Genomic DNA, 576,716 nt, shown 5'->3' with positions numbered 1-576,716 from the left:
TGTATACTTTTAAGTGTGAATAGTTTGTGACACTTGGGTGTCTCAGCTGGTTAAACGTCTGTCTTCGGCTCAGGTCATGATCTCAGAGTCTTGGGATCGAGTCCGGCTCCCTACTCAATGAGGAGTCTGCTTCTCCCTCTGCCTGCCATTCCCCCTGCTTGTGTGCTCTCTCACTGACAAATAAATAAATAAAATCTTACAAAGAGGGCGCCTGGGTGGCTCAGTTGGTTAAGTGACTGCCTTCAGCTCAGGTCATGATCCTGGAGTCCCAGGATCAAGTCCCCCATCAGGATCCTTGCTCAGCAGGGTATCTGCTTCTCCCCCTGACCCTCTCTCCTCTCATGCTCTCCTTCTCTCTCATTCTGTCAAGTAAATAAATAAAATCTTAAAAAAAAAAAATCTTATAAACATGTGAATAGTTTATTCATTGTATGTCAATTATGTCACAATAAGGCTGTTTTATTTATTTATTTTTAAAATATTTTATTTATTTATTTGACAGACAGAGATCTCAAGTAGGCAGAGAGGCAGGCAGAGAGAGGGGGGGAAGCAGGCTCTCTGGGAGCCTGATGCGGGACTCGATCCCACGATCCTGGGATCATGACCTGAGCTGGAGGCAGAGGCTCCAACCCACTGAGCCACCCAGGCATTCCATCAATAAAGCTGTTTTAAAGAAATAGGAAACTTAGGGACAGTGATCTGACAGAGAATGTGGAATAGGCTGGAGTGGGAGTGTCCTAATTATTTATTGCTATGTAACCAATGACCCCAAAATTTAGTGGCTTATGACAACCACCATTTAATTTTATTTCACAGCTTTGTGATCAGGAATTCAAAGTGGCTCAGTGAAGTGATGCTCTGTGGCAAACTTGGTGGTATTCAGGTTGGCATGGTCTGGAAGATCCAAGATGGCTTCATTCAATTTCCTGGCACCTGGTCAGGAGTGGGTGGGAGCCTAGGCTCTAGGCCTCTTTCCTTCTCCATGGGACTCTCCAGAAAGGATGTCAGACTTCTTACATGGTGGCTCAGGCTACAAAGGTAGAAGCTGCCAGTTCTTTTAAAGCCTGGGCCCATGGCTCAGTCGGTTAAGCATCTGCCTTGGGCTCACGTCATGATCTCAGAGTCTTGGGATCGAGCCCCATATGGGGCTCCCTGCTCAGCAGGGAGCCTGCTTTTCCCTCTCCAGCTCCCGTACTTGTGTTCCCTCTCTCGCTATTTCTCTCTGTCATAAATAAATAAAATCTTGAAGGAAAAAGAAAAAAAGATTGTGCCCAGAAGGGGCATAGCATCACTTCTGCCGTGCTCCCTTGGCTGGAGTGGTCTAGACTCTAGAGGAGGGGGAATAGAGCCCACCTTTCAATGAAAGCTCTGGGAGTCCGGGAGACAAAATAGCCAGGGCCAGCGAAAGACAATGCATCTGAAGCAGTAGAACTGGGATATACATAGATAGGCGGTGGGCAGAGTTTGTGTTAAAGAGGGACAGAAATGGAGGTTTGAGACAGAGCAAAGAGATCTTTGGTTGTCAGGTTAAGCCTTCTGAGTTAACTTTTAGGTAGGAGGGAGCCCTTGAAATTTGGCATAGGTGGAATGAATGAGGGTCAGAGTTAGGCCGAAAAAGGGAAATTTAAATGCGATAGAGATTTTCCAGCTAAAAAATCAGAGAGCATCTGAAGTAAGAAGCTGCACAGGGTTAACAGTATGTACTGATTTAGACATATTTTGATTTTCTGCTATGCTCATCTTAAAAACAACCTTTATTGTTTTTTGCCCCCTTAGGAAAGACACACATTTCGTTTTAGAAAATCTAGGGTTGGGGTGCCTGGGTGGCTCAGCTGTTAAGTGTATGCCTTTGGCTAGGGTCATGATCTCAGGGTTCTGGGATCGAGTCCTCACATTGGCCCCCAAATCAGCACCTGCTCTGCGGGAAGCTTGCTGCTCCCTCTCCCACTTCCCCTGCTTATGTTCCTTCTCTCTCTGTGTCTCTCTCTGTCATAAATAAATAAAATCTTAAAAAGAAAAAAATCTAGGCTGAGAGCTTCGCTTCGACATGGTGGGCCACAGGCAGCTGCACTGGAGCCTGGAGAGCAGAGTGGGTGGGGGGGGAGGCAGAGATGGCAACTCTTGTTAGGGAGGGAAAAAGTACATGACTGCCTGTATGAGATGTGGAGGGCCCGTGGAACGTAGTGGTAAGGCAATGATAGAATGATGTGACAAAGCTAAGATTTAAACGTGGGCTTGCGCATTTACATGTGACTGGTGCTATAAGAGGCACAGTATATTTAGCAGTGCTTTGATCCTGGATGAACTAGGAGTTTCCACCAGTTACAAAGCATGAGGAATCTGAGGTGCAGGGAGTTTACCTAACTTGCTGAATGGTGGAGCTGGGTTAGAAACCTAGCTGAGCTCTGCACTTCCTTTAACTTCCAAAGCTGCGTACTGATTTTTTTTTTTTACCTTCCGTATGTACAATTCAAGTATCTCTACTGCAGACCATACATTTCTGGGTGAATAGAGCTTACATTGTATCGTCTGATTTGCCGCTATGCTTAACTTGAGGTTGTTGAAAACAGCTGACACACGTCTGTCAAATGATTTCAAGGCCAGAGTCAGGGTAGAGTCAAGAGTTGGCCAGGTGTGTAGAACTCCACCCCCCACCCCCAACAGGCAGGATGCAGGCAATGATTCAAGAGCGTCTGTTAAGCTGGTTACCAGCCTGCTTATGGCTCAAAATAGTAATTGTGATGTAATATTTATTTAATGTCTAAAAAAGAATACTCTGCTGATTTATGTACCTAAAAATTATGTAAATGCACCCTCAGGATGCTGGTGAAAGGTACAATTTTGACAACAGAACACGTGATGCATCAAATATTTAATTAAAGGACCAGATGAAAAAAGCAGATGATGGAAATGTGGTCTAGCCACCCTACCCCCTCATCCCACCCCCAGGTCTGAGAGAGCAGCAGTCTAGTGTCATCTTTGAAAACAAAATATGAATAGAGATGAATTTGAAAAAAAAAATGCAAATTTACTCTCTACATAATTTTAGGGCTGGCTTCTTTTAAAAGTGGCTATTAAAATACAAATGATTTATTTTCAGGATTCAGGAATGAATGTATTTATACTCCCTTTCTAATGTTACCTAGTGGAGAGAAAACTGGAAGGCTGCTTGTTCCTCCCTTGCTAAGAGAGGGTGTTTATTAGCTAGGGTGGCAATGAAAAATTTAATACTAGTTTATAGCAGGGGACTGTCTTGGGGCTTTCATCTGGATATGTGGCTCTTATTCTTCTGATGGATAAGCTCTAGCCTTAGAAAGTCTAATCCTTAACTGTTCTGTATCACTACACCATATTTAAAAAACCCAACTATATTTCTATACAAGTGGAGTTCATCAGTTGCTCTAAAGATTACCCTCTTTCCTGCCTCGGTAAATGGTCTTAATGGAAACTAGGAATGTGCTACTTTAAAAATTTACACTGCAGCCCTGTTTTCCTGGCAATGTCCTGTCAATTCAAGAAAAGAAAGAAAGGGAAGCTACTTCATGACAAGAAATCAAAACCTTTTTTCTCTCTTCTCTTTCTTTTTTCTTCTCTTTTTGGTTTATTCTGAGCAATTGTCCCCAGGAAACAAACCCACCAACCGCTGTCAAGTTTGATTCCTGTTCCTGGAGTTAAACCTTCCTGCTCTTCCAGGATGTCTCTGTTGGCTTTTCATCTTGGTCATCCACTTGCAAACTATCTAGAGTCTTATGACCAAGAGGACTGTAGAGGGTTCCACCCCCCCCCCAGCCTTGGCACCTCTTTTTTCTTAGATGCTGGAGGGTGGGGCCTTTTCTGACCCTCTGGGGCCATCTTCCTTCTGGCAATTCTCTTCCCCCATCTGTTTTCCTTTTGTTTTTGTTAAAAAAAAAAAAAAGAGAGAGAGAGAGAGAGAGAGAGAGAGAAAGAGAGAATTAAAAATTACCAAAGCAAGGAAAAGAAACAAACCCTAAAAATACTACAACTCTGGAGCTAGGCCAGTATGGTGGAAAATTCTATAGGAGTGCGTAGATTCACGTGGGAGCATGTACATGTTTACATACAGCTCTCAAATTATGGAAGAAACTCCTATTTGGCAGTACATGGTAGCAACAGAAGCTCCTCCCTAATCTTTAAAGTCTAAGAGGTTTCCTTCTCTTTCATTGGCAGAGAAGGAGCTTTGTTTTGTATTTTATTGAGATACAATGAACATATGTTTTGGTTTTATGGGACATTTTTGTTCTCTTTGCACAGTTCAGTGAATGCTCCCTCAGCTTCAATTCGTTCCAGGTGCTGAGGAAGCCTTCCAAGGGCAGAACACCCAGAGGACCTGGATGTTCATGGGGTGGCTGCCAGGCTCTTCCTCCACCTGGAAGCTCTCTTCCAACTCAGGGCAATTCTTGGGCCTGGGGATGGATTTGTCCCTGTAGGGAGATGTTTTTGCAGCCTGAGTCCTTCAGCTCGTTTTTCCAGCTGGGTTGATTTGAGAGCTTTCCAGGTTGATCTTTCCCTGGAAAACTCCTGGATCTGATGCACAAATTCAAAGGAGGAGCTGGGGATGATACAGTTGCGTGTGTATGTTTTGTTTTTTCCTTTTCTTTATCTTTTTGGTTATTTAGGCTGGACAAGTTTTTTGTTTTTTTTTTAATTGAAGTACAATTTACACACAGTGAAATTTTGCACAATCTTAAATGGCAGATTTACAAGTTTTGACAAAAGTATACACCAATGATACACTTCTATTTCAGCACCTCAGAGGGTTCCCTCATCCCCGTTCCCAGTCCAAGCCCCTTACTCCCAAGGATACTTTTCACATCTCCACAGCTTAATTGTGGCCTGTTCTAGTCTCCTGTAAACGGAATCACACAGTATGAACTCTTCTGTGTTTGGGTTTTTCCTTCTATCACCAGAGGTGTTTGAGATCCACTCAGGTAGTTGCCTGTACAAGTAGAATCCAAGATGTAACTAACAGCTTGACAGTGTTAGATGTGCCAATTGTTCCACCAGCTGGCCTTCAGACCAGACACCCTCTGAAGCCTGGTATGTGGCCCTCTCTGCTCCTCTAAGTCAGTCTCTTTCCAGGGCCAAGCAAGTTCCTCTCCCAGAACTGCCCAGGCAGTCTCAGACACCACCCAGATGGCCGTGGGGCCGTCACCCGGGTCGCCTCTCCTGAACAGCTGCCCTCTGCCCCCCCCCCCAATTAAACTCAAAAGGAAACTGGCTTCTCCGCAGATCGGAATTCGGATTCGTTAAATTCCACGCATCCAGTTGCACACAAGTGTGTGTTTTGGTGTTGATATGCAGAGTCCTTAAGAAAACGTAAAAAGGGAAAAAAAAAAAAAAAAAAAAAAGGAGGGGGACCTAGACCTCACTGGCAGGGGATATCAGCCTCGGTAGAACCAGGATTCAAAATGAAATCTTTTCTTTTTTAAATAAACATAAGAGTCGCTCTCCACTCCTCTCTCGGAAGGTTTCAAAGGTCGTCACACCGAAGCCCGGGGGCGTTCATCTCCCCAGCGGCACGGAGAAGGGAGGAGGTTGGAGGGAGGAGGGAGGGAGCACACAAAAGCGAGCCGAGTCGAGAGGGCTAATGTTTCCTGTTTGCCTGGAACCCCCTCCCCTGTGTCCCCTCCCCCAGCCCCCTCCCAGCACTCGGGCGGAAGTGAGTTTGCTCCTTTGGAGATTAAAAGGATTCCGAATTCCGATCAGTCCCAATAACCGGCGTACTGAGAAGAGAGGAGAAGGAGAAGGAGGAAGAGGCGGCAAAGCAGAGAAAGAGGGGCACGCGCGCGCGTGCACGCACTCAGCCCGAATTGGGGGAGTTGTGCAAAGCCCCAGGAGGCCAGAGCGCACGGCGTGAGCAAAGGCCGGTAGGCGTAGCGCGGCCGGGGCCACCCGAGTCTTGGTCGGTGACTCGTTCCAGAAAGAAGATGACGCGGGCCAGCAGCGTTGGCCACGCGGCTTCCGAGCTCACCGAGCTGGGCCGTTGCCGGTTCCACTGATTCCAGCGCGCCCCAGAGGAGGCTCCGTCCCCGCGGCTCGGGATCGGAGGGGGGACCAAGGCGAGGGCGAAATGGCCCGATGACAAAGGAAATGTGATCCCCCTTCGCTGCCAAGGTTTCAGAGAGGACGGACGTGAGGAGGAGGAGGGGCGCGGGGCGCGCGCGGAGCTCGGATAGCATTGCACGACGGCTCGCGCGGAGCGGGCAGCGGGTACATCTAATATCTTCCTGCCGATGAATAATTCAGGACGGCCCGCGGGGACCTGCGGCCCCGCGCTGCAACGCGGCTAAACCGGAGGGGAAGGAGCGCGCGCGGGAGGCGCCAAGGCCGGGCGAGGCGGGGGCACGAGGGCCCGGGGCCGCGTGGGGCGCGCGTGCGTGTTAAGCGCCGGCAGCCGCGGCCAAGCTAGGCGGCGCGCGGGAGAATCGAGGCGCGTGGGACGCGCGTGCGTACTACACGCGTGCGGCCGCGGCCGGGCCCCCAATAGCTGCCGCTGCGGAGGGGCCGACCGCCCTGCAGGGGAGGCCGCGCCCGGCCGTGCGCAAGCCCCGGGCGCTGCAAGCCGGGCCACCCAGGAGCCCCTCGCCGCCGCGTCATGCGGCGGGGCAGCCGGCGTCGCGCGGGGGGACACGGGCTTGGCGTCGCGCCGCTCCCGCCTTTAGTAGTTTGGGGAGCTTTCCTCTCCCAAGAAGAGACTAACTAAATCTGTTGAAAGAAGAGCAACGCACCAAATACTCGCGGAACCAAATTCCGCGTAACCCGCCGGGACTGGGATTGCACAGCAGACTGTACTTTGGGGACTTACTCGGCTAGGGAGAACGACGCTTCAGCTGCTCCCGGGAGTCCTCTGACCTCCCTGCCCCCGCTCGCCCCTCGCTTGTCCGGACTTGTTCCGGCGCTCCGGCTTCGAAAGGCACGCAGCCTCCGCGTCCTCCGGGAGGAATCTGTGTCGCCTCTAGATAGTGGCATTTGATGCCCGCAGCGTCGGGGCAGGCAGCGCGCGGGCCGAGCGCGACGAGGCTAAGCGGGCCGTGCCGCTCTGGAGCCGGCCCCCGGATCGCAGGCCCGATCGATGCATTTTTCTGAGTGAGTCGGCGGCTCCCCCACCCACCTCGGCGGTTTTCTTCTATCCTCCTCCTCTTCCTCTCTGGTCTCCTCCCTCCTCCCAGTCGGCTTGCAAATGGCTTCGTTCCCCGAGACCGACTTCCAGATCTGCCTGCTGTGCAAGGAGATGTGCGGCTCCCCGGCGCCGCTCTCCTCCAACTCGTCTGCGTCGTCGTCGTCCTCGCAGACGTCCACGTCGTCCGGTGGCGGCGGCGGGGGTCCGGGGGCCGCGGCGCGCCGCCTGCACGTCCTGCCCTGCCTGCACGCCTTCTGCCGCCCGTGCCTCGAAGCGCACCGGCTGCCGGCGGCGGGCGGCAGCGCGCCGGGAGAGCCACTCAAGCTGCGCTGTCCCGTGTGTGACCAGAAAGTAGTGCTGGCCGAGGCGGCGGGCATGGATGCGCTTCCCTCGTCTGCCTTCCTGCTCAGCAACCTGCTCGACGCTGTGGTGGCCACTGCCGACGAGCCGCCGCCCAAGAACGGGCGTGCCGGAGCCCCGGCGGGCGCGGGCGGCCACAGCAACCACCGGCACCACGCGCACCACGCGCACCCGCGCGCGTCCGCCTCGGCCCCGGCGCCACTCCCGCCCGCGCCGCCACCGCCCGCGCCTTCGCGCTCTGCGCCTGGCGGTCCCGCCGCCTCTCCTTCCGCGCTACTGCTGCGTCGGCCTCACGGCTGCAGCTCCTGCGACGAGGGCAACGCGGCCTCGTCGCGCTGCCTGGACTGCCAGGAGCACCTGTGCGACAACTGCGTACGCGCGCATCAGCGCGTGCGCCTCACTAAGGACCACTACATTGAGCGGGGCCCGCCAGGTCCCGCCGCTGCGGCAGCGGCGCAGCAGCTCGGGCTCGGACCGCCCTTCCCTGGCGCGCCCTTCTCCATCCTGTCGGTGTTTCCCGAGCGCCTCGGCTTCTGCCAGCACCACGACGATGAGGTGAGTTCGCTGGCGGCCTCTTGGGGGGCGGAGGCGGGCGGGGGCTTGTGTCTACGGAGGACGCGCGTGCTTGCTCACCAAGGTCCTCCAGACCGGTCCAAAGCGGGGTGTGGCGGGATCCTCTCTGGATTTGTTTTTCCTTTGCCTACTTTGCAGTTGTTGCCACCAAGGAGGTCATTACCCGCGAAGTGTGTGTAGAAGTCTAGCTTTGGTGTGCTTGCTGCGAGGGGCCGCGGAAGAGTTTCAAGACGCGGAGTCCCCTTTTTTCTGTATCCGATTTTCGGTGTGGCAAATTGTGGCACCCATTCTGTTCACTCAGCATGCGCCGGGAAAAGCTAGGGTTGTGTGTCGGTGGGGGAGCTAGTAACCGTGCGCGAGAACCCTCTCCCTTGATGGCTCTTGGGGTTTGAGAACACCCCTTCTCTATGGATTTTGATTTCCTTATTTCTCTGTTTGACAAAACGTGCAAGTTGTTAAAGATGCCGGATGAAGCAGTATCTGTGTAGACGTGGCCCCCCGTACAGGCACACCACAGGCCTCCCGGAGTACTGAGTGCCCTCTTTGAGCATATTTTCTCGTTTTTGTCATACTCGCAGATTGTGGGCTTTTGAAGGTAGGGTATGAGCCTGGATGGAGATGGCTGTGTGGGTGTGCAATGCGTGTGTCTGTGTAGACCTGGTTTCCACGTGCGCGCTTGCGAGAGGCAGAATAGGGGGGACCTTGCCCATTGATCTCACCGAGTTGGGAGCCCCTTGGGCCGCTCACGCCTGCCCCGACTTCGATATCCTACAGGAACTGGTTTCCCTGGTTGGGGAAGTGTCTCCACCCCGCTCAGCCCGGGGCTCGACTTCCCCGGGGAGCAAAACCAGACTCATCTGCAGCAACTCGAACCCCGGGGGCACAGGGTCAGAGGGCTGCACCGCAGCCTTTGGGTTTCAGTTCGCTTTTCTGGCTGTCGCATAAACCTGAGACCTTCCACTTACCTGAGCCCACTACAGCAAGGGACCAAAAATTTGGAGAGCCGGCTCTGGTGGGAGGGTCGTTAATTTAAGCCATCTACCTGGAGACCTGTGAGATGTGTGTGTAATACCTATGGTCTTGGAGGAAGAGCAGATGGCAGAGACTTTGGAAGTCCTAGTGGGAGTTGCTGTCTACGAGTCGGAACCGGCGTGCTGGCACCGAGCAAGGCAGAGGCTTGCACAGCGCAGTCTTTTCCATTGCTAACCTGTTATTTGGGGAGGAGGGCGGAGCTATTGCCTGATGGCCTTAAGCCGACGTCTCCTATTGGAAAAAAGTTGAAATTCTAATCTACTTGTTGTGGGCGCTGCATTTTAAGTTTCCTTCTAGGTATTAAGCTAGGGGGCATTCTTTTCCTTAGTTTTTAAGCTTTGGATAGACTCCTCTTAAAAGTTTCCACATTCGTAGGTTAATGTTTGTAGTCTGTTCTTTTCATCACTTTTAGAAAAATGAATGATTGAACTAAATACCGATCTTGAAGCCCAGGAATGAAAAGATGGAGTCAAATCACTTGAAGATTAGGGTCAAACGGGGTGGGGCGGTGAAGGGAGGGAGATATAGCGTCTGAATCCGCCACAATTTCCTTTCTGGGAGGGGCCGTTGATTGAATTCTCCCTCCCAGCAGTTGAGTTTAAATGTCAGGTTTTATTTATATTCCCAGTTAAAGATCCATATTCGTTTTGTTTGGGCTAAAACAGAAGATGCTCAGTGTTGCCAGACTTGTAAAAAAGTCTTATATTTGTAAGAGAGAGTGTAAAGTGAGAAGTGAAGCTCCCCTCGCCCTGGAGGTTCCTGGATGCCCTGAAAACTAACATCATAAGTCGTGCAATACCAGGTTGAATTTTGGCAAAGACCTTAAGATCCTACATTGTTAAACTAAATATTCTCTAGAAAATGAAATTTTCTGTTTTGAGCAGAATTCTGCTTCCCCTCAGTCATTCATTTAAAAGAAGAAAACTTGGAAATTAATTTTTAGATCTTTAATGCAGAGATCTGCATTTAGAAAGCTAGAAATTTTGATTTTAAATGTGACAGACCAATGCTGCAAATAAAGGACCCAAGTGTTAGAGAAAGCACCAGGTTCATATAGTGGTCCCACTCAACAAATTCTTCCTTTATAAAAAAATGATCAGGAACCGTTTGGGAATACTGTTCTTTTAAAAAAACATGCGTCTGACTGGGAAAGGAGCATGAAGGCTCTTTGGAGGGTGACTGTCTTCTGTTTGATTGTGATGGATGGAATCTCTAAACACACCTACTTTTCTGCATTTGTAATCTACCTCAATTTTAAAATGTTCTTTACTGAGTTGCCTTCTGTGTCAACAGGCTCCATTAAATAATTCAGGGTGCCCTGCCTTACAGTGCTGCCACCTGACCTTGGGAAGGAGGCTGGGACCCTGTGTGCCCCCATCCCCCGCCTTGATTTTTAGCGAGGTTGCCTCCAACAGTTGGGACACCCAGGGATGCTCAGGCAGCCAGTAGGGTCTCTCTTTCTCCACCGCTTTCCTTAAGAATCCCCCTGGAAATGGCTCGTCAAGATTGACCAGATGGTGCTTTGAGAACTTGTTTTAAAATGTAACTGCAAAACCTAAGAGAATTGGGTTTTCCTACAGAACGGTAAAGAAATTGTGGCTCACTTACAAAACGTATGGGGTTTTTCGCTAATTACGTGCCTTCGAATGGTCAGTTCAAAGGCCTGCTGGCGCCAGACTGGAAGGGCAGGCAGGCCGGGAAGTGCGGGGCCGCTGGCCGCGCGGCGGTCAAGACAGGAGGGGGCTCAGGAGGCGGAGGAGGTGGCGCCGCTGTGGGCCTCTGCCGCGACTGGGCCAGCCAGCCTCGGGCCGCCTTAGCGGTGCGGACGCTGCGGACGGTGGCCGCTGCTCTCCCCGCCGTGGCCGCTGCTCTCCCCGCCGTGGCCGCTGCTCTCCCGGCCGTGGCCGCTCCTCTCCCCGCCGTGGCCGCTCCTCTCCCCGCCGTGGCCGCTCCTCTCCCCGCCGTGGCCGTTGCTCTCCCCGCCGTGGCCGCTGCTCTCCCCGCGGGCACCCGAGAAAGCGTCCTCTAGAAAGGGGTGTGCACATATTTTGAGCGAGGAGTTAAGTGCGTCTAGAAGCGTGCTGCTCCGGCTGCTTTGAGGAGTGTCCTAATTGTATTTGTGATATATAGGATGTGAGCCCTTTGCTGCCTTGGAGTCGACCCTGGAAGCACAAATCTCGGGGTGGGGGCGGCCAGGGTGTGTGTGTTGCGTGTGGAAGGGCATTCTGTAAACGGCAGCAAGCAAAGTGGGATCTGAACGTGTTCTGTCCCCGGGAAAGGCCCTGTCACTAGCGATGGGCGGTGGGGGTGACACAGTTGCCATCTTGAGCCAAGGGAAACATTGTAGCTCAGCCCACCAGCGATGGCAATATTGTTCCCAGTTAGGCATGGCCCGGGAGAGCGGAATTTCCTGAGTCTTTAAGATGGAAAATAGGGTGCTGGTGCTGATACAATTTATATTTAGTCCCTGCGTTGTGCTTTTTTTTTTTTTTAAAGGCTTTCTAGAAATATAAATTATAGAATTCCAACCCAGTATGATCCTGAATATTGACCCTTCCATCCTGGGCTTGGTGTATTGTCTTTCCCCAGGAAACCACTCAAACCATTTTGAGGAGGGCTGTTTGATGCCTTACAATAAATAGTTGTGGAATGGATAAGTGTCTTATTTTGAATAAGTCATGGTGAATGGGGATATTACCAGTACTAGTACTAATAAATTCTACATTCCTAAAGTCTAAGCTTCTTCAGGCATGCATCCCCAGCGTAAGCATGTTTTTAAACTGCATGTATATGCTTTGTAAATTACAAAATGTATACCAAAAGACATTTTGGGAGGACAAGAGGGAAAAAAATGGATTTGTGCGTTCTAGTATTTCTGCACCCCATCTTCTTACATGATTTGGTGAATATATGTCTGCTTAACACATTAACTCTATTTGCCAGAAAACCAAAATTGCCATACATACCTTGGAAATCATTGGAGCTTGATGCTTTGAATCCAGTTCAGTGGGTAGATGTGTATACATTGAAGTCTCTTGAATTAAGAAAATGCCTGATGAAGGTCTATGGGAGCGAAATGTTCATTATTGCTATCCTAATTCCGTAGCATTGAATGTAATCTGGGGGTTTTTAAAGTTTGAGCTGAGGAATGTGCCCAGCCTTCTATTAAAGTGCATAGGGATGGATTTTATCAACATGGATCCCAGGGAAGGTGGGTCATGGCTAGTTTGGCAAGCCTGTGCTCATTAGGTTACCTCACAGGCATAAGCTTATCTAAAATGTGCTAGTCATATTTGAGGTCAGTGTGGTATCAGCAGTCTGGGGAACCATTTGTGACTGCTTTAGCTTCCCAAAAAGTAAACTACACTGGTTTTAGGGTTGCATAGACTTGCTTTTTCGTCTGTAAAATTTTTGTTTACAATGATCAAATTCTTTTGGTGGGGGCAGTAAAGATATTTTAGGAAGAAAACAGGCACTTTCTCCCAGACTGCAGTTTTTCCATTGATATTACTATACATTCTTTATGATTCAGGTGCTTTCAAGTTAAATACTAGGACATGGAATAAAGAAATCCGGAAAGTGTTTGAAGATAAGAATAAAATTCCCTTTATACACCCTAGTTCTCTCTCCCATTTTAGCTGTTATAGATGTTAGAGTCCTTTCAGCTTGAAGGACATGAAAACGAGCATTAACATGTATAGTTTCCTAAAGCATTACTTAAAATGGAAACCACTTTCTTCTCACATATAAAATTGTGAACATAGCTGTTCTGCTTTTTGTGTTGTCATTTTACAAACGTGGTACATACATAGAAAAGGAGTTAGCTTTTGGGGGAAGCTATAAATGAGGAGGTGAAATAGTTAAAAATGCCTTTGTCGAAGTAGTTTGCCAGGAAAAAAAGGGTTTATAAGTTTTTCTGATGAAAGAGAAGTTTTAACTTAACAAATAATCTGTATCTCTAAAGTTTAACCTTCCCCTCCCCAATTTTATTTTCTCTGGTGCTAACTTAAAAGTCACATGGTTTGCTTAGTCTTGTGAGTTCTCTGTCTCAGTTCCTCACTCAGGGCAGGGTTTATTTTAGATGCATTCATTCTTAGTGAATAAAGGACCATTTTGGTGTCATTCTTTGTGACACTTAAGCAAAAGGTTGAGAAGTATCCTACCACGCAGGCAGTTTCAAAGTAGTGTTCCCTCCCCCCAAACACTAACAAAGAGTCAGGCTTGGCTCAGTAAGGCTGTTTTTGCCATATCTGTTATTTTGCAAGAGAGCAAAAGAAAGATACTGATAAAGAATTACAGTTGCCTAAAGGGAGCAAGATGGCCACCCATTGCAGCCCACTCTTTCCCCCTTTCTCTTGACCTTTCAAGCATTGTGACTTGTGAGAGGAAGCTTGATCCATCTTTCCTCTTCAGTTGATGTGACCTCGTGCTTGTTCAGTACTAAATTATTCCTCTCCCTTTGAGGTTTTGTCTATACCCACAAACCGAGTTGACTGAAACCAGATTGACTGTTTTGACTGACAGGACTCCAGAAAAATTGGGGAGGAATGGGAGGTTGAATGCTGGCTATTTACATCCGAGACTCTTTGACTTAAACCTTGTTCCAGTGAAGTTCTTTCCCTTCAGATGCCATCTCCAGCTTCCCTGAAGCTCTGAGTGCAGTGAAATGCCGGAGAATTCCAATTCCTGGGTTTTGATTCTTGTTGAAACCCAGCTGCAGTTTTAGGAGATCCATATTTAATCTGAAGACTAAAGAACAATAATGTTTTGGTTTTGTCCTCCTTAATGGAAGTTTCTACTCATCTCAGCCGGTGCCTTACCTGAGCATCAGGTAAGCAAGCGAGTTGCTTTTTTTAAGTGAATCTGTTTAAATGATCCCAGTTTAATGACCAAAAAGCACAAAAAATTGGCAGCCAGTTGTAATTTGTTCAAAAGCATTTTTTCCCACACAGATGGTCCTGAGGAAGTGATAATCTTTAGTGATAAAGTTACTGCTCTCAGTAATACATCAGCAAATGAAGTTATAAATAACTGGGCTTCACCATGAAAAAGGGATAATTCTTGATTGTGGTTTATCCACACAGACTTCTGCAGAATAGCACATTCTGTCAACATTAATGGAATTTGAATGAAGCAGAGCATGGTACACAAAAGAGAATGAAGTGGGTCAAGGTCAGTTGTGAAGAGTGAGGGCATTCTCTGTGGCTCTGACACCTTGGGAATTTTGAGGGCCCCTGAGCTAGTGAGGAACCTGTGGGAATAGGACAAGAGCTCCTGTGCCTTCCTAAATATGTCAGCCACTGTATTCTTCCTTTGGTGGTTACTTTTGGAAAGTTTAGCCTTAACCATTTGCAGTTTTTCTTGACATGTCAGTTGGTTTGCGAACTTTCATATTCTTTCTATGAACTCTTTGACTAATTGGATAATCACGAAAATGCTTTTGTATTAAACAGTATATACACTTAGGGATGCCTGCTTGGCTCAGTCAGAGGAGCACGTGACTTCTTGATCTCAGGGTCATGAGCCCTACATTGGGTGTAGGATTACTTTACAATATTTGTTTATTTATTAAAAAGATTTTATTTATTTATCTGACAGAAGATCACAAATAGGCTGAGAGAGAGGAAGGGAAGCAGGCTCCCCACTGAGCAGAGAGCCCAACATGGGGCTCCATCCCAGGACCCTAGGATCAAGACATGAGCCGAAGGCAGAGGCTTTAACGGACTGAGCCACCCAGGCGCCCCTAAAATATTTATTAAAAAAAAACTTATTATTTTATTTTTAAGATTTTATTTACTTATTTGTCAGAAAAAGAGATTGAGAAGAGAGCACAAGCAGAGGGAGAAGCAGGCTCCCCACTGAACAGGGAGCTCAATGTGGCATTCAGTCCTAGCACCCTGGGATCATGACCTGAGCTGAAGGCAGATGCCTAATGACTGAGCCATCCAGGTGCCCCAAATTTTATTTAAGTAATTCCTACATGGGGTGTGGGGCTCAAACTCATGACCCCAAGATTAAGAAATTGCGTGTTCTCCGGCTGAGCCAGGTGCTCCTAAAATGAAAATCTTAAAAAAAAAAAAACAAAACAAAACCCAAAACTACACACTTAGATTTTGCTGCTAAATATGGTTCTGAGGACTACTTCAGCACAGGTGTTACAGTGTTTTTAAAAATGAGAATTGGGGGGCACCTGGGTGGCTCAATGGGTTAAAGCCTCTGCCCTCAGGTCATGAACTCTGCTCAGCAGGGAGCCTGCTTCCTCTCTCTGCCTGCCTTTCTGCCTTCTCCTGATCTCTGTCAAATAAATAAATAATCTTTAAAAAAAAAAAAAAGAGAGAGAATTGGGACTAACTGGCAGTCATCATTAGGGTGGGTAGCCCACATCCGCAAATTTGGGTCAGGGGCTTCTGCCTCTCTTTGGGATCAAGGTCAGAGGGAGAGCTTTCTCTCTTAGGATCATCTGTAGGCTTGTACCAAAAATGTAGCCACAAGATGTGGACAAGTATGGAGCAGAAAAATGGGTAGGGCAAAGATGGTTTTATTTATTTATTTAATATAGAGAGAGTGAGCCAAGAGAGAAGGAACACTCTAAAGCAGGGGGGCTGTGAGAGGGAGAAGCAGGCTTCCCGCTGAGCAGGGAGCCCATGCAGGGCTCCACCTCAGGACCCTGGGATCATGACCTGAGCCAAAGGCAGAGGCTTAACCCACTGAGCCACCCAGGCGCCCCAAGATGGTTTTAATAGTAGTCCTATGGAAGGGTTTGTCTGGGTTGTGGTGATGAAGCTGTTTGTTCTGATGTCACAAAACTGCACACTGAATGAGGTGCTGCCACTGGCGGGCTCTGCGATTGCTGGTGTGAAGTGTGTGGATGCTGGTTACTCAAAAGACACTCACATCTTTTCTCACAAGACAGAGCACATCTTTTCTCCCTCTATCAGAGTCAACCAGGGACTTTGCAGGTTCAGTTCCTGCTTCCCCCTCCCCTCCCCATATACCAGGAATTTGGGTTTGAGGCTCAGAGACAACAACTCCACAAGCAACATAGCTGAAAAGACGACATCCTAGTTGGGCCATTTCTTACCGCAGGCACCACCTAACTTGATTGATTCCATTTGAAACTTCATGAAAATATGGGGAGGACATCAGACTGTAAAATGTGTCCGAAGTTAGCTTTGCTGTTCTATCAGTGCAGTGAATGCCGGGTACACCCAGCTTGCTGCTGACTCCTGCCAGCAGGTTGCACTTATACGGACATGCCTCCAGCCCTTGCCAGTTGAGTTGTGTGCTAACCAGGAGAGACTGCCATTTTTATTCCCAAATCTGTTTATGCCCATTGTACTTGGTGTAATCTTACACACAGTTGAAGGTGTAAGTTGAAGATGAAATGTTCTGTGAAAAGTGACTTAGGAAAAATAGGAGGCCCTGGGGAAACCATAGAATAGCCCCCAATTCTTTGCCTCATGGAGCTTACACAGCCAATTTGGGATTGAGGGAATCCCTGCCCCCCTCAGTGGCTTTGATTTGGTTCTGACCCCTCAGTGGGGTTGTTGCGGGTACATGGAGGGGCATCTGTGGATGGCTGCCTTCAGCTGTTTCCCTAGTGGGAACCACACTAACCAGCCTGTGATGGTTATAATCTTGAGTGGGAGCAGGGAGAAGGCTCAGTACAGGCTACAGGGCAGAGCTCCCCCTGCCCCTGCTTCCGCTCCCTCTCTTCAATCTTGAGGATGTCCAGAACAGCTCCCTTCTCCAACCACATGCTTTGTCTGCAGTTTGTGCTGCCAGACCTCTGAGTGAAGGAAGGTTTCATTTCTCCTAGTCTGTTTTGGCTTTTTGGTATTTGTTTTTGTTTACTGAAGTATAATCGACATATTGTAAAATTCACGTTTTTTAGTGTATAGTTTTGATGAGGTTATACAGTGTGTGAAAACGACCACAGTCCAAACACGGAACGGTTTTCTCGCTTTCCACGTGCCTCACCCTTCAGCCTCGGGCAGCATGGATCTGTTCTTCAGGCCTGTGGTTTTGTCTCATCATGTCACAACATGGAATGATGCAGGGCTGAAAACTTTCAAGTCCGGTTTCTTCCCTAGGCATCATGCAGTCCATCCACATGCTGTGGGTGTCCTCAGGTCCCCCCTTTTTATTGCTGCGTAGTTTTCCACTGTATTGGGTACCACACTGTAGACTGTCACAGGCTGAGGAGCACTTGTGTTTCCAGTTTTTGGCGGTTGTGAAGATTTCTTGCCCGGAATATGTGCAGTGCTGCCTTGAGTGTTGGTGGTCCTTGGGCAGGAGTGCCCCTTCTGATCCCACAGGTTTGTGGGTGACGTTGTGTGCCTTTGAGCCTCAGTTTCCCCATCACTCTACAGAGATTGTGACATTTGCGCTAGACTGCCTGGGTTGACTTTTGGAATCAAATGAAGTTATTTTCTGTTAAAAAATAAAATTGGGGGCGCCTAGGTGGCTCAGTGGGTTAAGCCGCTGCCTTCGGCTCAGGTCATGATCTCAGGGTCCTGGGATCGAGCCCCACATCGGGCTCTCTGCTCAGTGGGGAGCCTGTGGCCCGCTCTGCCTACTTGTGATCTCTCTCTCTCTTTTTTCTCTCTATCTCTCTCTGTCAAATAAATAAATAAATAAATAAATAATCTTTTTTTTTTTTTTTTTAAACGAAGGAACTGATTTGGGTGGGGCCAGTGGAATCACTGCCTAAGTACCTGCTGGTCCTGTTTTTTATTTTTAGTAATCATTCATAATCCCCCTCACTCTTTCAATTGAAGTGCAGTTGACACATTGTGTTATATTAGTTTTAGGTGTATAGCATAGTTGCTCACTGAAAATGTAGCTACCATCTGTCATCATGCAACACTCAACACTACTGCCGCCATACTCCCTTTGCTGTACTTTTTTTATTTGTTTAAAGATTGATTATTTGTTTGACACAGAGATCACAATTAGGCAGAGAGGCAGAGGGAAGCAGGGGATGGATCCTAGGACCCTGAGATCATGACGTGAGCCAAAGGCAGAGGCCTAACCTACTGAGCCACCCAGCCCCCCCCCCCCACTGTATTTTTTATTCCCAGCATGCCATAACTGGATGCCTGTACCTCCTGCTCCCCTTCACCATTTCCCCATGGTTTTTATTTCCTTTGCTTTTTGTTATCTTTATCAGAGCTTTTGGGATTTAGAGGAATATTCTAAAAGGAAAATTTATTTTACCAGTGTACTTGGATTTTTTTAAAAAGCCACATGGGAGCAAATAAAAAAAATCAGCCCTAGTCAGCGATGGGCCAACTCCAGTATCTGGAGCTTGGGAGGGAATCTTGAAAAGAATCCCCATACAGAATGAATGAACTAAAGTTTAAGAATGTCCCCTTTTACTGCAACTGAAGATTAGTAGGGTAGAGGGTTTTTTAATGTTAGGATTTATTCTTGTTGATAACTGGAAACCAATTATGAAGGGGCAGCAAAATCTCTTCTAGCAAAAGAGATAGTGGTTAATTCTAGACAATGTTTGGGACTTGCCACAATAGCTACTAATTTTGTAATTGTATTCGTCCTTAAGTGTACAGTGCAATAAATAGGTGTGCCTTGATATGTAAGAACTGAAGTTACTACCTGTTTTCATCTGTAGCATCTTTGCTTTACTCTTGGTTATTTGCTTGCTAAATTGTGTGTCAACATTGTTAATTATACAAATGTTAGTAACATACAAATACATGAAAAGAAAGGCACTATAAATATTTGGGCATATCAGACTGAAAGTTACATTTTAGGTCTGAAGTTGAAAACAAAATTCCCTCTCAAGGAAGATTGGTGTTCATATTTGTTGTTTGTAGCATTCATATTCTTACTTTCCCCTTCCTTGGTTATGTAAGATCTACTGCAAAACCAAGCACAAAATCTGAATTTAGTGACAGCCTGCCCATTTCATCAGTGCCTATTTTGTTCTAGCCCCATAGAACTTATTTTCAGGGGTTTTGTATGTTGGGCAGGGTGTAAAACCAGTTCTCCTTTACTCCACTCAGGAAGGTATGGAAAGCAACAAATGGGAATAAAATTAAGAAACCACGTGCTAGATCAGATTATGAAGATGAGGAGGAAGGGGATGTCTGGCTCTGGTTTAGGGGAAGAAATTGGGTTTCAGGCTCTTGGGTCCCCATTGGACCCCATTGCTGGCAAACACTTGATGGTTGGGAGGGTGGGGGGGGAGTAACTTTTTTTAAAGATTTGCTCTTTTGGGGCGCCTAGGTGGTTTAATTGGCTTAGGTCACAATCTAAGGGTTGTGGGAATGAGCCTTGTGTCATCCCTGCATCAGGCTCTATGCTTAGTGGGAGTCTGCTTGAGGATTTTCTCTTCCTCTTCTCTTCCCTCCTAATTGTGCGCACACACTCTCTCTCAAATAAGTAAATCTTTTAAAAAAATTGTGTAACACAACATTGAATGTCACAGGGCTTGTCATTTGGGGTTGTAATTTTTCTGAATATGTATATACCTGTATTTATTTGACCTTCATTCCTTCTTTACCATCCTCAGCTTGTAGTTGGTGAATGAATGGAAAAATAGAGGTTTTCCTCAGGACGACCTTGTATTCTGCTGCCATGAGGCAACTTGGACCAGTTACTTCTGATTTAACTATAAGTAGTACATGAATGTATCTATGTTGTGATTATCCATAAGGTTTTTTTAAAAAAAAAAATTTTATTATTTGAGAGAGAAGCATACATAAGAGCTGAGAAATGGGGAGAGGCAGCGGGAGAAGTACACTCCCCTGAGCAGAGCCCAAACACGGGGCTTCATCCAGGGACCCTGAGATCATGACCTGAGCTGTAGGCAGACACTTAGCCAACTGAGCCACCCAGGCACCCCATCTGTTAAATTTTTAAAAAATATATGCCCAATCCTACTTCTTTCGGGTTTCTGTGCATTTTATTCCAAATCCTTTTAACATCCATTCACACACACACGGGCCTAGAGAAAGGTAGTCATATAACATGTTGACATTTTCCTGTACTGACTTGTTGGTCATTAGTGCTCTGTACTTGGTGTTCTTAGTGTGAAGTTTATTTATCTGGATTTTCTTTGCATTTGGCTGTTGGCTTCACTGTGCACGTCCTTGTGTCTCTCTTACTTCTAGGATATCCTCCATCCCCGCCAAGAATTGCTAAGACCTGAGAGGTGCATTTGAAATGTTAATTTGCTCCTGAGAGCCTGCCTCCCACCGGTTCCATTTCCATTTCCTTCCCGCCCCACCGGTCCTTGTTGCCATCAATCTAATGGGAGAGAAATGGCTTGTCCTGTTGTTTTACTTTGCATTTCCGCGATTACTCTGAGGCGAGCGTCTTTTCATATGTTTATTGGCCATTTGTGTTTCCTCCCTGAATTGCCTTGGTTCCTGGGCTTATCTCTCCCCGGCTTAAAAAAAAAAAAATCAATTTGTGGGTATTTTGGATAAATCAGAATAGTAGCTGTCTGCTCAGTTTTGTTTAGCTCTGTAGACATTTTACATTTTTGTGTGGTTGGTGATTGTCTTTCACTTTGCTTACATTTTGTGTCTCTTATCCAGCTTTAGAATATATTCTTTTTTTTTTTTAAAAGATTTTATTTATTTATTTGATGGAGAGAGAGATCACAAGCAGGAAGAGAGGCAGGCAGAGAGGCAGGCAGAGAGAGAGGGAGAAGCAGGCTCCCCCGCTGAGCAGGGAGCCCGATGCGGGGCTCGATCCCAGGACCCTGAGATCATGACCTGAGCCGAAGGCAGAGGCTTAACCCACTGAGCCACCCAGGCGCCCCTAGAATATATTCTTGATATATCATATGAGGTGGGATTTACACAAATGAGAGTACTGTCCTGTTAGCAAATAGTTTTATTCCCTGCCCCCCCCCTTTCCCTGAACCTCATATTTGTGGGAAACCTTTCTGAATATAGCTTGTTGGCTGGGGGTGAAGAGTGTGGCTGTTATAACTGACTTGCAGTTTGTACTGGTTGAGTGTTCGCGCTTTGTAGCCATGTATACCAGTGATATCTTAAAAGTCTCTTGGATGTGCTCTGTTGTCTCTCTTAAGGGACTGAAAAAAGGAGAACTGGTTAATTCTACTCCCCAAGTGTAACTACTGACAGTTTGGATTGTATCATTAGTCATATTTCTTAGGCCTGTGCTGTTTTCTTTATGGCTGTATTTTAATTAATGATAATCACAAATGATAAAGTTGTTTTGAAGTGCCATTTGTCTGTATACTGTTTGATAGTTCCACATTCTGCTTTTTTTTTTTTTTTAATCTAGTAATACACCTGGCGCATCCATGTAGGAGAAAAAATATACAGGTCATTTACTCATTTTTACTGAGGTTTAGGTTAGGCACTTTCAAACATGCTGGTTTCAAGCACACATTTTGATGAGTTTTTAGCAAATTTATACACCACCATCAAGACAACATTTCTGCCATCCCGGAAAGTTCCGTTCTGTGGTAGCTTTTAGTGCTAATCTCTGGAGAATTTGGCCTGCTGCTTTGGTCATGCATGGGTCTTGATGATTTACGGAAATTAGAATAAACCCTAGGACTTTGTATGTGAGTGAATCTCTGATGATGGAAAGTTGCTAGGTCTGATGCCTTGGTTTATTGCTGATGTAAGCTGTAAAACTACCTAAAATCCTTAACCTCTGAGGCATTTTAGCCTCTGAAGGACCCATATTCCTTCTTTCTCTTTTAAACCTTTGCTATTCCAGGGCCACAATGCAATTGGCCAGGCCACATTGTTTTCCAATGAGCAGATGCCTGCTGGGAGGCAGATTCCTCAAGGATTGCTTGGAAAACATGGAAGTGAATTCCGTCCAGTCAGCATACTTGGAGCTTTGAGCATCTGCCATGTGCCTGGCTCAGCCGGGTGTTTGAGGATACAAAGGGCAAGAACAGAGGTTGCCTTCTGGGGACCCTTACATCACTCTAAAGGGGAATAGAATTACTGGGGATTTCAAGTACCGTGGTGAATAGTGTACATGTAAAAATATGAAATTATTTTTTGTTAGGTATTATGCTTTTAAAATTTCTTTCTGCTTTTTAAAAAAATTTTAATTCCAAGGGCTCAAAAAGGGTATGCAGTGAAGTCTTAATGACACAGTGGCATCTTCTGTGTTCTTCCAGAGGGGGTGTTCTAGGGGAGCTAACTCTATTCTCTTGTCCTTGGAGTCTAGGCTCTTCGTAGTGAACACTTTCTTAAAGATTTTATTTATTTGAGGGAGAGATAGAGAAACACAAGAGCTGGGCGAAAGGAGAGGCAGAGGAAAGGGGAGAAGGTGGCTACCTGCTGAGCAGAGAGCCCAGCATGGGGCTCAATCCCAGGACCCCCAGATCATGACCAGACCCAGCAGCAGACAGTTCACCAACTGAGCCACCCAGGTGCCCTGTAGTGAAGACTTCTAAGAAAGTTCATGGCTTTTCCAGGCTTGCCAGGTCAGTTGGAGGTGACAGATTGGTGGCTTCCATTTCCAAAGACTGCCTTCGAGAAAAAAAGAAAATTGGTTCTGAGCTTCCTGGAGAACTTCAAATGTACAAGGGAAACTTCACTTGGGGAGAGAGGGCAGTTCATGGACCAGTTGTTATTTATCATTCAGAACAGCCTTCCATTGGATGACATGTGACCCCCAAACCAGAGCGCTTTGCAGTTGGTTTTAGGCATTTTCCCTTGTTCAGAATGATTCAGCCTTCAGTTTAGGGTGTTGATTATCTGAGTGTTGTTTTGGGGGAGGGGTCCCTAACAGCCTGGCACTTCATAGTCAGTTTCTCTGTTTCCTCCTGTCTAGTGTGGTCTCTAGCCCCCAGTGAGAACTGTTGTCTGTTGAAGGGGAAGTAGTTGTGATATGGAGCTGAGTAGGAGTTGGACACTGTGGAGACTGGTTGTAAGGCTTGAAAGTATAGTATCCCAAAGGTGTTGGGGGGTTTCCCGTCGGTGGTACCCAGGTAGAGGGGAGGAGGACCACTTGTGCTTCAGGAAGAAAGACCTGGGAGCCTTTTGAGGAGTAGCTGGGCATTTGAAAAACTTGGAAGCACTTTGCTGAGAAATCCATTGGTGATTAGAACTTTATCTGCAAAGCAAATGTTCAACCAGTGTTTACGGAGTTCATTCAGACTGGCTCTGGGGAGCTGTAGGGCCCCATTTAAAACCTTTGGTTGGATGGTGAAAGGCGACTTTTCATGGGAATATAGTCACCCTTGGAAACACTTCTGCCCTCAAAGCAGAGGAGAATCTTGCTCTTAAGTAAGTCTGTCCCAAAACTCATTTGAAAGCCCAAGTGTCCTCTCCTTTTGAAAAGCTGTCTGAAGACTCCATCCACTGTGCAGCCTACAGCAGTGGGTGCTCCAGTGCATGGAGGAGGAAAGGTTGCCTTCCTCGGTTCCTATTCCCCTCCTCCTCTCCACTTCCAAAGGTCCTTTTCGCTGGGAATCTCTGATTGTGGAATCTGCAGGGAATCCTCATCTCGGGTGATGCAGGAGCTGCAGTTTAAAAAAACAAGCCAACGAAACCCACCTTCTAGGTTTTGAAGGACAGTAAAATGTTTGCATTGGTTACAGTAAAAGCCAGTACATAGCATGAATACAAAGAAGACCCTGAAGATAAAGTTAATAATTACATTCAGAGGTTTGGGCCTGTTTCCTTTAGAGATTTTTCTCTCTTGACCTTTACTCCATCAAGGTTAGAGACAGCCCCCGAATCGAATTCCGTGTTTATAGGGTCCACTTTTAATACTGTTTAATACTTGCCCTAGACTCTTAACTTGGTCCTTCTTGTTTCTCTGGCAGGACACTGGAGGAGTGGGCTTCTAGAGCCCCTTGCTGGTGGCGGTTTTTTCTGTCCAGGTTTGTTTGGATACCACCCCACCCCCCATGCTTGGGCAGCAGGAATTCCTCCCCGGGTTCTTTGTTCCTCCTGAAGGGCGGGAATGGCTGCCTCCTGGAATGTTGATCGCCTAGGCTTGAGTGGCTAGCACCATTGAAGCCTTGTGTCTCTGCTCCTAGGGAGTTCTCAGGGCTCAAATGGGGGTGGGGATGGGGGTCCACCTCTTGGCCCGGTCACTCCTGATGGATTAAATGAGCCAGTTTTTGTCCTAATCACAAACTAAAGACTACCCCCCCTCCAATTAAAAAAAACAAAACACAAAAGACCCCATGCTAAGCCAATGAAGAGTTCTCTTAAAATTTGAGGTTTAGCTCACCTAACTGGGACCCTCAGGCCTTCCCAGGAAGCCTCCTGACCAGGATTGCCAGCCGTGGCTCTGGCCCAGCCCCTCACAATGACCAGTTCATAAATAGTAAAGATTTCTTTTTAGTATGAGTCTATTCCATGGAACGTTTGGGACATACTTATCCTAGATATTGTTGTCTGTCTGAAATTAACCTAAGTGGACAGTGGTGTATTTTATATGGCAGTTCTACTTCTGACACTCCTTTTAAAGCTACCAGGAGGGGCTGAAATTCCCAGCCAGAAAGGCTGCTCCCCACAGGATCCCTTCCTTTCTGCATTTGGATCCTGTAAACAAACCCTTGGTGCAAGGTTCCTCATAGGGGACAGCAGTTTGTCACACAGTTTGACACACAGTACCTGGAACAGAACCTCTGTGATTCCCCCACCTCCTATCCCTATAGGTGCCGGCCAAGAATGGGGGGTGAGGAGGAGATGACTGCAAAAGTCTCACCTGCGAAACCAAGGTGAAGGTCTTCCTGAGGTCTTAGTGCCCTCCATAGACCAGTGTGTTTATGAGGATTCACAGTAAGGACCCCCCCCCCCCACCATTTTACTGTCTGTCTGCATGGGTATGGGCAGTAGTGTAGGGAGAGTAGTTCCTGGGTTTTCTAGAAGATTTTTAGGATACAGGTTTTGGGAATTTGCTCCACACACCATGGAGGAATCCCACTTGGTTCTGGGCACCTTTATGTATCTACTTTGCTCCAGCATGATAGTTTGTCCCTGTACATCTCAGCAGGGATTTCCACAGCTCAGGAAAAAGGGAAGGTCAGGAAGCAGGTTATATGCTGTGTGCTCGAACCTCTGCTTAGGGCTGCTCAGAAGGGGAGAATTTATAGGTGCTACTACTCTGTTGGGATTCACTGTCAGGGAAACAGTTGGCCCAAAATCTGATGGTTCAACAATGACATAAAAATTGTATAGTGTTGCTTATTTTGCTTTGACTGCCAGGAAGCTCTGAGCCAAACTTCATGGTCTCAGTCCAGAAAGTCTCATGGACATGCATCTGCTTTCTTGACTCAAACTTGTTTCTGCCTGCTACTGGCTTTCTTTGTAAGCTGCTGATCTTAGATTTGGGTAAGAGTTGCTCAAATAATTTGAAATAAAAATTGAGTGAAAGATGAGGGCATTGTAAAGTGCCCAGGATAGGGCCAGTGTTTGATCCAGTAAATCTGGCTGATGAGTATGTAAAAGAATTAAGCCATTGTACCAGCCTAGTACTTGTCAAACTTGTCAAACAAATGCGTAATCCACCAGAATGCTCTATCACTCCCTGGGCAGAGTTCAGACCCCAGCTGAGGAGTGGTGGGGAGGCTTGCTAGAATGTGCTTTGGCGAGCTGCTGGGGCAGCAGGACAACAAAGCCCCCATCTGTAGGAATCAAAGCAATTTGAGAAACCCCAGGGTTAGTTCTGTCTGAGCAGAGGCCTGGCTACATCTTCTGACCCAAGTCCCCACATCACCCCCTCCTGGGAACCCTCTGCAATTTGGTAGAGCTTGAAACCCCTTCTAGAGGGGTGGGAGGAAGTGGTTTAATCCCCACTTCCTTCCCTGGGAGTTTTATGGGCCTCTGGGAGCCTGCCTTGCACTGGCCTTTAATGGCCATAAATGACCCTCTCCCAGGGCAGGGGCCAGGCCCCTATGAATCTTTACCCAGACTCTAGCCATTTAGGTGGTTAATAAATGCTTTTTGTTGGTGATGCCCTTGGTCTTCTGTAATTGGGAGGTGGGGTGGGAAGTTTTGTGGGATTACTAGGATGGTGGCTTGAGCTGGAGGCCTAGTGAGTGAGCAAGTGTTCCTGGGTGCTGGAGCTAGGTTTGTAGGGCTTTGGGGTCCTAGAGAGGCAGGGCTTCATTCTCCTGCAGGACATTCTTGCTGCTGCCTGCAGTCCCCCAGATCTGGCCTGCAGGGTGGGGTAGTAGGGAGAGAAGTGCTGGTAATCCTATCCTGTTTCCTGTGTGTCATTCACCAGAGTTTCAGGATAGCAGTAAGCTTAATTTTTATTTTACTTTTAATTTTTAAAGTAAACTTGATTTTTGAGGAACAGCAATAACAAACATTTGGGGTTGCTCAGGTCTTGGGACAGGCTTACAGAAAGGCCAGGATATCTGTCAAATTGGAATGGATGCTGGGGCGCACAGTACATTTAATCTTGATTAGCTGCAAAAAAGTTCTGGGAAGGAAATCTCTGGGCAGGCATCACCTCTCCTGCTAGCAGGTCCTTTTTTTCCCCTCCCCACTAATCCCCTGCCTCCCGTTCTGCAGGGTTTTAATTAACTGTGTTTAATCTTCCCGGGAAGCTTCCCGCCAGCCTGCTTATCCCATTACCTGCTGGGTTTTCTGTTCCAGTCCAGCCTACGACAAGGAACATTCTCATTCTCAGAACGGCTCTTCGCCAAGGCCCCTTAGACCCTCCTTGAATCTCTCCTGTCTTGCTGCTTTCTAGGAAGATGCAGAGCAGGTCCAGAAATCAGCTAGAAAGCAACCAGGGTGTAGGCAAATGTTCACTTGGGCCCTCCTGCCCTCCTCCTTCCTTTGTGGAAGATCTCCCTGAATCCTCCTAGATTTAATGTTATGCAAATGTCCAGATAGCACACTTAAAAAAAGATTTTATTAATTTATTTGATAGAGATCACAAGCAGGCGGAGAGGCAGAGAAAGAGGGGAAGTAGGCTCCCCGCCAAGCAGAGAGCCCGATGTGGGGTTCCATCCCAGGTCCCTGGGGTCCTGAACAGACCAAAGGCAGAGGCTTTAACACACTGAGGTACCCGGGCGCCCCTGGATGGCGCACTTAAGCCATTTGCGACAACATGGATGGAACTAGAGCGTATCATGCTTAGCGAAATAAGTCAAGCAGAGAAAGACAACTATCATCTGATCTCCCTGATATGAGGAAGTGGTGATGCAACATGGGGGTTTAAGTGGGTAGGAGAAGAATCAATGAAACAAGATGGGATTGGGAGTGAGACAAACCATAAGTAACTCTTAATCTCACAAAACAAACTGAGGGTTGCTGGGGGGAGGGGGGTTGGGAGAAGGGGGGTGGGGTTATGGACATTGGGGAGGGTATGTGCTTTGGTGAGTGCTGTGAATTGTGTAAACCTGGCGATTCACAGACCTGTACCCCTGGGGATAAAAATATATGTTTATAGGGACGCCTGGGTGGCTCAGTTGGTTAGGCAGCTGCCTTTGGCTCCAGGTCATGATCCCAGCGTCCTCCGCAGGGAGCCTGCTTCTCCCTCTGCCTCTGCCTGCCATTCTGTCTGCCTGTGCTTGCTCTCCCCCCCCCCCCGATAAATAAATAAAATCTTTAAAAATATATATATATGTTTATAAAAATAAAAAATAAAAAAATATTTTTAATGTTTTTAAGACTTTATCTGTCAGAGCATGAGCACACAAGCAGGTGGAGCAGCAGGCAGAGGCAGAAGCAGGCTCCCCGATGAGCTGGGAGCCTGATGCAGGGCTCTCTGATGGAGGACCCTGGCTGGGATCACCTGATCAGAAGGCAGATGCTTAACCAACTGAGTCACCAGGTGTCCCTCAGATAACGCATTTTTTCTGTTAAGGACTCAAGGTGCCTGGCAGTGAAATAAGGGGGTGAAGCACCCTAAAGATTAAGAGTAGAAATATTTTCTGAAATATGCAAAAAGAATTTTTAGTAGACTGCCCACCATGACTGCGAGTGTGCCTTTTGCTTTTTCCTCATTTCATTCTCTTTCGTGTTTAAACCAGCCTTTCCCTATTTAACAGCAAAGGGGGGGCATTGCTTATCCCTGGGGCTCCCTATCTCATAGAGATCCTGATGCTTTAAAACTGGGGTGGGGCTCAGATTTGCATTTTAAACAAATGCCAACACCTCAGGAGTCTAATGCAGGTGGCCCCTTGGAGAAATAGATTTTTAAATGTTGCCCCAGGATAGGGGATTTAAGGTCACAGCAGTCCCTGAGCACAGTGCTTTGTTCTTTTTGGCTTTTTTTTTTTTTTTTTTTTTGTATTGACATTTTAACCCCCAGTTGTCAATATTTCTTTTATCCTGTCTCAGTGATTGCACCTGAGTCGGTTACACCTGTTTATCATCAGATGGCCTGATTTAAGGTGATCCTTGATTGTAATCATGCTTTAACTTGTTACTATTTGGTGTTTATTCATCTTCAAGCCATTACAGCACCCCCACCCCTCAGCCTCTTTGAAAAAGAGGGTTAAGGAGAACATAATATTTCTAAGAAATAATGTTCTGTCTCCAGAGTTCTCAAATCTCAATGCTGTTGGGAAGAAAATCCAGTCTGGACGGGTTAATGAGGACAGTAACCGAGGGGCTTGAGTTGGAGTGGCACTCCCACAGTCCTTACATGCAGAGCAGACAAAAGCACCTGGAACTAGGTCAGCCGCTCTAGGACTGTATCGTGATGCCAAATTCTGGGTGTCCACACAGCTGACCCAGTGCAAGGCTGCGTCCCTTGCCAGGTCTTCATATTGGTCCTGCTGCCAGTTGGCGTCTCCTCCATGTAAATAGAGGCTTTTTTGGGAGCTACCTGGAGGCTTCCCACGAACTGGTCTTCCCACGTTCTTCCCACGTGGGCAGGGAGCCCACGGGGCCACTGGGAGGTTGCTGGAGGATCTTAGGGCAGCTCCTGGGAGAGGGGAAGGAAGGGTGGCCATTCCTCCCCTGAGGGGAAAGGAGTGTAGTCTTCAAAGGGAGCTCAGACCTTCCTCTCTCTGGCTAGTGTAGATGCAGCTTAACTTTCATTTGGCTCAAGAAATACTCCCTTTTTGGCGCTATGCAGTTTTATTCTCTTTTGGAAATTTTATGTTAATATTGTGCTATATCTCAATAATTTTTATTTCTTATCTCCATGTTGAAGATACTTGAAAGTATCTTGAAAGTCTTGAAAGACTAAGTTAGTAAATAAGCTTTCTCCTTCTTAAGCCCTCTGTCTAGTTGTTTCATAAAAATGCTTTACAGTGGCGAGGGCCATCTTGAATTAATCTACCCACCCTCCCCTGCAGCAGCCTTTGGCAAGTGCAGGGAGGTATGTTCCTTCCCTAGTATCCCTTTCATTTTGAAGACTGTATTAGAACAGCGGCTGCTGTGCCGGGGAAAAGTGAGTACCATAATTTGAAGATGAAGCTGAGATGTTGCTGTGTCCTCGAGACCCTGAGTGCTGTTCCTCAGTGCCCAGGGCGAGTCCTGCTCACTGGGGAGAAACACAGGAGACAGGGAACTAGACCCTCAAAAGCCTCACAGAGATGTAGGAATCCCTAGGGGCAAAGAGGATGGAAGCGGAAAGCAGCTGCTCCACACACAGCTGGTTCTCAGGTCTGCCCACATCTTTAATCTGGCCGGGCAGCTCCTGCTGCCCTACCAGGGTGGTGGTTTTCCCTCCTGCCTCTTTCCTTCCTTTTTAAGTCTTCCCCATAAAGTAGTTAGTTCTTTCATAAATCAGCATTTCTGTGTTTGGCACACTCTAGCAGGTAAGGGAGTTGCTCAGGGTTACTCACAGGAGCAAACCTTTCCTTACAGCAGTGGGCACTAGGTAGCTGAGCATTATATGAGGTTATAAACCAATTGTGTGGATTGTGGATTAATAATGTTAATGTGCCTTTGAGAGAATAAAGCACCTTGGTTTTCTTTCAAGAGGTTTCTGGGTCATATTGCCTACCCACTACATGACCTGGGCAAAACTTTGGTTTCCACCATCTGTAAATTGGAGACACAACTATGGCTCATTAGGTTGCGCTTTAGCAATGTGATGATTCAGGGAAGCCTTCAGCCCAGTGCCTAACCTACTGTATCCGTCCAGTTGGGAAGTGTACATCAAGGATCTGTTGTGAGCAGCGTTGCTTTAAAATGCCGCCCCTTCCTCGTGTGACAAATGAATGTGCTGACAACCAAACAGATTGGCTTAGGATCTGCCCCTTCCCATCCTGGCCTCCCTGGCTCAGGTTGCTCTCTGTATGGGGCTATGTCCTTTGTAGTTGCAATAGGACATAGGGTAGAAGTAATGAGTTTGGCTGTACTTTATATGAGTAGCAGAGAGCAAGTGCCACTTATTCTGTGACCTTGTGCAAGGTAGTGGATCTCTGTGTTGGTTTCCCTATTTGTTAAATAGTGATGATGATAGGTGCATTCCTATGTGCACAGATCTGAAACGTTTGCCTTTTGACAGTTGTGCACCTCAGGGTAAGGTGTGTTTCTCTGCCCCTTTCTACAGGAGGGAGGAATCCTGCCAAGGGAGTTCCACAAGGTCAGGCCCATAAACTTTATCGTCATTATTCCAGAAGTCAGCTGGTCTGCTCACTTCTGTCCCTGATAGGCTCATCTGCCCTGCAGTGATGGCCGCCTGAGTCCTGGGAAGGTTTCTCCGAAGAAACAAGGAGATAGTTTTTGCTGCTTCTCTGCCCTCTCTTCATCATTTCCTATTTCTAAATAATTTGCTCATTTCATCAGTCCTTTTGGGAAGGGAGGCTCTTTGCTGTTGCCAGGCAGTTCTTAAATACTGGTGTCCTCTTCCTTTTTGCTCCTTAGCCACCAGTAGTGGTAGGCTGAATGAAATGTAGGGCAGTGGCCAAACCAAGGTGCTCATGAGACTCAAGTTTGCAGGAAAACCCCGAGCCAGGTTAGGGCTCCTACCCTTCCTTGCTAGCTTACATCCTGTCCCATTGGAGATGCCAGGGCCCTACTGAACAGGGGATGCACATCCCTGCCTCCAGTCAGAGCTCCCTGTAGCTACAGTGTCTGGGTTTGGGAGAGGGTTAAGATGCTTTTTTAAAAATTTCAAGGACTCTTCTGTTTTAAGAATTGGTATACTAGTGATCCTGGCCCTGGGAAGTCAGAGGGAGCCTTAAGCACAGATCTGGGAAAAGGGGGGAGGTGGTGAGCCTGATGTGTGCCACTCAAATTTATTTATTTATTTATTTATTTATTTATTTATTGAATATTTATTTATTTATTTGACAGACAGAGATCACAAGTAGGCAGAGAGAGAGGAGGAAGCAGGCTCCCTGCTGAGCAGAGAGCCCGAAGCGGGGCTCGACCCCAGGACCCCAGGATCATGACCTGAGCCGAAGGCAGAGGCTTTAACCCACTGAGCCACCCAGGCGCCCCGTGCCATTTAAATTTAAAAGCTGTATATTAGAAAATAGACATCAGTTTGGATGGACAAGGTCAGAAGGAACCAGCTCTAAATCCTGGTGGTGAAACATGTCTTTATAGGGAAGGCAGAGCTGAGTCCTTTTATCTGCCTTAGATTATGAACTTGGTGTTGGGATCCTCTCCCACCACAACTAATTTGTAAACAGCTGAGTAGAGTCAGGAGCCTGGAAGGAACTGGAGTTCTAATCCAACAGTAACTTGTACCCGGCTTTTTTTTTTTTTTTTTTTTTTTTTAAGCCTGGATAAACAGGCCTCCTTCCCTTACACATTTTTATCCGGTGGACTTGGCAGAGTTGTGTGCATTGGCTGCAGATTTTTTTTTTTTTTTTTTACTTTTTTTAATAGAGATTTCTTTGAGAATTTGACATGTACCTTCTTTCCAGAGAAATGTGTACACACACAGTTTTGCACTCAAATCAAGGAAGGGTTGCTCCCATCTAGTTAAGATTTTGTGACAAAGCATTTGGGGGTGGGGGATGTCTCCAGTGCCTTTCAAAAGCAAGATAGTCATCTGTTACCATGAATTTTAAAATGCAGAACAAACCCACACCTAGCCTGGAGGGTTTCATTCAGAGGAGCCCCTATGGCCCTGAGGCACAGGGTGGTGAAGCCATTCCTGTGTTCCTGTCCTTGCTGCTTTTGGGAATGCAGTAAATAATGGGGCAGAAAGGTGTTGAGGTAGTTCTGACCTTGTTTAAAACTAAAACACCAGCCCTGTGGCAGATCTGGGGTTTGCAGGGGAGAAAGTGGTGATTACAGAGGGAAATTTGCATCATTAGTTAGGAATGCAAATTTTAGCAAGTTTAATTCTCTGAAAGCAGGAAGGCTTTGGGAGGGAGAAAAGCTAAGAGGAAAACTGTCTCCCAAAGGATTTTTGTAAGGGCTTTTGCCTCCCCCCTCCTCTCGTGTTTGACCTATTTATGTACTTTCAGAGTGTTGATGTCATAGCATTTCAAAGGCATATTGTATGTCTTGACTGGTAACTTCTTTTAAGTAGGCCTAAAATATCTCCTTCTCCATTAATGATCAGCATGGTTCCCTGTAGTAATGGAAATTGTCATAGAATGTAATACTCATCCAGACAGCCTGGGGTCATCCCCTCCCCCCTCAGTTCTGGGCCCCCGTTGGCAATAACTGCAGTGTAGCCAGCAGATAAAAATAACCTCTAAAGAAAACTAGCTTTGTGTAGATTAATATTCTTTGAAGTTAAAAACGATGTGTTTTAGGATGAGATACTGAATACGGCTTTGGAGAAGACTGCTAACTTTGACCTGTTTATTAGTGAGGATTTTGTAGGGAAGCCATTCCCTGCCCCGTCTGCCTGTTTCTCTTGTGGGATTAATCATTTCCTTTTGACCTTGTGCTCTGCCCCTAACATGTTGCATTGATCAGATCCCGAAATCTCAAGTTCTTTTTCCACCCCCACCACCGACCCCATTCCGGTCAGAAAACCTGAGGTGTGAGGGGGAAGGGAAATAAGAAACCTTATTTATCCATTTCAATTTATTTTTAAAAACAATAGTCTCCAACTTTCTGCTCTCTCTCTCTCTCTCTTTTTTTAAATAGGGCTTTTGTGAAACAGTCCTCTTAAAAAAGCTCCCTTTTCCCAAAATGTGACTGGAAATGTCACTAATTCAGCTTAGTACATCTTAAAACCTTTTAGACAGTGTTTCGTGAGGGCATGGAGGAAAAGTTCTTTTCAATATGGGTTTCATTTCTCTCCCTACCCCCACTCTTGCTTGGAATAGAATACAATTGATAAGAGATGAGTATAGTAAGTAAGAGAGCTGAGTCAATGACGAGCAAATGCAGAATTGACTTAGTATGCCTTTAACTGAAAGACAACGTTGTTTGAAGTCTCTTCAGTGTTATCCGCACCTTTTCTTCCGGTTAGTAATGATAAAAGAACTGGGAGCTTTGGAACGGATGCGGTTTGCAGTAATACCTCCTGTATGCCAGTTATAGAAAATTTTTGGAATTTAAAGATTTCAGGGTAGCAAAATTGTGTATGTGTGAGAAAGAGAGAAGTGTCTATAAATTGAGAAATAAAAGGAAATCTCATTTTATCATCCAGGCATGATAGAATAGCTGATTTCTTCTGGGAGAGTGGGTGAGGAGTATTCTGTTCACTTCCCACTTGCGAGAAACTGGTCATCAGGAGAGAGGATGCCTGGAGCCTTCCTGCTGGAATATGCCCCCGAAGGGACCTGTACAACAAAGGCTCTGCATTGGACCAGCTGCCATCTTGGACCCAGCTGTTTTACAGTTGGCTCTAACTCTGGGACTAAATTGATCACAGATCCCCTGGGGGTCGCCTTTGGATTGTGGGGCCATGAGTGAAATTAGGGACAGGGACAGTGTTGTGGCCTAAACTGGAGTCCCTGGGGGCACATCCTGGAAAAGGACATGGAGAGCTGTGTTCCTTCCCTGTGACCAGAGTGGGTCTGGGGGTTGCGAGATGGATAAATAGGTTTTTTCCAGCTTTGCCAAGTGTTCACTTCTGGGTTATGCCTGATGGGGTTGTACAGAAATTTGAGATATTAGGGACCAAGATATATGGTCAAAATAAATGCAGTGAAGAGAGGGTGAACATAGTAAGGCATACTAAGAGCCAGGAGTAGGGGTGAAGACCCTAAGCAAGATCAGAACATTTGGCCGAAGGTCTCCTCAGCTACATTCATCTTAGGGCACCTTGGGAATTGCTGTTCTTAAAGTCTGGCATGGTGGGGTGCCTAGGTGGATCAATTGGTTAAGTGTTCGACTCTTAATTTTAGCTCAGGTCATGATCTCCTGGGGAGATTGACCCCCAAGTCAGGCTCCTGCATAAGATTCTTGCCATTGGGCACCTGGCTGGCCCAGTGGGTTAAAGCCTGTGCCTTTGACTCAGGTCATGATCCCAGCCAGGATCCTGGGATCCAGCCCCACAGGTGGCTGCCTGCTGCTCTGCCTACTTGTGATCTTTCTCTCTTTGTTAAATAAATAAAGTTAAAAAAAAAAAAATTCTCAATCATTCCCCTAACCTTGCCCCAGTAATAAAGTCTGGCATGTTAAACTCCAAGGAATTTATTCTTGACCTCTAGGCAGTGAGGACCCATTGAGGGTTGTTGAGTTTGGGAGTCATGAAAAAAATCAGTGATCCGGCACACCCATAAAAATGCCCAATCCACAGGCTTAAGAGATCCTGGCAGGGTAGATGGAAGTTTACTGAGGTGAGTTTTTCAAGGCAGTAGGGGAGGGATTGTTACTGTTGGCAAAGGCAGCAAAGCCTAGTGGTTTCTGCATTGACTCTGGAGGCAGGCTCTGCCCCTTTCTGCTTCTATTCTTTTTTTTTTTTTTTTTTAAAGATTTTATTTATTTATTTGACAGAGATCACAGGTAGGCAGAGAGGGGGGTGAGGCATGCTTCCGACTGAGCAGAGATCCTGATATGGGGCGATCCCAGGACCCTGGGATCATGACCTGAGCCGAAGGCAGAGGCTTTTACCCAGTGAGCCACCCAGGCACCCCTCTGCTTATATTCTTGAGCAAGTTACTATCTGTGCCTCAGTTTCTTCATCTGTAAAAAAAATAATAGTAGCTACCCCATAATGTTGTGATCAGGATAAGTGACCATAAAGCACTCCTAGAGAAACGTTTGCCATTATTAAACTTTTTCTGGGTCTTACAAAATTTGACAAAACTTTTAAAAATGAGCCTCAGCGGACAGCCCTATGCTTCATTTAAGCCTCCTATATATGGTGGAAACTTAGAAATACAGAGAACTGCTGATCGTGCTAACCCAGAGATAACTATGACATTTTGATATATGTCATTCTTGCTAACATGGTTTAAAAGAAAGTTAACATTTCTGGGGCACTAGAGTCATGATCTCATGGTTATGAGATGGCGCCCCATGCTGGGCTCTGTGCTTATTAGCACAGAATCTGCTTGAGGTTCTCCGCCATCTTGGGGGGATGTGCACCTGTGCTCTCTCTCCCTCTGTCTCAAAGAAAAGAAAAAAAGTATGGGCATTCCTTCATTTTCCAACCAAGATCACATTGTCAGTACTTATTTTGTATTGTGTTCTTTTTCAATTCCCATTATATTATATTATATAGGATATTATTTATTATTAGTATAAATAGTAATTAAATGTGTAGCTTATCTTAGGAAATGTTTTAGGGATGTGAATGAGCTAGCAAGAAGTACTTGTAATTTCATGAAGTTCTAACTACATAAGCACCCCCAGTTTGGCACGGGGTAGAAAATTCATGGTTGTATTCTGTGACACCCAAACACTGCACTATAGACTGCGTTAGCAAGGAATGCTTGTACCTAGTTTTCTTCCTTTACACAAATAGAATACTATGTATATAACACTTTCCTTATTTATTTATCTATCTATCTATCTATCTATCTATCTATTTATTTATTTATTTAACAGAGATCCCAAGTAGGCAGAGAGGTGGGCAGAAAGCAGGCTCCCCGCTGAGCAGAGAGCCCGATTTGGGGCTGGATCCCAGGACCCTGAGACCATGATCCGAGTGGAAGGCAGAGGCCCAACCCACTGAGCCACCCAGGCGCCCCTACTTTTCTTATTTTTTGCTTAGTATAGAGCATCTCATTCCTCGTGGTTGCCCGGTAATCAGTCTTTTAACGATTATTTACCCAGCCTTATTGATGGACATTTCTAATTTGCTTTCCATCACAAACATGGGGTCATAAATCGCCTGTCTTTTCAAGGAACTGCCTCATTACTAGCTGGATGGCTATAACATGGATCTATCTTGTAGCTCGTGAATGTGCTTGTTTACTGGAGAAGGGATGCACTCTTTTTTCTTGGGAAGAAGTGGAGGTTAATAACATCTTTTCTTGAGATCACATTAGGTCAGTGGTGAGAAATAAGATTATAGCTCTGGACCACAGGCCTGTCAGATCTGGAGTTCTGTTTCCTCAAAAATGTGGGAGAGAGGGTGGCTTAGGGAGACCCATGGGAAGGCATGTTAGGGATGGCCCCTTTGGAAGCTTACTGGGGATTTTGCATTCTCCCCTTTTTCCTTTTTTAAATGGTTTTGTTTTCTACCACATTCTCCTGGATAGTTAGTTCTGGAGGACCACCTGGTTCATAGACATAGGGAAAACATCAGAAGAGGTTTCTGGACACACTTGTTTACTACGTTGAGCCCCTGAGAGAGTGTGACTAACTCTTGGGGTTTGGTGAACCTTTCTTTTTCTCTGGCTCTCCTTGTGTGGCTGCTGCCTGACCATGGCTTGGGAATGGAACCCATGGATTCAATTTTGACAGAAGGAGGAAGGAAACGTGAATATCCTACTCTGTCCCCTAGGCCTTACTCAAGGGGTAAGGAAGGCATTAAACTGGCTGAAGAAAGCCAAGCTCTCAGCTCTTAACCTCATTGAAAAGCTGCTTTACCTTCTTTATCTATCTATCTTTCTGTTTTCAAAGACCCTATTTATTTATTTGACAGTAAGAGACATAGCGAGAGAGGAACACAAGCAGGGGGAGTAGGAGAGGGAGAAGCTGGCTTCCTGCTGAGCAGGGAGCCCAATTCGGGTTTGATCCCAGGACCCTGGGATCATGACCTTTGCTGAAGGCAGATGCTTAACTGACTGAGTCACCCAATGGCCCAGTTTTACCTTTTTTTTTTTAATATTTGGGAGAGAGGCAGTGAGAGAGAGCGTGAGGTAGGAGACGGTCAGAGGGAGAAGCAGACTCCCCGTGGAGCTGGGAGCCCGATGCAGGACTTGATCCTGGGACTCCCGGGATCGTGACCTGAGCCGAAAGCAGTCGTCCAACCAACTGAGCCGCCCAGGTGTTCCCAGTTTTACCTTTTTTTTTTTTTTTTTTTTTAAAGATTTTATTTATTTGACAGAGAGATCACAAGTAGACAGAGAGGCAGGCAGAGAGAGGAAGGGAAGCAAGCTCCCTGCTGAGCAGGGAGCCCGCCGTGGGACTCGATCCCAGGACCCTGAGATCATGACCCGAGCTGAAGGCAGCAGCTTAACCCACTGAGCCACCCAGGTGCCCGTTTTACCTTTTTTAATAGGTAAAATAAATATGGTCTTTTGTTTATGGATTGTTCCTCATGGTTCTATAGGTGCCCTGTACTTGGTTGGAGTCTTTGTCCTGTTTGTTAATGGAGGTGCGAGCTTGGGTTCTTCTCTCTGTATGTGGCATGGGCTCCTCCCACTGGGTCAGCTAGTTCTGAGAGTGTTCTAGGCCCTTGGAAGCATTGGCTGTCCCCTATCTGCTGTTTCATAGCCTGATTTTTCTTTTTCTTTTTTTTTTTTTTTTTAAGATTTTATTTATTTATTTGACAGAGAGAGATCACAAGTAGGCAGAGAGGCAGGCAGAGAGAAAGAGGAGGAAGCAGGGTCCCCACTGAGCAGAGAGCCCGATGTGGGACTCGATCCCAGGACCCTGAGATCATGACCTGAGCCGAAGGCAGCGGCTTAATCCACTGAGCCACCCAGGCGCCCCCATAGCCTGATTTTTCGACAGGTGACTGGGCAGGGTGAGTTCAGCCTAGACACAAGCAGAAGGGAAACAGATTCCATTATTTTGATGAGAAGAACAGCAAAAATGGTGCAGAGGTGGGGTGAGGGCGTCATTCTCAGCCTGTGGAAATAGCAAGTGTAGTTTGTGTTTAAGGAACACTGAGGAGTCCGGATGGCCCGGCCAGACACTGTAGCTTTCCGGGTTTCCGGAGCGGGTGCTGTGAGCCGTCCCTGACTTCATAAAATGTGCTCTCTGCATGGGGAAGAGACTAGTCCCAAGAATGCAGTAGTGTGGAAAGTGGTAGCATGTGCAGGAAATGTCTGGGAGAAAGGATTCTGCAGAAGGCCTTATCCCACCCAGAATGCAGGTTTACGTTCAGGGATAATTGTTTTGGGGAACACAGCAGAGAGGCCCTGACTGACAGGAGTGGCCTCAGATTTACCAGGGGAGGGAAGGGGAGATGCTGAACCGCATGGGCTGGCCCAGTTGGGGCTCGGTGCGGATTAGTTGTCTTGGCATTAAACAGCCCACTTTACCGGCAGTGTACAGTGCAAAGGACACAGGTCCGCAGGTTGGGATGACTTTCCTTAAAGGCTCCATCCTGAGCAGAGCCTGCAGTTCTCAGCTTGGGAAGGTGGAGTGAGAAGAATCTTGTTCTCCTTCCCTCCCAATATAGTGTTCTTTGTCTGGAACTTCTCACCCACCCATTTCTATTATACTTTGAGGCTAAAGTCTCAGACTTACCCTTCTTTCAGGAAGCCTGCTGGGATTAAACACTAGGCCCTGGGTTTTCTTTTCCCAGCCCTGTAATCGCTGGTCCCTTATTCACTCATCCCTCCTGCTGGACTGTCACCTGTTGAGGATGAGGGCATAGTGCCAAAATCGGTGCCACTACTGGGGATTCATGTTAAAAGTAGCATGACATCTGGTGGGGGTTGAAAGAGGCTAGTCTGACTGGTCATTCGTGGAGGGGCAGAGTAGGCACTGTGGCCCCACAGGAAGCTGGGGACCTCTACAGGTCAGCGTTGTTGCCCAGTACATTTACTTGAAACCTCCCGTGGCCAGAGAACAGCATCTCTCACATTCTTTTCAGTGGGCAAACAAATAACAGCCATGGCCCAGAGGGCAATTTGGGTGGCTTTCTCAGCCCTGCCTTGCCGATGTGTCCCCGGAGTTGGATTTAGCTTGTTTGTTACTTACCACGCGGCACCCTTATGGAGCAGGCTGCCATCCCTGTCCTCTCTCATAGGACTGCTGGGCAGTATTTGTGTTTTCTGCACCTTCTCTTAACAAGTTTGAAACTGCCAGCTGTGAGATTAATAAGTGTATGATCCACCTGGACATTGTAGGTTTTTTTTTTTACTCCTCAATGTAAGGTGGCCCCCTTGTGCCCTGGGTATCCGTCCATGTCTGGATGGATGACCACAACAGGCACTGTAGCCTTTGTCCCTTCAAGGGCACCCAGCTGTCATTGACACTCCTGCAAAGAGGCTTTTCCCTGCCTCCCCCATTTTCCTCTGGCCCATGAGCTTCCAGCTCTTCATTTCTCTCCAACCTACTCCAGATTCTTCCCCCATGCAGGGGTCAGGAACAGTGTGCTGCTTTGCTGAAGTTGTCCTTTTAGTTGGATTTGTAAATCTTCCATTTCTGGGGTCCTTCCATCCCATTCTTTCGAAGAAGCCATTTCTGATTTACCTAGCCCACCCCCAAGGCCATGCAACCACGATAAATACTACGAAGGAAGTCCTTTGGTACAACTTTTCTGGATGGCTGGGGGGGGTTGTTTGTTTGTTTTTGTTTTTTAAATCTGTTCCCAAATATCATGTAGTTTGGTTAATTCCTTAACTTGTCTTAACCTATCCTCTCAGGTGGACTCCCAAATGAGGTCACTTTGGAGATTTAAAGGGGGTGCTGCATGTGCAGTCTGGGGCTCGCCAGACTGGACCAACCAAGGTATCTAGGAGAGTGGAAGCTTCTTCAGTTGTTTTAACTCTCCCAAGGCTCTTAGCCAAGAGCCTTAAATCCAGTGTAAATAATTTAAAAAAAATTAGGAGACACAGCACACTTGGTAAAAGGGTATTGTGGCCTCAGAGACAGATTCAAGGGACTTCAGCCTGCACTAGGGCAGGCCAAGTATAAGAGCCCTCTGTAAAACAGAGGAAACTGAACACCTAGGGGGTGTTAGGAGACAAGGAGGCTTCCCATAGCCGACCAAAGAGGGAACAGGCCAGCCTGAGACTCCCTGGTCCATGCCTTATGGAGAAGGTGGTTTTGGTGCAGTGGGATTAATGTGGTAAAAGGAAAAAGGAATGAAAACCCATGTGGTCCAGAACTTCAGAATAGACCAATTTAAGAATCTGTTGCAGCCAGTTACAGTTGAACCCAGAACCCAGGTCTGAACTGCATGCACCCAGGTAATGAAGGTTTTTTTGTTCCTAATAAATACAGTACTATAAATTATATTTTCCCTTCCTTATGATTTTCTTAATATTTTCGTCTCTACCTTTGTTGTTAAAACACAGTATATACTACGTAGAGTGTAGGGAACATGTTCATCAACTATTATCTATAAGGCTTTTGGTGAACAGTAGACTATACTAGTTAAGCTTTGGAGAGCTTTGGATTTTCAACTGCCTGCCGGGGGCCGGGGGTGGGGGAGGTTCAATGTCTCTAAACCCCATGTTGTTTCAAGGGTCAACTATCTTTAGATCTCTCCTGCCTTGTTGTACCTCACATTTTCTGGTACAGGTGCTAGCCAGAAGAGAAGTAACTAACAAGGCATGATGAAGGCAGTCAGGAATTTTAGCACCCAAGTAGAGACCAGTTGAAGGGCCATTCTTTTCCCTTATTTTCTTCCTGAGACTTTAGATTAGGTAACTAATAGCCCCTCGCTGTTTGCTAGTCTGGACTTGAAGATTTCCCCATTCTAGGTTTCCTATGAGCTCAAGAGTGTATCCTTGCGTATATGCTTGGGTAGTGCGGTGGTCAGGAGGGTCTGTCCCGCACTCTTCTGTCTAAGGCAGGAGGTCGGGGCTCCTGATGCACTGCTCATTGAGCCAGTGTTGGCATGCTGCCCGCAGGTTCTGCTAGCTTCACATGGGTGCTGTTTGAGAGCTGCCCACCCCCACAAGCTTCATTTAGTGGGTCCACATTTGAGACATGAGAAAGGAGTTCATCAGAGGAAAAAAAAACATTGTATAGGCTTCTAACACGGAGCTTGACTCCAGTGGTCACCTGCAGTGTCCCCACACCTTGATCTTTTTTAGGATTTTATCTTAGAACTAGTTGGTTGGCCTTTCCTTGCTCAGAATCCTGTTGGCCTAGGTGTGATGCCTTGATTCTCACGTGTGCGCTCTACTTGGTGCTTGCCAAGTCCCGTGGTAATCAGTGCTGCTTTAAGAGCACTGATGTTTTAAATGCTTTGCACACCTGTGGGAAAGAGGGGTGAATTCCAAGGGACTGGGGCTCCATTTCTGGCCTTCGTTGGCCCAGTGACCATTCCTGATTTGGCAGCTGACTCTCCTTGCTCTGGTACGTTTATCCCTATCCATAGCCTAACAAATGTTAACATGAAGAGGGCTTAAAAAGGACATCCATTTCTTGATACGACCAGGGCCTTCCCCCACACCATTGCACTAGAGAGCTGTCTTGAGCCCCTTCTGGAATGTGGACCTCAGAAACACCACTCACAGGGCTTGAGCCATGCTCTCCAGGTCATAACCTGAGCCAAAACCAAGAGGCCGTCAACAGATTGAGCCACCCTGGTGCCCCGGTTTCTTGCCCAGTTTAGATAATACCTGACAGACAAGTCCAGATCAAAACAAAATTTCTGCAGCAATTAAATACTTGGTTAACCTCTTGATTTGGAGGCATCTCTTAGTTAAGGAACTTAAAATTGTCAATGAATGTGACCCTGTAACCTTGGACCATCAGGAAGGCCAGAGTTGGACCTTTCTTACTCAGGGCAGAGTAATTAACTTAGGAGTCCAGCCTACGCAAATACAAAACTTGCTAGAATGGGGAGAGAAAAGAAAAATTTTTTGTTGTATTGGAAGGAGAAAATATGGCTAGTAATGTTTAGCCCCCTCCCCCTTTTTTCTTTTTGGTTATTACCTCAGTCTTTATTTCTCTTTACCTCCCTGGGACAGTTTCCCCCAGGTGATGAGTGTGTTTACTTAAAATTCACCTGTCCACGTGATCTCAGCCACAGAGGCAATTGAAACCCCTTTTGCTTCCAGGGAGTGAAAAGGTTTCAGGTGCACACTTGAAAGTGCCCACTGTTCAAGAGGTGAGGGCTGAGTTACATGGCCACCTACAGAGTCTGGCCATTATATTAAGCACCACCTACTTTGGTCCAGATTAAAACTCTGCCTGTTGTGACCTTGTCGGCAACAGGAAAGCTGTGCATCTATGTCAAAATCTATTTTTTCTTGTCTGGTCTAAAAATCCATAATTCACATGGGCAGTGAACTCCGCGTTGGAACAGCTCTCTTATTTGCTGCTAGAAGCTGCATGGGCCACTCATCAGTCCATCAGAGGTCGGATGCAAGCCGGGGCGGCGGCTGGGACACTGAGGATCCCATAAGGCTTTGTATGACTGCTGGCTGCCTGTGGGACTGTAAATCGGGCTCAGAGTTCTGATTTTTTTCAAAACCTCTGGGGAGTTAGTCCAACTCTTCTTGCCTCTCGTGAGATAGAACTTAAGATAATACTTACAGTGGAGGGCAAAGGAAAAATAATACCTAATGGGAAGATTGTGGGAAGAATGATAATAACCTCTTACAAGTAAATTATGTGGGGCCTTTGGAGCCCCACATGGGCTCCACGAGTATTTTTTAGGTTTGTAGCTATGAAGAGCGCTGCACCACTTGAGTCTAGGCTCTAGACCCCACTCATGGACACCAGGTTGTCAGTGGGAGGATTTTTCTCCCTCACTTACTTGGGATTTGGAGGGTGGGGGAGTGTAATTATGCAGTATGTTTTTATTTTTTCCACAGTTCTGATTTTTTTTTCTTTCTTTCTTTCTTTTTAAAAGATTTTATTTATTAATTTGTCAGAGAGAGAGAGAGCGAGAGGGAGCACAGGCAGACAGAGTGGAAGGCAGAGTCAGAGGGAGAAGCAGGCTCCCTGCGGAGCAAGGAGCCTGATGTGGGACTCCAGGACGCTGGGATCATGACCTGAGCCGAAGGCAGCTGCCTAACTGAGCCACCCAGGCGTCCCTCCACAGTTCTGATTTTATTGAAGTTTTAGAAATACATTTGAACAGTTTATAACTTATTAGAAGATAACTGAAATTCTCTGTACCACCCTTTCTTAATACCTAGTTTGTCCCTTTTTTAAAAAAGTGTGGTTTTTTAAATTTTTTAATTTAAGTTTTAATTGTAATTCCCGTTAGTTAACGTACGGTGTTAGGTTCAGGTGTGCAGTATAGTGATTCAGCACTTATATACATCACCTGTGCTCATCACAAGTGTGCCCCCCTCTTTTTTTTTTTTAAGATTTTATTTATTTATTTGGCAGACAGAGATCACAAGTAGGCAGAGAGGAGGCAGAGAGAGGAGGAAGCAGGCTCCCCCTGAGCAGAGAGCCTGATATGGGGCTCTATCCCAGGACCCTGGGATCATGACCTGAGCCGAAGGCAGAGGCTTGAACCCACTGAGCCCCAGGCGCCCTTTAATAGTATAATCTTTTTTGATTTTGGCTTTTCCCTGGCAAGCATAATCTTTTCAAATGCTTGAATCTGAAAAAACGTGCAGATATACTATGATTTGTTTCTCTCTTGGTACCGAAGTTTTATTTCTGGTTTTGACCTGGAAGAATTTTTAAATACTCCAGTTTTATTTAAGTTTATTAAAACTCGGGGCGCCTGGGTGGCTTAGTGGGTTAAAGCCTCTGCCTTCAGCTCAGGTCATGATGAGCCCCACATCAGGCTCTCTGCTCAGTGGGGAACCTGCTTCCTCCTCTCTCTCTGGCAGCCTCTCTGCCTACTGTCAAATAAGTAAAATCTTAAAAAAAAAAAAAAAAGTTTATTAAAACTATGTTTGGTAGGCAGTAATCCAAAAACACAATTGTGGGAATGCCTGGGTGGCTCTCAGGTAAGCGTCCAACTCTTTGATTTTAGCTCAGCACACGATCTCTGGGTTTGTCAGACTGCTCACAGATTCTCTCTCTCTCTCTCCCTCCCTCTGCCCCTCCCTTCGCCCCTCCCTGACCTCCCTGGGGCGGGGGCAATTTTCACTTGTTCTCTCTCTCTCTTTTTTAAGATTTTATTTACTTCACGGAGAGAGAGAGCACGAGCATGAAAAGGTGCAGAGGGAGGGAGAAGCAGGCTCCCCACTGAGCAGGGAGCCTGACATAGACCCTGGGATCATGACCGGAGTCAAAGGCAGTTGTTTAACCAACAGAGCCATCGTGGAGCCCCACACGTCTGGCGTGTTTCAAAATGCCACTTAGTTTCATGTAATGTAACTTGATCTGTTGGGGGAACCCCTGAGCATAGATGTGTCACTTGCCAGCATCAAGAAGATACTCCTTGATTGCCCTTCTTAAGACCTTCAGAAAGTGTGGGAGAAGCTCCAGGCAGTGGTCAGTAAACCCTGTGGGTCTTGGTGGGTATGGTAAACCAGGAATGTGCCTTAGGCTGCATGGGCGGGCAAAGATAACAGGGCTCTGCCTGAAAACCAGAGTCTTTGACCAGGAGACAAATGAATAAATAGTCCAGGAAGCCTGGGAGCTCTCCCAGGTTGGGTTCCCCAGGGGCAGACGCTGGAGAATGAGTTTATCAGCAGTTGTGCTAGGCTGGGAGGAAGCAGGATGGAGGCAGGCTCAAGAGGGCATAAATGTCCTGCCCTCATTGTCGCTGGGGGCAGAGCCTGACTTTCTGTCTGGACTAAGAAGGATAGAACTGCTACAGGGAGACTCTTCCAGGGAGGAGAAATGGGATGAACAGAGGCTTGGCTGCCTTCCCCACTCCGCACCCCCAGAGGTGCCATGTATAGTGTCTCACACATAGTGTTTAGTGACCTCATGATTAATACTTTAAAAAATTAGGGATGTCTGGCTGGCTCCGAAGATCATGTGATTCTTGACTCAGGTGTCATGAGTTTGAGCCAGGCACTCATGGGGGGGGTGGGGATTGATTAATTTATTAATCAGTTTCAAAGATATTTATTTATTTGGCAGATCACAAGTAGGCAGAGAGGCAGGCAGAGAGAGAGAGGAGGAAGCGGGCTTCTTGCTGAGCGGAGGAGCCCTATGTGGGGCTCCTCAATCCCAGGACCTGGGATCCTAACCTGAGCCGAAGGAAGACAGATGCTTTAACCCACTGAGCCACCCAGGCTCCCCAGGAGAGATTATTTAAATAAATATACATATTTTCTAAAAGGAGCAAAAAAATTAAATTGTGTCTTCTTGTGACTTCACAAAGGCTCTGAGAACTGCAAACTGTAGCCCAGTGTGGGAGGAGCTGCTGTTCTTCTGCATGTTGGTTTTCCTGCTCCAAATGCCCATCACATGCCTCCTTTCTAACCCAACCCTCCCCTTAGAGCTCACCTGGGGGGTTTTCCAGCCCAGAAAAACAACTTCCACTGTGTCATCCTTTTTTGTCTCTGACAGGCCCTTTAAGGAGTCAGGTCTACTGCTATATATACCTCAGCTAGCTAGCTAGCTTTATTCATTCATTCATTCATTCATTCATTCATTTATTATGATTTTATTTATTTATTTATTTAAGATTTTGTTTGTCAGAGAGTACAAGCAGGGGAAGCGGCAGGCAGGGGGAGAAGCAGGCTCCCCCCTGAGCAGGGAGCCCAATGTGGGATTTGATCCGAGGACCCTGGGATCATGACCTGAGCAGAAGGCAGATGCTTAACCAACTGAGCCACCCAGGAGTCCCATGTACCCTCGGCTTTAAACAAAAGGAGATGGCTATGGTAAGAAGAATTTATGAACCTGTTTTGTCTGTGACTCTGGCAAAACCGGAAGGCCTTGTATGCTGTGGTTTCCAGGATATCATTGTTCTCTGGGGTTTCATCTTTAAAAAGCAGTGCTAGAGGGGTTTTCTCCCAGGATGAGCTCACTTTGATACTTTTTAGTAACTCTGACATTCTGGGACTATAAGTTGGGTTATTTCTTTTTTTTATCAAATCTGCAAGTAAGCTCAGCCAAATTCATTCAGTTTGGAAACAGTTTACTCATCTAATTATCTGTGCCTATAAAAAGGTTTTTAGTTTTTAAAAGGTAGTGATTCTGGTTTTGTGTATATCCGTATCGAAAGCTGTGTGCTCAGGCAGGGTCCTTCCAGGGAGAAGGAGCAGTGAGTATGAGGTCCCTGAGATACCGGAACATGGCAGGGTTGCTAGAACATAAAATTGGAGATCCATGTGCCTAACTCTAGGGCTTTGGGACTGGTCCCATAGCAGAAAAACAGATGATAGGGAGGGAAAAGAGCTTTTCTTTATTTATTTTTAAAAAAATTTTAAAGAGTTTGACTACGCCTTGTGAGTTGGGGTACTGCTAAGGTGGTAGTTGGTGTTGGAAAGAGAGGGAACAGTGTTCATTGAAGGTGTGAAATTTCCTCCTAAAAGGGGGGGGACGTGGCCCCTGGCCGGCTCAGTCCAAGGAACATGTGACTCTGGGGAGGGGGTGTGTGTGTGAGTTTAGCCCCACATTGGGATAGAGATTGCTTAAAAAAATAAATAGGGAAGGGAACATTGATATGGCTTTGGGAGTGGTCCAGAAACTCTGTTGGTACCAGCTGCTGCATTTTTGAGTCTGAAGCTGTTAGAGCTTAGAGCTTGACAGTGTTTTCTCTCTGTTTTCAACCCTTCTTTTTCAAGTTTGCCATGTCCATCGAGCCTAAACATTTGGTCTGGAGCTGAGTAGGCTGCTCTGGCCCTGGTTTGGCTGGGGCAAAGCACTTGGACACCCCACTCCACCACCAGGTAGTCTTGACTTAATTTAGCTTGGGAATGAATCTGATTCAGCTAGCTGGCCAAATAGGCAGCCCAGATCTTTTACCCTAACCCTGCGGTCAGATGTGCCTCGACATGTAAGGATTTCTTAGTTTAGAAAGTTAATATTGTGCATATACATATATATTAAGGAACAGCACCACAAAATAACGAGTATTAGCCTTTCTCCAATCATGTGCTTGAACGCTCACACTCTGGTTTGGTAAAAGTCATAAGTCATTTTCATATTTGTTTGGGTTTTGCTGCCAAATAGCTTAAGTAAACACTTTCGGTTTCCTGAGCCTGTGGGATTTTGGAACTCCAGAAAGGGCGTCGTGGATTTGTATGGGACCTCAAAGTGTGTGTCACTGGAACACACTGGGACTAATAAGTGTTACTTTTATTCTGGACACCTTCCACCATCCACCACTAGAGACACCCCCAACTAGCTGCTGCGCCACCCCTGCCTCTGCATTTGGGACAATCTTCTTAGCAGTCAAGGCTGGCTTTATTGCACCTCCTCTGGGCTTCTTTTCAGTCTCCGTGTCCACTGAAGCCTTCCAGCCAAGCAGAAGTGGACCTTCACTCCCAGTTTCAACATTGACCATCTCATCTGGTTTCCCCCTGCTGGCTTTTTGTGTGCGTTTTGTCCTGTCCGGAACAAAGAAACTGGTGCTTGACAAGCTTCTTTTTTATTTCGGTGGAGGTTGACCAGACTTTAAAGTTTGAGAATCCTTACTACTCACCCTTACCAAGTGTATTTTTCTTCTCTCACCAGGTGATGGTAGCAATTGTATATATTGCCAAATGGAAAGAAATGGAGGTGTATAAAGAACAAGGATAATGCAATACAATATTGCTTGAGATTTTTTAAAAATAAGGAAATGGCTTTAAAATTTTATCAGCAGTTACTAATAAGTAAGTTTGTGGTATATCCACGGGCGGCTTGATCCAGAACACTCTCCAAGTTAATACAAGTTAACTGCAAAAAGGCTGGTATAATAACGTACTTGTATTTGTGTCTTGAAGAAAATTCAGAATATAGAATGTGACGTATTTTTAGATGGTTTTGTTAAAAAGTAGAAACATTGAGTTGAGAAATGGGAGATTTTTAAAAACTATTACACTTAATTCATTTTGCATAAAAATGCATATATGTTCCCTAGGTTTTTTTTTTTTTATATAAAGTTTTTATTTTTAAATAATCTTTACACCTGCTGTGGAGCTCAAACTCAGAACTCTGAGATCATCACATGCTACCAACTGAGCCAGCCAGGCACCCTCCTAAATTTTTTTTTTAATTATTTTTTTTAATTTTTAATTTTTAAAGATTTTATTTATTTGACAGAGAGACATGACAAGTAGGCAGAGAAGCAGGCAGAGAGAGGGAGAGGAGGAAGCAGACTCCCTGCTGAGCAGAGAGCCCGATGCGAGGCTCGATCCCAGAACCCTGGGATCATGACCTGAGCTGAAGGCAGAGGCTTTAACCACCCAGGCGCCCCCTAAAATTTTTTTTAATGCTTCAGCACATCTCGCCCCTCCCTCTCCCTTAACAGGTCCTCAGGTCAGATCCGACTGGAACTGGTAGTAATTGTGTATGCCCAGGTACAGATTCCTTTCTTACCCCTTTCCGGCCCCCAGGTCACCGCTCTGGAACAGCATGTGGCCATTGATGGCAGGAGGAACTTATTCCTTTGATTTGGACTATGGTTTTGGAGCACTGGCATTCTGTATATTTTCCCTAAATCAAGTAAAACCTGGTTTTGATGTGATTTTATAGACCTAGTCCTGGCTGGACTGTACTCCTTTTACTTGGTTTAGTGCTTTGGGTTTCTTTTAATAGGAGAGAGCATTCAGGGTGGCAGACACAGGTAAGACTTTTGGTTGTCACCCGCCATCCTCCACTTTGTTTCTATAGTGGGAAGCTTAGAAACCCTCCTGCGTGGCTAGTGACCTCCTTTTGTCCAGGCCTGAGTTTGTGGGAGGCCAAATGTCCTCGGTTGTTTGAAGGGACCTCAAACACGTTAAAGGTTTTCCATCAGGGCATCTTGATGACGAGGAGCCTCTCTGTCCTTTCAGTTGACATTCTTCAGTGATGTGGATAGTTCTATTTAAAACTGGAGGCTCATTCTTTCAGGATGCATGGTGTGCTCTCTCATATAGGAGTCCCCTGGGTATGTGTGTATGTTCGTTCCTTGTTGGATCACAGGTAGTATAAAAAGTAGATTCCAGGAACGCATACACAGTCTTGTTCACTAACAGAGCACTTTATTTAAGCACTGGCTAAGGTCAACTTGCCAACTTGGTATTTTTATTTATTTTTTCTTTACCCTCCCTCTTTCCTCTCCTGCTGGGCCCACATTCCTAGGTCTTTGTCTGTGCCTGGTATTTTAGAAATTATGGGAGAGGAAGGCAGTGGGTGGGGCGTTCTGGGAGCTGGGGGCAGGGAAGAGGGTGGTCACTTGCAAGGTCAGAGGTCAAGCCTGCTCCATTCAGCTGGGGCAGCCAGATTGTCGCCAGGCAAGGGGGGAGGGGGGTTGGAGGGGGCGGGTCTTGCATCTGCCCGGGAAGCCCCAAACAGGCAGGTCCAGGCCCTGGAATTCCTGCTGCCAGAGGAGCACTCCTACCCCCCCCCCCCCTTTCCGGAGCCACAGTTCATGGCCTCTGCCACGTTTCTAGCCCTTTGGAAGACATGGGTTCCAGTTTATTCTTTTAAAACAATCTTCCAGCTATTACAGAGAGAATTGCACCCATGTGTACCCTTACCTATGGCCCCTGTTTTCATACGCTCCAAAACTGTTGGTTTCTGTCCTTAGAAATTTCAGGTAGAGGAGATAGGGAGCTTCCAAATGGAAATGAAATCTTCCCAGAGTTTTATGCCCAAGTTTAGCTAGACGGTTTATAAAAATTGACCATATTTTCAGTTTCTGGACACTGGTTGTTTTGTTTTGTTTTGTTTTAAAGATTTTATTTATTTATTTGACAGAGAGAGAGATCACAAGAAGGCAAAGAGGCAGGCAGAGAGAGAGGAGGAAGCAGGCTCGCCGCTGAGCAGAGCCCAATGCGGGGCTCGATCCCAGGACCCCGAGATCATGACCCGAGCCGAAGGCAGAGGCTTTAACCCACTGAGCCACCCAGGCGCCCTATTTTGTTTATTTTAAGATTTTATTTATTGATAGAGATCACAGGTAGGCAGAGAGAGAGGCGGAAGCAGGCTCCCCGCTGAACAGAAAGCCCGATATGGGGCTCTATCCCAGGACCTTGGGATCATGACCCAAGCCAAAAGCAGAGGTTTTAACATCCTGAGCCACCCAGGCGCCCCTCTTTTAAAGTCAATAGTTTATTTATTTATTTATTTTAAAAGATTTTATTTATTTATTTGACAGATCACAAGCAGGCAGAGAGTCAGGCAGAGAGAAAGGGGGAAGCAGGCTCTCCGCTGAGCAGAGAGCCGGATATGGGGCTCAGTCCCAGGATCCCGAGATCATGACCTGAGCCAAAGGCAGCGGCCTAATCCACTGAACTACCCAGGCGCTCCCTAAAAGTCAATAGTTTATTAATTATAAACACCACTGGTGCTATGCTGTTTACTCACCCATAGCTTTTTATTGTCAACCAGTGTGGTGTCCCTACAGTCCTCCTGGAACTGCAGAGCACTGGCACCTCCAAAATCACAGTGTGCTCTAGGCATTTAGAGTTGCATCAGTCCTGTGAAATGATGCCAGGCAAGACTGCATCCAGAGACCCCACTGCCCACTTGAGAGGTATCTATCTGGAGGGGCCCAATGCCATGGGCTTGGGGCACCTTGCTGACCAGGGTTTCTTTTCTGGCTACTTCCTCTGCAGAATACTTTAAAACCTACCATTTGTAGGATACCGCCTACGCACATCATCATCATCCAGGCTCTGGACTGTAAAAACCTAAAACCCAGAAAAATCTCCTTGGTTCCTCGCAGTCACATAACTGGTGCCTGGCTTCCTTCTTGGCCCAGAATTATTTCAGAGACTTTTGGTTTGTGGTGTTGAGTTCCTGGGATTTCAGGGATGGAGGTGGTCTCCTGAGGCACCTGGCCAGACCTCTGTGTCTCACATACAAGACAAGCCCAGTCCCATGACTGCATAGATTTCCCCATGGGCAGATGGTGCCAGGCTCGGGCTGAGAGCCTCAGGCCCTTCGCCACTCACTGTACATTTGAGAGCTGTTACGCTTGCACAGATGAAAGAAAGCAAGAGGACTCCACTCATTCCACACAGAGACAAGAGGAGATGGCTTAGCTGTTTGGCAGGGGCAGAGGACAGAAGGTTTGGAGACATGTTCCATTCTGATTTAAAAGAACCCTGCCCATCGGACGTTTTCGCACCTCCCCAGAGCTTGAGATTGATGCCTTTGTGCCCTGACAAATGGAGGGAGCAAAGGGAAGGCATGGGGCTGAGTGGGAAACAGGAGCACCACATTGTAAAGGGAGTGTCCAGGAATACGTCCAGGTTTATCCAGATCAGCATGTTTTGATTAGTATTTAAGGTTAGCTTGAGAATTTTAGCTTTTTCAGATTAGAAAGATTAGATGAACGTTAAATGGTGAAACTGTTCTTAAAAAAAGCAATTGGTCTTGGGGCTCCTGGGTGACTTAGTGGGTTAAGCGTCTTCAGCTTATGTTATGGGATTGAGCCCTGCGTCAGGTTCCACGCTGAGTGCTTGAGATCCTCTCTCTCTCTGTGTCCCCAAACATGATTGGTCTTGAAGGCAAATTACTGTCCCCAGCTTTCAGTCTCCCGAGGCTGCTAGGGAAGTACTGGACTAGACAAGGGGTCCTATTCCTGTCACAAACCTGATCCTATTTCCCTCTTAAAATGTGGTGCCCATAAAACCCGTCATATCAGAACCATTTCCTAGAAATAGGAACATAATATCCCAGACCTTTTCCCTATTTCTGAATCCACAATTTTCTAGAGAAGCAAGCATAACCCATGCGAAATCCCTCACCTCCCTTTTAACTCTGAATCCTGAGTGGACTGAGCTCGTCTCCTAGTGGACATGCTATGTGGCAACATGTTGGTTAGTTAATAAGATAACCTGAAAGGGGGGGGGCGCCTAGGTTTGTATGCTTGGTCATGATCTCACTTCATCAGAGCTCTGCGCTCAGTGGGGGGTCTGCTTGAGATTTCCCCCACCCTCCCACCATAGCACGTGCTCTCAAATAACCTGAAGAGAAGAGAAGCAGCATTCTCACTCCTGGCCGGGCACCTTTCTGTGTGGGTCTTTCTGATGGGAACATTGCAGCTGTCCCTCCCCACTCCGAGTCCTGTAACACTGTGCTGCTTCTGGGCCAGGGTGAGCACCTGTTCTGTTCCACAGAACCACCTTGCCACAAGTCTCATACCCTGGACTCCAGGATACCTAATAAGAAGCTTAGTGCTCTTAAGAGTGGGTGTCCGGTTTGTCTTGGAACCAGCTCTTCAGAAGGCTTGCATAGGCTTCCCTGTTCTGCCCCTGCTTGCTGTGTGGCCCTGAGACGTCATGACCCCTTGTCTTCATCTGGGGATTAAGCGTATTGTGTATGGGAAGGCAGCCCCTCAGACACCACTTTCCTGCCTGTTGCGTGTTGGCTGGCTTTCCCTCACCCCCAGGTGTACCAGTGGCAAATTTAAGCACTGTTCTTCTTTGAAAGCAATCCTGTAAACATTCAGAGAGTGGTGCTGAGTGCTCCACTCTGTGGAGGGATACAGCTAGACTGGCCCAGTTTCTGCGCCAAGGAGCTTTTGCTTTTGAGAGCTCCTCATTTATCAGCAGGTGGAGGTCGAGCCAAACCTTCTCCCCTCCCCGCATGCTGGGCCCCAGGGAAATACAGAACATCGCATAAAGCAGTTCTGTCAGCACGGGCTGCCTGGCAGGGTCGGCTCCTTGGAACAACTTGGCAGGAAGAAGAAAGACAAGAAGCTGGCTGACCTTACCACTATCTGCCTTCGCTCCAGAAGCTGAAGCCTGTGGCTTGCTTGAGTGTCTGGGAGAACCGTGCTTTGCACTTTGCGCTAGTCTCCTTGATGGAGAGAGTGGCAGCAAGCTGTGGTGTAAGTGTGGTTAATTCTGGCTCCCGGCCGTGTTTCTTGCCAACCCAGAGGCTGGGGTGGCAAGACAGATTTTTCTGGAAGGTTTTTCATTTGGGCCCCCAGTCTCAGACCAAGGAAACACAATCTTAGAGCTTTCCTGGAGAATTAATCTGAGATACTGGGAAAATTTCTTAGGCAGGAGGATTGTTTTATTTTATCTTTGCCTTTGGAGTGTCTCAATTACACTTCTAATTGAAACTGGAGTGGACAGACGGCATTGGCTGTTTTTTTCCTTGATTTTGGCCCCAAGGAGGTGGGAAGGGAGGGCAAGCTGTGCTCACATTGATTGCACTGCTCCCTCTTTCTATAGGGGTATGTGCTTGTGAATTTGGGAATGAGTTGGCTGAGGGTCTGGAATCCACAGAGCACCCAGGGTCTGCCCCTTCCTGCTAGTCCCGAATCTCTCCTTAATGGCTGTATGCCCTCTGGTCTGCAGGTGCTGCATCTGTACTGTGACACCTGTTCGGTGCCCATCTGTCGTGAGTGTACGTTGGGCCGGCATGGGGGCCACAGCTTCATCTACCTCCAGGAGGCGCTGCAGGACTCACGGGCACTTACCATCCAGCTGCTGGCAGACGCGCAGCAGGGCCGCCAGGCAATCCAGGTCAGTTCTTCCCCACCCTTCACCGGTTTCCCTTGTTCTTTCTTGCACAGAAAACCTTTCCTGGTCCCTTTTAGATGGCATTTGTAGATTATTGGGCAGGCTCCAGTGTGTGGGGGCCATGGAACAATGACCCAAATGAATTCATGGGACACCCTCGCAGAGTAATCCCTTGGGGAGGTGGAGAGTTGGGGAAAATGGGAGGGGTGTGGCCAAAGGGTTTGTGGCAGACGCTTGGCTGGGCCCCCACCACGTCATCTGCCTGTTTTTCATCCAGCCCTTTCCCCAGATACCAAGTGGGCATTGTGGAAAGACTGGGTCCTTAGTGCTTTCCAGACAGGGGACCTCTGCTGTTCAGATGGATTTATTTATCGGTGAAAATTCAGGGAGCAGCAAAAGTTTATCTCCAACTCTTCCCTAAGTAATGAAGTGTCCCATCTGGTAACTGAGACCTTTGCTTCTGTTGAGTCCCTGTGCTTTTGGGGTCAGGAAGGGACACGTGTAACTTTGGGGCATAGAGTAGCTCTTTTACAGTCAAGTGGTGGCATGCCTGAAATGATTTAAAATTACTCTCTTGGTCCAGGTGACAAGGTTTTAAGAAGGGAAAAAAGTCATGAGATGTTTTCCTTATCTGGTAGGATAAAGGTTGAAAATCAGGAAACATTGCTAATTGTTGAGCAAAAATTGAGTGGAAAACTGTTAATTACATTCTTAGAGTATTTGAATAAGTGAATGGTTTAAAAAATAAGATCCCCTTTTTTTGAGAAATGGTGAAAAATTGATCACATGCTCTAAAGAAGGAGCAGAAGGATGGTGTAGATTTTAATTAAGTTTCTCAACAGTTACCATATTCTTTTTTTTTTTTTTTAAAGATTTTATTTATTTATTTGACAGAAATCACAAGTAGACGGAGAGGCAGGCAGAGAGAGAGAGGGAAACAGACTCCCTGCTGAGCTGGACGCGGGACTCGATCCCAGGACCCTGATATCATGACCTGAGCCGAAGGCAGCGGCTTAACCCACTGAGCCACCCAGGCGCCCCAGTTACCATATTCTTTTAAAAGGATTATATTTAATCATTTTAAAAAATTTATTTATTTATTTATTTGACAGAAGAGATCACAAGTAGGCATAGAGGCAGGTGGGGGGTGGGTGGGTGGGAAGCAGGTTCCCTGCTGAGTGGAGAGCCTGAGGCGGGACTTGATCTCAGGACCCTGAGATCATGACTTGAGCTGGAGGCAGAGGCTTAACCCACTGAGCCACCCAGGTGCCCCCAGTTATCATATTCTACACATGATACTGAGGTAGTCTTTCTGAATAGTCAGATTGTCTGATATTCAACTCCTGTCAACTCTCATATTTGAGAGTCTGTATTTCTGCAGTGGCTAATTCTGGCATATTCTTAGGCCAAAGTGGCCTGTTTTCTTTTTCATGCCTTCATAGTGGCTCTTGGTTGCTTATAAATTCTTGTTTTCAGCATCCCCACTAGTGCAGTTTTATTTCTGTCCTATTTCAGTGAATTTGTCCCCGTGGATGAAGTGGCTTGTGGCTTCCCTTTTTATCCCACCGCCATCAGGCCCTGGTCAAGTTGCCTTGCAGTGCTGGTGTCTCTTGGGCTCTGGCTGCTGTCAGCATCACCTGGGGGAGCATAAAGACCTGCTGTGTCTGGGTCTTTCCCCCCAGATGGTGGTACTAGTCCCTTTCTCTCCTTGGAGATCGAGCACACTCAGGTCCTTGAGCCATGTCTGAGAGAATTGCTGATGCTCTCTGCTTCCTGGGATCTGCCCCTCTGGAGAATAAAGTGAGTGTCATAATTTGCTAGAACCTTAAAGAGATCTGTGGTTAAAATGATGGACTCTCAGGGAGGTAGAAATTTGAACTTTTTGTGGAAAGAAGAGAGAAGCTGATGTGCAGAAGATTTTGTCTGCAGTACTTAACTTCCTACAGCAAAGTCAGTGTTAGCAGAGAGTCTGCTGTGTGAGTAGTTAAAACACCCAGGGGGCGCCTGGGTGGCTCAGTCAGTTAAGCATCTGCCTTTGGTTCAGTTCAGGATCTTGGGGTCCTGGGATCGAGCCCCTATTCAGGCTTTCTGTTCAGCGGGAAGTTTACTTCTCCTTCTCCCTCTCTGGTCTCTCTAACTCCCTCTCTGTCAAGTAATAAGTCAAATCTTTTAAAGAAAGAAAGAATGAATGAACAAACAACCACGGATGAAATTCAAATGTGAGTTGGAACTACGGTGCCTGATGGGCATTTTGAGTGGAGGAGCCAAGTGGCAGGTGGATATTGGGTGTTTAGTAATCTGCATGGCCACATCCAGGCACACGTGCTGAACATCAACTGCATGAATTGTGAATTGACTTCTTGAATGTCCTTGCATAACTAAGAGTGTGTGGGGAGAGAGAAGGGTATGCTTTTGTGGCTTTTGGTTATAATTCTTCAGAACCTACACTCAGCCAGTGATCTAAATGTTGGGGTAGGATTGGCTACCCATTTCTGTCTGAATGTTCTTACGAGGTTCTCAATACATTGTCCCTTCCTGAGACTATTTGGGAGCCCTCTAATAAAAGTAGAGTGGTTCCTACATGTTAAGGAGGAGTCCCCTGGGTGTTGGTAGAAAAAACATGGCCCCTCTTTCCCTCTGAGTTTATTCTCTAATGCCAGCACATGCCTTTGGGAGAAGGGAAGTTGAGGTAAAGCTTGAGAACAAGTTAGTTTTGTTCCAGAAATCACTGCCTGAAGATCCAGTTTGTTTCGTGTGAGCCGTAGGAAAAGCAGCTACTATCTAGCCCAGGTCATGCTTTTGTTTATTTATATAAAGAGATAATGAGACTTGTGTGTGAATCTACAGGTGTTTTTCCTCTTGTTGGTCACTAAGCAATGGAAAGGATGATGATACTGAGATTTTGAGGGGTTCCCCTCGGGGTAAAAAAGTGACCTTGAAATGCCAGGAAAGAACACTGCTTGGGGTGGGTACGAAGTGCTTTGGGCACTTGATTTCTCTTCTTTTCTGTGTCTCCCCGCCCCCCCCCACCTTAAGATTTTATTTATTAATTTGTCAGAGAGGGAAGAGAGAGCCCACAGGTGGAGGAGGTGGGGCAGTAGGCAGAGGGAGAAGCAGACTCCCCACTGAGCAAGGAGCCTGACCTAGGGCTCAGTTACCAGGACTGTGTGATCATGCCAAAGGCAGATGCTTAACCAACTGAGTGATCCAGACATTCCCAGACACTTGATTTCTTCTTGCAGTTGGCCGAAATAAATATTAATGAAGTTAAATAGCCCAATCACATAATTTTTATGTTGCCACATAATAGCTTTTAAATTAAAGAATGCAGAAGATGGTATGAAGACTGATTTCTGTTTTTAATACGAATACTGGAGAAGGAAGGAACAACATAGTCAATTACAACAAAATTTGGGGGGAGCAGTAAGTTACGTTAACATACACATAAAATTGGTGCCATGCCACCCCATCCCCTTTTTAAAATCACTTAATCTATTTAAGCCAAAATACAGAATGATCATAGGGTAAGAAAAGAGTTTTGATTTTTTTTTACAGGGAACTTTTTTTTTTTTTTTTTTAAAGATTTTATTTATTTATGTGACAGAGATACAAGTTGGGGGGAGGGAGCAGGCTCACTGGTGAGCAGAGTCCGATTTGGGACCCTGGGATCATGACCTGAGCCGAAGGCAGAGGCTTTAACCCGTTTGAGCCACCCAGGCACCCCTACAGGGAAGTTTTAAATCACAAGTTTGATTTGGAAGTCATTGGTCTTTTAAACTGTTCATTTATTCTTTTTTTTTTTTCCCTAAAGATTTATTTATTTATTTATTTGACAGAGAGAGAGAGAGAGAGAGATCACAAGTAGGTGGAGAGTCAGGCAGAGAGAGAGAGAGAAGCAGGCTCCCGCTGAGCAAAGAGCCCGATGCGGGGCTCGATCCCAGGACACCGAGATCATGACTTGAGCCGAAGGCAGCGGCTTAATCCACTGAGCCACCTAGGTGCCCCAACTGTTCATTTATTCTTCGTAGTACTACTAAATAAGTCATTTGGGAGCTTTTAAATATTGCTTGTTTGTACTGGCAAATTGACAGATCCAAGAAATAGAGTATATATTCTGTAAATAGGCTTTATGTTTTGTTAATAAGTTAAGAAGACATTAATCTAAGGTGATAAAGGCATAGATTTAATAGATTTAAATTATGATAACAAACACCAGAATAAAAACCTAACTGAGATAAGGTATTCTTATATGAAAAGGAACAGGACCAGTATTAAAAAAAAACAAAAACAAAAAACCCAAACTGAAGGTAGATATAGATTAAATACCTAAAGACACAAAAGCATTCTAAGATTAGAAGTGATACAGGAGGGGCGCCTGGGTGGCTCAGTGGGTTAAAGCCGCTGCCTTCAGCTCGGGTCATGATCCCAGGGTCCTGGGATCGAGCCCCCGCATCAGGCTCTATGCTCAGTGGGGAGCCTGCTTACCCCTCTCTCTGCCTGCCACTCTGCCTACTTGTGATCTCTGTCTGTCAAATAAATAAATAAAATCTTAAAAAAAAAAAAAGTGATACAGGAAACTTGTGAACTTGTGCATTTTTAAAAAATTTTAAAGTAATCTCTGCATCGCAGATACTGGGCTCAAACTCACAAGCCCGAGATCAAGAATCTCCTGCTTTTCTGACTGAGCTAGTCAGGAGCCCCAATAATTTGTGCATATTATTAAGTGGAGAATAACTGGGGCACCTGGATGGCTTTGTTTGTTAATAAACAACTAGAAAATGGGGTAGAGAAATAGTTACTCTGAGAAGACCACAGTAGTTAAGTACAACTTTTAGGAAGGAAGGCATGAAAAGGTGAAGGAATGAAAGCAGTACAGGCATCTTCCAAAGGGACAGTCCAGTTACTTAATGCAGACGCATCACAGGTATATTCACCTGAGCAATAGGCCAGTTAAAATGACACCAGAGCACTGTTTTGGATAAATCACAAAGTATGTACATCACACTTAATCTTTTTGGGTAGGAGAACATGTTTTGAACAATAGCCAGAGCTTTAAATATGGCAGGAACTTGCTTCTCTTACAGGAATCTCCAAGACCATGTCCTTGATCCTAAAGGTGTGGTCGTACCAGTGTAAATGGTCACCAATAGGAGTTGGGGTTTTTTAGCCCCTTAAATTCATAAAATGTTTATGGTCACATTATAAAGCAGTGTTAACTATAATTAGCAGAACCTGAAGTTGCTTCAAGAAAAATTACTTAAAGCAAGTAAACCATGCATAAAAGATTATGGGAGGGAGTAGAAATAGGCCGAAATATAAATAGTGGTGTTTTACTGATTATGGTGAGACTGAGGCAAAATTTTTTCAGCTTTCTTTGGGAAAATGGATAGACCGTGAACTGCATATATTTAAGGCATACTAACATACATTCATCATGTATTTAACACCTGAAAACATCGCCACAGTCAAGGTTAGAAGACACATGTTCATCACTTTCTAACATTTTCTTAAAAAAATTTTTTTTTCATTTTAAGATTTTTATTTATTTATTTGACAGAGATACAGCAAGAGAGGGAACACAAGCATGGCGGGTGGGAGAGGGAGATGCAGAATTCCCACTGAGCAGAGAGCCCAATGAGGGGCTCCATCCCAGGATCCTGGGATCATGACTTGAGCAGAAGGCAGATGCTTAATGGCTTAGCCACCCAGGTGCCCCACATTTTAAATTCTTATCATAATCCTCTGTCCTCTTTTTCCATGTCCCCAAGCCATCATTCATCTGCTTTCTGTCATAGTTTAGAATTTTGTTCCATTTTAATCAGGTAGGAGATGAATTTAGCTGTAACAGGCTTTCACTCTCCTCCCAAATATGTCAGTGCTTAAATATGCACACATATGCTTAAATATGTAATGTTTTAATCTCTCCTATTTAAAAAACTTAGTCTGAAGACACTGCTAGTCCCTGGAGAATCCTTCAGCTTCACCCCACCGTACTGAGGTGTTGAAACTCATCCTTTCGGCTACAAATGGCTGCTGGAACTCAAGATAACACATGTATATCCTGGACCACTAGGCTTTTATAGAGATTTCCCCTTGGCCAAAATGTTGCAGGGGAGTTTTGTTTTTCCTTCTGAGTTTTTGTTTAAATTCTAGTTGGTTAGGGCACCTGGGTGGCTCAGTCAGTTAAGTGTCTGCCTTCACCTCAGGGAATCCCACATCGGGCACCCTGCTCAGCAGGAAGTTTGCTTCTCCCTCTCCCTTTGACCCAACCCCTGTTTGTGCTCTCACTTGCTCTCTCTCAAATGAATAAATAAAAAATAAATCCAGTTAGTTAACATACAAGATACTACTTAATATTAGTTTCCAGTTTAAAATTTAGTGATTACATAACGAGTGTGTCCTCCTAAATCCCCATCACCCTTCGCCCATCTTCTCAGCCACCTCTCCATTATCCCTCAGTTTGTTCTCTATAGCTGGGAGTCTGTTTCTTGGTTTGCCTCTCTTTTGTGTCCCTCCCGCCGCATGTTCATCTGTTTTGTGCCTTAAATTTCATATATGAGTGAAAGATACTTGTCTTTCTCTGACTGGCTTATATCACTTGGCATAATACACTTTAGCTCCGTCCACATCGTTGCAAGTGGCAAGATTACATTCTTTTTGATGGCAAAGTAATATTCCTGTGTTTGTGAGGGGGTTATCATGTCACATTTTCTTTATTCATTCACCAGTTGATGGACATTTGGGCTCTTCCCATAGTTTGTCTATTGTTGATAAGGCTGCTATATACCTCAGGGTATGTGTATCCCTTCAGAGAGTGTTTTTCTATCCTTTAGGTAGATACCTACTAATACAATTGTCAGATCATAGGGTAGCTCTGTTTTTAACTTTTTGAGGAACCTCCATGCCGTTTTCCAGAGCCGCTGCCACAGTTTGCGTTCCCACCAACAGTGTGGGAGGGTTCCCCTTTCTTCACATCTTGCCAACATCTATTGTTTCCTGTATCGTTAATTTTAGTCACTTGCTGGGGAGTTTTTATCCAAGTTCACTATAGCCTTAAATAAGATAGACCCTTCTGTTAGTTTTCATCTGATATTAGTCAAAATTAATAGCCATGATAAGTCCTTTACTGGACATAAGTTGCTTTCATGGTCAAAAAAGGAAACATTAGCACTCTTCATGTTAAAAGTGATAGATAATATACCATTTAGGGACGCCTGGGTGGCTCAGTTGGTTAAGCAGCTGCATTCGGCTCAGGTCATGATCCCAGCGTCCTGGGATCGAGTCCCACATCGGGCTCCTTGCTCCGCAGGGAGCCTGCTTCTCCCTCTGACTCTGCCTGCCATTCTGTCTGCCTGTGCTCCCTCTCGTTCGCTCTCTCTCTGACAATAAATAAAATCTTAAAAAAAAAAAAAAGATAATATACCATTTAGAACAAAAATTAGGACTAAGCTTGATGACTTAGCATATATTTTTTTAAATTTTGTAAATATAAATGTAAGTTCATTTGGACTTTCTGGACTACCTTGGTTCCCCTAACTTCTGTTTTTTGTTCAGTCACTGTAATGGACCATGTAACCTGCAGGGACTCCTTGCTGTGATGGAAAGTTGACCATAAGGAATGCTGAGAATGCCTTCTATTTTATATGAATTTATATGAACTAGCCCAGAATATAGATAAGAAAAGTCTTAAAATTGTTATAACAAATTACTGTTACAAATATGGAAGAACAAAATGTAATTGCTGTGCTCAAGATCCCAGATCTCATTAACCAGAGGCCTTCTGTTTTCATCAATAAGAATTAACGGTCCCTGTTTACCAAGGGCACTGAACACATGCACTTTCTATAAATAATGCCTGAGGTTTGGGTGTCATTCTTTCTTTTTGCAGAGAGAAAACTTCTCTTGAAAGAGATTAAGTAACCCTCCAGAAGTCACACTAACAATGAGTAGAGGACTTGCAGTTTGAACCCACAAATAACGATCAACTCTCATATGGGAGGTAGTTGTGCTCCCACCTACCCCCTTTCTCAGCATTTGTGCACAATGTGTACAAATGTGAGGAGAAATGGTTGAAGAGTTCTAATACACCATGACCTATTCATTATTTTGCCCCTGCTGTCTTTTTTTTTTTTTTTTTTAAGATTTTATTTATTTATTTGACAGAGAGAGGGAAGCAGGCTCCCTGCTGTGCAGAGAGTGCGTAGCAGGACTCGATCCCAGGATCCTGAGATCATGACTTGAGCCGAAGGCAGCGGCTTAACCCACTGAGCCACCCAGGCACCCTCCCCTGCTGTCTTAAATAGGATCCTTGGTTGCCGTAGATTGAAAGGATATGGACAGGTTCAGGTGACTGAGTAGGAGAATATGGGTGAATCAGGCTTCAGGTGTCTAGGAACTTGGACCTTGAAGCAAGCAGTCTGTTACTTAGCTCTCCCTCTCTCCATGGTGACCTCATTCTTTCTGTTGAACATGGTTGGTATGCATGGGCATCTCTTCAGTCTTGTACTGCTCCAGCGAGCCATCCTCAGGGAAAGAGTGAGTTTCTTTTCTTCCCTTTTGGGGTGGAGGGAGAGAGTTTGGAACCCCCATTTGTAAAATTTCAGGGAAGGGCCCTTGACTAGCTTGGCGTCCTTCATTCTTCCTTGGGTACCATGCCTGGATGGCACTGAAGCGTCCTCTGGACCAAATGAATTAAGCATGAACACATCCCAAAAGTAAAGGCCACTGACCAGACCAAATCTGCAGGCAGGTTGACATTCTTACTAACTTTACACCACCTTTAATGAGTATCTGTGACCTTTTACAATAGATCTGAACTCAGTACAACTTGAGACTTGTGTCTTTTCATTTTCTTTTACCAGCTTCTGTTTAGAAAAAACTTTGAGGAGTTCCATTCCCTTTCTTCAGCTAATCAGTGATTTTTATCCATTGTTAAATTACAAGTGTCAGATGTACAGTTGACTCTGAACCACAGTTCCTAAGTTAACCACTGAGAAGATTCACTACTTGTCTATATTTAGCTTGAGTGGCTTATTTCTAGGGAAAAAACACCCGGAAGTAAATTTTCCCAATTAATTCTACTTAGTTCTGTAAAAGAATTTACCCTGATGAGGGTCTAGAGTTGCCTACCACAAAGGAAGCATGAACGATGATTGTGGCATACCTCATTGGTGTTGTAAGGGTGCCCACTCATTTTTGTATTGCTTTTTAAAATATTTTGTGACTTTCACTTTGAGTCTTCCTGGAAGTATAACATTTCAGCCGCTTTTGTAATTACAGCTTTTCATAAGGTACAGTGATCCTGTGGGGCAGGTATCTGTAATCACGATCAAGAATATAGTTGCTCTCCACATAAAGAGATCCTTGATTTTTCATTTAAGACACCGTAGATTGTAATACGCATTTATTTATAGTAATATAAATATTTTATAATATAAAATATTATTTTATATACACCTAACAAAGGGGAAAGCCCACTGACAGTTTTAAGATGAATCATAGTTTCAAAGGTATTAAATGTGATAAAATTACACTTCATAGAGTGAATGATAGTAGTTCCCATATCTGGTTTTGTGGTCTGAGTTCATGCATGATATTTGCATTCTGTCATCTTCTGCCTGTCAGGACACTTTTCTTTTCCTTTTTTTAAAGATTTTTTTTAAAAATTCATTTGACAGCGGGGAGAGAGAGAGAGAGAGATGATCAGACAAGCAGGGGGAATGGCAGAGGCATAGGGAGGGGCAGGCTAACCACTGAATAATGGGTTGCCAGATGTGGGGCTCCATCCCAGGACCCCAAGATCATGAACTGAGCTGAAGTCAGAAGCTTAACTGTCTGAACACCCCCCAAGCGCCCCTATCAGAACACTTTTTTAGTACCAGTCATCAGGCCTTGCCAGGTTCCCCTAGCAGACATCATGAATTGAATTCTGTGCTCTTGCCTATGAAACCCAGGCAGCTTCCCCCTCCTCTATACTAAGTAGCCTGCGCTTCAGCTGGAATGTACTGATTGGTCTGCCTACATTGAGACCCTCAGCTTTCAGCTGTTTGATTGGATCTATTAACTTCTAAAAGGCAACCCCGCATCTACCCAAGGCCCATGCTTATTGAGTATTTTTAATTTTCCCTCCTTAATTGCAAATTGTATATTTCTGTTTTTGAAATTTACTTAGCTCTTTTACCTGTCATTTCCCTACCCCACCTGCCCCTTGTTTCCTTCAAATGCCCTGTTTAGATAATGGGAACTAGTTTAGCAGGTCCTGGTCTGCATATCTTGGAATGCAGTGCTTGACAAGACTGTGTATGATTTGGAAAAGAAAGCTCTATTTTTCATCTCTGTACATAGGGCTTTTATGACTCTTAACCCTAGGAATGATCCTATCCTTGCACACTTGATCCCTCAGATTACAGAAGGGGCTTTGTACAACCCTTCCAGCTGATTGAAAAATGGAAGAAACCGTTCTTGTCCTACAATTCCAGGCCCAAGGGTCTGCTGGGGACCTGGTAGGAAATACAAGAGAGCAAGCCTGGCTAGGAGACATTAGGGGGAGAGGATAGTAGAAAGAGCATTTGCTATGTAAACCCACTTACTACACAGAGGGGGTGGTCCCTGGCAGTCTCCTGTCCATTCTTGCCCTGCGGGAAGGTAGGCCTGTTACTCCATTTCTAATGGTTTTTGTGGAGAATTAGTTCGATAAGTCCTATGGCATTGGTATAAATAGAAAGCACTTGGCCGCTACTGTTTTCCATTGAGGAAGCTGAGAAATACATGGGCAAAGGCTTGATTGCCTCGGTGCTATATTGACTTGGACACCAGCTAGTGCCCATGAATACCAACATGTCCGAAGACAGGGTGTACGGGTTATAGGTTCTTTCCCTCGTGACCGACCCTTTCACACTAGTGCCCTGTGGTGCTGGAGCCACAGCCCTTCAAACCACAAATCCGGACATTGGGAAAGGGGACTTCCTTCTTCCATTTGACTTCTTGTTCTTATCAGCAGCAGTTTTTCACCAGAAGCAGAGAGGTTAGGTCCGGCGACTTCCAGAAGGAGCTGGGCATGGCCCCTGGTCCCTACCTGTAACCCCTGCTCTCCTGTCTTTGTTCTCCAGGCCCAGCAGTGGTCGCTGGCCACCGACTGCAGGCACAGTCCGTCTGCCATCCTGCGCATGCCCTTTGCCCCGGCAGTTCTCTGTTTCCCGCTCAGTCCTATTTTCTACGTTAAATCACCTCTGTTTAAATGTCTAGTGAGGTTTCCCATCTTCTAAATCAGTCCCGACTGCCTGAGACGTTTGAAATCTGCCAAGTCTATTATGAAACCTTGTACACATTCACTGATAGGTCAGTCTCATTTTTCTTCTCTTTCAGTCATTGGGATATTTCTTTCTGATTCAGTTTGTTGTCTGCTGTTTCCTAGGGCTACTATTACAGTATAAACTGGTGACTTAAATAGTAGGAATTTATTCACATAGATAGAGTTCCAGGGTTAGAAGACCAAAGTTCGGGTGTCAGCTAGGCTGTGCTCTCGGAAGGCTATAGGGAAGAATCTTACCCTGCTCTTTCCAAGCTTCTGGTAGTTGCTAGCAATCTGTGGTTTTCCTTGGCTTGTTAACCGGCATCACTCCTAACTTCTGCATCTATCTTCATGTGGTCTTCCTTCTGCCTGCCTGTCTCACTTGGCCTTCAGTGGGTTTAGGACTCGCTCTAGTCTATGTATGACTTCCTCTTAACTAATCAGCCTGAATGTGGGGGAGACCATATTTAACCCAATATAGTTACCTACTCCTTTAATAAATATGGTTATGACTGTAGATGTTAGCAAGTGTAAATAGAGATTGTTCCTACTACAACCCAGTGGCTATGTACCTAGTCCCCATGTAGTTTGATATGTAATGACACTTGGGACAGGATAGTAAAGGTGGAACAGAAACATGGGAAGGCGTCCTTCACTGCTAGTTCAGGAAGAGAAGGCATTCCAGGCCATGGATAGTCCATGAGCATTCCAGGTTGACCCAAGTGCCACCTCTGATCTTTAAGCCTCACAAGGATTGGGGCAGAGAATGCCTTGAGCAGTTAGCCCACGGCAGCCACGGGTGGTTTGGGTGCAGCTGCAATGTGGGTGTGACTTTCGTGCCATTGGCATATCCTCTTGATTGAGAGATTAAGGGGGTGTCCCCAATTGTAAGTAACAATGAGTCACAACTGTTACATGGAAGCATGTTCGTACAAATAAGACTGCTCATGTATTGTTTGATTCCCTTTCTGTGAAATATCCAGAATAGACAGCAGTGTAGAGACCAAGCAGAATACGGTTGCCATGGGGGAGCGGGGGGGAGATGGAGAAAGACTGCCTAATGGGTATGGAAGCTTCCTTTCACTGATGGAAGTGTTTGGAGCTAGACGGTTGTGATGCTTATACAATTGTGGAATGTGCTAAATGTCAATAATGGTGCATTTTATGTTCTACCTATTTTATCAGAATTTAAAAGCAAAGTGGGTTAAGAAATGTAAGTAGGTCTAGGTACATGACCATACCTGTATGATGGGAGTTAGGTGGGATGAAGGAAAAGGATGCTTGTGGTCTTTTTTTTTTTTTTTTTTAAGATTTTTTTTATTTTTATTTATTTGACAGAGAGAGAGATCACAAACAGGCAGAGAGGCAGGCAGAGAGAGAGGAGGAAGCAGGCTCCCTGCTGAGCAGAGAGCCTGATGCGGGGCTCGATCCCAGGACCCTGGGATCATGACCTGAGCCGAAGGCAGCGGCTTAACCCACTGAGCCACCCAGGCTCCCGATGCTTGTGGTCTTAACTGCGATGTTTCTCAGCTGAGCGCTGTTGGTAACCTCGATCGTTTTTACTCTCTGAGCTCCGTCCATGTGTTATCCTGTCTTCTCCTCCTGTTGGCCGAGGTTGCAGAAAGCAAGGCACTTGTCTGGGGCCTTCCAAGTAGTAGGATGTGGGACTAGGGTTTGGAACTGGGTAACCTGACTTCTAGGATGACCGTCCAGCCTGCTTTGCCCAAGATGGCCTCAGTTGTAGATGTGCTCCACAAGCTGAAAACTCTTGGTCCAGGGCATACTCAGGGTTGGTCACCTGTGAGCAGTTCCTGAACTAACTCAGACCATGCTCCGGACCTTCAGTGCTTCTCTAGGCCCCTCCTGATGTGGAACACACACCCTAAGACCTGTTGCATCATCAGCAGTTTGGAATCCCTGATTTAATACCTCAGTGTATCAAAGAAATCCTTGTGGCTTTTCAAAACATCATGTAATATTAATGAAAACATTGGGCCTTCTGTCTTGATTAATTTTTTATGAGCAGTAATACCTTTGATTAGACTGGCTGATTTACCTAGGGCTGGTGGGACAGAGTGGGATGTGTGGTGGTGCAGGGATGGTCTGGCAGGCTGACTGACTGATCAGAGGGCCTGGCATGCATGGTTGCCCTGGCAGATCGGACAGTATCCCCAGTGTCACTTGGGGTTGGAATGAGCTGTGATACTAATGACTTGACAGGAGCATGGTGGCTAACTCCTGGCCTGTGGCTATGACGCACCTTGACCTGAGTGCTGTTCCCACCTGTGGGTTTTCCCCCATGGCGAGGAAGGCCAGAACATCTGTGGGAAGTGGTTCGGGTGGTAATACATTTCACATCCAATCTTTGTTCCCACTTTTCAGCTTGTACCCAACTACACTGGGTTCACTGTGTCAGAGTAGCTCCTAATAGGGCCGAAGTTCACATGTCGGTGCCATTTCCCTCACAAAGAAGCCCAGCGCTTGCCAGCAGCTCCTTCAGTTTCTGTCAGACAGATGCGGAGCTCTCCTTGCAGGCAGCTTTCTGTCCGGGGACGTGGATCAAGTGGTCCTGGGCCTTAGGGAATTAGCTCCTCGGGTTTGAGACAAGTAGACTCAGTGCTTTGCGTGAGGCGTGGAGGTCCTTCTGATGCCATGAACTTCTTGCTTTTCCAGTTGAGCATCGAGCAGGCCCAGACGGTGGCAGAGCAGGTGGAGATGAAGGCAAAGGTGGTCCAGTCGGAGGTCAAAGCTGTGACGGCAAGGCACAAGAAGGCCCTGGAGGAGCGGGAGTGCGAGCTGCTGTGGAAGGTAATGGGTGCTGCTGGCTGGCCAACAGTTTTTCTGTGCACTGCGTCAAAACCACAAGGATTTTCTGGTCAGATCCCAGATCCCAGCTCGAGGTTTAGAACAGTTGGAGGTTTTTCATGAAGTTTGTTGGCAGGAAGATGCAGGAGTCCCTGTAACATTGTGGGTGCCGTCCAAGTGCTTAAGCCATGAGAAGGTTTTCTAGGAGTAGTCAGGTGTCCCAAGAACCAGAAGGAGCCTCCTGTTTTATGCACACTCGAGGCAGAAGGGGGCGCAGATGAGGCTGTTGTGAAAGCAGGCTGCTGGGACATGTCCTTATTTTTGGTTTCCTGCCTGGTTGCACTTCCTGACCCCTTGTGAGAAACCAGTTTCCCACTAGGGAGGGCAGCAAGCGAATGCCTTCTTCTGTTGCAGCAGGAAAGTGCGGAGCAGGCTGATGTGCTGTTGCGATAAGTATCAGCTGGAAAGATGACTCTCTCCACCCAAGTCCTCAGGCCAGCATTTTCTTCTCTGGTCTTTACCTCCTGCCCCAGGAAGAGGGGAGACTATGCCTATGAGTGGACATGTACCTCCAGCCACTTCAATTCTGTAATGCCATTCTCTTAATGCATGAATAAGACCATACACATAGCTCATTAAAAAGGATGCACTTAGGTGTGTGCATGCTTGTTTTAATCATCTGAACTTTGTGAAGGTAGAGATGGGATCTCAGTGTCTGAAAGCGATCCTCACCAATCACCATGCCCTAAAATGTTCTGGAAGCCCGTGTTGGGTTTTGCATTGCATTTTCCAATTAGTTAGCACATAACTAATTGCCCTCTGTCTCTGCTGACCTCTCAAAGAAGATGGCTTGGTCGCCTTTTAACGAGAAGAGAAGAATCCTTGGATAGAAAAACTTTTTAAGGGTGCCTGGGTGGCTCAGTGGGTTAAGCCTCTGCCTTCAGCTCAGGTCATGATCTCAGGGTCCTGGGATCGAGTCCCACATCAGGCTCTCTGCTCAGGAGGAAGCCTGCTTCCTCCTCTCTCTCTCTGCCTGCCTCTCTGCCTACTTGTGATCTCTTTCTGTCAGATTTTTTTAAAAAAAGTTTTTTTTAAAGTTTTTAAGATTTAATTCAGCACATACTTCATGCAGGCACCTTTGTGGGCCTGATGTGGTTTCCAGACACTAACATGCCCCCACAGTCTGCCAGGCTAATGCCACCCACGAATGTTAATTATCACTGAGAGGGGCTCACTTTGTGCAACCTGAGAGCTCCCTGGTGAACTCTGCCACAGACTTGCTCTTCTGGATTTGCTGATGAAAAGGCCTTTGTGCAAAAGAGTTACCTTAGGTACCCTCCCTCTTGTGAGGCTGACTCCTGTCCTCTCCTTAAAGGCAGTTCTCTTGCAAGAGGCAGGGAAAGCAAGTTTTGAGTCTTGGAGATGCAAATTGGGAAGAAGAGTCGATCTCTTTGTGTAATACACTTTGTTTCTATTTCATTTCTAAAGCTCAGATAACCTCCAAAATATGCATGCTCATTCTGGACATATCTCAGTCATTGTCTATACGTTTTATTACTATACCTACTGACTTTTCTGCCCCTCCCAGCAAAGCCTTCCTGCCTGTCTCTGCCCTCCTACATCCTCATTACACATCTTTTTTTCTTGCATTCCCACTACTGAAGATACTTGAGTACCGGGGGACCCAGCTGTGGGTATCTAGATGCACTTCCTCATGCTTGTGGCTTAGAGATTTCCAGTGGACTTGGCTACCTTGTGGGATTAGTTGCAGCTGCCTAGTTGAGGAATCCAGACCAAAGCCCAGAGGTTTGGCCCAATGAAAAACCAGAGGACAAAGCTTCTCTTTGATCTTTCCCCACGTGGGGCCCTCTGCACATACGTGTCCTGTTTCCAGAGTGGACAGACGGAAAAGCATGAATGTGTTTAAAAATCACATCATTTCATACACACACACACAAACACACACACACACACACCTGCCACCAAAATCTGACTGAAATCCGGGCCTCCCCAGCAGTAGAGTTGTATTGTGAAATAGCCTTTCTGTGGCATTCTGAGTAGTGGGGCTCTCAGCAGTCCTGGTTCGGTCTACGTAATGGCACGAATCAGCTGGGACACTCATTTATCCTCTTCACAGGGGAAATCACTTTGAATTAGAAGGCTTTTTTCTCCATTTAATGCAAAAGAATGGAGAAGTGGCTCTGTTTCATTGGTCACAAAATCCCACCTTCCCAGATCGTGGGTTTGAGAACCTCAGAAGCAGGATTATTTTAGCAGGTCAGAATTCAGGTTTATAGATTACAGCAATTTAGTTTAGAGGGCTCCTCTGGAAATACCGCAGGCCAGTGGTTTCAAAGACTTACTGTCTCCAAATTCGGGGTGTGTGTGGCCTTTTAGGCTCCCTGTGAAGATAGAAGACCACAGTGGGGGGTGTGGCAGGGCAGGGAGGTACGGGCTGTGATCTTAAATTGGGCTCCCATCGGATCCCTTCACTTGCTTCGCACATGGTCCGTCTTTTCCATGCCTCCTTCCCTCTCTTTTTCCTCTTTCCCTCTCTCGGGGAGTAGAGAGTGGGGTGAGGCAGGGCGGTAGAGCAGAGGAGACGTCATTGAAGAGATTGGAGGCCCTGTGGCTACACTGAAAATTCCACCCTTGGGGAGTGCTGCCTGGCCTTGTGCTCTTAGTACCCTGGGAAGTCTGCTGGTGAGGGCAAGGACCACATACTGTACTGGTCATTACGCACCTCCAGTGTCTAGCACAAAGCAGGTGCTCCGTAAACATTGGTTATATGACTGTTCTTAGCTTTTACATTTTATTTCTAAGTGACAGGAATAATAAAAGAACTCCCTGAATCCTTTCCCCCAGATACACCAATTTACATTTTGCCCTATTGTCAACCTACTTTGATTCAAGTGGAGTAAATTGGCGTGGGGGAGACAGGATGCTTCTTTACCCACTAACACTTTTGTGTTTATTTCCTCTGAGCAAAGGCAAGCAGTTCCATCATCCCTGTTACTCAAAAGCAGGAAGTTCAGTTGACAGCATGCTGGGGTCTAGTCCCTTGGTTCCTCGTTGGTGTGCACTAGCATAGTCTTGAATGGCAGCTGCCCCCAGTTGAGGATCCTGTGCTGAAAGTTGCCGTCCTGTTTGTAGTCCTCTTTCGTAATTGGCATCGTTCCTCGGCCTCCCTTTGACCTTGGATCTCTGCCATTTTTTTTTTTTTAAGATTTTATTTATTTATTCGACAGAGATCACAAGGAGGCAGAGAGACAGGCAGAGAGAGAGAGAGGAGGAAGCAGGCTCCCCGCTGAGCAGAGAGCCCGATGCGGGGCTCGATCCCAGGACCCTGGGATCATGACCTGAGCCGAAGGCAGAGGCTTTAACCCACTGAGCCACCCAGGTGCCCGATCTCTGCCAGTTTTGAAGAGCACGGACCAGTGGTTTCTTGGGCCCTGCCCTCACCTCCTCCGGGTGGTTCTGAGGGCGAGTCTCTCATCTCCCTCATCACCCTTGTCGCCTGGTATGTTGTTGCTCTTACTTGCCTCAAAGCCTCCCTCCTGTCTCCTTGCTCTCCCCCTCCAGGTGGAGAAGATCCGCCAGGTGAAAGCCAAGTCCCTGTACCTGCAGGTGGAGAAGCTACGGCAGAGCCTCAACAAGCTGGAGAGCACCATCAGTGCCGTCCAGCAGGTGCTGGAGGAGGGCCGGGCGCTGGATGTCCTGCTGGCCCGGGACCGCATGCTGGCCCAGGTGCAGGAGCTGAAGACCGTGCGCAGCTTCCTGCAGCCCCAGGAAGACGACCGTGTCATGTTCACACCCCCTGACCAGGCCCTGTACCTTGCCATCAAGTCATTCGGCTTCGTCAGCAGTGGGGCCTTCGCGCCACTCACCAAAGCCACGGGGGATGGCCTCAAGCGGGCCCTCCAGGGTAAGGTGGCCTCCTTCACAGTTATTGGCTACGACCATGATGGGGAGCCTCGCCTCTCTGGAGGCGACCTGATGTCAGCTGTGGTCTTGGGCCCTGATGGCAACCTATTTGGTGCCGAGGTGAGCGACCAGCAGAACGGGACCTATGTGGTGAGTTACCGGCCGCAGCTGGAGGGCGAGCACCTGGTGTCGGTCACCATGTGCAACCAGCACATCGAGAACAGCCCCTTCAAGGTGGTGGTCAAGTCGGGCCGCAGCTACGTGGGCATTGGGCTCCCGGGCCTGAGCTTTGGCAGCGAGGGCGACAGTGACGGCAAGCTCTGCCGCCCCTGGGGCGTGAGTGTGGACAAGGAGGGCTACATCGTCGTGGCCGACCGCAGCAACAACCGCATCCAGGTGTTCAAGCCATGTGGCACCTTCCACCACAAATTTGGCACCCTGGGCTCCCGACCTGGGCAGTTCGACCGGCCAGCTGGCGTGGCCTGCGATGCCTCCCGCAGGATTGTGGTGGCCGACAAGGACAATCATCGCATCCAGGTTTTCACGTTTGAGGGCCAGTTCCTGCTCAAGTTCGGCGAGAAGGGAACCAAAAATGGGCAGTTCAACTACCCTTGGGATGTGGCGGTGAATTCTGAGGGTAAGATCCTGGTCTCTGACACCCGCAACCACCGGATCCAGCTGTTCGGGCCAGACGGCGTCTTCCTGAATAAGTACGGCTTCGAGGGGGCTCTCTGGAAGCACTTTGACTCCCCCCGTGGCGTGGCCTTCAACCATGAGGGCCACTTGGTGGTCACCGACTTCAACAACCACCGGCTCCTGGTCATCCACCCTGATTGCCAGTCCGCGCGCTTCCTGGGCTCCGAGGGCACGGGTAACGGGCAGTTCCTGCGCCCACAGGGTGTGGCCGTGGACCAGGAGGGGCGCATCATCGTGGCCGACTCCAGGAACCACCGCGTGCAGATGTTCGAGTCCAATGGCAGCTTCCTGTGCAAGTTTGGCGCCCAGGGCAGTGGCTTTGGGCAGATGGACCGCCCGTCTGGCATCGCTGTCACCCCCGACGGGATGATTGTGGTGGTGGACTTTGGCAACAATCGGATCCTCATCTTCTGATCACGTTCTCAAGGCTTCTGTGTTTGGGCTGTGCGTGCATCTCTCTCTCTCTCTCTCTCTTTCTCTCTGTCTGTCTCTCTCTCTCCTTTTGAATTTCAAAGAAGAAACAGTCTCAGGGAAATTTCTTTTTTTCTTTTGTTTAAAGAGAACAAGAAGAGTACAACATTGCTTAAGTCCTACCTCATCTTTATTTTTTTACAGATGAATGTACTTATCTTTTCTGCAGGGATTGAGCCTGTGACGTGATAATTTCTATCTACCTCATAAATCTTTACATTTCCTTCTCCAGCAGGCCCTCTGCCCTCCTCCCCACCCTCACTCAGCGGAGTTCACGTTCCCCTCTGACCTGTTGTGGGGCGTGATATGCACAAGCCTGGTGTTTCTGTGGCTGGGGGGGCACTGGGTGTGTGGTGGGGTGTACTCTGTAGATTGAGCCAAGGAAACATGAAAGAACTACTAAGTAAAAAAAAGAAAAAAAAAGAAAAACTATAAAATGTGGAAAAATAAGGTTTAAAATGCTGAGTTGTAGAGTATTTGTGTTCTGGAGAATACTGTGTTATGGGATTAGGTTGTGTTGTGATCTTGATCTTTTTAAGAATCTTTTTTTGAAAATTTTTTTTTTAATGCTGCAACAGAGAACTTTTCTGTGTTCTCCTTTAATACCTCAGTGTATTTATCACCCTGTTCAGCATCTTTTCTTATTCTTAGAAGACGTGGATGTGGATGTGGCTGTGGCTTGCAGGCCAAGAAAAGCAGACTGTTCTATTCCTGTTTTAGGGTATGTAATCTTTGCTTCTTTTTAAGGGATGGTGTGCGTGTGTGCGTGACTGAGCTGTCTACACCAACATAGTAAAGCTGAGGAGCATACACCACCACCCAAAGAAACTTTTTTCTTTCACACTTGGGTTTCTAAAAAATAGATGTAGCTTAGGATTTTCGATTAAAAGTATTCTCAGAAGTTAAGTATTCTTAGCTTGTTATTGTTTATAAAGTTCAGTGGAAGGAAGAAGAAAATCAGCCTCATTTTCAGAAAGAGGGTGTCTGACCTGCCCGGCCTGTGGACTTGAGTGTGGGCGGATGTGCATGTGCCGAGGTGGTCCGTAGAGAGCATAAGAAAGCAGCAGGCTACCCACAACGTCTGCGGGAGTGTGGAGGTCAGTCCCTTACCCTGGCTTGAATGTTGTTCTGTCGATAATGTTAGGTGTTTCTTTTTCTAAGAAGAGTAGGCCAAGGAATGAACTTTTCCTTTAAAAGCACAATTTTTTCCTGCTTTGGAAGTTCAGGGAAATAGAATGTTTGAAAGTCAAATGAATAGGAACCACCCATCCCTACACCCTCCGCTTGGGTCCGTCTTCCAGAGTGGTCTGCTCCCGGGCCATGCAGTAGGACTTCATGGTTAACGTGAATTTACTCCCCAGAGGCCTTTGAATGTAAAAGATTTATAAACCAAATTGTCCCAACCCAAAATGTAGGATGTAATATCTTTGTTACACCTCTGTCTCGGTACCAAAGAATGAAAATCGAAGCCAGGCTCCCGCTGCAGAACTGTGGGATGGCGTCCGTCACTTTACAGGGTTGGTTTGCAGTAAGCTGGACTTGGGTACAAAGACTTGTGCTTCTGGGCATTATCTGTCTTTCAAGTGGAAAGTAGGCAGAGCTGCTTTCAAGAACCTATGTGGGTCCCTGCATTCCCCCAGGTACTGAATGAGAACCACATTCTGGAGGAGCGTGCCTCAGGAGCCAGAGGTGCTCTCAGATGACGGGGGCTTCCAGGGAAACCTCTTGTTCAAACAGAAGGACTAACCTCAGTTTCTGTTTTGTATTTTGGAGAAATTCCCCTTGCAGTAGAGATGTAGTTTTAAAGGAACTGAAAGAAGAAACTTGTGGAGCAATTTGTTTTGTTATCCCAAAAGAAAAGGAGTTGATGGGGGAGGTGAGCAAGTCAATCAAATCATTTTTTTTTTGTCCCCCCTCCCCCCTTTTGGGGGGAGCATTTACCACTTCAGGGTACCCTGTGTCCTCCTTGATTTAGTTCTGGGGTTTCTGAATGACCAAAATGGGAACAAACTTATTTCATAAAGGAGAACTGCATGCAATATAGGATCCCAAAACTGGAAAGTTCGTGTCAGACCACTCCCTCCCAGCTGCTGTGTTTCAGGGCAAGGAGGCTTCAGGAAATCTTACTTTCTAAGACCACCCTTAAATGCTGAAGCATTTAATTTTGAATTCTTCCCCAACCTATTCAGTGGCCTTTTATTTGCCCCTGGGTTCTATGTTCTTTGGTGAAGAGTTTGTGTAATTAAGCATTTATACTGTTTTTTATTTTGGAAATAACTTGGTGCTGATCTTCCTCCCCTCCACCCCTCAGTCCCCACCCACCCCCAACCACCCAACAAACCACCCTTAAACACCAAAGACAACTGGTTTTAAATGCTTACAAAATTTTATTGAAGAAATTGATCTTGAAAATTCTTAGAAGCATTCTCAGAAACCCGGGATGAGTTACTTCGGGTAGTTACTACCTTTGATTCTTCCATTTTCACTCTGATCTGTCCTTCCGGTGTCCCCGGATGTGGGGGAATCATGGGACCTGAGTGAGAAATTATTTTGGTGAATAGCCGTAACATAAAACTCTGTAGTTAGCATTTCTCTGTGGATTTGGTTGTAAAGCCAGGGTTTCCACACTTGTCTGAAATGATCGGGTCTTAATTAATAGACTGACCAGTTCACAGGCTCAAAGCTAGTAGGTCCTCCCCTGAAATGAGTTAAGTGTACGATGCTGCCTCTTTCCCCTTAGTGGTGGTACATCTCCTCACCTTTTCTGCACTCAGAACTGTGCATCACGGCCATTTGAGAAACGTGGTCCCACATGGGAAGCTTTTGTTTTTAAAACACTGGCCATCTGTGGCTGCCCATGATTGACTCCTGACCCACAGGGACTGGTGCGAAGCACTTTGGAGTGTGTTTATTGTACGATGTGGAATGCTCCAAATCAAGGAAAGAGGAGGAAAGCCAACATTTGGAACGCTAGTGTGAGTGAGGCTGATGAAAATTGGGGTTTTTAACTGGCTATCTCCTGCCTTTTGGGTGATGCTAGGGTGGGTAGGAATTGGGTGGATGAGGAGGAGAGACTTGAACATGGTGAAAAGAAAAGGTTGCAGGGCCTACGAGAGAGGAGTATAAACTGTTTCTGTTACGTCGATGTGGTATTCAGCCGGTCATCCCCACGTGTGTCCCGCCTGGGCGGGTGGCGGGAATGGTGCGGGATATGAGGTCCGTGTGTGTGGAGATGCCAGTTGGATTTGGATATGTAAGTCTGGGTGTTGAGATGGCTAAAGGACATCTAAGTAACCCACAAATAAAAACCACTTTTGGTTGACAGTTAACATTTCAAAAGTGTTAATCTTAAAAAAAAAAATTCTCTGTAAATTTGTTCACAAGAAGCAATATTGTCTCAGAAACCTCTGCTCTCTGGTGGCTGGCAGGTGGCACGCGAGTTGGCTGGAGCCCAGTGGCCCGGGCAGGATGCACGTGCACTAATCTTTGATGGATGGATGCCCTTTTAAGTCTAACTTATTTGGGGAAACACCTACAGGGGTACCATAAGCAGAATCTAAAATTGTGTGTTGGGCCAATAAAAGTTGCCAGATTGGAGGCACTTTGTGATGGAGCTATAAGAGAATGGCTTGAGATTGGCTCAGTCTGTTTTATTCTAGTTAAGCCAAAGCTTAATTTGAGGAGGGAAGTCTTTTTAGGCTTGAAGCAGCAGAATACTGTTTCTGTATGTGTCTTCCTCTTTGGAAGATTCTACAGTTGCTGTGTTCTGGTAGGTAGTGAGAGATATGCCAAAGTTCTAGGCTTGTTTTTTCTGTTTAAAAACAAAAATCCAGTGGTGCCAAAAAAGTATGTAGGTATTTATTTAAAACCTCACTGATGGATTTTCCAACAGTCTGGGGCTGTATAAAAGTCAGACTCTCGTACTTTGCTCGCGCGTGAGGATATCATAGAGCAAGGACCTTGGGGGGCCTCGCTCTCCCTGGCTTCCTGCGGGCCGGGGGCACAGGACACACACAGTAGCTCCACACCACACTGTTTGCTTTTGTTTCATTTCTACCTCACTTTTGGCAAAAGTCATCTACCTCATGTTCGTATCTGATGGGTCTCTGAAAAGCATAGTGTTAATCCACAGGGGCGTGGGCAGGAGGGGAAACCACCTTCAGCTCTAGAAGAAAACATCCTGATAAATCCAGAACTGATTTCTCCCACGAGAAACATTTGATTGACCTTGAAAAAGAAACCTCAAAACCAAATATTCCTGTACTCAGGCAAATGTCATCCTAAATCCCAAGTATTACTTACCAATCTGCCCCCCCCCATAGGAATTATGCACACCATGACCTTGTTGTTCAGTATTATTGAAACTACTGGTTCATCTGACCTTTTTGAGGACTTAACCTACAAATAGAGACCTTTAGGTCTCTTTCTCTCTTCAAGAGAAAAATATTTTATATTATGAATGTCTACAGATCTACCCTTTTAGGAGCAATTCTAAGGGTCTAGTTGTTGGAAACATCAAATATTTGAACGGAATCCGACTCCTTTAGACTTCGTGATTGTATCTGTACCTTTTCTGGACCCAGCAGGATGTTCATCACCAGGCCATTGCGACCATCATTGCTTTACTGAGCGGTGTGACTGGTGGTGCGTGTTGCTCTTTCATTTTGTGTTTAGTTTTCTACCAAAGGTAACATGTTGACGGGTGTTCTTTCCCTTTTTTTTTTTGTTTTTTGGTTTTTTGGTTTTTTGTTTTTAATTAAATACTTGATGAAGTTGAAGCACATTACCATGATATACTGTATTGCCTCTACACCTCTCTTACTCCCCTAGTTTTTGTTTTGTTTTGTTTTGCTTGGAAGAGAGGGTCCTAAGACCACTGTAATGATTGCGGATTGGGTTTAAAATGTCATGGTGAAGCAGTACCTCAGTGATGCCTATTTTTAAAACTGATCTTACGGGTTCACAAGCCAGCCTGGTGGGATGTTTTCCATCCATCATTTAACCAGTAATGGTTCTAAAAGTTTTGTGTATCCACATGGTCTTAGACCTCCTTTTAATGATTGTATTAACTTACAAGCTCAGGTAGTATTTTTCTTAAGGCTCTATCTCAGAGCACACTGACTGAATGTTAATGTGTGTAGCAAAGTGTTTACTTTCTTTGAATAACCAGCTCTGGAATAGTTCTTCGCTTCTAGCAGTCTGTGTAGTTTTTCTTCAGAGGAAGATTTTTCACGTTTCTGGGGTGTTCTTGTTTTTAGGGTGGTATGGTTTCTTTCCTCCCCTGCCCCCATTCTTTTCCCCTAAAATCAATGCAGGTGAGAGGGTGGGTGGTGGGTAAGGGATGTTGTTTTTAATTAGCATGTTAGTTATGGGTGGGTGGGAGGGTAGGTTTTTTTTTTTTTAAATGAATCTTGCTTGATACTGCCCATTAGCTGTCATGCCCAGTCAGCAAAATAATTTTTAAGTGTAGAACACATGACTTGTTTATTTTTTGTTTTTGTTTTTTGTTTTATGGGAAAGGTGAATGCAGAATTGGAGAGATTAAATTAACATGGGCATGTTGCCTGATGTTAGGATGACTAAGTTAAGCCTTTAAAAAACTTTTTTAATTTGTCCAAGGCAGACCTCATGTAAGGAATATGCACCACCAGACTAACTCTCCAGGCCACAGAAGCTCCTGCAAGCCCATCTGGGGTGCTGACTGCCTTTTGACACTTTTTAAAATGGGCATTGCGGTGGTGGTGCAGATCCCATCAATTAAGTGAAGAATGGGGGAGCAAAGATTTCCTCCCAAACCTTTAAAGTGGGTTTTTGTTTGGGGTGTGTTTTTCCACCCTCTGAATTTTTACTTTTAAATCTTAGATGTTATCCTGCGGGCTGCAGGCATGACAGGCAATGAGCAGGTGAAGAACCAATGGGAAAGTGTTTGAAAACTCGTGTGTTAGCTAACAAGGCTTCTGAATGTATCGCTGTGGTCCACAGAGAAGGCTGGAGAAGGTAGCAAGGAGATGCTGTATCAGCTACTACAGCCTTAAAACAAAGTTGGTGTCTCTTTGGACTTTAAAATTGTTCCTATGCAGCTTATTTTATTTTTGTTTAATCAAATAAACAAGAGGGTTTTTTCATGGAAATCTGCGTCTGTGTGATCCTTTAATCCAGAATTGAACAAGGGTGCGTGTATTGTCCTCCACAGAAAGAAGATCTGTGAGGAGGGTGACCTGGAGGTTACGCTGTGGTATGGGCCACATTGGGTCCATGCAGGGTTTTCCAAACAGGTGAACGCTAGTGTTCTTTAAAATAGAGGAAATGCTAAGTAGCTTGAATGTTTACACATCTGGATTTGTGGAGTCTGGGGTTGTTGCGGATCCCGCAGTCTGGGGAGCTGAGGAGCAGATGTTCCTGTAGAGGGTCAAGTGTTACTGTCCCACTCACTGAAGTCCCCTTCTCCGTGGATGCCCCTCCCCTGCAGGAGCAGCTGCTGCCTGGGACCAACTTTTGGGGTCTAAACTTGGCCCTGGGGAAAAAGTGAACAGCTTACTCCAATGACCGCTCTTTGGCAGGGTACTGTAGATGCCAGGTAGATCAAGACTTTTTGAGCACAGCTCACTGGGAGACCTCATCTTTCACTGGAACTAAATGTTCCCCAACTTTGCTCCCCTGTTGTCTGTGCCTCTTCTTAAGTAGCCTCGGTTTGACCTGTGGTTGGAGGTGAGCAGTGCACTGGGTTCCATGGTTCCATAGCTTTCCTCCTGTTCCGTGTTCCTTTCCTGCTGTGATGAGTGTTTATGGGGATTCTAAGGGGTGTAGGTCTTACCCGCCAGTACAGGAACCACCTTGTATAAGTGCCAAACATCAGCACCTGATATAGGGAACCTCTGCGCTCTCTCCTTCACTTGGTCCCATGTTGGCAGTGAGCATTTCAACTTTTTGTTTTTGTTTTTTTGCCCCATTGGTACCTTCAGCTTTGAAATCGAGAACACACTGTGAGTAGCAGTTTACTGAAGACTCAAGCTGGGAATGTAATTTACTTCATGGACCCCGAGCCTCAGTCCCTGTTCTCTTTCCATTTCCAGGTCCCTCGTTTCTTTCCCTCTTAATCTCTAACTAAACACAATGGGGACATTTTCCAATGTAAAAAGTTGAATGGCCGTACTTTTTTTTTAAGGGAAAGGAATCTTCTTAATCCTCTGACTCAGGTAAAGCTGTTAGCAAAATAAGGCAGGAAGCACCCATTTCTGAGGGAAATGTGGAGAAGGAAAGCTCTAGAATAATCAGTACCTCACCTTTAGTCCCCACCCCCAGTGCCCTCAGTCTCTTCCACTGAATGAAGTGGGCCTGGAAAGACCCAAACTTCTTGAGGGTAACTACTCCTTTGCAGCTGGCTACTCGGCAGCCCTTCTGAAAAGTGAACAGCCAGCTACCACCTGACATAAGAGGTCATTGGAACCCACATACATTGATGATGAGAATGTAAATGGTGCAAACACTTTGGGACCCATCTGGCAGTTTCTTAAAGTGGTGAGCAGTACCCAGCAGTGCCACTCCTAGGTGTGTATCTGAGAGAATCGAAGATCTGTCCACACAAAACTAGTATGCGAAGGTTCATAGTAACTATTCATAAGAGTCAAGAAGTAAAAAATGAGAACTGATGACTGCATAAAGAAAATGTATGTCCTTACCATGGAATATAACTCGGCCATAAAAAGGAATGCAGTATTGACAACATGTTAGGTGGACGAACCAGGAAGATTTGAGGGAAGCTGACCAGGCATGATTTCACATACAGGAAATAGCCAAAGTAGGCAAATAAATAGATAAAGCAGATTACTAGCCGCTGGGAATGGCAGGGACTGCTAGGGGTTTGTTTTTTTAAGACTGATTTTTGTTTTGTTTTTCAACACTGGGTGGCTCAGTCTGTTAAGCATTTGCCTTGGCTCAGGGTCCTGCTCAGTGGGGAGGCTGCTTCTCCTCCTGCCTGCTGCTTCCCCTGCTTGTGCATGCTCTCTGACAAATCTTTAAGAAAAAAGATTTTTATTTAAGTAATCTCTACAGCCGGTTGTTGGGCTCCCCGCCAAGGGGAGGAGGCGCCCGGGCCAGCCGGAGGCCTCTCCTTGGGGCTGAGTGGGATGGCGAGTGTCGCGAACCCGGAACACACCCACAGAAGACACCGGGCTCGGGGGATCTGTCGAAGCAGGATCTCACTTTATTGTGTGGGGGCACACCTTATATAAAGCAGCAGAAGGGAAGTGAGGACAGAGGGGGAAGAGCCAATAAGATTATGCCAAGTAGCAGTTGCTGGGTAAGGCGTGTCGGGCGGGAGGAGGAAGTGCCATAGGTTTCAGGAACCAAAACTGTGAAATTGGCGCCTTGTTGGCCGGAAGAGACGGCAAGCTGGCGCCATCTTTATTCTGGGCCGCACCCTGTGGAGGCACCTCTAGTTATGTGCCTTACAGCCGGTGTGGGGCTTGAATTTAGAACCCTGAGGTCGAGTCACATGCTCCATCGACTGAGCCAGCCAGTGGGTAATGGGTAATGGTGAAACTTTTTATTTTTATTTTTTGTAAAGATCTATTTATTAGAGCATGTGTGGGCACACAAGCAGGGAGCTGCAGGCAGAGGCAGAGAGAAGCAGGCTGAACACGTACAAATTCAACAGGAGACAGAAGAATAACTCCATTAACAAAAAAGCAGCCACTTTCTGGAAGTTTCAGGTCTCTCTGATTTGTTTAGTGTGTATTTTCCTGGAGTTGTTGTTACCCTTTTAGCATTTTGTTCTCTCACTCATGTATTCTTCTCCGGACAAAAATGATAAAAAAAAAAAACTCCCCTCAAAAAACAAAAACAAAAAACAAGAGGCAGCTCTGACTGCCAGGGATCCAGTCAACATGGATGTTAGTAAGATGTCAGAACTAGAGTTCAGCATGACAATTATAATAGCTGGGCTGGAAAAAAAGCATAGATGATACTAGAGAATCACTTTCTGGAGAAATAATTTCTGACCAAATTGAAATTTTCAAAGGCTATTAATGAGATGCAATAAAAAATGGAGGCTCTAACTGCAGGATAAATGAAGCAGAAGAGAGTATTAGTGATATAGAAGACCAAATGATGGAGAATAAAGAAGCTAAGAAAAAGATTAAAAAACTACTGGATCACGAGGGGGAGAATTTGAGAGATAAGAGATACCATAAGATGAAACTATTAGAATAATTGGGATCCCAGAAAAAGAAAGCGGGGTAGGGGAGTGGCAGAAGACCTATTGGAACAAATTACAGCAGTGTAGTTGCCTAATTTGTGGAAGAAAATAAGCATCAAAATCCAGGGGACACACAGAGTCCCCCTCAAAGTCAATAATAAGTCAACACCCCAACATCTAATAGTAAAACTTATAAACCTCAGAAAATCCTGAAAGCAGCTCAGGACAAGAAGTCTGTAATCTACAATGGTAGAGACATTAGACTGGCAGCAGACCGATCCACAGAGACCTGGCAGGCCAGAAAGAACTGGAATAATACATTCAGGGCACTAAATGATAAAAATATGCACCCAAGAATACTATAGCCAGCTGGGCTGTCATTGAAAATAGATGGGGAGGGGTACCTGGGTGGCTCAGTGGGTTAAGCCTTTGCCTTCGGCTCAGGTCATGATCCCAGGGTCCTGGGATCGAGTCCCGCATCGGGCTCTCTGCTCAGCAGCGAGCCTGCTTCCTTCTCTCTCTCTCTGCCTGCCTCTCTGTCTACTTGTGTTCTCTGTCTGTCAAATCAACAAATAAAATCTTAAAAAAAAAAAAAAAGAAAATAGATGGGGAGATAAAAAGCTTCCAAGACAAATTAAAAGAATTTGCAATCACCAAACCAGCCCTATAAAAATGATTGAAAGCGGTCCTCTAAGCAAAGAGAGCCTAAAAGTAACAAACCAGAAAGGAACAGACAATATATAGTAGCTGTCACCTTAAAGGCAATACAATGGCACTAAATTTATACCGTTTTTTTTAAAGATTTTATTTATTTATTTGACAGATAGATATCACAAGTAGGCAGAGAGAGAGGAAGGGAAGCAGGCTCCCTGCTGAGCAGAGCGCCCAATGCGGGGCTTGATCCCAGGACCCTGGGATCATGATCTGAGCCGAAGACAGAGGCTTTAACCCACCAAGCCACTCAGGCGCCCCTCATATCTTTCAATAGTTATCCTGAATGTAAATAGGCTAGGTGCCCCAATCAAAAGACAGAGGCTATCAGTTTGGATTAAAAAAAACAAGACCCAGTTAAACATCTTGCCTTTGGCTTGGGTCAAGATGCCAGGGTCCTGGGATCGAGCCCCACCTTGGGCTCCCTCCTCAGCAGGAGGCCTGCTTTTCCTTCTTCCACTCCCCTTGCTTGTGTTCGCTCTCTCTCTTTGTGTCTCTGTCAAATGAATAAATAAAATCTTTAAAACAAAAAAACCGCCCAAAACCCTAAAAATCAAAACAAGACCCATTGATATACTACTGTCTGCAAGAGACTCATTTTTAGACCCAAAGACACCTCCAGATTTAAAGTGAGGGAGTGGGAGCACCTGGGTAGCTCAATGGGTCAGGCCTCTGCCTTCATCTCAGGGTCCTGGGATCGAGCCCCACATTGGGCTCTCTGCTCAGCAGGGAGCCTGCTTCTCCCTCTCTCTCTGCCTGCCTCTCTGCCTACTTGTGATCTCTCTCTGTCGAATAAATAGAATCTTTTTTAAAATTTTTAAAAAGTGAGTGGGTGGAAAACCATTTACCTTGCTAATGGACATCAAAACAAAACTGGGGTAGCAATCCTTATATCAGGCAAATTGGATTTTATTTATTTTTCAAATTAGATTTTAAACTGAAGACTATAATAAGAAATGAGAAAGGACATTATATCATACCCGATGGATCTATCCAACAATTGTAACATTTGTAAATATTTTTATGCTCCTAACATGGAAGTAGCCAGGGTCAAAGAAACATCGACAATACTACAATAATAGTAGGGGGCTTTAACACCCCCCTCACTGAAATGAACAGATCATCTAAGGAAAAAATTAACAAAGATATAAGGGCTTTAAATGACACATTGGACCAGATGGACATCACAGATATATTAAAACATTCTCTACCGAAGCAAGAGAATAACACATTGTTCCCCAGTGCACGTGGAACATTCTCCAGAATAGATCATATCCCAAGTCACAGATCCAGTCTCAACTAGTACTAAAAGATTGGGATTATTCCCTGTATATTTTCAGACCACAATGCTTTGAAACTTGAACTGAATCCAAAGAGGAAAGTTGGAAAGAACTCAAATGCATGGAGGCTAAAGAATATCCCACTAAAGAATGAATGGGCCAACGAGATAATTAAAGAATTTTAAAAATTCATGGAAACAGGGGTGTCTAGGTAGGTCAAATAGTCCTAAAATTTGCATGGAACCAGAAATGAACCTGAATAGCTAGAGCAATGTTGAAAAAGAAAACCAAAGCTGGTGGCATCACAATTCTGGACTTCAAGCTCTATTACAAAGCTGTAATCTTCAAGACCGTATGGTACTGGCACAAAAACAGACACATACACAAAACAGAACAGAGTAGAGAGCCCAGAAATGGACCCTCAACTCTATGGTCAACGAATCTTCAACAAAGCAGGAAAGAATGTCCAGAGGAAAAAAGTCTCTTCAATAGATGATGTTGGGAAGATTGGACAGGCACATGAAGAAGAATGAAACTGGACCATTTCCTTACACCACACACAAAAATAGACTCCAAATGGATGAAAGACCTTAATGTGAGACAGGAATCTATCAAAATCCTCGAGGAGAACACAGGCAGCAACTCTTCAGCCTGAGCCGCAACTTCTTCCTATACAAGTTGCCAAAGACAAGGGACGTGAGGGCAAAAATGAACTATTGGAACTTCATCAAGATCGAAAGCTTCTGCACAGCAAAGGAAACAGTCAGCAAAACCAAGGACAGCTGACAGAATGGGAGAAGACATTAGCAATTGATGTATCAGATAAAGAGCTAGTATCCAACATCTATAAAGAACTAATCAAACTCAGCCCTCAAAGAACAAATAATCCTATCAAGAAATGGGCAAAAGACATGAACATGAACAGACATTTTTGCAAAGAAGACATCCAGATGGCCAACAGACATGAAAAAGTGCTCAACATTGCTCAGCATCAGAGAAATACAAATCAAAATCACAATGAGATGCCACCTCACACCAGTCTGAATGGCTAAAATTAATAAGTCAGATGTTGGTGAGGGTGCGGAGAAAGGGGAACCCTCCTCTACTTTTGGTGGGAATGCAAGCTGGTGTAGCCACTCTGGAAAACAGTATGGAGGTTCCTCAAAAAGTTGAAAGTAGACCTACCTTATGACCCAGTAATTGCCCTACTGGGTATTTAAACCAAATATACAAATGTTGTGCTCTGAAGGGGCATATGCATCCAAATGTTTAAGCAGCAATGTCCACCATAGCCAAACTATGGAAAAAGCTTAGATGTCCATTGACAGATGAATGGATAAAGAAGATGTGGTATGTATGTGTATATATATATATCTATATACATATATAGATAGGTATGGAATATTATGCAGCCATCAAAAATATGAACTATTGCCATTTGCAATGACATGGATAGAACTAGAGGGTATCATGCTAAGCAAAATATGTCAATCAGAGAAATACAATTATCATATGATCTCACTGATATGAGGAATTTGAGGAACAAGGCAGAGCATCATAGGAGAGAGGAAAAAATGAAAGAAAGGGAAACCAGAGAGGGAGACAAACCATAAGAGACTCTTTCTTTCTTTTTTTTTTTTTTAAGATTTTATTTATTTACTTGACAGAGATCACAAGTAGGCAGAGAGGCAGGCAGAGAGAGGGGGGAAGCAGGCTCCCTGCTGAGCAGAGAGCCTGATGTGGGGCTCGATCGCAGGACCTGAGCTGCAGGCAGAGGCTTTAACCCACTGAGCCACCCAGGCACCCCCCATAAGAGACTTTTAATCTCAGGCAACAAACTGAGGGTTGCTGGAGTGGAGGGTGGTGGGTTGGGAGGAATGGGGTGGCTGGGAGATGGACATTGGGGAGGGTATGTGCTATGGTTAGTGTTGTGAATTGTGTAAGACTGATGAATCAGACATATACCCCTGAAACAAATGATGCATCATATGTTAATTTAAAAGTCAAAATTCACTATTTAGAAGCATTCCATTAAAGAATAAGAAAAGGAATGTTTGTCATCTTAAAGATTATAGTAGGGATTTCTTTTTTTTTTTTTAAGATTTTATTTATTTATTGAACAGAGAGAGAGAGATCACGAGTAGGCAGAGAGGCAGGCAGAGAGAGAGAGAGGAGGAAGCAGGCTTCCCGCTGAGTGGAGAGCCCAATGCAGGGCTCGATCCCAGGACCCTGAGATCATGACCTGAGCCGAAGGCAGAGGCTTAACCCACTGAGCCACCCAGGCGCCCTGGGATTCCTATTTTATTTATTATTTATTATTTATTTTTATTTTAAGATTTTATTTATTTATTTGACAGAGAGAAATCACAAGTAGATGGAGAGGCATGCAGAGAGAGAGAGAGGAAAGCAGGCTCCCTACTGAGCAGAGAGCCCGATGCGGGACTGGATCCCAGGACCTGAGCCGAAGGTAACAGCTTAACCCACTGAGCCACCCAGGCTCCCGGGATTCCTATTTTAAAATGGAATAACAAATGAAAAATAAGGGAAGCATTACTGTTTTCAAATGGCATTTAGTTGGGAATATGAAAAATAAAAATCTGTAGTTAAAAAAAAGAAAACACATTCATTAACAAAAATACCATGTTTGGGGCACCTGGGTGGCTCAGTGGGTTAAGCCGCTGCCTTCGGCTCAGGTCATGATCCCAGGGTCCTGGGATCGAGCCCCACATCGGGCTCTCTGCTCAGCCGGGAGCCTGCTTCCTTCTCTTTCTCTCTGCCTGCCTCTCTGCCTGCTTGTGATCTCTCTCTCTGTCAAATAAATGAATAAAATCTTAAAAAAAAAAAAATACCATGTTTGTGTGCCATTCTTTTTATCAGTAAGCCTCACAAAATAGTCTTCCAAAACTTCTTAGTTTTTGGAAACTAAGCCCAAGCCCATCAATGGGCTTTTTTTCCCCAAGCCCATCAATGTATTTAGAATGTTTATAATACATTTAGGTTCATTTGCTATTTTTTCTCTTCTGAGTTTTCTCCTACGTTTTGGCTGAAGGCAATTATTTATTTTTTGGTCATGTAAAACATTACCAGGTTCTACAAACCAAAGCTACACACAAAGGTACACTGGGAGAAGCCTTACTTTCCCCGCATCCCAACGATCCCTTTCCTACCCTCCCATTCCTTCCACCTTGCCCCACCCACCCCCTATAGGCAATCATTCTCCTTAGTTTGTTGTTTATCCTTCCTGAATTTCTTTTTGGCATAAACGAGAAATACATAAATATTCTTAGATTCCTTTTTTCTCTACACAAAGATAGCATATTGTACTCCTTTAGGCTTTGCTTTTTTCTTTTAACAAGTGTCCCAGAAGTCACTGCAGGGCAACTCATAACGATCATCTTCATCCTTTTTCACAGCTGTATAATGCTTCTTGGTGTGGTTGCCATGGTCCCTGCAACCACTCCTGCATATATATAGCATTTAGATGGTTTGCAATATTTTGCAGAGATTAACACGAGGACCATGAAGAACCCTGTGCCTATGTTTTGCTTATTGGTGGAGATAGGTCTTCAGGGCTGGTTTCTAGAAATGGGGTGGCTGAGTGAGTTTCAGTCTTCCTTACTATATGCTTTGTTGCTGTTGTAGCTTTTCTGTGCTCCTTTTCCTTTCCTTCCTCTCATACTTCTTTTGGTTTGATTAAGGATTTTAAAAATTATTCTTTTTTGTCCTATTGTCTTTGAAGCTATACATTCCTTTTCTCATTCTTGTAGTGGCTACTAGTGATAAATCTATAACTCATGGAGCTTGAAGCCTATACAATTTCCAAGGCTCTTTTTATAAAAATATACACACAGAATTACGAATACAAAAATAGGTATAAAAGTAAATATGTAGAATGAGAAAAGTAGTCACTGCTAATTATAATTTCTAAAATGATGATGAATACCACAATTATCACAAAATTAAAGGGAAATTTTATTATTAACTGTCAACGCATCTATAATACTTTCCCCCCATATATTTTTGGCTCCAAAGCCTTTAATTGCATCTTCATAGGGCAATAATGTATTATCACTTCATGTTATTCAGAAGGAAAAGAAAAACCCTCTGGCAGGGTTGATTTTTTTTTTCTTAAGATTTTTATTTATTTATTTGACAAATACTAGATCACAAGTAGGCAGAGAGGCAGGCAGAGAGAGAGAGGGAAGCAGGCTCCCTGCTGAGCAGAGAGCCGGATGCAGGGCTCAATCCCAGGACCCTGGGATCATAACCTGAGCTGAAGGCAGAGGCTTTAACCCACAGAGCCATCCAGGTGCCCCTGGCAGGGTTGATTTTTAAATGTGTTTTTTATTCTTGATCATTTTAGAAACATTTCTTTCAGCTTCAGAGCTCATGCTTGTGAATGTCTCATCTAACCTGTTCAGTGTATTCAGGGTGGGTAGCAGGCGAGAGCCCAGCTGCGAGGAAACAGCAGTCCTGGTCAAGTTGCACAGGGTGCTCATGCGCATGGTGGCCCAGCAGGCAGTCGGGAACCCCCTGCTCTGGGATTCCTCTCCCTCTGCACCCTCCTTCCCTGTCTTGGACCAGGGGCAGAAACTATGAAAGTGGTCTTTGAGTGGGAAGCAAGGAGGCCTTTAGCATAAATCCTTCTTGGGTTTAAATATATGGTGTGCTCGCTTGGTGAGACCCTGGTGAGTTGTTTGCTGCTGACCAGACACAGTGAGCGTGCTGGCCAACCACCCACAGGCCTGCAGCTTAAGGACCACAACCAGGGCAAGGCTGACTCCCTTCCTGAAGTACACAGAAGATAGACCTCTTTGGCTTCATGGTTAAAACTGCCTCTGGTCATTTTCCAACAATTTTGGAAAAATTTCAGTCAGTATCTTTTATTTATTTATTTTTTTTAAATGAGCGCCCCCTCTCCCCTGTGTGGGGCTTGAATTTACATCCCTGAGATCAAAATCGAATGCTCTACTGCCTGAGCGAGCCAGATGCCCCAGTTACTATCTTTTTAAATATTGCTTCTGCCTCTCTCTTCTTAGGGGTCTTATTAAATGCATGCTAGATCTTCTCTTCTATCACCTGTTTCTCTTACCTTCGCTTCTGTATTTCCATCTTTTGTCTTTCTGAGCTTCATTTTTAGATTTTTTAAAAAACCTGTCTTCCAGTTCATAATATCTCTCTTAAGTTGTGTCTACCCTATTATTAAACTCCTCTATTGAGTTCTTAATTTTTAGTTTTTATATTTTTCAGTTGTTGAATTTTAATCTATATCTTCTTCTTAATTGTGATAAAAAGAATAACATTAAACTTACCATCTTAACCAGTTTTTAAGAGATTTATTTATTTTGGAAAGAGAGAGACAGAGAGCACCAGCTTGGGGAGGGGCAAAGGGAGAGGGAGAGAAATCCTCAAACAGACTCCCTGCTGAATGCAGGGCCTGACATGAGGCGTGATCCCACGACCCACGAGATGAAAATAAAAGTTGGATGCTTAACCTACCAAGCTACCCAGGCACCCCATCTTAATCATTTTTAAGTGTACCATTTAGTAATGTTACATATATTCACATTTTTGTACAACTGATCTCTAGAACTTTCTCATCTTGTAAAATTGAAACTCTATACCCATTAAACTCTATATCCATTAAATTCTATATCCATTAAACATTAAAATCTTCCCTCCTGTACCCCTTGGAAATCACCCTTCCTTTCCACTTTCTGTTTCCATGATTTTGACTACTCAAGGCATTTTATATGAATGAAATAATCCAGTATTTGTCTTTTTGTGACTCGCTTATTTCATTTAACATAGTGCCCTGGCAGCTTACATGTATCATGTGACCAGATTTCCTTCTTTTTATGGCTGCGTTTTTCACTCTATGTATATACCATATCTTCTTTTTGTTTTTTTAAGAGAAATTTTCCTTTTTTTTTTTTAAGATTTTCTTTATTTATTTGACACAGAGAGAGATCACAAGTAGGCAGTAGGCAGAGAGGCAGGCAGAGAGAGAGAGGAGGAAGCAGGCTTCCCACTGAGCAGAGAGCCTGATGCGGGACTTGATCCCAGGACCCTGGGATCATGACCTGAGCCGAAGGCAGAGGCTTAACCCACTGAGCCACCCAGGCGCCCTGAAATTTTCCTTTTTTAAAAAAGATTTTATTTATTTATTTAGCAGAGAGAGAGAGACAGCAAAAGAGAACACAAGCAGGGGAAGTGGGAGAGGGAGAAGGAGAAGCAGACTCCCTGCCAAGCAGGGAACTCAATGCGGGGCTCCTTCCAGGACCCTGGGATCATGACCTGAGCAGAAGGCAGATGCTTCAGCAGACAACTGAGCTACCCAGGTGCCCCTGTTTTTCTTTTTCAAGACTATTTGGCTATTTGGCATCTTTTGTGGTTCCATACAAATTTTGGAATTGTTAGTTCTAGTTCTATGAAAAATGCTGTTGGCATTTTGATAGAGATGGACCTCCTATATTGTTTCATAGTGCCCTCTCCTCAGCACAAACACTGTTTGCATTCAGAGTGAGGATGAATAGTAAGTAGATGGTGTGGAGGTTACTGTGTTCAGGGACACAAGCCGAGTCCATACGGGGACTAACTTCATGCCTGACCTGGAGCTTTCTTCATTTGAGTGGGGCCCATGTTCCCACCTGCAAAGGATTTGGGTGTGTTGGCTCATCCTTTCTAATTCTTCATATTCAGGAAGTGGTAGTTTCATTTAGGTATTGTCTAGGACAATTATTAACTAATTATAGTCTTCCCAATTAACTCACCATTTCCAAAGGTGATCTCTTTCCCCTCACAAGACTATGACTTATTGTTTTAAGGCAGGGTTATGACTTACACTTACTCTTGACTCTCTGTGCCTAGCCTAGTGCTAGAATGAAGGTACTTCTGGAAGAAGTGAGGAGATTGAGAAGGTAGCCCTTTAAGAGGAAGATGTATGGAGTTTGGCACTGCATTTGGGAACAAATACTGCCAGCATTATTGAGACATGTGAGCATCGTGACCTTTTTAGCCCAAAGTCATACAGACACATGGTTTGAGCTGGGTATTCACACATTTATGCTTGGCGGGTTGTGTGATGTGAATGTACTTTCTGCTCAACCAAGCCCTTTTGCGGCCTGCTAGGACAGGTGGCCTGACAACAACTTTGTTTTCTTGGGTGGGGTAATTTCCTGGTGTTTCACTCAAAAGCTGTCAACTTTGATTTTAGTGATTGAGGCTTATCTTGGCAACTTTTTTTTAACTTTTTTTTTTACTTTTTTATTTTTTATAAACATATATTTTTATCCCCAGGGGTACAGGTCAGTGAATCGCCAGGTTTACACACTTCACAGCACTCACCAAAGCACATACCCTCCCCAATGTCCATAACCCCACCCCCCTTCTCCCAACCCCCCTCCCCCCAGCAACCCTCAGTTTGTTTTATGAGATTGTCACTTATGGTTTGTCTCCCTCCCAATCCCATCTTGTTTCATTGATTCTTCTCCTACCCACTTAAGCCCCCATGTTGCATCACCACTTCCTCATATCAGGGAGATCATATGATAGTTGTCTTTCTCTGCTTGACTTATTTCACTAAGCATGATATGCTCTAGTTCCATCCATGTTGTCGCAAATGGCAAGATTTCATTTCTTTTGATGGCTGCATAGTATTCCATTGTGTATATATACACCACATCTTTATCCACTCATCTGTTGATGGACATCTAGGTTCTTTCCATAGTTTGGCTATTGTGGACATTGCTGCTATAAACATTCGGGTGCACGTGCCCCTTTGGATCACCACGTTTGTATCTTTAGGGTAAATACACAGTAGTGCAATTGTTGGGTCATAGGGCAGTTCTATTTTCAACATTTTGAGGAACCTCCATGCTGTTTTCCAGAGTGGTTGCATATCTTGGCAACTTTTACAATCGAGCATTCCCAACATGTTTTAAAAATGGCTATCATATATAACATCCAGAGTTTAATTTATAGTAATATGGGCTCTCCTTTGCTAGAGAAGGCTAAAGACAGAGTATTTTCTCTGGGTTGTGTTATCACTGAATCTGAAATTTTTGATGTCTTGCACTGTGTTCTGGGCAGAATGAGACCATGCTGCCTGGGATGTCAACAGCAGCATTGACCACCTTCTCCCAGATGAGCCACTGGTTATCTGTGAGGGGAAGGCCTGGGGATGAGTGCTTAGTAAGAATTGGGGAGGAAGAGGCCTCTAGCTTGGCCTTCTTATCAGGTTTGAGAACTCAGTTTAGGAATTTGCCCACCATGTTCAGGTTTGTCATGGGAATGAGGAGAGAAACAGTGAGGAATCCACCCAGAACACACTGTCTCACGCCCCCCGCGCAGGGAGGGCTGGGCAGGTGCAAGCATGTCAAGCTTCTCAGCCAATTCCAGCAGAATCCCTGAGAAACAGGCTGTGTCAGGATTCCAGCACTCTATGTTACCGCTACACCCGCCACAAAACAACAGCGTCAACTCTCCTGAAAAGATCTCCCTCCAGAACATTTTTCCTAAAACAAGGCAGACTCAGAGGCAGGCAGAAGCCAGCCCCCAGAGAAGGAAAGAGTGCCGGAGACAGAGGAATGGCCCAGTGTGTGCCTTTTGTAGGTGGCGTGGTTTGCTGGGTTGAGACACAGGCCATGTAAGCACCCTTTGGTTTTGAGGAGCCACTCCCTACTCATTTGGGTTCTTTTCTCTTCTGCTTTAAGTATTTTTTAAAAAAGGTTTTATTTATTTACTTGAGAGAGAGTGTGAGAGAGAAAGCACGAGAGGGGAGAGGGTCAGAGGGAGAAGCAGACTCCCTGCTAAACAGGGATCCCAATGCGGGACTTGATCCCAGAACTCCAGGATCATGACCTGAGCTGAAGGCAGTTGCCCAACCAACTGAGCCACCCAGGCACCCCTGCTTTAAGTACTTTCATTCTAGATCGTGCCAGATCTACATGTGTCTGTATATATGACCATGAACCTAAAAGTTCATTTGCCTGTTTATCAATGCTCCAGAAATCCCTGCTGCCACCACCAAACTTAGCATGCAGTGGAGTTGAACCCACCTTCTCTTTTTCCCACCAGCTGGTCTCATAGCAGTGTCCTCGTGCCCGCCAGGGATGGTTCGGTTGTTCCCCTCACAGACTAGAGGCTTTGCCAATGCCATTTTATTTATTCATTAGGGCATTCAGTAGTCAAATATACAGATATTTGTTGGCTTTTTGTTTTCTTTCTCATTTTTTATTAGGATTCATCACTAGCTTAAGTTATCTTGTTTATTTCGTTGTCTTTTTTTTTTAAGACTTTATTTATTTGTTTGACAGAGAGAGATCACAAGTAGGCAGAGAGGCAGGCAGAGAGAGAGAGGAGGAAGCAGGCTCCCTGCTGAGCAGAAAGCCCGATGCAGGACTCGATCCCAGGACCCTGAGATCATGACCTGAGCCAAAGGCAGAGGCTTAACCCACTGAGTCACCCAGGCGCCCCTAGTTGTCTTTTTTTAATCTCTTCCCCTTTAAGGCTCATTCACAGCCCTCTTCCCAGTGCCTTTAAAGCGTCCAACATGAAACAATATATAGTCAAAAAATGGACAAACGGGGCGCCTGGGTGGCTCAGTGGTTTGGGCTGCTGCCTTCGGCTCGGGTCATGATCTCAGGGTCCTGGGATCGAGCCCCGCATCGGGCTCTCTGCTCCGCAGGAAGCCTGCTTCCCTCTTTCTCTCTCTCTCTCTTCCTGCCTCTCTGCCTACTTGTGATCTCTGTCTGTCAAATAAATAAATAAAATCTTTTAAAAAAAATGGACAAACAAATCAATATAGGGTATTTAGAATTTTGTAAGCAGGATAAATTTCAACTAATTAAGGTTTGGCTTACTTCTGCTGTCACTTCACTCTATGCATTGTCTGCTCCAAGCAGATCTTTCTCGAATGCCTGTATGAGCCAGGCACTGGTCAAGGTGCTAGGGATACTGCAATGAACAACATGGACAAGGCGACATGCTCCCTCATCACCTACCCACTAAAGCCAAGCTGCTGGGCTGAGCTTCAAGCCCCCCCACCCGGGCCCTGCTCCTCAGAGCCCATTCATCCTGCCCACAGGGAACTCCTGGTGGCTGGATGATAAGGGAGCAAGGATGGCCAAAGTGTGGGAGCCTGGTTCCCCAGCAGGTGCAGGAAGCTGGGGTGAAGGTGAGAATCAAGAGACAGGCCCAGAGTGAGACAGGGGTAGGTGGCAATAGCTCGAGCTAAGAAATCCAGTGGGGAAAACATGCCAGTGAGGATCTGGAAGTCTTGTTGGTGGAACTGGAGGTGGGGAGGAATTGGGAGGTTCTGTCTCTCATTCAGAGTCTCAGCAACTTGCCTGAGATCAGAAGGGAGCCCCAAATCCAAGGAGGTCTGATCCCAACCTGTGGTCAAGACTTTCTCTATTTTGGTGTTGGTGAATCCAGGGAGAGCTTTTCTCCTCTTCTCTCCCAGATCTTGTCATCCAGGCTTCAGAAAGACTCCGTGGGGTGAGGCCCAGGAATCCCAGCTCTTGCAGGCCCTAATTAAGACCCTGCCACTTTCTCACCAATGAAGCTGTCTCTTCTCTGGGCTCCCATTTCTCATCTACATCATCCCAGGTCGCTGCACCTCCCTGACACCCCTGAAAACCATCTCCTCTCCTGGGTCTCGCTCGCCCCTGGGTTTGCCCCTTCTGAGCAAACCAAGGCCCTGAGCCCTGCCCTGCCTAACCTCCCAGGACCGCCATGGGGCTCAGACAATGCAGAGCAAGGGGAATGCCGGAAAGTGGCCACATGCTGGGACATAAGTGTTGCTGTTGGATGTGCAGCACAGTGGACCACACCAGTAAGAAGGGGATGGAGAGGCCCTGTTCATCACCTGGTCCCAAAGTCCTGGCATCCCCATGACATGGGAGGGTTATTTCCCCTCTCTCAAGCTCAGGGCCTTCACGTGCGAAGTGGAAACTACAGCAGCTGCTGTGCAGGATCACGGTGAGAAATAAGGAAAATAACGAGTGGGAAGGGCTTTACTGAGCGTTTAAACCTGTGGTGGATGGGAGTCACCCTTCCTATTTTAGGAACAGGCTTTGTCCCACTTTAGGTGTTGGCAATGGGACAACCACTTGACCAATAGTAGGTCTGTAATTTACGCACATTCAGGAGGCATATCTTAAGGATAGTGCTGGTTTTACAGACTGGGGACCCATTTCATCCTTGACCCCTAGTGGCTGCAGCACTGTTCACAAAGGCCCACTCACTGGTCACTTGCAATTTGACAATAATCAGACTCCTATAGGCTTGGAGTCGACATAGAGAGAGAGAGAGAGAATGAGCAAGAGGGAAGAGTAGAGGGACAAAGAGAAGCAGGATCCCCACTGAGCAGGGAGCCCTATGCAGGGCTCAATGCCAGGACCCTGAGATCCTGACCTGAGCCAAAGGCCGATGCCCAACTGACTGAGTCACCCAGGAGTCCCATAAGATAATTCTTATATGTTGAAATGCAAATGAATTCTGCCCAGTGGAGGGATCTTTGTCTCCAATTGTACATGCACTTCAATATTCCTGATCTATAAATGCATCTGTTCTTTGTTTTTTTCCTTTGAAATTGATATAACATTTTCCTGGTTCCCTCACTATGCTTAAAATAAAATCTTTAATATGTTTATTTTATATTTGTATGAAAGTCATATTCTTTTTTTTAAATTTATTTTTAAAATTTCTTTTCAGTGTACCAGAATTTATTGTTTATGTACCATATCCAGTGTTCCATGCAGTATGTGTCCTCCATAATATCCACCACCAGGCTGCCCCAACCTCCCATCCCCCACCCCTTCAAAACCCTCAGATTGTTTTTTTTTTTTTTTTTTTAAAGATTTTATTTATTTGACAGAGAGAAATCACAAGTAGATGGAGAGGCAGGCAGAGAGAGAGAGGGAAGCAGGCTCCCTGCTGAGCAGAGAGCCAGATGCGGGACTCGATCCCAGGACCCTGAGATCATGACCTGAGCCAAAGGCAGCGGCTTAACCCACTGAGCCACCCAGGCGCCCCAAAACCCTCAGATTGTTTTTCAGAGTCCATAGTCTATCATGATTCGTCTTCCCCTCCAATTTCCCCCAACTCCCTTCTCCTCTCCATCTCCACATGTCCTCCGTGTTATTCCTTATGCTCCACAAATAAGTGAAACCATATGATAACTCTCTCTCTTGACTTATTTCACTCAGCATAATCTCTTCTAGTACCGTCCATGTTGATACAAAATTTGTGTGTTCATCCTTTCTGATGGAGGCATAATACTCCATAGTGTATATGGACCACATCTTCCTTATTCAGTCGTCCATTGAAGGGCATTTGGTTTTTTTCCACAGTTTGGCGACTGTGGCCATTGCTGCTTTGAACATTGGGGTACAGATGGCCCTTCTTTTCACTATATCTGTTTCTTTGGGGTAAATACCCAGTAGTGCAATTGCAGCGTCATAGGGACACTCTCTTTAAATTTTTTAAAAAATATTTTATTTATTTGACACAGAGAGAGAGAGATCACAAGTAGGCAGAGAGAGAGTGGGAAGCAGGTTCTCTCCCGAGCCTGATGGGCAGGGCTTGATCCCAGGACCGTGAGATCATGACTTGAGTTGAAGGCAGAGGCTTAACCCACTGATCCTCCTAGGTGCCCCTCTCTTTTTAATTTCTTAAGGAATCTCCACACTGTTTTCCAAAGTGGTTTTACCAACTTGCATTCCCACCAACAGTGTAAGAGGGCTCCCCTTTCTCCACATCCTCTCCAACACACATTGTTTTCTGTCTTGTTAATTTTGGCCATTCTAACTGGTGTAAGGTGGTATCTCAATATGGTTTTGATTTGAATCTCCCTGATGGCTAGTGATGATGAACATTTTTTCATGTGTCTGTTAGCCATTTGTATGTCTTCTTTGGAGAAATGTCTGTTCTTGTCTTCTGCCCATTTTTTTTTTTAAAGATTTTATTTATTTATTTGTCAGAGAGAGAGCGAGCGAGAGCGAGCACAGGCAGACAGAGTGGAAGGCAGAGTCAGAGGGAGAAGCAGGCTCCCTGCGGAGCAAGGAGCCCGATGTGGGACTCGATCCCAGAACGCTGGGATCATGACCTGAGCCAAAGGCAGCTGCTTAACCAACTGAGCCACCCAGGCGTCCCTCTTCTGCCCATTTTTTGACATGATTATCTGTTTTGTGTGTGTTGAGTTTGAGGAGTTCTTTATAGATCCTGGATATCAGCCTTTTGTCTATACTGTCATTTGCAAATATCTTCTCCCATTCTGTGGGTTGCCTCTTTGTTTTGTTGACTGTTTCCTTTGCTGTGCAGAAGCCTTTGATCTTGATGAAGTCCCAAAAATTCATTTTCGGGGGTACCTGGGTGGCTCAGTGGGTTAAGCCTCTGCCTTCAGCTCAGGTCATGATCTCAGGGTCCTGGGATCGAGTCCCACATTGGGCTCTCTGCTTGGCAGGGAGCCTGCTTCCTCTTCTCTCTCTCTCTCTCTGCTTGCCTCTCTGCCTACTTGTGATCTCTCTCTGTCAAATAAATAAAATCTTTGAAAAAAAATCATTTTCGCTTTTGTTTCCTTTGCCTTTGCAGACATATCTTGAAAGAAGTTGCTGTGGCCAATATCGAAGACGTTACTGCCTACGTTCTCCTCTAGGATTCTAATGGATTCCTGCCTCACATTGAGGTCTTTTATCCATTTCCTGTTTATCTTTGTGTATGGTGTAAGAGAGTGGTCAAGTTTCATTCTTCTACATATAGCTGTCCAATTTTCCCAGCACCATTTATTGAAGAGAATCTTCCCCACTGTATATTTTTCTTTTCCCCACTGTATATTTTTTCCCCACTGTATATTTTTTCCTGTTTTGTCAAAGATTATTTGACCAGAGAGTTGAAGGTCAACTGGGCTCTCTACTCTGTTCCACTGTTTTTATGCCAGTACCATGCTGTCTTGGTGATCACAGCTTTGTAATAAAGCTTGAAATCAGGCAACGTGATGCCCCCAGTTTTGTTTTTCTTTTTCAACATTTCCCTAGCAATTTGGGGACTCTTCTGATTCCATATAAATTTTAGGATTGTTTGTTTCAGTTCTTTGAAAAATGCCGGTGGAATTTTGATCGGAATGGCATTGAAAGTATAGATTGCTCTAGGCAGTATAGACATTTTTTTTTTAAAAGATTTTATTTGTTTATTTGACAGAGAGAAATCACAAGTAGATGGAGAGGCAGGCAGAGAGAGAGAGGGAAGCAGGCTCCCTGCCGAGCAGAGAGCCCAATGCGGGACTCGATCCCAGGACCCTGAGATCATGACCTGAGCCAAAGGCAAAGGCTTAGCCCACTGAGCCACCCAGGCACCCCCAGTATAGACATTTTAACAATGTTTATTTTTCTGATCCATGAGCATGAAATGGTCTTCCATTTATCTGTGTCTTCTTTAATTTCTGAAAGTCATATTCTTACTTAAAAAATATATATATATCCTTCAATAGTAAGGTCCTCCCCAGGGCCTTCAAAGGAGCCCATGCAAATTGCAAGTGAGAGGCCATAAAGGATGAACTTTACAAGTTTTGTGGTAAATCTTCCAGTGGAATTAAAAATTCAGGTAATGTGTGCAACATGGATGGACCCACTTACATGGGATGGACCGAAGGAGCAAACACTGTATTGAAAGAAAGCCAGGAGCGGTCTATAACCTGGAAAGCAAAAGAATACAGATTTTGGAGAATCAAATAATGGAAAACAGTATAAAATGCCATGGGTTCAAGGAAGAACCTAGAGGTGGCAATTTGCCTTGAAAATTAGGAGACCAAGGCTCCTAACTGATGGGAGTCTCTCCTTAATAGCAATATTAGGACACGAGTGTGGAAATAGCCATGGCATGGGGACTGAATGGAGGTGGACAAAGTACAGTGAGCATGGCCTCCTATTTCTAATAAGTTGGCAATGAAAAGAAGGACTGAGATATCCCAATAGATAAAAGTAGACACATGGAGTTCAGTGGGATTTCCCCAGTGACATTTCATATTATCACTGACATTTCAGGTATCTAATAGCATCTAAAAAGAAGTTTTAAAGAAAGAAAAAGAGCTATAATTTACAAGGAGATTATCATCATTTAGTTTCTACATATGATAGATAAATGTGTATAACATTTAAACAATAAATAATGAGCCCAAGTTTTGAATATACATGAACACCATACAAAATTAGAATCATACTATATATATACAGATATATATAGTATGATATATACTTATACTATATTTATGTGTGTGTGCATGTGTGTGTGTATATATATATATATATATATATATATATATATAGTATCAGAATATACTCATTATTTTGTCATACCTGGGAGGACGTTCTCATTTACTGATCTTCCAGATCAGTAGCTTAAAGACTGTATAATATACTATGTTGTGAGTGTTCATAATCAGCTGATTCATTTTTTTTATTTGGCCTGGCCTTTAGATTATTAACAACTTTTCACTGTTTTGATACTGTTGCCATGACTTTCCTTTACATTAATCTTCTTTTTTAAAGATTTTATTTATTTATTTTATTTGAGTGAGAGAGAGAGAGCACGAGCCAGCAGGGTGGTAGGAGATGCAGAGGAAGAAAATACTCAAGCAGACTCCACGCTGAGCATGGGGCTTGATCACACCACCCTGAGATTATGACTTCAGCTGAAACCAGGTGCTCAACGAACTGAGCCAGCCACGTGTCTCTCCTTTAATCTTTTTTTTTTTTTTTAAGATTTTATTTATTTATTTGACAGAGAAAGAGCACAAGCAGGGGAATGGGCAGAAGGAGAGGGAGAAGCAGGCTCCCCACTGAGCAGGACCCTGGGATCACGACCTGAGCCGAAGGCAGATGTTTTACCAACTGAATCACCTAGATGCCTTCCTTACATCAATCTTAATGATTAGTTCTAATTCATTCCAAAAGAAAAACTACCCTGAAGTAGAATTCTTAGGTCAAATAGTACATGTTTCTGGCCTTTAATACATATTCTCAAATTTCCCTATAAATAGGGTGACCCAGGCCTCTCACAAGTGTATGAGTGACTGTTTGCTTCTATCTCCCTTATCAATGAGAATTTTCATATTTTAAGAATATTTGCCAATTTGTTTGGCAGATGTGGCATTATTTTAGTATGTATGATGGAATATTTACCATAAGTTTTCTTTCACTCTTCCTATAAGCTAAGATTTCCTTGAGCTTTCCAATTTTGCTAACCATGTTGTTAATTATTTGGAAACTGGTTTTGTATTAGGGAAAATGGTGGTTGTTGTAGATTTACACAAGAACAGAATTCAGGGAATTACTGAGATAAAACCAGACTGAACTGGATAAAGAGAGAATGGCAGGCGAGGACCACAAGCCCAGACAGCTCTTCTGAAGAAATTTGCTCTAAAGGAAAGCAGAGGAACTGGCTGTAGTGGAAGTAGAATATGGAGTCAAGGAGAAGTTTTTTATATATATGGGAGTGACCTAGCAGAGAAGAGAGATTGAGCAGTTGTTGACCTTAGTAAGAGCAGAGGAGGGCCATGCATTTTAATAGGACATGATGCAGTACAAGCAGGTTGGAAAAATGGGAAGTGAGGAGGCTCTTCTAATTTCTCCATGAATCAAGAAATGGTCAAAACTGAAATGGGAGAAACGTTGGAATTCTGATGTAAAAGGAAGTAGGAAATGGTATTTCAGAGAATGAAGGAGTAAGCTAATGGGAGAAATCTAGTAAGACTGCTAGATAAGGGCAAGGGCCCATATAAGATTCATGATTAGAAACCAGATGTGAGATCAGTCTACACACATCTATTTTTTTTTTCCTCCACCACATTAAGCTGCTCAGACTTGGGTGACAAGTAAGTAGAGTTAAATTGACTAGGGTTGGGGTTCTCCAAGGTAAGAGGATCTAGAAACAGCAGAAAGGGAATTGATGATGACTGAAGTGAACTGGTATAGTGATGGGACCACAGCATCGTAACTAGGTGAAGGGAGGCAAAGAAACAAGATGGGTTATAGGCAGCAAGAGTGGTGAACCACTCTCTCTTCCAGCCATCCAAGATCCCAAAAGCAAAGGCAAAGGGGAAGAAGCTGGCCCCAGCCCCTGATGCTGTAAGAAGCTGGAGGCCAAGAATGTGGTCAATACCCTGTTTGAGAAAAAGACCAAGAATCTTAGCATTGGACAGGACATCCAGCCAAAAGGGACTTCAACCACTTTGTCAAATGTCCCCATGATATCTGGTTGTAATGGCAAAGAGCTAGTCTCTATAAAATGTCCAAAAGTGTCTCCCGTGATTAACCAGTTCCCCCAGGCCTTGGACCACCAAACAGCTATTCAACTGCTTGAGCTGGCCCAAATACAGACCGGAGAAAAGCAGGAGAAAAAGCAGAAATTGTTGGTCTGGGTTGAAAAGAAAGCTGCCAGCAAAGGGGATGTCCCAGCAAAGGGGATGTCCCAACTAAGAGGTCCCCTGTCTTTTGAGCGTGGGTTAATACTGTCACCACCTTAGTGGAAAACAAGAAGGCTCAGCTGGTAAAGATTGCACATGATGTGGATCCCATTGAGGTGGGGCTGTTGTCCTATCTGTTCTGTGTCATGAGATAGAGGTTCCCTACCACACTGTCAAGGAGGAAACCAGGCTAGGGTATCCGATCCACAGGAAGATCTGCGCCACTGTTGCCTTCACACAGTTAACTTGGAAGACAAAGGAGCTTTGACTAAGCTGGTGAAAGCAATCAGGACCAATTCCAGTGACAGATATGGTGAGATCTTCTGTGTCTGGGGAGGCAACACCTTGGGTCCAAAGTTGGTGGTTCACATTGCCATGCTGGAGAATGCAAAGGCTAAAGAACTGGCCACCAAACTGGGCTAAGTGGATGCTGTTGAGTTTTCTGTACATAAAAGTAATAAAAAGCTCTCTTTCCAAAAAAAAAAAAAAAAAAAGAGTGGTGAACCAATAAGTTAGAGACCGCAAAGGGGTCAGGGCATTACAGGAGAAGAGCTAAGAGCTATTAAGACAAGTGGTAGGAAAATAGAAAGTGATTTCTGGAGGGTAGGATGCTTGAAATGGACATAAAAGAGATGGCAAAGTAGACATCTACCCAGTGAGATGCAGAAAGGACTGCTGACAATGAAGTTAAGGAACTGGGTCCAAGGTACTGAAGTGAACATCAGTGATCATGGCTGAAAAGCATGATGGAGAGTAATGTAATGAAGGAGCAGGACTGTAAGCCAGGTGAAGAATCTTCAGTGAATGAAGGGATTGGCAGATTGTCGGTAGATATGACTGTGATGTAGTGGTGGCAGAGTCTGAGGGCCTGCATTTCAGAGGAGATGAGCATTTGAGGGAGGAGGACAGAGACATGACTGAGACGGGGAAATGAGCTGCAAGGAGATCATTTTCTCCACCAAATCCTTTAGAACCAGGGCATGTTTGAGAAAGAACAGCCACTCTTGAGAAGATTAAAGTCTGGTCCTTAGGGGACAGAGAGATTTTAGTATTTAGAATGTTGAAAATGAAGGAGACACTGAGACAAATTGTAGAGGATATAGGAGTGGAGTGGGAGGTGCTCCTAATGAAAGTCATGATGTCAAGGGTGGACAGTGAAAGGGTTTGGGAATGTTGGGCTTCCAAAGTTCAGCTGCCTTCTTTTTTTTAAAAATATTTTTATTTATTTATTTGAGAGACACTGAGAGAGAACATGAGAGGCGAGAAGGTCAGAGGGAGAAGCAGACTCCCCATGGAGCTGGGAGCCTGATGCGGGACTCGATCCCGGGACTCCGGGACCATGACCTGAGCCAAAGGCGGTTGCTTAACCAACTGAGCCACCCAGGTGCCCCAGTTCAGCTGCCTTCTAAAAGCCAGTTGTCCCCCATGAGATGTCTAGCCCAGTCCTCTCATTTCAGAGACAAAAATACTCACAATCCTGAAAGGAAACTACTGCAGAACTTGCTCCCTTTTCAGTCCTAGGTCCTGAATCTGAGATAAAGTCAGAAGGGTCTTCTTGTTCAGCACTCCTTGGAGGAGGGTCCTCCTTCCCATTCCTCCTGATATGGCGACCTCACTCAGCCCCAAGCCATTTTCTTCATGCTACAGAACACTTCCTGGGGCTTCCATCAGCTCTGTCCACTTCTGCCAATGCCTGCTTGAGCTGCCCCAAATCTGGAAGTGCCTGTTCCCAAAAAGCCTTTAGGTAATAGAAGGTGCCCTCAATCCCTCTCCCACTCCTCAGCTCCTGAACTTCCCACATTCAGGTTAGGGAAGTGATAAGACCCTTTGTCAGGTTTATCTGCCTGATAGTCCAGCCACTCTAATGAAGTGTTGTCCATCTTCCTCCCTTCTACTGATGAGACAGCTGATCACAGAGAGGCCCATTCTCTTCCCTGAGGTCACTCAGCAGGGAGGCTGTGAAACCTGGCTGTGAATGAAGCTCGGCCCCTGACCCCAAAACCCTTGCAAGTCGTTTCTCTGCATTTCTGCCCCCATTTCCTGGCTGTGTGACAAACTCTCAAGGTAGGGCAATCTCCATGCAGGATGACTACAGGTCAGATCCTTCCAGGCTGGTGGAAGCTTAGGGAGAAAGTGGCATTGAATTGGTCTTTTTTTTTTTTTTTTAAGATTTTATTTATTTATTTGACAGGCAGAGATCACAAGAGGCAGGTAGAGAGAGAGAGAAGGGAGGAAGCAGGCTCCCTGCTGAGCAGAGAGCCCGATGCGGGACTCAATCCCAGGACCCTGAGATCATGACCTGAGCCAAAGGCAGCAGCTTAACCCACTGAGCCACCCAGGCGCCCTGAATTGGTCTTTGAATGAAGAACTGAAGTCAACTGGGAAGGAATGCAAGAGGGTATCTACGGCAGAAGGAACAGCGTTAATCAGGCTGGCTCTTATGTAGTTCTCAGCCTCCTATTATTTATTCACAGCGCTGAGGCCAGACAGAGCACAAGGGTGAGAGCCGTAGATGTTCCCATGGCTCTCGCCCGTGAACCCCTAAGACTTGCCTTCTTTTCTTGGCCTTCACTGGCCACAAGGCTGGCACCCCTAGACACGTCACCCCAACGTCGCTCCCGCAGTTGTCGAAGGACATGCCCCTGGAGGCGCTACTTCGAGCTCATCTGGCTCTGACTGGCTGTGAAACTCGCGCCTTCAGGCCAGCCACTCAGAGGCGGCCATCAGTCCTCCCTTGCCTCTGATTGGCTGTGCTAAGCACGTGCTCAGATGCGCCCCCAGTTGCGACCAGAGAGCTGAGGCAACCGTTAACTGCCCACTGCCGCGGTGTTCCTTTTCAGGCTCGTTGGGTACTGACAGGTAACTGGGCTGGGGAGCGGCGGGCAACCAGTTTCTGGGATGTGGGGAAGGGTAGGCCGTGGGCCCAGGCAGCAGCTCTCACTGCCATGGAGCACTGGAAGGCGGGAGAGCAGTCCTGCTGAGGGTCAACTGTCTTGTGATCTGAACTCATTCCCCCTCATCATCAAATCTGCCTCAGGGCATAGGAATCCCCTGGCTGGGGACCCTGTGCCCTTTCTCCCCTCAGTGACTCAGTAGCTAGGGGTGGACTGAGGGGTGTGGGCAGGGCTTACCTGACTTCTGAGGTTTATAGAGGGCCGGGGAGGATTAAGAGCGGTAATCAGCCATTGTTCCCCTTTGCAGTAATTGGATTTGCCCTTTGAGGAACATTTGCCCCCCCCCCCTTTTTTTAAAGGTTTATTGGTCAGAATGAAAGAATGACAGATCATAAGTGGGGGAGTGGCAGGCAGAGGTAAAAGCAGGCTCCCGGCTGACGCTGGGTTGCATACCAGGATCCTGGGATCATGACCTGAGCTCACTTAACCGACTGAGCCATGCAGGAGTCCCATTTTGGTCTCTTCTTGACTTCACATGATGCATTTGTTAATAATTAGAAAGTAATGCATATTTGGCTCTAAAGAGCTTGAGAAAAGTTGTGTGTTAGCCTACATAAGGTCCCTTGAGTGCAAAGAAAAAATTGGCTGGTGTCTACTATCCTTAACTGAGTGGAAGGAAGATTGGCTAGGATTAACCTCCAGGAAGGAGCTGTAGCAGCGTTCTTGGAAGAAAAGGAAGAATGACTTTTGAGGTAGAAGAAAACCATCAGAAACTCAAAAGATACCAAGGAAATGGGAGTTGTACCTCATAGAATGTTTCTAAGGGCCACATGACATAACACCTGACAACCACTAACCTGGTGTTAGTCTTTGTAATTTTGTCATTTCGAGCATGTTCCATAAAAATGGAATCTTATAGTTTGTAATCTTTTGAGACCCACATTTTTCTTTTTCTTTTTCTTTTTTCTTAAGATTTTATTTGTCAGAGAGAGAGAAAGCACAAGCATGGGGAGGAACAGACAGAGGAAGAAGCAGGCTCCCCACTGAGCAGGGAGTCTGACGTGGGGCTTGAACCAAGGACCCTGGGATCATGACCTGAGCCAAAGGCACTTAAAGAGACCCCCCCCCCCCAAAAAAAAAGGAGAGAGAGAGAGAGACAAAGACACTTAACCAACTGAGCCACCCAGGCATCCCTAGACCTTCATTTTTCATTCGGCTCAATTACTTTGCAGTCTGGTCAAATTTTTGCATATATCGATACTTGTTTTCAGGAGAGGTTGGGGTCCTGAGGTGATATGGGCTGACTCTTCTTAGCCAGATCTGAGGGGAAGAAAAGATAGCTCAGAGCTCAGGCACTCTGGGTATTAAACTAGACTCCCATCACTTACCAGCTTTATGCTGTTGGCATGGCTGCTAATCTGTGCCTATCTCAGGCTCCCTATCAGCATATGAAAGGTGGTGAAACAAACTACCTCAGAACAGTAGATATATGCTCAGTAAAGTGTTTATCATGAAGTAAACAGTAGTACATCTGGTAGGAGTCTGTTTTTATCCATGTTATTCATCTCAATGTGAGAATGATTACCTCTCAATTACCATTATTATGCTCTGCCACAATAAACTTTTTACGATCTTCGAACAAGATTGTTCTGGAGGGCACCTGGGTGGTTCTGTCGGCTAAGTGTCTGCCTTCAGTTCAGACTGTGATGTCCACATCCAGCTCCCCGCTCATCCAGGAGTCTGTTTCTCCTTCTCCCTCTGCCCCTCCCCCTGCTTGTGCTCTCTCTGTCTTTCTCTCTCTCAAATGAATAAATAGATTCTTTAAAAAAAAATGATGTCTGTCCTTTCTCCACTCCTTCCCTCTGGCCCCATGGTTTTCTTTACCTTGGGAAATAGTCTTTAGCTTATGCATTCTTTATCTGGCCAATATAGCTCCCAAATACCCCCTTTCTCAGAAAACATTGTTAACAGCTACTTTTCAACTGTAGAACAAAATTCTATCCAACTCTTTTCCAAATATTATACTATCCTATCTTTATCTTCCCCACTGATCTATGGTCTTTTATCCTGAGATAATTCATCTTTGAATCCCCATTGTCCAGCACACTGCCAATCATGTAAGAGATGCTCAGTATAAGCTGTTGAATCAGTGAATGAAAATTCTTATGTAGAATTGGTCACACCTTGAATTTCTAGGAAAAGATTTATATTTGAAAGTATATGTGCATTTTAAATTGGTAAATTTCCCTGTAGCAGTATCATAATTTCTTTGTGGCTCTGTGATATTCAATCAAGTCATTATAGTTTAATTATATAGTATGATCACTTTGTAGAGCTTTATGGTGTGTTTTGTTCCATTACATATGTAAGCATTTTCATTTATTACTATATAATCTTCAGAAACATAATTTCTTTAAAAAGATTTATTTAAAGTATCCTTTTACACCCAACATGGGGCTCAAACTTACAACCCTGAGATCAAGAGTTGCATGCTCTATCAACAGAACCAGCCAGGTGCCTTAGAAATATAATTTTGATAACTTAATACAGTTGTTGTTCCTCAGTTTAAGTGTTTCACTATTGTTGGAATTTCATTTGTTTTCTCTGTTTTGGCATTCTATATTCATCTGTTCATAAAGTCGTTTCTGTCTTTGGATTGTTTTCTTTTCCTTTTTTTTTTTTTTTAAGAATTTTTATTTATTAGAGAAACAGAACATGCGTGAGAGAGAGCATGAGAGGGTCCAGGGAGGGGCAAGGGAGAGAAAGAGGGAGAAGCAGGTTTCCCACTGAGCAGGGAGCCAGATGCGGGACTCAATCCCAGTACCCTGGGATTATGACCTGAGCTGAACTGAAGACAGATGCTTAACTGACTGAGCCACCCACGTGCTTTTTTTTTTTTTTTTTTTGTAAAAAATTTATTTTAGAGAGTGTGTGAACTGAGCGGGTGGGGGCGGAGATGGGTAGAGGGAGAGGAGAGAGAGTATCCTCAAGCAAACTCCTTGCTGACTTGGAGCCAATCACAGGGCTCAGTCTTCTGAGCCAGAGATCATGACTTGAGCCAAAATCAAGAGTCGAATGCTTAACCATCTGAGCCACCCAGGAGCCCCTGGATTGTTTTGAAAGAAAGATAACCAGAAATGGGATTACAGGATCATTTTAGGACATTTGATACATAGCATTAGAATGATTTTATTACCATTTAAACTATGGTGAATATGATAGGCTAAAATGGTATTTAAGATAACTTTTTACATTTTCCATTCGCTGTAATATTGAAATTATTCTGTCATGATTTATTACTAATTGCATTTCCTTTTCTGTGAGTTACCTTTTTTCATTTTGCCCAATATTGAAGTCTTAGTGTTTTTCTTATACCTTTATATATAAACCACTTATATTGTAAAGATATGCTCTCAACATACAGTTTTGAGATTCTGTATGTATAATGTTGTTCTATGTGCTGAATGTATAGTATTTAACAATCAGGCAAGATTTTTGCACTCATTTAGCTAATAAATAAAAGTATGAGAAAATAACACTTGATCTTAGCCAAAAGGCCGAGAAGAGATAAAAGTATGAGAAAATAAGTAAGAAAATAGAATATTTAATATTTTAAATATCAAAAAATGTGAAGAAAAAGAAAAGCAGAGTGAAGATTGAGAGAGCGTATAAGGGGGTTGAAATTTTCATTTGGATAACAATGGGAAAGTAATTTTTTGGTAAAAACTTGAAGGAAATGAGACAGTTTACATACCTGAAATACAAGTATTTGAAGCAGGAAACACCAAATGTGAAAGACCTGAAGCAGCCACGTGCTTGGCATCTTTGAAGTAAAGGTAAACTGGAGAGAGAGGGGAGATAGTAGGAAATGAAGTTAGAATATTAAGGACAGGGGCACCTGGCTGGCTCAGTGGGTTAAGCCGCTGCCTTAGGCTCAGGTCACGATCTCAGGGTCCTGAGATTGAGTCCTGCATCAGGCGCTCTGCTCAGCAGGGAGCCTGCTTCCCCCTCTCTCTCTGCCTCCCTCTCTGTCTACTTGTGATCTCTCTCTGTCAAATAAATAAAAAAATCTTTTTTAATAAAAAGAATAAAATAGAATATTAAGGACAGATCATGTCATAATAGGGGTGCTGACTTTTGTGTATATTTAATAGTTTCATTTAGATATAATCACATACTACTAAATTCAGCTTTTAAAAATGTACAATTCTGTGGCTTCTTGTATTTTCAAAGAGTTGTGCAACGATTATCACAATTTTATTTTGTAGTTTCAGGAGTAGAATTTAGTGATTCAACACTTACATACAGCACCCAGTGCTCCTCACTGCAAATGCCCTCTTTAATACCCGTCACCCATTTAACCCATCCCTTCACCCACCTCCCCCAATTATTACAATTTTAGAAACATTTTCATCACCTCCCAAAGAAACCTCATACCCATTAGCAGTCACTCACTATTCTCTCACTCTTTTCTGCCCCAACCTATATAACCATCTTTCTGCCTTTATATAGATTTGCCTCTTCTGGAAGTATATAAATGGAATAATACCTGTTTTTTTGTGATTGACTTTTTTTTTTCACTTGTCATAATGTTTTAAAGGCTCATCCATGATGTGACATGTAGTAGTATTTTATTCCTATTTATAGTTGACTATTATTCCATGGTATGGATATACTACATTTTAATCTACTCATTACTTCAGGGGCATTTAGATTGTTTACTCCATTTTGGCTACTATGAATAATGTTTCTATGAACCTTTGCATGCAAGTTTTTATGTGGATATGTGTTTTTAATTCTCTTGAGTGTATACCTAGGTGTGGAATTGCTGGGTCATATGGTAACCCTTTTGTTCACTTATGTTTTAATGTATATAATATTTAAAATTTTATTTACTTGACAGAGAGACAGTGAGAGAGAGAACACAAGCAGGAGGAGTGGGAGAGGGAGAAGCAGGCTTCCCACTGAGCAGGGAGCCTGATGCGGGGCTCAATCTCAGGACCCTGGGATCATGACCTGAGCCGAAGGCAGACACTTAATGACTGAGCCACCCAGGTGCCCCTGGTAATTCTTTTTAATTGGGGAATTGCCTGTTTTCCAAAGTGGCTTCACCATTTTTCATTCCCACTAATAATATATGAGGGTTCCAATTTCGTCAGTCCTTGCCAACACTTCTTACTATTTGTATTTTTGTTTATAATCATCCTCGAGGATGTGAAGTTGTAAATAATTGGAGTTTTGATTTACAGTTCCCTAATGGCTAATGATGTTGAATATCTTTTCATGTCAACTAGCTGTTTGTATCTCTTCTTTGGAGAAATGTGTATTAGCTCCTTTCTCTATACTATATTTGGTTATTTGTCTTCTTACTGAGTCATAAACATTTTTATATTTTCTGGATACAAGTCCCATATCAAGATATATGAATTACAAATATTTTTTCCCCATTCTGTGGCTTCTCTTTTTACTTTTGTGGTAATATCCTTAAAAAAAAAAAAAAAAAAAAAAGTAAGTAATCTCTACACCCAGTGTGGGACCCGAACTCATGACACCAAAAATAAGAGTTGCATGCTTCTCCAGTTGAGCCAGCCAGGTGTCTCTCACTATATACTTTTTAGAGAAAGAAAAGTTAAAATTATTTAACTTAGTAGTATTACAAAAATATCGGACACCTTGAAAGAATGTTGGAGCCCATTAGGGATCCTAGAACCACATTTTGGGAACCACTCTACTATACATACACACATACAAATTTTTGACCCAACTCAATATCAGTATTTAGTTTTCATATATGACATTGAGTTTATTTTATTTATTTAGCTAGTTTCAGAAGTAGAATTAGTGATTCATCAGTTGTATATATCACCCAGTGCTCATTACAACAAGTGCCCTCATTAATTTTGAGAGAGAGAGAGAACACTTGCGTGCACACACAAGCAGGGGTGGGTGTGGCAGAGGGAGAGGGAGAGGAAGAGGGAGAGAGAATCTTAAGCAGGATCCACACCCAACACAGAGCCAGACACGGGGCTCAGTCTTCACGACCCTGAGATGGTGACCTGAACTGAAATCAAGAGTCGGATGCTTAACTGACTAAGCCCACTGTGTGTCCCAACTTTAAGTTTATTTTAATTCTGAACTCTGTGATAAGAAGGCAATACATGCTTTTAATCAGTCAGGCTATGGCTCTTAAAATAACTGCCAAAATGTAGTATTACATTTTAGCTTGGGGGCAAGAACAGTAATGTAAGATCTGCCTTATGATGTAACAACTGGGGTAATATCTTTTTTTTTTTAAGATTTTATTTATTTATTTGACAGAGATCACAGGTAGGCAGATAGGCAGAGAGAGGTGGGGAAGCAGGCTCCCCACTGAGCAAAAAGCCAGACTCAGGGCCTGATCCCAGGACCCTGGGGTCATGACCTGAGCCGAAGGCAGAGGCTTTAACCCACTGAGTCACCCAGGTGCCCCAACTGGGGTAATATCTTTATCATGAAACTAATTTTCTCTAGGTTTAGGTTAAAGTAAGATTTTCTCCCCAGATAGTACAAGTTCCTTATAATAAACTTACTGCTAAACCACAAGGTGCATGGCAAAGATATTGTTGGTGATCATCTTGATATTGTTGGTGATCCTATGTAAGAATTCTGAAACTTGGCTCTCAATTTCATGAGAAGGAATATATTTTCATATATAAATTTTCCATGCATCTAAGAATGATGATATTCTTTGGATCCTCCAAATTCATTTTGAACTTCTGAATTGAAATGTTAGATAGAAAATAAGATTGAACTAAAAACTACTTACATTACTTCATAGCACACAACCCATGAAACGTCCTAGTATGCAGATGAGGATGTGACAGTGAGTTTGGAGTGAATAGTTCTGGAGGCAATAGAAGCGCCAGACAGAAACTCTCAGAGAAGCTGAAAGAAGCTAAAGCATTTTAAAACCTATCAAATGGGTGAGTTTTAATAGTATAATTCTAACATGGTTATTCCATTATTTGCAAAACTTAGTTGATTAGCAGATTTGCCCATGAATAGATGTTATACTCAAAGTGGAAAATGCATTTCTTTGTTTCATGATTCTAATTTTAAATTTTTTTTAAGAGAAAGAGAGAGAGGCGGGTGAGGGGCCAAGGGAGAGGGAGAGAGAAAATCCCAAACAGGCTCCACGCCCAGTGCTGAGCCTGATGCAGGGCTTAATCTCACAACCCTGGGATTATGACCTGAGCCAAAATCAAGAGTTGGACACTTAACTGACTCAGCCACCCAGGCACCCCTGTTTCATGATTCTAAAATCAGTTTTGTGTGTTAAAATATGCTTAATGTAGCTTGAGCGACACTTTTGACCAAATCCGTTCCACTTCTCAATTATATGCAGGAGTGATCCTTTTCCAGCACTCAGTAACTGATTACAGCACCTCTTCATTTTCTCCTTAAATAAACCAAGATATTCAAATTCATCTTAGAACTGCTAACATCGTATGTTTGTCTCATAAAGTAAAATGAGCCCAGTTTCAAAAAACTTAAAAGGGAGCAGTGTTTTATGAGCAAGGCTACTGTTGTACCATGGATAACTCTTATTACACTTGCTTATTATAGTTCAGCCATTGTGTAGGTGAAGATTGCTCATGTAATAATTTTTGTACCCAAAAGTATATGTATATAGGCACACACACACATATGCTAACATACACATGTACACACTTTTGCTTGATAATATCTTCACTATCCTTTTTTGTTATTACATGAAGTTTAAATATTTTCAGAAAAGGGCAAATGTTAATATTTTATTTTTAAAATAAGACTTTATTTATTTATTTGACAGAGACAGTGAGAGAAGAAACACAGTGGTGGGGGGGCGCGGGAGAGGGAGAAGCAGGCTTCCCACTGAACAGGGAGCCAGATGCTAGGCTCAATCCCAGGACCCTGAGATCATGACCTGAGGCAAAGGCAGATGCTTAACGACTGAGCCACCCAGGCACCCCAAAAGTTAATATTTACTACATAACTTCTTTTTTTTTTTTTAATTTTTTTAAAAGATTTTTTTATTATTTATTTGACAGAGATCACAAATAGGCAGAGAGGCAGGCAGAGAGAGAGAGAGAGAGAGGAGGAAGTAGGCTCCCTGCTGAGCAGAGAGCCTGATGCGGGCCTCGATCCCAGGACCCTGAGATCATGACCTGAGCCCAAGGCAGCGGCTTAACCCACTGAGCCACCCAGGCGCCCCCATAACTTCTTTTTGAAGATTTTTTAATTTTAAAATAATCTCTATACCCAATGTGGGGCTTGAATTTACAACCCCAAGATTAAGAGTCATGTGCTCTACCAACCAATCCAGCCAGGTACCCCTCTACATTTTGTTTTAAAGTACATTTGATAACATACGAGAAATGCTTTTTGATTAAAAATGTATTTTGTTTTATATTAGATATTACTTCTTATCGTGGAATGTTCTCAACTATTACGGCACGAGAGAACCACAGTGCCCATGTGGGTGTAAGGTAAATGCTCAGCCATCCCAATTCCATCTCCCTCTCCACGTTGAATTCTGGCTCTCAGGGAGGCTTAGTACATCAGCCCTGAGTCCTGTGGGGCTAACATGTGAGCATATTCTGGGACTGAGTGCTGATGTGGGAGTATCAGGGAAGTGGCAGGCTGGAGGAGGTTGGGGGAGGGTGAGGAAAGGGGTATTTGTTCCTCAGGGATGGGAGAGACAGTGTTTGACAGCTGGGGGCAGTGAGGAGGAGGGAGTAACCCTAAAGGAATACAGCCTCCGGTTTCTCCCACTGCTTCCCAATAGTGTCCTTTTCCTTTTTTGCAAGCCTGGGTTTTGCACTGTGAGGCCCCATTATTTGGGTCATTATGGTGCCCTTATTTTCTGACATTTGTTTTTGTTTTTCCTTTTCCCCTAGACCAAAAAAATATGGCAGTGACAGAGCATGGTGCCCCTCAGCAGCCTGTTTTCCGGTCTCCACAGCCACCTGCTGCCTCCCCAGGTCCCACTTAAGGATTCTCAGGGCTACAGGAGTAAAATTTGTTTTTTCCAACTTCCTTCCTCATGTTGACTCCACATGTCTCCTTGAGGGCCGTGGTAACTCACTCTCTGTAGTAGTAATTCCTGTGATACTCTTTACTCCTCTCTCATATATAAAATGGCAGTATAAAAATGGCTTGTACTGAGTGTACTGCCATTTCCCAACTTATTTGCATGCTGAGATAAAAACATACTCTTTAAATATACAGATCTGAATTTGTGTGTTTTGTGTCTCCAACTGTGTGTAACAAGGAAGGGATAGAACCTTGGGTTAAGGAGAGAAGAAGCTGGGGTACCTGGGTGGCTCAGTGGGTTAAACCTCTGCCTTCAGCTCAGGTCATGATCTCAGGGTCCTGGAATTGAGCCCCGCATGGGGCTCACTGCTCAGTAGGGAGCCTGCTCCTCCCCTTCTCTCTCTGCCTGCCTCCCTGTCTACTTGTGATCTCTCTCTCTATCAAACAAAATCTTTTTTTTTTCAATCTGCTTAAAAAAAAAAAAAAAAAGGAGAGAAGAAGCTCAGCCAGGGCTGATGGACCTAAAGGTAGAAAGTCATGGTTGAAGGGAATTGGTTGCTACAGTTGGGATTGGGTGGATCGTGTGTGTGTGTGTGTGTGTGTGTGTTGGGTGGTAGTCCCGGGGAAGGAGAATGGGAGTGTGCAGAGTATGCACTGTGCAGAATTGTAATCCTGGGGTGCTAAAACATGCTAAAACATGTTAGTATCTAGCTGTATGGAAAGGACCATTCTTCTTTGGTCTCTAGTTGCTGTTCCATGGAAATTCGGCTGCTCATCAACAGTCTCCCATTGTTTTCTTTTTTCTTTCTTTCTTTCTTTTTTTTTTTTAAATAGTGGTTCCCAGGGTCTAACAACTGCAATTTCACCAACAGGACTACAGCCTGGGGAGTAGGGCAATTTGGGGGACTTCCTAAAGTCTATCTCCAGACCAAAGTCATTGAAATTGGTCTCCATAATTGAATGATTCAACAAGTAAACTCGTAAACCAAATGGTTACATATATGTTTCTACTGATTAGGTACAGCAAAGATTAAGAGGCAGGAGTGTTTCCCCAGGCCTGATCTAGTTTTTGGCATTCTTTATTGGAGAAATTTGAGGAAAGGGATGAGCAATGTTGTTGGATCAACCATATACTCTCATACAAACTCTTCCAAGTTGTTCCATTCACCCAAGGGTGAAGCTGGAAGCAAGGTCAATGGGATGAGGAGGTCTACTGCTGGGAACAGCGGCAGCTGTTTCTCCTCTCCTGCTGGTCTCAGTGTTGAGCCATGTTTGAAGGCATTGCTCACCCCACCCAGCACAACCCCTTTGAGGCTCATCCTGGTGGCTCCTGCTTGGCTCTGATAGGCTGCAAGGCTTTCACCCTCCACATGCCATTCAGAAGGGGGCCCCTGTGAGCTGACTGGAGAGAAAAAAGCCTTTCAGCAGTTACCTACTGAACCACATATTTTCTCTTCCTCCTTGCTGGCCAGCTACTGGGTTTTGTGTTGGGGTTGGGGTAGGGGAGGTTGGTGTTCAGAGGCTCAGAGGTCAGTGGGAGGCCCAAGCCTCATTCCATTAGAGCACCAGGTTACACACTGTAGGGTGGGCTACAGGGTGACCAAGGCTTACCACCCCCACTCCCCCAAATCTGCCTCATGGGATAAAAACACCTCTGGCTGATGCCCTGAGCAGTTTCTTCCCCTCAGTGAGTCTCTGTCTAACTGTAACATGGTCTGGGTGGGGATAAGGCCATTGGGTCTGGGTCTCTTCTGGCATCAAAAGGTTGGGCTCGCGAGAACTAAGATGTTTCATTAACCGTCCATCCATTTGAGGTGATTGGATTTGCTCTTTGATGAACACTGACCTCTTGACTTCACACTGAAACAGTTGATCATAAGATAAAACTGCCTGTTTTATTCTTCAGGTTTTGAAGAAAGGTACTTGTGTATCATATAAAGTTCCTTGGATGCAAAGAGGAAATTCACTAGTCTCTTTTATCCTCACTTGGTTGGGAGGAAGAATTGTCAGGGTTAAATACAAAGAAACGGTGCTACAGGCTGGCTCAGCTAGCCCTGTGTGCTTGGAGGAAGAGGAAGACTGGCAGTTGAGGCAGCAGAAAACCATCAGCACCTCAGGAAAAAAAAGGATGTGGAACCTACTAGATTAAGCCTTGGACACATCTGCATTACTGTGCTCAGAGGGGGAGCTACCATTCAATTTGAAAGCAGACGGAGTGAGATTATGGCTTTCCATTTTGTTTTGTATTAGATTTATTTGAGAGCAAGAGCGTGAGAGAGAGCATGAGTGGAAGAGAGAGCATGAGCAGGGAGAGAGGCAGAGGGAGAGGGAGAAGCAGATTCCTCACTGAGCAGGGAGCTCCATGCTAATGCAGGTTCAATGCGGGGCTCGATCCCAGACCCTGTGATCATGACCTGAGCCGAAGACATACGCTTAACCAACTGGGCCACCCAGGCACCCCAATATTCTGTCTTTTAAGTAGTGATAGTACTTTTGAATGGAGACACTTTTATTCTTTAATTTTTTTCTTTTATTTAAAATGTTATATTTTAGGGACGCCTAGGTGGCTTAGACGGTTAAGTTTCTGCCTTCAGCTCAGGTCATGATAACAGAGTCCTGGGATCAAGTCCCATATCGGGCTCCTTGCTCAGTGGGGAGCCTGCTTCTCCCTCTGCCTGCTTCTCCTTCTGCTCGCGCACTCTCTCTCTCTGACAAATAAATAAAAACTTAAAAAAAAAAAGGGTTATATTCTATCCTTTTAGAGTTTTCCCTTAAAATTTAAACTACAAAGCTAATAAAGTTTTAATATAGGACTTTTAAAATGTGGAACACTTTAGTTCTGATCATTCTCCTGTTTGCTTTATTTTATTTTATTTTTCAAATGAAAGTTCTCACATTTTTATCACCAAGCCAACATACTAGAGCAGAAGTGTAGTAACAAAGAAGTCATTTCCCCAATAAAACATATAAACATCTACCTGGAAGTGATGTTTACAGAGTGACAGGATATGAGCATGTGACTTTTCATGCAGCATAAATACATGTGTCATCTCATGTGTGATCCCTTACAGACCCAGCTTGGTTCTTTCCCAGTGCCTCCTCTTGGACTTATACCTGATTTTATTACCAATTTTCATCTGAATCCCCCGGAGAATGGGACAATTCTGGTTTTGTTTCTTGGCCAGGAATCCCTTGATCCCAAAGGTCTTATGAGAAGCTGTTTTGAGGAAGTCAGCTGCACACACCACGATGGCAGAGCGAAGGAGAGAGCTTCAGGTGATATTTTAATTCTACCTCATATTTACTTATCTTCCAAATTATGCAATTTATTTTTGTTTTATTAGGCTAATTTTCCTTCAGAAATAAGTGTTTACTAATATTTTTCTCCACTGTTGCATCTCATGCCTTCCAGGATCATTCATGATTTTCATCATGAAAACTTGATTTTTTTTTTTAAAGATTTTATTTATTTATTTGACAGAGATCACAAGTAGGCAGAGAGGCAGGCAGAGAGAGAGGAAGGGAAGCAGGGTCCCTGCTGAACAGAGATCCCCATGTGGGGCTTGATCCCAGGACCCTGGGGTCATGACCCGAGCTGAAGGCAGAGGCCTTAACCCACTGAGCCACCCAGGTGCCCCCAAACTTGATGTTTTATAAATAAAACTCAAAACCTTTTCTCTGTGCAGGAGATGAAAAATGCATTAATTGAGAAACCTTAAGATGAATAGAGATGCTGAGGTCCAATGGATATAAATTTTTTTCTTTGTTGAGCTCTTCCTGATAGATTTAATAAAGAGAAAGGGAAAACAAAAGACTGATCATTAACCTTTAAAAAAATTGTTTTAAAAAATATTTAAGTAATCTCTACACCCAACATGGGGCTGGAATTCAAGACCTTGAGATTAAGAGTTGCATGTTCCTCCCACCAACCCAGCCAGGTGCTTCAATGATCTAACTTTTAGAAGAAAAAAATGAGCTTCATTAAACTTTAGACATGATCCTTTCTGTATGCAAACTCCGCAATTTTATGGTAATTCCAGTTGGCAGAATATTTAAGTTTGGTTTTATTTAATAAAATGACCAAATTAACATTATCAAAGCTGTTTAGTGTTCTTAGTAAGAATGACAAAATGAGAAGCAGGCTCACAGCCCTTCTGCACTCTACAGTGTGAAGTTGTCTCAAGCAAAAGTAAACTTGTTTGAGTTGCGAGCTTAAATAGCACTTGTTTCCCAGAATTCTGTTACATATTTTAAAGTATATTTTCTGGAAAGAAATGCTGTCTTTGAGCTTTAAAGACAAAATTTTAAATTCATCCTGAAATAACTTTCTTAAATCACGGCCAGCGTAAACGGGGAAATTCTGCTGTACCTGCTGCCATCCGGTGGCAATTTTCCTGAAAAGAGCAATTTTCCAAGAGTGGTCTTAAGTCCCTTGGGGGTGACAGACAGCAGATCCCTGTGACCCTGTCCAGGGCATTCTTGATATCAAAACTACATTCATAATAACACTATAACTTTATCTTTTTCACTCTAGTAATATTTGTCCTGATGGTACAAAAGGAATGGGGTAAAGCCACTGGGACCTTTAGACAAATTGAGGTAGTACACAAAACTGTACTCTCCTCACCTCTCCCAAGTGATCCCAGTGCCAGTTGTACCTCAGCATTTCCCGATAAAGTGGGAAAATTGATTCTGTTACCTCTACCCTTATTCACATGCAATTCCATCTTACCTGAATGACTTACAAAGTATAACTATCCAAGTAAGTTTTCTGTAGACATTTTATTGAAAAGGAATGAAGTGAGCCTGTTATTTCAAGTGAAACAGCTGACAGTATTTATTGCTAATGATTAAGTGGGAACTTTCAGGTGAACATTGTAATCTTGGAAAACTTGTATCTGCTACTATACAATGACAGTTTCTCAATACTTAGTCTTCTGATGAGATCGGTGATGATATTACTGAATATGATTTGGTAAATAGAATAATGGCCCCTAAAGATGTTTATATCCTAAATCCCACAAATCATGAATGTGTTCCTTTACATTCCAATGGTATCCCATACATTTGATTTGAGATAGGGAGATTATTCTGGATTATCTGATGGGCTCAGTGTACTCACAAAGGTCATTATAAAAAGAGTGAGAGAGGTGAGAAGACAATACACAGTTGGCTTTGGCGACAAAGACCATGAGATCATCAGCAAATGTAGGTGGTCTCCAGGAGCTGACAAAAGCAAGGTAATAGATTCTTTCCTAGAACTTCTAGAAGAAACTGGGCCTACTAACTCCGAATTAGAAAATGATTTCTGATCTCAGTCAGACTGCTAGAATTGTAATAAATTCATGTTGATTAAGCACTTAGTTTGTGATAATTTGTTACAGCCACATCAGAAAACTAATACAGTGATATTTTGATATTGGTAATAAAATATGGATGATTTCACATTTTCTTAATTTTCATAATTCAGCTTAGACTGAATCTTGACAAAACTGATCCCACTTCTCAATTATATGCAAAAGGGGTCATTTATCGGCATTCAGTTATCCATAATGTGTCTCCTTCTTTCCCCCTTTTAAAAAGCCCAAAGACTCAAACAAATATTATCTCGAAATTGTTAACAGTGCATGCATGCCTCATAAAGGAAAATGGGCCTGGATCCTAAAAAGATGAGGGGTGAGGAGTTTTGTGATTGGGAGGTACTGTTATACGATGGATAGATGTTATTACATGACCTTATTTATTACCTCAGCTTCTGGTATAGGTGTAAATGTTATTCACATAAGTAGTCTTTGCATTCATGAGTGTGTTTATATACAGGTACACATACAGGTGCACACACACATATATAAAGCTGTAAATATGTTCAGAGAAAGAAAAAAGTAATTTTGTTCTAAATTAAACTACCATTTTTCAGTACTATTAGAATTATATGAAAAAAGGTTTTATGATTAAAATAAATGTAATTTCAAAAAAAAATGTAATTTCATATGAAGCGTTACTTGGAATGTTCTCACGAGAGAACCACTGTGCCCATGTGGGTGTAAGGCAGCCACCTGCTGCCTCCCCAGGTCCCCCCTAAGGATTCTCAGGAATGATTTTTCCCCCTCTCCCTTCCTCATGGTAACTCATCCTGTCAGCTTCTCCAATGACGTGGTAACTGTGTCTCTGTTACTCTCCCTTACAGTCCCCCTCGTATGTAAAATGAGACATTACAATTGTTTATACTTTAAAAATATACAAACCTGTGTTTATATGTTTTGTGTCTCCAATTGTGTATAATCAAGATGAGATAGAACACTGAGTTCAGGAGGAAGAACCTCAGCCAGGACTGACTGAAAGGTAGAAGGAGGGAATTGGTTATTCCAGAAATAGGATTTGGTGGTTTGTGTGTGTGTTGGTTGGGTTGGGTGGGAGGTGGTACAGAGAATATGCCCTGAAGAACTGTTTATTTTTTTAATTTTTAAATTAAAAAAAATTTATTTTGAGAGGGGTGGAGGAGAAAGGGAGAGAGAGAATCTTAAGCAGGTTCCACACCCAGGGAAGAACCCAATATGGGGCTTGATATGGGCTTGATCCCACAATCCTGAGATCATGACCTGAGCCCAAACCAAGAGTCGGCACTCAACTGACTGAGCTCCGCAGGTGCCTCTGCCCTGAAGAATTGTAATCTTAGGTGATGAAGTATCTCTTGGGGCATTTGGAGGAGACCGCTCTCCTCTGGGTTTTAACCATTAGCAGGCTCTCTAGTTACATTGTTATGTTAGGGGTGGGTGGCTGATTCCACATATGGGATTTCACACATAAGGTTTCTGGGGAGTAGGACATTATTGGAGATTTTTTAAATAATAAAAAACATTGTCTCTGGAACAGTCACTGACGTTCATTGCTAAATACTTGATTCTGTTTCTATTTTTCTATCCTTGTACCAGTACCACCAATACCCAATCAGGGTATTTTTTCTGTTGTCAAGTTGTAGCAGTTCTTTGTGTTTTGGATATTACTTCTTATCAGATATATAATTTTCAAATAGCTTCTCCCATTCTGTAGACTGCCTTTTTACTCTGTTGATTGTGTCCTTTGATGCACAGAAGTTTTAAATTTTGGTATAGTCTTTTTATCTATTTTTATTTTTGTTACCTGTGTCTTCGGTGTCATCTTCAAGAAATCACCGTCAAATCCATTGTCATGAAGACTTTTCACTTTTTTTCTAAAAATTTTATAGTTTTAGCTTTTATATTTACATCTTTGACCTATTTTGAGTTAGTTTTTGTATATAGTGAAACTAATAAACTAATCCAGCTTTATTCTTCTGCATAAGAATATCCAGTTTTCCTAGAACCATTTATTGAAAAGACTTGTCCTTTCCTAATTTAATGAACCTGGCAACTTTTTTGGAAATTACTTGACCATATATGTGGGGATTAATTTTGGGCTCTTTATTCTAGTTCATTGGTCTATATGTGTGTCTTTATGCCAATATCACATTGTTTCGATTGCTGTAGCTTTATTTTATATATATATATATATATATATATATATATATATATATATACACATGTATATATATATATATACCAATGCCTTTTATAATAAGGAAGTGTGGGATTTCCAACTATGTTCTTCTTTTTCAAAATTTTTTGACCATTTCAGGTTTCCTCAGATGCCATATGAATTTTAGGATGGATTTTTATTTTATTTTTTTTTAAAGATTTTATTTATTTATTTGACAGAGATCAAAGTAGGCAGAGAGGCAGGCAGAGAGAGGAAGGGAAGCAGGCTCCCCGCTGAGCAAAGAGCCCGATGCAGGACTCAATCCCAGGACCCTGAGATCATGACCTGAGCTGAAGGCAGAGGCTTTAACCCTCTGAGCCAGCCAGGTGCCCCTAGGATGGATTTTTAAAAATTATTAACTATCAAGGGGCACCTGGGTGGCTCAGTGGGTTAAGGCCTCTGCCTTCAGCTCAGGTCATGATCCCAGGGTCCTGGGATTGAGCCCCACATCGGGCTCTCTGTTCAGCGGGGAGCCTGCTTCCTCCTCTCTCTCTGCCTGCCTCTCTGCCTCCTTGTGATTTCGGTCTGTCAAATAAATAAATAAATCTTAAAAAAAAAAAAAAATTCTCTCTGGGGCACCTGGGTGGCTCAGTGGGTTGAGCCGCTGCCTTCGGCTCGGGTCATGATCTCAGTGTTCTGGGATGGAGTCCCGCATCGGGCTCTCTGCTTGGCAGGGAGCCTGCTTCCTCCTCTCTCTCTCTCTGACTGCCTCTATGCCTACTTGTGATCTCTCTCTGTCAAATAGATAAATAAAATCTAAAAAAAAAAAAAAAAATCTATAGAAATTATTAACTATCTATCCATTTATCTATTTATTTATTAGAGGGGGAGGAGCAGAGAGAGAAAGAGAGAGAGAGAGAATCTTAAGCAGACTCTGCACTGAGCACTGAGTGTGATGCAGGGCTTGATCCCAGGATCCTGGGATTAAAACCTGAGCAGAAATAGAGAGTCAACCCTCCAACCACTGAACCACCCAGGGGCTCCTGTTTCCCTGCTCTGTATTTGTATTTCCTGGATGTTCCAAGATTTTTTCCTTTTTTTTTCTTTATCTGTTTTCCTAGAGGTTTGTCAATTTTGTGTTTTCAGATACTGCAGTGGGTCTATTTTACTTTCAAATTGTGTTTAATTTCTGCTTATATTTATTGTTTCTTTCCTCATGCCATTTTTTAAGAAGATTTTATTTATTTATTTGACAGGCAGAGATCAGAAGTGGGCAGAGAGGCAGGCCGAGAGAGGTGGGGGAAGCAGGCTCCCTGCTGAGCAGAGAGCCCGATGCGGGGCTCAATCCCTGGACCCTGAGATCATGACCTGAGCTGAAGGCAGAGGCTTTAACCCACTGAACCACCCAGGTGCCCCTCCTCATACCATTTTTGAGTTTATTCTACAATTCCTTTTTCTACTGTTTCTTTTTCTAGTTGAACAGCTCTCACTAATTTTCATTCTTTCTTCCTTCTGATATAAATACGTAAGGGCTCAGTTACCCTCTCAGGTCCCCCGCAGCTGTGTACCACTATTTTGGATAACTGATACTTTGTTATCATTGTTTCAAGTGTTTTCTATTTTGCATTGTTATATTTTCTTTGATGTCTGGGTTCCATGCAAATGTGTTTTCTAATTTTCAGATGTACAGGGAGTTTTAGTTATCTCTTTAAAAATCAATTTGAAAAAAAATCAATTTGTAATTTAATTGTTTGCAATTTTCTATTTCCTTATCAAAGTTTTGTCTGTGTATTCAGACCTCCCCTGTAAAATGACTTATTTGTTTAAGTGCTGTTTTGATCCAGTTTTGAGGCCTTGACTAGAGGCTGATCAGTTCCCTTTTTTGAGCAGTAGCTTCCTTATCAGCATCTGGGCTCTGGGACTACTGTCCACAGCCCTAATCACCCTGGGACCAGACCCCAGGGAGCTAGGGACAGTTCCTCTACCCCAGGGAGCTAAGGACAGTTCCTCTATCCCAAGACCTCAAATTATCCAAATTAGCCAATCAGCAGAGAACCCATGAAAACTAACTAACCTTACCCTACTTGTCAAACATAAGCTGCCTCCTACAGGCCCAGCTCGCTGTTGCTCTGTCCCTGGGTGCAATGCCGGGTGTCGCCCTGGCTGGCAGCCTTTTCTCATTTTAAATGAAAGTAACGGGTCTGACTCCAGGTCTTTGATGCTTTTCTGACTCCAGGCCTTTGGTGCTTTTTTTTTTTTTTTTTTTAAGATTTAATTTATTTATTTGACAGAGAGAGAGAGCACGAGTGGGAGTGGGGAGGCAGGGGGAGAGGAAGAGAGAGTAGCACACTCCCCACTGAGCAGGGAGCCCTGAGGTGGGGCTTGATCCCAGGACACCGACATCATGACCTGAGCCAAAGTCAGATGCTTGACCGAGTCACTCAGGCGCCCCCACATCTTTTATGTTTTACTGCCACTGCCTTGCAGTTGAGTTCCACGGAGCTCCTCCTGAAATCCTTGGGCATGGTTTCCAGGGTCACATAGGCTGGTTCCTGTGGGCTGGTGTGGTATGCATGGACTGGGGAATAGACTTGGATGTTTTTGGTGTTGATATAAGGTTTGGTACACCAGAGGGCGCTGTAGTCTTACGTTGCGGCGTTCCTTCCCATTGGCTGCCGGCGCTGGGCCACACACCACCTTGCCTTGGGTGAGGATTTGCCCTGAGTGTATTTTCCTGGTCTGCTCCTCTCTAGTCAGGTTTGAGTTTTTCATTCAGCCCAGTGGAAGATGGTGTCTATGAAAACGTCTAGAGTGTACGTGTTACTGACTGCGTCTCTGGCTGTGTGGCCCTGAGCACACCTGTCCTCTCCCTAGGTTCCTATTTCCCCATCTATGAAATAGACATGACTAAATACGGATCTTTCTGTGGAGGTGGGTGGGGGTATTGCTTAGTTTTGAAACCCCTACTGGGGGGAAAACCTATTTAGTCTTTCTCCAGGACGGTTAACCTTATGACTTTGCAAACTGAAAGACGGACATTCTCCAGGACAATAACTTTCGCAACTTGGAAACCTGAAATGTGCTCTTCACCTTAGCACTAACTCAGAAATGGAATGTGGCCCACTGGGTTTGCATCCAAATATCTCCGGGTTCCTAGCTGTGGCTCCGGGCCACACGCCGCGCTCAGCTACTTCATGAGAGAAAGCTATTACTGTGTGTTTTATTTACTGATTTCCACCACCAGCGCTATGGTGGAGTGCCTGTCTGTCTCTGGCACCAACACTAGCTCGTTGGGCCTCTCCACAGTCCTCAGGCGGTATCATCCCTTTTGCAGATGAGAAGACTGAGGTTCACATAGCTATGACTTGGTGGCACTGGGATCCACAGCCAGATGGAGCAGACCTCAGAGCAAGTGCTGTCGGCCGACGCAGAGGCTGGAAGTCACGCTCATCCTCCCTCGGACCCGGGATGCTTCTCACACAGGCAGATTGAATTATGGAAGCATTAACTGCCTTCTAAAGGAGCGTCTCCGGACCCACAATCACCAGTGATAACACACGATCATTGGCACCTCTGCCTATCACATGTTCTAGAACCCGAACACCAGATCACTCCTCCTCCCAGGCCAGGTCCACAGAGGCTTAGGCACGGTGCTCACATGGGCTTGCCCGGGACTTTCCTAGCTTCCTTCTGTGCCCCCAGCTCTCTCATTTGTCCCTCAAGACCTGGGATTCCATGACAGAAGCTTCCCCAGGCTCTGCGTTTTTTAAAAATAGGGGGATTTAGGGTGCCTGGGTGGCTAAGTTAAGCCTCTGCCTTTGGCTTAGATCATGGTCTCAGGGTCCTTGGATCAAGGCCCTCATCATGCTCAGAGAGCCTGCTTCCCCCCTCTCTCTACCTGCCTCTGCCTACTTGTGATCTCTCTCTCTGTCAAATGAATAAATAAAAATCTTTAAAAATAGGGGGATTCATTTATTTATTTACTGCTTCAGTCAATGAAAAGAAAACTTTCTTGAAGCCCCGGGGCTTTGGGCTGGGGCAGGAGGCCACCCTGTGGGGAAAGGGGCCTTATTTGACCCTCTTCTTGGGGCACAGGTTGTTGGTGTGGCCACACTTCTTATGGCAGGTGACAGAGTGGGGGTGCAGGGAGCACTGGGGCCAACCATCTTGTCACAGTTGTGTTTCTGGGCCAGCTTACAGAGGGGAGGTTTGATGAGGCCACCCTGCAGGCAAAGCCCCAAGAGCAGGGAAGCCTCTTTCTGGATATTTCAGTTTGAGAGAGTATGGCCATCCTCCAGCCATTTGCTTGCCAAAATCATTTGCTTGCTGCTGGTCAGGCGGGATGCCCTCCTTGTCTTGGATTTTGGCTTTGACATTCTCGATGAAGTCATGGGGCTTGGCCTCAAGGACGATGGTCTTGCCCATCAGGGTCTTCACGAGGATCTGCATCTTTGCAGCTCTTAAAGGCTGCCTTCGCCAAACCAGCTGGCCACCCCGTTGAAGAGAAAGATGGTGGCAGAACCTAAAAATACGTTTATTCTATAAATTACCCTGTATAATGGGCGTAGATTCACTGGTCAAATATGTTAGGGGCTTTTTTATTCTATATCTGCTTCCAGAGGTCACAGTGATATTGGCACTGGAAAGCCCCAGGGGGTGCTGCAGTACGGAGCGGTGTTTAACCTGAACCCAAGCCCAGAGTTCCCCGTACTGATCTGATCACAGATCTTCATTTCTTTTTCTCAGGGTGTCTGTGAATCTGGTTCTCCAGCTACACGCTGGGATGGCTGCCCTAGCTCAGGTCTCTCAGCTCTGTTGACATTCTAAGCACTCTTTATCATAGAGGGCTGTCCTCTGCCTTGTAGGATTTTAGCAGCATTCCTGGCCTCTTCCTGTTAGAAGCCAGCAGCAGGTCCTCCTGTCCCCAAAGAAAATGTCTCCAGATATCACCCAAGTGCCCTGGGGTCAAAGAACGCCTTGGGATACAACATTCTAACTCATGCATTTATAGTAAAGGCAGATTGCCCTCAAGGAGTCAAAAACTGGTTTGGGGAGGTGAAAAAAAAAAAAAACCCTTCTCTTTTTATGTATAAAGCACTGATATATGCATACTGTATCATAAACAGTATTAAAATTTCATGGGGAGGAGATGCCTCGGTGACTCGGTTGTTAAGCCTCTGCCTTCAGCTCAGGTCGTGATCCCAGGGTCCTGGGGTCGAGCCCTGCATCAGGTTCCCTGCTCTGCGAGGGGTCTGCTTCTCCCTCTCCCTCTACACCTGTTTGTGTTCCCTCTCTCGCTGTCTCTCTCTTTCTGTCAAATAAATAAAATTTAAAAAAAAGTTTCATGGGGAAGTGAGATAAGCAAAAAAAAAAACCTACAAAGACTCTTTGGGAGAGGTAATAATGAACAAAGGGTGACAAACATGCTCTGGCTCTGGTCCCTTTTCAGGCAAACTCCTTAGGAAAAATGACATTTGTGGCTCTTCGAAGCCGAACTGAAGACAGTAGAGGGAAAACATCTGGAAGCTGGCAGAAGCTGAGGAGATGATGGACAGAAGATTTGGGACTGCTGTGACTGCCATGCAAACTCAGGGGGACTCGGCCACGACCACTGTCAGTGGAAGTGCCATGATTTCTAAGTAGAGGGCTGTTGCAAAGGGGGCTTAAAGCTAGGTTGTCGGATGCCACGTTACACCCAGTTATTGAATGTGGTTGACTACAGCCCTCCCAGCCCCTCCCGGACACACATACTCGCATACGTGTTTCTCTCCTCTGGTTACCCTTTCTCCTGCCTGTGTCTGGCCTCCTCCTCCAACCTCCTCAGATTCCCACTCGTTGGAGGATATAGCCCATTATGGTTGCCTGCCACCAGCAAATAACAAACAGCCTGCTGATCCTGAATATATAGATCATTTCTACTGCAGGGAGCCGGTCAAAGGCAATTTTTTACATTAAAAAACCAAAAAAATCAATGTTTAAAAATCAAGAAATTTCTCTTTTAAAAGAAAACTTACTTTATTTTCCTCTTTAATCTAGCAGAGAGCAAACCTTCCTAGCTTTCAGTTTTGGGAAATGAGTGCATCTTAGTCACTCGTTTTCTGCTGCTTCTATCAAAAAAAACCCCACTTGAACTCAGCATAGTTGGGTGAGGGATAAAGCTGGTGCTCACAGGAAGCCACGCGCCCTTCAAAGGCATCTGTCTTTCTTAGCACTCTACTTCTCGAGCAAGCCTGGCACTGGCTCACAGACCTGCCTCAGAACTGCTGTCAGGAAAGCAAGGTAAGTGGGGACGGGGCCATTCCTAGGGCCTCGGGCCACAGGCCACACATGCTCTCCAGACACTAGACAGGTGTGTGGACTTTGGGAGTGCTGTAAGCTGGCCAGCTACCCGGTTCCAACACTCAGGCGTCTGCGGCTACTAGCTGGCTTATCTTATCTTGGAGCTCACACACCACCTATTTCTACTCACATCCTCCAAGCCCTCGTCTGATGGGCGTTCATAGATGCAGGTCTCTCTCGCTGTGCACATCTGGCCCCAGTCCACACGCTTAGGAAGGCAGCTATGCTCACCACTATACCACCAACGCCACACGCTTAGGATATACAGAAAATTTTGGTCAAATATACACATTTTTCTGCATTTTGCTTCTGTCAAGACTCCCAGGTCAAGAAAGAAGGCAGATTCCCAGCACTTACCAGCTGCGTTTACTTTTTTTGTTCTCCCTATAATTTCCTAATTCCTCAGCTTTGTCTGTTAAACTTTCACCGGAAAATGGTGGAGAGAGATTAGAATTGTTCTTTATCTAACTAGAATCGATATTCATTGTACAACATTATTTCCAGGGACCCTGCGATGCCCCCGGTCTTCAGGATCTGTTTGCAGGAGGAAACCCAAATCTCTTTCTTGAGAAACCAAATGTAGTTTGTAGTTTGAGTGTTGGGACATGTGGTGGTGAGGCTGGAAGTAGGGGGTCGACATGAATTACCGGACACTGTTGTAATAAGGAACACAAGCGGCCGTTAAGAAGGAAGAAGGAGGAGGTAGCCTTGAGTCAGAAAGCCCTTCATCCCTGAAATACTCTGATTCACACGTGAACAGGTGTATAACTTTAAGAAGGTTTTAATCTCTTTACTTGCCAATTTAGATTGCAAATGAGGGTGGTTGGGGAGGTAAAGGGATTTCATTTCTGGCTGTGATGTGCTGTTTGGACGTCTGTCAGGCTCATTCCGGCAGGGATGGGATTCCGGGGACAAGACTGATTTTTGCATGCAGTTTTGATGAAAAGACCAGAAAGTTCTCTCAAGTGACCATCTGAGTACTGTGAAATTATCTGAATACTGCAGTCTTCAGAAGGGAAAGAGACCACATCTGCTGCATTAGCACTGGACTGGCTCAGAAGCAGCGGGCCACCAGGCCTGGAAGGCCAGGCATGTTCCCATTTATGTGATGTTCTAGAATGGATGTGGGACTTGGCTGTGTGTGCCAGAGACAACTTGCGCCAAGTCAAGACTGCTAAGATTCAGGAATTTTTTTTTTATTTATTTGTCAGAGAGAGAGAGAGCGAGAGAGTGAGCACAGGCAGACAGAGTGGCAGGCAGAGGCAGAGGGAGAAGCAGGCTCCCTGTCGAGCAAGGAGCCCGATGTGGGACTCGATCCCAGGACGCTGGGATCATGACCTGAGCCGAAGGCAGACGCTTAACCAAGTGAGCCACCCAAGTGCCCCAAGATTCAGGAATTCTGTGAGGTGGTTGGTAGCTGCAATTTTGCCATGGTGGAAGTATTTGTACTATAGAAACACGCAAACACCATAAATCAGAGTTCCCTACCTCCCCAGAACTGGTTTACCAGCACATCACCAGGACTCAGGCCCCAAGAGAAAGGTTTGCATATAGCTGTGTGGCCTCATTTAACTTCTCTGAACCTTTTATGAGTCATCTACACCATGGTTCCCTAAGGTTGCTTGGCTTAGAGTGCCCGACTTTTGTTGGGAGGGTGGCAGGGGACAGGAGCATGGAGTAGGATTAAATGAATAATACCAGGGAATGTGCTTTGAAATCTATGTCAAGCTTGCAGGAGGAATTAGAATTTTAATATAAAGTCAGGTGACCAATCTTGTAGCCTAATGATTATCTAAGCAGTTACTAAATTTGGGGAATTATAATCTGAGGGGGAACATGCATAGATTTTTATCTTTTTGTTTGTTTTTTGTTTTTATGTCACAAAGGCGGCTCTGGGTGTAGGACTATTGGGAATCTCAACTGACCTACAAATGATTCAGTAACCCCAGACTACTGATTAGAAATGCATCCTTGAAAACGCCTCCTTGAGAAGGAGGTTTTACTGTCCCCACTTACAAATGAGAGAACGGAAGCTCCCTCAGAAGGGTAGGAAAGGGACAGAGCTGGACCATGGAATCTGCTAACTCCCAAGGACAGGGTTTTCCCATTTGGCCACACTGCCCTGTGGGACGGCGCTGTTCCACTTGGGAAGGTTGGGAAGGCTGTGCAATGGTCTGGGGCAAAATATTAAGCAGCTATGCTCTGTATACAGCACCATTCTGATTTGGTTTTGTTCTTACAGAAATCTTGTTTGCGCTTCCCCTTCTTAGCTTCTGGGGGGGCTCAGACCTGGTTGAGGAGCTGGCAGATTTGAAAATGAACCCCACAGATATAGCAGACACCACCCTGGATGAAAGCGTCTATAGTAATTACTATCTCTACGAAAACATCCCCAAGCCTTGCACCAAAGAAGGCATCAAAGCGTTTGGGGAGCTCTTCCTGCCCCCTCTCTACTACTTGGTCTTTCTGTTTGGTCTCCTTGGAAATTCTGTGGTGGTGCTAGTCCTGTTCAAATACAAGAGGCTTAAGTCCATGACTGACGTGTACCTGCTCAACCTTGCCATCTCGGACCTGCTCTTCGTGCTCTCCCTCCCTTTCTGGGGCTACTATGCTGCAGACCAGTGGGTTTTTGGACTCGGTCTCTGCAAGATCATTTCCTGGATGTACTTGGTGGGTTTTTACAGCGGCATCTTCTTCATCATGCTCATGAGCATTGACAGATACCTGGCGATTGTGCATGCGGTGTTCTCCCTGAGAGCGAGGACCTTGACTTATGGGGTCATCACCAGCTTGGCCACATGGTCTGTGGCTGTACTGGCCTCCCTTCCAGGCCTTCTATTTAGCACGTGTTATACCGAGCGCAACCACACCTACTGCAAGACCAAGTACTCTCTCAACTCCACAAGGTGGAAGGTGCTGAGCTCCCTGGAGATCAACATTCTCGGATTGGTGGTTCCCTTGGGCACCATGTTGTTCTGCTACTCCATGATCATCAGGACACTGCAGCACTGCAAAAACGAGAAGAAGAGCAAGGCGGTGAGGATGGTCTTTGCTGTGGTGGCCCTCTTCCTGGGGTTCTGGACACCTTACAATGTGGTGCTCTTCCTGGAGACACTGGTGGAGCTGGGGGTCCTTCAGGACTGCACCTTTGAAAGGCACCTGGACTATGCCATTCAGGCCACAGAGACCCTGGCTTTCGTTCACTGCTGCCTTAATCCAGTCATCTACTTTTTCCTCGGGGAGAAATTCCGCAAGTACATAGTACAGCTCTTCAGAACCTGCAGGGGGCCGTTCATGCGCTGCCAATACTGTAGGCTCCTCCAGCTCTACGCCCCTGACACTCCCAGCTCCTCCTACACGCAGTCCACCGGGGATCACGATCTCCATGATGCCCTGTGAAAAACAAAGAGGCAAAAGATGGAGTTGAGCTTCCCAGAGTTAAGAGTTTGAAACTGTATTATAGTAAGTGTTCCTGAGCAAGTGGCAGGAAGAAAACTTACATCCACAGCAGAGCGTGGGCTCCTCACCCCACAGTCAGCTTTTCCTCTTGCCACATGTGAGTTCATCGAAGAAAGAGTTCAGTGGGGCTGTGGCTACGGCAGCCCTCCTCTCCCAGGCTTGCCTGCCTGTGGCATGAGTAAACTGAAGGAGAATTCTTAGCAGCTTTTCAGTGAGGCTCTACATAATACTGTAAGGGAAGGACTGTTCATTTCCTTCTACCTGAACAGATGGTGTTCTCCAGTGGAACTGTGGAATCAAGGATGTGTTCTCCAGGAGGAACTGTGGAATCAATTGCTGCTCCTTGCTGCCTGCTCCTTTCATGAGCTTCTAGCTTTTGTGGAACAATATAGACAACTTTGACATGCTCTCCTAGAGTTTTTCTAATAATATATCCGAAGCATGGTATATTCCCGGAAGCCAGGTGCACACAGGAACAAAGAAGTAATGAATCTGGACCTTGAGTCTTTTATTTTGAAGGTTGACTTGTTAATGGAAGCCACACTTTGGATGCCGATGACAAGTGTAAGGATGTGAAGGCATTAGCATGGTCTGATTTCCAAACATGAAATACAAGGCATTAAAAAAATCCAAACACATTTGTGGAAATTCAAACACACTTTCATATGGTTGTGAGCATGTTTTTTTCAATTACAACAGACAAATATTCAAATTTCACAAATAATATACATGTGCGGATATATTTATGTTGGGTCTCTTACTTGTGTACAAACAGAGCCTTCAAAATTCAAAATAACCAGGGCTGATAAAGTATGACAATGCTTCCTCAGTAAGTTAGAAGTGCCTCCTATCCGGGAAGGCAAGAATAATCAACTAATGGTTACTACTGATGTGGCATAAACAGGACCAACAAAAAATTATGAAGTTGTGAAAATGTCATCCTCTCTTTTAAAACATTGGCCGCCTTTTTTAACTGTGGGATGACTCAAAATTTCAGCCAGTCATTTTAATCATGTAATTAGTTGTTTGGCACCATTAAAATAAATCTTTGTTCTTACAGCCTTAATCAGAATAAAGTAAAGACTTTAATCAAGTCGGGAAAGACCTGTAATCCCTCCCCCCCAAAAAACCTGTCTTGCAAACTATTTTTTTTTGTCTTGCGAACTATTAACTGAGTTATCTGTTTCAAATGCTTCTGTAAGTTTACACATTATCACATGCTCTATGCTTATAAAGGATGCATTTCCAGAAAGTTGGTTTTCAGAGAAGTGATTTTAAAAGGTTAAGTGGATGTTGCCTTTATGGACACAAATAAACAGACTTGTATATAGTCCCAGAGAGTTTTTTTCCTGATCTGTTTGTATTCGGTTTCCTTTGTTTTGTTTTAATTTTATTTGAGAGAGAGAGAGAGAAAGAGAGAGCATGAGCAGAGGGAGAAGGAGAAGCAGACTCCCTGCTGAGAAGGGAGCTGGTCATGGAGCTTGATCTCAGGACCCAGGATCACAACCAGAGCCCAAGGCAGATGCTTAACAGACTGAGCCGCCCAGGCACCCTGTGCTGGGTTTCCTGACAGGGTTGCAGATGCGAGCTGATGTGGACCTGGTGCACTGGGCTGGCCAGTGGGAGGAACCAGAGGGTTACCTGTCCCAGGCAGCCACGTGGGGTGGGGAGGTGGTGCCCTGTGCAGCAGTGACCAGAAGGCTGGTGTACATGGCAGGGAGGGCTGGGCCGGGGTCTTGGGCGGTTTCCCTAGAAAACCTCCTTCCACCTGGCACACCAGCCCAGCCCGCACTCCCGAGTGAGCCTGAACACATCACTTCTAGCCTCAGTTTCCCCTCATCTATAGAGCAGAATATATTCCAGGGTGATGGAAGAAAAGATGTTTCTTGGTAGAGCTTGTAAGGGTATTTATTTAATCACAGTGAGAGGGAAACTTTAGGGCCTGAAAGACAGACCAGCCCAGGGGGTTTCACTGTTGCTTTGTCCCTCAGCACACACAGTGGTAAACAGGGTGGGGTGCTGTCTGTCCGCTGTCATCCCTCCTCCTGGGGGAGAATCACCCATCATCTCAAGTTCCTCAGGCCTTCCCTTGTCCCAGAGCTGGGGCAGATTCCCTCCAGATGGGGAATTTGGAATTTCCAGGGGCACTCCAGCGTGATACTCTCGGAACACAGACACAAGAAACACAGAGTGTTTCTTCTCATTCGGCACCAGAAACAAACAAAAAGCCAGCGTGATTTCTAAACAAAGGTAGTACACAAAGGTGAGTTTAACTCTCCATTCTCAGACACTGGACCCATCTCTTCTTTGTGACAATGTGCCCAGCTTCTGGGGAACACAAACTGGGTGCCATTTAAAAACAGCAGTCGTAGTGATTGCACAACACTGGGAATGTTCTAGATGCCGCTGAATTGCACATTTTTATTTATTTTTTATTTATTTTTTTTTTAAGATTTTATTTATTTATTTGACAGAGAGAGATCACAAGCAGGCAGAGAGGCAGGCAGAGAGAGAGGAAGGGAAGCAGGCCCCCTGCTGAGCAGAGAGCCCCATGCGGGACTTGATCCCAAGACCCCGAGATCATGACCTGAGCCGAAGGCAGTGGCTTAACCCACTGAGCCACCCAGGCGCCCCTGAATTGCACATTTTTAAATGTGCAGTTTGAAAGCCTTTGAAGTTTACCTCAACAAGAATGCGAGGCAATAGCCCTTTCAGTATCTGTCCCATAGCAGGCACTCAAATTCTACTGAATAAATACATGCCATCTTCTTTCTGTGAGAAGAAAAGATACAGAGTGTGGCAAACGGTCTTCAGACTGTTGGGGAGATTTTCCTTGAGAAACTCTCTTCACAGCTTGGAGCATTGGATGCAATTAGTTCCAATTGGTTGAATGTCTGTTTTGTGCTAAGCAGGATGCCTGGTTATGGAGAGACTAACAGGATAAAGGAGAAAGCTAGTGGAATTTATATTCTGATACGGGGAAAACACAAACAAGATCAACTCTAAGGCAAGCAGGAGAGTTCCAACAGAGTAACAAACACAATGTTTTGGGACATTCGAGGAAGGAGAAATGGATTCAATTTCCAATTTCATCATACAATTAGCTTTTAAAAGGATCATGATTTTGATGAACGGCACAGAGGAAGGACAGTGGAGGCTGGTGGAAAGGCTGGTGGTGTTAAGAGCATACTGTGTGATCAGGGGTGGGGAGTGGTTTGGGCAGTTAAAAGAGAACATGTTGGGGAGGTGAGGGACAGCAGCAAAATAAACACTTGCCCTCTTGCCTTAATTTGGAACAACTCTGACAGGCCATTCCAATTCGAGCTCCCCTTACAATTAGCTGGGGTGTCTGCTGCAGCGACACGCCAGGGCAACTTCTCCTGGTGTCCGGTCTTGCTCCCTTCACGCCGTCGTAGGGGCTGTTCCCAAGATGACTCATCATTAAATCCACTGTACGCTAATCTCAGAGTCTCAGAGGCTGTTTTCAGGAACCCCTGTTTAAAACCAGGACTTGGGGATCACATAGGGGCGAGTGAGCCCCTAATAAAAGGGAAAATTGACCTTCGGGTGTGGGGAAAGCCCCTGCCCCGGGGATGTCCTTCATTCATTGCCCTTGTCCATCAGCCCCATCGACTCTTGTTGCCTATGCTTCTGTTTGTCAGCTGCACCTTGGCTCCCATAACTGGCCTGCCTTACCACCAGGGGCGTCTCCCTCTTCACTCCTGTTATGGTCACGGACCACCTCTACCTTAGGTTGTGCTCTAGTCACCGGACATCCTATATTCTGTACCGGCGGTCAGCGACTTGCTGGGCTCACATGAACCAGACACAAGCTCTACCCATTTTTGTGGTCACAGTACTTTACTCCTTAAAAGCTTATAATGACTCCAAATTCCCCTTTCAGAAAAGCAGAAATCCACCAAGGGGTTTCATATACTGAAACTCAGTTCAGGTTCACTGTAAAGTAGATAAGGTTGGATTTACCCCAAGAGACAGAGATTCAGGGGAAATAATATTCTAATCATGAATTAGACTAACTCCAACAGTAGCCAGCACCTAACTGCCTAGCAAAATGCCTAGCACAAAGCAGTTGCTCAATTATTTTCTAGTGAGTGAGTGAATTTCCTAATCTCTTAATTAAGTCCTCTACACTGGCAATTCAAGTTTCTATTTCACTACACAAAGTTCAGCGGTCCTCTCTCCAAAATCCCCACTATGTTTCTAATAAAACTTCGTGTGACAGAGTTCAAAGATTGATTGAATTGCCTTCTAGTTCCAGAAATTAGTGGGTGTTCTTTGGGTGAAAAATTACTTCATTAAGACTTTTGCTATGAGCATAATTGCAGAAGTCTGCATTTTCACCTTCTCTAGGACCTGTAAAATAACAGCAGGAAGAATGAATTAAAAAGCTCACAAACTCCGTTTTTTAAAATTCTTTTTAAATAAGTTCCACACTCAGTGTGGAGCTCGAACTCGTGACCCCAGATGGAGAGTCACATGTTCTACTGACAGAACCAGCCAGGTACCCCACAAACTCTCTGTACTTTCTCCATGATTTTTTTATAAACTTAAAACTGTTTTAAGAGATAAAATTTATTTTATTTTATTTTATTATTTATTTATTTACTTGACAGATATCACAAGTAGGCAGAGAAGCAGGCAGAGAGAGAGAGGGAGAAGCAGGCTCCCGCTGAGCAGAGAGCACGATGCGGGGCTCGATCCCAGGACCCTGGGATCATGACCTGAACCGAAGGCAGAGGCTTTAACCCACTGAGCCATCCAGGCGCCCCTAAATTTTATTTTTTAAATTGAAAAAGAAAAAAAGTATTTCTAGTTGTAATGACAGTATTGAGTAACTGGAAAACTCGAGAGAATCACTGGCAAAATCTATTATGAATAACAATTAAGTGAGTTAACGGAAAAGTGCTAATGTGTAAAACTGACTTATATTTATATTTACAAATAACCACTGTTTAGAAGATGTGATGGAAAAACAGACCCGCATTTTGAAAGAGAATAGAAAAAAAATCCTAATTAAGATTATAAAAACAAGGAATATTGTTATGCTGAAAATTAAAAAATATATACATATTATATCTGAAATATATAGGAAATATAAAAAACCCCACTTGAAAACACTGTTGCTGAACATCAAAATAATCTAGATGAAAAGGCCTAGATACGTTTTTCCAAGAAGACTCAACATTATAAAAAAACAGATCTCCCCAAGTTAAATGATTAAATCCAATGTTACTCTTCAAGATACACCAATGGGGGCACCTGGGTGGCTCAGTGGGTTAAAGCCTCTGCCTTCGGCTCAGGTCATGATCTCAGAGCCCCGCATTGGGCTCTCTGCTCAGCGGGAAGCCTGCTTCCCCCTCTCTCTCTGCCTAATTAATAAAATCTTCAAAAAAAACCATAGATTAATGGTTCTTTTTAAACTGCATACACTGATTTAAGAATTCCTGTGAAAATGAACAAAAAATTGACATTATGTAAAGAAGAGCAATAAGGATGACTGTATTATAAATTACTATGTATTTTAAATTAATTAGCTAATTAAAATACTATGGCAATGGACCAGAAAATTGAGTGGCACAGAATGGGAAATCTAGCAGTAGATCAAAACATATATGGGAATTTAGCATATATTAAAGATGGCATTTTAAGTCAAGCAGGAAATACAATAAATTTCTTATTTAAGGAGTGAGCCAAATGGACTATCATCTGAGGAAAAAATTAAGCTTGATTCTTATATCTTGCCATACATTGTTAGCCTCAAAAAGATATTTAAATGTAAAAGTTGGAACAATAAAACTTCTAAAAGGAAAAAGAGGAGAATCTCCTCATAATTTCAGCATGGTCAAAGCCTTTCTCAAATTCAGAAGTCCTAAAAAAAAGATTAATAAATTCAACTATGTGAATATAAAAATATGCATAACACAAACATCAGTAAAAGAGAAATCAGAAGACAAACAACAAAATGGGGAAAATATTTATATGCAACTGAACTTTTTCTCTAATAACTAAGTGGCTCATGCATGTTTATGTCGTATTCTCAGTACTTTTCTATATGGTTGAAATAATAATAAAAATGAATTAATTACTGTGTTAATTAATTCCATACAATGGAATGTGATGCTTTTAAAACAAATGCTTTCCAGCTAGATACTTACTGTCATGCAAAAATATCCATGATGTATTAACAGCATCTTTTTTTTTTTTTTTTAAAGATTTTATTTATTTATTTGACAGAGAGAAATTACAAGTACACTGAGAGGCAGGCAGAGAGAGAGAGAAGGAAGCAGGCTCCCTGCTGAGCAGAGAGCCCGACGCGGGACTCGATCCCAGGACCCCGAGATCATGACCTGAGCCGAAGGCAGCGGCTTAACCCACTGAGCCACCCAGGCGCCCTATTAACAGCATCTTATTTTATTTTATTTTATTTTAGTTTTTAGACTGAATTACTTATATTAATAGACACATTGTGTTATTGAAAGGTGACTTCATATGGTTTTCCCCTTAAAGACAGTACTAGCAGGTACAAAGATGCTGAGATGTCTATAGCCTTCAGATGTTTACTTGAAAAGTCTGATATTGGTTTTCCTTATCTAGCTGAGGATTCACAAATTCTCCATAATCAAACTGACATCTTTGATAGATGACTAACAAAATTTTTAACAAAATTTTAAAAAAGATTTTATTCATTTATTTATTTGAGAGAGAGAGAGAGAATGTGAGCAGGGAGTGGAGCAGAGGGAGAGGGACAAGCAGATTCCTCATGGGGCACAGAGCCAGAGATGGGTTTTCATCCCAGGACCCTGAGCTCATGATCTGAGCTGAAATCAAGAGTCGGATGCTTAACTGACTGAACCACCCAGGCGCCCCAACTAATGAAATTTTCAGTAATCCAGCTAGGATCTCCCCAAGGAAGAGACCTATAAATAGGACACATCACAGGAAGGATCTGGACTAGGTAATTACAGTTATAGTGACCCAGGAAATGTTGTCTGTAAAGCATGATTCTTGACACAAGAGGCTCTTCCGGGTGGGATGCCCAGAAGAACTTGTATTCTTGTGACTACTGGGTGGCTCAGTCAGTTAAGAGTCCAACTCTTGGGGTGCCTGGGTGGCTCAGTTGTTAAGTGTCTGCCTTCTGCTCGGGTCATGATCCCAGAGTCCTGGGATTGAGCCCCGCTTCGGGCTCTCTGCTCAGGGGGAAGCCTGCCTCTCCTTCTCCCACTCCCCCTGCTTGTGTTCCCCTTTCTCGCTGTCTCTCTTTCTGACACATAATAAATAAAATCTTAAAAAAAAAAAATCCAACTCTTCATCTTGGCTCAGATCTTGATCTCAGGGTCGTGGGTTCTAGCTCCACATTGGGTTTCACATGGAGCCTGCTTTAAAAAAACAAAACAAACAAAACAAAACTCATTAGGGATGCCTGGCTGACTCAGTCATTTGAGCTTATGGCTTTGGATCTTAGGAGTCATGAGTGCAAGGCCCATGTTGGGCATGGAGCCTACTTAAAAAAAAAAAAAGAAGAGCTTATATTCTCTTGATAAGTTTTTGTGTTATCAGATGTAGATCTTTCACTCCTATTACTGTTCCTTACTGAATCTTGAGATATCTGAAATGTTGGAATGATAGAGGAAGCACCATATTCATCTTGATACTTCTTACAAGATTTGGAATGATGCCTCAAGTGGTAGAGTTTAGTCTGTTTTGCATAGTATCTGCAGCTGTTCGAAAACATCCTCGCGATAATTTCAAGGTCTAAGGCCCATTCAGGACATGCTCTCTCTCTCTATTCTAGTCACACTTCCACTACAGAGGGGACATTGTGCTCCACTTTCCCTCATGGCAGTTAGGCTGGGTCCTTGTGGGTGTTTTGAGCACTTCCTGACAAGGCAGTAGACATCATCTTCTGTGTGGGACGTGGCTGTAGACAGCTCCTTGGCTATGGAGGTGGGAACATTGGGGGATCAAAACAATGGTGGCATTAGACTCTCTATGAGAACTATTAACAGCATTTTAAAAACCTGGAAGAAGAAACCTCAAAGTTAACCTCCAAAAATGTTGGTCATTAAAAAATTTTTCTGGATTTACCAAACTATTACTTATGTTAGCCATTTCATAGAAGGAAGAATTACGCTTTATACTTTCCAGGTTCCTTCCTTCCTTCCTTCCTTTCTAAGGTTTTATTTATTTATTTTTTTGACAGAGAGAGACACAGTGGAACAGGGAACACGTGCAGGGGGAGAAGAAGAGGGAGAAGCAGGTTTCCTGTGGAGCAGGGAGCCCAACCTGGGCTTGATCCCAGGACCCTGGGATCATGACCTGAACCAAAGGCAGACGCTTAATGACTGAGCCACCTAGGCACACCTGGGGTTCTTTATTTCTTTAAACAAACATTGATTACTTTTACACTCTCCCGAAACAAGAGAAATATTTCCATTTTAGAAAAGAAAAAAAAAAGGAAATCTTTGTGATTATGGAAAGCTGACTAATGAACCACAGAGAGATAGTCTAAAAAGGAGGGTTCACAGGTGAGGGGAGCAAGTAGGTGCTTATCCTGATCTGATGCCTGCCTACAGAGGATGTCAGTGCATTGAAGAAGACGCTTACATCAGTCCTGTTGAAGAAGACACTGACGTCAGTTGGATGGGTAGCAGAGTTCATGGTGTGAGATGTGTACAAGATAGCATTAGGAACTTGCAGAATGTTTGCTTTTTTTGGATCACACTGTAGAGAAATGGGACTATAATTGGAGCCCAGCTAGACAGGAAAATATCTCCATCATCGTGCACTATATAGCCTCCTCTCCATGGTTGCCTTGGTTAGAGGGATTCCTCGTAATTTGGATGACATCACCATGAAAACATCACATGTAGACAAAATGGACACTGGTTCAGGATGCATTTTGTGGTCCAGCTGGGCTCCTCTTGGGGGAATAACTGAGGAGGAGTTAGAGGGGGTTTTGTGCTGTGGATAAAGTAGGAGCTTACTAACGGACATGTACAAACTGTGCATTGAAAACTTCTTGTGGGTCACAGGATTGCTGAGTTCTTCACTGGGAAGACTTCTAATGAAGGTGCAGCAGAAGTTCCCAGTTTGGGGGGTTCTTCTTGTCTTCTGAAACACATAATAAACTTAAAAGATGGTTCTGTACAGGTTGACAGTTCTTTGTAAAGTTGAACATATACCTACCATGTGATCCAGGGATTCTAGACCCAAGAATTTACTCAAGTGAAATGAAGACCTCCATCTATAAAAAAGACTTATTCAAGAATGTTCATAACATCATACTTAATGGTGAAGGACTGAATGCCTTCCTCTTCGTAAGGTCAGGAACAAGACAAGTATGTCTGCTCTTGCCCCTTCCATCCATATTGTATGGGAAGTTTGTGGTCAATAAAAAAAAAAAAAAAAAGAAAGCAAGAAAAAGAAATAAAATGCATCCAGATGGGAAAGGAAGAGGTAAAACTATATCTATAAGATGACATAATCTAAGGCATCTATAGAAAAGTATTAGAACAGATAAGTTGAGCAAATTATAGGATGCAACATCAATATACAAAAAATCAATTCCATTTCTATATACTGGCAATGAATAATCAAACATGAAATCAGAAAAAAATTCCATGTACAAGAACATAGATAAATTTAACCCAAAAAAGTGCAAGGTTGAAAGCTAGAGGAGCCCTAAATCGATAAAAGGACATTCTGTGCTCACTGATTAGAAGATTTGGTATTGGGGCGCCTGGGTGGCTCAGTTGGTTAAGCCTTCAGCTCAGGTCGTGATCCTGGAGTCCTGGGATCAAGTCCCACATCGGGCTCCCAGCTTCATGGGGAGTCTGCTTCTCCCTCTGATCTTCTCCCCTCTCATGCTCAAGTAGATAAATAAAATCTTTTTTTTTTTTTAAAGAAGATTTGGTATTTTAAAAATCTTTAAAAAATGTCAATCCTGAGGGTGGTGGGAGGGATGGGGTGGCTGGGTGATGGACATTGGGGAGGGTATGTGCTATGGTGAGTGCTGTGAATTGTGTAAGACTGATGAGTCACAGCCTGTATCCCTAAAGCAAATAATACATTGTATGTTAATTAAGAAAATTTTTAAATTTAAAAAATTGAGTTTAAAAAAAAAAGATTTCTAGATTCAATAAAATCCCTATCACAACCCAGCTGGCTTTTAAAAATTTGGGGTGGGGGGTTAGAAATTGACAAGCTGATTCTATATAGCAATGAAGGGGATCCAGAAGAGCTAAAATAACTTTGAAAGGAAATAAAGTTCCTGATTTCAAAATATATTACCAAGCTACTGCGATGAAGACAATGTGGTACAGCATAGGGATAGACATATAGATCAAGGGATTAGAGTTGAGAGTCAAGAAATAAACCTGCATGTTTGTGGCTCATTGATTGTTTGACACCGGTGTCAATTCAATGGGGTGAAAGAATGGTTTCTTTCAAAACTGATGTTAGAACAACTGGATATCCACATGTAAATGATTGAAGTTGAACTGCTACCCACTCCATACACAAAAAATTAAAATAGATCCCAGATCTAAATGTAAGAGCTAAAACTGTAAAGTTCTTAGAAGAAAACATAGTTTTCTTTTGGGGGTGATGAAAAACTTCATAATGTAGATTATAGTGATGGCTGCATACCTCTGTGAATATAATAAACATCATTGAATTGTGCATCATTAATGAGTAAATTTTATGGTATGTGAATATATAGCAATAAAAATATTTAATAGAAGAATGTGTATAATAGCTTTATTCACAATAGCCAAACACTGGAAATAATCCAACTGTCCATTAGCAAGAGAATGGATAAACAGGCGTAGTATATTCATGCAATGTTTATTAGTAATGTAAATCAAGGAGTAAGTAATTTAAAACATTGGTATGCCTCAGAAACATTATGTCGAGCAAAAGAAGCCAGACACCGAAAGGCACATATTGTAGGATTCTATGTATATGAAGCTTTAGAACAGGCCAAACTAATCTACGGAGACAAAAATTACAACGGTTGCCTTTGACGTGTGGTGGAGTATCAGCTGTGGATGAGTGCAGAGCAGTACTGGTGATAAAGATTTCCTGTATCTTATTGAGTGTGGGTCACTTGGGGAGATTCATTTATCAAATTTATTGAACTATACACTTAACAATATGCATATTTTATGGCATGGAAATTATACACCAATAAAAAAATATTGCAGAAAAATTCTGGGATTAAATATCTCAGAGGACCAGAACTGGGAAATGAAAGTAAAGTAGTGAGCAAAGCTAGGACCTCAAGTTGGCTGGGTCCTGGGACCTGAGGCTGTCAGCAGCTGCCAGGAGCTCTGATCCTGCGGGGTAACTCCACTCCATGGGATATGGGAGCATTTGAAGCCGGAGGCTAGATCAGAGCAGAGCTATCCGGCCTCTGAAAGAAGAGGGAAGAACTGCTGGTTGACAGTTGTAGGCCTCATAGGCTGGAGAATGAACACAGGTTCACAGCTAAAATTTGAACTAAGCCTCAAGAACAGGGCTCAGGAGTCAGATCTGTGATACCTCCAGAACTGTAGGACTGTAGGACTTGAGATTTGAATCAAGACCTGGTTGTGGACTGTAACTGTAACCTGCTAACTGGAAGGAGTGGTAAGTTGAATTCTCTCGAAGTTGAGTCTGAGACAGAGATTTCGGTGCAAGCGATTTACTCGGGGCTACTGTGCAGAGAGGGGAAGCAGGGTGTAGGGTAGGAAAGGGGAAGAAAGTGAGCAAGGACGTGTGTTAGGGCTCTCCGGGGAAACAGAACCAATAGGGTTTTATCTTTCTATCTATCTGCCTACCCATCCATCCATCCATCATCATCTGTCTAGGGAACTTCTCTAAAGAATTGATTCATGTGTTTCTGGGGCAGACAAAATCCAAGATCTGCGGGGTGAGTTTGCAAGCTGGAGACCAGAAATGATGGTATAGTTCCAGGCTGAAGGCCCGGAGGCTTGAAATTCAGGAAGAGCCAGTGTTTCAGTTTGAGTCCAAAGGCAGGAAAAACCCAATGTCTTAGTTTGAAGGCACTCAGGTTGAAGGAATTTTCTCTTTCATGGGAGGGTCAGCCTTTTGTTCTATTCAGCTCCCCAATGGAAAGGATGAGGCTCTCTCACACCAGGGAGAGCAATCTGCTTTTCTCACCCTAGAGATTCAAATGTTAATCTCATCCAGAAACCTTCATTGGAATTCTGTTTGACCAAATGTCTGGACACTCCATGGCCTAATCAAGTTGACACATAAAATGAACCATCACAAACTCCCAGCATGAGCTTGCCCCTATAGGGCCTCTTAGGCATGAACTGTATCACAAAATTAATCCCACTTTGAGGCAAAGGGTCTGTTTTTTTTTTTTTTTTTTAAAGATTTTATTTATTTATTTGAGAGAGAGAGAGAGAGAGAAAACACGAGCTGGGGGGAGGAGCAGAGGGAGAGGGAGAAGACTCCCCGCTGAGCAGGAAACCCGATGTGGTTCTTGATCCCAGGACCCTGGGATCACAATCTGAGCCGAAGGCAGACACTTAGCTGACTGAGTCACCCTTGGTCTGGTCTTTTGTGTCCCCATGTCAGTGAGGCATCTTCTAAATTAAGCCCAGAGTAGTTCTCCAGGGAAGGGAGCATCCAAAGCTCACAGCAGATAGAGGAGGGGCGCACCAGCAGGCAAAGGCTTCTGGGTAGGGCACCAACAACATTCTGTACAGAATCAACCTCAAGATTTCTGTAGAGGGATGGAGGGGCACAGAGAGAGAGTGTGTGACAGACAGAAACAAATCTTTATGACAAACTAACAGAAAATTTCCCAGTGAAAATGAGCATGCAAAACCAAATTCCATAGTCCAAGGAAAAAAATATAATTCTAAAACAATGAGCAAGATCAAGAATCAGAACAAGAGTTCTGGGTGTCTGGGTGGCTCAGTGGGCTAAGCCTCTGCCTTAGGCTCGGGTCGTGATCTCAGGGTCCTGGGATCGAGGACCGCGTCAGGCTCTCTGCTTGGCAGGGAGCCTGCTTCCTCCTCTCTGCCTGCTTGTGATTTCTCTCTGTCAATAAATAAATAAAATCTTAAAAAAAAAAATCAAGAGCTCACTTGAGATGAACTCAATTTAATAGTGTAGAAAATACTTTCCAATAAATGTGCTGATCTATTTTTCAGGAAGTAATAACACCCACTAAAATAACAAAAGATTCTAAATCATTTACTGACGCCAGGAAGGGCAGATCCTACCAGAGGTGTTAAACGAGATACACATGGGTGTCAACAGTAAACTTCCTTCTAGAACAGAACTCATTTCTATTTTGAGACCCCAGTTCTCTCAGAGGCAAAGACATAATCTCAGTCAGTTCAGTGTCTCACCTATTACCCCTCTCCTCAGTTCCGTGTGGTGTTACGTTTTTTGGGAAAGGGACTCTGGTCTTCGTCATCTGTTGATGTCAGGACCTGCAGAGATACACTCCAGCCTGTCGGAGCCTCAAGCATCCATTCATGGAGTGACCCACTGAGTTGACAGGCCCTTACATCCAGGATTTATCAGATCCTTTGGCACTCCTCTTGTGACCCGGGAGACACTCCATTTTCTCCTGTTGTCCTCTGTGGCCTCAGGAGGCTTAGTGAGGCTGTCTAGACCTTTGCTACCTCATGTTGCTCTAGCTGGCATGGGAGACCTTCCTACTGCTCTCCACTCTGGGTCCTGTGAACCTTGGAGGTTGCCTTGGCCCATGTGTAGACATCCACGCTATGCTGTCTCCCCACCTGCCCTGTGAGGGGGACCTCAAGGATCTTGCTTCTTCCCCAAGCTTGGCCTTGGGAATGATGGGTCAAAAAGCCCCATTTGCTAAGATATCAAAACCTTGGTAGGGATGCTATTGTGCTGCCTAACCCCAAGGGCTTAGTCATGGGAGGTAGCCATGCTAGAAATCTTCTCAGGACTCAGGGATGCTCACATAATCTGCCCTTTTTGCTTTCTTCTGACTCCTCTCCTCCGCTGTCTCGGCGTGTCGAAGTCATTTGCCTCTGGGGCCTCCTCCAAAGAAGTTGAACCTGGAGGGCAAAGGTGAGCATGTGTCATGTCAGGAATACAGACAGGACATGTTTATGTTAAAAACGATCAGAAATTCAGAGGTGGGGGGCACCCGAGTAGCTCAGTCAGTTAAGCGTCTGCCTTCAGCTCAATTCTTGATCCTGGGGTCCTGAGGTCGAGCCCCACATCGGGCTCCTTGCTCAGCGGGAAGCCTGCTTCTCCCTCTCTATCTGCCTGCCACTCCCCCTGCTTATGCTCTCGGTCTCTGTCAAATAAATCAAATCTAATAAATAGATAAGTTAATTAATTAATTAATTCAGAGGTTGGAGTAGACAAAGAAGAGGAGAGAAGATAAAAAGATGGACAACCTATACGGATGACAGGAAAATGTCTTGTGAAAACTGGAATATCTAGGGGCACCTGGCTGGCTCAGTCAGAAGGGAGAGTGACTTTTGATCTTGGGGTTGTGAGTTCAAGCCTCACATTGGGTCTAGAGATTGCTTGAAAATAAGATCCTTAAAAAAACACCCTGGAATATCTACTATTCAAAACTACTGAGCTTATGCTGTGCCGCATAGACTACCCCTAGCCCACAATCTCTTCAAAGCTTCTATAAAGTTCGAAAGATAACCTCACCGATGTGGGTGAGGTTTTTGTGAAACTCAAGAGACTCGGCTCCACATTTGAGTCAAGATAGTGCAGCAGGGTGTGTGGGATGGTGAAATCATTCACAAACTGAACCAATTCAGTGGAAGCAGAGGTAGAATGTCTAGCCAGAGGAAACTGAGAAAGTGAGCCCTCCAGCGGGAAGCCTGCTGTGAGCAGTTCACAGAAACTTGGGAAGGTTTTGAAGACAGATCTTATCAGATTCTTCAACAGAAGGACACCTGCCCTCAGGTCTGTGTCAGACCTGCGGGAAGGAATGCTGGAGACATGTGGACGCCCTCTTTGCCTGGGGACACAGTTATGGAAGGCCTCTTTCACCCATGACGCATCGATTGAGAACCTACTAGGGGCTAGATGTGCTGGAATGGGTACCGAGGACGCAAGAATGAAGGTCCCACGGAACTGGGCAGTGGAAAACAAATACGTGGCCTATTTAGAGAGGGATGTAACTGCAGAAGGGATTAGCAGCCCCTGCACAAAGCAACTTGAGGGCAGCCTAGCTCTTGGAGCACATGTGGGAGCTTGTTCTCTGTCCTACACATTTCCTCTTCTGCACCCAAGGCTTACTGAACATTTTGCCAGCGCGGTCCTAATCTGCAAGTCTGCATTTCTGACATCATGCCCTGGATATTTACTTGTGTCCTCTGCCTAATTAAAAGTGGGATGTTTCTCTTCTTTGTTGGGTACTGTGATCATCGTGGGCTACTGCTTGGGGAGCCCAGGGCCACATTGCAGAAGCTCCATGAGGACCACTCGCTGACATCGGGCGAGCACAGGTGAATTATTACCAACAGTGTCTCCAAAACAGGAAATTGCCCCTCATCTCAAAAACCCCTGGGTGAGATAACTGCCTTAGCATCTAGAGTTAGGACCAAGAACAACAGGCTCTCTTTGGAGAGGGGCCTCTGTCCCAAAGAGACCATGAGATTCTCGGTACATTTAGTTTGAAGATGTATGGATTTTGGGGGACATGTTTTCTCCAAGTTGGAGTTGGAAAGAACAGTTCTCCCCCTCCATTTTCCATAATAACAGCAATCAAAATAAAACAAATGTTGTAAGTTTCAGGCATTGAAGAAGGAAATAAGCTTGCATCTTACAGATTCCTACAACAGGAATTCATGGTATTCTGACACAAAAAGAATTTTGTTAACAAAAATTCCTGCAAAAAGTCCTAGCTTCTACTTCCCTTCATTTTTCTTTTTTAATACTTTATTTGACACAGAGAGAGAGAAGGGGGAGTAGCAGGCAGAGGGAGAGGGAGAAGCAGGCTCTCCTCTGACCTGATGCAGGCCTCGGTCTCTAGACCCTGGGATTATGACCTGAGCCAAAGGCAGATGCTTAACCAACTGGGCCACTCAGGGGACCCCTTCCCTTTCTTGTTAATGGATGAACAAATCCAAATACTCTCTGAGACCACTCAGCAGAGAGAGGTAGCTCTGCCCAGTGGAGGCCTTGCTTATCTGCTGGAATCACTGAGGGAGGACAGAGGATGGGGAGGCCGGGCATGAGCCTGGGCTTTGTCTGTGCCGCTGACTGCCTGTGTGACTTTGAGTCTGCGTTTCCCCTCTCTGGACTCAAAGTGCTCTGCCTTCATGGTACAGATGAAAATTCGGCTATTTTGTTTTGTAGTTCTCGAAGTTCTGTTTAGTTCTCTCACAAATCTGTGAGGTCTTGTCATAGTTTCCCGTCCCCTGCAGACATTGTTTATTGGTCTTTAAATATTGTAATTTCATTATCTGAAGCCTGGGTGGGTCTGCTTCTGCTGGTTCTAGTCTATAGCGTTTTGTTTTTGTGTGTGTGTGCGTGCTTATATTTGACGATGACTGTTCTTTGAACCTGAAGATTATTTGGGGGGATTTCCCAAGGTGTGGGATGAAGCTGTCCTTATTCCAAAGAGGACTGCTTCTGTCAGACACAAAGGGGCATTACCAGTTTTGCACAGGACTTCAGCTCACAGCCTGATGTTTAGTGGACTACCTCAGTGATGCAAGTTTAGACCATAGATCCACAAAGGTCCACAGATCCACACAAGGGCTGGCCTGTGCTCAGAACCTCAGGGAGGGGTCATATCACTTATTCTTGTCTCACTGCACAGTCACACTCTTGTCCCTACATCCCCTGGGATTTAGACAAGGGAAGGTGGTTTCCATTTGATCCTAAGGATCAGAGCCCATCAGCATAATGTGGGCCTGACTCCTACGGGACCTCCCAACCTTGAAGACCCGTGCTCCCACGTCTCACGAAGAAACCCCAAGACAGTTTCTAGTTTCACCGCTGGTTTACTTTAGATCGCCAAATGCAAACATGTCTCTAAGGATTTATTTATCTCTTCCTTACTGTCGCGTCAGTTTTTCAGGGCTCTCCGATAAAGGGTTGTCCGTTTCTCTTTATCATTCTATCATTTTTTTCTTTATATATTTTATTTTATGGATACATGTTTAGGACTGACCTATATCTTTGATGAGGAGTAATTTCAGCATTTTTGTGGTGACTTTCTATTCCTAAAGATGCTTTCAAGATTAAAGTCTGGTTTTTCTTGTTGTTTGCGGGGGCTATCACTGCACTCTGGCAACTACGGGAGGAATGCTGTGGATGGTGGTTGCTCTGTCAGCCTGGGGCCTTATGTGAAAACAACAGGGAACCGCAACCCCCAACTGATGGCAAAGGATGTAGCAAGAATGAGAAATAATCTCCTTTTAAACTACAAAGATTTGGTTGTTGTTTGTTATGGGATAGAACTTAGTCTATACTGACCAACACAGAAATATTGGGCTAACGCCTCAACAGTGTTATCCTCATTATATACAATCAAATGAGACACTTCACATCAGCTTCCTGAACACCTCTGCAGCCCACATGTTCTCAACACTGTCCATCCCCATCACTCACAAGTCTGGGACTGGCCTTACTCTCTCATGGCTCTGGCCGTCTGCAAGTATGGTCAGCTTTACCCAGCACACTTTCCCCACACTTCAGGTGGCCAAATCTTATCCTTTAGGCTTCAGGGTAGAGACCTACAGCAGATGCAGAAGATGCTTGCCCAAGTCTCCATCAGGGAGTGGTTACCCAGTCTCCAGCGTCTGTGAGTACTGGTTGCAAACTCACGAATGCCCCTCTCTCCCCTTGTTTTGGGCTCCCCTCCATGAGTTCCTCAGAGCACAGCTCCCATACAGGCTGCTCTCATGACAGCCTACAGCCAATGGCTGGCTGGCATGGCTTCAGGTAATAAGTCTGGCCGCCCTGACTCAAGATGAGATCAACTCTGTGGTACAATGAGTACATGTGTTTCTCTGGAACCAGCCGCCCAAACTGCCTTACCGCCTGACCTCAGACATGGGAGTAAGCCCAGCCAAGAGCGGCAGAGCCCCGTCCAGACCAGAACTGCCCAGCAGAATTGCGAACTAAGTCAACAGTGGCTGTTCTCAGCTGAAGTTAGTCTCCTGGCTTATCTTCATTCCCCGGCCCATGTTCTTCCCTCACTCCCTCTCTCCTTGGCGCCTCCCCTTTATAAATTCCATGCACTAGAGCTCCTGTCTGAGGTCCTGCTGGCCCCTGGACTGTGAGCCCATCCTGCGCTGCTCTGCCACAGTCCTGTTCCGGTCATGGTGACAGTTCCATGCAGCTGGTCACCACACATGGAGTCTGTCTGTTTACTTACCTCTCCTACCAACTATAAACCTCTTGAAGGCATGGGACTTGTTCTTATTGCTACTGAGAGTAGCTCCATGCTCTTGAGAGAGGGGATGGTTAAGTGGTTACCATTTTATCCTCAATGCCGAGCAGGCACGAGGTCCTCACTGAGAGTTGAGGACATGAATGAGCACTGACCTGGATTGAGCCAAGAGACACAGGCTATATAGGGCATATAGCAGACGAATAACGTTTCCACAGAGAATGGATCTTGGAGACTTTTCAGGTGCAGAGACCAAGGACTTCAGTGATAGAATTTTTGTACAGAAGGGATAAATCAGTGTAGAAAAACATGGGAGCAGAAAATGGCAGAATTTTGTTACCAAGAGAAAGAGGAGCATTCGAGAACAAGATGACATTGAAAGTTCCTGCTCAGTGGGGAGGGGTTCAAAGTCTGGTTTGCTCCCACCGTGAGGTGCGTACCTTTGCACAGTGTTATCTGTTATGTTATCTGTTCCCATACAGGACCGTGCACACGGAGCTCTTTTTTTTTTTTTTTTTAAAGATTTTATTTATTTGAGAGAGGCAGGGAGTATGAACAGGGGAGAAGCAGATTCCCCACTGAGAAGAGGACTTGATTCCAGGACCCTGAGATCACGACCAAACCGAAGGCAGATGCTTAACCGACTGAGCCACCCAGGTGCCCCCCAATACTGTACTTTTACAGCAGGAGGAGAAGGTGGTTATTCTCGACAGCACTGCTCTGTTTGACTGCCTCAGATGGGAGGCTCCTTCCCAGCTGGTAAGAGTTCAGAGTGGAAAGAAATCGGATGATCATCGCCATCTCCTTTCTCCATCCTCCACCTCCATCCTCCCGAACAATCAGAATTCCGTCTTCCAACCAACGAGGCTGGTTTCTGTAGAGTCTGTAACAAGTCTGACTTGAATCTGCTAACCTCAAGACAAGGCCCTGAAGATGAATGGATTCTAGTAAACACCTCCCTTGTATCAGCTGATCAGGAAATCACAGAATCTTTGAAAAGAAAGACAAAGCCGGTCCTCTACCCAGTTGTCTCTCCTCTGGCTTTCTTCCTACAGATCCTGAAAACGGCAAAAGTCCCATCTAGTAAAAAGATTTGGTATGTAGCTTCTAGGCCATCTCGATTTCCAAGTACAAAACGGTGGAAGGTTCATCAAGGTCCCTGAGGGCTCTGGGAGGAGCCCAACCACCTGTGGTCCACTCAGATGACCTTGTCAGTGTGTCTGCTTGAGTGCTTTACTCTGTTCATTCTTTGCAGATGTGTGTGCTGTTGTTTACTGAAGATGGCGAAATGTGGGCAAGTGAGGCCAGTCACCCACATAGAGAGTTCCGAGGTTCTTATCATCCCAAGGGCTCAGTGGATTCAGTGAACCGTGCTTCTCCATCTGGCCCAGTCTTCTCAGCCAGGCTCCGCTAAAGGGAGTGTCAGTCACCATCTGACTGCTCAATGGCATTCCCATGTCACGTCTCTCTCTGCTCACCCCTTTCAGAGAAACCTGCTGCTCACGGAACCTTCCTGCTCCGTTTCTGGGGGAGTTTGCTGAGTGTCAAAGAACAGATTAAGGCCATGCTCTACAACAGTGGGTTTTACTGGGGAGGGACGCCTGGTGTGGAGGCCTCCTCGCCTGTGTCCAGAAACTGTCCTGTGTCCACTGGGATCCCACCTATTTGGGCTGTTCTGATCTCCACAAACACGCAAACGACTCTGGGTCGCTCACGAAAACCTGGGGCCACAGCTCACACCTGGCCTGATGGTGGCCAGGCAGCATGGCTGAAATAGTGTCTTGTGTGTTGAGTTTTCTCAAAGGGAACACAAAACTATCTCCTTGCAGACTAATCAATCAAGGCAACCTTTCCCTGGGGAGAGAGTGGGGCCTTTGTCGGCAAGAGACTTGGCTTGTAGTTTCAGTCCCCATAATTTGGAGTAAATCACAAGGTTTCCTACTTCTCAGTTTTCCTAAACTACCAATTACATGGCATATCACCTGGCTTATTTTTTCAAAAGGTTTTTTTTTTTTTTTTTTTTAAAGATTCGGTGAGATACTGTCTGCAAAATAAAACCTTAAAGTACTGTACAGATATTAGTTATTATTGTTGTTTTATTTATTTATTTATTTTTAAGATTTTATTTATTTATTTGACAGAGAGAGAGATCACAAGTAGGCGGAGAGTCAGGCAGAGAGAGAGAGAGAGAGAGAAGCAGGCTCCCGCTGAGCAAAGAACCCGATGCAGGGCTCGATCCCAGGACTCTGAGATCACGACCTGAGCCGAAGGCAGAGGTTTAATCCACTGAGCCACCCAGGCGCCCTGTTGTTGTTTTATTATGATTATTAAAGCACCATTGGAGTTTAAGGCAGGAGCCTAGAAACTTCGGAGGAGAACAGATGGGTGGACACTAAGTTCAGGACACTACTGTCCGGGTGGAGAGAGCTCCAATCCCTGCATCTCTTTCTCCACTCGGAACTCCAGTCAGACTGAGCTGCATGGCATCAGTTTCTGGAATTCTCCATCATCTCTCCAGACCCTGGATCTCTGCAGGTACTGCTTCCCTCCCCAAGCACCTTGTGCTGTCTTCACTTCTACCTCTTCTCCTCCTCTGATTCCCCACCTGGCTCAGCTCTAGGAAGCCAGCCCTGAGCAACCCGGATTCCACATCAAGTCTGCGAATAGATCCAGATATCACAGGGCTCTGGTGTTACTCCTCAGCACTGTATCCTCAGCACAAAGTCACGCTGTCCATTTACTCACCCGTGTAAGAGAGGCCAGAAGGTGTCCTACTCAGTAGCGTGGGGTTCAGAGTAAGTACTGAATAAACATTGAGTGAGTAAATGGAAAAAAAAAAAAAAAAGCCCACTCTAATGGCTAAAGCTGAGGAGCCCACTCACCCCTGACGGTGATCAGACCTGAAACCTTAGGGCTTCCTCACTGGCACTTCTTGGGACACCTCATGATTTCAAAGGCCACGGAAAAGAGGACATGTGTGCCACAGCAGCCCGAGCACATTGGGAAAAAGATCCCATCGCTCAGCAAGAATTAAAGTGGAAGCAAATTGGAGAGAGGACACCTCTTGCTCAGAAATCTAGATCGAAAGATGTCCCCGAAGAGAATAAAGGGGGAAATCAGATTGAGGTCTAAGGGCAGTGCTCATCTTTTCACACCGGCATGACTGTGGCTGGTGGTGGGTTTACCCAGTGGATTTCTAGTCTGGTTCAGAGTCACAATTCCCCTTATGTTAATACCTTGCGGGATCACCAGGGGCCAGCTAACCTGCAAAAGAGAGGGATTCAATTCATTACACACACACAGGCTAAATGTACGTGTTGTGAACCAAGCATGCTGCTCTGCCAGGGGGGGCTTGGGCCAAGGGCAATTAGGTCTCAGTTCATGCTCAAGGGGTTCTTAGACTTTTAGTAGAATGAACAGAAAGAGAGAAAACTGGTTATGTTACGCCCAGCACTATATGTACTTGTGAGAGGGTTATTATTATTTTTTAAATGGCCACAGATTGGGGCGCCTGGGTGGCTCAATTGGTTAAGCGTCTGCCTTTGGCTCAGGCCATGATCCTGGGATCCTGGGATGGAGCTCCATGTTGGGCTCGCTGATCAACAGACAGCCTGCTTCTCCCTCTCACTCTGCCTGCTGTTCTACCTACTTGTGCTATCTCTCTGTCAAATAAAACCCTTTTTTTTTTTTTTAAAGATTTATTTATTTGACAGACATCACAAGTAGGCAGAGAGGCAGGCAGAGAGAGGAGGAAGCAGGCTCCCCGCTGAGCATCAGGCTCGATCCCAGAACCCTGAGATCATGACCTGAGCCGAAGGCAGAGGCTTTAACCCACTGAGCTACCCAGGCGCTCCTGTCAAATAAAAACCTTAAAATAAATAAATAAATGGCCACAAATTCTTTGTCCTTCCTCCTATCAAGTGGTGGGATCTCTGTGCCCTCCGCTTGAATCCAGGTGTGTAGCAGAGTCCAGTGGGATTGTGTGACTCCTGAATCTTGGTCTTACAGAGCCATGCAGGTTCCGCCTGGTTCTGCTGGAAAGCTTACTCACGTTCTCAGAACCTGGCCACCGCATTGGAGAAGCCAGAGTCACACGGAAAGGTCCTATGTAGTTGCTTCAGTGAAAGTCCCACCTGAGCTCAGACTTCAGGTCATCCCAGCCCCAGTTCCAGGTGTGAGTGAAGGAAACTCCAGATGATTCCAGTATCCAACAGAGGCCCCAGCTATCACAGAACAAAGACAGGCCATCCTACCGCCCATGTACAGGTTCCTGGTCCCTAGAATCATGCATCACAAAATAGTTGTTTTCTGCCACTTATACAAACTTTATTGAAGTGCTTTATATACAATAAACAGACAACAACCCAAACAGGATGCAATGATGAGAAATGCCCTTTGGGCTAGGAATTCAACACATTGGCCCTGGAAGTCCGTGCCCCCCGCCCCACCTTCCTCTTCTTTCATTAAGATTTTGTTATGCACAGAGCTGGAGGAGGAACTGAGTCCTTCTTGGCAGCCTTGGAAACCTTCCTATGGTGGTTGGGACATTCTTCGGCTCTTCTCACTTCTTCCTGGTGTGGATGTGAGTCTGGTCCTTTTCTTGATCATCTTGAGTGCCCATTTGTCCTTGGAGAACTTGAGCAGTTCCTTGGTGCGCTGCTCATAGGGAGCAAAGCAGCACACCCACTGAACCCATCCTGCATGACTTGGCGAGCTTGGGGAGGTGCTGGGGACAGCTATGCATCAGCTCACTCACGTCCTTGGTTGTCTTGTGGCCCTTGTTAAGACCCATGGCCATGGGGTAGCGCAGAGCCATGGCTGCTTCTCTTCAATGGCTGCTGCAGCAGAAGGGCCCTACTTAGGTTTTGAGAACAAGAGTCTTTTCCATAGGCTGGGGCAGCCTCCACCCCTTCCCCCCCAAGCACCCTGCAATGCTGGAGGGTCTTGACAGTTGACACACCCTAACTTTTTTTTTTAAGATTTTATTTATTTATTTGAGAGAGAGAGAGAGAGATCACAAGTAGGCAGAGCAGCAGGCAGAAAGAGAGAGGGAAGCAGGCTCCCTGCTGAGCAAGGAGCCTGATGTGGGGCTCAATCCAGGACCCTGGGATCATGACCTGAGCTGAAGGCAGAGGCTTAACCCACTGAGCCACCCAGGTGCCCCTACACACGCTTGTGTTTTGTGGAACCTCCTCTACTGCCAACAATCTGTGTCCATGTTTCATTTTTGTTTTTTGTTTCTAAAGATTTTATTTGAGAGAGAGAATGCACATAAGTCAGGGGAGGGGCAGAGAAGCAGACCCTCATTGAGCAAGGAGCCTGATGTGGAGCTCAATCCCAGGACCCGGGGATCATGACCTGAGCCAAAGGCATCCATTTAACCAACTGAGCCACCCAGGTGCCCAGTGTCCATGTTTTATACCAGACAGTCTCCTTCCCCTTTGCATCCTTCAGCCAAGCACAGTGCCTGGTCAGGAAAACCAGCATGTTGAACTGAACACAAAGGGATACAGTAAGGGTGGCGGTTCCTAGGTGGTCTTTCTTCCCCCTTGTCTCTCAGGCTACCAGATGATGGCTTATCAACTTCTGTGGAACAAAGGATCCAACTAGCATTCAGTAAGCACCTAGTCCATGACAAGTGCCATCTCAAGTGTTTTATGATTACTGCATTGATATGATTACTCCTATACATAGGAGATAAGGAAATTGAAGCTTATAAGTGAATTGCTTATTTGAGACCATGCCAGTGGTAAGTGATGAAGTGGGAACAGGAACCTGTGTTTTTGTCCCAGAGCCTGTCCTGTTTCACCTGGCAACACAGTGCTTCTGCTTGGGGAGTTCAGGGGAATGAAGCTTGTGGGAGGCTTTCTCACATGTGGGAAAGCCCCTTGGAATGCAAGCAGAGCTACTGTGTGGTGGGGAATCTGTTCAGAATCTTCATGGGGCATTTACATGGCTGCTGGGTGTCCAGTTAACAAGCATCACCGCCAGAAGGCTGGAGGGCCAGGGATGACCCAGAATGCCGTGCTCAGTCAGACCAAGAGCAGGGCCAGGGCTCAAACCCAGAGCCACCCCCTCTTGTGGTCTGGACACTGACTGGACTTTTCTCAAAGCCCACGAGTTAGTGGTTCACATCAGCCATCTAGTCCACCACAAACCAGACAGAATCCTTCACAGTGACTAAAAAAGCGATTTCAGAAAATGACTTTTTTTCTCCTAAGGCAAGAAATAAAGATCACACAAGATCATTTCCTATTTGTGTCATCTGACAGAAGATACGTTGCTTGTTGGGGAAACAATGAAAAAAAAACCAAACTTAGAAGAGCACTAAATAATCTCATTCTGAATAAACTGAGATTGCTGAGAAACAAAGACTGACGGGTTAACAGACACAAAAAGAGAGACGCTCACAGGGGCGGAGCAGGGAGAAGAGAGAGGACAGAGGACCACTCCGGACCAACGGCACCCTGCAGAGCGCACACTGCTGCTTCTTCGGTCCTTACTAGCCTCAAAAATGATGTTCTGAGATTGTCTGGCAGTTTCTTAAAAGGTTAAGCACATGTTTACTGTATGACTAAACAATTCTACTCAGGGGAAATGAAAACATACGACCACACCAAGAACTGGAGATGGATGTTCACACCATCACTCTTCAGAATAGTCCCATACCTGAAACAACTTAAATGCTCATCAATCGGCAAATGGATAAACAAAAGATGTTGTGTCTGCCCAATGGAATACTCCTCAGCAATAAAAAGGAACAAACAGATTCTTGAACGCGCTACATACAATATGGCCATGCCTCAAACATATGATGCCACTTGAGAGAAGTTGGACACGAAAGCCTGCCTATTGTGATCCCAGTGACAGCACAATCGCAGAGGCAGCAAATGGGTCAGCAGTTGCCTACTGTGGGAGTGGGAAAGAAGTCTTCCTGCACAAGAGAATTTTCTGGGGTGAAGTATTCTAAGACTGGATTGTGGTGATGGCTGCACAGCTGTATAAATTTAGTAAAAGTCATCAAACTGTACCTTCATATGGGTGAATTTTTTTGTATGTAAATTACTTTTCAATAAAGCTATTTATTTATTTAAAATTTTATTTATTTGAATGAGGGAGAGAGAGCACACAGTGGGTGGGGGTTGCAGAAGGAGAAACAGACTTCCCGCTGAGCAGGGAGTCAGACGCAGCGCTTAATCCCAAGACCCCAAGATCATGACCTGAACCAAAGTCAGGTGCTTAACTGACTGAGCCACCCAAGTGTCCCCAATAAAGCTATTAATTTATTGTTTTTTAAAAGATTTTATTTATTTGAGAGAGAGAGAGAGTGTGTGAGTACAAGCGGGGCAAAGGAGAGGCAGAGGGAGAGGGAGAAGCAGACTCCCCACTGAGCAAGGAGCCTGTCACAGGGCTCTAGTCCAGGACCCTGAGATCATGACCTGAGAAGAAGGCAGACATTTAGCTTACTGAGCCACCCAGGTGCACCCCCTCCAACCCCTGCCACCCAAGCTATTTAAAGCTATTTAAAACAAGATGTTCTGTAGGGCATACAAATCTGGGGTACATCTAAATAAGGGTACAAAGGAAAAAAAGCTCACAATGTTCATCACAAGGGTGACTGAGAATGTGCTAATATTCTTTTTTTTTTTTAAAGATTTTATTTATTTATTTGACAGACAGAGATCACAAGTAGGCAGAGAGGCAGGTAGAAAGAGAGAGAGGAGGAAGCAGGCTATCCGCGGAGCGGACAGCCCAATGCGGGGCTCGATCCCAGGACCCTGGGATCATGACCCGAGCCGAAGGCAGAGGCTTTAACCCACTGAGCCACCCAGGCGCCCCAAGAATGTGCTAATATTCTAACACCACTGGTGTTATGGTCAGCTCAGAAAGCCCCAGAATACTAAAATCAGCTTAAAGATAAATTTAATTTTACACAGCAGGCAATGAAGGCACTGCTTTTATTATTTTTAGAGGCAGCATCCAAAGAGAGTTGAGAAATCAGGAGTGCCTGAAGGCGCATCATGTTTTTAAAGATTGACTGATTGATTGAGAGAGCAGGGGGAGGGGCAGAGGCAGAGGGAGACAAGCAGACTCCGTGGAGCAGGAAGCCCGATATGGGGCTCAATCCCTGAGATCATGACCTACAAAGAGTAGGCTGCTTAAGCAACTGAGCCACCCACACACCCCAAGGCAAATCACATTTTTTTTTTAAAGACTTTATTTATTTATTTGACAGACAGAGATCACAAGTAGGCAGAGAAGCAAGCAGAGAGAGAGGAGGAAGCAGGCTCCCTGCTGAGCAGAGAGCCCGATGCGAGGCTCGATCCCAGGACCCTGGGATCATGACCTGAGCCGAAGGCAGAGGCTTTAACCCACTGAGCCACCCAGGCGCCCCAATTTTAAGAATGGCACCATAGGTGACATTACGCCCCTCTGAGGTGGTATGGAGAGCTGGGGGGGCTGATGAGAGGAGTCCAGGGTGGCACAATCTATGTAGCAAGATCTAGTTTTCCCGAACAGGATACCCTGGACAGGAGATGACCAAACACTGGCTTTGGATGGCGAAAGACTAGATTGCAATCCAGCCCCGCCTCTCACTGAAGCGTTCCATATTTTCATGTGTCAGATGGGCTTGCCGCTGCCTACCTGATCGCGGTTCTGAAGATGGGGCGCCCAGAAAGCAAGCACACCCTCTCGCAAGGAGACCCTGCTCCACCGCCCGAGTCTTCTGGAGCCCTGACAGGGACAGTGCAGGTGCTTTGCAAGGAAGTGCCTCACATTTCTTTCTGGAGCTTATAACTGAGCACAGTTCCAGAGTACCATTCTGTATGTGAAAGGAGGAGTAAAGTAATGAGAACAGGAGTCCAGGCAGCCCTTCCTTCGCCCTGCAGTTATGCCTCAAACATCACATGCAGGACATTGAGACAAAAATGTAACAGAAAACAGTCCTAAATAAAGTTCTAGTCTCAGTTTGTCTCAACCCAGGGATGCCTCCCTCCGCTGGTTCAACCAGAGCTCCGGTACCCCCTGCTGCAGTTGTTACTGATGTCCACGAGACAGGGAAAATGACTCTAACAAGAAAACACATTGTAGATTAGCATCAAAAACCTTTCCTTTCTTCCTCCCTTAAAAACGTTTACATCTTTCCTGTAAAGGACTTAAAATAGGGGTGAGCAAAAAAAAAAAAAAAAGTAAACTGTCTCTCAAATCCTTACCACTCAGTTATGATCTAGTAACATTTCGGTTTCCGTCGTTCCAATCCTTCCCCGTGGGAACACAAGCATGTATTCATATATTATGTGAGCCGTGTGCGCCTGGACACTTGCTCCAAGGTGGCTCGGCTTCCAGCTCCGTCTCTAACATTAACAGCTGTGTGGCTGGGTAAATCGGGGCACGACAGCACATTCTGCAGTTCTCCCGAGGGAGGAGTGAATGAAATAGACAGCATGTTCGGAACTGCACGTGGTGTCAGACCAGCGCTCAGCAAGTGAGAGTGACCGCCCCGGGGCAGGAGGCACATACTCTGAGATGCCACATCCCCCCATGTCTGTGTATGCGCATGTGTGTGCGTGTCTGTGTCTGCTGACATGAGTTCGGGCCCGAGTTGTGCAGGTATGTACCATTCTCATGTCTAAACACACTAAATGCAACTATTTTTAAGGTAATCAGCTTTTTGAACACAGCAGGTCACGAAAGGGTTCGCACTTACAGATCTACGTCAGCATTTTTGGGGCTCCCTGGCATCCCAGTGAGCAGACGCCACATTACATACACTCTCCATGGCTGACCATTTCAGTGGTTCGCAGGATGGTTTTGAGTTGTATGATGGGCCCCCTCACAGACATCACAGAAACAAAAAAGGAAGTCAGATGAGGATCAGAGAAGCAGCAGTCCACTAGATCAAACCAAGACGATTTTCCATTCCTTTGAACCACAAGTTAGTGAAGTGGCTTATTCAACCTACTCAAGTCTAGTTATGATTTAAATCAGAACTTATAATTTAATAGCCGCTCAACATGAGAAACAGTAACAGCATTTGAATACAAATTTTATTTCATAAAAAGACAACATGATTCCTTCAAGATAAAAATCAGGAACACCTTTAAAGCTTTCATTCCAACCGGGCAGACGCATCACGCCTTCCTGTGCCGCCCAGCTCCTCCTGCATTCCTGGTGCACCCCCCCCAACTCCGGTGGAGGCTTGGGCACCACGGGGCTGCCTGGAAACCTCTGGAGAAGATGCACATGCTGACCCTACTTTCTAATCATACTTTCCAGTGAGTGCTGGCGTTGCATGGGAAAATAGGTGAGGTATGTGCAAGCCCAAAATCCAAAGGGTCACAGTGCTTAGCCTTCAGATGTAGTCCAGTCCCGAGGGTTAGTCAGGCAGGCCTGAAGGGTGAGGACTGGAGGTCGAGGTGGCACTGATAACCGGCCTGTCCACAAACTCCACGGTGCACAGCTTTGGGCCATTGTCACCGCAGGGTGCGTGCTCTAGTTCCAGCACCACGATGGTGTTGGGAGCCGATGTTACCAGGATGTGCCGTGGCACAAACAGAGTCACCTGGGGTCCCCGCGCAGGCCAGTATCGCCCGAGGTTAAAGCCATTAATCCACACCTGACCCTGGAGAAAGAGAGAGAGAGAGAGAGAACCGTCAGGCCCACCTGCACCCTCAGCCCTGGGGAGTCTGGCTCAAGGGGCCAGCAGGGGCAGAGGCAGGAAGCGCCCTCACAAAGGTGCTCTCCAGCCACAGAGACCCAGGCTGAGACCCAGGCCCACACCAGCCTCAGCTCCCGCACCCTGCTGAGATGACCAGCCAAGTGGCAGGGGCTGGAGGGCAGAAAAAAACAAAACGTTGCCCCAAACACCTGTTCCTGCCTCAGGACGGCATACATTTGGTTCCTCTGCCTGGGCAGTATTGGACAGTACTGGACAGCACCGTGGCAGTTTCACTGGGTTTTGGAATGTTGTCCTGGGTCCTGGGGGACCGCTTCCTCCATAGGCCAAGCCTTCCCTGACTTCTCTGTCCGCAGAGGAGAACTGCTGAGCTGTCCCCCAAGGAGACGCGCTCTAGTTGTTCGCTCCCCCTCCCAGAGGCAGGGCTCGCCATGCTGTCTCTGTGCATGGGATGAGCATGGTCTGCAGCAGCTCAGGAACCCGGGTCACCAAAGAGCTACCCTCAAACACGAGGAAGGCCACACCTGCTCCCAGCTTGCTCTGTATGCTACAAAGACCATTTCTGTGTGAGTAGAAGCTCCCTCCCCTATAAAACTGAGAGAACAGAAATGCCTGAAGAATGGGGACCATGTTTGGGTGTGTCTACACAGCCCTCGGACACCTGCGTGGGCTCGGGCTTGCTCACAAGGGAGGACTTAACAGACGGCTGAATAAGTGGAACATTCTATTACAGAGAAAGGGGGGGAGGGGAGATCACACAGACACAGACACACACAGAACGAATATATGGGAGAGGAAGGAAGAAATAAATAGAGAAGGGAAGGAGAAAGAAGTGAAGAAATTTCTATCCACAGTGGTGCAAATATACTGGGGCCTCGGAGAAGGCTCAGCCACGCGGTCACCCGCTGAGCACCGGTCCCTGCAGGCTCCACGACCCAGCTGCAGCCACTCCCCTAGAGCAACTCAGCTGCTCACTTTAGGTATTTTTCAGTCTCCAGGTGTTCCCTTTAGCCTCACTCCCTCTGGATTTCCTCCCCTGGTTCCAGTCTTAGTCCTGCTGCTTCCCGGCTGCCGGGCAGTAGGGCAGGTGACTGGGGACAGAGGGAGCTGTCCGGGGGCTGGCACCAGGGGCAGAGCCCAGGGAGCAACAGAGCTCCTCAAACTACCATAAAACAGATCACATGCCTACATAGGAGGCCAGTGATTGAAAACCATCTGTCTGTTGAATTAAGTCATTTAGAGAAAGGATGACAGTGTCACAGTTCTCAGAACTGTTTTACCCTTGTTTTTACCGCGGGATATGCTATCTCTAGCCTTCCTACCAGGCATGGGCCATGACAGCCTTACCAGCTTCTTATCAGATGAGGATCTGCTGGTGCCTTGTTTTTGCAGTGCAGAGGAGAGCAGCACTTGACTTTCGAGGCTGAGGGGGAGACAGGTTCAGACGGAGAGCAGCAGGTGGGCTACGAGCAGCATGTGGGCTTCACAGTGTCCTAACGAAAGCCAAGCCCACCCCTAACCCAGTGACAAGGTAGACAATGAGGAGGTCTGATGCCTCCTCTCACCTGAAATTCCCTTTTGTGAGGATCCAAGGGACTGTCTCTCACATCCCTTGTGCTGAATCGGGCAGGTCCATCTGGAAAGTTGAAAAGCATTTTCCTGAATCCCCTTTGCCAGAGGATTTTGGGTTAAAGTTGGTCAAAAGAGGACCCTGTTTGAGACTGGCCCCGTGGAAGGCAAGCTGAGGCCATTGCTTTTGTGGGAGGTGGTCATCTCAGACACAGGGCTGACAGAACCAGGGACATCCACAGGTTCAGCCTGTCCTCGGTCCTTTGCTGCATGTCTGGCTCATCTCCCTAAATGCTGCTCTGCTCTGCCTCACAGGGCAACAGTCCCAAAGACCTCCATATGAGCTCCTCAAAGTACTACTCTGGCAGCTAGACTTGCTTCGGAAAGCCCCTGGGGCCGGCCTGACAGCCTGGCAGGGATCTTAGTACATCTGCCTTTGATTCCTGGCCCCTCTCCAGCTTTCACTCTTCTGGCTCATTCCACATTTGTGTGAGGTCTTACTCCTATTAGGGAATACTCATACTCACACTCATACTCACTGTGACAGACAGACAAGTTCCCAAACTGTGGCTCCTAGTTGCTGATCACAGTTGATACAATTTTTCTCCAACTGATTCCTTAATTCTGGACATAGCCACCCAGCTGCCCCCATTTTCTCCCCCAAATGATCACCTGAGGCCCACTGTGGGCCATCCACTCTCATATGAACTCTACCTCCTGGCCCACCCAGATGACGCCCCAGTATGTAGAGATCGTGCCTTGCACATCCCCTCTAACATTTCCCGAACTCAGGGTTATACCTTCCATGGCCTTGGTTAATTCTGGAAAGCTACGAATTTCTTCAGGACAAAATGACCCTCCACTCTGCTCCTAACAGAATGGGCATTAAATGAAGTTTAGGGTGGCCTGGTTGCCCTGCTAGGACAGGAATAAAGCATTTGGAAAGAACAAACAAGGAATCTGGGAAGAACGGGTCACCGGCCCATAGCTCTGAAGCACCGGGTTGAACAGAACCATCTGCAAGGACGGAATGTTCCGCACCGCCCCACACAGCAGCCACGCGCACTCGGCATGGCTACTGAGGGCTCAAAATGTGGCTACTGTGAGGAGCCGAATTTTCACTTTTCATTAATTCACATTTAAACCTAAACAGCCACATGTGGCCAGCACGGTGGAGGAACGGTGAGGTGCCTGGCATTACACTGTCAGACCACAACGTCTGCACTTCTCTCCACCCTCACGGCCGTCTTCTAGAGAAAGTCATAATCGATGCTGTCTCAGACTCCTGCAGCCTCCTCACAGGTCCCCTGACTGCTTCATTAGCAGCAGCATAATGAACATCAGATGATTTTTGCTCATTCTCGCTTCTGACCTCCTCCCAAGAGCCCCAGAAGACCTTCCTCCCCGCCGTCTGCGCCATTCTCCCCACACCTGCCCACTCAGACCCCCACTGGACTTTCCCCCCACCGTCACCTGGACACACCAAGCTCCTTCCCCTGTGCAGTAACTGTTCCCGCCACCCGGAGGGCTGTTCTCCTAGCTCTTAAGCCTTCCGAGGGCTCAGAGATCTCATCCCCACCAGCGCCTCAGGGCAGGAGCTGCGGTCATCCTCAACTCCCGGCCTTCCAGTCCAGGTCACACACTACCCCCTCAGGCTCTTCTTTTTCTTCTAGTTATTGTCACGGTTTCCTATCTGTATCATTTGTTTGATTATTGGCTTTTCTGCTATTTCCAGCACAGATTCTACGAAGGAATAATCTTGGTTCACTTGCTCACAGTGAGACTCTCAGTGCTCAGCAAAGTGGGAGTCAGTCTATACCTGGCAGCCCCTGTTAAAGAAGACTGGCTGATGATTCTGTCTGAGAACAGATTCTGGGAACGGGTGACATGATGTCCTACTGAAAGAATATTCCAGGCTCCTCTGCTCCCAGCTTAACAGTTTTAGAGAATCCTGTTCACTGGAAGAAAAGTAAAATATTTGCATTGCTCCTTGATTAGCACTGTGATTTTTAGTTGTAAAAAATTACTTTAAAAGACTCAAATTTGGGGGGGCAACTGGGTGGCTCAGGTCATGATCCCAGGGTCCTGGGATTAAAGCCCGTGTTGGGTTCCCTGCTCAGTGGGGTGCTTACTTCTCCTTCAGCCTCTGCAGCTCCCCTTGCTTGTGCTCTCTTTGTCAAATAATTAAAATCTTAAAAAAAAAAAAGTCAAATTAAAAAAATTTCAATTTAAAAATATACATACTCTAATTATTTTTCTCTTTAAAAAGTTATGCTGAAATTTGGGGTGCCTGGGTGGCTCAGTGGGTTAAGCCTCTGCCTTCAGCTCGGGTCATGATCTCAGGGTCCTGGGATTGATCTCTGCAGTGGGCTCTCTGCTCAGCAGGGAGCCTGCATCCCCCAGCGCACTGCCTGCCTCTCTGCCTACTTGTGATCTCTGTCTGTCAAAAAAAAAAAAAAAAAAAAAAAAAAAGTTATGCTGAAATTATTGGCGGCAGGCGGAGAGTATGCTCATGTTAGTAAAAGTAGACTCTTAATTACAGAGAGCCCCACTGGGGCCAAGCGTTCCTAGAGTGAATACCAATGACTTCTGGGGCTTCGTGGGGGCTGTCCCAGCTAAAATAGTTCCTGACAAAGTCTGACTTTCTCTGACCATGACTTGACCCCTGGCAGACTCCCCACTCTGCTATTATCACCAAGGTGATAATAGTTCAATAAATGTTAGTTTCCCAGAAATGTGTGACCTGCTTCTTTGTTAATCAGACAAATTGTGTGTCTGTTTTAGATTCTCCAGATAAACACAATTGTCTCCTAAGAACTTAAAAGCAAAAATTTCGATGCTGTTTTAAGTCACAATTGAAAAATTTCAAATGTGTTCTGGTGTTCCTTCAAAAACAAGAAACTGGTTGAATGCTGACTCTGTCAAACTGAAAGAAGTCACGGAGACAGCTGGAGGACTTACAGTGGAACAGACCAAGGTCCATTTCTCAAGGTGAAAAGGCTCTCACCACACACAATTAATGAGTAATTGTGATGTTAATTTGGGAAAACAAAAGAAAAAGAATTTTTTTTTTTTAAAAAGGTAAAATAGTGAGGGGGTTGCTTAGATAAGATGGTAAAGAGATCTCACTGTGCAGATCTCAGTGCCAGGGAGAAAATGAATTTTCCGCAGCTGATGCAGCCCACATTCCTTGCTTCCTCCTTGGTCTTGGAGCAATAAATAACCCTATGATCTCCCTGGATTTTATGACAGACGCAACTAGAATTAAAGCCATGAAAACATAAAATGTTACATAAAAGATGAATCATTTCTTCCTTTTTTTCAAACCCCACACATAAATTCCTTTCTTCTCAGTCCCCAAAGTTCCAGAACTGCTTGACCTTTTTAAGAGCACCTCACCTAACAGTGGGCAACATGATGCCTCGAGTTTCTGGAACAAAGCTACAACCACTGAGTGAAAACTGCTGTGTATTTGCTACAAAATAACACATATTCAAAATTGCAGGAGACCACCCCCCCCCACACCTCGCTTCAACTCAGAGCCTCTTTGCTCCTGTTTACGCATAATTCTTACAAGGTTGTTACTAAATTTTAAAAACATTTTTACATTGTATTGATTTTTTAAAAGTAAGCTCTATGCCCAATGTGGGGCTTGAACTCATGACCCCGAGATCAAGAATTGTATGTTCTATGGAGTGAGCCAGCCAGCACCCAGTTTTGGTCCCAAATTAATATATATCATTGAAAAGAGATTTGATTGTCTAATTTCCTAGCTTATAGGGCTTGTGACTAGGAAACAATGAGTTAGATGGAAATAGTAGACTTTGTCGGGGGTAAAAATAACCATAAATCAGGACCCAAAAGTTTAAAAAGCATCTCAGATTCAGAATGAAAGTAGAGTCAACAGGGCTAAGACTCGTGGGGCAGGCTACAGAAATGGCCTCAGTTCTCGGCAGTTGTCCCCCATCAAGGGACAGAATCTGTTCCTCCCTCCTGTGAATCTGGCTGGTCTAGTGCCTTGCTCTGGCCGAAGGATATGGAAGAAGCGACTTGTGATTTCTGACTTTGGCCTTAAGAAGTCTTCCAAGTTGGCAGTCTTCCCCTGAACACGGCCGGTCACCACACGAACGAGTCTGGGACAGCTAGCTGAATGATGAGAGAGACATGGCCCAATCTCCTCGGTCACCTCAGTGGACAGACAGCTAACTTCCGTGAGAACAGCCTCCTCGCTGACTAGAAAGGCATGCCCAGCTGAGACCAGCAGAAGAGCAGCCCAGTTTGCCAACACCCCAAATGAATGAATTATTGTTTCTTTAAACCAGGAAGGTCTGATGGTTTGTTATACGGCAAAAGCTAACCAATACACCTCAAGACACATTAGCGTGCCACTTTTCAGTAAAGAAAATGAGGTTTATAAACCCGATTTAAAAACAGTAGAGGCGCCTGGGTGGCTCAGTGGGTTAAGCCACTGCCTTTGGCTCAGGTCATGATCTCAGAGTCCTGGGATCGAGTCCCGCATCGGGCTCTCTGCTCAGCTGGGAGCCTACTTCCTCCTCTCTCCTGTCTGCCTCTCTGCCTACTTGTGATCTCCATCTGTCAAATAAATAAATAAAATATTTTAAAAAAACCAGTAGAGTAATTTTCTAGTATTCAGTTCCTCTTTTCCTAAACAGTCACCAGATCCTGTCAGGGCTGCCTGGTGGCACGTGTGCCCTTCTTGGGGTTGTTGTAAATGACTAAGTGCGAGGACACACATGAGCATGCAGCCTGGCGACATGCAGCGAGCATCCTACTCAATGCAGCTGCTGGCGTAATTTCCAGGTAGGACCCTCGCCCCCACTCCGGAGTTCTACTGATTGAGTCCTTTCCCAGCAGCTCCAAACTGGGACAGTTACCCCACTTCTGCATTCCCATTACAAGCACTGAATATATGAATAGATACTTTTTTTTTTTTTTCGAGATTGTATTTATTTCGAGCATGAGCTGGGAGGGAGGAAAGAGGAGGGGTAGAGGGAGAGAGAGAATCTCAAGCAGACTCTGTGCTGAGTACAGGGCTCAATCTCATGACTCTGGATCACGACCTGAGCCAAAATCAAGATGCTTAACCGAATGAGTTTCCCAGGTGCCCCTGAATATATACCTTTAACTTGCATTGCAGCCCATCTCCTGATTTGTAGAGCCATCTCTCTATAGACCCAAGACTCCCAGGTCTTCTATAGGCTATCAGGCCTCGCAACATACAGAACATTATGTCATTGTATTGAATGTAGCTTTACTTACTTATTCTTGCTATGTTCCAGACTTGCTGGCTACTTCCTCTTGGAGATTAGATGATTAGTAAGTACTTGAGGCTGAACATATTTAAAACAGAGCTTCTGATCGCCGCCAGCACCCCACCTGCCCTCCTCCAGCCTTCCCACCTCAGAAACTAACCACACCCTTCCCTCCCATTACCCGGGCCCCAAACTCTGTTGTCCTCCTTGACTACTTTCTCTTGAACACCAAACAGGATCCCTCAGCAAACCCTGCCTTTTCTTTTCAGTACGAATCTTGCACTTGTCTTCCCCAGCACCCAAGCCCACAGTTCCTTGTAGGATTGCCATACTAGCTTCCCATCAGGAATTCGTGCATCAAGCCTCGCTCTCCTATAATCCATTCCCACTGAGATTTGAGCTTTAATAGCCAGTCAGCTCTTTGACTCTCTACTTAATGCTACCACCAGAATGAGGAGAAGCCAAAATCTCCACCTCCTGAGCCAATCCCTCGTATCCCACACTCTCCCCCTTGCTCACAGGATCTTTCTCTCTGGGCCTCTGCACGCACGGCTCCCTGGCTCTGGAACGTTCCTCCTCTGGCTCCTCATGTGGATGATTTGGTCTCATCCTTCAGGCCTCAACGGCCACCTTCTCCGAGAGGCGCCCCTGACCACTCCTTATGCGGTGGCTTCAAAAGAAATCCATACATTCTTAACACTTCTCCCTTCAAAAGGCAGAACCCAATTTCTATCCCAAGAACAGGGACTGGACTCAATGCTCTCTTTTGACTAACTGGATGTGATAAATGCTACATGACTTCCTAGGCCTGGCTCTCTCCTTCCTAGATCACTCCCTCTGGGGAAAGCCAGTTGTCATGTCAGGAGGACACTCAAGCAACCTATGGTGAGGCCTGCTGGGGAAGAAGTGAAACCCCTGCCAACAGCCAGCCCCAGCCAGGCAGCGGCTATAACTTCATGACAGACCCTGATCCAAAACCACTAGGCCAAGCTGGTCCCAAGTTCCAGACCCAGAGAAACTGTGAGCTTAATAAATGCTTATCATAGTTTTAAGCCACTAAATTTAAGGGTAAAATTTGTTACACAGCAATAGGTAACTATTATGCCACATAAGATAGCAACAGCTTAACCCCATTCCTAACTTTAGGTCACACTGTCACATTTAATTTCTTCCTAATTGTCACCACTATGTGAGATCATAACATTTACTTATGATGTCTTCCCCAGTAGCAGTGTCTTGCCTAGCCTGCTCACATGCTGAATACCAGTGCCCAAGTACTTCATAGTTTCTGGTACTTTCTACACACTGTTGCCATATTTGATCATATCACTTTGATGCTTAAAATTGCCCCTAGTTCTACAAAGGTCTCAAGGTAATACCCAAATTCCTTGATACATGAGGCCATAAAGCCACCTTTCCCACTGCACTTGCTACGACTCCCTTCCTGGCTCCTTCTAGGGTGTTTTCTGTGACATTGACTGATTCTCCAATTCTCTGGACACCGGCTGCATGTCCAACAATTCAACGATGACATCATCTGGCGCTGGGGTCAGATCCCACAGTTTAAAAGGGCTCTGACCCACACTTCTGAACTACCAGCTACAAATTGGGGGTTCCCATAACCTCCTCCTCAGGTTCAATAATTTGCTAGAATGGTGCACAGAATGCAAGAAAACATTTTACTTACATTTGCCCTCTCCAGGTGTACCTGCCAGCACCTGGATGTGTTCACCCACCCAGAAGTTCTAGAGTTTTTACAGAGCTCCATCTCCAGCCCCCAATCCCTACCCCAAGAAGTCAGAGGTTGAGGAGTAGAGCCAAAAGTTCCAATCCTTTGATCACTTGGTGTTTCTGGTGATCAGGCCCCACTGGCACCAGAAAGTCAAATGATGAGGGTATTGGAACTTTTAAAAGCAAGATGCAGAAATCATTTAAATAGATGAAGGGATCTTTGTCAGTGCTTTTTTATTTTTATTTTTTAATTTTTAATTTTTTATTTTTTAAATTTATTTGACAGCGAGCGAGCGAGAGACCGAGCATATGCAGGGTGAGTGGCAGAGGGAGGAGGAGACCAGTCTCCCCACTAAGCAGGGACGTGGACCTGGGGCTTGATCCCTGGGCTCCAGATCATGACCTGAGCTGAAGGTAGATGCTTAACTGACTGAGCCACCCAGGGGCCCTGTCAGCCCTTTGTTAGAAATTCTTTTATCTTGTGACTTTTACATCTTGAGAGAGGGAATACTTGCCTTTAAATAACAAAATTACTTTTAGTCAGTATTCTATTTGCAACTTTAGCTTTCAAAGTATAATAATTCGGGCTGAGGAAAGGAGGGCGTGACTCCACGCTCTCGTCTCCACCAGAACCCACCCTGAGAGGCTAATAAATGCAAGAAGCCTGCGGCAGATGCTGCTCTGGGACCACGCACAGCACATGGAGACAGAATGTGTGGAGACGCATGGCGTTGGCGGAACACCTCGCTTGAGTGATAGATAGCACATGTGACACAGCCAGCACACCACCCATCTCAGGGAACTTGTGGTCAGATAAGAGTTCTGTGCAGACCAGACGCAGGCCTGTGTCTCCTGGAAAGGGCAAAACATGCCTGACCACTTCCCGCCGTAATCCCAGTTTGATGGTTGGGCATTTAACCAGAAAGCCACATCCAAATCAGAAGGGATTTTTAAAAAAAATCTCGTGAATCACCCTTATCAGTGACTTTGTTCACTAAATCAAGGCAGTCTCTTTGTATCAACTGAACAGCACAAGCCCAGAGGCTGGGACAGGACCTCCCTGATGGAGGGTGGAGGAGGGTTGGTGTGTCCAGAGGCAGGGTCCAAGGAATGGCTCTGGCTTCAAGTGTCATTTGGTCCCCCCGACCCCACGTCTGCCGAAGTGTCCACGCTCTCCAAAGTCAGAACTCAGTGGTCTGTGGAGGGGTGGGTTCTGTTCTCCATCTGCTAATCTTTCAAAACCTCAGGAGCTGGCCTGGGACTTTCCTCAGTAAGAGGGACCACAGAGGGGCACCCGGGTGTCTGAGTTGGTAAGCGGCTGCCTTGGGCTCAGGCCATGATCCCAGGGTCCTGGGATGGAGCCCGGTGTGATGTTTCTCTCCCTATGCCCTCCCTCCCCCTCTGGCTCGTGTCCTCCCTCTCTCTCAAATAAATAAATAAAATCATAAAAAAAAAAAAAAAAAGAACAGAAAACAGTATGCATTGTCTTACGTGTAAGTCCTGACCTTTGGACTCCCTTAACCCAGGTCCACGAATCCCACAGATGGGCCTTCCCATCTGCTTTACTGAGATGTACGTCACACTCCATGTAATTCACTCGTCTCAAGTGTACAATTCAGTTAGCTGTGAGAACACTACAGAGCTATGCGGTCGATTTTAGAATATGTACATCACTCCAAGCGGAAACTCTGCACCTGTTAGCATTCACTCTCCATCCTCCCTCCCAATACCCCTCTTTCCCTGCTCCAGGTAACCACTGATATTTCTGTGTCTGTAGATTTGCCTATTCTGACATTTCATATAAATGGAACTTTCACATATATGGCTTGTGATTGGTTCCCTTCACCTAACATGCTTTCAAGGTTCATCCATCCATGTTGTAACATATAGGATTACTTCATTTTATGGCAAATTTATTTTCCATTACTACACATCTAATAGACTGTTTATTCACTCATCAGTAGATGGATATTTGAGCTTTTCCACCTGTTGGCTGATTCTGGATAATGCTACTGTGACCATTTGTGTCCTAGATTTTGAGGAGACATACACATTTGGTGGGCTTCTAGGGTTCCAAACTTTCTGACACATTTGTAAATATCACGTGTCCATGTGCCTTCCAAACTGGAAGTGAAAAAGCCATGGGACTGACAAGATGCGCACGGAGCCCTGGTCTACGCACTTAGCCCAGCTCCTCATTGGCCTTTCAGGCTCTGTACACTGCTGCCTGCCTTTCCAGGTGGGCCTGCAGGTCGGACGGACCTGGGGCTCAGGGAGCTGTGTTACCACCTACTTCTGCTCCTCATGCAAGTTCCCTGGCTCTCTCGAGCTGCTCCTCTGCAAACTGGAGGTAACAACAGGGCATCATACTACGCCTGCTCTCTTGGCCATGATGCAGCTCATGTCTCCAAAGTGTGGAACACAATGCCTGGGTCAGGCACTCTCAGGTGGGATGCCTTCAGGACCTGATGAGGCCCCTCTGACTTCCAGAGATGTTCATGCTTTTCCATGTCTGCACCTTGGTCTTTACCGTTCTTCCACTTAAAATGCCCTCCCTTACAAAACTCCCTCTGACTCTGGTGAGGGGTGGTCCGCCTGTCAGGTCTGCTTCCACCCGAGCCACCTTGCTCTTCTCATGGGTCCTGTAGTGCACAGTTTCTCTCTGCTTCACATCTCCTCAAAGTTCTCTCTCTTAAAGCACAAAACTGGCACCACCTGGGGAGCAGTGTTCGTCTTCTCGTCTGCCTTGGCCCTGCAAAGCCCCTCATCACCAACAGGGCTGCCTGAGGGCCTCCACTCCTCCCACCTGCTTTCTTCTCCCGGGGGAGAAGGGGGTAGCCAGGGATGGGGGAGCTCAGCAGCACAGCCACCTGGGCTCCCTCCACCTAGAGCATTTACAGAGCAGCCAGGCCCCAGGAGGCGAGCAGGATGATGAAGAAGCCGAGCACTTTGAAAAAATGCCCCTTGTGAAGCTTATGGCCTAGTGGGTGAAACCGAGGGGCTCGCCAAAGTACGGAGTCTGGGTACGGTGGTGGGCCTGTCCTTTCCTGGACTAAGGGTCTAGGAAGGTTTCTTAGAGGAGTTAAGGCTGGTGGTGACAGATAAATAGAGACGGCAGGGTGGGCAGGGTGAGGGAGTGAACAAGCATGAACAAAGGAGATCTATGACACAGCAGGCCACCAAGAGGGAAAAGGGGACAAGGAAGGAGGGGAGGAGAGCAAGGAGCAGGGGAAGAAGAACAAGCCTGCGGCTGAAATGGGAAGATCCAGTGAGGGTTTTAGTTTGTTTTGGGGTCTTAGAGATCCCAGGTGTCATTTCTTGGCTGCAGCCTGGAAGCTGACAGAGACGGAAAGGCTGACAAAATGCAGGACAGGAGGCATAAGAGCAGGATCCTGGCCTGGAGGAGGAAGGTGGGGAGGAGATTCAGAGCTTAGACTTCCTCCTAGGGCCACCAGGCAGGAAGTGAGGGTAGAGGCAGAGATAAGTCTGACAGGAAGCTGAGGGAACAAAGGAGTTACACTTGATAGCAGTCAAGAAGGGTGAGGGGGTGGGGGAGAAGTACGGTGGGTGGCTTCGGGGAGAGGTGAAGGTTAGAAAGACCAGCTGGGGAAGGGGGAAGACACCAAAGACTGCTGGCAACTTGGGGGCCTCCAGAGGCCGGAGAGAGTGAGGGGATTGGAGCCCTGATGAACATGCTGGAGAGGCCCCAGCAGTGCTCAGTCACTTGGGGAGGAGTAAAGGCCAAGGGTGGATCCACTCAAAAATGGAGGATGAACAAGGAGACAGACTGGAAGACTGGAAGGTCAAGGGGACCAGCGGACTGATGGCTTTTCACAAAGAATAGTGGTGATATCTAGACTGGATAGGGAAGAACTATGGCCTTAATGGTGGAGATTTTCAGATCATCAGTAAGATCCAAGAGCAGGCTGGGGAGACAGAGTTTGGGGGATAGAGACGTGTAGCAAGAGAGGGGATATCACAGCTTCAAACTCTGGAGGTGTGTTCACCAAGATACAGCATATGCTCGGTCATGAAACAAGTTTCAATAAATTTAAGATCGTGGAACAATCACCATGATTCAATTTTGGGACATTTCCATCACTCCAAAAACAAACCTCGTATCAACCTGCAGGCCCCCTCCATTCCCACCATCAGCCTCAGACAACCATCAGTCTCCTTTTTGTTTTCTACAGATTTGCCTTTTCTGAACACTCCATATAAATGCAATCCTGCAGCAAATGGTCTTTTATCTGGCTTCTTTTACTTAGCATGTTTTTCAGATTCATCCACTTGTAGCTTGTACCAGTAGTCTGTTCCGTTTTACTCAGGACACTATCCCTTTGTACGAATATGCCACATTTTATTGACCCATTCATCAATTGCTAGACATCTGAATTATATCCAGTTTGGGGTTGTTATGAATTATGCTGCTCTGAATATTTGCATATACGTCTTTGGGTAGACATAGGTTTTCATTTCTTTTGGGTATATACCCAGAAATGGTAATTCTGTGTTTAAGCTTTGAAAAAACCTCCAAACTGCGTTCCAAAGTGTTTGTACCATTTTATGTTCCCACAAGAGACACAGGAAAGTTCTCATTTCTCTATATCCTCGCCAACATTTGTTATTGTCCATCTTTTATTGGTATAGCCATTCCAGTGGGTGTCAAGTCACCCACTGTGGTTTTGATTCGTACTTTTCTAATGATTAATGCCATTGAGAGCATTACACATGTATGTATCAGCCATTTGTAATCTCCTTTGATGAAATTTGCACATTTTTTTTGACTGGGTTGTGCATCTTCCTATTACTGAGTTGTAAGAATTCTTGATGTATTCTAAAAACAAATCCTTTGCTAGATATATGATTTGAAAATACTTTCTCCCAGGTCTGTGGCTTGGATTTCCATTTTCTTAATGATTTCCTTTGAAGAGCAAACATTTTTAATTTTGGTGAAATTCAATTTATCATTTTTTCCTTTAAGGATCATGCTTTAGGTGTACAATGTAAAAAGTCTTTACCTAGCGATGCCTGGATGGCTCAGTTGTTAGGTGTCATTTAAGTTTAAATGATAGAATGGGGGGGCACCTGGGAGGCTCATTCATTAAGCATCTGCCTTCCACCCAGGTCATGATCCCAGGGTCCTGGGATCAAACCCCGTATCAGGCTCCCTGCTCAGCAGGAAGCTTGCTTCTCCCTCTCTCACTCCCCCTGTTTGTGTTCCCTCTCTTACTGTCTCTCTCTCTCTGTCAAATAAATAAATAAACAACTAAAAAAAAAAAGTCTTTGCCTAATTGAAGGTCATAAAGACTTTCTTCCTTCTCTTAGAAGAGTTTTATAGAGGAATTAAATTAGAAATCAATAAAAATAAGATACGCTAAAAAAACAAACTCATAAATAAATGGAAACTATATAACACATTTCTAAATAATCTATGAGCTTATTTTTTTGGAGAGAGAGAGAGAGAGAGGATGGGGAAAGGGGAGGGAGAGGTGGGGAGAGAGAGAATTTTAGACAGGCTCCATGCCCAGTGCAGACCCTGAGATCATGACCTGAGCCAAAATCAAGAGCTGATGCTTAACTGACTGAACTCCCCAAAAACCCCCCCAAAGGCATTCCTGAAACAAAGGTGCATATCTTTTACCCTCTTCTCTTCTAGCAATTTACTTATTTTTTTCCTCTTCTCCTTCAGAGTCAAAATTCTCACAAAGAATGTTTATACTCAAGTCTCACATTTATGTTCACATGGTTGTCTCTTTACCTGACATTCCTCAGCAGCAGGTAATGCAGCCTGTGGATGCTTTGCTTCCTGAGGGGCCTTGTTACTAAATCCAAAAGAAGGGCTTTGGTCTTCCTCTTACACATCCCCTCAGCAGCACAGATGCCAGTTTTCCTCCTCTCTCTGCCCACCACATATGTGCCTCTTTTCTTCCTTCTGCATCCTTTCTCCTTAGAGGATCTCCTCTGTCCCATGCCTTCAATGACCATCCACACACAGATGACCTGATACATAGATTCGCAGCCCAGAGCTCTCCTCTGACTTCTCCATCCACAGAACCCAGAGCCCTCCTCCAGTATCTTCTCTCCACTGTTCTCAAAGGCCTCTCACACTCAATCTGTCCAAATCCAACTCACAATCTCCCCTCACCTAGTCCATGTCTTCTTCTGAAATTTCTTTCAGCAAATGGTACCATCTCCTTAGTCACCACCCTGGGACCTAAGAGTCATCCAGGATATGTCCTTCTCTTTAAACTCCAATATCCAGTCCATCATTACATCTCATTGATTAAACTTCACACGTCTCTTAGATAGTTTACGTCATCCCCATCTTGGCTCCACCATCCTAGTCTCTCACTGAGACTATGGTCCAGCCACCTAGATAGCTTCCCCAGATCCACAGGTACCCTCACCCAACCCTCTCTGCACCCTGGGATCAGAGAGGTTTGCCCATCATAATCATGTCACGGCACCATTGCGCCCTCCTGCTTCAAAGGCTCTCAACGCAGACAAAACTTTAATGTGGTTTAATTGGCCTATTCCAATCTCATCTCTACCCACTTTCTAGTCTCTTCTCTGAAATACACTCCACACCCAAACCCTATATCTGGGTCCTTTACCAGTTCTTCATGTTCCTCATTTCCCCTCTAACCACACGGCCTTTGCACATGCTAGCTCCTCTGCCTAAAACACGTTTCCCTTCCCCTTTTGCCACATTAACTTTTTCTTATCCTTCATATCTCTGTCAAGCTTCACTCCCACAGGGAAGCCTTCACGGACCTCCCCGACAAGGTCAAATGCCCCAGTTATTATCAACTCCCATATTCCTTTTTAGCAATCATTACAGGCGTAGTCTTCCCATTTATTCTGGGTGATCATGTGATTTGGGTCTGTCTCCCCAACCAGTGTGTAAGTTCCATGAGGGCAAAACTCATAGATGGTTTTGTTCATCATTGTCTCCTTAGTGTTTGGCACAAAGCCTGGACCCATAGTGGCCACTGGAAAATACTTGCTGAATGAATAACTAAGTCATGGTAATGTCACCCAGCATGAAAATAGGACGGAAGGAAGTCATGTGAACATTTTCAGAGAATAAAATGAGGGAGGGTGACCAGGAAGTAAAATGGCCAAGGAAGAGCTGAGGATCATGGAGATGCCCCCAGGGTGGATGCCCCCAAGGGGCAGGGCTGTATGAAGGTGGGGTGTTGCGGGGGTACAGAAGCAGACATGGACAAAAGAAAAAACAAGTTCTCCCAATGATCCACCCCTTTGCCTGGACCAACTTTTCTTCAAGAGAAAGAGAAAGTGTCCCTCATAAGCAGTATCCCAAGGAGCTACAGCTTTTCTTAGAGGAAGCAGGGAAGCCATCATTTGCTCAAGGAAGTTGTCAGTCAGTGAGAATGGGGCACATTCAAGCTGGCCATTGAGTCTCTGAAGATTGGCCAACGTCCCCCTACTGAGGAATGGGTAAACACAGAAATCTGTGACACAGCATCTCATTAGCAGCTCTTTTGGACTCTTTATTGCTTTCCACGAAGATACGTACCTTGGTCCATCCAGGAAACTGGATAAAGGTGTCCTGGGGCAAGTCTGGGATTCCACTGGGAATGGAAAAGTTCCCCATATAAAAGGCCGGCAGACTGTAGTTAGATGAGGTGTGGGCCAAGGCTTTCTTATGGTGGCGCTTGTTATAGCCATTCCAGTCTTGCAGGGGTCTGTGCACCGCATTCTCGGTGTCTAGTGGGAAGATCATCCAGTCCGTGAGGATTTTGGCACCGAGGGTCAGGTTAGAAACAAGACCCTGTAAAGCAGAGACAAAGCAAGGAGCTGGGGTGGGAAGCAAAAGGCTTCAAGTGTTTCTGTGTCCCTGCCCTGAATCCTTGGGGAGAGCACACTGGGATATGAAACACCAACAGTAAGTGAGACTCAAACCATGTGTACATCAAAGTGATGCTGGGCTGGAGGCCAGAGCTCCTGACCCCACACCCCCAGTCTTCAGAGTCACTGCTGAATGGACAGGATGGTGGAATCTGAGGCATGGGAGAATGAACGCAGTCAGGAATGAAGAAGAACATTTAGTCGCCGTAACGGGGGTTGGAGGGACAGATGCTGTCCCTTCATATAACCAGGAGCAAGTCCTGGCATTGAGCCCCTCAGCAGCCCTCATGGGATGATCATACCTGAGTCCATGTACCCACTGCAGGACTCAGGGAGGTGACATAAACGAGGACACTGATATCTGTGAAAGAGTAGAAAGGGAGTGATAATGATGGCGAACAGCTGTGCCACTCGTCCAGTGGGGTCAGCAGGCCAGGTGTCCATGGAACCAGCCACCTCATCGAAGCCTATGCTCATGGCTCAGCTAGCTTCCTCTTCCCCCCGTCTCATGTGGCAAACTTCTCCACTCCCCGTAGGATCCCAAATCTGTCCCAGGACAACTCTCAGTACCGAGCCTCAATTGCCCACTTAGTAACTCAATAAACGTGAACCAGGCAGATGTGTGCCGGGCTCTTTGCTGGGCACTGGGGACCCAGCGACTACACAAGAATGCCTGTCACAGCATGTGTCAACATGGGCTGTGACAGCCAAGCAGGAAGGCCACTAACTACAGCCCGAGCACAAGGACTTTAATAGGGACATCTCTCTTGGAGGTAAAGGTTGCCCTGCGTGGCCATTCTCTAAGAGAGTAACTGCCTTGCTACTGTGCTGCCAACAAGAGGGTCAGGAAACAGCCCCATACACTGGTTCTGTCCTAGAGCGGGTGGTACCATCAGTCCTCGGATGCTGGCCTTCTCTCCTCTAGCAGACGGAGAGCCACCTGCCGGGAAGCCTGCATCTCGACATCTCCGCAGCACCCCCGCCCTGAGCACCTTGTGGAGCCTCTTACAGAGTATGAGCTTAACAAATGTCGGCTGAACGACGCTCCTGAAGATGTTGTCCAAGGAACAACATCTGGGCTACACACCTGGACATAGGGTAACCAGCAGGGGTGAGAGGCCATGCACTGAGGGAAAAGGCTTTCTACGATTCAAGGCTTTGTCATGGATTGTCCACACCCAGAACACAGAGCAGACCAAATGCTGGGCTGGCTTTGTCAGCGCCCGAGTGCCTTTCGAAAGCGAGCTGGGTTTGTTCAGCAAAGGAGCAGCGAGGTGGAGTAGCTTCCTCCGTCTGTTTCCCTCTACCGGGTGACTGAACCTGAACACCAGGGAAGGGTTCTCTCTGCAGAGCACAACGTTCTCATCACCTGCAGAGGAAAACAGGTCTTCAAACTAACCCAATTCTGAAGCTGCAAAAGAAATCACAGTAGGTTCACTCGCCGAACTTGGCCGAGAGTGCAAGCTTTCAAAAACCGCCTCTATGTGAAGGGGGCTAGAGGAAAAGAATGCATATGTGAGAGTTTTTAAATGGCCTTCCGGAACCTTCTTGGGTAGCACAGGCACGGCCCTGTCAACCTCTGAACATCACTCCTGACAGTGAGGCCGGTCCTACCTTAAAATCATTGATATATCTGCCATAGTTCACACGCCCCATGTTTTCCACCAGAAGGTCCAGAGTCGCTCCAGCTTTCCCAGTGATGTTCAGAGAGGTCACAGAACTTCGCTCCAGGACTCCCTGTGGCACCTGCAGGGTCAGAGTCCAGTGGGAATTAACTGGAGTGAGAAGGTCAGCAGAGAACAGCTCACTCAGCTGTCACACTCATTTTCCTGTCTTGAAGGGTCACTGGACTCGAGAGGCCATGCTCTGCTGGCCCCTTTGCCCAAGTCACCGGCTGGGAGGTCAAGTTCCCCCAAACACTGCTTCCTAACCAGGCAACTCTCCAGATGTGGCTCAGGGCAAGGAGAGGTGGAGGCTGGCTTCCTTGGCTCTGGGATGTTTTGCTGTTTTCCTTTTAATAGGAAGGGAATGGGGCAAAAATTCCAGGAGGGGATTCCTGCCACAGGAGCTGCTTTGTGTTTCACAGCACAAAAGGCAGTCATAAAAAGTGGCTTCTAAACAATGTGGAGAAATGAGGCAAAATCAGATAAATGAGATAAAATCAGAGTTAGGTGGAGCAGTCTCACCTCAAGATACCTGATGGGGAGCATTAACCACGTAAATTATGTAACAGAGTGAGGAAAAACAACAGACACTTAAGCAGCAACATACTCCTAACTTTTTAAAAGGGGAGGTTTTTTAAAAATTGAAGTTACACTGACTATAATTCGCTAAGACAACCCCTAAGACGGAATTCAAGAGACTGCCATCAATGTACATGTGGGCAATATACACGTATGTCCTAGAAACTTCTCCCACTGAAATGAAAGTCCTCGATCACAACAGAACGGAAACTTTTTTATTTTAATTTTTTTTTTTTTTTTTTTGAGAGAGAGCAGGAGTGGAGAGAGGGGCACAGGGAGAGAAAGACAGATAAGCAGGCTCCCCGCTGAGCAGGGAGCCCAGTGAGGGGCTCAATCCCAGGACCCTGAGATCATGATTTGAGCCCAAGGCAGAGGCTTAAAAGACTGAGCTACCCAGGTGCCCCCAGAATGGAAACACTTTAATTTAAAATTTTCTGAGCAAATTTCCACCGTTAGAAAAAAATCTCTTCACATGTTCTTTTACATGATTATTTCAGTGGAAGGAGTGGAAACCCTCCAGTGTTTCTCTGCTGTGTTATGAGACAAAGGTCTGTGTGGACTGTAGCTACCGTTACCAGGAACAGTCCTTTAAAACAGGCTTTCTCACGCAGGATGAAGGCACAGGGTTAAATGAATCACTGCTCTGGCATGTACAACTCGGACCCCGTCCTCAAGGAGCAAAGGAGACATGAGTGACATTCTGCCGCTGGCAGAGAGGATGGCATGGACTGGGGAGAGCACTCCACTCCAGGTTCAGATGGGTGAGGGGGTGTACTCCAGGCAGAGAGGAAGCATGGGGGAGACCACATCAGCAAGCAAGGGGAAAGAGCCAAGGGACATCAATAGGAGACGCACAGCCTGAGTCTGGAAAGGTGGGCAATGGCCCTGAATGCCGTGCTACCAAGTGCAGACCACAGGTGGTCTGTCGGGGCAGACAGGCACACAGCTCAGAGGTGGTTCTTACCCCATCCACGGCGACATAGGCCCGGTCATGGACTCCGCTGAGGGGCGACGACAGGGGAGTGGGGTCACTGCAGTCTTGAGGAAGTGTCGTTCGGTACAGCACAAACCCAAAATACTGGTTAGTAAAAGATGCAAGAAAAACACATCAGTCTTTGAAAGATAACGTGGTCACCTCGACCTGTGTGAAGCCATGTCTAAAATCATACGGAGTAAGAGGTTTCCCCAGCCTCCCACCAAAGTTCAGTCTGGACGAAGGGAACTGGCTGGCATCTTTAGATCACACACTAGCAGAGCAGTAACAGCAAGGAACCCACATTTATCAGAGAGCCCTTTCCCACACGAGGAGACTGGACTCTGGGACATGTTCAGTGATGTGCCCAGAACCACGCAGGGGATCCTATCATACACATCGAGAGGTCATCGATGTGATCTCAAAAACATGACACAACACATTACAACAACAAAAAAGACAATGGGGGCGCCTGGCTGGCTCGGCGGGTAGAGCATGTGACTCTTGATCTCGGGGTGGTGAGGTCGGGTATAGAGATTGCTTAAAAATAAAATCTTAAAACAATAACAACAACAAAGCCAAGAATGTTCGGTAAAACATTTTCCAGGTTCTTGGGTTACATGTGCTCTAACATACAAAACAAGAGTCAATCAGAAACCGTTTAAAGTGCAGGGCCGGGGGTGGTAGGGACAGAGATAGTGAGAGGTGGGGGTGAGGCCTGTCGCTAAGTCAGAAAACAGTGGTAGAGAGGCTGGTGTCCCTGGTCCGAAAGGAAGAGGCCAGACTACCAGCCCCGCCCGCAACAGCACCTCGGCCTCAGCTGGCGCCCTTCTTGCTGTGGACACTGGCCAGGGTGAGCCAGGTCAAACCCCGCCACACAAGAGCATCCAATGGATGTCCAAGATGTGGCAGAGGAAAAGCTCCTCCCGTCTCGGGCCCAGAAAGCAAGGGAGTGAATCTCGGCAAATGGAAAGGTGATTTGAAGGAGCTGGAAAAAAAAAAAACCCACATTAACCCACGTTCCTGTGTTGCAGGAAAGGGTCGAACTCAAGAAATGTCACAGGGGCCACCACTCAAGGCTTCAGGCACAAGGACACCTCCCCGCCAGACCCCAAATCTCCATCTCTTGGCTTTTTTTCCTTTTCAAAGTAACCAGAGTGGGAAGTCCTAACTCAGAGGCTGAGGAACACTTCGTGACGGGGTTCGACAAGGCGGGCGGAAGCCGCAGTCCTCCTGGAGAAGGTGACTAAAGCCACCGGAGTGGGGGGCGGGGGCGGGGGGAGCAGGGCTACACCTCCTCCCTGCACCTGTGCCCTCCATGGGTTTCACTGGAAATGAACATTCAGCAGGCTTGCCCCAGACCTGAAACAGCCAGGGCCCAGGGAGCCCCCAGTCAGAGAGCACTGCCTCGGCCAGAGATCACAAAGCACAAGGGGCTGCCAAGAACAACGAATGCAGTGTCTATACATTGACCTGGAACTCACTTCCCAGGTTTCAGCTGCTCTAGTGACCACATCTGGCCTGAGGTGCTCCCCTGCTAGGTGAAGGTGGGTTGCATTTTCTAGACAAAGATAAGGACACATGGCTGGCGCTGGCCGGAGCTAGAGCAAGAATTCTACCCAGTGTTAATGAGAGGGGGTTCGCTACTCCTTTCACTGATCACAGAGTTGTTGGAATCGAAATCACAAGTGTAAAAAGAGTCACCAGGGCAAAATACACCAAACTAAGATCAGATATGCCATTGTTTTGTCACCTTATTGTTCAGATGCCTTCCAGAAGGAGATCTCCACAGATAGTCAGTGAAGGGGGACCCAGATAAGTTTCCATTATTTCAAAAAATGGGGCTGAATTCCTAACTAAGTGTTCAAACTTAGTATCATAACAAAGGGACAAACGGAACCTCTCAGGCATCCTGACATGGCACTCCGACGGGGACACGTCGCCTTTGTCATGCTCGTGCCAAAAATGTGTTACTGAGTCTAGTCCGCGAGGGGCAGGCTACAAAACAACGGGCCCAAACTCTTCAGAAATGTCCATGTTGCAAGAAAGGGAGCGAGGAAAGACAGAACTTAGGAACAGCTACGGATGAAGGAAGACTAGAGGGACATTGTAACTAAATGCAATGCGTGATCATAGACTACAAACTGGATTCGAAAACAATAAACCATGAAGGACATTACTGGATACATAACCACAGAATGCGTATTAAATAATAGGATTATATGAACGTCAAATGTTTTAGGTGTGATCGTTATATTGTGATTATATATTAGAATGTCCTTTTTCTTAAAAGTATAGGCTCTATTATTTAGGAGTGAAGCATCAGGATATGGACCACAAATTCAAGTGGTTCAAAGGCGGCAAGTGACTGCCTATGTGTGCTCCGAGGCAACCGCTAGTGCTTCGTGAATCCAAGTGAAAGTGATATGCGTGTGATACTTTCCTTGCAACGTATTTAGCTTTGAAAATTTCTAAAATAAGAAATCGAGGAAACATTTTTAAATACATATGAGGGGCGCTTGGCTGGCTCAGTTGGTAGAACATGCGACCTTGATCTCAGGTCAGGAGTCTGAGCCCCATGATGGGCATGGAGCCTACTTAAAGAAAATAAAAATTAGGGCGCCCGGGTGGCTCAGTGGGTTAAGCCGCTGCCTTCGGCTCAGGTCATGATCTCAGAGTCCTGGGATGGAGTCCCGCATCGGGCTCTCTGCTCAGCGGAGAGCCTGCTTCCCTCTCTCTCTCTCTGCTTGCCTCTCCATCTACTTGTGATTTCTCTCTGTCAAATAAATAAATAAAATCTTTAAAAAAAAAAAAAAGAAAAGAAAAATTAAAAAAATCTGAGGCAGCGCCTGGCTTAACCACATGCATGCATGCACACACACTCAGAAACATACACACATACACACATACACGCTCTGCTCTGTTCTCTTTAAAAGCAGGAAAGAGATTCTCCGAGAAACTAATATATTAAGAGCACAGTCCTGGGGCACCTGGGTGGCTCAGTGGGTTAAGCCTCTGCCTTCGGCTCAGGTCATGATCTCAGGTCCTGGGATGGAGCCCTGCATCAGGCTCTCTGCTCAGTGGGGAGCCTGCTTCCCCCACTCTCTCTGCCTGCCTCTCTGCCTACTTGTGATCTCTCTCTGTCAAATAAATAAATCTAAAAAAAAAAAAAAGAACACAGTCCCATACCTTTGAGCTAACAAGGACAAATAATTAAACTGTCTTGTGTATTACAGTGTGGTTTTCCTTTAGTAATAAAGATTAATTAGATCAGAAATGTGCTCAGTTTATAGCTTGCACTACAGAACCACGCTGAATCAGGCTGAGTTACGAGCTTATTGGAGTGATGATAAGCAACAGCGAGGTAGGCTGATAGGAAAGGTCAGCCCAGCATGCAGTACTTAACGCTGAAGAGAGCCTGGAAATCAGTGGTGAATTTACCTGGGATGTGATTTATCTGCCTACAGTTCTGGTCCCTGGGCTCAGGACAGGCCCTGCAAGACAGGGCAGGAAGCACATTTCTGTAAGGAGAGGAACTCTGGAGGCCTACCTGTTTCACCTGGATGAACGTCAAGGGATAAAGGCTTTTTACAGGCCCGGGCGGACACAGAATGGTCAGCGCGTCCTCCACCGTCTTTAACTGAAAAGAAACAAAAGCAGCACTCACTCCCTGTCACGCCTCCCTGGTACTCAGGGTGGAGGACAATGCCATTGGCAAATTCTCAAAGAGATGAAGGGATTTGCCCCAGTCCCTAAGTGGATCTAAGTGGTTCAAACTCCGCTCAATGCTGCCCAGTCACCTTCAGTCTCGTCCATCCATGAGTTAGGGGCTCTGGATGAAAAACAACCGAGGGTATTCGTGAAGTTTCAAACATATCTATTCACAAATGCAACCTCCTTTTATAGAAGGCCCTTAAAATGAAGAGCAAGGCTCTGAGGCCACCTACTCTGTAAAGCCTTCCCCAGCACCTTTGTGGGAAGTCACCACGGCTGTGCCTTCCTCTGAACTTGTCTGGGGCATATTTTCCACGCCTGCATCACTGACTAGTTGCTTACCTTTGCCGTCCTTGCCAGATGGCCAGCTCCATAAGGGCAGGGTCTGTATGGCATGGTGTCCCCCAATACCCAGCACATAGTATACACTCAATAAATACTTATTATATTCAGTCCAAATGGCTGTGTATTCTTGCACCCCAAGAAGCTTATTCTGACATAGTAACAAGGATGATAACAGCTACTGAGCGCTGAGTGCCCACTAAACTCCAGGCGACAGCACCCTATGCGCACACCTCACAGAGTGCTCATGCCACCCAGGGAGGCTGCCCTCGCCTTCCCCACATTAGTGATGAGGAAACATGTTCTCAGAGACACTCACTGTTAGGTTTGGCTTCAAACCCCAGACTTCCTGCAGCGTGATACTGGTTGTGAATTTCATAAACACTTTCAGGGTCACTTTACCTTGCTGATGTGTGGGATCAAGGAACATAAAATCTGAAGTACAATTCCATCAATTCAGCTACTCAGGTGGATGTTTTTCTATTTGGACAGCTAAAGAAATTCAACTCACAGTAAAAGGTTTTATCCTATACGACCATGTCCAGCATTAATTTAATTCAGTTGTATGCTAACTTGCTACCTGAAATTGTACATGTTTCCTTAATAATGAAAATCAATTTCTGCTTACACAATTTTCCTTTATGGTAAACAGAATGCATTTTTGGTATTAAGGCTGGTTTTGCGGGGATGCCTGGGTGGCTCAGTGGGTTAAGGCCTCTGCCTTTGGCTTAGGTCATGATCCCGGGGTCCTGGGATCGGGCCCCTGCATTGGGCTCTCTGCTCGGCGGGGAGCCTGCTTCCTCCTCTCTCTCTGCTTGCCTCTCTGCCTACTTGAGACCTCTCTGTCAAAGAAATAAATAAAATCTTATTTAAAAAAAGAGATTGGTTTTCCTTTGTTTTGCCATGTTGCTGTATTAAATATTTGCAGTTATTTTCTGTTGCATAAAAATAAATTTCTCACAGCTCCAAAACAAATCAACTTTTTCCTTAAGTAGCAGCAGCACTGAAAAAGTAGAAGGTGCTCCCTTTACAAGTGTGATTAATGTCTGATTAAACTAAATAAAGATTCCTATCAGGCAGACAGACCACAGTCTTTGTAGAATGTAACACACGTATCTGACACTAGGTGGAAAATGTTACGAGAGCTCAACCAACCATAATATCAAAGGGCTTTAGGAACGGAAAAATTATACAATCATGTTTGGCATTTTGGTTAAAGATAAAAACTTACACTATTTTAGAATCAAGATTCTTAAGAAATATGTAACTGCTCATTTTTTTTTTCTTGTGAGTTAACAGATGTAGGAGTTAGGGATTATAAAAGGGGAAATCCTGAAAACAAAGATGGTCAAAACAAATTGATTTTGGTTTATGTCACTCCTGAGAAGGAAATGAAATCCCCCCTCCTTTTCTTTCCTAGAATAAAATGTCTCTTATTTATGATTAATTTTTAGCTTTTTCCCTTGATGTCTCATTTACCATATAAACCACAGGGCACAAAAATTAGGACATGATTTTGAGATGAAGGGGAGTGTACTGAATTGTGCAGAGATCTATGAAAATGCCTGTGACTTTTGAGAACCCCTGAAAAAAAGTAAATTATGGCCTCACCAGCCATAACAAGGTGCCATGTTATTCCCACAAAGGCTCCTGAAGCTCCTTTGGATGACTAATCATTGAACCAAAATGACCTGCATGGTCTAAGAATGCCCATCTCCTGCTCATGCCCCGTGTGCTCACCTTGTCAACCGGCACACATACCCTCTCACGTCTCACGTCCCCATTTTCCCAGAAACATCACCCACCCCAGCAGTCTCACAGAAAACTCACAGAAAAATAGAACCAATGCCCCAGAGTAACACTTTCACTCACAACTGCCGATTTCCACTTCCCCACTCTCAACAGCTCTGTTTATGTGCCCTCTTACCTTCTTCAGAGCAACTTTTCCATATGCAAACTTGGGTGTAGATGGAGGGATAACACCTTCTGGTACTTTTTCAAACTATAAACCGGAGTGGAAAAAGGAGAAGATAAAAAGCTGTTAAACCCTCAGAAACACAGCGATACAATTCATTTTTCAAAAGGAGGCTCAAAGACTCAAACAATAGTGCCAGCAATTCTTGGAAAGGCAAAGGAACAAAAGACTTTCTCCATGACAGGGCCGGGTAAAGGTTTTACTTCTAAGTGTGTACCTGTGTATTTTGCCTGCATTTTAAGCTCCAGGAATCATTCAAATAATTACAGAACAAAAGACTTCGAAACAACAAAAACAAGGGGGAGAAGATGAGATGGGGTTGGGGGAGAAAAGGAAGAAGGCCCACAGCAAGACAGAAGCTGAAAGAAGGTAGCCCTAGTAGGGAGAAGTGTTCTTTGTAGGTTAAATCTTACTGGTAGATTAAAGTTTTATATCAGTGTTATATCTCCTGTGGTTTATATATGAGCATATTCCTACCTATTATGAAACACACACTGAAGTATTTAGGGATAAAGGATCATGACATATGCAACCCTCTAGTGGTTTAGAAAATCCAAGGAGGTGGTAAGAGGCAAATGATGAAGCAACAGAGTGTAATGCTGACATGGGTAAATCTGGGTGTGAGATACTCGAGTGCTCTTTGTACTACTTTTATTCTTAAAACTCTTTGGTTTTAACTCTGAAATTATTCTTATATAAAAAGTAAAATTAAAATAAAAATTAAATATTAAATACACACACACACACACATTTACATTAGAGTTAGAAGAGGTAAGTACCAGGTCTTAAAAGTTTGTGTCCAGGGATGCCTGGGTGGCTCAGTTGGTTAAGCGTCTGCCTTTGACTCAGGTCATGATCTCAGGGTCCTGGGGTTGAGTCCTGAATGGGGCTCCTTGCTCAGCAGGGAGCCTGCTTCTCCTTCTGCCTGCTTCTCCCTCTGCCTGCTACTCCCTCTGCTTGTGTTCTCTCTCTCACTGACAAATAAATAAAATCTTAAGAAAAAAAAAAGTCTGTGTCCATCTCCACGTAGGTTGCATTATGATCTTTCAGGCTCCTTACATTTCTTTCCGCTTCCCTTCTTCTCTTCCTCCCTTTCTTCCTTTCAGTTTCCCTTTTTTTTTTTTTTTTTTTAGATTTTATTTATTTATTTGACAGAGAGAAATCACAAGTAGACGGAGAGGCAGGCAGAGAGAGAGAGAGAGGAAGAAGCAGGCTCCCTGCTGAGCAGAGAGCCCGATGCGGGACTCGATCCCAGGACCCTGAGATCATGACCTGAGCTGAAGGCAGTGGCTTAACCCACTGAGCCACCCAGGCGCCCCTCAGTTTCCCTTTTTAAAAGTAATATAAGAAGGAAGATAAGAGACTGTTGTAATGAAAAGCAATGGTCTCCTTGACTCACTATTCTCTGAGCTCTAGTCTTCAGAGGAAACCATTTTAAATTCATTTAGTTGTTCCATTTTTCACAATTCTGGTCTCTAAATAATATACTTATCTGAGATTTCTTATTTGATCTATTAAAACATTATCATTGATTTAATACATGAGAACTTAGCTCCATTGTACTATTCTGGATATCTCTCTTTCTTGACAATTTGGTTATATCACCATTTTCAGTTTCTCTACTGGGTTACCTTTGAAATAATATACCTTTATTTCTTTATTTCTTAGTTCCATCAGTTAAGATTATTTTTGTATCCATACCTTTTAAGTTAAGGCTATTTGCATCCTTCCCTGAGCTCTCTTCACTACTCCCACCCCACACCATCAGCTATACCTTTATATTGTCAAGGTTAAAACAGTCTATCCTGTACCCATACATCTTCCCTTCACCTCTATTTTGACTCTAACTTCAAAATCAATCAATAGTGCTCATGCTCACATGATTATAATTATAAAAACATGACTCTCTGCAAAATTAAGTATTATATACCATGATGGCATGTCCTATCTTGTTCAGCTTTTTGTGTTTTTTTTTTTTTTCCTCACCTGGGGTTTCTTTCTTTCTTTCTTTTTTTTTTTTTTAAGATTTTATTTATTTATTTGACAGAGAGAGATCACAGTAGGAGAGAGGAAGGGAAGAGATCACAGAGAGAGGAAGGGAAGCAGGTCCCCCACTGAGCAAAGAGCCCGATGTGGGACTCGATCCCAGGACCCTGAGATCATGACCTGAGCCGAAGGCAGCGGCTTAACCACCTGAGCCACCCAGGCACCCACACCTGGGGTTTCTAATTGCATTTCTTTTTACCTGTCTGCCTTTAGGTTAACACCTCTATAGGTTGTTCCAAATTTCCAAAGATGGTATCAAGTTTTTTCAAACACTTCTTCCCCCCTAGGAAACTCCCTATTGGAACTCTCAAGTCTTCTTACTCCGAGGGACTGACTCTCCTTTAGGCTTGATATTCTGGGACTTCTCTTTATTGTTCTCCTGGTTTTAGCTTCTGTTTCTAGAATCTTATAACTACCTCATTTCACTGGAGCAAACTCAAGTACTTCCCAAGTACTGGTATGTGAAAGGAAAATTTTTTAAAACTTTGAATGTCTGAAAATGGCACATTTAGCTGATAATTTGGATGACTGTAGAATTCTATGTTGAAAATCATCTTCCCTCAGACAGGAAGATGTGTCTTCCCTGTATCATCCAGTATGATTCATACCAAGCTTGTTGTTCTTTCAAAGGTGATTGGCTTTTTCCTCCCCAGAGGCTTATAAGTGTTTTATTCTCTCTGTTTTAAATTTTTCCAAGGATGTGTTTGGATATGTATTTTAATTTACTATTCTGTGCAACTCAAATATCCTTTTCTGTTTTGGAAAAAAATTCTTTGGTATCTTCTTTTTCTCCATCTTTTCCCCTTAAAGGTAAATTAGACATTCTAGATTGTCCCTATCTCTCATCTTTTCACTTTTCCATCTCTGTCTTCCGGTTCTAATTTCTAGGAGGTTATTTTTTATTTGGGGGAACAAAAATATGCTTTTTCAAAGCATCACATTCTTATATTGTGGAAACATCTTTTCATGTCTCTGAAAGACATAAATTTGAGAGGGTCTGTTTTGTTTTGCTTAAGATCTTTCATTCCTGTCCCTGAGCCTTCTGTTGCCTTTATGTTATTTTTCTGTTTATTTCATTTTGGTCTTTCTCTTTCCCTTTACAGGTTTTATGGATGTCCTCAAACATTTGGCCACCCTTGGCCATCCCACCACATTTAATAGTAATGCAAATGAAGGCACCAGCACTTGCATAACCATCCTCTCTATGCCAGTCCTGCCCTATGTGCAGAAGCAAGGCTTGTCCAGTGGGGAAATCTGTTTTAGAATAATTTGGGAGTCAGACATAATATGTAGGGTCTTTGCTCTCAGACTGCACTTTTATTTAAAATTCTGATTTTTTGACTGTTAAAAAGATACTTCCCTGATAGTCTGTTTGGAAGAGGGGTGGAAGAGTGGAGGACCTGATGGGAAATTAGCCTTCTTAGTTTTAGCTGTTTCATTCTGTCTCTTGACACACCTGCACTTCTAGGATCCTGGTTCTCTGGGGTTCTTTTTTTTTTTTTCTTTTTTAAAAGATTTAGGGGTGCCTGGGTGGCTCAGTGGGTTAAGCCGCTGCCTTCGGCACAGGTCATGATCTCAGGGTCCTGGGATCGAGTCCCACGTTGGGCTCTCTGCTTAGCGGGGAGCCTGCTTCCTCCTCTCTCTCTCTCTCTGCCTACTTGTGGTCTCTCTCTGTCAAATAAATAAAATCTTTAAAAAAAAAAAAAGATTTTATTTATTTATTTGAGAGAGAGCAAGAGAGGGAACTAGGTCAGAGGGAGAAGCAGACTCCCGGTGAGGCTGGGAGCCTGATACAGAACTCAATTCCGGGACTCTGGGATCGTGACCTGAGCCAAAGGCAGTTGCTTAACCAACTGAGCCACCCAGGTGCCCTCTCCGGGGTTCTTTAAGGACAATCTACTTCATTACCTGTTTCTATAACCCTCTTTCACACTCACTGGGAACCTAGAGTTCCTCATACTACTTCCTCAGCCCCCTCCACCTATTTTTGTTTCCAAAAAGCTTCTAAAATCTCTCATGCATAGATAGCTTCCTTCTTGTTGGCTTCACTTTAAAGATTTTTCTTATTTATTTGAGATATAGAGAGTGAGAGAGAGAGCATGAGCATGGGGGAAGGGTAGTGGGAGAAGCAGACTCCCCACTGAGCCGGGGCTCAATCCCAGAACCCTGAGATCATGACCTGAGCTGAAGGCAGACACTTAAGCCACCCAGGCACCTTTGTTGGTTTCATTAAAAAAAAAAAAAAAAAAAAAAAAGGTGTGTTTTTTTTTTTTTTTAATAATTTAATAACAGGGGCGCCTGGGTGGCTCAGTGGTTTGGGCTGCTGCCTTCGGCTCGGGTCATGATCTCAGGGTCCTGGGATCGAGCCCCGCGTCGGGCTCTCTGCTCCGCGGGAAGCCTGCTTCCCTCTCTCTCTCTCTCTCTCTCTCTCTGCCTGCCTCTCTGCCTACTTGTGATCAAAAAAAAAAAAAAAAAAAAAAATTTAATAACATTTGAAGGGCAGAAGAGATTAGTATGTGGTCAGTCAGCCATCTTGAACTAGAAGTCCTTTATATTTCTAATACTCTATGAATCAATACTTCTGTGGAATTTTTCAAAGAGTACATTACAATGATCTTCATGATTTGTATTAAAATGTATGCAAGGCCAAGGAGTTATTGCTGTTGATCCCAGACAGACAAAAGCTCTCTTCCAGTCTTCCCTACAGTCCTAGAACACATTCATTCTCCTTTGGCCGTTTACCCATCTCTTTCTCCTCCACCTTACCTTCTGGTCAAGAAAAGCAGAAAACACAAATCCATAGAGGGGACCTGAGAGTACTCTGATTTGTTTTCCAAAGTTCCCTATTCACGTGCACAAAGCAGTGACCACGTCATATCTAACATAGAAAGTCAAAGTAGAGTCCAGTCTAACAAGGACTACCATATTAGAAGAAAAACTCACTATACGGACATCCTTCTTTAACCTCCATTCACCTATTCACTTCCATTCACCATTAACCTCATTCACAGTGACGGAGTGCTTCTCTGGAGTTTTGTCATCTCATCTTCCACTCACAAAGGCCTTCATAGCCAGTATTGTATTTTGTTTTTAGAGGCTAGACAAAGGAACTTGCTCAAGATTATCAAGAGGGTAAAGGAGTGAGCTGGGTTCCTGACTCTAAGTTGTGTTTCTACAGTTCCATCTGACTTCCTTTATTGTACAATAATAGTACAACAGAAAGTATCTTCTATTAACTAAACATATTTCCAAAGACAAAAACAACCCACAGAACCTTTTCTCTTTCACTTTTCCTCCTGGCCCTCCCCTTATGCATATATACCACGTAAGGTTAGAGATAGTAGCAATTTGTTACTGCTACTTACCTAAAGTACTTCTGGCATGACCAAATATTGACAATAATTTTATTTATTGCATATTATATTCAAATGGATATGACCATTCTTTCAGTATTAAGAGTTAAATCATTTCCAATTTTTGATATTACAAATAACACTGCAATGAACAACTTTATGTTTACAGTATTATCTTGGTTTAAAAAAATCCTTTTGGGGCACCTAGGTGGCTCAGTTGGTTAAGTGTCTGCCTTCAGGTAGGGCCATGATCCCCCAGGTCTTGGGATTAAGTCTCTGCTCAGTGGGGAGTCTGCTTCTCTCTGTCCCTTTGCCATTCCCCTTGCTTATGCTCTCACTCAAATCAATAAATAAATCTTAAAAAAAAGGAAATGTCAATAATCAAAAAATATACATCTTTTTAAAGATTTTATTTATTTATTTGACAAAGAGAGGGATCACAAGTAGGCAAAGAGGCAGGCAGAAAGAGAGGGGGAAGCAGGCTCCCCGCTGAGCAGAGAGCCCAATGCAGGGCCTGATCCCAGGACCCTGAGATCATGACCTGAGCCGAAGGCAGAGGCTTAACCCACTGAGCCACCCAGGTGCCCCCCCGCAAATACTTTTTTTAAAAAAAGATTTTATTTAATGATTTTACAGAGAGAGAAAGAGAATACAAGCAGGGGAAGCAGCAGAGGGAGAGGCAGAAGCAGGCTCCCCACTGAGCCGGTAGTCCGATGTGGGGCTCAATCCCAGGACCAATGGATCATAACCCTAGCCAAAGACAGACGTTCAACTGACTGAGCCACCCTGGAACCCCTAAAAAAATCTTTTTAATAAAGGCCCAAGTGAGAAGTTACTAGGTTATATGACAGGAGCATTTTATATGAACCTTAATTTAGTGTATACCAAGGGGCACCTGGGTGGTTCAGTTGGTTAAGCATCTGCCTTTGGTTCAGGTCATTATCGCAGAGTCCTGGATCAAGCCCTTCGTTGGGATCCCTACTCAGTGGGGAGTCTGCTTGTACCTCTCCCTCTGCCCTCTCTCCTGGCTTGTACATGCTTTCTTATTCTCTCTCAAATAGATAAATAAATAAAATCTCTAAAAAATATATAGTGTTCATCATCGTTAGCCATCAGGGAGATTCAAATCAAACCACACTGAAATGTCACTTTACACCAGTTGGAATAGCCAAAATTAACAAGACAGGAAACACATGTTGCAGAGGATGTGGAGAAAGGGGAACCCTCTTTCACTGTTGGTGGGAATGTAAGTTGGTACAGCCACTTTGGAAAACAGTGTGGAGATTCCTTAAGAAATGAAAAATAGAGCTTCCCTTTGACCCTGCAATTGCACTACTGGGTGCAATATACCTCAAAGATACAGATGTAGTGAAAGGAAGAGCCATCGCTACCCCAATATTCATAGCAGAAATGGCCACAGTTGCCAAATTCTGGAAAGAACCAAGATGCCTTTCAAAAGATGAATGGATATGGTCCATATATACAATGGAGTATTATGCCTCCATCCGAAAGGTAGAAGAAGGGGAGAAGTGAAAAATGAAGCTTGAGGGTAATAGGGGGCCAAGCCATGGAAGGCATCCTGATCAGATCAGCATTTTAGAGAAATGACCAGAAGACAGACTAGAAAACCCAAGTCTGTAGGAAAGGAAAAGACTAGAGCCACAAGAGTGTCGGCAATGCTGTAAAAATCTACGATTTGTTATGTAATGTTCATTTTGTCATCCTTAATTGTCAGTCATAAAATACCATGTTTCCACCAGCACCATGGATCAGTAAGAGACAGCTTGTGTCTACTCACTGAGCTAATGTCATTCCATCCATGAAACAAGAAGGACAATCAATCAGCCAGTGTAGACTGGTCCTTGGTCAAGTTTCAAACATCATTAAGTTTTCTTTTTTTGGAAGATTGATTGATTGTGTGAGCGGTGGGTAGGGGTAGAGGGAGAGGGAGAGAATCTCAAGCAGACTCAACACTAAGCACGGAGCTTGATGTGGGGCTCAATCTCACAGCCCTGAGATTATGGACCTGAACTGAGATGAAGAGGTAAATGCTTATCCAAGTGGGTCACCCAGGCTACCCTTCATTTAGCTTTGAAATACTAAAAGTCACTGTGGTCATTTTAGCATTCTGAATCCTCACCCAGCCCCAATGCCCACCTCAAGGAGTCCTAAGATTTGCTCCAATTTCAAGGTCCTCAACATACAACTTGATTAATTTCTGTAAAATGACCCATCTCCAAAGAGCCATCTGGATTTTTTATCTTTCATAGAATCCCTATGAAGAAGTGTAACAAAACTCCTCAAAAATGGGTCTTAAATTCATTCAAAAGCATTACAAAAATAAACTCACCCCTGAGTAAGGCCCCTCTCAGGGATTGGTAGGGAGGAGGAGGTTGCTGCCCTACATCTTATGGTTCATCCTCGAGGTCAAAGTGTTAACCATGTCTGGTTGAGTTTTACCCACACCAAAGAGAATACCTTAGAAAATGCAAATGTCATGAGCTTTGTCATACCTTAAAGAATCGTTTGCAGAGGGCCACCTGGAGCCTTTTATCACTGAGCACAGGTCTGCGCAGCCTGATGGGAAATTATCCCTGGGCGTCCATGTTAGTGGAAGATATTGTCCACTGACACCCAATTTGCTCTTTAAATAGATATAAAAAAGAGACCCATTCTACTTGTTAAGTCTCTGCTGAAGGAAGAGACAGGAAGAGCTACATATAGGGGTATTTATGATCCTATTCTTTTCCTCAATGCAAGCAAATATTTTGAGTATCATTTAACAAAACACCCAATTGAACATCTACAAAGTCTCCTAAGAAAGAGCCCACTTTTAAAGTAGTTAATTTCTCTCTTCCAAACCTAAAAGAAGAGAAAAGGGAAAGCTTTCTGAAGACTGTCTCCTTCAAGGGTTCATCTTACTATGCTCTCTGGGGTTAAATGCTTGTGATCCCCTGGGTTTGCCTTTGCTTGGCCCTGTCCTTCTTACTGAGCTCTCCATGCGCAATCCCAACCTCTCCTGGACATCAGCCTCTACTTCCACTGAGGACCCTGTCCTAATGACTTCTTCCAGAGTTTCTCCCTCTTAAGTTAAGAGAGGGACTTGCTGGATAGACACCTCCACCTGGATGTCCCCAGAAGCATCTGGAGCTGCATAAGCCCAGAACAGAAGTTGCTTCCTCCTCCCCCTTCCCAGCCTGTGTCTTGTCTGCAATTCTCTATAGTGGTTGCTGCCCATAATACCCATCCAGTTATCCAACCAAAGCTGTAACCTGGACAAATCAATGATTTCTCATACTTTCTCATACCTGCAGGTGTTCAGTTGCTGAATCTCATCAATTTTACCTCCTTAACACTGTTCAAATCTAGAGACTTCCTCTCCAATCCCTGCTGCCCCTGCCACCATGTCATTCCTAGGTTATGGCAACAGCCTTGTAGCTCATCTTCTGCCTCCAGAAATGTCTGCAGGGAGGATCCTGGCAGTGCGCTCACATGGTCATTGGTGTTTATAAAATTTGCAGAAGTAATATAATTTAACCACAACAGGCCAAGACCCTTGTCTCCTTTTGTTCCACCTTCTCTGTGTCGCATAACCCTTTTACTGACGTAAGAGACCCTGCTAAAGCATTTCTGGAATTCAAAGGAGAGCTGAGGTGGAGATTTATTTAATTTGGGTGTAAAATATATCTACATAGTTCACTGTCACTTCCATGGATAGGTAAATTACCAGTAACAGATTATTCCTAATACTCAATATGCTGACTCACTTGCGTATCACTTGATGGTGCCCTGAGGCACCCAGCCTCAGAAGTATGGAGGTTCTGGAGGAGACACAGGGTTTCAAATGTATAGGGCCAGAGCCTGTCTGCAGCAATTTCCTCCAAATACTGCAGCTCATGTAGGAAGGAACTGGAGATTCCCCCAATTTTGTTAATGATCCTAAACATTATCAGTAACAAAACGTGAAATTTTCTGTTTTCTAAACTTTCAGTACAGATTAAAAGACAAAGTTCAATCAGCCACGCCGAAGAGAAAGATTTCCATTCTCTCTAGAGGAAAAGATTACAAACATAACAGACAAAAAAATAGCATGCAGCCAAAAGAATGTAAGGAAAGAAGGATAGCAGTTATATTTTAAATAGTTAATAAGTCCAAAATGTGTGTTTTTTTAAGTTTTGTGATGTTTGTGATTATTTTAAACTTCAAAGTTTTAAATTTGTAATGATTTTTCTTATTCATTTAAATACACATTTGGGATGCCTGGATGGCTCGATTAAGGGAACATAAGACTCTTCATCTTGGGACTGTGAGTTTGAGCCCTCTGTTGGGTATAGAGATTACTAAAAACAATAAATGCACATTCATTTTTGTTGCCTTATCCAACACCCTTTCTGAAATGCATATCTGAATACATCACTTTCTTCATGTTCCTCAACAGAGTGTATGCAACAGCATTAATGTTCTTGGTGATAAAGTCACCTATCTATTAAGAAGAAAATATAGTGGTGATGGTTTACAGTGGAAAGAGATTGGGGAGCAAAACAGACCTGGAGACAGTTAAAGGTCTCTGATAATCTAAGAGAAGAATAAAGTTAAATCCCTACCTTACTCCCAACAGCAAAAACAGCAATTCCATATACACCAATATTTCCACATAAAATATGAAATCACAAAAATTTTAAGTGCTCCACAGGAATTTATTTACACTACTAGACTAGGGAAGCAGTCATGAAAGAGAGAAGGGGGTAAATTTCACTATGTAAAAATTCAGGATTGCTTTTTACAGGAAAAAAAAGATGAAGAAACCCCCAAACTGTTAAAAATACCACAATAATAGAACTCTTGTAAATCACACAGAAAACAAACAGGCAAACAGAGAAATTGTGAAAGAATTGACATAAGTAGTTCACAGAAAAAGAAACGTGGATGGACAATTTATGCATGAAAGGGTGTACAACTCTAGTACTCATCACTAAAGAAATTCCAGTGTTTTCTTTTAAAATGATCTTTTATACCTATCAAATGGCAAGGTCAAAAAGCCTGATAATTCACAGTATTGGTAAAAGTATGGGAGTACAATTTCATTGAAGGGCCGTTTAGTAGTATCAATCAGAATGTCAGAGGCAAGAAACATTGACCCATTCCATTTCGAGAAAGTTTTCTACAGCTATCTTTGAACTGATCCAATCCCGTCTCACCTAAATGGCTGCAAAAACCTTTGATTTTCCTGTTCTATCCTTTTCTTGCCTCCCAGAGTCTAGTCTCCACATAGCAGCCTGAGCAATCCTTTAACGACTCTGTTCAGCTCTACAGTGTCTCTCCATTTCATGCAGAGTCAAAGCCAAAATTCTCCAAAAGTCAATAAGGCCCTAGGGGATCAGTTCCCTGCTATGTCTCTGACCATCTCCTACCTCTCTCCCCTTGGCTCACTAGGCTCCAGCCACACTGGCCTCCTTGCTCGTTCTTTAAAATGCCAAATGCATGCCCACCCTCTTACTGGTGACATTCTGTTTGAACTCTCACCCTGGATGTCCCACATGGCTGTCCTACCACCTTAAAGTCTTTACTCCTGCTTCACCCACAAGGAGGTGTCATATATAATGAGTGGCTAAAACCATGCCTGGGATATAGAGGGAACTTGCTAAATAATTGTGGAATTACTTCTGAATAAATAGACAATGTGGGTCAGGTCAATTAGTGTCTGAAATAATTATAATAATGCCTTCCAGGGTTTTTTCAAGAAAGAATAGAAATATATGAACTCTAAACCCAAGAGAATTAAACTGCATGACATTAATAACATATAAGTCAAGAGAGATGTAACTGGGGTTAATATGAGACAAAGTTTTGGTTGGATGGTTGTACTGATTAGTTTTTTAAATTATTATAAGCTAAAACAAAATGTTAAAGTGTTTTGAGAGTCAGACATAAAGGCGGGCATACTGTATGAACCCATTTTAGTCCAAAAAACAGGCAAAACTAACCTATGGTGACAGAGGTCAGGGTAGTGATTGGCTCTGGGGATGGAAGGTTCATGACTAGAGAGGAGCATGAACATGGCCTCTGGGGCACTATGTGTTGGTTACAGGGGTGTGTCCACCTTGTATAAATTCACTGAGTGGGATATTTATGAGTTGTGCTTTTTGGAGGTGGGGGTACATATTTTACACTTTAGCAGGTAACCACTAAAAGAACAGAAATATAGTGAATAACTTCCAAACTGGGAGGAAGATGCTGGGCATGGATGAGGGATAAAATAAGGAAGAAAAAAAAAAAGACTCAGAAAGTAATCAAGAGAAGACAAAATGGAAAAGGTAGAAAAATAGATTATTATAAAATAAGACAGTTGAAAATAATCAATGTGTATCAAGAATCATAATGAATGAGAATGAATAGATGCACCAGTTAGAAAACAAAAATGCTCAAACTAAATTTTTCAAAATTATCTCTTGTTAATGAGGGACATGTTAAAAAAAAAAAAAAAAGATACTGAAAGACTGAAATTCAGGACACTTGGTGTCTCAGTTGATTAAACATCGGCCTTTAGCTCAGGTCATGATCCTGGGGTCCTGGGATCGAGTCCCATATCAGGCTCCCTGCTCAGCAGGGAGCCTGCTTCTCCCTCTGCCTGCTGCTCCTCCAACCCAGACAAATAAATAAATAAAATCTTAAAAAAAAAAAAAGATTGAAATTAAAGTCTTGTGAAAGATACACCAGGTAAATATTAACCAAAAGAATGCAGGTAAACTTTATTAGTATCAGACAAAAAAGACTTAAAGACAAAAGGCGTTATCAGAGATACAGGGTTACCACATAATGATACTAAATAAATGATACTGAAGAATTTAATTCTCAGTTTGCATACCTCATAACATGGCTTCAAAGCTGACACAACTAGGGGCTCCTGGGTGGCTCAGTCGGCTAAGTATTTGCCTTTGGTTCAGGTCATGATCTCAGGGCCCTGGGATCAAGCCCCATGTTGGACTCCCTCTCCCTTTGCCCCCCAACCTGCTTGTGCTCGCTCAAATAAATAAATAAAACCTTAAAAAAAAAAAAACTGACACAAGTATAAAGAGACATATGTAACACAATTCTTTCAATAAATCAGACTAAATGGACAAAAAGCCAGGAAGGACATTAAAGATATCAACAGCACTATGAATAAATTCAATCTAAGGAACACAGACATAGATTCTATCCAACAATTATAAAACATACAGTCTTTGCAAGAAAGCATGGAACATTGATTCAGTTTGACACGCGCCAGGCTCTAGGACTGGGTTCAACACCTTTCAAGGGATTGGTATCATACAGACCACATTCTCTATCAAGAATGCACATATGTTAGAAACCAGTGAACCAGAAAAAATACTTATATTTAATAATTGCTACTTTTGAACTACTTCTGAACATTTCCAGGTCCAAAGAGTAATCCAAATAGGCATTTTTAGAAGCAAATTATAATAAATATACTACATATCAACACAGGAATTGGAGCTACAGAGGTACTTGAAAGAAATACATAACGTTAAATATTTACAGGAGGGAAGAAGAAAGGCTGGGTTACAAAGTTTCAGATAAAGGAAGGAAACACCAAAGATAGGAACAGTGAGGCTTGAAACAGAATAAACATACAAGAGAGAATTTGGGAGTCAATGCTCTAAATTGTGCAGAGACGAAAGCCATGGTAAAAATTAGCGTGCACAACATTTCAACCGCAAATCTGAAAATGCAGATGAAATGGACAAATTCTATAAGTAGTTACATATTGATATTTTTCAATATGCTTAAAATATTTCATCGTATAATTTTTTTATGATTATGATGTTAGTCCCCATACAGTATATCTTCAGTTTTTGATGTAGTGTTCCATGATTCACTATTTGCGTATAACACATGGATTGCTCCCTACAATTCATGCCCTCCTTAATATAATTTTTAACACTTAGTCCTAAATTGAGACTAAGGCATACTTAAAACAAAAGTCCATACCATTTATAGGCAGAAAACCTTTGTTTTTTAACTTCAAAACTCAGGTGACTGAGCAGAAAAATTGTGGGTTTTTTTCTCTCTCTTTTTTTTTTTTTTTCACCCACAGCAGAGACAGGAAACCCCACCTGGGTGCTTTGGATGCCTCAAAAGGTCACAACGTTAGTGGGACTGAGCAGTTGAGCTTGCAGGCCGAAAGGAAGCAGCAAATGACTTACCTCAAATGAAAAAAGTGAAGTATTGCTGATAGCTCCCCTTTGCACGGCGCCTCACAAAAGCCCGATTTGCTCTCCAGCATGCTTCAGCTCTGTGTGTGGACACACACCTTCCCACCTTCAGTACAGGTAACTGCAATGGCTACTGCCTGGTGCACAACAGACATGCTAGGTCCATCCTGGATGCCCAACAGCCATTTTTTTTTTTTTTTAAGATTTTATTTATTTGACAGACAGAGATCACAAGTAGGCAGAGAGGCAGGCAGAGAAAGAGAGGAGGAAGCAGGCCCCCGCGGAGCAGACAGTCTGATGTGGTGCTCAATCCCAGAAACCTGGGATCATGACCTGAGACAAAGGCAGAGGCTTTAACTCACTGAGCCACTCAGGTGCCCCGCCAACGGCCGTTCTTTTAATCCTGATAACTAACCAAGGCGCTATTGTTCCGGTTTTAGGATGAACAGACTAGTGGAGGAACGCACCCACAGACTCACTCTGAATCAGATAGAGGCCAAGACTCAAGGCCAAATCCATCTGAGGCCTCCCTTCATAGGGCCTTTTAAACACCAGCCTTTATTAAGTTCTGCTAAGAACTCTGGCTGAGAGAATGGCAGTCACCAGGCAGTCACCAGCCTGGTCCAAAGCAGGCTTGGTACCAGACCAGCCTACAGCAAGCACCCACCTTACGAATGACGTCTCGCAGAGCAAAATACTTCTCAGTGAGGTCCCCTGCCTCGCTCAGTGGGGCATCATAGTCGTAGCTGGTGGGCTGTGCTTTGTAGGGCATGTTGGCTCCTAGAAGACAAAAATATGCCGCTAGTTACCAGCTAATTACTAGGCTTTCTCCCGGGACAAGTTCTTTGGGATTTACGGGCTCAGGGCCATGGAGAGAGAAAATAAAGGACACATTAAAAACCAACTGTCAAGCAATAGAGAGGGGCCTGAGGAGTCAGGATTTAGAGAAATGCATTTCTTCCTGCAAGTGGCCCTCGCCAAGCACCTGAGAGTCTACAAGGCCCTGTCCCCACCCATTCTCTCAGCCAGAGTTCTTAGCAGAGATCTCAGCGGATGTCACCACCCTTGAACCAGCAGGAAAGCTGAAGCTCTCCCTGAACCCAGCTCCATGTCTCACAACCAGGAGTGGCAGGGCTTTCAGCATGACCCACACCTCTCACTAATAACCCTGAAGTCTGGGATCTTTTCCATGCCCTCGGACCAAGGATCAGCTGAACACAACCGAGGGGTTATCAGAACACACAAAGTGGAAGATGACGGAAACACACATCGGTCCCCAGATTCAAGTGGAACCCTAAGGTCTTTGTAACATCTGCAGTCAGAGGTGCTGCGGTGTCCTCTCATATCCCCTTCAGGAGCAAGTCAAGCCCTCACGGCCCCAGCTGCCAGGAGGGTTAGCTGCTGCTGGCTCTCAGATGTGTCCCTCTGCTCACAGGCTCTGCTGTGTGGCCTTGCCTAGGTTATGGCCCTCTGGGGAGAGCCCATACCCAATGACTGACCAAGGGGGTGCTGCAAAACCCAGGTCCTGTCTGTCCAAGCTGTAGACCTCCCTCTAGAACCAGCTGAGCCACCTTCAGAGCTGTCTCATTGCTCAACATCTTCCTCTGCCCACGTCTGCCACCCACACTCTTGAAAGGTGAATGCGCCCCAATAAAACCTCCTGCTGGGCACCCTCAGTTTGTCTCCCAGGAGATGAAACCCACAACAGAGCCTGAGAACTAATGCCGAAAAAGACGAGAAAAGTAGATGGCTTGGCAATTATCGTTCCAGCGACAGAGCCTCGAGCAGATGCTCCTCCCCTTGTCACAGACGTTCACAGGTAGGAGATTGGGTCCAACAGTGGGCAGTGATCCTCTGCTCCTATTAGAAAACTCACCCATGCCACACAGAGAGCTCGTCCAGATTCCTGAGCCCCACCCCACCTTAGATTCTGAGTTGGTAAGTCTGTGGTGGGACCTGGGACTCTGCATTCCTAACAGACTCCCAGGTGATGCTGATGCTGCCCTCCGCGAACCACCAAGGCTCTGGGCCAGCCCTTTCTCTTCTACTCCAGAGAGCATTTGACAACACAAGGGTATGAGAATAAAGCTGCTTTTGGATCATCTTAGAGCCAAGTTAATTTTTAAGCAAATGAGGCACAAAATCTGATCGTTCATCTATGATTTAGTAGTAAGTTCCTTTGACCAATCCTCCAGCCCACAAATGATGGAGCTGCCTTGGGTGAGCCTACTGGTGGGGAAGGTGACAGATGAGTTAGGCTGACGATCAGCTCATGATTTCATCAGTTCTCTGCACAAAATCCACCCTTCTGGAGGACCTGGACCACTCAGGCAACTGAACTGACTCAGTCCTAAGACCTTTCCCATCTTTTGTATTATCAGAGGCAGCAGCCTGCCAACAGGTCCACCATTAAAGCACATCCTTTGCTGTGAGATGCAAAGGAAAATAAAACCACATCCCTTGTTGTGAGGAGCTCACCCCTTTGGCGGCCCCTCCTCTAGCTCTAATGTGGCAGTCACCTTGACCCCCTACCCCGGGCCCCCAGTTCCTATGCACATATTCATGGCACCACACTAGCCTCCTGAACATTGGAGGTAGGTGTGGCCTCACTGACCTGCGCTGAGCTCATTCAGTGGTTACCAAGTTGAATTGAACGATGTAACTCACAGATGGGGACGCACACTGGCAGAGTGTGGTGCATGTGCCTGTGTGAGCAGGTGGAGCAACTGTGGGCAGAATGGGCAGGGAGCTCCCCGCCAGGGGTTTTGCTCTCATTGCTCTCTGTGGGGATCTGGCCTGAAGAGCAGCTGCTAAGAAGCACAGACTGGCCCTCCTCCTTGTCCCCAAAGAAGCCAAGCACTGGGGCAGGTGAGAGAGACCCACAAACACAGGTGGGGCTGGTGTGGGATTTCAGGATGCAGGAGGTGATACGAGCCCACGACCAGCTTTCAAGGCCCAGGTCTGAGCCAGCCCTAGCCTCTGCCAGCCGAAGGCAAAACATGTGGGCTTTTTTTGGTACCCTGCTTTTCTAATCTGTAAAATGCGTCTATAATCTCCTGCACAGATGAGACTGCTATGAGGCCTAAATGGGAAAACAGAGGCAGAAAAGAGAATTTTATGGTTTCTGGCAGGGTTGGGAGCAATGCAACGGACCTTTTCTGGAAGGACAACTTCCATTTTCTGAGTGGTTGTTCTTATCTTACTTTTTTAAAAAGAAGAATATATCATTTTAAGTAAAATAACACAAAATTTAAAAAAATAGTACCATGGACTGTAAAGTTTCCCAAAAATATCAGTCCTTATTCCTGGATTGGATGCTTGGCACAATTCCATGAATGGAAGGTAGGTGGAATCCTTATCTACTGAATGAAAAAGGCATGGACACACAGACATGATCTAAGACTTCAATGAGCAAGCCTGGTGTACTATGATCTTTTAAGAAGTGACATTTGAGTTTTGCAGTATCTCCATTTCTTGGCTCTGGTAATAGGAGTAACATCAGTAACACCTGTAAGCAAAGTCTTCTCCTAGCCCATCCTACCCTGCACGAAAGAGAGCAGTTCACAGGAGCTGTACCACCCAATTACAGATCCTCGGAGACTCAGCATTGAGGGGCATCTTCAATGATTCAGAGAGAAAAATGCAGGTGTGAAGAGGGGTGAGCAATGAGCTGGAGCGGGGAAAGAAAACGAACATAGCGTGGTGTGTCTGCAAAAATCAAGGGCAATAAAGAGAATTTTGTCATTATTTTTCCTACTAAAGAAAATAAAAAGAGGGTGCCTGAGTGACTCAGCCATTAAGCATCTGCCTTTGGCTCAGGTCATGATCCCGGGGTCCTGGGATCAAGCCCCACATTGGGTTCCCTGCTTGGCAGGGGGCTTGCTTCTCCCTCTCCCACTCCTCCTACTTGTGTTCCCTCTCTGTGTCTCTCTCTGTTAAATAAATAAATCTTTAAAAAATAATAATGTTAAACATACAAATAAATAAAAAGAGACCATATAGGAATTAAAAATGGTATGGTACAGTCATTTCAGAAAATACCATAGCAGTTCCTCAAACACGAAGCAGAGTTAGTTATATCACATGACCCAGCAATTGCACTGAGGTATACACCCAGAAGAAGTCAAACGAGGATTCAAATGAATACTTCCGTTCTAGCATTCATAGCAACATTATTTATAATGCTCAAAAAGTGGAAACAACTCAAATGCCCATCAACTGACAAACGGATACACAAAACACTGTGCATTGATACAATAGAATATTATTTGTCAGTAAAAAAAATAAAGTGCTGACCTACGCTACAAAACGGATGGCCCTAGAAAAGATTACGCTAGGGGCGCCTGGGTGGCTCAGTGGGTTGAGCCGCTGCCTTCGGCTCAGGTCATGATCCCAGGGTTCTGGGATCGAGCCCGATGCGGGCTCAGCAGGGAGCCTGCTTCCTCCTCTCTCTCTGCCTGCCTCTCTGCCTGCTTGTGATCTCTGTCAAATAAATAAATAAAATCTTTAAAAAAAAAAAAAAGAAAGAAAAGATTACGCTAAATGAAAGAAGCCAGATACAAAACACCACATACTGTGTAATTCTCTTTATGAGAAATGTCCAGAATAGGCAAATCCATAAAGACAGACAGTACAGATGAGTTTTGCTAAGGACTGGGAGGATGGGGAGTAGGGAGTTTCTCGGGTAAGGGGTTTCTTTTTAGGGTAGTGAAAATGTTCTGGAATTGGATGGTGGTAATGGTTGCAGAGCTTTGTGATATACTAAATACTACTAAATGGTACACTTTAAAATTGTGATTTTTATGGTGTGTGAATTCTATGTCAACAAAACATTAAAAAAAAAAGAAGAAGAAGAAAAAGATCATAGCAGAATACATGGGCAAGTAAGCTATTGCCCAGCTACTTGTTTTATAACAATAAGGTTGCTGGGGCACCTGGCTGGCTCAGTTGGAAGAGCACATGACTCTTGATCTCGAGGTTGATGAGTTTGAGCCCCACACCAGGTGTAGAGAGTACTTAAAAAAAAAAAAGTAAAGTTTAAAAAATTAGAAAAAAAAATTAGTAAGTTTTCTAAGTGCACATGTTCCTTAAAAAATTTTTTAATGACTTAAAAAATTATATAGGCAGTTTTTATAATATCAGGAAATTTGGGAATAAACAAAAATAGAAAATAAAAATTGTCTGTAGGTACTCCCTACCCTCAAATCAAGCACCAGAAACCTTCTAGCATAAGCTTCCACAACCTGTAGGATTGTTCTTACCATTCCAATAGGCAAAATTGGTCCCACCTATAAACATGTACCTACAAGGAAACAAGAGAATAGACATACTTCACTGTGAGCCCACAGCTGTGGAGGGGGCCCTGCCCTCCAGAAATGGACACTCACAGGTTCACATTCGCCCCACGGGCAAGTATATCATGGAGGGAGGAAGCCACCACTTCAGTCTTCACTGTTGAGTGAGGTTGGCCCCAGTGGTCTAACCAGCCGGTATAGAATTCAGAATTCACCTAGAAGGACAAGAGGACATGGAGCTTAGGATGGACTTAGGACCTTCGGAGCCTGGCACCTCCCAGTACCCTTCACCCTCTCTACTCCACCAAAGGACGGGTGGAAAACCGTGTTACAGGTCCTGCTTAGCCCAGAGCTGGGAGACCAGGGGTGGGGGGCTCCAATGACAGCACTGCCCAAATACAGTTTTTAGGTGCCGACAATACAGATATTCCCGAAAAGTTGTCCTGCAACAAAATTTTGTCAGCCAATCCTGAGTTTAAATGAGGCAGGAAAGTTTGTTGGGCAAAAGAATTGGGTGGCAAAATATTGTAATAAAATTATCCAATCTAAGTTCGCCTTTTAAGTCAGTCCAGATTTTTAAGTCCCAGGTTGACTTAAGGTGAGGGGAACTCATCCAAGTATTCTGCCAGGTGGGCCCCACTCACTTCATGTTTCTCTTGAGCAATTACCCTGCCACGCCCTTTGTCTCAAGAAGGAGAAAGAAGTCTGGATGTCTTCTGGGGCCTCCTTGTCTCAGGGTCTAGGAAATCCCCCCCACCGCACCCCGAGTCTATGAATGCAGGTTCTCCATGGCTCACTGAGCAGCAGAGGCTCTGTGCACAGGTGGGGAAGCCTGACCCCACGGCCAGAGAAAGCAAGGACTCACCCCTCTAGTTAGTAGCAAGCCACCTCACCTCAACCCACACCTCACCTCCAGTTCTTACCAATGGTCCTTTGGGCTCACTCTTTCTCTGGACTTCGAAAGCAGCAGTGATGTTGGCACCTGAAAATCATGAGAGAGAGAAGAAAGGTCAGTCATTGGAATGATAAGAAGTTAAGTAAAAATAGCCCTTCACAGACCTTCAGCCTGAGGCCTCGCCCTTCGCCACACACTGTGGGCCTGGAACACCTCCCAGCCAGCTGTAGGCTGGCTTCGGACCATCCACCCACTAGACGAGATCGGGCGCGTTCAGGGTGGTATGGCCGTAGACCCATCCACCCACTAGACATGTGGGGACCACGGAATGCTGCTTCCTCTCTGAGAGGTCCCCTTAGCCTCTCCTGACTGCACCGCCTCAGGAGATCATGTCACAGGCTTGTCTGAGTTTCCCCGAGGCCTGGACACATGTTTTGTGTTCTCTCTTCAAATAGACATCTGACCTAGATGTTTCCTATAGGATGTGCTTGCTTTGTTTCGTTTAAAGATTTTATTCATTCATTTGAGAGAACGAGCACAGGCAGAGAGAGAGGGAGAAGCAGACTCCCCCGTTGAGCAGAGAGCCTGATGTGGGGCTTGAACCCAGGACCCTGAGATCACCATCTGAGCCGAAGATCACGATCTAACCCACTGAGCCATCCAGGTGCCCCGATGGGCTTGCTTTGAGGTTATTTCCTTGCAACCTCCACAGCATCACACAAATAATAGTAACATGGGTATCTGCCCAGTAATTAACAAATCAAAGGGTTGGATGTGGTCTTTCTGCCAGAATCATGGCATATACGCTGATTTTGAATTTGTACATCATCAGACATCCCAGGCTACGTGCTCCTAAGTTTTCCTTCTAAAATATCCCATTAAGATGCCTGCATGTGAGCTTGCCCCTGGGGTCTTCTTTGTCCCTCCCCCTCTAAACGGAATGAAGCTCTACCCACAGAGGGGCAGGTTGCCCTTCTTCAGTGACGGAGCAACCACAAAGGGTGTCTCTCTAGCCAAAACCGTGGACACCCTGGCCCCAGACTTCACAATCCACTTCCCACAGCAAGTACCCAGAGTGGAGACTACAGCAGACAAGACCTCCAAATAACCTCTTGCTTTCTGTAAGGCCAGGTTTCAGAGGGGAGAACGTGCCCATCCAGAGTGGAAGCCTCTTTACTTTATGGCTGTGAATGTCCCACTATTAAGCGTCGGGCGGCATCCGTATCTCTCCGTTCTGATCTCATGCACTTCCTCCTGTGACCTGACCCTGGCACTGGCCCCGTCCCACACACATGAATGAGGCCCCCATAAGCCCCACCTGCCCCAAGTCCACGGGCCCTCCAGGGGGCCACCCTTCATCCCAGAGCCGCAGCCACTGAGCCATCACCCCACACACGTACTGCTTTGAACAAACCCAGAATAACCTTCCCATTGTTTCTCCCAACAGAAAGATACTGCACGTCTTCATTACTGTGGTGGGAAAAGTGCCGAAGCGGGAGGAAACCAGCCACTCTTTGTAGATGTGTTATTTCACCACCAAATGCCCGCTGCCACGCATCCTGTGTCTAGAAACACTAGATTCACTTAAAGCTAGTAGTCCTTTTCTTTTTTGCTAATGTAGAGGAATGCCTTTAAAACTACTGTTGGTAGGAATGCAAGCTGGTGCAGCCACTTTGGAAAACAGTGTGGAGATTCCTTAAGAAATGAAAAATAGAGCTTCCCTATGACCCTGCAATTGCACTATTGGGTATTTACCTCAAAGATACAGATGAAGTGAAAAGAAGGGCCATTTGTACCCCACTGTTCATAGCAGCAATGGCCACGGTCGCCAAACTGTGGAAAGAGCTAAGATGCCCTTCAACAGATGAATGGATAAGGAAGATGTGGTCCATATACACTATAGAGTATTATGCCTCCATCAGAAAGGATGAATACTCAACTTTTGTAGCAACATGGACGGGACTGCAAGAGATTATGCTGAGTGAGATAAGTCAAGCAGAGAGAGTCAACTATCATATAGTTTCCCTTACTTGTGGAGCATAAGGAATAACACGGAGGACATGGGGAGATGGAGAGGAGAAGGGAGTTCAGGGAAATTGAAGGGGGAGATGAACCATGAGAGACTATGGACTCTGAGAAGTATCTGAGGGTTTTGAAGGGGCGGGGGGGTAGGAGGTTGGGGGAGCCAGGTGGTGGGTATTATGGAGGGCACGTATTTTTTTTTTTTTTAAGATTTTATTTATTATTTACTTATTTGTCAGAGAGAGAGAGAAAGTGAGCGAGCACAAGCAGGCAGAGGCAGAGGAAGAAGCAGTCTCTCTGCCGAGCAAGGAGCCCCATGCAGGACTCCATCCCAGAATCATGACCTGAGCCAAAGGCAGCGGTTTAACCGAGCCACCCAGGCGTCCCTGGAGGGAGCACTGGGTGTGGTGCATAAACAATGAAGTCTGGAACACTGAAAAGAAATTTTAAAAAAATAAGTAAAAATTAAAAAAAATAAAAAATCAAAGTTCAACTTCAGTCTTCTGTACACCTGTCTTGAGAGAGAGACCCAGCGCTGCATGTGGAATGTGAGTGGGCTGTCGTACCTCTCAACCAACAAGGCAGTGGGGTCATCAGGGTACTTGAAGAGCAGGCCTTTTTTTTTTTTAGGGGGGACGTGAAGGGAGTTAACACTTATTTTGAAATCATCTCAAACTTAGAGAGTTGTGAGAATAAAGAACTCATAATCCCAAAGAACCAAGATTCCCCAATTGTTAATATTTTGCCACGCTTGCTTTATCAGTGTCTCTGTCTCTCTCTCTCTCAACACACTTATTTTTTTCTGAGCCATTTGTCAGTAAGTTGCACACAGGAGGGCCCTTTACCCCTAAATATTTCAGTGCATGTTCCCTAAGAGCAAGAGCATCCTTTACATAAACACAATAAAATTATAAAAAACAGGAAATTAACATGGAGACAATCCCATTATCTAATCTACAGAATTGATTCAAAAAAATTAGGTTGTCCCAATAACGTCCTTCACAGCATAGCAAGGTAAAAGCAAGTCCAATCTGGGAGCCTTTTCAGGAGTACACGCTACCTTGTCGGTGGCAGGTCCTTCATGAAAGCTGCTTTCTTAACATTAAATGTCTTAACATTTACTACAGCCAGGAGCCCCCCACCAGCCTTGCTCCCAGAGCCTCCAGAGCCAGAGAAGACAATCTGTGTGGCATCTACTGACCACCTGTGGGCCCTCACTGTTCATAGCGCTGAGTTCAGAACAGGAGGGCAGGGAAGTTCCCAGCACTCTGGGCGGAAGGCCCGAAGGGACAGCCCTGAAAGGTGACTGCTTCGGGGCAGAGCTCCGGGCAGCAGTCCCTATGACAACAGAGCCCCGGGCTCTGGGCTCCAGGTGTGCTCACCAGTGCTAAAAACAGAGCTCTTGCCCCTAAAGTGCCAATCAGCTTAAATGAAATCACCTGTACACTGGAGGCTGCTTTATTCATTCTTCCGTTTCACCTGTTCCTTGGTAACAGAAAATCTGAGAGATCTCATTCAATGTACCCACTTAAAACACAGCTGCCCTGAGCGACTGGTGGGTTTCACTGCCCAGCCTGCACGGCCTGAGCTGGGTTTGACTGTGATTACAAACACCGACCTGGTCCGAAGTCCACTGTGGCATAGAGTCCCTGCAGGGCCCCGCACTGCAGGAACGGCTCAAGTGCCCCATCCGTGGTGAACAGGAGCACGTCCTTGCCCAGGTGGTAGTGGAAGAGCTTCTGCAGGAAGCGCAGGTAGTCGTAATCACAGGTGAAGTAGCTGCCGTATTCGTTTTCAACCTACAAGTCACAGAATAAGCGGGGGAATCAGGAGAGCCCAATATGCTCATTCTAGTGCCAGCAGACCGTACCTGGGCATCTGTGAGATGACAAGGCCCAACGATTGCCAAAAATACTTACTAATCTCGATCCTCTGAGTTCATTTTCCAAAGAGCAGCTCAGCATAAAAACTTACCTTCTACTACTTCCCACTCCACCAAAGAAAGAAAAACAAAAACCACCAGGTCGGTTTCGGATTGGAGTGACTTTCTAGCCTATACTAAATAATAGATACTTTAAATGTTACACGAATAAGATCTCCCCATGGAAGAATATTAGAAAATGCGGGGAAATGCAAAGAAAATAGAAAAATCATGTGTTAGTTCCTTTAGCTAGAGATAAGTGCTACAACCATTCCGACTTAGTCTTCCAGATTGAAACATGTACACGCACCCTAAATATACACGATACAGTCAGTGTTCTCTGTTCTCAGAACTGGTATCCTATTACTTGCACCACTTGTAACCTTAGTTCCGCACTGTAACACACTATGCAAAATGTCCATGGCAGTCAAGAGGGCAAATGCTGGATAAGGATGTACCATCATTTCCCTTATCTACTGCCAAACATTCGGGCGGTCCTCCCTTTCGTACTCCATCACCAATGCTCAGTCTGTGTTCAGTAGCATCCGTGGTTTTCCACCAGCAGTTATTCCCCCCGCCCCCGCCCCCTCAGGGAACACATGACAATGTCTGCAGCTCTTCTGGGTTGTTACAAGCGGCAGGGGGTGAGAGAGTGCGCTGCTGGCTTCCCCAGTGGGTAGAGGCCAAGGGAGGCTCCCAAAACTCCCACCTGCCAGCCTCCACAACAAAGGATTATCAGGTGCAGGAGGGCAACAGTGCTGGGGGGGGGGGAGAGACTCTGCCCCACGCCACGCATTTTCACTTTCTCGAGTTCTCGATGGGGGTGGACAGCACCCCGAAAGAGGTGAACGTGGATTCTTATAGGAGAAAAGAACACCTTACTCTTTTTTATCTGTAAAGCACCGATATACATACGCTTATACAGGAGATGGAAAGCATTACAATTCTTCGGGGTGGGGGGGAATTAGACAAAAGTGTCTAAAGAGACTCTTTAGGGGCCACAGTGAAAACAAGGTGAAGAAACATTGCTGTAAAGCAATAAAATGAATGGCCTTCAGCTCCACCCAATACATGAAAGAGTCTTAGAGCCGCAACATTGAGTGAGGGAAACAATACAGACGGCATGTCCCCCACCGAAACTTCAAACGGTCCCAACCAAACTGTAACTCTGGGTTGGGTACATACACAGGTGTTAAAAATAGAAACATCAAGAAACGAACGGCCATGAAAAAGACACCAGGGAAACTTCTCGGGTGCTGACCACATGCTAGTTCCTATACTGGGCGGTGGTTCCCATCGTAATACTTGATTACACCACACACGGGTGTCCGAGTTCACAATTTTACAAAAATGAGAAAAATACCTGGCCATCCAATTTCAACCTGCACTTAAGGCAAAATAAATCGTGATCCTCGGGATCCAGAGTCATTAAACATAAGCACAAGAAACTGGGAACCCCCAGAAGAGAGATGGCTGGCAGAGACTAGTAAGGAAGCTTCCCCACAGGGGCTGCCCAGGGCAGCTATAGGGGCAGAGGCACTGTTCCGGGAAGAAGACAGGTAGTGAGTACTCCCTGTCTCACTTTGTGTGGCCAGTAGCTTTGTGTGGCCCGTGGACAGTCAGGGAGGAGGCACAGGACTGTGAAGGGCGGAGATGAACTGAATGCCACCCGCCCCCCTGCATAGGGCTGCTTCTCGAACAGTTCGATGAATGACTCTCTCCCCAGAGGGGATCACTCCGATAATACTTTCATGTTGCAGATTCAGACTGTAGTGAGTATGCCCAGCGCCAAGAGCTTCACTGGTCCTGAAACCACCCTGGAAAATGAGGACTTTGCTCCTCACACAGAGCAGGAAACCCCTCCTTGGGGCTCCGGACACTTTGATTGATCCTACAGGTGTGCCTTTGGAAATAATTGAGAGCCACTTGAAGAAAAGCTTTGCAAATACTGGCAAGATACTTTCCTCATTTTCTTTTTCTCCCCTCTTTTAACATGATCTCTTTAAATGGGTATGTGCTCCTTTGTCCTCTGGCCATCCACAAGTTCAGAGCTAGCTCCAGGGTCAGCTCGAGCAACTAAGTGGGCCAGAGCTTTTGCGTTTCGTCTTCCTCTCTGCCCAGCCCAAAGCTCACTTAAGGTCACTTAAAAAAAAAAAAAAGATTATTTATTTATTTGACAGGTAGAGATCACAAGTAGGCAGAGAGAGAGAGGAGGAAGCAGGCTCCCCACTGAGCAGAGAGCCTGATGTGGGGCTCGATCCCAGGACCCTGAGATCATGACCTGAGCTAAAGGCAGAGGCTTAACCCACTGAGCCACCCAGACGCCCCTAAGGTCACTTATTTTTTCAAGCCTTGACTATGCAGGATCATGATGACTATTATCAGGAGTGTATGTTAAAATAAACAGGCTTATAATAAATGCATGAATACAGTTTGGCTAGATTAGAAAAAAAGGTCCTTGTTTGCAAGGCAGCTCAGAGCTGCGGGCATGGGCGTCGGAGGCCCAGCTGTCCTTGCCCAAGTGTCAGCTGTGCTATCTCTTGCCCACGGGGCTCTGCTTGTGAAACAGCATCATCGGTTAAGAGGCCGAGTCCCCTTCGTGGGGCTGTCATGAGGATTAGCCAAGTCACCTCATGAATACTTGGCACCCAGTCAGGGCTCCCAGAGCTCCTCAGAGGACATCATATTCGACATTAGAGTCAACCAGAAAGAGACAGGGGTGGTGTGCAGACAGGGAAGGTGAGAGGAAAAAAAGACAGACAAGTCATAGTGAGATTCAGAGGAACACTTGATTTTTCTAGAGCAAGGGGTCCAGTCAACCTTTTCAGTCAAGGGCTACAGGGTAAGTATTTTAGCGCCTGTGGCCACAGATCTCTGTGTACCGCTGAACTCTGCTACTGATGTGCAAAAGCAGCCACAGACCACACAAGAACAACTGGGCGGGGCCGGGTGCCAACATACCTTTGTTTACAAAAACAGGCCACGGCGGTCCTTGTTCGATCAAGAGTAATGGGCTCATCCTGTGAGTTCCTTAATGAAGCCACAAGGCACTGGGGACCTTTACTGTCACTGATCTTCCACAACATCAGGTAGAAGTAGGGCGATGAATACCCCATACACCAGAGGAAGTTGTGAGTGAAAGGGCCCCACTCCTGATCATTTTCGTCTTGGGTATTATTAATAGGCATCAGTGGCTTCACTTACCTTAGGCGTGGTCTTGGTACAAACTGTGATGAACATCCTCACAGGCCACCCAGCTTAGATGGCACTGGACTAGCTAATCCCTCCAGAACAGAATATTTGCTACATGGCTGGGTCGTTAGGATGAATAAAGGACCAGGCTGGCTCGCTGCACCTCAAGACAAGAGCCTCATTTTTGCCCTGCCTGCAGACAAACAGGGGTCTTTTTGTACTCTCCAGGCACCCAGACAAGAGCACAAACACGGTGAACTGAGTCAAGCCATCATTTTGCCCCATGACCTGAATGTAGACAAGATGGAAATCAGCTTGTTTTTTTAAAAATAAGATTTTATTTATTTACTTGACAGAGAGAGAAAGCGAAGAGAGCACAAGCAGGGGGAGCAGCAGAGGAGAGGGAGGAACAGGGTCCCACTGGGCAGGGAGCCCAAAGTGGGTCTCAATCCCAGGACCCTTGGATCATGACCTGAGCCAAAGACAGATGCTTAACTGACTGAGCTACCCAGGCGTCCCCAGAAATCAGCTTTTACAGAATCTTTTGCGTACCAAAATTTTGCAAAGCAATTTCAATTTTCTGACCCATTGGCTTTCTATTCCATTCTAGAGCCAGCTGGTGGGCATGTGAGGAATAGTGACCTGTGGCGTGACATCACAGCTCCAAGTCACATACACGGGGCACAGAAGAGAATGGAGACGCCCTTGGTCAGGGATGAACACAGACAGACCGCAACAAGTACGTCATAAACAGAGGCACTAACCAAGGTTCTGAGAGTCACGTGGACACCAACTAAGCCAACTGGGTAGGTGTCCAGACAGAGTGCCTACTGGGACTGACCTCAAATGACAAGAGGCCACCATGAATTTGGTGTGCAGCAGGAAGAATTTTTTTTTTTTTTAGATTTTCTTTGTGAGAGAAAGAGGGGGAGAGAGAGAGAACATGAGAAAGGCGAGAAGGAGAGAGAGAAGCAGACTCCCCGCTGAGCAGGGAGCCCAACGTGGGATTTGATCCCAGGACCCTGGGAACATGACCTTGAACCAAAGTCAGACGCTCAATCAACGGAGCCACCCAGGCATACCAAAGAATTTTTAATAATGTAAAAAAATGCTTATGAAATAAGACTAAAATAGGAAAATCGGGTAAGAAACTGGTCACACAGTTTAAACTGACTCTGTAAAAAGAAATTTTTTAAAGGCATGGGAAAAAAATTCAAGGAAATCTCCTTGAAATACGAAGAGCTCTGCTTCTGGCTCCTGCCATTTAGGTGACAATTTGGATTTTTCTGTTTTCTCATACTCTTCTATAATTTCCTCACTGACTCCTTAGTTAGTGGTCAAGGGGCAAACGGACTAGGTGGCAGTCAAGCAGGTGGAAGTGTGACAGGCAAAGGAGGAGGAGGCTGGGGAGGACCCAAAGTCAAGTTCAGCCCGTCCAAGGCTGCGAGCAATGCCCCCAGTGTAGCCAATATCGTTCTCCTCTGCCAGGGTTCATAACCGATTATGCTTTTTATGGCATTTCGATAACCAAAAGGTACAGAAAAGTTGAGAGCAAAAATTCAAAGTGACTTGGAAAGAAGCAGAGACTAGAAAACGAGAAAGACTACAGAAAACCTGAGATTAAGAGAAAGAAGAAGACCCAGCCACGCAAAGACAACTCAAGTTGCAGCCTTGAAGTCCTCATACAGAAAAATGGGCTCCTGTACCTTAACCAGTGCAGACTCAAGACAGGTGGGGGGCATTCGGCGCTCCCCGGTCACTCCTCTGGGAGCAGCAACCTGGCCTCTCTTTACTGTGCAGTGCCGGCATGGTCCCTCTGGCCGGGTCCACCTTCTCACTGCCTCATTCGACCTCCACCTGCAGGCAAAGAGAGCGGCCATGCTCCCTTCCCACAGTATACGTCCCTACCACTGTCCCTGGAATTGGCCCTAAGCAGGAAATCTTGGCCACACTTCTGTCATCAAGCATCCCACTGTTTCAGGATGCAGCCAGCATCACATCTATTCCTTGGCAAATGACCAATGGACACACTTTAATGTTTTAGCCTAGGGAATTCTGCAAACATCACAAAGTATCATAGGTCAAGGTCCCAGTTTTTCACAAGGAAAATACTTGGCACATGATCTACTCCATAATACCACAGTCTTTACAGAGCAAAGAAGAGATGGAAGAAGGGGAGTGAGGGAAGGAAGTGGGAGGGAAAAATGAACAGCCCACCAATTCACCGCATCCTCTTCCCATGCCAGCATGAACTGAGAGCCGAACCAGGACAGACACCAGAGCATTCAGTCTATCCTGCATCCCTGCAGCCAGAGACACTAGAGAAAGAGGCCACAGGATCAGTGGACCAAGGGACCTAGGCTGCCATCCAGATTCAGCCACCTGCCGGCTGGGTGACCTTGGCTAAGTCCCTCAACCTCTCTGAAGTTCTTCTACTAAAAGAGACGGTGGCTGGAATAGCTGAATAGCATCTATAGCGCAGTCAGCCTGGTATATGGCAGCATCTAAAATGATAATGCTTCCCCACAATGCAACTTCAATAAAATCACCAGCTGTGGCATTGCCTCGCCAAGAAACAGATCTGTGTGGCTCAGAGACATATCACCCACCCGCTGTTGCTCATCTCCGAGGTTACCTGCACCGTTATGATCGGCCCTCCATTCTGATAGAGGAGAGGCTTCATCCTGGGTAGGAGGACTCCCAGCCACTTGTCCACGGCTGCAAGGTAGTCTGAAAAACAAGACAGGTTTAACTCTGCTCCATACCTATTCCTGCAAACAGACACGAGTCCGCCTCATTACCCTGGACCTGGCAGCTGAGACTAGGATATGCTGGTTTCAATGATGATGTGAAACGGGGTGGCTGTGTGCTCTGGAAGTCTCACGGAAGTTCTCTTGCAAGGAGCCACCTCCTCAATGAGCTCTCAGTGGACAAGGAACAACAGACATGGTATCTGTCCTCGCCACTACACACCAAGCCTGGAGCCCAGGGGGCATCCAACCCATGTTTGTTGAATGAAGAAAAGAATGCCTGAATGGTGTGTCTTTCCCTCTGTCAGAGTAGGGCAGGTTGTTTCTTCCTTTTTATTTATTTTATTATTTTCAAGTTTATAAATTTGAATTTGATTTATATAATAACATATAGTGTATTGTCAGCTTCAGAGGTAGAGTTCAGTGATTCATCAGTTGCACAGAACACCCAGTGCTCATTCCATCACATGCTGTCCTTGATGCCCATCACCCAGTTACTCCATCCCCCACCCACCTCCCCTCCAGGAACCCTCAGTTTCTTCCCCATAGTTAAGAGTCTCTTATGGTTTGCCTCTCCTGTTTTTGTCTTTATTTTTCCTTCCCTTCCCCTGTACACGTCTGTTTTGTTTCTTAAATTCCACATATGAGTGAGATCATATGGCATTTGTCTTCCTCTGATGGACTTAGTTCACTTGGCATTATATTCTCTTATTCCATCCAACTCATTGTAAATGACAAGATTTCATTCTTTTTGATGGCTAAGTAATATTCCATGCAGATATGAACCACATCTTCTTTATCCATTTATCTGTCAGTGGACATCTGGGCTCTTTCCATAGTTTGGCTATGGTGGACATTGTTGCTATCAATGTTGGGGTGCATGTGCCCCTTCAGATCACCATTTCACCAAAGAAGACATCAAAATGGCCAACAGACACATGAAAAAATGCTCAATATCACTTAGCATCAGGGAAATACAGGTCAAAACCACAGTGAGATACCACCTCACAGCAGTCAGAATGGCTAAAGTTAACAAGTCAGGAAACAACAGATGTTGTCGAGGATGCAGAGAAAGCGGAACCCTCCTACACCGTTGGTGGGAATGCAAGCTGGTGTAGCCTCTCTGGAAAACAGTAGAGAGGTTCCTCAAAAAGTTGGAAATAGAGCTATCTTATGGCCCAGCAAGTGCACTACTGGCTGTTTTTCCCTTTTGTTTTATTTTATTTTAATTTAATCAAAGTTAGCTGCTCTTATCACCATCTCCAACACTAACATCACAAGGAAAAACTGAAGTCTTCAGGGCGCCTGGGTGGCTCAGTGGGTTAAGCCGCTGCCTTCGGCTCAGGTCATGATCTCAGGGTCCTGGGATCGAGTCCCGCATCGGGCTCTCTGCTCAGCGGGGAGCCTGCTTCCCTCTCTCTCTCTCTCTCTCTCTCTGCCTGCCTCTCCATCTACTTGTGATTTCTCTCTGTCAAATAAATAAATAAAATCTTTAAAAAAAAAAAAAAAAAAAAAAAAACTGAAGTCTTCAGAAGACAGAAATGCAGCCAAATGGGAGCTTCTCACCGATCAGGGCGATTATTTACAGCTAAAATATTTTCTGGTTGTTTAAAAAGATAAGCAAAAGACTTCATTTACAAATCACTCTGTAAAGGCAGACAAATGAATTGCCATTTTGATTAGCTAGATGCTATCACTGGCCATGTAATTTATTGAGAAAGTAGGCAGAGAAAGCATTGAAGTGAGTCGGTAAACCACAAACAGGGCCCAATGCCAGTTCAAAGCTACCAGTTTATCAGCAAGATCTGGTCAAATAGTTCAAGTGAGCCCTATTTCCCACACATGCAATGCCTGCAGTGGACAGTGATTAACCTTCACACTTCCAGTAAGCTTTCAGAGGGACAGAAGTACCCCAGCTTCCAAATACCTGGTACTTTAGATATAAAATGTCCAAAGACATCATAAGTAATCTCAAGACATCTGTAACAACTTACCTGGGTCTGAAGAACGGAGAATAATAGATTCTTTTAATAAGAGCCAAGCAGGTAATCCTCCCTAGGATGGGGGTGGGGGATGGGGGGGAAAAGAGGAAGAGAAAAGTCATTATAAAGTCTGGGGATGGGGGAGGGGATAGGAATGATTTTAACAGTGAAGAAAAAAAGTTTCATGAAGAAGGGGTATTAACTGGGCTTTCTCGTTTGCAACTTTCAAGGAAATTGGAAACACAAGAGTTAAAGTCAGATGACTTTACACACCTGCCGTGTTTGGAGAATCAAAGCCTTTGTATAGATTATCCACTTGGCTTCGTGACTACCTTGGGTGGGAGACAGAGCCCATACCACGACCCATTTTTTTTACAATGGGGAAACTGAGCCATGTGAGTGAGCACCAAGAGGGGGATGCCTGCCTTCTGACCCTTACCAGCCCTTCTCTGCTGAGATACCTCCAAGGTAAAGGACACACCTAATCCAGCTACAGGGACAGGCTCAGTGCACTCTGGAATTAGAGACTTATTGAAACTGCTCTCACTCACTGTCCCCCAGATCTCCAGCCGCCAGCCCAGCTGGTCGTGCACGCCAGCCAGGCAGAACCCAGCCCAGCTGTACTCACCATATCCCACTCTGCACAGATGTAGGGTCCAGGCCTCAGGATGACCAGCAGTCCCAGCTCATGGGCCAGCTTAATAAAATATTCCACATCCTGTTCCCCGGAAAACTTGTACTGTCCTGGCTGTGGCTCGTGAAAGTTCCAGGGCACGTACCTGCCGAGACACACACAGCCCCTTCCTGGAAACAGCTCAGAAATCTGGGCATTTCTGAACCATCAGTATAAGTGTAAGCCCTCAGACGCTCACACAGCTCCCTCCAGCAGCCTCCCAATGGAACCACACTTGGTGGCGAGGACATGTTTAAGTTTATGACCCACAAGGAAGCCCTGTTCCTGTGTAATGACTTAAAAAAAAAACCAGAATTACATGAACATGAAGTACTACTATATAAAAATTAATTATGCCTGTGTAAGGCCTAGGGAAAATGAAAATATCCATGCTAAGATAATAAGAGGTATATTTATTTTCTTGAAAATACTTTTTAAGGAAAAACAACAAAAACCCCAAACCTCTGACCCTGTATCCTCCTGCAAAAGATTTTGTAAGGAACAGCACACAGGAAGCCATGACAAAAACTTCCACCCGTTCCCCTGGCGGCCTTCAGCCTAGGCCACAAACGCCATCACAGAGGTCTCTCGGATGACCCCTGGCTCGTGGCCTTTTCCCACAATCCCACGGTCTTAGTCCCCCAGAGCTAAGTGTTAAACTGCAGGTAGGTCCCCGGCCCCAGGGATCTGCCTCTGCATTTTTCTCACCCCTTATCTTGAAGAGGCTATCTGCAATCCTCATCAGTAGTGTAAAAACCAGAGTGGCCAGCCGCCCCAACTTTCTCCCCAGTTAGTCACCATGCAACAGCAGAAGACATGACGAGAGATCGTTATTGGGGTAATTCTGTAACTCGAGGCTCTAGAATTACCCCGCAGAACCACAAAGGGAAACTGGGTTCAGGAATCTACCTACCATGGCCTATGCCCCCAAGAGCTCAGAGAAGCTGTGGCTGCCTACAAACACAGTTATCTCTAAATGCTAGGGAGACCTCTGGCCAAAAAGACGCACTTGGGTAAATCCTAGTTTCACCAGCTGTAGATGGGACTGAAGAAATGGAGTCCTTCATGGAAAGTGCCCTACACACGACAAATGCTCAATCACTATTACTCCCCTTTGCCTTCACCAGCTGAGATTCATTTTGTGATTTCCAGTGGGTGGTTAAGTATTCAAAGAAGGGCTAGTTGAGCTCATACCAAGCCCCTCTCAGAACACCAGATTACACCATGTCCCATTCCAAGAAACGAAACTGCTAGCTGCACTGGGAATGGGGCTGTACCTCTGTCCAGGTGTGGGTGTCTTGGCCCTGGGGAGAGCCTGGTGCCCTCCTACTTACGTTTGGATGGCGTTCAGCCCAGCCATCTTCATCTTCAGCAGCCGGTCCTTCCAGTAGAAGCGGGGCACACGGGAGTAGTGAATGCTTCCCGAGATGTAGCGGAAGGGCTGGCCATCCTTCAGGAAGCGGTTGTGATGGTAGTCAATCTTGAATGTCCTCTGGGAAGCATTCTACAGAGCAAGGAGGGGATCACGTGAGAACCTCCACCTTCCGCATTTTGGAAGCAGACACTCTGACCGTGGCAAGTGGCCCCCTGCCTCTTTCATCTGCGGAATTTGCTGATGGAGTTAAGGCCTGGGTTCTGGGCTATAAAACAGAGCACTGCTAAGCCAGTGGCTAATGCCCCCAGGCAACAGAAATCATCAGGGAGGACCCACGGGCAGGACTCCAAAGAGTTTACCTGTCTAGCACCAGCGTGACAATCGACGGCTGAGACACAGAAATTATATTACCAAAGAGAAAACCCTGCTGACGGTGAGTCTCTTCTTGGTATAGCAAAGCCCAGTGTGCTGGGAACAGAACACATATATAGACACCCTCTTTCCCTGTGGCTGTGATCGGCTGGAGCACTGGATGGACCGTGACTGGGCTGAGAGCAAGAGATGAGAAGTCAGCCATCCCAGCTGGGGCTCCAAGTTCTGCAGTGATGAGGCAAACACCCTTCCTAACCCCACATCTCTATTTCCACAAACATGCAGGATGTTAGACTAAGTGAGCTTGAAGGCAGTCTGTTTCAAATTATGGGCTGCAATCCAATTTGTGAATCATAACCTAATTTAGGTGATGACTGACACTTAAAAAAACTTTTTTTTGATTGGCACTTGTTTAAATGAAAGAGAACAGAAAATATCCAGTGTACAGCACCTGGTAAAGACAAGTATTATTTTACGAAGATTCTGTTGTACATACATATATAGAGTTGCACCTGATGTAGGTCTCCACTGGGCTGCAATGAAAGGTGTATGTCTAGCAAAATAAAAAAATCTAGGCAAATTAAATTTCGAGAAACACTGGGGACTGGTTCAGAAGCTAAAATGCTAGGATGTGAAAGGGAAGCCAAGTTAGGTAGAATAGAACACTGCCCTCTGGTGGACGGGAAAAGGCAGTGAGGGGTCACAGGTGCCAACAAGACCAGCGCCCTAAGAAACCAGTTAATTGCTTTCCTTCATTGTTGGTAAGATTCCTTGTGCAGCTTTAGGCTTTTTTTTTTTTTTTTTGTAAGTTTTTTTTTTTTCATAGCAGCACCACAGTCCATGACAGCTTTGAAGGCTTCCCTTGAAGTCATATCTGGAAACAACTGTAAGACCCCAAGTCCTAGACATTCGGCCTGAAATCTAACCACGGAATTAAAGCACTCTGATGAAAAGTTAAACAACTTGGAGTAAATCTCTCGATGCAAATGGAAAGCTGTACTATACGTGAGTTCATCTCAGTAAAGCTAACCAAAAAAAAAAAAACACTCGCTAATTTAAGAATCATTCCTCGGGCGCCTGGGTGGCTCAGTCTGTTAAGCATCTGCCTTTGGCTCAGGTCATGATCCCAGGGTCCTGGGATGGAGTCCCATGTCAGGCTCTCTACTCCATGGGAGCCTGCTTCTCTCTCTCCCTGCTTCTCCCTCTCCCTGCCGCTCCCCGCTCTTGTCCTCTCTTCTCTGTCAAATAAATAAATTCTTAAAAAAAAAAAAAAATCATTTCTAAAGAAAGGGCCAGAGCATCAATCGCTTATCACTTTGTTCTAGTAAAGGCAAGAAACTCCTGGAGAAACTCATGAAAAATATAAATTACTTCTTAGACCAGGTGCCCCGATGGATGATTTTAAAAACATCTTCACAGCATGTATGTAATAAGGTGCCAAAAAAGGGTTTTCTACCATTCTGTGAGTACAGAGGTGGCACATGAGGTGGGGAAATTCTTTAGACAGGTAAAAAGGGGGTAAGCCACTGGGAAATGCAGGGGCTCTTTGCAGCCTGCTTGGGGAAAGGGGCTCTTTGCTTCCCCTGCTTAGGGGAAAGGGCTCAGAGGAGCACATGAAGTTGCCAAGATGTGATCTTAGCAGACAATGGACTCTGGCCTTTGTCCCACTCAGCGGAGCACCTTCCCTGCATTCAAACCACCCCAGAATCCAGCCCAAATATCTCCCTACTGTCCGTTTATAAGAAGTATCAGAAAGAGCCACCCAGATGTGGCCACAATCTACAAGAAGCTTCTTTCTAGACCAGGTATCAACATCGTGAGGCCTAGATGCTAACGGATAAATTGTTCATGCTGCACACCTTAACTTACACAGTATTAGTATCAATTATACCTCAATAAAGCTGGGGTCAGGGCTGGAGTGGAATGCTGCAGTGGTAATAAATGGCATGTAACCTGGGAGTGAGGCGTGAGGACAAATTTCTCAGAGGGAGGAACTCTGTTTCTCAACCTTGGCCACGCATCAGAATCGGCTATGCAAACTTCTAAAAATAGCAAAGTCAGGACTCACCCCCGGACATTCAGATTTTAATTGATCTTGGGTGGAGGCATTGGCATTTCTTAAAACTGCCCAGATGATGATGTCATGTGCAGACAGTGTTGGGAACTACCAGCTTAAGCTAAGCCTCAGGATAAGGAAGATGCGGGCAAGGGGAAGGACACAGGAAGAGGAGACAGTGTGTGGGATGCTGAGAAGGGGCCCCAGTACCTCAATACAGACAGTGCATGGCAGGGAACTGAAGGCGGACAGGAACCAGACTAAACGCGCCTGACATGCACATTTGTGGGCCTGGACTTCACACCAAGAGCTGTGGAGAGCAACTTACATGGAAGGTCATGTGAAAGTGTGTGTTTTCAAATGTCGTACACTCTGGCCTTTTCCTGGAGCAGCAAAAGGAAGCAGAGTCATGGACCGTGGTGGCGGCAGTGAAGTGGGCAGGGGACAGGAGGAACCCCCAGGACCAAGGGGTGGTGGTTAGATGTAGGACACAGGGGCTAACCTGAAGAGGCTCCTGCTGGTCTCAGGTGGAAAAACTGGGGGCATTTAAAGATTTTTTTTTTTTTAATTTATTTGACAGTGATCACAAGTAGGCAGAGAGGCAGGCAGAGAGAGAGAGAGAGAGAGGGAAGCAGGCTCCCCATGGAGCAGAGAGCCCGACGCGGGACTCGATCCCAGGACCCTGAGATCATGACCTGAGCCGAAGGCAGCGGCTTAACCCACTGAGCCACCCAGGCGCCAACTGGGGGCATTTAAAAAAGGAGAGAGACTTAAAAGAGGAAATTGAAGGGGAAATTAAAGACAGCACAGATATTAACCCCTGTGAGTTACAGGTACATGATTCCTTGGCTCATGTCAGCCTCTTAAAAATGGAACAAGCAGACATTATGTCCCTCATGCTGTGATTCAACAGGAAGTACAGCCCCACCTAGAAGCAGTCCTTGTTACTGAACTTGAACCTCAACTGAACCTCAGTCTACCAATAGCTCAAGGAAGTAAAATATGCCAAATCCAAAATGTGGGATGCTCTAGAAGTCCAATGATAGAGTTGCTTCAATAGACAGATGGCATTAAAATCAGACAAAATAAAGAGAATATTGTTAGAAAATAAAAGAGAACTTGAGAGGCATAATGACCTAATGCAACATGGGAATCTGGTTTGGATCCTGATTCTAATGAACTGCAAAAAAATCCAATGTTGAGACACGGAAAGTCTGAACAGAGACCAGGCATGTGGTGGAATTAAAAGAATTACTGTTCATTCTGTTGGCTAAAACAAAAGCATGCTGATTACACAAAAGAAAAACTTCTCATCAGACATACATACAGAAGTTTTTCTGGGTGGAAGGACACAAACTCTGAGGTTACTACAGATGAAAAAGAAAAAGAGCAAATTAAAGAGCACACGGAGCCAAGCTGATCACTGTGGAACCTGATATGGACACAAGATATTCTCTGTTCACTTGTGTGTTTTAATTGCCACACTGTTAAAAAACCAAATCGCACCTCAAAATAAAGCCTTTTTCTTGGTTCTAAGAAAAACAAAAGCATATGTTCATGAAAAGATGTGTAACACATGTTCACAGCAGCTTCATTCATAATTGCCTAAAACCAGAAGTAAGCAAATATCCATCAGCAGGAGGGAGGAACGCAGCTTGGTGTGCTCATACAATAGTGTGCTCAGCAATAAAGCAGAATGATGGGTACGGCCAATAATACAGATAAATCTCAAAACTGTCATGCTGAGTTTGAGCCCTACACAAAAGGTTCATACTGTATGAGCCCACTTATATGAAGTTCTAGAACAGGCAAATCTAATCTATGCTGGGAAAAAAATCAGGGGTAGTTGCTGGCTTTGGGCAGGAGAGGCACGGACTGCTTGGTAAGGAACATGAGGGAACTTCCACTTCCTGGGGTAATGGTAAGCTAGCTGAATATGGATTTCAGATTACACAGGGTGTGCATTTCTCAATACTCATCAAAGGGTACCCTTAGATTTGTATATTTCATTGTCTGTAAAGTTCACCTTAAAGGGAGAAAAAGAGCTATAAACAATATTCACCTCTAATTAATGATACACGACACGCTTGGAGTGGAAAGTACACTGATGCCTGCCACTTATTTTGGAACGCATCTAAAAAATAAGATGGATTGATGGGTGGATGAATGGAGGGATAGATTGACAGTAATATGTTAATGGTAGAATCTGGATGGTAAGCATAAAATTCCTTCAACTCTATGTGTGACAATTTTCCTAATAAAATGTTGACAAAATTTTAAAAAGAGGGGGTTGGAGAAAGGAGTTCAAAAGATACAAACTTCCAGCTAAAAGATAAATAAACACTAGAAACAAAATGTACAACATTGGTGACTACAGTTGACATTGCTGTGTGATATACAAGAAAGCTGTTAAGAGGGTAAATCCTAGGGGTGCCTGGGTGGCTCAGCTGGTTGAATGTCCAACTCTTGATTTTGGCTCAGGCCGTAATATTGGGGTCCTGGTATTGAGCTCCATAAGGCTCGGCACTAAGCACGGAATCTGCTTGTCCCACTCATCTCCCTATCCCCCCAAAATAAATAAAATTTTTAAAATATTTTATTTATTTGAGAGCGAGTGAGCATGTGCATGAGTGGGGGAGAGGGGGAAGCAGGCTCCCCACTGAGCAAGGAGCCCGATGTGGGGCTCGACCCCAGAACCCTGAGATCACGACCTGAGCCAAAACCAAGAGTAGGCTGCTTAACTGACTGAGCCACCCAGGCACTCTTTATAACCAATAAAATCTTAGATTTAAAAAAAAAAAAAAAAAAAAAGGAGGGTAAATCCTACAAAATCTATGGCAAGGAGAAAACTTTTTCCTTTCTTCCTTTTTTCTTTCTTTCCTTTCCATTGTGTCTGGCATGAGAAGACTGACATTAGCTACTGTGGCGATCAAGTATATGTAAGTAAAATCATGCTATACACCTTGAACTTATACAGTGAGGAGAGTCATTTGTCAGTAAAACTGGAAAAATACATATAAATAAAACTAAAAAGGCGCCCTGATGAAGGGCGCCTGGGTGGCACTGTGGGTTGAGTGAGAGACTTCATTTGGCTCCGGGCATGATTTCAGGATCATGAGATCGAGCCCTGGGTCAGGCTCCATGCCCAGCACGTGTCTGCTTAAGATTCTCTCCCTTTCTCTCTGCCCCTTCCCCTGCTTGTGCCTGTGCTCGGGCGAACGCTCTCTCCAAACAAATAAATAAATCTTTAAAAAAGAGTGTCCTGATGAAATAAATGCTGGTTTCTGCGGTAAAAGCCTTGACCGTGAGTGGGACGTAGGTGCGCACACGTGCATGATGGAGCACGACGCGGCTTCTGAGACTGATGAGATGCTCCTGCCCTTGCAGAAAGATCTTCCATACATCAAGAGTAAAAAGAGAAGGCTGAGAAGGGCTTTTTTTTTTTTTTAAAGATTTTATTTATTTATGTGACAGAGATCACAAGTAGGCAGAGAGGCAGGCAGAGAGAGAGGGGGGAAGCAGGCTCCCCGCTGAGCAGAGAACCCAACATGGGGCTCTATCCAGGACCCTGAGATCATGACCTGAGCTGAAGGCAGAGGCTTTAACCCACTGAGCCACCCAGGCACCCCAAGAAGGGCTCTTTTAAAGCATACCTATGTCAGCTGCAGCCCGTGGCCAGTCGTGTGTGAGCTCAGTATGCTCTGTGCTGACAGTGTCTCAGCTCAGACCCACACCCTGGCGCTTTGTGCCTTCCTGCCCTGAAACAGAAACCTGCTCGTCCAGGGATGCAGGAGTGGTGGGGCGCCCATGCTCCTAGGGCCAACCCTCAGCCAATGGGGTGGACAGCTGCATCTTGTAGGTGGACAATGCTGGAGATGTTCTGTGTACCTTCCAGGAGATGCTGACAGAACCCTGGCCCTACTGCCCACAGCGAGAACCACAACACATCCTTATACAGACCTGTTTCTTCCCACCTGTGCTTCACGTCTGCATTCTCAGATCACTTCTCAGATCACCTGCACTCAAGCCCTTGCTTCACGTTTTGCTTCTAAAGAACCCAAATTAAGGCAATGGTACCAGGATTGGCCTCAAGAGCAGATCCTCAGGCTGTGAACCTAGACCTGGATCTCTTACATCTGTGAGACAGCCATAAGAACCCTACAGGCTGGTGTTAAGTGGGTGGGGACACCCCACATTATGCAAATACGAATTCTAGGTCCTCACCTGTGCTGGATTGAGAGAAGCCACAGGCGGAGCAGGAGGAGTTGGCATCTGCATTAGCTCTACCCCTGGAATGGCGCGGGGTGGTGGGAGGTACTGGTAATTAAAGGATTGTGAGGTTGGCTGATTTTTATTCACAGTTGGGGGCTTTGAAGAAAGATTGCCAGATGGGATCAACATCCACAGCAGGCATTCTGTGATGCCAGAGGCTTCTGTGGCCATTGTTCAAGAGACTATTGTCTCCAGCTAGAAGGGTAAGGCTCAGGACTTAGCCATGTGGGCATACTGGGAGAGGACCTTAAGGGACAGACCGTAAGGCCGGCTAGAGGGAAGTTTACTCTCAGAGTGCACTGTTCCATGACTTGTGAGTTACCATCTAGATAAAGGTAACCTAGTTGCGACGCTGTTGGAATCTGGATCCTTGGAACCTGGGCATGATGCTGGCCTACGGGAAAAGAAGTGGACATGCCAGGATGGGCTTGGCATCCTGAGGAACTGTGAGATGCCTCAAAGAGATGAGAATGTGGCTGACCAGACAACCCACCATCTGACTATATCCCCAAGGACAGGCTAGAGTACACTCCCACCAGGAAGGAACGCCATGCTGAGGAGGGCCCTGGTACCCCTGAGAAACCCAGTAAGGGACCACATAAGCACCACAATGACCAGCTAGGCGAGAATGCAACAGACCACAGCACTTCCAGTGGGTGGGACGATTGTGCTAGGGTGCTGCCTGACGTGTCTAACAAGGAAAAAAAAAAAAATCAAGAGGGGTGCCTGGGTGGCTCAGTGGGTTAAATCCTCTGCCTTCAGCTCAAGTCATGATCCCAGGGTCCTGGGATCGAGTCCTGCATCCGGCTCTCTGCTCAGCGGGGAGCCTGCTTCTACCTCTCTCTCTGCCTGACTCTGTGCCTACTTGTGATCTCTGTCTGTCAAATAAATAAATAAAATCTTAAAAAAAAAAAAATCAAGAACTCCTGAGCAAAAGGCTGACATCAGCCACTGCAAAGGAAAGTTGTGATTCCTTCCTCCAGTTCCCAGCTCTGGGGCAGCCTCTCCAACAAATGCCAATTGACTGAAGGGAGGGTTGCATGGATCTCTCAAGGAAGAACCCTGTGATGCCTTCCCCATTAGGACTTGGGTACCTGGGGAAAATGGCCTTCTGGGGATGGCTGGATACACCTAAGCGGACATACCAGGTGTCCCGAAATGTGATGGCAGTTACCGCTCTTTAGGAGACTGGGGAGAAAGGGAGCCACGGCCCACCCAGGCCCTTCTACATGGGTCCAACAAGGAGCGCCTATCCTACAGTGATTTCCCTGGTCCTGAGTGCAAACTGGGATGACTTTACTTAACAGACCCTGAACCCCCACCACAAGTCAGAGGCATTATGCAGGGAAGAGCCAAGTGGAAAACCCAGGGTTTGAGTTTGTGGCTAATGTTCTACTCTTTTCAAAACTCTCAGTAGAAAGGATCAAGAGTGGTTTGTTTGTAAATGGGCAGGATAGCAGTACACATTCTCTCTCTAGTCCCAGCCCCCCTCCCCCACTGCCCCACTCTCTCCCACGAGAGACCCCGGTCATCAGCACATCTCATGGGATGTCACGCTGGTCTGACAGATAAACATGAGACCCAAGGAACTGTGACAAGTCCCTGAAACTGAGGCTTGGAAGAGTAGCTCACAGTGGAGTGATGGGGACAGCCACAGAAGCCACATCACCTAAGAGACAGCTTCCAAATGGTGGCTGTCATGGCCAAGGTAAATAGGGAAAATCCACTTCAAAGCTCCAAAGTGACTCCTCTCAACATTGAAAGACCTGAGGGGATCTAGTCTAAAAGGGCCGGCCTCCTTAACATCTTTGGGCTGTGGTACCTCTGACAGAAGTAATGGCGGGGGAGAAGGAAAGGGGAAAACTGCCTTCAGAGCTTAGTCCCCCCCAAATACAAAAGAACAAAAAATATGACCTGTGGTCAGATTCCACGCCTTCTAAATTAATTGGCACGGGAACGGAATACTGAAGAGCTATCATTTTATTTCACACGTGCAGGGGTGTTGCAGCATCAGTGTTTACAATGCATGAGGTCACAGAAACTTAGAAAAGAAAAAGCAATTGCAAGCAAGGCAAACGACACACCTTCCCAAGACCCCTGTGTATAATGCATATAATACTGGAGAAAAAAGACAGCAGTACAGACAAAATACCCTTGAACCATTTATACAGCAGAGACCTAATACTGTCTGACATAACATTTTGAAAGTTATTCTGTTTAGATTATTTCAGTGGTAAATAAGCATCTCTTTAAGAAAACTCAACACAACACCAATATTTATGTCACCAGGAAAGGTGAACATCGCCCAGGTTTTCTAATACTCAGGACTAAAAACCATTATATTAGCATTACATTATGCACATTCCTCAATACAAAGAAAAACAAGGTGCTCAGTGACGTCACAAGTTAGGGGTCATGTTGACCATTCGGAAACACTACATCTTCCAGCCCTTCAGTATGACCCTAGTAAAGCACCTGTTCAATGGATCTGTAACCCCAGCACCCTGTATGGCCTTTCACTCACCCCCGGGGCCCAAGAGCCTGGAGAATTCCTGACAGGAGGTGCTCAGCTCTGCAGTGGCACAGACCCAACGTCCCTAGGCTGCTAATGCCCTAGGGTTGAGGGACAAGGGATGAAGGGGAGTGGAGAAGATGGTGACAGAAGGGTATAGATACACATGGGCTTCCCAGACCCCTCAGCTCACAGAACAGGAAGACAGAGGGGTATTTCCGATGATTATACAACAAACTTTGATTGTGCCAGAGCTAACAGCCTTTCAAACAGCCAGGTGTCAGGGAAGCAGCAGACATGAGACAGGCTGAAGCAAACAGCCACAGGGAAGAGTGACAATCAATGCAGATCCGAAGGAAGTTGTGGATGACCCGCTCTGGCTTATGCGTCCTATTTTTTATCAGTGTTGTTATGTATGTTTGCCTCTCTGGTTCCGCAAAGATTTTTGTTCAGTGTTCCAAGAGATAGCAGATGAAGAGCGTCAATGATAATGGAACACAAATTACAACGGGAGAGAAAGGAAAATGGCAGAATGGAGGAGAAATGAACACAGCTTGGGACCAGCTCCCCAAATCCTCCAGGACTCACAGGCAGTTACAGATTTAATTCTGCCTCTTCAGCTCAGAGAAAAGGTAAGTACATAGTCTTAAAAATAATAATAATAAAAATGAGTCTTAAAATTATAAAACAGTTCTTCAAAGTTAATATCAGACCTAAGTTTCTTTCCACACAGGAAAGAATCATTTCAGGTGAATTTGAAAGACTATTTTGATGATATTTAGCCTAAGGATAAAAATGTATCTTAAGCTGCATTCAGGTCAAACAAATGAACAAACAAAACTGTATCCAGTAAATTTCATCCTAGTAATAATAGTTTATTGCTATTTTGAATCCATTAATATATGTAGGTAGAATAAAGTAAATAAATAATTACATTGGTTGTTAGGAACCAAAATTTTCAGTGTAAAATGGAAACAAACATAAAATCAAAGAAAGTTAAGTAAAAACCCTGTAACCAGGGTTCTGTGAGAAATCTCTGTACCTTCCATTCAAGTCTGCTGTGTTCTAAAAAATAAAGTTTATTTTTCAAAAAAACTCTTAACTTGACATTTAAATTGGAAATTCTAATATAGTTTCTTTCTTTCTAAAAAAAATATTTATTTCCTAGCAATAAACACTGAAACGACTTAGAAATGACACTAGCTCCTCTAGCACTTAAATTATGGTCTCTAAGTATTTCCCACTAAAAGGAACCAGAGCTCCTTCAGGAAATTACTTAGTCCAAGTCTAGGCCAAAATATGTACAAAATAACCCTAAAACTATCAAAAACCATTACGGTCACAACAAAATGATAGAGAAGCAGGGCCCCAACTGCTCAAAGGTGGGAGATTTTGAGCATCAAAAGATTTATCACGCAGGGGTGTGTGCCTGGGGGGCTCAGTCAGTTAGCCATCTGCCTTCAGCTCAGATCATGATCTCAGAGTCCTGGTATCAAGCCTGGCACAGGGCTCTCTGCTTGCTGGGGTGTCTGTTTCTCCCTCTCACGCCCTCTGTTTGATCTCTCTCTCTCTCTCAAATAAATAAATAAATCTAAAAAAAAAAAAATTATCACTTCAGTAGACTGAAGCACATCAGATATAAGAAAAGAGCCAAATTCATGTTACTTCCTCCCACCCCAAAAAGCTTACTGGACATCCTTGGGGTATGCTGGTGCATCAACTCTTTATTCTGACAATTGATGAATAAAAGGGAAGAGTCCAGCATCCGTCTTGCCTTTGTTATACCCTTTTTCACAGTAACCAGTTGATGAGGAGAGTTCTTTGTAAAAGAACCATAGTTAGTAAATACAGAAGAAATTATGCAATTAAAAAATCACTATTTTGGGAGCTGATGGCAGGATTATATTTCTGAGTACTCCAAAAACTCCTTCAGAATTCAGAACAGAGATAAAAGATACACCATCATTTCTTGAATATATAAAAGGTAATTAACTATTCCTGGAAAGCCTTTTTAGTACTCCGGCTCCCTAAATTCTATAATAAATGTAGCAAACTTTAAAAAAAAAAGGCATAATCATCAATGACTGCTGAAACATTACACGAAAGGATGATGAGTGGGCGCCTGGGTGGTTCAGTGGATTAAAACCTCTGCCTTGGGTTCAGGTCATGATCCCAGGGTCCTGGGATTGAGCCCGGCATTGGGCTCTCTGCTCAGCAGGGAGCCTGCTTCCCCCCCACCCCCAACCTACCTCTCTGCCTACTTGTGATCTCTGTCAAATAAACAAATAAAATCTTAAAAAAAAAAAAAAAGATGATGAGGAACTTTCTAGTGGACAGATCAAGTTGACAACACTAGACCCGTGGGTCAGTGTTAGCATCACTGAAAGCAATGAAGTCTTCCTGCCCAAAAAAGAAAAATGGTGAACCTGAAACTATCCAGCCTCTAGCTATAACTTTTACAGATCTCTATCTCTACTAGCTCACTGACAACATGAGGGATAATATAACACATTAACCACCACAATTCCGAAATGTAGGAAATACTAAGATAACTTGAACAAATAGATGACATAAAGAGGAAAGATGTTTTCTAGACTTAGATTTAAGAAATATATCATATAGAGTATATGGGTTTTACTTTTAGGTCCTGATTTAAACAAAGGAACTATAAGAGACATAATTCCTCAAGAAAACAAAGAACAAACTAAACCCAAAGCTAGCAGAAAGAAGGAAATAATAAAAATCAGAGCAGAGATAAATGAAAGACAGAACAACAACAACAACAAAAAATAATAGGAAAGAAAAAAAATCAATGAAACTGAGAATTGGGTTTTTCTTTAAAGATCAACAAAACTGACAAAGCTTTAGCTAGATGAACTAATTAAGAGAGAAGACTCAATAAAATCAGAAATGAAAAAGGAGATATTACAACTGATGCCACAGAAATAAACAAGATTACAAGATACTACTATGAACAATTGTATGCCAATAAACTGGGTAATCTAGAACAAATGAAAAAATTCCTAGAAACATAAAACTACCAAGACTAAATCATGAAGGAATAGAAAATCTGAGAAGACCGATCACTGGAAAGAAAATAATCAGTAACTGAAAATCACAGAAAAACCTAGGACCAGAAGACTTCACTAAGGAATTCTACCAAACATTTAAAGAAGAATTAACACCAGTTTTCCTGAAACTTTGCCAAAAAGATGGAAGAGGAGAAATGCTTCTAAACTCATTCTATGAGGCTAACATTACCTTAATACCTAAGCAAGACAAGACATAACAAGAAAACTACAGGCCAATTATGTCTGATGAATATTGACACAACTATCCTCAACAAAGTACCAGCAAACTGAATTCAACAACACATTAAAGGGATAGTACTCCATGACCAAGTGAGATTTATTCCTGTAACGCAAGGATAGTTCAACATATAAAATCAGTAATTATAATACACCATGTTAACAGAATAAAGGACAAAAACCACATGCCCATCTTAATTGAGGCAGAAAACAGATTTGACAAGGTTCAACACTCAATAACAATACAGTACAACACTCAACAAACTAGGACTAGAAGAAATCACCTCAACATAATAAAGACCATATATGAAAGTCCACAGTTAACATCATACTCAATGATGAAAGACCACGAGCTTTTCCTCTATGATCAGAAATATGGCAAGAATGCCCGCTCTTACCACCTCTATTCAGCGTAGTTTTGGAAGTCTTAGCCAGAGCAACAAAGCAAGAAAAAGAAATAAAAGATACCAAATACCAAAAATTGCTATGACTAATAAACAAATTTAGCAAAACTGCAGAACACAAAATCAACATATAAAAATCAGCTGCATTTCTATACACTGACAATAAATAATCTAAAAAGGAAAGTAAGAAAACAGTTTCATTTACAATAGCATCAAAAAGAATAAAAATACTTACTAAACCTAACCAAGGAGATGGTTAGGTTTAGCCACCCAAGCACCTGGGTGGCTCAGTGGGTTAAAGCCTCTGCCTTCGGATCTGGTCATGGTCTCAGGGTCCTGGAATCGAGCCCCGTATGGGGCTCTCTGCTCAGCGGGGAACCTGCTTCCTCCTCTCTCTCTGCCTGCTTCTCTGACTACTTGTAATCTCTATCAAATAAATAAATAAAATCTTTAAAAAAATTCCACTGCATTTTTTTGCAGAAATAGAAAAATTCATATGGAATTTCAAGGAACCCCAAGTACCCAAGATGATCTTGAAAAAGAACAAAGTTGGAAGACTCACAATTCCTGATTCCAAAAAAATCACAAGCCTACAGTAACCAATACAGTGCAGTATTGGCATAAAAACAGACATATGTGAAATATACTGTCATATATTTCAGCATTAACTTATTAAGATTTTATAACAAGTTTCTCACGAAACCTAGACCCAAAGTACAGCTGCTGTTAATTTTTAAAAAGCATTATGCTTCATTTTGAGTTTAACAAATTAAAAGAAAAACTGAAAGGAAACTGAAAGACTTCCCAAGCTTCCAGTGTATGTTCCTCACCACCTCCCCCAGCCACACATGAACATGAAAGAAGGTGAGTGATCGAGGAAGAGGGAACAGGAGCAAAGGGTGCCGCGGAGAGTGGCCCACCAGGGCCACATCTGCACAGTAAGGGAGCAGCTTCCGCTGGGAACAATTCCACCTCACCACGGGATCTAAACCATGCAGGAAAAGGTGCTGCTCAGTCTTACCAGGACACACAGGATGGACCTGTCTTACTTCTGGGAGTTGAAAACAATCAGGCAAGCAAGGACTTCAGAACAAGAGTGAGGGTACACAAGACCGCAAAATGACAGTACTTGGGAGAAAGAGGAGACAAAGATGCAAGATAAACAGTAAAGAAGGAAGCTAATCTCAGGCAGCTCAGAACACAGATGAAGAATATCCAGAAAGGTCAACCGCCACCAGCGGCACCTAAGGCTGGAAGATAAATGGCAGCAAGGAGTCTGGTGAAATCTAAGCAACAGAGAGCTGGAAAGTCCACTGGAATGATCCAGAAAACGGGATCAGGTCACAAGGGAGGGAGGAGAGGGTTCGGAAACTTACTCCTGGCTGCAGGACGATTAAGCACAAGGGGATACAAACAAAGAAACCGCTGAAATCCCAATGCAAAGACTGATTTTAAATTTGCCTGGAAGGCTCACTGTTAGTACCTCGTCTGCCTGCCAACGAGAAAGGGTCTCCAGGAGCACCTAGGATTCTGTTACACACCAGGAAGACAGGAGGAAAATATAAGGAACTCCCTGAGGCCACAGTGTGTGCAAGGATACTGTAGCACAGGCCAAGAAAAACAGACCCCCAGCAGGTGCTGCCTTGACACCTCACTGGACCCTAGCCATAGGCAGCATTCCCCAGGCTCGGCCACTCCATTCGTTCCCTGGGCACCCCCTGCCCAGCACAGCTGGCCCCCATGATGGTTAAATATTAACGCCACCAAGCGCTTCCGGTGCGCCTGGGCCACAGGTACCTCACTCCACATCTTAATACCAACCTGGTGGAAAAATACTGAGGTAGACAGAATTATTCTCATTTTAGGGTGAGGGAAAGTGAGGCTTGGTGAGGTCAAGTCATTCCCCTAATGCTACCTGACCAAAGAGCAGCAGGATGAGCTTCTCCAGGCCGAGTGGGGTTTTTGTTCCCTGTTGGAGAGACTCTTGGTTACAAAAAGTCAGTGCTGAGCCGAGGTCCCTGGGCTTCTCAGTGAGGCCTTTTCCTACAGGAGAGCTTACTGACTGCTACCTCAGGGCTGAAGGGTCTCTTGCCTCTGGCACAAGAGGCTTGGCCATCAGGGAGCGGGTCACTCCAGGGTCCAGAGCCCAGCAGCATGGCGCTATGGTTCTATGTCCAGGCCCTAGGACAACGCTGATGGGGTCAGAACAGGGTGAGAGATGGACAGGAGGGTGCTGGCGTGGAAGCCACCCAGCAGGGAAGACGTCCCAGCAGTCCACAGCCAGGGCCCACGGGGAGGGAAGGTCTCCCAGCCCTGCAAGAGTACAAAACTGTGCCCCTTCCCCCAGCAAACTCAACTTCCCCTGGTAGAGAGCGTGCCTCGGCATCTCACAAAATGCAGACTCAAATCTGGGAGGTGGGAGGGGGTCTACTTTCTCGACTCTTCTGCCAATGTCACAGCCAGCCTACGCTGAACCAAGCCAAACCCCTTCCAGGCCGAGAGACCCTCAGGTTCTCGAGCCCTGTTCATTCTCTTGGCACAGCAGCATGTGTTTGAGCTCTGCACTCACTGGTCTCAGATGCCGCTCCTTAAGCACCAGACCGTGGACAGGGAGGCAGAAGGCCTGGCTTTCGGCCAAGGGTCCCCTCCATACCCTGTCATGTTGCCAGCGCCCTGTTTCTCTCTGCCTCATTTTTCCCACCTTCGAGGAGGGAAAGGTAGCCTATCCCTAATTACCTCGCCCAAGTACGGGATTAAAGGAGCCCAGGGAGGCAAACCCCCTCTGAATCCCTAAGCAGCAGTGCATTACCAATGCCTACAACTGTGCTTCTGTTTCTTTCCAGCCCAAGGCCCAGAAGCACAAGCGATAAAAGAGCAGCACACGAGCCCAGAACAGCCAGAGCCCTGCGTCCCCGAGGGTTTGGCTGATGCCCTCAATAAAGGGGACAGAACCAAGAGGGAAAAGGAAACATTCTTCCCCAGCAGCCAGATGGGGCCTCCCTCCTGCCTGCTCTCCCAGATCTGCTCTACCCTTTCCCCAGAAAGCTCTGGATCACTGATCCTGAAAACTGCCTAAGTCCTAAAGGGGTTTTAAAAACGCCAGTGTTCCTCTCTGTTCTGCTTTCTAGAGGTATCCCTTTCAAGCAGCCCCACGTTTCCATTCAGCCTTCTGAGCTCTGCAGAGGAGGAGAGCTTACTTCCCATCATCTGGAAAATAGATGCTTGTCCTTACATGTGACTTGAGTAGTCTCACAGATACATATAAAGAAGCCACTGGCCACCTACAAAGTAAGCCAGCCTGGACTTGACAGGCAGCCCCAGCACAAACCACTGTTCAAGCCAGGCTTGTGACCGAGCATGTATTGGCAGGGCTGGGCAGGAGAGGCTGGAGGGGGGGAAAGCAGGCAACCCACTCTAAGGAGGGATAGATGGTGAAGGGCAAGGGCACCAAAAAGCTGTGAGGCCGGACAGATTCAGGGAGCCCGCCTCAGGATAAGCTCTGTAATCTCCGCCCGGCTACCCAGTCTCATGGGTATCCCATAGTAGGCCGTGCCTGGGCTGACATATACAAATGTAGTCTGGGCCACTTGGTAGAGGCCAGCAAAGAAGGGGTTCAAGAGATAGGCAGCCACGTTCAAGGGGAAGATCTGCCCAGCATGCGTGTGCCCAGAGAGAATCAGGTTAATATCTGGCCGAGCCTGCAGGGCTCTCTTGGCAGCCAGCGGCTGGTGAGCTAGCAAGATGGTGGTGTGGTCTGGGCTGCAGCCCCCCAGGGCCTTGACGAGATCCATGCCGTGGCCGGAGTAGTGCAGGATGTCTGCTTCGATATCGTCCACCCCAGCCAAGCAGATCCAGTCCTCCCCCTCACCACCCCCATGCTGGGCCCCTGTGGCGGAGATCTTCACGTTCTCGTTGTGAAGGGGCTTGACGTTCAGGGATTCCAGCAGCGCAAACCAGTTGCTGACGTCTGACGTGTAGTACTCGTGATTCCCCGTGACGAAGTAGGTGCCGAGGTGGGAGTGGAGCTGACCCAAAGGAGCCACGGCTGTGCGGAGGACGGAGGCTTCCGAATCACAGAGGTCACCCACGATCACTGTGACGTCTGGTTCCAGCATGTTCACCATGCTCACAAACATCTCCATCTTGGTCCTGCCCACTGTGGGGCCCAAGTGAATGTCTGAGAGGAGCACGATCTTGAGGCTGTCCATCGAGGGAGGCAGCTGATGGATGGGCACCTCCACGGTTTTCACAGCTGGAGGCTGAGCGGCATTCAGGAGCCCAGCCACGCTGAGCACGGCAGTCACTGCCACGGCCAGGGCCGGCCTGACCGCCAGCTTCCTTGTCTTGTCAAGGCTGCCCACAACCCTACCACTGCGCCACGCCAAGAGCTGGCAGGCCTGCTCCATGCCACTGAGGGTACAGAGAAAGAAGACCATGATGATGTAGGCCCCGAGGCAGGAGTAGGCTGCCAAGGAAAAGAGATAGGGCTCCTCTGCCACTAAAAAGAGCATGGTGAAGAAACTGGAATGGGCCAGGGCGAGAAATGCCCCAACAGCCATCTTCCAAAGCTGAAAACAGGTGGACTCTGCGGCAGGGGAGTGGCTGAGGTTGCTGACTGCGCTACGCCAGATGTAGAGGGAGCCAATGAGCATGAGCGAGTTGGCAAACAGGGCCAGCTGCAGGCGGAACAGCCAACGCCAGGCCCTGAGCTCAAGGCTCCCCGCCAGATAGGAGCGGGACACAATCATGGACACGAAGACCGTGCCTGCAGCCAAGGCAGCCTTTGTACCCAGGGACAGCTGCCTGAAGATCGCCATTGTCTCTGCTCCTAAGAGGGTCCCCTGCCAGTTCTGTGTGGGCGGGCTCTGGAAGGTGAGTTCCTTAGAAAGGACAGTGGCCAAGCAGAAGTTTCCAGGTCGGCTCCGCCTGCAACCAGGAACCCGCGTCAGCTTTGTGGGATATTAGAGCTTCCTTGTCCCCATTCAAAACCTGAAGGCCACTCACATCTACCCAGCCTGCCTCGAATCCAAGCCACTCAAATACCAGTTGGTTGCTACGCTTTATTATTAAAATACAAACACAGTGGATTGTAACGTGGTGGGCAGTTCTCATGTTCTTACTTACAGTTTTCTGAATATTTAAAAGTTTTTCCACAAAGCATGTCAACTTTTTTTTAATGATTAAAAAAAGTGTTATTTTAAATTAGCGGTTCTCAAAGTGTGGTCCAGGGAGACCCTTTCAGGAGGTACATTTACTCAGAATTATATTCCTAATACTACTAAGCTATAACTGCCTTTTGCATTCTCATTCTCTCATGAGTGTATGGTGGAGTTTTCCAGGGGCTCTATGACATGTGATATGGCAAAACTGAACATACCCAGGGCGCCTGGGTGGCTCAGTGGGTTGGGCCACTGCCTTCAACTCAGGTCATGATCTCGGGGGCCTGGGATCGAGTCCCGCATCGGGCTCTCTGCTCAGCGGGGAGCCTGCTTCCCTCTCTCTCTCTCTGCCTGCTTCTCCATCTACTTGTGATTTCTCTCTCTCAAATAAATAAATAAAATCTTAAAAAAAAAAAAAAAACTGAACATACCCAGCTATCATCTATTACGACAGGCGCGAAAGAGGTGTGCAAAAATGTAAAACTGTGCCACTCCTCCGGCTCAAGTTTGGGGAGAAATACTGTTATTTTTCAAGAGATATAGTTCGTTGACATGTAATGATTTATTATTTCTTAGATAAGTTAATAAATATTTTTTTAAAGTTTCTATTTTAATTTCTAGGACAGTTAAAGTCTGAGAACCGCAGTTCTACATACAAGTAAACAAGGAAACCCTGGAAAGCTAGTTTGCTGGTATCTTTCTGAAGCTCCAGGCCAGAAAGGCCACCTAGATACCTGACATAAAAATTCCTGGGGTGAAGCTGGACTCCCTGTGTAGGCTCTGGGCACCCCCCTGCAGGACGATGGGGCACAACGTTCCCCAGTGGGCTGCCCTTTCCACCAGCTCCTCAACCCCAAACCCTGATCTCTCTCCTCCCACAGTGCCACCCCCCCCATTTTCTCTGCCACTGTTCCCTGCCATGGTTCCCCAACTCCACCCCGGCTCCACCCTGGCCAGTGGTTCTCAGAGCTGGGTAGCTCTCACCCAGGGCTCCTACACACACACACACACACACACACACACACACGCACACAAAAGCAGGGAAACCAGAGATGTAGGCAGACAGAAGTTAGCACTCAATTTAAGGTGACCTTTCTCTAGAACCCCAAATTAAGCTATGTTCAGCAACTGTTTTTCAACAACTTAAGATTTCCAACCTTGATTTTAAATTAATATATGACTTCTCTTCCTAAGCACTTACCGAAAGCTTTTCATCAAGAGATGAAATTTACAAGTAAATGGGCCCAAATTTCCTCTCCTTCTATTGAAAACACGCCCTAGCATCAAGCAGCCCACCTAAACTTTGGGGGGAGCCACATTTGGTTCGCTAAACGTACGGAGGACCAGGTGCCCATTTCAATTATCTGCCCCCCCCAATCTTTCCGCGGCTGTGATGTTGACCTCCCCAGGCAGCGGTATGGAGGCCCCTCCCGCCCAGACTTTAGCTCTATTTGAGGCTATCCTCCCGCCAATCCTGCACCGCCCCCCCGGCCCCCACCTCACCTACTTGTTCGGCCGGACCTCCAGCAACGCTGGCTGCCACCTGCAGCCTATCTCTTGCCCACCCCTGGCCTGTACCGCCAAACACTGAAGATCGGGAAAATTCAAGCCAAAAACAGTAGGCAGCAGCAGGGAGTGGCGGGAAAGGGACGAAATGTTTGAAAGGAGAACCCCTCGAAGGAAATCAATCCAACATTCCCATCGCCGGGGCCTCTCCTGACCCCATTTTTCTCCTTCCGGAGCGCTCCGCAGCACCCGAACTGGGCAAGGGAGGGCGCCTCAAGCCACAGCCCAAGGCGCCCTGCAATGCCATGCGCTCCTTGGAATCTCCCTCCCGGAAAACTGCAAAGCTAGAAAGGTTTGGGCGCACCTTCTCTCACCCCGTCTTGCACCAACGGGGAAGTGGGTCCAAGCGGAAGGGGCGACCGGGGCTGAACACGCGAGCGACAGAGCTTACCGGGAAGGACGCGCGCCCCGCCCGGCCCGCCCCCGACGGGAGGGCCGGTCCACTGCCTGCGCTCCTCCAGCTGCCCGCCTGCCCCGGCACAGTCCGGGGTCCCAGGCCCACGCCCTGCAGGACCCCGGAGGGCGGCCGCAGCCCCAACCCGGTCCCTCGCCAGCCTGCCCCCTCTCAATGAACCCCCGCGCGGGGTCCCGTGGACTTACGCGCAGGCCGCACGCGGTACCCGGCAGCAGCGGCACCAGCAGTAGAGAGAGAATGCGAAACACCCCCCACAAGCCCATCCTCCGGCCTCTCCGCTCCGCAGTCGGCGCGCGGGCCAGCTGCTCCGCGTCACTTGACTGAGGACCCGTGCCCTGGCGCCGCCCCTTACCCGCCCTGCCGCCAGCCGCACAGCAGATCCGCCCCTCGCTCCGCCCCGCGACCGCAGGGCCGCGGGTGGGGGCGGGGAGGGGCCTGGGCGAGCCGGGGGGCCGCGGGCGGTCGCGTGACTCCCGGATAGCGTTATCTGGAATTTGCTTGCAGCTGCCTCGCGGCGCGACCCTTTGGACAGGCAGTCAGAAGGCCTGACTGTCAGCAGCTTGATAACGCGCCCCGGGGTTGGACTTTAACAAGGGTCGTCTTGGCTCCCCTGCTTCCTTGAGGGCACAGAAGGGGAAGTTTGAGACCAGGTACACCTAAGTGGAGGAGATAGAATGCTAGCCCTGCGTTCCCGGCTCCGCAGTGTGGCCCCTGGGACCAACTGTATACCCGGTACTTGTCAGAAATGAAAGTTCCAGGGCATCACCCAGAAAGTCTCAATCAGAAACTCTCGGAATGGGATCCAGAAATCTGCATTTTTATAAATGTTCCGGGTTATCCCAGTGCGTGCTAAAATGTGAGAACCATTGTGCTAGGTTACTGATAGTTTTAGAGGTATGGTTCAGCTGTGACAAAATCAATTTTGAATACCAACCCGCAAAGCACCCAAGTTTGCAGAATTTCTGCTTCGTGGTTGGGTTTTGAGAGGTAAAAGAAGCAACACCTCCAGCATCCTTGAAATGCAGGGAATCTGGCAAATGAGTATGAAATAGTATTATATTTTTTTACACTTGGAAAGAAAAAGGTCTCTGCAGCCTCAGTTAAGAGAATCCTTTTCGGGCTGGTTCCCCAGGAGCTCTAAAAATCCCACTTCCCTTCACTGACACTTGTAAGGGTCTCAGGTCTAATGGAAACTGAGTTTCAGAGGGAAACCACTTCTTGTTGTTGTTGTTTTCTCCAGTTTATTTACTTATTTAAAGTTTTCACTTAAATTCTAGTTAGTTAGCATAGTGTTATATTAGTTTGGGTGTGTAGTATAGTGATTCAGCACTTCATACATCACCCTGTGCTCATCCCTACAAGTGAGCTCCTAATCCCCACCTTCTCCCCTCTGGTAAGCATCAGATTGTTCTCTATAGTTAAGAGTCTGTTTCTTGCTTTGTCTCTCTTGGTTTTTTTCCCCCTTTGCTTGTTTTGTTTAATAAATTCCACATGAGTGAAATTATATATGTCTTTTCTCTGACTTATTTTGCTTACCATTATACTTTCTAGCTTCATCCATGTCTTTGCAAATGGCAAGATTTCATTCTTTACTATGGCTGAATAGTATTCATAAATATATATATATACATATATATATATTTATTTATAAATACGACCTCTTCTTTATGAATTGATGGACATTGGGCTGTTTCCACATCTTGGATTGTAAATAATGCTGTGCAAACATAAGGGTGTATGTATCCCTTTGAATCAGTGTTCTTGTATTCTTGAGTACATTCGTACATACCCAGGAATGCAGTTGCTGGATCATAAGTTAGTTCTATTTTGCTTTCTATATACATGTATATATATAAAACTCTTAAATATATACATATATTTAATTTTTCCAGCTTTATTAGTTATAACTGAGAGCACAAAATTCATTTCTTTTAAATATTTTATTTTGGGGACGCCTGGGTGGCTCAGTGGGTTAATGCCTCTGCCTTCGGCTCAGGTCATGATCCGAGGGTCCTGGGATCGAGTCCCGCATCTGGCTCTCTGTTCGGCAGGGAGCCTGCTTCCCTCTCTCTCTCTCTCTCTCTGCCTGCCTCTCCATCTACTTGTGATTTCTCTCTGTCAAATAAATAAATAAAATCTTTAAAAAAAAATATTTTATTTTGTTAATTCCTTATTTTGAAAAATAAAATGTAAGGTTAAATTATGCTATTAACAGATTCTCTCCTGAGCTAAACTTTAGTTAGGCTCCTCCTGTCCTTGCCTGGCCTGCATTGTCTGGTCTTAGCAAAGAATCCTGCTAAGTCAGTTTAGGGAAAATTCCCCAACTCTTGATACTGGATCAAGTTCCTCATCCCCTAACTTTGACTTCTAAGTCCTTGACCTGCCCTTAGCAAGAATTTTCTGTTGTAATTTTCTACCCACAACCCCCTTACTCTGCTGACCAGCTATAAATCCCCAGCTGTCCTTATCTTTGCTCTACTTAAAATTGAAACCTTAAAAAAAAAAAAAAAAAAAAAAAAAGGAAACCTATCTCTCTCCCCTATTACAACATCTTTTTTTTTTTTTAAAGGTTTTATTTATTTATGAGAGAGAAAGCACGCATGTTCGAGGGGCAGAGGGAGAAGCAGATTCCCGGCTGAGCAGGGAGCCTGACTCTTGGCTCCATCCCAGATCTCATTACCCTGAGATCATGACCTGAGCCAAACCCAGACGCTTCACACTGAACTACCCATCTGCTCCTTCCATTACAACATCCTGAAAGAAGTCTTCCTTACATTTTAACAAGTGTCAGAATAATTTTTCCTTTAACACTATTTTGTACAACGTGTGGATCCTTAAAAAAAAAAACAAACTCAATTTGGTCTTTAAATGCTGGGAGAAATGACTATAAAAGTCAAAAATAGTGGTTACTTATGGGTGGTGAGATGAGATTGGGATTCAGCCCGTGCAGGGCAGCTTCGGGGGGTTGGGAGGCAAGAGAGTTTTGTTTCTCCAACTGGTGGTTACAAGGGTTTTCTCCATAATATAACTCATTAAGTCATGTATTTTGTGTCACTTTCTGTATTTTTAAAATAAATTAAAAAGTTATATTTTACTTTAAAAAGTGTCAAAAACCTTTTCTACTATGCAACAAAATAGCTGAAGTTCCATTTGTTCATACCTTTTTCTTTTCCCGCTGGGCATTTCCTTGAGAAACTGAGAAATAGTCGCTGGCCCTCCCTTCTCAGGTTCTTCTCAGCCTAAAACACCAACTGCTTCCCCTTGTATGGTGAAGTCCTTTTCAAACTCTGCAACCCTCATCCGGTACGGAAAAGCAAGGGCTTTGGAAGCTGACACACCTGAATTAAAATTCCAGCTATGCCACTTAATATCTGTGTGACTGTGAGTACCTTAGTTAACTTCTCCAAGCCTTTAGTTCCTTCAATGGCAAATTGGTAAATCATTTTACTTCATTTGTAAAATAATATCAAACTCACTGGGTAGTTGGGGAAGTTAGCAGAGTGATGACTGGAAGACATTTGGCACATACAGAATGTTAGTAGGACAGTTGATGGAGTCAGAATTAGGCCTGTAAGTTAATTTCTTGAGTTTGATAAGGGTACAAAGTCTGAAGATTAAATAATACTTTTGTATTAATTTATTGATTTGGTTACTCGCCCTATGGTTACATAAGAGGGTGTCTTTGTTTTTAGGAAACAAAAGGGCATCGCCTTTACAACTCTCAAACAGTTCAGGAAAAAAATGAGTAGTTAGGTACATGCAAAATAATAAAACAAATACAGTAAAATGTTGACATTTGGGGACTCAACAGGAATTCTTTGGACTGCTTTTTTTTTTTTTTTGAACTTTTTTCTAAGTCTGAGTTATTGCAAAATTAAGTTAAAGATTTTTTAAAATCCTTATCACATGGCAGATCCAGTTTTTCCCACTTTCCCAGCTAATAGATCCAAAGTGATAATGTACAGCAGGCATTCTTAACTGAATTGAGGCACGGGGTTGACAAAGACCAGCCACCCAGATCTGGCCTGCTGCTTATTTTTATATGGCCTGTTTGTTCAGAATTAAGTTTATATTTTTAAATGGTTGGAGGAAAAAATCAAAAGAAGAATGGTATTTTGTGACCTTCAAAAACAACATGAGATTCTAATGTCAGGGTCCACAAATAAAATTGTATTCGAACACAGCCACTTCCTATCCTCCGCGCTTTGTGTGTAACTGCTTTTGCGTACTGGCAGAGAGGAGTCATTGATACACAGACCTCAAGGCCCACAAAACCTAAAATATTTTTTATCTGGCACTTTACAATAAAAACTTGCCCAAAGAGTATGGATTGTAGTTTGTCTCTGAGATTTGAGAACTTGCCTTTGTGTTGTAGTGGAGCTGAATGCTTTGTCATCAGCGTTTCACTTCTGCCTCATAATCCAAGTTGCATACTATTATCCACATTTCACGGAAGAGAAAACTGAGGCACAGACAAGTTAAATGACTCACCACAGAGCTAGAAGGAAATGGCGGCTCTAAAAAGTCATACTGGCTGACGTTAGAGCATGACTTATTTTTACAAAGACAGGCTTCTGCCTATACTTTATTTTTCAGTTCCTGTCCAAGTGTGCACATAGAGTTTGCTGGGGTATTGATCCCAGGACCCGGGGATCATGACCTGAGCCGAAGGCAGAGGCTTTAACCCACTGAGCCACCCAGATGCCCCTACTTTTCTAATATTTAGAAAATTCTATTAAAATTCTTGTAATTTGGGGGGCACTTGTGTAGCTCAGTCAATTAAGTGTCTACCTTTGGCTCAGGTCATGATCTCAGGATCCTGGGATCCAGCCCTGCATCAGACCCCCTGCTTAGCAGGGAGCCTGCTTCTCCCTCTGTCTGCAGCACCCCCTGCTTGTGCTCTTTCTGTCTTTGTCAAATAAATAAATAAAATCTTTAAAAAAATAATAATAAATATAATACTTATAATTTGGAATAGCTTTTAGGAGTATTAAATGATATGTGCTAAAGGCAAGGAAAAAACAAAGCCTCCACTGAAAAGACATGACACCTAAGTACAATGCATGGTCTCGGACCAAGGGGGGTGGAGGAGCACTAAACAAGACATTATTGACACAATTAACCAAAGTTGAATATAGACTATGGATTAAAATAATAATATTATATAAATATTTAAAATTCCTAATTTTGATAATGGCTATGTTCTTAGGAAATACACTGAAACGTTTAGGGGTAAAGATACATAACTTATTCTCAGATGGTAATAATAATGTGTATCTATTTATATATATAATTATATGTTATACATAATGTATACTTTACATGTCCATGATGAGAGAGCAAATAGCAAATTATGGAACAAATAAGGCAAAATGTTAACTATTGATGAATTAGGGATAGGGATTCTATGTCAGATGAATGAATTAGGTATAGGAATTCTATGTCAAAATACAAAGTTATTTAAATTCTATGTCAAAATACAAAGTTATTTAAAAAATAAAAAAATAAAGTTTCCAGCCTACAGATGTAGATATTTCTAATTTGCAGCAAATCCTTATCTTTCCCATGTCTTTAAGTTTTCTGACATAGAAAGTCCTGAGACTTGTATCCTGGGGCTGAATTGTGCAACCAGCTGGTGAGTATGGTTATGAAACAATAAAAAGATAAAATTGTGAAATAATTGGCCAACAGTTTGTCCACGGTTCCAATAAAAGTCAGCAACTGTGTATCAGGAACTGGATCATGCTATATGGCAGTCATAAGTGTTAGGATATCCTTCTCCCCATATCCCCCTCTCCCATGTCCCTTATCCTCCTTTTGGGAGTTTGAGATGTCTAGAAACAAAATGTCCCAAGTGAGACCTGACTTCAGGGGGAAAATTGATGACTTTTAAAATTTAATTTAATGTATTTATTTTGATGACTTTGTTTTAGACACTCCATTCTCCTATCCTCTTTCTGTCGCCTTACTGTCAACAGCATCTGCTTCCTCATGATGTCTCAGCTGCACTTTTTGGGGTGTTTCTTTCCCTCTCCTGTATGCTCTAAGCCTGTTGTTTCTTCTCCAGGGGCCTGAGGAGTCAACCCACTGTCTCTGATCTGTGGCTGTGTTTCATTTCTCTGAAAGATCAGAGTCATTTGCTAGCTCAGTTAAAGGTTGCAACCAGCAATGGCCAGAATGGCTGGTCTATAAAGTGTCTTACATTTTGTATTATTGCTAGAGCTGTCAACCTTTAATCAGGAGAATTTGTGTAATCTGGATTTCCAGTTTCTCTTCAAAGATCAGAAGGTCTCATGGCACCAGATCCTTGGGCCCCTTCAGGGTAACAGTAGTCAGAGATATGCATTGGGACTTTTTTTTTTTAGATTTTATTTATTTATTTGACAGAGAGAGAGAGCACAAGTAGGAAGAGTGGCATGCAGAGGGAGAGAGAGAAGCAGGCTCTCCACTGAGCAGGGAGCCTGATGCGGGGCTCAATCCCAGGACTCTGGGATCACGCCCCAAGCCAAAGACAGACGCTTAACCGACTGAGTCACGCAGGTGCCCGGCATTGGGACATTCTTTAGGCAGGGCTGGCCCCTCTAGTAGGCAACAATCTCCATATATCTGGTGCACTTCACTTTTGATATAACTGAACATCCCCATGAGGTATTTCATTTGTAATTCCTAGGTCAGAGAATATCAGTGGTTATGTGATCACGATCTATTATAACTGCTGTATCAAACCCATCTAAGTGACACCAGAGATTCACCAACCACCCGTCTCCTGAGCCCTAGGCTGCCTGCTATAGACTAGATTAGTGCCATAGACTGAACGTCGATGTTCCCACCCACCAAAGTCCTGTGTTGGAAGATATTCCATCATGTGATAGTATTGGCAGGTGGAGACTCTCGGGTCATTTGCATGATTAGATCACGAGAACAGAGCCCTTACAGAAGAGACTTCAGAGAACTCCCTGGCTCCTTGCACCATGTGAGGACGCAGTGAGCTGATGGCCATCCACGAACCAGAAAGTGGGCTCTCACCAGAACCAAATCTGCTAGCACCTTAATGTTGAATTATTCAGCCCCCAGAATTGTGAGAAATAAATTCCTGTGTTTATAAGCCACCCATTCTGTGGCATTTATTGTTATAGCAGCCAGAACAGTTTGAGATGGTTACCGGGCCCTCTTCAGGGCCCACACAGCACTCTGTCCATATCTCCACTCCAGCTCTAATGGGAGGGTCATTGAAGGCTTACTTCTCTGTCTTCTCCAGCCTTTGAGTTCTCTGAGGGAAAAGTTGCTAATCGTTTCTCTAATAGGTACCTGGCATGCAATAGTTCACTACAGGTTTATGTAACAAATAAAAAACAATAGATGTCTTATCTCTACTCAACTTGAAGTTCTTCATGGTCAAGCATGTATCTATGATTCAACTTTGCATTCCAGCACCAAGGGCAGGACCTGCTATAGAGTAGATGCTGAACGGTGCTTTGAAAGAATGAATAAATTCATGATACAAAAGAGAATTTGTCATTAAAGTCACATTGGGGAACTTTGGCTCTTAATGAGGAGACACTGTTAGACATAGGTCTGTTGAGGCTGAACGGGCCCATAAGCTGTGGTCAGCCACACAAAACTGTCCAGTTTCATTTCCTTCTACAAGTTGTGTTGAATTATTATGGGAAGCAACTGTTCCCTCCACCTCCACCTGTCCACACACAATTTCACTCCTCAAAGGCAGTGCACTGAACCTTTACTGTTCCACACTCCCTTCCCCCAGCTCTTCATACTCAAGTCCCAGGTGGCCTTTTTTCAGTCTTTCATACCCTTCATGGCTCCTCCCCTAGAGTAATCTTCTTTGGGGCTGGCGGGTTGGCTTGCAATATGTGGGAGTAGCCTGGGATCCAAGTGGCTCCCAAAGACTTCCCAAACCCCACTGTCAAAGCAGAGTGGTCTGGAAGTGGCATAGAGCTGCCGGACTTGGAGGGGATTAGGCAAGGGTAACAAGAAATGACTCCTCGATGGTGACCAACCAGGACCAAACAATGTTTCAGTAGACGTCACAGCATCCATTGGACTTAATGGGAGGCAGCCCCCAAGGGACCCGGCAAACTCCACTCCCAGCTCAGCTTTCTCCACAGCCTCCTTCTCTCCACTCAGAAGGGATAGTTCACAATTTTTTTTCAAATAACAAGTAACTGTAAAATAATATCTTAAAAAGTATATGGCATAAAAAAACAATACAGTGGGCATCCTCATAGTCATTCCCATCCCCTCATCCCCATGGGACTCTCTCCCAATTCCATGCCCTTCCTTCCACATTACAGGAAACCACTTTCCAAAGGTTTGGTTTACAGTTCCTTTCTCTGTGTGTCTGTATGAACCAGACTATATTCTTTGCATTCCTAAAGAATATTTTGTGTACGTCAGCATATTTTTAAATTCTAGACAAATAGAATAACTTTGCGTTTGTTTGTCAGAGATTGTTTAAATTGAATGTTGTAACTCTGATTCCTTCATATTCTCCTGCTATAAAATATTCTTCTATGGGCACATACTTGAAAAAAAATCTACTCTTCTGTTTATTGGATAGGTTATTTCTGCTTTCTGCTAGCTGCTGTATCTTACCAAAAACACTTATTACTTATAAAAAAAATGAAGTGGAAAAATGGACGCAACCCCAGCAAAGTAATCAAAATTCACATCGCTGATAAAGGCAGACATTGTGTTCCTTCCATGTGACAATATTGCTTCTGTGGTTTTCAAGTATGTATCTAATCCTGAGGAAACATCAGAGAAACACCAGTGAAAGACCTTTTATAAAATAACTGGCCTGTATTCTTTTTAAAAATAGACTTTATTTTTAGAGCAGTTTTCGATCTGCAGCAAGATGGAGTAGAAGGTATGGAGATTTTCCATATGCTGCCCAATCCCCCCTTGGTTCACAACCTTCTGGGGAGCTTCTTGAGTGAAATCTGACACTGAATGCAAGGGGAGGGGGCAGGGAGAGATGGAAGAAAGAAGCAGGCCTCTCCACTGGTGGGCAGCAGTTTTAACGGCAAAGAGAACTTACATACAAGGGCTTGTCTTGGGCAGCCTCGTTGGAACTCCACACTTGCCTGCCATGTCTTAAGTTTATGAAGAGGTCTAACATGGGCTTAGTCAAGTATACTGTAGAGGTATTCTCAACACCAACCACCTCACTATCTCAAGGCTGTGTCCTTGGAGTCTCTTCCAGGAGCAGAAGAGGCAAGACAAGGGAGTGAGTGAGTCACCTTCTGTGTTCAACTCACAGGCTAACAGGTAGTCACGTTTTTTGAGGACCTCCCCCAACACCCCTGCCACCGCATATGCACAGCCTTTCCCAATATCAAAATTCTGCACCAGAACAGCACATTTGTCACAATCAGTGAAGCTGCATTAACACATCATCACCCAAAGTCCCCAGCTTACATTAGGGCTCACTCCTGGTGGTGTACTTTGCATGAGTTTTGACAAATGTATGATAACACACATCCACCATTATAGTTTCTCTACCCTAAAAGTCATCTGTGCTGTGCCTATTAATCCCTGTGTCCCCCCAGTGCCTGGCAATCACCGACCCTTTGAGCACCCACCTTCATAGTTTTACCTTTTCCAGAAGATCATACAGTTGGAATCATAGAGTATGTACCCTTTTCATATTGGCTTCTTTCACTTAGTAAAATGCGTTTATGTTTCCTCGATGTCTGTTTATGGTAGGATAGCTCATTTCTTGTTAGTGCTGAATAATGTTCCATTTCTGGATAAATTATACAGTTTCTTTATCCATTCACTTACTGAAGGACATCTTGTTTGCTTCCAAGTCTTGGTGGTTATGAATAAAGCTCCTGTCAACATTTCTGTGCAGGTCTTTGTGTGGACATAAATTTTGCACTCATTTCAATAGATACTAACAAGTGCAATTGATTGTTGGATGGTATGGAAAGAGTATGTTGAGTTTGGTAAGACTGTCAAACTGTCTTTCAGAGTGGCTGCACCATTTTGCATTCTCACTAGCAGTGAATAAGAGTTCCTCTTGCTCCACATCCTTGTCAGCATTTGGTGTTTTCAGTATTTTGGATTTTGGCCATTCTACTAGTTGTATAGTGGCTTGCATTGTTTTGAACTGTATTCTTGAAAAATGTCAATGGCATAATGAGAAAACCTGAAGAACAGAAACGCTAAAAGATTAGAGGCCACTACATTGAGGAGACAAATTGATACAATATATGACCCTGGACAGCATCCTGTCCAGAGGGGTGGAAAATGTACATAGAAGACATTATTAGGATAGTTGACAAAACTGGAATAGGGAATTTAGATTAAATTCTTCTATTAACATGAAATTTCCTGGATTTGATCATTGTCTAGTTTTGTTTTTAGGACCTATAAACTGAAAGATTAAGGGTCACATGGGCTTAATATACGCAACCTCCCCGCAAATGATTCAGAAAAAAATATAAATATAAAGAAAGGAACTGGCATAATATTAGCTATTTGTGAATGTGGATCATGGATACATAGGAGTTGTTGTACTATCCTTGCAACTTTTCTGCAAATTATTTGGAAATAAAAGTATAAAGAACTAGGAAAATAACAGCTCTGTTTTAACACTCCATCTGTATCTTTTGAGGCACACATACAAGTTTCTTGATCATATTCTGAAGGGTAAAATCGCAGACTCAAGGTGTGTGCATCTTCAACTTGATCAGCTAAACAGCTTACAAAGTGCCACTGACATCCTTATTAATTCTATTTTTTCTTCCTCTCTCACTGAAATGTAAGGTCGTTGGCAGTGTTATCAAAGTGCAGGCCTTGGACCCTCAGCAGCAGCCTCACCAGGGTGCCGGTTAGAAATGCAAATCCTCAGACCCTCACCTCAGACTTGCTGAGTCAAAAACTCCGAGAGCACCGCCTAGAAATCTGTGCTTTCACGAGTCTTCAAAGTGATGAGAAAGTTTAAGCTGTGCTGTGATCGTTAGCGCCGCGCCTGGCTTGCAGACTGCCAGCTCCAAACAAATGAACAGTGGAGCCCGGGAGCTCGGGCTAGACCGTGCAGAACCAGAGGGGAGCGCAGCACCCCCTCGGCACCCTCCCGGAGCCGGGAGCTTCTCCCGGACCCCCCGCTGGGTGGGGACGGCCGGCAGGACGGGGCGGGCCGGAGGCTGGTATCCCCGCCTCCCAAGCCTGGGACTCGCCGCGTAGCTCAGTCCTCCGCCTTCCTTGCCTTCTCGTCTCCTTCCTTCCTTCCCTCCTTCCTTCCTTCCGCCGGGCGCGATGGAGTGGGGGAGCCGGGCGGCCGCGGCGCTGCTGGCGCTGCTGTGCGCGGGCTGTGTGCTGCGCTGCGGGCGCGCCCAGTACGAGCGCTACAGCTTCCGCAGCTTCCCGCGGGACGAGCTGATGCCGCTCGAGTCGGCCTACCGGCACGCGCTGGACCAATACAGCGGCGAGCACTGGGCGGAGAGCGTGGGCTACCTGGAGATCAGCCTGCGGCTGCACCGCCTGCTCCGCGACAGCGAGGCCTTCTGCCACCGCAACTGCAGCGCGGTGCCCCAGCCCGAGCCCGCCGCCGGCCTCGCCCACTACCCCGAGCTGCGCCTATTCGGGGGCCTGCTGCGCCGCGCGCACTGCCTCAAGCGCTGCAAGCAGGGCCTGCCAGCCTTCCGCCAGTCCCAGCCCAGCCGCGAAGTGCTGGCCGACTTCCAGCGCCGTGAACCCTACAAGTTCCTGCAGTTCGCCTACTTCAAGGCAAGTCGGCCCGTCCGGCCCCGCCCCCAGGCCCAGGCCCGGCCCCTTCCCCGCCCCCAGGCCTGGTCCCGCCCCTCCGCCTGGGGTGGCCTCGCACCGCCTTCCTCCGTGCAGTCCGCTCCCACCCAGCGTTGCCAAAGGACGCCTCCAGATCCTGTCCCCCGTTCTTCATCTTAGATAGAGATGAAAATGCTTATCTAGAAGGGTTATTCTGGGGCAGAGAATACGTACACAGAGCGTCAACCACCCAGCAGTGCCTGATAAATGTTACCTGTTATTTGAAAGACAGACTCCTCTTTTCTGTGCATACCGTTAAAACCCCCTTTTCTCAAATATGTGGCGACTTTCAGTAACAGAGGGGAAGAGGACCTGAGGTGCCGACTAGTTCCTTTTAAAGAAAAGGAAGTTGAGGCCTGGCCAGGGCCAGGGCTTGTCGGGAGCACACACCGGCCTGGAGGAGCAGAACTGTGCGCTGTGACTCATCAAGGTTGGCGCTCTCGGCCCTTTGATCTGGAATTTAACACAGTTGTCATACTCCTCTGTGGCTACTTAAACTCTGTGATTGCTGGCTAAAAATAGCCACAAATGGCAGTTCTTGATCCTTGGAGTCCTTTCTCTGCGGACCCTCAAGTTTTAAGAATGGGCTGAATGCCCTAACTGGATAAAGCGACTTTAACTTCGCGGATCGTTACAAGTTTTTGCCAAGAAAGCCCTCTCAAAGTCCAGTTTCTACTTTAGCTAATTGAAAATGATTTTTAAGGGAATATATTGTAGTCATTTTCATGACTACAAAAATAGATTCAGGGCGCATTCCAGACTCTGGAGGTAGAAGTTGTTTTGTTTTGTTTGAAACTTTGCTTTGAGTCTTTGTTTCTTTCTTTCTTTTTTTTTTTTTTTTTTTTTTTTTGCTTTTTGCTTTGAGTCTTTGGATTGCAAGATCTGTTTTTCATATTTCTGAAACAGAGCCACCTTAGGTTTCATTCATAAGAACAGTACAATAGCACAAAACCCCAAATAGGTGAAAAGCTGAGTTATTTCTGTGTTCATATCTTTATATAAAGTATCACTTTTGTTAATGTTTGTCCTGGCAATAAAAAAATAGTTTAAAATAAAACCGGGGGATAAGATTAATAAAGCTCCAGGACATTGGAAAATGATGGCTGGCTCTTAAAGGACTATGTTTTAACAAAAATAACTCCTTTAATTCTCTTTTTTTTTGCCTAGTTTTTGCCAGATACAGTCTGAACCAAATTTGAGTCATATAATCAAGGGGGAAATGTTTTATTTTTAAAAGTGGAGACTAGTAGAAGCTGATTCATCTACAGATGAATTTGAAACAAGTGATATAGGGAGGAGGGGAAGAGTATTTTACTTAATGTGACCGGAAGGCAAAGGTTTTCTCCTTCATGATGGTGGCCTCAAATATCAGGATGGTCACAGCTATTCTTCAAAACCTTTAACAGGTCTTGATATAATCACTTACTTAGAAGTCAGTGAAATACCATCTGTCTTGGTATTTTGAGATCTCCCAAAGGACAGGAAAGGTTCGAGATTTTATTAGGAAGCCAGGATCTTAGCTGCTTCAACAGAAAGTCACTGAAGAAGTGATTTGAGGTGGTGTCACTGTTGCCTTAACAATGTTTTTCTTGTCAATCTCGGTGTATGGGGTGGAGGAGGACATGATTGGAGGTATGCATATACACCCCCCCACACCCACCCCAGGCACCTACAGTCTGGAGGCTGGTGTGGGAGACAAAGCTGTCTGCTCCTGCTACACACTGAGGCCGATTTAGGAGTGGCTCATTTGGTAGGTGGCTGGGGTCCTCTCATGTAGGTGGCTTGTCTCTCTAGAGCACCTGGGAGGGTAGTCCCTTTCTCCAAAACTTGCCTGGGTTTCTGTCGGAGGCTTAGCTGCCAAGATGTAGCTCCATGTTCCAGAGGGCAGGGCCCAAGTTGAAGTGAATAAATAATTTATATATAAATATATAAATGTAAATTTGTATATTTATATATTATATATGATATATTTATACATATTTATATATATTTGATTATATATTTATATATTTTCTATATACTTATATTTATATACTTTTATATATTTATATATTATATATATTTCCAATATATTTATATGTTGGAAAATATTAGTATATTTTTTCCAGCAGAAAAGTTGTGATGTAGTCCCACTGGGTAATTGGAGGAATGTTGAAAAGTGGTTATTTACAAAGGCTAGTAATGGTGGGAGGTGACCCCCCCTCCCGGGGCCAAAAAAGGCTCAGGAGAGGACCGTTCCAGGAAGCAGGAAGGAGGGAGAGGGCCACCTCGAGAAGAGCTGTGACCTTCAGATAAGGGCCAGTAGTGGCCCAAGATGACTGAAGGGAGGGAGCGAGGAGATGAGTAACGCAACTTTACCCTCTTGCCTTCCTTCAGGCTTCCACTGGGGCTCCTCACTGGTGAACCCCACTGGAAGCTAGAGGGCAAGAGAGTGCAAGTCTTGATGGGCCATGGAAGTCACGGAACCCTCATCTGGAGCATCGTGTTGAAACACAGAGTTACTTGAAGGTTTTGCAAAAATCACTGCTCATCCTCCATTGAGCAGATCTCCCCTTTCTTTGTTGTACTCAGGCGAATAATCTTCCAAAAGCCATTGCTGCCGCTCACACCTTTCTACTGAAGCACCCTGATGACGAAATGATGAAGAGAAACATGGCGTATTACAAGAGCTTGCCCGATGCCGAGGACTACATTAAGGACTTGGAAACGAAGTCATACGAGGTATATTTGGGTTTTTATACTGCCAGCCAGTTGCAGTGTGAGTGGCTGCAGAAGCGGGTCTTGATGAATAGCTATTGACATCCCAGGACCTCTAATGATTTTTGGTGGCGTTGTTGAGTTTTATGACAATGGAAATGATTGACTTTTTAGCACAGTTGACCCATTTGAGAATGAGATTTTACATTCTATGAGGCACTTAAAGACGCATTTCCTTTAAATGCTGTATTTTAGAAATAAGGTCATTTGGGGGCACCTAGGTGGCTCAGTTAAGTGTCTGACTCTTGATTTCTGCTTAGGTCATGATCTCAAGGTTGTGAGATTGAGCCCCAGGTCAGACTTCTCTCTCAATGGGGAGTCTGGTTGGGATTCTCCCTCTCCCTTTATGCACCCTTCCACTCCTACTCTGTCTCCCTCTGTAAGGAGGGAGGGTTTTTTGTTTGTTTTTTTGTTTGTTTGTTTTTTAAGAAGGTCATTGGATCATTTAGTTTTAAGATAGAGGAATATACACATATCTTGGATATCATCCAAAAATGACCAGAAACACAAGAAACAGGAGCGTAAGTCTCCATTTCTGATGAAACTAGAAGACACATCTTTTTACACACACACACACACACACACAAATATATGTACTGAGGTGGAAAGGGAATCGAGGGTCTTGGAGGACTGACTTGACAGATTAGAGGGTACTGAAATCTATGCATCTGTGAAGGGGAGTCTGATGGGAATGAATGAGGAAGCATCTAACTCCTTTGAGCACTTACTGTTGTTCAGACCTACTGAGTTTGGTAGCCAGGGGCATGGGTACCTGGGAAGACTTAGGGCATGGTTAAAAAACAGAGGGATATGCGGGGTGCCTGGGTGGCTCAGTGGGTTAAAGCCTCTGCCTTCGGCTCGGGTCATGATCCCAGAGTCCTGGGATCGAGCCCCACATCGGGCTCTCTGCTCAGCAGGGAGCCTGCTTCCTCCTCTCTCTCTGCCTGCCTCTCTGCCTACTTGTGATCTCTGTCTGTCAAATAAATAAATAAAATCTTAAAAAAAAAAACAAAACCAGAGGGATATGTTGGAAGTATCCATGAGGAGCTGATAGATCCCAGCCAAGGACTGACTTTAGGGTCACCCGTCATGCAGCCAGACTGCAAGCTCACATTGTCATTGGTGGTGACCCTCACATACAGAGTACAGAGTCTTTTTTTTTTTAAATTTTTTACTTATTTATTTGACACAGAGAGAGAGAGAGATCACAAGCAGGCAGAGAGGCAGGCAGAGAGAGAGGGGGAAGCAAGCTCCCTGCCGAGCAGAGAGCCCGATGCGGGGCTCGACCCCAGGACCCTGAGACCATGACCTGAGCTGAAGGCAGAGGCTTAACCCATTGAGCCACCCAGGCGCCCCCAGAGTACAGAGTCTTGATCAGTTTTCCAGGGAAGCATTCTCCAAGCTCTTGTAGGACTCGTGAAATACCATGCTTGTCTACCCATGTCTGAGAGCCAGTCTGGGGAGAGCAGTGGGGGCCTCACAGCTGAGTCAGAGACTATCTGCTTCTTGGTTCTTAGCCTCATGCCTCAACCCCACTCTGCTATGCCTGATCCCTGACCCTCCAGCCCTTATAGATGGAGTCTCTAGAATAAATCTCCATTCTCTGGTGAGGAGCGCCTTTGGGAGGTATGATCCCTTGGGTGGACAGGTGGGTGTGCAAGGAAACCTGGGGCTCTAACAATGCTGTTCAGACTTTTGGCCCTGCTTTCTCTTCTGTGCCTAGCACCAGTCTCTGTGGTCGCTAGTGCCTGCAAATGCCGACAGGTGTATGACGTAGTGTAGTGCATGGTGGGGGCGGGTGGGGGGATCACTTCCCCCCCAGACCCTCCTCTGTGATAATTTGGCTTTCGGTCCTTGCAAAAGTTGTTGAAATGTCCTGTCTATTGCTGGCCCCTTTTTCATTCTCAGTTAAAAGGATTTCTGCCTTTGAACCTTTTTCACTGTGGTCTTCACTGGGCTTGGGGAGCAGAGCTGAGAGCTCGTGGTCAGTGCACTGCGTCTAACTGCAGGTGGGCTAGACCATTCTCTCCCTCTTCGGAGTCCTGCCGGGTGGGCTGGGGCTGCCCGACTGTGTGCCCAGGGCTTCCGCCTCCAGGTGTGGTTTGCTTCTTGCTGCCGCCCAGCGGTTCCTGCAGAGCCAGCTGCCTGGACTTGCTGCTTGTTTTCCCAGCCTCTGGGCATGCGGTTTGGTGCTCTGCCTGCCTTATTTCCGGGGGATGCTGCATGCTCAGGAGGTTCAGGGAGATCAGCCTCTCTATCTGACACGTGGTGCTTGGGGTTCAAGTCCGAGGGGTGGTCCTTAGACACCTCCATCCTGGAGCAGCTGAATAAGAACTCCAGGTGGAGCATGCGTGCTTATTTCCACAGGACCCCCCAGGTGAGCCGGGTCGTGCATGTACCTGAGATCTTTACTCATTTCTTGTGAGACCCAGCGGCTTCCTCAGCCCAGTTATTCATCTTTTATCTGGTCCAGTCAGCAATTAGCAGAAGTGTCTTGACGTTCCACCATCTGGCACATGCCTGCCCTCCCCAGGAATTAGTACTAAGGCTTGGCATTCCTATTTTATACTTAACTGTTGGGGGAAGGGTGTCTGCCGCCCACTGTCAAGCGTATATATCTCTTCTGTGTTTCAATTGTAAAAACCAGCTTTATTGACGTAGAACTTATTTAAAATTTATTGACTAATTTTAAGTGTATAATTCAATGAGTTTTGGTAAAGGTATGCGAGTGTGTGACTACCATCACAGTCACATCACAGAATATTTTCATCTCCCCTAAAATGTTCCCTCAGGCCCCTTTCCTATCACACCTTTGTCCCAACCCCTGACCTTTGGCAGCCAGTGCCCTAATTTCTGTCACTATAGTTTTTCTTGACTTGAATTTGATTTTATTATCAAGCACCTCCTACTTTTTGAATCAAATAAGAAGCATACCATTGCACGTAGGGTAGAAAAGCTAGATATAAGTCAGTTCCTGGGCGGCTTCCTATTCAATTTAGGGTCAGCGTGGTTTTTTGGGGACTAATGAGAGTGGAGCTCCACGATGGTCTGACTGCTCTCGGTTGGACGGCCCAGCACCTTCATGTCTGGGAGCTTCACCCCCTCTCCTTGCTTTCCAGAGCCTGTTCATCCGGGCTGTGCGGGCCTACAATGGTGAGAACTGGAGGACGTCCGTCACAGACATGGAGCTGGCCCTTCCTGATTTCTTCAAAGCCTTTTACGAGTGTCTCGCTGCCTGCGAGGGCTCCAGGGAGATCAAGGACTTCAAGGATTTCTATCTTTCCATCGCAGGTTGGTGGCAGGCCATATTCCACATGTAAATAGGACAGCTGTCTTGTGGCATCTGTGTGCCTTCCTGGCACACAGGAGGGACTCCGAGGACCCCCCCCCCCTTTTTTTTAAAGATTTTTATCTATTTATCTGAAAGAGAGAGAGAGAGCACAAGTAGGCTGAGTGGTAGACAGAGGCAGAGGGAGAAGCAGGCTCTCCGTTGAGCAAGGAGGGCCAATGTGGGACTTGATCCTGGCACCCTGGGATCATGACCTGAGCTGAAGGCAGACCCTTAACTGACTGAGCCAACCAGGTGTCCCTCTGAGGAGCTGTTGAGCTTCAGTATGAATGGTGGCTGGGGAAGTAATATGTAACCCACATGTCCAGCCTTTGATTTAGCAGGGGTTTCTGAAAAAAATCCCTGAGTACAATGTTCAGTCAAGCACAGGCTTGGAAAGGGGGTCCCGCAGATCAGCCCTGCCCGGTTACAGATCCCCTGCAGGCTTTTGAAAAAATAAAAATCGGTCTGAGAGCAATTCATGACTCACATTATATAAAATGTTACTAGTTTAGACACCCTTAAGGGTGCATTCCAGTGGTGTATAATACATGCGCGCTGACGTGCCCCTACCACCGCTGTCCATCTTAGCCTCTCATCATTTCATCTTCCCAAATGGATGTCCCATATCCATTCCACAGCAGCTCCCCTCCTTCCCTGACAGCCACCACTCCGCTTTCTGTCTCTGTGAATGGGACTACTCCGGGTACCCTGGAGAAGTAGAATCCTATAGCATTTGCCCTTTTGCGACTGGCTTATTTCACTTAGCATAATGTCCTCCAGCCTCAAAAATATTGTAGCAAATTGGTTGCCTTTTAAATCATCAGTAGGTTTTTCCTCTACATCTATTTTCTCCCCTTGGCTACTGAAAAACGAGATCATTGGCCCCTGAGAGATTCCCACAGTCTGGATTTTGCTGACTGTACCCCCTTGGTTCTCTATTCCCTGTATTTCTTATAACTTGGAAGCTGGATGGTGAGGCTTGATCAGGCTCAGGGTTGATTTTCTTTTTTTGTGGAGGTGGGGGCAGAAGACGGCTTCCTAGTTGGTGCTCAGTTCTCGTGTTCCTTCCCGCATCCCTTCATGCCTATGTCAGGAAGTACTTCCCACACTCAGACTGAAGGAGGGGTACGGAAAGAGTGCTTCCTTGGAGTTACCATGTTTTGACTATAGACAATTGCTAGAAAAAGTGACTTTATGTTCTAACTAGATGCCAGACCCTGTTCTATGCTCTTTATGGGTATTATTTTGAGTTTGCAACCCTATGAGAAAGGTACTAGCATTCTCCCCATTTTATAGCTGGGAAAGCTGAGGCCTAGAGAGGTTAAGTACTGTGCTTATTGTTCTCTGGGGAAGGGCTGGGATTTGAACCCAGGCAGTCTTGACTAGAGTCTTACCTCAGTGAAATCCTCTCACCTCACCTAAATTATACTTAATCTGGGACCTTATTATATTTTTAGAATAGGTAACATATATGCACATAGTATAAACTGTGAAAGACCACAGAAGGATACACTGTAAAAAATAAGTTTCCTTCTGTATAGTCAGGGTCCTGACTGGAGATAGATGGTGGACATACATAAGGATACCTCAATATGGATTTGTTCATAGAAATGTGGGTGAAAGTGAACCCCAAAGGGGGAAAATGGTACCCTTGGGCTACTAGTAGTGGAGTTATTATTTCCTAGGCTGAAGGGGAGGAAGGAGTTACAGACAGTTATTAGGAAGTCTTGCTTCTATCCACATCTCTTCTACCCATTCCACTCACCTCAAAGGTAACCATTTTTATTACCTTCCAGCTTATACCCCTATAAGGTTTTTTTTTTTCCTACAAAAATAAGCAAATATCAGTTTATCTTTGATCTACCGAAGATATATCTCTATATCTTTATATGTAGATAGATGGATAGTTGAGAAATTTTTTTTGTTTAAAATTTTTGTATTTTATTTTAAAATAATTTTTTTATTTTCAGTTTTATTTTGATTTTTTATTTTTAAGTAATCTAAACCTATAAAGAAGTAGCAAGAGTAGTACAAAGAACTCTCATAAGCTATTTATCCAGATTCACCAATTTTTCACACTGATTGTGCTACATTTACTTCATCATTCTCTCTGGATTTGTGTATGTAATTATTTTTATTACAGAACCACTTGAGAGTATGTTGCATACATCATGACCCTTTACCCCATAATACTTCAGTAAATTTCCTAAGAATAACAATATTCTGTATAAATCCACAATGCAATTATTAAATTCAGGCAACTTAATATTGGGACAATACTTTTATCTGATCCATAGTTTATATTCCAGTTTTGCCCCTTATTCCATAAATGCCCTCTAGCAACTTTTTCTTTCCTGGTACAGTCCAATCCAATATCATGTTTCCTATTTATTTGTCATTTTTCTTTAGTGTTCTTTAATCTGGAACAGTTCCTTGGCCTTTGTTTTTATGCCATTCATATTTTTTTAAGAATATAGGCTAGGAGTGGCTGGGTGGCTCAGTCGGTTAAGCATCTGCCCTCGGCTCAGGTCCTTCTCCCGGGGTTCTGGGATTGAGCCCCACACTGGACTCCCTACTCTGCAGTGAGCCTGCTTCTCCCTCTCACTCTACTGCCGCTCCCCTTGTTTGTGCTCTCTGTCAAATAAATAAGTCAAATCTTTAAAAAAATGGGTAAGAACATGGGCCAGTCACTTTATAGAATATTCCTCAGTATGAGTTCCTGTTATATTCAGGTTGTACACATTGGGCTGGAACATTACAGAAGTATGCTTCTCGGGGTATCCCATTCAGATGTGCATGGTACCTGTTTGCCCCTTACTGGTGACGTTGATTTTTAAGCATTTGGTTAAAATGTTTCCACTACCCAGCTTCTCAGCAATACTATATTATTTCCTTTTGATACTAATCAATAATTTGGGAAAAAAATACTTCATGATGAGGACAATTTGCTGTTCATCAAATTGTATTCATCCCCTCCCTTATGACCATACACATAGCAAATGAGCAGATATTGAGGATTCTTGCCTGATTTCTTTTTTCTCTATAAAGTTTGTATATATGTACATCTATTTCTCTGTATTTTTTGGTTTGCTTTTCTCACACTGAATAGGTACTATACTTTATACACTGTTCTGTTCTTTGTTTTTTTCACTTAGCAATATATCCTGGCTAGCACATAGAGAGAGTCATTCTTTTTGTTGTTGCTGACTACTCCACTGAGGGATGGGAGGAATGAGGCACCACAGTTTATTCAACTCTCTGATGGACATTTGGTTTGTGCCAATCTTCTACTATTACATGTAATACTTCAGTGGAGAACTTTAGGCCTTTTTTTTTTTTTTTTTTTTTTTTTGGCTAAGTGTGGAGGTGTGTTTTCAGAGTCAACATAAGTTGGATTGGTAGTTCAAAGAGAAAATGTCTTTGTAAATTATTTAGTATTTTAAGTTACCATGTTGTTTCCTAGCAAAAATGTGTGAGAGTACCTGTCATCTACAGTCTGGCCAACAAAATGTGTACCATCATCCTGGATCTTTTGCCGGTAGCTGCACAAACGGAGGAAAGGGAGGGGCCGTGGTTCATGTGGGAGGATTTTAGTGATCAGTCCTGAAAGCAGTGGAGGTAGTTTTCATTAGTTGTTGCGATCCACATTTTATTGGCACAACTAATCATAGGGCGCCAACCCAACTGCAGGGGAGGTTGGGAAATGTAGTCTTTGATGTCTTTCTCTATTATTATATTTAGGTCTACCTATTCTCTTTTAATGGCTTTTTAGATTCCTACTATTTGTATGTACCATATTTGATTAATCACCTGTTGATTGGCAGTCAGGTTATTTCCAGGTCTGCTTGTTGCAACAGTGCTTTTATGTGGCTGTGTCTAAAGAAACTTTCCTAGAAGTAGACTGCTGGGCAAGGATGAATACCCAACTTTTGTAGCAACATGGACGGGACTGGAAGAGATTAGGCTGAGTGAAATCAGTCAAGCAGAGAGAGTCAATTATCATATGGTTTCACTTATTTGTGGAGCATAACAAATATCATGGAGGACATGGGGAGTTAGAGAGGAGAAGGGAGTTGGGGGAAATTGGAAGGGGAGGTGAACCATGAGAGACTATGGACTCTGAAAAACAATCTGAGTGTTTTGAAGGGGTGGGGGGTGGGAGGTTGGGGGAGCTAGGTGGTGGGTATTATGGAGGGCATGTATTGCATGGAGCACTGGGTGTGGTGCATAAACAATGAATTCTGTTACGCTGAAAAGAAATTAAAAAAAAAAAAAAGAAGAAGTAGACTGCTGGGCCAACGGATATGTGCATTTTAACCTTTGATGCATTTTGCCAAATGGCTCTCCAAAAAATGTGTTCATATTTTGCTTCTACCGACAGAATAGGAGAGTATAAATTTCACCATCTTCTCCCTAACACTGGATGTTACCGAATTTTTAAAAGTTTACCCATTTAAATGACAGGCAGTAGCTACACTTATGGGGAACACAACAAAATACATAGATTTGTTGAATCACTATGTTGTATACCTGAAACTAACGTAACGTGTGTGTCAACCCTACTTCAACAAAACGGGATTTTTGTTGTTGTTTGCAAATTTAGCAATTTAAAATATTTTAGGTGGGATTGTGTTTCTTCATGACAAACGAGGTATATCTTTTCACAATGTGTCTTTGCCATTTTTATGATTTCTTTTCTGTGAACATCCTTTGGCCATTTTATATTGGGTGTTTGTCCTTTTTCTTACTGTTTTAGGGAAGTTTATGTATTGAGGATTTTAGCCCTTTCATCATAAGTGTTGCAAGTATTTTCCCCGTATCATCTTTACCTTTTACCTGGATCACCAAGTGGGGCAGAGGGAATACTGAGAGGCTGATGAATGTGCTGCTCTGAGAATTTGTGTGGCTTCTTTCAGATCATTACGTAGAGGTCCTGGAATGCAAACTACAGTGTGAAAAGAACCTCACGCCCGTTATAGGAGGCTACCCAGTGGAGAAATTTGTGGCCACCATGTATCATTACTTGCAGTTTGCTTATTATAAATGTAAGTAATTATCTTCTACCAGCTCTTAGGCAAGGTCCTTAATTCTCCTGAGACTCAGCTTCCCCATCTGTAAAAAACGGGGGTAACAACACTTACCTCTGGTTGTTGAGAGAATTTGTCAAGGTTGTGTTGACAGCCCTGGTGCCGTGCTTTGCACAGAAAGCCAGCCAGCAAGACCTGGTGATTCAGGGCACAGACCCTGGGGCCAGACCACCTCGGTTTATGTTTCCGCTTCATCACTTCCTAGCTTCTCCGTGCCTCAGTTTCCTCATCTGTAAATTGGAGATAATTGTTCTAACCTTGTGAGCTGATATGTGTAGAATTCTTAGGGTATTTGTACACTAGCACACGACCTTATCTCCTCCCTATCATCAGCCTTCCCTTCCAGACTGAGTTTTATTCCACTCTGTCCTTCTTGGGCCTGAAATTCGAGTTAATCTATCAGAACATTCCAAAGAGTCGAAGGGAGACAAATATAAGAGAAAGTTCGTCAGAGTTGAGACTTCAGAGTTTTTCTTTTTGCCCCTTCCTCCTCTCCCCATAACTGATGTTGTCTGAGTGGTGGGAACCTTGCGGTGGCAAGCACAGGAGGATCCTTCCCGTTCAGGGATAGGTGTCCTCGGGGACTCAGGGATATGCTGTCAAGGGACCAATGACCTTGGCTTCCACAGCCCTCTTTCCCAACTGTGGCTATTATGTTCTTTGTTGAGTTTCCTCTTCTTGCAATAGCCACCTGCCTTTTTATCTCCCTTCCTATCCTCTTCAGGACTGAAAGATGTGCCTCCTGCTGAAGGTTAGAAAAGGGACAAAAAAAAGAAAAGAAAGAAAAAAATTTTCTTCTATATGTGTGTGTGTTTGTATTTAACTTTGCTCATCAGGATTATTCCTGAGAAGACCCTGTAGCTGTCATTTACAACAGAGCTTTGTGAGTAGGGGAACTTGCCCCTTTCAGCAGTGAACCTGCTATTATGACACCTGAACCTCATCTAAGGATGCGATGAGATATCCTGAAATGTCCCTTGGTTGGGACGTTCCTTAGATCAACAGGAGGGTGAGGTGTGTCTTCAGCAGGTGTCCTTTCCCGTGCAGAGGCAGGGATATTTTATTTGCCACTGTAATCCTGGTACTAGGTAAAGGATTATTGAGCATAGAGGAGAGTAGTCTTATTCTTTTTGGTGAGGGGTGGGGTGGGGTGTAGAGAGTGAGCTGGGGTGGGGGTGAGGCAGAGGGAGAGAGAATCCTAAGCAGACTCCATGGTCAGCACAGAGCCTGATATGGGGTCTATCCTACCACCCCAAGATCATGACCTGAGCCGAAATCAAGAGTCAGATGCCCAAACGACCAAGCCACCCACACACCCCAAGTCTTATTTTATATAATCTAGGAACATGCTTTCACATGAGACACACCAAGCTCACGATGAGTCCCCAGCAAGTATTTATTTGGCTGCGTTCTAATGACAAGGGGACAGTTTTCTCCTAGACAGTGTTTTGCTTATGAAGAGCACTCTTTTTCAGTCTAAGTGATCAATTAGCACTTTCTTATGAAAAGACTTGTAGTATAGGCTTGTTACAGCAAAGTAAGCATCTCAGAGATGTGCAGAGAAACACCCAAAGCAGAGCACCCATTCCCATCTCCCCCACTTATCCCCACTTAGTATTAACTCTGTGTTTATATTCATCCATGCTTGGAAGAGCCCTATTTTAATGAGAATTATGGAAAGTCGTGTATATATATATATATATATATATATATATATATATATATATTTTATTTATTTGACAGACAGAGATCACAAGTAGGCAGAGAGGCAGGCAGAGAGAGAGGAGAAAGCAGGCTCCCCGCTGAGCAGAGAGCCCGATGCGGGGCTCGATCCCAGGACCCTGGGATCATGACCTGAGCCGAAGGCAGAGGCTTTAACCCACTGAGCCACCCAGGCGCCCCAGTCGTGTATATTTTAAAAACTTATTCTGGAAAATGTAAAGTGTACCTTAGAGATGATGGTATAATGAACTGTATAGTATGCCCATCATCCAGCTTGATCTTTTGTCAACACTTTGCCAGTCTGGGATTTATAGTTTAAAAGTTTTCTGTTGGGACGCCTGGGTGGCACAGTTAGTTAAGCAGCTGCCTTTGACTCAGGTCATGATCCCGGGTCCTGGTATTGAACCCTGAGTTGGGCTCCCTGCTCAGCGGGGAGTCAGCTTCTCCCTCTCCCTCTATCCCTCCCCCTGCTCATTCTCTCTTTCTCTCTCAGATAAATAAGATCTTTTAAAAAAAGAAATAAAAGTTTTCTGTGGATGAAAACACAAGCTACTGTTGTTGTTTGATAAGCTGGTGTTTTTATTTCATTTTCCTGAAAACCTGTTTTGGCACCTTCCTGAGCAGAGTCCACCATGTTGGACTCTGAAAGGGAAAGAATCCAGCAGGTGTTCTAATCCTCTGAGCAGGGCGTGGCTCTGCCTGTGCAAAGCCAGAGCACTAGGCCTTTAGAAGTGTTCCAGATACATCCAGGCTCTAGCAGCACACTTTTCCTTGGAATCCTCACACGCTCTGAAGATTGCCCTGCCTATCAGAGATGGTGGCTGTGACCTGTAGATACCTATGGACCAAAACCTCTAGCTCTACCCGCTGCTCCATGGGAGATTTTTGCTTTCTGGGTTTATAAGTGAACAGTATGAGTAAGATACACTTCTTGAAACTAGCTTCTTGAAAGTCAGCCCTGTTGCGAACTCTTTTGAGATTATCTACCACACTCAATTTTTTGAGCACAGGTGTTATTTATGCTTGAAGCCCAGCCCGGGAGGCCGTGAAATAAGTACCTTTCCCCACCTTGCAGACCTTGTGAATAACCCGCGCCCTGAAGTCGTGGGTTTTTAGGGTCGTTGTTACAGGAGACAGCCACTGGGTGGCACAATTTATTCATACCCACGTTTTGGTTACTCGGGCTAACTAGAGCTTTAAAATTGGAGGGTCATGTGCCAGGATAAATACCCAAGGGCTTGCGGCTAATCACCTCTTTCCCCTTGCCCCCCACCTCCAAAACAAATCCCAACGCCTGCAGATCCCCTGTGCTCAAAGTGCTGTCATAGGTGGGGCGAGTCTAAGGAGACGTCGATACCGGGTGACTTCACCTCGCTTCCAGCCCAGAAGGCCCACCATCCTTTGCGTCTTCTAGGTTTAGGCTAGCTGTAGGAGGGCTGCGTGGATCTGGGGATTATGGTGCCATCCAGGTGGGACCCAGGCATCTCTTCCCTACATCCCTCAGACCCAGGACAGTCCAGCGGACTCAGCCTTCCCCGCTCAGGTCAGTGGAGCCTGAAGTAGAACATAGTAGACATTTCGGCAAAGGCATCTACCTAATGAGAAATCCCATGTTTCAGAACCACTCCCGGCTGCTGTGGAGACCCAGTCTGTGCCTGGCCCACCCAGGGATGGCTCTGGCGGGTCACAGGCTTTCCCAAGGAGGGGCTGTGGAGAAGGGGCTTGCCCGTGGATGTTTTTTTAGGAAGCCAGTGCGGCTGAGGGGAACTTCAGGGCACGGTTTGCTGATTTCCTGCGCCTCTTTTCTCCCCGGCCTCAGTGAACGACCTGAAGAACGCGGCCCCCTGCGCGGTCAGCTACCTGCTCTTTGACCACGACGACAAGGTCATGCGGCAGAACCTGGTGTATTACCAGTACCACAGGGACAAGTGGGGCCTCGCAGATGAGCATTTCCAGCCCAGACCAGTAGGTGGCGGGGCGCGGGGCACCACGTTTGCGGGCCTCTTCCTTCTCACGTTAGGCGACTGCTTTGCCTCTTAGGGGAAAGCATTATTATAGAAATGAAGGGGAACCCCTTTTTTCTGGGTGGGTTTTTGTGGTCTTTTAACATTTTACTGCTCTATTCTGATTCCTAAGTCAGTAAAAACTACAAATGTCAAACATTACAAAATAGTTTTACTTAGAAAATGTAATTCCTTCAAAATCCCACACTTTTTCTTTACTCTCTGCCTTATAGCTATGCATTTACTCGTGGTATACAGCTTGTATATACAGCTCTACCCGCTGCTCCACGGGAGATCTTTGCTTTCTGGGTTTATAAGTGAACAGTATGAGTAAGATATACTTCTTGAAACTAGCTTCTTGAAAGTCAGCCCTGTTGCGAACTCTTTTGACATTATCTGCCACACTCAACTTTTTGAGCACAGGTGTTATTTATGCTTGAAGCCCTGCCCGGGAGGCCGTGAAATAAGTACCTTTCCCCACCTTGCAGACCTTGTGAATAACCCGCGCCCTGAAGTCGTGGGTTTTTAGGGTTGTTGTATTTATTTATTTTTGTATTTATTTATTTTTACAGAAACAGGGTCACACTTTACCTGCTGTTGTGCAACTTGCTTTGTCTTTCCAAGAATTCATCAGAAACGTTTTCCATATCACACTTACATACCTACTTATTTTTTAACACCTCCAAGATAGATTCCTTTATGGATGGACCATCACTTAATTCATTTGATGGACAAGCTCAGCTTTCCATGTGTTTGTTTTCAGGGAACTCCACAGATTATATATTACTTTTAAAAGATCTTTTCTAGTTGGTCTTTGCCCTAAACTTGTATTTCCCTTGGGATTTTTATATGCTGTCCCAGTTTGCCATACACACCTCATGCCCTGGCCAACATAGACACACACACACACACACACACACACACACACACACACACTCGCTCTCTCTTTCTGTCTCACTCTCTCACTAACTTGGGGTTGGCCTTTCTTTTTCAATTGAGATATGGTTTACATACAGTAAACTTCATGCTTTTGAAATGTACAGTTTAGTGGTTTCTAGTAGAGTCACAGAGTTTTACAGCCATGACCATTGTCCAATTTTAAACATTTTTATCACCCTCCCAAAAAGTTCATACCCTGTCTCCCCCTTCCTCCAGTTCTGACATCAAAAGGTTTGGTCATAGAAACTATTCTGTGTTTGTGTCTGAACAGGAAGCCGTTCAGTTCTTTAATGTGACTACACTCCAGAAAGAGCTGTATGACTTTGCGAAGGAAAATATAATGGATGATGATGAGGTAAGTTTTCATGTTGAGCGCATGTCTGGCTAAGAGAAAATATTACTCACATCTTTGCAGAAATCACTGGAAGGCCAAGCCATCCCTGAAAGAGAAGGGAACCTTGAGAAATACAATTTCTGTGGGCGTTTTAATGAAAGAGCATTGGAGGAGGGATCACAGCTTTCTAGGAAACCCAGGTCATACATAGCACCACATTTCCTGAAGGTGAATATGGAGGAACCTATCATTGAAGTCATCCAGTGATAATTTTTTAACTTTATAAAAATGCAGTGGATTTTCAATGACTCAGCGCTCCAAACACACTTGGAAAGCCTCATCCCAGTTTTTCTGGGTTATGATTATTATCTTTTTCTTTTTTTTCTTTTTGTAAATTTAGTACTTGCTGTGAGTCATTTTCTCATTCTCTGAGATTGCTTGAAATTCCTGATTCTCATTCAGCTGCCTCCTTTTTTCCTTTTTTTAAAGTTTTTATTTAAGTAATCTCTATTCCCAGTGTGGGGTTTGAACTCATGACCCCGAGATCAAGAGTCACATGCTCTCTGACTGAGCCAGCTGAGTGCCCCACAGCTGACTCCTTTTTTTGACAAAGACTCCACTGCTGATGGAGGAGTCATTTTGGGGTGGGGCAGCCTACTCACAGAAAAATCCTCATTATGGGGGGTATTTAGAGAGATGTGTTTGCAACAAACCAGAGCATGCTTCCTAAGGCAGTGAGGGACTTGCTGGCCTGACCCTCACTTCATAGACAAAGAGCTGGGGGAGAGGAAAGTTCTGTGAGCTCAGGGCCTCTGGGTCTTCTCTTTCCACTGCCCTGGTTTTTGGTGGAGCACTTTGAAATAAGTTATGATCACGGAATTTGCTTTCCATGCACAAATTTGCGTGGGGTGGACCCATCACTGGCAGGCACTAAATTCCCCAGAGCTCTGGCTTTCCATCTATAAAATGGGACTAACAATGTTGACCTCACAGGGTTGGGAAAATGAAGTATCACACTGCATGTGGAAAGGCTTTATAGACTAGGAAGTGATCACTGTGTCCTGAGTCCTAGGTTGGGTTAAGAAGCAGAGCCTGACATAAGGTCACAAGGACGCTGCAAAGGAAGGAGTGCTGGGTACACACAAGCAAGGCTGGATGCTCTAGTTTGGAGAGTGGGGAAAAATATATTTATAAAAAGGAAGAGCTGAGTTCCTAATGGTCCAGAGCAAACCACTCTTGATACTTTGAGATATATACTTCCAATGTTTTCTATATATTTTCTGATATCTATTTATAATGAACCCAACTGTAATAGATATCCTGGATTTTCCATTTGAAATTGTAATATGAGAAGTTTCCCTCGTGATGTTTTTCTAGAACACCTTTATTGGGATACTATTCACACACCATAAAGTACAAAATATAGTGGTTTTAGTATATGTGCAAAGTTGTGTATCCATCACTAAGAATTTTAAGGCATTTTCATTATCCCAAAAAGAAATCCCAAACCTGTTAGTAGTCATTCCCATTCCTTCTCCTCTGTCTATCCCTTTCCCATCTCTGTCCCCAGCCTCTGGCTCTATGGATTTACCTGTTCTGGACATTTCATATAAATAGAATCTTATGGTAGGTGGTCTTTTGCAATTGGCTTCTTTCCCTGAGCATAATGTTTTCAAGGTTCAACCATCTTGTAATATATATTGTGTTACATGTAAAATTCCTTTTTATTGCTGAATAATATACCACTTTGTGGATATACCACATTTTGTTTACGTGTTCCTCTGTTGACGGACAGTTGCACTGGGTTGTTTCCACTTCCTGACTATTTTGAATAATGATGCTATGAACATTTGTGCACATGTTTTTGTTTGGACAAAAGTTTTAAATTCTCTTATATATGTGGAAGTGGAATTGCTGGGTCAGATAGTGCTCTGTAGTTAGTTAAATTGTTGAGGAATTCCCAGACTGTTTTCCAAAGTGGGTGCACAATTTTACATTCCCACCAGCAGTGTATGACATTTCCAACTTGCCACATCTTTGTCAGCACTTCTTGGTGTTTGTCTTTTTTATTATAGCCATTCTAGTGGGTGTGAAATAGTACTTCATGGCGGTTTTGATTTTAATTTCCCTAATGACTAATGATGTTGAGCATTTTTTCATAAGCTTATTAGTCATTTGTATATCTTCTTTAGAGAGATGTCTAGTCTATTCAGATTCTTTGTCCATTTTTTAATTGGGATACTTGTCTTTTTATTGTTCAGTTGTAAGTGTTCTTTATATATTCTGGTTATAAGTCCTCCATCAGATATATGAATTGCAAATATTTTCTTGCAGTCTGTGGGTTGTCTTTTTCATTTTCTTAATGGTGTCTTGAAGCATAAATGTTTTAAATTTTAATGAGATCCAATGTATCTGGTTGAAACTGCATCTTGAAATTGAACGTGTAAGTCTTCCAACTTCATTCTTCTTCTAGGTTGATTTGACTATTATGGGTCCCTTGCATTTCCATATGAATTACAGTATCAGCTTGCCAATTTCTTTTTTCTTTTTTGCATGTGTTTTTGGTGTCGATATCTAAGAAACTCTCACTTAATCCAAGATCATGAAAATTTACTCCTCTTTTTTAAAGATTTTTATTAAAAAAGTTCTACAATCTATTTGACTTCATTTTACATATCATGTGAGGTAGGAGTGCAATTTCATTCTTTTACATATTGATATCCAGTTGTCCCAGCACCATTTGTTGAAAAGATTTTCTTTTCCATTTAATTGTCTTGGTACCCTTGTAGGAAATCAACTGACCATAAATGTAAGGGTTTATATCTGGACTCTCAATTCTAATCCATTGATCCATATTTCTATCTTTATGCCAGTACCAGGCTGTCTTGAATACTGTAGCTTTGAACTGCATCCTGAAATTGAAAATGTGAGTCTTCCAACTTCATTCTTCTTCTAGGTTGTTTTGGCTATTCTGGGTCCTTGCATTTCCATAGGAATTATAGCATCAGCTTGCTAATTTCTTTCTTTCTTTTCTTTTTAAAGATTTTATTTATTTATTTGATACAGAGAGAGAGAGAAAAAGAAAAAACCACAAGCAGAAGGAGTGGCAGGCAGATGGAGAAGCAGGCTCCCCACTGAGCAGGGAGCCAGATGTGGGATTTTATCCCATGACCTTGGGATCATGACCTGAGCCGAAGGCAGACGCTTAACCTACTGAGCCACTCAGGCACCCCTGCTTGCCAATTTCTGCAAAAGGCTGCCGGGATTTTTTGGTAGGAATTGTGCTAAATCTGAAGATCCTTTATTTATTTATTTTTTTATCCTTTAGATAGTATTGACATCTAAACAGTAATAAATCTTCTGATCCATTAACATGGGATGTCTTTCCACTACTGGAGGTTTTCTCTGATTTTCTTCAGTAATGTTTTCTTAATTTTCATTATTCTTGATTCTGTTGCAAATGGAATTTTTTCTAATTTTTCTTTTCAGTTGTTCATTGCTAGTATGTAGAAATACAATTGATTTTTGTGTATCGATATTGCAATTCTGCAAATTTGTTGAATTGTTTACTCTAATAGTTGTGTGTGTGTGTGTGCATGCACATGCAGGTGTGTGTGTGTGTGTGTCTGTGTTTCTTAGGAGTTTCTACATGAAACATGGGTTTCATGTTACCTATGAATAGAGGTGATTTTACTTCTTCTCTTCCAATCTGGATCACTTTTGTTTATTTTTCTTTGCTAATTTCCCTAACTAAAACCTCCACTAATATGTCAAATAGAAGTGGGGAGAGTGGACATCCTTGTTTTGTTCCCAGTCTTAGAAGAAAAACATTCTGTGTTAGCATTAAGAATGTTGCTAGCTGTGTGTTTTTTTGGTAGGTGCCCTTTGTCAGGTTGAGAAAGTTCCCCTTCTCTTCCTAGTTTGTCAAGTATTTTTAACATGAAGTGGTGTTGAATTTTGTCATTTGCTGTCTTCTGCGCCTACTGAGAGGATTGTGTGTGTTTTTGTAACCTTGTTAATGTTTATTATAAACATGACTTTTTAATGACTAATATTCCCAGGTATCAGTTTTTTTTTTTTAAGTAAAGCTTTTTGTTTTTGCAGGCTTTTAGGTTGCTTCCAACTTTTTTCTCTCACAAATAACATAGCTATCACTAAATTGGTTACTTCTTTTCTGGTCATTTCCTTAGGATAAATTCCCATGGGTGGAATTCCTGGGTCTAGGGCTATGAACATTTTGAATGCTTTTGATGTACAAAGACAATATATTTAGAAAAAAGCATAGATATTAGAACAAGAGAATTTTTATGATATTCAGAAATGCTCTGTCATGTCACAGATGAGGTGATAAATTCAGAAAGGTGGAGTGACTTGCTCAAAGTTACACAGCTAGTTGGTAATCACCTGTTGAACACCAGGCTTATTCTGGACTTTAAAACTAGTATTCTTGGATTTGACACAGTCAAGATAAACAAAAGGAATCTGTCAGAGGTCCTGGAAGAAATTAACTTATTAATCAAAGCTTTAGAATTGTGAAAGAATTAATCCATCTCTAAAGAACAAGCTATTTTCTTTTCTAGATATCAAATTATGGCAAGTAATTATTTAAAACAAAGTATCATCAATACAATAAAATTCCCAATTTAATCTTTAAAATTTCCAAAGGACAAAATACGACATTGAAACAAAACATCAATACTATTTAGCTACTGAAGTTAGGGCATTCTCCTTTATTATTATCTTCCTGGGGTTGAAATGTGTTGTAAGAGCTCCTGAAAGTTCACACAACACTAGTTAAAAATTTTGCAGACGCTTATTACGGTTTCAGAAACTTTGTAAAGCAGGCTGAAATAGGTGCTTCAAGTTTCAGGTTCTGATGGTTGTTTGATTTGGGAATGTCTAAGAGAAATAGATGATAATTTACAGGAGCGATTTGTTGAGGGAGTGCTCTCAGGTAGGAGAGAAGCGAGGGGTTAAGGGAAGGAGCCACGGAGATGTATGGTCTCAGCTGGAGTCAAGCTTAGCCTGATCCCACAGGAGTTCTGGAGCATGGATTGTACCACAGAGCTCTTTCTGCATTTTACAGGCAGCTTATCCTTCTGTCCTTGTTTGTTGGCAGCCCAGAGGGGTTGGTGTCTAAGCTTCCAGGTGGGGCTGCTCCTTTTATTCAAGATCAGTTGTCCAGAAAAGGGGCAGCTATCAGCCATCAGTAATCGACATTTCCAACAGCTGGGGAATGGGTGCATTCCCCAAGCAGATCTGAGGTAGGCTCTTGGTGCCTCCATTCTAACAAGGCACAGAGGGGGTTGTGTTTCTTTCATCTGTATTGTCTTGGGTACTTATTAGTGAGCTAAGAGCAGACAATACCATCATCCCCATGTCACAGCAGCCACACAGCAGGAAACAGTAACTCTGGAGACAGCTGTCAGGGCCATACATACAATCCTTCTACTGTGTTTTCCTTTTGGGATCCAGAAAGCAACCAAAGAGCATCATTTTTTCTTTTTTAAAAGATTTCATTTATTTATTTGAGACAGAGTAAAGCGAGCGAGCGAGAGAGAAAGAGAGCCAGGTGGAAGGAGAAGCAGGCTCCTCGCTGAGCAGGGAGCCTCACACGGGACTCGATCTAGGACTCTATCCCAGGACTCTGCGATCATGACCTGAGCCAAAGGCAGACGCTTAACCCACTGAGCCTCCAGACACCCCAGAACATCGTTTTTTCAATCAGTAGTCTTCCATTTCCATAACTTCAGTTTCTAATCTCAGGCATGACAAGGTAGATGTATTTGGTAAAAATAATAAGATTCCCTTTAGTGTCTCGTGTACTTGGGAGATTTCCTAACTATCCTCAGATGCTGATATTTTTCTAATGGGAAGTGTGTTAAAATATCAGATAGAGCAAATAGGCCGGGATGGTGACTTGGCCCGAGATGGTGACTTCTGTGAAGGAGGCCAAGCTTTTGCAGGGGTGGTTGGTATGATTGGGGCTGACCCTCATGGGAGCAGGACTTGGCCTGTTTGGTGGTTCACTCATTCTTGGCAGTTAAGAGAATGTGTGGCATCAGCTGGGCCCAGATGTGTTGTGGGAGAGAAATCAATGCGGACAAGGAGATCAGAAAGTATGCTGGGCTATTCCAGGTTGAGGCTTAAGGCTGATTGCTGAAGGAGGGAGCAGGTGGGCTCCTAGTCCTGACATTGGGCAAGTGGGTCCCACTGTACCCAGGAGACTGTCTTGTAAAGGGAGTGACTGCTTGAGCACACCAGCACTGCTCACGAATTCTCTCCATCATTCTTCCGTTAGCAGGTTTCCCACCTTCGGCGTGCCACATTCCGGGGGAGAAAAAGCAACCCAGGTGCTGGTCCTGGAGAAGCTCAGGTCTGCTGATCAAGGCAGAAGGGGAACAGATAGAGAGTATTCCTGTGGAATAACTGCTAAGGGTTTGGGGGTGCCCAGAAGAGGGGGCACTAAGCAGGTCTTTAAGCAGGTGGCTGGATTGCCCGCTTCCCACGGGCCATCCGTGGGGGTTCCAGAGCTCGTGACTCCACGTTCACATGGAGGGGAAGCCACATCCCTCCCAGGGGGACGTCAGGTCCTCTGGGCGCAAGGGCAGTGGAGAAGGGCTGCTCCAGCCCACACAGGCAGCCAGCAGGGGCATCTTAGAGACAGTCTCTGCTTACCAGCACTTTTATTTTTATTTTTTAAGATGTTTATTTATTTATTTGACACAGAGAGAGAGAGTAGAGGAAGCAGCAGGCAGAGGGAGAAGGAGAAGCAGGTTTCCCACAGAGCAGGGAGCCCAAGGCGGGGCTCGATCCCAGGATGCTGGGATCATGTCCTGAGCGAAAGCAGATGCTTAATGCCTGAGCCACCCAGGCACGTCATTACTGGCATTTTTAAAGTCAGGTAGCTCACCTAACACTAGTGTCCTATTGTCTCTTACAGGGAGAGGTTCTGGAATATGTGGATGACCTCTTGGAGCTGGAGGAGACTGGCTAGTCCACAGCAGAGAGATGCCTCTCGATGTTCAGGAGACCCAGATTCTTTGTCTTCTTTACCCCAGTAGCCCATGTTGTTGATACCTCAAAGCCTTCTCTTTGCTCTGTGAAGTGAAAGGGAAGCCTCAGCTCTCACTACATACAATAAGGGGTGAGCCTGCCTTTCCTATGCTGCCTCCCCATGGTCTGCCTCCCCACGGCCGGCCCACATCCACACCTATCTCCCTCCCTATCTTCAAACCTGCCTTGCTCATGTTCACGCCCACCTTTCTCACCATTTTCGTTGGAAGGACAGTCTTCCATTTTTTTCCCCCCAGAAAAATCACCATTATTTTTTAAATAAGAAAAGTATTCCTAAAATTAAGTGATTGTGAAGACCTGCTTAGGGTTTTCGCTTTTCCAGATTTTGTACTCCTTTATCCCCATGCCCTGATCCAGAAAAGATAAGCGGACGACAATGGCCAAATTCCTCCACGCCCCCTGACAGCCTACACATGGTCTGACCTGCACCATTTCCGGCCCTCACTGAAAGACAGTTTGGGTAGATAGTGCAGGCTACAGAAATAGGGCTTTTGCTCAACACTTCTGCCTCTCCGAAGTCTTACAATGGTTGGTTGGTCCCCATTGGGGAAAATAGTCAGTTACAAGTCTCAAAGTTCCAAATGGAAGAAAGCAGAGGGAGTCTAGTTTCATTCATTCTTTCAATAAATATTTATTGAGCACCTGCCTACATGCTAGAGATTGACCTGGGCACTGGAAATGCTGTACAGAATGACAGAAAAAAAAAAAACCCAAAACCAAACCCTGCCCTCTGGAGTCTACATTCTATAAGGAGAGACAGACAACAAATAAATAAGAATAAATATATACAACCTATCAACAGTGTTAATTGCTATGGAGAAAAATAAAGCAGGGAAATGGGTACGGAAGCCTGGAGATGAGGCTACAGTTTTAAATAGCATGGTCAGGGAAAACTTCACTGGGAAGGCGACATTAGAGCAGAGACTTTAAGGGAGCAGTTCTCAGGGAAAAGCATTCCAGACAGAGGGAACAGCATATGCGTGAGAACATGCTCGCTGGGGTGGGGGAATAGCAAAGAGACCAAGGAGAGGAATGGGCAAGGGGAAGAATGGAAGGAGATTAGGTAACGGAGGTGGGAGGGAGGACAGGTGGCTTAGGCCAGTGTAAGGCCTCCGGCTCCTACTCTGAGTGAGATGGGAACCACTGGAAGGTTTGGGGAGAGGAGTGCCTTGGCTGCCATATTGTGACCAACGGCAGATTCAGGGACATGAGGCAAAGGGAGTGCTGGCTTGAACCTGAGCCGTCGCAATGGAGATGGTGAGAAGTGGCCAGACTTGGACTTATTTTGAAAGCTGGGCCTGTAGGATTTGGTGACAGATTGGATATGGAGCATAAGAGAAGGAGGGGTTAACAGTGACCTCAAAGGGTTTTGGCCCAAGTGACGGGAAGGATGGAGTTGCTATTATTGAGTATAGGGAAGTTGGTTGCGCGTGTTAAGTAAGGAATTTGGTGCAAAGTAGGCTCTCTGAGGCTGGGATGGAAGGTTCAGGCTGCAAATAAAAACCTGAGCATCCTCAGATCAGGTCTTTGACAGAGCCTGGTCCAGACACATGGGTTTCTTCTGGGGGTACATTCAGAGGAAACCTGTGAAGGCCTCCATAAAGCATAGTTATTGACTGTCCTGTAGGGGGCAAGGGGTACCTTTGAAGGCAAGAAGCTCAGTCAGCTGAGGGCAGTTCTCTGGAAGGACGGCAGTGGATGGGCATGGTGAGGGGCTGGGAGCGGGGATGTGGGTCCTGGCTCTGTGAAGGGGGGTTGGGAGGAATGCCAAGCCCCCACTGAATCGTCAGCATGTACATGGTATGGAAAACCATAAGCCCGGATGGGTACCCCAGACTGCATGTATGTATTGAGAAGCAAGAGAAAAGGGCCAAGGACAGAGCTCTGGTGCTCTCTGGGAAATGAGAAACCCACCAAAGACACTGAAAAGGAGCCACATTTGAGGTTGGAGAAACCCAGGAAAGTGGTGTTTTAGAATCTGAGTTTCTTTTTTCAACCTTATTCCCTCCTCCAGCAAGCTGCCCAGTTGAGTTGAGACTCTAGGGATGGAGGCTAGAGGGGGCTGGCTCAGCACTGGGGAGACAGGACTTTTTTTTACAGTGGTGTGGAGTGAAGGGAGATAGAGTTTGGGGTCTTTAAAGAATAATTGGGGGTGCAAAACTCCTGTCTTTCCCCTCACCCCCATCTCACTACTCCAAGCTCTGGGAACGCAGTTGGGCCCTTCTGTTAGTCCTTCAGTGCCATTCTGCTCGCCTTATCCCAAGACCACTTCCTCCTTTACCTGCACAAGAATCCTTCTGCCAGGTCCTCTTTCTGGGGCACTCAACTCAACACAATTGGCTGCTACTTATTCTCTTTGGCTGCACCTGCCCTCTTACGGAGCCAACACTCCCAGGGGCTGTGTGGCCAAGGAGCCTGTGTGATTGGCACTGTGGTGGCCACACTGGTGTCCCCAGCAGCCCCTAGTCAGGGCACCCTGCAGCCCAGTGACAGGTCAGATCCTACCAGCTTCCGCCCTTAGAACACTGGGTCCTCCTCTCCCCCTGCCCTCCACTCCACCAGAGAAACTTCCTTTTGAAGTCAGTGGGGAGGAGAGTCATAGGGAAGAACTCTAAAGTGGAGGGGCCCCAGTGAGTGGACGCCCTGCCCCGGGATGCCCGAGTCAGTGGAGACGGTACACCTGGCAGCTGGTTAGCTTCCTGGGGAGGAAGCTTGGCTGCAGCTGTCCTTCCCAGCTGTGTGAGAACAGCCAAGGACACCACCACGGGGACCAGGCTGGGGGGGTGTCTGACGCACTCCACCTCTGCGTGCCCTGCAGAGTTTCCATTTTGTCCTCTTCCTTGAGCCTAGACTGCACCCTTGGTGGGTGATGTGGTTCCACACAGGGTTGAGTGATGGTGGTGGTGCTGGTGGGAGGGGTCCTCATCCACTCTCCGATCTTGGCCTTTATTTATGGGGGCGCTGAAAAGTACCTCCACCCCCGTCCTAGCAATACCCCTGGAAGAAGCCCTGGGAACAGGATGGCCGACATGGTCAGCCCTTTGCTTTAATGGAAGACTGTTGGAACCCAGATACTGATCTTTTTTTATTCCAAAGGAAACCAAACCAATCTTAAAAAAAAAAAAAAAAAAAAAAAAAAAAAAAAAGGTGGGCTGATTCCTCCACACCTACCATGAAACCCAGTACGCAGGCTGCACTCAACGACCTCAACCCAGCACCTCCCTGAGCGTGTTTCTTGGAAGAGCCTAGAAGATTCCTGGATTGAGACTTCATGGGTTCAGCATGAATTGGGCCTGTCTTTTGAAAAAACAAACACATTTGTAAGCTTTGTGGGAGTTTCCAGACCCGGCCTTGCTTGTCCTCTGACCCATCAGCATGGAGCCCGGCAGGGAGGCAGGCCACTGTGGGGACGGAGTGATCTGTCCAGCCATCTTGTCCCTTGGGCAGCCAGGGATGGAGCACCCACCAGGAAGGGTGCAGAGGCCACCCACTGTGGCCCCATTAATGTTCAGTCTATGCTAGCAGTGGAGCGCCAAGGGGAGGCTTGTGTGGCGCGGATGTAAAAGGGACTAACTGAAATGTCGCACACACCACCATGTTCAGTGTGCTGGGACTTCTGGGTTCTGAGCCTTTCTGATGACTGCCACTAACCCATTGTGCACACCTCTGGGACCACAGAGAGCCATGCGGTCCATTGGCCACGAAGGCTGCCTTGGGAAATGCTGCTTTTAGAGTCCTGACTAAGGGAGTTTTAAGAGCACAGACGTTTTATTGAATCAAACTCAGTGGCGAACAGAAAATGATCTGTTAGATTGTCAATGGGGAAGGGTTTATTATGACTGCTGGTGGGATAAACAGCAGCCCGTTCCTGCCAGCATTTATGGAAATAATGTTTTTAAGTTTTAAATGTGAGCTATAAACCTAAGCTACTTCAGTTTTTTTTTTTTTTTTTTAATTCAATACTGAAACTGTGGGGGAAAGGTGGGCCAGTGCCAGAGAAAACATTCTCATTTAATAGTGTTTGCACATGGAACTGCAACCCAGTTTGCAGCGAGGCCGGAGAAGAACCCACAACTAATCCTTCATCACAGCTGTCTGCACGCTTGATCGGCTGCCATCGCCCGAACAGTGACTCCTTTTTTCTGGTGACTGCAGGCCTGAATGACCTAGTGTGAAGAGTTTAAACTATATACAAGGGGCGGAGGAAAGGGAAAGGGAACCTCAAATAGGTCTCAGCCAAAGGTTTTGTGCACAGGACTTCCTGTGCCTGCAGCCAGGGTCAGGGCTGTTCCCCCACCCATCCCGTCCCCGTAGCGTGTCCCCAACAGGGAAGACACTGGGACAGCCCAGCTTTACCTTGACTGATCCACCCCTGTTCCTGAAGCCAGCGAGGAGCGCTGTGGTTTGGGCCCCACAGTGGGGCTCTTCCCCCGCTGGGGCCGGTGTGGGAGCAACCAGACCCCCACGTCCCTCTCACTGCCCCCACATATCTGGCTTTGGTGGCTTGTTGCTTGAACGAGCAGGTTGGCTCACTATTCTCTCAGAGCTGACAGGTAAGAGTATGGTGCCTCATTTTATAAGAAAAGAGTGAGAAAGAATAAACAATTAGGCCAACAGATACAAGATGGATCTGTTGAAGGCCTAGTTGAGGTGGCAATCAGGAGGCCAGACTACAAACACTGTCGCCAGCGTCCCTCTCCCCTTCCTGCCCTTGGCTAGGGCCGCATGTACAATCCCATTCTTACAGGAAATGAGAACTTGGAAAGTCATTGAAAACAAATACTTTTTAAAAAAATAAAATCACATTAAATGTTTTATTTTTCTTATTTTCCACTGTTTATCTACTAGGTGGGACCGAGCCACACCCCGTCATTCGAGGATGTATGTTGTAAGGAGCCCTGTTTTCTCAGGTCCCTGAGATTTCTGGCAGTTGTCTGACAAAACAGAACACTTGCCCCAGGGACACTGGGATCTTATTCAGTGGAGGGGATCCTTGCTAGTCTTGTGGGCTGAGGGCTTTTCCAGGAGACAGGGGCTCATTCCTCTTCCCAGCAAGGTTCTCTGTTAGAGATCGGCATCCCACTTGGGAAAACATTTGGGATCCAGGGATTGGCTTCTGATCTGCAGAGCTGGTCCCTTGCTGCCAACACCAGAGAAGGATAAAATATGTACTGTTTTAAACAAGGACCAAAACACCTTCAGGTACAATGGCTAACAGCTTCCATATTCTCTGCATGTCAGTAAAGGGCAAGAAAGGAGACAAAGAGCAGAGGAAGCAGGTGCAAAGAGTGAGGGACCAGCCAGGACAGCAGCGGAGGCCTGGCCTCGAGCGTTCCAACAGTGGCCTGTCAAGAGAGGTGGGGGACACGGGCGTTTTGTTCGAGTTGGCCCAAGAATCTGCAGGATACAGTGGAGAGGTATGGATTGAGGAGGAGCGGAGATGCAGGGAACGAGAGCTTGGGAAGCCTTGTGTGGGATGGAATGCTTTCAGGTGGGGTGTGAGGGAAACCAGTCTCAGCCTGATTCCACGGGAGCTTAGGAGCACGAGTGATACCAAGGGTTGTCCCCGCTGCGGGCAGGGAGGCAGGCCTCAGGTACGCCGGTGCCAGTCAGAGCTGCATGCTTCCCTGGGGATGCCAGGGTGGGTCTGACTCCTGGGGGAGGAACTCCCATCAGGCCGATGGCCATCCTCTGGAGGAGGCATTTTTTGAGCGTTTTAGCAGCCAACCTTCTGGGTGGCTGGAGTATGGGTTCCCAGGCAGAGTGAAGGGGATCTGGGTGGGGCACCACAGTGTCCAGGACATTGACAAACTTGGAAGGCACGTATGGTCTCCTGGAGGTCGCATAATTAAAAGGGGACAAAAGGCAGACAGGACTGGTGCCTATGTTCTCTGAGCTGCATCTCTCCATTGATCTCTCCAGATCTCCTTCTCAGCCTGCCCTGCACCCCAGCCGTCGACATTCCCTGGGCTCCCTCACCTTCTGACTTTGGGTTGCCACTGGGACGAGGTGGCGAGAGATTGCAGGGTGAACCCTGCTTCCTTCAGGCCACCGTTGGACAGTGGCTGTGCTTTCCTTGAGGCCAGAGGTTTTGTCCTGAAGAGTTGTTCCTGTCATCATGCTCTCCTCCAGTCCCCTAAGAGCCCTCCAGCACTCCTGATGTTTCTGTTAACCTGCCCATGCTTTTATGACTGGTCTCCCCGTCTGACTCTCTTGAATCATCCCTTTGAGTGTCCAATCAGGAGGAGGGTAAGCCACTCTGGGCTCTCTGCCCTGGACACCCCTGCACACCCAACCTACGCACCCTGTTAAATGTGGAGTTTGAGTCTGTAGGCCTGGGGTGGGGCCTGGGATTCTGCATTTCTAGGAAGCTCCCAGGAACCACACTGAGCGTCTGTCCAGGCCTTCCTGTTGTAGTGAAGGGCTTGGTTTCCCGGTTAAGTGAGGAAGAGGAAGGGGGGGCAGGAGGAGGGGCAAGAGCTGTGAGGAGGTCCTTGAAAGCCTGCTGCAAGAGGTGGAGACTCCAAGAGGGTGGTCTTAGAGCAAATATGGAGACATGGATTTCAAGATTACTAGAGAACATTTTTCTTTTTAAACCATCATGATGTAAGCCAAATATAAAATACATTTAGCAACCGTTTGTGGGAAATAATTATTTATTTTAAAGATCTCAGAAGCTTTGTGTTAATGGACCATCCAAACCTCGATTTTCATGAACATTCAATGGTTACCAGTTTCAAGACAGGCATGCTGACCTGTAACTTACATTTACTAATGTTTTTATCATCCTTTTCCATATGCATTTTTAGATCCTAGAACATTAATTTAGATGACAGAGAATCCATAAAAACTTAGAAACTGACGTGTTGGGTTTGTTTTCATGTAGTTCTTGTCTACAGAATAATACACTTCCATGTACTAATGTATCTGTAATAAATTTATTAATACATTGGTATTACCATTACCTATTTTTGTGTTGGTATTAAGTCAGTGTTCTTGGGTTATTACATAATAATAGTCGAATAACACAATCCCAATGCTGAGATGGAGGTTATTTTATCTAGTTAAAAATAGAAAAGTTATCTTGTCATAGATTAGAAAAGAATCTAATTTATAAATATCTACAGTCTCTGGCGTCTACTGGGCCATGTTTTGCTTTGGCTGCATGCAGGAAGTGTTTCTGTCCTGTTCTAGACTTCACCTGACACAGAGGTAGTCTGTCCCGAAGTTTCAGGCCTTCCTTCCACCCTAGTAGTAGGGGACTAGGGTCTTTGAGTTTGCAGCACTGCCTTTATAGCTACTTAGCCTATCATTTTTCCAAAGCTTGCACCAGAAAGAGGTGGCAGGGTGGAAAGCATGTTATGTGAATTCCTTTTCCCTTAGGTCAAACACCACCACCAACTTTTCAATTGTAAAGATCAGGATTTCTCTCATGCCCCATACAACCACATAGACACTTAGTGCCTCCAAATCAAGGTACAGGCTTCATCACTTTTCACGACTGAAGACTCTTTCTAAGAAAGCGATTCATGTTGTAAAAAGATAATGTGTTTCGTTTCTGTGCCAATGCACCTGAGCCCACTGGAGACAGCAGCGTCCAAGACTGCTGCAGGTGCATGCAGCGATGCCTGGCTTCCAGGCGAGGCCAGCCAGGGGGGTTACTCATCGTCTGTGCCTCTAGAGCCTCCACTGGCTCAAAGCTCACAACTGATAGGGCAAAGCAACGGTTCCCAAACTTGAGTGTGCTTTAGGATCACCTGGAGGGCTCCGCACAGCATAGCCCCGCCCCCACGTCTTCTGCTGGGGGCTGAGTTGAGACCGCAGGTCTGAGGCTTGTGCTCTGAGAACCCCTGTCATAAACGTGCTGAGTCATCCCAAGATGATGTGGATACTATGATGTGGGTTGCTCAACAGCCAGGAGGAGTCCATCCTGGGCTCATGATGATCCCATGGTGCTCCCGATTGCCACAACAGAGCGCAGGAGAGTCCACACAGAGCATTTCCTGTTCCTTTTTAATTCCTCTGCTTTCCCATCAGATAGGTACCCATACTTGATATCGCAGTCCTCGGCCCTCTTAAAACAGTATTTTCCTCCCATCTTATTTCGGTACAGTATTTTCCTCCCTCTTACTTGGGTTCAGAGAAATGGTTAATCCTGAGAGAGGAAGCCAAGAACTGAGTTTGGTTAGTTCTACAAAAAATTCTGACAGTCTTAGGCACAGTCTGGTCAGACAGTTAGACCACTGCTTCCAAGAAGAAATGGTGCTTACTTGTAGAAAACTAACCATTTATTAAATTTTCCTCTTATTTTAAAAAAGATTTGTCTATTCATTTGGGAGAGAGAGAAAGAGAGCATGTGCTTATTTACTCATGTGAGAGGGCGAGAGAGAAAATGCTCAGGCAGACCCCATGCTGAGCACAGAACCCAATACGGGGTTCTATCCCAGGACCTAGGGGTCATGACCTGAGCCGAAATCAAGAGCTGGTGACTAACCGATGAAGACACTCAGGGGCCCCAAAACTAATCACGTGCTTTAAAGAAAAATGGTCTGTCCTGTAAGATGGAGGGAACGAAGTGGATGTGTCTTGCCACTCCCTTCACTTCCCTCTCCCTGCAACAAAGCATCAGTCCTAAATTCTCTCAGATTTTTTTTTTCCTCCCTCCAATTTCAACAATTAAAAAGAAACCAAAAGCTTCTAGACTCTGTCCTGGTTCTTGGCTCATTTGCCCTCACAAAGTCACAACATTAAAAGGCAATAATCCATTATTTTTTCTATGCCCCACGTCCAGTGATTAAAAATCTCTACCCTAAATAACACTGCTCTCAAGTGCTCAGTTTATCACACTTTTTCTAAAAATTTCGGTCATGGAGTGATTCATCTTTTTTTCTTAAAACAAGGGAAAGAAGACAAGAGCATGATGAAGTAAGAGGTGAGTTTTGAACTCACACTGGAATTGGGGCCTGAGCACAGGTCTGGGATCAGCACAGTACATTCCAGGAGATTTGGTTAAGTAGATACTGATGCGTGTGATGATGCCACCAAAGCCTACTTGTCCTACCAGGTGCCTCCAGAGACACTTCTCAGCCTTCAGAACAAGGACCTCAGAAAAAAAAGAGATGGGTCCTAACCCACCTGTTTCATGCTCTAGTGAAGTATCAGTGTTTATCAGTGAGACGTGGCACAGTTTCCTTTCCTCCTAAGTGGCTTTGGGAGAGCCTGCTCTGAAGGTGGCTAGACCTTCTCCATCTCAATCTGCTGGTGGTAGTGCCGAGCCTGCCGCTGGCCAACATTCAGCTTGTACACAGAGCTCTTGTGTTGGCACTTACGGTGGCCCCACACGGCCCCCACGCCTGCCAGGAGCAGCAGCAGACATAGGACGGTGACAATGGTGGCAATGACAGGGCCCCTGCTGAGGCTGGGACACCCATCCCCTACACATGATTCCACAGTTGGAAGAAGCTCCTTGCTTGCACCTGGGCCGGGGCTTTCCTGTCCCAAGAAGTCCTCAGACAGTAGGTATGGGAAACTATCCTGGACCTCAGGAGCAATGGTTTCCCCTGGAGTCTGGCTGGCTGCCATGACAGTTGAGGGACTGTGATTTGGCAACTGTTGGACAGCAGTTGTCACTGTCCCCAGGGTAGAGCTGGGGAGTTCATAGGGTAGTGTGGCCATGGGAGATGTCTCTGTGGCAAAGCTCCAAGGAACAGTTGACTGGTACCTGGTCAAGTCACCATCTCCCATGCTGGGATTCTCAGTTTCAGACACATTTCGGGGTCTGAGAGCCAAAGCTTCTACATCTAGTGTTTGAGATGGAAGAACTGAACTATGGGTCATGTCCTCACTTGGTGTGATGGAGGTACTCCTGGGGTTCTTAACTTCGACAGGAATGGGCTGATTAAGAGTAACTGGAACTCTTTCTTCCAGCCCTACTGACCCATCTCCCTTGTCCCCATCTTCCTCATCCTCCTCCTCTTCTGACTCTATCTTCCTCCAAGCCCCATCCGTCACAGGGTAACCATCTAACCAGGACTCATCACTGCTGCTCACCATTGGGTCCCCGGTCTTGCTGTCAGTCCTGCCCAGAAATGGTCCTGAGGGACCATGAGTGCTGCTATAGATCACCTTGGCTTCAGGTTCACCCGGAGCTGCTGTTAGGCTACTATGGTTGTCTCTAGCCAGAAACTGCTTTTTGGAGCCATCATTCATCTCCTTCTGCAGCCCAGGCTTGTGAAAATTCTCAGCAGGAAACCAGAACAAGTACTTCTGGTTTAGCTGGGGTCCTAGAGAGTCTGTGGGGACACTGCTTCCCGCGATGGACAAGCCTGTAGTTGGCACAAAGGCTGTATCCCGGGCTATGCTTTCTCTCCCCACAGAAATGGAGACCAGACGGTCCTGTTTTGAAACCTCCTCAGGGGCCTCTCCTGGACTTCTGTCTTCTTCTGCCTCTGTTCGGGAATCCTCCATGAGCTCTCTAAAGGACATGGATCTGTCATCTGGGAAATTATCCTCATAGTCAATATGTGCCTCAGCCACATCTGGAAGGGGAGAAGGAAAAACTTCATTAGGTCCAAGGTTACAGAGCCAGGAGAGTAGAACACAAGAAAAGGAAATAAAAAGGATAAGGACTGTTCTAGTCCATCTGTTCTAGATGAAATAAAGCTGTCATTCACAGATGCTATGACTGTGTATCACAAACAAACCCAAAGACTCTAACTATAAACTGTTGCAATTGATACATGGGTTTATCAAGGACATGGGGTTTATTGTCAATGTAAAATACCAACTGTATTTCTGTATACCAGCAATATACAGCAACAAAAATTTTTAAAAAACACTATTTGCCATAGCATTAGAAAAACCAAACACCTAGGAAAAAAGCTAACAAAAGATGTGCAAGACTTGAATGTAGAGTGGTATGGAATATTGCCAAGCAAAATTAAAGACCTCACTAAATGAAGGGATATAAAATGGTTAAGCTGTCAACTCCATCCAAATTGATCTCTCCAGACTTAATACAACCATAATAAAAATCTCAGGCATTGACAAGCTGATGCTAAAACTTATGATAATGCAAAGAACCAAGATCTCTTGAAATCTATAAAATTTCAAGATTTACTCTAAAACTGGAATACTTTTTAAGACCATGGTATTGGGGTGCTTGGGTGGCTCAGTTGGTTAAGCAACTGCCTTCGGCTCAGGTCATGATCCCGGAGTCCCGGAATCCAGTCCCACATTGGGCTCCGGGCTCCATGGGGAGTCTGCTTCTCCCTCTGACCTTCTCCCCTCTCATGCTTCCTCTTACTGGCTCTCTCTCAAATAAATAAGTAAAAAATCTTAAATAAATAAATAAGACCATGGTATTGGCCCAAGGATAGATAATTGGATTATGTTAACTTTAGGAACTTGTAAACTCATGAAAAGAGTTAAAATGCAAGCCACAGACTTGAAGATATTTGTGACACATACGATTTTCAAGGGATTCCTATCCAGAATTCATAAAGAACTCCTCCTACAAGTCAATACTAAGTAGGCAGATAAGCCATATCTGGCAAGATACTTGAATTGGCGCATAACAAAAAAGACACCTAAGTAGTCATTAAAAATGTGTACAGATGCCCAACCTTATTAGTAATAGAGATATGCTAACTACAGGCATAAAAGTATGCCATTCCATAGCACCACAACAGCTAAAAGTAAGCAGACTTACAATATCTAGTGTTAACTGATGATATCTAGTGTTTGGGCATCAAAGGACATGTACATGAATGTTCCTAATAACCCAAACCTGGAAACAATTCAAATGTCTATAAATTGCAAAACTGATATAAATCATAGCATATCTGTAAAAGGAAAATCTGTACATCAATGAAAATGAACCGACCATTACTTCTGACAAGGACTTAGATGAATCTCACAGTCAAAATGTGGAGGAAAAGAAGCCAGGCACAAAAGAACACACTTTGTGTGGATGGACTCTGGGCTTTCCCTACTCTCAGTGAACTTTGAAAGTCAAGTCCTAATGGAAGTCATAGTTATTAAAACAGAAAGGCTCCCTATGACACTGCAGTATAGTAAGAAGTATATGTTTAGTCTTTGTCCCTGTCCTGGCAGGTTCCTGGCAGCTCCTAAAACCCTTGGAATTTCCTAAGCAACAGGGGTGAGATCACATCTTTTGTTATTCATAAGGAGCTCCTTTCAACCTTACCTGACTTTATGCTAATGAAGTCACCCCTAGATGATGTCTGGATGGTGGCTGGTTGCCAGAGGAACCAACCAATCAGAGCGTGGGAAATTGAGGCCCCAGCCTCTGACCTCTGAGGAGGGGTAAGTGGGTGGAGTCCATCACCAATGGCCCTTATTGAATCTATCAGTTGTGCCTAAATAATGAAACCTCCATAAAACCCCTAAACTACTGGGTGCAAAGAGCTTCTAGGTTGGTGAATGTATCCACATCCTGGGAGGGTAGCTCAATGCAATTTCATGGGGACAGAAGCTCCTGTACTTGGGATCCTTCCAGACCTTGCCCTTTATATCTCTACCTCTAGTTATTCGTCTGTATTCTTTATAATATCCTCTATAATAATTGGTAAAGGTGAGTAAAGGACTTTCCTAAGTCCCGTGAGCCTTTCTAGCAAAGCAATACACCTGAGAGGATGGGCATGAGAATCCCCAATTTATAACTTTTTGGTCAGAAATACAGGAGGCTCAGGATGGAGGATTGGTGTCTGGAGTGGGATCAGTCTTGTGGGACAGAGCCCCTAACCTGTGGGGCTCACTAACTCTGAGCAGTTAATGTTAGCATTGAATTACATTGTAGGACACCTAGCTGGTGTCCAGAGACTTGGAGAATTGGTTGTTGGTGTGAGAAGTGTTCTATGGGAAGAAATAGATCTTAGTAGTCTTCACTCTTCACTCTGGAACTTGGAAAGCACAAATGCAAAGAGCTTCAAAACCAAGGTCTAGATAAAGTGCTGAGGTGTCATGCGGTACATTCCTGGGCTCTGAAAGTGGATTAGTGGGCATATGGCTTATTTCTTACAAGACTCCGTATTTTGCTTTCTGAATGCAAGTTATAAATAAATTTTAAAAGTCCTTTCTGATCTCCTAAAATTTAAGCCCATGTACTTTGTGTCTTCAGTAAAAAATGCAAAAACAGTGGATAGCAAACAAACATCTCTGATAAATGTAAAATGCATGTCATGTTTTATGCTTAGAAAAAGATAGCCGAGGGGCTCCTGGCTGGCTCAGTTGTTAGGCCACACAACTCTTGATCTCAGGGTTGGGAGTTTGAGTCCGACTTTGGGTGTAGAGATTAAAATCAGGAAGGAAAGAAGGGAGGAAGGAAGGAATGCCCTAGTAATTACTTCAGGGGACCCTTCTAGCCCATGATGTCCTGTTCATAGTCCCCAGACAAAAGCAGAGCCATGCTTAGGAGCATCACAGAATTCCAGCACAGGTCCCCAGGGTTTGGGTGGGTGGCCCCCTACACACTCATCGCTCTGTCATCATGTCTCATTCTCCACGGCACTGCCGTTCCAAGTACTGCTGTCACCTATTCTGACATTCAGCAAACGTCCCCGAGTGCCCACTCTCCATCTGACACTGCGAGGGCTCTGGGTCACTGAGAAACAGGACAAGCAGTCCCAGCCTTTGTGGAACATACAGAATGGAATTCCATGGTCCTGAGACCTACCAGCTTGAGTCACAATGTGTTTGTATGCACAAATTCTCACCCATCCTGCTGAATAAAGACTAGTTTTGGTACTTAAGTGCCATCTTTTCTTAAAAACACAACAAAATGAAATAAAGGCCACTACAACACAACTTTTCTCTAAAATAAGCACCAAGTCATACTGAATCCAGCTGGTCATTTAAGAAGGCCATTACTTACTCTCTGACCTTAATGTGGTTATACTGTTTGCTTGAATATGTGTGTGCTGATGGACTGCAGTAGGGTGATCACAAGAATGGCCACAATTCTCCACTCTTTCCTGCATCGAGTCCTTTTGCAATGTGACTGTGCAACTCTTCCCTTCAAGAAGCGGTGTCTCTTTTTCCTGCTCTCAAATTGGGACTGGCTTGTCACTTGCTTTGACCCACAGAATAAAGTCAAAGTCTCATATGCTTGCTCTTTCTTTCTCTGCATCCTGCCAGCTGCCATGTGAGTGAGCCTAGGACAGCCTACTGAGGGGTAAGAGGCCATGTGGAGGAGAGGCAAACTGTTCCAACTAAAGACCTCATAAACCGATCAGCTTCATCAACCTGGGGGAGGACCACATGCACGTGAGTGAGCCTGGTCAAAGGCAGAAGAATAAGAACAAGCCAGGTAAGCCCAGCCCAGACAGCTTACACAGAAAATTGTACCCAAATAAATGAGTGTTGTTTATGCCATTACATTTTGGGGGGTGGTTTATATGCAGAGAAAACTGACATGCTAGCCCTGAGCTGGCTCGAAGACAGGGACCAAGTCACTGTATCCCTACAGCTGAACTATATCCTCAGCCCAGCCCGTTATAGGAGTTCTTATAGGTATTTTTGAATGAGTGAAAGATTAACTGGCACTGGGAGAAACAGGAAGGAACACCTTCTCAGCTCCCAAGACTCTCCTGATCCCTGCCTCAAAATGGCTTAGAGCTAAGTTCTAGTGCCAGGAACACAGGGCTCAGAACACAAGAGGACTTTGGGCTCATTTCCAGTCTCTGAGGAGTTAATGACATATAACATAGACTCTTAGAACACCCCTGAAAGATGCCACCCTTGAAGTGCTACTTGAATACAGACATACACATGGGAGAGCAACACATACACATACTCACCTTTCACACGCAGGTGAGCATGACTCAATGCACAGCCTGGCCCATGAGAACACCTGTTCCCCTCCCAGCCCTTCCGTGCTGCCCCTGCACCCACCATTGTGAAAGGATGCCCCAGGAGAACTCCCTCCCCACTGCTAGCAGATTCATTGTTGTGAAGCAGGGAAGCGAGCTCACTCCACCACGATTTACCCTAATACAAAGAAACTTGGCATTTCACACATCTTACAGGTCATCTTTGCCTCAAATCTGCTGTATCCATCTTGTTTTTATTTTAAAAAACCAGACTGTCTTTTATGGCATTGCGGAAAAAAATTAATATGTTTGCAAAACAATATACATACATCAGTTGTCTCCCAAGTGGGGGATGAATACCCCTGTGTCCTCAGCTAGAACACATCCCCCTTTCATGATGGGGAACGGCAGGAAGCAGCTCTCTCCAAGACCATTTTTCCTCAAGAAGCTTTCCCCCACTTGAAATCACAGGCTATTACCTCATGCACGATCTGTAATGGAGGGCCTCTTACCACACATTATTTTACTAGGGAGTATTTCTTGATTGCCTCATTGTAGCCCAAGACACCAAACCATTGAGAGCCCACAAAAAGTTCTGTTTCATTCCATGGAACTTTGGTCACTTGTGGTTAAATTCTGACACTGCGTTTATTTTCTTTCAGGTCGTCTGCTGGAGCTCATTGACCGGTGGGTTTAAGAGCTAAAGAAACCCATGTTTGCAGAGTTCTGCCAGCGTGAAAGCTGGCAGGGGGCCCACGTGAAGGCGGGTGGTGGGTGGACGTATTCTCTCATGGTCCTCACAGCCATTGCCTTACAATCCCAGCAGATGCGAGCCCTGAGGTGGCCTGTGGTGAACAGAAACAAGCAATAGCCAAAAAGTGTGGCTGAGGGATACTCAGAATCTTCCAGTCCTTCAAGCTAATTGTTGCCTTGACTCATCTCTGAAACCTCCACCCGGGCTTCTTCCCTTGTCTTCTGCCTAAACCCTGATTCCATTTTCTCAGCTGCAGTTCCACACACTTGTTCTTCTGATGGCCCCTCCCTCTGCTCTGCTTTCTCTTTCTTGTCTCACTGCTCACATTCCAGACCACTTGACTATATCACCAGGGGCAGAAGCAAAGATGACCTTACCATTAAGATGGATTATATGCCAGGCTTGAAAATATCCAAATGGTGCAGCTGAAACAGCATCACATATTTTCTTTACCCTAAACCTTTCAGAATGAGAAAACTCCACATTTTTTAAAGTACGTGTGTGTGTGCACAGACACACAACTAGGCTTGTTGAATATGAATTTTTTAAAATGTGGAAACTATATTAAACATCAGGAGAAAGTTTTTACAAACAACCACCATGCATGGAGAAGGACATAATATTTTACAACGAAACTGGTTATCAGAGGAGAAACAGAAGTTTCTGGAGCAGATGAGAGAAGGGCAGTATGATGCCACTCCTAACCTACCCTTACCCTTCAAAAACTGGACCGAGCATTCAACCCAGAGAGAAGCCAAGCAGGTGAAGAAAACCAGACCAGTAACCAGCAGCAGGGCTGACTGTTCTTTTTTTTTTTTTTTTTTAAGATTTTATTTATTTATTTGACAGACAGAGATCACAAGTAGGCAGAGAGGCAGGCAGAGAGAAAGGAAGGGACACAGGCTCCTTGGGGAGCAGAGAGCCTGATTCGGGGCTCGATCCCAGGACCCTGGGATCATGACCTGAGCCAAAGGCAGAGGATTTAACCCACTGAGCCACCCAGTCACCCCAGGACTTTGCCTTGTGAAGGTAAAGTAAATCTCGGCATAGGACATTTAACCTTTCTCAAGAGAGAGCAGATCCCAGATGTTTTAAAGCAAACAGATAAACAAGCAAAAGTAAAACTACCTACCCCTTCCACTGAGTTGTCCCTTTCTAGCTACCATTCCCTCTTCTGGATAAAAGGAAGATGCATGTAAAAGGCAAAGCACCTAACTTAGAAGAAAAAAATGTATGGAACAGAATGAATTCCTCACAACAGCTTTATACTAATCAGAACTTAAAAAGAAAGTGAGTGCAAGAGAACAAGTTCAAAGGGGTGGTGGTAAGAGAATGTCATGGAAAGGGTGATTTTAAACTTCAGTAATCAAATTGAGGACCGACATAACATCATGGTAGAACTAAAAAATAAACAGAAACTGCAAGGAGTAGAATAGAATTTTACAAAACCAAGAAAAAAAACCTGAAGACTCATATTTAAGAGTCAATGCAAACTTGAGGCAGAATAAATTCATAAAAAATTACATGCAGGCACATCAAATTAAAACAGCTTAAAACCAAAGAAAAAAGAAAGTAACCAGTGAAAGCAGACATAAAACCTTCAAAAAAGGCCACAAATAGACTTAAAGCAACATTAAAAAAAAAAAAAAGAAGAAGAAGAAGAAAGCCAGAAGACACTGTGATACTTTAACATGTTAGAAGAGGGGCACAGTTGGGTGTTGCAGTTGGCTGAGCAACTGACTCTTGGTTTCGGCTCAGCTCATGATCTCAGGGTCATCATCTCAGGGTCTTGAGATCGAGTCCTACATGGGGCTCTGCGCTCAGCACAGAGTCTGCTTGGCATTCTCTCTCCCTCTTCCTCTGTCCCTCCTGCTCATGCCTGTGCTCTCTCTCTCAAACAAATAAAGCTTTAAAACAAAAAAGTGTTAGAAGAAAAGAACTGCCAACTTAGAATTCTTGCTCTGTGAAAATTTCTTTGCTGAAAGTCCCAAGATGTAGGAAAGAAAGAACAATGAAGCAGGTAAATATGGGGTGTGAGTTCAAGCCCTGTGTTAGGCTCTACACTGGGTGTGGAGCCTAATTTTTTAAAAAAGTAAAGAAGGAGATAAAAAGATCAGAAATTGGGGCGCCTGGGTGGCTCAGTGGGTTAAGCCGCTGCCTTCGGCTCAGGTCATGATCTCAGGGTCCTGGGATCGAGTCCCACATCGGGCTCTCTGCTCAGCAGGGAGCCTGCTTCCTTCTCTCTCTCTGCCTGCCTCTCAGTGTACTTGTAATTTCTCTCTGTCAAATAAATAAATTTAAAAAAAAAGATCAGAAATTAATAAAATAAAAATCAAACATACAATAATCAATGTAGCCAAAATTTGTTCTTGGAAAAGAACTACTGATTGGTAGATCAAAACATTAATAAGTACCTAGCAAGATGATTTCAGAAACACTTAGAGAGAACACAAAGGAAAACATCAGGAATAGAAAGAAGCATCACCACAGATCTTTCAGATGTTGTCAAAAAAGATAGTAACAAGATTATGGTAAATTTATGCCCCCCAAATTCTTTTTTTTAAGTTTATTTATTTATTTATTTATTTATTAGTAATCTCTACACCCAACATGGTGTTCGAACTCATGACCCCGAGATTAAGAGTCTGCATGTTCCTCTGACCGAACCAGTCAGGTGCCCCCCACCCCCACCAAATATTCTGATGAAATAGACAACATCCTATAAGAAGCTCTTCAAAAGTGCCACAAGAAGAGATAGAAAAATCTTATATGTCATTAATTATTAATGAAATAGAATTTCACTACACACAGAAAACTAGGCACAGGTGGCTTTGCCAATGAATTCTATCAAATATATAGGACTATAATTCCAATGTTTCATAAACTCTTCCAGAGAACAGAAAAAGAAGAAATACTTTCCAACTTATTTTATACAGCTGGTGTAATCTTGGTAACAAAACCTGGCGAGTACATGCTAAGAAAGTAGTTTTGCAGACCATTCTCACTAAAATAGATGCAAAAGCCATAAATAAAATATTGACAAATTGAAACCAGTACTATATTAGTATTGATAGACTGAATAATTAAGCATTATATTAAAAAGATAATCTATTACACCAAGCTAGGTTTATCACAGGAACTCATGATTGGTTTATTTGGAAAAAGGAGTTTCAGGGGCACTTGGGTGCTCAGTTGCTTAAGTGTCTGGCTCTTGATTTTGGCTCAGGTCATGATCTTAGGGTTGTGAGACTGAGGCCCATGTTGGGCTCCCCACTGGGCGTGGAGCTTGCTTAAGATTCTCTCTCTCTCTCCCTCAGCTTCCTTTCATCCCTCTCCTGCCCCTACTTGCTGTCAACAAGGTAAAAACCCTTAGGAATTGGGAATATAAAGAATTTTCCTTAACCTGATTTTTAAAATATATAAAAACTGATTTGGAAAAGATTATGATCACAGCCTGCATCACAGATGAACCTTGAGGATATTGTGCTAAATGAAATAAGCCTGTCACAAAAAGAAAAATACTGTCCGATTCCACTTACATGAGGTATCTAGAGTAGTAAAATACCCAGAAACAGAAGGGAGAAGGGTTGTTGTCATGGGCTGAGGGCAGATGGTTGTGATTTAATGGGTACAGAGTTTCAGTTTTGTGAGAGGAAAATGCTCTGGAGATCTGTTTCACAACAACATGAATATACTTAATGCTACTGAACTGTATACTTAAAAGTGGCCAAGGTGGTAAAATTTGTGTTCTGTATTTTTCATCACAATTTTTTAAAGGACTGGATTAATAATTAGACTATGTTAAAATTCTTTTCATCAAAGATACTATGGAGAAAGTGAAAAGGCAACTTACCTAGCAGAAGATATGAAAATTTCTGGTATCTAGACTCCTATAAAAATCTCTGACAAATCAGTATGAAATAAATGGACAATCCAGTACAAAAATGAGTGAGAGGGGCACCTGGGTGGCTCAGTCATTAAGCATCTGCCTTCCGCTCACATCATGATCCCAGGGTCCTGGGATTGAGCCCCACATTGGGCTCCCTGCTTGTTGGAAAGCCTGCTTCTCCCTCTCCCATTCCCTCTGCTTGTGTTCCCTTTCTTGCTGTCTCTCTCTCTGTGTCAAATAAATAAATAAATCTTTAAAAAAAAGAGGAAAGAAAAATGAGTGAGAGAAATGAACAGACACTTCATAAATGAGATATTCAAATAGCCAATAAACATACTGATAAGGTGCTCAACGCATTAATAATAGGGGAAATTAAAATTAAGTGTTATTATACCTATATATTGGAATGCTTAAAGTCAAGAAGACTGACAATACCAACTATTGGTGAGGATATAGGGCTCCTGGGGCCCTCATACTCTGTTGCTGGGAGCATAACTTGGTAAAACCATTTTGACAACTAGTTAGGCATTATCCATGAAAGTTGAACATATCCATACCCTTTGACTCTGCAATTTAACTCCTGTATGGTTAAGAGGAACACATGCCACACAGACACCAAAAGACCTGCACAAGAATGTCCTTATAATAGCCCCAAACTTGAAACAACAAAAATATTCATCAACAGTAGAATGGAATATTCCACAGCAAGGAAGAAGAATGAACTTCAGTTTCACGGAACAGCATGGGTGTATCTCACACACATGATGTTGGACAGAGGAAGTCATACCCAAGAGTATAGCCTTTATGATTCTACTGAAATAAAATTTAAACAGGGAAAACAGAGTTCATGGTCTTGGAAGTCTGGATATTCTTAGGAAGACAATGACTGGAAGGTGATGCTCAGAGTGTTTTATATAATTCAATAATATTACACATTGTTAAGCTGCCCCTCAATCGTAAAACAGTAAGTATCCCTTCTTCCTAGGATGGTTATACTTTGAAATATTTCAAGAAAATATTGTTTGATGTTATGCACGTGTCACTTACATCAAGCTGTAAGCCAGCTGCTGCTAAAAATTCCAATTAAGAATTCACAGTCCTCCCCCCTGAAAAAAGAATTCACAGTCCAGAGAATGGGAAGTTAGCATTCTCATCGGGTAACTCACCTCTGGCTGTGCCTGCTATGAGTACTTTTATTATCTGTACCTTGCGCAAAGCCACTGATATGCTCAATAGTGCCCCAAATATCTGAAATGACTATTGGCAAAATTAGTGGCATATTAACTACAATGATACATATGAGAAATGGGCTCTGATTCATAAAATGCAAGTTATTTATGAATGGGGATTGGCTAAGGATACTTTGGAGGCACTTCTCATCCTTACATGGACAGGATAACTCCAGTGTAGACCTTGATTGTGAGACTTAACCCTCAAATGATCTCATCTGGGACTCACATGTTATGCACGGGAATGATGGGAGTGGCACCCTTCTGTGCACTGGGTGCAACTCTCCAGCTCAAGGCCAAGACGCCCAGCTCCTCTCAGCCCGGGAGCACCGAGAACAGGAACTCTACCTTTGCATACCCTGCACACAGCATGGTGCTTGGCACACAGCAGACACTCCAGAAATGTTTGTTGAGCAAAGGGACGAGTGAGAGAAGAGACAAATGAGTGACTGGTAGAGACCATTTTGATAAAGCTTGATTCGGTCTGGAAGTCCATCAAGCTGGGCATTATTTGATTTGTGACCATAGCAAAGAAGAGTAAGGGAGCTCTGAGTTCCAGTACTAGAATGTCTGCTAAGTCCCTTTTCCTGTATAACCAAGCCAAGAACTTCATTAAATATGTCATGCAGTCAAAATCACCTAGAATGTGGGGAGTCTGTGAGCCATGTTCTCTTGCCACCCCTTGTTTTGCAGGAAACACTGGCTTCATACAGAGTTAGAGCCAAGGGTTTGGGAAAGGTCAGCACACTGTGGCTGTATGGGCGGCGGGGGGGGGGGGCTCCCTTGACTGGACCCTTACAATCAGTGTGATGGCATGAGTTCATGTGTATATGTGCATGTGTGTATGGACACATGTGTGCATGTGCGTGTGTGTGCAAGCGGGAAAAGCCCAGCTCTGTACCTGCTGAAGTGCTAGTTCTCTCAGCCTGCCTCAGCTGTGTCTACACTCCCCATAATCATCCAGCCCTCCTTCTTGCCCCCTCCCCTCTCCCACATGTTCCCTGAAACCTGTGATAACACAACACGGGACCTTCTGATTAGACCGAGAAATCCAGAAGATGCAAACTCCATGGGAAAAACCAGGTTATCCTCTGGGTACTTCTATTTCACTGTTATTTTATGGAAACAGAAGACCACAGATGGAGAGAACTCGGGAATAAAAGCAGGTTTGATTGTGTTCTGCCTGCGTCCATCCAGGTGTGCCGGGCTGAAGGACACAAGGTCACAGCCGAGAGCCCTGAGGCTCTCTCCCAGGATGTCATGCTCTTGCATTTCCAGAAGCCCACACATACCTTCTTTTTAATCTGGTCTTGGCTACATAGTCTTTAAAAATAGTAATTCTGAAAAATACAACCAGACAAGCCAGAAATAACTACTACTGGCTCAATGAACCTCTGAACAAATATGGCAATATTGACAAGGAAATTCTAAATTCAGTTGCAGTCTCATGCTTTTTTCTATGAAGGAAGTTAAATCCAAAAAATGAAGGCAAACAGAAATTGAAGTTAATTTAAGAAAACAAAAGGAAGGCTTTAGAGGTGAGAACATACGAAAGGAACAACTAGTCTGTGGGATCTTGCCCTGCCCTGTGGCTTTTCTCTCTTTGAGTGTCACAGGCCCCTGGAGGAAACCACAGAGATGAGACAGAGGCTAGAATGAGACATGCCTGATTTTATACCCTGGTTCTGCTGCTTTCTGGCTGTGTGACACAGGTAAGTCACTGAACTTTTCTGTACCTCAGTTTCCCCATCCGTAAATTGGATCTTGCCAGTTCTTGCCCTCTGATTTGCACAGATTAAATGAGGTAAAATGTGTAAGATACCTGTCACTGAAATGTTCTCTATTTTGGTTGTGGTGGTAGTTTCATGGTTGTTTGAACCTGTGACAACTCAGATTTTTGTAGTTGCAAAGGCACAGTTTATTATATGCAAATTGATCTTCCCTATCAAGTTGTTGAAAAAAAGGAACAAAAATATGGGACATCTGGGTGGCTCAGTCAGTTAAGCATCCACCTTCAGCTCAGGTCATGATCCTGGGGTCCTAGGACCAAGCCCCATATTGGGCTTTCTGCTCTGCAGGGAGCCTGCTTCTCCCTCTGCCTGCCGCTCCCCCTGCTTATTCTCTCTTAAATAAATAAAATCTAAAAAAAAAAAGGAACCAAAACAACAAAGTCACTCTCAGGACAGAGATGGCATGGAGCAAGTGTCTGGTTTTTACGACAGCTCTTTCTCTGTTCCTAACTCGTTTCCACAGCTGTGTCAAGCTAGGAAAGAGAAAAAGGGACACTGTCTATTGGACTTAGAGGTGGTGGGGCTGGCAGGGTGAGGTCAAACTGGGTGTCTCTCACGCTCCTGATATTATAGACGAGAAAGTGTAAACAGAACCCATGGAGCTTGGGCTGGAAAGTCTTAAAGGCTTTTCTGAGCCTGTGTTAACACTTGGCAGATGCCCTTTGTTAGGGCAAGTTTTAAAGGAGAAACAAGGGGCAAATCACAGGGGAAGAGTCTACGAGTCTTTCACTTCCTGGGTCATCTGCCCTATGCTACATTGCAGCAGCTGCTCTCTCCCAGGCCAGCCACACAGACGGCATAAACAGCCTCACTTGGAACTGGGGCAGAGGCCACAGGACCACTGAGCACCAAAGTCAGGAGAGAACAGAGGTGTTGAGGGCAGCGTGAAGCCAGGACAGTGAGTATGCCAGGGAACCAGAGGCTCCTTGGGAAAGCCCCAGGTGAGAATGCATGGGCACCATCACTGGGGTCACATGGTCAGGGGGGTCTGTCCTCTTGGAGGGCTGGGAGGTTGAGACTGTTTTTAGGGTACAGGTGACCAGAGAGAAAACAAAGTCTTGAAGATGGACATGAGACTTGGCATAATAAGTTCAAAAGAAAACAAACCTAGTGTGGAAGTCTACTGCATACACATGGCGTGAACAAAGCATCAGGATGTTTCTGTAATTAGGGCAACAACCAATTATAGTTAGATATTGAGAGCTTGGAGCAGAAACCAAGAAGATGTGTGGATTCAGACAGGAGGATGGAGAGCTAAAGGGGCAGAAACCAAAGCTAGAGAGATACCAACACACAGAGGAAAAGAGTGGCTATCAAATAAGTCCTCACCTACTGAAGTTAATGGTCAAGGACAAAGTCACCATGCTTAGATGAGAGACCTCACTACCACCACTTGAGGCTGGATCTTAATTGCAATGAACACACAACCTAGGCAGCATGTGAGCAAGGCATCCTCCCGCACCCCCTCAATACCCCCTTCCCTGCCACTAACCCATGTATATGTGCCCCCATGGGTTCATTCATGCTCATCATTACGAATTTTAAATTTCAGCAAGCTCATTCAGCCAGTCCCCACCTTACTAATGGATTAAAGAACAAACAACAAACAAAAAACCGGGATTGATGGTTTAATAAGCAACTATGCTCTCCACTGTGGTGGCTGCTATTGACGGCCCACTTGCGACCCCTTTCCCAGGCCAGTGCACCCATCCCCCAGCCACTGTGAGTATTGGCCCTTAACAGTTCACTGTTGTTCCCCTTCTCTGGAGAGGGCTGCCTTTGGGGGAATGGGAGCCTTGCTGGGGTGCCACGCACACACCATGCCACCTAGCCTTGGCAACCAGTGGAGATGGTGGAGATGGCCTCCTTGCTTCCAAGTGGGACCAACCCTGTGGCACAGTTCATGAGATTGAGCCAAGGGAGAATGCCTCTGAGGTCACATCCTCTCTTCTCCTTGCCTATCCTGCTTCCCTCCCCGAGTAAACCACATGCATCTGAACAGACTTTGCTTTTAGAGAATCTGACCCAAGATGTCCAGTCAGTCTTCAAATGTCTATACAATGCCAACTTTGAATGGAATAGTCTTCATAGTATCTGAACCTCCTAAGCCTCCAGAATCTCCAAACCAAACTCATCAGAGCCCCCAAGTTCTTTTAAGTCTTGATGTCCAAGATACTCATGCCTGGAAGCTCTCTGGGGCTGGAAAGGTCGAGAGGGGAAATAAAGGACAGGGACTCAACCAGGACCTCAGCAGAGCAGCTCCTAAGACAGCATCTACAGGCAACCTCTACCAGAGGGTTTGGAGTGGGCACCAGCAGCTCACAAGGAAATAAAAGGAAATATTCTGGGGGAAGAGTAGGGGCAAGTTTCAAGTCCTGAGGGCCTGAAGGAAGGAGGGTGACTAGCCAGATCCCAGTACAGAAGGGACAAGCACCCCCTGGACGAGTGACACAGCTATGGCCCCAGTTTCTGGCCTTCGGGACCTGAGACACTCTGCTAGGCGAGCCTAACTTCCCACTTGAGGAACAGACAAGACAGTTCTAAGTCAGAGGATGCCTTTGGTTACTTGTGGTAATAGGGGCTAGAGTCAATACCCACAAGGAAGTGAGGAAGGAGTCAGAGTCATGCACAGAGCCCCTTAGAGCCCTTAAGTGAGGGAGCTGGAATGCTCTCCTGGATCAGCACGAAGGTGGAAGGAAAAGAGCAACCCTCCTTGGGCCCTTTGATCTTTCAGGTCCTGTTCTAAGTGAGGCACCTGCAAGAGCTCTATGGGGGAACCTATGTGAAAACTGGTATCCATGCTTTCATATGAGCAAATTAAGGCTCAGGGAAGTCAAGAAAGTAGTTCGGTTTCCCCCTCTCTCCTAAGCCCTTCCACTGTCATTCACATTAACTGCAGTCTCTCCCACCTCAAAGTAACAGAGGTTATTTTGATTACAAAGCCAGCAAACAAATACAAACCCCCACGATCTCTTTGGTCCCCTGACCCTCTTCCAGCTCTAACCTATGTTTCTGCCTAGTGCTCTTCATGAGCCCCAGAGATTCAAGAATGAATTGTCTGCCCCCCCACCCTCTTCTCATCCTCGGTCATTCCTGTACTCGCAACAGTGTGGCCCAGGAGCAGTCCACTCCCGGCATTCACAATGAGAATACGGGACTGCCAGAACCTTCTCATGCTACGAAGCCACAGCACACGTTTGTATCTTTCATTTACTTGATGTCTGCTGCCTGTCACATCATGGAGCACTTCTGCACACTTCCTTTAAAAATTTCACCTTGCTTTCTGGCTCTCCCTTCCACTGCATCATCCACTGCTTCTGTCTCCTTGGAGGCACCTGGTTTGTGGAGTTGCTTTTAGTGACAGGACAGCTTTGCTCCAGTCTGCACACACAGCACCTCGGCCACGCTGCAGGAAGGGATGTGGAGTGAGTGGCCATTCAGCCCCTCTAGGGAAGAGCTGATGTTATCCAAACCTGCCTGGTCCAACTGCAGACCCTTGTGTGCCCCACTCTCCTGAAATGACTTTTGACCAATTTGAAGCAGTTCCCTCATCAAAAAAGTAGATGTTCAGGGTGACTGGGTGGCTCAGAGGGTTAAGGCCAGTCTCTTAACCCACTGTGCAAGATGGAGTGAAATCCCTGGTGAAGATAGTCTTATAACACACCCACACACATACACACACACACACACACACACACACACACACCACACACACACACACACACACACACACACACACACCCCTTATAATGACACAGCTAGTTGAAATGCTAAATCTACAGGGCAACGAAAACTGGAACAGTCTGTACACTCAGCCAAGTACAGAAACCAGAATTCCTGCCCGCCAGCTGAAAGTTCCAACCGCTCTGTCTGGCAGGGAGAAAACAAACACCACTGCAGACACACAAAACCTGCATTTAGGTCTCATTTGGCTGGGGCCTGTAAACAGCCCATGTGGCTGGTGGGTGTGGCTCCTGAGATGACCACACCCGAGCCTCACCAGAAGTAAAGGCAGCTCGTTAGCAATCTTGGGGTGGCTAAGGGCCTGCTTGGAGGTGACACACTCACAAGCAGCAAGGTTGGGTCTTATGTGTGATTTTCTCCTGCAGGTGAATGATCAGTATTAGCAAGGAGCTCCTCTACCTGCCGCTAAACAACAGCAGGGTGATGATGATGAGGAAAGAGGCAGAAGATTGCTCAAACAGTGCTTCGAGTGCTTGTCCCAGACTGTGACTTCTCTTGCTAGTCTGCAACGAGGCACATAGATACACTGAGAGGATGTTTTTAGAAGCTTTCATAACCATTTGGCAGGGGAATTTTATGTCTATTTAATTCAACAAAAAATAGTATGTATGTTTGGAATATCTTTATTTTAGGTTCATGTATTTTTTTAAGATTTTATTTACTTGGCAGAAAGAGAGCTTGCAAGCATGAGAAGGGGGAAGGGCAGAGAGGGAGGGAGAAGCAGACTCCCTGCTGAGCCAGGAGCCCTATGTGGGACTCCATCCCCAGGATCCTGAGATCATGACTTTAGCCCAAGGCAGATGCTTAACCAACTGAGCCACCCAGACATCCCTATTTTAGCTTTATATTAATTGATTTTTACTGTATTTTGCTAAAGTAGTTGTCTGCCAATACTAGAAAACAATTTTTAATGCTCTACAGTTCAAGAAGTTGAAATAAACAATTAAGAGATAAAAATCTGTTCATTAAAAGATCCTCCAAGAGGGGCTGCCTGGGTGGCTCAGTGGGTTAAAGCCCCTGCCTTCAGCTCAGGTCATGGTCCCAGAGTCCTGGGATCAAGCTCCACATCAGGCTCTCTGCTCAGCAGGGAGCCTGCTTCCTCCTCTCTCTCTCTGCCTGCCTCTCTGCCTACTTGTAATCTCTGTCTGTCAAATAAATAAATAAGTAAAATCTTTAAAAAAAAAAAAAATCCTCCGAGAGGAGAAAGCCACAAAATGAGAGAAAATGTTTGCAACACATTATGAAGGTTTTATATAAAAAAGAAACCCTACATTATATAAATAATTCAAATCAATTAGAAAAATGAGCAAGAAACTTGAATAGACTTTTACAGAGGAAATGCTAGTGCCTATTTAAAATGTAGTAAGAGGGATGCGTGGGTGTCTCAGTCAGTTAAACTGCTGCCTTTGGCTCCGGGTCATGATCCCAGAATCCTGGGATCGAGTCCCACATGGGGCTCCTTGCTTGGCAGGGAGCCTCCTCTCCGCCTCTGCCTGCTTGTGTGTGCTCTCTCATCCTCTCTCTCTCTCTCTCAAATAAATAAATAAATAAATAAATAAAATCTTAAAAAAAAAATGTAGTAAGTGCTCAACCAGACAAATGAATATCACAACTAAGTCATCCCAGGCTAGTCACCAGATGGGTAAACAGGTGAAAGTCTCCCAAGACCCGAAGGCTGGTAAGGATGCTGAACAATGGGAACTCTCAGGCAAGAGAGTAAAGTGGTCGGAATACTCTGGAAAACTCTCTGGCAGCATCCACTAACACAAAGCAAAGCCCACAAAGTCCCCATAAGGGTTATGTCCAGTCACACCTACCCCATGAGCCACAATTTCACGCCCCGGAACCCACAAAAATAAGTTCACATGTGAACTAAATGACCTGGGTGAGCACAATCACAGTGGTATGGCTTGTGGTGGCTACCAAATGAAAATAAGCCAAAGGTCCACCAACACATTGGAAAAGTAAATGGTGCTGTCTTCACACTTAGTAAACATTAGTGACGACAACAGACCACAGCTTAGTCAACAGCGTGGATGAATCTCGAAGACAAGTTCAGCACCCTAGTCTCATCAAGGTCCCATGGGATCTGCAGGACACTCTAGGCACAGACTTCCAATAAATTCATTCACATTGTGATGCTGGAGTCGTTCCCCTCCATGGAGCCGGCCTCCGCTTGGTACCCAGATATCATGGGGGTCAGGAAGTGGTCCCTGCAGGAGTCTTGGGGTAAGAGGAGCCTTGTGAGGTCAGGGAACAATTCAGAGCCTGGCGTGAAGCCATCAGGTCAAGAGTAGGGAGGCCAGGTCAGCCCATGGCTGGGGACAGTAATTTCTGCTCCTGGGAGAAACCCCAAAGGGCTGGGTGGAAATGGGGTACAGAAGCCTGTGACCCCCAGGTATACCACAATAGTGGAGTGAGGCCATCTAGGGGAACCAGATCAGGTCTCTGTCGAGGCCCACCAGCAGTCTGTTCAGTCTCAACTAAATATGTCAGCTCTCATGACTGCCATGGGTTATAGGCCAGGGAACACAGCAAGACTGCAGGGCAGCGACCGGCGGCTCTTGTCAGTGGGCCCAGGCCACACAGCTGTCTTAGAGCATTCTCCCTGCCTCCCCCTCCTCCCCCACAACCCCCGCAGGACTGCTCCGGGGCAAGGGAGCAGGACTTCCAAGTGGACCTGCCCTGGTTTCCAAGCTGCATGCCCCAAAGAGCCAGAAGCTCCTGTCACAAGCTATAGCAAAGCCCACAAAGTCCCCATAAGGGTTATGTCCAGTCACAAGATTCGCCCCTCAGGGAAGCCGGCCTGCAAGCCTGCATTCATGACAGCCTTCCCGGCATGGTGTACCAATCTGGGGTCATTTTCACCACAAGCATTATCTCCTGGCACAGCATCTCGATCAGATTTCCAAGTTAACTTTCTAGATAAGTCAGAATGGAGATGCTGTCAACTCCCGGAACTCAGGGAAAAGATGTGAATGCGTCTTTGAAAGGGAGGAGCACAAATGGGGTGGCTGTGCTCCCAGGGCTGGTGGGCAGCTTACCTTTTCCGCAGGCCTGCACCAAGCCGTACCACTCCCCACAGCTGTTACACAGCAAGGTGAAGGCAGTTTCGCGGTGGCCCGTCACGTGGCCTGGGGCGCACACGTACAGCAGCTCATCCCCCATCTCCAGGCCCGTGCGGCCCTGCAGGATGGTGTGTGGGAACGAAGGTGGGTCTCCACATGGCTTCTCTGAGGACAAGGAGTCACAGTCAGCTTTCCCAAACCACGCAGAACTTTGGCAGCCTGGGAGAAAACCAGGTTAAAAACCACTCTCCTGGGGCACTTGGGTGGCTCAGTGGGTTAAAGGCTGTTTGGGGCTTAGATCATGATCCCAGGGTCCTGGGATCGAGCCCCGCATCAGGCTCTCTGCTCAGCCGGGGGCCTGCTTCACTCCCCCCACCCCCCGCCCCTGCCTCTGCCTGCTTGTGATCTCTGTCAAATAAATACATAAATAATCTTTAAAAAAAAAACCAAACCCACTCCCCCCTTCCCTGGGGGCTGCTTGTACCCTGATCTGGGATCACAGGGGCTGTTTCTCCTTCACCCTTGATGTCCCCAGAGCCTGGACAAATGCCTGGTCCAAATGAGGCACTCAGAAAATAGTTGTTGAGTGAGTAAGTGTGCTACAAGTGCTACGACTTTGTGCTTTGAAACTGCCAGGCAGCATTACTCTCTCATGCCTCCTTGAAGGGAGGACTCAGAAACATGTGCCTAACAGCAAGCTCCTTTTGGCCTTACTTACATAAGTGAGCAGGTACTCTTTGCTAAAAAGCTAAGAGGCTAAGAACTATCAAGCACAGCAGAAGGTGCCTCTCCCTTCCCCCACCCTCATCTCTGATGCTGACACTGTTACAGGGTTAGTCTATACAAATAATACAGACATAGGTATTGATATACACTGACGTACATACAGGCTTAGGTAGGTATAGATAGGTATAGCTCTTCTTTTTATCTTTTAAAATATTTTATCTATTATTTGAGAGAAAGAGAGAGAGAGAGAGAGAGAGAGAGAGAGAGAAAGCACAGAGGCAGAGGGGGAGGGAGAAGCAGACTCCGCCCTGAGCAGGGAGCCCAGGGCAGGACTTGATCCCACAACCCTGAGATCATGACCTGAGCTGAAGGCAGACGCTTAACCAAACTAAGCCACTCGGGCACTCTTATATAGGTATAGTTCTCTCTCTCTGTGTGGTTTTAACATAAATAAGATGATATCATATGTATTACTGATATCCTCCTTTAAAATCTTTTAAAAGATTTTATTTATTTATTTATTTACTTACTTATTTATCAGAGAGAGAGAGAGATTGAGCACAAGCAGGTACAGGCAGAGGGGTAAGCAGGCTCCCTGCTGAGCAGAGAGCCTGATTCAGTACTCAATCCAGAACCCTGGGATCATGACCTGAACAGAAGGCAGTGACTTAACCAACTGAGCCACACAGGCGTCCCTGATAGCTGCTTTTTAAAAAAACCTATTGTTTTTTTTTTTTTTAAAGATTTTATTTATTTATTTATTTGACGGAGAGAGATCACAAGCAGGCAGAGAGGCAGGCAGAGAAAGAGGAGGAAGCAGGCTCCCTGCTGAGCAGAGAGCCCGATGTGGGGCTCGATCCCAGGACCCTGAGATCATGACCTGAGCCGAAGGCAGCGGCTCAACCACTGAGCCACCCAGGCGCCCCAAAAAAACCTATTGTTTTAAAGAGCATTTTTAGGTCCACAGCACAACTGAGTGGGAAGTACAGAGAGTTCCTAGGTACCGGGTCCCCATACAGGCACAGTCTGCCCTATTAGCAACATCACACACCAGAGCGACCCGTCTGTCACAATCTAGGAGCCTACACTGACACCCTGTTATAACCCCAAGTCTGCAGTTTACATTCGGGTTCACTCTGTAGGTGAGTCTCATGTTTGGATCTGAAGGTGGAGAAGAGCCCCCACCAGGGTTGTGCCCTCAAGCTGGCCCTGAGAGCCACTTTTGGTGTATGGGCCCCAGCTTTCCTTTTAACCCCCCTGTTCTAGTTCTCCTGTGAGAATGTTTTGACTGGTATGTATTTTTTACTGGAAATGAGCCTTCTAGGAATGAATGTAGACTGATTTGTGTTAGAACTTGCAAATTGCTTACAAAAAATCCAAGACTTCAGCCAGCAAGGGAGTCCCTAAGGTGAGGAGGGGAGAACCAAGCTTTCCCGTTTCCGCAGTGATGGGAGCCATGGGGTCTAGCTCATGCGAGAGACCCATGGAGTCAGAAGTCTGTGGGGCAGACCCAGACACGGAGCTGTCACATGGAGTAACGCTTTCACTACTAGCTGAGGGAAGAGGCTGAGGGTCAGGGAGCTGTGGCCTGGGCCAAAGGTCACACTTCCAGCCTCAAGGTGCACTTGGTGCTTCTGCCGTGGTCAGAAGCAACTCCTTGGGGCGCCTGGGTGGCTCAGTAAGTTAAGCCGCTGCCTTCGGCTCACGTCATGATCTCAGGGTCCTGGGATCGAGTCCCGCATCGGGCTCTCTGCTCAGCGGGGAGCCTGCTCCCCCACCCCTCTCTCTCTGCCTGCCTCTCTACCTACTTGTGATCTCTGTCTGTCAAATAAATAAAATCTTAAAAAAAAAAAGAAGCAACTCCTTACTGTATCCTCTCAGAAAGAATAAATTCCTTTTAAAGTATAAATATCTTAGTGGCAAAGCTTCAAATTTCCCACCAATAAGTTCGATGTTAGCTGTAGGTTTTTTGTAGACGTTCTTTAGGCAGTTGAAGAAGTTTTCCTCTGTTTCTAGTTTGCTAAGTTTTATCATGAATGGGTATTGCTGTTTCCAAATGTTTTTCGGTATCTATCAATATGATTACATGCTTTTTCTTTAGCCTGTTGATGTCATGGGTTCCATTAATTGATTTTTGAATGTTGCTCCAGCCTTGCACACCTGGGATAAGTCCTACTTGGTTCCGGTGTATAATTTTTTTTCTATATTGCTACGTTCAAATTGCTAATGTTTTGTTGAGGATTTTTACATTTATGTTTATTAGTTATTGGTCTGTAGTTTTACTTTCTTGTAATGACTCATTTTGGCATGAGGATAAATGCTGGCCTCATAGAATGTGTTAGGAAGTATTCCTTCTGTTTCTAACTTCTGGAAGAAATTGTTTTAACAACTGGTATAATTTCTTCCTTAAATGTTCGGTAGAATCTCTAGGGAACTTATCTGCTCTCTGTTTGGCAAGGTTATTAATTATTGATTGAATTTCTGTCCTTACATGTTGGGCTAGAAACTAGAAGTCTGTTTTTCTCCCCTAATGTTCTAGAGCTGTTTCTAAATAAGTACTATAAATTACCTCAATATTTTGAAAGGCTATACTATAGCACATTATTTGGTCATTACATAGACATTTTGTTGATTCCAAGTTTTCACTATTTATTATAAACAATGCTACAAAATGAACTTCTCATATGTACATTTCAATACATACTTTTTAGGATAACCTTCTTGAAGTAGAATTGCTGCATCCAAGTGATGTGGTGATGCTTTTTTTTTTTTTTTTTTCAAAAAAGAAAAGAATTTTTAATTTGAATTTCTTCTTCTGGTTTTATATTGGAAGAGAGAGCCTTTCACCTAAGAAACACATTGTTTAAAAAAAGAAAATATGCTAAGAAAAGATGAAAATAGAAATCAGAATTCATGCTCTAAGCCACCCTCATTGGCCTGTCAGCTTGTAATTTTAGTAGCACTTTCTCAAAGAGCATCATTGCTATTCATGTTCTTCAACACAAGAGATTCTGAATGAAAAAAATGGTGTGGTTGCATTTCAGGGAAGTTGGCACAGAGTGCTGTATTTAACCCAGAATCTTGACTGTGTAGCCCAGGAGATGAGTGTTTGCTTCATCTATGGAGCAAGCAGGGACAGGCAGCCATCTGAAAGCTGCCACAGATGCAAGGGGTGCCCCCCACTGAGGAGAGAGGCATCATCACTCAGTCTGAGCAGGGCATCCTGAAAGGAATGGACCAAAGTCTCCTATGCGTGATAATGGCCTGAATTCCAGCTAGCACCTGAGAGGCAACAGCTTCCATGTCTCTCTCCATAATCCTCAGCTGGCTAGGACTCATGCTGGACATCCCAATTTTCTCCCCTCTTACCAGGACCTAATTCTGGGAAACTGGAGGCTCTTTGTCAAACAGCATCAAGGGACCAGTAAATACTGTAAGTCTCGTGCAGCTCTATCTGTGGGACACAACACCAACTCCTTAGTAGGAAAACCTGAGAGCAGAGTAACTGTTCTGAGAGCAGATAAAAAGGGAAATTCAGGCCAAATTCACGCCCTAGCAGACTCACGGGATTTTCCTTCCTTTCAGTTAATTTCCAGGACGACTCTGGCTAGAAACTGACTCGGGAAAACCACAACCATACTCCCGAGAGTCTGCGTACACATACCATGTATTTCTGAATGTCCCACCAGTGCTCAAGACAGGAAACACACTGCTTCTAGGTGGTGTGATTTCAAAAACTTCAGGACAACAGTTCTATGTGTTAACACAGCCAAGGGCATGCCAAAAACACCACTCATGTCCAGGCACAACTGGAATTAGTTCCTTTCATTAACCTTCCCATCTGAGACCTCACAGCAGGCTCTGAAAACCAGCTGGCTACAGACCTAGATCCTATTCTCTTCAGGGAAACTTGGGTCTGCACAGCCTTCACTGCTTCTTCTCAGTTATTCCGCAGGTAGAGATGGTGGTTTGTGAATTTCTTAGACCCGAAAGCTGGGTTTCAGCAATTTCAATGGAAAGAGCAATTTCTGTCATTTTCCCTTCCAAGAAAAGAGATGTTATGAAAGTTCTTATCTGTAAAATAGCATTAATAAAGGACTCATTTGCCAATCAATCCCAGCTTCTGATAACCAGTTTCCACAGAATTTAGAACTCCTATGAAAGTTAATGCTTTTCTTTTGAGAAATTTTAAGCCTACAGACCCTCATAATTCCTTTGCAAAACCAAGATGCAGACATTCTGACACAAATGCTTGATCTTTCCTTCTTCCTTTTGGTGTTATCTAAGCCACGTGAAGAAGCTGACTTTCATGCCCACCCGCACAGTTCCCTCCCACCCTAGTCACCCCGTACACAACTGGCACTGCTTTCCCTGTTCTGTCCAATTTTATTGTTAGTTCCCAGGTCTCAGTATTAGTGCTCCTCAAACTTGAATGTGATCAGAATCACCCACAGGCTTGTACCCCCGCCAACACACACACCCCTCACAGAGACTGCTGTATTTTTGAGTTTCTAACTCAATAGCAGGTCATAGTTCGGGCCCAAGAATCTGCATTTATAAGTTCCCAGGTGATGTTAATACTACTGGCCCAGGGACCCTTCTTGGAGAACTAGTGTCATAGATAAAAACCTACCCTCAAAAACGGGCAAAACTAATATACGGTGATGGGAATCAGAACAGAGATTGCCTTGGCTCTGCTGGGATGAGGAGGGGCAGAGAATCTTTGGAAAAGAACTGCAGGGAACTTTCTGGGGTAAGGGAAATGTTCCGTACCTTGACTGGGTGTTGATTACACAGGTGTGTAACTTTGTCAAAACTCATCAAACTTAAGATCTGTGCATTTTGCTGATATAAATTATGCCTCCATGAAATAATTTAAAAAATATTTCCTCTCCAGAAAATCTGCAATTTATTCAGCAAGAGGTATAAATGGGTGAAAATTATTCACAATCTCTCCCAAGGGGAACTGCATTTGACAAGGATCCATGCCTTCAGGCAATGGTTTCCAACTTGCAGACTTTCTACGTATGGTAGAAAGTACAGTAAGTGTGTGGGCAAGTTCATACGCAGTTAAATTCTGTGTCAATCAATAAATTTAAATCAATTACTGTCACATGGAATCTACACGATACTAGTTCCTGAGTTTCCCCTCATAAAAAATAATTTTTAAACATTCTAGAACAAAATGATATAATGTCTGGCATTTGCTTTAAAATATCTCAATGGGAGAAAATCACTGGGTAAAACATAAAATCAAGTCGGCAAAGTACTGACTACTGAAGCTGGGTAATGGGCACATGGGGATTTGTGAAACTATTCTTGCTGCTTTTGTGTTGGTTTGAAGATTTTCTTGGTAAAATGTTTTTAAATTATCCATATCAATACTTCTTACATAAGCCAGAAAACTCGAAAAACTCACTGGGAAAAGAATACCACAGGAAAAATAAAAAGTCTCCTTGAATTTCACCAATGATAACTCTTGTTAACGTGGGTTTTGTTTTCAGTTTTGCGCACGTACACACGCACTTACACAGTATTTTGCCACACGATGACGTAATTGCTTTGTTTTGTAGCTTGAGAATTTAACATTATATTTTCCCCCATCAACAAATATTTGTATTATTCATTGTTCTTTTTTAAGGATTTTGTTTATTTGTCAGAGAGAGAGAGGCAGGCAGGGGGAGAAATGGGCTCCCTGCTCAGCAGGGAGCCTGATGCAGGACTCCACCCCAGAACCCTGGGATCATGACCTGAGCTGAAGGCACACGCTCAACCGACTGAGCCACCCAGGTGTCCCTGTTGTTTTTTAGAGAGGGAGAGAGGGGTGGGATGGGATGGGCAGAGGGAGAGGGAGAGAAGGAATCTTTTTTTAAATTTTATTTTTCATTTTTATTATGTTTAGTCAGCCAACATAGAGTACATCATTGTTTTTTTTTTTTTTTCCCAGAGTCCAGAGTCTCTCATGGTTTGTCTCCCTCTCTGATTACTTTGCATTCAGTTTTCCTTCCTTTCCCCTGTGGTCCAGAGAATCTTAAGCAGGCTCCATGCCCAGCTTAAGCTCCATAACCCTGAGATCATGACCTGAGCTGAAATCAAGAGTCAGACGTTTAACTGAGTGAACCAACAAGGGACCCCAGATATTTGTATTATTTGAATTTACTTATAAATGACTATATATTATTCCACTTTTAAGGCTCTACCATAATGGACTCCCCTATTGTTAGACATTAACTTAGTTTCCAATTTTCTCTAAGTAATGAACATCTTGGTGTCATACTTTTGTACTTAACCCATGCTAATTTCCTTAGAATAAAATACTCAAAGTAAAATTGATGGGTGAAAGGGCATTTGTATTTTTAAAGCTTCTGATGGGTTGTTTCAAGTTGAATATGAGGATTTAAGAGTCTATACCCCTCAGTGGTATATAAACTTGCCTGTTTCTCCTCAGTACACTGGGGACAGCCATCTTTATAAACTTTGACAACTTCATGAACCTAAAAAGGTGATTTCTTATACTAAAATGCATTATCTTTGAATTGGTAAAAAAGAGTTGAATATTTATTGACCATATTAAAAGTAGTTCTCTATTACGGTCTTCACCCTATCAATCTACAAGAGATCTCCATATATCAGTATACAATAATGCATTGTCTTAACTTCCGAAATTCTTTTTATTTTATTTTATTTATTTATTTGTTAGAGAGAGAAAACATGAGCACAGGCAGACAAAGTGGTAGGCAGAGGCAGAGGGAGAAGCAGGCTCCCTACCGAGCAAGGAGCCCGATATGGGACTCGATCTCAGGACGCTGGGATCATGACCTGAGCCGAAGGAAGGCAGCCGCCCAACCAACTGAGCCACCCAGGCGTCCCTAACTTCCCAAATTCTTAAGCTATCACTTCGTACTATTAATCTACCTATCCTTCTCCCACTGACTGGAAGTCTCACGACCCACTTCGCTATAAACTTATACTTAGGGGTACCTCTGTGGCTCAGTTGGTTGAGTGGTTACCTTCGGCTCAGGTCCTGGTTCCAAGACCCTGGGATGGAGCGCAGCCTCTAGTTCCCTGTTCAGTGGGGAGCCTGCCTCTCCCTCTCCTTCTGCCTGCCACACCCCCTACTTGTGCTTTTTTTCTTGTCAAATGAATAAGTGAAATCTACAAAAAAATAAATAAATAAATAAAATAAAATAAACTTAGGCACATTGGGTCCATTTTGGTGCTTCCAGGCTATTGCATTTGTTTACATGTTTCTTTACAGTGTCAAATGATTGTTTACCATAGTTTTAAATGTATTTTGGTATCTGAGCCTTTCTTATTATTTGAGGAGTGGCAAGAAGTTAGTAAAACTGAAGCATAAAGTACAAGGGAGATAGGCAGGCACGAGTTTATGTAAGGCCTTTGCAAGCCAGGGAGGAAGTCTGGAATTGTCCAGTGGAGAAGGGGGGACAACTAAAAATAGAAAATAACACAGTCCCCTTGGCATTTTAGAAGGAAAACTGTTGCAGGGTAGAGAACAGACTGAGGAAACACCATGGAATCCTAAAGGCCAGTTAGGAGGCCATTTGAGATGTCCAGGAGAGGACAGCCCCTGAGGTGAGGTGCAGATGGCAAGAACCAGGTGGGTATGGGGGATATTGAGAAGGAAGGATTTGCAGAACTTATAATTGAAAAGTTGTGGGAGTAAAAGAGAGGATGGGACGAGGGAGGGGCTAAGCAAGTTAAGGGACTGGTGCAGGACTGGTGGAGCTTGAGGCTCTAAGAGAAACATCCATAAGCAGCTGTGTTTTTGGAATCCTGGGCTTAGTGGGGAGACCAAGGCTTAAGATAAAGATTTGAGATTAGGGACACCTAGGTGGCTCAGTTGGTTGGGCAACTGCCTTCAGCTCAGGTCATGGTCCCAGGCTCCTGGGATCCAGCCTCACATCAGGCTCCCCCTGTTCTGTAGGGAACCTGCTTTTCTCTCTGCCCCTGCCTGCCACTCCCCCTGCTTGTGCTCTCTCTCTCTCTCTCTCTCTGTCAAATAAATAAGTAAAGTCTTTATAGAAAAAAAAGATTTGAGATTAATGAACTTTTTTTTTTTTAAGATTTTATTTATTTATTTGAGACAACGAGAGCATAGCAGGAGGAGTGGCAGAGGGAGAAGCAGGCTCCCCACTGAACAGAGAACCTGACATGGGACTCTATCCCAGCATCACGGGATCATGACTTGAGCTGAAGGAAGACACCCATCCCACTGAGCCTCCCAGATGCCCCAAATTAATGAGCATTTAGATGAAAACTGAAGCCACTGAAATGCTGAGTTAAGGGAGATGAGGGCTCAGGTGAGAACCCTAGGAGGTGAGCGGAAAATGAAGAGTTCACACAAGTCACCACTGCAGACAGACAAATATGAAGAAAAGCCAAAGGAAGTCAAGGGAAAACATATTTCAAGGATCAAGGCATAATCAAGTCCTTAAGGCTGCAGAAACAGCAAAATGCAGACTGAGAAGCAGCCGCTGCAGTTATCCATAGCAAAGCTACCAGAAACCTTGGTGAGAACAGTTTCACTTCCTTGACTGGAGAGAAGACAGAAAGCAGTGGATGGAGAGAAATGGAGAAATGGGAAGTGAGATCATAGAGATCACGTATGGAATGTAGAGGAAGTTTTGGAACTTCCTCTAAGGAAGGGGAGGAGAGAGATGGAAATGTACCTAAAGGGACATGGAGTAGCTGCTCAATGAGAATGAATTATTTTCTAAATGGTTTTGAACAGTTTCATTTGCTCTGACTCCCTAAAGGGATTCCCTCTCTTTTGAAATGTTGACACCTTTTGCTTTCCTTGTAATTCTTCCCTGCTTGATTATTCTTCCAACAGACCAGTGGCATGCTGAATACTAACAACAGGCTCTTGGTTGGGGGAGGGTCCTGTTGAAGGAAGGGGGAGGGGATTGTCTTTATGTAGATAGTTAACCATGCCTGATGCAGCATACAGCAGACAAGGTCTTAGAGCAAGTGACACATAGTTCTCAATAAATTGTTAACTCTAAAAAGAGACTGGTCATTACAGATGAGCAGAAAGGTGCATGTATGAGGATGTTCAAACACGGTATTACTTATTATAACAAAACCAAAGAAATACCAAAATGTCTAATGACAAGAGAATGTTTAATTTACATACGTTCATACAATGGGTTGTCACAATAGCCATTAAAAAACATCCTTTGGAGCATATTCAGTGTCATGGGAAGATATATATTACTGAGTGAAAAAAACAGAATCCCAATTTGGTGAACTAAAAAGGCAGGGTAAGCAGGTCTGATGCTTAAGTACTTATCTTGGGGCGGACTGTTTATAAACGACTTTAATTTTCTTTAGATTTTTGACTACAATGACAACCTATTCATGTTTATAATTAGAGAATGTCGATTCCCTGCCCTTCATGTCTCATCCTTCGTTGGTAAAGATAAGCTGAGAGAAAGAAACTTCGGGGTGTGGAGAGGATCCTGAGTGCTGGGGGCAGGTGGTCCAGGGCCACCCCGCAGTGTGGCCAGAATCCCACTGACTGTGATGAAGAGTTTTCGTTCAAGCACACTCCCTCTTGGGAGGCTGTAATCAAATCCACCAGGAATTCTGACTCATAAACAATTCAGTTGCAGAGCTGCTTCCTTCTTTTTCCTGGGCACCTCCCTATATCCATCAAGGCCTGAGCTGCCTCAGTTTACTCAACAGTAAGATCATTTAAAGGCCCATCTTCCCAGATGTGGGAACTAACATCCACACAGCTAGCTCTGTTTGCTTGGGAAATGGAACTCATCTTTACTTATTTCCCATTAAGCCCCAGGCACATAGTGGGCATTTAATTCTGGTAAAAACCTTATGAGAGAGGTGTCATAAGCTCCATGTTACATTTTTAATACATTCCAGGAACTGTGTGACCCCCAAAAACCTCAAGAATGAAGTGGCCACTGGAAGCTCACATGCGTGTCGTGCGGCCAGGCTCTGGGCTTCTCACAGCACATACAAGAAAGCCAATCATAGGCTCCCGAAAATTTGCCAATGGGTTCAGAGTGCAGCCCCAGGTCTTCCGGGTAGCAGGGAAGTGGAGAATCTGTCTAGGTTGCTGGTGCCTATAGCCCAAGGTCACAGAGACCTCACCGTTATCTGCCCCAGAGGCTAAGGACCCACTGGCATTTCTTCTCTACCTGCCCAGACACCTAGCATCCCCGGGAACTGGCTGTGCGTCAGAACTGTTTGAGCCCCAGTTTTTGGAATGGGGCTTGGGAAAGCAAGACCTGGTGAGGCCTGGGCCTGGGGGTATGGGTGGCAGAGGAGAGGGCATCATTGCTTCCTGCAGGAGGCATTATTTGAGCGGTCTTCTGCAGCCACCTCAGTCCTGCCCAGCTGCTACGCAGGCTCACAGGCATGGTCTGAGCCCAGTTCACTTCCTGAAGCCCTAGTACCATGGCCCTCCCTGAGCTAGTCTCCCCGGAACAACTGGGATCTATGCTCCTAAACTTTGCTCCACCTGCTCTCTCTGTCTGCAGTGTCCTCTCTTCCCTTCCCTGATCATTATCCCTACGAAACCAACTCTTTCCAACTCCACTTCAACTGCCACCACCTCATCATGAGGAATCTCCCTCATGACCCTCCTAAGCACAATTCATTTCTTACCTATCTTTATATACTGTCAGCTCCTCAAGGGTGGGGATGAGTCCTCTCTCTCTCCCCTACAAGTCTGGGCACTAGACTTTGCATTACACTGGACAAGTAAACAAACAAATGGCCAAGACCAGGTTAATGCTAATAAGCTCAGAGTCTTCCACACTCCCTTGGGAGAACCTGAACTAAATCAGTTCTATCAGCTGTACAAAACATTCGATAAATGGATTCCAAGTTCCTCAAAGCAGTGAGAGAATTTCCCCCAAAGTCAATCCCGAGGCCCAGGGCCTCCTCTGGGCCGACCTGGGAACTGGCTACTCTCACAAATTCCTGACTGCTCTCAAAGAGGTGAGCATCAGCTCTCTACTTGATGACATAAAGGAAGGGAATAATTCCTTTTTAGTTTTTAAGGAAATACAGGCAACAGCAGAGTACGCAGGGCAGGGGCATGCAGTGCTAAGCAGGTGGGGTGGGCTGGTGGGAGAGGGCAGCCAGGCCCAGGGAGGAACAGCAGCATACCCGACACAGAGCCTTGGGGGTGCAACAGGGAGAAGGCAAGAGGACACATGAAGCCTCCAGACCCCATGCTGTCGACCCCACAGACAGCTGCCCAGAGGAGCAAAGCCAGAGAAACCAAGAGGAAGCAGGTTATTTCATCAGCATCCAGCTGGTTAAAAATAACTTCACTTATTAGTTTAAGTGAGATCACCACAGGGCTGGAAATTCACTGTCAGTGAATCAAAAATACTGGAAGCAAATGAGAAAAGTCTACTTTCACGATGAGCTTTATTTCAAAAGAGAAAAACAGGAAGGAAGTTGCCTGGATGTTCCACAGGCTCTGTTTTCCTTCAGGGCTCTTCATGAGGCACATGCCTGCCATTTTTGAAGTTATCACATTTCATTCTTACCATCTTGCCAGAGAGAAGCAGCTGCACAGAGCTAAGTGCCCAGGCGTCATCCAGAAAAAGTCAACCTTAGGGGATGTCACTGCCCTGGCACGAACGCTGGACCAGACCTCACCTACGGTGCCGTAGAACCTCAAGGAACCTCAGCTGAGGCCAAGGCGCTACACCTTCCCTCAGCACACAAATTGCCCTTGTTGCCTGCGCTGCCAACAAAGGCTCCACTGAGGAAAAGCTACTGCTCCCTGAGGAGGGTGGAGGGCTGTGTGGGAGGGGTTGACGGGCTCTTTCAAAAGGATGAAAGGCAGTTCTCCACAGGGACAGCACTCTCTCTGAGACTCTGGGAAATCCATTCTGCTTTTCTAGAATGCTCAAGAGCAAACAGCCCTCCCACCCTAGTCTCCCCTCATCATGCAGTCCTGAGTCCCCTTCATGACCCACCTGAAGCCTCCTCATAAATCGGGCCGGTAGGGCCAAGACTCCAGTCTTCCCCATATGAGCTCCTCCCCACTGACCTGGAGGTGAGGGGAGGCCAGACCAGGCTCAGGCAAACTACTCTGGGAGGCAGGGCTCTAGAGCACTTGATGCTAATGAGCCACATGCAGGGGCATCAGTCCTCACATAGGTTGTCAGCTGTCATGAATTGGCTTCCCTTGTTGGTTCCCATGATTCAGGGTGCTTTTGTTTTTCCTGTTGTTTTTTTAGAAGTACGGAGACCATTTTTTGCTGGAGATTTTTCATGTTTACATAATTTCAAAGTTTCAGAAAAATTGTAAGAATAAGACTCAGCAATGTATTTTCATTTTGCCCATTTGCTTTACCATTTGTCTTTCTCTCTCTAGATAGATGGATGATAGAGATATCTATTTATACAGAGACAAATATATGTATGCATATATACACATGTATAAATACTAGGTATATCTAACCCTGTAACTCTTTTCTGAACCATTCGAGAGTAAGTTGTAGATATGATGTCTCCTCGTCCCTAAAACCTTGGTACACATTTCCAAGAACAAAGGTATTCGCTCACAGGACTGCAGTACAGTTATTAAGTTATTCTCTAATTCATAATTCATACTCAGATTTTATCAACAATAGCTATATTTTTCTGGTCTAGGATACAATCCTCGATCACAAATTACATTTTTATTGTCAAATGTTTTTAGTCTATTTTAATCTAGAAGAGTCAATTTGCCTTTCTTATTATCCTAGATATTTTTTTAAAGTCATTTTGTAAAATGTTTCTCAATTTGAGTTTGGCTCATGTTTTTTCCTGAGTAGATCCAAGTTACGCATTTTTGGCAGGAATGCCACTGAACTGAAGTTGTGTTCTTCTGATTGCTTTATATCAGAAAGCACATTATATCATTTTGGCAAAAAATTCAACTCTGGAGTCGCTGTCATGGCTTTGAGCTTGGTGCCCTACAGGACATGAAGGGATGTTTCCGACCTCTGGCTTCATGTCCTACAATTGTGGGCAAAAAGGAGCACATCCTTGCTCTGACACAACCTGTCTGAAGGCTGGTGAAGTGGAAAGCCCAGACTGTCCTGTGGCCCCCAGCATCCTAGCCAATAGCCACCAACTCCCAGCAGCAAGGCCACCTAACCAGCAGCTGACTGTAGACTCAGGAATGAGCTCAGCCAGGATCAGCAGAAAAACACAAACTGCTGATCCAAAAAAACAGTGGACTAAATAAATCATTGTTTTAAGCCTCTACATTTTGGAGTGGTATGTTATATAGCAAAAGCTAACAGATACCCTTTGTTCACCAGGGAAGGAGAAGACTCAGAAGCCCCACGTAGTCATTGAGATCACTGAAGAAAGAAGACCATGCTCTTTTTCTTCTGGCTCTGTCCTGTCTCTCTCAGGGATCTGAAATTTTGCCTATGTTTGGGATTCAAAGGAACATCTTAACTTCCTTACGTGGGTTTGAAAAACAAACCATGGATATTGCTCTCGCCAAGCTTTACAGAGCAAAGCCATGTCACTCAGGAGCTCTACTGGACAAATATCAGAAGACTCTCATAACACACTCTTCCATAGCAATGAGCAAATGAAGCCTTTCTGGGGGAAGACCCTAGAGGAGCAGAGAAGCTTGTCACTGTTAGTATCTAACAAGCACCAGCCAGGGCCTTGGGGTTCATCTGGCTTTCTGATTTTCCAACTCCTCTGATCCCTTCCCAGGAGATTAGGATTTGGTGCCTCTACAATGCAGCCTGAGGGAAGTTCCCTTTTGGGGAAAAAAGATTTTTTCCTTGTTCATGTGCAGTCCACCATGAAGAGAGACTGGAGGGCAAGCTGCATCAGCAGCTGTAGCAAATGGCTGTCAGGGGTCTGCCCACTCTTACCTAGATACCTTTACCGTTTCCATGCAGAGGGGTTCCCGGTGGACATCTTTGTGTCCTTGTTGGAGGGTGGTGCTCAAGCTACTGGAACCCTTTGCCAGTACACAGCATAAACCACAAATGCCTGGAAATTTACATCTGCTGTAGCAGCCCTTAACCAATGAATGACAGGTGCAGTGGTATAAATATCCCTGCTCTCTCCCCTCTGATCAGAAAAACTGGTGACCTACACTGTCTCCAGAGATCTCCTGTAGGACTGAGCCAAGATCACCCCCACATCACCGCCAATGCAGACTTTGCAATTTTGCGACACCCCTTGCTCAACTTCCTTTCTCTGACCACTGCCCCACTGCCCTATTGGCTTTTCTTTGGAAGACTTCTTCAGCTCAAGGTCTGCCTCTGGAGAATGCAACTTAAGATGGCGACCATCATGTGCACCCTCCAGAACCTTGACAAAGGCTCTGGCACTGACCTTCATCCTTAATACAAAAGGCACTGTACGTGGCATCAGGAGCTGGGTTGCTTTCAATTCTCACATCAATGGCTCTCATGATTTGCTGTTCATCACTCCCCTTGCTACACACGGTTGTCCTGAAACAAAGAAGACACTGTGTTAGGAGGACTAAGAATAGGAAAAAACAGTTCTTTTCTGCCGTTAGTTCTGAATCAGCAGAGATATTTTCTGAATTAAGATCTTTGACTGAAAGCGTCAGTAGGGAAGTAGTCTCCCCCAACAAATGCCTCCAGTCAGGAAGACAAAGGTGATGCCTCAGTCAAGGCCACATATATCAGTTCAAGTTTCAGAGTAGGTTTGTTTTATTTCACAAAGTGCTGCTCTTCTTCTTAGTTCCTTTCTCTTTGAGGGGGTTTGTTTCTGTTCTTCAGATTTCTTAAAATGGATCATTACTTAGCTCATAAAACTTTAGCCTTTTCTCTAACACAAGCATCTAGAGGTTTTACGTTTCCCTCTAGGTACAGCTTTAGTAGCATCTTATAAGTTTGAGTATGAAGTATCATTCAGTTCTACATACATGCTACTTATAAACAAACCATAATTTATTCTTTTCCCATGATTTATTTAGGAATGTCATTGGCAAACAGCAAATAGTAGAATTTTTTAAATCTTTGTTTTCTAAATGGAGCATCGCATCTATTTTAATCTCATTTAATCACAGATCTCTTCTTGAAATCTGCCATCTCTCTATTAGTTCCGAATATTCTTTCTTTCTCTCTTTTCTTTCCCCTATTTTGATTGCTTGAATCTTTCTTGGGCATTCTTTTTTTCATATTGGTATGGAAGTTATATATCCTTTTACTATCCTTTTAGTGGTTATGACTTATTAATATTTAATATTAATTTTACCCCTTTCTCCAATAATACAACTTAAAAATTCTTAAAATATACTATGTATTAGTATACTTAAAATACTACCTAACCTACGTGCCATTTTTTAGTGTTTAGTATTATTATTACTGCTTTAAACAATTACATAATTTCATTTTACTCCCATATTTACTCTTGTCATTGATTTCTTTTTTTGCATCTCCAGCCTTCCACCTGAAATTATTTTTCTCCTGCATGAAGATTAATCTTTAGTGTTTCTTTTAGTGCAGGTCTAATATAAGGGATTTTCTCATCTTTTGTCTGTCTGAAAATGTCTTTTTTTTTTTTTTAAAGATTATATTTATTTATTTGACAGAAAGAAATCACAAGTAGGCAGAGAGGCAGGCAGAGAGAGAGAGAGGAGGAAGCAGGCTCCCTGCTGAGCAGAGAGCCCGATGCGGGACTCGATCCCAGGACCCTGAGATCATGACCTGAGCCGAAGGCAGCGGCTTAACCACTGAGCCACCCAGGCGCCCCTGAAAATGTCTTTATTTAACTTTTATTCTAAGAAGATATTCTCACTGGGTATAAAACTCTGGATTGATAATAACTTCCTTGCAGCACTTCGAAAGTAACATTCAGTTGTTTTGGGGCTTTCATTGTCCATTTATTATTGCTCCTTGGAAGGAACTTATTATTACTTTTAATATTTTTCCATTGTATTTGATTCTTACCAGTTTCACCATGATGTGCCAAGTTTGAATTTATTTGTCCTACTCAGGTTTTGTAGGGCTTCTTAAATCTGTGCCTGGATATAAGTCTCATATTGCTTTCGCTCCTTCTTTCAGAATTCCAATCACATGCATCACTTCCTTTGACCCTTTCTTCTGTATTTTCATCCTTTTTTTCTTCTGTTCTTCATTCTGGATATTTCCTCTGAAACATCTTCTAGTTCACTAATTTCTTCTTTGGCTCTTTTTACATCAGCTGTTAGATCCATCCATTATGCTCTTAATTTGGGTTACTGTGCTTCACTTCTAGGGTTTCCATTTGGTTATTTTCATAGTTTCAGTCTTTTTCCAAAATTCTCCTTCTTGTCTTCTGAATCTTTGAACATTTGAAAAAGTTATTTGAAGTCTGCATCTACCAATACAAATATTTAGAGTTTCTACTTGTTGTCTTTATTCTGGTTGCCTTATCTCCTTTGTGACTGATTATTTTATATTGGGGGACAAAACCTATATTTTATAAGATTGTTCGTGGAAATAAATTGCTAGAATAATGTTATTCCCTTCTAGAGTGAATTTTTAAATCAGTTCTGCTAGGTATCAGGAACACTGGAACTCCAGTATCATCCAGCCACATTCATGGGCTTCAGAGGATTTTAAGCTATACCGTGGCTACTATGAGGGATTGTATGCTTCTTCCAATTTACTCTTACTCCTGGGTTATAGCCCTGTAAAGTCCCAGCCCAAACCAAAGGACTCTGCAGGCCTGCCCCACAAAACCTGAATTCAAATCTCTGTCCTAGTCCTCTGAGGCTATCTAATTTGCTACTGTTTTTCATCCATCCTTTATGGAATCTGCAAAAGCTTCTAGGAGACAATTGGTTTCCAATTTCGTGTTCACCACTCTAGGTCTCCAACCTCCTCTGGATTTATGAATACACTCAACATAAATTCATGGACATACAGATCAGATCTACTATAGGTATATTATGCCATCAATTGCAAGATGCACCAGGCATTTAATTAACTGATTTTCAGTGTGGAGGGGGATGGCTGTATAGGAAATAACCACAGTGAAATGTATATACTGATGATCAGATACTTCTTGGTTCCAGAAACAATAAAATACTTTTATTTTTAGTATTAATATGTTTTATAGTAAATATATCAAACAAGTATGTTTGCTACAAAAAAATATCATCTCAGCAATGCAGAGATCTACTAATAATGTCCTAACACTTTACAGCAAACCTTTCCAAAGACTCAGTCCTGATTTGTAATGCCTGGGAGGTGGGAAGTCTGGTTCCAAACTGGCTCTTCAGAATTCCGGAAAATGCTGGTTATCTGATGCAATGATAATAACAGAGTTATCTACACCATGGAAACATTTGACTACACCATGGAAACATGTGCATGCAGGACCTGTTTTTTCTGTTTAGGAACCTGGATGTAAAATGTCCAGCAGACAGGGCCACAGTTTCAGAGTCACTGAAACGCTTTGGAGGTAGCCTAGCTGTCCTCTTTATTCAACCACTGCTTCACATGTGGCACAACTGGAGTTGTAAGTCAGCCTGGTTGTGTGTGTTTTCTATGGCCATCTGCCAGCCCATCTTCAAGGTTATTATCAGCCAAAGTAGTTGCTGGAGTCCATTTTGCTCTTTCACATTCCTGTGGCATGAAGGAGACAGTGGAATGGCTCCTGCCTTTTCTGGGTATAACTAAAGAAGCAGTTAGCAGAACGAATGGGTAGTTTTCTCCTAGCTGGCCACAAGAATTATTTCTCCACAAGGATTCCTCGGGTCAGGAATTCAGGGCACGATGCGAATGGCTTGTCTCTGCTCTCTAGTGTCTGGTCTCAGGCATGAGCTGGGAAGACTCAAAGACTGGCAGGAACTCGACAGCTGAGGGCAGGAATCATGCCAAGGCACCCTCATTCACATTTCTGGCAGTTAATGCTGGCTATGGGCTAGACATCACTGGGGGCTGTCTGTGGGTACACCTATGTGAGGTATCTTCCTGTAGCCTGGGCTTCCTCACAGCGTGGCCCACTCAGGATAAGCAGATGTCTTACATGACATCTCAAAAGTGACTGTCCCAGAAATCTGGGCAAAGATTTTTTCCGACCTAACCTCAGAAGTCACATGGTCTTGCTCCTGATGTATTCTGTCAGTCAAGGTGATACTGTGCTGTCCCTGATTCAAAGGGAGAGGACACGCACCCCACTTTTCAATGGGAGTAAGGGGAAAGAATTTGTGCCCATACCACCCTCCTATTCATATGTTTGTAGATGAACAGCCCCAGAGAAAGAGATAATTATACCAGTTAAGAGTCACTACCTTTGAGGTGCAGAAAAAGAGAAAAGAGAAAAAAAACTTGGTACTTGACACATATCTGTATTACTAGAAATTCTTTACAAGCATGTATTATTTTTAACTTAAAAAGGAAATTCAAAATAACAAAGGGGGGAAAACTGTGACAGAACTCCACAAAAATGTTTTTATTTGAGAACTCAAAACAAGAATGTGCTGGAAGCTACTGCCCGTTGCACTTTGCCTATCCTGGCACCTCAATAAAATAATGACTGAGCTCCCATATCAGCCCTGGTGGGGTAGTAGGGGTTGAATGGGAAGGAGAGCATCTCCCCCACTACCTGCCTACACCAGACTTACCCCAGGGTGCCATCTGCCAGCCAGCCGGTGGTGCACACAGCAAAGGCACAGTCCTGGACCACCGTCCGCAGCTCTTCCGCAGACACCAGGTGAGCACCCCTGCTCTTGCAGGAAAGCTGAGCCACCTCCAGTTCGAGGCCCTGAGAGCCATTCTGAGACTCCAGCACAAAAAGCTTCCCTGTGTGGGGACAAGAACGAACATAGGCTTACTCCAGGATTCATGGGAGTTTAACCTCAGGCAACTTACTCTCTGGCAGACACCAGTCAGAACTGGAGTTTACCATTTGCCTGAACCCCTGAGGGCAGCAGCTATCCTATTGCACTCATCCTGGGGACTAGGTGATAACAATAACGTTGGTGGGGTTTTTGTTTTTGTTTTTGTTTTTGTTTTTGTTTTTAGTAGGCTCCATGGCCAACATGGGGCTTGAACTCAGTACCTTGAGATCAAGAGTTGCAGGTGCTACAGACTGAACCAGTGAGGCGCACCTTACTTTGGTGTTTTAATCTGTCTTTTGCTCCTGTGTTCTTTAAAAAAAAAAAAAAGTTAACTCTGCTCTGCTCTGGTGTGTTTACCTGGATAAACCCTTCAAATCTTCCTTTCTACAAGCTATTTTACAAACACCATGTGGTAAGGTTCAGTGTCCTCCGTTCCCCTGAGTTGGGTCAGTTGGTGACCCAGGGCACTGATTTAAATCTCAGCTCTCCCTTCTTCTGCCTGCCTCAGCCCTAGGGTGACCCCATACACAGCTCTCCCCATTCTCTGCTCTCGGTCTTATTGTCTCAGGACACTACCAGGCCCTTCCCACACTGAGTTTCACTGTGTTTGCTGCCATTTCTCTTGAACTAGACAAGGTAGCAGATGCTATGCCTGATGCACCTTGGCTTCCTGCAGCATGTGGGGATGTAATGGGCCCCAAAACACGTGTGGCAGATGAGCGCAATGGGAACATTAATTCAGGCAGAGGTAGAAGCTGAGGCTGAAAGCAAAAGAGAGCTTTAGGCAAGAAAACCACAGAGGAGGAGGGGAGCAATGCAGTCCCTAGGAGCTTCCTGTAGAGGTGAATGCAATGCCTTAGATTACCTGATCAAGTTTAAGGTGGGGACATGGGTACCTGGGTGGCTCAGTGGGTTAAAGCCTCTACCGTTGGCTCAGTTCATGACCCTGGAGTCCTGGGATCGAGCCCCGCCTCGGACTCTCTCCTGGCAGGGATCCTGCTTCCCCCTCTCTCTCTGCCTGTTTCTGCCTACTTGTGATCTCTGTCTGTCAAATAAATAAATAAAAATTAAAACAAAAAAGATGGGATACAAACACCTAGTTAGAATGAGACACTTCTATTAGAAAAATTCTCATAATATACTGATTTTATTAGAATGAAACACTTTAACTGTTATCAACTGCAAAGTAAATATAACAAATATAACAATCCCTTAGCTTTGGAACCAAAGTTATGAGAAAAATGCAAAAATGTTTCACAATAAACATATCTGTAGGTGACTTGTCCTCCCTCAGACTTGGTACACAACCTGAGCAACTATACTGGATGACCCTGCCTGGAGAAGCATGTGCCCCAAGACACTTTTGTATTAATGGCATTTGCTTCTGGAAAAAAAATTATGAAATTTAACTGAGGTGATGATGGCCAAACCCCTGAGCAAGGAGGCTGAAAGAGAAAACCCAGGGCTCACAGGGTAGGGGATGCGATAGACCTCCTCCCCACTCCATACCATCTCATGCACACATTAATACACAAAGCTTGGACCCTGAAGGGTTAAACTCTCAGGATAAGAGTGAACAAGGATAAACAACGTTTCCTCCCCTCATTCTCAGGGGACTGTTGGAAGAGTTGTCCTGGTGCTAGGAACCCAAGTGCTAATACTCATTGGGAATTGCAGTACTAACAAAAACTGGCCTCTAAAATACTTTAAGCTGTGAATTTAGCTTAAAGTGACATGATATTTACATTTATCTAGAAACCTGGTAGGAGCAAACATAAATCTTGTCTAGAGAAAAAAATATTTTCATCTTATGCTTCAGGAAATTCCATTCAAATATTTTTTCAAAGACAATGACAAGGATCGTAAAATACAAAGTCTGTAGGAGACAAGGCACCACTAGTAAGAAGCAACATATATAACATTCAACAGACACTGATCCAAAGAGAAATTTGATACTGGTATTGATAGGTATAGATTATAAAACAGTGATGATTACTATACTTAAAGGAATAAAAGACAAATCTGAAAATACCTGCAAAGAATAGAAAACCATAAAAAGTGGCTTGGCTGATCCAAAAAAGAACCAGATAGGACTTCTAGAAATTAAAGATACAGTGATAAATTAAAAATGCAATGGGTGTTTTTGGCTGCATATCAGACACAATTGAACAAAGAACTTATCCTTGAAACAGAAATCAGAAGAAATCATCCAAAATGTAGTAAAGAGTTTAAAAAGATGGAAAATAATAAGATAATAAAGAGACATGGAAGAGAGAATAAGATTCCAGAAAGAAACCTTCACATTTACAGGCAACTGATTTTCAACAAGGGTGTCAAGACTATCCAATGAGAAAAGAAGAGTCTCTTAAGAAATGGGGCTGGGACAACTGTAGGGACACATGCAAAAGTGTGACGTCGGACTCCTGCCCCACTCCCTACAGGTTAGCTAACTCAAAGAGAATCAAAGACCTATATGGAAGAGCTAAAACTGTAACACCTAGAAGAAAACATAGGAAATCTTTGTCATCTTGGATTATGTGGTGATTTCTTAGATAGAACAGTAAAAGCACAAACAATCAAAGAGAAAATACATAAACTGAACTTCATCAAAATTTAAAACTTTTTGCTTCAGAGGACAAAATCTATAAAGTAAAGTGAAAAGACAACCCACAGAATGAAATAAAATTTCTACAAATATACATCAAATAAGAAACTTGAATATAGAAGGGGTGAAGAACTCCAACAACTCAACAACAATTAAAGAAACCAAACAACCTGACTGAAAATGGGCAAAGGACTTGAAAAGATGTTTCTCCAAAGACGTTTCACAAACTTGAAAATCGATGCACAACAGCACTAACCATTAGGGAAATGCAAATCAAAACTACAATTAAATACCACTTCATACCCATTAGGATGGTTATTAATAAAAAAAGAACAGAAAATAACAAGTATTGGCAGAAATGTAGAGAAAAATTGGAACTATTATGCACTGTTGGTGGGATTATAAAATAGTGCAGCTGCTGTGGAAAATAGTATGGTGATTCCTCAAAAAACTAAATGTGGAATTACCATGTGATCCAGCAATTCTACTTCTGGGTATATGCCCAAAGAAATAAAAGGAGGCACTTGAATGATATTCATACAAATTCCCAGCAGTAGTATTCACAATGCCTATGGGCAGAAGCAACAAAAGTGTCCATCAACAGATGAATGGATAAACAAAATGTGGTGTATATACATATATGTATGTATATATATCTGTGTATATATACATAAACATACACACACAATGGAATATTAATCAGCCTTAAAAAGAAGAAATATTTGATACATTTGATACAACATGGATAAATCTTGAAGACATTATATTAAGTGAAGTAAATCAGTCAAATTACAGAGACAGAAAATAGAAAGGGAGTTTCCAGGGCTGGGGTGGGGAGGAAAGAGAACTAATGCTTAATGGGGACAGAGTTGCAGCTGGCAAAGATGAAAAAGTTCTGGAGATGAGTGGTGGTGATGCTTGTACAATGTGAGTATACTTAATGCCCCAGAACTGTATATCTAAGAAGGGCTAAAATGGTATTTAAAAAACGGGCAGGGATGCCTGGGTGGCTCAGTGGGTTAAAGCCTCTGCCTTCAGCTCAGGTCATGGTCCCAGGGTCCTGGGATCGAGCCCCACATCAGGCTCTCTGCTCCGCAGGGAGCCTGCTTCCCTCCCTCTCTCTCTGCGTTCCTCTCTGACTACTTGTGATCTCTGTCTGTCAAATAAGTAAAGAAAATCTTAAAAAAAATAAAAATTAAAAATTAAAAAAATTAAAAATGGGCAAAGGATCTGAACAGACACCTTTTTAAAAAAAGATTTTGTTTATTTATTTGAGAGAGACAAAGAGCACGAGCAGCAGGGGACAAAGGGGGAGGGAAAGGGAGAAGCAGTCTCCCTGCCGAGCAGGGAGACCCACAAATGGCTCCATCCCAGGACCCGGGGATCATGACCTGAGCCAAAGGCAAACACCCAACTGACTGAGCTACCCAGGCACCCCTGAACAGACATCTTTAAAGAAATGGCCAATCAGCACATGAAAAGATGTTCAACATTATTAGCCAACAGAAAAACATAAATCAAAACCACGAGATATTACTTCATGCCCACAAGGATGGCTATCATCAAAAAAAACCATATTTTGACAAAAATGATGGTGAGGATGTAGAAAAAGTGGAACGTTCAAACACTGCTGGTGGAAATGTAAAAGAATGTAGCTGCTTTGGAAAACAGCCTAGAAGTTTCTCAGTTAATAGCAATTTCTCATAGAGTTATCATATGACCCAGCAATCACACTCTCAGATGAATACCCAAGAGAACTAAAAACATACTTATATAAAAACTTCTATATGAATGTTCATAGCAGAATTATGTGTAATAAATAATAAATTGAGTTCATAATTGTAAAATTGTGCTTATAACAGCCAAAAAGTAGAATCCACTCAGTGACCATCAACTGATGAATGGATCAATAAAGTACGGTATGAATATCCAAACAATGGAATGTTATTTGGCAGTGAAATGAAATGAAGTGCTGATACATGCTGCAAATGGATAAAAACATTATGCTAAGTAAAAGAAGCCAGTCACAGAAGCCCACATATTGTGTGATTCCATTTACATGAAATGTCCAAAACAGGCAAATTCAGAGACAGAAAGTAGTTGCCGAGGACTTGGGAGTTGAGGAGAAACAAGGAGTAAATGTTAATGGATATAGGGTTTATTTGGGGGCAAAAAAAAACTGTTCTAAAATTGTGTGTAGTGATTCATAATTCTGTGAGTATATACTAAAGACCAGTGAGTCACACACTTTAAATGGGTGAATTGTACGGCATATGAATCATATTTCAATAAAGCTGTTATTAAAAAAGACATCGATAGAGAAGAACAGGTTCTATTATGATGATAGTTATTTCATGAGTAATATAAAATAATTTTAAACACTTAAATAACTACTCTAGACTGAAAGAAAGCAGTATTAACAAAACTACAGGGAGAACTGGAAAATCCACAGTTAAAATTAATAATTTTAAACACTATCCTCCTCATTAATTGATAAAACAGGAAAACTTGGGAAGAATATAGAAGATTTAAGCAACAAAATTAACACACTTGATGTAAGGACCAATGCACAATACTGTATACTACAAAATACACATTCATTTTAGACACACAAAGGACATTTGTAAAATTGTTCAAATACTGAGCTACAAGATAAATCGAAAAACTTTTAAACACTCAAATCATACAAAGCATATTTTAAAATCACAATACAAATAACCTAAAATCACTTGTTTTATTTACTGAACACTTATACAGTGTTTACTATGGGCCAGGTGTTATTCAAATTACTTGACAAATACTCATTAAATTAATCTTTATAATAACTCTGTGATGTAGGTGTTATTATTCTTATTTTTTATAAAAAAGATTTTATTTATTTCTCAGAGAGAGAGAGAGAGAGAATGCACATAAGCAGGGGTAGCCACAGAGGGAAAGGGAGAATTAGGCTCTCTGCTGAGCAGGGAGGCTGATGCAGGGCTCAATCCCAGCATCCTGGGATCATGAGCTGAGCTGAAGGCAAATGCTTAACTGACTGAGCCACCCAGGTACCCCTACTCTCCCAATTTATAGTTAAGATTTAGTATTAATGATTTGTCCAAGATCACACAGCTGGGATACAAAACCAGCGTTTACATCCTTAATCGTAAGCACCAAATTATACTGCCCCTTAATAGCAAAATAATAACTAGGAAAATCCCCTTGTGCAAGGAAGTTACAAAATACACTTCTAAATAAACCATGGTTCAAAGAAGAAATCACAACTGAAATATTTTTATGTAAGTGACAAAAACTGCTAGCGAAACTAAAGTAGTATTTGAGGGACATTTAGAGTCTCAAATGCTCATATTACAAAGGTAGAATAGTTGATAACCAATGATCTAATTTTCTATCTTAAAAACACAAAAGAACATAAAATTAAAGTTTCTAAAAAAGTAGAAGGAAGAAAATAAAAATGGAACAAAAATCAATGAAATGAAAAGCAGATATACAATAGAGAAAATAAAGCAAAAATTTGCTTCTTTCTAAAGAATGATAAAATTGATAAATCCCTAGCAAAATTAATCAAGACAAAAATAGAGAAAATACAAATTAGCAATATCAAGAATGAAAGGGGACATCACTACAGAACCCATGGACACTGAAAAGAAAACAAGATTTTTATGTCATATATGCAGTACATTTGGACGAAAATTTAGATGAAATGGACAAATTTCATAAAAATGCAAACTTAACAAAACCAACTCTAAATGAAAAAGAAAATCTGAGTATCTCTTTACCTACTTAAAGAAATTAAATTCATCATTTAGGGGCCCCTGGGTGGCTCAGTTGGTTGGGTATCTGCATTCAGCTCAGGTCATGATCCCAGAGTCCTGGAATTGAGCTCCATGTCAGGCTCCCTGCTCAGTGGGAAGACTGCTTCTCCCTCTCCCTCTCCACTCCACCTCCACCCCTTGTGCCCTCCCTCCCTCTCTCTCTCTCCCACTCTACTCTCTAAAATAAATAAATAAAATCTTAAAAATAATAATAAATTCATTTAAAATCTTCCCATGAGAAAACCCTCAAACACATATGATCTCACTATCAAACACTAAATAAAGCAAAACAACAGCTCACCTTGCAGCAATCTTTTTTTTTAAGGTTGTTGTTTTTTTTTTTAAGATTTTATTTGACAGAAAACAAGTAGGCAGAGAGGCAGGCAGAGGGAGAGGGAGAAACAGGCTCTCCACAGAGCAGAGAGCCCGTCCCAGGCCCCTGGGATCATGACTCAAGCCGAAAGCAGTCGCTTAACTGACTGAGCCACCCAGGCGCCCCTTTGCAGCAATCTTTTCAGAGAACAGAAGAGGGAACAGCTTCCCAACCTATTTTAGAAATCATCATAATCACAGGGGCACCTGAGTGGCTCTGTCAGTTAAGTATCCAACTTGCTTTTGGCTCAGGCTGTGATCTCAGGGTTGTGATATCAAGCCCCACTTTGGACTCTGCTCTCAGCATGGAGTCTGTTTGAGACTCTCTCCCTGTACCTCTCCCATGCTCACTCTCTCTAAAACAAACTAACAAACAAACAAACAAATCTTAAAAGAAAGTCATCATGATCCTGATGGCAATATCAAGAATATTTTAAGAAATGAAAATTACAGGCCAATATATCTCATGAACACAGAGTCAATAACCCTAAATCTGTTTTTTCACTCCAGGCTCAGTTCTAGGTCATCTCTCCTCACTGTGAAACCTTTCCCTAGGATTCTATCCACAAGCATGGTTTCAAAGACCATACTTAACACAGATGACTCCCATTCTTCTCTTCAGTCCAGACTCTTTCCATTCACCCCACCCACCTTTATACCTCTACCGTCTCTCACCTGCACAACTAAAATGGCATCCTATACAGTCTCTCTATATCTAGTCTTGCCCTGGTCCCATCCATTTCTCCCTACACCACAATCAGGGTGATCTTTTCAAAATGCAAATCTTATCATTCTACTACTGGAAATCATCCAGCGGCTTCCTTCCCTTTTTTGGATTAAAACAAAACTTTTGTTTATGAGGACCTACCTCATTCTACCCCCTCCAATTTCCTTAGCATCATTTCAAACCACTGCCACTTTGGACTCTTGGCTCCAGCCATTCTCTTATCACATGGCCCATTTTCCCTGCTCACAGTTTTGTTTTGTTTGTATCATGATATTCTCTACCTAGACATTCATTCTTTCCCCTCAGACCCTCCTACACCAAATCCAAACTTTCTAGTACATGCTCTCACAGTATCTCTATCCTTTAATTTCATCACCTATCAGATTTGCAGCTTCACATTCCATTCATGTAATGATTTGCCTACTGACTCTCTAACCCATTGGATTTTAAGCTACCTGATAGCAAGGACCTATTTCTCCTCACCATTCTATCTCCAACAGCGAAAGTCGTACCTCGCTTACAGTAGATGCTCAATAAATTATATGTTGAATTAATGAATCCTTTCCTGTATTGCAGTTAATTTGCATCCAATTAATGTGAAAAATTTTCAGTTTCAAAAGTATTTTAAAAGTACAGTAGAAAAAAGGAAAAAACACAGATATCTTTTATATATCAAGTGCATATCTTACTAGCCAAATGTAAACTAAATATTCTTCATTTGAATTTATCTCACTGACTTATTTTTAATAGGTCAATAGAGTTTTTAAGAACTCCAAGTCTCTCTTCAAATGTCTATAACACATCACAGTTTAGCTGAACCTTTCTTCTTCTTCCTTCCATCACTGTAGAACACAAATAACTAAATGTGGAAAGTGGTAGTAGTTAAACTTATATTTGGTAAAGAAAAGAATCCTTTCATAATATAGGCTCTAATTCTTGAATGGCTCTATTATAAAAGTTGGAACTCAGCAAATGGAGTTTCTTGAAAGCAAGTGTACCCATAACTGGGGTAGGGGGAGAAGGAAAGAAAGGAGAAGGGAGAAATGGAAGCATTTCTGGCAAGGAGCAACAAGAAAACAAGCTCTCGTGCTGCTGTTACTCTCTCCTTCTCCAGTGATATTTCTGCCTCCATTTTTCTATGACCCACCTCAAGCCAGAGAGGTGCAAAATACTGATCCGTATTCATTTGGCATTCTATTTAAGCAGTAACAATAGGGTGAAACTCTAAAGCTTCTTTGACTGCAGAGATAATTCTTTAAAAGGAATTAAGTTGGTACAATAGTATACAATGTTCAAAAGTTAATCCTAACTCCAATTTATTCTACTTACATTCTTTAAAATCAGCTTAATTTTCATGACTCTGTGTCAGGCAAAAAAAAATACTACAGTAAAAAATGAATATCGGATTGACTGCTAATAAATATGGGATTTTGTCTGAGGGAATAGACATTTTCAGGAGTTAAATTGTGGTGATGGCTGAACAACATAATGAATATATGAGAAACCACTGAATTGTGAATTTTTAAATGGCAACTTTTATGTGAATTACATCTCAATTTTAAAAAATGAAGTTATTATGGGGAGCCTTCAAAGTTAAAACTGTTTTCTTCTCTAGTAATCTAAGGTTATGAAGAAATAAGACATCATCTTTAATTAGAAATAAAGAGTTTTTCAAGCTGGCACTAAGGACAAAAGTACCAAAAATTCTAAGATAATATCTGGAAGTTTCTTCTTTCCCTAATCACCAGGCTTCTTTTTGTGGAGCCTTCTCATTTCATCGATATTGCTTACTAAAAATCAATGACGTTTAAAAATACACAAAGCTGGGGGCATCTGAGTGGCTCAGTCCTTGTGTGCTCTGCTCAGGTCCTGATCCCCCGTTCCTGGGATAGAGCCCCCCCCCCCATCAGACTCCCTGCTCAGGGGGGAGCCTGCTTCTCCCTCTTCCACTCCCCCTGCTTGTATTCCCTCTCTCACTGTGTTTCTGTCAAATAAATAAATAAAATCTTTTTTTTAAAAAAATACACAAAGCATCCCAAAGGTGAGGGTTTTTCCTCCTTCATCAATGTAATTTGTCTCAAGCTTGGATTTTCTAGAAACTGTTCATGGATGTGGGAACAGCTGGCTTCTTTTCTCTCAGATTCTCCTCCACCAAGTCAACAGGGTTTTGTTCCAAAATCAAAATACAGCTGAATTAACTTTTCAAAACTTAGCCGATATAGGCTCTTATCCTGCCAATTTAAGGGAAGTACTGAAAGCTTAATTGAGGTTCAAGAAGCAAAAAACAAACAAAAAAAGCAGGTCGATTCTTTTAACCTGCAATAATCTGTTCCTTATCTACTTCTCCAGCTTTGTGTCAAATGACATCCTCACCTTGCAGTCTCGGCCCCAGCCACTTCATCATTTATTCAATTTCCCCTGCTATTCACAGGCCCTTTGCACATGCTATTTCCTCCCCCACAAGACATTCTCTTCTCCCCTTTATCTACTTGATTCCCACTCATCTTTAAAATATTCTTGGACCTAGCCAAACAACCGAGGGAAGAATCTTCTCCGTCCTGGCACCAGGAGGACATTCAATACACGTGGAAAGTTCTACCTCTGCCGAAGAGGTTCCAGGGCACCCTAGACGTGATTTCATTGTGATAGACCTCTCATGAAGATTTTCGGAAAGCTAACGGCGGGCCGCCGGACCATAGCACAGGCTTTCTCCAGTGCCTGGAGGAAGGGTTCACAGACCGGGGTTGGGGTGGGGGACGCTGGGGCAAGCGGACACTCGGTGGGTCAGGCGAGGGACACAGGGTCGCCCGGGCGCCGCTCGCGTCGTTCCCCGCCAGGCTTGCGGGGGAGAGCACCCAGCGACCCTCGGTTTCCCCTCCCGGACCCCACGCGCCACCCCCGGCACCCCGCGCACACTCACCATCCGCCCGCACCGAGAGGCGCGGCAGACCGAGCAGGAGCAGCGCCGCCGCCCAGAGCTGGACGCTGGGGCCGCGTCCCTCGGCAGCCATGGTCCGAGCGTCCACGCGCGGCTGGCTCGAGCGCGGGCTCCCGCGGCGGGCGCGGCTGCGCGGCCACTGCCCCTCGTGCTCCACTCGGCTGTGCGCACTGCGCTCTGCTCCGCGGGCTTCGCGCCCCGCTCGCCGGAGGGAGGAGCGCGCACAGCTCAGGGAGGCCGGGCGCCAGGAGCCGCCGCGCTGGGGCCCCTGAGCTCCCGGGGGTCTCATCCGAGGCGCCGGGGAGGCGGCTGGACCCGGCTCCGCCTTCGTGCCGGGCACCTGGAGGCCTCGGTACCAAAAGAGGCTGCGCCGGACGCCGAGCTCCCGGGGCGCCGCCGGGGCGGAGGGTGAGGGCACGGAGAGGCGAGGAGAGCACAGAGCCGGCTGCAGGGAACCCCCGCCTGCCCGGGAGACCCTCGGCGAAAGGGTGACGCAGTGTGAGAGGCCGGGCTCTCCAGGAGGACCGTTCAAAACCGAATGTCTAATTCTGTCCTCTGCCTCTTGACTTTGCAGTTGGCGTCCTCCCCTAGAGCAGGAGCATGTGTATGAAAAAGAAGACTCTAACTTGCCAGCCTCACTCTGAGGAGTGAAACGCACGCAACAGCGAGACTCCTCCTAAAAGCGTGGCATGGAAGGCCCTCACAGAGGAACATCTTCCAGACGCTTCCTTCACGACCTTTCAAGGTACGCCCTAACATTTCTCAGCACCGACAGTGCGGGTGAGGTTGCAACGTTTTCACACCTTCCAAATCAGGGCTTCCTTGACCTTGACCCAGGCCCGAATTCTGGATTCTGTTGGTCAGGGCTGGGAACACACATTCTAAAGTGTCCCACCGAATTCTGCTGCAGGAGCCCCTGCTCTGGATTGGTTCCTTTTCCTCGCTCACCCCCTGTCCTGTTCATAGCATTAGCATCATTCAGCGGGAGGAGGAGGATTTGCATTCTTCGTACGTGGAGTAATAAAGATCAGTATTGTAACGGGCATCCGTGACACTGTATAGTTTATAAGTCCCTTCAACCTTAACGTACTGGTCAACAGATACGTGTAGTGAGTGCCCAGAGTGTGCCTGACTCTGTGGGGGGCTCCGATCTGTCAAAAAACAAACAAACAAACAAACAACAAACAAACAAACAAAAACACAGAAAACAAAAAAACAACCAAGCTCAAACTTAAATTATAGGTACTTAAGATGAACAAGTGATTGGTGCTAAAAGGAACAGACGCTTGTCCCCAAGACAATGAACTAGGACACAGACATTGAAAAGCTACCTACTTTCTTTTCTAATGTAAAAACTAGAATTTGAATGCACATTGGTTTACTACGGGTGTCATTTTCAACTCATATATTTTTGAAGTGTACGGAAAAGATAATCTCCTCTCCTTGTTCCAAATGTCAATGACAAGGCTATTATTAGTGATTAATTCCTTTGTGAAATAAAACTTTTCTTTTAGGGGCTCCTGGGTGACTCAATCCATTAATAAAGTGTCAGACTTCTCATTTCAGTTCAGGTCATGATCTTAGGGGTTGTGAGAGTGAGCCCTAGGGCTCTGTGCGGAGTATGGAGCTGCCTTAAGATTCTCTCTCTCTCTCTCTCTCTCTCTCTGTCTTTGTCTCTGTCTTTTTCTGCCCCTGCCCTACCCTTTCCCTTAAAACACACACACACACACACACACACACACACACACACAAAACTGTGCTTGTAAAATAAAAATGTTCTGGGGCATTAAATGCAGTGAGACCTGACCATCATTCACATGTAAGTGTAAATCAATTTATTTAGCTACTTCTCTTCTAACAGCTAGCTGGTAACCTAAGGAGTGAGACTTCACATGTCTGAGTGGGAGGGGACGTTTTAAAGCCTGATTATTGCTGAGAATGGAGGGGAAGGAGGCACCTGCTGGAGCTACTAACTGAATCTCTCAGTATCTGTGCCACTAATGTGTTTAGAATAGTCAATTGACTATTACTGTCTAATCCTAATAACATTTTAAAGTTTGTCACTTTTCAGATCTGTCTTGGCTTGTCCTAATCTGGGGAGATGGTATGCTGTAAAGGTTTGGTGCAGCCGATTTAGAAAACTCTTTGATACTTTCCTATACAGTTAAATGTACATCTCTCCTGTGACAAAGAATTCCACCTCTAGATATATATCCAAAAGAAATAAAACTTATATCCACAGAAAGATATGTACACAAATTTTACAGCAGCTTTAGTCACAATTAAAATTGGAAGCAACCCAAACATCATCAACAGATGAACAGAAAAACAAACCATATCATATTCACACAATGGACTGTTATTTAGTAATCAAAAGAATGAAATACTCGTATACTCGATAATGTGGTTGCTGAGTGAATTATACTTTATGATTCCATTCATAAGAAGCTCAAGAGGGGCAAAACTAATCTGTGGTGACAATAAATAACATGGTTGCCTTTGACAAGGCAGGAACACAAAGGAAATTCTGACCTAATGGAAACAGTCTGTATCTTGATGAGGATGGTGGTCACATGAATGTACACATTTGTTAAACCTCACTAAACTGTACACTTAAAATCTGTGTGTTCTCTTGAATGTTGTTTATACCTCAATAACAAATACTTCAAAATTCACCCCTATGAATAAGTAGGTTTAATAGAAGGAAGCTTAATAAAAGGACCACGTACAGAGATGTGGGCACGGGTGAGAGAACCAATAAGAAATGGCAGAGGTCTTGACCATCAACAGTCAGAAGCCATCACAACTCTGAGGTCTATGGGTAGGAAGGGAGGTTGAGGTGTTACCAAAACTCAGCAAGAGCCATGGCCATGGAAGAGGTTGCCTGAAAGGAATGTTAGCCATACGTAGAGGGGCAAAATTGCTGCCACTTAACTGGTAGGAAGGGAGTGGGGAAGAAATACCCCACCATCTCTCTCCTTGGACCCTTCAGCTTCCTTGTTATGCCTCCTATTGGCTGAACCTTTTGACAGCTGCAGGGCAAAGGAGCTCAGGTGTCAGAGTCCTTACCAGGTCATTCTCTCATGGTACGGAGTTGGTTAGAGAAAGGCAGAAAATGGGACTGGAGAGACAGTTGGAAAACAACCACACAGCCCATCTATTCTTTCATTTGGATGAAGAGAATTCAAAACAAAACAGGGGAAACACAATGTCCAATCAGTTTCTCTATGTCGATTCAATCATATTCTCACTTGGAGCTAAACTATAATATTAACCACTGTCAGTGGTTATTTTCACATATGTGTTCTTTCACATAAAAGGAAAAGGGGAGAAGTAAATAATTATAAAATATGGATGCTAGAGAACCATTTCCATAACTGGTCATGAGGTCTTATTTGATAATCAGGGCAATGCTTCCCCCGTCCTTCCATTCTCTGAGCATCTTGGCCTGCATGACTTTTTTTTTTTTTTTTAAACTGGTGGGAGGGATCCAAACTTTCACTGATACTAAGGATCTATCTTTATTTGTTGGCTATAGTTTCTCACTGACTATTGTCTTTGGACATGGGAGTTCTCTGGGATCTGAACATAGTCATTCATGCCTTATTATGTAGCAGCAACACAAGTTTCCCTTCGTAATCAGGACCAATCACCGATCAATACAGTGACCTTCTCTGTCTGTTGGAGAGCAATCTTTGCTTCCAAGTTACCAGCACATGCCTGTGTGTTTACTGACGAAAGTATATTTCTTTGCCCACCCAAGCCTCTCAGTTCACCAATCTAAAGGTTGAGGGGATGGTATGCAAAACTTTTGTAGGTGGGTCATTATTAGTAATGGAAGGGAGATCATACCCACTTCCGCTCCTTGGTTTTAGACAGTGTGTTCTGTCTATAAGAGAAATGACACCATTTCTGATGGTTTAAGATACATCTGTATCCTGGGTAAGTGCCCTAACCTCTCAAGGTATTGTCACCAGCTAGGCACCTCAGCTTTCTATCGAGCCACCTACTTCTTGGTAATGAGGCATGTGGTAAAATTCAGGGACATGGCTACCCTAAAATTCAGGGACATGACTCCTACTGCTTTTACTGCAAAATCAGTTTCTTGTTACTAGATGATGTAATACATGATCGGAAGGCAAAGGATGGGGCATTCTAGGAGTCCATGGTAGTCATACTAGTAGAAGCAAAGCAGGCAAGGAAGGCAATATCATATCTAGAAAAAGGATTTATTCCAATAAGAACAAATAATTGTGACTGTGGATAAAGGATCCAATACAAACAACTTATCCCACATGTAGCCAACAGGAGGGACCAGCTAGGGAATTATGCTGTATGAGGACTCATGGTGGCTTCTGCTGTTGGCACGTTAGACATTCAGCAGTGGTGGTAGTCAGATCAAATCTAAAAATAGATGTTTGTATTATTCCACTCCTGTGTGGCCCCCACTTCTGCTACCATCATCTCTACATATATGGTTCTACTATAGAAGCACAGATATGGCTATAGAAAGAGGTACCTGACAACTAGAGAATGGGTTTCATTCTCCAAGGTGTCCACCCCATTATTAAGGGCATCCTCTCGACTGAATGCCTCTGGAGAGCCTACGTTACACATATATTAACAGATTTCTAATTCCCAGAGGCGCATACTGATATCCTTATAATCAGTCTTCCAGTCTTGAATTCTTCAGGTCTCTGACCAACTATTTTAGGTATTATCTGTAGATCAGTGCAGATTCATAAGGCTATTGGTCATATTAACCAAAGTTGTACCCATTGGGAGAATTTTCTTTGGCTACTGTTTTTTTTTTTTTTCATTGTGGTAAAAATATGTTTAACACAAAACCTACCACTTTTAAAAAAAATATATTTTATTTATTTATTTGACAGAGAGAGATCACAAGTAGGCAGAGAGGCAGGCAGAGAGAGAGAGAGAGGAGGAAGCAGGCTCCCTGCTGAGCAGAGAGCCCGATGCAGGACTCGATCCCAGGACCCTGAGATCATGACCTGAGCCGAAGGCAGCGGCTTTACCCACTGAGCCATCCAGGCGCCCAAAACCTACCACTTTTAAGGGTAATCTGTGATCTTAAGTACATCCACATTGTTGTGCAACCATCACCACCACCCATCTCCAGAAATTTTTCAGCATCCCTAAAGTTTCAACTTTGTACTCGTTAAACAATAAATCCCATTTCCTCAGCCTCCCAGCCACTGGTAACCATTGTGCTACTTTCAGTCTCTCCAAATTTGACTGTTCTAGGTACCTCATGTAAATAGAGTCATATAATGTTTGTCCTTTTGTGTCACTACTACTTTTTTAATGTTTTATTTATTTATTAGGGAGAGAGAAAGAGTGCACCTGAGCAGGGTGGGAGGGTACAGAGGGACAAGCAGATTACCAGTTGAGTGGGGAGATAATGCAGGGCTCGATCCCAGGACACTTAGATCATGACCTAAGCTTAAGTCAGATGTTTAACCACTGAGGCACCCAGGTGCCTACTACTGCTTTTTCAGTCCTGTATCACAGTGGGGATGGCTAGTGCCATGCTGTAGACACTCATATATAAAGAAGGCCCAAGTTTTCTCCTCTGTTAAGTGAAACTTCTCATGAATCCCTAAGTGTGGGTGGAGGTAGAGGCAGCAAATCAATAAAACCAAGTGCCATGGGAATCTGAGCCACCTGCTCATCAATTTACTTGTTCCTTCCAGACCTACTGATGTATATAACCTTTCCATTTCAGAGTGGAATTCTGCTATACAATTCAAATAGCCCATTCATAAGACCAGCTAAGGTGTCAGGCTTTGATGGTCTCTGTGGTCCAGTGGTCAATCTCCACCAGGGCCCAGTAGCAGGATACAAACTGCTAATCCAAAGGAGAGTAGTTGATTGAACTCTTAACTTCTAGGGATTTGCATTGCCATTCTACTGTCTCTTCTGCCCAAGCTTCATAAGACATTCCTATCTGCAACACACACGTAAAGTATTGTGTCTTTTGTGACATGAAGCCAAGTGGCAAGGCAGTTTGTACTTGCTACAGAGTTCTCTGTTGCTATGTACTTCTTTTAATGTAAGCCTTATGGGTTTCCATCCATGATTATATTTGCTGACGGAATTAAAAATAAACTGTTTACTCAGTTAATAACTACCTATAGGCACCAAATCCTGTATTGATTTATTCTAATGATGCCAATATTCTGGGAAGAACAGGTGTCAACACCTGGTTATATTGAAGATTAGCCACTAATATTTTCCAAACTCTTCTGCTTTTTGCTCTGGCAAACAGGAAACACTGAATGACCAAACATCCTGGTTCATACCTCCTATTTATACCTGTTGTCCCAGTATCCCATCCACTTTCATATTTGACCTAGATTTTTCAATTTCTGAAGAAATATTAATAGTAGGATTAAGATAAGCCAAAAGGGCAATCCTCAATCTTGTATTTCTAGTTTGTGAATGTTCTCATCTAATAGTGTGTGAGATGCATGCATGGTTTTCACTTGAACAATGACTAAACATGGAAGCTAACCAGTGACCCATCTCATTTCCCCTGATTTTTTTCTGATGCCATGTAACCATCTTCTCCCTTTCAAGGACAGTATATATCAATTATACATACTGTATATAATCAATTATATAATCAAGTATGCTGAGTCCCAAATAGATAGAGACAGCTCACTCCTTACAGTCTTTGGTCATTGTGGGAAAAGTATTCAAAGCTCCTGCCAGCCACTTAGTTTATTAGGCAGTTTTTCAGTAGCTTGAAAGATGCATGAGGCCACTACTCAACAGGTCAGTAGAAAAAATGGGACATTATCAGTTAGGTTTATAATAAATATGTGCAGAAAATAGGGACGAGGAATTTGGACTTGGTGTAGTTTGAATGCCCTTACTACTTAGAATGGTCTACAACTGTTTAGTTATTTATTTTTGGTAACTATTTTGCAATAAATCCTTTTGGTAACAATGAATTAAGAAAGGAGGAGTTCCTGGGTGGCTCAGTCAGTTAAGCATCTGCCTTCAGCTCAGGTCATGATCCCAGGGTCCTGAGATTGAACCCCACATTGAGCTCCCTGCTCATCGGAAAGTCTGTTTCTCCCTCTGCCTTCTAATTTGCCTGCTTGTGCTCTCTCTGTCAAGAAATAAGTAAAATCTTAAGAAGAAAAAAAGAAAGGAAATGCATATTTCAAGAAAATCAAGTACTGTATTTCCATTTCTCAAGATAGTTAATAACAAGCATGTTAGTTGTCCAAAATATTCATCAGCATTTAATACCCATAATGGGCCTGAGGAATATCTCTAACAACACCAGAACACATGAATCTGCTATAGAGGCATCGGCAATTATTCCAAAAGTTTGAAGACAACATTTTAACACGTACAACATCACTTTACACATCATTCCATGATACATAGCTTTTCAATTCAAATGATTTTTCTTTTAAGTTAATTTCTTTTATTTCAAGTTTTCTTGTACGCATACATTGATTTCATCGATGGTGAAATGATGCCAGCTTCCCACAATATTATCAGATACTTTAAATAGAAAATCAGTCTACTCCAATAGTGGTCTAATTTTTTTCATCAACTGTGTACATGAAATCAAGATAAATTTTTTGGAGCCTCATTCTGTCAAAGGAGAAACATTTGACATTATTTAAAGGCTATAATAAAGTGTTTTTTTTCTGGTGATTAAGTACAAATTTTGATGATAAAAATAATTTCTACACTAAATTAAGAAACCACTGGATGTTTCTAGCATTCTTGAATACATTATGATGCCCATATAATCCATAATTTCAAACAAGCTGTGATATCCTATAGACTTGAGAGATTTGCTTGCATTATTTATTATTGAATATACTTGACCTGTAACATTGTATAAATTTAAGGTATACAAAATGCCACTTTGATACATTTATATATTGTAATATGATTGCCCTTTGTGCTGATCACATTCCATAATTATGGTAATATTGTTGTCTATATTTGTATATTAGATCACTTTGGCTTATTAACTACTTGTTGCAAGTAGCAAAAGTACACTGCTAAACAACATCAATCTTGGGGCGCCTGGGTGGCTCAGCGGGTTAAAGCCTCTGCCTTTGGCCCAGGTCATGATCCCAGGGTTCTGGGATCGAGCCGTGCATTGGGCTATGCTCAGTGCAGAGACTGCTTCTCTCTCTCTCTCTCTCTCTCTCTCTCTCTGCCTGCCTCTCTGCCTACTTGTGTTCTCTGTCAAATAAATAAATAAAATCTTTAAACAACAACAACATCAATCTTATCTCCACCCCCAACTTGTATTATTTATTTGATGTTTCCTCCCCCTGTCAAATCTCTTCTTTTGGATTTTCTACTTTTAACATGCTGGGTCTTCTGGATTCATTCTCTTGTTTTCTTATTTTTTCTCTTTTGGGTTATGAAGATGGCCGGACACATGACACCCAATACTAGACAGATGGGATTGACAGCAGTTTAATAGTCACTTACACTCACAGCATAGGGAAGGACACTGTATGCCATGCAGGGCCATATAGCGGTTGTCATTTGGGAACAGGGTGAACAAGTAGGGGCTAAGTGATGTAGACTTTGAAATAACAAGAAGGTCAGGTGACTTCTGGTTCCTCTGGGAGGATGTGGCTGTCCTGTTTATATAATTTCCTCAGGTTGGTGGAGAGCTGGAGCCTACTACTCAGAGAAAAGCAGAAACTATGCCTGGTCCCCGTGATAAGGAGGATTGTTTGGCTAGGGAACTCTATCCTTGGGATCAAAATGGGGAGGAGAACTTGAGGGCCTCCTTATTTTGCCAGATGTCATGACTTTGGAGAAACAATTTAAGTGTATCCTATCCTTGTTTGTAAAATGGGGATAATAATATCAATGCCTTATAGTTCTCAATGTGATTAAATGAGATATCCCAGAACACTGTAAATGCAACAAAATAATTGGCTAAGCAATAGGTCTGTAACTCATCCTCTTCATTACTTAGGAGACACAGAGTCTTTCTTGGGAAAGAAAGGGTGAGCCAGTCAAATATTTCTATAACTATTTAATGACAGACTTATCAGCAAACAAACTAATGGTTTTGCTGGTGGGAGTATCTTATCCTTGGAATGCTTTTAGAAGGATGTACCTGGATATCTAGGATTGCTTATGGTAAAGAAACCTGTAATCTATGGATTCTGGAGCATGGGTGTCTGGAGATATCACATAAGTTATGTAATCATGTAAATAGAAAGTGGAGATGTATAATGACTTAGATGTAGGTGTTGTCAGAGCACACGTCCCTTAAAGACCTCATCTGTCGAAAGGTAGACAATGTGGAATAACTAGGTATCTGCAGAAAACCTGTAAGATGACAGATGGAGACCTAACTAAAGAAATGAGAAATGGATGCGGGGGGACCACAAAAACAAGCAAACAAGAAACCAGAAAAGAGAGAGACAATGCAGGGAAAAGAAAATTTCAACACAGTAACCTTACTGCTCTCATGAAGGTAAGATAACCACATTAAAAAATGTATAGCAGGGTGTTGTACTGTGTTAAAAAAGAAAATCACAGGGACGCCTGGGTGGCTCAATTGGTTAAGCAGCTGCCTTGGTCTCAGGTCATGATCCTGGCATCCTGGGATCGAGTCCCACATCGGGCTCCTTGCTCCGCGGGGAGCCTGCTTCTCCCTCTGACTCTGCCTGCCACTCTGTCTGCCTGTGCTCACTCTCGCTCTCTCTCTCTGACTAAATAAATAAAATCTTAAAAAAAAAAATTAAAAAAAAAAAAAGAAAAAAAAAAAAAAAAGAAAATCACAGGCCCAGGGTGCCTGGGTGGCTCAGTTGATTAAACAACTGGCTTCAGCCCAGGTCATAATCCTGGAGTCCCAGGATTGAGCCTGCATTGGGCTCCCAGCTCCACAGGGAGTCTGCATCTCCCACTCACCGTCTCTTCTCTCATGTTCTCTCTCACTGTCTCTCTCTCTCAAATAAATAAATAAAAATCTTTAAATAAAAGGAAAAAGAAAATCACAGGCCCAAAATGGTGTCACTTAAGTCAACTTACCCAATCCACACTTAATACCTAATTGTAGTTTCAACCTCCCTCAAAATGTAGTCTTAACTGGTCAGTCAGAAATTTTCTTCTAATCAGCCTCTATGAAGAATCTATCACAGATGCTCTCTCCGTCTCCCCAAATGAAGATGAGGTAATCCATCTAATAAGACCTGCTGTCCTTTCTCCTAAGGAAGGTGATCTTGCCTGAAACAATCCTTTCTTTTCTTTTGCTAATAACTTTTAAAAAAAGATTTTATTTATTTATTTGACAGATCACAAGTAGGCAGAGAGGCAGGCAGAGAGAGGGGGAGGAGAAGCAAGCCCCTGCTGAGCAGGGAGCCCGATGTGGGGCTCGATACCAGGATCCTGGGATCATGACCTGAGCCGAAGGCAGAGGCTTAACCCACTGAGCCACCCAGGTGCTAATAACTTTTTGCTCCACCCTCTTTCTTATAAAAACCTTCCATTTTGTACAACTCCTGGGAGTTCCTCAACTAAGTGGGATGCTGCCTATCTAGTTCATGAATCATTCATCATTCATTTAATAAATCAATTATATCTTTATGTATTTACTTGGATAGATTTTCTGTATAACAGCCCTTTCCCCCCACAAAAAGAATATTTAGAAATTAAAAAAAAAAAAAGATTTCCATAGATGGGTTTGAAGATAAAGTTGAGAAATCTCGCAGTTAAATATAGTGAAAAGACAGAGATAGCAAATATGGGAGAAAAAGTTACCCCCAGAATGTCCTTCACCTCTACTGCTGTGATCTTTCCACATGGCCCCTTGAGACACACTAAGTACCCACCTACTCCAGGACCTGAAAGTAATAAACTTCTTTATGACTTTACTTCACACATATTAATTTAACAAAGTCACAAGTTTCTGTGAAAAGTCCAAAGTCCACCCAAAGGTTTCTGAAAATCTCTGAGACTTGGTTTCTGAATTCCTGCCTTCATTTCCCGTTCTACAGAAAGTGGCTGCCCCTTTATGTTCACCCTCGTGTCCATTCAAATGTAGAAATCATGTTGGAGTACCATTTTCTTTATTTTTACCAAAACTATTCACTTAAGGCTTTACCTATGAAATAGTCTTTTATCAAAGGATCTTAAAAAGTGAAAGCATATTTTTGCATAAGTGCAAACAACATAAAACAGAATATTAGACTTCCCTATTGTTAATAGTCCTATTGGTCACCTAGCCATTTACTGAATCCACCTTCTTTTGTTCTCTGCTCCCATCCACCCGGTTCCTCAGCATTCTCCTACCCCCAAATCCATCCCCTTTTCAGATTCCCATCTCGCCTAGTTTCCCATCATTGCATATAAGCCCACCACTCATAAACATTCCACAGAAATTAAAGGAGTAAGCTTAGACCCTCCCTGAGACTCCCATTGTTTATATTGAAAATATTTTGCTTTGGTTATGGTATTTCAGGGTTGATGCATTCAAAAAGATGTCTGGTTATGCTCAAATCCCTAGATAATCCATAAACTAGTGTATACTATCCAACTTGTTATCTTGGTTTATGGTAAGTTGTTTTCCTATCTAAAAATCTCACCAGGGAACCTAATAGTTAGATCATTAAGTAGGATCTATTAGAATAAACACTAAAGATTTTAAAATTTAATTAGCTTACCAGGCCTCATTTATATCTTGTTATGTCCAGATTTCTCCTGGGCACTTAGAGTCAGAAGGCCAAATATTGATCATAGTTTTCTTAACAGTGAAGTAATGAATAGTGATTGTCTCAAATAAACTTAACTCATCATTTTGGTACTGGAAATTCACTTCTCAATGTTAAATGTAATTGTCTTTTATTGATCATCTATGACAACCAGGCACTTTAATACATATTTTATCTCTAATCCTTGTAACAACTCCATAGTCAGGTTGCAGATGAGAAAATGGAGCTTTTTTCTATATAGGTTATGCAAACGGCCCAAGGTCACACAGCTAGCTTGGCAAGAGTGGGATTTGAACACAACTGTATATGATTCTAAAATTTCCACCCTTACCTCTTATGTACCCTATAAGCATTTCTTCCTATTACATTAGGGTTAAATTCTGGAAAGGCAGACTCTAATGTTGACAGTCTATGTCCAGAGTGAGAAAGAAACCCTAAGTAACCTCTTGAGCACCTTGTGACTACACAGCTTAGGTCACGTATTGTGAGTATGAATTTATGGGTCTGTCCCTTTTTCTGGAGATGTTTCCAGTGGTCTTCCCATCCTCTGTATCACCAGTCCCTACTACAGCCCTTACTCCATGCCTGACACATAACAGGTACTGAATACACACCTGGTGAAAGAACGAGTGAGGTACTTTCCATGGTCGTGGGGACACTCCGTTTCCCACAGTTCACTTGGATGAACACCTGCTCATCTTTCTTGAATCAATACCAGCATCATCTCCTCTGTGAAGTCCTCTTTGTAACATAGTCCAGTCTCTCCACGGATGACTCTTCCGTTTGTGCTTCCACTATAGCCTGGACAGTTGTCTTTTAGTCATTGTGGCCGTTTTATACAACTGTTGTTTTGCAGATCTGTCTTTCCCACTAGTCTGAATACCCTTGAGGACTGAGTCCATGTCTTTTCTGTGTTGTCATCTCTACTGCCTTAAGAAGTACCTGGTTCATAGTAGGTTCTCAACCTATGTTTGATGAACTAATCATGTATCCCAATCTGCTATTAACTCATCAAAGGACCCCAAGAAGAGAGTATGTCAAGGGTCATGGTCATGCTTTCAGTATCATAAAGAACTTGCCAGGGGATTGCCTGGATCCCTTCTTGGCATCTTTTTAGGGCAATGACTATGTTCCTTGATGTCTCCCTATCTCTAGTAGGTTTTACAGTATCTACCACATAGTAGGCATTTAATTAAGCTTTGATGAATGGAAGGATGAATGAATGAGCCTCAAAAGCAATACATACCAGCCAATGTAGAATTTCAAATATGATGGATCTGAAACAGTCTCACAAATCATCTGCCACCAGCCTGAAGCCACATAACCAAAAAAATCACTGCACAATGTAGCATTTACACGTAGGCTGCCTTTGGGGCAATGGAGGTTCTGAGCTGGTCCTGAATAAACACAGGCTGCACTGAAGAGCCATTGTGGGCACTGGTAGTTCTTACAAGTTCCTTTGGGGTCTGAAGTTGATTTGCAGCTGGAGCCAAGTCCCTGCCAAGCACCCCCCCCCCCGCTTTTTTTGCAATTGAATTATTAACTAAAAGAAAACCATCCAGGGTGTAGCTGTTAGCAGTGAACTGCCAATGCTAGGAAATTTTTATTTTGTTTACTCAGAGTGTTTGCACCTAATCTAATGAAAAGTAGGAATGAGCCGGCAGAAAGCAATTCAGAAGCCCTGGCCCCAGAGGAAGACAGGCTTTGGACCTGACAGGAAGACCATTCCAGGCAGCCAAGCAGTGGGCTGCAAAGCTACACCTCAGAATAAGACTTTTTTCCAGGGATGTGTTATCACAAGTTACTGCTGTGCTGGCTTTTCAGGGACCAAGGGAGGATCCCCATGCTCCAATCTCCCAAATATCTCCAGAAGTGTCTGGTTTAATCCTGCAGCTTTCATGGAAGACTTTGATCCTGGTTGAGATGCAGATGCCATTGAGAGGGATGACTCTGGAAAGGAATCAGCAGAACTGAGTTTAAGTGTGACTTTTGCAATTTATAATCCTTCATGGAGACCTCACTTTTCATCTCTGGTCTTAGTTTCTTTACCTATAAAATAGAGGTGATAATGCTATGTAACATTCAGGGTTTTTGAGATTGGAATTACTTCTTAGTAAATCAAAACATTTCCTGCATATAAAATGATGATCCATAGAATTTCTACGTGCGTGGTACGTTAGCACATTGCCTTGCTCTGTAAAGCACATGAGGGCAAAGGCTGTGTCTTCCTCTACATCTGCAGCTTCTAGCTCAGAACATGGCACAGAGTAGGTGGCCAATAAAGGGTAGGTGAATTGAGCAAGGACAACTTGTGGCAGCAGGAAGGATAAATACACTGCAGTCTTCTATCATGTCTGATGTCAAGATCCTCACTTCCTTAAGGATCACAGAGAAACGGTTGAACTCCATCCTTTTGCTCTGGGTAAGCAGGGCACCTCCTGCTCAATTTTCATTGGACCCTCAGTCATTACACAAGATGACTGCTGCTGTTCTGAGGACCATTCATCCCAGATCTCCTTCAGATGGTCCATGCATTGTTAATAAAGAGTCCTATTGTACCCTTTGGTATAAATGTACTTGTCAGGCTATGCACTGAAATCTTTATTTTTAGAAAAATGGTCATTATGTACATGAAGCATGGTGGCAAGACAGGGAAAACTCAGCCTAATAATGTGACATATTAAATATCTCTCATCTTAGCCCATATGTTGATTTTGCTTTTTGCTGAAGTATGACAAATCATAGATATTTTAATATTTACTTCAAGAAATGATGTTGATAGAAGGGTCCAAGATGCCTGGCCATCAGAAAACAAGATTTCAGGGGGCGCCTGGGTGACTCAATTGGTTAAGCCTTTGCCTTCCTCTCAGATCATGATCCCAGGGTCCTGGGATCGAGCCTTGCATTGAGCCCCACATTAGGCTCCCTGCTCAGAGGGGGGCATGTTTGTCCCTCTCTCTTTGCACCTCTGCACCTGCTCTTCCTCAGTTGCTCTCTCTTTATCAAATAAATAAAGAAGATCTTTTTAAAAAAGGAAAAGAAAACTAGACTCCCCCTCTTAGACTGTCATTAAACATGTTGTTAGTTATTCTGTTGCCCTCTGTTTGTTGTTCAGTAAATTCCAGCAATGGAGAGATGACTGCTAAACAGAATAATTAAAACCCATTGTTTTTCATTATATTATATGTTAAGACAGCATATTCTCTTATCTACTGACTTTGAAGAGGGCCCTGCCAGATAGTCTGTGTATGACTAAATGTGCAAATAAAAGGATTGTTCTATAGTTCTTTGGACTTGTTTTTTAAGGAACTTCCTCTTCATTCTTATGAAAAAATAATAATATTGTCTAGAATGTATTTTAATTTTTTACATGAATGATATAATGTGTAATCAGCAAATTCCTTTATTTTCTAAACAATTAGGTCTTGGTCTTCTATATTAGAACATACAGATCTTCCTCATTCTTTTTTGAATAGTACCACCAAATTCAGAATGATGGATAGGTAAGGTAAGGATTTGATTTTTTATATGGTTAATAGTCAAAGGGCACTTTGGATTTTATATAACATTTTGATCATTCTATAAGGTGAATGAATTTGAGTTATATAATTAAACATTTGAAACATGAGTAGTTCTACTGGTGAAAAGGGCATTTTGGAGTACAAACAGAAGACCTTTGCGTAAGAGAGTGTCACTTTGCCAGATAACTTCTTTGGCATTTGCAGATTATTTTTAACATAGTGTGTTTATTTTTTAAGAGAGTTTAAGTAATCTATCCATCCAGTATGGGGCTTGGTCCTGAGACAAATTAAAAGTTGCATGCTCCGGGGCGCCTGGGTGGCTCAGTGGGTTGAGCTGCTGCCTTCGGCGCGGGTCATGATCTCGGAGTCCTGGGATCGAGTCCTGTATCGGGCTCTCTGCTCATTGGGGAGCCTACTTCCCTCTCTCTCTCTCTCCAGCCTCTCTACCTACCTGTGATCTCTCTCTGTCAAATAAATAAACAAAATCTTAAAAAAAAAAAAAGTTGCATGCTCTATTGACTGAGCCTACCAAGCACCCCAACATACTGTGTCTACGGTAACTTACTCTGTGGCATTTCAAAAGATCCCACTCCTTCATTTTTTCTCAGTAACTTGGTCAATATTACCAGCTAGTCAATCCATACAACCTGTTCACTGGTAACAGGATCTTCCTCTGAATACTGGGTCATTCTTTTCATCCATTTTTCCCTTTGGCTTCTGTAGGCACACATCGTGCATTTTTGTGGGACCTTGAAGCTGAAGTTAAAGGTCTTTTTGTTGTTGTTTTTGTTTTTGTTTTAACACTGATCACCATAGTACCTATGCCCATTTATTTGGGGTGATGTTAACGCTGATTATTTGGTTAAGGTGGTATTGGTAAGGAAGAGTTTCCCCTTCTCTTCAGTTTATTTATCCAATTCAGTTATTCACTATGTTATTAGCTGCTTGATGCTGTCTGATACCAGAAGTTATTTATCAATAACATATCTACCTATCTCTATTTATGCCTATGATATCTATTTCTGTCTCTATCTCTGGGACATAAACAGGAAAACTTTAAGGGAATTTTCACTTCTGGTAATGGTGAAGTAAATTGGATGAGTCTCTTTCTGAAAATGAGGACAACTTATTTTTTTTAACTTTTAAAAGATTTTTCTTTATTTATTCGACAGACAGAGATCACAAGTAGGCAGAGAGTCAGGCAGAGAGAGGGAGAGGGAAGCAGGCTCCCCACTGTGCAGAGAGCCTGATGCGGGACTTGACCCCAGGACTCTGAGATCATGACCTGAGCCGAAGGCAGAGGCTTAACCCACTGAACATCCCAGGCGCCCAATGAGAACAATTTAAAACTTGCATAAAATTTGGTAATGTCTACTTACAGGCATCAAACAGCTAATAACATAATGAATAATTGAATTGAATAAGTAAAGGGTAACTCTTACCAACACCACCTTAACCAAATGTTCAATTCTAACGTCACCCCAAATAAGACTTGTTGACATCACGTACTCTCTTGTGCCATGCACTGAGGAGGAAACATAGCCTCTGTTGAATTCTTCCCCATCTATAGCCTCGATCTGATCATGAGAAGGTATCAGACAAACACAGGTTGAGGACCGTTCTAAAAAATATCTGATCAGTACTCTTCAAAAAGTATTAATGTCATAATGGGCCTCTGGGGGGCTCGGTCAGTTGGGTGACTGACCTTGGTTTAGGCTCAGGTCGTGATCTCTAGGTTGAGAGATCGAGCCCCACCTGCGGCTCCATGCTCAGAGAGAAGTTGGCTTCCCCTCTCCCTCTGTACCCCCCACCCCCTCACACACACAGGTGCTTGCACTCATGTGCTCTCTTTGAAATAAATAAATCTTTTAAAAAAATTATTAGGGTCATGAAAGAATGAAGAGGACTGAGGAATTGACACGGAAAAGACAGGAAGACCAAATGCAATGTGAGATCTTGGATTTGACACTGGAACAGAAAAAGGACATCCATGGAAAATGGGTGAAACCTGAATAAAGTTGCAGTTCAGTTAATAATATGGTAGCAGTGGTAATTTCTTAGTTTTGATAATTGCGCCATGATTATATAAGATGTCAGCATTAAAGGGAATGATAACAGCTCTGTCCTATCTTTGCAACCCTTCAACAAGTCTAAAATCCATTTCAAAATATAAAATTTTAAAATCATTATGCAATACAGTCAGCTGCGAGAGAAAAAACTAAAAAAGGTTTTGAAAACACAATACATAGTTGTTGGGACTTGTAAAACCCCAAATAAATGGCTTGAATAACAGATTGGACACGGCCAAAGAGTAATTAGAGAACTAAATGTCAAGCTGAGATTATCTCTCGGCACACAGCACAATGAGATAAAAGGTGGAAAATATAGGGTTAGAAAGACAAATCTTTTCTAGCCTCCTATGGAGAAGTCAAACTATGTGTCTAATAAGAATCTCAGAGACAATGGAGAGTTACATCAGCACCATGTGTTGAAATAGGAGTTCCTATCATGTTTCCCCAAAGAACATAAAGTTTGGCAATCAGCCACAGAGGAAAGTGACTTTATGGACACTGGAGAAAAAAATATACAAGATTAGATGCATTGAAGAGGGTAAGAGGAACAGCCTTACTTTACCTGTGTCACCCACATGTCCCCCAAGGCTGTGTGGCTCCAGTGCCTAGAGAAACCTACTCAGCAGGTGATTTCTCCCATGGAAGAGAGTGAGTATGGGAGGTGCCAAAGAAAACCATTCCTTTCTTGCTCCATCCAGAATATGGAGGTATGCTCCACAACTTGGGTGGGTGGGTGGGGGAGGACAAGGAAGGGCTGGCAAGAACAGCAGCCAGGGCATTCCACAGGATCAAAGTGGACTCCACTGTGAAGGCTCCCCACAAATTATTGAGGATGATTCACTTGTGGATCCCCCCAACTGGCATTTGGGTTTCCTCCTTATCCCCTACCCCCAGCTCCACAAACTTCCCCCAATCCATGTCACCACCCCCATGGCCGCCTCCCTATGTGACCCCCAACGACAGTGAGCATGAGTGCAAATTGTTAGTGAGCACATGCAGGAAGCCAGCCAAATTATTTTTGCATTCTGTGATGAAAGCTTGATTACCATTGGTGATTTATTACTTTGCTGGAATTGATGTGTTAATGTTAATACTGAGGATTTTCATATCTGTGTGTATAAGTGAGTTGCCTTCTGTTTAGTTGTAATTCTTTTGCTGTCTGTATATGTCTAATTTTCATGACAAGATTTTTCCAAACTCACAAAGTCAGTTAGTGATCCATGTTTTCTGTGCTCTGGAATATTTTATGTAAGAATATTTTTCTGTTCCCTAAAGTTTTTGCAAAACTTGTTTGTAACATCATTTGATACATTTGGGAAGTTTCCCAGGTCTTTCCATTTCTCATGTGACTAGTTGTCTTTTTATGTTATCTATACTTCCTTTATTTTTTTTTGAAATACACAATTTATTTTTGAAATTTACCACTTTATAGAAAAATGACTATTTTCATCTGAGATGTCAAATTTATTAGTACAAAATTACTCCTAGTATTATGTATTATTCTTCCCCTACAATGTCCTTAATGCTTTTATATGTACCTTCTCCCTTTTTTACTTGATCAATATTATCTGGAGTTATCTATTTTACAAATCTTCTCAAAAAACCAGAGTCCGGTTCTATTTAACTCTAATTTTCTCCCTGTGATGTATTTCTGCCTTTATAGTATTTTCTAATTAATAGACTCTATTTTTTAGAGTTGTTTTAGGTTTATGGAAAAATTGAGGGGCACCTGGGCAGCTCAGTCGATTAAGCATCTTGCTCAATTTCAGCTCAGATCATGATCTCAGGGTTGTGGGATCAAGATCGGTGTTCAGCTCTGAGCTGGGCATAGAGCCTGCTTAGGATCCTCTCTCCCTTTCCCTCTACCCCTTCACTCCTCTCCCTCTCCTAAAAAAAAAAAAAAAAAAAAAAAAAAAAGGAAAGAAAGAAAGAGAAAATTTGAGCAGACAATACAAAGTTCACATATACTTTCTATCTCCTGCCCACCCTTATCCCATCCCACTCCATCCCCTCACAATTTCTCCCATTATTAACATCCTGTGTTATTGTGGTACATTTGTTACACCTGATGGACCAATACCTTATTATTAACTGAAGTCTGTACTTTACATTAGGCTTCAGCCTTTTTTTTTTTTTTTTAAGTGGGCTCTACGCCCAATGTGGAGCCCTATACCCGGCTTGAACTCACAACCCTGAAATCAAGACCTGAGTTGAGATCAAGAGTCCCATGCTTGAAAGGATTGAATCACTCAGGTGTCCTGAGTCTTTTTTTTTTTTTTTTAAGATTTTATTTATTTATTTATTTACAGACAGTGATCACAAGTAGGCAGAGACGCAGGCAGAGAGAGAGAGGGGGAAGCAGGCTCCCCGCTGATCAGAGAGCCCGATGCGGGGCTCAATCCCAGGACCCTGAGATCATGACCTGAGCCGAAGGCAGAGGCTTTAACCCACTGAACCACCCAGGTGCCTGCCCCCCTTTTTTTTAATGGAAGTAAATGTAGTTGACACACAATGTTACATTAGTTTCAGGTGCACAAACATAGTGTTTGGACAAGTCTATACTTTGTGTTATTCTTGCCACAAGTGTGACTACCATCTCTCCCCATACAATGCTATTACAATATTATATTGTTGGCTATATTCCCTGTGTTGTACCTCCATCCAGTCATCACCATGGCTTACTCATTCTACAATTGGAAGCCTGTACTTTCTTTCACTTATTTTGCCCATCTCCCCACCTTCTTCTCTGGCAACCACCTGTTTGTTTTCTTTATTTATGTGTCTGTTTCTGCTTTTCTTGCTTGTTAGTTTTTTTCCCCAGAGTCCACATATAAGTGAGATAATATGGTATTTATCTTTCTCTGTCTGACTTATTTCACTTAGCATAATAAAGACTTCACTTTTGTGTTGTACAGTTTTAAGGGACTTACAAATGTTTTTCTTGTGTCCACCATAACAGTACCATATGGAACAGTTTCACTGCACTAAAAATCCCCTAAGCTCCCCCAAACTCCTGGCAACCACTGATCTTTTAACTGTCTTTTTTTTTTTTAAGATTTTATTTATTTATTTGACAGAGAGAGAGAGCACAGAAGAGGGAGCAGGAGAGGGAGAAGCAGGCTCCCCACTGAGCAAGGAGCCCAACGTGGGACTCAATCCCTGGACCCTGGGATGAGGCCTTGAGTTAGAGGCAAACGCTCAACCAACTGAGCCACATAGGTGCCCCTGATCTTTGAACTGTCTTTATACTTTTGCCTTTCCAGAATGTCATATACTTGGAGTACTATAGTATGTAAGCTATTCAAATTGGTTTCTTTCATTTAGCAATATACATTAAAGATTCTTCCATGACTCTTCATGGTGGTCATAGCTCTTCATGGTGGTCATAGCTCATTTCTTTTTATGCTAATAACATTTCATTGAATGGATATAGCACGGTTTGTCCACACACCTATCGACGTACATCTTGGTTGCTTCCAAGTTTGAGCACTTATGAATAAAAGTGCTATAAAGCTTCATATGCAGGTTTTTGTGTAGACAGAAGTTTTTGACTCATTTTAGTAAATACCAAAGAGTAGAACTGCTGAGTCATATAGTAAGAGTATGTTTAATTTTATAAGAAACTGCCAGCCTGTCTTCAAAGTGGCTTTATCATTTTGCATTCCCAACAGTTCCTGTTGCTCTACAGCTTAATTCACCTTTTATTATTCTAATAGGTATATAGTAGTATCTCACTGTTAATGTTAATTTGCAATTCCTGTATGACATATGATGTTCAGCATCTTTTTATATGCTTATTTGTCATTGGTATATCTTCTTTGGTGAAGTGTCTATTCAGATCTTTTGCACATTTTTTTTTAACTGGGCTGTTTTCTTATTGTTGAATTTTTAAAAGTTCATGTATTTTGGATACAAGTTCTTCATCAGATAGGTGTTTCGTAATATATTCTCCCAATGTGTGACTTATCTTTATCTTTTCATTGTCTTAAACTGCCTTCATTTTTATTAGTTTTTTCTGCAACATACTTTAGGTTTGTGTACTTTTTCTAGTTTATTCTGATTTGTTTCAGTTGTTTTTTTATTTAATGATTTAATAATAAAATAATTTCCTCTGCTCCATTAGCTGATTCCCACAAGTATTTGTATTACTTCATTTTCTTTAGTTCTAAATATTTTTATTTCAATTTTTATTTCATCTTTCAAGTATGATTGATTCAAATCTGCCTTTTAGCTTGTAAATTTATGGTTATGCATTGTCATTCATTGTCATTTGTCTAGTTTTATTGTACCGTGGTCAGTGAATATAGTCAGTAGGATATTTTAAAAGAATTTCAAGCAACATCCTTAATGTCCTGCTAAGATTAATTTTGGGCAAGGATATCATGCTGCACAACTCTGGGGGTACTAATTATATTTTAATTTATGTGTCTAATGCTCCTCAGGTTCATAGTGTTTAGGCTTTGTAACTCTCCCTGATTAAGGAAACATTTTTGTTTTTGAAAAAACGTGCATCTTAGTCACATTTGTCAATTTTTATGTTAATGTAATTTAAGGCTATGTGTTAATGGAATAACACTGAGAGTCCAGAAATAAACCTACACATCTACGGTCTGTTGATTTTCAGTTGGATGCCAAGATCATTCAATGGGGAAGATAAAAGTTTTTTCAAGAAATGGTGCTGGGATAACTGGATATCAGCATGCTAAAGAATGAAGTTGGAACGTTACCTCACATCATGTAAAAAATTAACATAGGTCAAAGATCTAAATATAAAACCTAAAAGCTATTAGAAGAAAACCTATAGATAAATCTTCATGACCTTGGATTTGGCAACAGATTCTTAAAGTATGACCCCAAAAGCACACACAATGAGAGGAAAAAAGGACAGCTATCCTGGGCGCCTGGGTGGCTTAGTCATTCACTGCCTGCCTTTGGCTCAGGTCATGATCCCGTGGTCCTGCGATCACACCCCACATTAGGCTCCCTGCTCAGTGGGAAGCCCTTGTCTCCCTCTCCCAGTTTCCCCACTTGTGTTCCCTCTTTCACTGTGTTTCTCTGTCAAATAAATAAATAGAATCTTAAAAAAAAAAAAAAGGACAGCTATCCTGATTATAAATAATTAAAGGGTGTAAGTAGACCTTTCTCTAAGGAAGACATAAAAAATGGTCAAAAACCCTTTGGAAAGATACTCAACATCATTGGTCTTCAGGAAAATGTAAATTGAAACCATAGTAAAATACCACTTCATACCCATATGGATGGCCAGAATCAAAAAGTCACATAATAACAAGTGTTGACATGGCTGTGGAGAAATTACAATCCTCATACACCACTACTAGGGATGTAAAATGGAGGAGCCACTTTAGAAAATGTTTTAACTGTTCCCCAAATGCTTAAACATAGAGTTTGATTCATATGATCAAGCAGTTTACTCCTAGGCATATACCTAAGGCAAATGAAAACATTTGTCCCTACAAAAATGTGTACATGAATGTTCATAGCAGTATTACTCACAATACCCAAAAGATGGGAACAACTGAAATGTCTGTTGAAAGAGAAATGGATAAGCACAAAGTGTTATATCATTCAGTGAAATGAATGTTTCAGTCAGTGAAATGTTACTCAGCCATAAAAAGGAATGAAGTACTGATATATGCTACAACTTGGGTGAATCTTGAAAATGTTGTAGCAAATTAAAGAAGTCAGTTGCAAAAGCCCAACTATATAAAAATACATTTATATAAACTTTTAGGCTAGGAAAATCTATATATTTTGCACAATGGGACATTACTTGATCTTTAAAAAGAAGGAAATCCTTGGGGCGCCTGGTTGGCTTCGTTGGCTGACTGACCAACTCTTGATTTCAGCTCAGGTCCTGATCTCAGTTTCATGAAATCGAGCCCCATGTTGGGCTCAGCATGGAGTCTGTGTGATGTTCTGTCCCTCTGCCCCTCCCCTCATTCATAGTGCACTTGTGTGGACTCTCTCTCTAAATAAATAATCTTAAAAAGTAAAAATAAAGAAAAAGAAGGAAATCCTGACATTTATGACAACATGGATGAACCTGGAGGGCATTATGCTAATAAAAAAAAAAACTAGATCCAGAAAAACAAATATTGTATGATCTCACTTACATGTGAAATCTACAAACAATCAAACATGTACAGGCAGAGAGTAGAATGGTGGTTACCAGGGGCAGGGAGTAGTGAGAAATGGAGAGGTATTGGTCAAGGGATACAAAGTTTCAGTTATGCAAGATGAATAAGTTCTGGAGATCTAATGTACAACAATGTGATTATAGTTAACACAGTAAAATATACTTTAAATTTAAAAAAAAAATTTGATTTATTTATTTGACAGGGAGATAGAGAAAGAGCACAAGTAGGCAGAGAGGCAGGCAGAGAAAGAGGGAGAAGCAGGCTCTCTGCTGAGCAGGGTGACCAATGCAGGCTTGATCCCAGGACCCTGGGATCATGATCCGAGCTGAAGGCAGATACTTAACCAACTGAGCCATTAAGGGACCCCTATATGCTTAAAATTTGCTAAGAGGGAAGATCTTAAGTGTTCTCATCATACGTATACACACACACACACACACACACACACAGAAAAGAAAAAAGTAACTATGTGAGATGATGAATATGTTAATTTACTTGATTGAAATGGCTACTTCATGATGTATATATGTGCCAAATTAGAACATTGTACATCTTAAATATATATTATGTTTAATTGTCAATAATACAACAGTAAAGTAGGTGGGGAAAGTAAAGTTGATTCAAAGAGAAAAGTTCAGGTCCAAGAGAGATATTTCATATTCATACAAAGATAAATTGCCAAGAATATGTTAGAGTTAAGAGTGTGTATAAGCCAACAACAGAGCTTTAAAAAAATCTTTATTGAGATATAATTCATATACCATGCATCTCACCAATCTAAACTGTACAAGTCTGTGGTTTCTAGTATAATCACAGATGTGTGCAAATATCACCACAGTTTTAGAACATTTCATCACCCCCAAAAGAAACCTCATATTCCTCAGATTATCATCTCTCTACCCCATCTAATCCTCCTCTAGTCCTAAATAACAAATATACTCGTCATTTCCATAGAATCTCTTCCTTTCCACAAGGCTTTCTGGTGGTGATTGTTGAAGGTTACTGCTGTCCATTTCCAAACTATTTTTGCAAAGATTTTAAGCCTTGTCCTGCGTGCTCACTGAAGCTTCGTTCTGTCATCCCAGCAGTCAGCTAGGCAATAGAATATATTTCCTTAAATGTCTGGAGACAAAAAGAAAAAGAAAAAACAAAAAACAAACCTACCTTAGTCTTTGCATATTGGCTCTGGGCTAGGGTACTCCTTCAATGTTAACTCAAGTTGACTACAACTCTGCCTTAGCCTTCACTACCTACTTAAGTGGAGTCCAAAGATCAGTTAAAGGTGTAAATCTAGGGTCCTCCCAGGTCTTTTCTGAGTATGTTTTGCCTCCAGGGAATGCACATTGCATTCCAGATCCCCCAGTGTACATGGTAGTCCTTCACTGCTCTGGGTCTCCTAAGACTCTTCCTCCTTAGCTTCCTTATACCCAGGCTTTTGGGCCTGTCTGCTCCTTGCCTCATCCTTCATAACCTGCCCCAGGCAGCAATGGGTAACCTATGTCTTTAATGCTTCCATCAGATGCTACTCAGAAAGCCACTCTAATCTGAGGCAGGCAAAATAAAGATCAGTCTCTGTGCTGGTCCTTTAAGAAACCACTAGACAGGTCAAATGCATGACCACAATTTTTAGCATAAGGTCCATATTGCTTTTCCTGGCACCAATATATTGTGCGAGGAATGGGCCATTGTCCACAAGGCTGCTTTTGATCTGGGGAATAAAGGATGCTAGGCAGGTAAGCAAAAACCACATAATGTCTTCTACCAAAATTCAGTTGCTTGTTTCCTCATTAAGCACTTGCTGGTTGACACAGGTATTTGATTAGGTCCCAACGTTCCAAAAAACTTTTTTTGGTCTGTTTTTGCTAGCAGAATTCTTTTTTTAAATAAAGTTTTTATGGGGCGCCTGGGTGGCTCAGTGGGTTAAAGCTTCTGCCTTCAGCTCAGGTCATGATCCCGGGGTCCTGGGATTGAGTCCCGCATTGGGCTCTCTGCTCAGCAGGGAGCCTGTTTCCCTTCCTCTCTCTCTGCCTATCTCTCTGCCTACTTGTGATCTCTGTCTGTCAAATAAATAAATAATATCTTTAAAAAAAAGATTTTATTTACTTACTTATTTGTGAGAGAGAGAGAGAGTGTGTGAGCAAGAATGAGCAAGCAGGAGTACAGGGAGAGGGAGAAGCAGACTCCCCATTGAGCAGACAGCCTAATGCAGGGCTCAGTCCCAGGACCCCGGGATCATGACCTGACCCAAAGGCAGAGGCCTGGTTGACTAAGTCACCCCAGCACCCCTGCCAGCAGAATTCTTGCTGGGAAGACCAGTTCTTGCAAGGGACCCATTCTTGGAGCTCTCTACTCTACTAATTCCATGTCACTTGTTTTGCAAGTACTTTGGAAAACAGTTTGGTTACTATGTGGTAAATCTAAAGATGTACAAAGCAGGAATTCTATTTCTTGTTACTTACCCTAGATCAGTTATTCTCAACTGGGGTAGTTTTGCTTCTCCCGTAACATACAGAAATGCCTGGAGACATTTTTTGTTTTCACAACTGAAGCCACGCCACTAAGGCTGCTAAACCTCCTACAATAATTCATAGGATAGTTCCCTCTCACCCTGTTCCCCCACCATCTGCAGCAAAACATTATCTGTCCCTAAATTTCAAATAAATAAAGAAACCCTCATCTAGAGAAATGAGTACTCACAGGCCCAGAGAAAATGCCCACAACTGCATTGTTTTATAATAGTCCTAAACAGGAAGTGATGCAAGCAACCCAAATGCTCAACAGTTGAAAGGATATATTCTTGTACATATATTCAATGCAATGCCTTATAGAAATGAAAATTAATGAGCTATAAAAACTATATAAAGAAGAGCAAGAAAATGTTTTTCATAAATATTAAGATAGTTGTCATTGGATGGGGGTTAATATTGGGAAAGGACACATGAACTCTTGAAGGCTTTTGGCAATGTTCTATTTCTTGAACTAGATGGTGTTTATATAGGTGTTCACTTTATAAAAACTGTACATTTATATTTTACTACTTATATGTATATTTCATATTATAATAGATAAAATTTAAAATTACAGTTTTTCGGGATGCCTGGGTGGCTCAGTCAGTTAAGCGGCTGCCTTCGGCTCAGGTCATGATCCCAACGTCCTGGGATGGAGACCCACATCAGGCTCCTTGCTCTGCAGGGAGCCTGCTTCTCCCTCTGCCTCTGCCTGCCACTCTGCCTGCCTGTACTCTCTCTATCTCTCTGACAAATAAATAAAATCTTAAATAAAAGTAAAATAAAATTACAGTTTTTCTTCTATCACACTCCCTACTTTGACAGATCATATTATTTTTTTTAAAGTATTTTATTTATTTATTTGACAAATAGAGACACATAGAGAAAGGGAACATAGCAGGGGTAGTGGGAGAGGGAGAAGCAGGTCTCCCATGAAGCAGGGAGCCCGATGTGGGCCCCAATCCCAGGACCCTGGGATAATGACCTGAGCCAAAGGCAGACACCCAATGACTGAGCCCCCCAGGTGCCCTGACAGGTCATATTTTTACTTGTATTTTACTTGTATCTTCAAACTGACCATCCAGTCTGAGAATATATATTTGTTCTTTCAATCAATCATCAATATTGAATATCCACTATAAGCAGAAACTATTCTAAACAGGAGGAACACAGAGAGGGAACAACATAGACATCTTGCATTCCAGGGTGAAGAGACAGGCTATAATTAATATACCAAAAATTGTGAAAGATAATTTTAAGGGGCATTAGGTATTTGAAAACAGGACAAATATAAGAGAGGTTATAAAGACTGTGATGAGAAAGAGTAACCAGGGTGAGATATTTCAGATTGAATGGTCAGTGAAGGCTTCGGTGAAGATGACATTTGAGGAGATAAGTGACCTGTTTCAAACCAGGAAATGGGTAATGTGAAGCTCTAGAGGAAGAATATTCTAAAAAAAAAAAAACAAAGGAGTTGTTGCTGAGGCTCTTACGTAGGAAAGTGTCTGACATGTTTGAGGAACCTCAGGAAATAAAGCATGTTTAGTGTGGATTGGATGAGGGAAATTAGTGCAGGAGGCTAGATCTCCATCAGGGGGAGTTTGGATCTTTTCCCTAAGTGCTATGGGAAGCCACTGAAATGCTGCAGACTGTAGGAGAGAAGACAGGTGGCACGGAGACTAACTTAGGCAAGAGATGATGGTGACTGTGAGGTGGAGATCGTGACAAATGGATAGACTCAGGATTTATTTAAAGATAGAGTCCAGAACATGAGGTATGAGGGAAAGAGAAAATCAAGGATGATTCCTAGGGTTTTTTCCTAAACAGCCAAGGAGAAAGAGGGAACTTTTGCTGAGATGAGGAAGACTGGAGGGTGAGTATGACATTTGAATCAAGGAGCTGAGATGCCCTTCAACAGATGAATGGATAAAGAAGATGTGATTCATATATACAGTGGTAGATGACTCAGCCATCAGAAAGTATGAATACCTACTATTTGCATCCACAGGGATAGAACTGGAGGGGATTGTGCTAAGTGAACTAATAAAGCAGAGAAAGTCAATTATCACATGGTTTCACTCATATGTGGAACATAACGAATAGCTTGAAGGACCACAGGGGAAGTGAGGGAAAGCTGAATGGGAAGAAATCAGAGGAAACCACGACAAATTCTGGACTCTGGGGAAAACACTGAGGGTTTCAGAAGGGAGGAAGGTGGGGGAATGGATAACCCAGTGATGGGTTAAGGAGGGCACATGATAAGCACTGGGTGTTATATGCAACGAATGAATCATTGAACACTACATCGCAAACTTATGATGTACTATATGCTGGCCAACTGAACATGAACAACAACAACAGTCTTATTTGGGCTATATTAAGTTTCAGATATATTAAGTTTTAGACATTCAAAGGGAGGTGTCAGATTGGCTGTTGAACATGTCTCCATAGATTTTAATATGCCGGATTTGCGGATATCTAATGTTCCCTTCAACCATATTAAGCACATCCAACAAATTGAGAATTGATTTAATAAATTAGAGTATACATACACAATGCTATTCCATGAATTGGCATGCAAAGATAATTTTTAAAAAGAAGTAGGTTATAAAAGTGTGGACGGTTTGCTTTCACTTTAAAGAATACAATATATTATAATATACATTTCACTGGAAGCCGATAAACTAGGATATAAGCTGTAATTACCTGTGCTGGGATTTAGTGTGGTTTTATTCTTTCTAATTCTTGCTATCATTAGTTTAAAATGTCTTTAATAATCACGTATTACCTGTGTAATCTGTTTCTTAAATAAGGTAAATCCACAAAGGTCTCTTCCAGCTGGGCAGCCTGAGGCGGGGTTATCTGTCAGGTGAGGTATGTCAAGGTGATCAGGATGATGATGGTCCAGATGCAGAGGCCCCGCCCAGGGTCGGAGGGGGGTGTGGGGGCGGTCCAAACGGCACCGCCCTGCACGTCACGTGCTCGACAGCCGCCAATGGCCGTCTCCGAGCCCACCTTGGGAACGGGGCGGGGCGCCCAGCTGGCGTCACCAGGACAACGGGCGTTGCCTGCGCCTTGTGACTTCGGGCTGTGGGCGCGCTCGCTGCTCTTCGGCCATGGTGAGTCTGGGGCCCCATTGGGTTGGGCCGCCCCGCCCTTCCCCGCCCGGGCCGAACCCCCGCGCGGCCCCTGCTCGGTTCCCGCGGGCTGCGCCGGGGTCGCGGAGGGGCCGGGCTGCGGCCTGCGGGACTGCGGGGCAGGGCAGGACAGGACTGGGCGGGCCCGGGGGAGGGGAAGCCCCGGGGGACCCGGAGCGCCCGCCTGCCCCGGGGCGCCAGCGACGCAGCCTTCTCTGCGTTGAAGATCTGGGCCTCCGCTGGGACCCCTGTGGGCCGCCGGACAGCGTGACGCTTTTTGGTCCCGGCGAGCCTGGGAAGCCACCCAGAGAGGGTGTGGTTTTTTTTTTTTTTTTTTTTTTTTTTGGAGAAGGGATCTATGTACCGTATATTTGTATTATTTTATATATTTGTATATTTTGCAGTCTCTGTGCTACCCGTCTTTTTTGTACGCAATTATATATAAATAATACAATACATAGTAGAGATTTCTTTAAAATTCATCATTGACAGGATTTTTAGCGTGTGGAGGAATTTAAATATGTAATTTTGGATTTTTCCTCCTCCTTTCCAAAAAAATGGGGGTATTAAACTGGAGGTTTTCCTCGTGCACAGCCCCTTAAGGGATTTAATTAGTAATTAGTATATTTGTAAACGTCTTAAATCACTACTTTTTTAAAAAACTTGAGAGCGAGTGGGCATACCACCTGGCCCCCATTAAGCTCGTTTTTAACACTTGACTTGAAGACTCAGCTGAGGTGTTGGCTTGACTAGACAGGATTCATGGAATTGCTGACCAAAGGTGTGATTTCTCAGGAGGCCTCCAAAGGGTGTAAAAGAAGAGAGGAGCTGGACTCCGTTGGGGATACACCTTTGATATAGAATATTTGAGAGGGGCTTGGGGCGGATTATAAAGAAATGCCTGGCTTTAAGAAACAGTTTTTTTAAACAATCACTAGTGTAGATTTGCTCTTTATTACAGTAAAGTGCTAATAAGCTGAGAAGGTGGGGGGTCTCCCCACGTGTCATTTGGCCTGGAGAGAAAACCTACCATTTGGAACCCTGGCAGACTTTTCTTTTCTTTTCTTTTTTCTGTAACTAGGGGGAGGCATGATTGGGAAGAGAAGGTGGCTGGTCTGTATCTATCATTGGCTCTGAAAAAACAACTGCCAGATGTGTGGCCTTTTGATAGTGGGGGGAAAATTACCCGCAAATAACAGAAATGTGGTCTTTATTTTGAGTATGTTTCTTTTTAATTCTGAATTGCTTTTAAGTGACAAATTAATGGAGCCTCACAAGAGTTTTGGAAAATGAATTTACAAAAATCTGAGTGTTGTAAATATTGCAAAATGTTATATGTTATATGTGAGAAAAGCTCTTACAATTATAGCAAAGAGAAAGGAAGAATATTCTGGAATTAAATTTTCACAGGTCTCTGAAGTCTTCTATTCCTCCTGTTGCCCATTTTTCTTTTCTTCTCTCCTTCCATCCTGACCCACAGTCCACCTTGATTCGCAATTGTGCATTTTAGAGTTTTACTTACTTTAAAAGCATTCTACTATACTTGTGTACTAGTGGTTGGTTTGCTAAACTTACAAATTTTTTTTGCTTTTTGTCTGTTTTTAAGCATTAAGAATTTCATTCATGGAAGGGATTTGATTTTATGATGAACTGATGCCTGGGCCCCAACAAGAGCAGGGAATGATTGGTTGTATAGGATGGGGAATGAGGAAGCTGCCTATGTAATCCCCAGAACTATATTCAAGATCATAACATCACTGTTCATTGAATGCTTGAATCTAAGCATACAACTTTAGCGGTTGATATGAATAACTTTGCACATAAATTTGGAACTCTGCTTAACTATCTCTCAATGAAAATTTCCTCAATTAAGCCACTAATTTCTGTTCTTTAATGACAGCTGGCATTTATTATGTACATTCTAAGTGAGATATTTTTCTAAGCACCTCATGTTTCTTATTTAACCATCACAACAACCCTATGAAGAAGATGCCATTTCCCCATTTTAGAGATGAGGAAATCGAGGTGCAGAAGAGTAACTTGCCCAAGTCATCCAGCTGATAAATTAAGGGAGATTTCAAATCCAGGCAGATTGTTTCAGAACCTGCTTATGTAAACACTAGATTATACTATAATATATAGTGCATCAGTGTTATGTTCCCCCAATATATATGACAGGTATATGTTAGGAAATTTGTTTTCCTATTTGGATTTTAATATTTTTGAGCACTTAACAAACACTTGTATTTTGTTATTCCTGGCCCTAAGCTAGATGCTACAGAGCAGGGTAGTCATGCCTAGTCTTCTTTCCTCTTACTTTTCCCTCCCCTTTTTCACAAAGATGAAATGAAGAGCAATTAATAAAGACAGATTGTTGAATTGGGGTTCATACTCATGGCTGTAATAACATTGAAAGTTTCTCCTATCATTTCGCCTTGCTTTCAGGAATTGACACATACTTTTTGTGAATCACAAAGACCAGTGTTTTGCATAAAGCCATTTAGAGTTGGAGGATGAATATATTTTAAAAAATAAAATTCTGAGATTTTTCCTGATAGTAATTTTAACATATATTTCAGTTGTATATTCTAAAATGGTTTCCAGAAGACACCAATTTGATTCATATGGATCAGAATATACATTGGGATACCTTTTGTCATATTTTTGCTGTTGCCTAATACTTTAGCTTATAAGGCAGATTTTTTTTTTCTCGGAAGTATAACATTGTATCATTGCTCTTCCTATTTTAACTTGCTCACTTGGACTTTCTAGCTATTTCTGTACTTCTCTTTCTGTGTTTATCTGTGGTTAGGACTTCTCAGAGGTGTTGGGAAGTACAAGGCAGGGGGAGCTTTGCAATAAAATATACCAAGGTATATGGACAGTTTGGTCTCTTGTCACATGGTATAGTTAAGAGAGCTAATAGAATGAGATCTATGTCAAAAGATCATAAAAAGAATACATTTTCCTTCTATTACTAATATTGGTCTCCCTTTGGTCTGCACTGCGCTGGGGATGAAGCATAATTTTTAGAACTGTAACAATAACTTTTTTATAGAGCCCTTTGACATTGTCCAGTTTTAGGCTGATCACTTCACATTTATCTCATTTAATCCTTCCACATCCCTCTGAGATTGGCATTATTCCACATCCCTCTGAGATTAGCATTATTAAACCCATTTAACAGACCCAGATTGATGAGATAATTTGTCCAAGGCCATATAGTGAGTGGCAGAGCCTGGATTTGAAGTCAACCAGTATGTCTCTAAAGTCTGGCATCTTAACCATTATACTTTGGCTTCTTTCCAAACTAAAGATTGTTCCCAGTGTGTAGCATAACTGTACTTTGCCAAGATTAAGAGTCTTCGGTGTTTAATTGGCTGAGCCAGCAAGCTCTTTTTCATTTTATGACAAACTCTCTCTCTTTTTTTAAGATTATTTACTTATTTGACAGAGAGAGACAGAGTGAGAGAGAGAACACAAGCAGTGGCAGTGGGAGAGGGAGAAACAGGCTTGCCACTTGATCTCAGGACCCTGGGATCATGACCTGAGCCAAAGGCAGATGCTTTAACGACTCAGCCACCAGGCACCCCAACAGACTCTCTATTACGATGTTGTTTAATGACATCCTGTGGGATTTACTTGGCTGCCCTCCTTCCCCTGCCTTAAGAGGGCAGACAACCAAAGCTCAAATATGGCCAGCCGTGGGTTGGGCTACACTTTTACTTTTGCCTTCCCTGCCACATTTTGTGTCTCACCTCTAACCTCTACCTCTACTACTACCACCTTCAGCACGGGGATAGCTATGAGAGGGGTGTGAGAAAGAAGAGGGCAGTTGTTGGGAAAATTTTTGCGGAGTCAGAATTGAGGTTCAAACCCAGCTTTTTGAGTTCTCAGTGCTGCTCCTATAATTGTCTTTCCATTAAAATTTTCTGTTCTGTGGTTTTCTATCCAGCAAATGTTTATTGTGGGCTACTGGGTACCAGTCACTGTTGTAGGCAGTGGTTATCCAACAATGAGATAGGCAAGGCTCTGCCCTCATGGAGCTTACGTTGGGGTGGCAGGAAGACGTAATAAACATACAGATACGGTTGTGAAAGTGCTTTGAAGAAAACTAAAGCTGAGTGAGAGAGAAAGGAAGTTTTAGGGTAGGATGAGAGAATGGATGAGAGGAAGGAGGAGTTGCTTTTTATATAGAGTGTAATGGAAGGCCTCTCTGTTAAGATGACATTTGAGCAGAGTCTATCTCATGGGAATGCCTGGAGATAGGCCATTTTATGAGAGGAACCAAATGCAAAGGTCCTGAGGAGAGATCATCCCAGATGTGTTGGAGGAACTGCAAGGAAATCAGTATGCCTGGAGTGTTGTAAGACAGGGGTACATGGTAGGAGGTAAGATCAAAGTAGTTAGGCCAAATCACATAGGATTTATAAGCCATTTGAAGAACTTTTTCTTTTCCATTTGTGGGAAGGGGGAAGCAATTGGCAGGGTTTAAGAAGAATGACATAATACAACTTTTAAAAGGACCATTCTCTCTGCTCTGTGGAAAATACATTTGGGGTATGAGTGAGGGGGAGGAAGGACAAAAACAGAGGACACTAGATAGACATTATTACAGTAATCCATAGGATTAGTTGATGGATTTGTTGTGAAATAGAGAAGAAAGTCAAGGATGATTTCCATGACTTTATTCTGAGGGATAGGAAGGAGTTGTCATCTACTAAGATGAAGACCAGAGGAGGAGTAAATTTAGGGTATGTATAAAGAAAACAGGAGTTAGTTTGGGACTTGATGAATTTGTGACGCTCATTAGACATGTAAAATCTAAAGACAATTAGTCTTTCAGAAACTGTGATGGTATATATTTTAAAAACACGGACTTAATTGTATCTTGAAGTACTAGATTTGAAGGAGACTTTTGAGTTTCTCTAGCACAGTCCCTTCAGTTTACAAACTAGAAATACTGAAAGGGTAAATGACTCAGACAAATCGCCTTTTTACTACCTGTTGTGCAGTATAAAGAACTCCTTTGTGCATGCAAAGAACTTCTAGACTTGGAGTCAGGAAATATAAGTTTAAATTACAGTTGTTTCTTTAAGTTTTAAACCTTTTGCAAGTTATTTATCTGCTCCAGGTCTGTTTTCTGTCATCGAAAGGGGTAAGAAAGACTGCTACTTTCTATGAGGATGTCGCAAGTTGCAAAAATTAGACGTTGTTTCCACTGTAATAATGAGAAAGGTGAAGAAGCTAGGAAATGGTAGTTCTCTAAAAAATCACCAGAGAACTGAGGACACAAAGACATCTAAATAAATTAAAATCCAGAACATAATGAGCCTTCCCAGGAAAAAAGGAGACACATAGATACTTCCATTTATGGTGGGATAGCAGGAGGAAGAAGAATCTTCTACAGACCAGTGAAGAGAAACCAGCCAAACCTTCACTGACTGTGTTTGGGCTGGAGTGACAATTTGGAATTTTGAAGAGCCCCAGCCACCGAGTAAGGCTTCACCCACCTGCCACCCCTTTCCCAGGGGCCTTCACTGAGTTTAAGAATATAGTATGCTGGAGGCTGGGGTCAGGGAAAGAGAGCTAAGAATGATCCTGAGGTGGGTGGACTCTGTTAAAGAATAGAGGGAGGGCTGGAGAGTTAATACAAATCTCTCTGAGGCACTAGGGACTTTTACCAAGTATAAAGTAGGGTTACCACAAGCTGGGGCACGGCAGGAGAGCTGACAAGTAGCCCTCTGTGACTATCCAGGTTTTCACTGAGAACAAGGCAACACCTCTCAAAAGGTGGAGTCAGAGCACAGGGTAGAGAGAGACAGACAGATCTTAGAGCACAGTGAAGGGTGCTTAGTGCAGAGCAAAGACAGCTCCCCAGCTGGCAGCAAGAATGTAAAATAGGGAAAAAATCTCTTGAGTTCAAAAGCAAACAGCTAAGTTGTACAGCTCAGAGATGTGTGAAGTTTCACCACTGCTCAGATCCTGACTTCTCCTGAAGGTTCTCATCTCACCCTAAAATGTTTTTAAGCCATTCTTAAACTGAATCTAATAAATATTTTAAAAAATCTCAAACCCAGCTCAACTATAGATTAAAAGGATTTAGTTCCCTTTACCTCCTCATCTCTACCTTAACCTAAAGAAGGAGCTGCCCTTTGTGGAGGTAAAGTACTGGGTTTTTTAAATTCAAGTATCATTGCATAAAACAATGTTAGTTTCAGATGTATAACATAGTAATTCAGTATTTGTATATACTGAGAAATGATTACCACAGTAGGCACAGTTAATATCCATTTCCATATAAGTTATAAATTTTTTTTTATCTTGGGACACCTGGGTGGCTCAGTCTGTTGAACATCTGCGTTCAGCTCGGGTCATGATCCCAGGGTCCTGGGATCAAGTCCCACATCGGGCTCCTTGCTGGGCAGGGAGTCGTCTTCTCCCTCTGCCTGCTTCTCCCCCTGCTTGTGTTCTCTCTCTCCCTCTCTCACAAATAAGTTAATCTTGAAAATTTTTTTTTTCTTTTGAAGAGAACTTTTAAGATCTACTCTCTTAGCAACTTTCAAATATATGCTGTACAGTATTACTATAGTCATCATGCCGTACTTACATCCCTGTGACTTATTTATTTTCTTTTTTTAAATTTTTTTTTATTTTATTTTTATTTTTATTTTTTTAATATTTATTTATTTATTTGACAGAGAGAGATACAGTGAGAGAGGGAACACAGGCAGGAGGAGTGGGAGAGGGAGTTTTGAACCTTTTGACCCCTTTCATTCACTTTGCCCCCTTCCCACCCCTAGGAAACAATCTGTTCTCTATATCTATCAGATGTGTGTGTTTTATTTAAATTCCACATATATATGAGATCATAGGATATTTGTTTTTCTCTATGTGACTTATTTCACTTAGCATAAATAGGATTTATACCCTCCAGATCCATGTTGTTGCAAATGGCAAGATTTCCTCCTTTTTATGGCTGAATAATATTTGTATTATATTGCATAATGGTACTTATTATATTGTATAATACATATATATACACCACATTTTCTTTATCCATTCATCCATCAATTGTCACTTAGGTTTTTCCATATCTTTGCTATTGTAAATAATGCTGCAGTGAACATGGGGGTACAGATATCTTTTCAGGTTGTTTAATTTTCTTCAGATAAATACCCAGAAGTAATACCTGGATCATAGGGTGGTTCTATTTTGAACTTTTTGAGGAACCTCCAGATTGTTTTCTACAGTGGCTGTACCAGTTTACATTCCCACCAAACAGTGTGCGAGATTCCCTTTTCTCCACATCCTTGCCAACATTTGTTACTCCTTGTCTTTTTAATAATAGCCATTGTGACAGGTGAGGTGATCTCATTGTGGTTTTAATTTGTATTCCCTAATGATTAATGATGTTGATTCCCTTTGTACAAGTTGGCCATCTGTGTGTCTTCTTTGGAAGAATGTTTGTTTAGATCTGCCCATTTTTTAAATTAGATTTTTTTTTTTGCTACAGTGTTGTATGAGTTCATTGTATATTTTAGCCCTTAACCACTTACAAGATAAAAGATTTCGCAAATATTTTCTCCTATACAGTAGGTTCATTTTTGTGATGGTGTCCTTTGGTGTGCAGCAGTTTTTTTTTTTAATAGTTTGATACAGTTCCACTGTTTACTTTTGCATTTGTTGCCTTTGTTTTTGGTATCAAACCCAACAAACTGTCTCCAAGCTATCATCAAGGAGCTAACTGCCTGTGTTTTCTTGTAGGAGTGTTACGGTTTCAGATCTTACTTACGGTTTCAGATCTTACTTTCAAGTCTTTAATTCATTTTTAGTTTTTGTGAAAGGTGTAAGATAGTGGTCCAGATTCATTCTTTTGCATGTGGCTGTCCAGTTTTAGCAACACCACTTATTGAAGAGACTGTTCTGTCACCGCTGTATATTCTCTGTTTGTCATAGATTAATTGATCAGGTATGCATGAGTTTGTTTCTAGGCTCTCTAGTCTATCCTGTTGATCTATGTGTTTGTTTTTATGCCAATATCATGCTGTTTTGATTATGCTATCTTTGTAGTGTAGTTTGAAATCTGGGATTATAATACCTACAACTTTGTTCTTCTTTCTCAAGATTACTTTGGCTCTTTGGAGGCTTTAGTGGTTCCACATTAATTTTGGGATTCTTTGCTCTAGCTCTGTGAAAAGTACTATTGGTATTTTGATAGGTATGGCACTGAATCTGTAGATTGCTTTGGGTAATGTGGACATTTTAAGAATAGTAATTCTTCCAGTCCATGAAGCATGGTATATTTTTCCGTTTATTTTTGTCATCTTCAATTTCTTTCACTGCTGTCTTACAGTTTTCAGAATACAGGTCTTTAACCTCCTTGGTAAATTTATTCCTAGGTATCTTATTATTTTTGATGTAATCATAAATGGGATTGTTTTCTTAACTTCCTTTTGTTAGTTTGTTATTAATGTACATAAATGTAGCTGATTCCTCTATTGATTTTGGATCCTTTACTGAATTGAAACTTTACCAAATTAATTTACTCTAATAGTGTTTTGGTGGAGTTTTAGGATTTTCTATATATAGTATAATGTCATCTACAAATAGTGACAGTTGTACTTCTTCCTTTCCAGTTTGGATGTTTCTTATTTCTTTTTCTTGTCTGAGTGCTGTGGCTAGGACTTCCAGTACTATTTTGGATAAAAGTGTTGAGAATAGACATTCTTTTCTTGTTTCTGATCTTAGAGGAAAAGGTTTCAGCTTTTCACTATTAAGATGTTTAGCTCTGGGTGTGTCATATATGATCTTTGTTACATTTATGTTGCCTCTAAACTTTGTTGAGAGTTTTTCTCATGAGTTGATGTTGAATTTTGTCACATGCTCTTCCTGTATGGAGATGATCATATGATTTTTATGCTTTGTTTTGTTAATGTGCTGTTTCATATTGATTTCCAGATATAGAACCATCCTTGCATCTCTAGAATAAATCCTACTTGATTGTGGTGTATGATTCTTCTGATGTATTTTTTAATTTAGTTTGCAAATATTTTGTTGAGGATTATTGCATCTGTGTTCATCAGAGATATTGATCTGTGATTTTCTTTTTTTGTTACTGTATTTTTGGTTTTGATATCAGTGTAATATGACCTTGTAGAATGAATTAGAGGCATTCCTTTGCCTTCTGGTTTTAGAAATTGTTTGAGAAAGATAGGTAGTAACTCTTCTTTAAATGTTTGGTAGAATTCACCTGGGAAGCCATCTGGTCTTGGGCTTTGGTTTGTTGGGAGTTTTTGATTATTGATTCAGTTTCATTACTGGTAATCAGTCTGTTCATATTTTGTATTCCTGATTTAGTCTTGGAAGATTGTATGTTTCTAGAAATTTATGTATTTTTTTCTAGGTTGTCCAGTGTTTTGACATGTAATTTTTTGTAGTAGTCTCTCATAATCATTTGTACTTGTGAGGTGTGGGTTCTAACTTCTCTACCTTCATTTTTTGTTTTTTTCTTTTATGTCTCTGATTAAAGGTTTACCAAATTTAGCTTTTCAAAGAATCAGCTCTTAGTTTCATTGATTATTTTTTCTACTTTTTGTTTCTCATTTATTTCTTTTTGATCTTTATTATTTCCTTCCTTCTAACTTTGGGATGTATTCTTTTTCTAGTTCTTTTAGGGACAATTTTAGATTGTTTTTGGAGATTTTTCTTATTTCTTCAGTCCTATATCACTGTAAACTGTCCTCTTAAAACTGTTTTTACTGCATCTCTAAGATTTTGAACTATTGCATTTCCATTTTTCTTTTTCTTTAGAATTTTAAAATTTCCTCTCTGATTTCTTTTTTGACTCACTGATTATTTAGCAACATGTTGCTTAGCCTCAAAGTATGTGTTTTTTTTTCCAACTTTTTTTCTAGTTTCATACCACTATGATTGGAAAGGATGCTTGATATGATTTCAGTCCTCCTAAGTTGATTGAAATTTGTTTTGTGGCTTAACATGTGATGCAACCTGAGAAATATCTCATGTGCACTTGAAAAGAAGGTATATTCTGCTGTTTCTGATGGAATGTTCTGTAGTATTTGTTATGTCCATCCTGCCTAATGTGTCATTCAAAGGCATTGTTTTCTTAACTGATTTTCTGTCTGGATGATCTACCCATTAATGTAAGTGATATGTTAAAGCTCCCTGTTATTATTGTATTGCTGTCTTTTTCTGTGTCTGTTAATATTTGCTTTACATATTTAGATGTCCCTGAGTTGTGTGCATAGTTATTTACAATTTATATATCCTCTTGTTGAGTTTGATCCCTTTATCACTATGCAGCAATACTCTTTTTTTGGCCTTTTATTATAGTCTGTTTTAAAGTCTGTTTTGTCTACTCTAAGTATTGCTACCCCATCTTTTTTTCTACTTCCACTTCCACAGACTATTTTTTCCCCCATCCCTTCACTTTCAATCTGTACATATCTTTAGATTTGTAGTGAGTCGCTTTTAGGCCACGTGTAATTTTTTTTTAAATTAATTCATTCTTCTGTCTTTTAAATGGAGCATTTAGTGCATTTACATTTTAAGTGATTATTGATAGGTATGTACTTACTGCCATTTTCTTAATTTCTGTTTTTTTTTTTTTTTTTTTTTTTAGTTTCTTGTTCCTTTCTTCTCTTGCTCTCTTCCCTTGTTTGATGACCTTCTTTAGTATTATGCTTGGATTCTTTTTTCTTTATTTTTTGTTTTCATAGGTTTTTGGTTTGGTTACCATGAAGTTCATGTATAACATTCTATATATATAGCAGTCTATATTAAGTTAACTTGTTTAAGTTTGAACACATTCTATAAGTACTACATTAATCCTCCACATTTTATGTATATGATGTTATATTGTATATCTTTTTATTTAGTGGATCTCTTGACTGATTTTTGTAGATACAATTGATTTTATTACTTTTATCTTTTAATCCTCATTTTAGCTTTATAAGTGATTAATCTGCTACCTTTATTGTAAGTTTGCTTTGATCAGTGAAGTTTTTTCCTTTACTTCCCTCTAGTTACTGCCTTTTCTTTTCCATTTATTTTATTTTTTAAAAAAGATTTTATTTATTTTATTTGACAGAAAGAGATCACAAGTAGGCAGAGAGGTAGGCAGAGAGAGAGGGAGAGAGAGGAGGAAGTAGGCTCCCTGCTTAGCAGAGAGCCTGATGCGGGACTCGATCCCAGGACCCTGAGATCATGACCTGAGCTGTAGGCAGAGGCTTAACCCACTGAGCCACCGAGGTGCCCCTCTTTTCCATTTAAAAAGTCCCTTTAACATTTCTTGTAAGGCTAGGTTAGTGGTGATGAATTACTTTAACTTTTGTTTTTCTGGAAAACTCTTTATTGCTCCCCAATTCTTTTTTTTTTTCAAAGATTTTATTTATTTTATTTGACAGAGAGAGAGATCACAAGTAGGCAGAGAGGCAGGCAGAGACAGAGGGGGAAGCAGGCTCCCTGCCGAGCAGAGAACCCGATGCGGGACTCGATCCCAAGACGCTGAGATCATGACCTGAGCCGAAGGCAGCGGCCCAACCCACTGAGCCACCCAGGCACCCCTCGCTCCCCAATTCTGAATGATAACTTTTCTGGGTAGAATATTGTTGGTTGTAGGCTTTTTGCTTTCAGCACTTTGACTATTTCATGCTATTTCTTCTGGCCTGCAAAATTTATGCTGAAAAACCATCTTGTAGCTTTATGGGATTTCCCTTGTACTTAACAGTTTTCTTTTGCTGCTTTGAAGATCATCTTTCATTTTTACCATTCTAATTATTATGCGACTTAGTGCAGACTCGGTTGGGTTCATTTTGTTTGGTGCTTTCTGTGCATCCTTTGACTGGTACTTTTTTCCTTCCCCAGGTTAGGAAAGTTTTCAGCTATTATTTTTTCAAATAAGTTTTCTGTTCTTTCTCTGTCTACTTCTGGGACCTCTAAAATGTGAATGTTAGCATACTCAATGTTAATCCCAGAGGTCCCTTAAACTATCCTCATTTTTTAAAGTTCATTTTTCTTTTTGCTGTTCATCTTGGTTGCTTTCCACGCCCCAGATTTTTAGATTGCTGATCTATTCTTCTGTATCCCCTAATCTGCTTGTATTTTTCACTTCAGTTACTGTATTGTTCAGTTCTGACTGGTTCTTTCTATGTTTACTCTTTGTTCAAGTTCTCACTGAGTTCATCAACTCTTCTCTCAAATCTAGTGAGTATATTAATGCTAATTACTTTAAATTCTTTTTTTAAAAAAGATTTTATTTATTTATTTGACAGAGAGAGATCACAAGTAGGCAGAGAGGCAGGCAGAGAGAGAGGAAGGGAAGTAGGCTCCCTGCTGAGCAGAGAGCCTGATGTGGGACTCAATTCCAGGACCCTGAGATCATGACCTGAGCTGAAGGCAGCAGCTTAACCCACTGAGCCACCCAGGTGCCCCTACTTTAAACTCTTTATCAGGTATATTGCTTATCTTCATTTACTTAAAATTTTTTTTGGAATTTTGTCCTGTTCTTTTATTCAGAACATATTCCTCTGTCTCATTTTGTCTGAATCAGTGTTTGTTTCTGTGTATTAGGTAGGGTCAGCTATGTCTCCCAGTGTTGAAAGTGGTGGCCTTATATAGAAGGCATCCTGTGTTACCCAGTAGCACAGTCTCCTGGTCACCAGAACCAGGCACTCCAAGGGGTATCTTCTATGTAGGCTGCATGTGCCCTTCTATTGTCGCTTAGGGCTGAACTGCCCAGCTGTCTGCACTGATTCGTTGTGACTGCTACAGGTGCATTTTGAACAGAGCTTGCCCCCAGTGGGCTGAGAGGCCTGGCTGTAGCTACTGTGGTTGTGCTGGTGGACAAGGTTCGCTCCTCTGTCTCCACAAGGTGGGAGTTATTTTGTAGGATTGGTGATCCTGGCCAGGGCTGCCTGCTGTGTGTGGTGGGGTGAGAACTGCTTTGGAGGGACATTTGCTAAGTTAGGTGCACAGAGGAACTCCAGGTTGGGGCTGGTGGTACTAAGAAGGTACATGGAGGGTGTCAGAACTGGTTCCCAAAAGTATAAGCCCAGCTAGACTGAAAGAAGTCAAGAGAAGTGACACACACCAGCAGTTCCTCTCCCAAAGAAAGCTCCTGCAGATCCCTTGCACCCCCAGCGATCTGCAAGATTCTTAGTCTGTGAATCTCCTTTGTGTATAACCCAAGTGCCTTTCAAACTGTTCTTTCTCTGCTGGATCTTGGAATGAGTGATACAGCATGCAGGCTCTTTAAGAGCAGAGACTTGGTTTCCCATGGCTCTCTGGAACTCCTGGTGTTAACTTCCTGCTGATTTTTAAAAATTTTATTAACATATCATGTATTAATAGCCTCAGGAGTATATGTCTGTAAATCATCAGGCTTACACAGTTCACAGCACTCACCATAGCTTGTACCCTCCCCCAATGTCCATAACCCAACCATCCTCTCCCTACCCCCTACCGCCCCAGGCAACCCTCAGTTTGTTTTGTGAGATTAAGAGTCTCTTATGTTTTTTTTCTGTCATGATCCCATCTTGTTTCATTTTTTCCTTCCCTGACCCACAAACCCCTTACTTTGTCTCTCAAATTCCTCATATCAGGAAGATAGTATGATAATTGTCTTTCTCTGACTTATTTCTCTCACCATAATACCCTCTAGTTCCATCCATGTCATCGCAAATGGCAAGATTTCATTTCTTTTGATGGCTGCATAGTATTCCATTGTATATATACACCACCTCTAATTATCCATTCATCTGTCAATGGATATCTAGGCTCTTTCCATAGTTTGGCTATTGTGGACACTTCTGCTATAAACATTTGGGTGCACGTGCCCCTTCGGATCACTACGTTTGTATCTTTAGGGTAAATACCCAGTAGTGCAGTTTCTGGGTTGTAGGATAGCTCTATTTTCAGCTTTTTGAGGAACATCCATGCTGTTTTCCAGAGTGGCTGCACCATCTTGCATTCCCACCAACACTGGAGAAGGGTTCCCCTTTCTCCGCATCCTCACCAGCATCTGTCGATTTCTGACTTGTTAATTTTAGCCATTCTGACTGGTGTGAGGTGGTATCTCATTGAGGTATCGATTTGTATTTCCCTGATGCTGAGTGATGTGGAGCATTTTCATGTGTCTGTTGGCCATCTGGATGTCTTCTTTGCAGAAATGTCTGTTCATGTCCTCGGCCCATTTCTTGATTGGATTATTTGTTCTTTGGGTGTTGAGTTTGATAAGTTCTTTATAGATTTTGGATACTAGCCCTTTATCTGATATGTCGTTTGCAAATATTTTCTCCCATTCTGTTGGTTGTCTTTTGGTTTTGTTGACTATTTCCTTTGCTATGCAAAAGCTTTTGATCTTGATGAAGTCCCAGTAGTTGATTTTTTCCTTGCTTCCCTTGCGTTTGGCGATGTTTCTAGGAAAAAGTTGCTGCAGCTGAGGTCGAAGAGGTTGCTGCCTGTGTTCTCCTCAAGGATATTCATGGATTCCAGGACGCCTGGGTGGCTCAGTTGGTTAAGCAGCTGCCTTTGGCTCAGGTCATGAGCCGAAGGGATCGAGTCCCGCATCGAGCTCCTTGCTCAGTAGGGAGCCTGCTTCTACCTCTGCCTCTGCCTGCCTCTCTGTCTGCCTGTGCTCACTCACTCTCTCTCCCTCTGTCTCTGACAAATAAATAAATAAAATCTTAAAAAAAAAAAAGGATATTCATGGATTCCTTTCTCACATTGAGGTCTTTCATCCATTTGGAGTCTATTTTCGTGTGTGGTGTAAGGAAATGGTCCAGTTTCATTTTTCTGCATGCGGCTGTCCAATTTTCCCAACGCCATTTGTTGAAGAGACTTTTTTCCACTGGACATTCTTTCCTGCTTTGTCTAAGATTAGTTGACCATAGAGTTGAAGGTCTATTTCTGGGCTTTCTATTGTGTTCCACTGATTTATGTGTCTGTTTTTGTGCCAGTACCATACTGTCTTGGTGACGACAGTTTGTAATGGAGCTTGAAGTCTGGAATTGCGATGCCACCAACTTTGGCTTTCTTTTTCTATAATCCTCTGTCTATTCAAGGTCTCTTCTGGTTCCATATAAATTTTAGGATTATTTCTTTCATTTCTTTGAAAAAAATTGATGGCGTTTTGATAAGGATTGCATTAAACGTATAGATTGCTTTAGGTAGCATTGACATTTTCACAATATTTCTTTTCCCAATCCATGAGCATAGAACATTTTTCCATTTCTTTTTTTTTTTTTAAAGATTTTATTTATTTATTTGACAGACAGAGATCACAAGCAGGCAGAGAGGCAGGCAGAGAGAGAGAGAAAGGGAAGCAGGCTCCCTGCTGAGCAGAGAGCCTGATGTGGGACTCGATCCCAGGACCCTGAGATCATGACCTGAGCCGAAGGCAGCGGCTTAACCCACTGAGCCACCCAGGCGCCCCCATTTTTCCATTTCTTTGTGTCTTCCTCAATTTCATGAGTACTTTATTGTTTTCTGAGACCAGATTCTTTGCCTCTTTATCTAGGTTTACTACTAGGTATCTTGTGGTTTTGGGTGCATTTGTAAATGTGATCCACTCCTTAATTTCTCTTTCTTCTGTCTTGCTGTTGGTGTATAAAAATGCAACTGATTTCTGTGCATTGATTTTATATCTTGATGCTTTACTGAATTCCTGTACAAGTTCTAGCAGATTTGGAGTAGAGTCTTTTTGGTTTTCCACATAAAGTATCATATCATCTGCAAAGAGGGATAGTGACTTCTTTGTTGCTGATTTGGATGCCTTTCATTTCTTTTTGTTGTCTGATTGCTGAGGCTAGGTCTTCTAATACTATGTTGAATAGCAGTGGTGCCATGTTCCTCACCTTAGCATCAAAAGCTCTCAGTTTTTCTCCATTGAGAATGATATTCACTGTGGGTTTTTCGGAGATGGCTTTGATGATATTGAGGTCTGTACCCTGCATCCCTACACTTTGAAGAGTTTTGATCAAGAAAGGATGCTGTACTTTGTCAAATGCTTTTTCAGCATCTGTTGAGAGTATCATATGGTTCTTGTTCTTTCTTTTATTAATGTGTGGTCTCACATTGATTGATTTGCAGATGTTGAACCAACCTTGAAGCCCTGGAATGAATCCCACTTGGTCATGGTGAATAATTCTTTTAATGTACTGTTGGATTCTATTGGCTAGTATTTTGGTGAGCATTTTTGCATCTGTGCAAAATTGGCCTGTAATTCTCTTTTTTGATGGGGTCTTTGTCTGGTTTGGGAATCAAGGTACTGCTTGCCTCATAAAATGAGCTTGGAAGTTTTCCTTCCATTTCTGTTTTTTGCAACAGTTTCAGGAGAATAGGTATTAATTCTTCTTTAAATGTTTGGTAGAGTTCCCCTGGGAAGCCATCTGGTCCTGGGCCCTTGTTTTTTGGGAGATTTTTGATGACTGCTTCAATCTCCTTACTGGTTATGGGTCTGTTCAGGTTTTCTATTTCTTCCTGGTTTAGTTTTGGTAGTTTATATGTTTCTAGGAATGCATCCATTTCTTCCAGATTGTCAAATTTGTCGGTGTATAGCTCATAATATGTTCTTAAAATTGTTTGTATTTCTTTGCTCTTGGTTGTGTTCTCTCCTCTTTCATTCATGATTTCATTAATTTGGGTCCTTTCTCTTTTCTTTTTGATAAGTCTGGCCAGGGTTTTGTCAATCTTATTAATTCTTTCAAAGAACAAGCTCCTAGTTTTGTTGATTTGTTCTACTGTTTTTATGGTTTCTATTTCATTGATTTCTGCTCTGATCTTTATTATTTCTCTTCTCCTGCTGGGTTTCTGCTTTATTTGCTGTTCTTTCTCCAGATTCTTTAGGTGTAGGGTTAGGTTTTGTATTTGAGACCTTTCTTGTTTCTTGAGAAAGGCTTGTATTGCCATATATAGTCCTCTTAGGAGTGCCTTTGCTGTGTCCCACAGATTTTGAACAGTTTTGTTTTCATTTTCATTTGCCCATGAATTTCTTCAGTTCTTCTTTAATTTCCTGGTTGACCCATTCATTCTTTAGTAGGATGCTCTTTAGCCTCCATGTATTTGAGTTCTTTCCAACCTTCCTCCTGTGATTGAGTTCTATCTTCAGAGCATTGTGTTCTGAAAATATGCAGGGGATGATCCCAGTCTTTTGGTACCAGGTGAGACCTGATTTGTGACCCAGGATGTGATCTATTCTGGAGAAGGTTCTATGTGCTTTAGAGAAGAATGTGTATTCTGTTGCTTTGGGATGGAATGTTCTGAATATACCTGTGATGTCCATTTGTTCCATTGTGTCATTTAAGGCCTTTATTTCCTTGTTGATCTTTTTCTTGGATGATCTGTCCATTTTAGTGAGGGGGGTATTAAAGTCCCCTACTATTATTGTATTATTGTCAATGTGTTTCTTTGATTTTGCTATTAATTGGTTTATGTAGTTGGCTGCTCCCATGTTAGGGGCATAGATATTTAAAATTGTTAGATCTTCTTGTTGGACAGACCCTTTGGGTATGTTATAGTGTCCTTCCTCATCTCTTATTATAGTCTTTGGTTTAAAATCTGATTTATCTGATATAAGGATTGCCACCTCAGCTTTCTTTTGATGCCCATTATCATGGTAGATGGCTTCCCCTCACTTTAAATCTGGGGATGTCTTTGGGTCTAAAATGAGTTTCTTGTAGACAGAATATTGATGGGTTTTGTTTTTTTTATCCATTCTGATACCCTATGCCTTTTGATTGGGGCATTTAGCCCATTTACATTCAGGGTAACTATTAGCAATATGAATTTAGGGCTATTGTATTGCCTGTAAGGTGACTGTTACTGTATATTGTCTCTGTTCCTTTCCGGTCTACAACTTTTAGGCCCTCTCTTTGCTTAGAGGAACCATTTCAGTATTTCCTGTAGGGCTGATTTGGTGTTTACAACTGCTTTTAGTTTTTGTTTGTCCTGGAAGCTTTTTATCTCTCTATTTTCAGTGATAGCCTAGCTGGATGTAGTATTCTTGGCTGCATGTTTTTCTCATTTAGTGCTCTGAATATATCATGCCAGTTCTTCCTTGCCTGCCAGATCTCTGTGGATAAGTGTGCTGCCAATCTATTATTTTTCCATAGTATGTTACAGACCTCTTGTCCTGGACTGCTTTCAGGATTTTCTCTTTGTCACTAAGCTTATAAGTTGTACTTTTAGATGATGGAATGTGGACCTGTTTTTATTGATTTTGAGGGAGGTTCTCTGCACCTCATAGATTTTGATGCTTGTTCCCTTTGCCATATTAGGGAAATTCTCTACAATAATTTGCCCCAATATACCTCTGCCCCGCATCTTTTTCTTCTTCTGGAATCCCAATTATTTTAATATTGGTTGGTCTTACGGTATCACTTATCTCTCGAATTCTCCCCTTGTGGTCCAGTAGTTGTTTGTGTTTCTTTTGCTCAGCTTCTCTATTCTCTGTCATTTGTTCTTCTGTATCACTAATTCTCTCTTCTGCCTCATTTATCCTAGCAGTAAGAGCCTCATTTTTTATTGCACCTCATTAATAGCTTTTTTGATTTCAGCTTGGTTAGATTTTAGTTCTTTTATTTCTCCAGAAAGGGCTTTTATTTTTCCAGACTGGTTTTCTCTAATATCTTCCATACCTTTTTCGAATGCAGCTAGCACCTTGAGAATCGTCATTCTGAACCGAAGATCTGACATATATTACCAATGTCCATATTGATCAGGTCCTTAATCTTCAGTACTGCCTCTTGTTCTTTTTTTTTTTTTTTGTGGTGAGTTTTTCTGCTTTGTCATTTTATCCAGATAAGGATATATGAACAAGAGAATATAATACTGAAAGGGTGGCAAAGACCCTAGAAAAATGTATGCTAATCAAATCAGAAAAGACACCAAATCAGGGGGAGAGGTAAAGGGATAAAAAGAAGTCTAAAAATTTTTTTAAAAATTAAGAATTTTATATATATATAAGACTCGTGAATAGAATAGAGCCACCCACTTGATTTTGGGTGTATTTTGGTCTCTTAGAAGCAACTATCTCCCAAAATTTTAAAGAAAGAAAAACTTTATATATATACACAAAAATAAGGACAAACATGAATGGATGGAATATGACTGTAAAGAAGAACATTTTAAAAAATTATTAAAAAAGGAATTGATAAGATAAGTTGGTTGGAAAAAGAAAAAAAAAGAAAGTGGAGAGAATTTGCTCAGGCTGGAGACTGGAACAAAGAAAGCCCTGTGCTAGATTTAGGGTATATTTTGATCTATTAGAGATTATGCTGAGTGAAATAAGTCAAGCAGAGAGAGTCAATTATCATATGGTTTCACTTATTTGTGGAGCATAACAAATAGCATGGAGGACATGGGGAGTTAGAGAGGAGAAGGGGGTTGGGGTAAATTGGAAGGGGAGGTGAACCATGAGAGACTATGGACTCTGAAAAACAATCTGAGGGTTTTGAAGGGGCAGGGGGGTGGATGGTCGGGGTACCAGGTGGTGGGTATTATAGAGGGCACGGATTGCACGGAGCACTGGGTGTGGTGCAAAAAATAATGAATACTGTTATGCTGAAAATAAAAAATAAATTAAAAAAAAAAGAAGAAGAAATTGTATCCCAAAATTTTTTTAGAAGAAAAAACCCTATATGTGTACAAATAATAAAATTAGGTACAATGAAGGATAAAATATGATTATAATGAAAGTTTAAAAAACTTTTTTAAGAAAGGTATTGTTAAGATAAACTAGTTAAAAAACATTAAAAGAGGAAAGAGGAAAAGTTTTAAAAATTAGAATAAGAAAAAAATAAAAATATTTAATTAACTTTGCAAGACCAAAGAATCATGGGGAGAAGCCATGAATTCCATGCTTTGCTTTCCCTTCCTCTGGATTCCACTGTTCTCCTTGATCACTGAGTTTGGTCTTGGCTGGATGTTCTTGCTGATCTTCTGGGGGAGGGGCCTATTGTAGTGATTCTCAAATGTCTTTGCCGAAGGCAGAATTGCACTGCCCTTGCCAGGGGCTGGCCTGTGTAATCTGCTCAGGTTTGCTCTCAGGAGCTTTTGTTTTCTACATGCTTTCTGTAGAGCTCTGGAGGACAGCCATGAAAATGGTAATCTCCCCGTCTTTGGCAAGGAGTAGTCAAGAGCTCAGGGCCCACTCCTCAGTGCACCCTTGGAGAAAAGTGCTCAATCACTCCTGTCTCCTTGGTCTCTGGCTGTGCTCCAAGCTCACCAGCCTGTGACCAAGCATTTCTGTCTCTGGCACACAGCCCCATTTGGATTCTCCAAACCCCAGCAGATCCATGCCACTTGCTCTTCCGGTGGAGGAAGGAGGGTCTCCCTGGATCTGCTACTTGTGGGGTCTCTGTTCAAAGAGCAGTGGCCTGACTGTGCTGTGGATTACGGTTTAAGGTAACCCTGAACTGAGAGCTCACTCCTTGGCTCCATCTCTGTAGCTGGCTTCTCCACTTTGATACCTGCGAGCTCTGCTATACTCAGACACCCCTGATCCTTCTGTGACTCCATGGGACCTGAGACCACACTGTCCCCACGAGGGCTCCACCCTGCTTAGCCTCTGGAGCGATGTCCCTTAGTGGAGCAGACTTTTAAAGTTCGGATTTTGTGTTCATTGCTCCACCATTTTCCGGGAGCTGGCCCTTTCCCCTGCAGTCTATCTTCCTATTGCTTTGGATTCACTCCTCCACACATTCTACCTTTCAGAAAGTGGTCAATTTTCTGTTTCTAGAATTGCTGCTCTTCTCTTCAATCTCCTGTTGGGTTTGTAGGTGTTTGGAATGGTTTGATAACTATCTACCTGAACTCCTGTGACCTGATGTCATCTCAGTCTGCTACTCCTCTGCCATCTTGACTCCTCGCCTAATTTTTTTTTTTTAAGATTTATATATTTATTTTATTGGGCACTCTGGGTGGCTCAGTCAGTTAAGCATCTGTCTGTCTTTGGCTCAGGTCATGATCCCAGGGTCCTGCGCTTAAGCCCTGCATTAATGTTTGTTGGGAAGTGTTCCATTACTGATTTAATCTCCTTACTAGTAATCAGTCTTCAGATTTTCTGTATTTTCATTATTCAGTCTTGGTAGGTTGTATATTTCTAGGAATTTACCCACCTTTTTTATGTTGGTCAACATGTTGGCATATAGTTTTTAATAGTAGTCTCTCATATCTCTTTGTATTTCTGTGGTATTAATTGTAACATCTTTTGTTTCTGATTTTATTTGCATCCTCTCTCTTTTTTTCCTGATGAGCATGACTAAAATACCTCCCAACAAATGTAAGTCAATGAGCAGATGGCTTCATAGGTGAATTGTATAAAATATTGAATAGTTAATATCAATGCTTTTCAAGTTCTGCCAAAAAAATAGAAAAGAGAACATTTTAAAACTCATTTTACAAAGCCAACATTACCCTGATATCAAAACCAGACAAGGATGCCAAAAGAAAATTTTAAGCCAATATCCTTGGTGAACATAGATGCATTGTTTATCTTTTCAAAGAAACAGCCCTTCATTTCATTGAACTTTGTAAATTACTGTTCTTTATATATAATATCTGACATAGAATAACAAATCATGAGATATGCAAAGAAATAAGAAAATGTCAGGGGTGATGAGAAACAAAATCAGCAATGTTCCAGATGTTGAACATGGTGAATAGAAAATAGTAGCAGGAAGATAGAAAACTATAAAAAGAACCAATATGGAATGCTAGAAATGAAAAATATATCAGAAGTTAAGTATTCATTTGATGGGCTTAACAGTACACTGGACACCAAACCCAAGCAAGATAAATACAAAGACTTAGGCAAGTCGTAGTCAATTGCTGAAAAATCAAAGGTTTTTTGTAAAGGAGATAGAAAAGAAAAATATATAAAAGGAAACAATAATATAAATGATAGCTGACATCTTTTCAGAAACAATGCAGACCAGAGAACAATGGCATAACTTTTTTTTTTTTTAAGATTTTAGTTATTTACTTGTCAGAGAGAGCACAAGCTGGCAGAGTGGCAGGTAGAAGCAGAGAGAGAGAAACTGGCTTCCTGCTGAGCAAGGATCCTGATGCGGGACTCGATCCCAGGACCTTGGGATCATGACCTGAGCCAAAGGCAGCCAGCCACTTAACCAACTGAGCCACCCAGGCATCCCAATGGGATAACTTTTTTTTTTTTAAAGATTTTATTTATTTAATTGACACACAGAGAGAGATCACAAGTAGGCAGAGAGGCAGGCAGAGAGAGAGGGGGGAAGCAGGCTCCCTGCTGAGCAGAGAGCCCAACGAGGGGCTTGATCCCAGGACCCTGAGATCATGACCTGAGCCAAAGGCAGAAGCTCAACCCACTGAGCCACCCAGGCGCCCCAATGGGATAACTTTTTAAATGATTTTTTTTTTCAAGGCAAACCCGCTAACTTGGAATTCTATATATAGGGAGATGTTTTTAAAATTATGGTAGAAATAAAGACATTTTCTGATGGTCAAAAGTAAAGACAGTTTGTCTATAGCAGACCTATACAATAAGAAACATTGAAAGAAGTATTTTAGTGTGAAGAGAAGTGTTAATAAAAGAAACTCAGAGCTACCGGAAGGAATGCATTACACAGGAAGGTAAATGTAAGATTAGAGGATTAAAATATAATATATTTATATTTATATTTATATTTATAAATAAATAAAAGATTATGGCTGTGTAAAGCAAAGATAATAGCAGTATATTATTGAATACTTAGTATAAGAAGTAAGATATAGGGGCGCCTGGGTGGCTCAGTGGGTTAAAGCCTCTGACTTCGGCTTGGGTCATGATCCCAGAGTCCTGGGTTCGAGCCCCACATTGGGCTCTCTGCTCAGCAGGGAGCCTGCTTCCCTTCCTCTCTCTGCCTGCCTCTCTGTCTACTTGTAATTTCTGTCTGTCAAATAAATAAAGAAAAATCTTGAAAAAAAAAAAAGGTATGTAACTATAAATGCAAAACAGGAGGAAATGAAGTTTGTGATAAGTTAAAGATGCACTCTGTAATCACTAGAGCAAACCTTAAAAAAAATACAAACAGCCAAAGCTATGTGGTCATTAAAAGAAATTAAATAATATTGCTTTACTAAAAATGTCATGAAAGCAGGAACAAAGAACAGACAAGACAAATGGAAGGTGATATCAGAATGGTAGAAAAAATTAATATCAAGAATTACATTAAATATAAATACAAGTAGGCCAAACACTCCAGTTAAAAGTTAGCAATTGTCCCCCAATATTTATAGCAGCAATGGTCACAGTCACCAAACTGTGGAAAGAACCAAGATGCCTTTCAGCGAACGAATGGATTAGGAAGATGTGGTCCATATACACTATGGAGTATTATGCCTTCATCAGAAAGGACGAATACCCAACTTTTGTAGCAACATGGACGGGACTGAAAGAGATGATGCTGAGTGAAATAAGTCAAGCAGAGAGAGTCAATTATCATATGGTTTCACTTATTTGTAGAGCATAACAAATAGCATGGAGGACATGGGGAGTTAGGAGAAGGGAGTTGGGGGAATTGGAAGGGGAGGTGAACCATGAGAGACTATGGACTCTGAAAAATAGTCTGAGGGTTTTGAAGGGGCGGGGTTGGGAGGTTGGGGTACTAGGTGGTGGGTATTATAGAGGGCACAGATTGCATGGAGCACTGGGTGTGATGCAAAATAATGAATACTGTTATGCTGAAAATAAATAAAAAATAAATCAAAAAAATTTAAAAACAACAAAAAAAGGGGGCGAAAATAAATAAATAAATAAATAAATAAGTTAGCAATTGTCAAACTGTATAAAATAACATGACTCAATATGCTATCTGTAAGAGATACTTTAAATATAAAGGCACACCAGGGGGCACCTGTGTGGCTCAGTGGGTAAAAGCCTCAGCCTTCAGCTCAGGTCATGATCTCAGGGTCCTGGGATCGAGTCCCACATCAGACTCTCTGCTCAGTGGGGAGCCTGCTTCCCTCTCACTCTCTGCCTGCCTCTCTGCCTACTTGTGATCTCTGTCTGTCAAATACATAAATAAACTCTTTCTCCGTGGGTTAAAGGTACACCAGGTGCCATGGATAGATGAATGAATAAAAAAGGTGTGATATATATCTCACATAATGGAATATATTCAGCCATAAAAAGAATGACATCTCTCCTTTTGCAACAACATGGATGGAACTAGAGAGTATAATGCTAAGCAAAATAAGGCAATCAAATAAGGACAAATACCATATGATGATTTCACTGATAGGGAATTTAAGAAACAAAAGAGATGGACAAAGGAAAAAAGAAAGAGACAAGAAAGAAACAGACTATTTTTTAAAGATTTTTTTAAATTTATTTATTTGACATAGATCACAAGTAGGCAGAGAGGTAGGCAGAGAGAGAGAGAGGAGGAAGCAGAGCAGAGAGCCTGATGTGGGGCTCGATCCCAGGACCCTGGGATCATGACCTAAGCAGAAGGCAGAGGCTTTAATCCACTGAGCCACCCAGGTGCCCCCAGACCCCTCTTTATTTTTTTTAATATTTTATTTATTAGAGCACAAATAGGGGGAGGGTCAGAAGGAGAGGGAGAGGGACAAACAGACTTCACATTGAGCAGGGAGCCCCATGCGGGGCTTGATCCCAGGACACCGAGATTATGACCTGAGCCGAAGTCAGACATCGAACTGACTGGGCCACCAGCCACCCCAAGAAACAGACACTTAACTGTAGAGAACAAACTGATGGTTACCGGAGGGGAGGTAAGTAGGAGAATGGGTGAAATAGGTGATGGGGATTAAAGAGTGCACTTAACGTGATGATTGAGTGATTTATAGAATTATTGAATCACTAAATTGAAATGAATCTGAAACTAATATAACACAATAAACTATATTAGAATTAAAATTAAAAAACAAGAAAGGATGGGGCGCCTGGGTGGCTCAATGAGTTAAAGCCTCTGCCTTCGGCTCAGGTCAGGATCCCAGGGTCCTGGGATCGAGCCCCGCCTCGGGCTCTCTGCTCCTTGGAGAGCCTGCTTCCTCCTGTCTCTCTGCCTGCCTCTCTGCCTACTTGTCATCTCTATCAAATAAATAAATAAAATCTTAAAAAAAAAAAAAAACAAGAAGGGGGATCCTGGGTGTCTCAGTGGATTAAGTCTCTGCCTTATGCTCAGATCATGATCTCAGGGTTCTGGGATTGAGGCCTGCATCAGGCTCTCTGCTCAATGGAGAGCCTGCTTCCCCCTCTCTGCCTTCCTCTCTGCCTAGTTGTGATCTCTGTCAAATAAATACATAAAATCTTAAAAAAAAAAAAAAAAGGGGATGTGATCTATGAATATGTGTATTTATTTGTATATGTGTGTATGTATATATAATTACAATATGTATATATAATTATAGTAAATGGTAACTACACTTATTATGGTGAGATTTTATAATATATGTAATTGTTAAATCACTATATTTTACACCTGGAACTAATATTTGTTTAAAAGATAAGAACGCTTTTTAAAAAAAAAAAAACTTTTTTAAATGTTTTATTTATTTGACAGAGAGATGGCCAGCACAGGTAGGGGGAGCAACAGGCAGACGAAGAGGGAGAAGCAGGCTTCCCTCTGAGGAGTGAGCCTGATGTGAGGATGGAGCCTGATGCAGGGCTCCATCCCAGGACGCTGGGATCATGACCTGAGCCAAAGACAGACGCTTAACCTACTGGGCCACCCAGGTGCGCCAAGACTTTTTTTTTTTTTAATTTAGTGCTTGTGACTCTTTTTTTTTTTTTTTTAAAGATTTTATTTATTTATTTGACAGAGAGATTACAAGTAGGCAGAGAGGCAGGCAGAGAGAGAGGAGGAAGCAGGCTTCCCGCTGAGCAGAGAGCCCGACGCGGGACTCGATCCCAGGACCCTGAGACCATGACCCGAGCCGAAGGCAGCGGCTTAACCCACTGAGCCACCCAGGCGCCCAGTGCTTGTGACTCTTAATATTGTTGAGAAGGATCAAAGATAGTGGTGGAATAGGAGGATCCTAGGCTCATCTTGTTCCATGAATACAACTAGGTAACTATCAAATCATCTTAAATACCCCAGAAATTGGCCTGAACTGACAGAACAAACTCCACAACTAAAGGGAGTGAAGAGGCCACATTGAAGAACTCAGGAAGTACAGATACATGCATTAAGGGAAAAATGGGTCACCAGTACTTTGGAGGGGAGGAAGCCATGGTCTTAGGGGAGGGTGAGAGGGAGAGAGGAGCATACAGGGCTATGTACAAGGAGAACACCAAGGCACCAGTGCCTGCTTTTGTTGATTTTGATGGGAGTACTCTTTGCTCCCTGGATCTGGATGTCACCTTCCTCAGACTAGGGAAGAGGGAAGTTTTCTGCTTTTATTTCTTGAACATTTCCCCAAAGCCATTGGCCTGGAAAATGAAAGGGGCTGAATGTAGTGAGTTCTTACAACCAATAGGGCTTAAAGCCTGGAGTTTTAAAGGTCAGTGGGTTTGCTTGGGATAGAGCAGGGAGGGCACTGCCCTGCTTCTGAAGAGAGGGCAGGCATACAACCTGGGGACAGACAGTGTGGGAACAGTGATCTAAAGAACACCTGGGGTGCACAGAGGGGAGATGATTCACTTGTCTTAAAGGGTGTTCCAGGAATCAACATTCACAGAGTTGCTTCTCCAGGAACAGGGGAGCTGGCTGGCACCATTTCCCTCCCCACCCCTCATAAACATAGAACATAAACACAGTGCTGACACTGGCTGACTAACTTCTTTATACCAAGCTCTACTGCCACCCCCAGCACTCTGGCAGGACTGCCCTTCTCAGTCAAGCTTGCCTCAGTTCCAGTGTGGCATCTCCTCTAGAAGAACAGCACAAACCCCTGCCCACACCACATCTCTGCCAGGGACTTCTGCATGGCCTCAGTTATAGTGGAAGTAGCATCAGGTCTCATTTAATAAGCAGACCAGAGCACACCTAGTTAACGCTTACCACATTCAGACCAGGGAGCAAAACACTGTCCATAGCAGACCAAAGAGCCTCTGCAGACAACTGGCCTGAAGGATAGAGTGCCAAAACACAAAAGTAGATACTTATGAAGTGCCAGGCCCTGAGCACTATATGACCTCTTTGTAAGGCCATTACTTTCAGGAGAAGACATAACAGACTTTTTTAACATACAGTAGAAGGCAGAGACTTATACAAAATGCTAAGATGGAGGAATTTATCCCAAAGGAAAGAAAAAGATAGGGCCATGGCCAGAGAAATAAGCAAAACTGATATAAGTAACATGCCTGATGGAGAACTTAAAGCTGTATCATCAGGATACTCACTGGGCTTGAAATAATAGAAGACATTAGTGAGACCTTTTCCACAGAGAGAAAAGAGTTAACAAAGAAACCTAGATGAAGAATGCAATAAATGAGATTGGAAACCAGCTTGTTGTAATGAATAGCTGGCTGGAAGGAGCAGAGGAATGAATTATTGACGTAGAGGCCAAAATAATGGAAAATAATGAAGCTGAACAAAAGAGAAAGAATTATACAACACAAGAATAGACTTAGGGAACCCAGTGACTCCATAAAATGTAGTAACATTCGTATTACAGGAGTCCCAGAACAGGCCCATTCGGTTAAGCATGCAACTCTTGATCTTGGGGTTGTGAGTTCAAGCCTCATGTTGAGTGTAGAGATTACCTTAAAAAAAAAAAATTCCAGAAGAAGAAAGAGAAAAGGAGGCAGAAAATTTATTTCAAGAAATAATATCAGAAAACTCTCCTAATCTGAAGAAGGAAACAGACATCCAGATCCAGGAGGCAAAGAGAATGCCTATCAAAATCAACAAAAGCAGGCATTGTTGCCTTGGTGTTGACCCAGACCTATTGTAGTTAAATTGTCAAAATATAGCGATAAAAGAAAACCTTAAAAGCAACAAGAGAAAAGAAGTTCTTAACTTACAAGGGAAAATCCATAAATTTAGCTGAAGATTTCTCACCAGAAACTTGGCAAGCCAAAAGGGAGTGGCATGATATATTCAGAGTGCTTAATGGGGAAAATCTGCAGCCAAGAATACTCTGTCCAGCAAGGCTATCTTTCAGAAAAGAGAGAGAGATAAAGAGTTTCCCAAACAAAAACTAAGGGAATTCATCACCAACAAACCAGCCCTGCAAGAAATATTAAAGGGGACTTTTTGAGTGCAAAGGAGAAACCAAAAGTGACAAAGACAAGAAAGGATCAGAGAAAATCTCCAGAAACAACAAGACAAGTAATAAAATGGCAGTAAATACTTATCTATCAATAATACTTCGAGTGTAAATAGACTAAATGCTTCAGTCAAAAAACACAGGGTGTCAGATGGATTAAAAATAATAAGACCCATCTGTATACTACCTACAAGAGACTCATTTTAGATCTAAAGATACCTGCAGATTGAAAGTGAGGGGGTAGAGAAACATTTATCATGTATGTGGATGTCAAAGAAAGTCAAAGTAACAACACTTACAGCAGTCAAACTAGACTTTGTTTTTGTGTTGTTTTTATCCTGTTTTTGGGTGTCAGGGTGGTACTGGCCTCATGGAATAATTTTGAATGTGTTCCCTCTACCCCATTATTTGTAGGATTTTGATAAGATTTGTAAGATTGACATTAATTTTTTAAAAATGTTTGGTACAATTCACTAATGAAGCCATGTGGTCTTGGGCTTTTCTGTCTTGGGAGTTATTTTTTTGTTTTTTTAAGATTTTTATTTGAGAGAGAGAGTGCACACATGAGCAGGAAGGGCAGAGGGAAAACAGACTCTGCTGATGCAGGGCTTGATCCCAGGACCTTGGGATCATGACCTGAGCCGAAGGCAGATGCTTAACCAACCGAGCTATCCAGATGCCCATCCTGGGAGATTTTTAATTCCTAATTCAACTTTCATTCTTGTTGTTGGTCTAAGAAGATTCCCTATTTCTTGGATTCAAGATTCATGATTCAATTGTGGTAACTTAAGCATTTTTAGGGATTATCTGGGGGTTTTTTTCCCCCTTAGTTATCTGATTTGTTAGTGTATAATTGTTTATAGTAATTTGTCTTCAGACTGTGTATTTCTGGGGTTATCTGTTGTATTATTTTCTCTTCCCCTTCTCATTTTGGTATTTGAGTCTTCTCTTTCTCTCTCTCTCTCTCTCTCTCTCTCTCTCTCTCTCTTTTTGGTTATATGATTAAAGCATTGTCAATTTTTTTTTTTTTTGAACACTGGTGGTTACTTTCAGTGTTATGTTATTGTTTTCTCTGGTGTCTATTTTATTTCTGATTTTTCTTTATTGTTTCCTTTGTCTACTAAAATTCAGCCGAGTTTCTTCTTTTTCTGGGTCCTTGTGGTGTAATGTTAAGTTATTGAACTTTTTTTCTTAAATGAGCATTTATAGCATAAATTTTTCTCTAATATCTGCTTTTGCTGTGTACCATAAGTTTTGAAATATTGTTTTCTTTTTCTTTTGTTTTGAGACATGTTTTGACTTGCCATTTGATTTCTTTTTTTTTTTTTTTTTTTTTTTTTTTAGATTATATCTATTTATTTGACAGAGATCACAAGTAGGCAGAGAAGCAGGCAGAGAGCGAGGGAAACAGGCATAGAGCGAGGGAAGCAGGCTTCCCGCTGAGGGACTCGATTACAGGACCCCGAGATCACGACCCGAGCCAAAGGCAGTGGCTGAACCCACTGAGCCACCCAGGCGCCCTTGCCATTTGATATCTTATTTGGTCCATTGCTTGTACAGTAGTATGGTGTTTAATATTACATATTAAGTATTTAGTATTTATGCTGTAGATTTTCCAGCTTTGTTTTATTATTCTATAGTTTATTTATTGTTCTGTAGTTTTGTACCATTGTGGTTGGAGAATATACTTGGTATGATTTCATTTTTCTTAAATTTGTAATATTTGTTATGTCTCTTTTTATGTGATTTAGCCAGGGGTTCTTCTGTGTGTACTTTGAGGGGCTGGAATGTTTTATATATATCTTTTAGAACCATGTATTCTGAAGTTTGTTTTAAGTAAAAAAAAAATTCCTACTGAAAAAAAAATAATAACTTTAACTGAAGGTACTTATTTAAAATAAAGCATATCAGATGGGAGGTGAGTGGGGGGATGGGTGAAATAGGTGTAGGGAATTAAGAGTACACTTACCATGAACACTGAGTAATGATATATAGAACTATTGAATCAGGGGCTCGTGAGTGGCTTAGTCAGTTAAGTGTCCAGCTCTTGATTTTGGCTCAGGTCATGATCTCAGTGTCATGAGACTAACCCCTAGGTTGAGCTCCATGCTGGGCCTGGAGCCAGCTTAAGATTCTCTTCCTCTCCACCTCTTCACCCACTTACTCACTCTGTCTTTAAAAAAAAAAAAAAAGTTGTTGAATCACGATATTGTAAACCTGAAACTAATATAACACTGTATGTTAGATATACTGGACTTAAAAAAAATAATAACAAAAAATGAAAAATATTAAAGTAGGTAAATAGAACACTAGGACATACTGTTTGGTTGCTTTAAAGAGCTATGTAACACATCTTTCACTACAAATATAAATATTTGAATCTAATGATAGTGATACTCTAGAAGAATTTTTGTATACCCAGGAATGTTTTATTACTAAAATGGCCACGGTAGCACAGCTTAGAGAATATAGTCACTGGTATTTTTTTTATTAAAGATTTATTTATTTTTAGAAGGGGTCGGTGGAGAGGCAGAGAGAAAGAGAAACCAAGCAGACTGTGTGCTCAGCACAGAGCCCAACATGGGGCTTGATCTCACGAGCCTGAGATCATGATCTGAGCCAAAACCAAGAGCCAGATTCTTAACTAATTGTGCTAACCAGGTACCCTTGTAGTCATTGGTATTGTAATAGCATTGCATGCTGACATATGGTAGCTACACTTGTGGTGAGCAAAGCATAGTGTATAGATAAGTTGAATCACTTTGTTGTACACCTGAAGGTATTGTAACATTGTGTGTCAACTGTGCTCAAAAATGTTTTTTCTAAAAATGAAAACAGTGTACATTTGAAAATACAAAAATATATATACACATACATACAAGGCCAAAGATGAAAAAAGATGCAAAAATCAGAAGAAAGCTGGTTGTTGTTATCTTAATAACAGTCAAAGTGGATTTTGGCACAAGGATAATTTCTAGAAAGAAAGAGGACATTTCACAATGCTGTAAGGTTTAATTCATTAAAAAATAAATAACAAACTTAAATACATATGTACCTAACTACAAAGCTTCAAAATACATGAAACAAAACTCGAGAGAATCAAAGGGAGAAAGAAAGAAATCTACAATCACCGTTTTAAAATAGTAACACCTCTTACTAATTGATAGAATTTGTAGATTAAAAAAATCATTAAGATATAAAAGATTTGAACATCACTACCAACCAACTTGACCTAATTGACATTTATCTAATGATATACTTCAGTACATAGGAATAGAAAAATGGTAAAAGTCATTCCTTATTAGTAATAATTTTAAATGTGAAATTATTAAGCTTACCAAGTAAATATAGATTGGCAGAATGGATTAAAAACCCAAAAACCATGATCCCATTATGGGCTGTCCACAAGAGTCTCTTGTTAGACCAAAATTAAATAGGCTAAAGGTAGAAAGATGGGAAGCAACTTTCTATACAAATAGTATTGATATCATACAAAATAGACTTCTGAGTTAAAAACAACAAAAACAATAAAGATTTATATTTTATATTTTGATAGATGGTGAATTACTCAAGAAGATACAATAATTATAAACATATATGCACCAAATGATAGACTCCAAAATATATACAGCAAATTGACAGAAATTAAGGATGAAATAGACATTTCTACAATAACTGTTGATTTCACAACCATCATCGTAACTATTATTTGTTAAGCACTCACTATTTGCCAAGATTATTCTAGGCATTTTACATACATGAACTCCTCTAACTCACAGCAACCCTTGTGGCAGAGTTACTCATTATCCCCATTTTACAAAAGAGGAATTCATGGCATAGAAAAATTAAGTGACCTACCAAGATAACAGTAATGTATTTGGCAGAACCTGAATGGTAGATTCAGTAAATTAGATTTGGTTCTTAGAGATTTTCTATTCAAACCAACCACTGAAAAAAGGTATTTCTTTCTTCAACATACCTGGTTCTGTGATATTTGTAGGAGCATTGTGTGGATAGAGCATCACCACTTGAAAGAGTAAAACATTCTAGTGTGGGCTAGTCTCATTGCCATACAGTTCTTCCCTGCACTGAATTGTAATCTTGTAGCTTTGATTCACTGGTCTTTATAATAACAGAAAATAAGCCCATCCTTCTGACAGCTATCAAAGTATGTGAAGATTGTCATGATGTCACTCTCCATCACCCTCAACACCAATTGGAGACCTCAACTCCATACTTTAAGTAACACGGTAGTAGCATATCAATAAGGAAATAGACCTACTAGAGATATGTAGAACACTCCACCAAACAATAGTAGAATTCATATTCTTCTCAAGTGAATGTGGAATGTATTCCTATTCCTATGGAACCTGTCCTGTTCTTCAGGGCAGACATTATGTTAGGCCACAAAAATAGTTGATAATTCTCAAAAGATGGACTTCACATGAAGTATCTTCTCTTACCACAATAAAATGAAGCCAGAGATTTAAAAAAAAAAAAAAGGAAAACTGGACATTTCACAAATATGTGGAAATTACACAGTAGACTTTTAACCAGTAGGTGTAAGAAGAAATAAAAAGGATATTAGGAAATAATTTGAGACAAATGGCATTGAAAACACAACATATCAAAACTCATGGGATGGAGTGAAAGCAGTGATCAGAGGGAAATATATTGTTGTAAATGCCTACATTAAAAAGAAGAAAGATCTGGGGTCCCTGGGTGGCTCAGTTGGTTTAGCATCTGCTAAACCTGGGGTCCTGGGGTCAGGCTCTGAGTTGGGCTTCCTGCTGCTTGGTAGGGAGTCTGCTTCTCCCTCTTCCTCTACCCCTCTCCACAGCTCATGCTCTCTTTCTCATTCTCTCTCTCTCTCTCAAATAAATGAAATCTTTAAAAAAATATAAAATCAGGGGGTGCCTGGGTGGCTCAGTGGGTTAAAGCCTTTGCCTTCGGCTCAGGTCATGATCCCAGGGTCTGGGATCAAGCCCTGCATCTGGCTCTCTGCTCAGAGGGGAGCCTGCTTCCTCCTCTCTCTGCCTGCTTCTCTGCCTACTTGTGATCTCCGTCTGTCAATTAAATAAATAAAATCTTTTTAAAAAATCTCAAATCAGTAACCTAACTTCCATTTCAAGGAACTAGAAAAAAGTAAATTATGTAATGAACACAGTGCTTAGTGGAACTTGGAATACAATAGGGACTTAATGTTCGTAGAAGGTGGAGGAGAGTCAGGAATGTATCCTCCAGACTGAGAAGGTGGAGGAGGGTCAGGAATGTATCCTCCAGACTGAGAAGGCACTTGAATACTGCAAAACAAAGAAGGCTACTCCATACCATTTATACAGTTTTATTCAGGGTCACCTACTGACAGGGTATTAGGCCAGCAGGTGGACAGAGGATCCAGGGTACTATACCCCCATTCCCCACCCACCTTGGACCTCAACCCACAACTTTAATAGTGCAAGGGGTATGGTGGTGTGGTCACAGGGTGGTTATCTATAGTGAGGCAATCTGTGTCCTAGAAGATCTATACTAGTTATCTAAAGTGGTGCCACCTGTGTGCTAGAGCAGGCTGTCTACTAGTAAAGTGGTGTCATCTCTGCACCGAGGGCAGAACAAGATGCAAGGCCAAAAATGGAGCCAGTGTTGTCACAATCCTATACTCACATACACATTGCTAAAACTAATCATTGAAAACATTTTTAAAATGAGTGTAGGATACTATTTACAGTATTCTTTCCATTTCTGTAGTTTGCTTTGATGCATTATGGTATATATGGGTTTTTAAAATCCATTTTTAAAAATGAGATGTTACAGGGGCACCGGGGGAGTGCCTGCGTCTCTACAAGACCAGTGCTCTAACCCCTGAGTATAGGGCCCTGCGTCTCTAGATCTCACAGTTGTTAGTTTCAGCCCCACCTTGGGTACAAATTGTTATTAGGGTTGTTAGTTTCAGCCCCACATTGGGTACAAATCTAGAAATAGATAAAGATATTACACATATACTGTGAATTCCACCCATTTAAAATGTACAATCCAGTATGTTTTAGTATATTTATCAAGTTGTGTCTTCATCACAATTAATTTAAGAACATATTTATAACTCTAAAAAGAAACTCCATCAGCAGTCACTCACTCATTTTAGGTGACCACTAATCTTAATTCTGTCTGCATGGATTTGTCTTTTCTGGATGTTTAATGTAAATGGAATCATAGAATATGTGGCCTTTTATGTGTGTCTTCTTTTATGTAGCATAATGTTTTCAAGGCTCATTTCTGTTGTAATATATCAGTCTCCATTCCTTTTTATTGCTGAATAATGTTTCATTGTATGAATATACCACATTTTGATTATACATTCATCAGCTGATGAACATTTAGATTGAGTCTACTTTTTTGACCATTAGGAGAAGGTGACTGAGAAGGTGGAGGAGGGTCAGGAATGTATCCTGTTTTTGTTTGGGTACTTGTTTTTATTTTCTCAATAACTACTATGATTGGAATTACTAGTTTTTCTGGGAACTCTATTTTTAACTACTAGACTGCTTCTCGAAGTGGTTGCACTGTTTTACTTTCCAGTGTATGAAGGTTCTAATTTCTGCACATTATTAGTATCTTTTTTATTTTAGCTGTCCTTGTGGCCGTGCAGAGTCTTATTGTGGTTTTGATTTGACATTCCCTAATGACTAATTATGTTGAACTTATTTTTATGTGCTTATTGGCCATTTGCATATCTTCTTTGCAGATATGTCTATTTAGACCTTCTGCCTATTTTTTACCTGGTTTGTTTTTCTGTTTTTTGCATTGTGAGAGTTCTTTATATATTCTGTATATAATTCCTTTATTAGATATGTGATTTGCAAATATTTTTTCCTATTTTATGGATTTTTCTTTTTACTTTCTAGATGATGTCCTATGACACAAAAGTTTTTAATTTTGATGAAGTCCAATTTATTTTTTCTTTGACTGCTTATACTTATGGTATCATATCTGCAAAATCATTACATAATCCAAGATCACCAAGATTTATGCTTATTTTTTTCTTTTAAGGGATATAATTTTAACTCATTTTTAAAAAATCTTTGATCCATATTGAGTTGAATTTTTAATAAAACGTGAGGTTTATTTATTTTTATTTCATTATTATTTTGCATGTAGACATCCAGTTGTCCTGACACCATCTGTTGAAATACTATTCTTTTCTCCATTGAATTATCTCAGAGCACTTGTCCAAAATTGATTGCTTGTAAGGATTTATTTCTGGATTGTTCTGTTCCATTGATCTATATTTCTATCCTATTCCAGTACCATGATGTTTTAATTACGGTATCTTTGTAGTAAGTTTTGAAATCAGGAAGTGTGAGTCCTCCAATTTTGTTTCCCTTTTCAAGATTATTTTGGCTCTTTTGGGACTCTTGCATTTCCATATGAGTTTTAGGATCAACTCTTCAATTTTTTTTTTAATATTTTATTTACTTGACACAGGCAGAAAGAGAGCACAAGCAGGGGAAGCAGCTAACAAAGGGAGAGGGAGAAGCATGCTCCTCCCTGAGCAGGGAGCCCAGTGCAGGGCTCAATCCCAGGACCCTGGGATCATGACCCAAGTCGAAGGCAAATGCTTAACTGACTGAGCCACCCAGCTGCCTCTCAACTCTACAATTAAAAAAGAAAAAAAGACAGCTGGGATTTTGATAGAGATTTCATTAAATCTGTGGACCAGTTTGAGAACTGTTGCTAACTTAACACTTAAATATTTAATTTGTGAACATGAAATTTGTCTCAATTTGTTTTCTTTAATTTCTCTCAATAGAGTTTTTTGTGTGGGTTTTCAATATATGTCTTGCATTTCTTTAATTCATTACTAAATGTTTTATTCTTTTTGATGCTTTTGTAGTTTATTTATTTGTATTAAAGAGGGAGAGAATGTGAGTGAGGGGAGGGGCAGAAGGAGAGGGAGATAGAGAATCTCCAAGCAGACTTCCCAGTACACAACATGGAGCCTAATACAGAGCTTGATCCCAGGACCCTGAGCTCATGATCTGAGCCAAAATCAGGAGTTGGTTGTTCAGGTGACTGACCCACCCATGCACCCCATAAATGAGATTGTTTTAATTTCATTTTCAGGAGGTTCATTTTTAGACAATTTGTGTACAAATGTATTACATATTTGTATATTGTATTGCTAAACTCGTTGATTACTTCTAATGTTTGTGTGTGTGTGTGTGTGTGTATTTCTTAGAATTTTTTATATATAGGATCAAGTTACCTGTAAATAGAAGCTGTTTACTTCTTCCCTTCCAGTCAGGATGCCTTTTATGTATTTTTCTGACCTAGTAGGCTTGGCTAGAACTTCTAATACAATGTAGCATAGAAATCACTGTGTTGCATTTTTATTAAGTGGTGAGGGGGTATAAACTCTTTTTATATCCATTAATACTGAAGGTTGATGGCTTCATGAAATTAGTTATCATATATGTAGGACAGTAATTGGGGCTGTTATGACCATGTAACTTTTTTTTCATTGGGGAACACTTTAACAATGTCCTTGTTTTTTTTTTTTTCTTTCAGGTTTTCTCAAATAATGATGAAGGCCTTATTAACAAAAAGTTACCCAAAGAACTTCTCTTAAGGTAAATGTAGATAAACTTTAATGAACTCAGATTTGATTCAGTCATCAAGTTCCAAGACAATCTTCTTTCTCACTATGAGTCCATAGCATAGAAAAACAGACAGAATTAGCCTAACTGACTTTTTGTTTTTGTTTTATAGAATGCTGTTCAGCTTGTTGTTAAATTTTACTTGGTCTAATCCAGAATGTACTAAGTATGTACATAGCATTGGTCTGGATTCTTTTTGTAATGTGGTAAGTATTGTAATAATCTTCAGTAGGTGCCATTGTTTTGGTATCAGTAGATATTCTCAATGTAGTCAATAACATGAGGAGTGATTATTAAGGTTGTGAGCTCCTGAAGTCCCAGACATGTAGATGTTTTCTGATAAACAAGCTTTAAAATAATTACAGCTATATGTTCTTACTGAACACTTAAAATGCTCATCCAAATATTGATATATTTTTATCCATCTTATGAGAATTATGTGCCAAGTGACAGTAAGTACTATAAAACATGGTTTTTGTCCTATATTTCTGGCATCACTGAATATGCAATAAATGGTGTTTTGCTTGCCATTTTACCATATAAATCTATCAACCAGCGTTTGTTGATCCTGAGGCACTGTGGTTTCCTTTAGTACTCTATAGTCATCAAAGAAATCTTATTTTAGTTTTGGATGTTCTGTTTTAATTGTTTACAAGTAATACATGGTAACCTTTGAGTGGCATTTCCCAAACTCTTCTCATATCACTGATGTTCCTCAAAGCAAAACAAGTTTTATGATCAAATAAGAATGGGAATCACTGGGATAACAAAACCTAGCCTTACTAGGCTAATACACGTGATGATACTCCCAGATGGATTGTTGTGGCATTTCAACTTGCTTACCATGGAACTCTTTTAATATTCCATGTTAATTCCATGTTCTGTGGAAAAGATTCTGGGAAATGTTCACATAGAGTAAGTGATTGGTCAGATGACTCAATTCCCTTAGGCTCTTTCATTTTACTCAGTTAATTAAAAAGAAAATCATTTCACAACAGGATCAAATGAAAAATACAGCAATAATATTTTATTTTGATAAAACAAATACTTGTTTTGATGAAAGAATATTCTCTGGCATTTTAGACCCTTTTAAAGTTAAGGAAGTGGTAACAAGAAAGGAATGATATGTTTTTCATATAAACCTGGGAGTTCTTGATCAAACAGTGAGCTGTTAGAGCCAGCATGGCTGTGTTAGGATGGGCAGGCTGTTACTATATAAATGGAGGGGATGCCATCCACAACAGACGACAAAATTCATGGTGTCCCTTGGAATTGTGCGGTGTTTAATTCCTGGTCTGAACTTTTTCTAGCACAGACATCAAGCTGTCATATGAACATGTCCTCCTCCATCCTCTGGAGAATCCACCAGCTTCAGGCTGACCCATTATTAGTCATTCAGCACTTGGGTGTGATTAAACGCTACTCTTTGCATGATTACTACTGCTATCTGTGACTCAAAGCTGCTAACTTAATATTTTCCTCTTTGGTAGGGTTAGCTTTGACACTGTTCTCAGCCTTAGAATAGTTTCTATCTGCTGACAAAAAAAGGCGGGGGGAATTATATCACTTTCTTTGCTAGTGTGATTTATGAACTGTTACTTTAGAAGTTTTAGTTCTTTCAAAGATCCATGATGGACCCAGCTGTTACGAAATTCTCCAGTTACAGGTTTTGAATCATACCCCAAAGCTCATACAGAGATCAATTTTCAAAAAGAATTGCCATTTGAGACCAAATGTTCATAACATGTCTATTCATAGATTTGTATTCCCACTTCTGCTCTTATTTTGGAGTCTGTGAGGGGAATTTAAATTTTAAAGTACTGCTGCTACAGGTCTTCTCTGACTCGTGAGTCTCAAAATTTAACTCTAGCCAACTATGGTATTTTAATGTTTGTTGGCCTTTAAATTAGTTCTGCCATTTTACTCTCAGACCTTATATTCTCAGTAATAGTATTCTCTTTCCTTTTGTTTCTTTTTGGGCAAAATTTTGAAGAAGGGTTTGACCAAGTTACCAAAGTAGCTGTCTTCATCATCCCTCATGGAGCTTAAGTCTTGATTATCTTGCTTATTTAAATGATGTCTTCATACTTTCAGTATGTCCTAGTCTTACATTTTTACTTCATATTGTAGACTTCTTTGTAACAGTGCAGACTTTGTATTCTTGTTGAATTCCTATTCACCCTCCCTCTTACTTCATCAATAGAAATGAATTCTTTGACCTTACAATAATCTTACGTACTTGCAGCCAGATCCTCCTGTGTCTGCTGTTTTGTATGTTTTGTTTTTTAAGATTTTTTATTTATTTGTCAGAGAGAGAGAGAGAGAGAAAGAGCACACAAGCAGGAGGAGTAGCAGGCAGAGGAAGAAGCAGGCTCCCCACTGAGCAAGGAGCCTGACATGGGACTCTGGCCCAGGGCCCTGAGATCATGACCCAAGCCAAAGGCAGGGGCTTAAGTGACTGAGCCACCCAGGCATCCGACCCATGTCTGCCTTTTTTTTAACTCCATCTGTTACCACCCTCTTAAATTCTCTACTAGCTTCCGTTACTGATCACATCAGGGAAATTCTTACCTTCCCCTTTGGAACCATTAACAAGCACAACCTAGAATTATGTGTGTCTTTTCATCTCTTTATATTCTTTTGAATCCACTCAGAAAAATCCATGAGGTGGTTTTTCATCTGATCATCTTCTTGTTAGTTTTAAGACTACCCAATATTGTTCACAGATTCCTTCTACCACCCCATCTTTAATTTGTTACTTAGCAAGTTTTTAGAATTTTGCTTTTTCTACCCAACTTTCATTCATAAATTAAGGATACTCCAGTTCTCCCTCTCTACCCTTTATGCTCACAGAATTCAACAGCTTACAATTTTACTCCTCCTGGGGAGTCAGTTGTATAATGCTTATAACATTATAACAATTGTGATAACAATTATAACAATCTTTAATTTGTTGAAAGCTGTATATCTATTAGTGAGTTGGGTTGTCCTTATATTCTGTCCTCAGTGTTATTGTCTGTATTACTTTTTAGAGCCAAAGTTGGTTGAGATTTTAGTTATCCCCATTTACTGCTTGTGTGACCTTAAAGTGACTTAACTCTTTGGGCCATAATTTCCTGTATCTACAAAATGGAGATGATAATAGTTCTTACTGAATGGGGTAGTTGCTAGCCCTTAGAGGGACTGGCATTTAATAAATGCTAAATAAATGTTAGCTTTTATTGTTAATATCAATTTTGGATGCCTGAATTACTTATTAAATGCTATGTGATAATGTAGTCAGTTTTACTGCAAACAACTGATAAAAGCAAGCTATCCTGTTGTGGATCTCAGCATGTGCTACTGCTAACAATTCATTTTATCACTCTGGACTGATGCAGTCTCAATGTAAATTGTACATTACCAAATGATAATTAAACTGATAACTACTAAGGCATAGGCAAGTTGGTGGTGGTGTATGTCAACTGGTAATTAGTTTGTATTATAAAAATTATAGCTTCTTGCAAAGAACAATTTCTCTTTTAAGAAAAGTAATCTTATGTGAATTGAGTACTGGTCTAAAGTTCAGGCTATAAATTTTAATATTAAGTTTTTTACCTTAAGTTTTTATTTCTATTATGGTTGCTTTCAGATGGTGATGATTAAATGAAAACACATGTAAACTACCTCACAAAAAATAGGAGTTGCTACATGCAGTGAATATTTTAAAACATTCAGAGAAGATAAAGCTCTTGTTAGTTATAAATAATAATGAAAGAAATCTCTTATTAGACACATTTTTTAAAACTGATATCATTATTATTTAGATCATTTCCTCTCCTTGTAAATTTATGTGGACACATGACAGAATTAAGGACCAATAGTGTTTGTTGGATTGATGAAGGGAAGTTTGATTACCCTCAACAAGAGAGCTGAGCCTAATAATTCTGGGCAAATGAAATCAACTACACAATTACATATATTTGGCAGTTTTGCTAGTTTCCTGGGGAAAATTATAAGATAACCAGTGCAAAAATTTTCAAATTTTCCTTTTCTTAAAATCATAAACCAATTTCATGAGTGAAAATAATTGTGGTTATTGTTGCAATCATTAAGTTACAACCCAATGCTTGTGTGTAATTGTGGGACCTTGGGGAGCAGTGCAGTGAAGGGCTCATTCCTGTTTCGGGCAGCATTGAGTGGGTGTTCTTGCCTGCTGGTTGGTTTCAGCATTCCATGGGTTTTTTTCAAGGACTGGTGTATCCACCTCCTGCTGTCTGTGATGCCTTATATATATTCCAAGGCAGCTTAACAGGTAGGATGCTCTTTTGGGGATACATACTGCAGATTTAAGTTTAAGCAACTGAGCAGGTTTTTCCTTTATGTTAAAGAATTTTTTCGTTTGTGTGTTCATTTTTATTGCTTTTTTACTTTGCAGGATGCGATACATGGCTGAATTAGTGTGTGTTGAAATCAGATGCAGAAGCTTAAAGTTCCTTCCTTTTCATTACTTCTGTATACTATTATGTACTGTTTTAGGGTTGGCATCTAAGTCCAAATCCTGGCATAAGCAAATTTTCCTTTGTCTAGGTTGAGGGTATAGTTATACATTAAAAGTCTGTTGATGCCTATATATATATATATATTTTTTTTTTTTAAACTACATTGAGGTGGCATCAAACACCAGTAAAGCTCAACAGATAGGAATGATAGAGCTAGTACATTGTTTCCCAGAGCTTCATCCAAGAAATTTATGTTAGAGACCTGTTAATTTAAAAACTCCAAATTCAGAAGTTACAGTAGAAGATTGGTAAGTTTGACCCTATGAATAGTAAAATACATCCAGATATATATACTATACCACAGAAACAGAGCACAGTGGTAGCCCAGTGATGGGCATTTCACCAGTTAGAATGCACATTATAAGCAGTGGCTACATTTTTCAATGCACAAATAAAATCCTCTTAAAGATTATTAGGTAATAAGGTGGATTATTCTTGATGACTAGAGCTTGAAGAAGGTATGAACAAAGGAAGAAATACAAATAGTCAATTTTTATGGCACTCAATAAGGCCCATATTTAAATAGAAATCAAAATAATGAGATATTACTTATCTGACTGGCAAAGCCCAAAAGGTTGATAATACTGGTAAAGAGAAGACAGACACCCTAAGATACTTTAGAGCTGGGAATATAAACTGCTATAGCTATTCTGTGGGGCCACTGGGGGAAATCTTTAAAATGCTAAATGTACATATTCACAAATTCCATTTCTTAGAATTTAGTAATAGATACATTTACAAAGACACATATACAGGGATGTATATACTAAGTACGTATATAGGGATGATTAATACAGCCTTTTTAAATCTTTAGTAAATTGAATTACAGAATTGGATTACTCATAATTCTTGGTTAATCATACATTTCCTCATGATCCATGCATTGCCTTTTCCCCCTCCCCACCATCAAGTTAATATTTCAGAACTTTGTATTTATGACTCCTTTAACTTTTTTTTAAAATCTTAAGTATATTTGACTAAATGGTTGCAGTGTTTACTTTTGCTTCTTTATCTTCTGAGACATGGTTTTCACTCAAAATTATGTTTCTAAGAGTGGCCCATGTTGCTTTGCTTGGCTATTATTCATTTTACTGCTGTATAATATTCTATTGTATGACTGTGCCAAGATTAATTTATTGATCTTTTTTAAAAATGTTTTTAAATTTATTTTCAATGTAACAGTATTCATTGTTTTTGCACCACACCCAGTGCTCCATGCAATCCGTGCCCTCTCCAATACCCACCATCTGGTTCCCCCAACCTCCCACCCCCGCCCCTTCAAAACCCTCAGATTGCTTTTCAGAGTCCATAGTCTCTCGTGGTTCACCTCCCCTTCCAATTTCCCTCAACTCCCTTCTCCTCTCTAACTCCCCATGTCCTCCATGCTATTTGTTATGCTCCACAAATAAGTGGAACCATATGATAATTGACTCTCTCTGCTTGACTTATTTCACTCAGCATAATCTCTTCCAGTCCTGTCCATGTTGCTACAAAAGTTGGGTGTTCATCCTTTCTGATAGAGGCATAATATGATCTTTTTTTTTTTTTAAAGATTTTTTATGTATTTGAGAGAGAACATGCAAGAGAGCACAAGTTGAGGGTAGGGACAGGGAGAGACAGAGAAGCAGGCTCCCTTTTGAGTGGGGAGCCTGATCTGGGGCTTGACCCCAGGACCCTGAGATCATGACCTTAGCTGAAGGCAGATGCTTAACCAACTGAGCCACACAGGTACCCGTTATTGATTGTTCTTTGAGAAATACTTGTGTTTCCATTGTTTTGTTAATAAAAGCAGCGCTGCTGTGAATATCCTCGTAGTTGTCTCTTGGTACAAATATTACAAATATACAGAAGTTTCTCTAGGAGTGAAATCGCTGGGGGTCATAGGCTGTACAAATAATCAACTTTATTTTAGTAATACTGTTTTTCCAAAGTAGTCTTACCAATTTACCTTTATACAATGAATAAGAGCCTCTGTTGAGTCACTCTAACATTTAGTGTTGTTCCATGTCTTAAGAGTAGAATAGCATTTCATTGTATTCTTTATTTGAATTTCCTTAAATTCTAGTAGTGTTGAGCATCTATCATTGCATGTATTTCCTTTTTTGTGAAATATATGTTTTGCCTATTAGGTTATTTCTTATTGATTTGCCATTGGGGTTTCCTTCCCTCTTGTTCTTTTTTTTTTTTTTTTTAAGATTTTATTTATTTATTTGAGAGAGAGAGGAGGAAGCAGGCTCCCTGCTGAGCAGAGAGCTGGACGCGGGGCTTGATCCCAGGACCCTGGGCTTGATCCCAGGACCCTGGGATCATGACCTGAGCTGAAGACAGAGGCCCAACCCACTGAGCCACACAGGTGCCCCACCCTCTTGTTCTTTATACTGTATCTTCTGAATTTTTTTCTCCATCCAATTTGCCAAATGGTGTCCCAATTTAATAGTCTTTACAAGAGGGCAGTTTGGGGTTTTAATGATTAAAACTCATATTTTATTCAGTGTGATTATTATGATTTTCTATTTTGCTATTTCTTTATCTTATCTTTATCTGCCACTCCCCTGCCTCAAACCTCTCCTATTACCTTTAGTGTTAAGTCCACTTAAATTATTAGAACCTGAATTATTCTCCTAGAAATGCATACTTATTAACTCTTACTCTGTCCCATCTCTCTCTTTTCCAACTTCTGTGTAAATTCTGGCAGTTCTAAATCAGCTCCAGTCCCTGAAATTGTCATTCTCCAATTTGCTCTCTCCTGTGCTTATTTATTTCTTGAAAATGTCTTTTGCTTAGTCTTTCTCACTTAGTTCAGCCTAAGGCTTTCCCCAAGTTCGAGGCTATCTTTCTCCCTCTTGAGTATGCTTAAAGATCCTTTAAGCATTTTGTAACTTCTGGTGTTTGACCTGGATTTTATGTATCATAACACAGTAAATCTGGCTTTTAAAATAATTTATATATGCATTTGATACATTAGTTTCAGGTGTATAGTATAATGGTTCAGTATTTGCATATATTGTGAAATGAACATCACAGTAGGTCTAGTTAATATCCATCACTATATATAGTTACAAAAATTTTTTTCTTGTGGTGAGAACTTAATATCTACTTGCTTAGCAACTTTCAAATATGTAGTGCAGCATTATTAACTATAGTCACCATGCTGTATGTTACAGCCCCATGATTTATTTCTGTTATGACTGGAATTTGTACCTTTTGACCACTCCTTTGCCCCCCACTTCTGGCAACCACATATCTTTTTTTTTTTTTAAGATTTTATTTATTTATTTGACAGACAGAGACCACAAGTAGGCAGAGAGGCAGGCAGAGAGAGAGGGGGGGGGGAAGCAGGCTTCCCGCAGAGCAGAGAGCCCGATGCGGGGCTCGATCCCAGGACCCTGAGATCATGACCCGAGCCGAAGGCAGCAGCCCAAACCACTGAGCCACCCAGGCGCCCCGGCAACCACATATCTATTCTCTTTATCTATGAGCTCAGTTTTTGTTTTGGATTTCACATACAAGTGAGATCATACAGTATTTGTCTTTCTCTGTGTGAGTTATTTCATTTAACATAATGCCCTCTAAGTCCATATGTGTTGCAAATGGCAAGATTTCCCTTTTTTATGGCTGAATAATACTGCATTATATGTATATATATATATGTATACACACACCCACATTTTCTTTATCCATTCATTTATAAGCAGCTTAGGTTTGCTTCCATATCCATATACAATCTTACTATTTTAAGTAATGCTACAATAAACATGGGAGTGCATCTATCTTTTTAAGTCATTTTCATTTTCTTAGATAAACACCCAGAAGTGGAATTGCTGGACCATATGGTAGTTCTATTTTTAATTTTTTGAAGAACCTCCATACTGTTTTCTGTTTTCCACAGTGGCTGTACCAATTTACATTTCCACCAGCACTGTATAAGGGTTCCATTTTCTCCTCATCCTCACCAACACTTAACATTTCTTGTCTTTTTAATGCTAACCATTATGACAGGTTTGAGTTGATATTTCATTGTGCTTATTATTTGCATTTCCATGATGATTAGTGATGTGAGCACCACTGCACATGTTGGCCATCTGTATGTCTTCTTGGGAAAAATGTCTGTTTAGGTCCTCAGCCCATTTTTTTATTGGGTTGTTTGGGGGTGGGTTTCTTCCTATTGAGTTGGATAAGTTCTTTATGCATTTTGTATATTAACTTTTTTCAGATATATAATTTGCAAATATCTTCTACCATTTGGTGGGTTGCCTTTTCATTGTGTTAATGGTTTTCTTTGCTATGCAGAAGCTTTTTAGTTTGATGTAGCCCTAATTTATTTTTGCTTTTGTTGCCTTTTTTGCTTATTTTTTTTGCTCGTGGTGTCAAATCCAAAAAATCATCACCAAGACCAATGTCAGGAAGCATCGTGCCCATGTTTTCTTCTAAGAGTTTTATGGTTTCAAGTCTCATTTAAGTTTTTAATCCATTTTCAATTAGTTTTTGTTTATGATATAAGATAGTGGTCCAATTTTATTCTTTGAATGTGACTGTCCAGTTTTTCCAGCACTACTTTTTGAAGAGACTGTTCTTTCTCCATTGTATATTCTTAGGTACTTTGTTGTGAATTAATTGATCATGAATCATATAAACCCATTGGTCATGGGTTTATATTTGGGCTATCTCGTCTGTTCCATTGATCATCTGTCTGTTATTATGCTGATTCCATACTGTTCTATTTACTATAGCTTTGTAATATAATTTGAATTCTATTGAGTTCCTTATATTTTCAGCACAGTCTTTGTACTGAGATTAGTATATTCTGACTGGATCTTTCTCCCAGTGTGTAACTTATTTTCTTCCCCATTCTTTAAAGCATATTTTGATGAGCCAGACACCTTTTATAAAGTCAAATATATCAGTCTTTTATGGTGAGTGTTTTTTGTGTTTTGGTAAAGAACATCTTTCTTACCTTGAAAACAGATATATTCACATGTATTTTCTTCTGAAAGTTTAAAAGTTTTGTTTTTGATATTTCAGTTTCTGATCACTCTGGTGTTAGTCTTTATTTATAAGATAGAATCCATTTTTATTTTCTTTTCCATGTGGATTATTAGTTTTTCAGATTCGTTTGTTAACTGGTCCTTCCTTTCCTCAAAAGAATGCCATTATTACCTCTATCATATACTCTGTTCTCTAATAATTAAATAGTTACTTAGTCTTTATTCTGTTTCATTGGTTAATTTTCTGTGTGCCAATACACACAGAAGACATCTGTATTTTTGGGTGACTAGGACCTTTAAATTTATTTCTCATTGTTTTTATCTGATTCTGGAGTTAATGCAAGCCTATAGAATTGAGTTATGGAGCATTCAGGCTTTTCCTGCTCTCTGAAATAGTCCAAGTGTTTTGGTTTAACTGTCCTTTGAAAGGCTGATAAAACCAGAAAAGACTTCGAATAGCCAGAGGAATGTTGAAAAAGAAAGCCAAAGCTGGAGGCATCACAATTCCAGACTTCTAGCTCTATTACAAAGCTGTCATCATCAAGACAGTATGGTAATGGCACAAAAACAGACACATAAATCAGTGGAACACAATAGAAAGCCCAAAAATAGACCCTCAACTCTATGGTCAGCTAATCTTTATTAAAACAGAAAAGAATGTCCAATGGATAAAAGACAGTCTCTTCAACAAATGGCATCGGGAAAATTGGACAGCTGCATGCAAAAAAATAAAACTGGACCATTTCCTTACACCGCACACAAAAATAGACTCAAAATGGATGAAGGACCTCAATGTGAGAAAGGAATCCATCAAAATCCTTGAGAACACAGGCAGCAACCTCTTTGACCTCAGCCACGGCAATTTCTTCCTAGAAACATCACCAAAGGCAAGGGAAGCAAGGGCAAAAATAAACTATTGGGAATTCATCAAGATCAAAAGCTTTTGCACAGCAAAGGAAACAGTCAGTGAAACCAAAAGACAACCGACAGAATGGGAGCAGATATTTGCAAACGACATATCAGATTAAGGGCTAGTATCCAAAAAATCTATCAAGAACTTATCAAACGCAACACCCAAAGAACAAATAATCCAATCAGGAAATGGGCAGAGGACATGAACAGACATTTCTGCAAAGAAGACATCCAGATGGCCAGCAGACACATGAAAAAGTGCTCCACATCACTCGCCATCAGGGAAATAGAAATTAGAACCACAATGAGATACCACCTCACGCCAGTCAGAATGGTTAAAATGAACAAGTCAGGAATTGACAGATGCTGGCAAGGATATGAAGAAAGGGGAACCCTTCTCCAGTGTTGGTGGGAATGCAAGCTAGTGCAGCCACTCTAGAAAACAGCATGGAGGTTCCTCAAAGAGTTGAAAATAGAACTGCCCTACGACCCAGCAATTGCGCTACTGGGTATTTACACTAAAATTACAAATGTAGTGATCCGAAGGGGCACGTGCACCCGAATGTTTATAGCAGCAATGTCCACAATAGCTAAACTATGGAAAGAGCCTAGATATCCATCGACAGATGAATGGATAAAGAAAAAGTGGTCTGTCTATGTATATATATACAGTGGAATACTATGCAACCATCAAAAGAAATGAAATCTTGCCATTTGTGGCAACATGGATGGAACTAGAGGGTATCATATGAGTGAAACAAGCCAATCAGAGAAAGATAATTATCATCTGCTCTCCCTGGTATGAGAAAGTTGAGAGGCAACATGGAGGGTTTGGGGGTTAGGGAAGGAAAAAATTAAACAAGATGGGATGGGGAGGACAACAAACCATAAGAGACTCTTGATCTCACAAAACAAACTGAGCATTGCTGGCGGGGAGGGGTAGGAAGAGGGAGGTTGGGTTATGGACATCAGGGAAGTTATGTGCTATGGTGAGTGCTGTGAAGTGTGTAAACCTGATGATTCACAGACCTGTACCCTTGGGCCTAGTAGTACATTATATGTCAATAAAAATTAAAAAAAAATAAATGAAAGACTGATAAAACTAAAATTCTAAAATTGAGCCTAGAATTTTCTCTGTGGGAAAATTTTTAACTAACTTGATATAAGTAGGATTTTTTAAGCTTTCATTTTTTTTCTTGGGTCACTTTGGTAGTTTCATTTTTCTAGGCATGTGTCTGTTTTTTCTGAGTTTAAAAATTTGTTGTCTTGATAGATTTTTTTTTGAAAGGATATTCTGTCCCACTATATCTTATTTATTATTCAAATATTAACATACAGTGTTATATTAGTTTCAGGTGTACAGTGTAATACAAGAATTCTATACATTTCTCAGTGTTCATCAAGTATACTCTTCATTCTATTTATTTTACCTATTACCCCACCCACCTCCTTTCTGGCAACCACCAGTTTTCTGAATTTAAGAGTCTGGTTTTTTGTTCATCTCTTTTTTTCTTTGTCTTTTTGTTTCTTAAATTCCACATATGAATGAAATCATATAGTATTTGTCTTTCTCTTATTATGCCATCTTAGTCCATCCATATTATTATAAATAGCAAGATTTCATTCTTTTTATGACTGAATAATATTCCATTTTATATATATACCATGTCTTCTTTATCCATTCATCTATCAGTGGACACTTAAGTTGCTTACATATCTTGGCTCTTGTAAATAATGCTGCAATAAACAGAGAAGTGCATATACCTTTTCAAATTAGTGTTTTTGTTTTCTTTTGGTAAATACCCGGTAGTGGAATTACTGGATCATATGGCAATTCTATTTTTAATTTTTCAAGGAACTGCCATACTGTTTTTTACAGTGGTTGCACCAGTTTGGATTCCCAGCAACAGTCTATGAGGGCTCGTTTTCTCCACATGCTTGCCAACACTTGTTGTTTCTTCTTCTTCTTTTTTTTTTTAGCCAGTTTTGATAGTTCTATTTTTGTTTTTTTTTAACTCTACAGTATCTGCTGTCATGTACTTTTTTTCATTTGAACTGTCATAAATTTATGTTTAAGTGCTTACCCCATTTTTGATCAATTTTACTAAAAGTTTACCACTTTTGTTAGCACTTTTTGTTTTTTGGTAGCACTTTTGTTAGCACTTTTTAACGAACCAGATTTTGGCTTTATTATTATAGTTGTTGTTGTTATTATTTTGGCTTAAAAACAGAAATTTCTTTTCTCACAATTGTGGAGGCTTGAAGTGCGAGACCAAGGTGTCAGCATGGTTGGTTTCTTCAAAGACCCCCTGTCCTTGGCTTTGTAGGTGGCCATGTTTTCCCTATGTCCTCACATGGTTTTCTGTCTGTAGTAGTCTGTATTTTAATTTCTTATTATGAAGAGATAAGTCATATTGGATTAGAACCCGCTCTAATGACTTCATTTTACTTTAATTATGTATAGTTTAAATGTCTTGTCTCCATATGCAGGCACACTCTGAGGTACTTGGGTTTAAGACTTTAGTATTTGAATTTTGGGAGTACCCAATTCAGCCCATAGTTGTACATGTTAGCCTATGTGTACATGTGTACTTACATGTATGTATATATGTATTGGGTGGGCATACTTGTGTGTGTATATGAATGTATATGTGAACATGTGCCTGTGTATGTATGTGTATTATGTGGGCATATGAGTATATATATGTGTGTGTGTGAGAACATTCCAACCAGTGGAAACAGCACTTGAAAAAATTATACTGTTTTTGGAGAATCTCTCACAGTTTAGTTTCCTTCTACTCTTGGCCCATGTGTGTATTTATTTGCATTTAGTTGGAAGTGCATAGAACATAATCATTTTCCTCTGAACTTTCTGCTACCTAACATTTTGTGATTACCCTCCCCTGTCAGCACATAAAAGTGGTTAATAACCACTTAAAATTTTTTCTTCTTTTGTTGAATTATTTCATAACAACGTCCTGTAGTAGAATTACTGGTCAAAGAAAGAGGACATTTTACAGCTCTTGACAAAATCATAGCTTTCCAAATGTAATGAATTTTCTTATTGAAATATATTTGACACATAACATTGTGTATGTTTAAGATATATAGCATGTTTGATTTGGTAGCTTATATATTACAGTATAATTGTCATTATAGCTTTAGCTAACACCTCTATCACATCATGTAATTATCAGTTCTTTTTTGTGGTGGGAATAATTAAGATATGGTCTCTTAGCCGTTTTGGTGTTACACTAGAATATTGTTACCTGTAATCACTATGGATCTCTAGGATTTGTTTATCTACTAGCTACAGATTTGTACCCTTAAACAACATCCCTTCCATTCCCCCACCTCTTAGCCCCTGGTAATTATTTTATTCTTTAGTTTTATGAGTTCAGTGAGTGACGTCATATGATATTTGTCTTTCTCTATCTGACATATCTCAGCATAATGCCCTCAGGGTCCATCCATATTGTTGCAAATGGCAGGATTTCCTTCTTTCCCATGGGTAAGTAATACACGCACATGCAGGCGCGTGTGTGTGCGTGCGCGCGTGCACACACACACACACACACACACACACACACTACATCTTCTTTATCCATCTGTTGATGGACATTCAGGTTGTTTCCGTATCTTGGCTTTTGTGAATAATGCTGCAGTAAACATGGGAGTGTATATATTTCTTCAGCATCCTGTTTTCATTGTCTTTGGTTATATGCCCAGAATTGGAATTGCTAGATCATATAGTGGTTCTGTTTTTAATTTTTTCAGGAACCTCCATATCATACCTAAACCAAATCACAGCTGTTTCTTCCTTCTCCAGAAGTAACCACTATCTTGACTTTTATAGTTATCACTGTATTTCATTTTTTAGATTTATCACCCAAATGTGTATCCTTAGACTTACATTCTCTCTTGGCCACTGAAGATTTACAGATCTTTTTGGGTCTCTGATAATTAGTAGGGCCCCTGATCATCTCTTTCTGTTCCATACATATGCTGTTAAAAAACTTGGGTTATTTGACTTGCTGAAGTTCCCACAGTCTGGGTTTTGTTAATTGCATCCTCATGGTACAATTTCAGCATGTTTCCTTTTATCATCTATATTTCTTGGAAATTGATAGCTGGATCCAGAAGCTTGATCAGACGCAGGTTGTGTCCCTTTGGTAAGGTTTTATGTGGTGTTCTTCCTTCAGGAGTCACAAAATGTCTGGTTTTCTTTTTCTTGTAGGGGCTGCTAGCATCTATTGATGTTTACTATTTAGATCATTAACTTATTGGGGCTGCAAATTGATGTTCTGATTTTTTTTCATTTTTTAGTTAGAATACTTATATAAAGAGCTATTTCTCTTTGTTCGTATTTGATTATGAAGTGTTACAGTTTACATTTAAAAAAAAAGTCAGGATAAGTGCCTGATTCTTTCTGTTTATTTGCCAGTTTTTGAAAGAGATATATGAAGATATGACATTTGGGGGAAAAACATTTGCATAGTTTCAAATAATCTTCCATAGCAATCTATATTAATTACAAAGAGAAAAATAGTAACTTTATAATGAGGCAGTCTGGCAGACATCATCTTAATCAAATGACCACAGTTAACATTACCAGTAACGGAACAAATGGACACCATGTGCCTCCTGATGTGATGAACAAGAAGACCACAATATTATTGCTGTGGCATTCCTGACAGAAATTAATAACCTGAATCTAATCATGAGGAAACAGCAGATACACATAGGAGGAGATCCTATATGCTTCAAAAATACTAAAGTCAAGAAAGATAAAGACTGAGTGTCCTAGAATCAAAGAGACTAAAGAGACAAAACAACTGCAATATGTGGTCCTAGGCCAGAAAAAAATGTTTTTCTTTTGTTTTAAAGACCACTAATGGCCCAGTTGGCACATGTTTAATAAGAGCTCTAGATTAAATAATAGTACTGTACTGCTGTCCTCTTTTTTTGATAATTGTACTGTGTCTTTGAAAAAGGAGATACTTGAGTATTTAGAGGTAAATGAACATCATTCTGCAGCTTGCTCTCAAACATTTCAGAGACGTGACATATATGTATGTATATGATGTTTGTTAAAAGATAGACTGAGGTATATTAAAAATTATTAGAGTTTATTTGAGGAAGAATCACTTTGAATGGGGCAGTGCCAAAGCGGGAGTGGTTGGGAGTGCTCTATCAGTCAGAGCCAGGGGAGAGTCACCTACATAGAAGGTGGGAAGACAAAAAAAGGAAGTTATCTGGCTGTGTCTTAAAGCTTCTTTGCTCTTGGTGCTATAGTAAATGGAATCGATTCTCTAATTTCCCTTTCTGTATTTTCATTGTTAGTGTGTAAGAAAGCCACTGATTTCTGCACATTGACTTTGTATCCTGCCACGTTGCTGAATTGCTATATGAGTTCTAGTAGTTTGGGGGTGGAGTCTTTTGGATTTTCCATATAAAGAATCATGTCATCTGTGAAGAGAGAGAGTTTGACTTCTTCATTGCCAATTTGGATACCTTTTATTTCTCTTTGATTGCTGTTGCTAGGACTTCTAATACTATGTTGAACAAGAGTGGTGAAAGTGGGCATCCTTGTCGTGTTCCTGATCTCAACAGGAAGGCTGCAAGCTTTTTCCCATTGAGGATGATATTTGCTGTGGGTCTTTCAAGTCAAGGGTCTTTCATTTGATGAGGTTCAGGAATGTTCCCTCGATCCCTATACTTTGAAGCGTTTTAATCAGGGACAGATGCTGGATTTTGTGAAATGCTTTATGATTGGTTGTCCTTAGTGTTCTGATTTTGTAACTTTGGGGTATTTAAAGGCTCAGATTTTTGGTTGCTTAGGTAGGCACCACAGCCTTAGAGCCACCTCAGGCTAATAGCCTCCCTGTTTAATTAATGTAATATATATACATACATACATATATATAATATATAATATATCTGTATCCTTGGGGTAAATACCCAGGAGTGCAATTGCAGGGTCATAGGGAAGGTCTATTTTTAATTTCTTGAGGAATCTCCACACTGTTCTCCAAAGAGGCTGCACCAACTTGCATTCCCACCAACAGTGTAAGAGGGTTCCCCTTTCTCCACATCCTCTCCAACACATGTTGTTTCCTGTTTTGTTAATTTTGGCCATTCTAACTGGTGTAAGGTAATATCTCAATGTGGTTTTAATTTGAATCTCCCTGAGGGCTAATGATGATGAACATTTTTTCATGTGTCTGATAGCCATTTGTATGTCTTGATTGGAGAAGTGTCTGTTCATATCTTCTGCCCATTTTTTTGATATGTTTGCCTGTTTCGTGTGGTATTTACCCCAAGGATACAGATGTCGTGAAAAGAAGGGCCATCTGTACCCCAATGTTTATAGCAGCAATGGCCACGGTCGCCCAACTATGGCAAGAACCAAGATGCCCTTCAATGGACGAATGGATAAGGAAGATGTGGTCCATATACACTATGGAGTATTATGCCTCCATCAGAAAGGATGATACCCAACTTTTGTAGCAACATGAACGGGACTGGAAGAGATTATGCTGAGTGAAATAAGTCAAGCAGAGAGAGTCAGTTATCATATGGTTTCACTTATTTGTGGAGCATAACAAATATCATGGAAGACAAGGGGTGTTAGAGAGGAGAAGGGAGTTGGAGTAAATTGGAAGGGGAGTGAATCACGAGAGACTATGGACTCTGAAAAACAATCTGAGGGGTTTGAAGTGGCGGGGGTTGGGAGGTTGGGGTACCATGTGGTGGGTATTATAGAGGGCATGGATTGCATGGAGCACTGGGTGTGGTGAAAAAATAATGAATACTGTTTTTCTGAAAATAAATAAATTGAAAGAATTAAAAAAATAAAGTAAAATAAAAAATGCAATATATATATAATATAAGTATATGTTAATATATATTAATGTGATTATGTATGTTCCTATATATATGGTAATGTAAGTACAATATATTGTTAGCACTTGGGAAATCTGGATGAAAAGTGCACAAGAATTCCTTGTCCTATTTTTGCAACTTTTCTGTAAATTCGAAATTACTTAAAAATTAGTTGGTTTTTTATCATCTTCTGAAGGGGACTTAGACTTTTTGTATTATAAATTTATGAATTTACACCTGTTTAATAATTTTCAGTTCATTGCTGTTACTACTTTTATTGAAATTCACATGGTCTTGTCTTTGACTCCTGAGCCCTTTTACATGACCCTAGTAGTTTTGATAGTTTCCTTCCTGACACATAATACAGATGTATGAGGCTCATTTCATATATTCTCTGCCCCAGACCTGGAATCAGCCATTTTTCAAGAAGTGTTGGTTTCTTTTTGTGGGAAAGGGTATTTCAGGACTACAGTCTGGTTGCTAGAGGTATTTCTAGGCCTTTTCAGTATATTGAACATATATATAGAAGTGAGAAACTCATGATTTCATACTGATATATCTGCTGCAAATTCAGGACTCTGTTATTGCTTCATTAGTGTGAAGTCTGCATCTCCTTTTTCCCACACTAATAGTCCTGGTTATGACACAGGGGATTATACAATTAGGATATCCTAATATAGATTAAGATATCTTAATATCTTAAGTCCTAATGCTTATTTGCTTTATCCACATCACAATCACCATAGCCTCAGAATAACACCAGTATAGTTTTTAACAGTATAATTACTAAAAACAGTGACATTTATTTGCATTTGTTTTCTCTTTCTCCTCACCCCTGCTTTTATTTTTTTAAATTTTTTTTAAGATTTTTATTTATTTGACAGAGATCACAGGTAGGCAGAGAGGCAGGCAGAGAAAGAGGGGGGAAAGCAGGCTCCCTGCTGAGCAGAGAGCCTGGTGTGGGGCTCAATCCCAGGACCCTGAGATCATGACCTGAGCCAGAGGCAGAGGCTTTAACCCACTGAACCACCCAGGCACCTGACTCACCCCTGCTGTTAAATGGTTGTACTAAATCTACATTATCAAGTGTGTAGCCACCATATATTATACTCTCTCTCTTTTAACTCTCATTGAGCTTATTTAATGCTCACCACCAGTCTTTATTTATAGTCATTTTGTTGTCTGGTGCTTTTTTTCCAGAAGATTCATTCTTCAGGCAGGGTTCATGGGAACAGTATTCTCTAAGGTCTTGTATGTTGATACCAGCTTGTGCCCTTTATACTTGAAATCCAGTTTTGCTGTATATAAACTTCTGTGTTTACATTCTTATTTTCCTGATTATCTTAACTCTGTTATTTCATTCGCTTCTACCATAAAGCTTTGTATATGTAGTTGGAATAGGGATGAATACTTTAACAGCCGAGTCCTCTCATTATGGATATTTTGATGTGTCATCTAAACTTGACAGGTGACAGTTTCTTGCAAAGTTAGTTGCAATTTGAAATTTTTAAAACCACGGCAATCAACCTTTATACTTTACTAAATTAAATTCCATTTGTCTTTGAATAGATCTTTTCCTCATTCATTCATTGAAACATCATGAATTTATTGTTTGGAAAATATCAAGATTTGGGACAGGGGTGCCTGTGTGGCTTAATCAGTTGAGCATCGTACTCTTGATTTTCGCTCAGGTTCTGGTCTCAGGGTCATGAGGTTGAGCCCCACATTGGTTCCACACTCAGTAAGGAGTCTGCTTGAGATTTTCATCCTCTGCCCCACCCCCCCACCCCTGCTCACTCACATGCATACTCTCTCTCAATAAATAAATAAGTAAATACAGTCTTTATTTTAAAAAAAGATTAGGGACATTGATAATTCACGGTAGCCAGTATAAGTTTTCTAAAATTCTAATTTTTATTCAAAAGCTTGAATTTTATCATTGGCACAATTTTCCTTGAAGTGGCAGTCTCATTTCATTTTTTAGAAAATGTCTGTTATGTACTTGAGTCTGAATTACCATAATTTATGTCAGCTATTCCTTCATGTTAAAATGTTTCATTAAAAAAAGTGAACTAGTTTTTAAAAAGTGGCTAGTTTAGCTCATAGCTCAAACAATTGGCTTTTTCCTAAGACAACCATTTGAAACATTTCCTTTGGCTCTTTTCAGTTTATTGCATGAATGAGTTACTCTAGTCCAAGCTAAAGGCAGACCCCAAATGGTTTCATTATACAAGCAGTGAGGTTTTTAAACTTGTGACAAGGGACAGAAGGAAAATTCTACTCATTGCAAGGAAATTCTCACTTAAGCTTCAGTAAGCCAAAAGCACTTAAAACCCATGAACCTTCAGCTGGTTATCCTTAGCCAGCCCAGTCCCTGTGAGGAACTGGCATAGGTTCTTGTGCTGGTGACCCTTTAGCTGAGTTACTTCTCCATATTCTGAATGCTCACTTACATTACCATTGCAGACAAGTTTCTTCTCCTTTAAAAAAAAAAAAAAAAGATTTTATTTATTTATTTGACAGAGATCACAGATAGGCAGAGAGGCAGGCAGGGGGTGGGGGGAAGCAGGCTCCCTGCTGAGCAGAGAGCCCGATGCGGGGGCTCAATCCCAGAACCCTGGGATCAGGACCAGAGCCAAAGGCAGAGGCTTTAACCCACCGAGCCACACAGGTACCCCGTAAGTTTCTTCTTAAACACCTTCTCTAGCTTCTTTTTATTGTAATTATTCTTGATCCCTTGGACAGTAGTAGTAAGGGTCTTCCTCCCATTTTCTCTGCTGAATACTTATATGGATATAATCCTTAGTGCCTGCAGGAAGCAAATCATCACCCTTACTTGCATCAGCAGAGGGGTGGAAAGAGTGGAGGTTCTTGATAGCAGATATACAATGTGATTCCTTTTCCTCTGTGGGAAAAGGCAGTGGTGGTGGTGGGATGGAGTGCTGTGCAGTGAGGGGGCTCGGTGATGGGGACCAAAATCCATTTGAAACCTTTTATGTGTACCTCCCATTTTGTCACACAGAAATTAAAAAGATTTTATGCTCAAATGTTCAGATTCAATAAAATCAATCATTTGTTTCTGCTTTGTCCAGGACATTCTTAAGTAAAACTTCTGTTTTATTTTGGTTTTTTGTTTGTTTGTTTTTAATGATTGTTATTTTGGGCTTTAAACACTGAAGGCCTGACATTGAAGGCTAAAATGACTCTAAGTACAGTTTCCCACTGCCTTTATTTGTGCTCAGGAACCAGCAGTTTGCCCACCATTTCCTTTGCACCATTAGTGGAAGTGTTAATACAGAAAAGGTCAATGACATCTTTGTATTAAGAATAGTTTTGACCTGTGGAATTGCTGAAAGAGTCTCAGATAATTTTCATGGGTCTCTAGAGCATATTTTGAGGATTGTTGGGAGATTTCTTTGTGCAAGTAGCACATATCATGTTCCCACATTTAAACCACATAACCCCACCTGACTGCTGCAAAAGAGGAAGAGGCAGCTAGCTGCTCTCCAAAATCCATATAGCCCTATTCTTCCTGGGCAAACAGTAGGCATGCATGCCCAGGGAAAGAGAAAAACATGACATTTGATGAGCAGCTAGCCACTTATGTCCTAGTCTGCCTTTCTGATGACCAGATTACCATATTGGTGACCCTTATTTCCACACAGAACACACCTCATCCCCAAAAGATAAACCAAATCCCATCCATTCACTGCATCTAGCTCCAAGTGTAGGATCTCTGGCTGATATGCAGTCTTCTCTGTCATATCTCCATGTGGTGCTTCATGAATTTGTTAACTTTCCCCATCTACTGCCCCTCCCCTTATTCAAGGTGACTGCAATAAACAAAATTTGGGAAGGGGAAGACACACAGTAAGACACACAGTAGTTACTGTTCTATAGCAATGATGAGATTCTGCTAGTCAAGCTTGTGCTGGCAGTAGGGGAAGGTCCTACTCTGTCTTCCATGAAGAACTCTTTTCCCACTGGTTTTTGGTGACCCTTAACTTGCAGCCTTTGGAAGGTTCTTTCTTGCCCACTATCTTCCATAACTAACCTGAAGTGGATGTTAGGGAATATTCCTGTCTTGGGGTTTCTTCCTATTTCATAGTCATTTCTTACCTATGCAGTTTTGGAGATCTGAGGATTAGTTTCTAAGTGGTATATTTTAGACTAAGATTTTGGATGAATTCTTTGACAGAATTTAATAACTCACTGCTCATCTGATTTGTTTGATTCTAGTTCCATGCCTGTAACCCCACCCAGTTATTTCTTAGACTGCAGCCTTAGGACTCCTATATTTTACTTTTTGCCTCTGTGCCTCTCTTTCTCAGTAATATCTCTCCAGAGACATCTGCAACAATAATAGGGTTGGAAAGAAATGGGGCAGTTTTAATTTAGTCTTTGCTACAGGGTTTAATGTATATAACATAGAATTTCAAGCAATCTTCTGTAGCCCAAGATACTTTTAAGTTTTGGAAAGTAATGTTTAGACATAATTGGCTTTTTCAGCAATCTAAGGCTTTCAGTTTCTGTGCTCTCTCCCCTTTTATTTCTGCTTGCAAGCCAACTAGTTTTTTCCTGAGTACTTTATTTCTTGTAATGCCTTGCTAACCACAGCAGTGATAAGCCATTAGTCACTAACCTTTTGGCACTTTGTAACCTCTTCTCTAAATTAGATCTACATACTGTGTCTGCCCTCCACATTATCACTGGCAGTAGTTTCACATAGTTATCTGCTCTGTTTCCTTTGCTGTCAGCCACTAGGCAGATGTCACATATTTTAGATTTTTTTTCTAGAAGCTCCCCCTTCAAGGTGTCTCTGTCTACACTAGTGTAGAGTAGACTAATGTGGCATATGTATTCAATAATTATCTAATGTCGAAAACACAACAGAAGTTTACTTACTGTTTGTCTAATAAAGTTGGGAATGGTGTGTGGAGGCATCGAGGAGGCCCTGCTCCTTGCAGTTATTAAGCACCTGTTTGAAAGAAGTTGTATTGTTTTCAACAATGGCTTCCTTCCAGCTGGGCACCTTCCTGTGGCTAGCTGTTAGTTATGTGCCTGCTTGTACTGCAAGGGAGGCTAGGAAATGAAGTATAGATATGTATCTGGGAAACAAGTTGTCACTGTTCTATAAAAATGAACATTGGCATTGACCAAGTATTGCAACTTTTGAGTATACACTAAAGAAGCTCTTACAAATAAATATAAACCAGGTGACATGTATAAAAATGTTCAGTAGTGTATGGGTGGCTTAGTCGGTTGAGCGTCCAGCTTGACTTTGGCTCAGATCATGATCTCAGGGTCATGAGGTTGAGCCTTACATCAGTCATGATGCTTAGCATGGAGTCTGCTTGTCTATCTCTTTTCTCCTTCTGCCTCCCCTGCTCATGCTCTCTCCCTCTCAAATAAATAAATAAAAATCTTTTTAAAAAAAATGTTCATAGCAGCACTATTCTTTTTTTTTTTTAAAGATTTTATTTATTTATTTGACAGACAGAGATCACAAGTAGGCAGAGAGGCAGGCAGAGAGAGAGGGAAGCAGGCTTCCTGCGGAGCAGGGAGCCTGATGCGGGGCTCGATCCCAGGACCCTGAGATCATGACCCGAGCCGAAGGCAGCAGCCCAAACCACTGAGCCACTCAGGCACCCCAGCAGCACTATTCTTAATAGCAAAAATACTGAAAACAACCAAATATTCACTGGAATATGGAATATTTTTAATGTAGATGATAAATATGTGATATAATATATAATGTGAAGTATAAACATAGTGAAATGTACTAAATCTCACAAAATGGCATGGATAAGTCTTAGTATTATAATGCTAGTGGGGGAAAAAGCTAGTTTCAAAAGACTATATACAGCATATACTATTTTTTTAAGATTCAGAATTTTCAAAAGCCACATTTTAAGAATGTATACATTGTGGTAAAACCCTGAAGGGAACAAAAAGCAGAAATCATGAGCATACTTACTGGTTGAGAGGTAGAGAAAGGAAATAAGGGGAGAACACAAAGTAGATACCATGATACTAGTAATCTAGTTTTTAAGTTTCAGTGGTGATTCATACACTCTTATTAGGAACTATAAAGTATTATATATTCTTTTGTATGTATCAAAATATTCCTAATTTTAAAAATTTGTGATAAGTTTGAAAGGTATGAAGGTATACTACATTTTTTCTTTTCTTGATTTGTTTCCTGATTAGTTTTTTGTTGATGTACCTAACTAACCACCTTGTTACTTCATCTCCCCTTGGCTGTCTTTTAAGGTTAGGTATCTCTAATCTTTATAAATATTTTGTTTCCCACTTCTTATTCAGAACTGTTCCCATTTTTTGTGTTCCAACCTTTTGAATCACACTTTGCTAAGTTCACTGTTAATTTCTCAAATTATGTTTATTAAAATTCAGTTACTTTTTTCGTTCTGTATTGTAATTTGGTTCAATCTTAATAATATATTCTACCTGGATTTCCTTTCCTATGTTGATTTTGCAAATCTCCCTTCTTCAGCTCCATAGTGCAATGATCTAACATTGGAAATTTTCACTTTTTCCATCATTCAGTTGACTTATATTTTAAAAGTTAAGTTTTTCTTCTAGAAACTCAGTGATAGATTCCTTAAGATCACTAGCATTATGGCAGAAGTAGATTCATCATTGTTTAAGCATCTTGAATTTTGCATGAAGTCACTGATCTTTACACTGTTTTTGTTAAAATGTCTTTTAGGGTGGGGATTCAGTAGATAGGTGATGGAGATTAAGTACTACACTTACTATGGTGAGCACTGAGTAATATAGAGAATTGTTGAGTCACTATATTGTACACCTAAAACTAATAAAACACTGATAACTATACTGGAATTAAAGAACTTAATAAAGTTTAAAAATTAAAATTAAAAAAATGTCATTTAAGTAACTTTAGTCAGAAGCTGACTAACATCTTTTTGTGATGTGATGTGCTTTATTTTAATTACTATTTAGTGCTCAATATTTATGATGAAATCTTTATTCATAAGATAGTAATTGAATAATTGAATTATTCAATTAACAATAAAAGTATCTGTTCTTTTTTAGAAAATGAAATGGTTGCAAATCTTAATAACTTAGTTTTAACTTCCCTTGAAAATATGGAGAGTTGAAACCAAAAAGAGACTACATTCATATGAAGCTAGTTTTGCTGTTGTGGAGTTGTTTTCTCTTTGTAGTCTTTTCTTTATTATATATGTATTTTTTATTAACATGTAATGTATTATTTGTTTCAAGGGTTCAGGTCTGTGAATCATCAGTCTTACACAGTTCACAGCACTCACCATAGCACATACCTCCCCAATGTCCATCACCCAGCCACCCCATCGCCCCTCTCCCACAGCAGCCCTCAGTTTGTTTCCTGATATTAAGAGTCTCTTCCAGTTTGTCTCCCTCCCCAGTGCCATCTTGTTTCATTTTTCCCTCCCTTACCCACATGATCCCCCTCCTGCCTCTCGAATTCCTCAGATTAGAGAGATCATATGATAATTGTCTTTCTCTCATTGACTTATTTCGCTCAGCATAATACCCTCTAGTTCCATGAATGTTGTCACAAATGGAAAGATTTTGGGTTTTTTGATGACTGCATAATATTCCAGTATATACCACCTCTTCTTTATCCATTCATCGGTTGCTGGACATTTAGCTTCTTTCCATAGTTTGGCTATTGTGGGCATTGCTGCTATAAATGTTCGGGTGCACATGCCCCTTCGGAGCACTACATTTGTATCTTTACGGTAAATACCCAGTAGTGCGATTGCTGGGTCGTAGGGTAGCTCTATTTTCAATGCTGTTTTCCAGAATGGTTGCACCAGCTTGTATTCCCACCAACATTGGAGAAGGGTTCCTCTTTCTTCATATCCTCGCCAACATCTGTCAATTACTGACTTGTTAATTTTAGCTATTCTGACTGGTGTGAGGTGGTATCTCATTGAAGCTTTGCTTTGTATTTCCCTGATGCCGAGTGATGTGGAGCACATCTTCATGTGTCTGTTGGCCATTAGATGTCATCTTTGCAGAAATGTCTGTTTATATCTTAGCCCATTTCTTGACTGGATTATTCTTTGGGTGTTGAGTTTGATAAGTTCTTTATAGATTTTTTTTATACTAGCCCTTTATCTGATATGTCATTTGTGAATGTCTTCTCCCATTCTGTCGGTTGTCTTTTGGTTTTGTTGACTGTTTCCTTTGTTGTGCAGAAGCTTTTGATTTTGATGAAGTCCCAATAGTTCATTTTTGCCCTTGCTTCCCTTGCCTTTGGTGATGCTTCTAGGAAGAAACTGCCGTGGCTGAGGTCAAAGAAGTTGCTGCCTGTGTTCTCAATGATTTTGAGGGATTCCTGTCTCACACTGATGTCTTTCATCTATTTTGAGTGTATTTCTATGTGTCTGTTTTTGTCCCAGTCTTGATGATGACAGTTTTGTAATAGAGCTTGAAGTCTGGAATTGCGATGCCTCCAACTTTGACTTTCTTTTTCAACATTCTTCTGGCTATTCGGGGTATTTTCTGGTTCCATATAAATTTCAAGATTATATTTTCCATTTCCTTGGGGGGAAAATGATGGTATTTTGATAGGGATTGCATTAAATGTGTAGATTGCTTTAGGTAGCATAGACATTTTCACAATATTTGTTCCTCCAATCCATGAGTGTGGAATGTTTTTCCATTTCTTTGTGTCTTCTTCCATTTCTTTCATAAATACTTTATAGTTTTCTGAGACCAGATTCTTTGCCTCTTTGGTTAGGTTTATTCCTAGTTATCTTATGGGTTTTGGGTCCAGTTGTAAATAGGATTGACTCCTTAATTTCTCTTTGTTCTGTTTTGTTGTTGGTGTATAGAAATGCAACTGATTTCTGTGTGTAGATTTTATATCCTGCCACTTTACTTAATTTCTGTATGAGTTCTAGCAGTTTTGGAGTGGAGTATTTTGGGTTTTCCATATAAAGTATCATATCTGCAAAGAGTGACTTCTTCTTTGGTGACTTGGATGCCTTTTATTTCTTTTTGTTGTCTGATTGCTGAAGTTAGGACTTCTATATTTGATTTAGCCAAAAGGCCAAGAAGTAATGAGGCTAGGACTGCTAGTACTATGTTGAATAGTAGTGGTGATAGTGTACAGCCCTGCCATGTTGCTGACCAAAAATAGAGTTTTTGATATTCACTGTGGGTTTTTCATAGATGGCTTTGATGATATTGAGGTATATACCCTCTATCCCTACATTTTGAAGAGTTTTGATCAAGAAAGAATGCTGTACTTTGCCAAATGCTTTTTCAGGGTCTATAGAAAGTATCATATGGTTCTTGCTCTTTCTTTCATTAATGTATCAGATTGATTGGTATGTGGATGTTGAACGAGCCTTGCAGCCGAGGAATAAATCCCACTTCGTCGTGGTGAATAATCCTTTCAATGTACTGTTGGATCTTAGTGGCTAGTATTTTGGTGAGCATTTTTGCATCCATGTTCATCAGGGATGTTGGTCTGTAGTTCTCCTTTTTGATGGGGTCTTTGTCTGGTTTGGGGATCAAGGTAATACTAGCCTCATAAAATGAGTTTGGAAGCTTTCCTTCCATTTCTGTTTTTTGCAACAGTTTCAGAATAGGTATTAACTCTTCTTTAAATGTTTGGAAGAATTCCCCTGGGTGGCTCTCTGGCCCTTGGCTCTTGTTTTTTGGGAGATTTTTGATGACTGCTTCAATCTCCTTACTGGTTATGGGTCTGTTCAGGTTTTCTGTTTCTTCCTCGTTCAGTTGTGGTAGTTTATATGTCTCTAGGAATGCATCCATTTCTTCCAGATTGTCTACTTTGCTGACATATAGTTGCTTGTAATATGTTCTTAAAATTGTTTGTATTTCTTTGGTGTTGGTTGTTATCTCTCTTCTTTCATTCATGATTTCATTAATTTGGGTCCTTTCTCTTTTCTTTTTGATAAGTCTGGCCAGGGGTTTATCACTCTTATTCTTTCAAAGAACCAGCTCCTAGTTTCGTTTATCTGTTCTACTGTTCTTTTGGTTTCTATTTCATTTATTTGTGCTGTGATCTTTATTATTTCTTTTCTCCTGTGGGGTTTAGGTTTAGGCTTTATTTGATGTTTTTTTCTCCAGCTCCTTTTAGTGTAGGGTCCGGATTTGTATTTTTGAGACCTTCCTTGTTTCTTGAGAAGGCTTGTATTGGTGTATACTTCCCTCTCAGGACCAGCTTTGTTGTATCCCAAAGATTTTGAACAGTTGTGTTTTCATTTTTGTTTCTGTGAATTTTTAAAATTCTTCTTTAATTGTCTGGTTGACCCCTTCATTCTTTAGTAGGATGCTCTTTAGCCTCCATGTGTTTGAGTTCTTTCCAACTTTCCTCTTGTGGTTGAGTTCGAGTTTCAAAGCCTTGTGTTCTGAAAATATGCAGGGAATGATCCCAATCTTTTTGGTACCGGGTGAGACTTGATTTGTGACCCAGGATGTGATCTATTCTGGAGAATGTTCCGTGTGCACTAGAAAAGAATGTGTATTCTGATGGAATATTCTGAATATATTTGTGATGTCCATCTGGTCCAGTGTGTCATTTAAGGCCTTTATTTCCTTGTTGATCTTTTGCTTGTATGATCTGTCCATTTCAGTGAGGGGGTTATTAAAGTCCCCTACTATTATTGTATTATTGTCAATGTGTTTCTTTGATTTTGTAATTAATTGGTTTATATAATTGGGTGATCCCATGTTAGGGGCATAGATATTTGAAATTGTTAGATCTTCTTCTTTAAATATATAATTGTCCTTCTTTGGTTCTTATTATAGTCTTTGGCTTAAAATCTAATTTATCTGATACAAGGGTTGCCACCCCAACTTTCTTTTGATGACCATTATCATGGTAAGTTGTTTTCCACCACTTCACTTTAAATCTGGAGGTGTCTTTGGCTCAAAAATGAGTTTCTTGCAGACAGAGTATCAGTGGGGCTTGTTTTTTTAATCCATTCTGATACCCAGTGTTTTTTGATTGGGGCATCTAGCCCATTTACATTCAGGGTAACTATTGAAAGGTATGAATTTAGTGCCATTGCATTGCCTGTAAGGTGACTGTTTCTGTATGTTGTCTCTGTTCCTTTCTGGTCTGTTACTTCTAGGTTCTCCTTTGCTTAGAGGATCCCTTTCAATATTTCTTGTAGGGCTGGTTTGGTGATAGCAGATTCTTTTAGTTTCTGTTTTTCCTGGAAGCTTTATATTTCTTCTATTTTCAGGGACAGCCTAGCTAGATATAGCATTTTGGCTGCGTATTTTTCTCATTTAGTTCTCTGAATATATCATGTCAGTCCTTTCTGGCCTGCCAGGTCTCTCTGGATAGGTATGCTGCCAATCTATTATTTCTACTGCTGTAGGTTATAGACTTCTTGTTCCGAGCTGCTTTCAGGATTTTCTCTTTATTACTGAGACTTCTATGTTTTACTATTAGATGACAGGCTGTTGATGTATTTTTATTGATTTTGAGGTGGATTCTCTTTGCCTCCTGGATTTTGATGCCTGTTCTCATCACCAAATTAGGGAAATTCTGCATTATAATTTGCTCTAATATACCTTCTGCCCCTGTCTCTCTTTCTTCTTGTTCTGGGATCCCGATTATTCTAACATTATTTCATCTTATGGTATCACTTATCTCTCAAATTCTCCTCTCGTGTAAAGTAGTTGTTTATCTCCTTTTGTCTCAGTTTCTTTATTCCCCATCATTTGGTCTTCTATATTACTAATTCTCTCTTCTGCCTCATTTAACCTAGCAGTAAGAGCCTCCATTTTTTATTGCATCTCATTAATAACTTTTTTTATTTCAACTTGGTTAGATTTTAGTTCTTTTATTTCCCCAGAAAGGGTTTTTATTTCCCAGAAAGGGATTCCCCAGTGTCCTATGCTTTTTTCAAGCCCAACTAGCATCTTGATAATCATCATTTTGAACTCTGGTTCTACATCTGACATCTGATACCCATATTGATTAGGTCCCTAGCTGTCAGTACTGCCTCTTGTTTGTTTGAGGTGAGTTTTTCTGCCTTGTCATTTTATCCAGATAAGAATAGCTGAATGAGGGAACAAAATACTAAAAATGTAGCAGCGACCTCAGAAAAATATATACTAACCAAATCAGAAGAGATCCAAAACCGGGGGGGGGGGGGTGTAGGTAGGAGAAAGAAAAAAAAAAAAAAAATATATATATATATATATATATAAAACAGAGCCACACATTAGAGCCACACATTTGATTTTGGGTGTATTTTGGTATGTTAGAAGAAACTGCCTTCCAAAATTTTAAAGAAAGAAAAACTTATATATATACAAAAATAAGGGTAAACATGATGAAGGAATAGAATATGGCTGTAAAGATGGAAATTAAAAGAATCTAAAAAAGGAATTGGGAAGATAAGAAGTTGGTTGAAATAAGAAGGAAAATAAAACAAAAAAGGAGAGAATGTGATCCGGCTGGAGACTAGGAAAAAAAGCCACACACTAGATTTAGCATATATTTTGATCTGTTAGAAGAAACTGTATCCCAAAATTTTAAAGAAACAAAAACTTAACATGTATACAGAAAACAAGGTTAAATACAATAAAGCAATATAATATGACTATAACAATGAAAATTTTAAAAGTTTTTTAAAAGTATTGATAAGATAAAATAGTTTAAAATGGTGAAAATAGGAAAGAGGAAAAATAAAAATATATAAGATAAAAAATTTTTTTTAAATTTAACTTTGCTTGACTTATTTAACTCAGCATAATCTCTTCCAGTCCCATCCATGTTGCTACAAAAGTTGAGTATTCATCCTTTCTGATGGAGGCATAATACTCCATGATGTATATGGACCACATCTTCCTTATCCATTCGTCTGTTGAAGGACATCTTGGTTCTTTCCACAGTTTGGTGACCGTGGCCATTGCTGCTATGAACACTGGGGTACAGATAGCCCTTCTTTTCACTACATCTGTATCTTTGGGGTAAATACCCAGGAGTGCAATTGCAGGGTCATAAGGAAGCTCTATTTTTAATTTCTTGAGGAATCTCCACACTCTTCTCCAAAGAGGCTGCACCAACTTGCATTCCCACCAACAGTGTAAGAGGGTTCCCCTTTCTCCACATCCTCTCCAACACATGTTGTTTCCTGTCTTGCTAATTTTGGCCATTCTAACTTGTGTAAGGTGGTATCTTAATGTGGTTTTAATTTGAATTTCTCTGATGGCTAGTGGTGATGAACATTTTTTCATGTGTCTGATAGCCATTTGTATGACTTCATTAGAGAAGTGCTATTCATATCTTCTGCCCATTTTTTTAATATGATTGTCTGTTTTGTGTATGTTGAGTTTGAGGAGTTCTTTATAGATCCTGGTTATCAACCTTTTTGTCTGTGCTGTCATTTGCAAATATCTTCTCCCATTCCATGGGTTACCTCTTTGTTTTGTTGACTGTTTCCTTTGCTGTGCAGAAGCTTTTGATCTTGATGAAGTCCCAAAAGTTCATTTTTGCTTCTGTTCCCTTTGCCTTTGGAGACATATCTTGAAAGAAGTTGCTGTGGCTGATATCGAACAGGTTACTGCCTATGTTCTCCTCTAGGATTCTGATGGATTCCTGTCTCACATTGAGGTCTTTTATCTATTTTGAGTTTATCTTTGTGTACAGTGTAAGAGAATGGTTGAGTTTCATTCTTCTGCATATAGCTGTCCAATTTTCCCAGCACCATTTAGTGAAGAGACTTTTTTCCACTTTATATTTTTTCCTGTTTTGTCGAAGATTATTTGACCATAGCGTTGACAGTCCACATCTGGGCTCTCTACTCTGTTCCACTGGTATATGTGTCTGTTTTTATGCCAGTACCATGCTGTCTAGCAGAGAGAGTCAATTATCATATGGTTTCACTTATTTGTGGAGCATAACAAGTAACATGGAGGACAAGGAGAAATGGAGAGGAGAAGGAAGCTGAGGGAAATTGGAAGGGGAGGTGAACCACGAGAGACTATGGACTCTGAAAAACAATATGAGGGTTTTGAAGAGGCAGGGGTGGGAGGTTGGGGGAACCAGGTGGTGGGTATTAGGGAGGGCACGGATTGCATGGAGCACTGGGTGTGGTGCAAAAACAATGAATACTGTTACACTGAAAAGAAATAAAAAATTTTTTAAAAATTTAACTTTGCAAGACTTAAGGATCATGGCGGGGGAAAGCCATGAATTCTATGTGTTGCTTCCCCTAGTTCTATTCCAAAGTTCTCATTGATTTGTGAACTTGGTCTTGGCTTGATGTTCTTACTGATCTTCTGGGGGAGTGGCCTGTTACAGTGATTCTCAAATGTCTTTGCACTGAGGCAGAATTGCACCGCCCTTTCCAGGGGCCAGGCTAAATAATCTTGGGTTCGCTCTTGGGAGCTTTTGTTCCCCGAACCCTTTCCATATAGCTCTGGAGGATGGGAATGAAGATGGCGGCCTCCCAATCTCTGGTGCCAGAGGAGCCAAGAGCTCAGGGCCCTGGTCCTTAGTGTGCCCTCAGAGAAAAGCAATCAGTATCTCCTGTCTCCATGGTCTCTGGCTGCAGTCCAGGCTCACTCGGCCTATGACTGAGCGTTTCTGTCTCTGGTGCATGGCCCCGTTTGGAGTCTCCAAGCCCAGCAGATTCCTGCCACGTGCTCACCCACCACTCCTTCCAGGAGGATAGGGTCTCTCCAGATATGCCACTTTTGGAGTCCCTACTCAAGGATCAATGTCTCACCTATGCCTTGGATCACAGTTTAAGGTAATCCTGAGATGAGAGCCCACTGCTCACCTCTGTCTCTGCATCCAGCTTCCCTGGTTTGATACCTGGGGGCTCTGCCGCACTCAGACTCCCCTGGTCTTTTTGTGACCCAATTACATATCTAGCCAGTTAGGGCCCACACTGTCCCTATGAGGGCTCCCCCCCTTAGCCTCTGGAACAATGTCCCTTAGTGGAGCACTCTTCTAAAAGTTCCTATTTTGTGCTCCCCCTGTGATCTGTCTTCCTTAATGTCTCAGATTCACTTCTCTTCAGGTCCTACCTTCCAGAAAGTGGTGCTTTTCTGTTCTTAGAATTGCCACTCTTCTATCTCCTGTTGAGTTTGTAGGTGATCAGAATGGTTTGATAACTATCTAGCAGAACTCCTGGGACCCAATGAAATTCAGGTGTTCTACTCCCCTACCATCTTGCTCCTCTTTATTAAAAAGTTTTAGCAAGTGACACAATAAAAATGTTGAATAAGGGAAAAGGTGTATCTCCTGTTAACATGCCTCAGCTCTCACACTCTGAGATAAAAAGTGTAAATAGTGTCCTTTTGGAAACATTTCTGAAGTGGTTAATTCTTAGGGTTTTTTTTTTTTTCTTTTAGATAACATCACCAAACCAATGCTCTGAAACCTCAAATTTAATATTTAGTAAATGAACATAATTGTTTTCTCTTCACTCATTTACCTTAGTATGTGAGAACAGGCTTAGTGCAACAGGCTTTAGGAAAAATTATGTCTTCTGTACCCACATTTCAGAAACTATTTATTTGCACACACAAAAAATGAAGCCCATATTTTCATGTTCAGAGGCAATATTCTAAGTAGTTATTTCTTTGAAGAATGTAGGGAGGGCCTGGCATCACTTTTTGTTATTTTTTATCCTAACTGTTCTAAGGATATGAAGTCTACAAATACAGAAATGCCAACGGTCATATTCTGGGTCTTACTACCACACTTAACCCACAGCAGTTCTTAGCAAAACAACTAACATTCATGTGATAATTTAAAGTTCCCCACACTTTCCTAAAGGCCTGTTCAGGTTCTGCCTCTGTTGATTCAGTCTAAGGTTTACTAATGATTATTATTTTGAGGTAAAAAGGAATGTTCTCTGAGTATATTGTAGCAGTTTCATAATCATCACTGGATACTCAATCTTTTCAAGTAGAGGAACAATATTAATAAAAAATCTCAAGCTCAAAGGTCGAGTGACTTAATCAAGATTCCACAATTGTTTAAAAACGTGAGATTTGTAATTTAAAGGGTCTCTGTGGATCCGAGACTTCAAGGCTTTTAACTTCAAATCTCATGTTCTTCCCTTTATACCATATTGTTCTTTAGCCAACAAAAATTGTTTCCAGGATGTGTTAGTTTTATAATCTATAAAACAAATAAACAGATAAAAAAAATCCTCACAAATCTCCATATATCTAACTATAAAAGATAAAGCATGTAATTTTTATTCTTTTAAGCAGAGCACAGACTTCCAGTTTAATAGATTATTCAACACTATAGGTCATATGTCTAATCAAAAATCTACTAGCTCATATACATAGTTTTCTTGCTGTAGTAAGGGAAGTGAAGGGTAGCTGGCATTCTACTCCTAGAGCATTCTATATACCATGCTGTTGTTATCAAAGCAAAGGAACATCCTATAATCTTATAATTGAACTAGTATGAAAACACAAGGAGACACAGTGGTTATAATAGAAAAAAAAAGCAAATAAATAGTTCAAGAACGAATTGTAGTGTACTGATAACTGGCAGTAGTTAGCAAATCAGCTACCAGGCTGTCTGTAATAACTAGTGACTGGGATTTTGATGCCGCCAAGGAAAGGAGATGAGACTTCACATGTAAATGGAGAGGAATCAAATATATGACCACTACAATGCAGAGACTCTGGAATGGTTTCCTCCACCATGTGAGATGGGACTTAAACAAGCAAAGAAACAAGCTTCTGCTTAGGGTTCTGGTGGGGATTTTCTTTCTTGGAAAATCTCATTTCATTTGTGGATGATTCAAATTCCAAGCCTAGAGATTAATGTAAAATTGATGCTGGAAAGTTGAAATATTTGAAGAATTTCGCAGAATCAAATGTTTAACTGTATCATAGGGGCGTTTCACAAACCAAGATACATGAGCTTTCCACACATCAATAATCAGATGAAAATGAGGTCATGATAAAATACTAGTAGTTACTGAAGGTAATGGTCCACTATAAGGTAGAGTAGATGGATTAAACAGTAATTAGATCAAGCTAAAAGTGGAATTAGGAAACTGGAAAATAGAGATTGGAAATTTAACATAATTCAGCAACGAAAGAAAAATACAGAAAGAGCTAAGTGACCCAAAAGGTGGGATTAAGTGACTCAACATGTGTAAAGGAAATTATAGACAAATATAGAGAAAATATAGAAGATGTAATATTTGAAGCAATAGTACTGATAATGTTTCAGAATGGAATAAAGATATAAATCTTCAAAGTAGCACTGTGGGTCTTGAACAGGATCAATAAAGATAAATTTGTACCTAGGCATAATGAAACAGCTAAACTTCAGAGAATAAAATTACCTAAAAGGATTAACAATTGAATTGACAATAGAGCTCTCATCAGCAACAATAGAAGCAAAGAGTAGAAAAATATTTTCCATGTACCAGTGGAAATGTAAACTTAGAGTTTTTTGCCTACCTAAATAATCATCCAAAATGAAAAACCTTTTTCATAAGATAGTGTAGGCACTGTGGAAAACAGTTTTTAGCAGTTCTTCAAAGAGTTAAAATTACCACATGACCCAGAAATTCTACTCCTAGATATATACTCAAAAGAATTGAAAAATACTTGTATATAAATAGAGTGTCATTATTTACAATAGCCAAAATGTGGAAACAGCCCAAATGTCCATCAATAATGAATGAATAACCAAATTGTGGTATACATATACAGTAGGGTATTATTCAGCCATAAAAAGGAAAGAAGTACTGATATATGCTACGACTTGGATAAACTTCAGAAATATTTTGCTAAGAAATGAAGCCACACCCAAAGGCCACATATTGTCTGATTCCATTTATATGAAGTATTCATAATAGATAAATGCACAGAGACAGAAGGTGGGTTGGTGATTGCCATGGCATAAGAGGAAGTGGGGAATAGAGAATAACTGCTTAATGGCATGGTGTTTTCTTCTGGGGTAATGAAAATATTTTGAAACTAGTTGAAGGTGGTGGTTGTACATCATTGTGCATGAACTAAATGTCACTGAATTGTATACTTTATGGTGGGTTTGTTTTGTGAACTTTTTCTCAGTTTTTAAAATCACAATTAAAATGTTCCAACTTTTAGAATTCACCTGTCTGAATGAACTGTTAAAGGATAAAATCTAAAAGTTTGATCTCAGAAAGAATGTGTGAGAAACAAACTGGTAAACCAGATGTAACCATGTAATAAATATTATTTAGTATTGACTTTAGAGAAGAAAAGAAAATATTGATAATAACTAACATGGAAGATTTCATGGAAGCAATGACAGCAAGAACAGTTGTTCATGATTTCAGTTGGATGATGGGAGGGTGGTGATCAGAATTAAAGTGATTTAAGCTTTGGTGGAAGATATGTTGGTTAACTTCAACTTAAGAAATATTAATGAAAGATAGGTCTTAATATTAAAAAAATTATTAGACTTCTGCTTTTGCTTAGGAAGGACATGAAAGACTTTTATGGTAATCACAAGGAAAATTACAAATTTTAAAAGTCATACTTTCTATAGGGTAAGCAAAGAGCAATGGACAAGAGGAGATCTGAAAGAACTGAATTTCTCAGAAGGACAAGCCCTTTGTAGTGAGCAGAACCACAGCAGCTTCTGTACCTGGTGGTGAATGCCTAGTCATGGTACAGATGGGCCTTCTTTAGATATAGAGGCTAAATCAGCCATGCTTTGGAGATTCAAATGCAAGGACAAATAATTCGGTCTAGCTGTTCTTTCCCTTTAGTTCCTCTCCACTCCTCCTTGGCCTCACGAAGTTTTGCCAAGAAGACAGTGATGAAGGAAAGCAGGAAGAAATTGTCCAGGCCATCATTCTTGCAATGATGGGATTCAGAGTACTTGCCAGACTTAAATCCAGAGGCTAACCAGAGCTGTCTGAAACTGCTTCTAGATCATACACTTCTAGATCATACACTGACAAGATATTTTGAATGTTATGTATGGCTCAGGAAATTGGAGATGAGCCATTCACAAGTGAAATTTAATTTTAGCTGTGACCCAGCTCCAGCTCAACTCAAGAAGGACCCTGAATAAGCAGATAGAGGAAAGGGCTTACCCTCTGGGAAATAAGTCAAATCATATGACATTCTTAACTAGTTTAGCCACAATGTCTGGAGTAGAGCCTAATATTATGAGACATACAAGTGAGCAGAAAAATGTGACCCATGAACAAAAGAAAACAGTCAATGTAAGTAGACTTTTAGATGATCCAGTTATAGGAATTAGTATATTAGGATTTTAAAAGAACTATTACAAAACGTTAAAGATTCTTGATGTGTCTTCTCAGGAAAGGGAAACAAAAGCAAAAATAAACTTGGGGCTATACCAAGATAAAAAGCTTTTGCAAAGCAAAGAAAACCATCAACAAAACAAAAAGACAACCTACTGAATGGGAGAATATATATGGGAATGATATATCTGATAAGGGGCTAATATTCAAAATATATAAAGAACTCTGGTAACTCAGAGCCCAAATAATCTGATTTAAAAATGGGCAGAGGACCTGAATAGACATTTCTTCAAAGACGACAGAAGGATGGACAACAGATACAGGAAAGATGTCCAACATCTTTAGTCATCAGGGAAATGCAAATCAAAACCACAATGAGATACCACCTTAGGCTTGTCAGAATGGCTATTATCAAAAAGGCAAGAAATAACAAGTGTTGGCGAAGATGTAGAGAAAAGGAAACCCTCATATACTGTTGCTATGAATATAAATTAATACAACCAATTTGGGAAACATGGAGCTTCTTCAAAATATTAAAAATAGAAATACCATATGGTCTAGTAATTCTACGAATGAGTATTTACCTGAAGAAAATGAAAACATTAATTTGAAAAGATATATGTAACTCTATGTTTATTGCCTCATTATTTACGAAACTTATGGAATTATGGAAATTATGGAAAAAACCTAAGGGCCCATTGATAAATGAATTGGGTAAAGATATGTGTAGTTGTATACATACATACACACATATTGGAAAATTACTCAGCCAGAAAAAACCAATGAGATCTAGACATTTATGACAACATGAATGGACCTAGAGGGTATTATGCTAAGCAAAATAAGTCAAAGACAAATACCATATACTTTCACTTATATGTAGAATCTAAAAACAAATAAACAAACAAAAAACAGAAGCAGAATCATAAGTACAGAGGGGCACATGAATGGCACAGTCACTTAAGTGTCTGGCTTTTGGCTGTGGCTCAGGTCGTGATGTCAGGTCCTGAGATCAAGCCCCATGTTGGGTTCCACACACTGCAGAGAGTCTGCTTGGGATTCTCTTTTCTTCTGCCTCTGCTCCTCCCCACTCTATGCTCACTCTCCCAAATAAATAAATCTTAAAGGGGAAAAAAAAAGCATCATAAGTACAGAGAACAAACTGGCCATTGCCAGAGGGATAGGAGTTCGAGGGGTGGGTGAAACAGGTGAAAGGAATGAAGAGGTACAAACTTTCACAAGTCTTAGGGATGAAAAATACAGCACAAGGAATATAGTCAGTAATACTGTAATGTAATGCAGTGAAAAAATCTTAACTGTGTTTATTGCAGTGAGCATAGCATAGTGTATAGAATTATTGAATCACTAGTCTGTATACCTGCATACTAGATTATATTGTATGTCAATCATATATTAATGAATCTTTTTAATCATGAAAAAATATGTTATAGAATATACAGAAAAAGATGGCTATAGTGAGTGAAGAGGTAGGATATTTCAGGAGATCTGGAAATTCTTTAAAAAATGGGATTTCTAAAACTGAAAAATACAAAACTAAATTTTTTTCTAAAAATTGGTTAGGCTGGGGCACCTGGGTGTCTCAGTGGGTTAAAGCTTCTGCCTTTAGCTCAGGTCATGATCCCAGGGTCCTGGGATCAAGCCCCGCATCGGGCTCTCTGCTCAGCAGGGAGCCTGCTTCCCCCCACCTCTGCCTGCCTCTCTGCCTATTTGTGATCTCTGTCTATCAAATAAATAAATAAATAAGATCTTTTTAAAAAAAATTGGTTAGGCTTTTCAGCAGATTGGACACTGCAAAAGATAAGATTGATGAACTTCAAGATAGATTAATAAAAGTTATTTGAAGTGACATACAGAGAGAAAAGAGCAAAAATTAACACATCATTAGCAGCTTAAATGGTCTAACACACATATAATTGGAGGTCCAGAGAAAGAATGGGGCATAAAAATTTAAAGAGCCCCACATTTTCCAAATCTGATGACAGTCTACAGATTCAGGAAGTTTAGCAAATGCCATAAATGAATAAATGCAATTAAAAATAGCACCTAAGTACACTACAGTTAAATTATTGAAAACCAAAGATAATGAGAAATCTTTAAATATAGGTATGGAATGATAATATGAATTTTCATTGAATTCTTATAAGAAATAATTCAAAACCAAAGACAATGAAATGGCATTTTTAAAATGCAGAAAGAAAAAACTCAAAATTACATATCCAGCAAAATAATCTTTTTTTTTAAAAAAGATTTTATTTAGAGAAGAGAGGGTGGAGGGTACAGAGGGAGAGGAAGAGAGAGACTTAAGCAGACTCTGCGCTGACTGTGGAGCCTTACGTGGGACTTGATTTCACACCTTTAAGATCACAACCTGAGCTGAAACCAAGAGTCGGTTGCTTAACTGCCCAGGCCACCCCAAAAAATTATCTTTTAAAAATAAAAGCATTTTCTGGTAAACAAAAACTATGAGAATTCATCACTGACATTCCCGTACTGTACAAAATGCTAAAGGATGTTCTTAAGGCTGAAGGGAGCTGAAAATCATGTACAGAAAAGAATAAATGAAACAAGATGGGATTGGGAGGGAGACAAACCATAAGTGACTCTTAATCTCACAAAACAAACTGAGGGTTGCTGTGGGGAGGGGGTTTGGGAGAAGGGGGTGGGATTATGGACATTGGGGAGGGTATGTGCTTTGGTGAGTGCTGTGAAGTGTGTAAACCTGGTGATTCACAGACCTGTACCCCTGGGGATAAAAATATATGTTTATAAAAAATAAAAAATTAAACATGCAAAAAAAAAAAAGAATACCATAAATGGTAAGTATGTGGGTAAATATAAAATACCTTTTACCTCTTAAAGTAACTTAAAAGATAATTGTTTTAAGCAAAAATCATAACACTGTATTGTTTGATTTATAATGTATGTCAAGTAAAATATATGACAACACAAAAGATAAAAAATTAAATGAGATCATATTGTAATTGTTGCAATGGCAATATAATATTAATTCAAGCTAGACTGAAATGGGGATGTGTTGTATTCAGAGAAACCACCAAAGACATAAATATAAATTATCTGGTTAAAGAATTCTTAAAAGAGAGTGAAAGAATAAAGAGCAGTTGGGGAAAATGAAAAACAAATGGCAAGACAGTAGATTTAAGCTATATACATGAAGTATAAATGAGCTTAACACTCCTATTAAAAGACAAACTGTTAAACTGGAGTTTTAAAAATAACAAGATACACAATTTGATTGAAATTAAAATATGGAAGCATTAAAAGCTGTTGTGGTTATGTTAGCATTGACCATGTAGACCTTAAGGCAAGGTGTATATTAGACACAAAGAGACATTTCTTGAAAATAAAAGGTCAATTGGACAATAATAGGAATGTTAAGTTTTGATGAACCTAATAAGTTGAAAATATACAAAGCAAAACTAAAGGGAAAAAAAGGATAAATCCAAAATTACATGTAGAGCTTTAATATACCCTTGATAGACTTATAGTAACTGATAGACTAATCAGACAAAAAAAAAAAAAAGAAAGGATATAGGAGATTTGAACCATACTTAACCAACTAGACATATATAGGACACTACATCCAATAACTTTAGAATATACATTCTTCTCAAATGTAAATGAAACACATCAAAATAGATTATATGTTGAGTCATAATGTAAATTCAACAAATCTCAAAGAATTGAAATCATTTGGAGTATGTTCTCTGACCATAGTGGAACTAAACTAGAAATCAAGAAAAACAAAATATTAAGCTACATACTTCTAAATCCTTGGATCAAAAAACTTATCACAGTGGAAATCAAAGCATTTCAAGTAAACAATAATGAAAGTATGGCATATCAAAATTTGGGGGACGGTGTTTAGAGGGAAATGCTTTAAATGCATGCATTAGAAAAGAAGGGATGAGAGTCAGTGATCAAAAGTTCCATCTCAAGTTAACTGGAAAAACACAGCAAGTTCAAAGAAACTATAATGAAGAAGTTGATGAAGATAAGAGCATAGATTAATGAAATAGAGAAATCAACAAAGATAATTTTTATTACTAAAATTGATAGCTCTGTAGCTTGACTGATCAAGGGGAAAAAGGCAAAACAAAATAGAAAGCCCCCCAAAAAGGGACATTACCAATTTTTTAAAAGTATTATGGACATAGTTACAGAATGCATTTGACAACTGTATGAAATCAGATTAAATGGGAAAATCCCTTGAAAAACACACTTTTAAAAACCAGAAGAAATTAAAAATCTGGAGTTACTACACTTGACCTTAGTCAAAAGGCCAAGAAACATTGAAAAGTTATCTATTAAATAGAATTTATTAATAAAAATTTCCTGCAGAGAACAAGCCCAGAAAGCTTTGAATTTTTCCAAAAATTTAAGGAAGAAATGATACCAATCTTACAGAGACTTTTTCAAAGGTCAACATAACCCTAACCCTACCAAACTGAATGAGGATGTTATAAGAAGGGAAAATTACAGGTCAATATTTGTCTTGAGCATAGATGTAAAAATCCTGAATAAAACTAGCAAGTCAAATCTAGCAATATATAAAAATCCTAATAATTATAACCAGTGGGTTTATTTTAGGAACACAGGATTTGTTTGTATATTTGAAAATCAGTCTGTGTAATTAAGCAGAATAATCTGATTTTCCATTTTTGGAAACTAGAGAAAGAAGATCAGTAGAAGTCTAAAGCAAGCAAAAGAAAGGACCTAATTAAAGATTTTATTTATTTATTTGACAGAGAGAGATCACAGGTAGGCAGAGAGGCTGGCAGAGAGAGAGAGAGAGAAGCAGGCTCCCTGCTGAGCAGAGAGCCCGATATGGGACTCGATCCCAGGACCCTGAGATCATGACCTGAGCCGAAGGCAGCGGCTTAACCCACTGAGCCACCCAGGCACCCAAAAGGACCTAATTAAAAATGGAGCAGGGGCACCTGGATGGCTCAGTGGATTAAGCCTCTGCCTTCAGCTCAGGTCATGATCCCGGGGTTCTAGGTTCAAGCCCCACATCGGGCTCTCTGCTCAGTGGAGAGCCTGCTTCCCCCTCTCTCTCTGCCTGCCTCTTTGCCTACTTAAAAAAAAAATGGAGCAGAACCCAATGAAATTGAAAACAGTAGATGAAATCAATGAAACCAAAATTGGTTCTTTGGAAAGATCAATAAAATTGACAAGCTTCTGGCCAGATTAACCAAGAATGAAAGAAAACACAAATTACTAATAACAGAAATGGAAGTGGGATCATCACTACTAATCTCATGAACATTAAAAGGATAATAAAGGAATATTCTGAACTCCTCTATGTCCACAAATTTGATGACTTAAGTGGACCAATTCTTCATAAGACAAAAATAGTAACTCCTACACAAGTGAAATAGATGTACTTATTGGATGTATATCTATTAAATATGTTGAATTGATTTTTAATAACCTTCCCAAACAGAAAGCACCAGAACAGATGGTTTCATTGGTCAGTTCTATAAAATTTTAAAAAGAAATACCAATTTTTAAGAATATTTTATCTATTTACTTGAGAGGTGAAGAGCTTGAGTAGGTGGAAGAGGAGCAGAAGGAAAGGGACAAGCAGACTCCCTGGTTGGGGAGCCTGATTCAGGGCTTGATCTCAAGACCCTGAGATCATGACCTGAGCTGAAGTCAGACACTTAACCAACTGAGCCACCTAGGTACCCTGAAATGATACCAATTCTTTATGCCATCCAGAAAATAGAAGCAGAAGACTTCCTAGGTCATTCTGTGAAGATAGCATTACCCTCATACCAAAACCAGATAAAGATATTATAGAAAGGAAAAACTACAGAGTAATGTATCTTGTGAACATAGATGCAAAGTCTTCAACAAAATATTAATGCATAAACAATGAATTTTGGAAAGCTGAAAAAATTTTTAAAAAATCAAACTATGCATAAAAAGAATTATACACCACAACCAAGTGGGATTTATTTCAGGTATGCAAGTATGCTTCATTCCAAAATTGAAGTAATCCATCACATCAGTTGTTTAAAAAAGAAAAAATTATATGGTTATTGGTAGATGCAGAAGAAGCATTTGACAAATACTAATGTCCATCTCTTGATCAAGTTGAGGAAGTTCCCCTCTATTCTTGGTCTGATAAGAGTTTCTGTCATGTCCATCATGACAGAGACTCTTATCAGACCAAGAATAGAGGGGAACTTCCTCAACTTGATCAAGAATATCTACAAAAAAATCAGGCTGCCTGGCTGGCTCAGTCAGTAGAGCATGTGACTTTTGATCTTGAGCTCATGAGTTCAAGCCCCAGGCTGGGCATAGAGCTTATGGAAGGAAGGAAGGCAGGCAGGCAGGCAGGCAGGCAAAAGGAAACGGGGAGGGAAGGAAAGGAAGAAAGAAAACAAAGAAAGAAGAAAAACACAAAAAACCTTCAGCTAATACTATACTTAATAGCTGAGAAACTCAGTTCTTTTTTCCCCAAGATTAGAAATAAGAAAAGATGGCCACTCTTACTGCTCCTATTTATCATAGTACTGGAAGTCCTAGCTAATGCAATTAAATAAGAAAAGTAGGGGAGAGGTATACACTGAGAAGGAAGAAATCAAATTAGTCTTGTTTGTAGATGAAATGATTGTGTATGGAGAAAATCCCAAAGAAGTGACTAAACATTTCTGTAACTAATAAGTAATTACAGCAAGTTTTTAGGATACAATGTTAATATGTAAAAGACCATTGCTTTCCTATATGCCATTAGTGAACAACTAGAAATTGAAATGAGAAGCAATACCATTTACATTAGCATAAAAATTAAATACTTAGGTATAAATCTAGGATAATTTGTATAGGATCTATATAATGAAAACTCCAAAACGCCAATGAAAAAAAGTCAAAATCTAAATAAATGGAGAGATGACATATATTCCTGGATAGAAAGACCCAATGTTGTTAAAATGTTCATTCTTCTCAAGTTGATCTATAGAATCAAACAAAATCCCAATTAAAATATCACCAAGTTATTTTGCAGATACCAACAAGCTCATCCTAAAGTTTATATGGAAAGTTAGAAGACTCAGAAAAGCCAGTATAATACTAAGGAAGATCAAAACTGGAGGACTGACACTACTTGATTTAAAGACTTACCATAATGCTACAATAATCAGGACAATATAATTTTTCTGAAGGAATAAACAAATAGATCAGTGGAACACAATAAAGACTGTGGAAATACAGCCACACAAAGTCAACTGATCTTTGACAAAGGAGTTTTAATTTTTTAAGATTTTATTTGTTTATTTGACAGAGATCACAAGTAGGCAGAGAGGCAGGCAGAGAGAGAGAGGGAAGCAGGCTCCCTGCTGAGCAGAGAGCCTGATGCGGGACTCGATCCCAGGACCCTGGGATCATGACCTGAGCCGAAGGCAGAGGCTTTATCCCACTGAGCCATCCAGATAGGCCCCAAGGAGTTTTTATTTAATTTTTTTTTATTTTTAAATTTTATTTATTTATTTATTTATTTATTTATTTATTTGAGAGAGAGAGAGAGAGAGAGAGAGCCAGCAAGCAAGCATGCATGACTCGGGGAGGGGGAGAGGAAAAGAGGGAGAGAGACTCTCAAGCAGACTCCCCCCTGAGTGCAGAGCCTGACTTGGGGCTCGATCCCAGGACACTGAAATCATAACCTGAGCCAAAATCAAGAGTCGGACGCTTCACTGAGCTACCCAGGCACCCCAGGAGAAAAAGCAACTTAATGGAGAAACTGTCTTTTTCACCAAATGGTGTCCCAACAATCGGACATCTATATGCAGAGGCAGAATGTAAACACAGACCTCACACCTTTCATAGAAATCAACTTAAAATGGATCATAGACCTGTATGGCAAATGCAAAACAATAAAACTTCTGAAAAAACCATAGAAGAAAATGTAGGTGACCTTGGGATTGGCAATGAATTTTTAAATACAATACCGAAAGCATGATCTATCAAAGAGAAAATTGGTAAGTTGGACTTTATTAAAATTAAAAACTTCTCCTTGGGAAAGATAATGTTAAGAGAATGAAAAGATAAACCACAGACTTGGAGAATATATTTTTCAAAGTCACATATGATAAAGGACTGATGTCCAAAATACACAAAGAACTCTTAAAATCTGACAGAAAACAAATGAATCTCAAAAGGGGCAAAATAGATGTGCCTGGAAGGTTCAGTCAGTTAAGTGTCTGCCTTCAACTTAGGTCATGATCCCAGGGTCCTGGGATCAAGCCCCACATCAGCTCTTTTCTCAGCAGAAGCCTGCTTCTCCCTCTCCCTGCTACTCCCTCTGCTTGTACTCTCTTTTTTGTCTCTGCCAAATAAATAAAGTCTTTTTTTTTTTTTTAATGGTCAAGGGGCACTTGGGTGGCTCAGTTGGTTGAGTGGCTGCCTTTGGCTCAGGTCATGATCCCAGGGTCCTGGGATCAAGCCCCATGTCCAGCTCCTTGCTCAGCAGAGAGCCTGCTTCTCCCTCTTCTTCTCCCTGCTACTCTGCCTGCTCGTGCTCTCTCTCTCTGTCAAATAGATAAAATTTATTTTTAAAAATGGACAAAATATTTAGATACTTCACCAAAGAAGACATACACATGACAGTAAGCATATGAAAAGATGCTTAGTATCATGTCTTTAAGGAATTAAAAACTGAACGAGAAATCACTGTACACCTCTTTAGAATGGCCTAAATGTAAAAACTTAACAATACCAAATGTTGACAAGATTCAGAACAACAGGAACTCTCATTCATTGCTGGTGGAGCTTCAAAATGGTAGAGGCACTTTGGGAGACAATTTGGCAGTTTTTTTACAAAGCTAAACATAAGGTTACATGATCTAGCAATTCTAGGCATTTATCCAACTGAGTAGAAAACGTACCTACACAAAAACCTGCATACAGATGTTTATAGCATAATCATTCATAATCAACCAAAACTGAAAGCAAGTAAGATAATCTTAAATAGATGAATGGATAAACTGGTACATCAGTTTCAATATTAATATTTCAGTATTAATGTAACATTAAAAAAATAACGAGCTATCTTGTCACTGAAAGACAAAAACTTTAAGTGAAGGATGCTAATCTGAACGGGCGCATACTATATGATTCTAGTAATTACATTATGAAAAAGGCAAAACTGTGGAAACATTAAAAAGATTGATGGTTAACAGGACTTCATCCGAAGGAGGAAAGTGGTGAACAGGTTATCAGTTCAAGCCCCACTTGGGTGTAGAGTTTACTTAAAACACACACACACAGAGACACACACACACACACACACAGAAAATGACATTTAAAATCCCATTTTAATAGTAGCACATCAAATAACCGGTGCAGGGGAATCTAAAGATGATGAGAGTATCTATATGGAAAACTACAAAAATTACTATGAGAAATTAAAGACATCCTAAATAAATAATGGAATATATCATGTTTCTGGATTGGAAGACTTGATATTATAAAGGCTTCAGTTCTCCCCAAAGTTTCTATAAATGCAATGTAATCCCAGTTAAAATTCCATAAAGTTTTCCTGTGAAAATTGACATGCTGATTCTAAAAGGGAAGAGGAAATTCTAAGAACCAAGAATAGCCAAGGTAATCTTAAAGAACAAAGTTGAAAGACTTAACATTACCAGACCTCAAGACTTATAAAGCTTTATAATTAAAACAGTCTTATTGGCACAAAGGTAGACAAACAGACCAGTGGAATAGAATACAAAGTTCAGAAGCATATCCACTCCTATATATCCCTTTATAGATTTGCTGATAACCAAGTTGCCTTTGCAGTGCTTTCCTAATGAAGGGTGAAGTTATCACATATGAGGTAGGAAGCAATTTCCAAGAAAAAAAAAATGCTTGGAAAGGCTGGAACTCAATTTACCATGACTCTTAACTCCTCTAGCTATCTTTGTCTCTATTGTCACTGTCCCATGCTCTTATTCAAGGCATTTATTTTATTCACTGAAACATGATTCAGGAATTCGGCTTAGGTTGCAGTTTGGTAATTTGGAGTCCTATCATGCCTATTTAATTTGTGCAAATTCAACTACATATATTTATGGGGTGATGGGAAGAGGGAAAATAAACATTAAAGGCAATCTGCTTTTTCATTCAGTAACCATAAAATTTGGTAGTAAGCTTGAGATGAGTAATGTGAACTTTTGCTCCAGCTGTTGGTTCTCATGTGTGGCTGGATGTGTGAGCATTTTGCTTCAGTTAGTGTGATCCTAGCTTTCAAAGACAGGTGTTTTCCATACAGCATGCTCACAAAGCAAAATTACTTCATCAGCTGTTCAGTTGAAAAAAAAATAGCATCTAGTCCAGTCCTGAGGTAAAAACGGTTGAGTTTAATTTTCTAAGGCTGTATATGTAGTGGTCATAGACTTGGGCTCTCAAGCCAGACTACCTGGCTTCCAACCCTAGCTCTATTCTTACTATCTGTGTGGCCTGGGCAGGTTACTTAACTTTTCTGTGCTCTGTGTCATTCTCTGAAAAAGAGATAAACAATGTTGAGACTGTTAAATGACTAACATAAATTGTGGCTAGCACATAGTAAATACATAATCGAAGTTAGCTACCTTTTTAAATATCAGTGCAATTGTTCTTATAAAGAGGTGATAGAAAGTGGTCTCCAAGGAGGTACAGTCTTAAGGGATTCTCAAGGGAAACTTGGCTAACTCCTTTTTCACGTAGGCTTTTACTTTAGAACCCAGCCCCAGCATATTCTACCATATGCATTTCTCTCTCCGGTCCTTGGTCTTTTAGAGAGTTAGTGATGAGTTGTGGCTCATAGTGGAATGGTCGTATGGCACAGAACATGGATGTTTGAGGCAGAAGGGCGTGTGGGTGGGGCAAGATGTATTTCCATAGAGGCAATGTAGGTTTGCAGGCACCTTGAAACATGTTTAGCATATACTTTAGTGCGTATTTTTAGCCATCAACATTTTCCTATATACAAAGTTCCATTGCATCTTTTAAGGTCAGTATAGCCTTAACGTTTCTATTCTTTACTTTTCAGTAGAAAGTGATTGGAGCCTGTATTGTAGAATGGTACCTGTAGCATCACTAGCCCTGTGGTGCTGTTTGTGTATGCATTATTGTAGGGTACAATGCTCTGGGGTTTTGTGGATCTGCTATTGTTCCCTGAGCCCATGGATTTTCAACTGACCATTGATTGTTATCTTTGGAGAATTTGGAAGAACTTTATAGGTGGCTGTTTGCCATCTTAACTTTTCCCCCTTCTACACAGAGACGTAAACTCTCATATTTATCCCCCAGAACTATGAGAATTGAGATCCTATTATTGTCCCTGACCTCATCCTCATAAACCTCTCTTCTCTCAGAAAAGCTGCTCTTTGTTTGCAGCTGTTACCACACAGTGCTGAGACACACGCAGGTATTTGCCAAAGTGCTATCATCAACAACTCATCTCCACTGCCCATGTTGGGACTTCACCCAGTCCCCTGACGTACTGACAGCCACTGCTCCCTCTAGGGGCACTACTAGGTTTTTGTTTACTTCTCTGATTTTTCTTTTCCTCATCTTTCCCCTTCTATGGTTCTTGGCTTTTGCTCAGCAAAAACTGGTCACTATAGAACTTGCCAATGGATGGACTCCATCTTTCTGCTCTGTGAACAAACACATTAAAGCCAAATGCGTTTTATCATTGAGTCTTTCTTGGCTGTGTTATTTGAGGCTCAGACATCTGAACCTGTTTGGTACATCTATTAACAGAAGAGGAGTTTGTACCATGTGCTAGGGACATTAGAATTAGAAGGATTTAGCTCTCCCCGGGCTTAGTGTCTAAGAGATTAGAGAGTTGGTTTTTTAATAGAATAAATTATGATCTACTATCCCACGTCCGTGTCACAGAACAAGTGACATAAAAGTTTAACAGGTTCTTTTTTTAAGGGGATTTGTGTAGTGAGTCTAAAACAGCTTTGGAACATGTGAACATTTGATATTTCACAGTAGTGTTGCAGAATTATAGTGAGCTTGTGTATTTCAAATTGAGGAATCTTTAAACTTATATCAGGATGATACATTAGATTTTATCTTTCAAGTTGTAAATATCTTAAAATGTTAATACCATCTCATTTTTTTGTTTTTCCCCTTTCTTCCTAGAATATTTTCCTTCTTGGATATAGTAACTTTGTGCCGATGTGCACAGATTTCCAAGGTAGAGTATTAACCAGATTTTTATCAATCAATAAATATAGAGTTTTATTAGAATGAGTTTTAGTTTTAGTTCAAGCAAGCAGTTAACTTTTTTTAATTTAATGTTTTTAAGAAAGTGCACGTGTGTCTGTGCACTAGTGGGGGGAGGGGCAGTGGAAGTGGGAGAGAGAGGGAGAGTGAGACTCTTAAGTAGGCTCCAGATCTAGCGCAGAGCCAATGAGGGGCTCAGTCCCACGACCCCAAGCTCATGACCTGAGCCAAAATCAAGAGTTGGATGCTTAACCAACTGAGCCACCCAGCTGTCCCAAGCAGTTAACTTTAAATGTCATCTTTTACATTTAATATAACATGGTGTTAACTTAATTCCATATTTGACTGTCCACTTAATGTATATCAGGAATAAAAGTTTGGAAATACAGAGGTTGAATCAGGACTTCCATTAACAGTCTCAGTGTATCTCTTTCACCCCCATCTCTCCTCCTCTGCCTCCCCCACCCTAGGCCTGGAACATCTTAGCCCTGGATGGAAGCAACTGGCAAAGAATAGACCTTTTTAACTTTCAAACAGATGTAGAGGTAAGTTAGCTTTCTTTTAGACAACAGACTTTTTAAAAAGATAAGTAAACTGGTCACTTTTCCTGCCTTCTTCTTTTGCTGCATTTAGATTTAATTTTTTTAAATATTTTATTTATTTATTTGACACAGAGAGAAAGATCACAAGCAGGCAGAAAGGCAGGCAGAGAGAGAGGGGGAAGCAGGCTCCCCACTGAGCAGAGAGCCTGATGCGGGACTCGATCCCAGGACCCTGAGATCATGACCCGAGCCAAAGCAGAGGCTTAATCCACTGAGCCACCCCGGCACCCCTAGATTTAATATTAAGATATCAGAGTGTAGGAGAGAAGGAAAAAAATCTAGAAGGTATCTATGTACATCAAGACCAAAATTCTGCTTGTATTTTGCTTTGGCTCTGTATCAGTAACAAACTACTTTCCCTCCTTGTTATGTCTATAGCCTTGGTATTGCTGCTTAGCTTTTTAAAGCCCCGAACCTGCATCATTAACACCCAGTTCAGTGATTTAATCTTAGCAGACTCCTGACAAATATTTATTGATCTGAAAGATCTACTGAGAATTCTAATTCAGCATCAAGAATGGAGAAATGGCAGAAGAATGAGTCGAGGAGTGAAGATGGAGACCTGGGATATCACTGCAGCTCAGCCACTTAAGCCATATTCTCTCTCAGTTCTTCAGTTTTATTATCTATAAAATAAAGAGGCAAAAAAATCCTCAAAGTGTTTATAATTCTAGGATTTTCATGTATTTACCTGGAAATACGTGAATATCCCAATGTAAGAGTGGTAAGCCTGACCAAATGAGAAAAGTTTATTTTAAAACAACTTTTAGATTAAATATCAACTTATAATGAAAAAGAAAGAGGAAAGTAATCTTCACTGCACACAATATTTAGCTAGACTGGGATGCTTGGGTGGCTCAGTCCATTAAGCCTCCTGCCTTTGGCTCAGGTCGTGATCCAGGGTCCTGGGATCGAGACCCGCACCGGGCTCCCTGCTCTGCGGGAAGCCTGCTTCTCTCTCTGCCTCTGCCTGCCATTCTGCCTGCTTGTGCACTCTCTCTCTCTCTCTCTGACAAATAAATAATTTTTAAAAAAATAATAATTATCTAGACTACTGTATTAAGGGTGTGGAGATTCTGAAGTTTATCTGCCCAACGTTGGGAGAACCTTATTCATTTCTCGTTTAGCCAATTCAGTTGTAGTCATGGAGTTGTATTTTAATCCAGTTCCTCATATAGCATTTTCCTCAAGTGTTTCTACCAAAGTGTATGTTTTGTGTCTTTTTTTAATGGATAAGGAGATAATCATGCTTAACAGTGAGATGAGCCCAAACAATTTCCTCTGAGTTATTTAACCTCGTGTTACCTTAGAAGAGCTAATGATCAGTTGTGGAGGCCCTTCCCCTCTTTCTCTAGGTTACCAGCTGGAGAGTGTCTGATCCCATATCAAACCAGTGGAGCAGAGCACCTGCAGCAAGTGGGGCCGAGCACAGGGTTTCCCACTGTGGGTTTCCTCTCATGTTGTGTTTTGAATTGAGAAGGGTCAGGAACCTCAGGGCTTCACACCCAGCCTGAATACATAAGCGCTCAGTTGCTGTTTTGGACTGTGGTCCCTGGATTAGGAGTTCTTTAATGCTCTTTCCAGGCTTAATAGCAGTGATTCCACAGTGCCCCATCCAAACATGCTGACCTGTATTCTTCTTCAAACTGATAATCTCTAGATCTTTGTTCATTGTGTTTACTTAGTGATGCTGAGAAGCACATTAAATTCCAAAAATTGTGGTCATTTCTGCTCACCAAAGGAAAGTCGTTGTTTTTTAAAATTCTTAAAAATTATTATTTTTGTGGCTCTTACTGTCCCCTCAGTTTTCTTTGATGATTTTCCCGAGCTATACAACTTTTTGAAAGGCATATTTAAAACTTTTAAATTCAGATTTAAAAAACTACTATTTCAAGTAAATAGCACTACCTTGTATATTATTTGATTTCAGAATTTTAGCTTACAGCCGATCATAGCTATATAAATACATTGTAGGAAGACTTAAGAGTACTTCCACTAAAGGAAAGATGAGTTTATGGGTAACCATCTATATAAAGAATTACATATAAAAACTTTTTGTTTAAAACTTTATTTATTTATTTGACAGAGAGAGTGAGAACAAGAGAGAGAAAGAGAACATGAGCAGGGTGAAGGGCAGAGGGAGAAGCAGACTCGGAGCCTGATGCAGGACTTGATGCCAGGACCCCAGCCAGTTTCATTACCTGAGCAGAAATCAGATGCTTAACCAACTGAGCCACCCAGGTGCCCCTACATGTGAAAACTTAAAATAGATAGCACCATATTAGTATTAGTCTAGCCTAATATTATTTAGTTCCTCTTTCGGGGCTAACAACTTGAATCCAGACTGGATTATGAATCAAGTGTTGGAGCCCCCTGTGTTCTTTAAATAGGACACATTGGGGGCACCTGGGTGGCTCAGTGGGTTAGGCCTCTGCCTTTGGCTCAGGTCATGATCCCAGGGGCCTGGGATCGAGTCCCGCATGGGGCTCTCTGCTCAGCGGGGAGCCTGCTTCTCCTCATCTCTCTCTCTGTCTGTCTCTCTGCCTATTTGTGATCTCTCTCTCTGTCAAATAAATAAATAAAATCTTTAAATAGGACCCATTGGATACTCACCCCAGGAAGCATTCCATGGATAAACTGATCATCTAAAATTATTTCTTTGGGATGAAAATGATGATTTATGGGTATGTTAAGAGAAAGAGAATGTACCAAGGTTCAGGATTAATATACTAACTATTTACTATGTGCCTGGCACTATTTAAGTAGCTTACAAATATCCATTTAATTTTCTCAAAAACACCATATTGAAGAAACTGAGGCACAAAAAGCTTGAGTAACTTACCCAAGGTCATTCATCTAGTAAGAGGAAACAGTAGGGGGATTCCTGGGTGGTTCAGTCAGTTAGAAGGAAACAGTAGGTACCATGAACACAATGTGACTGTTGTGTTTCAGAGAGAAGGTAGAATAAAGCATCCAGATGACAAGTGTACATTTTGCCTTTCCTTGAGCATCACTCTTTCCTGAATCAGTGTTGTTACCCTGATGTTTAGGCATTTTCCATGTCTTTAAAAGTTGGACATTTTTTGTCAGTGTCTTCATGGTTAATAAAGATTCCACCAAGCCAAAAATAAGAAATAACCAAGTAGCATGCTAATCTAAAAGTTATAACTCCTAAGGTCTCTCCATTTAGGCCTTATTTTTCTCGAAAGCTGTTCATTCCAAAATCTATCCTATCATACTATCATCATCATTCAACATACTATCTAAATGGATAATACACAGTCATTGACTTGGATTTTGCATTTGGAAACTCTGAGCTCATTTTTTCTTCATTGGAAACAGTACAGCAGAAAATTCTGAATGTAATTTTTTTTTAATCTGAGTACCAAAGCTTTTACTCCAAAGAAAGGAAGAATAGAAAGCTTATATAAATGTAACCAACTTGAAATGGAGAAAAATATGTTGTGTACCTCATCTGTAGATGTTGGTATGGAGGGGTTTTCACTGTTTTATTTTTTACTTAAATGTTTATCTTAGATTTCCAAATTATAAGCTTCCCTACCTCCAGTGACAGCCATTTATTAACTTAGGAAATACTCACAAAAGCATAAATAAAGCTGCTAACAATATCAGAGTGTAGATTTTCATCTGGAGATGTTAGCCAGGTAACAATATGTGTGAGCCTTGCTCCTGTGATCTTGTGGTTTGATGTGTCCTAGTGAATGCTTAGTGCTTACAGTTCAGTGTCAAGATTGCCATGTTAGAAAGTGAGGATAAAAAAAAAAAAAAAGTGAGGATAATAGCTTTTTTTTTTAAAGACCCAAATGGTCCTCTTTCAGTATTTACTCCCTTGTGGAGGAGTAGTTCTGCAGCCTTTAGAATCAAGTAACTCTGTTAGAACTCTAACCCACTCACTAAAGGGTAACCTTGGCAATTTGACCATTTAATTTCTTTATTTGCTAAATGAAGCTTTGAATCCAGTCTGTTAATTGTCAGGATTCTCCAGAGAAAAAATTAATAGGGTCTGTATGTATACAAACACAGAAATTTATATTGAGGAATTGGATCATGTGATTATGGAGGCTGAGAAGTACTAAGATCTGCAGTCAGGAAGCTGGAGACTCAAGAGAGCTGATACGGAGCTCCAGTCTGACCTGTGCACCAGCAGAGCCCATGGGGTAGATTCCAGTCTGAAAGCTGACAGGTTCCAGACTTAAGAAGAACTGATGTTTTTCTGTCCCAGTCCAAAGGCCATGAAGGACCACTGTCTTAGCTCAATCAGTCATGCATGGCGAGTTCCCACTTACTCAGCCTTTTTTATTCTATTCAGGTCTTCACTTGATTGGATGAGGCTCACCCACTGCGACTTTTCTTTCTCTATTGATTCAAGTGGTAACCTTATCCAGAAATACCTTCACAGACTCATACAGAATACTGTTGGGCCAAATGTTTGCATATCCTGTGGTCCAGTCAAGTTGATGCATCAGATTAATTATCAAATGTTCACCCCTTGTCAACTTGGCACCCATATATATCACCTTAAGCCATACTTAATCTCCAAATAAAGAAAATAACAAGGTCCAAATTCAACCTAATGTGGTACAAGTATCCAGTGTACAACCAGAAACACACTAACTCCTTCCTCAGAAGGAGAATGTCCTTGAGTGTTCACTCTTCTTCATATCCTGTATCTTAAATAGTATGATATAGAATTAATGATACTTAAATACTTGTCAGTACATCTTATTTTACATAAGGGAACAGAAGAGGAAAGAAAACAAATATATTGGCTTTACATACACACATACTCATAACAAAATAAGGAGAAGCATTCATGACAGAGTTTTCATTTCTCTAATTGGTTGCATGATGGTAGTTGATATTTTCAACTGTCTTCTTCTACTCCCCATTCTGTGCTCCCTTCGCAGCAAGCACCTCAGCTGGTCATGGTTCTCTACCTGGTATAATAACCCAAACCATCAATCCTGAAGTGTATGGACCATTGGTAGTCCTGCCTGGATTGATTTGTAGTTTTCCATTGACTTGAATCACAGTGCATGGTAATGTAACAAGAGATGACCTGAAAGATTTGTATTCTAGACATACTCTTCATTATCTCCATTGTGGAGTAGTAGACCATGAAGTTGTTGGGAATAGTAACTGAGCCATAATAAGTACAAGAAAGTGTTAAAATCGTGCCTGAAAAAGTCAAAGTCCTTTATCAGTGTTCATTTTTTTTCTTTTAATGTATCTGCCAGTATCCAGCCAAGTTTTCTATTTCAAAGCAAATATGTTTATAGGTGATTACTAAGGAGCATGAGGGGGAACTTTTATAATACATTTTCAAACTTTTAGAGTGGTAATGTGTAGCTAAAATAGAATTTGTTTTTTTGAGCAATGTTGTTTTAGATTGCTGCTTAGCAGCCAGTGTTCCCACAGCTGACCTCAAAAAACCTTGCAACTGGTGCAGTAGCTCCGAGCCCTGAGTAGGGGAGGCCTAGCTCCAGGGTTAAAGCTGTCAAAATAAAGTGCACTAAGGTTTGGTGGTTTTTTTGAATACTTAATGCTTTAATTGAAAACATTTTTCAATGCTTGCAGCTCCTTTAGGAAGAGTGGAGTGTTGGAGGAATGCTCCAAAATGGCTTCATTACACCTGGAAAAAATATATTCCATTTCTAAATTTCAGGTTATCATGCTGTTAGATAAGCAGCATGAAAAATGATATTTTTTTCTGACTTTTTTTGATTCCAGGGTCGAGTGGTGGAAAATATCTCCAAGCGATGCGGTGGATTCCTGAGGAAGCTCAGCTTGCGAGGCTGCATTGGTGTTGGGGATTCCTCCCTGAAGTAAGTTGAATCCACAGTGACTCATTCTATCATGGCAGCTTGTAGCTACCTTGTTGTCAGCAAAAATATTATGTGCTCTTCTTCTGGTAAATTCTTTCTATGATAATTTGCATAGAGAACTAGAAGAACCATGACTTGGGAGTCAGCAGGCCTGGGTCAGGAATATGACTCTAGGACAAATTATTTCCCCTCTCCGAGTGTCCACTCTCTTCTACAAAGTGAAGGCGCCTGTAGGTGCTGCATGAGAGTGCCATGGGTATCACGTAAAGCAACGTATATAGAGTACCTGATGTGTAATAACATAATAGCTGACTCCGCTGTGCCTTTCTTCATTTTCTAATCTTCTAGTTTCATTCTCACAAGGGTGACTGTGTTTTTATATATTATACTACTGAAAATAATCCTTCCAAAAACTCCTTTATCACACCTGGAATTTTGCTCCTTGTGATAGGATGTAATTATCCAATTGTATCCTATCCAAACAAATGGTTGCCCACCTCTTCCTGGATAGCCATTAGTTATTGGAACTATTATCAATCCACTGTTAAGGACATGTGCTTTTCTGGAGACAAGACATAATTAAAACCTTTATGTTTTGGGGGGTGAGGGGTGCAAGATGGCAAAGAAGTAGAAGACCTAAATTACATCAGGTCCCAGGAATTCAGCTAGATAGTTATCAAACCATTCTGAACACCTACAAACTCAATAGGAGATTGAAGAGAAGAAGAGCAGCAATTCTATGAACAGAAAAGCGACCACTTTACAGAAGGTAGGACGTGCGGAGAGGTCAGTCTAAGGTGATATACAAGAAGATAGACTGCGAGGGGCGGGGGGACTGGCTCTTGGGAAATGAGAGAGCAGCAGAGCAGAAAATCAGAACTTTTAGAAGTCTGCTCCATGCAGGGTTGTCACCCCAGTAGCTAGGTGGGGGGTGGAGTCCTCACTGAGACAGTGTGGTCTCAGGTCCCTCGGAGTCACAGAAAGACTGGGGGTCTCTGAGTATGGGAGAGCTCCCAGGTATCAGAGCAGAGAAGCGGGCTGTAGAGATGGAGCCAGGGAGAGGGCTCTCAGCTCAGGGTTGCCATAAACCATGATCCACTTCACAGTTGAGCCACTACTCTTCAAGCAGGGACCCCACAAGCAGCAGATCCAGGGAGACTCACCTTCCCCTGGGAGGAATAGCACGAGAGTGCACTGCGGGAATCTGCTGGGTTTGGAGACTCCAAACGAGGCCTTGTGCCAGAGATAGAAATGCTTGGTTATAGGCCAGGTGAGTACATAGTGCGGCCAGAGACCAGGGAGACAGAAGTGATTGACTGCTTTTCTCTGAGGGCACACTGAGGAGTGAGGCCCTGAGCTCTCGGCTCCACTGGGTCAGAGACTGGGAGGCCGCCATCTTCATTCTTGTCCTCCAAAGCTATATGGAAAGCATTTAGGGAACAAAACGTAAACTGAGAGCACACCCAAGGAGATTTCATAGCCTGGCCCCTGGCAAAGGCTGTACAGTTCCACCTCAGGCAAAGACATTTGAGAATCACTGTAAAAGGCCCTTCCCAAAGAAGATCAGCAAGAACATCTGGCCAAGGCTAAGTTTACTGATAAATGAGAATTGCAAAACTCCAGCACTAGGTGAATACAGTACATAGAATTCATGGCTTTTTCCCCATGATTCTCTAGTCTTTCAAAGTTAATTTTAAAAATTTTCTTTATTTTTTCTTTTTCTATTTTTTAAAATTTTTCTTCTTTTCTCTTTTAACCAATATCTTATTAATTCCTCTTTAAAACCCTTTTTTAATTTTCATTTTACAGTCATATTCTATCCCTTCATTGTGTTTAACCTTATTTCTTTTTATATATATTTTTCTTTCTTTAAATTTGTGGTATACAGTTTCAAATAATAGACCAAAATATACTCTAAATATAGTGAATGACTTGGTTCTAGTCTCCTGCCTGATCACATTCTCTTTTTTTTCTAAATTTTTTTTCAATGAACTTGATTGCTTTTTTGAAATCTTTAATTTTCACCTTTATAAATCATATTCCATCCCTTCATCGTATTTACCCTTATTTTTGTATATATGTTTTTCTTTAACATTTTGAGAGGCAGTTTCTTTTAACAGACCAAAATACACATTAAATCTAGGGTGTGACTCTGTTCTGTTCACAAGCCTGATCATTTGTTTTCCTTTCTTTTCTCCTGAGTTTTGGGTCTCTTCTGATTTCTTTGGTGTATATTTTTCTGAGGTGGTTGTTACCCTATTAGCATTTTTTTTTCTCACTCTTCTATTATTCTCTGGACGAAATGACAAAACAGAAAAACTCACCTCAAAAAAAGAGCAAGAGGAAATACCAACTGCCAGGGACCTAATCAATATAGACATTAGTTAGATGTTGGAACTAGAGTTCAGTATGATGATTTTAAAGATCATAGCTGGACTTGAAAAAGCGATAGAAGATACTAGAAAATCCCTTTCTGGAGAAATGAACTAAAATCTAACCAAGTTAAAATCAGGCTATTAATGAGGTGCAAAAAAAAAAAAAAAAAATGGAGGCTCTAACAGCTGGGATAAATGATACAGAAAAAGAATTAGTGATATAGAAGACCAAATGATGGAAAATAAAGAAGCCAAGAAAAAGAGAAATAATTACTGGATCACAAGCAGAGAATTTGAGAGATAAGTGATACCATAATATTAAACAATATTAGGATAATTAGGATCCCAGAAGAAGAAAGAGAGAGGGGCAGAAGGTGTATCAGAGAAAATTATATTGGAGAACATCCCTAATATGGGGAAAGGAACAGTTATCAAAATCCAGGAGGCACAGAGAAGCCACCTCAAAATCAATAAAAATAAGTCAACAGCCCATCATCTAATACTGAAACTTACAAGCCTCAGAGACAGAAAATTCTGAAAGCAGCTCTAGATAAGAAGTCTGTAACCTACAGTGGAGACATATTAGATTGGCAGCAAATCTAACCACAGAGACCTGGTAGGCCAGAAAGGACTGACATGATATATTCAGGACACTAAATGAGAAAAATATGCAGCCAAGAATACTATATTCAGCTAGACTGTCATTGAAAATAGAAGGAGAGATAAAAAGCTTCCAGGACAAACAAAAACTAAAAGAATTTGTAAACACCAAACCAGCCCTACAGGAAATATTGAAAGGGGACATCTAAGCAAAGAGAAAGCCTGAAAATAACATAGACCAGAAAGGAACAGAGACAATATACAATAACAGTCATCTTATAGGCAATACAAAGGCACTAAATTCATATCTTTCAGTAGTTATCCTGAATGTAAATAGGATAAATGCCCCCAATCAAAAGACACAGGGTATCAGAATGGATTAAAAAAAAAAACCATTGGGGCACCTGGGTGGCTCAGTGGGTTAAGCCACTGCCTTTGGCTCAGGTCATGATCTCAGGATCCTGGGTTGAGTCCCACATTGGGCTCCCTGCTCAGCAGGGAGTCTGCTTACCCCTCTCCCTCTGCTGCTCCTCCCACTTGTGCTCTCTCTCCTCTCACTCTCTGTCAAATAAATAAAATTCTTTTAAAAAAAATGAATATGCTGTTTATAAGAAACTCATTTTAGACTCAGAGACACCTCTAGAATTAAAGTGAGGGGGTGGAAAACAATTTACCATGCTAAAGGACATCAAAAGAAAGCTGGGGTGGCAATCCTTATATCAAACAAATTAGGTTTTAAACCAAAAACTATAATAAGAAATGAGGAAGGATACTATATCATACTTAAAGAGTCTGTCCAGTAAGATCTAACAATTTTAAATATCTATGCCACTAACATGGGAGCAGCCAATTATGTAAGACAATTAATGACAAAATCAAAGAAACACAATGACAGTAATACAACCCCCTCAATGAAATGGGCAGGTCATTTAAGCAAAAGATCAACAAGGAAATAAAGGCTTTAAATGACATAGTGGACTAGATGGGCATCACAGATATATTTAGAACATTCCATCAAAGCAACAGAATACACATTCTTCTCTAGTGTGCAAAGAACATTCTCCAGAGTAGATCACATTCTGGGTCACAAATCAGTTCCCACCCAGAACCAATAGATTTGGAACATTCCCTGCATATTTTCAGACCATAGTGCTTTGAAACTAGAATTCAGTCACAAGAGAAAAGTTGGAAAGAATGCAAATACATGGAAGCTAAAGAGCATCCTATAAAAGAATGAATGGGTCAACTAGAAAATGAATGAAGAATTTTTTGGAAGTTCATGGAAAACAAATGAAAATGAAAACACAACTGTCAAAAATTCTTGGGACACAGTGAAGGCAGCCATGAGAAGAAAGTATATAGTGATACAAGCCTTTCTCAAGAAACAAGAAAGAGGGGATTCAGGCAGTTGGGAGAGAATAAATGAAACAAGGGATCAGGAGGGAGACAAACCATAAAAGACTCTTAGTCTCACAAAACAAACTGAGGCTTGCTGGTGGGTAGGGGAGTAGGGATATGGTGGCTGGGTTATGGACATTGGGGAGGGTATAGGCCATGGTGAGTGCTTTGAAATGTGTAAGCTTGATGATTCACAGACCTGTAGCCCTGGGGCAAATAACACAGTATATGTTAATTAAAAAAAGAAAAGAAAGAAAGAAACAAGAAAGGGCTCAAATACAAAACCTAACTCTACACCTAAAGAAATTGGAGAAAGAACAGCAAACAAATCTGAAACCCAGCAGGAGAAGAGAAATAATACAAATTAGAGCAGAAATCAATGAAATAGGAACCAAAAGAACAGTAGTAAGATCAGCAAAATTGGAGCTTGTTCTTTGAAAGAATTAATAAGATTGATAAACCCCTAGCCAGACTTATCAAAAAGAAAAGAGAAAGGACCCAAATTAATGAAATCATGAATGAAAGAGGAGCGATCACAACCAACACCAAAGAAATACAAACAATTATAAGAACATATTATGAGCAACTATATGCCAGCAAATTGGACAATCTGGAAGATATGGACGCATTCGTAGAGACATACAAACTACCAAAACTGAACCAGGAAAAAATAGAAAATCTGAACAGATCCATAGCCAGTAAAGAGATTGTAGCAGTCATCAAAAATCTCCCAAAAAACAAGAGCCCATTGCCAGATGGCTTTCCAGGGAATTCTACCAAACATTTAAAGAAGAATTAATACTTATTTTCCTGAAACTGTTGCAAAAAAATTGAAATGGAAGGAAAACCTCCAAACTCATTTTATGAGGCCAGCAGTACCTTGATCCCAAAACCAGACAAAGACCCCATAAAAAAAGGAATTACAGACCAGTATCCTTGATGAACACAGATGCAAAAATGCTCACCAAACTACTAGCTAAGGGATCCAACAGTACATTGAAAAGATTATTCACCACGACCAATTAGGATACATTCCAGGGCTTCAAGTTTGGTTCAACATCGGCAAATCAGTCCATGTGAGAAAAATAAGTTAATAAAGGATATGATACTCTCAATAAATGCTGAAAAAGCATTTGACAAAGTACAGCATCCTTTCTTGATCAAAACTCTTCAAAATGTAAGGTTAGAGGGTACACATATCACTCAATATCATAAAAGCCATCTATGAAAAACCCACAGTGAATATAATTCTCAATTCCCCTAAGGTCAGGAACATGGCATGGCTATCCACTATCACCACTACTATGCAACGTAATACTAGAAGTCCTAGCCTCTGCAATCAGACAACAAGAAGAAACTAAATGCATCCAAGTTAACAGAGAAGTCAAACTCTCACTCTTTGCCGATGATATGATATTTTATGTGGAAAACCCAAAAGACTCCACTCCAAATCTGCTAGAACTTGTACAGGAATTCAGCAAACCGTCAGGATATAAAATCAATGCACAGAAACCAGTTGCATTTCTGTACATCAACAACAAGACAAAAGAAAGAGAAATTAAGGAATCGATCCCATTTACATTTGCATCCAAAACCATAAGATACCTAGGAATAAACCTAAACAAAGAGGCAAAGAATCTGGTCTCAGAAAACTGTAAAGTACTCATGAAATTGAGGAAGCCACAAAGAAATGGAAAATCATTCCATGCTCATGGATTAGAAGAACAAATATTGTGAAAATGTCTATGCTACCTAAAGCAATGTGCATATTTAATGCAATCCCTATCAAAATACCGTCAATTTTTTTTCCAAAGAAATGAAACAAGTAATCCTAAAATTTATATGGAACCAGAAAAGACCCCAAATAGCCAGAGGAATGTTGAAAAAGAAAGCCAAAGCTGGAGGCATCACAATTCCAGACTTCTAGCTCTATTACAAAGCTGTCATCATCAAGACAGTATGGTACTGGCACAAATACAGACACATAAATCAGTGGAACACAATAGAAAGCCCAGAAATAGACCCTCAACTCTATGGTCAACTAATTTTCATTAAAGCAGAAAAGAATGTCCAATGGAAAAAAGACAGTCTCTTCAACAAATGGCGTTGGGAAAATTGGACAGCTGCATGCAGAAAAATGAAACTGGACCATTTCCTTATACTGCACACGAAAATAGATTCAAAATGGATGAAGGACCTCAATGTGAGAAAGGAATCCATCAAAATCTTTGAGGAGAACACAGGCAGCAACCTCTTCGACCTCAGCCATGGCAATTTCTTCCTAAAAATATCGCCAAAGGCAAGGGAAGCAAGGGCAAAAGTGAACTATTGGGACTTCATCAAGATCAAAAGCTTTTGCACAGCAAAGAAAAGAGTCAATAAAACCAAAAGACAACTGACAGAATGGGAGAAGATACTTGCAAAGGACATATCAGATAAAGGACTAGTATCCAAAAAATCTATAAAGATCTTATCAAACTCAACACCCAAAGAACGAATAATCCAATCAAGAAACGGGCATTGTTAAAATGTCTATACTGCCTAGAGCAATCTATACTTTCAGTGCCATTCTGATCAAAATTCCACCAGCATTTTTCAAAGAGCTGGAGCAAACAACCCTAAAATTTGTATGGAATCAGAAGAGACCCCGAATTGCTAAGGAAATGTTGAAAAAAAAAAACTGGGGCCACCACGTTGCCTGATTTCAAGCTTTACTACAAAGCTATGATCACCAAGACAGCATGGTACTGCCATAAAAACAGACACATAGACCAGTGGAACAGAGTAGAGGGCCCAGATGTGGACCATCAACTCTATGGTCAAATAATCTTCGGCAAAGCAGGAAAAAATATACAATGGAAAAAAGACAGTCTCTTCTATAAATATTGCTGGGAAAATTGGACAAGTATGTGTAGAAGAATGAAACTCGACCATTCTCTTACACTGTACACAAAGATAAACTCAAAATGGATAAAAGACCTCAAAGTGAGACAGGAATCCATCAGAATCCTAGAGGAGAACATAGGCAGTAACCTGTTCGATATCAGCCACAGCAACTTCTTTCAAGATATGTCTCCAAAGGCAAAGGAAACAAAAGTGAAAATGAATTTTGGGGACTTTATCAAAATCAAAAGCTTCTGCACAGCAAAGGAAACAGTCAACAAAACAAAGAGGCAACCCATAGAATGGGAGAAGATATTCGTAAATGACAATACAGACAAAGGGCTGATATCCAGAAGACATGAACAGACACTTCTCCAGTGAAGACATACAAATGGCTAACAGACACATGAAAAAATGTTCATCATCACTAGCCATCAGGGAGATTCAAATCAAAACCACATTGAGATACCACCTTATACCAGTTAGAATGGCCAAAATTAACAAGACAGAAAACAACTTGTGTTGGAGAAGATGTGGAGAAAGGGAAACCCTCTTACACTGTTGGTGGGAATGCAAGTTGGTACAGCCACTTTGGAAAACAGTGTGGATATTCCTTAAGAAATGAAAAATAGAGCTTCCCTATGACCCTACAATTGCACTACTGGGTATTTACCCCAAAGATACAGATGTAGTGAAAAGAAGGGCCATCTGTACCCCAATGTTCATAGCAGCAATGGCCACAGTCATCAAACTGTGAAAAGAACCAAGATGCGCTTCAACAGATGAATGGATATGGTCCATATATACAATGGAGTATTATGCCTCCATCAGAAAGGATGAATACCCAACTTTTGTATCAACATGGACGGGACTGGAAGAGATTATGCTGAATGAAATAAGTCAAACAGAGAGAGTCAATGATCATATGGTTTCACTTATTTGTGGAGCATAAGAAATAACATGGAGGACATGGGGAGAAGGAGAGGAGAAGGGAGTTGGGGGAAATGGAGGGAGAGACGAACCATGAGAGACTATGGACTCTGAAAAACAATCTGAGGGTTTTAGAAGGGATGGGGGTGGGAGGTTGGGTGAACCTGGTGGTGGGTATAATTATGGAGGGCCCTATTACATGGAACACTTGGTGTGGTACATAAATAATGAATTCTGGAATACTAAAAAGAATTTTAAAAAAATAGGAAAGGGGGGAAAAGCATTTAAAAAAGAAAGAAATGGGCTGAGGACATGAACAGACATTTCTGCAAAGAAGACATCCAGATGGCCAACAGACAAATGAGAAAGTGCTCCACATCACTTGCCATCAGGGAAATACAAATCAAAACCACAATGAGATACCATCTCACACCAGTCAGAATGGCTAAAATTAGAAGTCAGGAATTGACAGATGCTGGCGAGGATATGAAGAAAGGGGATCCCTCCTCCAGTGTTGGTGGGAATGCAAGCTGGTGCAGCCACTCTGGAAAACAGCATGGAGGTTCCTCAAATAGTTGAAAATAGAGCTACCTTACGACCCAGCAATTGCACTACTGGGTATTTACCCTAAAGATACAAATGTAGTAATCCAAAGGGGCATGTACACCCAAATGTTTATAGCAGCAATGTCCACAATAGCCAAACTATGGAAAGAAGCTAGATGTCCATCAACTGATGAATGGATAAAGAAGAGGTAGTCTCTATATATGTACAGTGGAATACTATGCAACCATCAAAAGAAATGAAATCTTGCCATTTGCAACAACATGGATGGAACTAGAGGGTATTATGCTGAGTGAAATAAGTCAATTAGAGAAAGACAATTATCATCTGCTCTCCCTGATATGAGGAATTTGAGAGGCAAAGTGGGGAATTTAGGGGTTAGGGAAGGAAAAAATGAAACAAGATGGGATCGGGAGGGAAACAAACCATAAGAGATTCTTAATCTTACAAAACAAACTGAGGGTTGCTGGGAGGAGGGAGGTATGGAGAAGGTGTCTGGGTTATGGACATTGGGGAGGATATTTTCTATGGTGAGTGCTGTGAAGTGTGTAAGCCTGATGATTCACAGACCTTGACCCCAAAATGTATATGCTACCTAAAGCATTCTGCACATTTAATGCAATCCCTATCAAAATACCATCAACTTTTTTCACTAGAAATGGAACAAATAATCCTAAAATTTATATGGAACCAGAAAAGACCCTGAATAGCCAGAGGAATGTTGAAAAAGAAAACCAAAGCTGGTGGCATCACAATTCCAGACTTCAAGCTCTATTACAAAGCTGTCATCATCAAGACAGTATGGTACTGGCACAATAACAGACACGTAGATCAATGGAACAGAGTAGAGAGCCCAGAAATGGACCCTCAACTCTATGGTCAACTAATCTTCTACAAAGCAGGAACAAATGTCCAGTCAAAAAAAAAGACAGTCTCTTCAACAAATGGTGTTGGGAAAATTGGACAGCCACATGCAGTAGAATGAAACTGGACCATTTTCTTACACCACACACAAAAATAGACTCAAAATGGATGAAAGACCTAAGTGTGAGACAGGAATCCATCCAGTTCCTTGGGAAGAACACAGGCAGCAACCTCTTCGACCTCAGGCACAGCAACTTCTTCCTAGAAATAACATCAGAAGTAAGCAACAGGAAAAATGTACTATTGGGACTTCATCAAGATCAAAAGCTTTTGCACAGCAAAGGAAACAGTCAACAAAACCTAAAGACAACCAACATAATGGGAGAAGATATTTGCAAATGCCATATCAGATAAAGGGCTAGTATCCAAAGTCTATAAAAAAAACTTATCAAACTCAACATCCAAAGAATCTAGTCAAAAAATGGGCAGAAGACATGAACAGACATTTCTGCAAAGATGATATCCAAATGACCAACAGACACATGAAAAAGTGCTTTACATCACTCAGCATTAGGGAAATACAACTCAAAACCTCAATGAGATACCACTTCACACCAGTCAGAATGGCTAAAATTAACAAGTCAGGAATTGACAAATGTTGGCAAGGATGAAGAGAAAGGGGAACCCTCTTCCAGTGTTGGTGGGAAATCAAGCTGGTGCAGCCACTCTGGAAAACAGCATGGAAGTTCCTCAAAAAGTTGAAAGTATAGCTGCCTATGACCCAGCGATTGCAAACTGGGTATTTACTTCAGTGATACAAATGTAGTGATCTGAAGGGGCACATGAGCCCGAATGTTTATAGCAACAGTGTTCACCATAGCCAAACTATGAGAAGAGCCTAGATGTCCTTCAACAGATGAATGGATATGAAGATGTGGTATATATGTATACACACAATGGAATATTATGCAGCCATCAAAAAAAACCAAAGACAGAAATCTTGCCATTTGCAATGACATGGATGGAAGTAGAGGCTATTAGGCTAAGTCAGTCAGTCAGAGAAGGACAATTATCACATGATCTCACTGATATGAGGAATTTGAGAAACAAGACAGAGTATCATAGGGGAAGGTAGGGAAATACAAAACAAAATGAAACCAGAGAGGGAGACAAACCATAAGAGGCTCTTAATCTCAGGAAACAAACTGAGTGTTGCTGGAGTAGAGGAGGATGGAAGGGATAGGGTGCTGGGTGATGGACATTGGGGAGGGTATGTGATATGGTGAGTGCTGTGAATTGTGTAAGACTTATGAATCAACAGACCTGTACCCCTGAAGCAAATAATGCATTATATGTTAATTTTTAAAAATCCAACCTTTATGTTCTTAACTTTGTGGTCTCTGCTATTGTTTGAAGTTGGCTAAATTAGAACACACACTTCCCCCTAGAATCTTAGAATACTTTGTCTCTTGCAGACTAAGAATCACCACCATGTCTATCAATTGCAACTGCCAGTAGGAATGTGCAGCACATAATGATTATACATAGTGGAATTTGTAATAGAAACATCTGCTATACCATTGCTAGAAAAATTGATTCATAACCCATTTTAAGGATCAAAACACTCCCTATAAATGTTACGGAACAAAGTTTTTTTAAGTCAAGAAATTCAGATCACCAGACCAAATTTTCTGGCACTTCAAAAGCTTTGTAAACTGATGGAATAGGTGGATTCTATTTTAATACAAAGCTTAAGGACCTTATATAATTTATAAAAGAGAACATAAGTTTAATAGTGGTTCCATTAAACTAAAATAAATATGAAGGTGGGATTGTCGATAAGGAATATCAAAAAAATATATTTTCATTTCACTCTGCATAATACATCTGGTTCCATTTATGTTGATGTAAATGGTAGATATTCATCCTTTCTGATAATTGAATAATACTGCATTGTATATATAAACTGCATTTCTTTATGTGGGCTAATTTTTTTAAAAAGGACATATATTCTTATCTTGGCAATTGGTATAAAGCCATATATAGTAGCAAAAATATCCTGAGAGGCTAAGAATGTTAGTGGTTTACCGTAATTTTTATGTAGAAATCTATATTAGTATATTATACATTTTTTTTTTAAGAGAATGTGTGCATGCAAGAGAGCAGTGAAGGGGCCGAGGGAGAGAGAGAATCTTAAACAGTGCAGAGCCCAATGCAGGGCTCAGTCTCACAACCCTGAGATCATTACCTGAGCAAATATCAAGAGTCAGACACTTAACCGACTGAGCCACCCAGTCACCCTGTTATTTTATACATTTTTAATATGTGAAACCAGATTACTATGTGAAATAATGGTAAGTATAATTCCAGAATATGACTCGGAATTTTCTTGTGCCTCCAGTTTTTTATTGTAATCACCTAAGGCCAGTTTGGGTCTCTATTCTGCCCCACATATGTATTGTTGTTTGGATGGAGGGAAGGTATTCATTTGGAATGTTTATTGAGCCCTACTCCACCAGGCACTGATCTCTAGGGAATGGAGATACAGCAGTAATCAATAGACTAAAATCGCAATACTAACGGATCCCACATGTATATTGCTGCATCATTATATCTGAAGCCTGGTTTTATTGATATATAATTGAGATACAATAAACTGTATATTTTTAAAGTGTACAATTTGGTAATTTTTGTACATGTATATACCCATAAAACCAACATTATAATCAAGATAATGAACATACCCATGTGAAAGTTTCTTCATGTGCCTTAATAACCCCTCCCTTCCTCCTTCCCGTCTCTCCCCCATTGTGAGGCAACCACTGATCTGCTTTCTGTCACTATAGGTTAGTTTAAATTTTTAAAATTTTTTTATGTAATTGTACAGTGTGTACTCCTTTTTTCCTGGCCTCTTTCATTCAACATAATTGTTTTGAGATCCATCCATGTTGTTTGTGTATCAATAGTTCATTCTTTTTTATTGCTGAATAGTAGTCCATTGTATGGTATACTACCATTTATTCACTTATCATTTGCAGCCATTACATATAAAGCTGCTAAGAACATTTGTATACAAGGTTTTGTGTGCCATGTGTTTTCATTTCTCTTGAGAAAATACCTAGGAGTGGAATGGCTAGATCGTTTGGTAGGTGTGTGTTTAACTTTTTAAAACTTTCAAACTATTTCCCAAAAGGATTATACCATATTATATTCCCACTAGAAGTGTATGGTACTTCCAGCTCCTCCATATCCTTGTCAACACTTGGTAGGTCCGTCTCTTTTAGTGTTTCTAATAGATAAATGTAGTAGCATCTCATTTTGGTTTTAATTTGTATTTCTAACAATTAGTGCTGTTGAGCAACTTTTTGTGTACTTTTGCTATCTGCATATTTTCTTTGCTGAAATATCTGTTCAAATGTGGGGGTTTTGACTTTTTTTTTTAATTAGTTTTTTTTCTTACCACTGAATTTTGAGTTATATACTGCATACAAGTCCTTGATCAGATTTGCGGGGTTTTTTTAAAAGATTTTATTTATTTATTTGACAGAGATCACAGTAGTCAGAAAGGAAGGCAGAGAGAGGGGGAAGCAGGCTCCCTGCTGAGCAGAGAGCCCGATGCGGGATTCAATCCCAGGACCCCAAGATCATGACCTGAGCCGAAGGCAGCGGCTTAACCCACTGAGCCACCCAGGCGCCCAGATTTGCGTTTTTTAAATGTTTTCTCCCGGTCTGTGGATTATCTGTTTATTCTCATGAGGGTCTCCTGAAGAGAAGATTTTCATTTTAATGAAGTTCAACTTACCAGTTTTTTTGAATGAATCATGCTTTTGGTGAATGATACTTTTGGTGATATATGAGATCTTTGCCTAACCCAGGGACATGAAGATTTTCTCCTGAAGTATTGATTTAGTAGCATTTCACAAATTCTAATTATGTGTTTCATTTTCTTTTCTTTTTTTTTTTTTTAAAGATTTTTATTTATTTATTTGACAGAGAGAAATCACAAGTAGATGGAGAGGCAGGCAGAGAGAGAGAGGGAAGCAGGCTCTCCGCTGAGCAGAGAGCCCGATGCGGGACTCGATCCCAGGACTCTGAGATCATGACCTGAGCCGAAGGCAGCGGCTTAACCCACTGAGCCACCCAGGCGCCCTATGTGTTTCATTTTCATTCCATTAAAAATATACACTCTTTCCCTTTGATTCCCTTTTGATTTCTTCTTTGACCCAGGGGTTATTTAGAAGCATGTTATTTTGCTTCTAAATACTTGGGCATTTTCCAGGTTTTTTTTTGTTATTCATTACTAATTTAATTCCATTGTGATCAGTGAATATACTTTATATGACTTGAGTCGTTTTAATTTTATTGAAACTTGTTTTGTAGCCAAGAATATGGTCTGTCATGGTAAATGTTCATATCCACTTGAAAAGAACATGTACTCTGCTGTTGCTGGGTGAAGCGTTCTATAAATATCAATTAGATCAAGTTGAAGAAGAGTGTTGATAGTCTTTTGTATCTTTGCAGATTTTTCTGACTTCTTGTTTGATCAAATATTGACAGAGTTATATTGAAATCTCTGCCTGTAATTTCAGATTTGTTTCTCCTCAGGTTATATCTTCGTGTATTTTGAAGCTCTGTTATTAGGCATATAAACCTAATAAACCTATATAAACCTAGGGTTGCTGCACCTTTTTGATGAACTGGTTTTCATTATCATATGGCCTTCTTTTATCTTTGGTTATATTCTTTGCTGTGAGGTCTACTTTGTCTGATATTATATAGATACTCCAACTTTCTTTTTTTGGCATACAATTTTCCATTCTTTTACTTTTCACCAATTTGTGTCTTTATATTTAAAGTTGTTTTCTTGTAGGCAATATATGGTTGGATGTTGCTTTTTTGTTGTGGTGGGGGTTTTTTGACATCTCTTTGTCCCATACATATTTTCTTTCCCTTTCCTCTTTTTCTGCCTTCTTTTGGATTGAGAATTTTTTTAGGATTCCATTTTATATCCTTTGTTTGATTAGAGCTATAAGTTATTTTGTAATTTTAATTGTTGCTCTAGAGTTTTTGTAATGTACATCTTTAACTTGTTATAGTCTACCTTCAAGATCACTTCCGTTTTTCCTCAACCTTTATGCTGTTACTATTACACATTTTAATTCTATATATAATACAAACTCCGCCACACTAGATTGGTAGTATTCTTTTTAAGATTTTATTTATTTATTTGACAGAGAGAGATAACAAATAGGCAGAGAGGCAGGGGAAGAAGGCTTCCTGCTGAGTAGAGAGCCTGATGCCGGGCTCAATCCCAGGATCCTGAGATCATGACCTGAGCTGAAGGCAGAGGCTTAACCCACTTAGCCACCCAGGTGCCCCAGATTGTTAGTATTTTTTAATAGTTGATTATTTTAAAAGAGATTTAAATAACTAGAAAGTGATTTATATACCCAAGTGGTTACTGTTTCCAGTATTCTTGATTCCTTTGTGTAGTATCACACTTTTTTCTACCTATAGAATGTTCCTGAATATTCCTTGTACTGCAGATGTGATTAATTCTTTCAGCCCTTCTGTATCTGGAGGGGGGGGTTATCTGTCCTTCATATTTATTTCAAAAATATTTGAGGGCCACTTGGGTGGCTCAGTCATTAAGTGTCTGCCTTCAGCTCAGGTCCTGATCCCAGGGTCCTGGGATCGAGCTCTGCATCAGGCTCCCTGCTCAGCGGGAAGCCTTCTTCTCCCTCTCTCACTGTGTCTCTGTCAAATAAATAAATAAAATCTTTCAAAAAAGTTTTTTGAAAAATATTTTTGCTTAATATAGAATTCTGTTGACAGTTTTTTCAGTATTTTAAAGATGCTTCTCCTTGGTTTTCTTGTTGTTGGCTTTCTTTCTTTCTTTCTTTCTTTTTTTTTTAACCAATGAGAAATCTGTTACCCTTATTCTTCTTTATCTGTACATAATGTATCTTTTTCTCTGGCTGATTTTAAGATTTTTCTGTCACTGGTTTTGACCAATTCAGTTATGATATGCCTTGATCTATTTTTCTTCATATTCCTTATACTTGGAATTCTTTGTCTTGGATTTGTAGGTTTATAGTTTTCATAAACTTTGGAAAAATTTGGGCCATTACTTCAAATATTCTACCTGATCCCACCCCTGCCCAAACTCCTGTTCCTTGTCACATGTATAGTAGATTGTTTATAGTAGATTGTTTGAAGCTGTCCCACAGCTCATTTATGCTGTTCTTTTTTCTTTTCTTCCTTATTTTCTTTCCATGTTTCGTTTTGGATAGTTTCTATTGCTATGTTTTCAAGTTCACTAATCTGTTCTTCCAAAATGTCTTATCTGCTATTAGTCCCATCCTGAAAATTTTTATCTTAGCCATTTCCTAAAAGTTTAATTTGGGTCTTTAAAAATAACTCTAATGCCTCTACATAACACATTTAATAATCATAACATGTTTAATCTTTGTGTAACTTCATAGAACTATCTTCTACAGAACACAGTTATAATAACTTTTAATGTCTTTGTCTACTATTTCTAATATTTGTGTCCATTTTGGGTCAGCTTTGGTTGATTTTTTTAAGGTTTTACTTACTTATTTACTTAAGGTTTTATTTACTTATTTACTTAACACAGAGAGAAAGAGAGCACAAGCAGGGGGAGCAGCAGGCAAATGGAGAGGGAGAAGCAGGCTCTGTGCCGAGCAGGGAGCCTGATGAGGGGCTTGATCCCAGGACCCAGGGATCATGACCTGAGCTGAAGGCAAACACCCAACCAACTGAGCCATCCAGGCGCCCCACTTTGGTTGATTTTTCTCCTCATCATGGATATGTTTTCCTTCTTTGAATGCATGCCAATTTTTTTCTCAATGCCAAACATTCTGAATTTTATTTTGGGTGCAAACCATTTTTTTATTCCTATAGATATTATTGAGTTTATTCTGGACACAGTTGAATTATTTGGACATAGTTCCTTTCAAATCTTTTTTTTCTTTAAATTTGTTAATTTGGACCAAAGCCATGTTTAGTTGAGCGTTAATTGTACACCTGATGCAAGGTGCTTATTAGTGCTCTACGCAGTACCCCACAAATTGAGACTTTTTCACTGTTGATTTATGGGAATGGGCACTTTTCTGGCTATGGGTGAGCTCTGACTGTTCTTTCTTCTAATGCTGTTTGCTGATTCTTTCCCTGGCTTTGGGTAGTTTCCCTATAAGCATGCCCTGATTAGTACTCTACTGAATTCCTGAGAGGAACACTCTGAAGTTCTCTGTGCTCCAGTACTCTTCTCTGATAACTCTAATGACCTTGGTCAGATTATGGCTCCATATCTTCAACTCGGGGATTCCACCAGCCTCCAGGTCAGTTCCATAGCACCATACCAGGATAGAAGGAGCAGATAAGAGTGACACAGTTTGGGCGCCTGAGTGGCTCAGTGGGTTAAACCGCTGCCTTCGGCTCAGGTCATGATCTCAGGGTCCTGGGATCGAGTCCCGCATCGGGCTCTCTGCTCAGCAGACAGCCTGCTTCCCTCTCTCTCTGCCTGCCTCTCCATCTACTTGTGATCTCTCTCTGTCAAATAAATAAATAAAATCTTTAAAAAAAAAAAAAAAGAGTGACACAGTTTGAGACCAGGTTTTGGAGACTGCAGGGAAGAATCAGGGTTCAACACTAAAAATACATTGAAGCTGTATTTCAGGAAGAGTCAGTCCTTGCTGAATATTTTAAGGAATACGTTCTAAGGGATGTTTAATTGTCCACTTTTGGCCCTTCTGCCAGCCCACAAATTATTGAGGAAGTTGTTCTTCATGACTCAGTATCCTCACCAGAAAGTGGATGGTTCTTCATACTGATCAACTACTGATCCTATCAGTGGGCAAAGATAGTTTCTTCAGAAAGGCTCTTGAATAACCAAATGACAGCATGGCACAATACAAGAAAGATTCAGTCCCCTTGCTTCCAATTGATTTTTCTATAGAGAGGAAGGAACAAGGAGCCAGGCCTCCTTTCACCAGGGTGTGGGTTGAAGGAACATTATGACTGATACGTAGTTGGTCTTGGGCTTTGTTTCTCAAAGTGTAGTTCCCAGGTAGCAGCAATGGCATCACTTGTGAATTTTTTAGAAATGCAGACCATCAGTTTGTCAAGCTGTACCGTTAGAATCTACACTGTGGGGATGCCTGGGTGGCTCAGTGGGTTAGAGCCTCTGCCTTCGGCTTGGGTCATGATCTCAGGGTCCTGGGATCAAGCCCCACGTCGGGCTCTGTGCTCAGCAGGGAGCCTACTCCCCCACCCTCTGCCTACTTGTGATCTCTGTCAAATAAATAAAATCTTAAAAAAAAAAAAAAAAAGAATCTGCACTGTGGGGGCGCCTGGGTGGCTCAGTGGGTTAAAGCCTCTGTCTTCAGTTCGGGTCATGATCCCAGGGTCCTGGGATCGAGCCCCGCACTGGGCTCTCTGCTCTGCAGGGAGCCTGCTTCCTCCTCTCTCTCTCTTTCTCTGCCTGCCTCTCTGCCTACTTGTGATCTCTGTCAAATAAAAATAAAATCTTAAAAAAAAAAATCTGCACGATGACAAGAATCCCAGCTGTTTCATGTGCATATTAAAGTTTGAGGAGCACCAGCACCTATGGTTAAAAATAACTTATTGTACACTTGAAATTTGTCGAGAGTGAATCTCATGTTAAATGTTCTTTCCACAGTAAACTAAAATGTACAAGTTTGAGGAACACTGTTTTAAATGTGAACGGTGACACATGCCCTCTAGTGGCTGACCAGGGAGCTTTAAAATGTTTTCTCTTTTTAGGACCTTTGCACAGAACTGCAGAAACATTGAACATTTAAACCTCAATGGGTGCACCAAAATCACTGACAGGTAAGGAATGAGAATGAGTTTGGAGACTAATTGACCATCAGGAGAGTGAGGGGAGAGAAACATGGTTGAAAATATCTTTAGTGTGTCTGCTCTTTTCCAGCACATGTTATAGCCTTAGCAGATTCTGTTCCAAGCTGAAACATCTAGATCTGACCTCCTGCGTGTCCATTACAAACAGCTCCTTAAAGGGGATCAGGTAAGAGTACCTGTTGTTAGAAGAAACACCTAAACCTAAGAGCATCCTGGCACGCCTGAAACTTTCTAATGATCCCACTGGAACAACAGAGAGGTCTTCTCTATCCTTAATTGTTTGTGAGTTACTAAACTCAGACTTGGTAACGAACTATCTGTAGGATAGATTGCACATGTGTGACCGTTTCTTGTTCTCTCAGTGAGGGCTGCCGAAACCTGGAATACCTGAACCTCTCTTGGTGTGACCAGATCACAAAGGATGGCATTGAGGCACTGGTGCGAGGTTGTCGAGGCCTGAAAGCCCTGCTCTTGAGAGGCTGCACACAGGTACCAAGGGCTTGGTTGAGGTTTGTTTCTCTAACATGAGGTGTGGGCACTTCATTAGAGAACTTGCTGTTGCATTTGTCTTGGTTCGCCACTATTCCCTCACCTGGTTCCATCCCCCTTTTGTTCTCTCTGTCCACTCAGTTAGAAGATGAAGCTCTGAAACACATTCAGAATTACTGCCATGAGCTTGTGAGCCTCAACTTACAGTCCTGCTCAGTAAGTAACACACTTTTCCTGGGAGTGTCCTCCTGTGCCACGTTCCCTGAGTCTCCTGTGGGCCCCACTTTGAAGCCCCCAGGCAGGAGGGATGGTCACCACACCCTATTTTCTTATTCTGTGTCCTCATACGATCTGTCAGTTTGCCACAAGATGAAAGAATAACAGTCTAAACAAGGTGGCCCATACAAAGCCACTTATATTTCCCCCTAAAAATAACATAAATTGACATCTTTGTTTATTTTATGATAGGAATGCTATGAACTAGTCACTAAGCTGAGCAAATTCATACAAGGTCTCAGTGTCTTTTATTTTTTCTTGTAAGCTGGGGATAATGACAGTGGACAAAATGAAATGATGGATGTGAAAATGCTTTGAAACATAAAGGATGTATTCAAGAGCAAGGTGTAATTTTCATCATGATATTAACATGTGAAAAACGATTATTCCATCCTCACTGCCATTGTCAGTATTGAACCTTGAAGAGAATGCTTGCTACATCCTTCTGGCCTTCTTAAGGGGAACATAAATTTTGAGAAATGTAAGAGAAATCTTTGCAGTTGGTATTCAGTGAATGAGTCATATGTCTTTAGAATCCTTGATGGTGGAAGATAGAACAGAAACTGTCATCTGGACAAATGGTACTGTTCAATATTATGGTACTCTTCATTATTAGGATCTTGTAGTGAGAGCACTCACAGACAACTTAAAGTAGAATATAAATGTGCAAGCCAGGGGCGCCTGGGTGACTCAGTCTGTTGAGTGTCTGACTCTTGGTTTCAGCTCAGGACATGATGTCATGAATCATGATCTCATGGGTTGTGGAACTGGGCCCTCTGCTGGTCTGCTTGAGGCTTCTCTCCCTCCTCCTCCTTCCCAGCACTCTCTCTCTCTGTCCATCTTTAAAATGGATAAATAAATCTTTTTTTAAAAATGCAAGTCATTTAACAATAATTTAGTGGTATATTTCATTTGCTATTTTCTAAAACATTTGAGGAAATATTATAAATATATATATATCTGGGACCCCTGGGTGGCTTAATCAGTTAAGTGGCTGCCTTTGGGTCAGGTCATGTTCCCAGGGTTCTAGGATGGAGTTCTGCATCGGGCTCCCTGCTCAGCAGGGAGTCTGCTTCTCCCTCTCCCTCCATCTGCCCCTCTGCCTGCTTGTGCTCTCTCTCTCTAAAATAGATAAATAAAATATTTAAAAAATATATATGCATATGATTTATATGGCAGATATTTAAAGCATTAATCTGTAGAATTCAATCAAAAATTATGATGTCACTTAACCAGGCAAGTCTTTTTTTTTTTTAAGATTTTATTTATTTATTTGACAGAGAGAGATCACAAGTAGGCAGAGAGGCAGGCAGAGAGAGAGAGAGAGGAGGAAGCAGGCTCCCCGCTGAGCAGAGAGCCCGATGCGGGACTCGATCCCAGGACCCTGGGATCATAACCTGAGCCGAAGGCAGAGGTTTTAACCCACTGAGCCACGCAGGTGCCCCTAACCAGGCAAATCTTATGAGCTCTTTATTTAATCTGATTTTTAAGTTTATGAATTTTTCCTGAAAGAAAAAAATCAAATGAACTCTGAGGAGGGGGATGAAATTTTTTAAAAATTCACTTTTGGCAGGATACCTGGATGGCCCAGTCAGTTGGGCATCTGACTCAATTTCAGCTCAGGTCATGATCCCTGGGTCCTGGGATAGAGCCCTATGTCAGGCTCTGTGCTCAACAAGGAGTCTGCTTAAGGACTCTTTCCCTGTCTCTCTTCTCTGCACTTACCCCTGTTTGTGCACTCTCTCTCTCTCTCTCCATCTTTTTTAAAAAATTCATTCTGGGGCATCTGGGTAGCTCAGTGGGTTAAGCCTCTGCCTTCAGCTCAGGTCATGATCTCAGGGTCCTGGGATTGAGCCCTGCATCAGGCTCTCTGCTCAGTGGGGAGTCTGCTTCCCCCTCTTTCTTTGCCTGCTGCTCTGCCTACTTGTGATCTCTCTCTCTCTCTCTCTGTGTCAAACAAATAAAATCTTTTTTTTTTTAATTTCATTCTGGGGTGCCTGGGTGGCTCAGTGGGTTAAGCCTCTGCCTTTGGCTCAGGTCATGATTTCATGGTCTTGGGATTGAACCCCACATCAGGCTCTCTGCTCATCAGGGAGCCTACTTCCCCCACCTCTGCCTGCCTCTTTGCCTGCTTGTGATCTCTCTCTCTCTCTCTGTCAAATAAATAAAATTTTTTAAAAAAAATTTCTCTGTTAGTAGTGCTAGAATATTTTTAAACTATACAGAGATAACAAATACATGTCAACCCTGTACTTCATCTTATTTTTATTAAATTATTAGGATAAAATGATGGTATTTGGCAGCCCAACTAATTGAGCAGCAGTAGATCCTATTTTTCAGTATTGTTGGTGCCTTCTGATGTTCCTTCCTTTTTGGACTTCCCCAGCGCATTACAGATGAAGGTGTCGTGCAGATATGCAGGGGCTGCCATCGGCTACAGGCTCTGTGCCTTTCTGGCTGCAGCAACCTCACGGATGCCTCTCTCACGGCCCTGGCTTTGAACTGCCCAAGACTTCAGTAAGTGCACCATGCTTTTGCTTTGTAGCTCAGAGCTTGCTGGACTGACCAGGAGGGTTTCCTGCAGGAAGGGAAAGGCTTACCAGCAGGTGGATAGGTAGTGGCAGTGGTTGGGTTATTGTTGGCTTTTATCAGATGGGTTGGGGTAGAACAATACGTAATCTGGTTTATTTAGGGATGTATGGGAAGAGTGGATGGGTACTGAACTGTATACACCACCAGGGAACCTGAACTATAATTTCTTGGTGGACTTGACACGTGTGCCCACCTGATTTGCCTCATCCTGTTATAGCTTTGACCTCAGAGTGACAGCCTCACATCCCAGTGTTACCAGATTCTCCCCTAAACCAGATGCTAAATGGACAGAAGATGGGGAGGGGATCACAGTCAACTTATTTCTCACCTTTCCTAGAAGAAGAAAGTTTTGTTTTAACAAATAAAGATTGATTTTCTCCAATAACATTATGAATAGTAAAACTTTAACTATGGCAACTTTAACTAAGTACTAATCATAGTTCACATCAGTTAAACTCATTTAGGTTCCAGGCTCTGTGCTGGGCAATTTTATAAGCATTATCTCATTTAGTCATCTCCACTTCTCTAGGAGATATGCAGTCATTCTCACTTGTTTTTCAGATGAGAAACTGGGAGTCAAAGAAAATCACATAATATACCCTGGGTCATATGAGAAGGAAGTAAAACTAGAGTTTGAACTTGAATCGTTGTTCAAAACCAGAAATCTTAGCCCTTGTACAAAAGACAGAAGAAAGAAACTTATTTTGTTGTTTACTTCTCAATGAAACTGATCAGTTTCTCATGCTTATACCAGTTTCACATCTTTTACTGATTATCTATTGCTGTCCTTTGCCCATTTTTCTTACTGTTTCATTGGGGATGATTCTAGACAATTTTGATATTTCTGAGTAGTAGAAGGAATGTGGGTGATCAAAACTGGTCAGAAAGGTGGTCAAAACTACTGCTACATGGGCGTATTTAACTTTAAAATGTTATTTCTCCATCCCTACTAAGCATGGGCATTGAGAATTAACTCACATTTTTCATTGGCTACAAATTTTTAAAATTCCTTTTAGGGTAACTGGGAATTTCACTTTAAATACAATATATATAAAGATCGTTTTGTTAAGTAAAAGCTCATTTTAATTGTGTTTAAGAGCCAACAAATATTGGAATAATATTATTTGAAAATAGCAGCAGTAGCAATGTCCTGGAATTGTGGGAAGATTCCTGGGTTTTCTCCCTGAATTTGGGCTGGAACTGTGGGACTTAGGGCAGGTTACACTTTCCCCTAAGTCTTCTTCCCCTCATCTGTCCTGTGGGACAGCATTTGCATTTACTGTCCTCAGGACTATTCCAGAAGCAGAGGTGTGTCAGAATACAGAATAACCTCAAGAGTGTCCTTCATAAAGTGTGTATTTCTATTGTTAACCAGTCACTGCCTTTTCCTCCCACGCACTCTGTATCCCAGGATTTTGGAGGCTGCTCGATGTTCCCATTTGACTGATGCAGGCTTTACACTTTTAGCTCGGGTAAGCCAGAGGTTTCAAAAAACAAAACCAAACTATAATTTACCTCTCTTATTTCAAAATAACTTGCTGTGGTTTTAAAGTGTGCAAAAATTGTATACCTTTAGAAAGGACAGGAACCAAGTAGTCTAGGGTCCTCAGGATACGTTTTCCCATTTTCCCCAGAATGCTAAGGTGGTCCTGTAGGGGGTTCTGGAGCAGGTCTAAACCTCACTCTCATTTGGTCAGGCACAACAAGAGGAATTTCCTCCCTGGCGGGACATGCCCTTCCTCATTCAAACCCTGACTCAGTCTCTCAGTAGCTTCCCCAACTGAGCTGTTATCTGCCTCTGCTCCTTCTTCCACATCACCCAGCAGATGCTGACCATCATGGGGGTTCGTCTTTTCTGCAGCTGGGAACCCATGACCTTCTGGGGATGGTGATACTCTTCCTCTACCCTAACCCTCACCTGCCCAAACTGTGCCTGAGCACCCCACCCCCATGCTTTCCCAAGCCTGTTCTATGGTTAAAATTTACAGGATGATATCCATAGCCACTGGGAAGGTGGGGGCCACTACCTTTCCAGGTGAGAGAAGGATTGTAGCCCAGGATAGCCACATTCCCATTGCCAAAGGGAATGTGATTCAAAAAGCACCTGCTCAGAAGTGCTGGCCCACTGGGTCACTTTAGGAACATACTCCTAAAGGGAAGAGAACAAGGATACTGGGCCAGTACTCAGAGGGATACAGCAAGCCAGCCATGTTGCCCTGACCACTGACCACATGGTGGTGGTGGGGGGGGGGGGGTGTCTTATGGACTTTTCCAGAATTGCCATGACCTGGAGAAGATGGATCTTGAAGAATGCATCCTGGTAAGTAGACTCCTGACAAGTCCTACAGGGCTGCCCCTCAGACCTGAGAGACAACCAGGCATAGCCAGAGACCCCAGATGACTGTTGTCTGGACCCTCCTCATCCCAGCATGTCAGGAATTGGGACCCCCATAAGGGCTAGGGTAGTGGGATGCATGAACTTTGTGCTCTTCTCAGCCATCAGAGCTATAGCTGAGAAGTTCAGGGTAGCTCCAGTTTTTGCCAAATATTAAAAAACAAAACAAAACAAAAAACCTTCCACAGAACTGAAGGAAGAAATAAGTTTGCATGTCCAGTGTTGAGGTGACTACAGAGGAGAATCCTGGGGACCCTCTTTACCTACTCCTTCTTTGTCCCCTGTCCCTGGGCCCCCCTGGGGCACCAGAGGAGAGACCAAGAACGGCTTTGTGTCTACAAGATTTGAGGTTGTTGGGAAGAGAAGGGCTCCCAGCCTGAATGTGTTTGAGATGAGTTTTTAATTGTTTTACACCTTTTGATTCTTATGTTCAGGAGAAACCAAACTTAGGTATTAAGTTCTGGTGTGGAAGCCACATTGACACAGCTTGTTTCCCTCCAGATCACCGACAGCACACTCATCCAGCTCTCTGTCCACTGTCCTAAACTGCAAGCCCTGGTGAGTCTGAGTTTTTCCTGACATTCTTCACTGCTTAGGGATGAAAGAACTCTCCCTCCACAGCAAGAATCTGTGTGGTTTTCCTTTTTGTAAAGGTATCATCATTCCTGGTTTCAAAGATCTATTAGTTGGGCTAAGTTGGGAGGCAGGTTATCTAAATGTTACTGGTTTCATCTTAGGATATGAACCTATAATAAAGACCCATGTCCTTACTACTATGTTCATGTCCACTGTGTCAGCTGTGTCAGAGAGAGTGGAACTTAGCATGTTACAATGATAAAATCTAAACAAGGATCCTTTTCGGTATGCCAGTTTTAAACTTGTAGGATGCATCTTCAGCAGGTTCTGCTGATTCTGAAACTTTCTTTGTTTCCTGGTTTCCTTTTCAATACCAGAGCCAATTTTGGTGAGCTTTTAAAAATCTTATTATGCAAAAAAAAAAAACAAAACACAAAAAACAAAAAACTTATTATGCAACTCATTTGTCCTGGAAGCTATCCACGAAGAATTTTAGCAGTTTATGATATTAAAGAATAAGGAATATAGCCCAAAAGGAAATCCCCATGACTGTCTTCATTGCTAGAGAGTTTTATCTTTCATCATGATTTATCAAAACTCAGTGATATTGTGTAAGGAGCCTAGGCCATCAGGTGTCTAGTCAGTCACTGTCCTTTCAGAATGACAAGTATACAGGTTATCTAACTGGTAGAAAGCTGCTCTTGATGATATGAGACAATTTTGTTATCAAACCACTACTCAACTGGGACACAAGAGGAAAAATAGAGACTCAAGATTTAGTAACATTTAGATGAATATTTCATTCATTTTAAAATGAAACATTGAACACCTTGGAAAATAACAATGTGAAGTAGAATGTATGTTCATTTTTCAGTGTCACCCCCACAGTCTGACCAGCATCTCCTGTCTTTCCCAGTTACTCCATCTGTCACTGAATTGCAACCAAGACTGAACCTAAATGGGTCCCTTTGAACTCACCATCTTTTCATTGTCAATCCCCATTTGATGTCTCTTCCCCTTTCCCACTCAGCCTAAATTGTGTGGTCAATTATTAACTCATTTCCTTGATCCTCAAGATTTTCCTTCTTCAATTAGCTCAGCTGCCGTTCTGTTTAACTGTCAGCTGCTGAGCCATTCTTGAAGTAGGAACAAGAGTGCAGTAGAGAAGGGCTCAATGGCATTTTTTAATGGAGGAAACAGCTCATATTCTTAGATTGACAGAAGCCATGGCTGGGTTTCAGAGTGAGAAAGGAGAGAAGATGAGGCTGAATGGGAAGCAGGACCAAAGCCTCATAGCCCCTGCTAAGGAGAACAGACCTGCTCCTCTCAACTGTCTCTGTGAGCCTTACCAAGGTGACATGAAAAGCTGAGATGGGGGCATACAGTCTGAAGGGCCAGTGTTCTGTGGCACACCTGAAAGAGCAGCCTGGCCCATATTTTGTTCCCAAATTGGAGACCCTGCTTTATTCATTTCTTCTAATTTTCTCAGCTTAGAATGTTGAGATTCACTAGATTCTTTTGACTACTTCTAGAATTTTATAAGCAGAACAATTCCATGCTCACATGGGGACCTACAAATCCTGTACCAGCTGCTGAGACTAAACCCCATATCCAGTTTACAGTAGCCTCCCATAGCTAAGACTTTTAAGTTTATCCTCACTAACATCTTGTCCTCTGATTTGGGTGCATACAAATTTATGACTGTTATATCTTCCTGAAGAATTGACATTTTTCTCATTATTAAACGTTCTTCTTTATCACTGATAAAACTCTTTGTCTTGAAGTCTACTTTATCTGGTGTTAATATTGGTCTTTTTATGCTTATTTTTGCATACATATCATTTTTCTTCAACTTATTTATGTTTTTATATATAAAGGCTATCTTTTATGCAGTCTGATAAACTCCCTTTTAATCAAAATGTTTAGTCATTTGTATTTAATGTAATATTGATACAATTGGGTGTTTTCTCCTTTTTGTTTTCCGTTCTCTGCTCCTTCTTTCCCACCTTCTTTTTGAGTTAACTAAATATTCATTTTAACTGCATTTTAATTTGTCTGTTGGTGTTTTTAGTCATATCTCTATGCCTTGATTTTTTTAGTGCTTGCACTAATAGCCAAGGAAGCTTTCTTCAGTGGGAATTTAGGGGTAGTCTAGGATTGGAATTTAGACTGTCAATACCCAAAAGACAGAGATGGGATCTTCCCTCTTTACCAGTAGCACCTTGCAGAAGGCTTAGCCAGAGAAGCCACTTCCAGTCCTCTTTGGGGATAAAGTGGGGTGTAAAAAAGCCAGCCCAAATCTGAGAAAGTCAGACACAGAAATTGTTGTGTGAGTAATGAGGGTGATCCCTACAACTGTGGTGCTTCAGATCCCAAGGATTGCGGCCCTTTTCAGGAGACTTCCAGCAGTTCCCTGGCCATACTAGAACCCCACCATGAGAAGCTGCTGTTTTGGAAGAAGTTTCCTGCACTCAGGAATCCTAAACCTCCCCAAGTTTGCTCTACCCATAGTATCAAGCAACCTTGTCATGGCAGCATGACCAGCTTCTTCAGTTTCACACCACCAAACTCAGGGAGGAAAGGAGGATGGAAAGAATTCTTGATGTTGAAACAGATCTCAGGGGAAGATTCTGGGCCCTGGAGAAGAGGAGAATGTCTGGATTACTCAGGGCATGGCCTATCCTAATTTTAACAGATAAGTGGCTTGAATTTTTTTCTTTTTAACATTTCAGTTTGAATTCCATTAAGCCCCTGGCTTTTGGAGGGGAGCACTGCCCAGAATATGGGACACACACCCTCATACAAACACACTTCTGAATCCTAGGAGACCCCTAGCAACCTAGTAGTAATGGAAGAAAGGGGGGTAAGGAAAAACAAGTCTGAGTGCTATCATGTCAGCCTCCTATCTCTGCTATAAGTGAACTTCCTTAGCTTTAAAAATAGCAATAATAAGTCCTTCCTTATCAATAATCACTCTAAATGTAAATGGATTAAATTCCCCCAATCAAAAGACATAGAAGGGCCAAATGGATAAAAAACCATGACCCAGCTATATGGCTAGACCTAAAACAATTTAACTTTTAGAGCTGGAAAGAAACAAACCAAGCCCAGAGTTAGCAGAAAGAAGAAAATAACAAAAATTAAAGCAGATATAAATTTAAAAATAGAAAATAGAAAAAAATGAAATAGTTTTTTTAACAAATAAAATTGACAAACCCTTAGAATAACTATGGAAAAAAGGAAAAGACAAGTAAATTCAGAAACAAAAGAAGAGACATTACAATTATGACATCAGTAAAATGAATCAAATATGAACAGTTATATGCCAACAAACAATAATCTAGAACAAATGAATGAATTCCTAGAAACATATAACCTAGTAAAAGTAGATCATGGAAAAATGGGAATCCTAATCAGACACATAACCAGTATGGGGGTTAAAAAAGTCATCAAGAACCCCCTAATGAAGACAAGTCTGGGACCAGATAGCTTCTCTGGTGAATTCTACCAAACATTTAAAGAGGAATTAGTACCAGCCCTTCTCAGATTTTTACCAAAAAATTGAAACGGTAAGAACACTTCCAAACTCATTTTATAGGCCAGCATTACTTTGGTACCAAAACCAGACAAAGACACCACTAGGAAAGAAAATGATTGGTCAGTACCCCTCATGAATATAGATGGGTACATGCTCAGTAATTTACCAGCAAACTGAATCCAACAGCACATCAATGGAATAAAAGGTAAAATCACAAGATCATCTCAGCAGATGCATATAAAGCATTTGATGAGGGGTGTCTGGGTAGCTCAGTTGATAAGCGTCTGCCTTTGGTTCAGGTCATGATCCCAGGGTCCTGGGATCGAGCCCCACATTGGGTTCCCTACTCAGCAGGAAGTCTGCTTCTCCCTCTCCCACTGCCCCTGCTTGTGTTCCACCTCTCTCTCTGTCAAATAAATAAAAATCTTTATTTAAAAAAATTTGATGAAATTCTACACCTTTGCATTATAAAAACTCTCAACAAACTAGGAAAAGAAGATCAAGAATGAGACAAGGGTGCCCACTTGCACCATTTGTATTTAACATAGTACTAGAAGTCCTAGTCAGACAGATTAGATAATAAAAAGAGATAAAAGACATCCACAAATTGGAAAGAGAGAAGTAAATTTATCCTTGTTTGCAAACAACTTGGTCGTTAAGAGTAGAAAATCCCAAAGAGTCCATTTTGAAAACTTAAAGAACTAGTAAATAAATTCATTGAAGTGGCTGACTCAGTGGTGCGTGCAACTCTTGATCTCAAGGATCTCACATATATATGTGTGTGTGTGTGTGTATGTGTGTGTGTGTGTATAATGAGGATGGGTGAAAGGACTTTTTAAATGGAGGTAAATCAGGGCAAACAGAAACTAAAAGGATTTGCCATCACCAAACCAGCCCTATAAGAAATATTGAAAGGAGTTCTCTAAGCAAAGAGAGAGACTAAAGGTAACATAGACTAGAAAGGAACAGGAACAATATACAGTAGCAGTAACCTTCTAGGCAATACATTGGGACTAAATTCATATCTTTAAATAGTTACCTTGAATGTAAATGGGATAAACACCCCAATCAAAAGACACAGGGCATCAGATTGGATAAAAAAACAAGACTCATCGATATACTGTCTGTAAGAGACTCATTATAGACCCAAAGACACCTCCAGATTTAAAGTGAGGGGGTGGTAAATGATTTACCTTGCTAATGAACATAAAAAGAAAATGGGGTGGCAATCCTTATATCAGGCAAATTAGATTTTAAGCCAAAGACTATAATAAGAGGTAAGGAAGGACACTATACCAATACTTAAAGGGTCTATCCAACAAGAAGATCTAACAGTTGTAAATATTTATATGCCCCTCACAGAGGAGCAGCCAATTAATAACAATCAAAGAACCATATCAACAATAAGACAATAATACTGGGGACGTTAACAACCCCTTCACTGAAATGGAGAGATCATCTAAGCGGAAGATCAGCAAGGAAAAAAGGGCTTTAAATGACACACTGGACCAAATGGAGATCACAGATATATTCAGAAGTTTCCATCCCAAAGCAACAGAATACACATTCTTCTCTAGTGCTCATGGAATATTCTCCAGAATATGGAACATTCTCCAGAATAGAACACATTGTGGGTCACAAATCAAGTCTCAACCAGTACCAAAAGATCAGGATCATTCCCTGCATATTTTGAGAACACAATGCTCTGAAGCTAGAACTCAATCACAAGAGGCAAGTTGGAAAGAACTCAAATACATGGAGGCTAAAGAACGAAGGGGTCAACTGGGCAATTAAAGAAGAATTTTTAAAATTCATGGAAAAAATGAAAATGAAAACACAACAGTTCAAAATCTACGGGATGCAGCAAAGGTGGTCCATAGAGGAAGGTAGACAGCAATACAAACTTTTCTTAAGAAACAAGAAAGGTCTCAAATACACAACTGAACCTCACACCTAAAGGAGCTGGAGAAAGAACAGCAAATAAAGCTAAACCCAGCAGAAGAAGAGAAATAATACAAATTAGAGCAGAAATCAATGAAATAGGAACCAAAAGAATAATAGAACAAATCAATGAAATAGAAGCTGGTTCTTTGAAAGAATTAACGAGATTGATAAGCGCCTGCCCAAACTTGTCAAAAAGAAAAGAGAAAGGAACCCAACGAATAAAATCATGAATGAAAGAGGAGAGATCACAACCAACACCAAAGAAATACAATTATAAGAACATATTATGAGCAACTATATGCCAACAAATTAAACAATCTGGAAGAAATGGATGCATTCCTAGAGACCTAGAAACTACCAAAACTGAACCAGGAAGAAATAAAAAACCTGAACAGACCCATAACCAGTAAGGAGATTGAAGCAGTCATCAAAAATCTCCTAACAAACAAGAGCCCAGGGCCAGGCAGCTTCCCAGGGGAATTCTTCCAAACATTTAAAGAAAAATTAATACCTTTCTCCTGAAACTGTTGCAAAAAGTAGAAATGGAAGGAAAACTTCCAAACTCATTTTGTGAGGCCAGCATTATCTTGATCCCAAAACCAGACAACAACCCCATCAAAAAGGAGAATTATAGACCAATATCCCTGATGAACACAGATGCAAAAATGCTCACCAAAATACTAGCTAAAGGATCCAAGAGTACATTAAAAAGGATTATTCACCACAACCAAGTAGGACTTATTCCTGGGCTACAAGATTGGTTCATTATCTGCAAATCAGTGTGGTATACCACATTAATAAAAGAAAGAACAAGAACCATATGATACTCTCAATAGATGCAGAAAAAGCATTTGACAAAGTACCGTTTCCGTTCTTGATTAAAACTCTTCACATTGTAGGGAAAGAGGGCACATACCTCAATATCAAAAAAGTCATCTATGAAAAACCCACAACAAATATCATTCTGAATGGGGAAAAACTGAGAGCTTTTCCCCTAAGGTGAGGAACACGGCAGGGCTGTCCACTATCACCACTGCTATTCAACATAGTACTGGAAGTCCTAGCCTCAGCAATCAGACAACAAAAAGTAGTAAAAGGCATTGGAATTGGCAAAGAAAAAGTTTAACTTGCACTGTTTGCAGATGATATGATACTATATGTGGAAAACCCAAAAGACTCTACCCCAAAACTGCTAGAACTCATACAGGAATTCAGTAACGTGGCAGGATATAAATCAGTTGCATTTCTATACACCGACAGCAAGACAGAAGAAAGAGAAATTAAGGAGTCAATCTCATTTACAGTTGCACCCAAAACCATAAGATACCTAGGAAAAATCTAACCAAAGAGGCAAAGAATTGGTACTCAGAAATCTATAGAATACTCATGAATGAAATTGATGAAGACACAAAGAAATGGAAAAACATTCCATGCTCATGGATTGGAAGAACAAATATTGTGAAAATGTATATGCTACCTAAAGCAATCTACACATTTAATGCACTCCCTGTCAAAATACCATCAACTTTTTTCACAGAAGTGGAACAAATAATCCTAAAATTTGTATGGAACCAGAAAAGACCCCAAGTAGCCAGAGGAATGTTAAAAAAGAAAACCAAAGCTGGTGTCATCACAATTCCGGACTTAAAGCTGTACTACAAAGCTGTAATCATCAAGACAGTATGACACTGTCACAAAAACAGACACACAGATCAGTGGAACAGAGAGCCCAGAAATGGACCCTCAACTCTATGGTCAACTAGTCTTCAACAAAGCAGGAGAGAATGTCCAGTGGAAAAAAGTCTCTTCCACAAATGGTGTTGGGAAAATCAGACAGCCACATGCAGAAGAATGAAACTGGACCATTTCCTTATACCACACAAAAAAGTAAACTCAAAATGGATGAAAGACCTAAGTGTGAGACAGGAATCCATCAAAATCCTTGAGGAAAACACAGGTGGCAACCTTTTCAGCCTCAGCCACAGCAATTTCTTCTTGGATATATCACCAAAGGCACAGCAAAGGAAACAGTCAACAAAACCAAAAGACACTGATAGAATGAGAGAAGATATTTGCAAATAACCTATCAGATAAAGGGCTAGTATCCAAAATATATAAAGAACTTATCAAGCTCAACACCCAAAGAACAAATAATACAATCAAGAAATGGGCAAAAGACATGAGCAGACATTTCTGCAAAGAAGACATCCAGATGGCCAATAGACACATGAAAAAGTGCTCCACATCAGTTGGCATCAGGGAAAGACAAATCAAAACCTCAATGAGATACCACCTCACACCAGTTAGAATGGCTAAAATTAACAAGTCAGGAATTGACAGATATTGGCAAGGATGAAGAGAAAGGGGACCCCTCCTACATTGTTGGTGGGAATGCAAGCTAGTGTAGCCACTCTGGAAAACAGGAGATTCCTCAAAAAATTGAAAATAGAGATACCCTACGACCCAGCAATTGTGCTACTGGGTATTTACCCCAAAGATACAAATGTAGTGATCTGAGGGGACATGTGCACCCAGATGTTTATAGCAGCAATGTCCACAATAGCCAAACTATGGAAAGAATCTAGATGTCCATCAATTGGTGAGTGGATAAAGATGTGGTATATGTACACACACACACACACACACACACACACGGTGGAATATTATGTAGCCATCAAAAAAGTGAAATCTTGCCATTTGCAACGACATGGTTGGGAGTAGAAGCTATTATGCTAAGCAAAATAAGTCAATCAGAGAAAGATAGTTATCATATGGTCTCACTGATATGAGGAATTTGAGAAACAACAGAGGATCATATGGGAAGGGAGGGGGAAATGAAAAAAGACAAAACCAGAGAGGAAGACAAACCATAAGAGACTCTTAATCTCAGGAAAGAAACTAAGGGTTGATAGAGTGGAAGGGGGTGGGAGGAATGGGGTGGCTGTGTGATGGACATTGGGGAGGGTATTGCCATGGTGAGTGCTGTGAATTGTGTAAGACTGATGAATCACAGACCTGTACCCCTGAAACAAATAATACATTATATGTTAATTTAAAAATGAAAATTTTTAAAAAGGGAGATAAAGTTTTCATATTTAACTCAACCTATAAAATATTGATGCCAGTACGTGGTGATAAGTTATGGTTGCATAATATAATACCTAGAGCAACCACTAAGAAGTCTACAAAAGAAAGACACTCAAATACAATAGATAAATAAAAATGGAAAAATAGGTAAATCAAAATGGAAATCTACAAAAAATGTTTCAGAGACTCATGGGCAGGCAGAGAAATGAAGATCTGAAAGAATAGGGGCTAGAGGGTCAGACTTAAGCCCAAGCATATCATTAAATATAAATGATTTTTTTTTACAGATTTTATTTATTTATTTGAGAGTGATATAGAGCACAAGTAGGCAGAGCAGCAGGCAGACGGACCGGGAGAAGCAGACTCTCCACTGAGCAGAGAGCTAGGTGTGGCACTTGATCCCAGGACTCCAGGATCATGACCAGGTGCCCCAATATAAATGGTCTTAATTAACATACCAATTAAAAGGCAGATACTGCCCGAATGGATAAAATAACATGATCCAAGTATAAGCTGTAAGAAATTTACTTCAAATGTGATACTATAGGTTGGCTAAAGTAAAAGAAAAAGATATAAAAAAGAAACTTTTTTTTTTTTAAGATTTTATCTATTTGAGAGAGTGTATGCAAGAGAGCACAAGCAGTGGGGAGAGACAAAGGGAGAGGGAGAAGCAGACTCCCCACTGGGCAGGGAGTCTGTGGGGCTTGATTTCAGAACCCCAGCATCATGACCCAGGCCAAAGGCAAACTCTTAACTGACTGAGCCACTGGTGCTCCCAAAAGAAACTTTATAAACAAAAGAAAGCAGGAATGGTTATATTATTACTAGATTCAGGAAACTTCAGAGCAAGGAGAATTACCAGGGAGAGAGAAGGTTATAACATAGAGATAAAAGAGTCAATCCACCAAGATGATGGGGTTCCGGGGTGGCTCAGTCATTTAAGCATCTGCCTTTGGCTCAGGTCATGATCTCAGGGTCCTGGGATCGAGCCCTGAGTCAGGCTCCCTTGCTCACCCTGGAGTCTACTTCTCCCTCTTTCTTTATCCCTAACCCCCACCATGCTCTCTCTTTCTCTCCTTCTCAAACAGATAAAATCTTAAAAAAAAAAAAAAAAAAGATAATGCCATTTTTAATGTATATACATCAAACAACAGAGTTGCAAATTATGTGAAGCAAAAACTGATAGAAACAGAAGATCACAATTATAGTTGGACACATCAGTATTCTTCTCTCAACAGGTGATAGAACAACCAGACAGAAACTCAGCAACTATAGAGAACTTAATACCGTTAAGGGAATGCAAACTGTCACAGCCACTCTGGAAAACAGCAGCCTAAGCACAATTTTTTAAAAGTTCAACTAAATGAAAATTAAAATAGAACATATCAAAATATGTTGGATGCATTAAAGCAGTGCTAAAAGGGAGATGTATGACATTAAATGATTACACTGAAAATAAAGAAAGTGTTGGGGTGTCTTTTTGCTCAGTTGGTAAAGCACATGACTCTTGATCTCAGGGTTGTGAGTTCAAACTTATACTAGCACCCACACTGGGTGTAGAGATTACTTGAGATAAATAAGTAAACTTGAAGACAAATAAGGAAAGTCTTGATAATCTTAAACTCCCACCCAGATGAAACCAGAAAAAGAAGAACAAAATAAATCCAAAATAAAGAAAAGAAAGAATGTACTAAAAATAATAATAGAAATCAATGAAAGTAAAAAATGAAGAACAATAGAAAAAACCAGCAAAACAAAAGCTTGTTCTTTGAAACAGACCTCTAGCAAGACTGATGAAGAAATGATACATTACCAGTAATGAGAATGAAACAGGGGTGCTATGGTCTAAATGTTTGTGTCCCCCCAAAATTCATATGTTGAATCCTACCCCCCAACAGGATGGTCTTAGGATCTTGGGGAGGCGACCAGGTTCAGAACTTCCTCATGAATGGGTTAAATGCTCTTATAAAAGAGGCTCCAGATGGATCCTTCCCTGCATCCACCCCTGGAGGAGTGTACAGCGAGAAGGCATTGGCTGCAAACCAGGAAGGGGGCCGTCTCCAGCCATCACATCACATCTGCCTGCACCATGATCTGGGACTTCCAGCCTCCAAACCGTGAGAGAGAAATTTCTGTGGTTTATAAGCCAGCCTCTCTGTAGCATTTTGTTACAGCAGCAGGAACAGACTGAGACCTGCACATCAGAAGCCGTGAAGATATTAAAGGATGATAAGGGAATACTAGGAACACCTCCACGTAAATCCATTTGACCACTTCCAGCACATTTAAAAGCACAGACCAGCACAGCTCATTCATTATAAAACATCATTTGAATAGCTTTTTAGTACTAAAGTAATTGATTTATAATTTTTAAACTGCCAAAACAGAAATCTCCAGATGGTTTCACTGAAGAGTTCTATCAAACACTGAAGCCAACTACACAATTTCTTCCAGAAAATAGGTGACAGAGTACTTCACAACTCATATGAGGCCAATAATAACCTGATATAAAACCTAGGTAATAATAGTACCAAGAGACAAAACTACAGACAGTATCCCTCATAAATATAGAAGCAAATGCCCTTAAAATATTAGCAAATAGAATTCAGCAATATATAAAAATAATTATACACCCTGACCAAGCAGGGTTTATTCCAGGGACACAAGTCTAGTTTAATATTTGAAAATGAATCAGTGTAATCCACCATGTTAACAGGCTACAGAAGTAAAATTAATGATCATATCAATTAAAGCAAAAAAAATTGATAAAATTCAAAAGAAAAAGTTCAAGGTATTTTTTTAAGTGCCAAGAATACAAGAGAAAAATCCCCTATCTCATTTAAAACCCCCAGTTACCCTATTTCCCCACCTGCCCCCTCAGGGATAATCTCTGTGACCAATGTCTGTTCCTTCTAGAGAAATTCTATGTGAGATTGAGAGATTTTCTCCCCGCCACCCGCCCTTCTCCCAGCAAAAGACAACTGCTGTTTTGCCTTTAAAGGCAGTTGTACTCCCTGCTGTGCATATTTGCCGCCTCCCCCACCACCACTTCTGCCTTCTCTGGAATGCTAGTATAAACACTTCCAGAATGTGGCTCTCCTAATTAGTCTGTAGATAGACAATGCCTAACAGTGTCCAACTTGTTTTTCTGAAGTATCCTTTCCTCCTAACACACCTGCCATAAACAGATGAGGAAATAAAAACAGCCTTAAATCCATAGGATACCAGGGGTAGGCAAAATAATGCAGGAGAGGGGAAAGGCTTATTAAGGCTAGCCTGAGCTTATTTTAATGGGCAAGTTTCAACTTCTTTGAGTCTTGATTTCCTCATCTGTAAAATGGCAATCATAATACCTACTCTGTAGGGAGGCTGTGAAGCATAAATGAGATAATATATAAACAATGAGTGGCAGATGGCTTTGACTATTGACTCTTTATTAGCATAAACTAAAAGTCCCTCTGCTCTGTGAACCATACTGGCAGATTTTCCTAGGAACTCACGGAACACGTCAAGCTTGTTTGACATGTTTGCCCCTCTGATTATCCTTAAATTAAATCAGTTTTTAAATTATATAAATACTTACCTATGCCAATATAGAAGCTTTTCAATTAATATGAAAGCATCTGTCTCCTTGGTCCCAGATGCAACTGTTAACGTTTTGATTCCTCAATTTCCCTGTTTTAAAACAATAAAGTTGGTACTCTGACACCATCTCCATCATCTTCCTCTAATCTGCATGGTTATATGTGTGTATATTCATATATGTGTGTATGTAAGTAATATCGATACATATACACTTTGTTTCTGGTTATACTTTATTGTGAATAATTAACTTCTATTTTTTAAAAAATTTAATTAGATTTTCTTTCCAAATTCTGGTTTGTTTTTTTAGGAATTTATTTATTGATTTTAGAAAGAGAAGGGCAGAGGGTGTGGGAGAGAGTCCCAGTTAGAGTCCACACTGAACACGGAGCCCGACATGGGCTAGATCTCATGACCCTGGACACCCAACCGACTGCACCACCCAGCTGCCCCTCAAATTCTGTTTCTTGATTTAAACAACGTCCTGGCTTTATCCACAAACAATTCCAAAGCTAAAAACAAATGAATAGCAGTAATTGATTACATAAGTACTATTTCATGTAGAATCATATGTTGTGATTGGATTCATGAGAAGAAACATTTCCCATGTTGCTCAAAGAGAAATCATTCAAGCTCCAAGGTCTGACAGAATTTCTTTTTCCTTCTAGGTTCCCTTCCCTCTAATTTGTACTCAGCTGCTTATTTCTTGTATCCACTATCAGGCTTTCTTGATTTTTTTTTTCCACTTTGCAGAAATACCTCACACCCGTATACTTGTCTTCTCCACCAGAACTCATCAGGTCCAAAATTGGCAGGCATTTCCTTGCCTCAAAGATTGTAGTAGTCTATTTGCTCAACTACATCCACATTTACATTCTGAATAATCTGGCAGTCAGGGTGACTTATCTTTTTTTTTTTCCTTTTTTAAAAATAATAAATTGATTAATTTTTCAGTAATCTCTACACCCAATGTGGGGCTCAAATTCATGATCCTAAGATCACAAGTCATATGCTTTTCCGACTGAGCCAGCCAGGCACTCCAGGGTGGTTTATCTTTCAGTTTTAATTTTTTACTGAAGTAAAATATACATGCAGAAAAGAGCACTTATTATAGGTGTATATATCAGTGCATTTGCATAAGCTAAATGATGAAGAATCTGCCTTACCAGACTCCAAACAACCCTTTTCTGCTGCTCCTTTCGGGTCACTGAAACATCCCCCACCACCACCATCACCAAGGGGAGTGACTTCCAACTCTAACCCTAGATTTGTTTTGCCCTTGTTTTGTACTTTATTATCTATAAACTATGAGTGAGGGGTACCTGGGAGGCTCAGTCAGTTAAGCTTCTGTCTTCAGGTCATGACCCTGGGGTTCTGGGATTGAGCCCTGTATTGGGTTCCCTGCTAAGTGGAGAGTCTGCTTCTCCCTCTGCCTCTCTACTGCTTGTGCTCTTCTCTCACTCTTTCTCTCAAATAAAATTTAAAAAAAATAATAAACTATGAATGGAATTATGTGTCCTCTTTGGTGTCTGTCTTCACTATTATATTTGTGAAGTTTATCCATATTCCTACATATAAATGAACATTGTTCATTCTCATTGCTGTATGGAATGGGCACAGTATGATTTAGTTATCCTTTCTACTACTGATTATTTGTGTAGTTTCCAGTTTGAGGGTATTAAAGCCAATATTATTCTGACTTGTGGTGAACACATGTATGCATTCCAGTCAGGAATATACAAATCACGCTGCAATGTAGGAGAGTTCCAGTTGCTCCACATCCTCACCAGTAACATCTTTTTCATTTTAGCCATTCTGGTGGGTATGTAATAATACATGATGGTCTCTTTGAAAAACAAACATCTCATTCTCCTTAAAACTCTTCCCGATGACCTTAGGATCAAAATAAAATTCCTTTACGTGGCCTGCACAACTGTGATCTGGTCTCCACCTCTGCAAGTCCATCTGCATCTTCCTTTCTTCCCATGCACAGTACTTGTCACTCTCCACGTGCTACCTGGGGTGCTACACACAACACACTCTTCACACTCTTTCTCCTTCTTGGCTCCTCATCCTTCAGACGTCAATTTTAGTGGTCATTTCCTCAGGTCACATTCCACTGCTCTGTGCTCTGAGAGCACTTACCTTAACTTCAGCCTAATAGTTATGTCTTTCAAGACCTCAGTTCCACCAGTGTGTTTTTACTCACCCACCATGGCAACATAGGGCCTGGCACAGAGTTAGAACTCCTATATTTGAAGGAACAAACGAATAATGGGACTTTGATGTACTACTTTTTGCCTCTGAACTTTTATGGTGGGGTGAATGTTGCATTATATATGCATTTGGATAAAATGTCAGATCTGAAACTATTGATATGGAGAACTTTAATTACAGAAATGCCATTTGGGGGGCACCTGGGTGGCTCAGTCAGTTGGGCATCCAGCTCTTGGTTTTGGCTTGGGTCATGATCTCAGGGTCCTGGGGTCGAGCCCTACATCAGGCCCTGTGCTCAGCATGGAGTCTGCTTGGCAGTCTTTCCTCTCTCTGCCCCTCCCCCTGCTCATGTGCATGCACTCTCTCTAAAATAAATAACTAAATCTTTAAAAAAGAATTGCTATTTGGCTATACAATGTTCATCTGAATTTATTACATTCTGTAGCCTTTACTATTTATACCCAAGAGAAACCAGTAATGTCAGATCACAGTGTCCAAGGTCTACTTAATTATAACCATCAAGAGTGTTCAGTAAGTCTCTGTGTCATGGCTGTTTGCACAATTTTCTAAATGACATGGACATCAGACTCATTGCACTGGCCTCCTCAAGTGGAGGAGGCTATGAAATTGCACTGAATGGAGTAAACTGAAATTTCCCCTGCAATCTTTTTTTTTTAACTTTTAAAATGGTCCTTAATAGGGACACCTGGGTGGCTCAGTGGGTTATAAAGCCTCTGCCTTTGGCTCAGGTCATGATCCCAGGGTCCTGGGATCGAGCCCTGCATCAGGCTCTCTGCTCAGCGGGGAGCCTGCTTCCTCCTCTCTCTCTGCCTGCCTCTCTGCCTCCTTGTGATTTCTGTCAAATAAATAAATAAATCTTTAAAATAAAATAAATGGTCTTTAATAATAAATGAGTGAATTAATAGCAATTTAATAAAAATGAGCTAGCAGCTTACTTGTTGCCATGGTAAGAGTGAGCTTCAATTCTATTCCTTAATCACCAGAATAATAGCAAATCCACAGCGTAAGTGGTCTCAGTCCACACTGTAATCTAATACCAGCAGGTTGCTTTTCTTCAGCACCCTGCTACCTACCTGTCTCTAACTGACAGTAAGCACTACCTATTATTCTTTTGTTCATTATTGAATTGGATTCTTAGAGCCCCCCTGCCCCGGAGTGTGGGGATTCCTGCTTTGGCATACCCCCTAGGATTCCACAGAAAAGCCGTCCATCTGAAAGCAGGTGGTTGATCTGCTCAGTTTCTGTTAAGACCCATTAACTTTGCCTTGATGGGCACTTATGTGCATTTACTCCTTTATTCCCAAGGCTCATTGGCACTAAAGTTTGAATTTTCCAGAATTACTGCTACTCAGAGAGAGTCCTGGGTACCACCAGCTCTGATTCCTTTTTGTTCAATGGAGATATACTTGATAAAATATTATATTAGTTTCAGGTTTACAACATAACAATTTGATATTTGTATATATGGTGATTGATCAGCATGAATGAGTTTAGTTGACATCTGTCTCCCTATTTATAAAATATTTTTCTTAGGTTAAGAACTTTTCAGATTTCCTCTCATTATATCCCTGTAACTTATTCAGTGATTGGAAATCTGTTTATTTTGACTCCCTTTACCCTTTTCATCCACTTACCACCCCCCACCTCTGACAGCCACCAATCTTTTCCTTTTTTATGTTTCAAATTTTATTCAGATTCCAGTTAGTTAGCATACAGTGTAATATTAGTTTCAGGATGTATTCTATGAGATAGGTTATTTGCTTGTTTTTTTTAAAATTCCACATATAAGGGACATTATATGGTATTTTTCTCTACTTGACTTATTTCACTTAATGCCCTCATGGTCCAGCCATGTTGTCACAAATGGCAAGATTTCATTCTTTTTTATGGCTGAATAATATTCCTGTGTGTGTGTGTGTGTGTGTGTGTGTGTGTGTGTGTGTGAGATGTTCATTACCCATTCATCCATTGGTAGATACTTAGGTTGTTTCCATGCCTTGGCTGTTGTAAATAATGCAGCAGTGAACATGGGAGTACAGCTGTTTTCGAATTCGTGTTTTTATTTTCTTCAGATAAATATCTATAAGTGGAAGTGCTGGATCATATAGAGTTCTGTTTTTAATTTTTGAGGAACCTCCGTATTGTTTTCCATAGTGGCTGCACCAATTCACATTCCCATCAGTGGTGCACAAGGGTTCCCTTTTCTTCATGTCTTTGACATTTATCACTTCTTATCTTTTTGATAAGAAGCCATTCTGACAGGTGTGAGATGATGTCTCATTGTGGTTTTGATTTGCATTTCCCTGGTGATTAGCATTGTTGAGCATCTTTCCATGTGTCTGTTGGCCATCTGTATGTCATATTTGGTAAAATGTCTTTTCAGGACATTTGACCACTTTTTTTTTTTTTTTTTGGCTACTAGGTTATATGTGTTATTTCTATATTTTGGATATTAGCCCTGTATCAGATACATGTTTTGCAAATATTTTCTCCCATTTTTGCCTTTCCATTTGGTTAATGGTTTCCATTGCTGTGCAGTACCTTTTAGTTTGATGTAGTCCCACTTTATTTTTACTGTTGCCTTTGCTTTTAGTATTCTTTCAAAAAAAAAAATCATTACCAAGATCAGTGTCAAGGAGCGTATTGCCTGTTTTTTTCTAGGATTTTTATGGTTTTAGGTCTTACATTAAAGGATTTTTTTTTTTTAAGATCTTATTTATTTATTTGACAGACAGAGATTACAAGTGAGCAGAGAGAGAGGAGGAAGCAGGCTCCCTGCTGAGCAGAGAGCCCGATGTGGGGCTCGATCCCAGGACGCTGGGATCATGACCTGAGCCGAAGGCAGAGGCTTTAACCCACTAAGCCATCCAGGCGCCCCTAGGTCTTACATTAAGTCTTTAATTTGAGTTGATTTTTGTATATACTATAAAATAGGAGTCCACTTTCATTCTTTTTCATGTGGCTATCGTTTTCCCAGCACTATTTATTGGAGTGTCCTTTTGCCACTGTATATTCTTGACTCCTTTGTCATAAATTAATTGATTAATTATGGGTGGGCTTATTTGGGAGCTCTTTATTCTGTGCCATTGATTTGTGTGTCTGTTTTTAATGCCAATACTGTACATTTTTATTACAATAGCATTATTCGTAATATAGCTTCAAACCAGGGAGTATAATGGCCTTCAGATTTATTCTTCTTTCTCAAGATTGCTTTGGCTAATAAGGGTTTTTAGGGTTCTGTATACATTTTAGGATTGTTCTATATTTTCTTTGGTAGGCAGCAAAACAAAGTTTATTGAGCCATAGTTATTGAACGATAGTACAAAGCTCCCCCAAAGGGAGGGGACCCAAGAGGGTTGCCCAGGATTGTTCTATATTTCTATGAAAAATGCAGCTGAAATTTTGATAAAAATTGCTTGAATCTGTAGATTGCTTTGAGTAGTATGGACATTCTAACAATTTGAATTTTGATCTATGAACACAAAGTCTCTTTTCATTTGTTTCTGTCATCTTAAGTGCATCAATGTCTTATGGTTTTCAGAGTGTAGGTTTTTTCCATCTCCTTGTTAAAGTTATTTCTAGATCTTTTATTCTTTTTGATACAACTGTAAGAGAGATTGTTTTTCTTTAATTTCTTTCTTCCTTTTTCTTTCTAGACAGAGTGAGCAAATGTGAGTGGGGGCGGGGGAGAGGGAGAGGGAGTGAGAGGATTTGAAGCAGACGTGGGGCTCAATCTAATGACCTTGAGACCATGACCTCAGCTGAAATGAAGAGTCAGATGCTTAACCGACTGAGCCACCCAGGTGCACCTTAATTTGTCTTTCTTTTTTCTTTTCTTTTTTTTTTTTTTTAAATTTGACAGAGATCACAAGCAGGCAGAGAGGCAGGCAGAGAGAGAGGAGGAAGCAGGCTCCCCGCTGAGCAGAGAGCCTGATACGGAGCTCCTATCCCAGGACCCTGGGATCATGACCTGAGCTGAAGGCAGAGGTTTTAACCCACTGAGCCACCCAGGCGCCCCTTAATTTGTCTTTCTGATAGCTCATTATTAGCATATAGCAATGAAGCCAGTTTCTATATGTTAACTTTGTATCCTTTACTGAATTTGTTTATTGGTTGTAACGGTTTTGTGGTGGATTCTTTAGGGTTTTCTGTATATAATATCACATCATCTGCAAATACTGACTGTTTTACTTCTTCCTAATTTGGATGTCTTTATTTCTTTTTCTTGCCTAATTCCTCTGGCTAGGATTTTTAATACCATGTTGAATAAAGATGGCAAGAGTGGGCATCCTTATTTCTCACCTTAAAGGAGAATCTTGCAGCTTTTCACCATTAAGTATGATGTTAGCCTATGAGCTTGTCATATACAGTCTTTATTATGTTGAGGTATGTCCTTTCTTTACCCATTTTTAAAATCACAAATGGATGTTGATTTTGTCACATTCTATTACATCATCTATTTAGGTGATTATATGATTTCTATTCTTCATTTTGCTTATGCTGTATCATATTGATTGTTTTGAAAATGTTGAAACATCTTTGCATCCCTAAAATAAAAATTCCACTTGATTGCGGTGTAGAATTCTTTTAATGTACTGTTGAGTTCAGTTTGGTAATATTTTGTTGAGAGTTATTGCTTGTGTTTATCAGATGTTGGTTTGTAATTTTCTGTTTTGTAGTGTCTTTGTCTAGTTTTAGTATCAGGATAATGTTTACCTTGCAAAATGAGTTTGGAAATGTTCCCTCCTCTTTTTTGGAAGACTTTGAAAATGATTGGTATTAATTTTTCAAATATCTGGTACAATTCACAAATGAAGCCATCTGGTCCTGGACTTCTCTTTGTTGGGAGGTTTCTGATTGCTGATTCAATCTCCTTACTAGTAATCAGTATGTTCAGATTTTTTATTTCTTCATTACTGCTTTGGTTGGCCTTTGTTTTTAGTCGCTTACCAGTTTCTTCTAGGTTGTCCAATTTGTTGGCGTATAATTGTTCTTAATAGTCTCTTATGATCTGTTGTATTTCTATGATATCAGTTATAATTTTTCTTCTTTCATTTCTGATTTTATTTGAGTCATCTTGTTTTTCTTGGTGAGTTTAACTAAATATTTGTCAGTTTTGCTTATCTTTTAATAAACCAGCTCTTAGTTTCATTGATCTTTTCAGTTGTCTTTTTTTTTTTCCCAGTGTTCCAAGATTCATTGTTTATATACCATACCCAGTGCTCCCATGCAATATGTGTCCTCCATAATACCTACCACCGGGCTCACCCAACCCTCTACTCCCCTCCCCTCCAAAACCCTTAGTTTGTTTCTCAGAGTCCACAGTCTCTCATGGTTTGTCACCCCCTCCAATTTCCCCCAACTTACTTCTCCTCTTTTATTCCCAATGTCCACTGTGTTATTCCCTATGCTCCACAAGTAAGTGAAACCATATAGTAATAAACTCTCTGCTTGACTTAATTCACTCAGCATAATCTCCTCCAGTCCTGTCTTTTTAGTCTCTTTTATTCACATCCTCTCTAATCTTTATTTCCTCCCTTCTACTAATTTTGGGCTTTGTCATCTTTCCATAGTTCCTTAAGGTGTGAAGTTAGGTCATTTGACTTTTCTCATTCCTTGAGGTAGGACTTTATTGCTATGAACTATTGCCTTAGAAATGCTTTTGCTGCATCCCATAAATTTTGATTTTTACATTTCTATTTTCATTTGTCTCAAGACATTTTTTACATTTTTCTTTTGATTTCTTCTTTGACTCATTTGTTGGTGGTTCAGTAACATGTTAAATATCCACATATTTGTGAATTTTCCACATTTCTTCTTGTAATTATTTCTACTTTTATATTATTGTGGTTGGAAAAGTACTTGATAATGATTTTAATCTTAAACATATTAAGATTTCTTATGTGTTCTAACATATGATCTGGTCTGGAGAATGTTCCATGTACACTTGAGAAGAATGTGTATTCTGCTTTTAGATAGAGTGTTCTGTGTATATCTATTGAGTCCATCTGTTCCATCATATTGTGTACAGCTTGTGTTTTCTTACTGATATTGTCTGGATGATCTACTGTTGATATAAGTGGGTATTAAAGTCCTCTAATTACTGGATTGCTATTACTTTAGGTCTGTTGATATATGCTTTATATATTTTAGGTTGATCCTATGTTGGGTGCATAAATATTTACCAATATTTATGCTCTCGTTGGATCGACCCCTTACATCATTATGTAATGTCCTTTGTTATTATAGTGTTTTAAAGTTTATTTTGTCTGATGTAATTATGGCTACCTCCAACTTTTGGGGGGGGTTTATTTGCATGGACTATCTTTCTTCATCCCTTCACTTTCAATCTGTGTATGTCCTTGCAACTGAAGTGAGTCTCTTAAAGGCAGCATATAAATGTATAAATCGGTCTTTTTTTTTTTTTTTAATTCATTCAGGCACTCTATGTCTTTTGTTTTGGGGGGGGCTTGTTTTGTTTTGTTTTAGATTTTATTAATTTGAGGGACACCTGGGAGGCTCAGCTGTTAAGCGGCTGCCTTCAGCCCAGGTCATGCATGATCCCAGGGTCTTAGATCAAGCCCTGCATCAGGCTTACTGCTCACCAGGAAACCAGCATCTTCTCCCACTCCCCATGCTTGTGTTCCCTCTCTCCCTGTCTCTTTCAAATAAAATCTTTAAAAAAATTTTTGAGAGAGAGATAGCAACAGAGATCTTGAGAGAGCCCAAGTAAAGAGAAGAAGAAGCACCCTCCCCACTGAGCAGGGAGCCTGCTACAGGGCTTGATCCCAGGACCCTGAGATCATGACCTGAGCCAAAAGCAGATGCTTAACTGACTGAGCCAGCCACATGCCCCAATTCTTTGTCTTTTGTTTGGAGAATCTGGCTCATTTACATATAAAGTAATTATTGATAGCTATGTACTTATTACCATTATGTTAATTGTTTTCAGGCTGTTTTGTAGTTCCTTTCTGTTCCTTTGTTCTCTTCCTTTGTGGTTTAATGACTTATAGTAGTACACTTAATTTCTTTTATCTTTTGTGTATCTACTATAGATTTTTACTTTGGGGTTACCAGGAGGCTTACATATAACAACTTATATTTGTATCAGTCTATTTTATAACAGCTTAAATCTGAATACGTTCTAAAATTCTGTGTGTTTACTCTCCCTCTGTCCTCCATTTTGTTTTTGATGTTACATTTTGCATCTTTTCATCTTGTGTATCACTTGTTTGTAGTTTGGGTTTTGTTGTTGTTTTTGGTTTTATTTTACTACTTTTGTCTTTTAGCCTTAATAATAGCTCTATAAATGATTCACCCGTTACATCTTTCCTATATATTTACCTTTGCCAGTGAGATTTATACTTTCACATTTTATTTAGTGCCCTGTATTTTCATCTCAACAAAGTCCCTTTAATATTTTTTGTAAAGCTGGTTTAGTAAGGTAATTAACTCCTTTAGCTTTAACTTGTCTGAAAAACTCTTACTCCAATTCTGAATGATAACTGTTAAGAGTATTCTTGACTGAAAGTGTTTTTTTCTTTCAGTACTTTGAATGTGTCATGCCACTGCCTTCTGTCCCTGTGGTTTCTGCAAAAAAAAAAATCTGATTGTACATAACAAGTTTTTCTTTTCCTGATTTCAAGATTCTCTTTAACTTTTGACATTTTATTTTTTTTTTAATTTTGTTTATTTATTTGACAGACAGAGATCACAAGTAGGCAGAGAGGCAGGCAGAGAGAGAGAGGAAGAACCAGGCTCCCTGCTGAACAGAGAGCCCGATGTGGGGCTCGATCCCAGGACCCTGGGATCATGACCTGAGCTGAGGGCAGAGGCTTTAACTCACTGAGCTACCCAGGTGCCCCAACTTTTGACATTTTAATTGTAATTTACCTTGGTGTGCATCTCTTGGGGTTCATATTTATAGAACTCTCTCTAGACTTCCTGGATCTGGATTCTGTTCTTCCCCCCAGGTTAGCTTTCAGCCATTATTTTTTGAAATAATTTTTCTGTTGCTTTCTCTCTCTTCTCCTTTTGAGAGCCCCATGATATGAATGTTAGTCCACTTCATGTTGTCCCTTAGACAGAAAGAAAGTCTTCACTTTCTTTCCTCTATTATAGCTGTAGAATTAGGGTGCTTATAGGAGGGGAATTCAACATCCTCTCAGAACTAGGTGATCAAGGAGCATCCCTGAGTGGCAGGCCCCAAAGACTGGGGCACCAGAAGTAAAAATGGGACACAAGATGCCTATAAAATCTCCCCTCCAAGACATCCTGGGGACCCCCAGAGGTCTCCAGTAAGTCTCACCAGCCCTTAAGATGTGTTTAATCTGAAGCCTGCCCCTTAGGCTGCAGTTATGATGATAAGCTATTTTTTTTTAAAGGTTTATTTATCTATCAGAAAGGAACAGAGAAAGTACAGGCAGGAGGAGCAGTAGCAGAGGGGAAGCAGACTCCCCACTGAGCAGGGAGCCCAATGTGGAACTCAATCCCAGGATCCTGGGATCCTGACCTGAACGAAGACAGACACTTAAGCGACTAGGCCATCCAAGTGTCCATGGTAATAAGCTATTAGTCCTCTTTTACAGACTGAATTCCTGGGCCTGTTGACTCTTGCTGTGCCCTGGGGATACTGGCCATTTCAGAACTATTTCTCTGTTGCTTACAGTCCTGTGAGGCCCACCAGCATAAGCCCCATTGGCCCCCAGAGCCAGGAGATGCAAAGGTGTCCTCTAGCAACAGCTGCAAAAACCAAGGTATCAGATGTAAAACCAGGGCATAGGACACTTGTAAAAGTTCCTTCCTGAGAGAGAATGGTGTTCTCAAGTACAGCAGAGGGAGAGGGAGAAACTGGCACCCACTAGCTGGGGAGTGACTGAGGAGAGTGTAGAGATGGTGCCTACTAAGAAAGAAAAGTAGAAAAAGGATAAAAAAAAAAGCCTAGAGGGTTTTTTGTTTTGTTTTTAAGCATCCACCAGTTGGAGCAAGATAGAGGGGGTGCACAAAGATGGGTGCCCACCAGTCCCTATACCCCAGCATGCCCCCAAATGTGTCAGATCAGGTGCCTGACCCTCAGGCCAGTGTCTAAAACCCTCCCATACGAAGTCCAGACACCTCTGAATGGGCCACGTCCAGGTTGGGCCCTGAGGTGGGTGAGTCCACATGTGTGAGCCCCTTAAGAGCTGTTGCTGGGATTGCTAGTCTCATGGGTCTCAGGGATGTAAGCCTGTTGGTTTCCAAAGCTAGCTATTTTAGGGGCTTGCCTTTCAGGTACAGATCTTAAGAGCTGGGTTGCCCAACATGGGGTTCAAGCCCTTGGCTCCTCAGGGACAAACTCCAGGTTTTGAGTTCCCTTCCAGCTGGGAGTCTCTGCATTGGGAGTGGGACTTATGGCAAGATTGTGTCCCAGCTTCTCCTACCCTGTGACCTGGACCTTCTCTCATTCACTCAATGTGTAGGAGTCACTCAATTTTTAGGGTTTGTTTTTGTTTTTTTCAGAGTAGGTGGTCCTTTATGTAGATGAGAATTAGGGAGTTTATGAAAGGTGAGTTCAGGATCCTTTCACATTGTCCTCTTCAAATGTATCATCACCTGCAATTTGATTTCCATCTTTACATAATTGGAAAGATGAGAACAGCCACCAAGAGCTGCAGCAAACCCATGGCCACAGGACCCCAAGATTTTGTGTTTAATCCTCCGGTGATAAGTGGCTACCGTAGGGTGCTGCTCAGCCCAGGCCCGGAGCCTTGGAAAGAGCAGGTCTCTCAGATATCCACGCGTGTCTCCTTGTTCTAGAGTCTGTCCCACTGTGAGCTCATCACAGATGATGGGATCCTGCACCTGAGCAACAGCACCTGCGGTCACGAGAGGCTGCGGGTACTGGAACTGGACAATTGCCTCCTCATCACTGACGTGGCCCTGGAGCACCTGGAGAACTGCCGCGGCCTGGAGCGCCTCGAGTTGTATGACTGCCAGCAGGTTACCCGCGCAGGCATCAAGAGGATGCGGGTAAGGCAGGGCTGGCACACTTCCTAAGCAAACAAGAGTATGGCAAGACTCCCATCTTCCACATTTTATCCTAAGCTTATAGTGATGTTTTAGAAGTGTCTTCTTGTTCAAAATTTCCTTATTAGATCTCACTCTGGCCAATTCAACTTCCAGAATGGGTGCAGGACAGAGGTTGTAGAGTCTGGTGATGAGACCCTTGTAGGGAGAGAGACTTATAGTCATTACCAGCAGGAAGGAGACCATGGTCTTGGTTAACTTCCAGAGAACAGGGCTTAGATAGAACATGGCTTTTCTTGCCCCCCATAGTTCACATAGTTTTCTTGAATACACTTTATGTTGAGCAGCTTTGCATTTACCTCACAGAACTGCCCCAGGTGCTAACGGCTGCAAGGATCCCGCTCAGTGTCCATACAGGACCAGTGACTGCCCCCAGGGCAGATATTCGGGTCTCCTCACTTTAGGAGGATACATATATAAACAGGAATAGCTCCAGCCTACATGAGAAACTGTATTTGAACTATCTGCCTGAGAATCAAGGAGGGTCAGTTCTACAAGTAAGGCAAACTGCAGGCTTGTCTAGGATAGTGCTTGTAATCCTCAAATACACACATGACTACTCCATATCGGTCTGCTTTCTGCTTCCAGGCTCAGCTCCCTCATGTCAAAGTCCATGCCTACTTTGCTCCTGTCACCCCACCGACAGCAGTGGGAGGAAGTGGACAGCGACTGTGCAGGTGCTGTGTCATTCTCTGACAGCGACTGCCTGAGTCCAAGGCACGATGAGGTGTCCCTTCTTCCAGAGAAGACCCGGGTCTTCCTGCTCCACCTTCATCCAGATCTCTTGGTTCTCCATTGGGAAAGACATTTACAGGTAAAAGACTTCAGTAGGGACTGCAGTAACTCTGGTGATAGTTTTCACCTTCATTCTGCTACAATACAATCGAATGAAAGCCTTGTGTCTGCCAGCACATGGCAAGAGTGGTCTCAGCACAGCCTGGACCACAAAGGGGACCTGGATCTCTTAAGAGGTGGGTGCCTTCTTAGGTACCAACATCCTGCCGTTGGCTTTGTCAGCGCTCCTTAGACCATCAGTGTTAGCACAAACCGAGCAGAAAGACTAAGCTGTTGATTTTCTACCTGATACTGAAGCCAGTGGCCTACTTTAATTCACAGTGATTTCATTTGGATTAGCAGGACTTTTCCACTTTGAAGATGAAATAGTAACTTTCTCAAAGTGACCTGTACTGCAAATTCGTGATGCCTGAGAGTTTTATACGTAGAGACTTAAGTGGGAGGCAAGTTAGGTTGCCATGAGACACCAAAGAAATGAGGACTCTGAACTGGGTGGAGCAGGGCCTTCACCTTTCTGTTTCTGTCAACTTGTCATACACTCTTTCGGGGACCAAAAGCTAGACAAAAACAACCGAGTCCGTGTTGCCTGACTGGAAGTAAGCTGTGGCAGGTGCTACCACAGAGTGCATTTTTGTTCTAGGAGAAAAGCTAATCGTGTCATCTCTCACAAAATTTGGGGGACCTTAAAGAAATAGAATTAAGGCTTAAGTTATCTATAATATATATAATCAATTAAAAATAATGAATGGATGCATGTAGAATGGGTGTGATTTTTTCCAAGTTTATTTTAAAATCTTAGAAATCAAGTTACACCAGAACTATTCAAAAATTGTACACACTTAAAACTCAGCTCAGTAAAGTGTTGGCACCTTTTAGACTCATAATATAAAAATGAATAAACCATTGCAAAGCTTAAATCAGAGGGTTTTATTGCTATAATCTTCATGGCAGACAAATCTGAGCAAAACCATTTTCCAAATCCAGACCTCCCTAATATCTAAAATCAGGTAAGCTCTAGTTTCCATTCTGTGCTGTCCACATATGTGATATTTACGAAGATCAGGAACTCATCGCCATTCTCACATCGTGAACTTCAGACTTCCTAGCAGCCGTTCCCCACCACGAAGAGCACAGAGCTTACAGCTCATGGGAGGCTGGAGTGGAACAGCGAACCCAACACAGCACTTGCCCGTGACCAGCGGTGCCTCCAACAGATGGACCATTTAGGAGCATTTAGGGTACAGCGGAAGAGAAGGGAGGTGCATACACGACCCCTTAAGTTAACAAGATTATCAGAATAAGCGTTCAAGCCCTGATGACCTCACCACCTGGCGAGATCCTCTAGTTTTTCCTGGTCTAGAATGTGCGCGTATATACCACAGCAGTTATTTTAATATACATTTACACCACTATGTGTGGGGGCATGACTGATGCAAGAAGCTATTTAAATAGCATAAAACACAGACTTGTGTCAGTAAATTATAGTCTCTGTTTTTAAAAATTTCTATGACCAGGGCTTTCTATACGGTCTCTTTTGAGCCAGGACACAACCTATCAGAGTTACTGGACTCATTCCTCAATGACCTATGACCTCATTAGAAGACAAGAGCAGCTCAGGTGAGGCTTCTCAGATGAAAAAATCAGGTTTGCTTCCTCTGTAGGTGTGGAACAGTGAGTGGAATAATTTGTCCTCAGTTGCATCATCTTTGAGAAAACAAACCAGAGAGAACACAACACATAGGCCTTGCCTCTTAGACAACAGGTGGGCTTGGGGGTGCTCAAAACACATGCATGGAACGAACCCCCTCAGATTCCAGGACTTGAGGGGACACCGTTAGGACGTGTGATTTTAAATGAGACACGCATTTGCAAAACAATCGGAAAACATTTATTATACTGAAATGTATACATCCTACTATTAAAAAAACAAAGTAGCAAATCTGCTGGTGCCATAATTTAACCTGCTTCACTGGGACAGACTAATGGTCAATGCTGCTTGGTATAATTTCAAGTTCAATGAGCTTTTAAGTGTAACCCCACTTCTAAAACCTGATGAGGAATTCAAAATAGCACACAGCATTAAATGACATTTATTTCCGTGTATCTTTGAGACTCAAAGAAATGCTAAACAGACAAGCAAAAACAAATATGCTCACTTCTTTCAAGTGATTGGTACAGAAAACGTGTTCATATGGAAGCAAAGGGAGATGACAGAAAGGATGGTTCCTCTGCTTTTAGGTTCTATAGAAGTTATAGATATTTTCAAACTGAAGATGAAAATATTTAGAGACTGGGCTTCTCTGTATCCAATAACCCTTTAAGAATTAAACACAAAAGGTCAAAGCTTTTACCCACTGAAGTAGTTTGTCTTCTGGGGGATTTCAAAGCCTAAATTACTCATTCCTATTTCTGCCTGAACAAAGGTTAAGATTCAAATAAACACATTCAGAACCAAAACAGCTGGGTAACTGGTCAGAGCTGCTATAGTTAAAGGGAAACCAAAGTCCGCTACACCACATGTGGGCCTCACAGATGCTTGCTGGTGTGCATGGGGAAGGCTTCGGGCAGAGCGAAGCAAGAAAGGAAAATTGCAAAAGCAGTGGACTCCCTTTAAGAAGTGTACTGGCAGACAAGCATTTGGTTTTGTGGAATAGGCACCCTTTTTTATAGAAAAAGAAGTTATTATGTGGTGTATAAGAAAGCCTCTTAAATAATCACCAAAATATTTACCCATGATTGTACTAAAGCTCGTCGTATTTCAGAAGTGTGGGCGTTATTTTTATGGTACAATTTAGTGTTTCATTTATGACATCTCATTTGCCACAAATAATTTCAACTTGTTGATAATGAAGACCCCTTAACAGCAAGTCAGAAACGGCCATACATTTCCCCCTACCTAGGTCACCTGTTTCCATTGTCTGGGACAGGGCTTTAAAAACATTCAGGAACAGGGTGGGGTGGGGTGGGGAGGGGAGGGACAGAGAAAGGGAGGAATACCACACGAGTTTAAAAGGCAAGGGACTTCAAAAATGAAAACCAGAAACAAAACTCTAAAAATGGAAGCAGAAGCAAAAGGTTTTCAATAAATCTGTGACAAAGCAAAAACACAAAAGTCTTTGTACCTATTAGGATTTACACTGATCCTCTCACCAAGGTACTCTTGATAATGCAGTTTGCTCCAAGCCCGCCTTCCTGGCTCGGATCTTTCCCCATCTGGCACGAGCCCGTCACACACACCCTTAGACATGATTTCTTCCGAGAAGGTGCCAAGCCTCTTACCTGACCCCTGATCGCGGTCTCGGCACATCGCATCTGCAGACAGATTCCGTGCTGGCTCCACAACAGCACTGTCCCCCACCCCTGCTCTGGGTCAGCATAAGGTTCAGGCAATAAAAGCCAAACTGGCACAGAAAGGTAAATGCCCACAGTACGTTTTTACATTCATTTCCAAACCGCATACAGTGTAAAAAGACAGCAAAGGCTGCTTCTAGGAACTGTATCTACTGGCCTCTGCCAGAGAAGCAGGCAGCCCCGCTGGCACGTGGCCCCAGAGCCGCACGCGTGCTGTCCCGACGTGCTCACTCTCACGAGGATGCTTGGCTATGGCAGTGACAGTGAGGAGATTCGCCTCTCATACAGCTCATTAGAAAGGTCATCTTGTGTTTTCAATATGAAACATTTCATACGGTAAAATCCAATCCCAAGACTTCTTGGATTCAGTCTTCACACACTTTTAAGCGTGACTTTATTTGGTACTGAATATAGTTCAGACTAAGTACAACATCACTTCAAAACTATGTGGATACCATCACCGTTCTCAGCTGCAGGAAAAGGAAAGAAATGTGACACACAGTTCTTTTCGGTGGGCTTAGGAAAATCAAGGCCATTAAACTGCAAACTCCCAGAAAGCTATAGCTTCCCTTCCCAATTCAAATTACCTTGAAGTAAGTCTAGAGAGAGAGCATCTGCACAATCCCTGTTGGGGTATTTGACTTTCTGGTGTGGGGCCCATGTGCCCATGAGCAGCAGTACCCCTGCTGCCTGTCTGCTCTGGGGCGGGGGGGATTGAGACAAGCGCCAGCATGGTGTGAGTGAGGAGGTGGGAGTTGGGAGTGGTGCAGACTCCTGGGCAGGCCCCAGGCCAGCCAACACCGCAGGACACACGCACACTGGGTGCTTCCATCCACCTTTCCTGGAAATGAAGTTTTTACCTCCTCAGAGGCAGATCTGAGACATTCTGAAAAAATCACTACTTTTATCTGGTGGCCTAGTGTTTCTCAGGAAATGGCTGGAAGTAGTACAGGCATTCATCACAGAACAAAAATGTTTTCGTGAGGACAGGAGTCTGAATAACATGCTGCGATTGGAGGGGATGTGCTAAGATGTCTGACATTAGCAACATCCACTGCTTTCTTAGAACACAATTATATGATTACAGTAAGACTTTCCTTTTTTAGACCATTTGAGTTGTGGAAAGTAAAAGCTGTATTGCTTTGACGAAAAAATTCTGAGCAGAAGAGCGCTAAGCACAAGAGGCTATGACAGTGAAAGAGGGAGTGAGCCAGCTCAGGTGAAGCTACTGTGCCTACCGGAACAGTGTGCCTACGGAATGGCAAACACAAGATGCCATGCACACGTGAAGCCGACCAGGCGCTGCTGTTTTGGACTCCATCCTTCGAGAGGGACTCCTGGGAAAGGGGGACACAGCGCCTTGCTCTCTGAGGTGCAGCTTTTGTGTTAGGCCTGGATTTGGCTCTTAACCCACTGGATTTTAAAACGTCTCCTCATATGAAAATTTTGCATTTAAAAATCCCTCCATTAGCCCTCTGAGCCCCATCCGGGCCCTCCTTCAGTATTTTTTCCCTAAATATCTGCAATGCCTTCCATGGCTTAGAGTCACTGTGGATGTACTAAAGGCTTCCAAATTCCATCTCAAGTCCAGGCCTTTCCTGCCCACTCCAGATGGGAATAATTAACTGCCAACCTGGCCTTTCCAAGCACATATAAAATGGAACTCTTGACTGTGTCTCCCCCAACCAGTCCTGCTTCTCTACTAGGTACACCATCTGCCCACTGGCTCTTAACAAGAGTTACCCCCACAGTGCCACTCAACTGTGGAGCCCAGCAGGACCTGCCCATAAATGTGTCAGACACCAGTGACCTCTCCTGCCTCCAGCTTTCCTCCAATTCCCATCTGCTTTCACAGAGTCTTAAGAATGGAAGAAAAGAGCACCTGGGTGGCTCAGTTGGTTAAGCCACTGCCTTCGCTTGGGTCATGATCCCGGAGACCCAGGATCAAGTCCCACATTAGGCTCCCAGCTCTGCGGGGAGTCTGCTTCTCCCTCTGACCTTCTCCCCTCTCTTGCTCTCTCTCAAACAAGTAAAACTTCAAAATCTTAAAAAAAAAAAAAAAAAAAAAAAGTGGAAGAAAAAACCTCATCCCATTCCTCCTTTGTTGAAACAACTTCACTGACGTCTCCAATGCATTTCAAATAAAATCTCAGCTACCCTCATGCCCAGGTCCTGCACACCAGACCACAGCTCGTACTCTGACTCTTGCTCTATGTGCCCCGCATACTGTGTGGCAACAACATGGCCTTTGCTTGGCCCTGCACAGCAGCCTGGCGCTTTCCTGTGCACACTGCCTTACACCACCTTGGGGTGTTCCTCAGGTGGGCATCTCCCCTAACTCTTCAAGTCTCAGCATTATAACACTTCCTCAGAGAGGCTTTGCCCATCCCCTCCAAGTCCCCCCTACCCAGCAGCCCCTTAAACACAAGCACCTCCCACTTACCCACTCCTCCAAGGTACTTAAAAGATTTTGTAATTGCATGGATCTGGTGGCTAATTCTGGTTTGCTTTCCCTACCAGGAGTTCCATGGAGTGTTTTGTTAAAGACCTTTCTAGTGGCGCCTGGGTGGCTCAGTGGGTTAAGCCACTGCCTTCGGCTCGGGTCATGATCTCAGGGTCCTGGGATCGAGTCCCGCATCGGGCTCTCTGCTCAGCAGGGAGCCTGCTTCCTCCTCTCTCTCTCTCTCTGCCTGCCTCTATGCCTACTTGTGATCTCTCTGTCAAATTAAAAAAAAAAAAAAAACTTAAAAAAAAAAAAGACCTTTCTAGCACCAAAAGCTGTCTGACACAAGGTACTCAAGAAAATGGTGGCTGAATTCAGTACTTTTTCCCAATAATCTGGGACTGACTCCCCTTTCCTTATTTGTTAGTTTCTATTACAACCACTAGAAATATTCTCTTGATTCATTTTTCAAACTCTTAAAACTAGTAAGCCAGCATTTTCAAAAGTAAGCACACAAGGTGACTACTGATTACAAGCACACACCATCTTTCATGATTTCAGCATTCCAAGACACATGCACTCATGCAAAGTACCTTTTACTGTGAAGAATAAAAAACAACTCTCATCTTGAAAGTTCTGAACCATCTAGAAAGATAAAGCAGATAACAATTAAGATCCAACTGTTTTTTTCCTGAGCTGATCAGAAAAGAGTAGAATTAGCAGTTCCAGGAAAATGTCATCATCTATATGCTGTTGCACAAATACAGAACTCAGCTGTCAAAACAGTAACTCATGAAGGCAGCATGAGGTGGTAAACATTCGCACCTGCTACACTGGCAGGGCCTCAGGCTGACCAGGCGTGCCCACGTCTGGTCCCTGAGATAGCACCACAACCCACCTGACCCACTGGGAGCTTTCCTGGCCAGGTCCTGTAACAACTCTTAACAAAGAGTCACAGCGTTAGTGGTCTATTATTACCTGTTTGTTGCTGAACACTGGGAGAACCTTAACATTTTTAAAAATCAATCATCAGGGACACCTCAGTGGCTCAGTCAGTTAAGCACCTGCCTTCAGCTCAGGTCATGATCCCAGGGCCCTCGGATCGAGCCCCCATCAGGCTCCCTGCTCAGTGGGGACTCTGCTTCTCCTTCGCCTTCTGTTCCCTGCCACCATTTGGGCTTTCTCTCTCTCAAATAAAAAAAATATATATACATGTATATATATTTTTAAATAAAGATCAATCATCCAATAGTGGACAAAAGGAAAACACTTCTGACATAAAATGGGCCAAAGCCATGCTACCCCCGAAGTTCCCAGTGAGTGTCTAAGGGAGGGTAGGGGAGCAGAGGGGCCAAAGCCACAGATCTGGGTTTATATTCCTTGTATCACCAGGATATCTGAAACTCCTGGTTTTAGATTCTTACAAATTTGACACCAGCTCTTTAAAATGGATTCTCCGGAGTACTTTCATAAAGGGATCACAGAATTTTTCCATAGTTCTTCAGTGATAAAGAGAAAGGATATGCCAGTGTGGAAGGGAACAGCGATGGCATGCAAGTTCATATTACCTGATCGCTAACAAGAATGTGAATACCGGTGGGCCCCTGTCTGTAGACCTGGTTAATCTGGTGGAAAGGAATATTAAACACCAATGCAAGTTTTCGAGCAACTTCTGAAGCAACCATTTCTTCCAAGTAGATTGCATGATAAACTGAAATAAAAAATAAGAGTAGCTTTTTAGCAGTAATTGTTGATCTGTTTTCCACCTCATCTCTAAGACCACCACTTTCAAAGTATTAAAAATATATATATATATAAATTAAAAACAGGAACTAGTATTTCTTTCCTCCCTTACCCCCTACTGAAATAATAATGAGTAAGGTCACAGGTACAATTTAATAAATGTTAACAGTAATATCTGTACAAAAGGATTTGAAGTTTTCATTTTTCTTAAAAAACAAAAAGGAATTAACTGCAAATGGGCACTGGGGACTTTATGGAGTAATGGGACTAAAACCTGATGGTGGTAGTGACTGCAAAACTCTCAATTTACTAAAATATCCTTAACTGGACACTTACAATGGAAGGATTTTATGGTAAATTACAGCTGAAGAAAACAGTTTTCAAATTATCATGTGTGTCTAGCAATATATAAAAAACCTCTGTCACTGTTGATTCAGTAATCCTACTACTGGAAATTTATCCGAAGGAATCCCCCAGAGAATGAAACATGGTACAGAAGACAACCACATAAAAAGCTAAGGATGTGAACCGTGATGCCTGCTGCTGCGTCCTCCAGAGGCCTGTGTTTCTGGAACATTTCACTTAGCAGCAGCTGTCATCTGCTGCCAAGTGCATCTGCAGTGAGCACGGCTCTTACAGGTCCTGCTCAGTCATGGACTCAAGCCAGCCAGTGAGCAGATCATCACGCTAGAACTCTCCAGCACCTTCCCCAAACAAGAGGGTTTCTCGTGTGCTTACAGTAACGGAAACCTCTGCTAATTACACATTATGGAAAGCTTCGAATGTGGAACTATAGTCAAGGGGAGACAGAGCTGATCTAGAGCAGAGTCCCCGAACTAAAGCCTGTGTAAGCCCAGGGCTGCCCTCACTTGTTCTTTTCCAACAGAACTGTATCAGAATGTGGCTGCACCCATCACTTTGTCTGGTGGGAAAGAGCCTCCAGAGTCCACAAGGTCAAGGCATTCCCTACTTGGCCTCTTAAGGAAGTCTGCTGGAAATGCCCCTGCCCTAGGGGTAAGCTGGCCAACATTTCCTACATTCCTCCACAAACACCTTCCCAAGTCCAACAGGCCTGACCACATAGACATAAATGATACACAAGATCCTGATACCTGGAGAGCTCCTTTAGAATCTTATCCTTTCAGATTAACTTTATCATCTTCAGTCTTCAAACTCACAGCTTTTAAAGTCAAAATGACACCAAGTGGAAAAGCTCCCAAGAGACTTTGTGATTTTTCAAACGCAAAGTGACACTTGTAGGTCTACCCGATTTCCTCTGTGAATTCCATAACATACTTCTTTCTGGAGAGTTCTGAGCGTGTTGCCCTTATTTTGCTTAAGAATAAGGGCAGAGGGGAGGTACCCAACCTTACAGGTGAGAAAACACATCCTTTAAAAGCTTAGCTACTTTTGTTTTTGAGGGCCATATTTAGAGGAGAGAAGGGCCAAGGTGTGTCTGCGCCCTCAGCCAGCACTCCATCTGTCTGCTGAGACTCAGGATGGAGAATTGCCTGGAGTGTGAGAACGGTGTTCCAAGGACGTGGTGCCGCTCAGCACACAGCTCAGAGCACTGGTTGGCTGTCTGTTGGAGACAAGTCCACACACTGAGTGCTAGGACACATGTGAATCTCTGCACGTGTGATATTTTAAGGTTTTTCCCCAGTCAGTAAAATGGGGGCAGGGGAGAGAAAGAAAAAAAAAGAAAAGAAAAACCCTCCTGCTTTCTTGCCAAGCTACCAGTCATCATTTCAGTAAATCTGAGATTTAACGGGGGACGAAAAGCCAGCAAAACTCCAAAAGGCATTCAAGCTGGTCTTTCACTTACTGGCACTTTCCGGCACATAAAGCCAAATACAAAGGAGACTCAGAGAGTGGTGGAAAGAGCAGAGAAAGGCAGCTAGCTCCCCCTTTCCCGAGGCCTTGGCCCCAGCACCACTGCCCCTCCTGCTGTCCGCAGTCCCACCCCGGCAGCTCAGCGGTCCTTCCAAGCCCCGCTCGGGACCTTCCTGCTTCTGCCTCCGTGACAGAAAGGGTGCGATGGGAAGCTGTGATGCCCTCAGGACCCACCATAGGGTGTCCCACTGCCACTGTCGCCTCCGCCGCCAGCCGGCTGCTGGCCCTGCAGCGGTGAGCTGCTCGGCTGCTCCTGGCAGACATAGATGGTCAGGCGGGGCCTAACCGACCTGCAATCAGAAGACGCCCCACATGAGCGGATGGGAGAAAAGCCACAGCGGGTACAAAAGACCACTACAGGACTCGAAGTTCTATCTCCTTACGAGAACTTTACGGTATCATTTCTTTACACAAAATAAATGACTAATAAAAATATAAAAACACACACCTCACACCAACTATCACAGGTGGTCTAATCTGATGATCCAGACTCTAAACCACTGAGCTGGTGTGTCAGATACTGGTAAATTTAAGTTTCAAGATTAAGTCAGCGATTTAAAGTTAGTAAGATTCGATTGAATGGTCTTCAAGAAATCAGTACTGCGCGTGTGCATTTCTACAGTCTTACAGTCTACCTCTGCCCTCATCAGTGCCTGCCCTGAGGGTGCACACAGAACAGTCTCCTCCCGAGCACGAGGCCCGACACCCCACAGCGCCCATGCCGGAAAGCATCCCACCAGAGCTCCCCACAAAAAAGTCTGTCCTCATCACAAGCCAACAGTTCCTTTTAAACGCTGTATTTTACCTGGACTTCAGGGAATTATAGAGCCGAATTCCATCGGCTGCACCACAAATTTGTACTAGATCCTCCTTTGTCAGTTTTAATAAGTCGGCACCTGGAGAACAGCAAAAAGAGCTTCTTTTCAGAGATGGAAAAACAACAGCACGACTAGTTACAGCATCAGTCTTCACACGGTGAACTGTCCCTCAGAACCATCACAGTCTCCTGTGTGTACACTCACAGACACAAACACAAGAGCATACACACACTCCCTATCCCACAGAGAAAATAAATAAATAAATAAATACATTGCTGGCGTTTCCATGTCCTGAATCAAGGAGGAGCGCAGAAGCCCAGATGCAGGTCAATCGGACAGATGAATGGGGCCTACAGGGCTGTCTGTTCCCAGTACACGACTTCACCACCCACCTTGTTTTGGCTGGCTGCTGGTTTTGTGGATAAGCAGGATTCTGACCCCTGATAATTAACCTTGAGGTCACAATAATAAGGTTTTATTTTATAAAAAGAGGAAATGGAAGTCTAGAGTTTTGGGGACCTGCCCAAGTTGGCTCCCTCTGAGTGATACTGCAACTTCCAAACATTCTGCAACATTACTTTCACAGAAGCCAGTTTTAAAATGAAAGCAAAAACATGGCACAGACTCACACATTACACTTACGATTTCCCCAAATCACTGCTAAGTGTAAATAACATAGCATCTAGGATCTGCTTCAAAATAGATTAGAAAAGTGGGATGGAAAAGAGTAGAGAGCAAAACCAACCAAAGGCTGGGATGGTTACATGGAAGTTCATCCTCTCCTACTTTATGTTTGTGTCCACAATCTGTTTTTTATTAACATTCAAGGTGTAGTTTATTGCTATAATTAAGATACCCTCTGGGATTAAGGCATGACTTCCATGCAATAAATACCCGCTTAGGTATGTAACAAGGTCACGGGGTTATCTATTTTTGAAGGCTTGAAGGTGAGAGCCTGATAACTTCCTACCTTGTAAAAGAAATAAAGACCACAGAAGCCCACCTCCAGGAGACACAAACACTAAAGGAGTCGTTTTCCAGAGCCAGGGAAGCAAAGACTGGCTATCTCCTCACTCTCTGCGGAGTCCCACAGCTGTGGCCAGAGATGTGTGTGTGAATCTCAACTCGCACAAAGAACTGGACACTCGTGTGCACAGCCTTTTCTCAAGATGAATGGCCACAGGCTCTGAGCCAGCAGCTTCCTGCTTCTCCTCCCCATTCTGTTAGCTGGGCAGCTCCTGTGTAAGGGAAATGCAGGAGGCCAAGCCGAGGGAACGATGCTCACAGCAAAAAGAGCTGAAACTTCTCCAGACAGAAACCTGTATTCACGAAACAGGACCTCCCTTGGTTCCCACTGCCAGAGCTTTTTGTATGTACTCTGCTCTTCAAGTCTTTCCTATGAGGGTTCAAGATCCATCTTCCCCAGGGATGCCTGGGTGGCTCAGTTGGTTAAGCAGCTAGCTGCCTTCGGCTCAGGTCATGATCCCAGCGTCCTGGGGTCGAGTCCCACTTTGGGCTCCTTGCTCTGCAGGGAGCCTGCTTCTCCCTCTGCCTCTGCCTGCCACTCTGTCTGCCTGTGCTTGCTCTAACTCTCTGACAAATAAATAAATAAAATCTTTAAAAGAAAAAAAAAAAAAAAGATCATTCCCAATGAAATTTTTAAATTTCCAATTTTTCACAAAGATATAGTAATATAAAAATATGGCTACAAGCTAGCAAGACTTTCATCCATTACTTTAATTTTAAAGGACAAAGGGCACCTGGGTGGTTAAGCGACTATCTTCAGCTTGGGTCATGGTCCTGGAGTTCCAGAATCGAGTCTCACATCAGGCTCCCTGCTCATCAGGGAGTCTGCTTCTCCCTCTGACCTTTCCCCTCTCATGCTCTCTCTCTCAAATAAATAAATAAATCTTCAAGAGACAAAGAACTACACAGGGAATGACTACTTGTAGAACAACAATAAACGGCTGACAGAAGAGGAAATCATGTTCTTTGTGCAATCAAGCTCTCCCCTAGGCCAGGTGTGTGCACATAGTTCTGTCCCTTCAAAGCCTTGCACTGCCCTGCCCTGGCCCCACAGCACCGCGGGCAAGGCAAGGTCTCTACCAGTTTACTGTGGCCCAGCAACTCTCAGCAGGTGTGTAGCCAGGAAAAGGGTCTCAGGGCCAAACACACTTGGGAAATGCTGCCCCTGCCCCACATAGTCTATCACTATCTCTCCAAACAGGTTTCCTAGAGCACCACCTGGAGAAGCTCCACTTGGTTCCTTTTAAAATTCCATCAACAGGGGTGCCTGAGTGGCTCAGTCAGTTAAGCGTTTGACTCTTTGTTTCGACTGAGGTCCTGATCTCATAGGTCATGTGATCGAACCCTGTGTCAGGCTCCACACTCAGAGGGAGCCTGCTTAGATATTCTCTGCCTCTGCTCCTTCCCCGACTTGTGCTCTCTCTGTCTCTCCCTCATATAAATAAATAGAATCTTAAAAACAAACAAACAGGGTTCCTGGGTGGTTCAGTGGGTTAAGCCTCTGCCTTCAGCTCAGGTCATGGTCTCAGGGTCCTGGGATTAAGGCCCGCATCTGGCGCTCTGCTCAGGAGGGAGCCTGCTTTCCCCTCTCTCTCTGCCTGCCTCTCTGCCTACTTGTGATAACCAATAAATAAATAAATAAAATCTTTAAAAAACAAACCAAACAAACCCAAACAAACAAAAAAATACCAAAAAAACCCACCTACATACTCCCTTAGCTAACACTGCAAGAAAAAACTTGAACTTAAGTACACAGAAACCATATCCGAGTAGATTAATACCACACACTACTACATAGCAATAAAGAGGAACTACTGATATACATAATCACTTGGATGGACTCAAGGGCATTATCATGCTGAGCAGAGAAAAAGTCAGTCTCATAAGGTCACATATTCTGTGATTCCATGTATATAATAATAGTCTTGAAATAATAAAGTCCAAGAGACAAACCAGATTAAGGGCTGCCAGGGTGTAGGTATGGTGGGGGAGGGGGAGGGAAGCCTAAGGGAAATCCTTGTGGTGATGTCATAATTCTGTATCTTAACTTTGGTAGTGGTTATACGAGTCCATATGTTGATAAAATGACACAGACCTATATACACATGTTGCACCAATGTCTATTTCCTAGTTATTGTTGTTTTTTTTTTATCTCCCTTGCTTCTTTTTTTTTTAAAAAAACATTTTATTTATTTATTTGACAGAGATCACAAGTAGGCAGAGAGGCAGGCAGAGAGAGAGAGAGGAGGAAGCAGGCTCCCTGCTGAGCAGAGAGCCCAATGCAGGGCTCGATCCCAGGACCCTGGGATCATGACCTGGGCCAAAGGCAGAGGCTTAACCCAGGCGCCCCTCCTAGTTTTGCTATCATACTATGATTACATAAGAAATTGAGTGAAGGGTTCACAGAACATCTCTATCTTTGCAAAAGACAATAAGGCAAAATTACTTCAAAATGAAGTTAATAAAATGAGAGAAACTGGATAGAACTGTATACACCTATACAAAGATGAAGGTACCTGAAACTAGTGAACTGGGAGACTACTGATGTCAGCTTCCTAACACAAGAGGTGAAACTGGTATGACTCCATCATAACTTCAAAAAATTTTTAAATCAAGGTTAATAAAAGTACAGAAACAAGCACAAAACACACATGTACACAAACATACACAAACACAAAACATACCTGAAAAATTGGAAAACAGTCTTGTGTAGGAAGAGAATCTGTTTTTGAGCAGCCATTGTTGGGTTTCCTGGATCGTGGCTGAAGGCTGAAGTTGCTATTAACAAGGAAAATGAACACAAACAGAAACTATTCAAACTTAATAAAAAACCCAAGTCACTGGCAAGTTATTAACATTTAAACAAAACAAGAAATACTCCAAGTTTAAAGCAAAAAAAACCCAAACAAAACCAAAAAACAAACCCACTCAAGAGGAGGACAGGTCTGATTACTCAGAGGCCCAAATGATGCCTCAAGCCCCTGTAAGAGCCTCAAAAATGCAGGCCCCTTAGAGCATCGGACAGCTTCAGGATGAGGACACTTACTTCACTGGAGGCCTGTGAAACTCCATCTCCCTGATGGTTTGGGGAAGAAGAATTGCTGGGGAGAAGAGAAGGAAGGAGAGGAGAATTATTATACACACACACACACACACACACACACACTTAAAACCAAGACATTAAAGGCTATTAAACTGGGTCAGTGTAACATAATACTGTAGGACAGAGCGTGTAGATCTGTGATTGAGAATGCTGGCACCACTGGTCAGGCAGTGAGTATGAGGAAAGTAACAGGAGGCTGTTCAGCAAGCACCTCATCCTCCTCTTCTCTAGCAGTTCCAAGTAAGAACTTCAAGTTTTAGGAAACAAAAGGATTCCAATTATTTCAGGGGTGCCAGGAAAATGAAGGAAACTCATTCATTTTAGTAAGAAAATTATATGAGAAATCAAGATAGAGTTAAAAGTAACTGCAAAATACACACACACGTACACTCACACACTTAATAAAATAAGGAGGTCCAAGAAATAGTCCTAAATAAAAATGGAAAATGATCATCTGTTTAATTAATACATTTACCCATGATTAATGAAGGGGAAATTCAGGGAAGCAAAAGGAACAAAGGCGTGCCACTCTCCTTGAGTTTTTAAGATCAAACAAAAATGAAGACAACTCCACAGGGAGTGTGGCGCCTTCCTGGTCCTGGGCTCAGACTCCTTTCTTAGCACCTGTACTTCAGTTATGTAAGTTATGATGCTGACGTGACTCTCCCTATCGGCCTACACAGACACGGAAGGTGTGTGTCACCCGGAGAGCACAGCTCCTGGCCAGCACAGGGCAAAGCTGCTCCCAGAAGCTGTGTGCTCAGCCAGCAGTGCAGGAGCCCAGAGCCCGCCTCTGAAGTCATGACCTCTGCCCAAGACCACTCGGCCTGTGCTGTAAGACAAGAATGGCCCCCACATGGGGACATGCCAGTCCCTGGGCTCTCCAACGTAGAGTCCAAGAGTGTGTTCCTCCTCGTAAAGCACAAAGATCTACAAGATGAGCTGCCTGCTGCTCTACTCATCTTCACAGGAAAAAACATGTTTTTTGTGTTCTTATCAGACTCTGTTACAGACAGGATATTTGTGTTCCCTCAAAATGCATACACTGACCATCCTCACACACACCCCTGCCCTCTCGCCCCGCATGACAGTGAGGAGGCGGCGCCCCAGGGAGGGACCAGGAAGGCAAGATCAAAAGGGCATCTGCTCCACTGCGTGAGAACCCAGGTGGCACGGGCAACCTGGAGGGCCCTCACCAGAACCACCCAGACCTCACACTTCCAGTTCCACAACTGCAACAAACAAGTTTCTGTTGTCTCTAAGGCCCTGGTCTGGTGTTCTGTCATAGTAGCCACAGCTGACAAAGACAGACCTGTTGGTATGGCCAGAGTGTAAGAAAAAGAACCTTTCCCTCCCGATCTTGTGTATTTTTCCCTTCCCAGTGAGAAACCTCCCAACAACAGGGCACTTCTGATCTGACCTGCTCGGGATCAGCTCTTCAGCAGAGCCCCAGGAAGGCAAGCCCACTCCCACCTCCGGCACCACGTGGCACCTACAGGACCCATGTGACAGCATCCCGACTGCCCCCACCCAGAGCCCACAGGGTTTACAGATGCCAATCATAGCCAGAGAATAAAACAGAACAAGTCCACCATCCCCAATTCTAAAACCACAGTAAAGTTTTAGAAATTGAAAGTCTTTCCTGTAAGTTTAAAGACTTACCATAATAAAGAAAGAAGTAAATAGTCTGTGTAACGTGAGGCAGAAAAAGCAGAGCAGGAACAGCTCTCTGATATGGTGCGCACTGAAGACAGATGTACTTTATATTAAATGCAATCTGAACCCATCCGAGTCACAGTTTCACCTTAATAACTCACTGTCCACTATCCACGAACTCCATTCATGTTCTTTTTCTCTCACAAAGAATGTACCTTGAAAATGCCTCCTTTTCTACCATTCCTACAGCTGTGAATGTATGAGGCATGAAGGGCGAAGAGCAAAAAGGCTGGCAGGCAAAGAAAAGACAATTTTCCTCTCAAGCTGAGGTGGCTAGCTCCCATGACTATAAACCTCAGATATAAAAAAGAGGATGCTGAGAAGTGAGAGAGAGGGCAGTGAAGGAGCACAGTGTGGCCAGGCCCAGGCGAGCGACGGCACGAAGCGGTACCTGTCGGGGATGCTGCAAGTGCCCTGCTGTGGGGACGTGAAGGCGGGCGCTGTGGAAGGGCTGCTATTCACGTAGGCTGTGGGGGTATCGGGCCATGGAGAACACTAAGGATAGAAACAAAAATAAATTAATGAGATGCTTTTAGAAGTGTACGGAAAAATATTTTCGTAAGTCACTCTCTAGTCTGGCCAAATGCAAGGTTATAAAACACAAGACACCTGACACTCATCAAGCAACCTCCCTGAAACATCAGATTTATTACTTCTGTGTGGCTTTACTTGCCACCCGCGACTACACACTGCTTAATCTCAGGGAAGACCTGAAGTGATGACAGCAGCAAAATGTATGCAGGCATTTTTAACGTACACTTCTGTACAGCTGGCTTCTAAGAACTTTCACTCCCCACTTTATCAGTTCTGTAGCAGGTACCTATCAAAGTTTAGAACAGCAGAAGCAAGAATGGATTCACAAGCAGCATCTGACACCTATGGTGACCAGGACAGTGGCTCTGTCCCCCTAGCACTCCTTTGCCCGCTAACCCAGAGCAGCCTAGCCAGTACCCCCTTGCTTTCTTTGGAATCCTCTAAGATTAATAATCCCCAAGCAAATAAGACAGGCCGGGCATCAACACACATCAACATGTACCATGCTGCCCATGTCTCTCTCTCTACATGTTTACTCTTTACAGTTTCTGAAAGATGCACGGTGAACTAGGGTATTTTTCAACCCCATGTACCATTCTGACCAAAGATAGAGCAAAGATACAAAGACGCATTGATTATTACAATCAGGAGAGGTGAAAAAGCTAAAGTCAAAAGCATGCTGAGCGGGCTGAGCAAGCCAGGGCAGCCAAGGATGAGCCTTCAAACCTGAGCTATGTACAGAGCGAGTCCATCTCACTCCCGGATATTCCCTCTAGAATGAGTCTGTGTTAGGACATCCTCGGTTTCAAGGCCCCCTTCAGAATCACTGTGCTCCCATTTTACACAAAATAGTCGTCATACCTCACCATGGACAGGAGATAGAAAACCCTCCCCCAAACCAAGCAAAAGACCATTCAAAGACACTAGGATAAATTTTAAAAGTACGTGATCTAAAACAACTCTTCCAGTGGCACCAGGGTGGCTCAGTCAGTTAAGCGTCTGCCTTTGGCTCAGGTCAAGATCCCAGAGTCCTGGGATCAAGTCCCCACACTGGGCTCTGTGTTCAGTAGGGAGTCTGCTTCTCCCTCTGACCCCCTCCCCTCTCACGTTCTCACTCACTCACTGAAATAAATAAAATCTTTGAAATAAATAAATAAATTCTAAAAATGTAAATTCTTCTGTATGTCAGGCAGTTTTCAAATCCTTGTCTTCAAAAACTGAAGGAGACCTGGTGTCAGCTGACACGTACTGAAATAATCTACCAGTTCATACAAAAATAGGTCACTGGGATTTTGTGCAGATAATTCAACAGGAATTTCAAGACTTGAATGACACCGATAAAAGAAAAATAAGCACATCTAAATGAAGTTTCTCTTATCTATTAAAAAAATCTAGGGGCGCCTGGGTGGCTCAGTGGGTTAAGCCGCTGCCTTCGGCTCAGGTCATGATCTCAGGGTCCTGGGATCGAGTCCCACATCGGGCTCTCTGCTCAGCAGGGAGCCTGCTTCCTCCTCTCTCTCTGCCTACCTCTCTGCCTGCTTGTGATCTCTGTCTGTCAAATAAATAAAATCTTAAAAAAAAAAAAAATCTAGAATTTGATTGCATTCTATCCTGTCTCATTCTTCATGACATATTTCCAATAACATTTCTATTTTTATAATTAAACAGCTGTTCATCAAAATGTGTATGATTTGTTGTTTTGATAAACTGGTACCAGTCATAAGTAGTTTTCAATTTCTTGGGCAGCCTGGGTAGCTCAGTCTATAGAGCATGTGGCTCTTAATCTCGCGGTCATGAGTTCAAGCCTCACAATGATCTACCTAAAAAAAAAAAAAAACTGCTCAACTGACAGGCTTTATGGTCAAAGGAAATTATAAATCTCAGTTTCTGTAAGTCTGTCATAAAGAAGTAACCAGGGTGGGGCACCTGGGTGGCTCAGTGGGTTAAGCCTCTGCCTTCAGCTTAGATCATGATCTCAGGGTCCTGGGATTGAGCCCCGCATCAGGCTCTCTGCTCAGCAGGGAGCCTGCTTCCCTCTCTCTCTCTCTGCCTGCCTCTATGCCTACTTGTGATCTCTGTCAAATAAATAAAATCTTTAAAAAAAAAAAAAAAAGGTAACCAGGGTGATAAAACATTAAGATTTTTAGGCAGGGACACCTTGGTGGTTCAGTCAGTTGTGCATCTGACTCTTGGTTTCAGCTCAGGTCATGATCTCAGGGTTGTGAGATTGAGCCCCTTGTCAAGCTCAGTACCTCAGGAAGTCTGATTCTCTCCCTCTCCCCCCCCTTTGCCCCCTTACGCTTCCCCCTGCTCACTGCATGTGCTCTCTAATAAATCAATCAATCTTTAAAAAAAGATTTTCAGGGGCGCCTGGTGGCTCAGTTGTTAAGTGCCTGCCTTCGGCTCAGGTCCTGATCCCAGGGTCCTAGGATCGAGCCCCGCAGGGACTCAGCAGGAAGCCCGTTTCTCCCTCTACAACTCTCCCCTCTTGTGTTCCCTCTCTCGATGCTACCTCTCTGTCAAATAAACAAATAAATCTTTAAAAAAGTAAAAAAGTAAAGATTTTCAGGCATAAAAGTACATCATATTGGATGAAATTATTTATGGGGAGTGGAAGAGAAAAGAGATCATGAAGGAAGAGCGGGATAAAATTTCAGACTTAACTAAAGAGCTTCATCATGAGCTATTTAAATGAATGATAATGGGTGTCAAATTGCTATGAATACACTTCCAAAAGTAGTATAGCAGTTTTATCTTAAATTATAATACAAATATTCATGATGCCAGAAAACTGTCTTCTTTGCAACTGTTTAGATTTATGATGAAAATTTTCACGTCAACCTGAAAACGTGCAAGGGAGTACATACTTTTCCAAAATTCTTTTGCGTGTAGAAGTGTCCAGACCCCAGTGTGAAGGAGCTAAGAGACTGTGAAGCACTGAGGGCAGAAACTAGTCTCCCCGACGGTTACAGGTGCTTACAACGAGTCTGACACCCATCAGAAGTATGGATAGAGGGGCGCCTGGGTGGCTTAGTTGGTTAATTGGCTGCCTTCGGCTCAGGTCCTGATTCCAGGGTCCTGGGATTGAGCCTCGCATCAGGGTCCCTGCTCAGCAGAGAGCCTGCTTCTCTCTCTCCCTCTGCCTGCCGCTCTGCTTACTTGTGCTCTCTCTCTGTCAAATAAATAAATAAAATCTTTAAAAAAAAAAAAAAAAAAAAAGTAGAAGAAGAAGAAGAAGTACGGATAGAGGGAAAATAAAACAAATCCCAGGTTCTCAACATTCTTTACAACCACCCATTGTGTATTCCCTCAAAAACTGGAAAAGTGATTACAGACTTACTGTTTCAACTACTACTAGCTTTCAAAAAAGCAATCAAATATAGCTGGACAGGACAGCTGAACTCACTGCACGCACACCAATTTCATTCTCAACAACCTTTTGCACAACAGGGCCCCCTCCTTTCAAACTGGGGCCTTGTTTCTCCCTTCACCTGACTCTCCCTTCACCTGACAGAGTAGCACGTCCCCTGGTTATGCGGTTTGAGGAAGCAGCTAACAGATCTAGTAACTTTCTGGATGCCTCATGCCCATAATCAGCTCCACTACCTGGAAGACGATTTTCATGCTACACCATCCTCCCCAGATATAAAACACGAGGTAATCTAACATGCATATCTAAGTGGGGTGAACCTTTTAATATCAAGCCTCTGCATACCTGCTCATCACTGCCCACTGTCTGTAGACATGAAGCCATCAACAGCTTCAAGTTAACAGCACAGGAAGATGGCGGGGACAACCAAGGTATAGGACCTCCATAAACACACCTATTTCACTTTAACACAAGCTCGATTCCTTGAATAGTAGAAAAGCAGGGCTGCTAAACAATGGCCGACATCTAAAACTTGCCCAATAAATAGAAGGCCAGACTCACTGAACACCAGGAAATCAGTGTTTGGAGAAAACTGGTCCTGCTAGGAGACCTTGGCTTTTTGGGAGTAATGGGTGGCAGGATGTCCGATGGCCAGGCTGCTTGCCACACTATGGCCTGCCTGCCCATATCTTACGGGCTTCTCTTCCAGTCTGAAACCAGGAGGGCAAAGCACATGGAGGAAGACTAGCCCGATGTTTCTCCTACCTTGTCCTGCCTCCCTGAGTGTAAAGGTAAGCAGTGTGGGACTGCCTTTGTTCCCGAGGAGAGTCTATAATTCATGACAGCCCCAGCAACATGTGGCTTGGACTCATGTGGGCACAGTTTCTGTGCACTGTGAACAAAGTCCCGCCTCTGATAGACTGGGAAACACCGACCCACCTTAGAGTGGAGACACTGGCAGCCCCGAGGTGAGCCAGTGCAACACAGCTCAGAGATCAAGACCAGAGGACGCATTAAAGGTTTCACCTCTATTAACCAGCAGTAGGGCCTCTATTCAGTGTGGGACCAGTTCATGCAATGCCTTTTAACATGGGAACCTAACCTCCCTTCCTAACAAAAGTCAACTGTCACTATCCAACAACTGTGAGAAATGCTGGCCTTTCTTTGTAGGCACTTGCAGAAATGTAGGAAATGCTGCAGACTTTTTTTAACATTAACCTGTACCTTGCTTTTTAAAAACAGGTTTCAAAGAGGATCTCTAACCACCCCCTACAAGTATTTTAACCCAACCTAACTCAGCTCAGGGGAGCAAACAACACGCTCTAGGAAGATGTGAAATCCCAGGCCAGTGAACTGCTGACGTTTTGCACACTTTAGACTTGAGTTAAGAATCATTAATAATTTACCAACAAATTCTACCATCTCCAGATTAATTTATGAAATATCAGAACCCATTCCTTTTAATTAAGTCATTTCCAACAAGAAGGGTAAAGTGAATTGAGTTACCAGGATCTCCCCCAGAAAAGTTTACCAAGAACTATCTGTGAGTCTTCAGCTGGGAAATGAGACAGAGGATTAACAACATAAAATTGGAGAGGGGCCTTCTGGGGTAGGAGCATATAGTCGTTCCACACAACCCCTGACCCAAATCCAAAAAGCCCAGTTAAAGAAAATGCATCATGTATGCTCCCCATCCATCCAGATGACTACATTTTCAGGGTTACTGCATAAAGAAGCACTTAAAATACTGTCATGCTATGCTTTAGCTTGGAAATGAGGTTCCTGTGATAGTGCCTGTGACTTTCATAGCACAGCAAATTACACATACATACGTAAGCGTGGAAATCCCACGTTTGGCACCTTGATAGTATAAACGCTGCAATAAAATGAAGAGAGTAGCCAACAATACGTATGATGACAGTTACTTTTAAAAATTCGAGAATGCTCTGTGTTTACATATACTGTGGGTAAGTTGTGATCAAAGTCTAAAAATACGATAAACCTTGGTGGACCATTTGATACAGAACTGGGTCATGAAATAAAGATCTGCTGCCCTGAAGCTGACAAAGCCAAACCCCCTGACTGGATGTTGGGGCAAACAGGTCTGAGGGTACCAAGGTGCCTATTCTGGCCTGCAGCAGAAGATCACAATGCAGGAGGCAAGAGGAAACACCAATGCAAAGATTTCTTTCTACCAGTGCTGCCAAACAGGCATTTAAAAGCACAGACAGACGCACATTCTTATCCTACATGCAGGGAAATGTGACACAAAGTATTGCAATGTTAATGTCAAGTTTGCTGCCATCATGTCTCTAAATATCCATGACAGTTTCTTATCAGTTATACACATGAGAAAGCAAAACCTTTAATTACACAAAAAAGATGACTATTTTACTAAAGAAAGTATTTTCAATTAATTTCAGTGCTCTTGAAGGAAGTGTGTGTGCAGAGGAGAGAGAGGGAGGGAGGGAGGAGGGGGAGGAGACAGGGAGGGAACACATTTTTGAGTGTCGTTTTTCCCTCCAAAACCACCCACTATGGTCAACTTTGTTTTAAAGTGTTAGATTTAGGAAATTTTCCTCAGTGAGGAACAAACAGAAAGCAGGAAGTCTAAACAAAAGCAAATTAAATCAAGACAAGGACATCAAAAACAAATTTGGCTTTACTTTTCGGTGGAAGTTGATCCTATATCTAACACTGCACAAGGTTTCTTGCACAATGAAAAGAGAAGCAGAAGTCCCTTACACTGCCTCGCTTTGCCAGAGAATCACCGTAGTCTGCTGGCAAAGTCCGCTTGCTGGACTTTTTCTGCTCATGTTCAACTGCATCTTCAATTATAGGCTCAAGCCTCATCTGGACAAACACCAAAGATTGGGATCAATGTCTTTTCATTATACAAAGAAAGATCTAATACCCTGTTTTATGTTTCTGCAGTCCAATTAAACAAATGTATGACTAGCAGGATTCAAAGTTAAAGAAAATGCAAAACCCCAGCAGTGACAAAAATCAGACATTCTAGGCCCCGACTTAATCTCTTGCCAACTTCAGGGTTTGTAAGGTCTGTTTCTGAGACCAGATTGGGATTTCAGCATCTTCATTCATGACCCCACCCAGGAAACTAATCTATTTAAAACCCCCAATTTAAATAAAATCTTTCCCCCGCAAATTTCACAAAGAACATTATGTCAATCTACCACCCAATCTTCCCCAACCCCTTTGTAGCAAAACTCCTCCGTAGAGCGAGTGCTACTATCAAAGCACTGCTTCTCCTCAGAAACCAAAACGCAGCCCCACATTACCTCGGTGAGGATGGTGGTGTCATAGGATGGCTGATACTTTTCCTTCTCGTGAGCTGTTCTCTTCTCCATCTTCTCTCGGTCCGTTTTTTGTTTCCTGTCTGCACCTTTAGGCTTAAAAACAAAGTGCATGATTTCCTCCATCAGGCTGAAGATGGACAATTTACAAGCACAACTGGGTCTTTCTAAAAAGCCCAGTTTCTATCACGTACCTTAAACACTTTGATTTGGCAGCTAGCTGAGTGTAGATGATCCGTGTATTCTCCGTTTTCATTCTGCTTAAAGGTGTCGACCTGAATCCTGAAAGGCACTCCCTTCTCACCTCCGTGCTTCCGGGGAGTAAATTCTGTGCTGATGCAGTGTACCTGGAAAACAACTCAAGCTGAAAAGGACTCAAAGTACCATCCACTGAGTCTCCTTCTATTTTGCTCCTTCTCAGATGTCCTACCCCAGCCATAAATTCAGGATCCCTTCAAACAAACTCTTACATATTAGTCAGATGGCTGTCAAGAATTCTTCCGTATGGCTTTCCTTTCACAAATCCAACTGGGCCTTTCTGAACTTTCTGGCAATGAGCTCTTCCCAAGTTCAATGCCTCTCCTCTCACACAGGACTTGTTCGGGTTACAAAAACGCCTCTACCTCCACTCTGGACCGAATGATGCTCAGACCCAGGGTCTTTGGCCTTTCACGTGGCTCAGTCCACAGCAACCAAACCCTCATTGCTGAGAGCTTCCATCACCTGCCTTCTTTTGTCACTGCCCCAACTCTAGCCAACCCATCAGGTTACTGCTGTGCCTACATACACCAGCTGTGACACCGCCCAGGGAGTAGCTACTACTTACCCTACCTGTATCGACCTAAACTGTTCTGTCAACCTTCAAAGCTCACTGAGGACAATGCTCATTTCCTACCACTTCTGCCCCTCTCCCAACACCAGCACAATGTCAACTAACATGAACCATGTCCCGCATGACTATTCGTTGGCAGGATACAGACAGTATTTGGTAAACCAAAAAAAACACAAAATACTAAGGATTCTTAAAAAATAAATACAAAAGTAAACAAATATTCTTTACAGTTCATATAAATCAGAGACTACTTAGAGTGATCAGCAATTAAGCAATTTGCCTTTCTACATAAAGATTACCTACTCAGTTTTAATTCCACCACTTATAAATCTGAATATACAGGGTATAAAAATTACTATCAATCATATTTGACATATATTAACGTTTCCAAAAAAACTGATCTCTCGGGGACACCTGGGTAGCTCAGGTGGTTAAAGCCTCTGCCTTCAGCTCAGGTCATGATCCCAGGGTCCTGGAATCGAGCCCCACATTGGGCTCCCTGCTCGGCAGGGAGCCTGCTTCCCCTCCTTCTCTCTCTGCCCGCCTCTCTGCCTACTTGTGATCTCTGTCAAATAAATAAATAAATTTTTTTTTTTTTAAACCTCATCTCTTAGGGATACAAGTTGAGTATTTATGGGTGAAATGAAATGCCTGGGAGTTGCTTAAAAGCATTCCATCAAGGGGTGCCTGGGTGGCTCAGTGGGTTAAAGCCTCTGCCTTCGGCTCAGGTCATGATCCCAGGATCCTGGGATTGAGCCCCACATCAGGCTCTATGCTCAGCGGGGAGCCTGTTTCCTCTTCTCTCTCTGCCTGTCTCTCTGCCTGTTTGTGATCTCTGTCTGTCAAATAAATAAATAAAATCTTTTATTAAAAAAAAAGTATTCCATCAATAACTAAAACAGAGGAAACTACTAATAACTGCTGAAGCCAGGTGATGGGTACATAGAGGATTCATTACTATTCTATTACTTTCGTGGGATTTGAAATTTTCAGTATTAGAATGTCTTTTAATTATGCTAGAGAGAAAATCTTGAAACATACAGTTTTTTCAATCCCACCCTTTTATTCTGTTTTATTTTTTTAAGCGAACTCTACACCCAGTACTGAGCTTGAACTTATCACCCTGAGATGAAGATTCGTATGCTCTACTGGCCAAGCCAGCCAGGCACACCAATCCTACCCTTTTAACAGGAGCTTTGGTTAAAGAGAAATGCATCTTATGAAAAATAGAAGTTTTGTTTTTTTTTTGTTTTTTTGTTTTTTTGTTTTTTTTTTTGAAAAATAGAAGTTTTGATTACTGTCACTACCAATGGCAAAAGTTAACATCTGAATCACGTTTTACATATCAGATTGTCTTTATATATGTCAGCCTATAAATGATAAATGTAGTAAATTAACTATTTAAAAGTTTATACATATGTAAATTTGAAGTATATAAAATAGAAGACATTACAAGATAGCTTACAAATAAGCATTTAAAGAAGGTAAGATCATGTGTCAAGAATTTAACCTCATTTGTGACCTTTCAAATGACTAGGCTAGTATACTTCTATTAATGTAAAAACTCCAAACCTGAATGAAAGCAGACGTGCGCTTCGCAGGGTCCCACAGAAATTCAACTGCATTTAACTGGCTTGGATTTGTCCTTGTGTCAATTATTCCCACAGACATTGGAATATCTGTATTTTTAAGAAAGTTACATAGAAATTCATCCACTATGAATAATTAAAAAGCTTACTACTTACTATAATTATGTTCAAATGAAATTATTTCACCTCCACGCAGAACCTTTTTCTTCAATGTTTTCACGGTCAACGATGCTAACATGGAAACCCATCTAAACCTACCAGACTTTCTCCCACCATGGTTTCTATTTCATTTTATTCAACATATGATGGATGGTGTCAATTAAGAATTAAATAAATGATTTCAAACTCCAAATTCCTGGCTCAGGTTCTTTAAGTACCAAAAAAACTACTTCATTTCTAAATTATTTAACAATGCAAAGCACACAGGATCTGCTAACACCAACACTCTCTCCCACACAATCATACATGGTGCCTTCTCTACCAAACAACTGCCTTCATCTCTCCAGTCTTCTGACAGCCACCCGTACCTAAATCGAGAAGTCTGTCTCCTGGACGATTCCACTTCCAGCCTTCAAGCTGTTGATGCTCTGTATATTGTAGCCGTCTGTCATGGAATACAACTCTTATGATGCTCTATGGAACAAGCGGGGAAAATGAATACTTTTAAACTGGTCCAGCTAAAATGCAGAAGCATTTTCGATTCTTATGCATTAACCTATAATAGAAGAACATACCAAAAAATATTCTGCTTTAAACATTTTCTAAGTGAACTGCTTTGTTCTTGGAATATCTGGATAACTCAGAAATAAAAGGCACAAATAAAATGATTACCTATGTAAAATTATTATTTACAGTCTGATATTGCAATTCAAAATTAAGGTATATGCCCATAAAATCATTGAGCAAGAATTCTATTTCTATGAAGAAAACATCAGATGCACACAGGAATTACTAAAGCCAAACAGTAGTAAAAACAGAAACAGAAACCCAGGTACAATAGTAAAACTGTTCATTTAAAATAAGTTAGTAACTGAACTTCTTTAAAGACCCTCAAGGATAAATACTAATATATAGAAATGCTGAATCATTATATTGTACACCTGAAACTAATATAACACTGCAAGTCAATATATATATTTCAATGAAATAAAAAATAAAGAAATAGTCAAGGAATAGGTGGAAGAATCTGCAAAATAAGACCCAGCAAAAAAGGAACATATATGCAAAAGTCATTCTCTACTATTTCATTTGCAAGAGGTTATCTGAGGTAAGCTAGGAAGAGAAAAAACAAAACAAAACAAAACCAAAACAACCCACAGGTAAGCTTTACCCAAACACTAGGGTTCCTAGGGAAGACTTCACTCCACAATCTGGCCAGTTCTCTGCTCTCCGCCCATCCCTCCTTCGCCTCCCAGAGGTTTGGAGTGCCAACTATTGTTTCACTCCAGGAACAGGAAAACAAGTCATCCAAATGCCTTCAGATACCACATTTGCACTAATTTGTGTTTGTGACACATTCATAGATAACTTTCTCATGATGCAATAAGATATTCACATTTCCAGTAGACACTCTGGTATAAATAGGAAATAATTTGTTAGCAATACATATAAATATTACTTTAGTGGCCCTGTATTCCCTACCCACCAGGTACTGCTCATAGCAGATAAATATTTTGAAGCAAACTATTTAAAAGGAGCCATATTTTTTCTTAAAGATTTTATTTATTTGAGAGCAAAAGAGAGCAGAGCAGGGAGGAGAGGGAGAAGAAAGTTCCCTATGAGCAGGGAGCCCATGGTGGGGCTTAATCCCTGGACCCTGAGGATAATGACCTGAGCTGAAGGCAGACACCCAACTGACTAAGTCACCCAGGAGCCCCAAAGTAGCCATATTTTAATTTGAAATACAGTTGGCCCTTCACAACATGGGGTTAGGTGCACTGAGAACTTAACAGCCTACCACTGACTAGATACTTTACTAATAACATCAAAAGCCAAACAACATATATTTTATATGTTATATATATTATATACTATATTCTTACTATAAAGCAATCTACAGGAAAAGAATCAGTTACTAAGAAAATCATAAAATACATGTACAGTACTGTACTGTATTTATTGAAAAAATATGCCTGTAAATGGACTCACACCATTCAAAGCTGTGTTGTTCAAGGGTCAATTGTTGTTTAAAAAGAGGCCGAGTCAGCTGCAGGACCAAAGTGGAAATCTACAAAGGCAGTCGCTGCTCTGATTTATGCCCATCTGCCTTCCCCACCTGCACCCATGTCTACAGGGCCTGCCCAGGTGGACACCCACTTCATGCCACCGCCTGCTGGCTGCAGACCTCACAGAGAGGGTGCACGGGCTGGTGGTGGCTGCTGGGTCACACTCACCAACACGCTGAACTCAGGATAAAGTGCAGCAGAGAAATGACATGATTTTTATTCTTTCATATTTAACTAAATCCACAAATTCAGAAGAAAACAGTATGAGAATGTAGATATCAGATTTGAGCTTTATAAAACCCCGTTCTAGAAGGTCAGTCTAAGACAGCTTCAGTAAGATATATGAAAGAAGAACCATAGTTAAGAAGCGGCAATATAGAAAACTACTGAAATGAAACCAGAAGGGGAAAGGTCATTAATTCAGACACCCAGCAACAGATAAAGGGGCCCTAACAGTACAATAAATAGAACTTGAGCACCTCACTGAGTACAGAAGCACAGTCAACAAGCTCCAAAGCATCCCTGACACCTCAGCCTTTGTTCGGCAAGACTCCCCCAGACTAGCAGAGTCAAAGATCATGGGGCCAAGAATTAGACTTAGGGAGCTCCTAGACAAAAAATGATGTGATTTTGAGGAAATTCACCCTGCAACCTGTGGTGGTGACCAACTGTCGCTCTGCATCCCAGGCAGGCTCTCAGGATCTAACTGGACATTTTCTGACATAGCCACCAAATCAGATAAATGGTTTATCAGGTGAAGATGAAACAGATTTAGGACCTTTTAAAAATTAACCTTTCCAATCTGGAAGTTAACTGTTTAGAGAAACCGATGCTTTCAAAATAAGTACCCTTGTCTAGAAAGAGTATGCTGGTTTAATGCCAACAAAATCTCTACTTTGCACTGATAAGGGGATGGTTTCTTTACTGTCAACAGTTCATGATCTCATGATGAAGTCGTTTTTGCCTTCATTTTTTGACTTGCTTTAATCGCATATATTAAATGTTTTTCCGTATTTTAATTTGGAACTAAATCCCAAGAAGGGGAACTTAGAGCAGTCATGCAACAACTTAATTCCGCCATTCCAAGTTAATCTGACCGGTATTTTTAACTAGTTTACCAAAAGTATTTTAAAACATTTAAGTCTCCCCTATCAGACTGATTCTTTGGAAGTCTTACCACCTATTCACAGGGAACCACCCTAGAAAGTCAGCTTATCCTCACTGATAAATGACAACCTGCTTCAAAAGTGACTTTCCCCATGCTTTGAGGGATACTTAAATTTTGGCATTGGATCCACATGCCAAAGTATGTTTTATTTTCCTCAGAATGCTGAATAGCTATGAACAATGAACTTAGTTAAAATTACTGTTATAAGGGCACCTGGGTGGCTCAGTTATTAAGCATCTGCCTTTGACTCTGCTGGGATCGGGCCCCTCATCAGGCTCCCTGCTCAGCGGTAAGCCTGCTTCTCCCTCTCCTACCCTCTCTGCTTGTGTTTCCTCTCTCGCTGTGTCTGTCAAATAAATAACTAAAATCTTTTAAAAAAAAATTAAAGGGAAAAATTAAAATTCAGTAAATTCTATAGTCCAGCCAAAAAAAAAAAAAAAGTAAGAAAAAGAAAAAAGAAAAAAGCAAGCACAAGGCAGAACAGATAAAACAACACTAGCAAACTGCTGACAGTTGTGGCAGCTGGTAGGAGACCTTATCCCTAGCATCCACGATACACATGTAAAGTTTATCAGAAACCACCGTATGATAAACACATGTGGATAAACATACCATTCTACTTCTGCGTATGTTTCAATTTTATCATATAAGTAGTTTTTTAGTAGTGTTCTAACATTTTTGGATCCAGTTTTAAGGCTCTCAATACAGGGCACATAATAATGCCTTACTCAATTTTATAGACAAATCTATAATTTAAACAATTTTTCTACTCTTCTATACTGATTAAAAAAAAAAAAAAGCCAGCATCTCACAGTCACCAAACTTAACTTTCATTGGGAGAGAAGAGTTTACCCACATCTTCCCTTAAAATATGTATCATTGGTTGGATTTTAACTGGGTGTGAGACAATTGGCAGATCTGCTGAAGGTGAGCCAGGGCACCCAATGGCCTGAAAATAAACCAGCTTGGGACCAAAACATCCTGAGAGAATCTCGGACATTCAAAGCTTCCTGCACACTGGAAAATGAGAGCTATTAAGTCTGGCTCCTGCACCAGACCAGACCATCACTATTTGTCATGAAAGCCCAAAAGAGAACAGCCAACCCACGTAGGGCTTGTTCACTCTGAACCATGATGGCTTTTTAAAATGGTGAGCCCAGTCAGCATGCACTATGGCCAGAATGCCCACAGGAAGGAACAACAAAAAAATAAGACCATCTGAGTTACCCTCCAGAGACCAAATCCCCTAATTGAGCATAGACACGATAGTCTCAGAGTATAAATGGCAAATAACCTCTCTTCCTCTGTTCCGGGTAAGATGGGAGCCCCGGGAATCAGAAGACGGGGAGCTCAGTCCAATTGGCAAGACACTAACTGGTGAGGAACCCGCCACCCTTCCCTCAACTGCTCATAGGATTGGGGGCTTCCTGCCTCCAGGAGTCAGAGTAACGCTAAACACATTAAACAGAGGAATGCTAAAACACGCCAAATTTGTTCACCTTTATGTTAGTATCCATTCCCCCTATGAAGGCTGCCTTTCCTGCACTCGTCCTCTAAAAAGGCAGATCCACAGAGGGCAGTCTTCCCAGGGGATTGCCTCTCTAGAGTGAGGGCCCAGCAGTGCCCAGGCCCCTATATGCCTCTCTGTGGGAAGATGGAAGTATCAAGGAACTCTTGCCTGCTTCTCTCTTGCTAACACTTAGATATACTGAAGTTCTGCCTTCTTCCAAAAGTCTTGCCCCGTAATACAACAGAATCTATAACACACCATGGTGAGTGACAGGTAGAGGCCAGAGGACCCACCCTGCATGACACTGGAGAGGGCAGAGATGGTTCTGAAGATACATCTTAAAAGGGATGAGCTATGCCTCCTATACTTGGAATGACTGTCTTTATTCAGATACATTAATAAAAGTAAACTCTCGAGAGTTCAAATTTTACTTAGAGAAATTTAAGAGGTGAAATAAAAGGGTTTTTAAAAGTTTCATATAACACTTCCATTTCCCCCATACTTTTATTTTGAAAGAAAAACTTAGAAGTCTTTGACGTCACCCTACAACCCAGCAGTCGCACTACTGTGTATTTACCCTAAAGATACAAATGTAGATCAGAGGAGGCACGTGTGCCCCCATGTTTATAGCAGCAATGTCCACAACAGCCAAACTATGGAATGAGCCTAGACATCTGTCAACAGATGAACTGTAAAGATGTAATGTGTACACATACACACATGCGCGTGCGCAGATTATGCAGCCATCAAAAAAACCTAGCCATTTACCATGATGTGGATGGAATTAGAGGGTATTATGCAAAGCGAAGTAAGTCAGAGAAAAACACTTATCATATGATCTCACTGATATGAGACTGATATGAGGAATATGAAAAACATGACAGAAGACCACAGGGGACTGGAGGGAAAAATGGAACAAGACAAAACCAGGGAGGGCGGCAAACCATAAGAGACTCAATCTCAGGAAACAAACTAGGGTTGCTGGAGTGGAAGAGGGTAGGAGAGCTGGGGTAGGTGATGGACAATGGGGAGGGTATGTGCTATGGTGAGAGCTGTGAATTGTGTTAAGACTGATGATTCACAGACCTATACCCCTAAAACAAATAATACATTGCATGTTAATTTAAAAAAAAAAAAAAAAGAAGAAGAAGTCTTTGATGTGGTGGTAGGCTTTTTCCTACAGCCCCAACTATGGTACCTTAGTTTCCAAAGGGTTTTCACATTTACTTTACCCAATAACTGCTATCATTTGTTTTACAGATAAGTAAACAAAATACAGCTCAAAAAGTTAGTTAGGAGTCTCAATACAGCCATTACTTCTCAGAGTGAAATTATTTTTAAATAACTCTTGTGCAAACAAAACCCCAAAACTTTAACAGCAAAACTGCTACTTTTTTCAATCATTGTAGTATCTTTTAGGAATTAAGATCATCCTTACCTTTACCAATTTTCCAGTGATCTCAGGCATATCTCCCATTTTCCGGTTATCCAGCATCCGAATTTCATAAGACTGACCTATTTTAAAGAAATTACTGAATGTAAAGAAATCATGTATCACCAACAAGCCATATAAAGAATATCACTCTGTTTAACATAAAAATTCAGTGGTCTCTCGGGGTGACTGGGCAGCCTGGTAGGTTGAGCTATGAACTCTTGATTTCAGCTGATCATGATCTTGGGGTTGTGGGATGGAGCCCTGCATGGGGCTCAGAGCAGGATCTGCAGTATTCTCTCTCTCCCTCTGCTCCTTCCCAATTCCACACGTGTGTGTGTGTGTGTGTGTGCGCGCGCGCGCGCACATATGCGTTCACTCTCACTCTAATAAGTAAATAAAATCTTTAAAAGAAAAAAAAATTCAACTCTTAACTGGAGAAGCAAATTCGTATCGATCTTTCTCTTTCCTGCTAACAACACCATCCTCTCCTCCTTGCATAATTACAGAAGACTCAAGAGTTTTACAACTGATTTTCATGTTATACTCCCACACTAAATTTTTATTATGCATACGTTCATGATCCACGACCACATTTTTATCAGTTTTATTGAGATATAACTTACATACCATAAAATTCACCATTTTAAGAATGTATACAATTAACTGGTTTTTAGTATATTCAGAATTGTGTAGCCATAACCAAAGCCAATTTTAGAGCATTTTCATCACCCCCAAAAGAAAATCCTATCCCTCAGCAGTTCACTTCCCATCCTTGCCTACCCCAGCCCCTGGAAGCCCCTCATCAATCTAACTTTCCGTCTCTAGGGATTTGCCCACTTCACACGCCTGATACAAATGGAATCACACCCTATGTGATTAACTGAGTTCTATGAAGAATGTTTCCAAGGTTTTCGTATGTTATAGAAGGTACTAGGATAGGCATATCTCCCTTTTGTTGCATCCTGCTTTATCACACTTTGCAGTGCTCGCTTCGGCAGCACATATACTAAAATATCGCACTTTGCAGAAATTAGTTTTTTTGTTTGTTTGTTTGTTTGTTTGTTTGTTTTTATAACTGAAGGTCTGTGACAACCCTGCATCAAACAAGTCTATTGGGGCACCCTTTCTTCCAACAGCATCTGCTCACTTTGTGTCACTGCATCACATTTAGTAACTCTCACAGTATTTTGAACTTTTTCATCATTATTATAGTTGTTATGGTGAACTATGATCAGAGTCGTTATAGGTCACTTTTTAGCAATAAGGAATTTTTTAAAAAATCTTTTTAAATTTAATTTTTATTTGACAGAGACACAGTGAAAGAGGGAACCCAAACAGGGGGAGTGGGAGAGGGAGAAGCAGGCTTCCCACTGGGCAGGGAACACAATGCAGGGCTCAATCGCAGGACCCCGGGATCATGACCTGAGCCAAAGGCAGATGCTTAACAACTAAGCCACCCAGGTGCCTAAGCAATAAAGAATTTTTAAATTAAAAATGTTGGGGAGGGGGCTCCTGGGTGGCTGGTTAAGCCTCTGCCTTCAGCTCAGGTCATGATCTCAGGGTCCTGGGATTGAGCCCCACATCGGGCCCTCTGCTCAGCAGGGAGCCTGCTCCCCTCCCCCCGCCCCTGCCTGCCTCTCTGCCTACTTGTGATCTCTCTCTCTGTCAAATAAATAAATAAAATCTTAAAAAAAAAAAAAAATATTGGGGTAGCCAGTCAAGCATCTGCCTTTGGCTCAGGTCATGATCTTGAGTCCTGGGACTGAGCCCCATGTTGGGCTCCCTGCTCAGCAGGCAGCCTGCTTCTCTCTTTCCCACTCCCCCTGCTTGCGCTCTCTATCAAATAAATAAATTAATTAAACCTTTAAAAAAAGGTATATACATGTTTTCTTAGACATTAATACTACAGCACACAATAGACTCAGAATGGTGTCAAGGTAACTTTTATATGCACTAAGAACCCAAAAAATTCATGTGACTCACTTTCCTGCAATACTTACTTTATTGTGGAGCTCTGGAACAGAACCTGCAGTCAGTCCAATGTGTAACTATACTGCATTACATTCTATTGCAAATATTATTTCACTGCACAAACATACCACATTTTGTTCATCCATTCATCAGGTGATGGACATCTAGGTTGTTTCTCCTTCTTGGCTATTATGAGTAGTGATACTATGAACATATGTGTACTGTATTTTGTGTGAGCTAAGACCAAATTTTAATCCTAGAGCCTTCTTCCTTGTGACCAATGAGCCCTACTCACATTCTCTCACTGGTCAGGTAGTGTTCATACGAAAATACAAACAGATGGTCACACACCAACAATATAATTAAGAAAATGAGCTGCTGCCAAAAGTTAAGAATGTACTCCAAACCTGCAAAAATGACTTCTGAATTATCTGTCATTAAGTAATAAATAGGACAGTATAATTTGACATGAAGAAAATCAATAGTAATTAAGGAATGTTTCTAGTACCATATGAACTTAGGGATCTTTATGATCTAGTCCACACTCTAATGGGGCTTACCCTATATAAAAATATACAAAGGATACTAGATCATTTATTTGGTCACAAAATACAAGCAGATCACTTCAAAGCTGGTGAGAGAAAACCATTATATAGAGTACGTTACTAAAGAAGAGTCCTTAAGTCATTCAACAGAGAGATCACCACTAATTAATATTATGGCAAGAGACATTTTTTTTTTAAAGATTTTATTTATTTATTTAACAGAGAGAAATTACAAGTACACTGAGAGGCAGGCAGAGAGAGAGAGAGAAGGAAGCAGGCTCCCTGCTGAGCAGAGAGCCCGATGCGGGACTTGATCCCAGGACCCTGAGATCATGACCTGAGCCGAAGGCAGCGGCTTAACCCACTGAGCCACCCAGGCGCCCCGGCAAGAGACATTTTTAAAGAGTTAAATTTGCAGCATACTTAACAAAGGATCTAAACTCAGAAAATAATAAATTTTAAAATAAAGCATATGAATAGGCATTTTTTTAAACTATATCATCATACACTTAAAATTACTCATCCTCACAAAAATTTTAAAATGTTTGTGCTATCAGATCAACAAAAAATGTTTAATTAAAAAGCAAGTGGGTGAGAAATACGCACATAAAATGCGGGAGGAATATGAACTGATGAAAGTCCTTCTGAAAAGCAACCTGGCTACCCCTGTTAAGTTAAATACTGTATTCTTTGACTAGGGGATTCTGACTTGTCAATACAAAGAAAAATGCCAAGAGGGGGAATATCTGCAACTCACATTAGACACAAAGGGCTAATTTGACTAATACATAAAGAACTGCTAATGAAACAAGATGGGATTGGGAGGGAGACAAACCATAAGTGACTCTTAATCTCACAAAACAAACTGAGGGTTGCTGGGGGGAGGGGGGTTGGCAGAAGGGGGGTGGGGTTATGGACATTGGGGAGGGTATGTGCTTCGGTGAGTGCTGTGAAGTGTGTAAACCTGGCGATTCACAGACCTGTACCCCTGGGGATAAAGATATATGTTTATAAAAAATTAAAAATTAAAAAAAAAAAAAACCTTCTACAAAATCACAAATGTCCAACATCCCTACAAGAAAAAAAATGAGCAAAAGACATAAACACAATCACAAAAGAAGAAATGCCAATGGTTCTTGAACATATTAAAAGACATCCAATCTTCATCAGAGAAATGCAAATTAAAATCACACTGAAATCAATTTTCGCATATTAGGTTAGCATAAATCCCTCAGTCCCAAACAGTCACTCCATGGATAGCAGGAGTGGGGATGGAAAGAAACTGTCACTCTGGAGATTATTCTGAAGGGAGAGACTAAGCATTTTCTGGTGTATTAGATATATAGTGTGGGGGGGGGGGGTGGAAGAGTTGAGGATTATTCCAAACTTCTGGCCACAGAAGGTCCTCAACATGAGGAAAACCACCAGGAGTAGATCTAGGGGAGAAAATCATAAGTGCAATTGACTACATTAAGTCTGAGATACCTACTGGCCATCCAAATTGATAATCAGGTTGATTTACAAATGTGGAGCTAAGAGGAAGAAATCCCAATTGGAGATATTAACAGAGGACTTTTCAGGGTTACAGCTGTTAGGTAAAGCTACTTAAAGACATGATCATCTGAGGAGTGAATGTAGAAAAAAGAGAAGAGGGTCAAGATACTTCTCTAGGATAGACAGTAAGAAAAGCAGCCAGTGAGATGGGCGGTGAAAGAGGTGCCGAGCAACCTGCCCAGGATAACTTGTCCCACCAGGATTATCTTATGATCCTCAAAATCTCAAATTTTCATGACTGAAAAAAAATCAAATCAAGGACAAACCTCAATGTTCCTGTCTTTGTATCATTTTTTCCAATCAATCTAACAAGAACATTTCTGTACTCAATATAAAGTTTAATCTATTTCTACAAACACAGCTCAGGATTTGTTGTTCCTACATTAAACTACCACAGACTTTTATTCTTCTAAAATCAAAAGTAATTAAAAAAAAAAAAGTCCCCATACACTTGTTATTCTTCAAATGGTTTCTCTAGGGGCACCTGGCTGGCTTAATCAAAGGACCGTGACTCCTGATCTTGGGGTTGTAAGTTCAAGCCCCATGTTGGGTACAGAGATTACTTAAAAATAAAATCTACAGGAGCACCTGAGTGGCTCAGCTGGCTAAGCGTCTGACTTCAGCTTAGGTCGTGACCTCAGGGTCCTGGGATCAAGCCCCACATCAGATTCCCTGCTCAGCGAGGAGTTTGCTTCTCCCTCTCCTCTGTCCTTCCCCCCGGCTTGTACTCTCTGATAAATAAATAAAATCTTAAAAGAAATAAAATATTTTTAAAAAATAATATAAAAAAATCAAAGAATATAACAACACAGTTTCCAACATACGTGACAGATCTCCTGAGTCATTACACAGGTATGGAGTCCCAGGTTAGGTCCTAACCATTTAAAAGAGCTGCTCATCCAACAGCAACAGGAAACTAACAGAGCAACCAAGGTCTAAACAGTTGGGTTTTCCAGTACAGTCAGAAACCAAAAAGCTGGGGCGCCTGGGTGGCTCAGTGGGTTAAGCCGCTGCCTTCGGCTCAGGTCATGATCTCAGAGTCCTGGGATCGAGCCCGCATCGGGCTCTCTGCTCAGCGGGGGGCCTGCTTCCTCCTCTCTCTCTGCCTGCCTGTGATCTCTGTCAAATAAATAAATAAAATCTTTAAAAAAAAAAAAAAGCTACTTAGCTATAAACGACAGTAACAGCAGCAAAGTTCATGTGCTTCCTGTGTGCTGCCCAGCTTAGAAGTGCATTATACACATTATACAATTTAATTCTCAACTACCTTATGTGGAGAGAATTAAATTAAGGAACTTGCCTAGGCTAGCAAATGAGGGCATGGAATTCCCACACAGGCAGCCTCGTTCCAGAGATTGCAGACAGCCCCTACTCACCAGGGCCCTCTCCACCTCCCACCCCACTACATGCAGAAAAGACACAAGAGACTTTAAATCACTGCTCACTGTAACTAGGTGAAAAAACATTTAAAAGAAACCAAAAGGTATGTGAAGAATGTGCTTAAGGACATCTAACAGGCAACAGAGGTGTTTATATCCCAGGCAGTGGAGTTTCATCGGCAGCCACATATGACAGCAACTACCACACCTTACCACAGAGATGCTAAGGTTAAATTCTTTTTTACATTTCATCCTTTAGTGACAAGACCATCACATTAACCATAATCCCGCTTAAGCACACAATTCACCCATCACATGAACAACTGTCTACTGGAATAAATTCAATAAAATATTAACTATATAAATTTTTGTTATATAAAGACTGTCATAAAATGTGATTAGAATCCTCTTAGGTATTTTTAAATGGTTCTAATTCAGTGGCTGCCTGAGGCAAGCAGAATTCAGTAAATGGGAGACAGGCAAAGAAGACATTTTATTGTATACCCTCTCATACCTTTTGATTTTTGAACCATCGATATAAATCATCTATTTAAACTGTTAAATTCTGGGGCACCTGGGTAGCTCAGTAAGTGACTGCCTTCAGTTCAGGTCATGATACCAGGGGTCCTGGGATCATGTCCCATTGGGCTCCCTGCCCAGCAGGGGGTCCTGCTTCTCCCTCTGCCCCTCAACCCTGCCTGTGTTCTCCTGCTCTGTCAATAAAATCTTAAAAAAAATAAAAATAAAAATAAAAAAACCTTTTTAAATTTTAAATGGTGACAACTAAAAACTTAGAAAACATTGGAACTTTTCTAGTAACTATTCCAGTAATTACTTGGGTAGTTAAGAAAACTAGATTTGTAATCAGAATACTCTTAAATCTTTATCTGTAAAAAGCATGGCATGGTCAATAATCCAACTAGGTAATGTAGGAGTAATTACTCCTTCTGAAGTTTTCATATAATCATAAAATGGAGATAACTGTGCTTTCATTAATCACCCATTATTTCCAATTTTCCTCCCGTATACTAGAATGAATGCAGCTAAACTCACATGTGAGTTAAAAAAGAATAAACTTGTGCTGGCTAATCCCTTCTTACAGAATTTATATGTCCTTTTTTGATATTAAAAAAAATGGCAACATTGCCATGTTAAGTCATTTTCCTTGGTGGAACTGAAGAATTCATCTGAATTCAAGAAAATGGATTCATGAGAGGTGCCTGGGTGGCTCAGTCGTTAGGCGTCTGCCTTCAGCTCAGGTCATGATCCCAGAGTCCTGGGATTGAGCCCGCATTGGGCTCTCTGCTCAGTGAAAAGCCTGTTTCTCCCTCTCCCACTCCCTCTGCTTGTGTTCCCTCTCTCACTGTTTCTCTCTGTCAAATACACAAATGAAATCTTTAAATCAAAGGAAAAAAAAGGATTCATAAGCCTTAAAAATGAGTGACAATCTGATTCCTAAAAACACAGGCAGTAAATTATGTCAAATCATCAATACTAAAATGGTGTCAGCCAGGAAGACTTCACAAGAACTTTCCATGACAATGTTACTCCAGCTGAAAAAAATTTTCATGGGGTTTTACTGGATTCCAGATAAAATAAATCAAGTCTCGGGGTGCCTGGGTGGCTCAGTGGGTTAAGCCTCTGCCTTCAAGCTTGGGTCCTGATCTCAGGGTCCTGGGATCGCCTTGGGCTCTCTGCTCGGCAGGGAGCCTGTTCCCCGCCCCCGCCCGCCTCTCCGCCTGCTTGTGATCTCTTGTCTCTCTGTCAAATAAATGAATAAAATCTAAAAAAAATAAAATAAAAAAAAATAAAAAAATAATCAAGTCTCATTACTATTGTCCATACCTAACCCAAATTCTCTTTACACTATTTTTCAGGAAAGGTTTCTATTTAAAAAAAAAAAAAAAAAGAAAAAGAAAAAGTCAAAACTGCACATGCACTACTGAGAATATTTCCTTTGAAAAGGGAGTCCTATCACCTGAAGGTACTTTGCTGAGCCTGGACCTCTGTTTGCTTCCGCAGCTTTAAAGAGATGGGGTGGGGGCGCCTGGGTGGCTCAGTGGATTAAGCCGCTGCCTTCGGCTCGGATCATGATCTCAGGGTCCTGGGATCGAGTCCCGCATCGGGCTCTCTGCTAAGCAGGGAGCCTGCTTCCCTCTCTCTCTCTCTCTCTGGCTTCCTCTCTGTCTACTTGTGATTTCTCTCTGTCAAATAAATAAATCTTAAAAAAATAAAAAATAAAAAATAAAGAGATGGGGTGAAGGACACTCAGCCATACCTCTCCCCAAGCCAAACCTTGCTGTCTCTGGAAAGAGCTATGGATCCTCTCCTTAGAAACATACACATATATAAAAAATTGAAAACAATCTCAGGGGAACCATGAAAAATCATGCATCCAGAACCTTTTGTCCAAGTGATAAATGCTAGGAGACAAGTCTGTGAAAGAACTATACACACTGTAATATGTATACCTGACACTCATGTATTGTATTTAAGTTTTTACAATTCTTTTAAAAGGTATATGAAATAATTCCTTTATGAATACTTTAATGTGTTTTTAATAGTTATTCAAACGGCATTTTTAATTTCTTTTTTTAATAAGATTTAAAAATCTTTAAATTAAATTAAAAAATCTCCCTCCTGAGCAGAGAGCCTGATGCAGGACTTGACCCCAGACCCTGGGATCATGACCTGAGCCAAAGGCAGACATTTAACTGAATGAGCCAAGTAGGCCTCCCCCAAATGGCAATTTTTAAATAACAATTTTAGTTATTTTAGAGAGAGAGAGAAAGCAAGCGCACGCATGTGCTCAAGCAAGGGAAGGAGCAGAGGGAGAGGGAGAGAGAAACAGACTCCTCCCTGAATGGGGAGCCCAACACGGGGCCAGATCTCACAATCCTGAGACCATGACCTGAGCCAGAATCACGAGTTGAACGCTTAACCAACTGAGCCACCCAGGCACCCCATTATTCATGTTTTTTCTTAAAGATTTGAGACAGAGAGAGCGAGAGCACACAAGAGAAAGAACACAAGCAGGGGGGAGGGGCAGAGGGAGAAGCAGACTCCCTGCTGAGCAGGGAGCCCAATGTGGGATTCAATCCCAGAACCCTGGGATCATGACCTGAGCTGAAGGCAGATGCTTAACCAACTGAGCCACCCAGATCCCCATTCATATGTTTTTGTTTTTTAAGATTTTATTTATTTATTTGACAGAGAGAGTGTGATCACACATAGGCAGTGAGGCAGGCAGGGTGGGGGTTGAAGGGCCGGAAGTAGGCTCCCCGCTGAGCGGAGAGCCCAATGCAGGGCTCAATCCCAGGACAGAGATCATGACCTGAGCCGAAGGCAGTCATTTAACTGTCCGAGCTACCCAGGCACATATACAGTTCACTTTTCCACTTTTTTCTTAAAAGACAAAGAAATTAAAAGATATATTCTACAGCCAAGATACATTATTAATACTGGAGTGAGCAGGGATGCCTAGGCGGCTCAACTGGCTGAGCATCTGCCTTTAGCTCAGGTCATGGTCCTGGGGCCCTGAGGTTGAGTCCTGTGTCTGGCTCCCAGCTTGGGAGCTTAAAATCTTAAGAAAAAAAATAAAAAATAAAAAATACTGCAGTGAGCAGAGTCAAGTGCAAGAAAATCGCCGGCACTTACACTAGTTAGTCAAGCTGGAGTATCATCTGGGAGGGGCATACAACGGAGCCTGCTAAGGTGCTGGAAATACTGGACAGAGACAGTAGTTTCAAGGGAATAATACATGTAAAAATTGTAAGAGTTGTTTTTCAAATCTAAGCTTGATAAAATTCACACTGAACAAGTTAATCAACTGCTCTCAGCTTGGTTTTTAAATCTGAAAGTGGATCTTTTTAAAGTAAGCTTGAACTCATGACCCTAAGATCAAGAGTCACATACTGGACCTCAGGGGTGCCTGGGTGGCTCTGTTTTAAGCATCCAACTCTTGATTTTGGCTCAGGTCATGATCTCTGGGAGATGAGATCAAGCCCCACATAGAGCTCTGTGCTGGGTGTGGAGCCTGCTTAGGATTCTTTCTCTCCTTCTCCCCTCACCATGCACTCTCTCTCTCTGAAAAAGATTAAAAAAAAAAAAAAAGTCACATGTTCTAACAACTCAGCCAGCCAAGTACCCCTAAAATGGATTAATAAAACTTTTTCTACTAGAGTTACTGTGGGAATTAAAAAACACATGTATAGTACTTAGTACAATGCTTAATACATAGTAAGCACTCAGAGAATGTCAATCTAATATATCATCACTACAGATGGGGAATTGCAATTTTTAAAAACACGAGAGATCTTTTTCCATTTAGTAATAACAGTGATAAATTATGGATACTTCCCCAGGCCAACAGACAGACACATCCAACACATTCCCTTAAACAAGGGTGTGTGTGTGTGTGTGTGTGCACGCACGTACACTCATTCATCCCATTATATGCAAATAACAGTTCTTACTCAAATATTCTCCAAGTAAGAGAAATACAGGTTATTTCCTAGTCATTAGAAATAAAGCTAGAGTGAATAACTGTGCCCCCACATGGTTTCTTCTGATTATTTTTACATCTAAAATAAATCTTGCCATATAAATTTAAAGTAGTTTCTTTTTTTGTGGTTAAGATTTTCTTTATTTGAGAGAGACCACAAGTGGGATAAAGAGCAGAGAGAGAAGCAGACTCGAGCGGAGTGAGGGGCAGATAGAAAGGGAAAAGCTCAATGAAGGGCCTTTCAAATAGGACACTTAAGGGATGCCTAAGTGGCTCTGATGGTTAAACGTCTGCCTTTAGCTCAGGTCATGATCCCAGGGTCCTGGGTTTGAGTCCTACATTGGGCTTCCTGCTCAGAGGGAAGTCCACTTCTTCCACTCCTCCATGCTCTCTCTTTTAAAAAAAAAAAAAAGACATGTAAGTCTCAAACAACAGAATGACTACCCAAACAATGTTAACAACAGAGTTAGGGTATTGTACAAGTGCTATGGTAGAATAACCGGGGGTAAAACTTCATAGATCCTGCATTTATCTATCGAATGAAAAGCTAAAGTTATTCTTCCACATTTCAGAATGCTAATCATAGCAGTCCAAAACCCAGAGCTCTGTCCAAACATTCAAAGAATTAAAGATTCTATTTAATGACAGAAAAATAATTATAATATGTTCTTAAGTGAACGGATATTAACTCCAATTTTATTAAAATAAAGTAGATGTACACATAAGAAAATATACCTATAAGGTAAACTACTTTATCTTGGTGAGAGCAGTTAATTTCCAGCTTTATGTCTTGACATATTTCCTAATCTTTCTACAGTGAGAGGATGTACTATTTTTATAAGAATAAAAGTTATAACTTTATTTAAAAATAAGGGTGCAACGTGCTTTCAATGTATCCAACAAATTCATAGCTATGTAACAAAGTACTTTTGTTTAATTTGGTTAGTCACACTGGCCTATGCCCAAACTGCTGAGAGAACCTCAAAAAAATACCTTATAATTTCCAAGAGTAAATTCTACCCCCACATCTCCATTTTCCACTCTGCCAGCTCTCACTTTCCTATCAGCAAAACTTCATATTCTCATAAAGTGCGAACAAGATATGAGTAGACAAAATCGGACATGGCTTATTTTATTTTATTTTTTTTAAGATTTTATTTATTTATTTGACAGAGAGAGATCACAAGTAGGCAGAGAGGCAGGCAGAGAGAGAGAGAGAGAGGAGGAAGAAGGCTCCCTGCTGAGCAGAGAGCCTGATGCAGGACTCGATCCCAGGACCCTGAGATCATGACCTGAGCCGAAGGCAGTGGCTTAACCTACTGAGCCACCCAGGCACCCCGGACATGGCTTATTTTAGCCACAGACTCCATCTTGGTGCAGCTTGTCTATTTTCAGCACAAACCTGCTTCAGGCCTGAGACCCAGGTTCCTTGATTCATTCTCAAGTTCCATATTGAAACCAGCATTCCTAAAAATAACTGACATCCTTTCCTACTTGCTTCTCCTTTGGATTTCGCCTGAAAAACCCTGTAAAAAATCTTATTGCATGGGCCCTCTTTGTGCATATCAGGTTCCATGAACTACAACTCTGCTGGCTAACAGTAAATGCCTATGGTTTTTGTTAACTAAAGTTATCAAATTTAAGAAAAATCATCTAATTTTAAATTACTACTTGTAAATTCGGCTGTAAAGCCCAAACACTCAAGCTGTGTGTCCGTCCTTCGTTCAGAGCACGATGCAGCCATACTCACCTTGGTTCAAGTAAGTGAGAGTCTCGTCGTGCAGTTTTACCGCAGGCGAGGTGGCAGCGCACATCACATACTGAAAGGGTGGGTGTTTAGTCTCACCGTCCAGTGGAAGGCTGGAATCTTCTTGTTTAAAAATGGGCAACGCCAAGACATCGCTGAAAGGCAAGAGAACCAACACTGGTCTTGAGTTTAAAATATTTAAAAGCATATAAAAACACGGAAGCGCAGATTCTTTTAAAATTTAAGCTCAGGAGTGCCTGCTCAGTCCGTGGAGTGTGCAACTCTTGATCTCAGGGTTGTGAGTTCAAGCTCCATGGTGGGTGTAGCAATTATTTAAAAAATATATAAAACCTTTATTAAAAAAATAAATAAAAATAACATTTAAGGGGTGCCTGGGTGGCTCAGTGGGTTAAGCCTCTGCCTTCAGCTCAGGTCATGATCTCAGGGTCCTGGGATCAAGCCGTGCATCAGGCTCTCTTGCTCGGCGGGGATCCTGCTTCCCGCTCTCTCTCTTGCCTACTTGTGATCTGTCAAATAAATAAATAGAGTTTAAAAAAAAATTTAAACTCCAAAATGTCACACAGAATAAAAGAACTATTCATGTTAATCTGGCTCCCCAAAAGAGAGTTTAATAACCTATATCTCTAGTGTGGGTGTGGGGAAGGGGGGAGCAGTTACGATGAGGCAGATAAAATAAAAAGTATTTAATAGTTAATAAAGCCCATGCTACTTACTGATCAAGAGATCTAATACTATACATGCTACTTCAAAAAATTCTTCAAAAACTTTAAACTCCATATTATCTCTATTAAAACAAGAGCAGGTAGGACTCCTGGGTGGCTCAGTCGGCTAGGCGTCTGCCTTTGGCTCAGGTCGTGATTCCAGGGTCATGGGATTGAGCCCCTACTTGGTAGGGAGTCTGCTTCTTCCTCTGACCCTCCCCCTTCTCATGTTCGCGCGTCCTCTCTGTCTCCGAAATAAATAAATCTAAAAAAAGTCTTAAAAAGACAGCAAGTCAAGAGTGCATAGCTACCTGTTTTGAAAGGTAGGTCATATTGGTACTATAAAATCACAAAGAAGCATTTGATTAAAATGGTACTTTACAAAAAGTACCCTGCAAGGCCTAGCAAACACTGAGAGCATAAAGCTTCTTCTGCAAGGGAACAGCAGCAGTAGAAACAGCTGCTATTTTTTCCCCCAAGAATAATTTGTGGCATTGATTGGAAGGGAGGAGGGTCGAGGGGAGCTTCTGGGGCACTCTCTATGTTCTCTGTTAACCCAAACACACATGGATGTGTTTATTTTGTTTTGCTGTAAAAAGAGCTGCAAATATAACTTATATTCCATAAAAATTCACCCTTTTAAAGTGTGTAATTTGACGGGTTCTGGTAAATTAATAGAGTTGTGCATTACCACAGCTACCTAATTCCAGAACATTTTCATCACCTCAAAAAAAATCTCACACCCATTAGCAGTCATTCCCCAGCCCTATCCCCCAACCCTACCCCTGGTATTGGCAGTGATCTATTTTGTCTCTATGCATTTGCCTATTCTAAACATTTAATACAAATAGAATCATATGGTCTTCTTTTACTTAATATGTTATCAAGATTCACCCCTGTTGTAGCATATATCAGTACTTCACCATTCCTTTTTGGGGGTGAACGATATTCCCTTATGTATGGATAGACCACACTGTGTTTATCCATTCTGGGACATTTGGGTTGTTTCCATTTTTTAGCTATTATGAATAATGCTACTATGAATAGCTGCATGTTTTTCATGTAGACATATGTTTAATTCCCCTGGATATAAGCCCAGGAGTAGAACTGCTAGGTTATATGGTTACTGTTTAACTTTTTGAGGAAATGCTTAACGCTTTCTAAAGCAGCTGCACCATTTTTACATTCCCATCATTAATGTAGGAGTTATAGGTATTTGTTTTTGAGATAAATCACTGATTTGTACCTCTGTATCTTGATAATGTTTCCATGTTTGTTCCTCAACAAAAAGTAAAATAATAAAATCTCCAAATGAGGGGTGCTTCGATGACTCAGCTAGTTAAGGTATGGACCTTGATTTCAGCTCAGATCATGATCTCAGGGTTGTGAGATCGAGCCCTGCTCAGCAAGGAGTCTGCTCTAGATTCTCTCTTTCCCTCCGCCCCTCCCCCTGCCCTATGCTTTCCCCCTTGCTCTAAAATAAATCTTTTAAAAAATATAACCAAATGAATAACTACTACATCAACACCAATAGCAAGGGTTTGTCTGAATTGCTTGCTTTCCCTTTTTATCTCTACAGGCCATTAAGTAAGATATCTGGCTAGTCCATTTTAATTGAATTCAACTTAGAACAAAATGTTGAAATAAATAAGATGGGAGAAAAAACCTGCATTGCATTCCCCCCTCCCTGCATATACTCTATTAAAGCGCCAGACTGATTATTCAGAGACCTATTACCCACTAGTCCTCCTCTTTATCCCTGGAAACTGTCAAAATGCTTCTAAGCATACAAGTATAACAGAAACACACAGCAATGGTCGCCAATCCTCCTCTATGGCTCTTCTCAGCACAACCTAGAGGTCACCTAAGTGACACAGATATAAAACCTTGTGGCAGATATAGAAACTTTTCAGGTGACTTAAAAGAGGTACTTTAAGACTTGAGAACAACTCTCTTCATGAAAAACAACTATAACAGTCAAAATGGTTCTACAGTAGATGAAAAAAATATATACATTCTTATGTCCTATATATGTAAGTATTTAAAGGACAAGACAAAGAGGCGCCTGGCTGGCTCAGTCAGTAAGGCATGCAACTCTTGATCTCTAGGTTGTAAATTTGAGCCCCAAGTTGGGTGGGGTATAGAGATTACTTGAAAATAAAATCTTAAAAAAGATCATTTTTCTTTGAAATTCCAATTAATTTTTAACTTCATTAGAAAATGCATTCCTGTCAACACAGCAGTCAGTGTTCCTCGTCAAACATAAGCCAGATCATTTCATTCCTTTGAACTCTCTCCCTCAGCTAGAGTCTTTCAACTAGGGTCCCTTCAAGACCCCACTCACTTTGTTCTTCCCTCCTTCACTTGCCCTCACTTCCCTGCCCCCCACACCAGCCTCCCACCCTGCCTTTTTCCCACCCTGTCACTGGCTTTGGGTTTGGCTCTACTCTTCTGCTGATGTCCCTCTAGTGCACTCCCTTTAAATGTCACCTTCACAGTGACAGCCAGACAGCTGCAGTCCTCGCATCCATGTTCCCAACTTCTCCTGTCCTGCTCTATCTATCCACAAAAAGCTCATCACCTTCCCACAGTACAAAGGACTTAAATCTCTATCACCCATAAATACATAACCATCTCCCCAAATTTGTTTCACTTCACTGATTCACCCCAGCATTTAAGCACAAAGAAGGGTCTCCAGTACCTCCTGAACCAATGAACCAACTGCAACATTGATAACCAATTATTACTAAAAGGAAAAAACCAAGTGCCTAGGTAATTTAAGAGCATCATTTCTACTAGGGTGAACCTGAAGAAAGTTCTAGTATTCAGTTGTTTTTATAATCCCATATCCCCAACAGGTAGAGCTCCCAGGGATCTGACAACCAAATGAGAAGTTTCTCAAGGTTTCAAATTATTAAAAGTAATTGTGAAATGCCAGTACCCAAAAATAACTAGGCACACAAAGACAAGACTCTGGGAGCAAGAACCAATAGCAAAAACAACAGATGGCCTACACCCAGTTCCAGATCTGTCTGTTGGTATTCAGCTCTCTTCTGCCTCTGTTGCAGAGGGTTCGAGGTCTGAAACTACATATATAAGACTTCTTGCCAGCTGAAGTCTTGCTAAGTTGTACAAGGGAAGCATTGATGGGAAATTAAAAGGTAGTGGGAAAAGACAGAGAGGCAGGAAACCGCAGACTGTGCTACAGGAAGTTTCCGGGCAGTCATGCCTTCAGCAGCTAGCCCAGGAGCAACCAGGTAACAAGTCCTCCCCCAACGAACCGAACCCTTCTAGCACCTTTGCAAACTAATACTTCACTACATCCTTCTCTGCTTTAAACATCTAAATGGTTTCTATTTTCCTAACTGGACACAGACTGATACCCTCAAAGAATTCAGATGCTAGAATTAATGGACTCATACTATAAAATTATGCTTATTCTGTTTAAAGAAATAAAAGACAAGCCCAAGAAGATTGCAAGGAAAAGGAAATTTTAAGGGTAGGCAAAACTGAAAAGGAACAAATAACTTTTCTTTTTTTTTTAAAGATTCCATTTATTTATTTATTTGACAGAAAGACAAAGAATGAGCGCAAGCAAGGGGAACAGTAGGAGGAGGAGAAGCAGGCTCTCTGCTGTGCAGGGAGCTGGATAAGGGGTTCAATCCCAGGACCCCAGAATCATGACCTGAGTCAAGGGCAGATGCTTACTTGATAGAGACACCCAGGCATTCCCCAATAGAACTTCTAGAACTGGAAAACAAAATTGCTAAAATTAAAAACTTAGCTTTAAAAGTAGTTCAGACAGAAATGTAGAGTAGAGTGAATAAGTAGACCGGCATATAGGCAAAAATAAGTTATTCAGAAGGCAGCAGAGTGAAATGAGGGAAAATGCAAAAGAGAAAGAAAGGATATAGTGAGATTTTCCATTGAATTGAAGTTCTAGAAGAGGGAAAAATATTGTGGAGGAAGTATTTGAATTAAAGGCTGAGCAAGTTCCAGAACTAATGAAATATATCAATTCAAGGACTGGAGAAGCCCAAATAACCAAAGCAGGACAAATAAAAGAAAACCAAACCCAGGCTCTCTGCTCAGTGCAGAACCTGCTTCTCTCCCTCTCTGCCTGCCTCTCTGCCTACTTGTGTTCTCTGTCTGTCAAATAAATAAATAAAATCTTTAAAAAAAAAAAATGGGGTGCCTGGGTGGCTCAGTGGGTTAAAGCCTCTGCCTTCGGCTCAGGTCATGATCCCGGGGTCCTGGGATCGAGCCCCGCATCGGGCTCTCTGCTCAGTGCAGAGCCTGCTTCACTCTCTCTGCCTGCCTCTCTGCCTACTTGTGTTCTCTGTCAAATAAATAAATAAAATCTTTTAAAAAAAAAGAAAACCACACCTAAATATGTCAAGAAAAACATCTAAGCTTAGAAGGAAGTACAAAGTAAAGGACTCAATCAGTGGAAAGCGGGAATGGGGAGGATGTGGTGGGAGGTAGGAGGGTCCAAGGAGTCCTGGAGTCATCGAGTGCTGGGATGGGGAACAGTGGACAAGGCCACTATGGGAACAACGCAGTGGCAAAAGGATGCACTAGAACACTAAGGCTGTGAACTTCAAGTGAGACCACTCAGTACTTTTCGACCACATTCAACTGCTTAGGTGACTAAAAGGAAGTGAAAAATCACATTTAATCAGGGTTACAGTTCTGCTAAAATAAAAAAGATGGGAAGGAAATAAAGCAAGAGAGGGCAAGAGAGACAAAGCTATATGCAATGAAATACAACGACTGTCCATGAAAATTAAAACTGGCTGAAGGGAAAAAAAGGTGTTCAAGAGGATGTGAAGCACCTAGGTGGCTCACTCCAGCTTGACTCAGGTCATGATCTCAGGATTGTGAGTTGGAGCCGCACTCAGTGGGGAGTCTGCTTCTCTTCCTCTCCCTCTGCCTGTCCCTGGCTCATGAGCTCTCTCTAAAGTAAACATTTTTTTTTAAGATTTTATTTATTTATTTGACAGAGAGAGTCAGCAAGAGAGGAATACAAGCAAAGGGAGTAGGAGAGGGAGAAGCAGGATTCCCACCACAGGGAGCCCAATGTGGGGCTCAATCTCAGGACCCTGGGATCATGAATCGAGTGGAAGGCAGATGCTTAATGGCTAAGCCACCCAGGCACTCCTAAAATAAATAAATTGCAAAAAAAAAAAAAAAAAAGTAAAGAAAAAGTGTGAATAGAGTCGAATCAAGAATCGTAGGTGGGCCAAATGACAGCAAGAGGAAGGTACTGAGGGAGTGAGCTGAAAGGGTAGAAAGGTAGTAGTTAACACTGAACTCTGAATTTGGTATTATATGTGATTGGAAATATCAAGGTCTAACATATGATCATAGGACTGAGAAGCTGAAGATATCCCACTGTAAGAGAGATACAGGGAACAGAAATGCTAGGGTACTGGAAGGTCCATTTGGATATCTTCTGAAATCACCGAGAATTTAGTAGCGTCAGATAATGACAGTGAACCAGGACCTAAAATTTTAAAAATGAGGACTCACCCAGAAATCACTAAGATGACTGCAATATGGACTCAGAAACAAACTGAGGGTTTTGGAGGGGAGGGGGTGTGGGGGGTTGGGTGAGCCTGGTAGTAGGTATTAAGTAGGGCACGTATTGCATGGAGTACTGGGCGTGGTGCAGAAACAATGAATTTTGGAACACTGAAAAAAAAAAAAGATGACTGCAATAACTGAGTGACTGATTGGTTGAAATTTGGTAACATGAAATTCAAAGTTGGGGGTCTTACAAGGAAGGAGAAAGGGAGCATAGCTTAAAAGTAACAGTGAGAAGTACTTCCTTCATGTTCTGGGGCAGCAGGAGGCCTATGGAAATAAACCACCACCACCTGCAAGGGCTTCAGAGGAAAAATATAGACTGGGAGGATTGCCTACTTTCCAAAGGAACAGGAAGATGAAGATATCATTATGAGACAAAACTGCCTGTGTCTCCTCAGGCTACCGTAACAACATACCAAAAACTGGGTGGCTCAAACTAACAGAAATGTACATCTCTCGGCTCTGGAGGCTAGAAGTCTGAAATAAGGTTCCTGCCAGAGTTGGTCCAGGCCTCTCCCCCAGCTTCTGGTGTTTGGTGAAGTCCTGCACTTCCTGGCTTACATGGCCAGCTTCCCGTTGTAGGTCTTCACTTAATCTTCCCTCTGTGCCCAAAGGTCCTCTCTTTATAAAAACACCAGTGCCTGTCCTCATTACATCATTTTTAGTTGATTTACCTCTATAAAAATCTTATTCAAATAAAGTCACATTCTAAGGTCCTGAGGGTTTAGGAATTCCAATATATCCTCTTGGGGGACACAATTCAATCCATGTGATGGCAGATTGAAGGTTCCAGAAGGCAAGGTGGAAGGATGTTAGGAACCGGCAAGTAAGGGGAGATGGCTAAGAACTAAGGAGGTGTGGGGCGGCTGGGTGGCTCAGTAAGTTGAGTGTCCGCTTTGGGCTCAAGTCATGATCCCAGGAGCATGGGTATGAGCCCTGCATCGGGCTCCTTCCTCTGAGGGGAGTCTGGTTCTCCCTCTCATGCTCGCAGATGCATGCACATGTGCGCTCACGCTCTCAAATAAATTAAAAAGAAAAAAAAAGAACTGAGGGGGTGCAGCGCCACAGTGCTGACCAAAACACAGGAGAAAAGCAGTATCCTAAAATTCTGGAGTTTCTTGTAGTCTTAACAAATAAATACGAAGGGCACAAAAGGTCTGGGGTCTGGTCCAATATGCCCTACAAAATTTATATTTATATGTATCTGTCTAGGAGAGACAACTCAAAAAAAGAACAAATAAGTATGAATAAAAAGGAGGTATCACCAATAAAAACTAAAAATGAGGGTTGCGTGAGTGGTTCAGTTGGCTAAGCATCTGCTTTCAGCTCATGAGATCAGGTCATGATCTCAGAGTCCTAAGATCAAGCCCCACAAGGGGCTCCCTTGCTCAGCAGTGAGTCTACTTCTTCCTCTCCCTCCACCCCCTACTCATGTTCCTCTCTCTCAAATAAATAAAATCTTAAAGAAAAAAAAAAACCTGAAAAGATGAGAATATCACTACCAACTTTATGCCAACATATTTGAAACTATGGATAAGATGAACAATTTCCTAGAAAAATAATTTATCAAAACTTTCTTTAAGACACAGGGGCACCAAGGCTTGGCTCAGTCAATGGAGGATGTGACTTTTTTTTTTTTTTTAAGATTTTTTATTATTTTGACAGAGAGATCACAAGTAGGCAGAGAAGCAGGCTGAGAGAGTGGGGAAGCAGGCTCCCAGCTGAGCAGAGAGCCCAATGCCAGGCTTGATCCCAGGACCCTGAGATCATGACCTGAGCTGAAGGCATAGGCTTAACCCACTGAGCCACCCTGGTGCCCGAGGATGTGACTCTTGATCTTGGGGTTGTATATTCAAGCCCTGTGTTGGGTGTAGAGATTACTTACAAAAATAAAAGCTTACAAAAACTTTCTTCAAGACACAAAAGTCTTTTTAAAATAATCCTACAGAGACTGATATTGTGGCTAAAAATTTTCCCCCAAAGAAAATTCCTGCCCTAGAATGATTTTATAGGCAAGTTCTGTCCAACTTTCAAAGACAGCTCTCGCAGAAAGTCTTCAAACAGAACAGAAAGAGAATAAATACACTAACTCATTTTATGAGTCTAATGTAACTTTGAAGTCAAAGCTAGCTACAAACAGAACTAAAAATGAAAATGAAAAGCTCATTTCAGTCATAAATAGAGAGGCCAAAGACCCAAATTAAGAATTAACAAATCGAATCCGAGAGTATAATGACAAAGCATGATGTAGTTGAGTATTCCCCAGGAACACAAGGACAGAATACAGAATCTAGAAACAGAACTCCACACTTCTGGACAGTTGATTTAAAACAGAATGTCATTGTGAAGAGGCTCAAGTAAAAAGTCTTTTCTAACAGGGAAAAGTGCAATTGGTCTCCTACTTCTTACCTTACCCTTACCAAAAACAAAAGAAAAAAAAATCACTCCAGACAGACTGTAAACTTAGGTGTGACATATAAAGTAATAAATTGGGGCACCTGGGTGGCTCAGTGGGTTAAAGCCTCTGCCTTCAGCTCAGGTCAGCTCTGCTCAGCAGGGAGCCTGCTTCCCTTCCTCTCTGCCTGCCTCTCTGCCTACTTGTGATCTGTCAAATAAATAAAAAACAAATAAAATCTTAAAAATATATAAAAATAAAAAATTAAAGTAATAAATCTTTAGAAAAGAGTGTAAGAATATCGTACACACTCACAGTAAGGAAAGACCAACTATAAGTGAAAAGATTAGTCAATCTGACCATATCAAAATCAAGAACATTCAAAAGCCACCAAAAAGAGAACAGAAAGGCATGTCACAGAGGTGAGGTATTTATGACATATATGCATGATCAAAGGCTAGGGTTCAGGATATATGAAGAACTAAAGGAAGAAAATAAAAAAGAAAACAACAGAACTGAATGAAAAAAAGGCGTTGCCTTCAAATCCTGTGAGATACTTAGCTGAATATATAGCCTTAAATGCATCTGTTAGAAAACAACCACCAAAACCAAAGAAGAAAAAAGCATCCAACCAACCAACTTGGAAAATAACAAGAGCAATCAAGAAACAAGGAAGAAAACGACCACAAAAGTAAAATAGAAAATCCAACAGAAAAGTAAAGTAAAGCCAAAATTTGGCTTTTTGAGAAGCACTGAAGATACAAGCCTCTGAAATACGTCACAAAAGAAGGAAAAGACACAAGTAGTATATAAAGTAAAAGAAAAGGCATCATCACAAATATTGAAGAGATCTTTAAAAAAAAAATCTGAAAACTCAGAGCATACAATTTTTGGTGAAATTTAAAATTACCACAACTTGCCAAGATACACAAATTCTGAATACTCCTATGTCAAATAAATTACGGTACTGTCAAATATCTACTTGTGCAAGAAAGTTAAAATCACCAAATCCAGGCTGTATTCCAGGTGAACTTTACAAAATCTTGAACAATTAAGTCTCAGCTCATAAAAAACTGTTTAGGGACACCTGGCTGGCTCAGTTCACCGAGCACAAAACTCTTGATTTCAGGGTTGTAACTTCAAGCCCCATGTTAGATATAGAGCCTGCCTACATACATACATATATAAATACATAAATAAAACTTATGGCACATAAAAAGAGCAAGCTATCCATCTCACATAAAACTGATGTGATGGGTATGGCTATTATCATACCCAACAGCCTTGATGTTTAAAAAAAAAAAAATACCAGGAGTGCAAGAAAATTGAAGACCAATCTCATTTAGGAACAAAGTAACCTGTTTATGAAACTTTGGGAACACTCTCTAAAATCATTATGACTAAAAACTCAAGTTTTAGTGGTTCTAAATAACACTACAGTGATGCCCTAACCAACACACCAAGGCAAGAAAATGAAATGTAAAGATCACATAGGAGGAAACAAATCTACCATTATTTAAAGATATTGTCTAACTACAAAGTCTGAGATCCTACAAATTATTAGAACTATTAAGTTCATGGGAGCCTGGGTGGCTCAGTCAGTTAAAACGTCTGCCCTCAGCTTGGGTCATGATCTCAGAGTCCTGGGAACAAGCCCTGCATCTGGCTCCCTGCTCAGCAGGGAGCCTACTTCTCCCTCTCCCACTTGCCCTGCTTGTGCTCTCTGCCAAACAAATTAATAAAATCTTTAAAAAGGTTGGGGGGAGAACTATTAAGTTCGGCAAGGTCCTGGAGGGGGAAAAAAAGCAAGCTACAACAAGAAAAAGAAAAAATATATATAGCCTTCCTGGCTGATTTTTCTCCCATCTACAAAGATCATGTTCTATGATGGACCTCTCTATTAATTGGTAGACAGCCAAACGGTGCAATGGAAAGAAGTCACACACCAGCTCTGGAGCTTCAAATCCTAGCTCCACCATTTGTGGAAGGACACTGTGGCAGGCTACTTAACTTCTTCGAGCTTTAATAATGGGTTTACTTTAATTTAGAAGAAAACATTTTACGCATCCAAACTATATGAACACATTAAACCAGAGATTCTCAAAAGTGTGATTTGTGGTATCCTGAGGAAACAGACTCCTTCAGGGGATTTGGGAGGTCAAACCTATTTTCAGAACAATACTAAAACAATATTTGCCCTTATCACGTTGATGACATTTGCATTCAACCAATGGTGATTAAACCTGCTAGGGCTTTAACATCAATCGAGGCAGTGGATCCAAACTATCCAAATCAAGGCAGTGGTATCACTGCATAAAAATGATTAATTTAGTATATATTGGTTCTTGGGTAGGTATATTTCTGCTGCACACCAAAGTGCAGTGGTTATCTCAAGGAAAGCTTTTATGCCATCTTAATAATCTTTGATCTGGAGTCTGACTGAGCAGTTTCTCTCACAGAAGTTAAAGTTAGTTTAACTTAAAGGAAAAACTAACAAACTGTGATTATTCAGACCTGGTTATGTGACAGAAATTTCCTCAAAAATGAAAAAGTGAGCCTATCATTTCCCGGGAAATAACTATAATGGTTTTAGAGTAGGCAGTTAGTTAGGTTCTAATAGGATGTCTGCAAGCCAGCATATAGGAAGTCATTGCCAACTATAAGGAAGTCAGAGGCCTGTCCTGGCAGCATTCCAAAACAAAACCACAAGAAACTGGATCAAACCAGACAGGTCCAAGATGGCTGACAAAGTAGGCCAAGGTTCACATTATTCCTTTATTATTACACTACATCACCATACCTAAAATCTCCCCAACACTGGTATCATGACAGGAAACCCCTGGCCAAATAAGGAAGAAAAGGCTATGTTTCCAAGAAATTCCTTCCTCAAGTGATGAATATTCCACCCTCTTGTTAACAACTGTTAAGAGATAAACCCAGGAGCACCTGGGTGGCTCAGTTGGTTCAGCGTCCAACTCTTGATCTCAGCTCAGGTCTTGATCTTAGGGCTGTGAGTTCAAGTCCTGTGCTGGGCTCCACGCTGGGCGTGGACAGAAATCCAAACCCTAACAGATGCCACACTCCCTGGAGCCCACCAGCATTCATATTTTGAGAGCATACTTTTGCTTTAATAAACTTTCCTGCTCGTACTTCTGTGTAGTGTCTGTCCTTCAAGTCTTTCTCCTGATGAGATCAAGAACCTCCAGTGACATCTTTTAGACAACTGGGGTCAAGAGCCTCACACAACCTGAGGTCTCCCCAGTCTACGTGGCCAATGTCTTCTGTGAGGTAATAATTTAATATTTTATGTGTAATCTAAAGAGATCACAGTACTTCCCAAGTCCTAAAAATTAAGTTGTTATAGATTTTAAATTTCATGTAAACAGTAAGATGGGAAGAAAATTACCAGGAGGTAAGAAAGACCCTCCTAAGAAAGTCTTAATGAGCTAATTCCTAAAGGTCATTTAGTTATCTGTCCCTTACTTCAGAAAACATAAATGACCCAGATTTCAAGGTACAATGGGTTTCAGCCTTCCTTCAGTGAGGGGAAGCTTAGCCTTCATTTGGAATGGTAGTATCACTAGCAGGTCACTGGATCCTAATACTGTAACATCAATGGGCTTCAGATTACTCACTTAAAATAAAAGGATTGGTTTAGAAGTTTCTAAGGTTTCTTCATCCATCTCTAGAATCTTGATATTATAACTAAGATTCTAAAAACATTTATGACCTGCCTCACTCCAAACAGAATCTGCAGTAGCTCATATCTCACATATAAATGTGGTACACCAGTACACACAGAAGGAAGGGAGAAGGGTGGTGACAGAGAGAGAAAATGAAACAGAGCCAAGAGGAAAAAGAGGAGGGGAAGAAGAAAAGACAGCATCAAAAATTTGTCACAGCATAGCCTAATACTATCAGCCTGCAGTTTAATGCAAGTAGTTCTGTTTTTCTGTTGTTGTTGTTGTTTTTTAAAGTAAGTCCCATGCCTAACCTGGGGGCTTGAACTCACAACCCTGAGATCAAGAGCCAATGTTCTATGGAGCCAGCCAGGTGCCCTAACGCAAACAGATTTTTAAGTCAGACTACTGAGAGAAACCATCTTTCTACCCCCAAATCAAGGAAACCATTTCTTAAAAAGTCTTTAGAGATGGGTGGTTTACAGGGCCTGAGAGGTTCAGTTAAGTGTCTGCCTTTGGCTGAGATCATGATCTCCAGGTCCTAGGATCGAGACCCACACTGGGCTCCATGCTCAGTGGAGAGCCTGCTTCTCCCTCTCCTGCTAATCCCCCTGCTTGTGCTCTCTGTCAGACAAGTACATAAAATCTTTAAAAAATAAAAATAAAAAGGGTGGTTTAAACCATCCAAAGAGCAAATATACTAAGCATACTTCACTTTGGAATTTTAAAAAATTTACTTTGTAGGCAGCCTTTCATTTCATTAAGAAGTCATTTTCCAATAATTTCAAATTCAGCACCTTGAGTTTAATTCTTGAACTTTAGAAAAAAGAAATCAAAGAGAAAGATAAGCATCAATAGCCTTACTTCCCATTTGATGCAATATGAAAAGAGACTACCTGCCCATGAAGAGAGATACCAGGCACTCCTAAGATCCAGCCTTCTTAGGACTCCTGGTCCAAGCTGGGAAGTGCAATCTAAAGAAGGCCTCCAACAGCGTAAAGCCTACTTCAGACAATCTGTATCAAGTCCATTTTGGAACTACCCAAGTTTGAATTTCATATAAAGGCCCTTGAATTTGCAAGAGGCAAGCAAGAACTCTCATCAGCTGCTCAGTTTCGAGGATACAATTAAATACGAAAACAAACAAACAAACCTAAATAAGCTCCTTAAAAACTGGTACTTGCCTTCAAAAATACCTGAAATTTTAGATTAAATGACACACCATGTAAGCAATAACTAAAGACATTTAATGGAAAGTTTCCCCATGGCCAAGTGTTGTATAAGACCCATAATCATAAAGATGTCAGACATTATTTTAAGAACAAGGTCAGGGAAAGGTTAAAATCATGATTTTCTTTCCTTTTCACAGACTAAAACACACACAAAAGTTCATTAGCTGGCTGGGTCACTAAAAGAAATAAAACTCTAGGAAAAAAGTAAAAGCTCAGGATAACCCTAACAAGCAAAATTCTTGGCCACAAACTTACATTTAGCCATAACTGAGACCCGAGAAGCAACTTTTCACCTGAAAACACTAAATTCCCTTCATGTGCCTTAACTGGTCTCCAGGAGCAGCATGGCACCTGAGGTCTGTGTTTTAACTAGGAAATCACTGTCTCTAGTACTGTGTGGGATGACCCTGTGACTTTCAATAAATCAATTTCTTCAACTGAGACAGCTGTTCTAGAAAATAAGCCACCTCATCCAGAGCCCTGAAGTTGCACAACTGCAGACAGCAAGTGCCAAGTTCAGGGAAAGGAGCACATACCCAATCAGGGTCAGAGTCTGGTGACCAATGGTTTTCCTCCACACACTTCCACACTCTAAGAAACATCTCCTTCTTTCTGAGAGTTCTTTATTACCCAGAGTTTGCCTTTAAAATATAAAAGCTGAATTTCTTCAGGGTGCACCCCCCCCCACCATTCCAGGCCTGCTCTGACCCCCAAGTCTCTCTTCAGGACATTTATGCTCTCTGCCCTCCCTGAGAGCTGCAGTGAGATGTACGAAAGCTACTAGAGGACTGGACAGCACTTCAAAGACAGCAGGCATTACTTTAAAGAACACATTCAGAAAATCTCAATTCGCCTTAACAAAAAGCTGCCAAACCATGGAATTGTACACTTTAATCAGGTGAACTTATACTGCATAAACTGTATTTCAACATAGCTGCTAAAAATAAAAATAAAGAGCCAGCAAACTGACCTAAGTTAAAAACAAAAACATAAAATACCCAATACAGCATTCTTCAGGATAAAGGCCAGAAACTAAGCTCTGATCTGTTTCAACCTTCAACATTAAACAAAATGAATGGCTGCTGGTACAGGCAGCAGAGACTAAACAAACTATTGTTTGTTGTGCAATCACTGCATCTTAAAGCCTCTTCAAAAAAAAAAAAAAAAAAAAAGCCCGAGAGAGTGGTTACCAAAATGAAAAATTTCACTTTGAAACAATCAAAACCCATCACCAAGTTAGGGGGTTTTTTCTCCCCGAGTCTCCTTTCATTTATAATTGCTATTGTAACAGCAAATGATTAAAATTTGCAACCAGAAAAGACTACAATGTAGAACAGACTAGAAACTGATAACCAAAACCTTGGAGTATTTTCCCAATACAAGTTCTACCATTTCGTACACTATTCAAGCTCCAAGGGACTTGTAAATCACTTCCAAGGAAAAGGAAGCCCCTTCCCCCACCAACCCAAGCCATCCTAACAGCCGGCCACTTTTACAGCAAAAATTCAGCTCTCAGAAGCAGTTCCCGCTGCGTCTTGCAGGGCCGCCCTCCCACGCCCGCCACCCGGGTGGGTAGACGCCCGCGAGGCTCCCTGGACCCGACCGCCACGCGGCAGGGCCCGGACCCCGCGGCCAGGAGGCCCGGGCATCGCTGGGCGCAGCCGCGCCTGGCAGAGGCCCGGGGTCGTGCAGGCCTTCCCCAAGGAGACCCCAGCTTCCGCCCGCCCGGCCCAGGGCGCCCGGTACCTCATGCTGTAAGCGCCGGCGCCCAGCTCCTGCCCGATGCCCGAGAGGCTGGCGTCGAAGTCGTGCACCAGCCCGGACTCGATCACCTCGTCCATCTTGAGCACCCAGGCCATCTTCCGGCCTCGCCGCCGCCCGGCGCGGCCTCCGCGAGCAGGCGTTGGGGCCGGAGCTCCGCGGGCGCGCCCTGAGGGAGGGCGCGGGTGAAGCCTCGGGCGGCGCGGCGGATGGTCACCACAGGCGGCCCGGGCGGCGGCCGGGACGAGAGCGTCCGGGGCCCCGCAAGCAGAGCACGGCGAGCCCGGCGAGCAGCTGCAGCGGGAGCGGCCGGGCCGCCGGCAGCGCCTCCCTCCCGCGGGCGCCGGCCCCGCGCCTCATGCCGCCGCCGCCCACCCCCTGCGCCGCTAGCGCTGCAGCCGCCGCCGCCCGCCCCGCCCCGGAGCCCCCGGCCGCATCCTCCCCGGCGCCGCGCGGGGGCGGGAGCTCAGCCCGCCCGTCACCCGATCCCCGGTCTCGACCCCGGCCCTCGGCCCACCCGCCCAGGTACAAGCTCCCCGCCACCCCGGCCAACCCCGCCGCCGCCGCTCCGCCGGCCCGGACGCTTGCTCCTATATGGCCGCGGCTTGAGCGCTCTCGCCGCTTCCGCCTCCTCCCGGCCCCGCCCCGGCCCCGCCCCCACCCCCGCTTTCGATCCTCGCTCAGGACCGCCCCGCACGGCCGGGCGCTTCGGGGAACTCCCGGCGCTTCGGGACCGAGAAACTGTTCAGGCGGAGCAACGCAGCCCCGCCCACGCGGCCGATTCGCAGCCCCTGCGGCCCATAGCCTCCCCGCACTCCAGCCCAGGAAGAGGTGGTGCCCGCAGGGCGGCCAGTTTCCGCCCATTCAGAAAGGCGGGATGATTGACAGGCGAACGGAACAATAATGGCAAGTACTTGGTCGAGGCTCCCGTGAGTCTCTGGGCCCCTGTACTAAACAACCAATCAAAACGTTCTTCCTCTTGGGCGGTCTCGAGGATGGAATTGGCTGCCGAAAGAAAGAGTTCATTGGGCCGCACCGGAGGAAGCCGCCCTAAACCCCGCTCCTGGAGGTCTTTTGCTCGCTTGTGGTCTTTCCGGGTAGTCTCTGGGTTTTGCCAAAACTACAAATGGGGGTGGAGTGGGCGCGGACTGAAAAGCCAAATGGGCAGAAAATCTGGATTGACATGAGTGTAGGCCAATCAACGCCTCTGAAAAGGGCTCCCGCTGTCTCCCAATTGCAGATTGCGGTGGGCATAATGGCGAGCCTGGTTAAACTGGGTTTTCAGTCCCGATAACAGCCAGCAATCGTGTTACTGTTACCGCTCATGGTTTTGGAGGTTCACTGGGCTTAGAAGATTCTCGTTCAGGGTCTGTCTGTCCTGTGGGCGGAGTGGCATGGCTGGGCTAAAGTCCTCTCAAGGGCTTCCCCACTCACGTGTCTTACCGCTTGATGTCGGCTGTCCCCTGGAACCTCAGTTGGGGTTGCTGGAATGCCTACACAGTGGCCTCTCCGTGTGGTCTTGACTTCTCTCAGCATGGGAGCTGGGTTCCTAAAGCAAGCGTCTCAAACGACAGAAAGTGGAGATTGCTGGTTTCTTAATGACAAAGATTCTTTGCTTGACCAAACTTTAGTCAGATCTCAAACCTTCCAGACCCATCTGTGCACTTTCTTGTAAAATTCAGTTTTAGCAAGAGCCTTCTACCTCCTTAACTGCTCAGGTTCCTTAGTTTCTGCCCTCCCCCCAGGTGATGTCTGGTCACCCTGGCGGGTCTTCAAAAGAATTCTGTTGGGTACTTCTGCCGGAACCACCCCGCCTTACCTCCTTGTAATTTCTTCATAGTAACTTTGCGTTCACTCATCCCCAACCTGCTTCTCGACTCCAAATTTTCACTTAGCCATGGTGTATTTGGAGTTGAGCCTAATCCCCATTGCAAAATTGTGTTGGTATGATCCTTAATACCTATTGTAATGGTCCTGAGTAGTCTGTCCTGTCATTTTTAGCAAGTGACACTGAATATTTTTTCTGAAAGCCTGGGACCAAAAACTGTATTGGTGAAACAGCCATAGAATAAGGTTGATGGGGGAAGAGTTAGTTTTGGGGGCCATGTTTTAAAACTTCCAAAATTCACCGTCAGGCCACAAATGTTGTATACTCTTTCCACAAGCAGTGAACACTCACCTCTTCCCCAAACCCCTGCAAAAAGCCCTCATCCCTTTACAAAATCAAGGTTCAGGATTTTGTGAGGTCCTGGAACAGATGAGGCGCTTTGGGTGCAGTTCCTTGGTTGGGCATTAAGTGGTTCTTTAAAGTGGCTCCTCTTGGGGCACCTGGGTGGCTTAATCCTTAAACCTCTGCCTTCCAATCTGGTCATAATTCCAGGGTCCTGGGATCCAGCTCTGCATTGGACTCCTGCTCAGCAGGAAGCCTGCTTCTCCCTCTCCCATTCCCTCTGCTTGTATTCCCTCTTTCACTGTCTCTCTCTGTGTACAATAAATAAATAAGATCTGTTTTTAAAAATCAATAAATTGGAGCACATGGGTGGCTCAGTGGGTTGAGCCTCTGCCTTTGGCTTGGGTCATGATCTCAGGGTCCTGGAATCAAGTCCTACATTGGTCTCCCTGCTCGGTCGGGAGTTTGCTTCCCCCTCTTTCTCTACTTGCTTGTGATCTCTCTCCGTGTGTCAAATAAATAAATAAAATCCTAAAAATAAATAAATAAATAAATTGGCTCCTCTGTATGAAGATCTGTGAATTAAAAAGACAAATGACGGACACCCGGGTGGCTCAGTTGTTAAGTATCTGCCTTTGGCTTGCGTCAAGATCCCAGAGTCCTGGGATTAAGTCCCACATCGGGCTCACTGCTCAGTGGGGAGTCTGCTTCTACCTCTCCCACTCTCCCTGCTAGTGTTCCCTCTCTGGCTGTGTCTCCTCTCTCTGTCAAATAAATAAATAAAATCTTTAAACAAACAAAAAATAAATAAGACAAATGATCTGTCCCAACCACTACCACATACTTCATACCCAGTAATGGGAGAGGCACAGGAAACTTAGCTCTACAGACACTTTTCTTCAAAGGGGGAATGGAAGGCACAAAGCAGTCACTAGATCATAGACATTCTGAAATTCAGTTGGGTAAATGTTGCCAGTTCCTTGCTTAGGACTTCATCATACTTCCTGGGAATGTTCAGTGGCTCTTGTCTCCGTCCAGTGGACTCTTGATTCTGCCCTCTGAATTATCCTTCCTGTTGCTTAAAAAGTAGCCCATGTTTACAAATCAGTTTTCTCAGCTGTTTTCCATCCATAGTTGTGCAGGGGTCTGAAGTACTCTTCATGTGGTGCTCTCATTGCTCCTTTTAGACCAAACTGATACAATTCATTTTTAAGCTTTGTAAGGTTTTTGTGAATCAATTTTTAATCTACTCCAATGAACAAAAACTTTACCAACACGTAACTGGGAGGCAAGCTTGGCAGCATTGTTCTGGCTCATGTTTCTCTTAAGATTACAGTCAAGATATCAGCTGGAGCTACAGTTTATCTATGGGCTTATCTGGAGCAGGAGGATCCATTTTTTTAAGCTCACGTGCATGACTGTTGGCCAGAAGCCTCAGTACCTCATTTGGGACCACAGGCTCCCTAAGTATCCTCAAAACATGGCATCTGGCACCGCCCCCACCCACCCAAAGTAAGTAAACCAAGACAGAGTAAGGAGGCTGCTCTGCCTTTTATGACCTGGTCTCCAAAGACACACATTATCCCTTCCACTTTATTGCTGCTCCATACAAGCAAGTCACTCCATCTAGCCGACATTCAAGAAGAGAATTTGCCAGGGCACCTAGGCGGCTCAGTTAAGCATCTGCCTTCAGCTCAAGGGTCATGATACCAGGCTTTGGGATAGAGCCCCACATCCGTGCTCACTACTCAATGGGGAGCCTGCTTCTCGGTCCCCCTCGGCAGCTCTCCCCTGCTTGTGTTCTCTCTTTTTGTGAAATAACTAAATAAAATCTTAAAAAAAAAATAAGGAATAAGAGAATTTGTCTCCATCTTTTGAAGGATAGATGTCAAAGAACTTTACATATTTTTAACCAGAACAGCAATGTTCATTATTATCACTTAATGGGTTTTTGAAAACACTAAACAACACAATTAAATCAGAAAAAGAGGGACACCTGGGTAGCGCAGTCGGTTAAGCAGCTTTCTTCGGCTCAGGTCGTGATCCCAGGGTGCTGGGATCGAGAGCCGCATCTGGCTCTTTGCTCAGCGGTGAGTGGTTTCCTGCTCTCCCTCTGCCTGCCACTCCCCCTGCTTTTGCGTATGCTCTGTCTCTGACAAATGAATAAATAAAATCCTTAAAATAAATCAGAAAAAGAAACTAGAGATATAAAAGTGGGAAAAGGAGGTTAAAGTTATCACTATTTATAGGTTATCTGTTCATATACCTGAAAATCTCATGGGAAACAAGTAAAAATTGAATAACATAGTGACATACAATATGAATATTCATAAGTCAACAGTTTCGTACAAAGAACTTTGACAATGTAATGAAAGAAAAAGATCAATTTATAACAATTTAAAAAGATAAAATACGTCCGAACCAACCTAACAGGAATTATAAAGAAGTGTGTGAGCAAAATTTTTAACTCCTCAAAATGAATACAAAAGTATACTGAACATAAAATACTATACCTGGTATTATAATGGTAGTTCTGCTTAAGCTAGCCAGTAAATAATGTGATTCCAATAAAAACACTGACAGAATTTTTTTTAATTGGACAGCATTATTCTAAGATTAACATGGAAAAGTAAATGAGCAAAAATAGTCAAAATTTTTTTTAAGTTTAGATATTAAAACATTATAAAACCTAAATATTTAAAAACAGTATTCATTGATGAATGGATGAGCAATGAATGGAAGAGAATGAAAGATCCCGGAACAGATCAATATGCATATGGGAATTGATTATGTAATAAAAGCTGGCATCTCAAATCAGTGAAAGAAAATGGACTATTTAATAGCTGGTTTGGGGATCAACTTTAAGCACCTGAAAAAGCTTATACCAGAATAAATTCCAAATGACTCAAATTTCTTTTTCTTTAAAAAGGCTTAAAAGGATAACAAGCAAAATTATAAAACACTAGAAGAAAACACGGGCAAGTAATTGTAGAGACTTGGGAAAAGGCTTTTGTAACTACGACACAAAATCTAGCAATCTTAAAAGATTGATGCACTTAAAAACATAAAACTATTACTTTATTGTAAACACCATCATAAGCAAAATCAAAACTATTTAGAGCTTAGATCATGAACAAAAGTTGTGTTTCCCTAATACATTAAGAGATCCTGCAAACAGATTAAGCAAAGTATGGTGAAAATGGCATACAGGTTGGAGCACATCTGTTTGAGATCCGTTCACGCAGAAACTTTCATGGAAGAAAACAACTAATTTGAAGTGCTGCCTCCTGCAACACAGTCTAAAACCTGGTCACCAGAGTTTTGTATTGTCAGTAATGGGCAAAGATGAGCAGCATCTGAAGAATGCTCTGTTCTTGCTGTTTTGCAAAACTGGGAAAGCAGCTGATAGAGCTCTCAACAGAAAGGCTGCTATAATCATGGTCAGTGATCCCCTACCTACCATTTTCTCCCAATTAAATGTGACCCTGGGGATCAGCCAAAGGAACAACCGCTCTTACACAGTCTTTATCCACTTGGTACTTAGGAACAGCTAATGAACAGGAAGATACAGCTGGTAAACAGAAAGACCAAGCTCCTGATAGAGAAAATCAGGTTTTAGAAAAGTTCGCATTTGACTGCTGGGATTAAAAAGACCTACTTACTTGGGCTTCTGCACAGCAATTAATTCTTCCCCAGGAAAAATTAGTAGTACATTTTTTAAATGCTAAAAAGTAGTAACACCCTTTCTGCGTGATGGCTCTTGGGCTGCTAAACCATTTCAATCTGTCCTTTCAGATTCTGTATTTGTTAAGACATTCAAGGGTGGCAGCTTCCTTTCTCTGTCTTGGTTTACTTACTTTGGGGGGGGGGTGCTAGATGCCTGTTTTGAGGACACTCAGGCAGTCCTATGGTCCCCAAATGAGGCACCGAGGCTTCTGGTCAACAGTCATGAAGACAGTGAATTGCTTGTGTCTCATCACAATTCAGATGTTGAAATCACATTGAAATCTACACGCCCCCTCAGAAGGTGATAGTATTAGGTGGGGTCTTTGGGAGGGGCTATGCCCTCAAGAATGGGATTAACACTCTTATTAAAAGATACCCACAGAGCTCTCCCACTCACTCCCCTTGTGCCATATGAGGGTATGGTGAGAAGTCTGCACCCCAGAAGAAACCTGAGCAGCCTGGCACCCGGATCTCAGGCTTCCAGCCTCCAGAACTGTGAGAAATAAATTGTTGTTGTTGGTAAGCCACACAGTCTGCTGTATTTTGTTATAGCAGCCTGAAGAGACTAAGACAGTGGGGTACTGGGGATACCTTTGAGACATGCTGAGTTTCAGAAAAGCCAGTGTCAAGTGTATAGCACAGAGTGTCAATTAACTTTTGCTGGGTCACCAACCACCTTAAAATTTGGTGATTTAAAATAATAGCCATTTACTTAGTGCGTGCTTCTGTGTGTCAGAACTTTTGCTGGGCTCAGCTATACAGTTTTGAGCCCGGCGAGGCTTCCTCATGCATTTGCTACCAGCAATGGCTCTGCTGATCTTGGCTGGCTTTCTCCCATGTCTGGTGTTCGGCCGGGACATCAGGGCTGACTTGAATCCTGTTACGTGGTCTCCATGCTCCAGCAGACTAGGTCTGCCTTGTTCTCATGGTGGTGGGATGGGTTCTGAGAGACAACAGGCCACGGTGAGAACTCCACTCAGCCCTGGAACACCATCACTTCTGCTGAAATCTCTTGACCAAAGCAAGTCGTAAGACCAGCCCAGACAGAAGGGATGGAGAAACAGATTCCCCTCTTGGTGAAAGCAGATGGAAAATCCCAAAAATTATTTGGCATAAATGCTGACAAGGAGCAAAGATGTTTTTTGTCTGGGAGTTCTTAAAATGCTTCACTGTTATCAAATGCATTTTTCAGGGGCGCCTGGGTGGCTCAGTGGGTTAAGCCGCTGCCTTCGGCTCGGGTCATGATCTCAGGGTCCTGGGATCGAGTCCCGCATCGGGCTCTCTGCTCGGCGGGGGGCCTGCTTCCCTTCCTCTCTCTCTGTGATCTCTTCCCTTCCTCTCTCCTACTGTGATCTCTCTCTGTCAAATAAATAAATAAATAAATCTTTAAAAAAAAATGCATTTTTCAGATTCTCTTTGAGAAAAATGGGACAGGGATTAGAAAATTGTGGCCCTTCTTATGAACAGCACATATAGTCAGGTAGGTAGCAAGATATTTGAAAAAAGCTTCATGTCAACTGGATTTAAGACTAGCAAAATTTGGGACGCCTGGGTGGCTCAGTTGGTTAAGCAGCTGCCTTCGGCTCCGGTCATGATCCCAGCGTCCTGGGATCGAGTCCCACATTGGGCTCCTTGCTTGGCAGGGAGCCTGCTTCTCCCTCTGCCTGCCATTCTGTCTGCTTGTGCTTGCTCTCGCTTCTCTCTCTATGACAAATAAATAAAATAAAATCTTTAAAATAAAAAAAAAAAGACTAGCAAAATTTGTGGGCACCTGGGTGGCTCAGCCGTTAAGTGGCTGCCTTCTGCTCAGGTCATGATCCCGGAGTCCTGGGATAGAGGCCCACAGCGGGCTCCCTGCTTGACGAGAAGCCTGCTCCTTCCTCTCCCGCTTCCTGTTCTTGTGTTCCATCTCTCTCTGTCAAATAAATAAATGAAATCTTTAAAAAAAAAAAAAAAAACTAACAAAATTTGTTCCTGGAACAGTTGACAAATACTCTCATTCTGAGGTTGGTGGATAACAATGCCATCGGGTGGGATTTGATAAAAGTCTCTTTGCCTTTAAAATGAGAATATTACCTTCCCGGCTCTGTCCAGCTCTGTTTGCATGGGGAAAATGCCCTGCAATCAAATTCTGTCAAAAAGAATGTGAACACCAGGGGCGCCTGGGCAGCTCAGTCGTCAAGCATCTGCCTTTGGCTCAGGTTATGATCCCAGGTTCTTGGGATGGAGCCCCACATCGGGCTCCTTGCTCAGCCGGGAACCTGCTTCTCCCTCTCCTACTCCCCCAGCTTGTGTTCCTTCTCTCACTGTGTTTCTCTCTATCAAATAAATAAATAAAATCCTATTAAAAAAAAAAAAGACTGTGAAATCATATAGACCACATGACCATAAATATGGGCTAGGTGCTCTGTAGCTACATTGTCTGGATTCGAATTCTAGCTCTGCCAACTATGAGTGTGTGATCTAAGACATTACCTTAGTTTCCCCATCTGCAAAATAGTGTATCTCCCTCATGGAGTTGTGAGGATTAAATAAGTTAATACATTATCGAGCTTTGAACTCAGCCTGGTTCATGTTTAAGTGTTTGTTGTTATGTGTAACCTTGACCGATCTCACCAACAAGAATGAGTTGACTACTAAGTCTTGGATAAGCAGGCAACTCAAGGACAGACAACTCATTTGCCAGTGCCCTTGCTATCATCATCCATGGTGTTTTTGACCATGTCATAAAATCCAACAAAGAATGAAATATTACTTGACCATATACAAATGTGGACAGTCCCCAGCATATAGTCATTATACAATACCCTGAATCTACTTGGGAATTTCTTAGATATTATACTCAGACTGAGACAAGTTTGACCCTGGAGAACCATAGACCAGACAATCCAAATATGCTTCCAAGTGCCCTTTGTCTTGAGGAAAATAGAACAGGTAAATTTTTTTGCTCATAGGCACATTTAATATAAAATTATGCTTCTCCAAAAAATGCAATGATCTTTCTTATTTTTTCTCTCCATCTATGTATGTAATTTTTTTTAATCTACAGAAAATCTAAAAAATAAGAAAAAAAGGAACAGTCAGCTATATGTTCTTTAGTCACATATTCTATTTCACTATTGTTAATTTCTCTACTACTCTTCATTTGCCTACTTATTTGTTTAACCATGTGATTAAGTTGCAGCTTTCATGATAACTCATGCCTAAATTCTTCACAGTGTATTTTTTTAAAGATTGTATTTATTTATTTGAGAGAGAAAGAGAGCAAGTGCCCAGAGAGGGGAAAATAAGCTGACTCCCAACTGAGCATGGAGCCCAACGCAGGGCTCTATGCAGGGCTCCATGCAGAGCTCCATGCAGGGCTTGATCCGTCGACCCTGAGATCATGACCTGAGCCAAAATCAAGAATCAGATGCTTAACTGACTGAACCCCCCAGGCACCCCATTCACAGTGTATTCTAAGAGGACAGAAACAATCCATCGTGATTCTAATGTCATTATTATATCAAGAAATTTAATAATTCAGTTAAAGAAATTAAAAAATATTATCTAATGGTTTCTTCATTTCCAGAGCTGTCCTTTTGTCCCTAAATTGTTTATTACAGCTTTTTTCAAATCCAGAATTCAACCAAGGGTCACAGTTGCATTTCTTTTTCAGTCTCTTTTGTCTCTTTAGGCCAGTTTCCCTGCTCCCCATCTGCTTTTTTAATAGGTTTATTTTTTTAGAGTTTCTCTACAGAAAAATTGAGGAGAGTACAGAGAGTTCCCATATAATCTATACCTAATTTCCCTTCACCTAAGTTTAGGCTTGGCCATTTCAAAACCCTGAGAAGAGTCTTTGCATTCTCTTTGTTGGGGGTGACGTATTTGGTTTCCTTTAACATTCAAACCTGAAGGAGAGAATTTTATATCACTGGACATCTGGGTTTTGGGTGGGGTGTTGACTGAATGGGACTTGGGGTTGCATCCTTTACAACAAAGAGTCACTGTGTTCTGGGCCGGGGGGTGGGGTGGGGTGGGCAAAGGCATGCCCAGACATTTGGGGGCCAGAAAGGTGGATGGGCTATAGCAGAGTGGTCATTTTTGCCAAATCAGATTTATTTTGTTGAGCACATATATAAGGTCCAGCTCCCAGTCTCCCTTGCAACACTAGAGAGGGCCATGTCATTACGGAGCTCCTAGGCACGGGAACATGGGTAGGAGTGCCATTTGCCTCTTCCAGGCCCTCCCATTTCTTTTCTCTCTTGCAATTGTCCATGCCCTTTCTTCCCTAATCATTGAGTCAGATGCAAAGTATCCAGGGGGACTGGGAGGCCGAGGGGCGGTGGAGCCATGATTGGGCCCCAGAAGTGGATCCCCATCGTGTCCATGGCACAGAGCGCCTGGCCTGCCAGCAGTCCTGCTGTCCTGCAAAGCAGAACTGAATGCTTGTTTTACAAAGCCCCTGCACTTTGGGGATGTTTGCCACAGCAGTTAACAGACCTGCACCCCTGCAGGCCTGGCACCGTGCCTTAGTTTCCTAGTGTGCTGTAACAACTTACTCGGGGGATCAGCACCACAAAAGTGTATTATCTCACGGTTCTGGTGGTCACAAGTCTGAAATCAGCTTCACTGGACTCAAGTCGAGGTTCAACAGGCTCCAATGCTTTTAGAGTTGCTAGGGGGAGAACCTGTTTCCTGGCCTTCCCGGGTTTCTGGAGGCTGCGTGTATCCCTTGGTACATCGCTCCGACCTCTGCTTCCGCTGGCCCGTCTGCTCCTCAGTCAGACACCTCTTTCGCTTATAAAGACATAATGATGACATTGGGCCCACCTGGCTAATCCAGGCCAAACTTCCCATCTCCAGACTCTCAATTAATAACACCTACAAAGTCTCTTTTGCCATGTAGGGTAGAATCTCCATAGGTCCTGGGGTCTTAGGACATAGACATGTTTGGGAGCCGTTGCTTTGCCTACCCCTTCACTTCCTTCACCTCTGCTCAGTGTCCTTCTCAGTGAGGGCTTCGCTGGCCAGTCTTTGTAAGTTTCCATCATATCCTTGTGTCGGGGACTGCCTCCGGCCGGGAAAGTCCCCGCCATTACAAGAAGGTGCTTGGCTCACTGCTAGCAAAATACGCTGCAAGTATACAATGAACTTTCTGGTGAAGCCCGCCTAAAGGAGGACATAGTTATTGGCTGTATCAAATTTAATCAGCATAGTAACAGGACTCTCATTGGCTCTCCCCATTGCTTGGCCCCTTATTGGTCACCCTGCTGTATATAAGCTAAGGAAGTTGATTAAATAAACGGAAATGAAGCATTAACACCATACCAGGCTCATTGTCGTCCTTGCGGGCCGAGGGCGACATCCTTGCCTTTCAGAATCCTCCTTCCCTGATTTTTTTTGTCCCTTAGTCCTTGCCACTATCTCAGGTATGCTACATTTTTCTTATTTATCTTTTCTCTCTGACTAGAATGTAAGTTCCTGGAGGAAAGAGATTTTTGTCTGCTTTTTCAGTGTGATATTCCTAGTGCCTAGAACAGTGTCTGACATTTGAATGGGTGTCTGAGTGATATGGAACGCAAAGGCAAAAAAAAAAAATTAAATTTCCTTACTATCTACAGCTCATTGACAAATCCTTCAACCAGGCAGAGTGACATTCCTCTAGGGACACAGCTGCCTCAATGCTAATACTTTGCTAAGGGCAAAAGACAATCTTACCCCTATCCCCAGGATCCTGTAAGTCTACTTTAACATATAAAAATTCCTTTGGAAACATCCTTTATCTCTGCCTTCCAAGATGCATGTTGACAATCACTCCCCCAAGCATATAACTCACTGATATACATCTGAACGGTCTCATGACTTGGGTTTTATTAGACAGTAATAAATGAGCTTTTCCTAACAATAGCTAGCCTCCTCAAGGTCCTGGAAACCTTGTTTCCAAAATTCCTGGAGGCTTACGGTATCCCAAACCCCCTCCCAACTTGAAAGAATATAATGGGCCACTCTTCACGACCCCAGTGCAGCTCTTTCTGCCCACGGTCCAGTCCCCCTGCTTTAATAAAGTTACCTTTTTGCACCAAAGACATCTCAAGAATTCTTTCTTGGCTGTTGGCTCAAACCCCAACGTCTTCCCCACAGCACAAGTACTTGTTGAATAAATAACTTTTTAGAAATATTTATTTATTTGAGAGACACAGAGAGAGCATGCACATTGTGAGAGCACGAGGAGACGGGGGGAGGGAAGAGAGAAAGAGAGAAGGAGAGAGAGAGAGAGAGATAGAGAATCTCAAGAAGACTTCCTGCTAAGCACAGAGCCCAACTCAGTGGCCCAGTTGCAGGACCCTGAGATCATAACCTGAGCCAAAACCAAGAGTCAGATGCTTAACCAACTGAGCCACCCAAGCATCCCAATAAATGATTTTTTAATAGAATGGAATTACATTTGTATTGTAGTATTTATTGATTTGAACAATATCTTTGATCGGTAACTTGAATCAGGCCATTTGATATTTCACCACAATATAACGTACACTGTCTTTGCCAGAAGCTGTGATCTTGGGGATATAGTCCTAGAATTCTTAGTGTTACAGTTACACACTTGTTCATAGATTTCCTATGAGAATG

At 42.7% G+C, this 576,716-nt stretch overlaps 8 protein-coding genes, 5 long non-coding RNA genes and 1 pseudogene across 32 annotated transcripts; 7 read left to right on the top strand and 7 right to left on the bottom strand.

The window, feature by feature from the left end:
* Positions 1–7,201: 7,201 nt before the first annotated feature.
* On the top strand, positions 7,202–78,191 carry TRIM71 (tripartite motif containing 71; the record flags this gene model as incomplete). The annotated part of the gene is made up of 4 exons (XM_082725817.1): positions 7,202–8,056; positions 53,493–53,660; positions 67,621–67,755; positions 71,335–78,191. 4 exons carry the CDS (start codon positions 7,202–7,204, stop codon positions 72,784–72,786), a joined length of 2,610 nt encoding a protein of 869 aa, XP_082581943.1. The 3' UTR covers positions 72,787–78,191.
* Positions 78,192–104,277: 26,086 nt separating this feature from the next.
* Positions 104,278–113,445, top strand: LOC309862381. The gene is made up of 4 exons (XR_014310491.1): positions 104,278–104,353; positions 111,206–111,350; positions 112,823–112,895; positions 113,307–113,445. It is a non-coding gene; the product is annotated as an uncharacterized lncRNA (long non-coding RNA).
* A 13,650-nt stretch (positions 113,446–127,095) lies between these two features.
* Positions 127,096–132,067, top strand: CCR4 (C-C motif chemokine receptor 4). 2 transcript variants are annotated; one of them, XM_082715614.1, is made up of 3 exons: positions 127,096–127,215; positions 129,546–131,016; positions 131,050–132,067. In XM_082715614.1, exon 2 carries the CDS (start codon positions 129,592–129,594, stop codon positions 130,672–130,674), a length of 1,083 nt encoding a protein of 360 aa, XP_082571740.1. In that variant the 5' UTR covers positions 127,096–127,215; positions 129,546–129,591; the 3' UTR covers positions 130,675–131,016; positions 131,050–132,067. The 2 variants fall into 2 exon arrangements, with proteins under 2 accessions (XP_082571740.1, XP_082571739.1); XM_082715613.1 differs by having other exon boundaries at positions 129,518–131,016.
* Positions 132,068–135,101: 3,034 nt separating this feature from the next.
* Positions 135,102–153,944, bottom strand: LOC309861327 (E3 ubiquitin-protein ligase RNF138-like; annotated as a pseudogene). The gene is made up of 5 exons: positions 153,885–153,944; positions 153,694–153,784; positions 138,258–138,691; positions 137,604–137,800; positions 135,102–135,108 (listed from the first exon to the last, which is right to left on the bottom strand). The product of its transcript is annotated as an E3 ubiquitin-protein ligase RNF138-like (transcript).
* Positions 153,945–159,158: 5,214 nt separating this feature from the next.
* GLB1 (galactosidase beta 1) lies at positions 159,159–239,587 on the bottom strand. 3 transcript variants are annotated; one of them, XM_082726060.1, is made up of 16 exons: positions 239,470–239,587; positions 219,180–219,349; positions 217,801–217,951; positions 217,185–217,245; positions 215,076–215,170; positions 208,946–209,126; positions 205,334–205,392; positions 204,504–204,625; positions 204,378–204,418; positions 199,784–199,896; positions 185,454–185,528; positions 183,021–183,110; positions 179,462–179,575; positions 177,869–178,000; positions 175,923–176,177; positions 159,159–159,752 (listed from the first exon to the last, which is right to left on the bottom strand). In XM_082726060.1, exons 1-16 carry the CDS (start codon positions 239,545–239,547, stop codon positions 159,507–159,509), a joined length of 1,983 nt encoding a protein of 660 aa, XP_082582186.1. In that variant the 5' UTR covers positions 239,548–239,587; the 3' UTR covers positions 159,159–159,506. The 3 variants fall into 3 exon arrangements, with proteins under 3 accessions (XP_082582186.1, XP_082582185.1, XP_082582187.1); XM_082726059.1 differs by lacking the exon at positions 175,923–176,177; XM_082726061.1 differs by lacking the exons at positions 208,946–209,126; positions 217,185–217,245; positions 217,801–217,951.
* On the bottom strand, positions 227,883–239,614 carry TMPPE (transmembrane protein with metallophosphoesterase domain). 4 transcript variants are annotated; one of them, XM_082726084.1, is made up of 2 exons: positions 239,470–239,614; positions 227,883–237,070 (listed from the first exon to the last, which is right to left on the bottom strand). In XM_082726084.1, the coding sequence occupies exon 2, from the start codon at positions 236,959–236,961 to the stop codon at positions 235,618–235,620; it is 1,344 nt and encodes a 447-aa protein (XP_082582210.1). In that variant the 5' UTR covers positions 236,962–237,070; positions 239,470–239,614; the 3' UTR covers positions 227,883–235,617. The 4 variants fall into 4 exon arrangements, with proteins under 4 accessions (XP_082582210.1, XP_082582213.1, XP_082582211.1 ...); XM_082726087.1 differs by lacking the exon at positions 239,470–239,614 and adding an exon at positions 238,807–239,432; XM_082726085.1 differs by lacking the exon at positions 239,470–239,614 and adding an exon at positions 238,811–239,432.
* Positions 239,615–248,110: 8,496 nt separating this feature from the next.
* LOC309862416 lies at positions 248,111–250,390 on the bottom strand. Its single transcript, XR_014310514.1, has 2 exons — positions 250,169–250,390; positions 248,111–249,455 (listed from the first exon to the last, which is right to left on the bottom strand). It is a non-coding gene; the product is annotated as an uncharacterized lncRNA (long non-coding RNA).
* CRTAP (cartilage associated protein) lies at positions 249,454–275,140 on the top strand. Of its 2 annotated transcripts, XM_082726097.1 has the most exons (7): positions 249,454–251,038; positions 253,667–253,816; positions 256,972–257,143; positions 262,100–262,228; positions 265,812–265,957; positions 267,206–267,289; positions 274,212–275,140. In XM_082726097.1, the coding sequence occupies exons 1-7, from the start codon at positions 250,568–250,570 to the stop codon at positions 274,263–274,265; spliced, it is 1,206 nt and encodes a 401-aa protein (XP_082582223.1). In that variant the 5' UTR covers positions 249,454–250,567; the 3' UTR covers positions 274,266–275,140. The 2 variants fall into 2 exon arrangements, with proteins under 2 accessions (XP_082582223.1, XP_082582224.1); XM_082726098.1 differs by lacking the exon at positions 262,100–262,228.
* Positions 275,141–280,983: 5,843 nt separating this feature from the next.
* Positions 280,984–334,386, bottom strand: SUSD5 (sushi domain containing 5). 2 transcript variants are annotated; one of them, XM_082725950.1, is made up of 5 exons: positions 333,642–334,384; positions 322,987–323,164; positions 318,738–318,856; positions 303,627–303,815; positions 280,984–284,883 (listed from the first exon to the last, which is right to left on the bottom strand). In XM_082725950.1, the coding sequence occupies exons 1-5, from the start codon at positions 333,946–333,948 to the stop codon at positions 283,580–283,582; spliced, it is 2,097 nt and encodes a 698-aa protein (XP_082582076.1). In that variant the 5' UTR covers positions 333,949–334,384; the 3' UTR covers positions 280,984–283,579. The 2 variants fall into 2 exon arrangements, with proteins under 2 accessions (XP_082582076.1, XP_082582077.1); XM_082725951.1 differs by lacking the exon at positions 303,627–303,815 and having other exon boundaries at positions 333,642–334,386.
* Positions 296,585–321,464, top strand: LOC309862406. 3 transcript variants are annotated; one of them, XR_014310505.1, is made up of 4 exons: positions 296,585–296,760; positions 314,280–314,650; positions 317,693–319,912; positions 320,120–321,464. It is a non-coding gene; the product is annotated as an uncharacterized lncRNA (long non-coding RNA). The 3 variants fall into 3 exon arrangements; XR_014310504.1 differs by lacking the exon at positions 314,280–314,650; XR_014310506.1 differs by lacking the exons at positions 296,585–296,760; positions 314,280–314,650 and having other exon boundaries at positions 318,880–319,908.
* LOC309862399 lies at positions 333,985–354,343 on the top strand. Of its 2 annotated transcripts, none has more exons than XR_014310500.1 (3): positions 333,985–334,067; positions 334,234–334,404; positions 354,065–354,343. It is a non-coding gene; the product is annotated as an uncharacterized lncRNA (long non-coding RNA). The 2 variants fall into 2 exon arrangements; XR_014310501.1 differs by having other exon boundaries at positions 354,043–354,343.
* Positions 346,961–362,616, bottom strand: LOC309862394. The gene is made up of 2 exons (XR_014310498.1): positions 362,441–362,616; positions 346,961–347,344 (listed from the first exon to the last, which is right to left on the bottom strand). It is a non-coding gene; the product is annotated as an uncharacterized lncRNA (long non-coding RNA).
* Positions 362,617–362,666: 50 nt separating this feature from the next.
* On the top strand, positions 362,667–507,180 carry FBXL2 (F-box and leucine rich repeat protein 2). 7 transcript variants are annotated; one of them, XM_082726123.1, is made up of 15 exons: positions 362,667–362,771; positions 399,570–399,631; positions 448,433–448,487; positions 448,987–449,061; positions 454,870–454,964; positions 473,387–473,455; positions 473,556–473,651; positions 473,848–473,974; positions 474,116–474,190; positions 476,637–476,767; positions 478,254–478,314; positions 479,118–479,162; positions 479,739–479,795; positions 490,281–490,499; positions 503,998–504,075. In XM_082726123.1, exons 1-14 carry the CDS (start codon positions 362,769–362,771, stop codon positions 490,473–490,475), a joined length of 1,146 nt encoding a protein of 381 aa, XP_082582249.1. In that variant the 5' UTR covers positions 362,667–362,768; the 3' UTR covers positions 490,476–490,499; positions 503,998–504,075. The 7 variants fall into 7 exon arrangements, with proteins under 7 accessions (XP_082582249.1, XP_082582248.1, XP_082582250.1 ...); XM_082726128.1 differs by lacking the exon at positions 490,281–490,499 and adding an exon at positions 504,856–507,180 and having other exon boundaries at positions 362,692–362,771; positions 503,998–504,210; XM_082726126.1 differs by lacking the exon at positions 490,281–490,499 and adding an exon at positions 504,856–507,180 and having other exon boundaries at positions 362,700–362,771; positions 473,537–473,651; positions 503,998–504,210.
* UBP1 (upstream binding protein 1) lies at positions 505,828–564,600 on the bottom strand. 2 transcript variants are annotated; one of them, XM_082726035.1, is made up of 16 exons: positions 564,197–564,571; positions 548,836–548,987; positions 537,136–537,212; positions 531,322–531,427; positions 530,778–530,884; positions 528,568–528,720; positions 528,359–528,469; positions 527,805–527,912; positions 521,547–521,650; positions 519,383–519,437; positions 519,021–519,114; positions 515,298–515,388; positions 514,667–514,782; positions 512,425–512,567; positions 511,450–511,501; positions 505,828–508,883 (listed from the first exon to the last, which is right to left on the bottom strand). In XM_082726035.1, the coding sequence occupies exons 1-16, from the start codon at positions 564,307–564,309 to the stop codon at positions 508,846–508,848; spliced, it is 1,620 nt and encodes a 539-aa protein (XP_082582161.1). In that variant the 5' UTR covers positions 564,310–564,571; the 3' UTR covers positions 505,828–508,845. The 2 variants fall into 2 exon arrangements, with proteins under 2 accessions (XP_082582161.1, XP_082582162.1); XM_082726036.1 differs by lacking the exon at positions 527,805–527,912 and having other exon boundaries at positions 506,928–508,883; positions 564,197–564,600.
* Between the last annotated feature and the right edge of the window lie 12,116 nt (positions 564,601–576,716).

The sequence above is a fragment of the Mustela nivalis genome, assembly GCF_964662115.1.
Source record: "Mustela nivalis genome assembly, chromosome: 1".
NCBI lineage: Eukaryota > Metazoa > Chordata > Mammalia > Carnivora > Mustelidae > Mustela > Mustela nivalis.
Note: the sequence above shows the minus strand (reverse complement) of the source record. Positions and strands in the feature narration are given on the sequence as shown.

Excerpts from the sequence above, each read along its gene's own strand:
- CCR4 (XM_082715614.1), top strand. The coding sequence starts at position 129,592 with ATGAACCCCACAGATATAGCAGACACCACCCTGGATGAAAGCGTCTAT.
- TMPPE (XM_082726084.1), bottom strand. The coding sequence starts at position 236,961 with ATGGCGATCTTCAGGCAGCTGTCCCTGGGTACAAAGGCTGCCTTGGCT.
- GLB1 (XM_082726060.1), bottom strand. The coding sequence starts at position 239,547 with ATGGGCTTGTGGGGGGTGTTTCGCATTCTCTCTCTACTGCTGGTGCCG. Across the intron at positions 217,246-217,800 it reads TCTGTGCAGAGTGGGATATG|GGAGGATTACCTGCTTGGCT; the intron begins GTGAGTACAGCT and ends CCCCCATCCTAG. Across the intron at positions 209,127-215,075 it reads GGCCGATCATAACGGTGCAG|GTTGAAAACGAATACGGCAG; the intron begins GTAACCTCGGAG and ends TGTGACTTGTAG.
- CRTAP (XM_082726097.1), top strand. The coding sequence starts at position 250,568 with ATGGAGTGGGGGAGCCGGGCGGCCGCGGCGCTGCTGGCGCTGCTGTGC. Across the intron at positions 257,144-262,099 it reads TTTCTATCTTTCCATCGCAG|ATCATTACGTAGAGGTCCTG; the intron begins GTTGGTGGCAGG and ends GGCTTCTTTCAG. Across the intron at positions 267,290-274,211 it reads ATATAATGGATGATGATGAG|GGAGAGGTTCTGGAATATGT; the intron begins GTAAGTTTTCAT and ends TGTCTCTTACAG.
- SUSD5 (XM_082725950.1), bottom strand. The coding sequence starts at position 333,948 with ATGAGACCCCCGGGAGCTCAGGGGCCCCAGCGCGGCGGCTCCTGGCGC. Across the intron at positions 323,165-333,641 it reads CCTCTCGGTGCGGGCGGATG|GGAAGCTTTTTGTGCTGGAG; the intron begins GTGAGTGTGCGC and ends GTCCCCACACAG. Across the intron at positions 303,816-318,737 it reads CTTTTGTATTAAGGATGAAG|AGAAGCCATGTGGAGACCCA; the intron begins GTCAGTGCCAGA and ends CCTTGTCCTCAG.
- FBXL2 (XM_082726128.1), top strand. Across the intron at positions 448,488-448,986 it reads GATGTGCACAGATTTCCAAG|GCCTGGAACATCTTAGCCCT; the intron begins GTAGAGTATTAA and ends CCCCCACCCTAG. Across the intron at positions 478,315-479,117 it reads GCTTTACACTTTTAGCTCGG|AATTGCCATGACCTGGAGAA; the intron begins GTAAGCCAGAGG and ends GGACTTTTCCAG.
- UBP1 (XM_082726035.1), bottom strand. The coding sequence starts at position 564,309 with ATGGCCTGGGTGCTCAAGATGGACGAGGTGATCGAGTCCGGGCTGGTG. Across the intron at positions 515,389-519,020 it reads ACTGTTTTCCAATTTTTCAG|GTGCCGACTTATTAAAACTG; the intron begins GTATGTTTTGTG and ends GCTGTTCTCCAG. Across the intron at positions 508,884-511,449 it reads TTTATTCTTCACAGTAAAAG|CTGAGAACGGTGATGGTATC; the intron begins GTACTTTGCATG and ends CTTTTCCTGCAG.